The sequence below is a fragment of the Hesperophylax consimilis genome, chromosome 1 (genome assembly GCF_061612785.1).
Source record: "Hesperophylax consimilis isolate HC1 chromosome 1, BYU_Hcon_1.0, whole genome shotgun sequence".
NCBI classification, from domain to species: Eukaryota; Metazoa; Arthropoda; class Insecta; order Trichoptera; family Limnephilidae; genus Hesperophylax; species Hesperophylax consimilis.
The window spans coordinates 28321179-28897894 of record NC_142836.1 but is presented as its reverse complement, the minus strand read 5'-3'; the positions used below and the strand labels follow the sequence as shown (position 1 = coordinate 28897894).

The 576716-nt window shown below is 33.1% G+C and overlaps 2 protein-coding genes and 1 long non-coding RNA gene across 17 annotated transcripts; all 3 read left to right on the top strand.

Moving 5' to 3' along the window:
- The first annotated feature begins 36881 nt into the window (after positions 1-36881).
- lin-28 (protein lin-28 homolog) lies at positions 36882-66301 on the top strand. The gene is made up of 5 exons (XM_089637568.1): positions 36882-36990; positions 53509-53633; positions 59935-60107; positions 64672-64792; positions 66185-66301. Exons 1-5 carry the CDS (start codon positions 36951-36953, stop codon positions 66299-66301), a joined length of 576 nt encoding a protein of 191 aa, XP_089493694.1. The 5' UTR covers positions 36882-36950.
- Positions 66302-74879: 8578 nt separating this feature from the next.
- LOC149426577 (uncharacterized) lies at positions 74880-82763 on the top strand. Its single transcript, XR_016302808.1, has 4 exons — positions 74880-75275; positions 75622-75715; positions 75915-76103; positions 82652-82763. It is a non-coding gene; the product is annotated as an uncharacterized LOC149426577 (long non-coding RNA).
- A 24448-nt stretch (positions 82764-107211) lies between these two features.
- On the top strand, positions 107212-549846 carry sif (guanine nucleotide exchange factor still life). Of its 15 annotated transcripts, none has more exons than XM_089631932.1 (43): positions 107212-107300; positions 108028-108144; positions 147270-147387; positions 151198-151345; positions 153897-154081; positions 161789-161907; positions 163412-163539; positions 169071-169138; positions 170194-170403; positions 172279-172418; positions 173707-173916; positions 175340-175442; positions 176990-177179; positions 178901-179150; positions 182512-182677; positions 183456-183512; positions 184788-184917; positions 185982-186071; positions 186148-186198; positions 187484-187756; positions 188457-188589; positions 322809-322957; positions 385659-385938; positions 388237-388368; positions 412931-413113; positions 418436-418636; positions 436379-436603; positions 479527-479713; positions 503670-503784; positions 514734-514885; positions 530555-530703; positions 534207-534380; positions 536363-536557; positions 536678-536786; positions 537389-537568; positions 537805-537942; positions 538041-538198; positions 538282-538469; positions 538584-538779; positions 539231-539435; positions 539875-540016; positions 540450-540553; positions 546260-549846. In XM_089631932.1, the coding sequence occupies exons 4-43, from the start codon at positions 151239-151241 to the stop codon at positions 546388-546390; spliced, it is 6303 nt and encodes a 2100-aa protein (XP_089488058.1). In that variant the 5' UTR covers positions 107212-107300; positions 108028-108144; positions 147270-147387; positions 151198-151238; the 3' UTR covers positions 546391-549846. The 15 variants fall into 15 exon arrangements, with proteins under 15 accessions (XP_089488058.1, XP_089488054.1, XP_089488084.1 ...); XM_089631928.1 differs by having other exon boundaries at positions 175337-175442; positions 182509-182677; XM_089631958.1 differs by having other exon boundaries at positions 163397-163539; positions 175337-175442; positions 177014-177179; positions 182509-182677.
- Positions 549847-576716: the final 26870 nt, after the last annotated feature.

Sequence of the window (576716 nt, the reverse complement as noted above, 5' to 3'; positions counted from 1 at the left end):
AATTTTCGAGATAAAAAAAGCAAAATTATTGCAGTATTTCTAGACTTAAAACGAGCATTTGAAACAATCGACAGAGATAGATTAATCAAGAAATTAAGTAATATTGGAATTAATGGTAAAGAATCTAAATGGTTTGTTGATTACCTTTCAGAAATAAAGAAAGTAACAAAATATGATGGTATAACATCTGAACCACATCACACTAATAAAGGCGTTCCGCAGGGTTCTGTATTAGGTCCACTGTTGTTCATTATATACATGAATGATATTATCAAAGTGTTAAAGCATTGTGCAATTAAACTCTTTGCTGATGATACATTGTTATACATCCAGTAAAAATTTACAGGACGCCATTGAAAAAATACAAATTGACTTAAATTGTGTAACACTTTGGTTAAACCAAAACAAACTAAAATTGAATGTTATGAAAACAAAGTTTTTAATTGTGGGTAGTGTAGGGGGAAACGAGCAGGGTATACTAAAAATTGATAACGTAAACATAGAAAGGGTGAGTAGTATTAAATATCTGGGTGTAATATTAGATGAAAAATTAAAATTTGATGAACACTTAGAATACATAACAAAGAAAATTGCTAAAAAAGTTGGATTCCTAAAAAGGATCAGAAATAACTTGGATCTAAAGACAACGCGCCTTGTTTACAATTCTTTTGTTACTCCGCATTTAAATTATTGTTCTAGTGTTTTATTCTTATGTAACGAAGCCCAAAATAATAAACTCCAGGTTATACGAAATAGGGGGATGAGGATGATTTTAAAATGCAACATTTTTACTAGAGTTAAAATTATGTTACAAAATTTAAATATGATGACAACCAAACAACATATAATATATAATACGTTAACAATGATGTATAAACTTCAAAATAATATGCTCCCAAATTATCTGCAAAGAAATGTTATCTACCATGAAACTGTTCACAATTATCCTACGAGAAGACGCAGAGATTTTAGGCTTCCCAAAACTAAACTTTCATGCACACAAAACAGCGCGTTTTATAAAGGGAAAAAACTTTATAATAACCTACCAAATGTCATAAAGGAAGCCCCAAGCCTTAGCACTTTTCGTAGGACATGTGCTTTATGTGTAAAAAATAATTTTTGATTGTTGAACTCACCAATATTATTTTAGTCACCTAGATATCTTATATAATATAATTTTGTGTATTTATCTTTTTCTTTTAAAATGTAATTGTTATTTCTTGTATTTTTTTATATTTTCCTACTAGATGTATGAAAAAATTTGCACACATCTAAATAAAGATTCAAAAACAAACTCCGGATGTCTTCTTAAATTTATTTCGGGGAAAAATGAATCCACTTCCCACGCCCCTCCGCCAATATTCAGTGTTAATTTAAAGGAATTTTGTCTTCCTTCAAACCTACAACGCTGGAAAAAGCAAAACATATAATTCAAGCTCGCCTAATAAGCAGTGTAGTCTTGATCCTATACGGACATGATTATTAAAACAATTCTCCATTGTTTCCTAGTTCACGTTTTTAATCACAAATAGTTAATCTGCATACAGAAAGTTCCACTCAACCGAAACCGGACTACTTCGTATGCTGTCAGACATAACTTTTGCCATATAGTCAGGTAAGTTAGTACCTATGTCACTCCTAGACATGAGTGCAGCGTTTGACACGATTGATCACTACTTCCCCGTTAAGAGGTTAGAGGAAACATTGATTTTAATTTTGACATCAAAAATTGACTTGCATCCTGTCTATCCAATCGCTTACGATCCGTGAAGGTAAGAAATAAACTGTCTAACTTCGCAACACTTTCTTCAGGGGTACCCCAGGGATCCGTTTTGGGACCACTCCTCTTCATCCTTTTTACAAATGATGTGGCCGAAATAATCAAGTCATTTGGTCTCTTGTCTCACTGATAAGCTTACGATCAGCAAGTTTATTTTTACTGCGCTCAAAACGAAATCAATAGTTTCAAGATCCGTATAGCTGAATGTCTAAAAGCAATAACTCTTTTTAGTTTTTCATTTTTTTACGATATTGCATTTTTACGTATGGCCCACCAAAGGTATTTTATAAAAAAAAAATACTCGATTGCGAATCTTTTGCATGACGACATTGCGGCTAGATTGTTACTAATCGATCGAAATATGTAAATATAATCATTTAAAAACACTCTTGGATATTGAGAAGGGTCAAGTGAATTTAATGAAATTTCTCTACGGACGCTATATTTTCTTGAATTGAACCAAATATGGGAAAATATAGAATGTATGCATTCAAAATACGGGTAATGAAACTAACCGGTATCTTTTTTACGTCAGGTTAATTCAGGAGGCCCTGAGTAAAACAATTCTCCTCAGGGCCTATGTCATCTTTGGGGATGCTGTGTGGAGGGTCTTTTTAAGAATGGAAGTATGGGAAGTACTGGGAAAGAAAAGGGTAGAGATGGGTAGGAATCTCGAGGTCAGTGTGTCCAGGAGTGACAGACATATGAATTCATTTCTTCCAATGCAGTGCAAGGCGATGTTTGGAGAAATACCTGTTGGAGAGGTCAAAAGACCCCCTCAATTTGGCCCGCCACCCAATTGGTTTTCAGACGCTTACGTCGCCAAGACCCCGATGAACCTCACAACATGAATTTGGGTACCCCTGCTGAGCAATAAAATATAGCGAACCACTTGGAGTGACCTATGACAGTTGGTTTGCTGAGCTTCCTAATCTATTTGACGGTAATTTTATCCAATATTTACTTATCCAAAATACGGGCTGCAGATAATGGATGTTCTTCTGTTCCCTTTCGCCCACCCTTATATAATAATATATTTCAATAATGAATGTAGCTATGTAGCTGTTGGTACCCGATCTCCATTGCGAATAGTAAAGTTCGATAATTGGAGCAGTCCTTTCATAACTTGATTGACGTGTAAGGGAGATCAAATATAAAAATCGTTCATTTATTTATGTGACCGTAAAATTAAGATTTGTCATTTTTGCACTACTGTTAATTAAAATATATTATACGTCATGTTCCTTTTTACATAAGGGCGTTTTTTACTCTTATATAATCCAATCTTGCTACTTACATAGAAAATTGAATAAACCACTTTATATACAGCACTATTTAATCAACATAATCGACATGTTTCGGAACCAATGGTTTATTGTGATTTATTTTAAAGTATTATTTTTATGAAAACTAATTCTATAAAATTATAATACAATACAATTTTTATATTTATAGAACAACTAATTAACTAACTAACCATTACGCCGTTGCCCCTAAGGGGTAGGCAGAGAGGACCGCCAAACAACTCGGCCTTACATACATACATCGTCTCATACGTACTCTTCTATTATTCTGACTCTTGACATGGCCCGACTCAAGGACCTATTTTCACTTGGTGGTGCCATGTCTTCCTCGGGCGTCCCCGACTTCTGCTACTATTCACATTTGCATCATATATTCACCTTACACTCCTTTCTTCGCTCATTCTTCATTCTTGATCTTACTCATTACGCTTACATCAGCTTTGCACTCTTTGAGGATCTCCACATTTTAGTTATAGTTATAAATTAACACAACCAAGTTAAGTACGTGGGATGTAATAAAGTGTCTAAATAACAAACAAATAATAAATATTTTGAATCAATATATTATTAAAAATAAAAATAAGAAAGGCGTGGAGATGACATATTGTATGAAGAACGAAAGTAGATTGAATCCTGCAGAAACAAGATACACGAGGCGTATGCGAATGTGAACGAAGCAAGGATTTTAATTATTTTTGATCAGTCAAAGGGGTGAGGTTGTATGAAGATTCAATAGGATGTCCATTTGTATAGCCGGAAGCTAGGGGGCGAACAAGATAAGGGTAGTTATGTTTCTCGCATGCTATTAAGAAGTACTACGCAAAATTTGGTGTAGAAGGGTGCAGAATTGCTTATGTACCAGGCTGAACTAATTTTATTTTATTTTTATTTTAGTGTATTGGGAAAACAAACTGTTTTACAATTTTATATAAATAATTAAATTTTACATGTTGCATTAACCAGTGAAGTTTCCACATAAAATTCCTGTTACATACAGAAAAAAACATAAATAACAGGAAAAAATTAAAAAAACCATAATGAAAATAACTGAGATATCTAAGATATCTTACACACCATAATGAAAATAACTGAGATATCTAAGATATCTTACACACCTTAATGAAAACAACTGAGATATCTAAGATATCTTACACACCTTAATGAAAATAACTTGGATCTATTTCGTAGTACCATCGACTAACGCATACTACGCACTGCAATATTTTCATTAAATGCATGTTCAATAAGCATTCGATATATGTAGTCTACTAGAAACAAGGGAATAGGTAGCTATAGTACAGGGTATAGGGTGCAGGCTTGTCAAGGGAACTAGATTGACAAGGTGGTCAGATTTTTAGGACCCCTCCAAATAATGGCCGGTAGGTACTTCCTTTTGCACAGTAGACCGGAAATGATGTGAACTAACAATCATCCAGACGAAGCTATTATTTTCAAAATAAAAGAATGGTCATTATTTCGGGCTATTTCATAACTATGTTTTTGTAGATTCCTACATAGAAACTTAAAAATATAAATACCTAGAGATTACATACAATATGTAGATGTATACTATATACCAAGACTCATTTTCAAGAAAGTGTACCACTACTAGTAAAGGAAAGGTACATATTTTTAAAACCAGGGTCAAAAACTTTGGAACAGTTTGGATAGGTGAACTAAAGGAAAATATTGATGAATGACTAAGAAATAAAAGGATGAACATTTTTGAAAATACATTTGAAAGTAGGAATCAGTAAATCGAGTTAGGAATCGTTAAGTTGACATTTTGTATATTATATTTGCAGTCACTTTGTGTTGTGACATATTAATGAAAATAAAACAATTGGTTTGTTTATAACCACGAACTTGTATTTATTTAATTCACAATCACCTTCAGGGTACAAAATTTAACACAGAAAATTAAATAAATATAAATTCGTGGTCATAAACAAATAAATAAATTATTTTATTTCTTATTTAAAATATAAGAAATGTATAATAATGGAAGATGGCGTGTACAATGATGCAATTTGATTATTTGTTTTTTTTTTCTTGTTTTAGATGTATGCAAAAAAAAATCATGCATCTAGTATGAAAAATACACTAAGCAGTATAAAATATAGTTAAATTGGCAAAACAGCGACTAATATGGGTATACTAATTTTTCTATATTTACATATACTACAAAAAGTGTCGAGACTTGTGTCTTCCTTTGATATGTTATTATTAACTTTTTGTTATTCATTAAAGACGCTATTGTGTATGAACTTAAGTTTTGTTTATCTTATATCTTTAGGTTGTTAGTGGGATAAATAAATTTAAATGATTAAGTTCGGTGTTTTGAGCGCGTCGAAGGGATGAACAGACAAAATGAATAGTGTCAGGAGTCTGGACTACTCGTATAGTATCAGGACGAAATATGTAATCTTGTGCCCCAGGAAAAAATAATATGAAGCGTAAGTGCATGATATAAGAAGTTGGGGAGGTCCCACGCTATCACACTAACACTAATTATGCCTCGCATTCATCTGTCTACGTTTATATTTTTCCATTTTTCTTTATTTTATTGCTTTCAATAATTGTCAATTTTGTTTCATAGTGTTACATAATATAAATAGTTTTTACATAATATATTAATTTAATACGAATAAATTAAACAAATTTTGGGTAGGATAATTTCTCAATTTTCGACGATAACCCTATTTCAAGTCAAAATAATCTGGAATTTTACAGTTTTCTTGATTACAAAGTCATGACCAACAAGTACAAAAACTGCATTAATATATATTTTTTTAATAATATTCTTTGATGATCTTATTGAATATATTCTTAAAACGAAGAGATGAGAATTGGAGCATTTTGGCCGAAAATCATGTTGCATTAAAAAAAATCATTCGGTATACGAACCTAACCTCTGTTTCGATAAAATTGAAAAAAAAACATCACGCCACTGGCTCTGTACCAACAACATTAGGTATATATCTATATAAGAAGCCAAATCCAAATTGGCAGGGACTGGATCAATGGAACACGCGCCCCTGTGTCCGCAGTTCACATAAAGTAAATTCCCCTCTGGGTACATAAAAAATACATAGAAATTCCCCCTAAAAAGAGATGAGTAATCAATTTGGTATAAAAAACTCCCAAGAGCACGTGCGCCATTTTTTCGGCTTAATAATGATCGATGGGGAAATTGGAGGACATGGAGAAAATATTATGTGAAATGAGCCTTCTTTGTGAGAAGGTCAAATGGGTCACTTTATAAAAGCTTTCTGACAGGACACGAATACAGATTTTACTTTAATATATGAAATTTATATTTTGTGTATTTAATGAAACCCTACTGCAGAAATAATAGGTATTTATTTATTATGCCTACTCGTATTGTACGCCCATAAGAACATCGACATGATAATATAATAATATAGTGCAACAGTAATCACTAAATATGTAAAACCAATAACAAAAAATAATAATATGTTTCCATTTGTAATAATTTAAGAGATTTTCTGTTATAGCCTTCTTGTATCTATATTCCGTGCAGTTGAAAATATGTACTATTTCTGCGGAAGTATTGCCAATCGCACGCAATCTAGTTACAAGTGCGTATCTAAATGACCCAGTCCTGAAAATATACAATTTTTTTCGATTGACTAATTAGGCCAAATAAATCAGGTCTGTCTATAATACCATCAACAATTTTATAAATACATGTTAAGTCGGAAACCAGTCTACCTACGGTGAGAGAGTTTTATTAATTTTAAGTACTTAATTGTAATTTATGGTTTCAATAATATATTTAACTTTATTTTTTATATTATTTATTATTAGGTTTCAGAATTAATTTTTTTCTTTTTTTTCTTTAAATTTTTTAAGTGTTTATAAAATCTCATGTAATATGGTAGACTGTAATTTCACCATTTACCTAGTCCTGTTTGATTGGAAACAAAAATAAATAAAAAAAATAGGTTAACCGAGTTTATAGTTAATACATTTTACAAATTTGTGTTAAAATGAAATCAGGGTGGATTTTAAAGTGAGCGGAAAGATGGAAGAATTACATGTTCAACTTGACTTCGAGCTAAAGAAGAATATAATATTTTTAATTTTGAAATGTTCTTAAAGTCTCCAGAGACTTCGATTATACTTCGTTTTCTTCAGGTGATATTTCTGTGAATATATTAATCATTCAGCATTTCGTTATTGTTTTGGATGTGTGAAAGAAAATTAATTTGTAATCGAAATTAATGCCAAGATCATTTATTTCATTGACACGGGTAAGGGAAATATTTTAAATTTTATATTGAATGTTGAAAGAATGATTTATTTTTAAAATATTATCATTTGGCATTTGCTAATGTTTAGATACATTTTGTTACACCAGTAAATTGATGTATTTAAGTTCATCTGAGTGTGAATAATAGGCCCCGTAGTAAGCGTTCAAAGATGGTTTGAAATGGAGATATGTAAATAGGAATGTTAAGGGGAGAGCTCTAATATTAAAATAACGATAATAATTAAGCGAAAATGGTGAAAATATTTAATAAAACACGACTCGTTTGATATAGAGCAAAAATCTTTCGATAAATACTTTAGTTGCATTTAATGTTACGCTGTGATTTTTTAAAATTCCTATAATATATTGAATAACAGAACAAAACGTGTTTAAAATAATTTTCGGAGCTTAGGTACTTTTCCATTTTTTTTACGTATTTCATATAATTAACGTTTCTGCATAATAAATGAATTGATATTATCTTAAAAAATAACATATATATTTTTTGGAACTTAATAACTTAAAGAGCTAACAATCGAGTTATAAATCGGAAGAAATTTGAAATGCGGGGGCTTAATAAAAAGTATTGGGCCAAAATGTGACTCTTAAGGTACACGAATTTGTGTGGCAGTTAAGATTATTTTTTTAGTTGAATAATTCGATTGGTTAGGTGGCTCTTCATTCTTTATCCATTCTAATAATTAATTAGTTTATTAGGAAGAATTTTATGGTGCACTTTGTCAAATGCGTTTACAAAGTCCGTATGTGTAGAGTCAACTTATAGGATCTGGGGATCTGCCTGAAATAAAGCCAGGTTGATCAATGGTGTTATAATGTGTAAAAAGATTTTATCAAGCATGAGTTTTTAAAACAATTTGGTGATTACAGAGAGCGTGCAAATGGGTCCGTAATTTTTGATATCACGAATATCGCCCTTTTAAAAACTGGTGTTAGATAAAAGCTTTTCTATAGATCAGGGAAGCAGTCGGAAATCACTGTGGCTTGGTAAGTATTGATACACAATTAATTAGAAAAGCTTGATTTAATTTTATCAAGACCCGCTGTTTTCGTTGCCAAATTTGGGTATATTATACCCAAAATACAAAATATCAGGAACGTTGGGTATATGCAGGGCAGGATTGTAGACCGATTCTTCTGGATGAAAGTGTGGAATTTGATCGTTTGGATCGTATTAATGATATTGTTTTCGCAGACTATTGTCGGAACTTTTACTTTACTTCAGTTTGTGTCTTTCTTTATATTACTTTTGGATTGTTTGTTTGAAATTTATAATAATATTTTATCTTAAAATACATATGTAAAATTGTATTACCTCCATGTATGGTAATTCCCCCCGTTCCAAAATGTTTTTTTAATACTCATCGGGATTGCTATGCAGCAAGAAGTAAAATAACATTAAAAAATAAAACTTCAAGTGTAAACTAGTTTTTTAGAGGAAAGTTCATATTTACGGGGAACAAATAATCCAATGTATATCTTCATTAAGAGTATTCCAAAATAAATTTAGAATCTTCACACCGATAGATGGCGTTATTTTCAACACTGTCGAATAAAACACTTTTGACACGTTATGATTTTCAATATAGAGATGAAGTATTGGTTTTCGCCCGTAAATAAAAAGTTTTGAATAAAAAATTTTTTGTATCTATAAAGCTCAGATCTTAGAGAACGGCATAAAACAGACACACATTTGACTGCAAAACTAACACGTAAAAAATACATTTGCCAAATTTTGCGCGCATGTTTGTATATAAACATATATTACCCAATCAACCTGTTTGCTACAAAATCTTTAACTACTTTAACATATTTTACGAATGTGCTGAAAGCGTGCTCGAGGAAACTATATCTGGACCGTTCACTCACTAGTGTGTCTCATTCTAATCTACAAATAATCCGGGAGTACCTTTGTATATTACAGGTTGCGTGTTTCAGCTGGCAGTGTCACTAACACCTATATAAATGGGATGAAAAATAAATACTTTTGCTATTGTAATTACGTGATTATAACGAGTTTTATAACAATGAATTATGTATTTGCGCCAACCTTATTTTTAGTATTATTTTTCAATACTAAAATAAATATAAAAATATAGGTTATTTTCAAGTGGGGCATGCTAACAGATTGTATGAGAACTGTCGCTTCCGCTTCACCTTAAAAGTTTAGTATGGTTGTTTCATAGAATTTGAACAATTCATGAAATTTAGAAGTTAATTTTCAAGTTCTGAGAAGGTTCTAGTTATGTTATTATTGGCCAGTTGTTTCACAAAACTGAAATAATAACAGAACCTGAATAGAACCTTCACGGAACTTGAAAATCATCTTTGAAATATGATAAATTGTTCAAATTTTCTGAAACAACCCATCCTTAATGTAGTTCATGCTATGACGTAGAATTATTTGAGAAGCAGAGATTCGATCATTTTGATAATATTATTCATTTGGTTTTACGCCCAGCTGAACTTTGTACAGAAATATAATAAGTCATCTAAAATTACTGAGGCATACTGTAATGTAAAACTAAATATTTTCAAAACATCCAACAGCAACATAAAACAAAATTGAAACTAAAATAATATTCTAACACAAATCACTAAAAATAGATTATCTACGCTACACTAATTTTAAGGATTCATCAAAGTGCTGGTTATAGATTAATGAAAAAATAAAACTTGATTTTGTAAATGTTATCAGTAAAATGAATATATCAGCAGTCAGTACCTATCCCCAAACACGTCTTTACAAAATTATTTGGATTATTTAGTAAAGTATTATGTAAATACATTCTATTCCTCAACTGCGAATCTGTTCTTTTATCCACAAACAAAGTAGATTTCTGAGTCTTGTTCTTTTTCATGTGATGATAGAATTTAACTTCTGGTGATATTCCATAAAATGGCGCCTACGAAATTAAATTAGCAAAGCATTATTATAAATCACTTGAAACACATTGAAAATTGTTTTGTGCGTTCATTTATACAAAATTAGTTTTCCTTTCTTGTTTACACTTTGTTGATATTTCGTGTATCATCTTCCAACGGTTCAGGTCTTCGAATTGAATTTGGTAAAATAATGCGCAGGTAGATTGCAAACAAGGGTATAATGGTGGAAAGCGTATTTTAAAAGAAACAGTACCGATTGTTAAAAAACCTAATTTATAATATACCTATTATAAATGAATGTTTCAAGCTTTTTCATAGAGTGTATTTCTTTAGGTGCCGTAAAATCTTTCAAATTGTGGCAGCTTTTTTGGCAATTCGAACCTTTTTTTAAATAATCACCATTGGATTTTACTTTTTGCAGGTATGTGGGTGGTTCAGGCAATGCAAGCTTTTAGCTCTGTTTCATAAGATTTGCAAAGGCGGTACGTGATTTACCGTGGGAGATTAAATACGTTATTTATTTTACTGAAATATAGCAAGCTATGTTTTTTTTTTTAATTTTATTTTATAGAAATAATTAAACTTGAATCAATTACACTACATATAAAATAATTGTGTTTACAGAGTTATTTATTTTAATTAAATTCAAATGAAACCACTTGATTGAACCACAGATTGAATGAAAAGAAAATGGACGGTCTAAGCATAGACGAAACATGGAACCACATAAAAGTGAGTCTTTGAGAATATGCTAGAGAGGTTTGTGGATTAAGGACGCAAGGTATTAAGAAAGGTGATGCATGGTGATGATGTAATAGTATGGATGATCTACAGTCTCTCGTGTCTAGGATGAACGAAGTATGTATGAAGAATGAGTTAATTATGAATGTAAGTAAGTCTAAAGTAATGGTGTTTGAAAGAGAGAGTACGAAAACAGTGTGCAATATAGCTGTGAATGAGGAATACTTGGAGCAAGTGGATGAGTTTGTGTATTTAGGAAGTATGTTTACGAGAGAGAAAGGCTGACAGAGATATTAAAAGAAGCGTAAATGCAATAAATAAACTCCATTAATGGAGGACTGAACCCAGTTGGCGCTAACAAAAAAATGTCCAAAGAAGCGAAGTTAGCAGTCCACAATGGAGTGATGGTACCTACCCTGATGTATGGAAGTGAGGCATGGGACTGGCAAAGAAAGGATGAAAGTAGATCCCTAAGGCGTATGTGTGGTAAATCATGTATGATCGTGTGAGGAATGTGGAGATCCGCAAAGAGTGCAAGGCTGATGTAAGCGTAATGAGTAAGATCAAGAAAGGGACGCTTAGATGGTTTGGGCATGTAGAGCGAATGAGCGAAGAAAGGAGTGTAAAGAGAATATACGATGCAAATGTGAATGGTAGCAGAAGTCGGGGACGCCCGAGGAAGACATGGCACGACCAAGTGAATCAGATACTTGAGTCGGGGCGTCGGGCCATGTCAAGTATGTATGAGACGCTGTATGAATGTGAATGAGGCAAGAAGTGTGTGCCAAGACCGAGTTGGTTGGCGGTCCGTCCTCTCTGCCTACCCCTGCGGGGAAACTGCGTGATGGTTAGTTAGTTAGTTAGTTAGTTAAAATGAAACCACAAAAAAAGTTTGGGATAATTTAGAAAGTTTTTGTTTTAAATTTATTCTACCTTTTAATTTTAATTAAATTAATGTGTAAACAATTACGATTGGCTTAGTAATGTTTTTTGGGCATTTAAAATTCACGGTAACGATAGAAATTATCAAAATAATTATTTAAGCCATGCCAGAATTTGAAGCGGTATGAAATATTTCCTAAAATTTAGCATTCCTTTAAATATGAATCATAAATCTGGAATGAATAACTCCATCAAAACACGAAAAGGTTTTTCTGCTGGGATTTCGTCGTCAAAATAATTTTTTTTCGATAAACAATTTTATTCCTCGTGATTTATGGAGCTTTTAAGTGTCAACATGTTTGTTAAGAATTTTTAATTTAAAATATTTTGGAAAAAGGTGTTTAGTTAGATGGCTATTTTTTGAAGGCGAGAGTTTGTGTTATACATCTCAAGGATGCTTTGTAATGCTAGAAATGAACACTAACCTCCACAAACAGTTCTGAAAGTTAAATTAGAACTAAAAAAACAACAAATGGGTGTTATTTTTAAATAAGTAAATTTCAATATTCTGTATTGCGGTATGCAAAATATGTCCAGATTTACAGTTTCTATCAAAATCATACCCCAGTTATTTACATGAGTAAACCATTTTTACTATGTTTTTTAATTGTTAGTGAAAATAAAATGATTGTATCTCGAACGTAGCCGGCTAGTAACTACATTATTTAAACGTTTAAAAATATATATTGAACACGTCGTGTACGAGTATCATCCCACACCACTGCTTAAATTTGGCGTTCCTTCGCCCAGCAGTACTATGGTGGGGTCAGTCCATGTTGCCCACCCTTATTTTGAAAGAGACAGACAATCATAATCCACATAAACAGGAAAGAGACGGAGACATTCACCCTATCAGAGTCTATGCTAGACCACGTTTCCTTGTTAGTACATCACCGATCCGCTAGGAGTGCGACGTAGTACGAAACATTCCATTTTCTAAATAAGTTGATATTTGTGTATAATTTTAAATTTGTTTCACTTCGATTCGAAATCTTTTATTTAACTTAGTTCTGTATTTGGCGAAGTAGTATTTTATTATTTAAACAGTATTTCTTGCGTTAATTTTCCGCAATTACGGTAATATTTGTCCCACGCGTGTTTGAAGTTCAATATGTTTGGTGTTGTGATGTGATGTAAAAATAAACTGATAAATATACATTATTATAAAAATTACATATTTGATATACTAGCTTAAATAATATTTATGATCGAATATTTTTTGTTAGCAAATCTATTGAAACATTTTTTCAGTTTATGAATTTTCGTAAAAGTAAATCCCGTGTCCAAATATTAAAGATCTCTAATAAAAAACATTATTTTATGAACCAGAAAAATGAAAGTAGTTTTAAATTAAATTTTCTTTTATTATTTTTTATTTATTTACTCAGTAAGAAGAGAAAACTTTCGGGTTTTAGCCTAATTTGTACAAATTATAACAATGTTATCAGAAATTCTTGTAAATGAAATAAAATTACTTGGTATATTGCTTTATAATTAGTGTAATAGTTTTACTAAATTAATGATATTATTTATAGGCATTCAAAATTTAAAATCACATTATTCGGAACATGGTTTTCGCGCCAACAGCTACCAAGATGGCGGGTCAAGTGACTCAGGAGGACAACACCGAGTCGGAGACGGGGGAAGTCATCCACGTTGACGCACAAATCATCAAAGAGACAGCAAATGGTAAGTTCATTATAATACATCAAATATATATTTTTTACAAACAATGAATGATAAATAATGTGTAGGTGTAGGTATAGAAATACGGATGAAATGCAACAATAATTATTCCGCCATACAATAGCCATATTTTTGGTATTGCGATGCGGTTATAATAGTTATCCACGTTGACTCAAAAACCACCAAAGAAACTACAAATTTTGTTTTAATGCTTTTTATGTAACAATTTATTTATTTATTCTAAAAATATTAATGCTTCGGCCGATATTCATTAAAGGTACATAATACTTGCAAACTCTTTGTTTATTTCCAAGTAGTTATACTATTTTAAAACAGAGATTGCATTCTGCGTAAACTGTTTGTACCCTTGGTACCTTATTTTTCTTACCTGCTTTTTTTAAACTTAAAACCCAGTATTTTGAAGAACGGTATTTTATCACCCCCCGAAATAAAACTCAATTTAATTAATTATTAATGTTTGCATTTCGCCTCGTTTATTTTTCGTAAATTATCAAATCTGCATTAAAAAATATATATTATAGGCCAATTGGGGAAATAATTAGTATATTTTGAAATAAATAATTTCCGATGTACATTGTAACAATATCAACCAATAATAAAATACTTTATTTACCACCCCATTAAACGATTAACCTTGGGGTGCAAACATGAGACTAAAAAAAACCTTGCTAAATGCATTTTTTATAAAGCCAGGGGTGAAACTACCTGTTTACATTGGGAAGTGTGTCGCTATTGAAATTGGTCTTTTAAATAACGGAAAGAGGTGTCCCGTTTTGGCGGCTTTCTCTTCGCAAGCGAGTTGTTATTACATTACTAATATCGCTAATTACATATAATAAATAAAGTCACTCAAAACTTGTCAACGAAAGTCTTTAATTTATTTTTTAATTTTACATTGTTATTATATATTATTCAAAGGAAGAATGAATTACCGTTTTTGACGGATAACAAAATTTGAGTTGTAATAACGCAAGTTTAAATTTTAAAACTTAGGATGGGTTGTTTCGAGGAATTTGAACGATTCTTCAAATTTCAAATATAATTTTCAATTTGTTATTATTTTAGTTCTGCCTTGTAACTTCTGTAACTGGCCTATAATGTTATTTATTTATTTATACGCCCATTGGGCTTTTACATACATACCTAGTTCATAAAAAAAATATTATGAAGATTGTAAGTTCACAATAGTAACAGTAATAATACATTTAACCATATCCATTTTACATATTATAACAGCAAGTAAATAGTAAATGCATACAATAATTATTTGTAAGTATAAACTTGTTGGACAAAAAGAAAGAATATACCTACTCCTAAGGTATACAAACGTAAATTACTTAAAAAGAAATGTAAAGTTTATATGTACATACTAGGTAGTGACAGGAGTAACATGATATCATACGACACATAGCGTATGAGGCCTTTGAATTATAAAGTTAACGAAATAATTATTGGCGGTGTTATATAATAACTGAACTTGAATAGGACATTCACAGAACTCACAAATGAACATTGAAATTTGATGAATTGTTCAAGTTCTATGAAACAACCCATCCTTAATCAATAGTTACGAAAATTTTAGAACACTGAAAAATATTTTATATTTGTAATAAGCATTTACTTTGTGGCTCGTCATAAATTACAATAAAAGATATAAATTTGTTTTAGACCACTTTAATTTTAATTGCACTCTACTGGTTTCGGAAGCATCCTTCCTTCGTCAGGAGAATATTAAAAACTTTTTAATATTTTAATAGTTTTAAGAGTTTTTAATATTCTCCTGACGAAGGAAGGGTGCTTCCGAAATCGGTAGAGTGCAATTAAAGTAAAGTGGTCTAAAACAAATTTATATATTTTATTGTGAAAAATATTTTAGTCGTTACCTCATATACATATATAAAATCATTTAATTATTGTAATTTTAAATTTTTACGAAACACCTACATTCCAGGGTTACGAATATCCTGAATTTTTATTGATTTATTTATGTATTGTTGCTCACAGAATATAAAGCGTAATTTTTCACATAATAATCAACCTCACTAGGACTAAGCCTGTATCTAATCACCCAGAACCTAGTATCCAAAAACCCAGGACCCTTACCTTGCCGGGGCAAGGCAATGGTCCTGGGTTCACGTCCTAGATGTGACCGTATCCTTTTCTGATTTTTCTGTTTCAGATTTTCGTTTAGAAATCGCTAATATTGTCTTCAATAATTAAATAATATTTTTTAAGTTCAGTGATTAAATATTCCAATTTGAGGTTTTATTTAATAAGTTATTCCATTATAAAAAATATTATTATTTCTTAAGTTGAAGTGCGATAAATACAACATATTTTGCTATTGAAAATTACAATTCAGGGACATCCTTTCATAATTCCTTTTATTTCGAACATTTGAATCTTCTCTGTTGTACAAGCAGAATTATGATTTCTTAAAGTTTTTTATGCATTTATTATGTTGACGAGTTGGTACAAACATGTTCGGTCTTAATGAAACATAATGTGAGAAAAAACTTGTTCCAAAAATATTTGGAATTCGACGAAAAGAAAAGATTTCTAAAAGTTTTCCAGGCTATTTAGCCCCGAATACCCAATTTCTACCGATTTATCACAAGTTTCTCGTTAACTCTTTAAATTGTGAAGTTCCAAAAAATATGTTATTTTTTAAGATAATATCAATACATTTGTTATGCCGAAACGATAATTATATGAAATTCCCTCGGTAGAAAAAAAAAACACAAAATAAGCTCCGAAAATTATTTAAAACACGTTTTGTACTGTTATTTAATATGTTATAGGCATGAAAAAAATCACAAAGTATCTTTAAATGCAACTAAAGCATTTTTCGAGAGATTTTAGCTCTATTTCAAACGAGTCGTGTTTTATTAAATATTTTCGCCATCGCGCTCCCTCTAACATTCAAATTTATATTTCCATTTCAAACCATCTTTAAACGTTTACTACGGGCCTTAAGTCAAACTGAAATACATATTTTAAAATGGTTTTTTTTATGTTTACTATTTTATATACTTTCCCACCTTTAGTAGAGTATCCGAAGAAATCTTTCCGAAGAATATGATTCTTTTGCATCGTTTGAGAATAACATTTTACTATTTCGGAAAGTTATTGCTAAAATAGCCATAAAAAGCACAATTATGATTTATAGTTAAGCACTTGTTTGTAATAAAATACTTGTTTGTAATAAAATTGGCATAAAAATGTGTTTCGGATCTGACAGAGGGTATTATAATATAACAATGCCTATTTGATTATTAGTATAATTTCATGAAAATTTGTTTTTACTTTAAAAAACAATAGTTACCGTGGAAATAACATTCCTATTCCTAATAGTTAAATCTATCTGGCTATTATTTTTTGCTATTGAGGTGCGAACATTTGAACGTCTTCCCCGCACGCACATTTTTCATTAAGAAACTTGATATTATTTTTGAGCGCCATCATATAAATCACATCGCAACATCATATTCGCCGGTTTGCTTGCCCACACCAATGCACAATTTTATAGCTATCATATAGCCGACAGCCTACAACCGACACCCCTGCCTTCAAACCCCCCTCCCACAACCCACAGGGGGGTGGTAGTGGCGGCCAATCACGGCCAGCCACCAGCCTCCACCCCCTGCGCACTCACCCCTCGAAGAAAAACTAAAATCAAGTTAGCAGACCTGTGGACCAGGAAAGAGAAATGAGGGGAAATTCGGACCTTTTTCCAGAATTTGGCAAACTTAACAAAATATATTTTGTATCTGGGAGTACTGAACAATAAAATCAAACAATTTGATGAGTTTTTTGGTCATATATAAAATAGGACTTTTTTCGTATGTCACTTCTCCACACATATTTATAATTAGGATAAGTTTTTTTACCCACTTTACTAAGCTGGTCTCGTTGTTCCGGAGCTTTAAAATTATTTTTAAGAAAATGTTTTCAAATGATTTATTTGTTATACATAATTGAAACAACTAAAGTTTTTTTTGCGAAGTCTTCATAAAAGGTGTATTGAATAAGGACCATGCTATATTTTGGAAGGTTTACATCTAGCATTAATTTATATACTTACATAGCGCGAGATGTTGGGAGGCTTGTGGGTGGTAGAAGGTGGGTGGGTAGGGTCAGGCGCGGAAAAGGAAGTGGGGCTCTGAGGATACGTGGACGTATTTTTGCAAAAATATTACAACAACTTTCTGCCGTAACGATGAGCTGAAATACCCAATGCCGTGGGGAGACATGACTGTTCTTTTTAATCACAATATTATTTGAAGCCGGTTGGACTCGGTATCATGAAAGCTCATTTTTGGTATTTTATTTTATTTTCGGAAATGTTATATAGAGTGTAAGATAGGTACTAGAATAATTATTAAGAGCTGTCTACTAAAGTATACTGAGGGTGGGTGTAACCATTAGAATACTTGTGTGTTGGTATTTTTGTAATACATATTTTTTTAAATATTTCAAAATATTCTTTTTCCTTAAAATTTTGATCAAGTATATCAACGAATATTTTCAGATTTACACACTGTCATTTTATTTTAGATTCGTATGGAAATCGTTCTTCATATGCTCATAAAATTGGTTACTATTTATTTCTACAGCCAAACTAAAGAAAATCACAAAATGGTAATTTCCTGAACTACTAAAAAATATTTTTTCCTCAAAATATTAAAATATATTTTTCACATTTAAGAACTGTGAAACAAGGCATATGCCCAAAGGTGTTATAAATTTACTAGAAAAATTAGCATTGCTTCTTTCCCTCTGACAATTTTTAGGATTTTAACAATTGCACTGAGACTATATGAAAATCTGTCAAAAGTTTTCCATCTGAGGTCTTTTGGTTTACTGGTTGTAATACTTTTATTGCTATTTCTATAATAGTTCATAACCCTCCGAAATTTTATCTTAAATGTATATCAATTTTTTACTTTGAAATATTTATCCTTTAATATTATTGGGAAATATAGATAAAACTGAAGAATTCTTAGTAAATAAAAATTCAGCCTGCATATGTTTGCCCTCGCAAAACTGTAAAAGTAGTCAATCGATATCGCTGAAAATTTCAAAGTTTGTTTTCATTGGTGCCAGGAGTGGAGACGAATTAAGGTCGATAAAATGTAGTTTTTTAACAGTAACATTATGGTATACAGTAGTGAATGGTGGTAGAAGTTGGAGACGCCCGAAAAGGACATTTTCCACAGCGAAGTGTTGCGGGATACACTAGTTATTTATAAAAGTTGTTAGCGAGAAAAGATCTGTCATTATGTTTTAGTAGTTTAGTATAAAGTGCCAATTATTATCATTAGTTTTACAAAACCAAGACAGCATGAACGGTTCGTAAGTATCTTTATCGTTAGGAGTGCCTACCTACAACTCACTCGAACTGTGATTGGCTAGTAATCGTTTCCATTTGGACTTCGACGTCGATAAGAAGGAATTCCGATAAGGGAGACGATGTTTTTGGAAACACTATAGTGTTACCTCGATAGGATAACCATAATAATAATATTTGGATGATTTGTATAGCACCTTTTTTGTGAAAAATCACCTCAAGGGCGCTGTACAAATATATAATATATTTGTACAATGATCTATCTTTTTACTAACAATAGACTAGACAAACTATTATAAATTTATGGCTAAAAGATTGCATCCACCGGTTCATCGATCACTTAGATATAACTATATGTACAATGCATTTAATCAACGAACTTAATTGTGCTAATGAACATATATTACAATTTATTTAAATTCTGTACAGGCAGATAATACAGATACTGGACCATACTTACCTAGGAGGTCACTTGAGAAAGTCACCGTTCAATGTCTATTAGAGAAATTTATATACGATTCACACGCAGAGCACGTGTCTTTGGAAATGCTATTATTCATTCTGGTATTTATTTTATAAATGCATATTTAAGTTCTTTAATGAGCGTGTTTAGGCGAGGAAAAGCAACTTAACAAAAACTACAAGGATTTGATTAGAATTTACCTTCCCAAATGTGATTAGTCCCTTGGTATGAAACAGATTGTAATATATATATAGGCTTCGAATAATGTAAATCCAATAAGTTAAGTGTGATAAGGATATATTGCAGGCAATACAAGAATGCTAGTCTCAGGCAGGTATATTTAGTTTAATGGTATGAGAACCTAAGAGGGTAAGTTTTTAGTTTGGACCTGAGTTATGTTGGGCTTGTTGTGCATCTTAGTTCCGGAGGGAGTTTATTCCAAGACTTCGGACCAGATACTCCGAAAGCGCGATTTCATAACTTAGTATTTGGCTTGCGCTTAGGTTCCATCAGTCTGCCTGTAGCTGATGATGTTGCTGATCTAAGAGTTAACTGCCTCAGACCAGTTTTTGGGACGTATTTTTCAACACCATCGAGCAAAATTTGCACTGGATTCTTGAGCGCGTTTGAGCCAGTGAAGGTTACGAAGATCTTCTGAAATGTGCGAATATTTATGTCTAATGCCTGTAAACTGATACATATTTACAAAAATTTCTACGTAATTAACGTGTGTGGCATAGTTTAATATTATTTATCTTTCCCTGTCAAAAGGCCCGTGGTGTATCATACTAATAATTCGTAGAAATAATACTAAATGATAACTGGCTTGTTAAAGAAGTTTACGCTATAACCATATTTGTGATTCGTGGGAATCAAATATTTTAGTTTACAATAATATTGATTCCTTATCGGTTCTCTCTCACACGTACATATGTATATGAATACACTCGTGCATACAGATAACATAATTCAACCGAAACTATAAAATATGGAGGGAGCAAGTTGCTAATGTTTACATTGTTATCATGTAAATACTATTTTAGACTATTTACCATTGAAATTTGAAAACATTTCCCTACTAATATAAGGGCCTTCTGAAAAAAAAATTTATTCAACATTACGAACAACATTAGGAAACCGCAAATGCAATAATTGTTATAAATTTTTATAAGCTAGGGCTAATGAAAAATTATTATTGTATTCTTCTCTAGAAATTTTTGCAGTGGTCGTTTTAGCGTTATCATTTTCCTCTCCTCAAATCAGGACACTAAACCAAGCATTGACATGGGAAAGAGAAACCATAAGAACCTATAGATGCGTATTCAAAATACCCTGAAGATATAATATAAACTTAGGTAGAGGATTCGAACTGAAATCAATGGGAAAGTTAATAGACGTGGTACATGGAGACGTCACACTTCAAGAATTCGAAACATAGTTTAATTTGCAAGTTCAGTTCCAGAGTGCCGTTATGTGTCGTGGACAGCAATCTACGGGGTGAATATATTTGCACGATTGCAGTGCTGTTGAGTGTCGCAGACATCAATCTACGGAATGAATATATTTGCACGATTGCAGTGCTGTTGAGTGTCGCAGACATCAATCTACGGAATGAATATATTTGCACGATTGCAGTGCTGTTGAGTGTCGCAGACATCAATCTACGGAATGAATATATTTGCACGATTGCAGTGCTGTTGAGTGTCGCAGACATCAATCTACGGAATGAATATATTTGCACGATTGCAGTGCTGTTGAGTGTCGCAGACATCTATCTACAGAATGAATATATTTGCACGATTGCAGTGCTGTTGAGTGTCGCGGACAGCAATCTACGGAGTGAATATTGCCCTGACGTTAGCCAACGTCCAATAGGTCGTGGGGTAAGGCTCTCGACTAGCAATCCGGAAGTTGCAGGTTCAAATCCCGGCGTGCGCATGTAAAGTGAATTTGATTGATTTGTTTTATTTCACCTTTTGATCATTAAAAATAATATTAAGTATCTTTGCGGCAAGTTCCAGAGTGTAAGATACTTTCTGTATCACCCTGGTGTAAAACCACCTTTCAGTTTAAAAAAGGTGCTTGAAATGGTGTTAGCTGTGTTTGGTGACCAGCTCTGAATATCCAGGTGCTTCCCCACCTTCTTCCATCCATCTCCTCCCCCTTCCCACTACCTTCAGCCTCACACACTGGCTCCAGACGGTTGGGACTTTTTTGCGGTATTTTTTTTTATTCTAGATTATTTAGGAAACATACAGTTTTACAAAAAAAATAATTGAACATAAATATAGAACATGATTTAAACCAGTTAAGTTACATTTATAATTTTTATAAAAGCTATAAATTAATTAAAAGTAATAAAGTACATAGTGTGTGTGAAAAATGATTAAAAACAGAATACTAAACAATACAGAAGTAATATTTTTAACTAAGGTACATAGTAAGGTTAATTTGATTTTAAACGATTTAAGGGTACAGTACAGTACAGTACAGTACTGTATTCGCATACAATATGAAAAAAAATAGATTTCAACGACCCTTCAAATACTTTACTTTAATGCTTTAAGAGCAACTCTTACAAACTAAAAACTATTTATGTTTCTAATAGCATTTATAAGAAACCTTCTCTAAGCTATTCAAAGTATAATACAATAATATGTAAAATACACAATATAATATAAAATCACCATTGGAATTCTAACATAAATGTGAACATTTATTTATTTGTTGCTCTATTGAAAATGAAGAATTTACACTATTTTACCATACACTTAAATTTATTGTGTACATTGACAATTAATATCAAGCAAAGAGTGAATTATTTCCGTTATATTGCTTTTTAAAGTGAGTTAAAAGGAAAAAAAGTAATATTTTTCACTTCTTGGATTTAAATAAATTTCATCAAAAGGACCCTCCATGGCCCAAACAGCATCCCCAAAGATGACAGAGACCATTAGGGAAATGATTTTCCTCTGGACCTCCTGTGTTAATGTAAAAAAAAATGTCTTAGTTATGCTCGTCTTACTTTAAAATTACTCCAATAGTCACTTATTTACAGGTACGTAGTTTTAAAATGCAGTTCATTTTTTTTATCTAAAATGCAGCTAAATTTAATTGGTACTAACGAAAACAAGAGCCAAGGTAGATTTTTTTTTGTAGTATATCAAGTTTAATTTGTAGAACCCATTTCAACTGATTTTATATATTCAATAATTTAAATACCTAATTTATAAACAAAAAAGTTTATTAACAAACAAGCCCTGCTGTGTTAGTTAGTATTATGCCTGACAGATGTTTCGCCTTCTGAATGCATTATCAAATTGTCAAACTATTAAGCAGTTTGATAATGCATTAAGAAGGAGAAACATCCGTCACGCGTAATAATAATTACACAGGAGAACTCGTTTATAAATAAACTACTGTTTTTTTATAAATTGGATAGTAAATATTATTAAATATATTATACAAAACAACTTAATAATAAAGCGATTTTAAAAAAAATACCCGGGTGTGAGTTTTAAACAAAAAATATTACAAAACAAGTACACTAATGGCTAAACTTAAGAGAAGTGAAAACTGAATATGTATAACCTATTTGGGGTAAAAATATAGGTAAGAGATATCAAAGCAAATTTCATGCCGCTAGAGCAAATGTGCTAAAGTTTTGACTGCCTCACCATACGTATTTATGATCTTAAGATCTCGATACTTCGTATTGATTTTTAATACGATAAGTACGACAATGTCCAGTAAAAGTCCAAAAATGTAATACGATGAAGCTCGATGAAATTTGTTGTCCGCGCACAATACAAACCTTATTGCCTGTATATTAATAATGTTATTGGAAATGGGTACCTCCTCACAAACATTGGTATACCGAAATTTAATAAGTTTCGCGCAGCCCCACCCTCCCCGGACAAACATTGGGAAAGTCGACCCAATCACCCCACTCCCCCCGACCCCGGCCTACCCGCTGGAATTCGAAACACTTATTCGCGAGTGAAAACGGGGAGACTGGGGGAGAACGCACCTATCGGGTAAGGGGACGTCCTATATAATACATGTAAGCGTGGGAGGGAGCGTGGGGATTGAAATTCAGGGACTTCCATTCGAGGCCCTCTCTAGAACAAGTTATTTCGACTTATTATTTACATAATGTAAATAAAATTATAAAAATCTAGATCAATATCACTGTTCTTGTCACCAGATTCCAGTTAACCTATTAAAAACAACTCGATTATATAATCATACTTTGTTTATTTATAACATCAATCGTAATATAGACAATTAATTACGTAATTAAGTAATTAGTAATAATATGCACATTTTTCACCGACAATGCGAACGGTTATAACATATTTTTAGACGAATCAACAGAAAACAAGTTTTATTTATTTTTTGAAGAGCTAAATTATTGAACCAAGCAATATGAATACTTATTTTAAATTAAAAACCCTTCAGTGATGACTTGTTTAGTTTACCCAGGAATTCCACTGGGAAAATAAGTTTTATTTAGCTTAAATACATTGTTTTCTTACCAGAAATTTATTTGACAATTTCTTAGCGGTCGCAAATTATAAAAAAAAATGTTTTTTGACAAGATGATTACCGAATCAAAATAGTTCTATTGAAAACAGCAAAATTCGAAAATTATTTTATCTTGGTCAATGTTTCTCAGGCGTTTCAATTCACAAGGATAAGGTTGAAATGGAGGCAAGAACAAATATGACAGAATGTAGAAAAAAATATAATATGTTTTGTAAAATATTTTTAAACATTGAATACTTCTGCTCAGTGCGAAATCATAGGTACAGGAAAAAAGTGGATGACAGGGCAGGGGAGGGGGGAGTATGGGGAATAAAGGGAATCTGAAGAACGGGGGGAGGGGGAGTTGAAGGGAGGAAGTAGTAGGGGGAGGAAAGAGATGATCGATACTGACTTGTTTACAGCGATAATTTTGCCCAGGGTGGACACTTAAAACGTGTTGCCAAATATATTATTTTATTACGTTATTCTTATGATTTATTAGATTTTAGTGGATTATTCTTCGTAGGCACCAGTTTTTAAATTATCTCAAATCCCTGCACCTTTACTTGTGCAAAGATAGATAAAATAAGTATTTCCTTGTTATAATATATTGATTGAATTCTTTTAATGGAAGGTGGGCAATAATAATAATAATCCAATACCAAATCAATTCCAGTTAATGAAAGGTGGGTAATAATAATAATAATCCAATACCACATTAATACCAGTTAATGAAAGGTATGCAATAATAATAATAATCCAATACCACATCAATACCAGTTAATGAAAGGTGGTTAATGATAATAATAATAATCCAATACTGCATCAATACCAATTTTAATTAATAAAGCAACGAGCAAAAAATTATGTGCTCGTACATGTATAATGATCGAATGTTGTTTTTTTCGTCGATTATACTTAGAAGTTGTTTTGAATCACCCGAATTCGTGAAATATCCACCTACTGAATGTTAATATAACTCTGAAACTGTACTTGACTAAAACTGTAAAAAGTAATGCAGAAATCCATTTTTCTGCGAATTTCTGAAATGGTTTTCATTTCACAGGCATTGCTACGCTGACATCTATTGGAAACTTCGTGAACTTTTAAAAGGGGAGTGTAGCTTTAACTTCGTGTGAGCTTTTGTCAGTAGCTGTCGCCGTCGTCGACAATACATCGTAGAGGAAAAATAAATTAAGAAAAGAGCTTTCAACCGAATATTTTTATTTCAATTAATTCCTCTAGTTTTATAAATATATATTTTTTTTATTTTAATACACGGTTCCTACTGCGTACACTTTCAAAAGATTATTTAGCTTGAACACTCGAATCATAATTTTTGTTATTTGTTTTTGAGGTGTTAGGCCGTTTTGAGCTAACTCCTTCTTTAGGCTAAAGAAGGAGTAAGCGCAACACGGCATAACACTCCAAAAACAAATAACAAAAATACTTTTGGCCGTGAAAACCTTAAATCATACTCGAACCATATGTTACCAAAGATTTTTTTGGGGTGTTAAAAAAACAATACTTTCTTGTTTGTGTAGTGACGTATTGTATCATAGGATTAAGGCGGGGTAAGAGGGGACTTGGCGTGGTTTTCCAAATTATTAAAACATTCATGTATTCCAAACCATTTTGAACCACTATCGGTGTGCTCAAGTATATCGAAACGTGCGATCTTTAAAATGATTTGCCTGGACTTACCTTTCCAATAAAATACCAATATTTCTTACTGTTTTACCATTAACCAAAGGCGTAGCTACAGCATTTAAATTGGGGGGAGGGGGTTGATCTACGGGGTGGAAGGGAGTAAAGAGGCGGGGGGGGGAAGGAAAATTTCTTAGAATGGTTTTTGGGACCTCTACTTACCACATCGTATTATTTGCAACACATTTATAAAAGACATAGTTCCATTACTTCCACCTGAAGAACAATAACGAAAACATTAATATCTCTTGATTGTGTCAAACAAATCGCTTCGTATCACTTGAGTAGGATATTCCTCTTGTCGCCATTTTGTATGCTAGGCAGCCTATATTCCAGCAAAAGATCTTGTTTTGCTTGGACTGTTATCTTTATATTTATGCAGGTTAGTTACACTGTAACTAATATGTTTCTAAAATGAAACAATTGTTCATGCGATATGTTTTTTTCTCCTTACCAATAAAAAATGATTCTTTGCAACCTAAAAATAATAAAAATTAAATTAGAAAAAAATTAAATTATTGTGTAAACAAAAATATATACTAACATTTTTCAAATAATTGTTTAAGGTGTTATCAAGCTTAAAATAAAGGATATATATGGAATTAAAAGTGTAATTCTGAAAGGGTTAATAAGGTTTCGTTAACGTTCCAATTTTTTGTATAACTACATACAAATTTAATCACACAGTTTTTTTGGAGAAAACATAAACAAAGTTTTGCGATAAAAGATTATAATAATTAGCAGTTTTGTGTTTGTGTAAAATTGAGTCGGTAAATGGAGGTGAATTGAGTTAGGTAGACAGGACCTACCATCTATTATGTTGATGGGAACCTACCGGCGTAGCGACCATAATACCCAGGTTTAAATTTTGGAGGCGCCCATCTAAAATAGGTAGGTAGGTTCTTTGCATCCCACCAAGCAAGGCACAGACTACATCCTATCCTTAAAGCTCAATTCATATGAACGATATTTACGCACCGCCCGGAATCCTTTGACAATCTTATATTTAATATTTTTCCTCCTGTTTTTTACCATTAATAAAATTTTCAAACTTTTCCCATAAATTGTTACGCATCAGTTCCGTTATAAAATTACAGGCATGATTCAATAATTAAGAGTTACAGTTAAAATTTCAGAAGAAGTTTGGTGATTTATAAAACAAGTTACTAAACTTATATTAAAAGTAGGCAAGAATTAATACTAACAAATAGTAGCAACTTATTACGAAAAATACAAATGATTCGAAAACTAATAGTTACTAACAATTTCAAAAGTAAGCAATGAACAAGGATTATGTAGACTTACTTTTTTAATTGGCTAGAGCTTTTCTAGAACTAGGTACGTAGCTTTCTTACCTTCTTCTACTAATTGGTTGCCAAGAAATAAAAATAAAATGAAAAAACTAACGTTTTTTTTTCTTCTTCTGTAATAATTTTCTAAAAACTAAGTGCATCCATTTATAGTGGGCTTATGACGTTCTAGGAAACAAAAAACCTATCGATGCAGCCCAAACTAATAATTCGGAAGGGTAAGAATTGTCGAAAGACGAGGGGGTTACTCACCCCATCTTGGAGACCCAAACCAAATGAAATAAATAAGTATCTGCCCACCTTCCCAATAAAATAAGTACTAAGGTACATATTGATAAACTGATCTGAAATAGACTCACTTCACTGTATGGTAATTCTTAAGTTCTAAACACGTAACCAAGCAAAATTTATAATAGAAGAATGATTGATCATTTCAATGAAATAATGAGTAGGTATACATATTGGGTAACTATTGTAATTTTTTTTTTGAGAAAAACTGAAAAAACAGTTGGTAATTCATTCACTTTAATAGTTAGATCACATAAAACGGTTAAAACGAGTAAATTTAAATAATTTTAACACGCAAAAGAGAGGTGGGTTCGAAGAAATGTATTAAAATAAATTTTGACTTGTTAATCTGATTTTTTTCCTTCTGACCCCATTACCGAAATTCTAGTTTGAAATTAATCCTCTTGTGTGAAAAATATCCATGCGTTATTACAGGCACAGACATATTAAAAATCACCCTAAGAACCTGCATAATTTTCTATTGACGATAAATGTAATTCGGTTCAATATTTTAATTGAAAATAGTAATTGTAGAATCAAGAAATTGGAATTCAAATTATACGAGAATTTCCGCTTTCATCCTCTGTTCGGAGGAGAAACGGTTTGCTTCCGGAACAAACACCTTAGTTTAGTCTGTAAACCGGATTCGGTCATGCTTGGTTATTTTTGGGGGGTTTCGAGGAACATGGCACTTTAAACTTAAGCGAAATTGGAACTCTGGAAATAGCTGACGCTTTGTCTCGATGGGTTTTGAATTTGGTCAGAAACTGCTATTTTATTTAAAAAATAATATCCTAGCATTACATTTTTCTGTTTACTCGCAGAAGTGAGTAAGGCGTATATAACACCATTCATTAATCAGCAGTTTTTTTACTAGAAAACTAAACCTACTTTCACTCGATCTTTTGATGTCCTGACTCGTTGCGTTCCTACCGCCTTATTTCTGCACAAAAAATATATAACCGAAAGAAATTTATAAAAGCCTCCAATTTCTTATGCTCGGTATATTGCATAGAGATCGCAGATCAATACTCACATCTCAATCTGTTGAGTCCGTACAAATTGCGAAAAGCAAATCTATGTGAAAAACCCGGCAAGCTGTAGATAGTCTTAAAAAAAAACCCACAAACGAATGGATTGCAATAGTTAGAACACAGATAGTCAATAAAAATGATATTTTAAATAATTTTCAAAACTCCATTTTAAAAATTATATTTTCCTCAAGTATTGGTGCTTTTTTTGTGACATATAATATGTAGTTACACTTAAATATTTAAAGATCCATTTTTTGCCAATAACTGTGATTTTTTACATGTTTCTAAAACTATTAGCATACACGACGATGTGAGCTAACTTAAGATTAAAAAATAAATAAATGAGTCTGCGATTGTTATTTTCCGCATGAGAAGGGTAGTTTCAAGTTCTACTACATATGTTTTTTTAAGACCCAGGGTTATATTGTACACTCTTTTTCTTTTAATTAATTTCCTTAGATGACACAGTTATGGCCTCCTGTGTGGAGAAAATAAGCACTTTAGATATAGTTAAAATAGAAAACAAACAAAGTGTATGTGTTGGAAGCTTTTAGCAAAAATACTCGTATTTAAATTTACATACTAAAAGGTATTGAATTGGTAGGTAAAGAAATGTATTTGTTGTGAATATTTGGTAATTCTATTCCTTCCTAATTACATTATTTAACCATAAAGTTAAAACATTTTTTTTTAAAGATAGACAAACATTCCCGGGGTCAGGTCAGGTTATTCGTATAACCTGACAATATTTGAAAATCTCCTACTACCACCACAATAAGCTGAAAATTTTGCTTGTGTTGTGATGGAGCATATACTTACATTTCTCGTTTATTGGTCACCGATTTCCGCAGTGACGCATACATTTGCGCGTATATTCGATGAACAAAACTAAACGATGAGGACTAGCAAAAACCTTCTAAAGCTGATTCATAAAATATGTATTAGATTTATGGCACGAATTTTTCGTTGTTGTTAAATTAGTAATCGCAGATGAATTCGGAAATTTGACGCCTGATTCATTTTCGAAAAGAATACTAATAATGAACACGCCATGCGACAATATCAAAGATCAATTAAATTTTCCCTGTATTATTAAGTAATTAAGTAGGTGCACTATTTATTTATCAGTAAGTAACAATAATTTCCAATGGAACTGTTTCCTCACTTGCAAAGCATATTTTTTCAGGAATTTTGTATGTTAATAGTGAATAGTTAATTGTTGCAGGTACGCTTGAGTTAAGTAAATGTAGAACTGAAAGATAAGTTAATGCAGAACTGAAAGAGTTGAGTCAATGGAGAACTGAAAGCAGTAGTCACTAATAAAGCATAAGGAAATTGTTAAGGGAAGAAAGTCTTGCAGTCTAAATTCAATGGGTTAAGGCAGTTGATCTAACGCGTAATATAAGGGTAAGGCAGTTGATCTAACGAGTAATCTACGGGTAGGCAGTTGATCTAAACTCTGAATGCTAAAATTAAGACGCTATTTCTAATAAAACCACAATAACTATGAAACATTTTAGAAACCACAAGTTCAAACAAAGACGCCCCATTTTCTGAATTTCATCACATTTTAAATATAAAAGCACCACGGCAGCACATATAAAATAAAAATAAGACCTGAGAAAAAAGCTCAATAACTCCTAAGCCTGCCAGCAGATCAAATATTTATGAAACATATTTACAATATAAAACTCTCTCCTTATATATAGTTCGTTCGCTGTAGACAGGTACCACACACGTAGAGTCACGTGGGGTAACCGTGCGCAATTTTTACATTGGGATTTTTGTATTAAAAAGCTTTAGGTATTTTACTCAATTTTTTTGTTTATTAATATGATCGATTATTAAGGCATCTCAAACAACCATAAAAACCTCATATGGTTCATAAATCAAACAGTTATATAAAAAAGTTTACATGCATGTCGATTGCGTACACTTACCCCGTGTGCGGGGTAAGTATACGCATACCGTAGGGTAAGTGTTCGCACCGCGAAGAGTTACCCCCCATTGCAATTATCACACTTAAATTGCCCCTTATCGTAGTCTGTGCAGTTCTCATGCCACCATGCTTTACACACAATACATTCTATCTAATCTTCTGTTGGTGGATCTCGAAATTTCTCCTTGCATTGTGGGCAAAAATAGTCCTTAGAAGCCTGTTTTTGTGCTCTCTTTAAACAGTTATGCACGCTGGAATCTCCCGCCTTACGCTTTGTGGTGTGACTTTCTTGAAAAGAGGTGGTCGTCCGATTTCCATGGTTTTAAATATTGATTTTTGGACAATTTTTGCATCTGCATCTCTCTGCTTCTGCTGAAGTTTCTTTTTATAGGGACTTGAGGTAATTATTTCAATCTTGCAAGAATTTTTCAGTTTGCGTAAAACTGCCGAACTTGAACAACGTTAAACCCAATAGCTCTCACAATACTTGTGGGAGTAGTCTGTCTTAAAGCTAAAACAGAGTTACGTTTTAGAAATCCATACACCCAATCCTTGCCAGCCGTTTTTGTAATGTTGTCAAATCTGTTCTCGATCTTGTTGATTTCAGCATACTCGTAAACAATTTTTCTCATTGTTTGCATATTCAGGCCGTAGAACATTTCGTCGGTTTTTTTACAATGTTCAACGATTTCGGCCTGAAAATAAATAAATAATTTTCAGATCAATAGTTTCAGAAAAAAATGACATTTGCACGATAAATTGAGTACCTATTTATCTAAAAATCCTCTTTATCTGGTGTAAATGTCGGACGATATCTCCCCATTGAAGTTGCTATTAATTTTAGTTTTAGGCGTTTACGCAGAGTGGCTTCACTGATCCCAACAATATCTGCAGCAGCCCGCTGACTCCCCCCCTCTTTTACAAGCCTTTTTGCAGTTTCAATCTGCTCTTGAGTGCAAACTGACCTCTCTGGGTGCTTTCTCACGTACACACAAGGCATATTTCACTGTAAAAATATAACGAGAGTTGAAATATTATGCTATAAAATCAATTTTATCTATCGGGGTAAGTGTTCGCACTCATCCAACTGCGAACGCTTACCCCAGCACACTTACCCCATCACACCAAAATTAAATTAACTTTAAAAATCAGATTAGTGGTTATCTTTATTAGAATTATCACTTTGCACCCGTCTACCTAACAATATTTAACTAAACATTATCATAGACCACGTCGCTCTGACACAGCTGGTTACACAATAGCACACATCGGTAACTGAGATGAAAAATTTAAGAAAAGCACGAAAAAAAGTAATTTGCCTACCAGTTTTTATTGACAAATCAGCATCCACTGTACACATTTCCCTCTTCGGCGCGATCCAGAAGGCTACTGAATTGAGGAACCCGCGGGCGCTTAACAGGCACAATCTTGTCGGAAACATCACTGCGAACACTTACACTCCGCGTACGGTTACCCCACGTGACTCTACGTGTAATTTAATTAATTAATTTATAATGCACTCTTTCAATTATTTTATTTTGAATTAGGCAATCTCTATTACCTATTTGACTGTGGCGTTCTAAGCTTGGCATCAAACAATCTTCCCGGAAGTTATGAGGCCTACAAATATGACATAATATAGATGAAAATATTATTGATGAATGATATCTATTGAATGACATCAAAGTAGATACAGTTAGTAGGTTCGTGAACAGATAATACTGTTTTTCGTAGTAAATCGATATCTATCGATGTAAACATTAAAAGCCATCGCTCACCTGCCATCTAAGATGTTTGAATACATATTATTATCCACGTAATATTTTTTTATTCATTTTCGGAAGTTCTTGTTGTGATTCTTGAACGGTTTTTATATTTTTCAAGATAAAAAAATAATTTTCCATTGATGTACAAAACACGGTTCCTAAATTCTGGGAATATACTGATCTAGTTTTTTTGCATGTTTGAGGGGTAAGGCTATCGACTAGCAAGCCAAAGGTCCCAAAAGGTCCAAAATCCCGGCGTGTGCAAGTAAAATTTATTTGAAAAATTTATGTTTTTTCTCAATTTATTCATTAAAAATAATATTTGGTATACTTGCGGGACGTTCCAGAGTGTAAGATAATCTCAGTATCGCCCTGGTGTAAGACCACCATTTAGAATTGAAACGTTGTGAAATGTCTATAGCCGTGTTTGGTGACTAGATCTGAATAGCCAGGTACTCCCCCATCTTCCTCTCTCTCTCCTTCCCGTCCCTAGTACCTTCAGTCTCACAACTTGTACCAAGTGGGGATGACATAGTTTCCCTGGCTCCAGACAGTTGGGAGCAGTTGAGAAAAAAAGATTACAAAAACATGTTTTTTTTTAAATTCTGAGTTACTATCACCACTTTTTCCTCAAAAAATCAATTCAATGCCCACCCTAAACTCAGGACACTTTTGATGTTAGCAAAATAACAAAAAACTGATCATCGTCTAGCTCTTAAATTTAAATTGTTGTTATTTTTTGTATGCAGAGAAAAGCTACTTATATTAAGGCTTCTATATACTTAAAATGACTATAAAAAAATAATGAGATAACTAGTTCTTCATCCTGATTGAAAATGAAAAATCCTGGGTTCTTTCGCGATTCAATAGTTACTTTTAAAAATATATACTTTTCTTAGAGAACTGTCGTTGATTTTAGTTCAATGGATTGTTTTAAAGCTCATGATGGAAATGGCGTTTGCGAGTTAAAAATAAAAGAATGTTTACCGTATAACCTCAAACAAAAAAATCTATGTAAATTTCAACATGCGAAGCTCACGGTTTGATAGTTTCATATGGGATATTAAAAAATATTTTTTGTGGCTTGTAGTTTATTCTGGCTTACAGTTGACTATGGTTCCCAATTAACTCTGGTACATGTTAACTCTGGTTCAAAGTTAACTCTCGTTCATAGTTAACTCTGGTTAATAGTTAACTCTGGTTCATAGTTAACTCTGGTTCATAGTTAACTCTGGTTCATAGTTAACTCGGGTTTACAGTTCACTCCCACTCAGGAAAGCTAAACAAAATTCACCTTGCAGTTCGGTATCAAAAATGGAAACATTTCTTACCGGGCGTAAACAACAGGCTCATTCATTTGACAGCGTTTAGGCATAGATACATATGACGTGAACAACATATTTCGGTTGAGCGTTGAAGGGCTTCAAAATATTTTCAATCCGAGTCGATAAACCTGTTTTCATAATTGAATATCGATATTCGCCCGAGTAGAATTTAAATAGGACTGCATATCTTCTGCGAAATATTATAATTTATACGAACACATTTTTAGTACTAGATAAAGAGTGAAATATATCGTTTTACATCATTACTACAACTTCAAATGTGAAATTAATGCATTTACAGTCTGATTGATATATAGGAGATAAATTAATAATATGGTGTGTTTTTTTTTGATAATTATTTGAGTGTTTCAAATCTTTAAAGCTCGTATTTGAACTTTCACCGCGAGCTGAAAATAGTTGTAATGTTATTGAAATTTGAGTCACAAGTTGCGTAAATTTTGTGATTCTAGAACTTTCCGGTCGAGTGTTTTTGCCGCTTAAATCCACATTTAAATCGTGTTATATTGATATATGTTTTCTTTGTGAAAGTTAACTCCAATATTTTTCCGGTACACGAGAAATGAGACAGTTCAAATTGTTATTATTACATTTTTTATTATTCTTAAATGCAGTTTATTCCAAGAACATAATACGGTTTATGTCCACTTTCTTACTATTTAACCAAAAATGAAAAAAAGTCAAAGCATGGATACAATGAAAGATTCAGTAATAATTTCGAAAAAATAATACGATAACCTATCATTAATTTATTTACCTATAAGAATGGGAGTGTTTTTTTGCTGTAGCATCCGTTAAAAAAACCGTGTTCCAAGTAAAACAACGTGTTGTCTGCAGGGCCTTCACCCCGTGTGCCCGGTGCCCGGCCTCGGGTTCCTAGTCAGTTGCCTAAATGCAGGCGGTGTATAAATAGTGCACGCGGGGCTGGGGGGAGGGAAAGGGGCTCGGGAACCGAATAACTGTTTAGGAAGGGCCTGGGTCGCATCGGCATCTAAAAACTATGACCAAAACTTCTCCAAATGCGGGGATGTTTAGTTGTATATATATTTAAAATCAATACTTTCCAGAGCTTTTGAGACCCATTTGTCTAGTATATAGTTAGTAATAAGAGCATTGTAAACGTATATTATATATTTTTATAACGACTTTGAGGTGATTTTTAAAAAAAATTCCAAATATTATTTATTATGATTTGTATACCGTTTTTCATAACAAGGTTACTTATTGTGATCTGTATTATTTCTGCCAGAGAAAGAATAGTGCCAAAACATTATGTATTCCACAGCTAAAATTGTTTTTTTTTTAAATTTTTTGGTGTTTGAGTTGAAAACTGGCTCTAATTAATCCAAAGTTCTGTTGAATTAAAATTTAGGTGTCAGTGTTAAAAACGTAATACGTATTACGTGTATGTCCCGTGCACTAAGTATTGAAGACTGAACATTATTTTAATTTACGGGGAAAATCGTAAGTATGTAAAACAAAAATATTGATACTTTAATAATACACATCCTTCATTCAGTACGTATATTATATATATACATGATTGAATCGAAGGATTGTATTTTATTATAATGCATCCCTCAGATATAAAAAGAATGGTGTTTTTTAGCATATAAAGACGCGAACATCGTAATTAGCAATAAATCATGATTTTTTTTCATTATTAACTTATGATGTTGGCAATTTCATTAACTAAAAATAATAAAGCTCTTTACAACTGTGGAATGGATTATAACTAAGTTAGTTAGTAAATATATATTTTGTAGTAAATATAGATATAAATAGCATAACTTGTAGTACGTATGTAATGTTTAAATGTTTTGCTTAATTGATTATAATATTGTAAAGGAAATAACATTTTTGTTTTGTTTTATAAGATACTAATAATTTCCGAATATAAATGCAAAGTCAAATTTTTTTAAATAAATGAATCATTTTCCTTAAAAAATCAGCATTGGAGCTTTTAATGTTTTAACTAATGAATACAGGCTAGGTTAATTGTACCATACACACGTATCCAGTACATGCTTTGTAAATATATAGTATGGTGTTTTCCAATAAGAGGTGTTATTTTGAATATTACTTAAGAAATTAATGATTTTTATGGCTGGAATTGGATGTTATTGATCTGGACAACGTTTACTTTCAACAAGACGGCGCCACGTGCCACAAAACCAACGAAACCATTGATCTTTTACGGGTAAAGTTTCCGGACCGTGTTATCTCTCGAAGAGGTGATCACAATTGGCCACCGAGATCTTGTGATTTAACACCTTGCGACTTCTTCCTTTGAGGCCACATGAAAGAGAAGGTCTACGTCAACAGCTCAGCGTCGATTCAAGACCTCAAAGATGGAATTCGTGAGGCTATCGAGGACATAAGGCAGCCACTTTGCGATTTGGTTATGGAAAATTTCATGAAAAGGATATGGTCCTGTAGGCGTGGTAGTGGTAGTCATTTGACTGATGTTATTTTTCACTATTAACGGCATACCTTCCTCTTTATAATAAAATAAACATTCGATCATTTATATTAAAAAATGGCATTTTTCTTTGAATATTAAAATAACACCTCTTATTGGAAAACCCTGTATTATCATATTAAATTACGCAGTGCATTGGATGTAAATAAAATAACAATTTTGTTTTGAACCTTGAACTTTAGAATACGCAGTTATAGAAAAAATATATTACTAGGCACACAAACTTTTTTATTGAACTGAATTTATATTACATGTTACCGTATCATCAAAATTGATTTCAAGAATAAATAAAACTAGTATGAAGATATTCGGCCCTTAAAGTTGAGCAACCATTGGCTGCCTACGGCCACAAAGTATTCTCACATTCCTAGATAAAACTTTTGGCGGCTAGTTTGTTTAGTACTAGAGGAATCGTCCAAAGAATCGGTCGTGTCTCTCCGCCGCTCGATACATTCAACAGTTCGTTCTTAACCGATAAAGTTATCATTTATATACGGGGAAGTGCGTTGCTTCCAATATTCCGTTGCACATTTCGGGTCTGTAGATTCACTATTGAGGGAAAAGAACCTCAATAGAAAGATATCAGCTTTCGTTTTAAAAAAATACAACTGCTTGAATGCGAGGGCGTACTCATTCAACGCCACGTGAGGTTTAAATATACCACGTAGTACTACTTGTTTGTAGTATAGTATACTCTACACGCAGGAAGCCGAAGCTTGCGTGATTCATTCATTATACGCTTGTATTTTTCTTCGAATTTACGACTAAACCTTCACACGTGGTCAGGCATCGAATTGGAATGTCAAAAATTTCCGCCAAAGGACGGCGCTAGTATTTCCTACGTGTTGTTAGTTGTTACAGCGTAGTTTGCTGCGTCATAATATTAGTGATTAACAATTTATACCCACCAGTGGACACACGGTTTCAACACCGATTGCTTTTCAGTTAGTTTAGTACGGTTCATCGTTCCTGTTGTTTATGGTTTTAAATAGAAGTTGACGGTAAAAACACATGAAAATGTTCTTAGCTTTTTTCATTTAATGTTGGAAAATTATGCAGTGTATTGTTAAAAGCAAAAATAACGAAAATGGAAAGCGAACAAGGCGGAAATGGAAATCTCTCAGCAAGTAAGTATTAAAATACTGTATTGTAAAATGATTGTTTTCTATTAACAACCATTTTTGTTTTTAGAAAGCCAACGATAACGTACCAGAATTGTAAATACGTTGCATAATATATACTTCCTGTTTACTGTGTATAAATAATTCGTGGCAGTGCCGTAGCGAGAAATATCTCAACCGGGGATGAGTTAAAAACTTTCCCTCAAGTTTTCGATTTTAAACGCATTTGAACTGATAAAAATGATTGACGTGTTTTTTGTTTATTTTGTGCTGTTGTTTTGATTTGGTGATAATATTCATTATGGTGTGCTTTTGTTCCTGATACATATTTACTTTACTAGATATTTTCAAAGTATTAATGTACATTTTCCGTGCCCAGAAATGATTAGATGATATTACACAAATGATTCTGTTAAAAAAGTGATAGCATGCCAATTTCCTGTTAAAATATTAGTCATTCAGAATATATGGAGAACACGTGTTGTTTTCCTACTAAATGTTATGACGGAAGGCGACAATATCAGTATGTTAATATCAATATTTGTATGAACACGTGAATTCGCTTTTAACTAATACTTTGTTAGGAAATCTGTCAATACATTCGTCGAAGGTCTACAGTCCTGTTTTTAACAGGAAAACGAATGATTTGAACAGATTTTTAATAAATTAACAGTATTTCATATCATTAAGTTTTCTCCATTGGGAATAAATTTCAAACTTATGTGTAAATGAATTTTAATTTATTCCGAAGTTACTACATAAAATACACCTGGTTTTAATACTAACAGAGTAATATAATGTAAGAAGATTACCTAGGACAGGTTTTAGTTAATGCATAGAATTTTCAAATTTGGTTGACGAGAGTAAAATGCGATTGGTGGTGATATTTTAAATTGCGTTATGCAAATGTTTTGATAATTTTATTACGAAATAAACGAACGGTGGTACTACCTCATAGAACATGAAACTTCTGTAGAAGTCAAAGCAATGTAAATTACTCTAATCTGCAGGTTAATTCCGGTCACAAAATGTGCCCATCTGAAGTTGCCTGTTGTCGTTACCGCACTGGCACCGGAGTAATAGGTACCTACTCACACTAATCAAATCACCATTTTGTCGCGTAGAAGTGCACTATGCCCATGCCCAATGCCCACCATGCGCTCGCAACGGCACCTAATCATTTCAAATGGGCACTAACGTTACACGCATGATTCTAAAAAAACTACATTTTTAGGTATTATTGTATAGTGCGCGTAGGGGTGTTACTGAAACCTAACTTAACAATGTCGTTCTTTCAAGAAACACGGACTAATATGTTCTCTCTTTTCTCGCGACAATCAACTGAAAGAGCAAGGGGTAAATGCAAAATTATGGATTTGAAGTTTTGCATTTCTGAAATGCCTATTGCGCTAGAACGCTGACGTAATAATGTATTACTTACCGATTACTTACAACTTACTTAAAGGCAAATTCGCCCACTCCATCACCCTTTCGATAAATCCGTACACGGCTTTAGTCGCGTTTAGTGATCATATCTGAAGAGTAGGGTATTTCCCAGCCTTCCCATTACCTCTCTCTATCCCCTTCCATTCCCTTCAGCTCCACCAAATAGGGCTGCCACAATCCCACTGGTTCTGCACATTTAGGAGCAGTTCAGTTTTAATACAACTTATTCAACATTATATGGGTGATAATGGAGCACTTTTAGCGTAAGGACAATTTTTTCCTTTTTTGTAACGAAACTAACTAACTTTTTGTAGAAGTGATTTATTTATTTATTGATGCTGATCAACGTTTAATCTACCTAGCTACTTACCACCAAATATGCAAATCTATAGGCAAACGAACAAGATGCAATTACTGACAAAAATAATATATCAAATTAGTTCTATAAATTAATAAAACATTAAAAATTACAGATCCAAAATTAAACAGGTAATCGAAAGAAATATAATAATACAATGCATAAATAATTTGAATGCAGTCATTTAAACTAAGCCGTCAGTAACAATTCATTCGATTCGTAATAGGGTATGCTATTCTGTGATTTATATCCACATATTAAAGTCATTTTTTGGACGTCGGATGCAATTGTCGGATGCGTATTTTACATTACATAACCAAGGCAGACGGGACTGAATACGCAAGTTAAAAATTGCAATACTTTCGTCCTTTGTGGGTGCGGAGGAAACATAGAATCCACTTCATACTGTTGCTGGAGTCTGTGTATTCTAGCATTGAGAATGTGAGTTTTAAAAAAAAAATAAAAAAATATTCCTATTTATTTCGACTCGCTTCGTGCGTGCATCATTTCGTTCTCTGTGGACGGGAATTGCAATGACGACGGGAAAAAAATAATTCCAAAGCTTTTTATTTGAAATAAATAAACAATTATTATTAGTGTTTTTTACTCTACAATATAAGGAATGGTACCTACATAAAACAAATTAATAGTTGCATATCGACGTTTAACACATTTCGAATTCGGTTGCATTTGGCTTTTTCAAAATGTTAACTCAATTTATGTAATGATTTAATATCTACCGAGAGACAAAAATCGACGCAACTCGAGGCCATGATTCAAATGGAAGTCCCTCTGTTGATGGAATTATTAGATTTTTCTATTAATTTTTATTGATGCGGGTGAAACGAGCACTTTATTCGTTGATTGACTGCGAGTGTTATGTGACAATGTTTTGTACAGTAAGTGTCCATAATGCCACCGATGAACTTTTAATGTTACCAACATCAGGAAATACGGAGAGATGGTTACAATTTCGGATTTTCAATGGAGAAAATACAAAAAAAAATATACATAATAATTTCAAAAAAATACTTGAATAAATCGTATACTGCCATTTTTGTAAAATATCACCGCAAAGCTAGAAAATAACAAAAATCAATCAATGATTAACAGGGTGTTACATATAATCGTGTATAATTTTATTCACACAAATTTCGACTACCACATTAATTAATCATGTGGCTAGTATGGTATTCGAAATCATGTAATAAAACTATGTTTAAAAACTTATATCATGAAGAAGAAAAAATTACGAGTAAGTTTTTACCGAATCGCATTAATTTAATATGTACCCGTACCACTATAATGGTACGTATACATTTGCGAACCGAAACGCGAACCGAGACACGAATTACGGGAAAGGAACTGCAAGCGGAGATGATGTTGCTTTGTTCCTTTCCCATAAGTTGAGGTTAAGTTCGGAAGTTTGCCTAGCGTATGTATACGTAGCATAATATGTACGTTGGTGTTCATAATGACGGTTTCATGTGGAAGTTTAAATTTGTGATATCGAATATGAATTCACAAAAAATCACAAAAATGCCAATGTGTTTGGTATTATTTCAATAAAATACAATGCTTAATTGCAGTACAGATGTATCATTTTTTAATAAGAATTTTTCATTGACTTGTACAGTTATATATATAGTTTTAAGCGAATTTTTAATAAATCCATTCCCAAGCAAAACGTGGTGACAAAACAAAGCACTTAGTGAGAATAATTAAAAGCTTGTACAAAGATGCGGGTTCAAAACAATTAATTCGTTAAAAACTTCCTTCTTTAGATGCTTGTTCAGAAAAGTCAACGTGATCCTCTCTCAGACGGATTGTTTTAATTTTATAAATATTGACATATATTTCATATTATGAATATTGTTATACACTCATATTGCTTCCACTTAATACTGAATGCAACTGATTATAAATAACGTAAAGTAAACACACCGATAGTAAAAACGAGTTAAAAGTGTAGTTAGTATAAATAATCCCTGTATTTTAATATGTACCTATTTACATTCTTTTAGGAACGAATTAAAAATAAACTACTAAATTAATCAAGACTAAACATTTCCGTTAAAATAAGTCATTATAACAAAGGAGATAAAATGATATTATTTCATGGGTTTAAGTACAAATATTTAACTTAATTGACATTGAGTTATTAAGCACAGTTCTATTAGGAGTGAAAAAGCTCCCGGCGTCGTTTTTGTTAGTGATAGTGGGAGCAATGACGATTCTTTTTGATGATGTTTATTGAAACATTAAACCTTATGAATCAGGATTTTCGCATCTTGGTTCTTGGTTCCATATCAAGGATATGATATTTTACTAAAATGATTTTCCATATACATGTCAAAGTTGTATTCGAAATTATTTTTGCAATAAATTTTTACTTAGATGGTGTTCTAAAGAAATGACTTAATTTTCGCAATGAGTTTTTTGAAGCTTTTAATGAGTTTATAGTAGAGTATATGAATGGAGTCTATTTGAAACATTTGGGAATGCAATTTTTCAATTCCTTCGATGCTTTGAAAACCAGTGTAGATAGTTATCGTTCCTCCATTTTGTTAATAGCATATTATTATTTTCAGGAATATGCAGTTCAGATAAAATGAAAGGCTTTCAGAAATTACTTGATTATAATTTATGTGGTTTATATCTGCGCATACATTAGTAATGTATTTTTGGACATGATGTGAGTATGTAATTACATATTCATTATATATTATCGACCTTCATGAGGCATTTACAAAAGTTTTCTTACAATAATATAAATGAAACAATACCCAGGCGCATGTATGTTTGAAGTATATATTAATTGCTGCAATAGGTAAATACTATCCATCCATCCTTGTTCCTTGTTTTCAACATCTTGGCAGGTATACTTCTAATTATATATTTTAGCCAAACTTATTATACGTAATCCATCTATTCCTAACAAGTACAATAATCCTCGTAGGAGATTCTGAGCATTTTAATGCTCGGAAAGCGAGTATTCCTGCCTATCGGAACGTGCCAATCCACAGAAAGACTCATAAGCTGCATTGACCATTGAAATTTTCAACATCACTTACAGTTTACCGACTATCTATTGACATATGTCACAAAATGGTAAAACTGCCCCTTTTACCTTTTTATATATCTACTTTTCTGTATTTCTTATCAACCTATTTTTTTCTACCGTATCGTAACACAATAATGCCACCCCTTGCATGTTTGTTTGATACATTTTTTCTTCTTTAGTATTGTTTTAATTCATTAATATATACATGTTATGCATTTTTTTATGTTTGTTTTTTAACCTTTTTTTCATTTACTGTAACTTTATATGTTCTACATCCGTAATCTCTATATAAATAATGATGTACAATAGTTCATCCAAACACTCTTAATTCGGCGTTTTATGACTGCTGTAAATAACTAAGGACGGGTTGTTTCGGAGGATTTGAACAATTCATCAAATTTCAACGTTAATTTGCGAGTTCTGTGAAAGTCCTATTCAAGTTCTGATATTATATCATTATAGGCTAGTTTCTTGACAGAACTGAAATAATAACAGAACTAGAAAATATCTTTCACAGAGCTCGCAAATTAACGTTGAAATTTGAAGAATTGTTCAAATTCTCCGAAACAACCCGTCCTAATTGTAATGTTACAACCTTCACTGCAGTCATATTTACTTGGTGTGTGAAGTTAATTAAACTAACGCTAGCCCCTCTTTGTTAATTAGTTTTATTTTTAAAGTTCCGAACATAGGAGAATGTAATCAATGGGCATGTTTACCTACAATAGACAAATGTCATTCATTGAGAAAAACTTATATTTTATTATCGGGTCCCTTTGGGGAAGATACATATTTTACATGTTTTGTTAGTTTGGTCGTAATATTTTTCCACAACCTAAAACCTTAAATTAATACACGTTTACATTAGCATTCGTATTTGCTGTAGTATATTTTTATTCACCATGTAGGCCACAAAGCTCTTGGGGTGACCACTTTATTATTGTTTAAAAATAAATGGATGGCGCACGTACGTGCACTAACTTCGGGAGGTGATTCTACATGGTTTTTTTTTACAATTATGTAGAATCACCTCCCGAAATAATGCACTTTACCCCCGGACACCCGATGTTAATTTTTCCGTAATAAGGAAAGACAAAATAAATATTGCCAAAACTTGTCAAGATTTGTGCAATATTTGTCGCAAGATTCATACAGGGCGGTCACCGTATGCTTGTGAACTAATCTCTTGAGCAGGTAGATACACGTACCGGGTCGAACGCCAAGTACAGAGTGGTTAATCACTAATGAGCAACAGACAAAATATGAGATTTAAATAATTTTGAGAAAATACGTATTTTAAAAATAATATGTAATTAAAATTGGGTATTTTGCATTTCCGAGAATTTGGCACACCTGGTATAATCATAATTAAAGGAGAATTTACTCCCGATTTCTTAGTGTATTCTGGCACTGTCCCGTACAGCACTGTCCCGTCTAAACATGTTGCTCATCCACTGTTCTGACTAGAAAGTAAATGGTAAAACTTTTGCAAAAACATCTAATTCAAAAATTGCAAAAAAAAACTATTTGTAAATGTAATTTAAAGAAACCTCAGCAAGAAAAAAATTAAAAAGATTTATTTAAAAAGGTTTATTTATAAATGTTTTTTTGTGTTTTGCCTTTTTTATTGTAAAAATTTATTCTCTTTTTCTAGATACTTTTATGATATTTCTTTGAAAACATTGATATTTATCCTATTCATAGAACCGGGACTACCGTTTAGAATTTAGTATAATATCTTTAATCAGAAAATATCTAATTTTTCCTGAGAAATATTTTTCAATCAATTTTATATCCGTGTATACATTATTGTAAAATACACTTGCCTTTATCATAATGTTTTTCATTCAATTTTATAGACATTATTAACACTGCACCATTTAGATTTGGGAAATTAATGACTATTATAACGATATACCGAATGAATTGTATGTCCCTTTTCATTTTTGACACAGATCTGGAGTCTGCAAGCATTCAATAGTCCGGATGAATTAAACTCACATTATTTTAATTTAAAAGATTAACGCTTCAGCGCCAACTAGTCATCTTACGGTGCAATGCGGGGAGGGCGTGAAGGGTTCCGTGGAAAAACTATTTAGACTCTATTTTTCAGCTCACTTCTGGCCTGCTTAATCAGGCTTAAAAATTAATAAAAGTAATTGCGTTAAACCCCTCCCCCCCTCCCCCTTGTCCTGAACTATTTAGGTACATCAGACGTCCGAAGGTCCGATTACAAGAGTTGAGAATTCGGTGACGAGTGACAAGCTTACTAATGTGTATCTCTTCTGTTTCTCGACTGTTTCGGATTCGAGACACTAGATAAAAATAGTTTCAAGTTGGTATTTTTGTTTAAAATTCCACCCTTCTGTATGGAAAAAGCCGTTAGAAATTTAGTTCTTGGGAAGGGGTTTACCTATTATTAGTAAGCTTTTCGATTCAATCACTATAATTTTTTAAAAAACCTTTTCAATTGTAAAGTAAACAGCTTTTCTCTAGAAAATCTCAAAAATCCGATAAAAAGCCATAAACACCACTATTTTACTGCTTTAATATTTTTCATCGTGTAGAATTTTAATAAATAAATTAATATCGATTTCTTTGCTTCGGGCCCTGCACAGAGAAGTTATTTTTTTAGATACTTTACGAGGAATGTCATTCATTTCAATCTACCTGACATTTACAAGGAAAGTTAATTAGAGCAAAGCACGTTTACCAAAGAAGCTTACACTTTGAAAGCAACAATGTCCGTTGACTTATTAATTCAGCTGAGCACATCGTTTACCGAACTTTTCTTCTAAATGGTAAATATCACAGAAGATCTGTGCATTCCTTACTTTCTCAAGCAAGAAGCAAGCTCCACGTGTTAAACGGTTCATCTAAGTCAGCCATGGCAAACCTACAAACTACTAGAATAGATAAATTAACTTAGCCCCGAAAAATATTATTTGTAATTTTTTTGTTTTTAAATTAACCCCACATAGGAGGAAGGAGGAAAATAATTTTCCTAAGGGCTTATGTTAGCTTTTGGGATGCTGTGTGGAGGGTATTTTTTAAAGAAATGAAGGAGAGGAAGTTCTGGGAAGGTAAAGGGAATGAGGGTTGGGTAAGGAATCTAGGGATCGGTGTATCCATACGATTGACGGACATATGAATATATCTCTCCCACTGAGGCGCAAGGCGATGGGAGACCAGTTGGATAGGTGAAAAGGTCTCTCCAAACCAGCCTCTCTCCGATCTGGCACGCCACGCAGCTGGTGTGCCAACACATCTCTACGATGAACACGGTCACCCCTGCTAAATTACCAAACGTTTCGAACCGCTTGGGGTGACCTATGGCAGAGGTGTTAGTTATCCAATAAATGGTTCCCGGGTGGCGGTACCCAAACCTGCCTGCTTAATTAATGCTCACTTCAGCAGATTAGCTGTGAATTGTTTGTTGTTATTCTAAATGACCTTTACTAAATCTATCGTCGGCTTAGCGCAAGAAGTCACTCCAGAAATCCAGAAAATAAAAAAAGTCATTGTAACCTGATGATTTCTATTTTAATTGAATTACATTTTATTTAATTGATGATTTATTCCTCAATCATTACTCATAATGTTATCTAACTCGGTTTTACCAAAAAATCTCGTAATGACAGCGCCCTTGAGGTGATTTTTCACAAAAACGGCGCCATATAAATTAGCCAGAATATTAATATTATTACTATGCGCTACACTTACGCTATAAGTAATATGTTATGATTTTCATGATCTTTATGCAAATATATGCTTTGAAAATATATCTGGATTTGGATTTTCGTTATTGATAGCTCTACAATGAAATTCCCTGTAGGTAATCCATGTTTTGCAGCAAAAATACAAAAGATGGGCCAAATGACAAAAATCATAAAAAAATAATATCTAAGTATGTAGTGACATTATAGGTACCTGTAAAATTAAAATTATGCACTTATTGCCTTGAAAAGGTGAAGAGAAAACCTACTTTTTATAATGACCCACTTTAATGGAAGCAAAAATTTCTTGTTCTAAAGGCGAAAAAATTATGATGTACAGTTTGGAAACCCCAGCTGTGTGGTATATTCTTTACGGTAAGTTTTTCCTAACTACATATTTACAACTCATACGGCCCGCGAAACAAATATGGATCGTCAACTGGCCGTGGCTTCTCGAAAGGTTGTCAATACCTGATCTACATACCCAACTTCCTTTTACAAGGTTGTATATTATATGGAACACTCAGCAAAAGATTTGCTTTTCCACAAATCTCTAAATATATGACGGTGTCTTTTTACGTGACCTTTTTAGCTCCAACGTTTATATTACTAAATATTTGTCATTCAACTTGTATTTTAAGGCCATTGTGAAGTACTAAAGTGGAAAGAAATTAAATTATACCCACCTTCTCGAAAGGGCCAAAGTTTTTCCTTTATATCATCGGTTTCGAAGCTTTTGATATGTTCATTTTGAATGGTCGTAGTACCTTGGCCCTTGCATTCCTGTGTCTGGTTTTTTAGTGTACACAAGCTCAAGTGAGGAATTTAGGTTATTGTGTTTGTTTCGTCATGACATAACGTCGCATTCCGTAGGTACTGCATTTGTTTTGCCTACTGTTCCGTCGCCATCTTGTTATTTTGAACGTTCGCACGTGGAATTCACGTTCCACTTTCCAATTTCAACCTTAGAGAAAACATCACACGATGGCGGGAGAACTGTTGTGGCAGTTTCAGAAAATGTTATGTTACTAAAGGAAGTACTTATTTTCCTTTCTTACGACCTGAAAATGTTATGAATTTTATGGGTATCTAACCCACAACGTATTGTATTATAGTTGAGCTTTCCTCTTGTATGTCATGCAATGATTGATACGTTCATTAAATTATTTTACAACATTATATTATATCAAAGTGCTGACTTTAATTTGCATCTGTTGAAACATTGTCTTAAAATTAAACACGTTGTTTGTTCACTACAAACAGAAAATTTATTATTTTCTCACGTTAAATTATACAATCCGATGTATGAAAGCAGGTAGATATTTTGAGCACTAAAGAATGCACCCCTCTTACAATTATTGTGCACCATTATTATTTGTTAATGCAAACAGAATAAAGGTTTGGGAAGCGTTTCCCCCTATTGCCGTAACGTTTATAAAATTATGCAAGGGTTCGGTTTTTTATCGTAGAAATGCCCTTCCTTATAAATCCTTTTTCTATGATGTAATATCTACCGACTGCATCCTTATTATTTACATGTTGAATAATGCTTGTTAACCCTTTAAAAGTGTGAATAGATTTTATACATTAAAATTCAGATACTATTTCCTTATGTATTGAAAAAAAAATCACATACCTTAGTCATATGTACCTATAGTTAAAAATATATTATATTTTAAGTAAGTTCCTACTCTGCAACCAAAATGATCTACATGACATCGAAGTCTTTTAAACCTATGATCTATGTAATCTTTAAGCTTGGTACCAGAGATGTGCTTTATTTCAAATAAATCCATTTCAAATGGAAATGCAAAATGCAAAATGGGTATTTTGCATTTTGCATTTTAAATGCTTTTCTAAAAACCATTTTGCATTTTGCATTTTAAATGCTTTTCTCAATGCATTTTCCATTTTAAATGCTTTTTTGCAACATTCTTCCTGTTATCTCCACTCATCTTTTTATCATAGGCCCCGTATATCAGTCGGTCCTCAACCTCGCTATGAAAGATAATTTACGTCTGTCAAGTTGCTCCCTGGTAGAAGCCCTGGAAAATGAGTGATACCATTAAAAAAATACAGATTCAAATAGTGAACACGGGGCCACGATGCTGTAATATTAAATTTTAGATAGCAGTTTCTATTTTTTACGTTGCCAATATTAGTCCCGAGCAAATTTTTTACTCTACTGTTAGGCACATGTTCATCAAATGCAATACTTGTCTTCCGAGTTCAGCACCAGTTGAATGTCTCTTTTCAAATGGAGGTATAATCATGAGACCTCATAGAAGAAAGATGAGTGATGATGTTTTTGAGAAGCTCGTACTTCTAAAATCTATTAATGGCTAAGGCTACATAATACCTAAATAATATAGAATATATATTGGTTTTCTCAAAGTTGTATTATATTATCTGTGGGTTTTTTAGTGCGCCTGCTTGGAGTTTTTTGTGACAATCTATGGTCAAATAATGGGTGCGGACTAGAAAACAACATTTTATATTGTCTGATTGTCTCACTGTCCTGTATTTCTTTATTGTTCACTGGTGGATGTCCCCTCACTAGAGAGTTACTACACAAATGATGATGGCCCCAAGAAAAAATCATTAAAAATGACAATATTTAGTTAATAATAGATTCTATTATATTCCACTCAAATACAATTGTTTTTTACACAGGACATATCAGTATGTATGATTTGTTATTCCACAAGTAGTTCTACATTGATGTCCATTATTAAATGACAAAGTTGTTTAAAAATTCATTAATAATTTTGAACCTGAGAAACCATTTTGCATTTTCAATGCATTTTGAAAATAGGTATTTTGCATTTTGCATTTGAAATGCTTTTCTAAAAACCATTTTGCATTTTGCATTTTCAAATGGAAAAGTTTTGACCCATTTCCATTTTGCATTTCAAATGGTTTTGGGTACCCATTTTGCACATCTCTGCTTGGTACCTACTTAACAACAAGCGAAATTTATTTTGAAATATTATGTAGACTTTTCCAAAACAACAATAAAATATAATGCTAACGTAATAATATTATTTAGAATGTAAAAATAGCCTCGCTAATTGTAGATGTATTACGTAAGCTGCAATATTTTGTACCAATGCCAACCTGTTCATGAGAAAGGTAAATAGTCTTCCTTTGAAACCCATCGGGAATGCCGCAGGGCTCTTTGCCAGGACCCCTGCTATTTATTATTTGTTTTAATGATTTAAGGGCAACATTTGGTCTGCTTGAGGCTGATACCGGCAGTTTCCAGATATTTTCATTCATCTTTGGATGCTGTGTTGGCTTAAGAACCAAAATAGTAATGTATCTTAAGCGAATCCAATTAAAGCTATATTGGATAGCTTTAAAGACAACACCAGTATGAAATGCTACCACCGTACGTATCAGCAGCTGACATCTTCAATCAAAGCTTCGATTAATATCATCATCATCCGTAGTTATACTCTCAGCGCATATAAGCAATCCTAGCACGAACTTCGGGGAATGAGCTTTTGCTGAGGCAGGATCAACAGCTTCGTAATAACCACGGTCGCATAAGCACACACTTCACCATAATCTTCGATTACACATCTGCCCTGATGATGAACACTCTAATGCTGTCCGAAAGGTTGGCTTAAGAGGAAATAGCGCAACACGGCATATTACCCTAAAAATAAATCACTATAATACTTTTGGTCGTGAAAATCACAAATCATAGCCATAGATTATTTAAGTTAAGGAAATGTTACGTTATCTGGTATCAGTATGTGGGAAAATGTACCTATTATTGTATTAGTATTACCATTGACAGGTGTCACACTGTCTCATTCTACATATTAATTTACTTAATCTGTTGTTGGGTAGCATCAGAAGTGGACAAAATTAAAGCATTCATTTGTAAGGGGTTATTTTTTTTAACTATTTTGGCCTCATGTAAAGTGTTTTTATGTATGTTTTTTGAAATTCAAGTCTTCTAGTTAGTCAAAACGTGGCTAGAAGTAAAAACTGGTGTAAAAGGATGATTATGGAAGTAAATGGGCAAATAAAGGATTTTTCATGATAAATTTTTGATTTTATGATTATATTTCGATTTTGGTAAGTACACACAGTGTTATACATTAATATATAGCCGTGAATGCAATTTTTAAAACTTTCAGTAGTTTCCTTACTTGTTATTTACTAAGCTGGTATGTTTATGAGCAGTGGAAAAAAACATTTGTGTTTAATTCTGGAGAATTATTAATATATATCATCCGTCCTTCTATTCAGTTCATCTATTTATGAGCATCTTAATTCCAAACTCTCACGGTGCATTCGAATTGAGGAAGATTCTTATAAATCATAATACAATAATGCTACCTTCGTGTGTATAGAGAATGCCGAAGATCATACCTACTAATATCTGAAAGATCCCATGGTTAGGTTTTATAGTTCAATGAGATCGAGTACTAACAATCTACACATATACCAATACTATAATAGTGTTCACTGAGCCTACTCATGGAGTACCCATTATAAGGTTTCATCAAAACAATAAAAAAATAATTGATAGATATCATATTACAGTTCTGATGATGAGGAACGTACTTACTTCTATGGGAATCTTATGATGTCATTATACTCATTACCTCTATATTATGAGTTTGATTTGTGTTTGTAATGCCACTACATATTTAATTATTAATAAAAGTATAAGGCTTACCAACAACATATATAAAAAAGGGTCATTGACTCTCTTAAATTTAGTAATACATATTACTTTGATAAGTTTGTCTGTTTCTATGTTTTCATTTTCGCAAAAGAATCATCGTGATTTATTTGAATTTTGCGCATTATAAAAGTTTATGTAAAATTAAGTACATATTATATTCAAAACCTACACTATAAATAAACACACATTTTAGTAACATTCACCGAAATATATTGTCTTGTGGGTAAGAAAGTAAAATTTAAACATATTTAGTCACAATTTATACAGCCAAATGAAACGAACAAATTTATTATTATAAAGTATAATTTGTAGAACTCCCTTTTATTTTCATTTTTTATATATAATATATGTACATAGTGACTTAAACAGTCACAATTTATACAGCCAAATGAAACGAACCAATTTATTATTATAAAGTATAATTTGTAGAACTCCATTTTATTTTCATTTTTTTTATATATAATATATGTACATAGTGACTTAAATAGTCACAATTTATACAGCCAAACGAAACGAACAAATTTATTATTATAAAGTATAATTTGTAGAACTCCATTTTATTTTCATTTTTTATATATTCAATTATGTTATCAGTTAATTTATAAAAAACAGTTTGTTTGTAAACAAGTTCTGCTGTTTAATTATTATTACGAGTGACAGCTGTTTCTCATACTGAAGTACATATTTTGATAATGTCTTCAGAACTATTTTTTTATAAATTAATTGATAATATTATGTATTGCATATATAATATAAAAATGAAACGTACATGCACACATGTTTTTGAACAAAATTATTCATTCATAATTCGGACGTGAATCTAGAATATCGTGAAACCCAAATAGGTCTTCGGGTAAAACTCGCAAAGATAGTAATCCTATTCACCTACCGGCTACATTCTAACTTTGCTTGTACCTTCTTCTTACCGTAAAGTACCCAATATACCTGTGATGTTTTACAAGTTTGCGCGACAATGGGGTGTTGTGTACAGCGAAAACTTTTATTCACGGAAGGACCGAAAGTTTGGCCATTGTTGTCGGCTCGAAGAATCGAATTATACGCGTTCCCATTCAGAAAGAAAATTGAATATATGGGACCTCAATAGAAGGATGGATAGTAATCTCCACGATATTACCCGTTTAGATGCAATGCTCATTTTACTCGCGGTAACCGGTTCAAGTACTTCAATGGGTACTAGGAGTCGCCTCTCAATGTTCAGGTAGGTTAGAATATTTTTAACAACCAACATACAATTAAAATAATTGTATTTTAAATTTCTCAAAGTATGTAAACGTTTTCTTTCTTTTTTTTTTAAATTTGGAAGTATCTTCGATTCAATTCGTCTCATTTCGATTTACAATGAGTCACCGAAATTTAAAATGTTAAAAAATTCCACGTTTAGGTAGTAATCAACCAGCAAGGAAACCATTTAAAATCCATTACACTCTATTATCTCCGCTCTGACGAAACTTTCGGCTCCTTAGTTACATAGCTACCTTTTACCTATACGTCGATGTTGGATAGATCCAAGCTAACCTAAGAAGCCAACCAAATTAATTATGTGAATTTTCGAAAGCTGAATGAAAACAAATCTAGTTATTTTTTTGTTATTTATTATAATCTTGGTTATTTTACAATATTATTTTGTTATTTGATGGTTTTAAACTGCTGTATGTATGAAAATATATTAACTTAGTACTTTGGCAGTCTATTTATTAGGTGCATGAAAAAACGTATGACTACAACAGAAATGCATACATCATGAAAAGGACTTATATTCCCTCCCTAGTGAAAAGAAAAATTATGGTAGTAATGACGAAAAAACAGGTTTTTTAATTTGTAAAAAAAAACATCTAATAATAATTGGACGGATAAAAGCTAGTAACCGAGTATCCTATGATTCATTGGATTGCATTTCTGTGTCAACGAAATTTATAAATACCTCTATCTATCTAAGCCACCTACCTAATATACAGAATATATTTAGTAAGAAAAGAAACTTATTTTTCCAAAGAATATGTGAAAAGGTCGCGCAATAATTTATGAAAATTTTACCGGAGTGAATCGTTGACCCACCGTTGTTTGGCTATGTAATTATTTTGCACCCTCTTAGTCAAAATTCTGAGAAATGCCAATCAAAAACGAATATCTGAATGCATTATCATTTTAAATTTATATTTTTAATGAGATTGGAAGTAATTTGGTTACAATTTAGTGTGCATAATTATTTTTAGACAAAGAACGGAAACGCGAGGGTCTACGCGTAGAAGGAGGCACGTAAAACGGTTTTGGGGTTTAGGCCAAAGACCTAACAGGAATGACGATAAGCATTTATTGCATTCAGCTATGTTAGCTTTCGGAGCTATTTCTACTAAAGCAATGTGGATGACGGCATCATGTTTTTTATAGTAAATAAGTCAGGCATTTTTGGGAAAGGGCACCGAGTCGGGGATTGAGGGGATGGTGTTCATTATTTTTAACGATTGTTCATATTTTATCAAGAGTTTTTGATAATACCTATAGATGCTAACTCGCTAGGTCAAAACAACTGTTCCTGTCCTTCCTGTGAACATATTGTGTGTATATTTCAAACCATGAAAGTTGGCGCCCCGTTCATAAACTATTTACCTAGTTATTTTTATTACACCGACAAGTTCATATATGTGTGTGTGTTTATTATTTACATTCTATTTATTCCCTGCGTGTAAATATAAGGGATATCAAATTAAGTTCTTTGGAATCTTTCTTAACCGATGGGTTAAGATCCCAGATGTCAATAACATTGTAATTTCTTATGAATTTCAGATTTATTTATCAACTTTCAACTTTCGACTAAGGCGAGCAAATTGATGTAAATTTGTATGTAAATGTATTTGACACCGAAAAGCTTTTTGGATAAGGTCGATATCGATGAAACTTACATAATATGTAAGCTTGTTGGGTTTGGTTTGTTCACACGATAACGCATTTTCTTTACTTCGGAAATCGTACTTAAACTGTGTATATATTACCGATGCTAGTTCTGTTCAATACCATATTAAGACCAGAGACCGAGACATAGGGTTAAGATTTTCCTAAAATATCGGTTTACCAACATATATACTTGAAGGCAGAGTGTCCAAAATGCTAATTTTCAAAGAATTAATTTGGCAGCACATAATACAAATTTTGTACTTAGAACGATCTCTCCTAATAAATTAAAATAATTTTAACCTCTTTCTATCTTCTATTCCAGGTTCTGCAGGGGGTGCAGGAAGCACGGGAGGAGCTAGGACCGGAAGATGTAAGTGGTTCAATGTCGCCAAGGGTTGGGGGTTCATCACTCCTGATGACGGGGGCCAGGACGTTTTTGTACATCAGGTAAGTTTCTTGTATTTGTTATGCGAAAAAACTTTAATTATTATTATTGGAAGAGATAGATTTATTATTGGTAATAATTTTATACGATTTAACAATTTTGACTCCAAGCCCGTAAACTTTACAGGACGCTATTTTGTTAGTTAAAATTCTCTCAAAGTCTACCTCCATACTGGACTGATTACAGTCCATGCTCATGCTCGTGCGAGACTCTAGATCCGATTGAAAAACTTTGAATGTTGCTGCTTTTTTATAATTTGTTAATAATAAAATAATAATACTTGGATGACTTGTATAGCGCCGTTTTTGTGCAAAAACACCTCAAGGGCGCTGTACAAACTTATAACACATTTCTACAGTGATCTATGTTATTACTTAACTATTTATGAAGAAAATATACAGTACAATACTTACCTGGTAGGTCACTTGAGATTAACACTTAATTAACATCATCTAATTGTTTATTGGCGAAATTTAGATACAGGATTTAGGACTTAGTATTGAAAAATTGAATATAACTGGACTTTCTCTTAGGATTGGTATATTTAATTTAAGGGTACGACAGCTTAAAAAGGTAAGTTTTTAGGTTGAATTAGTAAGCTCGAATAGAAACTGGCACCCTTTTTTAGGAGTGAAGATTATTTAAAAAAAAAACTATATTGTATTTGGATACTTGACAAACTGATCGTGTAACAGAAACGCATGACTTGAATTAAGGAAATTGGTGACTTACAATCACTTAATAAATCCTATGGCGCGATTCGTATAAAGGGATTAAATAGAACTTGTGTAAAAAAGGAGAGTAGTTAGGGTTAGAATATATCAAAATTCATCTGAAAGTAATAAAATAAAATCATTTCAAACAGTGGTTGATATCGGGATAGAAATGTTCATTTTTTTGTTTATTTTTCGTTTAGGAAAAAAACAAATAGGAGGACATTTGCACTATCAAGAGTGGAAGAAAATGCCTTCAGAACTTGTCAAATATTACCATTTTTCTATTAATATAAAGATGCAAAAGTCGGTCATTTTGAATACATGTAGGATAACAAAAGATTTTTTAAATATTTATGTTGAGGGATCAGTAGGATTTATAGGCCCTGTTAGAAGTTCTACCGAGCCGAACCCTCTGATATGAAAATATCTGGAGACGGTGAATTTTTTTTCCCATTTGATATCTGGTGATTTGACGTGTTGTTGTTCTTGTATTGTTTTGTATTTATTTTACTTATATAATGCACTTACATAGTGTTGATTGACTAGCTGATCATTTGTGGAAAAGTGAGTGGAAGGGTTAAGTTTTTCCTTTGGGGAAGACTTAACCCGGACAACTAAATCGGAAGTTTAAAAAAAAAAAAAAAAAAATAATAATAATTGGATAATTTGTAGAGCGCCGTTTTTGTGAAAAATCACCTCAAGGGCGCTGTACAATTTATTTCCTAGGATCTACATTTGTTATTTAGAAAAGATACCAAAACATACTTACCTGGCAAGTCACTTCCAACAAACACACTTATATTAAAAAGTTTATGCTTATAAAAGATAGAGCTGCACGCAGAGGACACTATATCAAAAAACACTGGTCGTCGCATGATCTTAAGTCTGCTATAGTTTTTATTTTAATTTAAATGTATTTCAACTGTCTTAAAAGCCTACAAATTGTTAGTCGTTATCATTTTTATTTATTTATTTTTAATTATTATTTTTATTTATTTTATTTTATTTTTAGTATTTTTTACATTTTGTTAATTTAAATTTAAATTTAAATTGCCGTCAACTGTGAAAGTGGAGGTTTCTGAAATTATGGATACGACTGTCTGAAAAGGTGCGTTTTAAGTTTAGACCTAAATTCTGTCGAGTCTGCGATCATTCTCAAATCATGTGGCAGTCCATTCCAGGCTTTAGGTCCTGACACGGCAAAAGCACGCTCACCGAACTTAGTGTCTGGTGTGCGCTTTGGTTCCTTCAACCTTCCGATAGCTGATGACGTTGCTGACCTAAGGGTTGACTGTCGGGAATTGGAATCTTCTGGAATACACAATTCTGATAAATAAGCCGGAGCCATTCCGTTAAGTGACTTAAATACCATCCAGCATACCTTGAACTGGATTCTTTCAGGACATTTGAGCCAGTGCAGATTTTTGAGATGCTCTGAAATGTGGGAGTATTTAGATACTCCGGTGATAAGCCTTGCCGCGGCGTTGAAAACGGATTGTAATTTGTTGATTTGACATTTAGGGAGATTTGCATATATTCCGTTGCAATAATCTAGACGTGAAACAACATAGGAATTGACTAGCAATTTAGTCGCCTCTGTTGGCAGGTTTCTCCGCACTGCTTTAATTTGCCTTAATTGAAAGAACCCCGTGCTTACAGTTCTGTTCACCTGAGTTTTAAGGGAAAAATTAGCGTCCAGATTGACGTTTTAAGGGAAAAATTATCGTCCGGAAATGGTTATTGGGGAGTTTTCAATGTTATGCTGACGTCTGCTTGTAGCAGTCCACAGAAACTCAGTCTTTGTGGGATTCAGTTTCAATCTATTTAAGGTCATCCAGCGAGTAATTGCTTCTATACACTCAGTTATACGAATTTTTAGACTGTTTATTTCTTCTGGTAAGCAGTAAAAATAAACTTGCTGGTCATCAGCGTAGCAGTGAGATAGAAGGCCGAATGATTCTATTATTTTAGCGACATCATTTGTGAAGAGGATGAAGAGTAGTGGGCCCAGAACGGACCCTTGGGGTACTCCAGATGAAAGGGTTGCATAATTTGATTGGTTTTTTCCTACTTTTACGGCTTGTAAACGGTTGGCCAGGTACGATGTCAGCCAGGTCTTAACATCACAGTTTAAACCAAATGATTCATCTAATCGTTTAATAAGAAAGTCATGGTCAATCGTGTCAAATGCAGCACTCATTTCCAAGACTGAAAGAAGTGCCAGTTTACCCGACTCAATGGCAGTAGTTATGTCCGACAAAACACGTAGTAACCCGGTTTCTGTGGAGTGGAACCGTCTATATGCAGATTGGTATTTGGTTAATAATTCATTTGAATTTAAGTGACATATGACCTGTGAGGCAGCGATTTTTTCTAATATTTTTGATAAAAAAGGCAGATTTGAAACGGGTCGGTAATATGTATATAATATATTTTTTATTTATTATGTGCATCTATATAAAAAGGTTTACATATATTTTTTTGGCTTTGCCTGTCTCTCTAGGAAATCCTGTGTCGAGATAGACAAATATTTTATAATAGTAAAATAAAGAACATTTTTCAATAAAGCAAAAATATTTGACAAGAATTTTCAGGTTGGTAGGTAGTGGTAACAATAATGAGATAGAGGGTAATATTTGGGTGTGGTGACTAATTTTTGCACGACCTTTTTCCATGATACATTGTTTGATCAGGATTTTGTATTTAATAAATAATAATAATACTTGGATGACTTGTATAGCGCCGTTTTTGTGCAAAAACACCTCAAGGGCGCTGTACAAACTTATAATACATTTCTACAGTGATCTATGTTATTACTTAACTATTTATGGAGAAAATATACAGTACAATACTTACCTGGTAGGTCATTGTTAATATTATTCGATTGTCTTGTTTTTTCAGGTAGGTTATTGTATATTTTTTTTTGACCACTGTTGTGTTTGTTTTAGGTGTTTGTATGAGTTCTTTGGTTTTGTGCCTCGTGTTTACAATATTTTGGGTATATACTGAGTCTGTCTGTTTGTGCGCTTATTTCATCTAAACTACGCAAAGGATTTGATAGAATTCCACCTATCACTTAGAAAATTTCTAAATTTAAAAAATTTCTAAAACATGCATATTATATTTATAGAAAGTAGAAAAAATTTGTTTACGCTAGAATTCACAACCTAACAAATTAAACTCCTTATCATTCACAACCCCATAAGCTTAGCCGGGTACTCGTTAGCTAGTATATCAGAAAGCCTTGCAAAACAACATCATTGCTGGTCCTAAAAATTCTAAATAAAAGACTTTATTTATGTTTAGTAAAAATATCTGGACATCAGTCGGCTTAATATTATCCTCGAGTTTTACGATTCGTTTTGGGCAGTGAAAATCTAGTGTGGTATTCACATTTTAACCCAAACCTAAATCTATCAGTAAATTTGTGGATTACCACGAAGTTTAAACTCGTATCGAGAAGTGAAAAGTTAAATCAAATTAACACGAAGATATTGTTGTCTACTCGTATGTATGAATGCTGTTTGTATTAGTTAACGCACAAATCGTAGTCAAGTTTATCAAAGTTAACTTTTATCTATGCCCCCCGGATGTGACGGGGTATCATAGAAAACATTAACTGGCCCGCTGGTTCTTCAACTTAACCGTATATTTTGTGTTGTTGCTATTAAAAATTATCAATATGTTGTGTATCGGTCAATGTTTTGATCACAGTATTACGAGAAAGTCTTCAAGGTTAATCATCTTGCAAAATACGATATTTTTAATGTTATCTGACTCTGTCGTACTGTCAGAATGGTCAGTGCAGTGATAGACACATTACATTTTAAGGCGATGCGTAGTAATGCAAAACTAGCAGTTAAAAACCCGCTCCGCGGGTTTTTTTCTTGTTAATGGTAAACGCTTGTAAACGCTTGTTAATGGTAAGTAGTCAAGTATTGTTAGCTGCATATTTAAATATTCGCGCCAGGCATTTGGTTCGTTTTTAAACCGCCAGAGGTGCGCTCTGTCGGCCATCTTGAAGAAACGCGTGAATTTTTATAAACGTCAAACATAATCACGTAACTGTGGAGAATTTTCATTGTAATGTAATTAATCCAATGGATTATGAACTTTCTAAAACATATTTTCTTCGATATTATCCAAAAATTATATGAGCAGAAACGATGCTTATGAAGAAATCTCGTATTATTATGAGGCGATCCTAATTTAGTATGGAATTGTGTCTTAATATTCAAGTTACCCGAAACAGACAATTTAAATTTGACCAATCAGAGGGCCTACACCGTCCAGACGCTGGGACAATAATACTATCAGATCATGTGTTTTTGGTTTGAAAATTTGGTCGCCTAGAAATGTTTCAGATACTTTAATTAAATACTGGGAGTAGAATACATCTTGACCTTTGAAATAATCGAGTATTTTTTATAAAAGTCTTTTTATAAGCCCAGAAAAAAATAATGTATGGGCCTATGAAAACTGCTTTAAAGTTCAAAATCTCCTACTTACGAACCCATTTTCGGTTATGATATTATTGTATAATGTGGAAAATTAAGTTACTTATAAAATGATCGGAAAAAAATTAAATATTTATGCCTGAACATCATGTGTTATGTGTTAAGCGGGAATTTAAACCTTATCGCCATCTACGTAAGGGTTATTATTGATAACGGCTCTATTTAAAATATTACACGACGTAGTGCATCGCCTTAATACTAAAATATTGTGTCACTTCGACCTTTATCTGTTCTAAAAAGGGTAATCGGAAAAATCAGAACACTTATGAAAAGTAATTAATGTCTTGAACAAAATGGTTATGTAAGGTTAGTTTTTTTAATGACTTTATATCACCGTTCGAGTGTTCTGATTTGTCGGGAACCGTAAAGACGGGTTATTTCACAGAAATTAAATAATAGTTAAAATTAAAGTTCTGTAAGAATACCATTCAAGTTATGTTATTATTTCATCACGGGCCGGTTGTTTCACAGTACTTGGATTCTAACATAACTTCACAGTCATTCACAGAACTTGAATATTTACTTTTACGTAATTTGATGAATTGTTCAAACTCTGTGAAAAAACCTGTCCTAAAAATAGTTGTCTTTTTATTCATTTTTTGTGCATATATTCTACGACAGTCAATTTAATGGAATAAATCAAATTCTTAGGTAGACCCACGGTTCATACACCAATGGACTTCAATATTGACCTCTTCTGGGAATGCTTTACTAGATCCCGAAAACTAGTCCTAGAAGTCCTTTCCGTTCGCAAAGACTAAAATCGCAATATGTATATTATTTCTACTACTTTTGTCCAATTATTACAACTACTTACATAAATATTTATTTATATTTTTTAAACTTGTACAGCTGACCGAATTCTTTGGTAGGTAATTATAAAACTAAAAACTTTCCATCATGCATGAGCAATAATTATAATTTTTTAATTTCGATTTATGTAAGTATTTGTTTTTGTAATGTTTAATTTTCTTTTATAATAATAATAATAATAATAATAATTGGATGACTTGTATAGCGCCGTTTTTGTGCAAAATCATTATAATGTCAACCATCATCTTTATTTTCAGAGTGTCATCCAGATGCCCGGGTTCCGGTCCCTGGGGGACGAGGAGGCCGTGGAGTTCGAGTGTAAGGCTTCGGAGAAGGGGCTCGAGGCCACGCGGGTTAGCGGCCCCTCTGCCGTGGACTGCCACGGCTCGCATCGGAGGCCCGTCTCCAAGAAAAGGTTCAGAAAAATCAGGTTTGCATATTTATAACAACAACTGTATGGTAGGTACAGGGCCGGCCCTATGCGGGAGCAATTGGAGTAGTCCTAATAAAACCTAACACCTAACAGTCCTAACACATCATCCTTGAGATTATTTTTCATAAAAACAGCACTGCACAAAAATACAAATCATCCGAATACTATTGATTACAGTGATCATCTACCTAGGCGTCTAATGGATTTTGACAAGGGACACCAACGAACATGATAAACAGGTCTTTTACAATAAATATTTGCAGATCTCTCACAAGGAGTATCTCTCAAGAGAAGTGAAAGGAAAATATTTGATACAAATGTGAATGGTAGAAATAGTCAGGCACGCCCGAGGAAGAGATGGCACAATCAAGTGAGCCAAACATTTGAGTCGGGCTATGTCAAGAATCAGAAAAACAGAAGGGTAAGCATGAGATGATGTGTGAATGTGAATGAAGGAGTGTGCCAAGACCAAGATGTTTGGCAGTCCATCCACTGCCTGCCCCTGCGGTGAAATGACGTAAGGTTAGGTAATTAGTTAGTCTCTCTCTTATTACTCAATTTAGTATTCGAAAATTATATATGAAACAATAGAAACGCTTCTACAAATTAACTTTTTCACTTTGGTATTTTCTTGGACAGTAATTAAATGCATTGAAAACTTCTAAAACCTAGCTCTATACACTGCAGTGTAACTCAACTGCTAATGTAACCAGCCACACAGTAAGGGTTGATTATAAGATCCTCATTGGTTTTTAATGGATCCTAATGGTGATGAAACACATGCTTACCTATTTGTCTTTTGATTCTAGTGCATAACATATATTTGCGTTATATTTCGTGTTCAACCCTTTTTTGTAGTTTATTGCTTGTGTTTACTCTCTCATTCCCAGGGCTGTTCCTAGTTATCTTGCATAGGAATGATAGCTGTACACAGTTCTACCGGCAAAGCCGGTACTACAAAATCTAAGCCCCCCTCAACATCAGTTCGGTTTCTTTTGGGTACACCCTACCAGCTCTCTACTATGAGGACTTATTCCACATAGTAGAGAGCTGGCACATCAATGTATCTTAGAAAATATGGGGTTTATCAAGGGCTATTCCAAAATAGAGTTGTTTCCAATTTGACACAAATCTATGAGTTCTTTAGAAGCTTTCATCTTTAGGTCAGTATTGAACTGAAAACCAAATTTTTTATTTTTTTTAATTTTTTTATTTTTTATTTTTTTTTTATTGAAACATATAAACAAGATTTACAATTTTATAACAATATAAACAAACACAAATATTTCAATCACTCTCCTAATAAAGCAGCTGCTTGTGTTTAGGAGAGGACAACAAAAATATTTTAACATTTGTTTAAATAACCTTGCAATTTCATTAAATTGTGGACATCGTCCTTTTACAGAACTAATTGTCATGTCCAATATTGCAAAACAGTAAATTGGCTCTGAACGTTTCTTTGGGGTCAGCTGGAGATGGATTCATCTTCTGATTCGTAAGCAAACAATTTCCATTTCCTCTGTATTACCTCTGGCTGAGAAATTGATTTAATATTGATTTCTTCAGCTACCTCTCGAGCATTATCCAAAACTCTCTTAATTCCCCACAAGATGTTTTAAAAAATTTTCTTTCTATTTTTATGATCATCCTTTCACAAAGTCCTTCGCTTTTCCCTATTTCATTTTTTTCTCCTAAATATATATAAATAAAAATATAAATGTTCGTTTCTTCAAAATCTTAAATCTGCAAAAGTTCTTCACCGATTGCTTTGAAATTTTGACAGAATGTTGAATTCGAATACGCATTTGTTTTTATATTCCTATATTATATAGATGTCACCTGTGCCAGGTAAAAACTTGCTTTTTTTAAAAGCAGTGCCACCTTTTGGAAAAACATGCTTTTTTTGAAAAACAGCGCAATCTGTTAGACATAAAAGCAACACTAATATTTCTCTATATGCACAGATAGACTGAGACATAGCAACGCGTGGCGGATTACAGCTAGTTTTATATGAACATTTTATACTAATCTCTCTGTAAGGGTTCCAACTATGTACATGTATTTTAAAAATGTGATTGCAAAAGAAATGTGATTGCATCTTCAACTTCTTGTCTTTATTTGTGGAAGAATATTTTATCAAAAGGAAACTATATTAAACTCATCAAATATCGTAATACATCCTTAGGGCCCGTTCCCACTTCCGTTTTCAAATCGGAGGCGGGTCCCGTTTTAAAAACAGATGGCCAATGGCCCTGTTCACACTTCCGTTTTAAAAACGGATCCGTTTTAAAAACGGACCATACTCTACGAAAAAAAATAATTGTCGATTCAACAAAAACATGTTATTTGCTCATTCTTCAGTAATGGTGCGCAATGGACGACGATGAAGCTCTTGTTGTCATGTTGTACTTATTAAAAAGAAGGAAAAAAGTGAAAAGAAAATTTTGGGTACACCCAATCATAGCCGAATGATTTTCTGTAGGAATTTTCCAAGTGTTAATTGGTGAGTTGAGAAGTGATGAACTAAAGTTCTTTAATTATTTCAGAATAATAATGATTGGATTATTTATATAGCGCCGTTTTCACCATGAAAAATCACCTCAAGGGCGCTTAATGGCTTAAGAGAATGTCTATCACTTCCTTTAACCATCTACTGGATTGAGTTTCAGAGAGCTTAACATATCAAAATACAAAATTGAGAAAGTGCATTTGTCCTGAAGAAAGGCTATCGATATTTTAAAGTAAGAAAACAATAAACACTCAAATATTTTTTATTATGTGTTTATTTAACTAATACGCTCTTCCGTGCATCTCATTAAAGCTTTAAAATTTAAAAAAAGTAAACTTAAAAAAATAAAAATAAAATTTTTTATGTACAAAAGTTGTGTACACCAAGTGTTTTGTTTTTATTTAGTTAAAGATAAAATATTACCATACTCTTTCTTCGACCAGTGGTATTAAATTTTCGGGATTTATTTCCTTATCCATTATTGTAGTTTTGATTTATTTACTTAACAAAATAACCAAATACAAGCCCGCAGCGTGCCTGCTTCCTTGCGACAGGGAGCGGGCGGGCGATTTGAAAACGGACGCGCTGCGTAGGCGAGCCATCCGACAAAAAATGTCGGATCCGTTTTCAAATCGTGTCGGACAAGTGTGAACAGCTCCATACATCCACTACAGCCACTAGGGCATCCGTTTTTAAAACGGGACCCGCCTCCGATTTGAAAACGGAAGTGGGAACGGGCCCTTACACTAATCGCACTCCGGAATGCGGAAGTTTTTGTTTTTTTTATAATGATTTATTATTTATTTATTTAATGATTTATATGAATCTAAAAACATTTTTTTTTACAGAATAATAAACTACATTAATTTTTTACGTGTAATATATAACTTAATCACGGCCCAATACTGACTTTAACTTCGGTTTTAAGAGTCATATTACAAAAGTACGCTTTCATTTCACCTCTACTGGGGAATCTAAATTAAGGACCTAATTTAATATATATTTAATTATATATTCTAGAACATGCGTAATAATTCACAAATATTTTTAAGGGTTAACTTGAAATACAATATAAAACTATACAAAAAATCTTTGTAAATGACGAAACAATAATGTTGTGGTCTATAATAAGTATTGCGTATGTATCGAAAGGAGAAGATTAAGAAAAATTTAAGTAATTTGATTGGTTTTTTCATAGTTACGTATCATATAATATTGGAAAGCTATATATTTTTAACGATTCCATGATATTTCATCAAAATGACAATTAAACACACCTTTAAAAAGTGATATAGGGTCATTAAAAGTGATGAAACAAAAACTAGGTTAAATAGTTACCTGTGTAACCTAGTTTTTTTCATCACTTTTCATGACTTTATATCACTTTTTGTAGGTGCGTTGAACTGTCATTTTGATGAGATACCGGTCACCATTTTTAACATGCAAATTTATTTATTCAAATAATTTAGTCAGTTAATTACAACTGTCGAACCTGTCTTTTTAATAAATTATTTAGACCAGAGGGAAGTGTGTTTTTATCATATCCCATTTCTACATTCAATTAAACCACGTCTGATTTCGTATTCAATTTTAGGTAAGTATGTAAGGTTAATTTTATGGTGTCTTAAATTGCTTGCATAATATATTTTTGGAAAATATACAGTTTTATATTAAACATAATCAAGTTTAACATTTCTGGTAAAGAATCCGTTAGTTGCATTCCGTGACCATATTTATTTATTTTACATAATTTATAAAATTGGATACAATTAAACACTTTTTTATGGTATTTTTAAACATAACTGAAGTTCCCCAGCAACAATATTTTTTATTCATTAAGTGATAAATTTAAGATGTCCACTGAAGAATCCCCATTATTACCCTCCATTCTGGGCAATGAGAAGTACATATTATGGTAGTTAGTCCCAGAATTTATTCACTTAAATTTTTTTTTATCTGTGGTTGGTGGAAATTTAAGGTGTGGAAGGTGTAAAAATGATAAAAGCATTTTAAAATTTTGGCGAAAATGTAAGCAATTTATTTTTATTATAGGTGCTACAACTGCGGGGAGTTTGCGAATCACATAGCTGCTAAATGCGTGATGGGTCCTCAGCCAAAACGCTGCCACAACTGCAAGAGTGAAGACCACTTAATAGCGGACTGTCCCACCAAGGTATTTAAAAAACGATATTTTTTCTATGTTGATCATGTATTGTTTCATAGTGCTTTAACACAAACAAAGTATTGAATTCTTTAAGTCTAAACATAAACTTTAGGGCGCACAGTTTACAACCACGCTGTGCAAGTGAGATCCCTAGAGAGCATCGAACCATCCCAGTATTAAAATGCAGTATAACTTAAGTATTTAATACAGTATTAAAATGCTGAATTTATTCCCCGGATCATACATTACAAAAATGCGATTGAGCAATCGTCTTTCTATGTCTTAACCCATTACAGCATAAAGTTACGTATAACATATTTATTTTCATATCCTTTATGATTTTCATACCACTTATAACATGTTTAAAAAAAAAAAAAAATTTTTAGTTTTTCAAAAAAATCCCGTTCTAAAAATTTGACGCCATGCATAGAATCTATGTTCATGTGAAAAATTATAAGGACGGGTTGTTTCACAGAATTTTTTATTTGCTTATCCTTTTTGTACACTGAGACGAAGACGGAACCTCATACTACTGCTCATCATCTACAACCACCCTCTGTATTTTACACTACATTTACCCTGAGATGATTGCATCTGCCTCCAAAGATGATTCGAATTGGCTTCATGTTCTTTATTTATTTCGTTTCTGTTATTGTTCCCACTGTCATTTTTCAACTCCGCCAGTATTTCATTTACTGAAAGTCTGCAAAAAATATTATTAGTATCAAAAACAAATACTATTTAAAAGAATTCGCATACAAAGCGAATCACGTGTTACAACTATTTATTTTAGTTCAATATCAAAGTAAAATTTATGTTTGATAATATAAACATACGTTTTATACTATTCAATTCATTTTGACAACTATACACCGAAATTAATTTCTTATCCCACTTTCATCATTGCGAGCTATCACTCCATCATCTTTGATAGTTCTACTTATAGTGCTCTGATGAAAAAAATTACCTACTCCGAATGTTCAGAAAGAGGATTGATTTTAGAAGCTATTTAAACTTAAAAAAAAAGGATAATTGTTACCCGAGAAAAAACAAAATTAGTAAAACCAATATTTTGGATGCTATGCAGTAATGGATTATGTATATGCCTTTATAATCGGTAGCATTACCCACCAGAGTTTAAAAGGCCACAACAAGTTCAAAAGACCAACATAAAAATATACATACATATGTACATAATATCTCGTGACATAGTAAACTAATACAAGTACATAAACATTGTTTCATGCTGAGATTTTTTTTTAAACTTTGAACGAGCCTTGTATTAATTTCGATAGATGGCATTGCCACAAAACGCTTATCATCAAAACTGAATTCAATTATTAGGTGTGGTCATACTTAAAAGAAGAAGCACGCTTTATACATTTATTTATTTATTTTTAGGTGGAAAGGAAGAAGGCTCCAAGTGAGCAAAGTGGAACGCAGTCAGCATCGGGGCAGAACGGAGATCAATCAGTGGAAAGTGTGACAGATTCTGTCCAAGCGGTCAGAATAGAATGAAATTTCTATTTTACCAGTAGTGGGCAAGAGATTGGGTTGTGTTCTTGGATAAAATCATATCAGTCTTGATATTGGTATGACAATGACTATTTTCAGCAAAAGTAACCAGGGTTTACAATAATTACTATTATTTTTAGTAATAATAACAATAAAAATTTCATTTTAATTTTTTGATTTGTAAGTGAACCTCAATACAGTAAATTTAATTTTTTATCGGCTTTAAAAATATATAACAAAAATTAAGAAAAATATTAATTTATTATTGAACATTGGCTTTATGATAATGATAAAGTTAAGTGAATGATTTATTTTGAAAATTTTACCACTGGATCATTATTTATGGCATTAATGTATATAAATAACAAAGTACTTACATAATACATTTGGTTCCAATATTTCAACTTTTTAAACCGTTGTCAAATTCTTTAATCTAGTTAACGTAATGATTCTATAGTTTTGCTTCTGTGTATAACATTTAAACGTTTAAAAATGTTAAGTTGTAATATAAAAACAACATAAATTAGTTATTGAAATGAATGTAACGAAAGTACAAATAATATACAACATCTACCTCATATTTTATCCACCTTGTTTTCATTATATTGATTACAAAGATGGATGAATATTATATTAAAGTAAATTATTTTCTATTTTATTACATGATATACAATAATAAAATATAGGAATGCTTGATCAGAATATTTTTATGCTGACTTTTTAAAGAATGTTTAGTATTAGAACCTGATGCGTACATATTTTTGACAAATCACCCATCATCTCTGAATAGAATATACAGACAATGAGGAAAGTTCTACCTACTGGGAAAATTACGTGTCCTAGAGTTTTATTTTGTGAAATGGATGATAAAGTATTATAGTCTAATGGTAGGGTGAAAGCCTCTTTCACCCTACTACATATCCAGATGCTTTGGATAGTCCAGAGCAGTGTCAAAAAAGCCCCTGTCGCAAGATTGGAAATAATATTAATGCCACTCCTATCACAATGAAAATGTGTAGTACAAAGAAACACGGTAAATTCATAGTTCATTTCCCGCTGCTAAAGAACCTAGTTGTCTTTTCTGTTTTTGGACATTGTCATGTCATCTGAATTAATTGCTCGCCCCGTCCAGGAAATGCTCCTCACGCAACGAAAACTCAGTTTAAAACCTTCTACATGCTTTCATTTTCAACACTTGGAGCATCTGACCATTCGCCAACAGTGTTGAAAATATAAATAATCTGCAGAGCACCTCCCTTATCTGCAAAATATCACTTCTAGCCATTTTTACTTTTTGATTCATTGGGCATTTTCCTGCTGATCAGTACGCCAAACTTCCAAAGATTAAAAAAACAATCTCTTTCGATGCATTAATTTCCTATTTTGAATGCTGTGGGTTGATTACTATTGTTATTCCGAATTAACATAATGTGTTGATCAATGCCCATGATCATTGCTAGATTATTCAACAAGCAAGTTTTATAAATGAATATATTCTCTGATCCTGCCAACATTGTTTTATCAGCATAATGAATATTATTGATCAGTTGGCTGTTCACAGTAATACCATCTGTGTGCTCTCCCAAGGCGTCGTCTGCGACAGTGGGCGCAATTTCCGATTCCTCTGAGTATATATATCAATGTCCTTGGTCATTTTGTTGCTTACTTTGACTGTGGTTGTTTGGTTCCAGTAATAAATAAATACAAACATATTTCTTTAGTCAGTTATACAACAAAGACTCTTTACCTGCATTCCCCGAGTTACCTCATTATTATCATTTTATGTTTTAAGATATGTTGACAAACGAGATGTTGTTGAATAATGATAGTTTTAGGGATTGGAGATTGATTAGAATAATTATCATAAAAGTGAACCTCGCAGTTAGAGAGAGTGAGGCTCATCCTATCTTCTAGGGGAGAAATGTATTTGTACAGCTTGAATCTTATCCCTGCAATGAACTTAACCAAATCACAACTCCTGTTTTCAACAACCTGTCTCTAGACAGCATTGAATTAGACTCAAGTACATAAATTAAACCACCCTCAGAATTACACTTCCGGTTTGTGGAAGTTGAGGGACGTACCTTTTACTATTATTTTGTACTTAGTGCCAAACTATGCTATCTCCAAAAATATCAATACCTACTTGTTTGTTACCTAAAAATACTTTTAGGGTTATAATATGAAGAACTGTATCAGGCAATCATCATATTTCTTTATATAAAACCTTAAAGATGCTTTTATTATCCTGATTTTGAAATCCTATTCTCTTCTAATAATGACAAAGCGTAATTGTATTTCTTTTAAATTTTTATTATTATCAACACTTAATCGATTGACTATTATGTACATGTTTATGTAATGGAAGACACATACTGTAATATGTATGGGTTGTTTAATATTCATTCATACATATTAGTCACTTTTGTTTTAAGCTTTTTATTTATAATTTAACTCATAAGCTATTCGTTTAGGCTTTTGAGAACTATGATACCTTATTGTGTTCAAGGATAGTATTTATTAATCGATATGTAATGATTAGTAAGCCGCTATTACATAGTTATTTTAATTCCTTTGCATTCAACCTGTATGTATTATTCTAGTTTTTGCCTATTCTTTGGCGAGACTGAATTTATTATAGACTAAATAGAGGTTATTTTTGCCAAATCATTTTATGTCCTAATTAGTGAGTAAGTATTTTTGCCATTTTGTTCGTAGTTGCCATAAAATGCACACATTTTGAGAAATATTAAAACCATCATTGGCCCGAGAAGATGATTACAGGTTTTCATAAGTTTTATAAAAATAGATTAGTTTTTAAAGATTCTTAAATTAACGTGGTACGAGGGTTTTCTTTTTGGATTAGAATAAATAAGAAGTTCTCATCACATAACCTGTCTATATATTTTGTTTTCTTGGCGAGTACTCAATCCAACAACTTCTTCATATTTTATTTAAATTTATTTATTACGTTTCAGATAAATTCTAATGTCTCAAATAAAGTACGTAATTTGTTACTTTAAATTTTAAATGTATGTATATTATAATAGAAAGTTTTAAAACATGTTTATTTTTCCTTATTCCAACATTACTTTGGCGTTCGCTTTAAAGTTTATCACTCTGGTCTTATCTTTATTGAAATTAAATTTATTTGAGTATAATTTTTCCGTAGATGAAGCTTGCTGTTTTTGTAACATTTTAAATGTTAGCAACATTAGAGAGAATAATACATTATTGGAGATTTTGAACAAGCATTATTTTAGTGAAGCTTAGAACGATATCATTCTGGGTGGTTCAAAAATTAATTACACACATAAATGTTGAATGAAAATGGCAACTACGCGAAAATATTAGTTTTAGAAAATATTTTATATATTAGAAGAGTTAAATAATTATTTGTTTGTATGCATGTATGTGTTTGTAAGGATTGCATATCAAGTAAATATTATGCAATATAAAGATTAAAATGTAGATGTTTTATATTGTATACTTTAGAATGGTAATTATAATTTCAGTACAAAATACACTAGCATAGTACATATTTTTCCTCCTAAAAATAGATTAAGTTTTGTATCACGATGACGCCGAGGCTTCAGGAAGTTTATCACCATACCGTAAGAACGTAAGAATCACACACTGAATACTTAAGTCGCTTTAGCCAAACTATACACTTTTCATTCAATATACAACTTTTCCATTTTTATCTTTTAAAAATATTTTGTTGTAGTCAAAATATAACTTGAATTTTTTCAAAGGAATGTATATATGAATAGTTATCATGAAAAGCTTCTTAAAATTTGATTTCATTCTAGTACATAATAACAAAATTTTATTTCATTCTAGTAATAACAACATTTGATTTCATTCTAGTAACAACAACATTTGATTTCATTCTAGTAATAACAACATTTGATTTCATTCTAGTAATAACAAAATTTTATTTCATTCTAGTAATAACAACATTTGATTTCATTCTAGTAATAACTACATTTGATTTCATTCTAGTATATTAACAACATTTTGAAATAACAGAAAACTTCAAAGCATTGGTTCTATTAGTGATCATAACATGTTTATGTTTAAGTAGGTGTTATCTTATAGTATTACATCTAAGGCGAATAATTTTAAGTTAATAACGAAAAGACTATACAAACTACCTCATTTTGAAGAAGTCTTAATATTAGTTATACATTTACTTTATACAATTTTACCTAGTTTTTCTATTTAAACCAATGTTTCTTTAGAGATTAATATTATAATTCAACTGATTATTTTTAATTTGATAAGGGTAATTTTATGTATTTTTTTTTGTTAAGGTTTTATATTAAACTGACACTTCCTTAGAACCAAATCCCAAATAGTTCATGCAACTTCTCAAGCGCCAAAAGTACCCATTGGATATGAAAATATTGTATTTGTTGAACGACAGTGTATCCGTATAGTAATCTGAAAACGATACATTCTGTTTGTGAGATTTTTACCCTCGGCAAATTAGAGAGGTCAAATTACATTAGGTCGCGGGAGCTCGGCATTTCAAAGGTTAAGCAGAAAATAAGTTTAAACTGCCATAAAATAATTATACTCATATCGAAATGCTGATTTCTCTTCTAAAAAAGTAAAACCAATTAAATTATACAATGTTCAATTCAGTGTACCAAATTTAATTAAATAAAATAGTTTAGTGAAAAAAGGTGCAATGTTTTTTTATTTATTATTTACTAGCGAACCGGTAATATTCACTATTGCTAATGTCTTTCTCCGGCATCTCCGACTTTTTCCACCATTCACTACTGTATACCACAATGTTACTGATAGAGAAAACTACATTGTATCTACTTTAATTCAACTCCGTATATCATTCCGGTGCAGAGATATGGCATTAAGTATTCCACGGGCGTTCCCGACTTCTTATACCATTCAAACCACACTAAACACTCCTGGCACTAATAAGAATAAACTTTGAAATTATCAGCAATATTTGTGAAGAACTTTCTAAGATTTAAGATTTTGGATCTCAAAAATAATATCTTTAGAGACAAATTTGGCTCTTGCAGACCAACAACAGGTAAAAAGCAACGCTTCTTTCGATCTTTGAACTACGAAATAAGGCACTTTCTTTTTGATAATGGTTTTCATAACCCAATTTTTCGAACCAATAATTTTGCTTTCAGTGTGACTTTTAACATTCACATGCCATGTCTAGACTTTGTTCGTTGATGCCTCTGGGTTATCAGTTGTATTATGGTGTCTGAAGTTGTATTATGCCGGTGAAGCGGATAAGGTGTTATGTACAGAAGGGGTAATGGTCCATGAAATGCCTCACATTGATAGAAATCAAAACAATCGGATTAAAAACTGATAAAACTTGTCGGAACTACGTGTAACACGCAACATCACCAATTCAAGATTGATGATAAACAACTGATGAATCTAAAGATTGATTGAATACATGATAGTCTAAGACGCCGTATCTACCCGATAAGTCCGTTCTACTGAGTTAAAAGGAGGAAAAAAAAAGAATTAATAATAGTGTTACACAAAGAAATTAGGTCAAGTACATAAATGCACAATGTTTAAACAATGCACATTGAAGCTCTTGTTATTATTTTTATTAAAGCCTTCAATTTTCTGCTAAAAGAACTAAAGTACAGGCACGTACCAAAAATATAATACAGGAATCCTTGGAGTTGTTTCTGGGAGCAGTCTGCATAGTCCTGATGGAAGGCAAGCTTCGATAGAGGGAAAACATGTAGAAACATAATATTAGTATTTGGCAAATACACCTACCAAACAGAAAATGATGATGGATATTCTAGAGAATATTGGATGAACATAGGAAAAAACTTATGAGAGTGGCAAATACCTGAGTACAATTTGTTGCTGCTGTCAGCTGTGTTAGTATTGCCCTGATGGTAGGCAATCTTCGATGGGAGAGAATACGGGACGAATAATCACATTCCACTCCTCTTTTGTGCAATCAGCAGATCACATCTTTCTCAGTCTGCCTCTGGATCTCTTCTAATGGGTCACCCTCTGGGCCTTGATTTAGGTTTCCTGTCATCTGGCATCCTTTCTAAATGAACAGTTCATTCCAGTCTTTGAGACCTACAGAATTTTACAATTAGTCACAAGAGATAAAAGCTATAGATTAACCTATGATATACTATTGAAGTAGAAGATATACCTAATAAATCTAAACAAAACACGAAACGGAAAAGACAAAGAAAAATAAAAAGGTAAGGGTCTCAACTGGGAGTCGAACCCAGGATCTCTGTCTTACCGAGATAATGCCTCTAACCACTCGGTCGTTGATACCTAATACATCAATTACTTCATTCTCATATTTCAAATTCAGAATTAACATTATTATCTTGCAAATAATTTTTCCCATATTTTTGGCCGCTATCTTTTTGAATAATTACAAAGTTCTAAAGAATTGGTTTGTAACCTGGAAAGTGTCTCGGATAAACATATTCAATTTGTATTTAAGTGGGTCACCTATTGACCTTTTCTAAAAATCTAAATGAATATTTAGAGAATTTCTTGCGAAAGTTTAATATATATGTATAATACATGCACATTATATTTGCAGAAAGCTGAGAAAAGTCAAAGTTTTAAATTAATTATACGTTTGTTTTTAATTTCTGGTGATTCTATCCAGAAAAATAAAAACGAAAAATTTTGACTTAAATTAAACTTTTGACTGACTTATTATGAAGATGAATGAGTTGGTTATAATAATTGGTTTAATATGCATTCCCATAGATAATATGTAACTAAATAATAATAATCAAAACTCGCACGTAATATATTTCTTATTTCAAAGGAAAATTTTGCCAAGTCCAATGTAATTTCCAATCAAATTTGCCTACAGAAACAAAAAGTTGGGATCTTGTTATAACGTTGATTATGTATGTAAGGGATCTCCCTCTAACTGGGGAAATAATAATTGTTTGTTTGTGATACGTGAATGGTATATCTATGGTGATCTATGGTCTATGGGTGACGCAAAGAAAGAACTGAAAAGTAAAGGTTTTGGTGAGATTGGTTTATTTATGGTTTTGTTTGTTGATTATGTTAACGAAGTGATTCGTTTTTTAAGCATTACCTACTTTTCAATCTCTTTTGTCATCTCTATTTTGTAAGAAAAGATTCAATCCAAAACTAAATCCACCGATTACCCCGAGAAAAATACCTTCACTGCTTTTACAAATAGTCTTGACATTTTCTTGTTATTTTGTAGTTTCCTTGCGTTTATTGGAGCCTATCATTTAAACAGGGTCACTAAAGAACCATCTTATTTACACATTTTCTTGTAATATTTCAGAAAAAAAGAGTGAAACTTATCCTGGCCAGAAGCTGAAAATGAATGAGTTTTAATCAGGTAGGTCATCATTTATCACTCGCTACTTTTAAGTTATGGAGTCATATTATGCTAATGACCAGGAGCGTGCACCCAGAGCGGAGCTGAGATTTCATCCATCTTGGAGGAGAGGATCACAGGAGTTGCCCCCAAGGTAATAAAAATGTAGCTTTAAAATGTTAACACAAATGTCATTTTGTTCGTATTTGACGGAGACCCATATCCACGTCTTCTGAAAGATAATGACAGCAAATTCTATAACCAGGAATTTTAATTTTTCTCACTCTGAGAGTCTTTTGTTTGTGTGACTTTTCCGTCTAGTTTCTGATAGATATCGTTGCTTATCTATATCAAAACAGAACATTAAAAGATACAGACGAATGGCATAGTTTTCAGATTTTGGCTACTTTTTCTACGTTTATTTTATTTTATCCACATAAATAAAAATTGTTTTTTTTTCCAAATCTTTAATCTCCGAAAGTTTTTCACAGATTGCTTTGAAATTTTGATAAAAGTTACATTCGTATATAGATGTTTTTTTTTTTTTAACAACGTCATCTGTTGTATGTAAAAGCAACACGCGCTATTGTTTCTCTACTCAGACAGACTGAGCCACAGCAACGCGTGGCGGGGTACAGCTAGTTAATTAATATAGTTCAAGAAATATAAATGTTTCACTTCCTAACTAAATTTATGCTGTATAATTTTAAATGTCGCAACAATAATAATTTACATAACAAAATCACTTAACATTCTGTTCTATATGATATATCATAATCAGATCATATATTAGATAATCCTGTTTTATTTGAATATTCCATTAACAATAAGGCTTTAGAAAGAGTCACGGAAATGAGAGATCTCGGAATTGTTTTGGATGAAAAACTAAGTTTCGCCAATCATATCCACCAAATTGTAAACAAAGGCAAGAAAACACTAGGCTTCGTATTAAGAACAACTAAAAACTTTAACTCCATACAAGCCATTAAACTGTTATAAATATCTCTAGTTAGAAGCATAATTGAATACAACTCAGTAGTTTGGTCTCCCTCTTACAAAATTCACATTAATAACATTGAGCGAATATGAGCGAAGTTTTCTTAATAATAATAATATTTGGATGATTTGTATTTTTGGGCAAAATCGCCTCAAGTTAGTTATGTTTTGTAGTTACTTGTGCATGATTAATTTTGGTTTCATGGATGGATATGTGGTGGAGGTGCTTTTGGTGTATAATTTGGGCATGTTATTGGTATTTTTGAAGTTCTTACTCAACTTATATATTGAATTTTATGTGTTTGTTTTAATCTGTTTCAGAAAATGAAGAAAGCTGCATATCCCGGGTCCAGTGGTCAGCAACATTATTTTATATTTTACTAATCTTCGAATTTTATTTATTTTGTTTGTTTTATCTATTTTACTAATCTCACTTACATCTTACTAATCTTACATCTTGCTAATCTTCTATTTTATATATTTTGTTATGTTTTATGAGAATTAGAACACCAGCAGTCTTACTCCAGAAGGTACAATGCGCTGCCAATGGCCTGAACTGATTTTCCTCAGACTCGGTATGTCGAGTTGCCACCATTTTCGTCACGCAGTTTTGTCCAGGTTAGTTTCTACAGTAATCGTAGAGAGGTGGTTGTTTTGTATGTTTTGCCTGACTCGAGAATTTCCACTATAATGAAATGATGTTTTTAACGAGATAATGATGTTCCTTTGATCAATTGTATAATTCCTATTTACAAATCTTCATGATTTCAGAGAAAATTTTTGTTTTGTTATTTTAAATAGAGAATTTTTTTTCTTTTTTTTTTTAAATACTTGAATCAAAATTAATAGTGTTAAGTATTAAGTGCTTAAAAAAATATATATAATTTTAAGAAAATCAAATTCTCTATCGGGATAAACATGCGGGAAAATAAATAAATATAATGGAAAATTGTCTTCTTTTCAGGTTAAACTTCGGGCATCAACTCTGCGCTCCTGATGGACTGGTGTCTAGCACCCCCCATAAACTGGTTTAGCTGAGAGTAGCAACTGAGGATTTGGTAATTTGCTTCTTCAAAATCCTTAATTATGTGCACTAGGCCATCGATAATATGTGTATTAAGTTATTAAGGGAGATAACTTACCGAAATAAAATATTGCTAATTCATTAAGAATCTGGTCAAATTTATCGTCTTACTGTTAAAAACTGGACATGAAGATTGTTTTAATTAAAACTGTTCATTCATTTTTATTTTTTAGCTCCCGTGCTGCTTTACAAGGTGCTGTCTCAATGGCTGCTTCAGGAGACCTCCATGCTGAGTGCCCTTAGGGTTTTCGCCTATGCTCGCCACAATGCCTCTACGCCCTGCTGTGATACCTTCTTCACTGTGGCGTCGCCCAGCCCGAATAAGTGTACGGTGGAATGGATGTCCAAGGAAACTATCAAAGGTGAAGTATTTGTCTACATAACTAATTTGTATTGAGGGCCTTGGAAGCCTAATGCAAAGTATAATATGCCTCAGGGCTTACTGCCTCTGGGATCTCTCTGGCTTCCCCGCAGTCATGATATGACCACGGTGAGATCTGATGCCTATGGACTCCGATATACAAGATGCTTTTTTTGGACAATTTCTGGCAAGGTTTCTATATTGTCGGTTAAGATTGCGCAGATTGTCAATGTATTGCCCTGTCTTGACGTTAGTTCGCTTCTGTGCCGATATTATATCCAAATATATTTTCCTCTCCCTCTGTTACATATGTGTATGTTCAGAAATAAAACACTAATTTCGATTTTATTGCAAAGCGGAAATATACACAAATTCTCAGACTTTCTGACAGTTTCTTTAAGAAATATAACGGTCAATACGCCAAAGACCTAGGGGTTAACTCTTAAACCCTACCTGGGGTACTGGAGTACCCCACTGATGTTTAAAATATCAACAATTTCAACAATATTGCACTGTTGCAAAAATCGCTCTAGCTAATCTACTCTCGATAATTGGCGCGTAAGTACGTCAGTAAGCCGTAACCGCCCGGCAAGTGTTTTCGCGTTCACAGGTGTTCCGGGATACCCCAGTACCCCGTGGTAGGAATAGTGTTAGTTCTTCCTTCCAGTTATACTTGAAGTACTGAAGTTGTTTTTCAACATTTCTCTGGTAAGTTTACACATTATTTATGATTTACTTTACTTTGTGATAATGGTTAGAGTACAGTGTTGATAGGCAGGGCTTGCGCCCAATAACATGGACTAATAATGTGTTATGAATGTAATGAGAGTGTATGCAGTGTAGAGAGGTATTGTTTTCAGATATGGCATCCCAGACTCAAAGTCTTGTGGGGGGGGGTGAAATTGCAGCCGCTTTGTTGGTTTCTGACGACGAAGAGCTAAACCTAGGAGAAGATTCAGAAGATGAGCCCGACGGTGTTCCAAGGATTTCCGGAACCATTTTGAAGTAGCATCTCACGAAGACGGTGATCAAGATAGTGTAGAAGAAGATGTAGAGTATTTAGTGCCTGACAATGACGGGGCTGGTGTGCTAGATTCTCCATTAGTTCTGTACGGAAAAGGTCATAATAATCGACATAAGTGGACTAGTGTTAAGCCTTCTCGCTCAAGAATGCCTCGCCGCAATATTTTGTTGCACCCACCTGGTAACGTCTTAACAGAAACCTGACATGTGACAATTGGTTCACGTCTATACTCACAGCCAAGAAGTTACTGGAAAAAGGTATAACATTAGTTAGAACTGTAAAGAAGAATAAACGAGAAATTCCTCCTGTTTTCTTGGACACTAAAAATTGAGAGAGATGCACATCAATGTTTGCCTACGACGGACCTCTCACACTTTTGTCGTATTGTCCTCTGAAGTCAGCTAAGAAGAAAGTTGTAATCATGCTGTCCACCATGCATGACAGCCCTGACAAGGATTATTACAAGTGTACCTTCCATAAATAATACATTTCTATAATAAAATCAAATGCGGGGAGGATGTGTTCGACCAACTTTGTAAGAAGTACTCGACGTCCAGGAAGATCAAAAGGTAGCCTGTGTGTCTCTTCTATGGGTTGCTAAATGCCGTTGGTGTCAACTCTTGGGTCTTACTCAAGCTGTCAACTAACATTGATAAAGAGAAAATAACCAAGCGGCGTGAATTTCTTAAGAGTTTGTCAATGGCACTCATAAAGCCTCATAGGAGAGCAAAATTACAATAGCCAAGTTTACCCCGGGATATCAGAGAAACTATACATCGTCACCTTAAAGCAATAGTGGGATATCTTGAAAAATGCTGTTCTGAGATAATAGGACTTTTAGGTTTGCGTGAGCTCTAGCAGCATCAAATTAACTAATCTTGCAGATTAATGATATGGTATAAGAGAGGTTAATTATTTAACATCAACACAAAATTGTAATAATAGAAAAATAATTAATTTTTTCATACTAATTTTGACAAAGTATACGTAAATCTGGAAATATCTCACTGTTGCGTGGAGTGTTTGGTAATCATCTCAAATTATCTCAGTGTAGCATTGTAATAATATTACGAGTTTAGATGGATAAATGAATTAATAATTGTTCCTCGCGAGATTTTTTCAATGTGGACGACTGTTTCAGGCTAATAATTGCTTAAAATAATTAATAATTGCTTAAAATAATTAATAATTCTTATTTCTGCATGTTTTTCCATGATGTTTATAATCATAAATACATTTTAAACAGTACACACCCACTCACTCCTATAGTTTGTCAACACGACAATTGACGATAGTAAGGTGGTATAAAAATGAAAAAAAATATATATTTGTGCTTATAAATTTATTTATGAGAACCGTGATATAATGTATGTAACAAAAATAACAGAAAAACCTTAAGAATAAAAGTATGTAACAAAATTAACAGAAAACCAAGAATAAAAAGTAGGTATGTATCAAAAATAAAAGAAAACCTTTAGAATAAAAAGTATGTAATTTTTTTTACAGAAAACTTTAAGAACAAAAAAATATAACAAATATGTGTTGATTCCCTGGAAACCTACAATGAACCTTCACCGTTATTTTCTTCTTGTACATCGCAGTCTGTATTTGCAGTATTAATTAATTCAAAACAAATTATGAGGTTTTTTTGGTATAACACCACTTTGGCAAACAAATAAGAAATCACGATTTTTATTCGGTGGAATTGTAGGTGGAACTGTATAAGCTGGTCCTAGAATTATACTATTCTCATTCCGAACATTCTTTAGTTGCTCTCTCACATTAATACTCTGATTAAATGGATCCTCGGTGTAGGTGCTTTTGTATTTGATAACTGACGGTTCGTCTTTAGTGATCTGTAAAATCTTAACTTTATTCCAAATACATTTATTTTTGTCCATAAACATCCAGAATTTTTCCAGTCTTCTCACATACCTTCTTCCAGACAATGAAGTGCGTTGTTTCCATTTCTGTTAACTTATAACGAGGTTCATTCTTCTTGGAACACTTTATGATCATCGCTAACTCCGTTGGAATAAATATTAGGCCTTCTTTTAAAACCCTGACCTTTTCTCTGTCTATGCAATAATGAATGGAGTCTCCTTTGTTCTCTGAGTGCCCAACAATTAGGTATATATGGGTAATGATTTGAATATCAAGTGTTCATAGTGCATGCATGTACATAGAAAATAAATAAAATTGTTTTTATTCTGTGCCACACAGTTATCAAAATAAAAGTTCACTTCCCGTTTCCCTTGTCAAAGGTCTTTTAAAAATGTGTACACGCAGGTAGACATTTCAACTGCGCATCTTTTAGCTACACCCTCATGCCGCATGTAACAATGGCCCTGTCGTGTTTGATATTGTAAATACAGAAGTTATAACGTTTAACTTGCTCTTATAAAAATAGATATATTGCCATTTGGCAACGACATAACAGCTTGAAAGTCATAAATGGCAACTACAGTATCATCAGTATGGTCTTGGTAATGTTTTTATCTTTTTCTTGTCGAGATAGCTTTACATTCTGAATGTGTTCAGAATATTATTATTTTTTTCTAATATCTCATTTGCAGTACTATAGTTGTATCATAAATGCGCAAAGGTTCTTTTTTGGTTTAAAAAAATATATATTGAATTTGGTATTGAATATTTCCTGTATGTAGAGTGTGTAACATAGAGATTACCTACCGAGACACACTTCTATTTGTTCAAATTGTACATCTTTTGGATATTTGGAGATCCGAGCTAATCCTGCACGACAATAGTGCGATTCCACACTACTAAAGCTGTTGATGTGATTCATAACACCATCAACTAAATCATCCTTTTGCAGGAAGCTGTCTGTTTTCTTTTTTAATGCAGTGCTTATGGTATTATTGCTTATATCTAAGGTTGCCATAAAAAAATCTTACACATACGTATGTTATGTCAATCTCTCTCAAAATAATAACCACTATTAGCTAGCATTCATGGAATCATAAATATTAAAATATTTTAATCGATCAACTTCCAAAACAGATTCAGAACATTTGTATTTACAATTAGTACACAGTACAGGCTTAATTTGTTTTGCTCTGCGTATCTTTCCTGACTTTGCTACATACTCCTGACCAGTATTCACCTTCAGTTTCTTTATGTTTCTCTTCCAAGATCACCCAACTTGTTGAAAACTATAGAGCTACAGTGAGACAATAAATTTATTTCAGTATTTTAAACGACCTTTTGAAAGCAACAGTGGGACAACATCAATATCTCAGTGTTGCTCTGAGTGACCGAACATTTCAATACTGAGATTTTACTTGTAACACTGGCAATTTTTTTTTTACAAAATATCCCAGTAATGCATCATGTAGAGCTCAAAATTTTACATCGAACTGCATACTTATCTCAAAAGTGTATTTTTCGAAGATATCCCACTATTGCTTTAAGGTGACGACATGCAGTCTTGAATATTCATAATGAAGATCATAGGGCGGTCCCTGATAATCATAAAGGACAGAAAATCTCGATCTGACTGTAACACTTGTCGCCACCATATTTGTGTTGACCATCAATACAAAATCTGTCCTTCATGCAACAACATAAATGTGTTTTAGTTTTTATTAATAAATTTTATTGTCTTTTCTTATTACTTTGCCATAGTAAAAATAATTTTCAAAAAAATATCGAACACTTTTATTTTATTAATTTTTTTTTGCACGGGGTACTTCAGTACCCCGCGCAAAAAAAGTGGTAGGAATAATTACATTCCCAGAGTGGTAGGGTTTAAGAGTTAAGGATATTTTCAAAAAAAAATTTCTTGTATATAACTAGCTATTTTGGGTAGAATGCATATTGTAGGATATATACCATTTTAAAAAATATAAACATCTTTGATATCTTGATATTGATTAATAATGTTGTTCATGAAATTTTCTTCAGATTCTTCATTGAATACAGCATTCACGCCTTTGATTATCATGCAAGGTTTCTGTTTTCAATACTTTTGGCAAATGTGAATGTGATGTATGAATGTGAATGAGGCAAGCAGTGTGTGCCAAGACCGAGTTGTTTGGTGGTCCGTCCTCTCTGCCTACCCCTGCGAAGAAACGGCGTGATGGTTAGTTAGTTAGTTTTATTAATTTCATATCAGGGTTTTTGCATCCCTTCTTCATACAAGTCTTCAAATTTAGGTTTTTGTTATTTTTTTAATGCTATTTATTCCGATCCCTAATTTTGAAGCTGATATCGATTCATAAATACATTTTTCAATCTCTTCCAATGTTTTTTATATCTTCTGCCGATATAAGTAAGGTGTAGTTCGTTTATTATTGGTCTGTTTTCTTTGGTGATCATAGCGTATGCTTTCTTTTGTTCTTTTAGATCGACGGTCTGAATTAATTTAGTATGAAATTCAATAATTTGGCCTTATATCAACAATAATGTTGGCAAAGGTCTGAGGGGTTAAGGATATTTAAAAAAAAACATTTCACTCAATATAACTAGCTATTTTGGGTAAAATGCAAATGGTGGGATTTATACCATTTTTATAAATATACAAACACGTTGTCTGGTAACACATACAATTCACAAAAATATCATTATGTGAAAAATAAGAAAGTTATTACGAAAATAGAATCAGCTGGCAGCACGGTGAAAATGTAGTGTCGACCATCAAGAATGCGACCTTAGAACTCACTGCAATTTGAAGCAGGACTTGACATCTCCACTCCAGCCTGCTTCCTGCAGTCTCACTCCAGTTCCTTGTGCTCAAGGTTGTTGTTGGTTTTCAGACTGTTTAACCACCCTTATTTCTGTCTCGACACCCAAAGGCTTATTACAAAGAAACCTTGTATATTTAGGTTTTTCTTTTGTATATTCAATAATATTATTATTTGGATAAGATAATTACCTAGGCTATCAAGTGGTGTGGAACTGTGGAAAGCTGTACGTTTATTTTGGGCAATATATTCATGGTCTCATTGCCGATCACAAGTTTGGGTTTGAAGTCACTTCAAGTTTCTTGTTAGCCACTTCTGCATATTCGAATTAATAATTCGAACACAATTAGATCATTCATTGAAAAACAAAACGGATGCATTACTAATTTCGCCACTGTTGAAGTACCTACTGTTTCAATCTCTTGTCATCTCTATTTTTGTAAGCAAATCTTGAAACTAAATCTGCCAGATAGTGTCAGCGAAAAATATCTGATTATTACATTTTTTGTAATTTCTTCGTGTTTTATTGGAGCCTATTTAAATGGTGTCACTAATGCTAACCTTCTTATTAACACGTTGAACGCCATTGTGGAAATGAAGAAACATTACCATTTCATTTTAAATTTGAAAAAAAAATACTCAGATGGCATCGACGACCATCAAAACGTATTCCTTTTTTTTTTGACCAAAATATTCCACGAAAATCAAGAAAATTAACTGCGGTCACCGGAGACCGTCATGGCGCTGTGGGAGAAAAATGACGATTTTCGTTATGAGGTCACCGGTGACCTACATGGCGTTCAATGTGTTAACACATTTCAGAGACCAAAGCCGAAGGAGACAAGGAGAAGGAAGCTCCGTCAGACGAGGCGCAAGAATTGGGATAGCCAAGTCCGAGTACCAGAACTGGTCTCGTGTTAGGAGTTTTGTCTGGTAAGTTATTTCTTTAACCCTTTGTGGTAATTATTTATTTGACATAATGTTAATGATATATTGAAACCATTTAAAACTTTTGTCGACTATTTTACTTTTGACCATGACCGGTTTCAGCTTTTTATAGCCATCTTCAGATAGATAGTTTAAATACATAATATTTGGAGTAAGGGGTTGTGGTGGTTAGCAGGAATGGTACACATGATTTTATTACAATTATATGAATTTTCCCATCTTCGTTGCTACATTGTATTTCGCAGCTGAATTTCCAAATATTTGGGCTATGGTTTTGGAAATTAATTTGCTATTTATTTAGGGAAAACCTTAATTTAATGGTTTTCACCTGATTTCTGATTTAGTTAATTGTTTAAAATAAAATATTCATATTTGGCACGTTTATTATTTAAATTCAAGATAAAATTTTTATTATCATAAAATATATTTTATTCAGTTATAAAATTCAACAATTTATATCTAGTGTAAATCTATTCTAAAACTACAATATAAATATTCCATTACCTACTAACTAATATTTGGCCTTCACAACATTGAGATATAACCCATGAAAAACTGCAAGACTTTTGGCTTCTTCGACATTGAAAGGCAGTTCATTGAACATTTTGAAATCTTTATAATAAATATTGTTTTGTGTTTATAAATTTGTCTTAGATTTTAGGGTCTAATTTTTCCCTTTTCCTACATAACACATTTCTAGTGCGTATTTTTTTGCACTGGTGCTACGTTGTCTCCAGGCAAAAATAATGGTTCCTCGTGAATTTCTTTAATTTGTGTTAAATCGCTATATCTTCGAAAATAATTTAAATATTAGAATAAATAAAATTTGTACATACTAAAAGAAAATCGAATATTATTTGAAATGAAACTCGATAAACCTTGTAATATGTTTATTCCGGTCCGCCTATTTGTATTTGCCCATTCCTGCTTTCTTTTAATTCGCCCGACATCTCTCGCCCGCTTGCACAAGTTGAGTGGGGCGGAACAGAGATTGTGATATGAATCGGGTTTCACGGTCATAAAAACTCTAATTCCAGGAATTCAATTATTACAATAACAAATAATATACCATCCCTTTGTTGAAATACCGATGTTAACGTAAGGCACGAAGATAAATAAAAGACTTCTTTACGATTCGATAATTATGTACATGTACCTATTTGGTACACAAAGAGATTGGTATATAATATTAATAAATATGTAGTATAAAATAAAGTCACTTTCTGTGTCTGTCTGTGCGCTATGGATTTTGATAGGGTTTTAACTTTCATTTAGAGAATTTCTTCCAGAAGGTTTATATATATATTATTCATGCATACTTTATTTATAGAAAGTAGAGAAAAGTCGATGTTTTGTAATCAAGTCGTAAAAAATATATTTTCAAACGCTTTCGTTGCTAACTGGCTAAACCTTATGATATACCTTAAAATAACGTACTATGGAATTATGTATATATCTTGAGAAAAGTCCACCGTGGTATATGTTTATCTCCTAAGGATAACCCTCAGCAACGCCGGGTACATGTCAGCTAGTAATATTCATATAATAGTCATTTCTGCCATCGAAATGAGGCCGGCGCAAAAGGTAGAACTACCCTTTCTGCTGTTATGCATCAATCGATCGAACGGGTAGAACTATCTTTGCCAGCTGAAGTGCGTTAAAAAGTTCATTTCATTCAGTTCAGTTCCATTCATTAATCGCAAAATTTATTGCTATTTCACAGGAATATTTGTTTCTTAATATTAACTCGTCTTTTCTTAACTTTGACTCTAGTAGCTGTTCATATTTTGGTAATCCATTTATTGGCCTGAAGTCTTCGAAATTTTTTGCATTAACTATTTTGGGCACGGGTGCTATAATGGAGTTTTCTACGATTGCGCAAAAATTCCCTTATTCCCTAATCTGTGTCCTACAGATCCTATTCCATCCGGCGATGATTTTGGTTTTATTTTGTTTTTTCATTAAATATTCACTGTTAATTTTATTAAACCTAAAAATATTATTATTCTTTCTTCTTTCCGCTGGTTTGTATGTGTGACTAATGGAATACTCATATTTAAGTTTTCGACACTAAGCACAAAGTTTATGTTAAATTTGAGTACTACTTTAGTTGCATCAAATGTTTTCTCTCTGTTTACCGCTTATAATTCTTTAAGTGTAACCCACATTTTTCTTGAATCACAGGTAATTAGTTTTTGCCGAATATAAGAATTTTTGGAATGTCTCATTTCTGTACTGTACAACAAGTTTCTGTTTCTTATAGGTTTCCCACTTTTCTTCTGTAAATTGTATTTTACAGGCAAGTTGTATTTCTTTGTTTTTGCGTAGACGTAGGGATTTGGTATACCATATATTTGTATCTTTTAATTTTAGTTTAAGTAATAGCTCATTTACTACTGATTTCAGATGTCCTACTAGTTCATCGGTTTTCTGTGTAAATTTCCTTGGTTATCACAGATCTACTTTTTGTTTTGTAATTTACACAATTTATCCATGTTATTGTTTTTTTATTCCTATATGTTATCTTCCTTATTCTCTAGGGCCTTGGACTATTATATTTAATTTTTGTAATGATAGTTTTGTGATCAGATATTTCGAGTTCTTCTGCAGCATTAACTTAACATAAAAGTAATTTGAAATAACCAAGTCAATCACAGTTTTTCCCATTCTTGTATAGTTGTTGACCAAATGCTTCCAACCAAGGCAATTAATGATGCTTTGTAATCTTGTGCTTTTTGCATTGGGTTTCATCATATCAATATTAAAATCTAAACAGATGATTATAAAGTCTCTTGTATTTATTTGTTAACGTCACATTATTCAAAAAATCTATGAATTTTGTGTAATTTTTGTTTGGGGAATGGTAAGTAGCTGCATAGGTTCCCCGCTTAAAATCCTTCTGAATTTCAATAGCCAGTAACTAGGTATTGTTTTTATCTAGGAACTCATTTGTTGTGACGTAAGTGATTTTTTACATTTTGCATGATGCATTTTTCCATCTCTTCCGATGCTTTTTATATATTCCACCGATATAAGTATGGCATAGTTTGTTAATTATTGGTCTCTTTTCCGGAAGATATTCTCTAAATGATAGTGAAAAAAAGTGGTTTAGAAGAACTAAACGCACAGACCGAGGCGGATAGCGACATTGTTTTATACTATTTAAAGATTACAACCTGCTCATACCATCATGCAATCATTTCTCTCCATTTTTGGTATGTCGGTATTCCTGATACTGTACTAAGGACTAGATCACAGCTGAGACAAATTTATAAAACGAATTTATTACAAACAAGTGCCATACCTTTATTAAAATTCGGTTGCTAGGTTGCTAGATGAGTTGTCATTTAACGTTTTTGCCTTACAGGTTTAACATTGAATTGTGTTTTTCAGGATGCTTCATGAAATAATACTGTGGGCCTGAGGAACGGGAATTTAGAGTCAGTGCGTGTCTCTGTTCCCGCCTACCTTTTTCTCCGCAACAGACTTCAGTGGTACCGTATGTCCCATATGACGGGCAGGCTACCGCCTTCAGTGGTACCGTACGTTCCATGTGATGGGCAGGCTACCGCCTTCAGTGATACCGTACGTTCCATGTGATGGGCAGGCTACCGCCTTCAGTGATACCGTAAGACCCGCTTGTAATCATGCCTCCACCGTCTATACATATATGGTTTATACGTTGAAGGAATGGTTATTTTTGTGCATGGAGTTGATATTTGTTTTTTTTTTTTTTTTTTCAAGCTTGTAACTATAATATGTTGTGTGTAAGGTAGGTTTGAGAAGGTGAAACTGTATGTGAGTAATATTGTATGTTTCGAGAACAACTCACTAGGAGAACCTGTGCTGAGGTGTTTACGTGGTTATGTATAGGTGTGACAAGTATTTATGTGTTGTAGAAGAAAGTTTTTATTTTTTATAAGTTTTAATTTTAATTTTTGTTTGTTTTTTTTTTTTTGGTTTTTGTTAATTGAATGTTCATAAAATTTTTATTGTTTTTGTAAATTGAATATTCATAATAAATATGTAAAAAAAAATATTCATATATATTAACATATAATGTAAGTGCATATATTTGTATTGTAAGTGTGAGTATAGTTGGTAAAATCTAGAAAAACGTGTTTATTTATTATACATTTTTTTATGGTTTTTTCGAGTTCTTTTATATGAGAATCTATAAATGGTGCAATATTATGTATGGGCGTGGTGTTTGCATGATTGCATAAATTGTAACTAACATCCTTTCTTTCAGTGATTGGTATGCAGTGACAGTCAAGGTCCATCCTACTGCCTTTGTCATGTTGCCAGGTTGTCGTTCAGCTCTGTTGTTCTCGTTGTTGGTAGGTTCGTAGATTGGTTGGATGGTAGGTTGGTTGGATGGTAGGTTGGTTGGATGGTAGGTTGGTTGGATGGTAGGTTGGTTGGATGGTAGGTTGGTTGGATGGTAGGTTGGTTGGATGGTAGGTTGGTTGGATGGTAGGTTGGTTGGATGGTAGGTTGGTTGGATGGTAGGTTGGTTGGATGGTAGGTTGGTTGGATGGTAGGTTGTTTGATTCATTGCACAATTCATTCCACAACACAGGTGATCTCCTAGCGTGGAGGACAATATACTATACCATTGTATAACAAATATATTAAGGAATAAATTTTAAAAAAAAATTGCTTGGTTGGTTTGTTCATTTTTGGTTGGTCGGTTCACTGGTTGGTTCGTTTCTTCGTTGGTTGGTTAGTTTTTTCATTGGTTGGGTCGTTGGTTAGGTCGTTGGTTGGGTCGTTGGTTGGGTCGTTGGTTGGGTCGTTGGTTGGGTCTTTGGTTTGGTCGTTGGTTGGGTCGTTGGTTGATTCGTTGGTTGGTTCGTTGGTTGGTTGGTTGGTTTGTTTGGTTCGTTGGTTGGTTTGTTCGTTCGTTGGTTCGTTCGTTGGTTGGTTAGTTCGTTCGACGGTTGGTTCGGTTTTTTTCTTCTGTTTTCAGAAGCCGCTTGCCTGTGGTCCTCTGTTTGAAGCCGCCTGCAGCAAGATTATTTATTTGGTACATAGTTAGTTTTCATAGATAAGTTTTGATTCAATTTTATATTCTATTGTCTGTTTCAGGAAATGGAGAAGCCTCCATCCCCGGAGTCATCCATCAGTCCAGCAATATTTTTAATCCACATTTTTTTCAGGAAGAAGCCGCTTGCAGCCAGTAACATTATTAATCAATATTATGTTTTGTTGTTTGTTTTTCAGCTTAAAGAAGAAAGAAGAAAGAAAAAAGAAGAAATAAGTCGAGTACTTTGTTAGTAGTTAGTTTAAGTAGTTAGTGTTTTGGGTGCATGATATTTGGGTTAATCAATTTTAAATTTTCTGTTGTCTGTTTCAGGAAATGCAGATGCCGCCATCCCCGGAGTCATCCACGTGTCCAGCAATATTATTAATCCACATTTTTTTCAGGAAGAAGCCGCTTGTATCCCAGTAGCATGATTAATCAATTTTATGTTTTTTTGTTTGTTTTTCAGCTGAAAGTCCTGAAATAGGTGTTCTACAGGTATTTTAATGGAGCTTTCTTTAAGGAGTGCTAATCAATACTACTCATTGATCTCTGGTGCACGTTGATGTTGGTTTCGTTGTATAAATCGGCTCTTATGTGGAACGAGCTATCGACATCTGTTTTTCCTCCTTCATATAATCCGGTCTTCTTCAAAGCCCACATTAATAAATCTCTTCCTGCATCCCTGAAAACATCTGAAAACATGCCTTCAAAAATTATGTACAAGTCTTGACAGTCCATTTTTAATATTTTCTTCTTGGAGCCGATCATTACGTTGTAGTTTTGTGGGAACGATGTACGGTGTGTGTAATGATCTGCCCTTTCTTACTTTTCCTTCTCTTCTTTCTACGATAAATTTTCTTTAAGTCCCATAGGTAACTTTTCCATAAGGCTTTGGTTATGTATATATCCGGGGTAGGAATATCCTCCCTGCCGTCTTTACAAGCCTTTGCTCCTCTCTTTATTACACACCCCTTCAAGTGTGTACATCCTAGTTTGTCTACGTGACGTACGACCTTGAACGTACTCATTTCACGTGACGGTTCAGTATAAAAAGGCTTCACCGAACGTTGTGTTGGTTTTTTGTTTCTCGGTATAGAAACCTAGTTATCTATGTATGTGTGGTATCCCTCGGTTCTTTTGAGATAGAGTGAGTTGAATCCATTACCGCTGTGTTTTAAAGCTATTTCATAAACCTTATTTTCTAAGTCGCCTGCTCCCCAACTAGCTACGCGATTCTATCTATCGTAGGGTAATGTGAATATAATAAAGTGTTAGATTTTATATATGTGATATACATAGGATAAATTTATGGTGTTAGTTGTCGGCGCCATCCATGTATATATTTTGGGAGGGAAGGGAGAGGAACGGGAATGAATTTTTTCAAATTAAAGTTGGCTCCTCCTCTTTACCAAACAAAACCGATGGATGATAATTTGAACAAGGCGATCGATATCTGCGTGTCTGGATATCACAACCGGCCGGGTCTCCCCTTGTTCCAAATCGGCAACCGTCACGCCAGAATAAAGAAAACCAGGTCTCATCACCAATTTCAGAATTGCCCCAACCTCATGCACCTCAAGGAAAATCTACTTTACTGATTGTAGAAGGGGAAAACCATGACATCCCTTGTCACGAATATAGTCGCAAAAATGTGACACGTAAGGTCCTAAGTTACGCGCCACCTCCAGAAAACGTTGTAACTTCCTCGTCGTCGGGAATTTACATCCCTTTCTAGGTCAATAACATAAATAACACACGACGATCTTGTCGACATTTAGCCTGCTTTTATCGATAGGTTGTGTGCCTACCCATTCAGCCAATTATCATGTGAGATATATGTAAGGTTTACTCGAAATGCCAAATTTAGGATGAGGACTGTCTGAATTTTAATATTTGGTTCCAGTAATTATTTTATGAGGTTACTAGCATCCTCGTGTATTAGATATGGGTAACTTCTACTGAATACCTATCCTCTCAGGTAGGTATAATCGGATAATTGGTTTGATTTTTGCATTTAATTTAAAGAGGCTGCCTACCTCTCGAAAGGTACCTGTTGAGAAAAGTTGTTCGGTTGGTAGTTTTATTTCGGAGATTACCATCTCCCTCTTTTGACTCTAGATTTGTCTTTGTGCATCCCAGTTTGTAAATTAGAAAGTCAAACAATAGATGAAAAGTATTAAATTTTGTTCTGTCTGGTTGCATCCGATCGCTTTCTATTCGGGTGGTCATACGCTAGCAAAACTTCTCCTTCGACTGACTGTACACTGCCGTAGCCTAAACGCCTCTATCCCTCATAGTGTTCGCTGTTTCAATTGTACGCCAGTGTTGTGGTAGGTACCCTGTAGATAGGTATTTTTATACTGCGAATTTATATTGGTTGGCCTAATTTGTAATAGGTATTTAATGTTTCGTCGGCGATTCAATACCTACCGCAGGGACAATGTCATGATTTGATTCGTAATGTTTTAAAAGAATAACAGATCGGCAGGTAGGTAAATTCTCGATATGACCCTCGGTCCAAGGCGTTCCCCTAAAACAAAAGTTATCGGCCTACATATGAAAGGTCGTTGGCCCGTCTTTCGCTCACAGCTGATTGACAGTTCGCCTAGCACATTCCTTTTAATGATAACATTATTTGGGCGGCAGGTGTCGTAAACTTAGTTCCTGTACCTCGGTTGTATCCGTCTTTTAAAAGGGTCCTCTGGAATTTAATAAATAATATAAAAAAACTCACCCAGTTAGTCATCTCTCATTCTCAGCGTGAAGCTTACCTGGTTACACTATATAGCTAAATCAGTTTAATCTTCGATCTCCTCCCTATCGGCTCCTTTCCTCATTTTAGCGAAATCCTTGCAATTTGTTCAAATTTTGGTCCCCTCCCTACGCCTTTAAAAGGGTAATTAAATAATTCTGTAAATAAAATTGTACCTCCCCAATCTCTGTCAGGATTCGAACCCGAGTTTATGATTTGTTTGATTCTCTGGTTTTCGGTCTCCGTGGATGGAATGCCATCTCGCCAAATCAATTCCTCCCTAGCCCGATTAAAAAACTTCCTGCCTTTAAATACGTTCACTCTGTTTTAAAACGCAATCATTATTATTATTATTTTCATGTTTTTAAGACAAGTAATTTAGTTTGAACTACATATTTACGAAATCACGTTTAATTTAACACATTTTATATTATAATCGCGATCGCCCAACTCTTAGCGCCCCTGGGGTGATTTTTCACAAAACGGCGCTCTACAAATTATCCAATTATTCCTATCCTCACTGAGTACAACCACTTTCACTTCACACAAACACCGGTTCAATAATATTTCACTTTAATTCAATATTCCACAATACTTTTAACACCATCTGAATTCACTAATTAACTGTAATTTCACACAACACTTCTGATTTGTATCGATTTCTCGGAGCTGTCAACGTACCCAAGTTCAAGACTCGACTGCCCCGCAATCTCTTCTTTTCTTCCTTCCCGTGGGAACATGTTTACTTCAAGCCCGCCTGTCAATAAATCTTCTGTTGTTATTCCAACCAAAAAAAATATTTTTTGGAGCACGTTCGTTTCGTTTATTTATTTATGTGAGTATCCAAAACATCACATGTGTCAGATGAACCATTTGTATCAATATTTTTTCATTATTTTCAATAATATAGGTACCCACTGTGACGAATCAAGTTTCGTCACAAATAAATTTGAAATATAAACTGAGTGTGTCCTGCAGTATGCGCCCAGAGACAAAGAAAGTGTTGACAGACGTGGGTTGTAAGAAAAGAAGTGAGAAGTGCGGGGTAGAGCGACAGGTCCTACGAGCCCAAGAAGGAACAGTCAACATCGAGGCGGGAGACAGAGGAGACCGAGACAGGAGTGGTGGTGAAGCACGCGTTCCCCGTTCAGCGATGTGATGTTGGGCGGTGGATGAAGAAGTAACAGTCGAGTTAGAGAAAGTGATTTTCAAGACATGTTATCCTCCGCCCGGTGACGTAATTCTGGGCGTGAGGCGAAGAAAGTGCGGTGACCGGACGCGGCCGGGAGGCTTGAGCTGCAGAACTGCAGAAGCCGCCACCTAGGACTTTGACCTTTCTTAGGCCAACGCACAGAACCAACTCAGTGACGACAGGGTAGTAACTGTGAACAATGACAATGTGAATAGTGGAGAAGCAATCCGAACCATATGACAACTAGTTATGTTATAGATGTAGGTATAATTTAGATTTAGTATTAACACCTGACAAACCTAATTATAATATAGACTCATAATTAATAGATGTTATTAATTAAATTCACCTCCCTTGTCCCCACCCAAGCGACACGAATTGGCGAGAAGGCAGAACATGAACAGATGACTGAAGAGGTAAGTATAAAACAGCAATATATTTAAGTATTATTCTGAGCTAGTTGCGGAGGATATGTTAACGATATTGTTACACCACGATTAAAATGAATTGGTGAACTAGCCTTTGGTTCACACATCCCGCTGTCTGAAACCTTTGAAATCACAAACGCTCTTCTTATCAACAGTCTCTATCCCCTGACCCTATCCAAAATTTACGCTCATGCATAAAGAAGAATGTAAAAATTATTATTAGTAAGAGCGAAACATTCCAGAGGATCGCCCTGGTGTAAGACCACCAGTCCGAATTGAAACATTCTCCATTTCCTCTTCCCCATCTCCTTCCCTACCACCCTGCTACCTTCAACTTCACGCAATATAATATTGGGGATGCCAATGTCTCACCCCCGGATACCCTGTACTTTATGAATGTATTGACATAGAATGATTTAGTTTATTAATACTAAAAAAGAAATTCAAATTTAAAAGTTCCTTAAAAAAAACTTTATCAATAATTTTTTTTTTCAATACTAATATTAGATATACTCATGGCGGCTTGTTACGGAGAATTTCAATGTTCCTTTTTGGGTTCTGTGAAAGGCCTATTCAAGTTATGTTATTATATCATTATAGTTGCTTGACAGAATTAATAATAACAGAACTTTAAAAAAACTTTCACAGCACTTGAAAATTAACTTTTAGGTTTGAAGAATTGTTCAAATTCTCCGAAACAACCCGTCCTTAGCAGAGGCGGTTCCTTCGTACGTGTATTTTGTGCATCGCACTGCTTGTCTTCAGTCTTCACATAACAACCAGTCCAAGCCCCAGTCATCGATTTACGAAAGTACGTTCCAGTCGTAATTCCCGCCAGGTCATTTGAGCTGTCTTCTAGTACAAGATTCCCGCGCACATTGGAACTTGTGCCGGTGAATTCAAACGGTTTCACTATATTTTCAACGATGAATTACTTGTCCTTTACTCTCGAGATGATTTTGGGAACGCTGACGTAGCAGAATTATTTAATCAATTAACTTACAAATATAAAGATACATATATATATAAGAGAAAAGTGGGAAGACCCAGACTGAGTTGGGAAGATGAGGTAAGAGGGGATGCAGCACAGCTTCTCCAGGTGACAAACTGGAAGTCAGCCGCTGAGGACAGGAGGAGTTGGAGGCGACTGTTGCAGGAGGCCAAAGCTCGATATGGGCTGTAGCGCCATCGGAGAAGAAGAAGAAGAAGAACTTACAAATATAACAAAGTAGGTAGAATGAGTAGGAATAGGTACCCAAATTCATTAATTTGCTCCACCTAAATTACACACTAGGTACATTTTAAAAGTGAAATGCACTGCTGGCAATTACAGTCACGGGCTGCCTCTGATACCTAATGCATTATTATCTTTTCTCTTTCATATTATTTTCTATATTTGTTTGAAATATATTTTTACTTTCAGGATCTGCGTTCAAAACAATTTAATTTCTGAAAGCTTAATTATTAAAACTTTATTTTCTTTTGTTTCTCCGCCTTTTTTACACGAGCTATCAAAAAATTTTGTAACGGAAAGTATTTATTAACAAAAAAAATCTTTGATTTTTGTATCTATTGCATCTTGACGATCTCCATGGTCGAGTGGTTAGGCTGTCGACTAGCAAGCTGGAGGTCGCGTGTTCAATTCAAAGCGTGCGCAATTAAATTTTATTTTTTGTAATATCAAATTAAAAAAATATATAATATATTTGCGGCACATTCTAGAGTGAAAGATACTTTCAGTATCTTCCTGGTGTAAGACCACCATTCAGAATTGAAACATTGCTTGAAATGGCTTTGGCCGTATTTGGTGAACATATCAAAATAGCCAGGTAATTCCCCATAGCCTTCCCCCTTCCCCTACCTTCAGCCTCACAACATACCCCGATTGGGGATGCCATAGTCTTACTGGCTCCAGATGGTTGGGAGCAATTGGGACTATTGTGCGGGATTCAATATTCTCGATTAATAAAGAAATAATTTTAAAATACATGGAAAAATTCCGCTTGTCCAGAGAAGCCAAAAAATTATGAAACGAAACTGAAGAGGGAACACACACTGCAGGCCTTAATAAGGTTTCTATGGTTCAGGCCAGGGGAAAGACAAGGGGAGAGAAATCAATAAATAAGGCGTTTAGTAGATTTCCTACTAATGCGCACACATTGTTGTACCTTGTAACTGTAAACATGGGTAGGAAAATCAAAGAAGAACAAAGAGAGCTCAATAATTCAAGATAAGTGTTAGGTTGAAACTCGTGGCATTGCAGAGCATGTCAGCGTGGAGTCAAAAACAGTAGAAGCTTCATCAGGGGACCTTCATCTAACAACATACAGATGGTGGCAGGACTGGAAAATGATATGTTATCCTATAAGAAATATAATGACACTCAAATGATCAGTTTTATGTACTTTATGAATGCACTAAGATTTGGAAAACTAAAAGGTTGTAAGGAATAGACAATATCATCATCAAAAATACTAATTTCGCTTGTGCAAGTGACCTGCGTAACTTGGGTTCAATGAACTTTGGTATTAGGATTTGATTTGAATTTAAGTGTAATTTAAAAAAATTGGAAGCGCTTTTGTGAATAATTCAGACCAGCGATAAAGTAGAGTAGTTTCACCGTCGTAAGACCCTTCCCTTTATACTTTTACGGAGGCCGTGTCCTGCGTAAAAGTGTGTGAGCGATGCGTGTGCAATGCACGTGTTCAAATTTTGACCAAAAGGCCACATGTTGTCCAAAAGTCCACATTTTTACCAAAAGGCCACATTTTGTGCAAAAGGCCACATTTTCACCAAAAGGCCACATTTTGTCCATAAGGCCACATTTTGTCCAAAAGGCCACATTTTGTCCAAAAGGCCACATTAAGTCCAATAGGTCACATTTTGACCAAGACTATGGGAAGTTCGCGAAGTTATATTTTTCCGTTGGCTGTGATGGCAAAATTTGAACGTGGTTTTTTGCAAAGACAAACCAAAAAAAGTTATCACTAATATGAAGAAATGTTACAAAAGCGTATACTTGATTAAAATTTCTGTTCATACGAACGTGATGAGAAAATATTTAATAATTCTTAAAACTTCGTGATACGGAGAAGTATTCTCACCTCTTAACCAGAAGGGCAAATATCAGTCTATGGCTTTACCCATTGTTGGAAATTTGAGCGAGTTGAATATGAACCATCGTATATCCGAGGATCTTTTAATGGTGAAAATTCTTTACCTCCTGTAACATAATATTTAAACATATAAGTATTTTAATTGTATAGTTTTTAAAATTGGAACTGCTTTGTCCAGAATTCAGACTAATTAACAAATAACTCGCAATAAACAGAAAGCTCGTCACTATTCAAAGGATCGTGTACTGAATACTAAACTTATCATATTATGGATTAGCTATGAAGAGGATTGTGTAATAATACCCCATTGATGTCTGCTTTTCATTAAGTCTATGCACTACGTAGTAATCTAAAATCATGTGTTTTTGGTTTGAAAATTTGATCCCCTAGAAATGTTTCAGATGCTTTAATTAAATACTGCGAGTAGACATCCTGGCCTTGAAGTGATCAAGTATTTTTTAGATAAGTCTTTTTATAAGCCCAGAAAAAATAATGTATAGGCCTATGAAAACTGCTTTAAAGTTCAAAATCTCCTAGTTACGAAACCTTTTTTAGTTATGGTTTTATTGTATAGTGTGGAAAATCAAGTTATTTATAAAATTATCGAAAAACATTTAAATATTTCTGCCTGAACATCCACAAAATAAAATAAAAGGGACTTTTTGGCCTTTTTTTTAAAGTAGCTGCACAAAAGAAAAAAACGAAAACAATAAATATAAGAATAAAAAAACTCATTCAATATTTTGAGACTTAAAATGCGACCTCAATAAAATCAAAGCGCCTAAGTTTTCATCATTTTGTGATGATTTTATTTTAGTCGCTGTTTTCCTGAATCCCGAAAAAATTCGTTCAGATCCACGTTGGCAAGTGGTATTGATTTAAATCCTTGTGGCATTTTCTAGATGTAAGATTACGCTGTGTTTCGAGTTCGAAATTTGCTGCTCACTGACGTAACATTTGACACATCCATGGCTATTCCCTAATTATTTACAAAATATACGAACATCAATAGTTTGAGAAATTGAGTCCATTTCATGTAAGTTTTTAATAGGTCATATTTTGGTACACATTCGCTATATATGTCGATCATCGGCTTGAGTGTCTCATAAAGGTCAGTACACCAACATTTCGAAATTGGTTCGGTCGTTATCGTGGCTGTAGGGAAACTATCCTAGGGTCAACCAAATGAACAAAAATATATTTTCAGAAGTAACAGTTAAGAAAACGATTAAATAAACTCACACCTCCTAATGTGATCTTAAACATTTATGATCACTGCCAATCCTTGCCTCCATTGTTCCAGCGATAGGTACATACCGCAGATTTATCGTTATTCATAGCATAACTAGCCCGTAGGCAATATTTGTGTCTATTTATTCTCGGAGACTATAATGAGTATGTTCAAAGATGGTTTGAAAGGGAGACATGTAAATACGAATGTTAGAGGGAGCCCGCTAATCTTAAAAAACGAAAATAATATAGTTGAAAATGGTGAAAATATTTAATAAAACACGACTCGTTTGAAATAGAGCAAAAACCTCTCTAAAAATGCTTTAGTTGCATTTAAAGAAACACTGGGAATTTTTTCATTCCTATAACATATTAAATAACAGAACAAAACGTGTTTTTAATAATTTTCGGAGCTTAATTTGCGATTTTTTTTGTCGAGGGAATTTCATATAATTAACGTTTCGGCATAAAAAATATACAGATATTATCTTTAAAAGATGTAACTTAAGAACGTAGAGCTAACGAGAAACTTATTATAAATAGGTAGAAGATGGGTATGCTGGGGCTTAAGGAACGTTTTCGATAGTGGATTAATATTAGGATAGGTACTAACGCCAAGAAATAAAAAAAGGTTGCTGTTAAGATATATAAAAATTTCATTAAAACCAAATATTTATAACATTTTCAATTAGCTACTAAACACAAGAGTTTACTAAAGTTATTACTCATCCGTGTAAATAAAATTGTACCATATTTAAAAAACTCATAGTTTATCGAGAAAAATGGCTATAAATCCATTGCACTGTAGATAAAGTGTTGGTGTACTTTTATTTATTAAAATACAAATTTAATAAAAGCTGTACATAAAGATACGGCTTTTATTTTTCAGGAAGGTAGGTTTGTGCCAAATGCGTCTATTCTCATGATATACAGGGTGTCCGGGGATAGGTGCGACAACTTCGAATAGATAACTTCGGATAGTGATTCTACATGAAAGTGAAAGTAAAAAAGAATTAAAACTTTTTTCGAAATTCTATCGTTTGAAGATAGTTTTTAGGCAAGAAAATTTAGTTGTTTTATGGGAAAATAAATATTCTTGCATGGAAAAATATTTTATGTGTGAAAATAAACATTGGAAATTATAAAAAAGATATTTTTCTTTTTTACTTACTATTACCATTTACTTGCGCATTTACTTGCCCGGACACCATGTATATTTATAGTAAAATTGTATTTTGGTGGTTGAATATAGTGTTTAATTACGCGGAAAAAAGTAATTAGGTTGACCAAATCATTACATGGCAATAAGAAAGGGTTCCAGTATCAGAATAAAGAAATATTTTTGATTAGCGCAGATCGGTGAAAAAAGACGGTATAGTCTGACATAAAAATGATTTTCTCTAAAAATATATTATAATATAGGTAGGTAATTTATGATTTGTCTGAATTCTTCAAGCAATCAGCCCCAATTTTGAAAAGGACACTTGAATTCAAAGCAAATTTGAGTTCATTGAATTTGATTTTATGCAGGACTAACATACGTACAACATAGACAACCGAAATTATTATGTTCGAAACATTGATTTGTTTCATATTTTTTGGCAGCCCTGCTGCATTGCGGATTCCACGTGAATACATAATACGAGTATATTGGCAGTGGGTCAACACACCCGGTTCAATCGGAGTCAAAGGTTCCCGCGGCTAGTACGAGCAGTGGCCTGCACCCTGCACTGCACCCTGCACCCTGCACCCTGCACCATGTACCCGGCAAAATGCACCCTAGTCGCCCTTGCTATACACATTCATGAACAAATACGAGACTCGTAACCAACCCTGCGGCTGCTGGCTTCGAATGGATGCGCTTCCCATTGCAATGCATTATGTGCACTTCCATTGGGTTTTTAATAGATTTTAACAGCGTATTCCTAACGTATTTTTAACGGGGTTTCCAGAAACCTTTGTTGAAAACATGACATTTCTGAAAGCTTCGTTAATGTAGTTTTTCTGAGGAAATGTGGTACATTCTTTAACACTATTTTTTAACAATTTTCGCTGACCAGATCTCAAAAAATCTCTAAAAATATTTCAATAATCAAAATAACCTGGGCATTAATGGGTTAACTTCACGTTGGAAGGATAGGAGGTTCTGGGAAAGAAAAGGTAATAGGGGTGGTGTTTAATATTAAAACACTTTTATGGTTATCCCAACAATCCGGTTCCTACCAAAATTGCCTTCTCCCTTGTTTTTATTCCATTTCCTAAAGGTCATACCTTCGAAAAAAGCAAGCAAGAAGATTTGAAAAATAGAAGCCATAAACAAGAGTCATTTGTTTTTAAATGTTACGTCGTCGTTGTATATAATTGCATATTTGTGGCCCCCTCGTAATATTACATTGAATAAATGTTGAATATTGTCATGAGTGATACAAACAATACTATAGTTCATGTTGTGAAACAATACTAGACGTACATTTATAAAATATAGTGCCCGCACAACATTCAAGACCAACACCAACTTCCAATTAAAGCAAGATCATTCACAAGGTAAAGGCCTCTTTTTTTCCACTCCTATTCTTCCTTGTGATAAATACGATTGAATAATCTCATTTTCTCGTTAAAAATTTCAGTCCATTCGTCAAGTACCAATCGATCGGTACTCAACAGGTGGGTAGGAAACTAGGGGTCTCGGCGTGTATGATTCCATCCCTCCCATTGTGGGGTAAGGCGATGGGTCGAGAGAGTTCGACTGAAGAGGTCAAAGGTTCTTTCTCGAAAAAGCTGGTGGGCAGACATATGCGCCACCAAGACCTGGATAAGCCCCACCCCAAGAACTGGGGCACTCCCGCAAAGTCACCAAACGTTGCGAGCCCCCTGGGTTGACCTATGTCAGAGGTGTTGGTTGTCCACTAAATGGTTCTCACGGCAGAGCGGCGGTACACATATACCTATATCTCCCAAATTGAAAATTACTTCTTATGAGTACTAGGACTTTACTCGTATAATATAGGAAACGAATAAAAGCATATAAAAGTGTATGTTAGATTCAAGCATAATGAAATACAAATTTTAAATATTTACGTAATTTCGGAAGGTCGCTAGAAAAAAAACTCTTTTCATTGTGCATTCTTTTAAATCTGATATCGTTAAATTTATGAATTGTTATAACTGCATAAAAATAGCTGTAATAAAAATTAAAATACAAATTAATGTGCACTAACCCGCACGTAAATAAAATAGTGGTGTAAACAAAGTTGTTATTTTCTAATTAATAATATTCCACTGTAAACCAAATAAGTATTACTATGTACCTGTTGTGGCTTACATCAACCACAATCAAAGTGTGACCATGTTTTAAATAACAATAGGGATAGGTAAATAATTAAATAACACTACGAAAATAATAACAGAAAGTTATAAAAAAAACACTAGTAAGCACATAATAGCAAGTACCCAATAAAAGTAAATAATTATAAATACATAATAATACAGAAGAAAATAATAACAAGTAAATTTAGTAGATAATAAGAAGTAAATATTTAAACTAAATAATCATAATACGTAAGTTAACTAAAGAAATATAAGTAAATATTCCAAGTAAATAATAATAATAATACGTAAGTTAATTAGATAATAATAAGTAAGCAATAATAAACAAATTAAGTACATAATAATAAGTTAACATTGATAATATCGAATATAGTGTTTCCAAACTGATCACTACATAATGGAAAAAATGGGTAATCTGAAATCACACTCTCAGCTAACAGAGTTTTTGACAGATATAGCGGGAGTGGCCGGCTGGCCGCTTCGACGCTTTGGAAGGAAAATCGGGAAAAAGGAGGGAGAATGTTGAAAAAGGGGAAAAATGGGGAAAAATATGAGGAAAGGGAAAAATGGGGAAAAATGTGGGGGAAAGGAGGAAAATGGGGAAAGGGAAAAATGAGTGAAAAATGGGTAAAATATAAGGAAAGGGAGAAATTGGTAAAATGTGGGAGATTATGGGAGAAAGGTATAAGGCAGGGGGGAGGAAGGTAGGGGGGAACCTGCGCCCTGACAAGGGACGCTTCGACTATTGTGAAAATGTTTCTTCTTGATGAGCACCAGGGAGCCGGGAGAAAGAAGAAGGCCAAGTTGAAGTGAAGGTCCAGGGCAGAAGAGGCTTGAAGAGGCAGTCAGGGCAGTCCAGGAGAGATGTGGTCGGTTCGATGGTTGCTGGATCTCTGCCGAATTGCGCAAGTTTTCTGCCTTTTAAAGGACCAACGGGCTCAGCTCTCCCTTTGTTAGCGAGAAATTCCGAGAATTGTTTTGGGTTTCCGGAATTTTCACAGGGCAGAGCGCCGCTGTTGCGCAACTCGATTGGGGACGAATTTGACTAGGTCCCTGACTGTTTCTTTAATCCACTTGCCCGGGACATATTTTATTCTTAGACATTTTGTGAGTGTGCACAAATTTACATATTAGAAAAGGGAATTGATATTTAAAGGGAAGCCTTGAACAATATTCAATTTTGTGCAAACGGCGAGTTTTGTAAAGGAGACTGCGTTTGCACAATTTCAAATTTCATGCAAGTCTTCCATGTTTTGTACAAATTTATTATGATAGGTATTTTAATTTATAAGAGGTTATTGGGGGGTCAAGCCTTTGTTTTTTGTCTATAATGATGACTGCTTGACCCCGTGGTTTTATTTATTAATCAGTTTTGCATATAAGATTTTACAGTTTTTATACAAGAGAGAGAATTTGTTGCATAAATTCGAAGGTCTTATGCAAATTAATTTAAAATCCGTCGAGGTACAACGTCCGGTACATGATTATTTATTGTTTTCCGTTATTAAAAAAGCCTTTTATCATTTACGATGAAGATTCTCATGCTAAAAAAAAACTAAATAATTAACTAACAATCACGCCGTTTCCCCGTAGTGGTAGGCAGAGAGGACGAACCGCCAAACAACTCTTGTCACACACTTCTCGCCTTATTTACATTCATACATACTCTTCTATTATTCTGACTCTTGACATGGCCCGAATCATGTCTTCCTCGGGCGTCCCCGACTTCTGCTACTCTCCTTACTTCGCTTATTCGCTCTACATGCCCAAACCATCTAAGCGTCCCTTTCTTAATCTTACTCATTACGCTTACATCAGCCTTCCACTCTTTGCGGATCCCCACATTCCTCACACGATCATATATAGTTTTACCACACATACACCTCAGGGATCTCATTTCAACAGCATTCAATCTACTTTCATCCTTTCTCTACCAGTTCCATATCTCACTTCCATACATCAGGGTAGGTACCAGCACTCCATTGTGGACTGCTAACTTCGCTTCTTTGGACAATTTTTCTTTCATTCAGTCCTCCATTGGAGTTACCTGCATTTACCCTTCTTTCAATATCTCAGTCAGCCTTCCCATCTCTCGTCGACATACTTCCGAAATACACAATCTCATCCACCTGTTCCAATTATTCCTCATTCACAACTATATTGCACACTGTTTTCGTACTCTGTCTTTAAAAAACCATTACTTTAGACTTACTTACATTCATCATTAACTCATTCTTCATGCATACTTCGTTTATCCTAGACACGAGAGACTGTAGATCATTCATACTTTTAGCAATCAGCACATTCTCTTACTATTATGTTATTCTTTGACTTTGACAGCAATTCTGAAAGTTTAAATAAATAACTTTGTATACACCACTATTAACAAATTTAGGAATAGACAAACAAGTACCTAAAAACAAATATTTTAGGATTAGCAGTAATTAATTATTAGGTATTATAAATATATATATCAGAAATTATAGTAAAAAAGGTAATTACTATATCTATGTGCACATCAAAAACTTTTATAAATTATTTTAATAAAAATAACTAATTTCTCCGCTCATCGTAAAAATTTTGGCCTCAGGTACTTATTTATCTACTATGCTTGTTTGTCTATTCTTAAATATGTTAATTTTCACTTGGTGAAGACACCATTGGTTTTGAAATGTGGATTGTTTTTGATTAAATTTGTTTAGTGGTTTTTTTTATTTTTGGGGTGGTACAAAGTTACTTAAATTTCTGGAATAACTGAGTAAAACTTCAAATTTTAATATTAACACATTTTTTTAAATAAAAATAACTAATTTCTCCGCTCATCGTAAAAATTTTGGCCACAGGTACTTATTTATCTACTATGCTTGTTTGTCTATTCTTAAATATGTTAATTTTCACTTGGTGAAGACACCATTGGTTTTGAAATGTGGATTCTTTTTGATTAAATTTGTTTAGTGGTTTTTTTATTTTATTTTTGGGGTGGTACAAAGTTACTTAAATTTCTGGAATAACTGAGTAAAACTTCAAATTTTAATATTTAATTGTTGAATACAATATGCATTAGCGATTCCTAAATGAAAATTTGAAACAGAAAAATCAGAAAAAGATAAAAAAAGACCCTTGCCTTGCCGCGGCACGGTGCCCCGGCAAGGCAAGTTTCCTGGGTTCGAGTCCTAGATGTGACCGTATTTTCTTGTTTCAAATTTTCGTAATCAATTTTTCAAAAATTAAACAAAATTATTAATTTTGTTTAAATTAAAATGATGCCACAAAGTGAATTTGCAATAATTGAACAATTCTGAAAGTATTGATGACAGCGTAAAAGACACAGACCTTATCTCTAACGTAAGAATTTGGCTGAATTCAATATATTATCATTCCAACGCACGCTTTCTTGAATTCTACAATAACCTCTGAAAATGTATTGTTGTCTACTTCGTCATCTTATAATGACGTGATACTCTCGACTAATCGTGTCGATATTGATGATCGATTGATGATATTGATGCATCGATCATCACCAATCTCCTAGTCTAATTCTGCCAAATGATGAAAAAAGTTATATTCCTCATGGAACTAAAACAAGTGGACCAAATTGCGGACGTGAGCTGTCAGATATGCCTATAGTCGGTAGAAGTTCTATAATGCTGAAGAACCAGTTTTTAAAAATGTTCAGGTGAGACAAATAAACTTTCTATTATGGGGATATACGGCTATACCCGTTCTTGCACACTTATATACTGGGGATAGTTCATTCGCGGTATCGACTTTAACAGAGTAGCAGTTTAATGGTCATTTTCAAAATTTGAAAGCACACATCTATGCGGCTTGTGCTTTTCAACTGAAAGCGCCAAAAAACTTGTTTTGAAATTATTGCCTCCCAAGCTCATATTTCTAATAGAGAATGAAAACTTTCAGCACAAACATATACAAATGGGACGAGGAAGGGGAATAAAATGATTCTGTTTTAGAAAAAAAAAACCCACATTCGAAAGTCGTTGATATACGAAGAAATAAAGATATTTGGTGAATTACCTGCAAATTAAATATAAACCTCAATTACGAAAATATGTGACTGGTGTTTTTTAAGTAAAAGTAGAAGTATTATAAGTAAAATGATTGTATTAGGACATAGGTTACGATGTACATATAAAAAACAAAAAGAATACGATGTATTGAATTTACATAGACGTAATCATGTAAGAATTTATATGATCAAGGGTGGTTATCACCAAATAATTACTCAGTTTTCTACTGCAGAATATTTTCTTCGTAAACAAAGTACGTTTGTATTGTATTTCTTATAGTTATTGTGCTTGTGTGACTGATTAAAAATCTATACACAATTTATTTTATGTGAACAAGGTCACATTTCAATCCAGAAAATCTGCAAATGAATCCACAGTACATGGGTTAACGTTACTCGTATATTCCCAACAAAGGCTTTTAAAATAACTGCATGTTTATACTCACACTAAAAGATGCCCTGTTGGTTATGTAAAACAGACGTCCACCAACTTTTTTGGATCATTCGAATTAAAAAGAATTTTAAACGAAATTGTTTTTATTTATCTTCTCTTTTCACTACGTCCTTAGCTGAATGTTTTATTTTATTTTTGATGCCACACAAGATTTCCAACTCCCCGGATATAGTCCATCTATGGCAACCATATATGGGCGAATCTTATAAGATTATCTTGAGGCTTTTTTGGTTAGATCCATTGATGGATTATATTTGGATGAGACACGAAGTGATAAAATAGGTTCCAATTTTTTCCTTCCAATTAGTTCGATATGGCCTCCCGCGCCCTACCGACCGACTGCTCGCCGACCGACAGGGAACTACCAAATCCGGTCTACGCATAGTGCGCACCGATTATCGCTAGTGGAACACATTTCAATAATACGCAATAGCGCCTCTAATTATATATTTATATGGTCGCACTGTTGTAACAGCATTAAATCTAGAAAGACTCGCAAAAAAGTTACGTACTTAGACTGATTTATAAATATACCGAATAAACCTGCGTACTTTTAAAAGCGCGAACTATATACGATAGGTAGAAGTAATATCATCTTGGATAAAATAAACGCGTACCAAAGCTTGTTTATCTCTGTTCTGTAATATACAATTACGGTGTCTAGGCATTTTTGTCTCTTATTTGGGGCTGTTTTGTCTCTGTGTAACTCGTTATGTAGTGCAGACAATGAGAAGGAAGGAAAAGAACTATAAAATATCGCGGACTGTCAAACATTTGTGTGGTTTCATCCTCACAGTTGTTTGAAATCAGATACGACCGTCAGCGGTGCTTTGTTAAGCTTTCGAGTAAACTAAAACTTTTGTTCGTTTGACAAGGTTCAAAGATTAATTATTCAACATTTTGGGTGTCACTGCAATGCAGAGTTCACATTAACGAAGGAAGAAAATATACACATTTTTATTAGGATTAGCTAATTGAACCGCATTGTAAATATTGAATCAAAATGTCACCAACTCTACCAATGTCATAATCTTTTCTGTGATTATTTTCTTTATCGAAGTGTGGGCATCTTCTTAGATTGACAAAACAATAGTATTATCACTTGGAAAAAAATGAATTACATATTATTTACTTACTACACGGCTTCGTTCAAGTTTCAGCCCTCTACATTACAAACATTTTTTTTCTATAAATCAAAATGAAAATTTACAAGACAATGTGTGGATCTTAAAAAAGCATTTTTATCAAAGTTTACCATTGAAAAAATTTAAGTTGTCTTTTAAAAGCTAATTTCGCAATACCAGAGCCAGTTCGTCTTGTCAAGAAAACATGTTTTTTGCTGTGGAAAAATCTTGACAAACTATAAAAATTGAAATATATTTTTCACAGCTCATTAACCTAATTGTTTTGTGAATTCATAGAAAATGCATTATAAATTGCTGGTGATTTTAGTCGTGGTACTAAAACCAAATCGATTACTGAATGTAATCTTACGGGAGAGGATGTTTCTGTGCATCTAACCTATATATTATTGTAACCCGCAAACTTATCAAAAACGCAAAGCAAGAACAATAAATGGAAAAAGCAGCAACATTAAATTCAACACCCTTTACAAAGTGGCTCACTTTTGCTTGTTTCCATGAATAATTTCCTATCTAACATTTCTGTTTAAATTTGTTTCCAAAGAGTTATATTTATTTTATCCATTTTCAGAAAAGTGACTGTTTACATTTTACAGCAAAAATAAAACCAATGATGGATTTCCTTCTTCTGACTTTACCTCTAAGAAGACAAAGTGAAAAATAAAAATGATGAAATTAAAAACCAAATTGCACAAACTAAAATAAAAACGCTCACGACAAGTATGAAAAATATTTATTTCTTAAGCTAATTCTCGTAGTAATTGAAAATGTCAAATAAATAGAAGATATCACATTGACTCTGGTTTAGCAAAACCCATCAAGCCACGAAATGAAAACTTTATAGGAGACGGTAAAAAGAATTTATCCAAATTCATAAAACTAATTAAAGAAGATATCATATCGACTGTGGTTTGGAAAACCCTTCAAGCCACATTTTTTTTGCCACAAGTTTCACGTTGTGCCACCCTTTCGCCCAGCGCACTGGGTAGTTTTAGGTTATGCCACCCTTTCGCCCAGCGCACTGGGTAGTTTTAGATTGTGCCTCTCTTTTCGGCGGCGGTTACACCCATTCGACCTTACCGGTACCCGGTGTCCAGGAAGTCATTATTCGTGAAGGTGTTATTTTATTATGAAAATAATATTGTCGGTATATTTGCATAAATGATGCGGCGGTACATAAATATGTAAGATAAAATTAGAATACGTAAATATAACAAATTTTTAAATGTCGTTAATTCCTGAAAAAATGCAACTCTTTTGAAAACGTCATTATTACATGTTTGAATAGAAAATCTATAGCTTCATAATCTGATTATAAGTTCATTGAAAAGTTAAATCAAACTTATATGTAACCAATGATAATACTGTTTGAATTATTTTTCGTAAGTTCAGATGTAATAAAAAATGTAGTGAGTTCGGAAGCAATTTACATGAGTATTTATTTATATCCCAGAGCACGAGATACTGCGCATCGCAATATCTACCGACCCATAAAGTTGCCAATGAATGTGACATCTCGGGGTATCTTTATGCCTAGGACAGTAAGCTGGTGTAGCATATTTTGGGGCGGTGTCAGAATCGACCGCTGAAAAAAGCGACGCGACCATCCCCTTCGGCCTCCCGTTTCTCACTGAGTTCCTGAGGATCCGGCTGTACCCTTCCTTCCCCTACACCCCACCTCCCTCCACACCCCATGCCTTACCCCAAGCTTTTGACGTAACTATCCCTAGTTCGTCGAGATCAGTTCCGCGTAGCAGGCCAATCGCTCCGTACTGCCGAATCGCTACTTTTCTTAATAATCTTTACATCTTCCTGCACATATCGAGGTTCCTCATCTTTCTATGACGAAAGTCTGATGCAGATTTGAGTTCGGTGTATCCGAGGGGTGTGTTGGATACCGTGTGCGACTAACGACCCCTCACGTGAGCCCGTGCCGCTTGTCAGAATCCGGGTGGTGTAGGATTCGAGGAAAAGCGCGGAAAATTCCCTATTTACATTCGATTTTGATAACGCTTCAATATATTTATTGTTTTCTAATTCATATACCTACTACAAATTTAATTTATAAGGTTTATCTCACCTGTTATAATTACCTCACACTTCTATAATTCCACGCTTGAGAAAAATTTTTAATGAAAGGAGTAATTAATTTTGTTATAAAGATCCCACAAGGAAACATTAGAGTAGCCCCAAAAACCGGGTTGTAGAAAATCGGGCAAAAGTTAAATAAAATATTTAGTACTGAAACCCCAGCAACATAAAAATAATATTATTTGCATCTAACCATAAACAAAAACGGTTCATTATTGTTATAATTTTTTCCTGTTGTATAAATAATTACTAACTAAAAAAAACAAATAAAACAAAAAAATAAATAATAACAACAAGTATTTAGTAAAGCAACATTGTTATTTTGAAAGGGTGTAAATAAGTGCCAGATTAAACCTACCTACCTAAACTTGAGTATAAAAAGTTTTTAAGCATGTTTTCACTTACGAAATAACATCAATTATCTCATTTTAAAGTAATCTTATATTGACAAACATTCATTAGAGTAAATCAAGTATATACCTCGCAAAAGGGGTACTGAAATCTAAACACAGGATGGTTTATATCAAAATGTGATTAACATTGACGAAGATAATTTGGAAGTGTTCTTGTATGTAGAGGGTAAGTCTAAGGTGACATTTTGACGATGGTGTTTAGAAGTAGATCATTCGCTGTATAGATTGTATGTTCATTATTAATTTGATCATTGAAAAGCTTCAAACAAACAATGCGTTTGCTTAGACAAGAGGCATTGTCGCTTTATGATAGCAACGACCAAATTTTCACGCTAAAGTAATAAAGATTTACTTTCCTCACAACTATAAGATGACCCCACATGGTTAGCTAATATGTGTCTTATGGTAACTAAGCAAAGGCATATATGGGAAAACCCTGGGATGTGGACAAAGGCTCTTTTCATTATTGGCTTTTTCGATTAACATTTTTGCCAATCATTCTATATTAATTCCATCATGTTAGAACCATTTTCATCATCATTATCATTTTCTAGAAACATTTAGCTAACACATCGCAATGCATGCTGATACTTATAAGTGTGTTTTCATGGAAATAAATATTCTTACGCAAATACTAAATGTGAATATTATATATTCAGATTTATGATAGGTGCCGAAGAAACTTCTTACTGTAACACCAAACAATTAGTATCACAGAATCAATATATTTCATAAAAAGAAATGCGTTTTGATTTCTACAATCTTCCTTAAAAAAGGAGATATCAGTTTGCGCAAGCGCGATTGCCACGGATTTGCGAGTTTTCCCATAGGAAAAAAATAGTGAATATCAAAAATATATTTACATCTAATCGGATCTCATAGTTTGCAACCCAGATTGTCATTGCACTTATGAAAAATATGATAAGCGCACATTCTACTATTGTTTTTTTTCAAATCAAAAACCAATAGACTTAGCTTTTTGATTTTAATACAATATATGCGCGACTTGAAAATATATTTTGGCCTTTTTTTAGTGTTTTGACTGGGACCACCAAAGAGAGGATCAAAAACAAACTAGGGCAAAACTGTAGATGTGAATGACCTCTACTGCAGTAAATTTATACACAATTTGAACTCACTTTAATTTACGTTAAAAATATGATGCTTAGGCATTAATTATTGAAAAAAATTAGGGCATTATTAATAACGTGATTATTAGTTGTATTTCGGAGGTACTTTGAATTTAATAAATAACGGGGGGAGGGTTAGTCCCATTTATCCGATTTATCTAATAGCATGACAAGTACGCAGTAGCTATGAAGTCGATTTTTTCATTAGTAACTACCGAAAAATCACGGGATATAAAATTTCTAATATTCCATGTTTGAAAAAGAAAAAGACAAATTCGAAGGCCTTCGTGGTTGAGGTTTAAGGCTCTGGACTAGCAAACCGGAGGTGGCTGGTTCAAATACTGGCGCGGCAAGTATATTTTATTTGATTTATTTCTGTTATTTCAAAATTTACTCTTTTAAAATAATAAATAGTATATTTGCGGCACGTTACAGAAAGGAAGATATTCTCAGTATCGTCGGTGTAAGACCATCATTCAGAATTGAAACGTTGCTTGAAACGGCTTTGGCCGTGTTTGGTGACCAGATCTAGATATTAATATAAAGGTACTTTTTACTATTAATACCCCACTTTCTTCTTCCCCATCTCCTTCTCCTCCCCAATAACTTTATCTTCACAACATACCCCATTGGGGATGCCACCGTTTCACTGGCTCCAGACGGTTGGGAGGAGTTGGGACACTTGTGCGGTTTCAGATATATTTCAGTAAAAAAATTAACATAGGTAGGTACCTACTTTAGCGCTTGAGTTTTTCACACAATCAGTTTCAATTTTGAAAAATAAATCCGGAAAAAAAAAACATATATTATTTGTAATTAGGTACTTCGATTTTTTCGCTTTTGCAATCAGTTTTTATTTTGAGAATGATACTTAAATTCAAATCCGAGTACAAGAGTTACAGACAGACACACAACCGAAATTAGTATTTTTGTATGTGCGGTTGTTTTATAGTCAATAGGGTAGATTTTTTGAAGGGAACCTATCGAAAATGCACATTGAAAACCCTCCCGAAGTTATACTAGTATTTTACAATTTTATTGAAAATAAATATTAAATTGATGACATGTTTCAATTTTTTTTAAATGGTTAACATACCTACAATATACATTTTGAACAAAAAATAATGTCCATATATATTTAGATTCAATATTGTGACAAAAATTACTTTGTGACAATCGGGGTGGATAAACGTTATTAAATATCAACATTAACGTGTCGCAATGTTACTATTTTGGATGCTGTGAAGTTTATTACTCATCGATCCCTTATGGGGTGGATATTTTTATTAAAAATTAATGAAAAATATCCATTAAATATATTTACTGACCATATCTGAAGAGCTGGGTACATATAGATACTTCCTCTTCCCGGGTTCTGACTATTAAGACTCTAGTGTGGCATAAAAATATGATACTACTGCACCTATATAATAATAATTTTCTCTCTTCACCAACGAAAAGCTGGGGATACAAGATTTAGTAACAGTAAATCTATGATACAAAAATTTTTCACATTTGTACATACACATAATGTTGAAGCAACATTGTCCCCATCGAAATGTATTAAATTCATTCAGCAGACACCGCTCGAAGATTGTAGGAAAGTACCCTACCGCCTTGTTTCGCTGGTTTTTGCTTACGGCAGGTGTTTCGCGTATTTCTGCGTGTCGCGGTGAAGAAATAAACCCATAACTTCCACCCATGTTCCCCAATGCCACTTGGGGATGGGTTGGAACCCGAGATATTGTTATGTATGTATTTAATGTATGTTTGTAGAATTTCTTTAGAAAGTTTATGTGGCGGGAGAACATACAAAGGAAATAATCGTCGTTAGTCCACATTTCTCAAGAATCTCTTTAACTTATCTTTATTTAAACTTATCTTATTAATAATCTCTTTGACTTAGTAAATTTTTTTTGAGGTTTACTTTTTCAAAATTCTTGACTCTTGCTCCCGTGTAGAAACGGGCCAGATAACTATCTTAACAAGCAGATTCTTCAATATTTAGAGCACAGACGTCAGGTGAAAATGCTGTCATAGTTCTACCGGTATTTCGGTGGAAGATGCTCCTAGGAACTAGCGTCATTGATCCCCTTTGCATCGGCGTGAAGTCAAAAAACACGACAATATTCGTACACGGTCTATATTTTTTTCACGAGAACGGTTGGTTTCTCGAGATCAATAGCTCAGCTGTTAAATGATTTGCCGACCTCTGTGTTTCCTCCCTCTTACAGCATGGCTCTCTTCAAGATATATGTTCACTCCTTCATTCCCCAAAAAGACCTTTCGCACATCATCCCCAAGGATGTCATAGTTCTTGTGGAAAATTATTTTCCTCCGGGCCTCCTGCGTACAGCTAATATGAAATATAATATTATATTGCATATTTTTTTAGGGTCGGGGGGTAAGGCTCTGAACTAGCGATCCGAAGGTTTCAGGTTCAAATCCCAGTGTGCACATGAAAGATGAATTGAATTCGTTTGTGTTGTTTCAAAATTAATTCACTAAACATAATATATAGCTTATTCGTGGCACCTTCCTGATGAGAAGAGAAAGACCACCATTAAGAATTGAAAAGTTGCTCGAAAATGCCGTGTTTGGTGACAAGATCTGAATAGTCAGGTAGTATCCCACCTTCCTCCTACAGTTCTTACAAATAGCCCAATTAGGGATACACACACATATTATATTGGTTACATTACTTTTAATTACGTTTCTTCTATTATGGGTGGGTATATCTGGAAATTGAGTATAAATCTAAACCACCCTAAAGCCATCGTTACCGTGGCCGGGAGGTCTTTTATTTTGCTTGACCCACCACCTAAAGTACGCGGGAACAAATTAAAAAGTATAGTTAGAGTAAGTTACAGAGGTGCATTCAATTTAGCGATTGGAGAAGGACTTATATTTTAAACTTTCTATTTATTTTCCTCAGCAGGTATCAGCTTTTAGATGTTTGTGAAAGAAAACCAGTTAATTCAACGCAACTCAAGTATGTGTAGGTATTCTTACAGTAAGGACGGGTTGTTTCGGAGAATTTGAACAATTCTTCAAATGTCAAAGTTCACTTTCAAGTTCAGTTATTATTTTAGTTCTGTCAAGCAATTAGCCTATAATGATACAGTAGAACTTAAATAGGACTTTCACAGAACCCAAATAAACGTTGAAATTTGATGAATTGTTCAAATTCTCCGAAACAACCCATCCTTAGAAGTTTTCAGTTTTTGTTAGGGTCCAAATTTACGCATTGTTTACCTATTGTATCTTTATCCTATAATATGCGATACATAATTATATTTCAGATTAGCATAACAGTTGCGCAGTCTCCACTCAATATTTTCTAACATAAATTGGCTATTTAAACTATAACGTTGACATTTATCATCAAAGCAAAGCATTCGTAATTGATTGCGTGACCGAATATAGTTTACCAAGGAATTATTATTTTAGGAGGTACACCTAAATTAATGAAGACATTATTTTTTACGATTAGTATTTTTTAATGATTCCTGGATATTATGCAACAGATATATTTGTATAAAAAAGTTATTTTCATTATATTTTTGAGGGCAAAAACTAATTTTTTGCCCTTCATTGAAAATATTTTTTCTTCGATTTGATTATTCTTGAATTCACCGAGAATATTAGGCCCTTAACTTATGCCTTTTTTAAAATATATTATTAAATAAATATAATACATAGCAGGACTAGGTAACTAAAAGAAGCTTAGTAATAAATTGCCTGAAAATCACATTTTCGGACACATTGTTTTTGGTTTTAAATTTCCACTTGCTCTTTATCTTTTTGAAAAATAGTTTTTTTTAAAACCCAAACTTCTTTCGATTTTGCAAATCAAGTAAATTTTGGGTTTGTTCTTATTTTTATGTATTGGGCCCATTAACGCGTTAGGAGACGCACTTCTGCTGAGGTGACCCACAGGGCATTTCAAACCCTGTATTGAAGAAACAGACGTACAAGGATGTACTTGATGTATTATTATTCCATTTTTATCACATTAGCAAAGTACATCCGTAATCGCACATTCCGTTTTCTATTTTTTATTGAAAATCTATTAGTTGGGAACGAATTTAATGGGCAAGTTTCTTTTGCAATCTATTGTGTGTTTTAATTATTTACTTGAAATCAATTACAATTATTTGTGTATTCTCTATTTAGCGCCAACAATCAATAGCTGAATAGTTAAATTCACTTAGAAAGGGGACTAATCATTATTTTTATCATAGATCAATAAGTTTTTATTGTTGGGTTGTTTCTAATGATTCTTTCTTTCTAAATTCATTATGTTACATCAACACTTGAGAAACTGAAACATTTTAATACCACATTTACGAATATCTTTAATGTTGACCGACTTCCACTTGGTTTCAAGTTACTTTAGGGATGTTCTATTAATGACACCGTACATTTTTTGCTTTCTATACAAATATTTTTAAAAACGTAGAAAAAAGTTTTCCATCATTGATTATTGTAAATTTCTTATTAATATTATTTTAAATTAAAATTTAAGTTTTTTTTAATATCATTGATAAAAATATATTTTTACCCTGATTTCGTTTACGTTAGTGTAACCTTCTCAAATCAACCTTTGTGACCGTTTGTTACCTAAACAGTTCGATTTTCAAAAATAGTTCACCCTATTTAAGTACATTCGATGCTTTAACGTGAACATAATTGTGGGAAGTGACTTGCACAAATAATATAATGGTATCTGCCTACAAAGAACCGACTAGGATTATTACCAAAATCGAAATATGTATTTTGCACGTCAGATATATTTTCGCTTAAATATAACATGAAGAAGGTATTTTTATTTACATTTGCTGCATCCCATCCCATCCCATCGGTTGACGTCGAATAAACCAATATGTTGGTTAGAGCTTTTAATCTCACCTTTTCTCCTGTAATATTCATTTTATTAAAGTTTTCATTGATTTGACGTTTGGCAAAACGTTTTTAAAATTTTTATTTTTAATTTGTCTCATCCACAAATCAATAACACAAGTTTGTAAATATCACAAGTTATTATTTGTGTGCTCTAAAATCGAACTTCCTCTTGTAGACTCCAATGCCAGCATAACAGTTATGAGCTATGTAAGTTAATAAAAGGATGGTTAAATGCCTAGATAGATAGATAGAAAGATTTGACATGCAAGTGGATAAAAAAAAACAAGGATGACAAGGCACGTTCAAGTAAATCACATGATTAAATTGGAGCAACTTAAAAGCGAGTACGCCTAAACGATATGTATGAGACGATGGATGAAGGATGATGGATGATTATCTTCGGCAAGGAGTTTGTGCCAAGACAAAGCTAGGTGATGTTGCATTAAGAAAATGGCGCACATTATGTAGTTTGGATAGGTAGAGGAGATACACGGAGAGAAAATATCTGACGCCCAAGTGGAAAAAAATAATGTACGATCAAGTGAAATAATTTTTCGAGTCGGATATTCTTAACTGTTGGTCTATAATATATGTACTTTAAATTAATGTGAATATTGTAAGGAGTGTGTGCCACACTGAACTGTATCGCGCCGTGTCATCTCTGCTTTCCCTATTGAGAAACGACGTAATGGTTCCAAGTATAATTTCAATACGCTTTCTATTAGTTAAAACCTCAATCGTTCGCCTTTATAACAGCTTTCACGTAACGACGTGTGAACATACTCCTTTCATTAGCTATGCATAATATAACATTAGTGGCCGCCTAGTTATCGCCCCGTTAGTGACTTAATTCGTCATACGGCGCTGCTCATTTCTCTTCCCATCAACGTTTAATTTCCTACCACCCTGTCCCCTCCACCTCTTGCCACCTTATCAGCCTTCCGCTTATCAACCCTCCCCGCGCCACCCCCGACCTGCTATTCCCGCCTCCGGCCCCGTGAGCTTATTCCATGTCCCGGTAAAAATGTATACTGCCTCTCTAGAGATGAACATTTATTACTTTACATGATCACCTCTCTGGTATAATAAAAGTTCCTACGGAGTTCAGAGGTTAACCATTGCAGTGCCTGCTCATAGTTTCTCGACGCTTGAAAATTGCCATTTTAATCATCATCATATCATTAGTGTCTTAATTTTGATAAAACATGCAGGTTTTTAACTTCTTTACTTTAATATAATAAAAATGGTTTTTCTCCTATCGTAAGCGACAGTGCATAATAAATGGGCACAGTAGAATCGTTTAAAATAGATTCTTGTGTGTATAGTGGTATACTGTATTGTTAGACTACTGTGGGTTAAGATGGACTACAGGCGTTTGTTCCAATGTTTTTAAACATTTTAAACAACTGTTGATGTTCACAGATACATTCAAACGTGAACTTTTCAAAATGATTTTCCTGAAAATCTTGAAAAGTGTATTTTTTACAGTGCAGTATTTAAAGCCCGTGGTATGAATGGGCAATTCTCGTTAGATTTCATAAATCAAACCGAGGAACCGCTAAGAAAAAAAATGGTAATAACATGGCTGAGCATAATTGTCTATCAGTTGTACCTACTTTGATCCAGATATGAAGAAATAATAGAGAGTTGAAATTGGCTAGCTAGTGTAGAAATATTGTAACAATTGATTTTTGATTTATAATTCCAGCTCGTACACATTCTGTAATAAATACAAGGTATTTTCCAAATGTTGTCTAATAAAATATAGTAATAAACGGAATAATTCGAAATAATTGATTGCCTAATCCAGTGGTTTCCAACTTGTTTTGCGTCCTACCGATAAAATTTAAGGTAATGCTGATAAAACACTTTTAAGTAATCAACTTTACAAAAGTATGAATTAATCATTCATCATCAACACGGGCGCTATAACCCAGAGAGGGATTAGACCTCTTCTACAAATGTTATCCACATGCTGCGGTACACGGATGAAAATCAGTAAGGCTTTTTAAAAATCAAAATACTGTTTGATTAAATTATCATTTCCCAATAAAATATTAGTCACCCAGAAAATATGTGAACACGTGTTCATGAAAGTGCCCTTGGCCAGATAAATATAATGGACGAGATGCGAACATATAATATCTTTAAAGAACACGTGTTTCGACTTCCTCATAAAACATTCGTGTTTTACTTATGGTTTTTTATGAAATTTGTTAAATCATTCGTTAAAGGCCTCCAGTCCCATTTTAACAAGAAAACGAATAATTATGAATAAATCAACAACATTATTATGAATAAATCAACAACATTTCATATCAGTAAGTTTTCTCCGTGTACCTACCTGGCTATTAGCTGTTCTCAATCCTTTATATCCTGCTCCAATCCTTTTCCATCTCTTTCCATCTCTGCTCTGGGTGCTTCCACTAGGACACTCACTTGAGATCACTTCATTCGACATTCTATCTGAGTTAATTAAGAGTGCCCACTCTTAATTGACTCAGAGTCGCGACGCGCGACGTCTTGTTTTAACTCGAACGTTTGGCATTACATCTGTCTAATGATGACAAAATAGAAAAAGCAAATAAAATACAATATCTAGGTGCAATATTGGATTCAAAACTAAACTTCATAGCAAATTTTGAATATATGCTGAAGAATAAATCAAAAAACGCAAACTTTCTTAGAAGACTAAGGATGGGCTGTCTCAAAGAATTTGAAAAATTCATCAAATTTCAACGTTCATTTGCGAGTTCTGTGAATGTTCTATTAAAGTTCCGTTATTATATAATTATAGAGTACTTTATAATGTATTTATTTTTATTTATAAAATTATGAATAACCAAATGCCTAAATACTTCAATGATGAAATAGTTTTTGGCAAAAATATTCATAATTATGAAATCAGAAATGTTAATAGTATTTGCCGCATATGAGAAAAACAGAATCACAGAATTGCTTAATGTTCAAAGGATTAAAGATGTATGATGAAATGCCTAAAAGTCTGAAGAATTAATGTATTTAAAAAAATATATGTTTGCTGAAAAATATAATTTTATAAATAAAGAAACTTAACCATGTAAATTTAAGTTTATATACGTAAAATGAAGTAATTCAATATCCAAAAAATAAAATAAAATATTCTAAGATGTTTACATTTCTTGTTTCTATTTAGATTCGGCAGTAGTGTGAATGAATTATTTAAAAAAATGTATGTACCTACTTACTGTATATTTGTTATTGAGTGTAAATATGTACACTAACAAACACTGTAAGTCGTTAAGAATAATTAAATGCAGCTTCGATTTATAAAAATATTGAATTTTTACTTGTACGACAAGTTGTAAAAGGTAAACAAATAGTTTTCTCGTAACGTCATTGGGAAAGTTACTTAATTATTTAAGCAAGCCTTAATTTGACTAGGTGGCTAACTTTGACTAGGTGGTTAACGTTGACTTGTTAATTGACTGTTAATTCACTTCTCATTTGTTCAGAAATCCATCCAAGTAGTTGTGTTTGAAGTTAAATGTTGGGAGCCGCTGCTCTAATGTTATCAAAAAATTCTGAGTCTGAAAGAAACAAATTCAATTTGAATAAAATCGTAACGAGCTACCCCCAAACCTTATATTTAAGGAAATATTGATATTTCTCTGAGAAACAAACTCATTAATTAAGCAAACTTTTTAAATTTGGAATTTCGTGGCTTAAGAATTTATTTACGAGTGTTTTTAAGAAATTAAGATCTGTTATGAAAATGTGGATTGTTTAAATACTAACATAAGAAGCATCAAAAGTATAAGACAGGCAAAATGAGATCAATAAGTGATCCTCATACAATATTTATCGTTCTCAAATAATTAGAGTTGTCATACTAAGCTATGCAATATTACACTAAGATAGAATAATTCCAAGATATTATGAGTGCCAAGCTTAAAACATTTTTTTTCGATATTTTTCAAATATAATTTTTTTTAAATGAGAAACCGCACGATACTCCCAACTGCTACCAACCGTCTGGAGCCAGTGAGACTATGGCGTCCTCAATCGGAGTATTTTGTGAAGCTGAAAGTAGTGGGGAGGGGAAAAAGATGTGGAGGATGAAGTTGGGGAAGTGCCTGAATATTAAGATCCAGATTTGGTCACCAAACACAGCCAAAGCCGTTTCAAGCAACGTTTAAATTCTGAATGGTGGTCTTACATCACGACTGTACTGAGGGTATCTTCCATTCTGGAACGTGCAGCAAATATACTATATATTATCTTAAATTAGTAATTTATGAAATAACACAAATTAATCAACTAAAAATTACTTGTACACGCCGGGATTTGAATCCGCGACCTCCAGATTAATAGTCGGAAGCCTTAGCTCTTGACCACGAAGGGTGTCAAAGTAGTTTTATCCAGATAATATCTGCACGAAGCATATTGTGGTGTTTTTTAAAGATAAAAAGTAATGTTTCGTTTAAAAATTTGTCATTGAATTTGATTTTTAATTCAGTGTTCGTCTAATAGCAAAAAATGAGTTGAGTTTCAAAATGATAAACTAACTAACATCCTTGTGGTTTCCAGGGCCATTCTCCTCGAGGAATAAATTTACTGGAGCGTTAACTGTTAAATTGTGGTTTCCAGTATTCCCTGCCATTCTCCTCAAGAAATAGATTTATTGAAGCGTTAACTGTTAACTTTTGGTTTCCAGTATTCCCTGCCATTCTCCTCAAGAAATAGATTTATTGAAGCGTTAACTGTTAACTTGTGGTTTCCAGTATCCTCGGCCATTCTCCCCAAGGAATACATTTATTGGAGCATTAACTGTTAACTTGTGGTTTCCAGTTTCCCCGGCTATTCTTCTGAAGGAATACATTTATTGGAGCATTAACTGTTAACTTGTGGTTTAAAGTATTCCCGGCCATTCTCTTCAAGGAATACATTTTTTGGAGTGCTAACCGTGAACTTGTGGTTACCAGTATCTCCGGCCACTCTCCTCAATGAATAAATTTATTGGAGCATTAACTGTTAAGTTGTGGTTTCCAGCATCCCCGGCCATTCTCCTTAAGGAATACATTTATTGGAGCGTTAACTGTTTGTTTCGCTCTCTGCTCTAAACAAAGTCCATATATTAGTAACGGTGTATCTGCGCGTCTTGAACTTATTAGAGGGTTACGTTTGCGGTGCGTTTTGTGAGGGTGAAAGGTTAAGAGCTTAAGTGAGTGATTAGGATTAGTAGAATATAATGTTACATATTTGAATTCATAACATTTATGCAATACTTTGTATTTCATTGATTTTATTATCCCCCTTATTTTACACCCTTTGAGGGTGCTCTTAACCATTCATAATAAGTAAATGAGAGGATTGAAATAGATAAAATTATGTATTTGTAAGATGTTTAGGTGATCATGTTTTGATTGAATTACAACTGAGAACAATAACACGTTGTAAGGGGGAAATACTTATAGATACAACATGATAACAAAATTAATATGGATTAGAGAAAAACAAAAATAAAGTAATTTATCTAGAATTCCGAAATACAGACCACAGTAAGTACCAACGATCGGGGAAAAGGGAACATGCATTATAAAAGGTGGAAAAAACGGGGCACAATCGAATTTTAATATAAATCGGAGAAGGTGGCTAATATTATGCCAATATTCATACCGTTTGAGGATGGAAAATATCGTTTAGGGAGATGAAATAAACGGTAAGAGTGATTGGGCTGGATGCGCCTTACTCGGCCAGGAAGTTGCAATTTCATTTCTCGAGATGAGAGTGTCAAGGGATGCAAATGAACATGAATGATTTTATAAAGCTTTGAAGGAGGATCTATCAGGGTAAAGGGGGAGAAAAATGTATTATTGGGATGAAATAATGAGTTATTGGAATGTTTTACTTTGTTATTGAAAACGTTATGAAGAATGCAATTACTGCTCACTCAGTAGAAAAATATATTTTTATAGGTTTATTTGAGTTATCATGGTGTAACAGTAAGTTTTGATATTAATTAGAAACAGATAAAATTGTTGTTTTTTGTTTGTTTTGAAAAGGGAGAATGAATAATTGCAATAACTTCAAATCAGGGCACTGTACGGTAGATAGATACGAGTGAAGTTATGTTCTCCCTGCTAACTCCCTACAATGTTTTGCTTTTATAATGTGAGAATCAAGCAATTGTTGAGTAATTATGATTTGGCTTCTACCAACATCTTATAAAGTGAGCGTAGCGTAATGGTCTACGCCATGGGTGGCCAACCTTTTCAGCAGCCGGTCCAGATTTTAGAAATGAGATTTCTTGCCGGGTTGTAAAAAAAAAAAATAATAAAAAAATTAAAAAAAATATGATAATTTTTAGTGAGGCGTCTGATTTTGTTTGTCAGAACTAATTGCATCCATGTTGATAACAACTGATGTTGTTGCTCCAAGCAAACAGTTTTCCAAATGCTCATCAGTGATTCGTGTTCTCATTTGAGATTTAACATGCTTCATAAGTGTTTTCAAATAGCGAAATCATCGATAGAGTATGTTTGTAAAATGCAGGATATTTCTCCTTGTCCAAATATGTTTTTAAAACTTTTTCAAACCAACCTGATTGAACTTCTTTAAGGACGGGTTGTTTCGGAGAATTTGAACAATTCATCAAATTTCAACGTTCATTTTCAAGTTCTGTGAAAGATTTTTTCAAGTTCTGTTTTTATTTCAGTTTTGTCAAGCAACTAGCCTACAATGATATAATAACAGAACAAGTATAATAAGTATAAGTAAGATATAATAAGTCTTTCACAGAACCCGAAAATGAATATTGAAATTTGATGAATTGTTCAAATTCTCCAAAACAACCCGTCCTAACTGTGAATCACAACACATTTCAGAATGTTCCATTTGTAAAATTCCTGGCAATAAATTCCCGCCTACGAGGAATGGCATTGCAAATGCAGCAAAAAGCATACGATGCTTTTTAAAATCGTGAAATCGGTTTTCAAATTCCAAGTTCTAGTCGGATATCAACGAAGCGTCATCCGCCGCCATGTGTGACGTTTGGCTGCGATGTAGAAAAGTGGGTGAAGATTTTTGTCCTTAACTGTTGTTCCCAAAGCCCAAGTTTAATTTGGAATGCAGAAATAAGATCATATATGTTATTAATTAGTTGATCTTTCCCTGTAGACGAGTATTAACAACATTTAGGTAGCCAACTATATCGACCAGAAAGTCGCTAACTTACTCCTCTTCAAATTTTGGGATACTTTTTGATTTGCTTGCGAAGAATGATTGTATTTCTTGCTTCAAATCAAACACTCTTTTCAACTTTTTGGCATGGGTCAGCCATCTTACTTCTGCATAAAATGTAACGTCATTATACTGTGAATCCAAAGACTTGAGAAACTCTTCGAACTGACGGTGATTCAACCCCTTCGACTTAATAAAGTTCACTGTTTTGATGACCACCTTCATGACATGATCCATTTTAAGGATCTCGGAACATAAATTCTCCTAATGAATAATGCAATGAACATTTTGCATCGAAGATTTTTTTACCAACTTTGTAGGCCTCATTTTCAATCAATTTAATCCATTCCTGGAGCACCATCCGTAGTTAAACCCGATAGGTTGTTGAGTTGTAACGAAAAGCGATTCAATGTCGATGTAACTACTCCTAACAAATATCGCGAGCAAGTAGGCCCTTAAGTGGATACAGTGCCGCTAATCTTCTTTTTTGTTAAAATGGACATCAGCACCCCTGATAAAAATCTGTTAGGTCTGCACTTTCATCCAATGCTGGAGCATAAAATAAAAATTTAGATGCTCGATTTTTCAAATTATCTTTAGTATGTTTTCCAATGTTGTCGACACGCCTAGTGATAGTTTTTAACACGAATGAACTGAGATACTTCCATATGGGATACGAACTACGCATGTTGGAATGTTTTTTCAGTGGTTTAATGTATATTAAAAGAAAAAAATGTGCGCATATACTCCGCAGGCCACAAGTTGACCCCAGCGGGCCGCGGGTTGGCCACCCTTGGTCTACGCCTTTTGACCAAGAAAGATTGGAGTGTGTTGGGAAAAATGATAAAAATATTTTAAAAAAACATTTTTCTAGCTTGTGGCTGGGAATATTAATATATGACTGTTAATTTTAGCTCCCAGTAAAATTCAAAAAACAATTTAAATTTATCAAATGTAATTTAATTCATATATGCCTTTACTTTGAATGACCCACAATAAAATAGATAAATAACATTATTAATGAATGAATTAAAAATGAATCTTAAAAAAAAACCGTCGTGGCTATTGACGTGTGCTAAACAGAGAATGTGATAATTAAACCTTTGGCAAAATATATCATTACAAAACATGAGCTGAAACAAAATATACGAATAATTTGGTTTTAATGAAAAACATTGGAAAGAGAGAATCAATCCTAATTATGTGTCAGCAGAATTAATGATGTCTATTTACTAAATTAAATATACAAAACTTATTTCTGTTAAGAAATAACATTTCTCGAAAGGCAATATAATATTGGTTTCATAAATGGGAATGTTTGTGATTTGCCAGCGGTCTAATCATGATATGTCTAGATTCAAGATTCTGTAAGGAATGCATTTCCCGGCTGCCCTAATTCCAGCACGCCAAAAAGAATTCAAATATCGAATAGCTGCAACGCCCCTTTGCGCGATGCACCAACCCCCTCCCCCACCCCACCTTCTCCCCTGCCCGCTCTCTTCTCTTCATTTCATACATCTCTCTTCCACTGATCCGATCTAAGCTTCTCGTTCCCGGGAAACTCTTGTTTCCTTTTTTACCCGTGGCACCACCGTCGCTACGGTTGCAAAATCAATTATTTGTCGGCTAAAAGTGGCAACGTAACAAAAAGGTGCATATCACAAATTGCAGATTTTCTCGAATCCAATCGAATGAAATGCGATTTTTACGCGCTAGTGCAGCGTGCTACAAAAAATATTGAGAGGAAATTCGCGACGGAGGTGGCACGAAACCAGGAAACTGTAAACAAGATAAACACTCTTGTAAAAAAGTTTAATATAAGCAAAACCGTTAAGAATATAATAAATTATCGCCGCTTTTACTTTTCGAGAATAAAATTACAATGTTTACTGTCGGATTACTTGAGCGGTGGGGATTATATTGTAGCACCTCTAGCGGGAAGCTGTGGAACTGTTTGAACCAATTTTCAAATATATCCCTCCGATGTTTCTTCCCGCGCTTTTTCTGCCCCTCTCTCGTGGGGTGCGGGTGGTTGAGCCGAAAGTTTCCTCCGCGATCAGCCTGGCCGTCGACACGCATTGGGAGCGGAGTTTATGTTGCACACCTTTTGTTATGTGCCACGCCCTACTACGGGCAAATGTCAGTTGCTTTGACAGCTCGCTAGACCTAAACCACAGAACATACATGCATTTGAACCTTAATCACAACGAAACAATGGTTCAATCTTACATTCTTAGGAGATTTGAAAAATAAAATCTTCCTAGAGAGGTAAATTGAATTAAAAGGCATTTTCCTTCAAATTGGAACGTCAATCATATCTGGGGAAATATGGCTCATTCGCCTAGTGAACGGGTCAAAGGTAAATCTTAAATGGCTGCAACTTTTCAAGTCAATGCTCTCAAATATAATACAATAATGCATGACATATTGATTATCAAGATAGAAAATTCATCTTCCGACGCTTACAAGACAATCTCACTCACTTTTCCAATTGTTTCACCGAACAAAAATGTTTAGAAATTACTTTACGTAAGTTTCAGAGATGCGTTGGGTTTAAGGGGGTATACTTTCGTGATACGAGCATTGATCATAATCTGATAGTTAGTAGAACCGAAAAATACAAAACTGAGAGAAAAAAAAATTCTCCATTCCGTCTTGTTCAATTTTCCAAAATCTTGCATCATACTTTCGATGATTTGTATGTTTTATTATTGAGAATTAAGCATTTTTATTCAATTCGTCTGACCAATCACCCAAATACATAAATATTCTTGTTAGTTATAACCCTACGTTATTTTTTAAAATGTAAAACCTCTCCCAACGAAAGAGCCCCAACTGCCCGAGACGGTCTAGACACAATGAGACTACTAATCAATTGAAGTATGTTGTGAGGTTGAAGGTAGTGTGGAGGGAAGGAGATGGGGAAAATAGAGGTGGGATGTACCTAGCTATTCAAATCTGGTCACAAAACAAGATCAAAACCATTTGCAAAAAATTTTCAATTCTTAATTGTCTTACACCAGGGATACTGAGTGTAACTTCCATTCTGAAACGTGCCACAAATACACTATTTATTATTTTAAATTAATAAATTGTGAAATAACACAAATAAAAAAATAAAAAAAATTCTTGCGCATATGGAATTGAGCCCGCGACCTCCAGTTATAGGTTAAACTACCTCTGGAATATGATGTTATATTTATTTACACTAAAAAGTGTTTCTCTTGTTAAAAAATTCGGCCATGTATTTTCATAATGACATTTTTCTCTCGTCGGTTCAGTTAATTTGTGTCTTTTCTTAGCTCATCTTAACTATCTTTTGTGTATTTTTTTTAAATAATTGATCGAATCAAATAAGTTCTTATTATTGCTTATGATAATATTATAAACACACAGGCAGCGCATTAGTGGGTTCCCATTACTTAAATTTGCTTCTTATTTTATATTTATATAAATATACATATTATTACATTTCCTTGTATATTAAAAGATAAAAAATATGACGGTATACTATATTATTATATCGATGTATTTTCAAATAGGTATGGCAATACTGAACATATAATTATTCCCGGGTTACAAATAACCGACAATATATGACAATCTCCTACTACCATAAGCATTAAGCCGAAAATGTTGCTTGTATCGTGATGGAGGACTTGGAATGGAGCCAACCGAGGAATTTAACTAACGAGGCCTGGTTGGGAACCAGACACGATGTCAACTCAACCACTGACCGGACAATTACTTATCGAAACACTTCTTTTATAATATCGAAATGGTATAAATCATTGATCAATAAAGCGGACATACGCTAGCTTTTGAGTACTAAAACTCAAAATTTTCACTTGAATAAAAAGCGTACCTTCTGAATCCTGTAAAGTGACAATTTTACTAAATCACGTATATACATACTATTTCAAAACAATTTTTTCAAATGCAAAAAAAAGTGCTATTTGTATTTTTTTCTCACGATATGTCCAAATAAAATCTTTATAACAAAATTTACACGAGAAATATTTTTTTTTATTTAAAACATTTTCCTTCTATTTTTTACAAATTGCCTAGAATTTCGTGCATTCACTCGAATGCGAAAGAATATACTCATATTCTTTCATTTTCCCTCTTAATTCTCTGAATTGTGTGGGAGTACCTACCTACCGCGTTCAAATGGACCTTAGTACAGAAAAGGATACACGAGGCTGCGCAGATCTGTACCTATTTCAGATACAGATTGACCGCTGAAAATAAATATTGAATACAGCCAGGCCAAACTAGAGCCTCTAATAAAAAAAAATAACCAAATAACGGCAATCAAAATAAATGAATAAGATTTTAATTGGTAGTTTTCTTTTTAGTGACTTTCATTTATCTGAACTAATTTGTGGTGCCGGTGCGTATGGGATGTTTTGGTATTTTTTTCTTTGAACAACTGCAAAAATAAGACTCGGTTCAAACCACTTGTAGTCTAGTAAAATGATTTGATGTAAAAGGATCGAGTCTGATGCTCGACTCAGAATTAATGGACTTATGACGATTAGACATTGTGGTGCAATCATACCATTAAAAATTCTGGTCTTGAAAGTTCTGAGCTGATTAGAATTGTTTTCTCAATATTTTAAATACCTCTAATTTTTATTAACTTATTCTCACATCTTGTTCATTTATTTTCTCTATGGTATTTTCGTAGAGTGTAAAAAATAATTTGTCGTCAGTGTGAAACCTAACAAGGTTTACCGATTAGCTTTATGTAGCCGAGCTTACGTATTGTATAATAATTAGGTAGTAATCACTTCCATTACATCAAGTAAATCTTTTATTTTGTTTCAATTCGTATTTCCATTTAGCGCAGTTTTTGTATGCTGTAAAAACAATGAAAATGTTGTTTAGAATGGAATTAAATTTGACTTTTTGAGTTATTAATAATAACTACTCATTTAGATGACTTTTTGTTTTTTCCCCTTTTTTATCAGTATCCTTTATGTCAGGGGTGGATCTTAAATGCAAAGGACACTCGGTAAAATGCGTAGCGCGTAGACCCCGTAGAGTCGAAGCGTGTTTATTAAAAAGTTTGAGTACTTTTTGTGGAATGTAAAACCTATCTGGAGCATCGCGAAACACAGATTCCAACACTCTGGACCAAAATCGAATCCACGGACAGTCGCACATGCGCACCGTGATCTCCACCAGCCACCAGCCCATATTTTAGTTTATTAAAACGTCTGAAACGTGAATCTCTCATCGGAATAAACGGTTTTAGTAAATTAGAGTGTCATGGATTTAACGCTTCGTACGTCATGAAATGTGATAAATCTCTGGCGGTCGCAATGTGTTTGGAAAATTGTTTTTCTTTTGGAGATTTGAGTTCCGCCGGCCATGTTTGACAGACGGTTAGTTTGAGGAAGAGCCACCAGGCGGCAGTGTCTTCTCCCTTGGGCCGACGGTAGAGAGGGACGAAAGAGCACCCTCCCTTCTCTGCAGGGGTGCGACGTTACCGAACGTAGTGATTACAAACCAACCTACACTGGTGTTCGCTTCACAGAGGCTTTTACCAATTTTATAATAAAACCGTTTACGCGTGCCCTTTTAAAATATCTGTGAGTGATCTAAAGGAATTCAGTGTTTTAGCCGTGTTCCTGTCATAATTTCCCACGAAGTATCGCTATCTGGTGTCGAGATAAAAATATCGTACCCAAGCATTATTTATTCATTGCTCCGTGTCAACACGAATTATTTTGCTAATATCAGGTCTTGTCGGGTACGCAAATTAAAATTCGTTGGAAAATTAGGGTTCTGATTAGGCGGTCGATCCGGTAATCTGCGAATAAATAGAAAAATATTAATAATTAATGTGAAAAGTAGTCTAAATATTTCCCTGAGTTAGGACGATCAACAACGCCCAGTTAACATTCAGTCAACAAGAGCCTAATGTGTGTATCCCAATGAGTATAACGTGTTGTGATTTGGCGATCAGCCGAGTGTAAATTGCGGATTCGGTTCAAAGGAGGCTGGGGTAGTTGTCTGGGCATCTGTGAGGCCGGTGCGAGCTAACTGCGGCCTGGTTCCAGTACCTTGCTTCGCACGCTGTACACTCCGCTCTCTACATTCTACACTCTACTCCAAATGTACATCCAAATATCCTAACGCTTAAAGCTTATTCTACTTGTGGGCAAAACCATTAAAAGCCCACGAGTTTTTCTCTAGATATTTCCTTAGAATGTGGAGTTAATAATAATTGATTATTGTTCTCAATTGTAACGTTAGCTCAGGAACTCGAAAGTAAGATGAACGTTCACAACAAAAATAACGTTCTAACATGTCTAGGTCGTTGATTCATAAATATAAATTATGTTCTTACTTTTGGCGTATCCCTAATACAAACAGAAAATAAATTATTCTTAACAATTTCTTATCCTCCCTGTTTCAGTCCATAAATAACTTTTTTTTATATAAATACTTGTGTGTGAATTTTTCTATGATTGATTGATATTTAAAAAAAAGCATTGCACAGGGACAGGATTGGATTTTCCTTTCCACGTTCCGGCACACCTTTGATTACATTAGGTACGTATCCTGAAAAAGTCTTTAATTGAAAACTATTTTTGTTTATCCTGAGAAAAGGTTGTAATAATTTGATTTTCAATAATTTTCATATCGCGGTACCTATCATAAATCATACTTCATCGTATTCTATAGAATGTTTATGTCTTTCTCTATTATCATCTTCTCGCTAAATTGATCCTTTTCAATGTTGACCTAAAAAGGATACGAATAGCTTTGACGGCAGCCCAGCTTATATAGTAGTTTAATAAGCAGAAAAATAAATAAATTTATTCACCGAGTAGTGTTTACTATTATATTCAAATCAAATTGCTTAAAGCTTTCGGGATTATTGTGACATTAATTCGTCGTATAAAAAATACAGTTGATTATTCTACCACGAAAGCGAATTTAAAATAACCGTCTCACAATGGGAGCTAAGGGAAGCGTTGAAGCTGCCAAAATATCTGCGCAAAATTGGAATAATTTGGAGGTTCGTATATCATATTGTCTTAATCACTCTGTTATATCTCCTTCCACGTCGTACGAGTTCGTGTTTTGTGATTTCTGTCCGTTTTAACCTCATCCTTCACATTTACTAATACAGCTCCCCTCACCATGTCTGCATAATAAACACGTCTCCAATATTTTCATGCACATCTTCAAATCGTATTCACCTGTTAATATAAAAAAGAACTAAATTAGTTTATTTTTCTCTGTATTGTGTAAGTGTTTAAATAAGCTTGTTTTTTTCAACGAATCGAACAAAATCTGCGATTTCGTAAAGTTGCTTTAATTAGTAATTAAAAATACTGGTTATAAATGACTGCCATCTACTTATATATTATGCTTTAAGTCATCAATTGACTATTTATGGCTGCTTCATTCTACTTCTCTCTAATATTAATCTTCCTCGTGTATTTAGATATTTACTAATATTAAAAATTATCCAGCTGTGAAGGTCTTTTAAAAGTATTTCATAAATTAAATATGATTTGTTTAACTGTATTCACTACTTCACTATTTTATTTCTTGATATTTTCACGTTTTACTGCATGGTAAAGGTAATTTTGCTCGTTTGAATTGATATTGCTTGCACATTGTTTAATCTATAATAAATTATGATGAAAATGTTTTTATGTTGTGTCTTGTCAAAAAGGTAAGTTATTCAATGTTCTCAACAGAATTTTCACACCTAAACAAATCGACAGTACAGTATTTTACAAAACTATACGACATACAAAATTACACAAAACTCTACAAACTTTTTTTTTTACTAAAACTAATAATTAGTACCTAAGCTAGTACCTAATACGAAGGTGATGTATGCCAATATGCGTATTTAAAAGATGTAAATGAGTATGTGGCGTAAGAGTGGAGTAGCACCCGCCCAAGTGGGCTGGGTAACCTCCCGGGCCTCAAAGGAAGGGTGTCGGGACTTTCGAAGCACAAAAAATTATCTATAATTAAGCTCTCCTACTAACTTGACTGGAACGATGCGCTGTTAGAATAATAAATACCCATTTTGCAAGGTGTACTTTACTAAACAAACAATAGATATTGGTTTAATTTTTTTTATTTTGGAAAACGTACAAAATTTAACAACAACTGATTAGATAATAATAAATATATTTGGATTCACGCACGTTCTGCCATTTCCGTCGAAATAACGGTTAAAATTTATATCGATGAAAAAATTAATGAAGAGCGTACATATACTTTGAGTTCATTGCGGTAATTTATTTATTACCTTACGTAGATAAATATGATTTTGAGTAGCGGAGGGTGATAAAAAGTAGACCAAAATTATCGCAATTTTGTTAGTTCTTATTATTGTATATAACCGTTATATTATTGTAATTTTTTTTATGGGATGTGTGAGATTGCACAAACCTCCCCACATTCAGGAATAAAGTCGTTATTATTTTAATTTTAATATGAAACGTTCTGTGTAGGAAGGTAGTGGGAGGAAGGTGTGGGCTGAAGGGGGCGTAACTAGCTGCTAACCTCCCTTAACAGTTTGACATTTTAGCTGTACCTACATTAACGATCATCACTTATGAATGAAATTTTCTACGTTTTCTGGGCTTGGCTCTTTTGTGTGTGTTTAATTAATCACTAATTAGGAGCAAACTCCCATTATTAATATTAATCATATGATAATTTTTATTTTCTTCTGCCTCATCATGATTGAGTATGTTGGAATCTCATAAATAGTGGCAAAAAGCATTTAAATAAATGGGTATTCTTAAAATTATTGCCACTAAGCTCATTTTGATAATTTTACTATTTTTTAAATAATCAGATTTTCAAGTTTTTTTACTTATTTAATAGTAGTATTAATTTTTAACTCATAATACAAACGATTATTTACAAACAAGTTGTGCTGTGTGATAATAATTAGCTGTTTCGTCTTTAGAAATAATTATTGAATGTTTAAAAGAAAAATTTAAAATTAAAATGGAGTTTTACAAATTAAATTTGAAAACAATAAATAAATAATAAAGCTAAGTTAAAGAACATAACCACTTCCCAACACAAGTTATCCAAAGCTAAAGAACCTAACCACTTCCCTAAACAAATTATCCTAAGCTAAAGAACCTAACCACTTCCCTACACAAATTATCCTAAGCTAAAGAACCTAACCACTTCCCTACACAAATTATCCTAAGCTACAGAACATAACCACTTCCCAACACAAGTTATCCAAAGCAAAAGAACATAACCACTTCCCAACACAAATTATCCCAAGCTACAGAATATAACCACTTCCCAACACAAGTCATCAATTTCTGAGCTATTTTGTAAAGCTTTTATGGCTTCTTAAAAGAAAGGTGATAAATTTGAACAAAATTTGAAAGCAATCCTAATCCACGTTATATTTTTCCGGCGTCCCCTGAAAGACTCGCTATTATTCCTGTCCCAGACAAATCCAAGCAACATGATGCTGCGACGCCTTCATTAGTTAACGACACTGATTAATGATAATTCCTTAATAATGATTCTCCAGCGGGAAGAGGAATATGCCATTAAATGTTAAAGTTACCAAATAAGGAGGCTGTGTGTATTTTGAGACTTGAATTAACTTGACAAAGCGATTTTAAATAATCTAAAAAAATTCATATACCTATAAAATTTGGCACAGATTACAGATTGATATACTAATATTGGTCGGGAGTCGCTATTGTTGATTATTGATTATGGATACAAACAAATCATTGGCTTATATTGGGTTGGGTTATTAGGTTAGGTACATTTTGGCATATTTATATAATATGCAGTCGAGGGCGTCGATATTGTCAATCATTATGAATATTAACAAATCTCTTTGTTAGGTTAGGTTCGGTTATTAGGTCCGATAAAGATCGACATATTTAGCTACGCAGTCGCTATTGTAAATTATATTAATTATGGTACAAAAAAATTAGTAGATTATCTGTTACTGAAAAGCTAAACTTTGTAGATCTGCAATGATTTGATAACCGGTGTAAATTATTGAAATTTCCATTGCGTTATTCGATTTTGAAAAAATCTTCTATTGACTTTCCTAGAAGACTGGGTGGGTAAAAAGTAACTCTTTTCAATTCGTTTGCTGTATACAAAGTTCAGTAGATATTGGTATTTAAATTTCTGCAATTTACATATACAAACCATAAAACGCACCACATTTTTATGCTGTTTTTACGATCCCAGATAAAACAGCATTTTACCGTATGTTGATACTATACTTATCAGATACTCCATAGAAAACAATTTTGTACATTGGAAACGTGACGGTATTAAATGAATGTCTTTTGAGTAAATGCATTTCGTGCTATAGAATGAAGGTATTCATATAATTTATGGCATTAGAGAAGAGTTGCTCAATCAGGTGTGCCATTTGACCATTCTAGGAGAGGTAAGGTGGGCAGTGGGAAAACGACAAGCTTAGCATTCCTTCTTGGGACAATGCGTCTCTTGCATAAGGGAATACGGTAATACTAGAAAAAATATGTTATTTAATGTCAATGTACGTGTTTTTAGTTCGTGGTGTCACATAACAAATTCACAATATTTTTAACTATTGCCATTTGAAAAATGATAGTAAATTTGACGATTTTATCTAGTACACGTTGTTTTAACGAAAATTTTTTCTGAACATATTTTTTATAGTTGTTTTAATTCATTTAAAAAATATGTATCCTAAATTACTTCTCTTTTTAATGTAGATAACTACCTAAATGTTCTTCAAATGACTAAAAATAGCACTTTTCATGAAAATGCTCAATGGAAGTGAAAGAAATTAAATAAGATAATTTTTTGTATTTATATAAATACACTTCCACAATCCTATTTTTTTTTTAAATCATGCAAGTGGCTCTTTTTCATTGGCAGCTAATGCAAATCTGCGATCAACGATGTTTATCTCAGGGCCCGTCAATCTTTCGAACTGAAATAATTTTTTTTAAATAATTTAAATATGATTATCAATCAAATACTATTTTTATTAAAAAATCTCATCAAATAATTAGGAATCTGGTTAAAAACGGTATGCAATGCAAGTGCAGTGGAATGAATCCAATGCAATGTTTTCTGATAAAGTTTTAGTAAATTCCTTATATATTGGAACACGTGTTCGTGCAACTATATTGGCTTTGATAATATACATTGACGAAATGCAAAAATAATAGAAATTTCAGGTGTTCAGACATCGTGATAATAGTTTACTAGGAAACCTATCAATTCATTTGTTAATGGCCTGCAATCCCGTTTATAACTGGATTACGATTAATTTGAAGATATTTTTGATGTGCATCATATAGCCATTCAGTGCAATTTTTTTTTACTGTTGAAAAATTCCCATTAATTGTTATTCAGTCCGGTTCCAGTTCAGTTCAGCTTTTGAACAAATTGTGATCAGCAGAAGAGGACAATTATCTTAATGTTAAGCTTATTACAATTTGATCGAAAATTGAAACGCACCTAGAATCGGCGTTCAACGGGAACTTTTAAAATTTCAAAAAAACAAAATGGCGCTGAGTGACCATTTAATGACTTTGTAACACATGAATTTCCGCGAACATCTAGGCCATCAATTTATTGAATTAATTTATTTAAACGACAGAAATAGGTAAACGTACTACCGACCAGGTGGCAATTTCTTCCAGCCAAAAAAGTTAAATAATTATTCAAAGAATATTGGTTCCTATCGTGAAATCATTTTATTTAGTACAGCATTCCGTGCATAGTATATTATACCCACGTCGAGCCACGAACCTAAAAATAATGCCATTGCATTTGACTTATTTTATTGGGATTAGAAAATATGGTGGTAATAACTTTAAACGGAGTATGGGCTATAAAAGTTGAAAATGCCTACTAGTACTAACACATAGTGAGTAGGTCGCGGCCTGCTACATCTACATATAGGTATTATGTAGTATATTTATTTCTGTCTTCTCACAGTAGAAAAAAGTAGACAAATTGTTTTAGCCCATCGATGCGTCATAAAGTACGTAGAGAAAACTTACTTAAATGAAATACTGTTAATTTATTAAAAATCTTTCAAATTATTCGTTTTCCTGTTAAAAATGGGACTGCGGCCCTATAACGAATGAATTGAAAGAGCTCGTAACAAAGTATCATTCAAAAGCAAATGTTTTATGAGGACGGCTTTTGTAAATACTGATATTGTAGCTTGCCGTCATGACAACTGTTCAGAAAAGACCACGTATTCTTGATATATTCTGAATGACTAATGTTTCATCAGGAACTTAACATGCTTTCACTTTTTTAAAAGTGTTATTTTTCTCCGTGTGTGTAAACCGAATCGTGTGTTATATAGGCGTAATATGAGAGAGAGTAATTATTTTCTAACCATTGAAGTAATTTAACAAGGTTTCTGATTCATCGAAGACAACCCTGATTTTTTTTAAGTAACATGAAACCTACTTGAGCTTAACTATCAATGGCTTCAGCTGTTTTTGGTGACCAGATATCAACATCCAGGTACTTCCCACCTTCCTGTATCCATCTCATCCCCATATTAATAACATCCCTAATTGGGGAATTATTTTAAAATTCAATTTACAGAATTTACGATAAAAGCGACCGAAACTATATGTTTCAAATGAATTTCAATCATATTTACGATTTTTGTAGAGCAAGTGAAACTACGTCATCCCCACTTAGAGTGGTTGTGACACTGAAGGTACCGGGGTGGAAGAAGATGGGGAGGAGGAAGGTGGGGAAGTACCTGGCTATTCAGATCTGGTCGCCAAATATGGCCAAAGCCATTTCAAGCAACGTTTCAATTCTGAATGGTAGTCTCAACCAGTTCAATACTGAGAGTATCTTCCACTCTGAAACGTGCCGCAAATATACAATTTATAATTTCAAATGAGTAATTAAAAAAAAATAATCCAATTAAATTTATTTGCGCATGCCGCGATTTTAACCAGTAAACTGCCGCTTGCTAGTCGAAAGCCTTACCACTTGGCTACGGAGGCCGTCTATTTTAGTAGAATATTCTACTAAAAATAATATATTTCTTGTATCACCCATTACGTTGTAACGAATGCAAACAGGGTGTGTCAAGTATCCAATATTCGCCTCATGACTTATGGTGCAGTAAACCAATGGGGAGCTTCCTAATTGAAATTGATAGTTAAGGAAGGGTTAGCTTCAACTTGTAAAGGAAGTACTATTTTCTCATTACCGCATTACACATGACGTTATGTTTCTTAATGAAATTGAAACGGTTTTTCGCCCACACAGTTCAGGAAGCTTTCATAACACGAGTTCCGATATAATGTAATGTGTGAATGAAATAAAACCGCGCGTTTCTAATGTTTAAGGCGATGCCATACGTAGTAATTCAAAATCATGTGTTTTTGGTTTGAAAATTCGGTAGCCTAGAAATGTTTCAGATGCTTTAATTAAATACTGCAAGTAGAATACATCTTGGCATTTGAAATAATCGAGTATTTTTTAGATAAGTCTTTTTATAAGCCCAGAAAAAAAAATGTATAAGGCCTATGAAAACTGCTTTAAAGTTTAAAATCTCCTACTTACAAACCCATTTTCGGTTATGATTTTATTGTATAATGTGGCAAGTTAAGTTATTTATAAAATTATCGAAAAAAAATTAAATATTTATGCCTGGACCTCCACAAAATAAAATAAAAGGCACTTTTTGAACATGTTTTTTTCATGCATAAATCAAAACAGGCGGATGGTGTTAAGCGGGAATTTAAGCCATATCGCCATCTACGTAAGGGTAATTTTTGATAGCGGCTCAATTTAAAATATTACACGACGTAGTGCATCGCCTTAATAAAATGTGTCAGGGTGAGTTGAGAAATGAGAATGAAAACTCTAGGGTTTATATAACGACACGCATGTTATGCTTGATACAGACTGGACTGTCAGGAAATTATGTGACGCAAAAGTGAATGGTTGATGAAGTCAGTGACGCCTGAGAAAGACGTGTTTATTCGAATAAATCGCATTGTTATCGGGGCATGTGTTATGTCAAGCGTCGAAATAATAGAGTAGTTTGTATGGCTCGTTGTATCAATGTAGTGTGTGCCAAAACAGGAGCTGAGTGTTGTGTGGTTACCAATCCTCCCTGCCTACTCTCTCTGGGAATATGGCGTGGTAAATTCCTTGACTGAGATTTTTGAATAAAATTGATTTAAGGCGATGCACTACGTCGTATAATATTTTAAATTGAGCCGCTATCAATAACAACCCTTACGTAGATGGCGATAAGGTTTAAATTCCCGCTTAACACCATCCGCCTGTTTTGATTTATGCAAGAAAAAAACATGGCCAAAAAGTGCCTTTTATTTTATTTTGTGGATGTTCAGGCATAAATATTTAATTTTTTTTCGATCATTTTATAAATAACTTTATTTGCCACATTATACAGTAAAATCATAACCGAAAATGGGTTCATAAGTAGGAGATTTTGAACATTAAAGCAGTTTTCATAGGCCTTATACACTATTTGTTTCTGGGCTTATAAAAAAACTTATCTAAAAAATACTCGATCAGTGCAAAGGCCAAGATGTATTCTACTTGCAGTATTTAATTAAAGCATCTGAAACATTTCTAGGTGACCAAATTTTCAAACTAAAAACACATGATTTTGCATTACTACGTATGGCATCGCCTTAAACGCAAGATTAATTAAATTAATGTGAAAAATTAAAATTAAAAAAATTAAATCAAAAGTAAAGTAATAAGTGATCCGGTTTAGCCCGAGAATTTGGACAAATAACTTTTATGGCAAAAAAAAAAGTTTTATCTCGGACATTTTTACTACTGAAAAATTGACATTTGAAAGCTCCATAACTCAACATAAAAATTACATCGCCAACAGAAAATTCGCATTGCTCATATTCATATATTCATAATGTATGTTAGTATCACAGAAATACAGTTCACTTGGTAAAATATATTATGTTTCCTTGGTATACGTACAATACATGTCCGAGCATAGTTACACGCGTTGATTACGCACTTCAATGAAAAATACGCAGGATCTGGCCCGCCTTATCTCCCTCGGTTTGGTCCAGTGATATATCTGTCGCTGGTCTACGCATCATGCGGGATGTTGAATTGTAGGTCTGACTGCTCGCGATATATAGCGGAGATTAGCCCGGACTTGTGCCTTCCTGCCTTGCCAATCTAAAGCTTCCTAATAGTAAACGTACAAATAAAATTGCTATAGTGTTGCCTCTCGTTCTTTATATTGATGTCTCTTCTTATCTCGCGAAACTCTGATGACGGTGAAAGATGATCATAAATAACAAGCCTTAAAAAAGTTGTATCGGATACAAAGTTCATCCTAATTTAAGACATTAACGACCCCTCGTCAATCAAAACTGAGCGAACGCTAAGTAAAAAATACCTCTAAGGGAAGACTCACTCAAAGTATTTCTCAATTCCATTAGCCAGTTACATTTCATGAACATTTTATTACTGAGCTATGGCTCGTTGCCAATAGAAATAAAAAATATCCATAATAATATATTTAATTACGTATTTAACAGAAATTAATTCCTATTGTACTTAAAGTGTTGTTTTATTCTATTTCTTGGAATATGTAAAATAAAATTGTGTACATTTTTCTTCAATCATTTGCAAACAAAGTAATACTTTTGGCTCCGCTGTCGGTGTAGCCCACCCATAAAAAATATCTTATGCAGTTACAGAATCAAGAACACTAGAAATGACTTCCAAACTGAAACCAATGTCTGCAACGATTTAGTTCTAATATTTCAAATAGCACTGTCTCTCTTTTGTTTTTGACGTCGCATAGCGCCATCTCGTTTGTTCTAAATGAAAATTTCATTATAATTATGAAACACAGTTCTGTATTTGAAATTTAAGAAAATAATAGACAGAATTCTCGAACACGAAACACGCCCACATTGAATTTCTTGTGTTATTCTTTATTCCATGGCTGACTATTTGAAGGTTCAACGCTTTATGGAGGTTTCCGTGCGCATGCAATATGGCTTATCTTTGTAGGTATCTACCTAAAGTGGAGAAAATAAACGCAAAATAGCATTTGTGACAGAAAGTGGACCAAAGGAAAGCTAAAATCAGCATAGATAAAATATTGCAAAAGTAATTCGAGAGACTATAATTTTTTTTTAAATAAGTCCATTTCAAAGTGTGTGGATAGCAACTAGCCATCTATTAAAATGTTGACGTACCTGCAGAGGAAATAATTCTTTAGGGGATTAAATGTCCTTGGGATAAAATTTCCGAGGGACGAAATGTCCAAGGGATGAAATTTCCGAGGGATCAAATGTCCGAGGGATCAAATGTCAGGGGATCAACTGTCAAGGGGATCAACTATCCGAGAGATCAACTGTTGCGAGCCAACAGTCGGGGGGCCAATTGTCGGGAGATTAACTGTCAGGACACCTACAATTTTGGAACAATATTTGAAAACGGTACTTAAATCTAATAAAAAAACAGGATTGATCTGCATTAGACCACGAGCAAACACAAGTGAATATTTCTCATTGTCAATTCTGCACCAGTGATTATACTAAAGATAAACAGCTGTTAATCAATCGGAAGAAATCAACACGTTTTCCGAGATAATATATGTTACTGCATAGGCGCGGATATAAATAACTTTATGTCGGACAAATGTTGTGACCATTCATTATTTTGGTAACAAATTTTCATTTAAAAAAACATTAATATACTAAAAATTGATTCGAAACCATGGCTCTTATTTAATTTCAGTTACGCATTATAAATAATACAAGAAGTTAAAATGCGTTCATTTCGGTTTGAGTGAGATGAAAATTATATAATTGTTATAACATGTGTAGTTAGCGTCCAGTTTGACTCTAGTTACAAAACTCTTTTTAAGATTTTTATTTATTGAACGAACAAAAAATATTTTGAAGTTTTTTTTAATTTCATTTATGAAAATAACATAATATGATGTTAACTAATCTGTACAAAACAGAATATTATAAACTTCAGTTACATAATACAAATATCAACACCACACAGAAAGATAATTACAAAACATAAATATTAAAAAAACCTTTAATAAATAACAAATACAAATATCATTAGAACAAGAAATATAATTACAAACTTAAAATTTAACTAAATATATATGTGTTAATATATATAACTTAAATACTATAATATTTATTAATCTTTAAAAATAGAAGAAATAAAAATAAGAAAATTAGTGTACTTATTAGGTAGGTAATAATATAAGGTAGAACAGTTTTTTGAATTGTTGAATTCCAAAGCCAGAGCTGGCAATATTACAAGAAATGAATACGTAATAAATGCAACAATAAACGCGTACTAATAAACACAATCACTTATACTCCTATCATATTTGGCTAATTTACATAGCGTCGTTTTCGTGAGAAATTATCGCAAGGACTCATCGCTACACACTAGTAATATTTCGAAAGCTGATATAATATTTTTAGAGGATATGATTAAATATATATTTCTTTTTTTATAATTGATTCTATAAAGATATACACGGTTGGATGAACAAGCTATTTGTTTTAACAATACCTACTTCTACTTCTACCCATCTCAGTAGAGAATTTAATTCTCATCTTTGAGTTGGGTAGCAGCGCCATTATAATTGTAAATTTAAAGTTTAAGTATAATTATAATATAACAAAAATGGAATGAGACAAAATAATCAGATAACAATAAATTATATTCTGAAATAAGATTGAAGTTTTTAAAGGATGTCTGATGTGTCCTTATGATATTATTTTAGGTGATATATGATTATGGAAATGATTTAACCATCCCCACCGATACCCAATTATGCTATTTATTTATTACAGATATTTTATGATGTACATATAGTTAAGTTAGTACATTACCTAAAGTTCCTAAATTACATTTCAAATAATCCATGCAAATTATTTAGTTTGGCTGTCGGGAGAAGAACTTTATTTATTGTACCTTCGACAACCCAAAATAACAGTGTTGAATCAAATTAATTTAAACCTCACGGCCAAACTTACAGTTGTTCGGGCACAATAAATCAGTCTGCAAACTTTATTCTAACTTTGAGTAAACCTTTAATTCACAAACTCATCACTGACGCATGGTCACCACCATGGCCATAGAAGTAGAGCCACCATACTCGCCTGGCTAGTGGGCCTAGTCAGGCAAGTCCCCGCTCAGTGTCGGCCCGGAACGGCATCTCACCACCCGCACCAGTCCGTCACGTGACCACGGACATCTGACGTCACTGGCGACGCTCACACGTGGACGTCCCGACGCGAGATTATTTCCGTCCGTCAAAATATTGTGACTGTTTGTTTTGTTTCGGGTGCCGCGGAAAAAGAAAAACGCTGGTCGATTATAAAAGATTTGGTTTCATTATTGGTAGTTACAATAATAATATATGTATGGCAAAGTAGCTTGATGCTCCTAGGAAGCCAAGTTGCTAGATTTGATCAGCTGTATGATTTTATTGCCGAAGTTAAGTGATTGATCAAGTATGAAAAGTGAGTGAAAGTTCCGCTAATGTGCGTGCGTCTTAAACATTCAAGCTATTTTATAATGATGATGGGTAGGTAAGTTAATATTGTTTCTAGTTTATAAACATACCCAGCACGCCCACGTCTCCGATAGGAAATATACTTGTGATACTTCTGTCTTTAGGAAAACTCAGTATAAATTCTTGCATAGATTATTTGCTATCAAGTTTCTCCTAACAAGACATCAGAGAGATCAGAGGGCGAGTTTTTATGCCCACTCTTTCCACTTTCACACAAAATGATAATGGTAATTTTCGAACTCAGTAAAAATAATAAGCATTTCTTTATATTTTTATGGTGGATAACTTAATGAGTAAATCCTCAAATCGTAATATTTAATCATTGAGTCGCATCAAGGAATTGTACCCAAGACCTCTTCCTTGCCGGGGAAGTGCTATGTTCCATGAAGCTTGTTTGGTCATATCAACTTTAACTTCAACTGGATTAATCATACTTCAATTCTGTGAATGATTGCAATGGTATATGAAACCTTGAAAGTTATTTTAATAATTTGCCTACATTGAAAAGTAAAGTTTAATGATTAAATTACTTTAAGAGCGATATATACAAGTTATTGTAAATTGTAGCCGTCTCGAAAATGGGTTCTTATTCTATAAGTTCTTATTGCCAGTTTCAGACATCAGACATTCGGGTAAAGTAGTTGTGTTAAGCCCAGTTGTTTCGCAGAAATTCAAATGTAACTTCCATCAAATTGTAATAAGCTTTGGCTGATCACAATTTGTCCAAAAGCTGAAATGGACATAGAATCAGCATTTAATGAGAGCTTTTCAATTTTTAAATAAAATGACGCTGATTTTGTCATTTTTTTGGCAATTGTCAAATAAAATGCGCACATTTGTGACAATGGTACATTTGAATTTTTGCAAAATATCTGGGCAGTCTGTCAGACTCCGAACATTGATCTTATTTATACTTGGCAGTGAATATGAAGGTATTACTCCCTTTTTCTTATTCGTAATAAGTATTACGTATTGTTAAACAATATGACTTTCCTCAAAAGTAATAATGGAACAAGTGTTCATACAAATACTGATATAGACATACTGATATTGTTGCATTCCTTCATGATATTTATTAGGAAAAGAACGCGTGTTACGATATGTTCTGAATTACTAATATTTTATCATAAAATAGCTATCACTTTTTTAACAGGATCATTTTTCTCCGTGTGCTTACATAGATCAAACGAACTAAAATAATGTTCGTTTTACTGAAAAGTTCAGTTTTGTGGTATAAACGGTAAGGAATTCAAAAAAATAAGAACCTACAGTTGGCCAGATTTGAGATTCGTTTTCAACAATTTTTTTTTCACGTATATGCTTTTCTGAAGAGACGGAGATACGTGTCTGGATTGTGATGACTCTGTATGATCAATAGTAAGTAAATGAAATAACGAAGATAGAACCCACGTATGAAGTATAGACATGCCTGCGCGATAGAAGCCTCCGTGAATGGAATCCATCCAAAGCGACCTCTGTGGCGCAATGATTTATACATGAGTTGGAAGGTTGCGGTTTCGATTTGTACTGCAGGACTAAAGTAATAAGCATTGAAATTGGCTTTTTCTTTTCACATTTATGGCTTAACGTCTTGACTGTCTAAAGTCAAAACACATTGTGTTGTTTACAATCGACAAAATTATTTTTAATGCTTTAGATTTCAAAATAATATGTGCATTCCCACTAAAATAATTCTATTATTTTTTAAAGATAAAGTAATGTTTTTAGGATTATGCATGGCACAAAGAATAACAAATTATTATAAAAAATATTATAAAAAATGTAATAGGAAAAAAATATAATAGGCAATAATTGTTGATTGAAATACTAGTACATATTAAGCCCACGTAGCTTAGTTGTTCAGAGCATCTGACCGGCGGTTTCGGCGGTGCGGTTTCAATTCCCGTCGGCGGGATATATAATAATTACTTTTTGAGAAAACCATTTTTTTAAATTGTTGAAACCTGACAGGAGTCCCAACTACTCCCAACCGTCCGGAGCCAGTGAGACAATGGCATCCTTAATTGGGGTATGTTATGAGGGTGAAAGTAATGGGGAGGGGGAAGAGATTGGAAAGTGGAAGGTTGTGAATTACCTGGCTATTCAGATCTGGTCACCGAACACGGCCAAAGCCATTTCAAGCAAGGTTTCAATTCCGAATGGTGGTCTTACACCAGGGCGATACTGAGAGTATTTTTCAATATGAAACGTATCGCAAATATACTGTTTTTAACACGAATTAATCAAATAAAATTCACTTGCGCACGCCGGGATTAGAACCCGCAACCTCCAGCTTGCTCAGCTGGAGGCATCACATGGCACACACCAGGCCGTCAATTGTTTTTGTAAGCAGTATTTTAATTGTAGCAATGATCGCACTAATGTGTTAATTCCTATTTCTGTATTTAAAATCTATGCAATAAAAAAATCATGATAATGTCTGAATCATAATTCCAGTTTTGAATATTAATACTGTTAACTGAACAAGGTAACTTGTAACCATGCAGACAGTGATATCATAATATGGCGTATCATATTTATTTTCTGCTATTGTAGGATAGCGTATGTGATGTAGGCGTGACCTGTGGAATAAATAAATATAAAGAGTATTGACTACCTGGGCACGTGAGTCATAACACTCGTGATATAAAATAATAAACTCAACAATCGGAGAAACTAACTTACGACACGATCATTCGCCTTGACATTGTAACGGCAGACATCATGTTCTGTCTATTTACAGGTGTTGTCGATAGATCAAGAATGTGAAAAATATGATGATAAGATACCTGGGCAAGTGAGTCATAACACTCGTAATATTAAATAATAAACTCAACAATCAGAGAAACTACCTTACGACACGATCATTCGCCTTGACATTGTAACGGCAGACATCATGTTCTGTCTGTTTACAGGTATTGGCGATAGATCAAGAATATGAAGATTATTGGATAACATGGCAAGTGAATCATGACACTCGTAATATTAAATAATAAATTCTACAATCAGAGAAACTACCACACGATCATTCGCCTTGACATTGTAACGGCAGACATCATGTTCTGTATGTTTACAGGTATTGTCGATAGATCAAGAATATGAAGATTATTGGATACCAAGGCAAGTGAATCATAACACTCGTAATATTAAATAATAAACTCTACAATCAGAGAAACTACGACACGGTCATTCGCCTTGACATTGTAACGGCAGACATCATGTTCTGTCTGTTTACAGGTATTGTCGATAGATCAAGAATATGAAGATTATTGGATACCAAGGCAAGTGAATCATAACACTCGTAATATTAAATAATAAACTCTACAATCAGAGAAACTACGACACGATCATTCGCCTTGACATTGTAACGGCAGACATTATGTTCTGTCTGTTTACAGGTATTGTCGATAGATCAAGAATATGAATATTATTGGATAACATGGGAAGTGAATCATAACACTCGTAATATTAAATAATAAATTCTACAATCAGAGAAAATACCACACGATCATTCGCCTTGACATTGTAACGGCAGACATCATGTTCTGTCTATTTACAGGTACTGTCGATAGATCAACCAATATTCAGGCTAAGTGATACTTGCTGAGAATATTGAAGGACAACTTGAAGTATATTATTATTTACCAAGATATTAAAAAATGAAAAATGACTCCTGAGACTGACGAGAAAACTTACTGATATAAAATTTTGCTAATTTACAAAAATTCAGTCAAACTTTTCGTAATCTTGTTAAAAACGGGACTGCAGGCCTTTAACGCATGAATTGACAGGTTTCCTAACAAACTGTCGGTAAAACACGAATATGTTATGGGTTACATTAAAATTCTAGTATTTTCTTATTTCGTCTTTATAATTGTTAGGATAAGCGCAGCTGCACCACGTAATCGGGTATATTCGGAATTAACAGTATTTGAGAATCTCTTACTACCTTAATTATGACAAGCAAGATATTGCTTGTTCGATGATGGATGTCTAAACTGGAAGATGAATTCTACCCACAATGCCTGGTAGAAAACCCGACGCATTTGTAAACAGTCTCTAACCAATCAACTAATATTCATAAAGACAATAACAGATGATGTCGAATTGTATTTTATTATTGACATGCTTAGATTTTACTAACTATTTGAATACGTTGAGTTATATTTTCAGCCCAAACTATTTAAAAAAAAAATTACCAATAAATCATAATTCTATAAAACTAATACAGACCAACCAATATTTTTAGGTCGTTTTCGGTCTGATTCCATCAGCGGCAGCGGTCAAAATTTAATTTTAGAAATAATAAAAAAAAAAGCTTTCGTAATGTACTATAAGCCAATCATCATTTTGCTCATATAAATGTACAGGCGTGATTCACAACACTTCCATTTGCATGTTTTATTTTTTTGATAAATAAACCAAGGCTTTTTGTCACAGGTAGGGTTTGGAAACAAAGCATTTTAACTAACACATCTATGACCTGGCTATTCCCACCAGAGTATTAATTTACTAACAAAAATTTAATACCGTCGGTGACATGGTTAAAAGCTTTGGAGTCTCACGTTGTAGAAGATCGAGATTTCATTTTGCACAAAAGCCATATCTATCAAATTGCAACCATGTTTTTATTCTACGATTATTCTCACCGGCGATCGTCAATTTAAAAAATTCTCCGTGATATTACAATATATTACATTTCTCACAAAAAACAACTGTTTACATGTTTAAAATAGAGCATTAGGTTAACGGTGGTCTTTTTTGACTTATATGTAATAATTTGAACATTTAAAAAAAAAAAAATTATGAAATTTGATTAATTTTCATTACACGAGGAGCGTGATGAACCGTGCCGCTGATAATATTTTTTTTGTATATAATTGTATTATGTATTTTTATAATAATAATAACTTTTATCACGTTGTTTTACAATGTTAGTCTCACTGGGTGCTTTACACGCGCTGAGACAAATGAGTTACATTGATAATGCTTGGTGGCACTCTTTATTATTTGTTATAATTAACATCCCTTGCACTCTATAAACATGTTCAAATTAAGAAAAATTCAATTAAAAAGTAACCTTTCTCTTATTTGTCTCCACCTGATAATATTTCGATCGTTATACAAAAAATACATAAGGAAAAAAATCTTAATTTCAAATGATATTTATTGCCATTCTCTGTTCGCAATTTGATTAACATTTTACCTATAGTACATACATCTTCTCCTTGTCCTATTAGGGTCAGTCACCCGTCGCATCGACAAAGCGTCTCCAAGCATCCCTATCCAGCGTTTATGCGGAGGCATCCGCCCACTTTAGGCCCAGCCTCTCCTTGCACAGATTATAAACTACCAAACAATATTTGAATATTAAACATTTATTTATCATTTTGTTGAAAATAGTGAAAAAAAGCAACAACATATATAATATTCGTAATGTGCATTATTCCTAATAATTTTGAACCAATACCTGTTGCAAACTAAATCCTAAAATAAAGCTACATAATTATATCAACCCTATCAAAGAAACAATGCCACCCATCCCCCTATTCAGGCGCATCGTTAAAAGTCAATTAGGTACTAGTCAGGCACTTTCATGCATTACGGCAAAACTGCTGAGGTTTCTTGCCGTCTGACCGCATAATACGGGCATTCCGCTAACCGGCAAAAGTCCGGCCGATCTTATTCAAGTCCGAGAACTAATTACTTTCCGGTTACGTAATCTGGTTTATTCTCGGACACTTCTCACCGACGCCACTGGATAAGACGGTCAACACTTGAATAGGACACTAACTGCGGCCCACTTCCGGCACTGGCTACTATCTACTCTATTATTTGTACTAGGGCCATTTTTCTTAGACTTATTTTAAAAATACGTAAAATAATAATATTTTTTGTGAAATACAAAAAACAAATTTAAAAAATCATCTAGTGAAAAACAAAGTTTTTTTTAATGTAATACATCTATTTTTATTAAAAGATGTATTTAAAAAAATTAAATATTTTTGTTTGGTTTTACTGAGGACTTAACCTTTCACCCCAGGGACTGGAGTAAACCACGCTAACATCTGAGCCAAAAGCCAATTGGGTGGGATCGATATTTATTTCATATATTAACTTTCGTAATGTCATCTAATTTTTCAGAAATGCGAATATCATACTCACAAAATAAAAATGTAAATCATACTCACAAAAAGTGTTGTATTAGAGACATTTTATGGCAAATAAGTTTATTAATGTCAAAATCATTATTTATTAAAATAGACATGTGTAGGTTCGTTTGATTCCGTGCTGACACAAGTTTTTGTTTGGGCGTAGAGCTTAAAGATCTTGTTACAAACACTCAGCACTTTATTCTTTATTTTAGAACGTATTCTGCAAACTTTCATTGGAGATTTGGTAACTAGGTACTTACAACGAGTAGATCGAATTGATCTAATGCATGTTATATGCCTATAAATAATTCATCATTATATTTGATGAATGAAATGGAAGACCTTTCGAAAAAATAAGTAAATTTCAAACAATTATCCTATTACGTATATTTAACAATAATAATTAAATAATTAGTGTAGCGCGTGTGTTTGTGAAAAAAACACCTAAAGGGATGTGTAGTTTAGTTGGACATGCCTTTTGCAAGGTAATCTTTAAACTACCTTTTCGAATGCAAACTTTGAATTAGTTTTCTTCACGAGCCGGCCAAAAATTTGAGGTATTTTGGGTACCTAACTATTTAAATACCAACCATTGCACTTATAAAGAAACAGAGTTAAATATATAAAATATCCCTCACAAAAAATAAGCATTTATTATACGCTATAAAATTACACAACCTCGTTATAATGTGAGCTATGCCTATCAAATAATACCTATCTTTATACATATTGTACATAAAAAAATCCTCTAAAGCCTAAAAATTAAGATATTGGTAATATTATTCTATTATTTTAGTTGTTGTTATTCATTTTATTTTTACCAGCGAACAAATTTGATCAAGTTATAAATCGACGCGCTAAGTTCCAGGTTAGTGGTTGGAAGGTCTTTTAATTGTTGATTCATTCATATGTGATATAAAATCTGTGTAAGAGCTGATCTGCCACCAAGAGGTCTGTTTTAACCTCTCTTCCGGTTACGTGCTTGCTTCGTCTATGAAACAGATATTGGGGCGAATTCATAAGTTACTTGCTGACACACTACTGCAACTACTGACAGAAATACAAATGACAAATAACAATGACGATGACGACGACAACAACAAAAAAAATAATATAATAACAACAACAACAATAATAACAACAAAAACAAAAATAATAACAACAACAACAATAATAACAACAACAAAAATAATAACAACAACAGGGGAGCTAATGGCGGTAAGTCTTTACGTATGTTGCATATTATTATATAGTCTGGTTCGCTTTGTTGCAGCACGGAGGCTCTAAGCATCACCACCACCATCGGCACGGCGCACAGCGCTCGCAGAGCCTCAACCGGGGCCACTCGCTCTCCAGGGCCGAGGGGATGTGGTGACACCACGGGACCTCAAGTAAATAATACCTTCTTTTATGTATTCACCACATCCATATATTAATAAGAGCGTTTCAGATTTCATTACCGGTTACCAGGTATTTTAAAAACTTTATTGGTAAGCTAAGTGCGTGCAAAAGCGTATTTTCTCCAAAATAAACCTGTTTATTTTATATTAACTGCCAGGTGAGCATATTTTCAGAAATGTTTGTACATATAAATAAAAGCCTATAAAATCACTCAAAGGCTGTTAATAAAAAAACCATCAGACTACCCAACCTCACAACTTTTGCTAGACTTTCAAGTCCTGCCACTAAAAAATACATACACAAAAAATACGCTGCTTCAAATTCACAAAGATCTGTATAAGAAGTCACACCATGCCATGGTTCGTGTTGAGAGCAATAGGCAAAATATAGTGGGTCGCTTATGCACTCCATTAATGCACACCAGTTTTGCACAACACTATTACACGTACACTGGAGTGGTGTGGTTTAATCAACTAACGACCGAGATAAGGTTAGAACTGGACTATAATAAATTCAAAAATAGAATAAACTTCACTACCCTAAATAATTTAGCGAATTAGAATGACGATGACATCTCATTATATTACTTTATATATTATTAACAAAAAAAACAAAAATCTCTTCACTTTAAATGTTATTATGATTTTTTTTCTTCTATTTTCAGTATTTTAAGTTTTTTATGTTTTTCCCTTTACACACGAGTTTTTGACTCTTGTAAAGGAAAACACTTTTATTTGAAATATGTTCTGATGTAAATTTAAATAAATAAATAAAATAATAATAATAATAGTATTTGTACAGTAGACCACCTTTGAGGTGATTTTCGCAAAAAAACGGCGGATACAAGTCATCCAACAATCATTTTTTAACTCGGACTACTCGAACTTCGTCATTCTCTTAATTTAATTGTTACGTTTCTGTGCCTGTTAAAGGTAGTAGCCGATATACACTATCTAAAATTTATTTCTCATCAATCTCATCATATAAGTAGCTTTTGTCGGAAAAAACTCATAGTAGATTACGTACTACATTTACAAAAAAAATATATTAATACGTTATCTGGTAAGACAACATAGTTTAAAAAAACATAATTTTGGAAAAAGTTTTTACAAAAATACTCGTAGATTAACTGACACATTAAACACACCAACATTTTGCGCTAATGGTTCAGTTGGTTCCGTTAATATTGTTTTTCAAATGTGATCGATTGTCGAATCGTCGTGTTAACTAATTTTAAGCAGGTAGGTATGTATTAATCACCTAATTACAAATCTTATGATTTCAGTGCAAATTTTTGTTTTGATTTATCGAAAGTGAGAAAATTGGTTTTTTGAATGCGAGGTCTGCTGTTCAAAGAACTATCAATTATCATTATTACGTTATCCAAATACAGTTCTGGTACGGTTAGTCTGATTGAAAAGGGTGAATTTGGTTGGACCATTGCTGAAATATAGTATGATTTTTGACATTTTTCAATTCATATAAGAATTACAAACGATCTCGGAGATTCGCTTCTTTCGCTTTTTCGTCTGAACGTATGCTTATTAATTAGGTCTATTTTCATTTAATTAAAAAAATTAGTACTTAGAGTAGTGCATTATATTTTTCATAATAATAATGCATTTTTGAGCATCACAATATTTTTTAGAAACAGGTCTAAACCTTAGAACGAAGAAGAACTCAAGAAATACCTTGTGGGCGTGTTTCGTGATATTTGCATAATCGAGGCTTAAATTTTCAATACAAAATTGCGCTTACGAAATTTAAATGGGATGGAGATCTACGATGTCAGTCCCAGTATAAGTCAGAGCGCTGTGCTATTGGGTTGAATGAATCATTTGCTTCCATTCAAATTTGTATGGAAGGCGGATGTGATTTGTTTATAAAAATGTGATCCAAAAGACATAAAATATTTGTATCACCCTATTTTGCACACTTCAAATCCAGACATAATACAAATATTAAATATAGGTATTTTTATGATAATGTAATGTTCTAATTAATGTGTAATTTTTATAATCACTTTATAATTAGTGCACTAGAAATTGTGAATACACGTGTAAAAAAAAGGTGTTTTTGAAATCAAGCTAATAATATGCATCGACAGATCTTTCTGCTTAGTTTAAGACCATCACATGAATCCACCATCATTGAAGTATCCGAACTAACAGAAAAAAATTTCTAAAATCAAATTAGGCTGTATGTTTACTCGAGTCAAATCTCGGATGCTAATTTACAATCAGAAATATTTGAAAATCTTTGGGGAAATACAAAGACAAAATTTTAAGTAAGTTTACTTTTAAAGCTGCTGGTAAATTTGCCAAGAAGAATCTTATTTTTTTGCATATTTTTGATATTAGCCATTATTAAATTGCTATACGCAATTAGTTAGAACGGTAAGTAAGTTTATGGTAAAGTTTATAGTAAAGATAAGTAAGAGAAATAAACATTACTTTAACAACGGAAAGTGTACAATTAAGTTCTTAACGAGGTCAAAGCGAAGTATTTTAACTATAAAATGTCTGATGCGCGGAGAAAAATGAGTAGGGTGTTTTTTTTAAATTGAATATTAATAAATTATGTGAATACCGCACAAGAGTCTAAACTACTCCTAACCGTTTGGAGCCCGTGAAACTGTGGCATCCACCATCGGATTATGATGTGAGGCTGAAGGTAGTGGGAGAGGAAGGAGATGGGGAAGAGGAAGGTCTGGGAGTACATCGCTATTCAGATCTGGTCACCAAAGCCATTTCAACGTTTTAATTCTAAATGGTGGTCTTACACCGGGGCGATAATGAGAGGCAAATGTACTATATTTTATTTTTAATGAATAAAATGTGAAATAATACAAATTAATCAAATGTAATTTTCTTGCGCGTGCCGGGATTTGAACCCGTGACCGTTGGCTTGCTATTCGAGACTCTTACCCCTCAACCACGGAGGCACAGAAATATAAGTCATTCATAATGCAATCTGATCACGTGTTCACGAAGGCGGTCTTCACCAGGTTCGAATAAATATAATGGACGAGATGCGGAAATATTATAATATTTTTAAGAACACGTGTTCCGACTTTACCTCATTACAAATCCGTACTTTACTGATAGTTTGTTATGAAATTTGTCAATTAATTTGTCATAGGCCTCCAGTCACGTTTTTAAAAGAAAAACAAAATTTTGACCAAATTTTTAATAAATTAACAATATTTCATATCCGTAAGTTTTCTCCGTGTGGCATCTCGTTACAACATATTTCAGTGGCGAAGGAATTAGGAATCACTTTTGACACCTGACTTTTCGTCCTCATATCGATTCGGTATACCTATAACTCTGCCATGGGAATGCTAGGTTTTATAATTTGCAATGCAAAATCTTCTTCTAATACCTTCTCATATCGATTTGGTGTGCAACTCTACCGAGGGAATGCTAGGTTTTATAATCTGCAATGCAAAATCTTCTTCTAATACGGCAATCATAACAATGCTTTACTTTACACTGGTTCGCAGCATTCTCGGCAGTGGCTCGGTAATATGGGGACCTAAAGATGCCATGTAATCCCTTTACATTCCGATGGGTATTGGGTTTGGGTAATACCCTCTATTGCATCCCTCAGGTTTTCTCGCCAGAATGCTAGGACTGGATGATAAAGAAGCTCGGAGAAACATTGCGATGGTGTTTTTACGATGGTCAAAGTCAAACAAGATATCAACCTCAAAATGATTGTTTGATATTCACGAATTCAATTTCCAGGTATTGATTGATATGTGAAGTGATATTAAGCATGTTTTAACTCTGTTGCAGGTGGTATAGTGACCTGCGGAGAGTGTGGTCAGCGCGGCGTGATGGGCAACAAACTGTCGTGCTCGTGTGCGCCGTTGATCCGCAAGGCTTACCGCTACGAGGATGGCCCCTTCCAAGGCTCCCGACGAAGAGATGGACATCTGCTGAGGTCGAGATACGCAATATTTTATTTACATCACTATTATTTTGAATTCATTAAGAATTTTTATTTAATTTATTTTTTGTTTGAAAATCCACATTTTTTAACCTATTATCTATAATATTAATATCGTATATAAATCCGAAGACAATCAATCCCAAGCAGTCAATTCAAAGGCTTTAGAATGACTAAATTTATAACCTGCGTTCTTTCTCTTTATTAATATTATTATAACAAATTGATAATCAATCAATTCCAATAAGAGTTGTTATTTTGATATTCAATCGTAAAAGATCAATGGTTTCGTTGCTTTCGTGGCACGTAGCGCCGTTTTGTTGAAAGTAAACGTTGTCCAGATCAATATCATCCAATTCCGGCCATAAAAAAATCATTAATCATCTCTCGATAGCGCAATCCATTCACCGTAACTGTTGCTACAGCCTCATTTTCGAAAAAGTAAGGTCCAATGACTCAAATGCACCAAACAGTCACACGTTGAGAATAGAGAGGCTTTTCAAGAATAACTCTTGGGTTTTCCGAGCCCCAGATGCGACAATTTCGCTTGTTGACGAAGTCACCGAGGTGGAAATGGGCCTCATCACTCAAGATGATTTGCATTTGATTCACTCAAGTGAATTTTAATAACTTCAATGCATTGTTGAAGCGTGTATCGTTCCATTTTTATTAATGGCGTAGTTTCTACTTGTCAAATGTCAAAAAATGACAGCTTCAAAAGTAACATTTACCGAAATAGCGGACTATTCAAAATAAAACCTCTTATTGGAACACCTTGTACATTATAAATTTAAAAAAGAAACCATGCAAAACGATTTAAGCTCACAATATAAATTATTTGCTTTCTTTCAGTTGTGATTAAAACAAATACCTTTGAAATTATGGTTCTTACCATATTTATATCCCTTAATTTTATTCCATCGTCAAAACTTAAAATAATCGGGTACATAAAATCATATAGAAAATGATTAAAATAATTTAAAAAGAAGACACACTATCATTTTAAGTTGATAGTGGGATAATGTCATTTGAAAAAATTGTTTCGTATATTTTGGGTGCAAAAAAATGCTTATTAGTGTTTTCGTGGAAATTAATATGGAAGTTACCACTCTAGTAGGATATTCATTTTTTAAGATTATCCTTATGCTTCAATAAATTTGAAATTCTACATATTTTTAACACACATGTTCTGGATAAATAATATTTTGGGAAATAACTTTCGCTGGAGTGTTCCCATATATTTTATTTTTATTTTTTAAATTTAACCAAAATCAAATTTAATAATATAATTATTAAGTTCTGCAGGTATTTTTTGGTTTTTGATTTGGTTTCAAAGCAGAACTTAATAATTATATTATTAAATTTGATTTTATTTAATAAACGGAGTTCTATGAATTAAACACAAAAACAACAAATAAAAAAATAGCTCATATTTTAACATTGAATTGAGTAGATACCGGATTATCTATCTACACTAAACAGATTACTCAGTGTGCCCAAAAAATAAGTGAAACTAAAAGATGTTAACCAACTTTTAACTAATTTTCTGTCTTCATTCTGTCCAATTCAAATTTGTATTATTAATCCCCAAAAGTAGAACAATTTTTAGAACATAAGTAGAAAGAAATCTTTGCAATGATTTTACGTTTACGTTGATGTATTTAGTGATCCAGTTCGCTATGGATTGAAATGGTCGATATCATCTGTATATTAATAGTACAAGTCATTCATATCATTGGCAAACATTGTACAATCCGTAATAGTCGATTGAAAGATAAGATTTAAAGGAGGGACCAGAATGCTTCCTTGTGACACGCCCTTCTTTTATCGCCATTGTGGTTCGAACACACACAATTTGGAGACTTATATCGTTATACTATTATGATAAATGTAATGATTAGTCGTCATTACATGTGCTGTTCTTTTTGACATCTCTTCTATTTTACCACGATTTTTATTGAATGTCTATAAAAATAAATATGTAGTTATAAGCTATTCGAGAAAAATTTGAAGCCGTGGGGTGAGGGAGAAGTATAAAAAATGCAAAAAAAAAAATATTACATATCACATTCCATGTCTCATCAAATACCCTGAAAAATAATAAACCGTTATAACTGCATTAACAACACAAAAATATATAATTGTTTATCATACACCACTTTGCGTATAAATCATTATAAAAGTTTGTCATGCAAGACTTAATTTCTCCTCACCCTAGATTTGGCTCCAATACCATTCATACAAATTCGCGCAAATGCAATGCTCTGTCCAGGGCTTTTCATGTCGATGTTTATCACTGTGTTTAATACAAAATTTCCAATATACTTACATAGATCATAATATAAAACTCTCTCAGAATCCTTTTGGAGTAGTATCCTAAAAGATCTTTTTAAGTTAGTTTATGTGGAAACTATGCACATTTATTATAAATTATTGACAGATTATTCATATTTTCATTTGTTTCTTTTCTTTTTATAATTTGGCTGCACCCGCACATTCAAATGACCACTTCTTACAAATAAATAAATAGAAATTCCCGTTCCAGACTATGGGCCGAGGTGTTCCACGTGTCGGCCAGTGGCGCCGGCACCGTCAAGTGGCAGCAGGTTTCCGAAGACCTGGTGCCAGTCAACATCACCTGCATTCAGGACTCGCCAGAGTGCGTCTTCCACATCACGGCCTACAACTCGCAGGTGGATAAGATTCTGGATGTGCGATTGCTGCAACCTGGTGAGCATTACCACTTCATCATTATTATTTGTATGAGAAGTATAAAGCAAAAATTAATATAATAAAAAAAAACTTTACTGTGCGTGTGAGTTAAGAGTGCGCAGTGCATTAGATGCGTTTCCTAGGTCGGGACGCCCTCAATGTAGCATTTTGCGAGACGCAATCAAGTTTTTCAAGTTTTTTTTACGTACAGTAACTTGTTTTTTTTTTTTTTTTTTTAATTTTCATTTTTACCTCATCAATAGACGCGAACGCTTGTGTTTAGAATAGGAGTAAGAATCGTGATGATTACTATAATTTGATCACAATTAGGTACGTTTTTTTCAAAAATATAAATATGGTTTTAAAATTTAAAAGAAAATCAGAAGGAAGGAAATCAACTGGTTTTGGGTCAGTGGTTGGGAGTTAAGTTTTTTTAATTGAATTTGTCTAATTGCTTTTACTAGGCATTTATCGTCCTTAATTGTTCTGTGGTTTTCCGGTAAGCTATTGATAAGGTATTTTTCCGCAGATATATTGATTATGTCATGCAATTGTGGTGTTACATTTATTTAATGAAATTAGAGATTTGGTTTTGTGAATCTATCAGTTATACATATTGTTATTTTGATATACAGGGTGAGTGGATGTAGAAATGAGTGTTGACGGAATATATGTTCCACAAGTGAATAAAAGAACCGTAGCTTTTCCTTGTTAATAGAAATATAACATTTCATGATATATGCTCTAATGTTAGAGTTGTTTCTCTTGTTTGTGGATCTTTTCTTCTGACCAGCGCGAGCCGTGGCTTCGTATGTTAGAGAGCCTGAATTGTGGAAGTTGTAATCCTCAAAACGCATTAGTAGCACCCAAATAATATTCATTAGTGGTATTGTGAAGCACCTGTATCTACGTGGTTCGACCTCGTTCGCTTATTATTGGGCCATACTTGTACGTGTTAATACAGATGGAATTAACACGTAAAAAAATCTTCCCTACTACAATAAAAAATACAAGATAGATCGTTGGAATGAATGTCTTACTAAATTCCCAGAAAACGTTCCCGTTTCCATAAAATGAGCCCCGGTGAATCTTCGTTCATAGCTCCCTTTATATAAAAGGGGGTGACCTGGCCATTAGCTGTTTAATTTGATAAGGTCTTGGTGCGCAGAATTTTCTTTAAAAATCATGAAAATCATAATGGAATACGGTTTTTGCTTCAGGTTTCGTTTACTATTAGTAAAGTGGCGGAAATTGATTTGTGATCCGCACTTCGTACGCGGTGGCTTGAGGTATCAATACGTAATTTAAAATATTAAATTGAAGCTTCAGATGTCGAACAACTTTGATTTTTTCAGTCAATTGATTTTTTCTGCTTGTGTTAGTATTGCTTGAGATTTATCATGTATTCTTAGTTTTATTTTATTAAACTCTGATTTATTCATGAAAAAACTCAATTACAGAAACAAATCAAATTATTAATACAAATATTTTTTATTTTACCCCTACCAATTGGCTACAAATATGTATAAAATCACGTAGATAATAGTAGATAATCACCAAGTAGCAACTTGCACTTGATAATGATTGACGGCCTAATCACTAAATTAGCTGCTCTATTCGAAATTCGAATTATACGGGTAGTCGACAGTACTTACTAAGATACCTACTTACAATAAGCTGTTATCGTGTTGCAAACACTTTAAAGCATATATTACATGTTCGGATTATAATGATTTGAAGAGAGAATAAATACCATACTTTATCAGAATCATTTAACTCCTATTCGCGTTTTTATGAATTTAAAAAATAACAAGACATTTTTATTTTCTATTTTGACTGCCTGTAAAGTTAATTATGTCAAACTTTACCATCGCAACTGACTCGGCAGAATGTATTATTTTACAGTTATTTCCACAGAGTAAAGGATATCCCCAGAGTAGCATGATTCGGGCCGAGTGGAATGAGACAACATGAGAGGATTTTTCCAATTCATTTCCCAAGTGAACAAGACATGCTTATTTACAATTGAGTGAGAATATGGTCAAAATTGTGAATTTGGTTAATTTAAAACGATTTCCACCAATTAATTATAATTTTAAAGATCTGCGAGAACACTGCATCACGATATATATATTTTTTAACTTTTACGTTTATTAAATAAACAAAAACTATTCATAGGTTAGAAATCTAACTATATGAAACAGGAAAAAAAGTGAAATTTGTCCAAAACCACATAGATCACAAGGCTGGGACACTGATTGGAATCAGCCTCTCTTACTTGTATGAGAATCGGCCTCCTTGGTCGCGGGGAAAGGCTCTCGACTAGAAATCCGGAGGTGGGTTCAGATCCCGGCGTGCGCAAGTAAATTTTATTTGATTGGCTAGTGTTATTTCACAATTTACAAATTAAAAATAATATAAGGTATCCTTGCAGCGCGTTCCAGAGTTGAAGATACTCTCAGTATCGCCCTTGTGTAAGACCACCAATTAGAATTTAAATGGCTTTCGCCGTGTTGGGTGACCTGATCTGAATAGCCAGGTACTTCCCCACCTTCCTCCTCCCCATCTCTTTTACCTCTTCACCACCTTCAGACTCACAACATACCCAATTGTGGAAATTTAAACTTTTTATTAAAAAAAAAAATTATAAATAAAAAATATTTTACGAAACCTTTTTTTGGGATATTTCATACAAATAACGAGGCATATGTGATCTATCTATTGAAGTGCTTATTATGCATAGTACAATTTTGAGTATTGTTCGAAAACAAACTAAGTTGGATTGTAACTTATTTTATTTTTTATTTTATTAATACAAGACTTAGAGGGTACATATGGTTTTTTTGATATTTCACCCTCCATGCTAGGGCCCTGTGTTATGGAGGGTGAATTTAACTAATAAGAATTTATATTTTGTTGAATATTTTCTATTTTTCGCGCGTACAAAAATGTACGAGCTCCTTGCAAATAACCATAAAATAATCCAGAAAACTTTAGTAAAGGGTGGAATATTCTTAGGAAGGCTTTTCAGTGTTTGTGAATATGGCTCAAATTCAGATTAAAGCAAGTGTGTATCATTATTGATCACCATCTCCTCCACTAATCCACTAGCTGCAGTCAGTCGCTATTTTCGTTCAGGGTATTTAGAACAGCCGATCGATAAAACCCTACATCTAAACGATATTGACTAAATCTACCATCTCTGGTCGATATTTGCGAGTACGGTCAGCACATGATTTAGACAGTCGGTAGACAAAAGTCGCCGGTTTTAGCGTTGCTTCCAAGGTGTCAGATTAAATTCGGTGAACTGTCAATATACACAATTTTTTAAACAATTTCGTTCGTCATACAAAATAACTGACTGATTAATGAATGGAGGTGAGCTAACTAAGGTCTTAAAAATCAAAGAAATCGTATATGCGATCAATTGATTCTTTTCAAGCTTGGAGAAACGAATGTTGTTAAAATCACTAGTTATTACTAAATACTTCATTAACCAATCAACTTCCTTTTCTGTGTAAAAAGGTACACTCAGTACCAGTGTATATTAACGTTATTTATGATCAATTAAATTTTATTTTATATGCACGTAGCCATTTGATGCTTGCAAATGTTAATCTATAGACAGATCCACCAGTGTTGCCATGGTATAACTAAATTTAATAATTTCGTGTCAATATCGGTTCGGCTATCAACAGCGCAACCGTGCTAGGGATATCGTTATAAAATCGTCGGAAGTTGAGCCCAACGATCCGATATTTTTAAGTTATCAATTTGATCGTCCTAGACACTAGTCCTTCCCATTCTGCTTCAATTCTCATCCATGCATGCTATCCAGTCTATCCATATCTTCCTCAATATGGTTCTTTTTCGCTTCCACAAAAGCACCTACTTGACCACATTGGTTGTGGTGTCCTGTCATTTGGAATTCTTTCGACGAGTCCTGCCCATCTCAGTTTTGGAATCTATAAAATCTTGCGTTGGATTCATGCTCAATTAGATTAATGTGTTCATAGTTCCTTTAATTTGGTGTTCTTCATTTTATAACATACTTCAAAGATTTTTCGAGGTTTTGCGTTCAAAGGCTGCTTGTTTGGTTTATTTATTTTGGGTTAGGATAGATAACTAGTAACTGCTAAACCATAAGTTGAGTATTTATTTGAAAGTAATTAAAAAATAATAATTGCGGTGGTGTATCTGTGTGCCTCTGTTTCTATAAACTTCGGATCAACGGAATGGAATGACATTTTTTTGATTTTCTATATTGATAACTTATATATTTATACTATAACTGATTGTGAGGACGATCAAAAGACCGATAAAGTAGTTAACAAAATGATTTCAACTACCAATACTATGATATCTAAAACGTGTATTTCTATAGTTTAAAATTTTTGACAAATGTAATTTTTATGTAGTAAATTACTAATCGTCTTTTGAAAGACAATTATAATATCCCGTTATTTTCACGGTTCTGTGCTAACAATATAATATATGAGTTGGTAAATAATATTTACAGAGCTTTATGCGTCAAATGATAATTTTCAAATGTAAAACAAACTTCTAGAATAATGCTTATATTCATGTTCCCAAAACACGAACAAATAAAATTTCCGTAACAAACGTTTCATCTGGTCCGGAAAAGGAGAATTTTATATTATAACCGTCAGGCATCAACCCTAAGGGGAAAGCAGTAAATTCTGTCGGTTGTCAGCAGAGTTTACTTATGCAGGAGGTATTTCGTAGTCTAGGATAAAATACAAGATAGGTATCTAGCGGAGATGCGATCCCATTTCAACATTTTTTTCAAAGTTTTTCCAAACTAGAAAAATACTAAGGGTAAACGGAAAATATATTTTTATTATGGCGCCAATTTAATTATTTTAGGAAAAACCGGCTTTTGCAATTTCATTTTTTTATTATTATTTAAAATACAAGGAAATATTAAAAAAATAAGTACATAAAAAAAGAGAAAGTCAAAGCCCGTAAGCGGGAATTATAATAATTTTGAACATATTTCTATGATTTAAGATGTTATAATTATAAATAAAATATTAAGTTTTATACGAGGTCTTAGTTTTCTAGGAAGAATCATACAAAACGGAGTTATAAGCGAGATAAAATTTATTTAAAAAGAAAAAGGTAAGTCTGTCTAGGAGACAATACAATACTGTAACATATTATTATGTGTCACAGATGATGACATATTTTTCAGTGAAATTTATTCATGATTTAATATGTTTTTTTTAGTGTTAATGTTTTCACTCAATATAGTCTTTTCAAAAGTAGCAAGTAGTGAGTTGTAAATTTTAGGGGTAATAAAATTAATAAGCCTTTGGGCTAATCTGGTCTTACAATGGAGCCAAGCGCCGTAACTTTGGCTAAAGGTCCAAAATATAATTTTCTTGAAGTAAATTTTCATTAATCTTAACATTTTAAAGCATAACTTGAGAAAAGTGTTTTTTCCTAAAATAATTTAATTAGCGCCATTTATGAACGTGAAGATTATAACTTATGTTACGTTTACCCTTAATTTTTATACTGTAATGTAATGAGATAAAAATATTATTATAAATTAATACATTGTAATAACAAAAAAATGCTGTGACATAAGTTCAATTGCCTTCGCAGTTATTTGAATTTAGAATAACATTGTAAATATTATTGTTGATTCTATTAGTAGGGGCATGTAAGCTCGTAGACAGCTAAGTATTCAAAATTTTCATTTTAATATTTGGCAAATATTTAGCACGCCGTATTTTATTAAAATTCCATTAAATCAAAAGTTACTATATAATAATCGTTTCTCCCCAAATTTGCTCGAGTTTTATCGTTATTTCATTCTAAAATTGTAAGTAATATAGATATATAAAAGCTCCATAACTCATGATAGATCGACAAATAGAAACTATAAAAAATACGGATTAAAAAGGCTGTGCAAATTTCATACCGCCAGAACTCTTTGTTATTATTCAACAAATAGATTTTCTACTGCATATTAACTAAGATCTTTATAAAAGTTGTAAAAAAAAAGAAGATTATGCGTGATGTGATGTTTGACTGAAAATGTAGAAAGGGGGGTGTGACGAAAATGAGCTGTGAGACGGCCCATTCTCTCTACCTAACCCTTCGGAGAAATGAGGTGATGGTTACGTAGATTTTTAGTACCTGCTTAATTACGTAGTTTTGCTGGCACTACCTTATATTGTCCTAGCCGTATAGTGTGTAGGGGGCGGAAGAAGTTAGGCAGGCGGATCACTGATTTCTTCTTGTACACGAAAGTCGTCTCCTACAAAAAAATAGAAGCATACTCTCCTACAAGCATAATGAAGATGGAAATTTTTGAGTTATTGGAAAATACCGAATAGTGTCGAAGATATTAGCCTTCGAAATTTTGATATAAAAGAAGCCGAAAAGCTTGTCTCATCACTTCCATTGACTTCCATTGCTTGTGACATCAAGATACACCTTTGCATACGTTTTATCCAAGTTTACCTTGAAACTACATCATTTTAGAGATATCAAAAAAATACTTTTACTGTCTTTATTAACTCTTAAATTAAATACATTTCATGGAAATAAAATAGAAGACCACCTCATTATCCACTCAATAGAATATCTAAATTAGTGAGTCGCGTACATTGTAGATTGTAGGAATACTATATATATATTCTTGATAAAACTATGCGTTATAGGCTTGACTCCATACAGAGTATGAAGGTATGAATGCAGCTTGCTGTTAGTAGCACTCATTTTTTGTGGCGGCTGTTGATGTGGATACTAGAAGCAAAGGAAATAGACCATGAACCATTATTAGTATGAAAAAAAGTGTTCACCTATACTGCATATTATGTCTACAATCTGCGACATTGACGACAGCTATTTCTACACGAACACCAAACACATAACTTTCACTGGCTCCGTTGCATTGATAGTCAGTGCAGTTTGGCCGAAGATTTGCGACAGTCGGCATGCTTCCATGCTATATCTCCTTTTTTATTAATATAATATCTAGGACGGTTACAGAGATGTGAGACGTGAGAAGAACAGAACTGAAGAATGGATTTGTAAATGGCGCAAAATAAACTATGATTGAGATTGGAAAAAAGAGGACTATGATTGCCGTCAACTAGTTACACTTACAAGCCATTATCCGAAAGTAAAGCCGGAGAAATACTCATTCTCATGTTTCCCACAGCAACTTATAACGGGTAATCCGAAGAATGAAAATAATCAATTGATTTGAGTTATTTTAACCAATAGGACGGGGTGCAAAATATATAGGGAATCACCACTGTAAGCAATTTATAGTTTATAATAAAAACACATAAATTATGATGAGCCACAAAATGAATGCTTTTTACAATTACGCAATTTATAGTTGATGTTGAGGTTTTGCGCAGGGCCCCGGCCGGCCCTATGCGGGCGCAATTGAAGCAGTCCGCTCCGGGCGCCGAATTTTTGAGGCGCCAAAGCGCTGATAAAACTTTACTTTGCCTTTGAAAATATATTTTTCACAAAAACGGCACTACACAAAAATAAATATCATCCAAATATTAATGATTACACTGATCACATCCTAGACGTTTACTGGTTTTAACAAGGGGCGTCAAAATTTTATTAGCGCCAGGCGCCTTTTGGCTCAGAGCCGGCCCTGGATTTTTGTCATTTTTTAGGCATTTTACTTGCAATATTATTTATGAGTTTAAATATGATTTATTTCAGGAACTCGAATTGGCCAGGCCTCAGAATGCTTCGTGTACTGGAAGGATCCTATGACTAATGACACTTGGGGACTAAACTTCACATCCCCCATTGATGCCAAACAGTTCCGAGAGTGTTGTGTAAGTTGAATATTCTTATTTTAAACCTCAAACAAAACAGCAATCAAATCACTTTAAATACAGCATTACAATCAATAATGTTTTCTACAAACTAATATATTTCAATATCGAAATTTTTATATTTAAAGTCGTGTTTTATTTTTTTAACATCACAAATTATGATTAAGCTTAAAAAGTAATATTTAAGATTAAGTTGAATATTTAAGATTACATTAATTAACTGAAATATAATTTATTATTTTCATTGTATTGTCCACGGTCCTTTAACCCCCCTTGTTTTATTGATTAAAAAAATATTTTTTTAACTAAATGAAGATTTTTTTCGTTATCGAAATAGGTGCTGTTAGCATCTTATAGGTTACGTTTATTGTGATCATGTACCTAATTGACTTCCAATGTCTTTCGAGCATAATATTTCTCGGTTATTTTATCTGAACTTTTAATTATTCCAATCAAAATTTTGAAAAAAGCCAGAATACTGCGGAATACTTTCACGGATTAATGATTCAACAATGAATACGCTAAGTCATTCTTAAACTTTTTCAGAAGCCAAGTAAGGGATGTTAGTGATGCTAACAAACAAATACAAATTCTCGAATATTGGGGAAGAGATGGAATAATATTGATCTACTAATATTCTGTGTATTTTATCTATACTCTGATCCCATTGTCACTAAAAATGTTTGATGTAATTTTAAGCAATGTTCTAATTCAAATTGAAAATTTACACATTTAATTTCCCAATATTTCTATCTAAAATAAAGAAAATCAGAACCTGAATAAGCAATTTAAAGTGAACGTTATTTTTTTATTACTACCCGATACAAAAGGGAGAAACTAGTTTATTTTTCAGGCTCAAGAACTCCCCTTTTCTGATAGGGTAAATATGTCGAATATGGTATAAAAAGTCTCTCCACTAAAAATGTGTACCTACCTTTCTGTCAAAATGTAATTCATATTTACACTCATTTGTGCCAAGCCGTTTAAAATAACCAGATATTATTATAATTGTAGAATTTGTGAAGATGAATTTATAAAAAAAAATGTTCAAGATTATGCCTTTCAAACGAAGAAATTTACCTATCGAATGAAAGTAAACTTAAAAATTACGTATGTATGTGGACGGGTCGATATTGTATGTCCATTGGATCTAATTCAGTGAACACAAGCGCATTGTCTCAGTGAGGTATCTTAACTCTATTAATTCTAATGACCTGTTAAGCATTTAAAGAAAAGAAGTAGGCATTTCGAATAAAGAATTATTACTTCATATTAGTTCGCGTTACGCAGAAATATTTCACATTACATACAAAATAAGTATTTTTAATTACAATAAAAAAGTATATTTGTTAAATCTGATTTTATAAAACGGTGATCACAATATTCGTCGCCTACTAAAAAACCTATTTCCCCGTCGAACACTGCCCCGCCCAGCGCACCCCTTGCCGTTGTTGTATGTAAAGAGATTGGTGTTGCATTCAAACGTCAGCGTGACGAATTGCAGTCTCCGCAGTTTAAGTTCGCGCGCAAGGCCAGCTCCAGCTACAGTCTCAAGGACGCGCCCAACGGCAAGCAGAAGCCCAAGGCGAAGAGGAAGCCGGTGTCGACGCCGGCGAGCCCCAATCGCGCCAGGTAACAAATACTTATATTATACTAAACTACCCCAAAATACACCCTGTTTAGCTTTACATTTTTTTTGGAAAAAAATCATCAGTTTTGCCCATCTTACGCTACGTATACATCCGAGAGCCGAACTGCCGAACTAAACCTCAACTTCGGTGAATGAAATGAATCAACCGCAAATGGCGCAAAACACCACCGCCTGCCTTTCCCGTAATTCGTGGTACGGTTTGCGTTTCGGTTCGCAAATGTATACGTACCCTTAAAATTGCAATATCAGATAATCTTATAAATTAAAATGCTTTAACAATTATTACTCAGCCCTTTCGGACAGAGTTTAAATTTGAAAATATGTAGATTTAATAGGTTTTTTTCCTTCAACCAGATACAGTAAAAATTGGCTGTTTTAGTTTTTCAATTACTGGAATAACTGGCAATACGCTCTATTTTTATAATGGGTTGTAGGTAATGGTTTAGGCAATAACCATTTTCGTATTTTTGAGTTCATTCTTGACCGAATTTATTCGAATAAGTTTGTAATTAGTAAGTTATGAAGGTATTTTTGCAGTGTTTAATTTATAGGTATTTTTAAAAATTTAATAAAATGTTCTTTTTTTTGGACACAGTGTACAATTTATCATTTTATGTGAAATACGCTCTAATGTTGTTTCAAATAAAATAAGCAGTAACTTCTAAACTATTGAACGAAATAAAAAAAAAAAAAACACAAAAAAAAATCAAATAACTCTACCAATTGTTATCAAGTATCAAATATATTCCACCACTGCCGGTTTTAATTCGGGGCTGAAAGGGAAAAATAGATGGCATTTGTATAAAAAAATAGCAGGGAATATATTTGTGGATTCTGAAATATGTTTTGTTAACAATGGTCAAATTATTATTGTGTAAAATACTGGTTTTTCTAAAAAGACACATACCTACATTTTGAAATTTTCAGCGTTTAGACCACCAAGTTGTAACTTTGGTAACTACAATGCAATAATACAAAAATAATAGGATAAATCTCCGTAAGAATAAATAAACTATCCAGAGAAAATATTCCTTTTGCTACACAGTAAAATAATCACTCTCACCAAATACTGGTTTTTGCCAAAAATATACAATAAATAGTATATTTTATATAAGTTTAAACTTTTGGATAACCTAATGTTGTGTAAATAATACAAATGTTGGGATAAATCTCACTGTAAATAAATTATGTCCCCTACAAATAACCGCTTTGTTACACAGTCTATACATAATTGCAAAACCCACAACGATATGCCCAAATTAAACACTTACTCGGTCTTACTTATTTTTTGTAAAATGTCGGCTAAGAATAGATTGTAACTTTGTAGATTGAACACAACATGCGTTTTAAAACATAAACATTACGTTCAGTTAGGCAAGCCAATAAAGTAAATGCTTTCTTCAAACACGTTCGGTACCTACCAAATATATATATTTTTTAAAACCGCGCATAATCAGTACAAATCTGTATAAAGTTACGTGAAAATATTCACTATAATGTAATGAAGGCGTGTCTCTCAACGGGTCGCTTAGGTTTACTGTGGTCTTTTGATAGTCATGTGTCACTGTGTATTTTCACCCTCGCCCTTTATCATATGGAATAAAGGGCAGTGTAGTCAATATTCGTTGGAACTGAATTAACTTAACCTTTCAAAAGCGGGGTATCTTTAAATCGGTCTCTTTTGTGGTGACATTCATTCACTTTCTATGTAACACAAATTAAACTATAGTATGTAAAATAAAATCACCGGAACAAAACAAAAACACGAAAAAAATGACCAGGAAGCTTGAAATCCTTACAGACCTTTTTAAACCCAACGGTGAAATGACATTTGTAAAAAACTTTTTTTAAGCACATCTATTTAAATTTTCTATTTTATTTTTATGAAAGAATGAATCTTGGAAGTGGAAATTAACCCACTTGTAGATGACAATGCATTCTTTCAACTTGGTGGCACTTTTGCATACACACACGTGCACACACGCATTTCTCAGATTCAAAAAAAGACATTTAAAAAGTTCAAAGCAGAGCCACTCCTTGGCGAGGAAGGATCGATTCCCGTCAACCAAAAAGAAAGTATTTTTATATACAACTTTTAATAAAAATAGATAAACCATAGTAAAAACATTGTTTTAACGGCTTGATTTTTTTTAATTTGCTTTCAAATTGATCCACATTTTATAAATATTTTTTTTCTTACTCTCCGGATTTTAAGAAGATATCGGATTAATTAATCCGTACACAGTGTGGAGAAAAAAATTTGTTGTTGTTCAAATATGATTTAAGATTTTCACGGCCAAAAGTATTTTCGTTATTTGTTTGTGGCTAAAGAAGGAGTGCAACACGACATAACACCCAAAAACAAATAACAAAAATTGTTGTTGTTTCTCACTAGGGTTTCTTATTCTGAGGCGGCCTGTAGTTCTTAAACTTTTGTATATAGTCAAGTTGTCTTTACATCGTCTTCATACTGTTTGCATGTTGAATATCACTTTGTTCTCTCAGCCATGTTTTTACTTTTGTTTTAATTATATTAATTTCCGTTATTTTTTATGTTTGATTTGGTAGCATAGAACTTAATATTTCTCTGTCCAAAAGATGTGTTCAAACTGTGGGTAACCAGCATATTTACGACATATTACAATTATTACTGATAACTCAAAGACATTCGACTCGTTTTTTAATTAAAATCAATAACCAGTAAGTTACAGTTAAATTGGTTAGATATATCTTAACAGTGGCTCCTACGACATGATTTTTTCACTTTTATCCGAAGATTATAATTTAGAATGAGCATAATGAATGATCTTATCAGTTTCGTGTAAAACGCTTTTAATTTTACTGTAAGGCATTCTTGAAGCGATTTTAAAATATTAAAATTCTTTGAGAACACGAATGAAATGAACACAGTCGCAATATAAATATCATTGTTTTTTTACAACCTAGGTACATAATTATTCCAATTTTTTTTTACTTGTTGATAAATTAACTTCAGTGGTTGACATTTCATCATTTTCTCCAGGTATATGTACAATATGACGATATAATACATTACAAAGCATTACAATGGAGCTGTATTGATGTTAAACTTTTGTTCATTTATCGCTCTGCGTATTTCCAATATGAGAGGGAGTTTAATCATCCCGCAAGTGGCTACTAAATAATGACGTAGAAAGCCAATTAACTTCCTCCCTAGTATGCATAGTGTTATTATGCGGAGGTTCCTAAGGTGTATTATAAGCCGCACCTGGGCTCCATACGCCACCTGAAATATTCATGAGAATGGTGCAAGATGTATTAATGTTAAAGGACAAAGGCGTGTCCTTCATAGCTATGCTTCAGATTGATTTTATTAATAGTTTTTCTAATTTGATTTGCAAACGCTAATACGTATTAGCGAACTAATTAGTTCAGAAGTGAAATATGGGTTTCTCTAAAAATTAGAGTTTTATTTGTTTAACAAATAACCAACTAAAGATAATTTTTCTGTAATACTAAAGTAGTAATAAAAAAATAAGGTAAATTTATTTTACATTTGTCCACACTTGATTATTTAACATTTAGGTATATACATATTTTAAATTGGTCCACATCTGACTATTTAAAGTGTAGGTAAATATATTTGACTTTGGTTCACACTTGACTATTTAAAGTGTATGTATATATATTTGACATTGATCCACACTTCTGACAGTTTTAACATAAGTAATGATGGTAAAATGAATTTCTATTGACGTTATTACCGTTTTTGTCTAGAATGTTATATTGATTAAGGTTTTGGTTTTTATATATATTGGAACTTACTTTACGAAGGAAATTATTGAAAGAAGAAGATGTCCCGGTGTAAAATGCACTAAATTCGGAGGTGATTTGTCAAAGTTTTAAGATTGTTTCCAGCTAGATGAATTTTTTGAAACGTATTGTTTTTGAAAAAAATGGAATTTCAAAAAAGTTATTTATAAATTTACTTCTACCATTATGTTAAATCACCTCACGAAATTAGTGCACTTTACTCCCGGACCCTGTTTGCTATATACGTATAATGGCACTAGCTTACATATTATAAGATCTTGTTGCAAATATTTATCAAATCTCTTGTTATGTTCAAAATTTTACTGTCCCCCGGAGGGTTATTCCGTCAAGAATGCCTTTTAAAATCGTGTTTTGATTTATTTTAACACGTGCATTTGCATTCAATTTAAAAGAGGACGAAATTATCTCAAAAAATGTCTAGTACGTAAATATTTTTAATTTTTCCGATTTTATGACCGGGTTAAATCTTCCCCACAGGAAAAACTAAACCCTTCCACACACTTTTCCACAAATGATCATCTAGTCAACCAACATTATGCAAGTGCATTATATAAGCAAAATAAATACAAAACAATACAAGAACAATACGTCAACTCACCAGAGATCAAATGGGAAAATAATTCACCGACTCCAGATATTTTCATATCAGAGGGTTCGGCTCGGTAGAACTCCTAACAAGGCCTATAAATCCTACTGATCCCTCAACATAAATATTTAAAAAATCTTTCGTTATCCTACATGTATTTAATATGACTGATTTTTTGCATTTTTATTTATTATTTTTTTGATAGATCTAAAACGTCTAAATTTTTAATGAGAGAGCTAGGTATAATGCAAGTAGCCGAAATAACAAATGGTAATATTTTTATAGTCTGAGAATGCCAATTTTTTTTTATCTCATCTCTTAAATCTGCGTATTTTCTTATTTTTTCATTAACAGATTTTTGAATATTACAGGAATTTGGAATAGCGACATCAATCATACAAGTTATTTTTTTTAATTTTGTCATGTAAAACTATATCGGGTCTATTATGACTAATCGTTCAGTCTGTATATAGTAATTATTATTATTATTGATCGGTCGGTGGCAGAGTTGACATCGCGTTTGGGTCCCACCCAGGCGTAGTGTGTTCAATTCCTAAGCTGGATCAGTCCTCCATCACAACACAAGCAACATTTTCAGCTTACTGTGGTGGTAGTAGGAGATTTTCAAATATTGTCAGGTTATTCGTAACCCGGGAATGTTTGTCTTTCTTTCATAAAAAATAAAAATAAATATAAATTAAAATATAAGTTAGTAAAGTAAGTTATACAAGTTTTCATAAAAGGTTAAGCAAAAAAAATTATATGTCTTCATAATAATTTTTTTGCTTAACTTATTATGAAGACATATAAGCTAAGCAAAAAAGGGAGTTTCTCGATTTCCTATATCCTGTTTGATTTTTTTTGATATTATGAAGACATATAAGTTAGTTAAGTAAGTTATACAAGTCTTCATAAAAAGTGAAGAAAAAAAAACTGTTATAATATGTTTTCATAGTAAATTTTTTGCTTAACTTATTATGAAGACAAATAATGAAGGCATTATTTGCTTATCTTATTATGAAGACATACAAGTTAAGTAAAAAAAGGGAGTTTCTCTATTTCCTATAGCCTGTTCGATTTGGTTTGTAAATAACGTGATTGTTTATTTTCCAGGGAGCCACAGTGCACTTGTATGACTGCAGAACAATACAATCGTCTCAGGGCGCAAGATCCTCGATATCGTAAGTCGTTTGTTTTACTGTATGATTAATTAGTTTTCATAAAAACAAATGTATCATCTTTCTGTATTGCACGTAAAGAGTAAATATTGTTCTAGTGAAAACAAGACAAAATTTCAATTGAAAAAAAAATACGTTTGTCGTTTATGATACTTAGGAGATTATTAACCAGTTTCTTCACAAAACTTAAATTACACCAGAACTTAAATATAACCTTCACAGAACTCGAAAATCATCTTTTAAATTTGACGAATTGTTGAAATTATCTTAAAGGAGCCGTATTTAGTCTAATGTTGAATTTAAGGCGATGAAGTATTCATTTTTTGCGGAAAATTTCCATCAATTTCTGTCGATTGTCATAATTTTATCTGTTTGTCTCTGTCCTCCTCAAAATATTTTATTTTACACAGTAAAAGAAGACAGATCAAAAAGTACAAGTAGCTTTTCGCTATTTGCTGAAAGTGTTCTATATTCAGTCCATATTACCTACTTTGTGCACTTTTTATCACCATTTCATATGAAGCATTTTTTAATTATATCCCACTCATTAATACTCGATTCAAAGCCATAATCACTCTTGTCAACAACCATTATACTGGCGTGTCCAAATACTGGTTCCAAATATACCCGCAATAAAAAGTAGGTTAAATAAATAATACGTCAAAATAATATAATAATACACAACATTTTTTTTATATGATATGAATAGACTTAAATTGTAGGACAGAAGGATTATCACTAAATTGGTATTACTATATATTTTTTTAAAATATTTTTTTGGACAGTCCAGAATGCTTTCATTTATATTTCGGATTCCACTACATAATACTAGACGCCGGGAATTATTTCAGTGCAGATATTCTGGGACTAACAACCACATGTATTCCTTATTGCCCAGAATATTCAATATGGGAATAACAGAATAGGGAAATAATTATGCCAATGAACATCCTCAATTTATCACTAAATAAATACAAAAGTTATGTGTTATGTTACTGAGGAAGTTCAATTATGTGTAATACTGTAAAAAAATTGAATAACCGTGGTATGTTTTGCAGGTTCCTCGACTCTTCCGCGCGCGACCACTCGCGCTACCGAGACAGAGGGGGCCAGAGCTACCGGCACTGCGACCGCCACCGCCCCCGGGGCCGTGCTGGGAGATAAGGTGGCCGCAGCCACGTCCAGCACCTCCCTGTACGACAACGTGAGCGGGGCGGCCCCGCCGGCACCCGCTACTGCTCATGCAGCGCATACTCTTCCTCCTAAAGGTACTATTGCTTTTCATACAAAGTTTTTAGAATTCACTAGGTTCCACTCACCATTAAGTACTCCACCGAAGCGATGTTTAAATTCAGATATAATACTGTAAAAAAGCTTATAAAACATATTAAATCTTTCTTAGGTTTCCAAAATCTGCCATAAAAAGTACACGTGCTTACACACGTTTAGTGACATGAAAATAAATATTTTTTATTTTATTGTAGAAAATGTTTCTTTTAAATGTTTTATTCAGTTGTTTTTTTATATAGATCCGATAAAACTGAGTAGTATTCAATTCGATTGTAAGAAATCTCTCATTTTTTTAAAATTTATTTCTTGATACAATGGGTATTATTAATAATTAAGTTTTCTTGATACGTATAAATTATAGTTTGATATTGAAATAAGTTTTATTTCTAGCAACAAAAATTTTACGTGATGCATATTGTAGTAAGCATAAAATAAAATAAAAATAACCGTTGAGGTGCTTTATGGGCGTGTTTCGTGTTCCCAATATCATCCCAATTAGGTCTATATTTCCATACAAAACTGTGTTTCAATATGACTACGAAATTAAAATGGGATACCAAAATACAATTTCAGGCTAGTGGTACCAAGTTAGTGGCATCTTTTTCCATTCAGATTTATATGGAAGCACTTCTAGTTTTCTTCTTTATTCAGTGGGAGTAATTTACTAACTATTATATATTTTCTACGTTATTTAGTTATGCATAGTTATATGTATTGGGATAGAAATAAAGATACATTATATAAATCACTATTATTACTATTCTCTTAAGCAATGCTTGTTGTATAGAGCAGTCGAAATAGTTTACATGAATTGTAAATTGTTATGAATGTACTAATATCTCAGTAATAAAATACTTGATTATTCTTGTTAAAAAAATATAATAATTTCTGATGTGATGTGAGTAGGGTGAGTATGTAACGTTCTTAAATACATAAAAAAATACATAATTCTTATAATTTTCAATACATAATTATAATGATTTCATACTGCCGCCACAATAGTTGATGGTGTAATGGTCAGCTTAGTTGCCTACCAAGCTGTTGATCGGGGTTCGATTCTCGGCCGTGACAAATTTAATATTTATTTTTTTAATTTTTACATAAATTTAAAAAAATACATTTATTAATTAATTAAAATGTATTTTTCGTCGACAAAATTTTTTCATGACTCTGCGCTAGTATTACCTATTATTAAACATTTAAAATTACGTTGTTCTCAATCGAAAATCCTGCTGAATGGCGTCTGTACTTTTAATATTATATATTTTTTTATTTTATAAATACTAACTAAATCATACTAGGCTCATGCCTGTATTATGGTATTCGTACACGATTTATGTAAGAATAACAATATTCATAATGAACTTCTTTACACTTATGTACTTCTTCATTGCAGTTTTTTGAGACTTCATTTTATTCAGACAAATTTATTAGAACAACCAGTATTGTTGTCTCTGTAAAAACAACCGGTATTTTGATGTCTCGGTAAAAACAATCGGTGTTGTGATGCCTCGGTAAGAAATCAAAGAAAATTAATCTTTTATTCGCTTTCATGGTTGATCATCGCACTACATCAAATAACTTGAACTTGAACTTTTAAGCATTTTTTATAATCCAGATTTCTGGATTATAAAAAGTGCTTAGATTTTTCAGTATTTCTGAGTTACTACATTCTTGTGAAAAAGCCACAATTTCCTTTCTAACCATAGTTTTATATAAAATTATGATTTACGAAGCGAACCTAATGTCACTAGCACATTAGAACAAACTTGCAAAGAATAGTCTCCGCTTATGACTGTGAAGAAAAATTATTAATAAAAATAACTAATTGATTTATTGTTTGTCGCATGAAGGCATCACTCGCTCAACCGATGCAGGCGGACAGACAGGCACTGGCAGCAGGATCAGCAAATCCCAGGATACTTCCACCATGACCGCCAGTACCCCTACGGTGGCAAAGACGGTCACCGCTTCTGTTGGCACACAAAATAATGTAAGTTCAAAATCTCTTTGGAAACAAATCTACTGCTTAGGAATTCACGCAAACTTAATAATTAACCCCGAACATATTTATGGTGAAATGACAGAAGAAGATTGTCATCTCACGCGAAGGCGGCCTACATGGTCGAGGGGTAAGGCTCTCGACTAGCAAGCGGGAGGTCGTGGGTTCAAACCCCGACGTGCGCAAGTAAATTAATTTGATTAATTTGTCTTGTTTCACGAATAATTCATTTAAAATAACAAATAGTATAATTGCAGCACGTTCCAGAGTGGAAGATACTCTCAGTATCACCCTGGTGTACGACCACCATTCAGAATTGAAATGTTGCTTGAAATTGCTTTAGCCGTGATTGGTGACCAGATCTTCACCTTCTTAATCTTCGCCTCACAACCATACCCCGATTTGGGATGCAGTAGTCTCACTAGCTCCAGACGGTTGGGAGCAGTTGTGACTTTTGTGCGGTATTATTATAGGTAAAAAAGATCCTTTTGTATTTTGGGTCTGTCGTCTCTACTAGATTCTGATAAAAATATTACAATGTTAAAGCTAATGCAGGTTTATAAGCTCCAATTAGTTAATTCTAATAAATTTAATTAGTATTATATAATATTGTTCATTTTCAATTCAAATCGACGAAAATGACGTAAAAAGAATTAGGTCAAAATTGCCGAGTATATCGAGGCGTTATCTCGGTAAGACAGATATTCTGGGTTCGATTCCTATTTGCGATCGTTACCTGTTATTTATTTTCTGTCTTGTTCTATTTCACGTTTCGTTAACATTTATTTGTATTATCTTCTTCTTTAATTAATGAATTTAAATGAATTACCAACAGTTTTTTTTAGCAAAATTATATTTAATTATTGAAGACAATATTAGCGATTTCTAAACGAAAATCTGAAACAGAAAAATCAGAAAAGGATACGGTCACATCTAGGACACGAACCCAGGACCCTTGTCTTTCAGGGACAAAGGTGTCCGTGTCCCGGAAAGACAAGGGTCCTGGGTTCGTGTCCTAGATGTGATATAATAAAGTTATTCCGAAAAATAAAAATTATATTTGATTCACCAAAAAAATATTATCGTAATATTTAATTTTTAGATTAAAAGTCGTAACGCATTTTTTGCTGGAGTTGCGCGTCGTTCGGACTTTCCTGTAAATAGCCCTATTGTAAATCTGAGCCAAAAACCACCATTCAATACAAAATGAAACGAAAATTGTTTAAGTGAAATTACAGTTATTATGTTATTTTTCACTCACTGCACTTTGCTTTTCCAGATTGGAACAGGTGAAGAAGCTCAAACAGTTCAGGCAGGACCCCAAGGAGGTCAAGGAGGGGGTCAGGAACACAAGTCCGAAGGAGTCCAGGCCGGAGGGACCCTCATAACCGGCAGCAAGACCTCCAGCACCAACACCAGGCCCGGCAAGGAACACATGCACCACGTACTGACGCAGGCCAAGAGCATTGACTATGGAGATATTGATATGGTAATAAAACAAGCATGCAGTACCTAATACATTGAAATAGTTTGATCACAGAATGCCGTTTATACCTACTGTCAAGATTCTAGACAGGTATGTATATGTAGATGCTTTTCCTACATCATAATAAAATTAAGGCGATGCACTACGTCTTGTAGTATTTTAAATTGAGCGGCTATCAATAACAACCCTTACGTAGATGGCGATAAGGTTTAAATTCCCGCTTAACTTTATTTTCCAACTACACCCAATCGTCTGGAGCCAGTGAGACTATGATATCCCCAATTGGTGTATATTGGGAAGTTGAAAGTAGTGAGAAGAGTTAAGTAATGTGGAAAAGGATAGTGGTAGAATACCTGGCTATTCAAATCTGGTCGCAAAAAACGGTTAAAGCCATTTAAAGCAATGTTTCTATTCTGAATGGCTGTCTTTTACCAGGGTGATACTGAAAGTACCGTCCACTTTCTATCTTTCCGAAAATTTACCATGTATTATTCTTTTTAATGAATTAATTGTAAAATTAATTTAATGAATTCAAATAATGAATTAATTGTGAAATTGATTAATAAATTCAATTAATTAATTAATACAATATTTATATGGAAATAACTAATTAATTGTGAAATTAATTCAATAAATTTAAATAATGGAATAATTATGAAATTAATTCAATAAATTGAAATAATGAATTAATTCTGAAATTTATTCAATAAATTCAAATAACGGATTTATTTTGAAATTAATTCAATAAAAATTTCTTGCGCACACCTGGTTGGATTACGCGAATTCTGGATTAGTAGTCGAAAGTCTTTCCCCTCGACAACAGAAACCATCAAACTACCTTCCTTTCTCAATTACTCGCCTTTCCATCTACATATAAGCGATACAAAGGAAATTAATAATTTTATTAAATTGACAGTTTTCACTTATTAACGACATTTCTAAATTCTAATAACCATGATTATCTGGAATTCGACGCCATGAACAAATTACGTACTGAATTTCACATACTAATAACACTATTAGAATTACCCATGGACGAAATTACACGTGGAAGAAATTACACATGGGGAGAATTACACCCTCTGGATTTATATATGCTAAAAACGCATATTCTTTTAAACTTTATCTAACATTTAACATCTTTTTTTAATGTATCAGTTTTAGAGTTTTTAAAAGAAGTTCATAGGTAGTAAACTTCAGATTTGATAAAAAATCAACAGTTAAGTTAAGGTAGGGTTTTTTGGCGAGTGTCACTTTAGTAGGTGTAATTTAAGGAGGTGTAATTCTCTCCACATCTGGTTTGGTTCATATGTATTTCCAAGTGTAATTCTGGCGGTATTGGCATATGAAATTAACGTCTAGTTAAATTCGTCATGTAAGCCTGGAATTCGAGTAAGACGCTAACACATATTGTGATTTTAAGCAGGTTCGTGAAGCCGAAATGAGGGCTCATCACCATAACGTGATGAACAATAATACAAGCACTGCAAGGAGGAACAAATCGAAGAGTACCGAAGACATGAACATGGGTATGATGTTTATTATATTTTGATACCACTGTCCACTAAACCACTTAGGTACGTTCTCTATGACTTTAAAATGATTTAAAGTTTACAGAAATCAGTTGAACCAGGAGGTTTGTACTAATAATGAAATAAAATCAGCATTAATAAAGTATTACAAGTTCCCTTTTTCAATATTGTGAGATTTAAAGCATTAGCTATCAAATATAATCCTCAATTTTTAAATCCTAAGGTAGAACTTTTCATTTATCGTAACCATAAAGCAGAAAACCTGTGGTTTGAATCACAAAAACTCTCAAACTGCAAGACATGTCGTCAGGTAATTTGCTCAGCTTTTTATGTCTGCCACTTCTAAGTCACACCAAAGTTTTTCAGGTCACAGCGTAAATTACATCATAAGCTTTGAAATATACGTTTTACATTTTTGTATAAAAAGCCACGATTTCGAATATCCAATAAGAAGTAGTACCTGTGATGAAACTCGGATGTAGCTGATGTAGTGATGTATAGTGTAGCTGATTCTCGGATGTAGTGGTAACTATTGGGAGGGGAGGGGGTGATATTTCACCACCTCCGAGTGAAATAATGCAGAGTATTTCGCTAATGCAGACTATCGCTACTCACTTTATTTCAAGAACATGTTTGTTTTTACCGCCCTTTCCAAATGACTAATTATCTACGAGTAAAAAGACTATTTCGTAAAACAGTTTTAAGTGAATCATCAATATTTTACAAAATCCTTCAATACACATTCAATTACTTGTTAGACACGATGAAAAGAAATCTCAATACATTGTGAAAAACCATCTTTATTTAAAAAGAAATCCTAAATTGTGGAATTATTACAAAAGAGAAATATCTACATTTTTAAAGAAAAGTTTCACGTAATATCCTGCATTTCATATGGCCAGCAAAATTTTTGTTATTAATGAAAAAAATATTTTTTAATTTTATTTTATCTTTCAAAGTACCTAACTACATCTAAAAACAATAATGTATAAAATGAAGAATAATTAATTGATTTTTTTATTATATTAATACATAGATACAAAAACTGCATAAATATTAAATAGACAAAAAAATTTATAGGGAATCAAAAATAAAGATTCTTTGGTATATAACTGGGGGTCTACTCAGATACTTTGAAATAACATATTATATTTATAATAATGGCTCTTTTACATTAGACATATATCTAAGTAATTTCACTTTTTGATAGATGTTCATTTTTTTGTGAAAATTTAACATTTTCTAGTATCTCTCCTCACATGACGCAGGTAAATATAGTAAACATAGGTGTCGAAGACACCTTCATGGAGAGTAAAAACAAAAAAAATAAAAAGTGTTTTGGGTAGAAATTCTCTTTGTGAAAACGCTCCTCAGTTACTCAACATTTTACTCATAGGTTGTGAAATAACGCATCAAAGTATACAGAAGGACAAATGACGGAAATTTTTACCTGATATTTCCGAATCATCTCTCTCATCATCATTAACTGTAATTAAAGTGAAGCAGCTTCGCAACTGGTCAAATGTGATAAACTGTATTTATAGGTAATCAAAATGGCATATCTTTAGACTCCGGCACCTTGAAGCGGATGTTGAAACCGATGCCTTCGACAGAGAGTCCGGTGACGTCACCGGAGGCCGGTCGCAGGCGCTACGGAGGACCTTACCATCATCAGCCGACCAATAACAACCCGGGCAGGCAGAGCGCTCAGTCAGGACGTTTCCAAGGATCTAGGTAACTTATACATAATTTATTATTATCTATTTAGAACATTTGTAAATGAAGGATATTAACGCAATAATAAATAACATGCTTAAAACAAATTAGGTTCCATACTATCGTTTTGGTTTGATAATGTTTACTTATAAATTCATGGTATATCTCTGTTATACTAAAATAAAGTCGCTATCCGCGTCTGTCTGTTTGAGCGGTTAGTTCTTCAAAACTAAAAATGATATTGGTAGGGTTAACCTTACCTTACCTAAATAAATTTAACATAACCTATCTTAACCTAACCTAATTAAACCTTACCTAACTTAACAGAACTGTTATTACTTTTGAATACTTGGCTATAATCAATCCTTATTAATTTCAGTAAAAAACATAATGGAATATCATTTTCCGCGTTAAATTGTGCAGGTGAACTTTCCCCGCGATAAATATACCATAGTAAATTTTGCGCTGAGAATTTAACGGATAACATAGATACCCTGTAATGTTATTCATAAATGTGAATTCGTCCTGGTGTAATTCTGGCAGTAATATTTACTTGAAATTCGAATTTTGGTAATTTCGTTCTCAACAAATTGGAGAAACCAGTTTTCTTTGAAATCGGTGTAAATTGCACGTCCGATTAATAACGAAGACCGCACTATGACAACACAAGCGATATCCACCTACTTTCCAAAGACTTACAGATTAAGATGGTATTTTGAGGTTTGTGTGGATTAAAATATTAGATTTGCTGGCACATGGAAAAATGTGCTTTCTAAAGCTGCAACACTGAATATAATAATTTCATAGATGTTCCTGGGAAGAAAATATATTTTAACTGGTAGTAGTACTTTGTGGCACTATTTTAACCTTGGACAGCCTCAATGTGCAGCAATTATTGTTTACTTTACCACGTTATTCTATCAAAGTAGTTTCATAAAATTAAACAGTTTATCTGCTTTACTTTTTCGTATATTCCGGGTCTTTTCAAGACTCGTATTAATAAATCCCTTCCTACAACTCAAAAGCTTCTCAACGCTGCCCAACCAGGTGGTGACATAGTTCTCCTACCTTTACACTGTACATACAGGGACGCTCGTGGGAGGTGATAAAAAATAATTATGTCAGAAAGTTAATAGTCAAGTTCTGTAAAAGTTCTATTATTACGAAAAATAAGTATTCCCGATTTATTAAAAATATCTTCAATTTTTTGGGAATACGGCTAAAACCGGGACTGCAGGCCGCTTCCTGATAAACTTTTAGTAAATTCGTAATAATATCGAAACACGTGTTCGTCCACTTTTGTCTTAGTAATATATAATGACGAAATGTGAAAATGTTTAGATTTTTATGAACACGTGTTCCGACATCATGACAAAACATTGATATTTTACTGAAAATTTATCAGGATACCTATCAATTCATTCTTGAATGTCCTGAAATGCCGTTTCAACTGGATTACGAATAATTTGACAAGATTCTTTATAAATTGGCAATATTTTTTATCAGTAAGTTTTCTCCGTGTTTATTTCAGGTTTGTGAAACAACTGGCCCATAACAGGATTTAAAAATTGTGTTATGATATTATATTTGAGGTGAAACAGAGCCGATATTACAAAATCAAAATGGTGGTAAATGTCAATAACCAATTAGCATATATTTTTTTCGACACGCGGAAGTAAATGTTAGCAAAATAAGTTCATGAAAATAAATTTATCATCTTGAAATCTTTTGTTTTTCAGGTCTTCTCATGAAATCGGCCGCCAGCAGTCGGTGAGCGGCCAGGTAGGCGGCGGGGGCGGGGGCGGCGGGGGAGGGGGCGGCTACCCAGGGCGGGGCCTGTATCTGGAGCTGGAGCGCGACCTCTCCCCGCCCTCGGATAACGTGATGTTTGACAACCAGTGCTATGCCACCACGCCCAGCTCCTCCAACGGCAACTCTGACCAGGATCAGCCTCATCACTTCCAGGGGAGACGGCCTCACCATCATCAGGTTAGTTTATTTGAGGCGTGCAGAAGTACCGGATTATCTTTGCAGGAGGAGGGGGTGGTTTGAGCATTCTTGTGCAGATTGTAAAACCGCGGTCGATGTGAAGAATTAATGAAGAGACCAAAGTTTATAAAAAAATTAAAGATTATAAGTAGTAGGAAAAAACAGTAACATAAATGCAATAATAATTATTTATGTGTAGTACGAACCTGTTATACGAAAAATTACTCGAAAAATATCCACTAATCCTCCTGTCAGACAGTGTTATTGGATGGAATTGATTTATCAAATTGACATAGTTATTTTTTTCATTTGAATTTTTGAGCTTAACACTTATATACTTAAAAAAATTGTGCTGAACTCGTTCTATATTGTTAGAGTTGATTTTTTGTATAATGTAAAAATGTTTTTTTTATAGAGCGGAGACGGTTTACATGTAGTTCCCGTGAGCACTTAGGCCATAGGCCCATTGTGTTATCTCCCATTTTACCTCAATCCTCATTCACCCGGTCCCTTTTATAAAGTTCACCAGGGTTGACATTGGATATGTGGCTATGTCTTCTGGTTCCACAATGTGTCTTCCCAGGTCTCATCTCTCCTCTCCAATCCCCCTTGGTTTCCTGAAGGCCCCACAAGGGAAGAGAGCCTCATCTCTCCTCTCCATTCCCCTTTGGTTCCGTGAAGGCCCCACAAGGGAAGAGTTCACGGAGGTGGCCTCATCTCTCCTCTCCACTCCTCCTTGATTCCACTCCCCATTGGTTCCCTGAAGGCCCCACGACGAAAGAGTCTACCCCCCTTGGTTCCTTGAGGGCCCAACGAGGGAAGAGGGCCTAATCTCTCCTATTCGCTCCTCCTTGGTTCCCTGAAGGCCCCGCGATGGAGGACTCTTCTATTTCTTGGTTCGCTGAAGGTCCCATGGAAGAGTCCAGTCCCCCTCGGTTCCCTGAAGGCCCCGCGAGGGAAGAGGGTCTCGTCGCTCCTCTCCACTTCTTTTTGGTTCCCTAAAAGCCCCAAGATGGAAGTGGGTTTCTTCTCTCCTCTCTACTCCTCCTTGGTTCCCTGAAGGCCCCACGAGGGAAGAGGCAGTTTTCAAATGGTCCAACTTTCGTCCCAAGGGTGTCTATGGAAATAGAAGGTCTACTCCAGCAGAGCCCCGAGTGCTGGAGTAAGGTCCAAATACTCCGAGATGCAACCTTGTTTCTTGGAGGCACCGTTCGTGACACTGTTCCCCAGGTCATTCCACTTAAGCACGGCAGTTGACATTTTAGCTTGGGATGGCTATTGCAGGTCGCGTTTCCACTCCCTGAGCGATGGGTTCGCCACATTCCCTAGGCTACAAAAAGGTTAAAAATTATAATATTCAACTATTGATTTCCCAAATATTTATATATATAATTATTCATTGTCTACAAGAGATTTTGAAAAATCACCGCATTAACCTTTACGATCGCTTAAGGTAGAATTTTGATAAAATTTTGCCTAAATTTTTACGTTCAAAATATGAGGAAAATTACTGTCTTCATCTAAATCGTGTATATCCCGGGCAAAGCCAGGGACTTCCACTATTACAGAAATAAAAATGGACAAAACTCGCTTAATATCGCCCTGATGCTTTCACCACCGTTCGAAATTGAAATTTTGCTTGAAATGGCTTTAGCCGTGTTGGGTTACCAAATATTAACCGCCAGATACTTCTCAATCTTCTTCTTCCCCCATCGCCTTCCCTTCCCCACTTCCTGCAACTTCACAAAATACTCCAATTGGAAATGCATTTGTCCCACTGGACGTTAGTGCGGTATTTACATGTGTCAATTTAGTTTAATATCAATATTCAAAGAGGTTTATTGCAGGCTATACTTATTATTTTCACTAAGATTGTATTTATTTTCCCTACCATGTCTCTGTGCTATGGGAGACGAATTTTCGTACAGCTTCATGAACCCGATAAGCTTTCGATCCCTCTTTTCGTGAATCCGCTTGAAAATAATTCTTGTTCTAACCGCCAAATTATTATGTATCGGTGCATTATTTCGTATATTGTTTTTAAAACGAGTAATTAATAAAAAAAACTACTTTAACATATTACAAACATGATGAAATTACAAAGGCGTTCATTAATTTCACAACCAAATATACACGAACGGAATTACAAATGGACGAAATTACACGTGGACAGAATTACACACGAAAAAGACCTTACCCATAGACATATGAATATTAGTAGACCTGCCCTAAGTGATTAAAAGCGTATTATCCCCACTCCCCATACCGGTTCCATTGAGCCGGCTGGGCTCGCATATGGCCTCAAGTGAAATTTGAAAACGTGACGTCATCATTCTTGTGCGAACTATGGTCGAGGCATCATCGGTTCATTTTACGAAATAACACGGCAAAATGTTGACTTGTGATATGAAAACTTGTAAAAATAGATGTGAAAAAGAGAATAAACCCAATTGTCGTATTACATTCCATAAGTAAGCATTATTTTTCTTTATTTTAAGCTTATTCACACCGTATTATATGGATCAGTTTTAGAAACATATACTATCACATCACAATGTAGCGATTCTCAAGTGTGCTCATCGTTGTTTACTGGGGTAAGTAAATTATGAGACATTTGTAAAAGTTTCTTAACTAAATACTCTGAAACTAACTACGACTCTGAAAATAGAAGCTGCCTTACTTTGCCGAATTTGGACTTCGCAAATTAGTTCATAACGTGGCGAGTAATTTGCGCTCCCATGTAGAAATGTCTATTCATTCAAAAGCAGATTTTACTTTTAAGAACTAAATGGTGATATTATAATGCGAGATGCCTATTTACTGTCAGATTGATTTATTGACGAATCACAGTCAGCCTTACTCCTTTCGTTCTTCAACAGTTGATTTTACCCCTCGCCATTATCTTCTCGACTATTAATTCCTATGTCTGTGACCTTACCTAACTTTTGTTTTTTTTTTTCTAATTGGAAATTTATTTAGAATACACATAAACATTCTAAAATTTAAACCTATTAAAAAAAACGGATTATTGACTTGTTTAATTTTAGTAGGTGTAATTTAAGTAGTGTAATTTTATCTATGTATAATTCTGGGAGTGTAATATGTGAGAAATTCACGCCTTTATATTTTTGTCTATGTATAATTCTGGGAGTTGTAATATGTGAGAAATTCAAGCCTGTATAATTTTGTCTATGTATAATTCTGGGAGTGTAATATGTGAGAAATTCACGCCTATATAATTTTGTCCTGACACCAGCATCGTAGTAAATATTGAAAATTGTCGGATGGATGATTTAAAAAATTGCTTTTAAGTGAAAAAACAACCGTTTTGTGTGTTATAATATTTCATAATTTTCAGCAGCAAATGCAGCAGACAGGCGCCACCCCTACTCCAGGTTCTCCTACGTCCCGGCTCCTACTTGAATACGAGATGCATCTTAGGAACACGCTTGCCAAGGGAATGGACGCGGAGAGTTATAGCCTGCATACTTTCGAGGCTCTTCTTTCGCAGAGCATGGAAAATCTTGGTAAGATTACAATGTTTTTGTTCCCCAGAGAAAAAAATTACAGACTGTGGACATCGATGTTCCAGATACTTAATGTCTTATCTGTGATTATCTTTTTATACCGTTGCCAGTGACCATAAGTTCGAAAAATTCATACATCAGAATACTTTGCAAACAATTGACAATTCTTACGGAAACGACATATCGTCTGCCAAATCATCCTGTCATCTCTCTATCTATTTGTATAACCTTATTATCAGAGTTTTCATTTTCTATACTCTGAAGAGATGGTTCTTTTTTTATTATATTGGAAACATCGATTCTCCGGACGGGCCACATCTATTTTATTGTGGTCATAACGTCCTTTGTTATGGAAATACTTCTTTCAACCTCTATTTGCCTCCTTATTCGTTGCTTACAAACGAGTATAATTTTGAAGGTGGCCAACCGTTTCTTGGAACTGAAGGCTTTTTGATTATGCCCCCATCCGTCATCATTAGTTTTTTTGTTGTTTGAAAATGCAGTATAATTAAATCACGTGATATGTACGTCGAAAACGTATTTCATTATAATCTTACTTTACTTAATTCTCTTGATCATCGTCTTCTGCAAGTACTTCACATTATTTAGATGTTTACTAAAAATTGAATTGTTTTGAACTAATTTTTGATCTGTTACAGTCTTCATTGATTACCTTATTGGTTGTAATATAAATCACATTGCGTTCCGAATTTCTTTCATTTAAAATTTTATAATAATAATAAAAAAATACTAATAAGGCAATCTTTGGTCGTTACAGAATTCGCTGAAAGTCTCCCAGGATCAAATCAACGTAGTCCGTATCCACCACGCAGACGTAAGTTTCATTTCTATAATCGTATAATTCATCGTCACCTTGGAGCGGAAAGTCACTAACATATTTGTTTAAAATTAAATAGATTTGTCAAAGTGCTTAGTTTTCTTATAAAAATCCATATATCGAATTGCGTAATGGGTATTAGTCACTAACAGCAAAAAATCACATATTTTTATTTTCCGAATGTCATCAAACTCGTTATTTATTACAATCCGCTTCAAATTCAAACGTGATCTAATTACGAAGATAACTTCATTATTATACTATTTTAACAGTTTTTCGCGCATTATATTACCATAAAACCCAATTAAACTAAATTATCAAGTTGGTATGTAAACTAGCTAATTGCTTTAGTTATTGTACGCCCTCACTTTTTTCGCAAAAAGTCATTTCCTTTCTAAACAGAATATGGACGGGTTGTTTTATAGAATTTCAAACAAATTTCAAAGATAAAATTCAAGTTCTGTAAAAGTTCTATTCGAGTTCTGTTATTGTTTAATCATGGGCTGGTTATATAATAGTACTTGGAACTTATCACTTCACTTTACGCACTCCGTGTCAGGACGATCAGTCAATTTTGATTAATCTATTATTCATTAAGTGTAATTATTTTCATATGGCATTATGTTTAGTTAGAATTTTAAACATGTCGTATTTTTATAAAGGCGCCACTCACGACCACAACGAGATAGAAATGATAACTACCAAATACCAATGCAAAAATTCACTTAACATAAATAAAAAATACCTATTACCCCAATGTACCAATATTGCAAAAAATCGCTAAATATATTTGTTAAAATATGTTCTATGAGTTATAAACTATCGAATAAATGCCAACTTTCGTCAATAATTATTGGAAATTCCCTTTGTGGCATCGATTAAATTAAATGAAAACAACAGAGTTTGTTTACACCACTATTATAAAAATTGTCGGTAAAAATTGATAATGTTTTTTCGGACGCGACCGGAATAGACGTTCACATTTGACGTTGGCATCATGAGAACTGTTCGTTTCCTCGACTCGTTTTTGTGAAGTTAGCGCATATGTGGAGCTGCCGGAATCTGTTTTTCTTCATCATCACCCTTACTAACATTATAGACGCAACCACAAAAAACACATCTCAAAACTGTCAATTTGTTAGTAAGTGACTTGTCTTATCATAATTCATCACACTAAATAAAAAAAAATTCCCCTCTTTTATGTATTGGTAAAGTAGCGGTGACAGAACATATCTTTGAGGATATATAAATCAATGTCTTTTTCATGTATAGGCCCCATGCAGATGCAAATGCAACAACAGGGTGGCCCGAAATCCTCTACACTTCCACTGCCCCACCGTATCAGTGTAGAGCGGCCACCCAGTGCTGGACGTGAACGATCTGAAAGGGATGGTTACTACAGGTAAATGGATACATTTTACTAATGTTTTTTAAAATATAAAATTTAGAAAGCATATTTAAATGCCTGCATTAATTAACAAACAGTAAAAAATACTATAAAATTTGATCCTAGCAGATAAATAAACTTAATGTAGGGTTACTTATAGGGAGTTCACATTTCCCGAAAATAACAATAATATTTACAGTTCCCCACATTCACGTTCGACTGGTAACATTGCAACCTCGCGCGCGAATCATTTCATTCTCTCTCCAGTGGTCTCAGCCGCCGGATTAGCCCTAAATCTTCTCTAACGTACGCGACCTGTTTTTTTACTGATTTTACACACCGAGAGTAATCACGCAACCTTGGGTTTTGCGGATTGGAGAACCAAGGAATCATCCAGCCAACAATCCATTTAAATTGGCGATAATCACAATCCTCCAAACTAATAAATGAAACAGAAAAAAATATAAAAACAATTAAATAGTGTTCATCATCATAATCTTTTATATAATCGAATCACTTTAATTCATAATTCAATGCCACGGCATCGTAGAGAGAGATCTCCAAGACAAGAGTTTACTCGGGTATTAGCTCTTATATTCTTAGATTTAGCTCCGTCGAGCGCCAGATAATCTTCTTTAGGCAATTTAGACTGAGCGTCAGTTCATTTGATTTATGCTTTAGTATGAAAAAAAAACTCACCCTTTTAAAACTACCGCCTTATTTTTACACCAACAAATTTTTGATTCAGATAGGGACCAGTAGAAATTATTATGTGTGGGAACAAAGCTAATATTTTCATTCATTTCTTATCAACTGTAATAAAAATATCTCTTATAGAGATGGTTTAAATATAACTGACGAATAAAAATATCAAATGATCACGAAAATTTCCACAACTTTTGTTTTCAAAGGCACGGCTTATTTGATCTTGATAACTTTTTCGCTGTATTTACAAGAAAAATGAACTAATCTTTTGGAAAGTATCATTAAAATCACTTAAGATTAAATATAACTGACGTATAACAAGTCATCACCTTTCGATTTAATCATGTGTTTGCTGAAATTGCTTTTTTTTTCAGTGACCGAAATGAGCTGATGAGGGACAGAGAAAGAGAACGAGAAAGAGAGAGAGAGCGGGAAAGGGGATATCTAAGCGATCACAACACCAGGTATTATTTTAAAACGAAAATGGCAAATATACATCACATTTTTTTAATAGAATACTCATACTGAATATTTTTTCAGGGAACGTATTCGCGACCGCGACCAAGGATACATGAGTGATCACAACTCAAGGTAATGCATTCAAAAATATTTATTCAGTTAATCTATCCTTTTCTCAGTTTTAAAACACAGTAATTTTATTCAAAGAAAAGTTGATTTTTCTAAATTAAATTAGGAGAATCTATCGAACTGACAAGTTCAAGGGTGATTTTTAGGTATTTTGGGGCTCCAGACCAGAGGTGGCTATCAAATTCAATAGTGGGGCGCACTTGGGATTTGTACAGGGTCAGCAGTTGTGTACTTTTAAAGTATCTGCCGGCCCTGTACGCCCAGTTTATCAGAAGCTAAGTTGACTCTGGGTTCGATGGAGCCTCCGTGCCTGAGTTCGTCACTTAGCTAAAACATGCAGCGAGACTTTTCTAGTGGGTTCTTCACTAACGTTTGGAATATCATTTGTAGGTATTGATGCGTTTGCCTATTACCAGCACCCCCTCTACTGTGACTTTTTGATAAGTGTTCGTGAATTCGGTCACAAAAACAATAGGGGATAGATAAATATACACAAATAATATTGGCAAATTAACCGCATTGACTACACTAAACCTCGGACTTCCTCGGATAGTCTCCCCGAGAGTGGAGAGTGGACAGCAAGCATCATGTTAAAATGAGGATTAACCCTTGGATTGCGAGCGAATCCGTAGCGTATTTACTAGAAACTCCCAGCAATTCAAAAAAGCTCCTAGCATTCTATTTATTTTCTCTTAACATTGTTCAGCAAAGAAATAATGTATTTTAACATTGTTCTGCTTGTTGGTTCGTCACTTGGAAAATTCTTCATTCGTCACTTTTTGTAATATTAATTTCGTGTCAAGTGTCATAACTTCTCGTTTTCAAAAGTCTTGGAAGCTACTGTATTTATTTACCCAAAAGCCTCATATGACTTATTTTTGTTGCGAAAAACGCTCATGTAGCTTAAAAATATAATTAAACTTAATTTCCTCTTTATATAATATTTCTAATAACATTAGAGATGATAAAACAGTTATCTAAATATAAGTAGATATCCTAAGAAAACCATAAAACATGGAAATATACAATTTTTATAAATATATAATTTAGCGAAAACTTAAAGAAAATCAGCAGGTGCATGGCAGGCAGTCTGGCACAATAAGGGTTAACAAGCAAATTGTTAAGCAAATAAAAAAGTAGATAAAACATTACCTCACTGTTGTGCTTTTACAATCGAATTTTAACGACATTCTTAGCAGTAGACATTGCCATTGATTCGTTTTTGGATCTTCAGAGGTAATCTTTAAGAAAATCAATACAAATTTACAAAAAAAATGAATGGTTCCAGCTTCGTGTCCAACTCTCGCTGCGCCTCTTGCATCGGTGAGTCCGCCCGCGCCCAGTGGTTCCGCCACTCCGATGGCTGGCGGTCCGGGTCTTCTACGCTGGGCTCCAGCCAGGGAGGTGCAGGGGGCGCTCCGCCCTCGCAGGGGGCTCGCGGCTCGCTGCCGCCCGCGCCGCCGCGCCGTTCGCCCTGGGACTCGCTGCCCAGCCTGCGCCACGAGGGCAGCCTGAACGATTCTGGTTACAAGAGCAATAGAGCAGATTCGCTGGAACAGAGGTACTTCTACTATTATCTGAATCCAGTTGAGCATATGTGTAGTGAACAGTAGAAAAGTTGAAAAAGACAAAAATTAATAAGACTACATTTTGAACATAAAAATTCTTTCATAGGAGCGGATTCCAAAACGCACCTATGGACAGATATTTTTTTAAAATTAATTATTTCGTACAATATTCTGTATCGTAGAGAGAGAGATAAATTAATGTTTAGATAGGCGTCGATTTTTGGGGAATTCTTCGCTAGGCCTATATTTTTGCTATGGAGGACAAGTGACTAAATAAAATACACATTCAATCTACTGGACGACAAACTGTTGACCTTAAACACAGATTCTATCAAAAGTTTTTCAAACTAGCATAAAATAAATACACAGATAAGAAACGATTTCCTCGTCAAGTGCATCAATACAAAGGAGAAAAGATAAGAATAAGCTATTGGCGAAATGTTAGTATAGTACGCGATTCAACTGGAAAGTAGAACTTAAAAGGCCACCATGAAGACCAAAGCAGATAAACAACAATCTCAACTAAATAAACAATCTCAAAAGACGCAGAGGTTTAAAATGGTAGACCCCGGTCTAAAGTGTTAAGTCCAGAAATAGTTACTTTACCCAACAATGTCTGTAATTAACGAATTTTAGAAGAACATGCATACTATACTATCTCTGATAAATAATACTTGTTGTGATTTGTTACAGAGGGATGTTCGACCGCCAGGATAGTCTGCGCTCAGACTACCTGAGCGACCGCGAGTCCCAGCGCTACGGGATGGTCCAGCAGGCGTCCATCGAGAGCACTGACTCTCGTCTCTGCTATTTGACTTCTAGCGAGGTAGGTGTCTTAATTTATAAATATTTAAAGTTTAGTACTCATTGAGAATTGTCCAGAACAAAAACCTATGGAATATTACACATGCTGAAACATCTCGTGCCTTTGGAACAACAAGGTTCTATCTGCCATTTATGTTAAATGAGGTTCAAATTAAAAATTCAGAATAAAATGGTAGCACTTAAAATTTACGAGAAAGTAAATATGAAGAACATACTGTAATTGAATTATCCTCATATTTACGAAAATTCTAAGCAAAAACGCGTGGTATTTATCCAAAAAACTAAGCACAAAAAAAACAAACATACTAAACTTGGAGCAACAATCTGATTATTTTAATATGTTTTTTTTTGTGCAGAATGTTCGAAACTTTAAGGTAATTCAATTAATTCTTTTACATACCCTTTTCTTCAAAAATTTTTCAATCTTTCATTTTCTCAGTTGCGCCTAGTTGGCGGATGGAACCTGTTGTTTTAAGCAAATGAGCTAGAAATTAAGTGCAAATGAAAAAATGTTACTTAGGTAATATTTAATATATGGCAGATAGAACCAAGTTGCCTGTAAAATTTGCAAACTGAGCCTTGTTGTTCTAAAAATAAATATGCATACTTCCAAAATGTTGCTCTTAATTTTCAAATGGAAAATTGATATTCAAAAGAAAAAAAGATTTATTTTAAATATAACTTTTTCCGTATAACTATCTGCAAACTTACATAGAAGTTGAACATATTTCACATTTTATTTTACATTTTGGCTAAACTGTCAAATAAAACCTTGTTGTCCCAAGGTCGTGATTTGCAAATAATGTCTGCAGAGAGAATTTATAAAGACAGCTTATGGAATTATGCATGTTTTCGTAAATAAAACGTTTGGAAAATCATTCCATATGATCAGCACGGTTTCAGCGCATTTCCTCATATCCATGGAATCAATTCCCATTTAATATACGTCAACAAAACTTTATCAAAATCTTCTTATTTTATATAAATAATACAGACCGGAGTATGAAAATTTCGCAAATTGAATTGATTTGTCAATATGTTATCTGCTTTTCATTATGTTTCCTTTATACACTAATAGGCACAAAGGACACTAACAAGAAAATATTTTCCTCAAAGCTTTCAATCGTGTTTCCAATACATGTTTAATGATCCGTATTGAATGGATATTTAAAACTGCTTACAGAATTAAAAAATAATCACTTCTTAAAGATTACAACCACTTTTTTGACGTGGATTCAATTTTCCAATTTACGTGGATTTCAAAAAACCTTTGATTTGAAAATAATTGTCTCCCGAGAGGATAATATACAGAAAAACACGCACACACAACATACACAAAGACAACATTACTGACGTATAGCACATCAGCATCCAGAACCACGGTGAAACAAGGAATCCAGGTTAGTGGTATGTAAGTAACGTGTAAATATTTTAACAATCTTAATAATGATAAAACGAACAACCCTTTTAAACACGATAAAGTACGAGGATTCTTTAAACTTAAAGGCGATCACCACGAAATTACGATAACATTAGTATTATTATTATGTTATTATTAAACAAACAGATTTATATAGTTAAAACGGATCGATAAATATTTTTTTCAAACCAAAATCTTGACCATTCCTTCAAAAAATATAAAGGTATCAGTAAAAGAAACACGTAAATGTGAATTCGTTGGTTATAATTTACTCAAGAATCGAGTGCAATTTACCCGAGATAATAAACAAATAAATAAATAGTATGTATCTTCCCTCCCCAAGGAGAGAGAAGAGAAAATCTCCCCAAGAGCACAACTATCAGTAATAATGATAGGTTATCTAAACAAATAATAATGATAGGTTAACTAAACAAATAATAATGATAGGTTAACTAAACAAATAGTAATGATAGGTTAACTAAACAAATAATAATGATAGGTTATCTAAACAAATAATAATGATAGGTTAACTAAACAAATAGTAATGATAGGTTAACTAAACAAATAATAATGATAGGTTAAATAAATAAATAATAATGATAGGTTAAATAAACAAATAATAATGATAGGTTAACTAAACAAATAATAATGATAGGTTAACTAAACAAATAATAATGATAGGTTAACTAAACAAATAATAATGATAGGTTAACTAACAAACAAATGAAATCATATCTGAAACCAGCAGTGCTTACTTAAAATGACGCAAGGCAAGTACAAAATAGAAAGCACCGCTAAGGAATTTACTGAAATAAATTATTTTTTTACTTGTCCGTTCCTCAAATAATTTCAAGGATTTTGTTTAATTTTATTTTATTACATTAGCTATTTTTTAAATACATGAAAATTCAACAGTTATTAAAGCAAAACTTAAACAAAATGTTAGGCAGTTGTAACTTCAAAATCATGGTTATTAACATAAAGTATGCGTTAAAACAAAAATATTTCTTCAATGGTTAAATAAGAATATATATTTTTTTAAAGAAAAATGTGGACATTTCCGCTAGGTTTGAAGTTTGCCAAGGACCTTGAATGCTCATCAAGGATATTAGTAACGTATTTTTTCTCGTTTTTTGATCTTGTAAATTGTTGAAATAAATGAACTTCTTCTTTTCTGTGCCAAAAAAGATGAAAGAAAAGATTTTGTAAATGCGATAAATAAGAATGAAATTACGTTTCAGCTCGTTTAATCACCCGAAGTGGATATAATAGAAAATGAGACAACTGTATTTAAAATGCGGTTTCATTGTGGAAAGAGCGGGATGAATAACACTTTGTGTGGTAACTTCGTTCTTTGCTCCGCGCACTGAAAACGAAGAGAGGGATATATTATAAGATCGAGTATATTAGCACGTCAGTAGGAAAGGGATGCATATTGTTTGCAGATGTACGCTGCCGAAATATCTGAAAGTTTCCGTTTATCGATCGGTGACGTCACGTGGTACCCCCGAAATTCAGTTCAATATGCTTTTGTAAGTGAGTTCGCTTGTATTTCTCAAAAATTACAAAGCTTAAAAAATATATTTGCTGTAAAAAAACAAATCTACGTGAAGTTAGTGGAATGCTTCTATTTTTGCTAACGATACCTAACATTTTTTCCTTACTAAATAAAGTAATTTTTTTAATTGAAATAAAAGGCGAAACGCTATTTTACCTCATTAATAATATCCAAAAAGGGTTGGCTATGACTCAAGTTTCACTGTGGCCTAATATCAACTTAATTAATGAACTTGTACAAACATAAATAAATTCGATTTAGAGCGTAATTAAAATAGAGTATGTTTTTTAAAACCCTATTACCGTGTTGTATTCCTTAAATTTATTCAATCTTCTCAAATTTATTCTATCAATTCTTCCAATTTATTTTGAAATGTTTTTTTTAAACCCTTTTTTTGGAACATTCCGAATAAAAAATACGTCGAACGAACGCACATCCAATGTCACATTCCATAATGTAAGCTTAAGGGTCGCACACCCGCACACCAGCACCTTCACCCACACACATACAACGGCAGATTTCAATAAAGTTTCCTCCCCCCCCCTCTCCAACACTGCCTCGCGCGTATACACACAGCTCGGATACATGTTTCCGCGCTCGTATCCAAAGGTAAAACGTATAAACAAACATAACCTTAGATGCTACGACCACAGGCAAGGCTTCCATCTGCGCTTCCCACGTTGATACAAGAATGGTCTCCACCGAACGTAATCTACGCCCGGCGTAGAGCGTCTACGGTTACACGGAACATTTGGGGGTTATGTTTTCTCTTCGACAAACCAAATTCTTCTCCCTTAAAATTCTCGCGTGATATAAAAGGTTTCGTTTATTTCACCGATAATCGACTAGGCGTGTGTGTTAATTTCCGGGTAATACTATATTCAACACGTTTGCTTTTTTGACGTGATCCGGTGATATTGTGTGTTGAAAAATATATAAAACGTCAGTTAGCTGTTTTTATTTTGACTGAATTTGATAGTGAAACTGATACTGTGTGACGTTTATGGATTTGATGATCTTGAACTCTTCCGGCATTACATGTTTGTGTTGACAGTGGAACAATCCTGAAACCTGTATACATTTCTGTAATCAAGGAGTGAAATCTTCATAATGTAATTCTTCCCTTTGGACCTGCTTTCACAAAATCTGTGATATATAGTAACAAATGTAAGCCTAAAAAATATACTTAATAGATATTTTAATAAAAAAAGTCATTTATTAGACACATATTCACTAGTATAAACATAAACATTACTATACTTTCTGTAGACTCACAGTAGAATTTATTAATTGAATTTGTCTTTAAAACGTTAGTTGTTACACATAAATAAACACCTAGTAAATGTGCGTAATCGTAATTTGGAAGAAATATATTTACTTACAATATAATCAAATGTTATGCTGTTTTGCCTAATAACAAAATTCAACAAATTTTAAAAGGTGCAACGATAATAATTTAAAACTAAGTGGTTAATTTTTTAAATTAATTCTATCAATGCCAACAAGTAGTAGTTAATATTAAATAAATTTAAAATGTAAATTATGACAATCCTTTGTGATTAAACGATGACGCCTTACCGTAAATAAATATTTAAAATGAATCTTTATGGGGGCCATCAGATCCAAACACGGATGTCGTTTAAAGGTAAGAGAAAACAATTATGTGATTACTTATTTAAATAAGTAAAATGTTTTTTTTAAATTTTATTTGTTTTTCATTAAATTTTGGTCACTAATACAGCTTTTGTGAAATTTATCCCTGATTAACGCAATATTAATTGCACAATAATTGCTTGACAATAATGTTGTCAATCGAAAGTTATCGCCAAGGAAGACATAGCGCGCAGGCGTTATAATTTGATTATTTTTTATAGTAAAAGCTGTGTTTTTGGAAAAGGGATGCGGCCAACGAGGATCACTAACAAAAATATCAAAAATGGTCTCGGATGTATTATTTTATTTCAATGGCATTATAATAAAAACAAGACATCTTACCCGGATTAAGGAAAAATATTTAATTAATAAAAAGGGAAACTTTTTTATAGTTCAATGGAAATGTTATCATTTGGAACATAATAACATGTTTGTTGATGTTTAGTTAGAGAAGTGTAAAACTTTAAGCAAGTTGAATAGAAACCCCCTTCGAACCAACCCCAACCAAAGTAAACAATATTTTCTTCAACACACTAACTTTAAACTTTAGTTCCAAATTAACATGATATAATACACTAAGCACGATATTTGAATGCTTAATCTTCTAATATTACTGACAGCTTTGTATCTACGTCTGGAAAGGTAAACATGTCGAGAAAATATCATGTAGACTTGTCTGCCTCTGCAAGGATTTACGCATTTGACTTTCAATCAGGAGGTTAGAAGATCAGATCTTTAGTCAGTCTTTGATTTTCAGTCAGGAGATTTGACCTTCAGTCAGGAGATTTGACCTTCAGTCAGGAGATTTGATCGTCTGTCAGTAGGTTAGAACTTCAATCAGAAAGATTGATCTTCAGTCAGAAGGTTTGATCTTCAGTCGGAAGATTATAACTTCAGTCAGGAGGTTAAAACTTCAATCAAGAGGTTTGATCTTCAGTCAGGAGGTTTCAGATTTGATTACCGCTGCAAATATGTTTGAGAAATTTTAATATATCACCTTTAAGTATTTAAACCCCCTCAAGATGTTTAGATAAAATTTTCTAAAATATATGTCATTGAGTAAATTTCATGTACTCGTATACAACCGAGAATTTAACATGTTCTCAACATTTGAATTAAATGCATGCGTCAAATAATTATTCTCTTCGTATTATAATAAATTATCTAGGTTAGGTTAATATTGCGTGTGTTACCTTAAAGTTAGAATATAAACCCAATAATTAAATTACACTTGCAATTTAATTTATTTAAAAAATCTCGGTGTTATCAAGTTAGTTATTATGAAGGACTCACCATAACTTGATTAGGTTCGTATGCTGCTGCTTATGACATCGATTTTGAAGACATTAAGGCATTAATTTTCTCCATAATAAATGAGTGTGCAATTGTTTTATACACGGAGGCCACAAAAAATAAATAAATTAGTACAATTTTCGTCTTGTTATATATTAAATATAGCCGCTGCCAACATTCTGTGATGGTTGTTTGAATGTAAATTGTAATTATATTTCCAATAATATGTTTAAATCTATCGAAAGGAATATATGTAAATTAACAGAAGAACGCCAGTGAAAAACCAATAAATTGTTAATAATATTTTCAAAAACCAAACAGAAATGTTTTCACTTAATTTTAAAACCCTTTCAAGTAATAAAATCGAAAAAAGAGTCCCTTCCTAAATAAAAAGGTTTTTTAAATTCTTTGTCCTGAATCTAAAAATTTTCAGTAACTAATGGTTGCCAAAATGTGAAACCTTTTGTTGGTGTCTCTTGAAAGGAAGTTGTGCTCTGTATTGGGTCCATCACTGAGATTAGCTGAGGCATGAATACGTATCATCATTTATAATATATGTATATTCTTCTATAAGAAGAGACCCACCCTTGTCCGACAGTTTATTCAAAAAAGAAAAACTTTTCTTCTTAGAATATTTTAAGTTTGTCCATAGAAAATTCAAAATAAGTCAAGCTCACGCTCCCACATTAGTTTTCTTAATTTAAGAAAATCTCTTCATTTTACTGATAATAAATTGTTGATTGGTGATTTACAACTTGATTGATTTATTAGAATGGCTAGATTTTTTATTGTTGATTTTTCAATTGCATGCAATGTTTTCACGCAGTATAATCTAATGATAACAATATATTTAACACAAATATTACTAATTGGTTTATGTCTAGTTTAGTTTTAAGTTACGTTATACTTTTAATATGAGCTTGAATGAATATATCAATTCGAAAATAAAATGGATTTGCTAATTTTAATTGCATATAAGTTAGTTTTCTAATCAAATATAAAGTTAATTTCCGTCTGTTTGGACTCGACAGCATTACCATAGTGGGCCAACTTTAACTTTCAAAAGTTCTGACACGTGTTAAACAAAAAACACAAATGTATCACTTTTCAGTGAATTTTGCTTGAATGCTACATAATATTTATGTAAAAAACATCCTTTTAAAAACTCTAAAGGTCAAAATTAATTCCTTGTGAAACAATGGGACACTTCGTTTCAATTTAATTTTACATTTCCTTTCTAATTTGTCGTACATAGCGGTAATTCATGGTGGTGCGGTGACAGACAATTGCTATGAATTTAATTAATTTACTGTAACTACCAAATAACGTGAATCACGGCAATCCATTAGGGTAAAGGTAGATTTGCTTTTACTTTGTGCATTGTTTTTCTTACGTACTTACAACCAAATGATACCATTTAGATTTTAGCTTCAATTTGAAGGCCTTCAGTGAATGCTACTTTTTATTTTACTCACGTATCAAAGCAGAGCGAACAATTAAAATGTGAATTATTAATAAAATTTCTGTAATTTGGTCGCAGATACTTATTTAATTGCTTTTTATGTGAATCCGCATAAGAGTTCCAACCGTATGAAGCCAGAGAGACCATCCAATCCCCTATAGGGGAATATTGTGAGACTGAAGGTAGTATGGAGGGATGTAGACGGGGAATAGGATAGTGGAGAAGTACCTAGCTATTCAATTCTAGTCGCCAAACACGGCCAAATCCATTTTAAGAAACGTTTCATATCTGAATAGTGGTCCTAGAACTCTTACACCAGGGCGATACTGAGTGTATCTTCCACTCTGAAACGTGCTGCAAATACACTTTAATTATTATATTAGATTGTGAAATAACACTAATTCGGCAAACAAAATTTACCTGCGCACGCCGGGATTTGAACCCGCGATCTCCGGCTTGCTAGTCGAGAGCCTTACCCATTGGTCACAGAGGCTGATGTTTAAGCTGTTTTATTAGGGGAAATTTAAAATGAAATTTTATTCGTTTAGTAAAAAAAATAAGAGACCTAATAAATGAAATAAAAAAATAAATATCTTATCTCATTTTCTAGCCATCTTGTAATTATTCATATTAATCAGATATGAATAATAAAGATAACATTGAACAGTAACTATTTTCTATTGGCTAACCAATCACCGCATTATTAAGTTAAAAGTAGTCAATACCATCAAAAGGTTTTGACTGATTCCGAACGCCTTTAAATATTTCCCTAATCAAAAAACACAGTTTTCAAGTAGCTCATCTTATCAAAAGTTTATTTTAAAACCTAGACACATTAATCAATTTGTGATAGCTTAAAAAAAAGATTTTTTTCATAATGTATGGTAGGTATGTATGTGATACAGACCATATAGAAGAACATAATTATACCATTATTTCATAACTTTCTTTTCAGACAAAGTATGTTTTTTGTTGAACGATTATTTATATTGTGTGAATTATGCCTACGTATGGCCTTTGTTTGCAGTCCATTAGATATCCATTAGTTCTATAATTCTAACGTTGAAACAAATTAAGGTATTATGTTTATTAAAGATTTGCGAGGCATAGCAATAACAGTTAACTAGCATTAAATAAAACGGTTCAACTTAATCATAATTTTATGGAGAGACGATTTTTTTCAATTAGCCAACTTGTGAAAAAGAAAAGGGACTAAGACAGGAAAAGTTGAAATAGAGTTATAAGATTCTAATGTATAAGTAAATGAAAATATTATATTTCCTTCAACATGAAATTATTTTGTTGCGCCAATTTTATTAAAATAATTGTTCTTATGTCATAATATATTCATAAATCTACATGTTTCGGTTTGGAAGTTCCCCTCGCCGGGAAAATTTTTATAAATATATCGTGGAGATTGTTGACCATTTTTACAATGGCTCCACACGATAAGTCACGAGAAAAATATTTTCTCACGGGGCCTATGACATATTCTTTGGGGATGCTGTGTAGAGGGTATTTTAAGGAAATAAAGGCGAGAAGGTTCTGGAAAGGAAAAGGTATGAGGGTTGGGTAAGAATCTAGGAGTCATGAGTTCATAAGTGGGAGACTTATGAATGCACCCATCCCATTGCAGTGCAAGGCCATGAGGGGTCTCTCTCGACCGGCCTCTCTCAATCCTGCCCGCCAAGCTGCAGTTGGTGTTGGTGGGCAGATGCTTCACACTCACCACATGAACCCATGCACCCCTGTCAAGTAACCAAACGTAGCGAACCAATTGGAGTGACCAATGGCATAAGTGTTGATTATCCAACAAATAACCCAAGCATATCAGAAAAATAATAGTGGTATTTACGGAGGGCTGTGGAAGTGCTGAAAACAAAGAGAAAAAAAAAAAATATTGACTTGTTAAAAATTGCACCGCTTTGCCCTAAAGTTGACTAAACGCTCATTAATAAAACGATGCAAATTATTCAAAACTCAATGGAGAGACGTTGTTTCAATTAGCCAACTCGCGAAGAATTGATCAAATATTCACCGTAGTCGGGAGTATATATAACTCTGTCTCCTGTTGTTCAACTCAGTTTGGAAGCAGCCGAGCAATTCCTGGAGGATCCATTATCAAGTATGTTATGAAACAGCTGCCGATCCAGGTCAAACTCATTTATACTACATTATATCATGACTTCTTAACCCGCCACTTGTGACGTGAATTTTACATACATCTTTGGTGACGCCGTTCCAGCACACCTGGTTTTTTCAAACTAAAATTTTACTAATAAGCAATACTCCATGCTACTTTAAGATATGTTTCTTACAATAAAACAAAGATATATCGTAAATCATATCTCGTTTATTTATCTTTACACTTATGTACTCAGAACACGAGAAATTACTTAGTTTTTTGAAAGATCAAAAAATTTAGCAATCATATTTTTTATAGCTAAATCAGCCTTTGTTAGTCATTTGACACTAGAAACTGCTAAAAACAAACATAAAAGATTATCCTTCTAACAAAAACAAAACAATAGAACCTTTAATTATCTGAAAAAATATTATTACACATTTTAACCTGTGTTTTCGAAATAAAATATGTAACCGGTATTTTGATTAATTTTAACCGGTCGTTAAAAAAACTACCAGATATTACAACTGTCTAAAAAAATGTTGAAAAAGCGAATCAATGTAACTTCTGCCGTGTGACTGCACTCCCATTAACTCCAAAAACAAATTTCCGCTAGTATTGTTTGCTGGAAATTTATAGGAATCAATTGTGACAGGGGTCGGGGATCGCTTTATGGACTGGATAAATGAGATGGTGGTATCCCGGGGAAGGGAACGTCCAAAATATATTTTCAGGCGTCGTTATTTAAATTTAGAAATTTCAATGCGTTTGAAAATGGCCTTATTAGCGAGGAATTGATTATTCTAACAGAGAGATTTTAAAATCTTGCTTCAGTGAAACAGGAATTTTTAAAGTTTCGAAAAATGGAAACTTTTTTTAAATTTCATTTAAAAAAATGGTAGTCCAACCAAAAAGTTTCACAAAAGTATTTTATAGTTTGTGATACGAGTCAGTGATATAATATGATAGAATAAATCATTAACATGGTTACAAAAAGATAAGAGTTATTTTAATGTAACTGTTTGAAAAAAAGCGTAATTCACACACGTTTAGCAAGTTGGTTCCGGAACGCTTTGGAAAACAACGGTGTAAAGTTTTGAGTACGCAACGACATTATCTTAAAAAATATGTCCCTGAGATGTTATTCTTTTCTGTGTGACTCATAGCAGAGGGGTGAAAAATGTTCAGCGACAAGATTTTTATGGCGTGGTAGTTGGTGTCAATGTTTCTGTTTAATTAAAAAAATTTTTTTTAATAAACTACAAAGCAAACCGGCATCTGTTTTTACTCCTTCTTATAATCAGAACCTCTTCAAAACGCTCATTAATAAATCCTTTCCTATAGCCCCTACCTTAACCCGCCCTACAACGCTGCCCAATCTGGTTGCAACATAACTTCCTTGCCTTTGCAGAGCCACATAAAAAAAATGTCACCGGAGACCGAAATTTCAATTACATTAATTTATTACTTTGAGTAGGTCAGGATTCGCTGGTTGAAGTCTATAACTTCCCTCAACTCTCTGTGTAACTTTAATGTGCTGAACGCCTTGCTATTCGAAACGGATAAATATATTTCGAGGGAAGAGGATAGTACCTACTTGTAAACTAGTCACATGTATATATGTACATGTATATATAATATACCTTAAAATTTACTGTGACTTCGACATTATTCTGCTGTTACATATATTTTTTTGATAAAAAATGTACCTGATTGCACTTACTGACATTTAATAGAAAGAGTACATGGAGACAAATGAGTACGGCCTTTTTATCAAGATTCTGTTAAAATGTGACTGCATGATAATTTCCCAATTAAATATTAGTCATTCAGAATATATTCGAACACGTGTTCATGTATGTCCGAATAAAGGTTATGGATGAGATGCAAAAATAATATTATTTTGAAGAACACGTGTTCCGACTTCCTCATAATAGTCAAAACATACTTTTTCGTTTTTCTGTTTTCTATTTTCTATTTCCGTTATAAATTTTCTACTGTAATCCTTCCTATTTTCAACACGTTTATATATTTAGTTCATATGTTCACACTAGACCTCACATAACTATATTCCATTGGTCACCATGAAACAGGCAGTCGCCTAGTAAGGTGATTTAATGTATCACATATAAATAAATGTTGTAATGTATTTTATAAATAAGTAGTCGTGCATTGTTGATAGTTTGTTATTAAATTTTTCAAATCATTCATTACAGGCCTCCAGTCCCATTTTTAACAGAAAAACGAATAATTTGATAAGATTTTTAATAAATGAACAGTATCTCGTAGCAGTAAGTTTTTTCCGTGTTGTAGACACTTCGTATACCACAGCGTAAAGCTCATTTACGTTCCAAGTTTTTCGCCAAAGAATATCTCAAGAAGCGAAGGAACGACTTGCGATAAGTATCATCGGATGGGTAAAAGATAATGTAGGGGTATTTCGTTAGGCAAACTTGTCTCATCTTAATCACGTTCCGCGGAAAAAAAAATGAGGAAAGGTGGAAAAATCGAAATTTTATCGAGTTTGGGTGCTAAATTTGTCCTATCTTTCAAAATGAGATATACTAGGACTTAGAGATTGTTTAGCGTAAGAATCAACAAATTATAAATCGAAATAAAAGTAATTAGAAGATCCCCATTGTTACTTTTTGAGAAAATAAACTGGTTGATAATTTTACTCCCGTTTTGACAGATTGGATTTTTTGTTCGTCAATTATTTATTATGTTCAACTTCATCCTTAAAAACCTAAGATTCGTAAAACATAAAAGGACTTTAGCAACATTTTATTTAATTTTTTAATCCAGCAGCACTGATGGGATAGTGAAATCATTGTCTGCCGTATTACATGATATATTATATACAACTGTTACACGTAAAATAAAAATAAGCACGGTAGTTTTCCTCAAACCCTTTATCATTTTTTAGTATGTGTTTTGTCGGAGATGTGCTTTAAGTTCTGAAGATTTTTCTCAATTTTGAATAGGTTTAGTAGGTAAATGTCGAATATTTTTCTTTTCAATATTTACCTGTTTTTAACAGGTCTGCATATATATCAGTAATTAGTAACAGTCATGATCAGCATTCTCGAAAGTGCATCTCTGGTAGGGATACCAGCAGACACCATCTTTGTACTAATGTTTTCAACAGTATTTATCTCGGGAATGCTGAGTATCTGCAGCCTTTGTTCAAGGAGGGTTGTCGCATTACTGCTGATGGCGTATAAGCTTTTGAATGGTTTCTTATGAATACAAGACATCCTGGCACAAATAGTCCTGGATAATTTCACGCGAGGCCGCCAACGCAGGCGTCTCAGATGCAAAACTAATTTACCAATGATGATGACCCTGGGTAGAGTCACTACAGAAATTATAATTGAATTTTTGGAACAAACCAAACTTTATCAGTAATGAGATGAGCTCGTAGTGGAGACATTTTCCATCTAACTTTCGTCATTTACGTTAATGCCTAAGTCATTCTTGGTAATCTCTTCTCTTGACACATTTCCTTATTCATGCCTCACTGCGCTTGCATGCAGAAGACTTATCATTAAATGTAAATATCCATCGCGATGCTTTGAAGCAGAATAATATATCACCTCTGGAATCATCCGGGGGGAAGTGGGAAGAAAGGAAGGTAAGCAATGGCAATGGCCCGAGACCGATATTAGACGATTGGTTTTAGATGATGGTTTGGAATTTAGACCCAAAAAGAGGGTTTTATGAAAGAAAGAGACTCATTTTTTATGATAATACCATAGACATTCAATTTAATAGACGAGCCAACCAACCAGAGAAAGGGGAACAAACAAACTTGCGGCGTGACCGTCGCACTTTCGGTGATTTGTCAATAAATATAGTACAGGTCCATCATTCGGTCCTTGAAAATAAAATTTACTTACAATTCACAAGTCTTTTTTTACAATGGCGCTCAAATTGCTGATAATCGGGTAAAAAAAATTTCGGGTTTATTTCCAAATTATAATATTTTGTTACCAACTGTTTAGTTCGACTCTTTTATAATTTACCAACCAAACTCAATTTTTGCATCACTCCGCCAGGCGATTCGTTAAAAAACGAACATTCAGATCCGTAGTTTGCATCCAGCTTCTAGAAATGATACCCAGATTTCATGTTAGGGCAAGTCTATCGATTTGGATGACTATAGATAATACCTACTATCTGAACGTCGAAAGTAAAATACACTAATATATAATTGACTTTTCATATATAATATAAATGTTTACTTTTTTTGTGTAGATTTCAGCATATCAAAATATGAACCTGGGTGATGTATATTTTATGAGCCGTTTGTTTATGAGATGTAGAGTGGACTAAGGGTCAGACAAATACAATGTGGTTGTGATCAAATGTACCCTAAAAAATTGTAGATGTAATGATATAAAATTGTAACACAAAAAAAATACCCATAATATTCTGTAAATTCGTTCATATGTCTGTTATGAATAAATCGACGGTGATCATATACAAAAATGATCTCGACGATAGAATTCTTTTATTACAATGTCTTCAGTTTTAAAATTTTGAAGACTTATGTTTTGGATAGTGACTTGCCTTTCATTTTATTTTAGAAAACACTTAGCCATCACAGAGAAAGGTACAAGGTGTAATTACTGATTAATCCATTTGTCAAAATGTTATCTAATTTTCAAAAATAATGAAAGTTTTAATCGAGTTAAAATAAAAATTATTTTCAAACACTCCATGGAAAGATCAAGAACAATATTGCCAAACGTAAACTAATAAACGGCGCTATGTGTTCCTCCACTCAGGCGGAGTGATCTCGTGTGCACACGCCCAACACCCATACACACACACACATACACAAACGCTATACCAGCGCTGCCAACACTATAATTCTACGGAAGAATGGTTCTTACACAGTCTTTCAACTAGCCATTTGAATTATTTGTTGAACTGAAAATTGTACCCCTTTTATTGTATAAATGTGTGACGAGAGTGTACGAAATAATGCTTTACAAGCTCATGCCTTATCACCTTGTATTAAAAATCATCAAAATATAAACATTAATGAACAAAATGAAAATTAAGCTCTCCTTTTTGCTTACTCTGCATACAATTTTTAAGGATAATTCTTGAATTTTAAATCATGTATTTTTTTAAACTAATACAATTTAATAAAAATCTTCCCACCACCATAGTAATAAACTCTATTTGTATAAATAAATCTATTTCTATTTTGAATGATATTGCTTGTTACTGTAATAGTTGATATAAATTTATTTTAAAAAATATATAATTTAATATTATAAGTTTACTTATCTACAGATAAAATACTTAGATCACCAGGAAATTAGTTCGCAAGATCCAAGTCATCATTTTTAAAAATTAAAGCGATGATAATGGTGTAAAAACATTAAGCTACATATCACAAAATGCAGATCCATTTCAGAATGAAGCTTTCATTATTGTACTGTGAGCGGTCGGCGAGCGTTCGTTTCGAGCATCGTAGTACCAGCTCTCTACGCCGTAGCTAAGTATGTAGGTATACCTATATACCGTAGACCCGTTAGTGCTACGATCGTGGTTGGTTGGATTTTGTTTCTTTCGTTCTTTCGCTGTGAGCGGTTCATTTCAAGTGTATTTTGGCAGAAAAAAGCTTTATTATTGTTCGTTTCGCTCACTTTCGGGAGATTATGTTTGAACTTTTATACGACGAACGTTAGAGCTATTGCAATCTTTAGTTATGAACTGTTTTAATGTGTTGTTTCATTATTAAAAAAAAATAGTTTAAAGTGGAATAATCGTGAATTTAGTGCGTCCAGTGACACAACAATCGAATGCTGTAGTCTAAAAATCTGATTCTTCTGCAAATAAATGAAAAATATTTGTGTTCGGTGCTGATTTTTGAGTGGAAAAAATAACTGTTGTTGTGTGTGTCGTTAATATTAAAATAATTTTGAAAAACACTGCTCAATAGTAATAAACACTATTAGTCAAGACAAAATAAAGCAAAACAATGAATGTCTAAATAAGAATGCGCTGAGATACTTGGGTGAGTAATAATTCAATTTCATTATTTAATCCTTCCATTTAACAATATACATTTGAAGATACATGCTATAAACTCATTCAGCTCAACGCAAATATTTTCAATTCACGAATTTGAGTTTGTTTAACAATAATAAATTGTGGGTAGCAAATTTAATCTGTCGGATAAATCCGAGAAATGCCTACAGTAAAATATTTGAAAGAGAAACAATGGTTTGTTGACTTTTGAATATTTTTGCGGTTATGATTTTTAATTACAATCTTTGACCTTTTTAAATAAGTTTCTATGTAGTCTTGAAGTAAGCGATTAATTTACGAACAAAATATTATATGTAATCATTGAAGACAATATTAGCGAATCTCAAACAAAAATTTGGAACAATTAAAACAGAAAAAGATTCGGTTGCATCTAGAAATTGAACCTAGGAGTCCTAGGACCTCAGTCTTGCCGGAGCTTTGCTCTATAAAATATTTGATAAATTTTAATGTATTGGGTATTTTACGAAAATATTCACAGAAAAATTACCTGCACAACACAATTTTATATTTTAAAAAAGGACGCACGTGTTAAAACCTGTTAAGACCTATTAAAAAACTGTTTACTAACAGTTTTTAAAGAACGTATGAACCAAGTTCTTTACACTATCCACAAGTGGCATTCAATGCAATTGTGATTTAGTTAGAACAATATTTTGATGTAGTCTATAGGAGTGGCAGTATATAATGTAATAAATAAATAGTTTTTAAAACATCTGCACATGATATAATACGATGCTCAAATTACGATAGATACCATTGTACTGGTTTTCAATACCGCTGTGGTTTACATTCTAAAATAAGTCTGAGTTGAATTGATTTGCTTGTTCAAGTTTGTTGGGTAATCTATTGTAAATTTTCATCAAATTATTTAATAGATTTTTTAAATGTGCCTACATAGTATCACTAATTTTAACTATGTACTGTAGTTATTGCGCTAATTATTGTAGAGTGGTAGATATGTACTTAGTATCGTGGTGTTGAATGAACACCTTTCAGCATGGTAACGTTGCTTGAAATGGCATTAGCCGTATTTGGAGACCACATAAGAAGAGCCAGAAACGTCCACCACTTTCTCTTCTCTTCTCATTTCCCTATCCAACACCTTCGACCTCAAAATATACTCCGTTAGAGTACGCCATAGTCTTATCAGCTCCAGATGTTTGGGAGCTTTTATGAGTCTCGTACGGTACTCACATAAAAACAAAATAAATATGCAACAACCGTTTAATGGTTTATTTTTTAACGGTCGGACCGTTATCAGTTAAAAATATTAAACATTTTATTACATAAATATTCAACACATGCGTGCTTTAAAAGTTAAAGAAAACGGACGTAAAACGTCATCTATCAGATTTATTGCCATGATACGGTACTCGTCTGGCAGCCACCCTTTTGAAAAGCATGTTTCCTGAAATCTGATATGCGTGAAGCGACGACAATCATCACATGTGCAAAATGAATATATTTTTACACCCTTAAGGTCTGACAAAACTAAATCTCGCCACCATACTTGCTCTTTTGATTCAGTGAGTACGTGAAAAGTTACAATGGTGAAATTGTCTAGAAGATTGAAAACATTATGTTATAACTCCCAAGGTTTGCGATGTGTGTGAATCATTTTACTTCATCTCATGTATCTACTTGATAGGATAGTTATAAAATCATCCAAAATTAGTAATAACAAGGACTGTGATGAATAAATCTCATGTCTTAGGAACAATCATCAAATTATCTAGGCAATTAAATACGTTCGAATTTTTTTACTGTTTGTGAGATCACTTCGCTTCATCTCATGTGTGTAGGTTTTCTTTACCGGAAGTTTGTACTTACCGGAATAATCATAACATTATTTATAAAAATGAAAATCACATGTTTCAAAGGGTTTTCAATCACTGAGAAACATATCGTCGAAACACTTTTTTTCTAGTGTGCTCGTACATGCAAGTCAAAGAGAAAATGTTTCTAAATTTTTCACACAAGTTCTTCAACATAATGAAAAAAATTTACTCTTATCGGTACAGGGTCTTAAGAGGATGCTACAAGCCGAAAATGTTTATATTCTTAGTATGCCTTATATCGTCTGAAATATAAGTAATAGACATTAAAATAGCTTGACAAACTGAGTATAGAAACGCTCGATTTCAAGCACAAAAGTGTTTTTATTTGGTAAGTTTTTAGATTCTCACGGCCAAAAGCATTTTTGTTGTTTGTTTTTGGGGTGTTATGCCGTGTTGCGCTAACTCCTTCTTTAGCCGACGTTTCGGACAGCGTTGCAGTGTCCATCATCAGGGCAGATCCGGTAGATCCGAAGATGTGTAAATTTTGGTTGTCGAGTTTGTGCTTATTTGTTTGTGGCCTGGACCCGTCCAAGGATGGACACTGCAACGCTGTCCGAAACGTCGGCTAAAGAAGGAGTTAGCGCAACACGGCATAACACCCCAAAAACAAACAACAAAAAGTGTTTTTAAATATTTATTTTTTAAATAATTTTATAAGAAAGCAAAAAAGATAATCAAAGGTAACTTTCACAGATAATCTTAAATACAATATATTTTTTTAAGTTAAATATGATTTTAGATTTTCACGGCCAAAAGTATTTTTGTTATTTGTTTTTGGGGTGTTATGCCGTGTTGCGCTAACTCCTTCTTTAGGCTTTCGGCTAAAGAAGGAGTAAGCGCAATACGGCATAACACCCCAAAAACAAATAACAAAAAAAAATTAAGTTCTTTTATGCGTTCATACATTTGTATTGAGAAAAGAATTTCATTCATATTTTTTGCTCCAAATAATTCCAGGAATCACTCGTTAACGTTAGTTAAGTACGTCCCTTAACACTCTGTATCAGTGGCGGCTCGTGACTTTTAGGTGTACTAGAGTGCTAATGTTTCAAAAATGGCATTATTGATGTTGTACCACATCACGATTTTTTTTTTTTTTTTCGAAATTTCGATTTTTTGTGTGCTGATATTCACGAAATTCGTGCGCGGCACAAATACGGCACTACTGATATTTCCTGAAAATCTTCATACAAAAAAAATAATTTTCGAAACAATGTAAAAAATAATTTTCAGCTAGAACAACATCAATAATGCAATTTTTTTAATATTAGTTTTTTAGTAGACCCAAAAGTCACGAGCCGCCACTGCTCTGTATATACTCTCCTATATTGTTCTCCATAACATAGGTGAAATCCTAGCGTGGAGGAAAATATATTATTATCTATGAATGGGTAATAAACATGTTAAGATGATTTTAAATATGCGAAAATGATTACATTATTTTTTAACTGAAAAAAAAGGTTCACAATATATGGGTCGCTTTTAAATAACGTAAAACACTTGACAGATTCTATTTTAGCTTAAAAAGTTAATGATGTCTGGTTTGTGTTACCTGTTCTCATGTAAGAACTAAACGAGAGAATCATAAATTTATGTAGAAAATTTAATTTATTTCATCGCCCAAAGGTTAGCAAGTAGCGAGATCGCTCCGAGTTCGCTCCTTGCTCCTGGTTTGAATATTGCGCAACCTTGGCACGGATAAAGGACACCGAGTCCTGAAATGACCTAGTTTTCTATACAGCCAGCCGCTGTAATCAATGATTTTCACTCCGCAACACACAATGAATCTTTGCCTGTGCGACAAATAAAAAGGTGCTTGTTTTATTTATGATATAATATATAAATCATTCGAACTAAAGTGAGTCAGGAATGTTTAGTATGGTATGAAACCTGTATATCTTTACTGACCATAAGAAATTCAATTACGGTTACTTCATGGAAAAATGGTGGATTCGGGTAAATTTGTAGGAACACGTAGAGCACTTAACATTGAAAATAGTCTATGAAGTTATTCAGTAATTTAAAAAGGACGAGAATATATGATTTGAGGTATCTACATACATACTCTATATACATATCTACTCGTACATAAGCACATACTTCAACACATCTTTACACATCTGCACTGATGATGGACACTGTAATACTCTCCAAAACGTCGGCTAAAGAAGGAGGTGGCGCAAAATGGCATAATACCCCAAAAATAAATCACCATAAAGACAAAAAAATATTTAATCATTCTCAGGGTAGCTGTAAGTTAGACATTATTATTTTGTTACAGATGTCATTTACAGGTTGTCTCAACTTAAATTGCACATATTATCTAATTTGTAGGTAATTATTTATAATTTTAAATACTTTAATAATCCATGATGGAATTTGAATTTGATTTTTTATGTATTTAAACCACTTTATAATTTTGTTTAATTTTTATTAATGGTGGAACCGGTCCCGTCTTTAATAAAAAGGAAGTTAAAAACGGTTTTTTTTCATAAAAAAAATATTTTTACCTACGTTTTCCTTCCTTCAAACAGTGTAAGTTGCGGGTTTAAATAGAAGACTTTACAGGATACGCGTAATCTCAGTAGTGGAGTTTCATTGACTCATTGTTATGAAAAATCCTTGTGTTACATATTAAGAAACCCAAAATTTACATGGCCTTTTTGGAAATCGCAGTGATCAATGGCAAGTCTTTCGTCAAAAATAACTACGAGGTGTTTTATGAATGGTACTAATACAATTTGGTTAATCATTATAAAAATATTAATCATATTTAAACAGATATTAAAAATTTATACGTTAATTATTACAGTCAATTTGAAAGAGATGTTCACGTTCATTAAATATTTATTAATTTCACACAAGCTAACAAGCCTCTTCAGCAATTTTAGAAATGATCCATGAATACCAAAGGCTTGTAGTTTCGCACCTTACAATCTAAAGTGTTGTTTTGATTACATCATCAAGAGTAATGTGACATTTTGATATTATATCAGTTATATAGGTGTATTCAAAATCAGGTTATCGTTGTTGATACTTGAAAAATAATTAGCAAAGTGGTCACCTATATCTTGATCATTGTCAGCATGCTTATGTTAGTACAAAAATGCTCAACGATACCTAATATAGTTTAGTCATTTTTAAAATTTTAGAAAGTTTTTTTTCGAGCAACAGTTTTTGTTTCGTTTTAAACAACAACAATAAAAAAATATATGTAAACTCCTTAGTTCCATTCAGAAGAACATAAATCGATTTCGCATTTATAACTGGAAAGCATTTTAATAGCTAGCTTTATTTATATTTAAAAGATAACCTTTTTGACTTGATTTATTGACTAAATTTCCTGAAAAAAATTGGGGATATTTCATATAAATCCTTCGCAGGTCTCATGTGATAAACCTATCATATGAAAACTTCAATTACAATAACTGTCTAACGTAACATAACAATTTATATTATGAGCGGGTCATATATAACAGACTGGAATAAAGGAAGGTTGGCAGGTAATTTTATTACAAGCGCCAGGAAAATGGACGTGTAAGATTCGTACGGCAAAGTTAATTTTTAAAAAGCGCACGGGGAAGGAGGGGGAGGGGGCGGCCGACTGACAGCTGTCATTTATCTGCCCAATGTTTTTGGTGGCGTTTATTTTCCTAGATTTATATTTTCTTGAGAAATCTGACATATTTTGTTTCCCGTTCGCCCCTAACTACTCGAGCCGAACTAACGCCGAGTTCTTTTCGGAATTCGTGTCGTGTAGAAAACCCTCTTAGGGAAGTAATTCTGAAAATAAATATTGCCCTGCGAACTACTTGCTTCCCAAAACAAGACAGTATTTATACAACATATTAAGCTATGTTAAGGCTACGTCACTTACAAACTTATTTTGGTAAATTTTAAGACACGTAGATATAAATCGGCCTTTTTCCCATTTCAACACGATTTTTCGATATTTTTCTTATGAATGAAAACTTTTTTCAGTAGAAATGGACCAAACAAAATATGGTCATGTCTTATTTTTTAAAAGTTTAGTAGAAAATTCAACGTTCTTTGACCTAAAAACTTGGCCTGAAAAAATTGACATATTGGCTCACCGTTCAACAATTTTTGTTGCAATCACTGTTTACTGTTAGAACTGATGAACAGTTTAGATAAAATTATCTCAAATTTTGGCGATACTTTGTCGCTATAGACCGATTTTTTTTTGTACATGTATATCGAAAACCTTCTTTTTGGCAATAAAATAAAATAAGTGACATCTGTTTCGAGCAGGAAACCACTTGAGGCTCTCATAAAATAATGTGAATGCCACACCGAGTCCCCCAGTCTCCCTACTCTTCGCAGACAGCATCAAACATGCAATATCCGGATTTAACGACATGAAATTTATTTACGTCGCTGTCAGGTGACAGAAATTGACACAGGGATTCTATTTGTATGGCTTACTCTTGCATAATTTGATTTCTAATCATTGGCTCATCCAACTTGTTTTCGTCTTATGAATCTTTCGTAGTTTGTCTAATTTAGTATTTTTTTTGTAATTTGTATAAATTAATAACTGATAAACATAGTCCATGACTATATATTTCTACAATGATCTTTCATATTACTAAATATAGACTAGACAAACTGATATCAACTTATGGCTAACAGATTGCATCAACTGTTTCGTCGATCACTAACACAAAACTATATGTACAATGCATTTGATCATTGAACGTGATGCTGCTGGTGGACATAAATTACAATGTATTTACATTATGTACAGGCAGATTATATAGATACTAGACCATACTTACCTGGGAGGTCATTTGAGATTATCACTGTCTTTTGTCCATTAGAGAAATTTTTAAACAGTTCGCACGCAGAGGACATCATCGGAACACGTAGAAATGCTATTATTAATTCTGGTATTTATTTTATTAATGCATTTTTATGTCCTTTAATGAGCGTGTTTAACTTATTTTGGGCGGTACATAAGGATTTGATTGGAATTTTTCTTCTCAAAAGTGATTCGTTCGTCGGTAAGAGACAGATAGATAAGTATATAGGTTTTGAATAATAAATAAACATTACCTTTTCTAATATAAATGTGATTGCGATGTGAATATCCAAAAATGCAAAATATTAAATTATAAAATTATTGTCAATTGAGACAAAAATAATTCAGTACCTATATAAAATAGCATCCCATCGCTATTTTAGTGTGTCCAATCCTTTCTTTATCTGCTGAGTAAAAAATATTTCTGTACAGTTAATTTACACATACAGATCTCTCTCTCTGGGTAAAATAACTAAAATAACACACAAAAGTTTCAATACTACGAAAATTAATTAAAAAAATAAACTTTGAATGCGTTTAACTCAAAACTACAATTATCATCAAAAGTCGTTATTGCGTCAACATGTTCTTATCTAACCTAACCTAATCTATCCTAACCTACCCGTACAGTATTGGTGATAAAACTCTAGATACACGGAAATACGTGCACACATTTTATCGTAGAGGTGGGGAACCTGCGGTTCGCGAGGCTTTTTGGTGCGGCCTGCGGGCACTTTTGGTGCGGCCTGGTGACCACAAAATGAGTAAAATTTTATAAGCAAAGCTGGAGACTCTCAGAAATAACCAAACTTAAGTTAAAAGCAGTTTTGTAATCCGAATGATGTGTTAAAATTCCAGTTTGCGGATTTATCTGCTGAAGCATTTCAAATGTAACCGTTCGTATGTTCCGAGTGAAGATTAATTTATGGTTTCACACTATATGCTGCAAAATTTTGAGTGAAACCATTTCCTTGTTCCGCGTGTAACTATTATTGCTCGTGGTCTCTTATGCAGAATTACTCTTAAGTCTAAACCAATAAAATAATATATCGGGGATTTTAACACCCCCCTCCCGCCACCAAAATCTTAGTGCGGCCCGCGGGTGATACTATAAACATCCAAATGGCCCCCAAGGTTCCCCACCCCTGCTTTAGTGGGTAACTCGAGACTTATTCAATATTATAAGTTTCATTCGTAGTTTGTTATGAAAGTGGGCAATGGTGATACAATATCACATATCTTAATTCTCAGAACCTTTCTTATCCTAAAAAAATATTAAAGCAGCAACACATTTTTTTGTTGATTTAGAAGCAAAAAGGGTAACGCAATGAAACCTTAAAAGCTTTTGGTGTATAAATTACAACGATTCTCGGATCATCAAATACACATAACTCAACACATTTGTATAAATATCTGCATCTTCAAGAAGTATTTGTTTTATTTCCGTCTACAATCTTTAATCTAAGTGTTTATTTATTACGCGTCGCACTGAACACTTAATCCCAAGAAGTGTAATCAATACCGATTTAAAAATGATGTCGCTAATTTAGTTACTGTTGAAGAGAAATTTTTGCATTTTGCATCAACTCTTTCTGAGCTAAAATATTAAAACTTGTCAGGCATTGAGGTGGTGAAAAGAAAGAGCACGTGGTTATCAACATTTATAATGGAAAAATAATTAGTATGCAAGTCTCTAAATTATATGGTAAAACGACTGTCAAGGCGTGAGAAGTCTCGAAAAGAAACTAGTTTGTTTACAGATCACAGGTAATTGATTAGAATTATCTATCTTCAAATACCAATGTGGGTAAAAACGAAATGCAAGTTAAAATGTCTCATCTTTAAATCTAAGGACGTCAGCTCGAACAAAACGTATTGAATGAACAAAAATAAACTGGTAAACCAAACTAAATTAATAAAAGGGTGTAGCTAAACATCATGACGATGTATTTGAGATGTCTGAAGGAGATTTTGTTCGCAATTTGACTGTTTCCGAGAAATCTCTGTGTCGACCTTCCTGCAATAAGGGATTTGAGTAATAAATATTAAAGATGGGTTGTTTCATAGAATTTGAGCAATTCTTCAAATTTCAACGTTTATTTTCGGGTCCCGTGAAAGTCCTATTCAAGTTCTGTTATTATATCATTATAGGCCAGTCACTTGACAGAACTAAAATAATAACTGAACCTGAAAAGAACTTTCATAATACTTGAAAATTAAATTTAATATTTGAACAATTTATCTGTGAAAGTCCTGTTCAAGTTCTGTTTATCATTATAAGCTAGATGCTGGACAGAACTGAAATTATAAAAAAACTTGAAAATATCTTCCAAAATAAAAATAAAATTGATCAAATACATCGATTCTAAATATACTTTAAATATTTTTACTCTCATATTCGTTCTTGAAAAATGATTTAAAAGCTCTACTGTGTATACGTTCCATGTTTGTTCTAACGAAATATGATGTCAAATGTACTCTCTCGTTAAGTTTATACAGCGTACTAATTGAACATCTCTTTCCATTACATGCGTACTTTGATAATAAGAGGGAGAGGTTGCTATATATAGTTTTGAATTGTGTAGTTAGGTATGTTCATCTAAGTTTTTGAAATGATTTGTGTTTGTCGCTTCAGTCTTTGTTTTATCTTACATCGTAGTATCTCATGAAATTTCAGAATGTTTTATTAAATTCAAAACGGTAAAATAATGCAACTCAAACAACTAGCGCGACCGCGACTAAAATCACCCACATGCCAATTTAACAGTTTTTGCAAAAATGAATAAGTATGAACTCATTTCAAATGTACGTAAAAGCAATGAAAATAACCCCGCTGGCGAGAGCCCGCCGTACTGCCACAGTATGAGCTACGTAGGTACATCGATGATACCGTGTAGACTTGAGTGTCTGCGCTTTTTCTGGTAATGTTTTGGGCAAAAATCACAAATTCTAAAGTTAAAAAATAATTTCAGTGTGAAATTTTGATACTAAAAAAATACACTTAATTTAGTTAGACAGTAAACATCGATTAAATAATGTTCTTGAATTCCTCACTAAAGAATAAATCTTCATACAAAATGCACTAACCACAGGACGTTCGGGGCACTGGCACTGATGACGTCACGCACCCGTCGATTGGGATCGTTTTGGCGGGCTAAAAAATATTAAAACTTCCAGAATTAATTTGGCAATGAAAAATACTAGTATTTATATTTGATTGTAGATGTTGATAAAATGTATTTTTTAAATGGTCTCAAATTCCCTATTGTCACCGTACAGGCAGACTGACTCCAAACTCCAAGCGGACGAATTGCAAAGCTCTTCCCTTTGTTTGAGTATCTATAAATACTCAAAATCTTGTATGTAATGCATATTATATTATATTTGAATATATTATATTTGAATCGTTAAAATTTATGACGAATTTCACCTGGAAAAAAATACCTTAAATCAGGCACACCGACACGCCCAAAACACAATTCTGTGCGTTTATTTCTTCAGTGACGCACAACGTTTGATTAATTGATGAGCTCTCTCTCTAAATGTCACGCTGAGATTTGCTCTATATGTATATTTCTTGCTACCTTTTCCACACTCATACATTATCAGATGTATCGACTGCTTTAGTCGTATAAGGGTTGCTCATAAATTTCATATTGATGAAAAGATTGATTTTGTAATTAAGCTTAGTATGTACCTCAGCACGAGGTCTTATTGAACGAGAGGACATGAATAATTAATCATCTTGTCTGAAATATTGAAATATTTAGCGGTTAAAGTGGGTTTTAAACCAACCTTGAGGTAACCAAAATTATATTTAAACGTTTTCTCAGAAATGGTTTGGGTAAATTCGTTTTCGAAAATGTTTATCTATTTTTTTTATTTGACACCTTTCAAGAGCGCCCCTGTATGTACAGTGCAAAGTCAGAGGATCTATGTCACCACCAGGTTGGCCAGCGTTGTGAGTTGTGAGGCGGGTTAGGTAGGGGCTGTAGGAATGGATCTATTAATGCGGGTCTTGAAGATTCCGGATTATGTGAATGAGGAAAAACATATACCGGTAACTCGTTCCACATACGAACCGTCTGTGGAAAACTCGTTTTGACACAAAAACGAGACAAAGATGCGGCCCGTTCTCACGAAGCCAACATCAACTGTGAACGGGTGTTCCGCTCTTGTACGTCGAGTGACACGCATGTGCACTGGTACACAGGTGATCGATGCAGGTAGCTCCTTAGAGCAGGCTCCATTAAAATACCAATTGAACAATTGTTGAAGTGGATTAGTGAAAATTCAACGAGATCGTTGATGAAAACAAAACAGCGTCGGCGACAGCACAGATCCTTGTGGCACCCCCGCATTGAATTTGTTCGCAGAGGAAGAATAGCCATCAACTACAATTTTAATTGTTTCACCTTTGAGAAAGTTTGCAATCCAACTATGCAGGGTAGAATGGATCCCATAGGGAACCAATCTAGATGGACCATTGATGTATTATGCACACACATTAACCGTCGTACTAATTAGATATTGGACGCCCGTTCAACGTTATTGTGGTAATGCCAGCATCGAGCCTGGTTGAAGACTGTTTCAACCAAACAAAGGGCATCGTAATAAGTGAATTTTTTCACTATTCTGAGCTTACGCACCTTGAATATTTACACCAAGTTTTTAAGTAAGGCTGAATGTTTTTAATTTTGATCTGGTTTTTTGACCAACTTACTAATTTTCATATTTTCCCTCATCATAGAATTCTTCACATACAGCAAACTGATTTTGTGAGACCATTTTAATTAAAACTTCTTTTATTGTTTAACAATAGCCGATATGTTTTGTAAACAATGCTCACTTCCTCGGGTATATCATTTTTATAAATAATTTATTTTCCATTTCACTTTCATAATAATACAAAAAAATATATAGAGATTAAATATACTGAATCAATTACAGTAGCCGTAATCGACGAACAACATCTAAGTAAAAGACAAAAAGAAATAGAATTTGTCACTCAGGATCCTTTAGCCAAATTGCACTTCACCACCAAGCTTCTCTGTTTGTGGACTATACTTATAAACTGTTGCATTTACTACTACTGCTGTACTACGCAGAAACGCGATATTTGTTTTTGATTTGAAATTTTGATCACTTACAAATATTTTAGATGTTGTAGTTAAATATTGCAAGTAGAACAAATCATGACCTTTGAAATAATAGAGCACACTTTCGATAGATCTTTTTATATGCCCAGAAAATATTGTATAAAGCCTATAAAATTGCATCAAAATACTAAATCTCTCGCTTAAGAACCAATTTTCGGTTATTGGTTTTATTGTTATTTTTATTTTTTTAAAGAAAGACAAACATTCCTGGGTTACGAATAACCTGCCAATATTTGAAAATCTCCTACTACCACTAAAGTAAGCGGAAAATGTTGCTTGTGATGGAGGACTTAGCCAGCCGAGGAATTGAAAACACAATGTTAACAAACGCGATGTTAACTCAGCCACCATATAATAATATGGCTATCTACATATAAGTTATTGTGAGCTGCCCAATTCCTAATGTTACACAACGTGGTGCATCGCCTTAAATGCTGTGTTTCAAAGGAAATATAAAATGAAACTCGATTTATGACTAGCGACTATCACATATATCGCTAGATATACCCATAGGGGATAACAGAAAATTATTTAATCCGGTAGATTGGTAAAGAAATTAAAATATACCTACATTATGTTCATTAGTGATTAATTAAGTACGTCATGTTACTCTAATGAAAGGAGTGGGGAATATGCATAAGGCGATAGTCGAACTTGTAATTTATCGCATTGTTGTATGTTTAAAAATCGTATTTCACGATGAATTAAAGTAATTCATTGAAAATATGACCTATTTTATTTATTTTAAATGCCCTGATGGGCGTTCATATAATTTTATATGTTACTTTATAGAGAACAAGAGTTTTTTCAATGTTTAAAAAACAGAAATAAAAATAAAAAACTTATTTTTTTTACATTATACATGGCAGATCTAAAATTGCATTTAAATGTATATAATTTATAAGAAAAAATCAGAAACCACTTTTTAATTGCAAATATTAATATAGTTTCATAATACATTATTTACAACCGAACAATAAAAGGAATTTTAAAAATGATGCATTCGCGCCTTTGCAATGTTCTTAAATAATAATTTTATGCCACTTAAAGATATCAATTTTATATCAAATTAACTAATTAACTGCACTTTTTATCAAATACCTTAAAAATATGAACGGATCGGGTAGGATAAGCGACCTATGCTTCTTTTTCAAAATTGTAAATTCAGTGCTTGACTGTTGGGATCTTCAAAGTCTCGCCAACTTAAGAGTACCTACTCAATACACTACGCGTTAGGACATATTTCAATGTCACCATTCACAAACAAATTATGTAACAAACTCGCCAATTCCTCGCCTACATAGTTTAGCCAATGAATATACAAACGATATCGACATTTTTGATGTAACAAGTTCGATGTTTAAAACATACTTTAACAATATTTTTATGTCAAGATATTATTTAAAAAATAAAAAATAAAGGATACGCGGCGAAATCTAAGTGGATTCATTGGCTTTAAGACACAGTAAGCAGTTTTGAATGTTTCCTATTAATATTTTGAGGAATGGTATTATTTAAATAATATGGTAAATATTTATATATGACACCAACCACTCCAGTAGATAAGAAAAAAGTTTTTGGAACCATCCTAAATTATGTACAAAATAATAAACATTTCAATGTACCTGATGTGAAAGCCCATGGGCGCATAAAATAAACATGTCGGTATTTGAGGTGAATTTGTTTCCAAGCAGTGGCGGCTCGTGGTCTTTTTAACAGGGGGTTCAGAAATTCAAGAGAAGATAAACATATCTAATTAAAATTTACTTACTGTTGTCCTTCGTCAAATAGTCGAATACGGCAGCAGTCACACAACTTAAATAAAGTTAGTGGGAGGGGTACCTACATATTATTTTTTTAAATCACTTTACTCTAGACACAATTATTAGATAATGAGAAAAGTTTTATAGAAATTAAATTGTTTAATGTTTTTATAGCACTCAATGTATGTTGCTAATTATTATTGTTTTCTCGAGAAGAATAATTTCGTAGAATATATAATAGATATTTTAAAACATTAAAAAAAAAACAAATAAAGGTGGCACGAAATAAATTTACTAAGTCTACTTCAATAGGTAGTAGATTTACAAATGCCATAAGCAAACGGTTGGAGAAATGCAGAAACAAGAAAACAAAAATATGTACAAAAATGACTGCAAAGTTAAATACCATAATATAACATAAAAAATAACACTTGCTTCCCTATGGTTCAAAGGTCAAACGTCGGCCGGTCAGTCCGCGAATTTCTTGGGTTTCTTCGGTTACATTCGTCAATGTTCGGAGGTCACGTGATATCATAACGCGTGTTCGACGCACACACTTTGACTTAATTTTGCAAAGAAAGATCAAATTTTGTATATGTCACCGTCATAGGGTCTGTACCGGCTAAGATTCTTTTGTATGAAAAGTTTGGCGCGGATTTCAACTCGCACAAACTTGGAATAGGTATCGTATTTTTCGGTGGCGCGGGTTTTGAAGGCGAAATTTTAATAGCGTGCTATCTATAATATGCTTATATTATTATAAAACAAGTTTGTTTTATTTTCTCATCTTTTTAATGGGGGTTCGCCGCATAAACGCACTTTAGAGAAAACCGCCACTGTTTCCAAGTGAATGATGGCGAGATATAGATGCATGTACGTGGTGGTTTGTCCCAGAATTACTGTTACAGAATATTGTATTTTGCCTAGTTGCTCGATATGGTACTGTCGATGAGGCGACGTGCAAGATCACGGCAGTCGAGTACGAAGTGAACAATTTTAAACAAAAAGTTAATTAATTTATTTAACTTTTTTATAAAGGTTCGTCTATTATTGTTTTCATATTTTATTGTTTTTGTGTTTAATTCGTAGAACTCCTTTTATTTATTTTTTTCAATTCGATGTAAATCAAATTCAATAATATGATTATTGAGTTCTGCAAGTATTTTTTGGTTTCGCCTTACTTAAATTACTTACAGAACTTAAAAATAATACTAATAAAAAAATGATAAATTATGTAGAAAATGTTTGGCTTTTCCGGAAACTATAGAACGTATTATATCGGGATGTTCTATATTAGCACCGAACGAGTATACATTTAGGCACAATCAAGTTTTAAAAATAATTTACCAAAGTTTGGTAATAAAACATAACTTGATTGACTGCCGTAATATAATACCATATTATGAATATGAACCAAATTCATTTTTAGAAAACGAATTTTATAAAATATATTATGATAAAACTATACTAACAGACCGAAAGATTAGTCATAATAGACTCGATATAGTTTTACATGACAAAATTAAAAAAAAAAACTTATATCATTGATATCGCTATTCCAAATTCCTGTAATATTCAAAAATCTGTTGATAAAAAAATAAGAAAATACACAGATTTAGGAAATGAGATAAAACGAATTTGGCATTCTCAGACTATAAAAATATTACCATTCGTTATTTCGGCTACTGGCATTATACGTAGCTTTCTCATTCAAAATTTAGGCGTATTAGATCTTTAAAATTTTTTTTTTAATAATGCAAAAATTAGTCATTTTAAATACATGTAGGATAACGAATTATTTTTTAAAATATTTATGTTGAGGGATCAGTAGGATTTATAGGCCCTGTTAGGAGTTCTACCGAGCCGAACCCTCTGATATGAAAATATCTGGAGTCGGTGAATTATTTTCCCATTTGATCTCTGGTGATTTGACGTGTTGTTCTTGTATTGTTTTGTATTTATTTTGCTTATATAATGCATTTGCATAATGTTGATAGACTAGATGATCATTTGTGGAAAATTGTGTGGAAGGGTTTAGTTTTTCCTATGGGGAAGATTTAACCCGGACGTAAAATCGGAAAAATAAAAATGATTTACATTATATTTAAAAAAAATTTTTTTTCAGTTAAAAAACACTTGTGGTGTGATTTAATAAGTGAAAAAAACGGAAAATTTCATATAGCAGCACTATTTTGGTGGTTAGTTTGTGCGACGCGTTACTCTTTATTTTAAATAACTAAATATATATTTTTTAAATAACTATTAAATTTTTATGCAAATGTTCGTTCTCAGTGTTAACTTACATTCTTTTATCCTACTTCTGGACCATTTCATAACTAGAGACAAAACTGTAAATAACAGTAATAATATTTTATAAATATATATTTTATATTTTTAAACAGAGACATAATACACCGTTGCTGTTTCAGAGTGCCAAAATTTTACCTGTTTAGGCTATTCTATGGCAAAAAATCATAATTCAATATATATTTACCCCGCAGCATAAAGAAAAATTAGAACATAAATACAGTACTAGATTCACGCGCAATGACGGGTGGTTTCACAATATATGGTGAAAAATTGGCTATCGGAAAAAAAATATTTACTTTAATATATATGAAAAATTGTATGAAAAAATTGTTGATTCTGTAGATATAAGATGTAAATTATAACTTATAAAATGTATATGAAACTAAACTTTAAGCACCTGTTGACAAGCCAATTCAATTGGCTTAGCAGGACTTGTTTGTTGATATGTATTAACTATTTATTAAAAAAAAAAATGCATAAGCCCACCCAGGGCGTTGATAATAAATAAATAAAAAAAATAAAAAAATAAAAATAAAATAAAAAAGTTTTTTTTACAAATTATGTGAATATATTTAAATGGTTGAAGGTTATTAAAGTGAATATTGCGTAAAATTAGCTTCTTTAAAATAGTCTTTAAAATATTGGTTCGTATCTAATAATTCGACTTCGATTAACATAATACGGACTACCACACTAGACAGTGTGGTAGTCGAAAATAATGTAAAAAAACTGTATTAAAATATATTTTATGAATAAAGAAAAAAAAAATATTTTCTCAAAAATATCACAAGAAAATATCAATTATATAAAATGGTTTGTACTTAAAATATAATTTTGTGTCTATGGTTACCTACTGGAAAACAATCGTCAACTTATTACTAGTTACGAACAACCACACCGAAGAAATAAATTATACAACTTATCTGTAGCGGTAATGGTAAAATATAGTTATCTACCAATAATTTCCTGTTACTCGACGAATAAAAAATGTTTCAGTTACCATCGGTAAAGATAAATCAGTCACCCCACCTCCCTAGGTTCACCCTGGTCAACCGTGTCCACTCTGCCCGGTGACAGGCATCTGACGTAGACCTAAACCAATGAATATAACGTATACGTCATATACCAATCAACCCGACAGAAAATATGTTACGTTATACGTCGGTAACGAAGGGAGTTACATTTTAATCGAACCGTCATAATGTACCAGGACTTACCCCGGTGTCGCGTTCATTCCTGTCGATATTTACCGGTTAGATTGATTGAAAAAGATTATTGCCTTGTGGAATTTATGTGAATAGCTACAAAATATAGAAATAATTACACGTTTAGAAGTGTCACAAATGTAATACTCGTATATAGAAAAATATGCCGTTATATAAATACAGATTATCTGTACGGAGAAAAATATCTTAAAATTCAATGGTTAAAAACGGGATTGCAGGCCGACTAATTTTTAGTCAAATCCTAATTTATCGGAATAAGTGTTCATGCAGCTGCAATTGCCTTGATGATATATAATGACGAAATGCGAAAATATATGGTTTTTTATAAACACATAGGAAACCTATTAATTCATTCGTTAGGGACTGCAATTCCGTTTGTAACCGGATTACGAATACTTTGAAGAGATTATTAATAAATTAGCAGTACTTATATTTCTCCATGTGTACATAAAAAAATACTGAAATATTCAATTATTGAAAAGTAGCTATATTTAAACGAAAATTAGTAAATAATAAGGTCCCTTCTGGGACTTGAACCCAGGACCTTCGCTTTGCCAGGGCGCTGTCCGTCTTTCCCAGATGCGACCGTATTTTCTGATTTTTCTGTTTCAAATTTTCATTTATAAATGGCTTATCTTAAATAATTGAATATTACGATTTGAGGTTTTACTCATTAAGTTACTCCAAAATAAAAATAGATAATTTCTGAAAGTTTTAGCAATTCTTTATACAATTCATTCCGATATAAAAAAATTTAGACACTCAGTTAGTCTCACAGATATTTCCGGCGCAACAACAAAATATCGATCAAAATACCCCAGATTGGTTGGCTCCATATCGTAGAGATTGAAGATTTTTCTTCGAATAGATAAATGTTGCGAAAGTATTCTAGTTTCAAAAATGAAGAAAATGTCTGTATCTTTGACAATGCTTAGATGTGATAAATACATACCATTCATCCACGAGATTGATTTTTTTTAAACATTTAGAAAGGAGAGGAAGTTCTACATATTTTTATTTTCTTATATTTTATTTTTTTGCATTTGTATTGTTATTTCTCTTTGTAATAATCTCAAAAATGTGTACGACGTATTCTGGGCATTTAAAAAACTTAGGTATCAATATCTATATAGTTGGTTTCTAGTGTACGACGTATTCTGGACATTAAAAAAACTTAGGTATCAATATCTATAAAGTTAAACATTAAAAGAAATTTATGAATTAAAACGCGGAGGTCTCAATCGATAAAAAATGTGACCAACGATTCTCCATTTACGATGTTATTCCTCAGATAAAGTTTTTTCATTCATTTCAGTGTTGAGGGTCTGTTTTATATTTCCCTAGACGATTTTTTTTTGCCAAATACGCAACGTATGAAAGGTTATTGGGGGTTACCTACAAAATACAAAACCCACGTAGACGTTCATACATACATCACCTTCGTACCTACTTGAGTTTTTTTATACTTTTCTCAGCACCTTTGACCGCCCGCTATCAGACGGAAGAAAAGCAATAAAATGAAAATAATGGATCGACGTGGAGATACAAAAACATTAGGTATTTATGAAGTAATTTTATGAAAACATCATTTATATTATTGATAAAATGTTCTGTTACTATTCTCACACTTTTACAAGCTGAAGTACCATTATTAAATTGACAGTGTTTTTTTTTAATTGATCATTGTTTTTTTGCTGTATTTTTATTTCAATTTATATTAATTCTGAGGATATTCAAAAAAGTTTTGCATTTCGTTGTTTTCAGAAATAATTTTATTAATTAAAAAAATATATTGAGCAGACTTGTCACAAGTATATGTCCTTGGCATTGCAGGGTTATCGATCCGGTTCCAAATAAAAAGCTTTAAATAAGTTCAAAATAATTTGTTTTTACATATACTCACTATGTTCATAATTTCCCGGAAACTCCTTAAGTTTTAAATAAAAATATATATTGTTTAAAAATATTCAATCAATCCGTCGAAATAAATTTCTAGCTACGTATTTCATATCTACTGTACCAAGGATCAATGTGTCATCTGCTCTCTAACGGCAGCTTTAGCGCTATTGACATACAAAACGTTGATTTTTATTAAAATAATGCATTTTTCAATCAAATTTATATCAGCCTAAAAAGGACGGCATGAAAATGGCTAAAAATAGCTGTGCAAAGTAATAAATCTGTGCTCTCCAGTTTCTGGAAATAAATTTGGATTGGAGCTGTGATTTGCTCTAAATATAGATGGTCTGGGAATTCCAATCCGTCTACCAACGTAGAAAATATACCGTAAAACTATTGAGGACTTCAATATGATGGTATGAAAACCATAGCACTTCACGTTATAAATAAATTTACAAGGCACTGACTATCCCCAGAAATATTTTTTTTCACTTCAAGAGCATCTATTGATAAAAACAGTAATTTCCCTATCAGTATAAAAATACGACGCACAAATGGGTGTTTTGGAATTTATTTTTAATATTTTACAACATCCATGAAAGACGAAGTCTCAGAAACTATAAGTTTCAAATACGTATGTTAATATAAGTGAACGACACTAAACCACATTCTTAATCTGGGGAGAGAAGTGAATGTCGGTTACATAAGATTCGTTTATGTTAGGTTTAGTTAGTGAAGATGAAGAAGAATAGTTTTGAAAAATGGAAATAAAATCAACGACAACATGTTACAAAAATTATTAAAACTTATTTATACGCAATTTTACGTATGAATTTCTAACCAATGGAATGTTGTTGTGTAATGGCCACAAGTTGTTCCGTGATCAAAATTGTGTGGTTATCTTGTCCGATATCACTAGGCGAGGCACTGGATAACAATGGGCGAGAGATATACGATTCGGGGCTAGTTTAAACTGAAAGGCGCTCTATCTTGTGTAAACGACATCGCGAAGATTAAATTAAATGATAAAAATAAGCCTGCCTCCATTTACTAAATTTAAACGTGGCTTTTGCACGTATGGAATTGCAACTATGCTGAAATCTTCGAACTTCGTTTGAGTGAAAGTTTTACGATAAAACTTTTTCACAATACCGCACATGCGTTTCAACTATCCGGATCCATTGGGACTATGGTATTTTCAATATAAGGAATGTTGTGATGCTGAAGGAAGAGCAGAGGAAGATTGGGATTATCAATTAAGATTTGAGTATTTAACAAGACCAGTGCCATTTTAAGCGACGTTGTAATTTTAAATATCTGTCGCTTGCCAGCGCAATTAAAATCTCTTTTTCCACTGCAGAGCAAGCTGCAAAAGTGCCACGTTACAGCCATAAAACTATTACCATTTCCTCAGGGGTACCACAAGGCTCCCTATTGGGGCCTCTGATGTTCTCTTTTTATATATATCATATCAAACGTGTTTTTAATCATTACGATTTCCTGATTTATGCAGATGATATGAAATTACATGAATATGGTAACTTTATAGATGATCAATTCAATTTCAATTTGGAAGGCGGGTATGAGTACCGCCACCGGGAAACATTTATTGGATAACTAACACCCCTGCCATAGGTCACCATGTAGTTCGCTACTTTGGTGACTAAGCAGGGGTGCCCGGATTCATGGGGTGAGGTTTATCTAGGGCTTGGCGGCGGATGTGTTTTTCCTCCTACTGTGTGGCGGGCCAAATCGGGAGAGGCTGGTTGAGGGAGACTTTTTGACCTCTTTAGCCGGACTCTCTCAACCCATCGCTTTGTACCAGTAGGAGAGATGGATTCATACATCCGTCACTCCAAGATATATTGACCCCAGATTTCTACCCACCCCTAATACCTTTTTCCTTCCCAGAACTTCCTCTCAAGACCCTGTACACAGCATCCTAAAAGATGACATATGTCCTGAGGGATTTTTTCCTGAGGGCCTCTTGTATGGTGCCAATGTAAAAAAATAATAATCAACGAATACTAAATCAGTTATATCTTAATAAACACAAATGTCTTAACCTATACACGGGAAAGACACCCATTAAGTATACTTACTTTTAAAACCATTTACCCTTGTAACGAGTAGAAAGAATGAGATATCTTGAATTTTTACGTAAAATTAATAGAAATATTTAAATCCGAGTAGGTATAACTCTTAATAAATTAGAAAAGTTAGGATTGAATTATAACATGGCACATAAAATATGTCTACTAAACATTGCCTATTAAAAAAATTCAGATTATTATTTGGAAATTTTGGTATATTATACATACCATTTAGTAGGTAGTTGGGTAAATACACCGGATATATCGATCATCTTGTTCACTAGTTTGATATCTCTAAAAACTATGTTTGGAGACAGTGATTTGTTTTATTTTTTATAAATTATAATTTTTGGGGATTTTTTTAACTACCATACTAGGCTTATGCCCATATTATGGTAGTCGTGCATGATTTAAATTTTAATACAGGAACTAGGAAAACATTTTTTTTAGGAAACAAATAATAAAACACAAAGAAAAATATATATTCAAGGAAATGTCACCCCACAAAATATCTGCTTCAAATGCTGCTACTTCAAAAAAAAACATTTTAAAGCCGGTTAATCGTAGTAGGTACTATACAGGGTGTCCGGAAACTCGTAGTACAAGCGGGAAACTGGTGAATCTACATCACATTTGGAGTCGATTTTGTAGTATATTTTTTTTTTGATTTGAGCTTTCGTTATCGAGTAAATCGAGTTAGAAGTTGATTTTTTTTATTTTTTTTTTAATCAAATTCTTATAAATTATTACTGAAGATCAAAGTACCCAACTAATCAAAACTATTTTAAAGTAAAACAAATGAAGAAACTCGGATTTGAAGCATTATTTTGAAATAACCCTTCATTTAATCCGGTGTAATCATAAAATATTTCTGCTCTGCAGGGTTAAAACATCTGTTGTTCAACCCTAAACACCAGAAAAAACTTTAACCCTAAAATAGGCGAAAAATATATTTTTTTGGTTTTTTGTGAAAATGCTCAAAACAAAAAACTTTATGTTTATTTGGGTTCCCCATGTGGTGTAGATTCTCCAGTTTCCCGCTTGTACTACGAGTTTCCGGACACCGTGTATAAAAGAGTAAAACTTGTTTATGGTCACATTTGAATTTGGTGATAAGAAAAAAAGATTGAGTACGAAATTTTAATTTTTTTTAAACGGCGATACGGCTTTTGGAACGCATGTATTATTTATAAAACGCTCGTCCAATTTCAAACATTCAATGTTTAACACGAATAGTAAAAAGAAATATAGTTTTATTTGAATTTATTTCAGTGCTCAATGAATTGTATATTTTAGGAGCGATGAACCGGAATTATCGCTGAGCGAATGTGGTTCTAGTTTCAGGAACCAAGCATCCCAAGTTTGATAACATAATAATAATTATGTTAAAGCAATATTATAATGGTCACCATAAATATATGTCTGTATATATATGTAATATATGTCTATTTTTATCTTTTGATTTTGTATCATAAAATAATACTAGGAGGTGTACGATTCGAAAAGTCCTACTAGTGAATCAGACAACCTAATAGTTTTGTTAAATTTTTAACAAGTTTGCTTGCATTATAAATTGTTTAGAAGCTTTTATGAATAATCTGAATAACGAAGAGTATAAATGATTACATATAACGGCATATTTCGCAAAGAAATGGTGTTATTGGATTTCTCTGACTAATGAACTGGAAGATCGATAGGCAACGTGAATATTTGAGATCTGGCATAAAGCGGAGCTTTTGACCCCTCTGTTGCAGGATATATAAATTGCCATTGCGCTGAATTGTTAGAACGTACGCTTGAATTAAATTTGGCAGGCTACTCTGTTAATTGAACTTATGTTTTCCCGGCTAGTTGAGAATCAACTCAAAATATACCAATCATATACTTACTATGGTTGAGTTGGTGGTTTAAGAACGGTAATAGTTTTGACTGTGTTTGAAAGCCGGAGAAAGTTAAAATTTTAAAATTAAATTATAAAATGTTTATGGACCACCCACACTACCGGTCATATAATATCCCATCAGAATAGAAAATGCTCTAATTGGCATAAAATAATTTTACATTGGTTTCTACTGTTAGTATCGCCCTGGTAAAAGACCACTATTCAGAATCGAAACGTTTCTTAAAATGGCTTAACCTCTGTTTGGTAGCCAGAAATGAATAGCTGGCTACTTTTAAACCACTGTTTCCTGCCTCACTACCTTCAGCCTCATAAAATAACCTAAATAAAGATGTATATAGAACTACAAGCTCCGGACATTTTGGAGTCTTGAGCGGTATTCACAAAAAACACACGTTAGTTGACCAAAAAAATGAATTATTCTTACCTTTTTTTCGATTTTTTTTTTTAAATTTTTATTTGAGTAACAATCAGTCATAAAAATAAGCAGTAATTATTCATATGTTCTAGACCAATAAAGTTCCATCAAGTTAAGTTATTGATTTAGTATTTGTACCTACACAATATATTTATAAATAACAATGAAATATAAAAATAAATAAACATTGTAAGGAATTACAAAAAAATATAAAACAAGTAAAGACAGTTAGTAAGTTAGTTAGATAAACAGTTCTAATCTTCTCTAATATATAAAGAAGAGTGTCTAACGTGTGTCTTAAAAGTGTGTCCTTTGATTTGATTTGCATAAAAATCTACAGTTTTATTCCGAGTTTAATGAAATTTTGAACACTTGACCTTAAAAATAGAGAAAGGTGACTGTATAAACCTCGGTTAACGACGGGGACTTTAACTAGTTGTAGATAATATTAGGTACTGGGGGGCAAAATTTTTCATTAATTCAGTTAGGATCCATTAATTTTTATACTTTGCCACACCCTTCCTGATTAGTAGAATAATTACCGGACCTTCCCCTGCTGTAATGGTTGGTTAATGTATGAAAACAGGTAAATCCGAGGTCGTTTAAATTTCACTGCGTTTAAATGAATTATGTTAATCGGTGGTTTATTTTAAAGTATTTATGTTGATACTCTGACTCACCAATGTACGCAAGATCATTAAAAAATGTTAACAATTCAATTTCCTAACTAAATAATTATTGGTACGAGTATAACTTTTAAAATAATCCTTCTACCTATTTGTTCTTTAACATGCAGTTTTTTTTTTGTTTGACGTTTATTGATACGATTGTAAGTTAAGTACCTACTTAACTACTACTTACCCGTCGATAATATTCATTATCAAGTTATGATTTTAAATCACCGGTATCTTTAAGGCGATGCACTACGTCGTGTAATATTTTAAATTGAGCCGCGATCAATAACAACCCTTACGTAGATGTCGATAAGGTTTAAATTCCCGCTTAACACCATCCGCCTGTTTTGATTTATGCAAGAAAAAAACTTGGCCAAAAAGTGCCTTTTATTTTATTTTTTGGATTTTCAGGCATAAATATTTTTTTTTCGATCATTTCATAAACAACTTAATTTGCCACATTAAACAATAAAATCATAACCGAAAATGGGTTAGTAAGTAGGAGATTTTGAACTTTAAGGCAGTTTTCATAGGCCTTTACATTATTTTTTTCTGGGCTTACAAAAAGACTTATCTAAAAAATACTCGATTATTTCAAAGGCCAAGATGTATTCTACTCGCAGTATTTAATTAAAGCATTTGAAACATTTCTAGGCGACCAAATTTTCAAACCAAAAACACATGATTTTGCATTACTACGTGTGGCATCGCCCTAACCAAGTAATTAATCGAGATCTTCAAGTAAAGATTTATAAATTTAAGAATTTAATTTTATTCTTGAAAAAAAATCGTTCGCGATTTAGTTTGAACAGAGCATTATTTCCTTGTTTATTTCTCGTCCCATATACTGACGTAAAATTAATTTAGGTAATGATAACAAATATTTGATAATACAGGTTTTTCCAATAAGAGGTGTTATTTTGATATTAAATCGTAAAAGATCAATGGTTTCGTTGCTTGTGTGGCACGTAGCGCCGTCTTGTTGAAAGTAAACGTTGTCCAGATCCATATCATCCAATTCCTTCCATAAAAAATCATTAATCATCTCTCGATAGTGCAATCCATTCACCGTAACTGTTGCTCCAGCCTCATTTTCGAAAACGTAAGGTCCAATGACTCCGCCTGACCATAAACCGCACCAAAAAGTCACACGTTAAGGATAAAGAGGCTTTTCTACAATAACTCTTGGGTTTTCCGAACCCCAGGTGCGACAATTTTGCTTGTTGACGAAGCCACCGAGGTGGAAATGGGCCTCATCACTCAAGATGATTTACATTTGATTCACTAAAGTGAATTTTAATAATTTCAATGCGTTGTTGAAGCGTGTATCTTTCCATTTTTATTAATGGCGTAGTTTTTACTTCATTCAATTATTTATATTCAAAATAACACCTCTTATTGGAAAACCCTGTAGATAATAATTTTCACGCCCATCAAAGGAAATTAAATAACAGACTTAATTGGATGGTCCTCTCTCTTTTCATTCGTATAATTTAAGAGAAAGGGTTTTAACGTAATCCCAAATTACTAATAATCATAATCAGGTCCCCCCCATCATAAAATACTTATCGAAAAAATTCAACAAAAAATCCTAAAACACATTAATTTTAAACTCGTGATTTCCATCTAAAGCATAAACTACAATTTCATTAATTTTATTTTTACTTGCAGATCGAAGAATTACATCCGACTTAATATAATTTTAAATGGTAGTATGTCAGCAGGACTTTCAGTTTAAATGACAGTCCTGCTTTACTAATGTGCCAATACTAGGACTGAGTATTTCAAACACTCTTTTGTACCTATATTACACTAAGTTAGTAATACATACGCAAACTTGGCGGATCTATTTAACTGCGCAGAAGGTAGGTACAAGAAGGCTATAATATCATAGTTTTTCAATCCATACATTTTATTTTTGAAATTATTTTATATTATTGACGTTCAGTTACTGTTTTTGGTATATTTATATGTGACGTTGATATTAAATACATAAATGCCCATAAATTTACAAGAATTCAATTTCAGTTCTGCGTGTCGTTAACACGTATACTCGCAAAACATAAATACCAATTTTCGATCCCTTAACGTTGTAATAAAACTTATATAATATGCCAATCGGATAGAGGATCGGCTTCCTTGCGGTCGTAATTACTGCTGCCAAGAAACTTTCTCTGGTCTAGCTGTAAGAAACAAGGCTAAATGGAGCCGTTTTGTGGGCGTTATATGACACTTGATAGCCTTACAAGTTCTTAGTAAGGAGTTTAACAAACTGCGATTTTTTTTTGACCGAAATAATCGTAACCATAATTACGCTGCTACATTTTATCATTACAAAAGATTTATCAAAATAAGCGCCAGGGTATTCAAAGAAAGTAAACAAAAACATTCCAGATTACAGTTACGACTGAGAATTAAAGCATTGCTTGAAATGGCTTTAGATGTGGTTTGAGATCTGATCTGAATAGACAGTATAGACAGTTGTATAAATAATGTATCTTCCCGTTAATCTTCTTCCTCTTATCTCAATTCAGCCTGACAGCATTTTGAGAGGCGGTTTGGGGTATTGTCGCCCCGGCAACCATTTATTAGATAGTCAACACCTCTGCCATAAGTCACCCCAAGAGGTTGGCTAAGTTTAATGACTAAGCAGGGGTGCCCGGGTTCATCGGGTGAGGTGTGTCCAGTATGCGCCTGCCACCAGCTGCGTGGCGTGCTAGATCCGGAAAGGCTGGTTTGGGGAGACCCTTTGACCTCTCCAATTGGTCTCTCGACCCATTGTCTTGCACCGTAGCGGCAGGAATAGAATCACAAGTTCGTCACTACTGGACACACTGATTCCTATCCTATCCCTGGATTCCTACCCACCCCTCATCCCTTTTTCTTTCCCAGAACTTTCTTTCCATAAAAAGACCCTCCACAAAGGATCCCCAAAGATTACATAAGCCCTGAGGTTAATTATTTTCCTCAGTGCCTCCTTTGCGGGGTTAATGTAAATAAAATAAATCAAAAATAAAATCCAAAACTGATAGTTGTTCTAACGGGCATTTGAAACCATTGTGCAGATACAAATTGAAAAAAAAATATTCATAAATATATATAATTTTAACATTATTTATTTTGTTTAAAAAACGTAAATTTAAATAACACTAGGCAGTATTTAACACAATGGAATGGAAGCGTACGTGGAAATATATTTTGATACAACAATTGTTGATGTCTTATTCAACCTTTTAACTACATTACACGGTTTATGCGGTAAAATATATGATAAATAAATTATTTTCGTCACGCAAATTTTCTTGCCGCAATGTTCACGATGTATAATTAAACAATTTGGATAAAATTTTCCCTTTCTGCCCAAGCATCATAAATGTATGAATTTTTTAAATTTTAATTTTTGCTTTTTTCCGGACCAGCCATAAAAATAAATTATTTCGTTTAAAATATGTTATTTAGCCGCAATACGAGAATAGAAGTTAGAAGTTGGTACCTTTTCGATATTATTCCCTTTCTCCGTAAAACTTGTCCATCTGTCGGCAAGTTTCCAAAGTATTCACGGAAAATTATGCTTAAAACTTATATTAGATTTTCAATTGAATTAATAATTTAATAATTTTAGTGGGGTTTTCATTTATCAAAATAGCTAAATGCTGCGATAATATTAAAACCAATTAAAAGTATTGAAATCAACTTCCCCGAAATTTTAATAATGTAAATGATATTCACAATTTACTTTTGAAATGCGGATAAGACTTCTAGTAATTATCAAAGTTTTAATGGAAAATAAATAAGCTTATCTTAGATAATTAAACAATGTTTTTTCACAATAAAACGCCGATAAAGGCTAGACTTTATCAACGATCCGAACCGTTAAATTGTTTGGTGTAGAAAATTACAGTGGGGAAAATATGGTTCGCGCCTTTGCTGAATATCGTTACCAGACTTGTTCCAACAGTTTTCATCCTAGTTTGGAAAATTGCACACAGGCGGCGCTTTTTAGGATCATATTTTTATGAACAAAGGACCCTTAAAAAAATATAGTGTATTGTTTGGTTTATTCGTTTATTTCATACTATATTAGTAGTATATTAAAAGTGATAGAAATAACTATACAAATTATTGTTTTTTTTACTACATTTATAATAAAAATGGCCCCTAAGGCCGTTACATCCTTATGTAATATAAAATATGTTCGGGTTCTTTTAACGGTTGACAAATGCCGCTAAAATAAGACGAATAGTTAAAGTTTAATGTAGCTCCCATATAATTTACATGTTTACATTTTATAGCCCTATACATAATTCATAAGATAATTATTCGTATTTATTTGGCACTGCGACGTTTCTGACCCAATTATTCAAAACCCTTTAATAATTGGAGTGAGGATTTTTATTATTATAAACATACTTTATTAGGGTGAAGCTTCACATTAAATCACTTTTTTCTATCACTCATTACCACGGATGAATACAAAAAATATACTTTGGATAAACTAAAAGTTTAATTAAATGGCTTTGAACGCCGAAAAAGTTGTCACAATGATTAAAAAAAACTAAAATACTTACAGAACTCACTAATAAAATTATTAAATTTAATTTACAATTTTTTTATAAAATTTTTAAAATTTTAAAATTTTCAAAATATATTAAAACAACTCTTGATAAAGTTAAGATATGTTGTGAAACCTACAATATGTTTGCCTGGACGTAGACAAGATTAAGTGAAATAGTGGTTTTTTCAATCAAGCTAAAAGATTTACATTATTTGACTAACAGATAAAAAAACCAACTGATTTTAAACATTTATTGAAGTATAATACAATGTTGGCATTGTAGATTCGTGGTCGAGAAGGAAATCCAATTACACAACTAATTGGGAGTTTTATCTCCGGACGAAATCAATATTCAAATCTCAGCTTAATTTATTAAGCGATCATTCCGAATATAATTGAGACGCAAGATAACAAAAATCAAATTTACCTAATTGGAAAACGGGAAGAGTCCCTAAGGAAATTAATTTTGTGCTATCCAATTATTTTTCTTAAAAATACCACATAAACGGATATCACTTTCTGTTTTGCCTTACTTGAATTGTTTCTTTTCTTTTGGTGGAAAACTTTTGTTAGCGATCCGATGGAAAAAAAAACTTTTCTTCAACCAGAAAAGTTGGTAAGCCGCTCGGACTAGCGTAGGTACCTACAATAGAAAATCAGTTGAGTGCTCTGCTGAAAGTTCCTTCACATGCTAGTTTATCGGTAGGTTCTTTTTAACACTTTCTCACTGCAGGAAAACTTTCAAAAATAATCGATGCGTAAGATATCTCTATTTAATAAATGACAACAATTTGAGTAAAATAAGCTTTCAAGTAAAAAAAACTCCGAATAAAACCATTGCAAAACCAGATTAGCTCAAAGACATATTCATTTTATTGCCCTTAAAATTTACAATACACTTATTACAATTTTGATGAGACATTGTTACGACAAAACATCAACTATTATAAAAGATGAAATGGAAATACATGGTTTTAGGTCACTTAGGTTAATTGCGTTACATTATGACAGTTATAATTTTTATAACTATCCTGATGATGGTACGGACGTACCAAATCCGGTAGACAATAAAATTTATCAATAAAGTGACCTAAAACCAAGTATTTTAATTTTATTTATTCAAAATTTTAAGTCTCATTGTGTATTCTTCTTTTGATAAATTACTATAAAAGAACACATTCTTGTTTTTGATTGTACAAATAGCAATATATTTTTATCCGAAAAACAATTATTTTGAAAAAACTTTAGCAAGTACCTTATTTTTTAACCCCCCCCCCCCAAACTTCATCCTCTTACACTCATAGATACTCTTCTATCATTTTGACTTTTTACTCGACTGGACGCATCGAACATATGCACCCCAAAGCATTACTTGAGGCAACAAATAGATTTAGTATAGAAACCGGAGATTTTGCAAATCTTGCAATACTTTATTTTCATGTATTACATAACTCCCTTTATATCCAATTCCTCTTGGAATGCTATAGATTATACGTGCCTGATATATATACGATTCTTTTCTTAAACTTATACATTAGACAAATGCTCTCTTGAGACTAAATAGTTATACCGCACATAATTTCTACTGAATGCTCTCTAATGTTGCTTCTTATTCGGCAATTCAATTCCTCACTGTTATTTTACAGTGTTGAAATCAGTTCTCCATTTCATTTAACGATTGCTCATTAGGTAATTACCGCTGCTCAGTAAAAAAATGACGAGCAAGCAAACTCTCTTTTAGAAAATGAAAGTGTTTTTTTGTTTGTTTATAAATTGGTAGGTTACCGAAACAAGGTAATACAATTAAATTATGTTATTTGGAAGAATAAATTAATTATAAATGGGGGAGGTTAGGGGAAGACGGGTTGACTACACAGAGGGTTTCACATCATATCAGGTTGCCGCACGCTGCGCGCCGGTGCAATTTGCCCCACCGCGACCGGCACCGGATAGCCACTTTCCGAAGAGGTGGGTTAAATTACGAATCCGGTCCGCTAATTTGCCCTTGTCCCGGCCAATTAATTTTCACTTAAAGCATTTTACCATAATTTTGTAGCAGTAAAAGCTCTGAAATCATAAAATTTGTATAGCTTTTTCAGTCTGGAATTTATCGACCTAGAAAGTTCCATGTATCAATATGAAAATAACGCTGCGAGCTTAAAGTAAATACACATACCTAATAAACCCAGATGGCTAAAATTTCAAGACACCAGAACTATTTACCGAGTTTTCACCGTTTCAGATAAAATACTGTGTCGTTGTGTATATAACATTGTTTATAGAATACGCCAAACGGTTTCAGCACAACTATGATTTTAGCAGAGCAAATATTTATAAATGAAATGAAAACCTGCTTTTTCTTGGAAAATTATAAAATAACATACCCATAGCAAGAAGTCGTGTTAATAACACAGCTGTTTAAATAAAGTCATAATAAATAATATTTCCATGATTTATCACAGTCCAAAAAGGTTTCACCAAAACTGTTCTATATTATTTTTTTTTTCTTCATTATTAAATGTCGTTATTTAGTTGGTCATTAATATAATCTCTTCAACACTTTTAATAACGATATAAAAAAACGGTTTTTAACAAAAATAAATATTTTTTATTAAAGAAAAGATTAAATTATATATTTTTATTAAGGTCAAAAATTGAGTTGTTTCTTTGGCTACTCCTCTTAGTGCATATATTATACCATATGCTATTATTGCCACAAATTCTTTTTTAATTAAACTTTTTTTTACAGAATTCACTTTAGACGAATAATATTGAATAATCTTGCATCTGGTCGACATTTTTTTTAGATAACTATCGTAACGACCGTCCTCGCTTGCAAACCAATTCATTAACAGTAATCGTGGTCGAAGGTTAAGGCTCTCGACTAGCATATATGAAGGTCGCGAATTCAAATTTCGGCGTGCGCAAGTAAATGTTATGTGATGAATTTGTGTTATTTCACAATTTATTAATTTAAAATACTATGTAGTATACTTGCGGTACATTCCAGAGTGGAAGATACTCTCAGTATCGCCCAAGTCGACCACCATTCAGAATTCAAACTTTGATTGAAATGGCTTTAGCCGTGTTTGGTGACCAGTTCTAAATAGCCAGGTACTCCCCAACCCTGCTCTTCTACATCTCCTCCATCCCACCACTTTCAGCCTCGTAACAAACTCCTATGGGGATGCCACGGTATCATTGGCTCCAGACGGTTGGGATTGACGGTTGTATTTATATGTAGCAGTTGGGACTCTTGTGCGGTATTCAAAAAAATATTATAGTGCCGCGTGGGGTAACCGTAAACATTTATTACTTATTTAGATTTGTGTATTAAAACGCTTTTCCTTTCCTTTTTTGTTGTTGTTCATATTCATAAATATAATTTATATTAATAATTGATTAGTATCTTAGTAAATAAACCTCATACAGATCATAAATCAAAAAAATATACAAAAAATTCACATTCATGTCGATTGCGTACAGTTGACCCATATGCGAGGTAAGCGTTCGCTAAGTGTAAGTGTACGCACTATTACTTTCAACCTGCTGTTGGGTTCGAAATGAGTTATCTGCATTATTTTATACATAAATATACACTCGGGTTATTTCACTGTAAACATTAAAACAGGAGATTAAATATATTTACTATGCTTCAATGCGTAGGGAGATAAGATATTTATATGTTAGATATTTCTGGTATTATCCCTGGATATATCCCTTAGCACTTCTGTCTAGATATAAGGAAAACCGCTTCGCTAATCAGCACTTAAACTTCTAAAAGTCCATACCTGGATTCCGGGTATAATACAAAAAAAAATATTTATGTATGTATATATATATATATATATATACACATTTATATAAAAATTATAATTGTGATAAGCGCGCTATATGTTCGTGGCTTGGCCTATTACAGCCTATCGCTCGCCATACATTCCCATTGGAAGTGTATGGCGAGCAATGTGCTAAAATAGACCACGTCATGATGCGGGATCTTATGTTCCCTCGTTCAGGTACAGGTCTTTTTTTTTCGAGATGAAGACCTAACTTACGAAATCGATATAAGTTGTCCCTGAAATAGAAATTTTTCAATTAAAAATTGAATATTTTTCAAATCACATTTTTATATAAATTTGTGTGTAATGCATATTTATTGTTAGTTATAATTATCTTGTTAAGGCGAAGCTTAATGCCAAATCACTATTTTGATTAATCTTTATAGCGAATTGGTGTGCATTATGAATACCACAAAATATACTTTAGATAAATTAAAGGTTTTCTTATCGCTTCGTTAGAGTAGAATTCAAATAAAATAAAAAATTACTCAATAAAAAATATAAATGCAAACTACTAAAATGAATATTTTTTCAATAGAAATGTATGAGCGCATAAAGGAAAAAAACTTTAAAAAATACAGTATTATGGTTAAGATTATCTGTGACAGTTTCACTTGATTATCTTTTTTATTTCTTATAAAATTATTCACAAAATAAATAAAAAACCGTTTTTTCCTTGAAATCGAACGTTTCTAGACTCCGTTTGTCAAGCGATTTTAATGCCTATTACCTACGATATAAGGTATACCAAAAATATACACACATTTGGCTTGTAGCTTCCTCTTAATGTACAATTTAAAATTTTGTATTTTTATTTACAGAAAACTAAGTGTAAACAGTACAAAACCGCGTACACTTACCCCCGCACACTTAACCCTATCACACAAAAAAACGTTTAAAAACATTTGAGGTTGCCGAATCGGGTGGCCTTTGACATTAAAAAAATATATGTCAATCCGTTTGAGAATTGCATCTTTGCATCCGTAAAAACTGCATTATTATACAAAACAAAGAATTTTAGACCATATCGTTCTGACACAATTGGTAACATAATAACAAACCTCAGTAACAGAGGCGAAACAAATGAAACAATCAAACACATAAAAGTTAATGCACATATCAATTTTGAATTTTTACGGAGTAAATTTTGAATTTTTACGGCTCACTGTACACATGACCTGCTTCAAGGCGACCCAAAACTCAGAATACAGAATTGAGGGATAGAGCAGGTGAAGCATTCACTCACTTGTCGCAAACATCGATGCGTACACTTACCCCACACGCAAGATTACCCCGCGTGACTAACAAGTAATGCGAAATCTATGATTTAACCGAAACATAGTTTTAAAATACGCCAAACTTATATCGAATGCATCTCGACTGTCCTGATTTTTTTTTCGGTTAATAACACCATCCGCTTGTTTTGATTTATGCAAGAAAAAAACATGGCGAAAAAGTGCCTTTTATTTTATTTTGTGGATTTTCAGGAATAAATATTTAATTTTTTTGATGATTTTATAAATATCTTAATTTTCCACATTATACAATAAAATTATAACCGAAAATGGGTTCGTAAGTAGGAGATTTTGAACTTTAAAGCAGTTTTCATAGGCCTTAAACATTATTTTTTTCTGGGCTTATAAAAAGACTGATCTAAAAAATACTCTACTATTTCAAAGGCAAAGATGTATTCTACTTGCAGTATTTAATTAAAGCATCTGAAACATTTCTAGGCGACCGAATTTTCAAACCAAAAACACATGATTTTGCATTACTACGTATGGCATCGCCTTAAATTGAAAAAGGGAACAACCTATTCTAACCCTGATTTATGGGGATTAAAAGCTTATATCGTCGATTAATTATTATTTGTTATTATTGCACATTTCACACTATTAAACACTTTTGTCGCTGGTGTGGAGTATGCCATTATTTTGTTTATTTGGTTTTCCTGAAGATAATTTACAATATCAAAATAACTATGTTTGAATGCTGATCGTCACTTTAGGACTTACTTTAAAATCTTCATTACTATTTTATGGCATTGGTTTGTGTTCAAATAAAAACTTACAATTGTTCAATGCGTTCGTCCGTAAGCCAATAATTACAAATTTTGAAAAAATGTATTTTATTCTTGGAAACAATTCTCTACTAATATGTACCTATGATGTCTTAGAAAATTGTTTGAAGTAGGTGCATTCATTGTTTACTCGTTGAGAGTCGCTGACAAGTTCAAAATTTTCAATCTTTAAAAAAAATTGAGAATGGTACAACAAAAAATGTTATTCGGCAGTTGTTGGACTGTTCTCACAACTTTCTCGGGCGATATAACAAGGGAGATAGCAGATCGCCTTGTCTCATAGTCGATTGGCGGATATTTTTACTATGTGAAATAAGTCGATTTTAAGAGGAAACTACAAGCCAAAAATGTGTATATTCTTGGTATGCCTTATATCGTAGGTAATAGGCATTAAAATCGCTTGACAAACGGAGTCTAGAAATGTTCGATTTCAAGCAAAAAACTGGTTTTTATTTATTTTGTAAATAATTGTATAAGAAAACAAAAAAAATAATCAAGTGAAACTATCACAGATAATCTTAGCTATAATACTGTATTTTTTAAGTTGTTTCCTTACATATGTATTGAAAAAAAATAATTTTTTAGTAGTTTGCATTTATTTTTTTTATTGAGTATTTTATTTTTTTATTTGTATTCTACTCAAGCGAAGCGATAGGAAAACCTTCAATATATCTAAAGCATATTTTTTGGTATTCATAATGTACACCAATACGTTATAAAGATTAATCAAAATAGTGATTTGGCATTAAGCTTCGCCTTAAGGTGGAATAAGAAATTTTTTCTTGTGTGACCGCGAATCATTTAGCTTAGATGGGCTCGGTTCACAGACATAGGAATTAATAGACGAGAAGATAATGGCGAGGGGTAAAATCAACTGTTGAAGAACGAAGGGAGTGAAGCTGACTGTGATTCGTCAATAAATCAATCTGACAGTAAATTGGCATCTCGCATTATAATATCACCATTTACTCCTTAAAAGTAAAATCTGCTTTTGAATGAATAGACATTTTTACATGGGAGCGCAAATTACTCGCCACGTTATGAACAAATTTGCGAAGTCCAAATTCGGCAAAAAAATTCGGTTCTATTTTCAGAGTCGAATATTTCGTTTAAGTATTTAGTTAAGACACTTTTATAAATGTTCATAATTTACTTCCCAGCAACCAACCAGCTTTGTGTTTCGCGTCCAGACGTTTCTCGATGTGATAGTAACAACTGATTCATATTATACGATGTGAATATGCTTAAAATAAAGTAAAATAATGCTTATATATTATATGGAATGTAATACGACAATTGGGTTTATTCTCTTTTTCACATCTATTTTTACAAGTTTTCATAGTACAAGTCAACATTTTGCCGTGTTATTTCGTAAAATGAACCGATGATGCCTCGACCATAGTTCGCACAAGAATGATGACGTCACGTTTTCAAATTTCACTTGAGGCCATACGCGAGCACAGCCGGCTCCAATGGAACCGGTATGGGGAGTGGGGATAATACGCTTTTAATCACTTAGGGCAGGTCTACTTATATTCATATGTCTATGGCTCGGTTACATTTAGCGACTCCTTAAAAGACTTGTAATGGCTTCATTTGTTGAAGAAATGGTAAATGGAAGCAATAAATCTACATAAGTCTCTTGCCAACCAATTTCAACATTAAAACAGAGATCGTGAAGGGAGCTTCAAAGGAATTTATAATCATTATGATTTTATCAAATAGGCTAACAATAAAATATTGTACGCTTTGAATCGTATCATAAATCATCACCTTAATTAAGTAGTTAGTAGTTAGTAGAAGTGATAATGGAACTTCAACGCAATTAATTTAATATTTCTGCTATTTAAGAATAATTAACTGTGAGTTTCATGTAAAGTATTTTGGAGGTAGTTAATATAACAGCCAAAATAGAATGATTGATTGGGAAGAAGATATCAATCATTCCTCATACGAGCGACATAATGGATGGATAGTGCCTACATACAGCAGATGAACATATTATACTCTCCAGCATAGAATCGCAATTACCACCAAATGTTGCAATTCATCCCTACACAGGAACTTAAAGTTTTCACTTCCTATCGCTATGTTTGAAGCTAACCCCTCGGATCTCCCACTACCACCTTTACTACCCCTCTTCATCTACCACCTTTCTCCACCCCCGCCCCTCCCCGAATCCATCCCCCAGCCCTCACCCGTACATCGCCTCTCGTATTCCCGGTCGCCAGGCAACCTCCGTTCTCCTTCCAAACCGGGTTGACTCGGTAGGTACTTACCTCCATACTACAATAGCGTTTGCGCCTTCTTACTACAAAGCAAAACATATAAAAATATAATAAACACGACCTACCGATCATTTAACGCCATCATTTGAGAATTTGATAAATATAGCGGTAGTAAAATTGAGGGTTGTAGAAAAGTATGGGGACAATTTGGAGGTCAAGACTGTTGTTGCGGACAATCTCGTGTGTAAAGGGTGTAAAATGGGTTAACGAGGCTGTCGTGCAATAAAGTGACAAACGTTAGGTTGTTGTTTTTTTTTTTTTTTTAACGGGAACCTACAAAACTTTTACTCCCTTTTAATGGCCGTTTTACGTGTCCTACGTTAAGTATTGCAATCTTTCCTCAAAAATATTAAACATTGTGAAGATTGCCTCCGGAAAATATAATCTTCTGTATTCAACTTTTGATGTTTATGGCAGTGAATGTAGTTCATGAAACGTCTAAATAGTCGTATATATTTATTAAATTGCATCCTCCCTTGGATGGTTAAATAAGATAAATAATTTACACTTGTAAAAAAATCACGCATTCTGCATTTTCTTCCAAGATTTTACTGAAAAATAATATTAAAATTTAAAAAAAAAACATCTTTAATTATTCACCGTAACTGATTTATCGTCGTCGCTTTGAAAAGCCTACAAGTCAATAAAAATGAAATCATTATATTCTTTTTTTATAATTTTATATTAGTCACTGACGCAGTAACCATTGATTTGTCCTTCCTCTCGCCAAAGCAGGATAAAAGATCACTCCTCCATACATTCCGTTGGTTTCTAACTGACGCAGAAGAGAGACCACGATACATCGTGCGGGGAGAGATATTAGGAAAATTAGTAAAGGAAAAGACAGCGTGACACTCTCATTCTCGATTTTCCCTCTTATTCTGCAGGGGAGAAAGAGACAAATAGTATCGATGAGAGCACAATCAGCACGAGAGGAAAAGTGACGTGAATTCACCGAGAGGGGAAATTAGAATGAGCGAGACGAAGCGATTCTCCATTTAACCTCCCCCCTTTGATTGGAACGGGACGGGCAGAATTGTCAGCCCCCAGCATCGATCGCCCGAACGGCGCAACCTGGCGGTGGATTTTTTAACCTCAACAACAAATAAAAATACAACTACTCGTGCTTCATAAGTTTGTAGAATATTCATGTTTTGATAAACAGAGCCGCAATACAGAATTCCTTCTTTTACGACCCGACTTTTACCAATATGTTTATACGGTTTATCAAGCTTAAAAATCATACGAACTAAAATAAATAGTCATTTGAAAAAAATTCATTATTAACCAATAACTTTATTCCCATTCCAAACGCAAACTATAGAAAATATTTCCCAAGAGTAGACAATTACAATAAAATGTAATATGTTTTAAAATAATATACTGATTCACCTATATCTTTTTGTGAGCATTCTCCCAGCGACGATAAAATTTTCCTATCGTTCAAATAGCGTGGTACTTTGCGCCATTTCGAATGGCTATCATTTAAGTTCAAATCAATTTGCATAATCCACAATAATTCAATTTCCCACGAAATTCGAATGTCTTTCATTGATTGTCAGCAATGAATAAGTTCCAAGGTTTTTTCCGTCCAATAATTGACATGTCATTCCAAAATAGCCGGAGAGCGTTTTGGTGTCAACATTACGAATTATGCCAATCAATATTTTTTTATTAAATCCCAAGACCGTAAAAGTGTGTACGACGCTGGCGAATTTTTATTACGGACGCAAACTTTGAGTTAGCACTGAAATCCAAAAAAATTGAATGACAAAACTTTTCCTCCCGACTCCTCCTGCTTCCACTCCCACCCCGCGTGACTGGCAGTTAGTCTAGAACAGCTGCTCGCTTATTTCCTTATTCAGAGAGGTCATCTTTAGCAGATCCCGTTTGGTTGTAACATTCCCAAGTCGGTTTGTGGCTAAACACCCCTTCGCGGATTATTATGAATGTGACATAGATGGCTGGCTACTATCCACCCCATAACAAGTTCATGCCCCAGTTACGAGTAGTATTATATATCTAGTCTTTCTATGACGTCACTAGAGGGGCGGCCAAGGTGGGTTCCCTGTGAATATTTATACGATGGAGAAATTCTAAATAAAGTTCGTCTTCTCTTCGGGGCGGGGTGAGGACTTTTTCCAATCTAATAAGTTGAAAAATAAGAGAGAGAATCTTTTCCACCCGGGAATGTTAGCTATATCTCGCTCCCATTGCTACCAAGGAACCATTATAATTCTGTAAACTTAAAGCCTGACTGAAACATAAATTATTTATTTTTTAATACAAAACTTTCTACTTAATTGATTAAGTAAATTTAATGCTTATTGGATAATCCAACATAGTATGTTTTTATTTTAAATGTTGACTTAAAAACATGGCTGCCGTTTTTCAAAACATTTTCATGTTTTTCTTCAAAGTTTAATGGATTTTCCACTATTGCTCGGTTCTTCTACACAAATTTTCAGAATTTCAAAACATTCGTGAAATGGATTTTTGCTGAAAGAAGAATTTAAACGTACCCAAAGAAATATTTCTTCGGATGGAAACTTTCTTGTGAGGTATATTTTTACCTCATTGTATATTTTATATCGGCTGAATGAAAAATAAATCTGAGAAAAGTTCCGTAAGCGCAATAGATGAGTTCGTACTGCGCCCTGGCACGCTTTTGGAATCCGCTTACAACCTACAAGTTTACCTGTTACGAGATACCTCACCTCACAGGATTACTCTGCTTTGGTTATGTTACCTTTGTTGAGTCTCAAAATACTTCCCTGCTATAGACTCCTCATGTGATAGTTGTAGGTATAGCAACTTTCAACATAATATTAATGACAATAAATACTTATTACAAGTTACGCTCGTGCAAGTGGAAAGAAAAAACTCTATCAATCATTACTAATGCAAATATAACTTTGAAAAACCTTTAATGATAAATTATTGTTAAATACAGAAAATTTTACATTCTCTTTTGAACCTTTTTTTTACATTGGCTCTACACAATTTGAGGATGCTGTGTGGTGGGTCTTTGTAGGGAAAGAAAGGTAGGATATTATGGGAAGTAAAAAGGTATGAGCTGTGGGTAGGAATCTGGGGCTCAATGTGTCCAAGAGTGACGGACGTTTGAACCCACCCCACTGCTGCGTAAGACGATGCGTCGAGAGAGTCCTGCTGCAAAGGTAAAAAGATTTCCTTCAACCAGTCTCTCCAAACCCATCTCACCACAGTAGGTTCATAGACGTATCTGCCACCAAGACCTATACAATCCTCACCACATGAACCAGAGCATCCATACTGAATCACCAAACGTTGCGAACCACTCGGGGTGATCTATGGCAGACGTGTTCGTTATCCACTAAATGGTTACCCTTCTCCGAAATTATAAATGAATGTCACGGACACTGTGTAACCTTCATCGATAACCAGATAAATCATCACAATGATAATTCATCACATCTTTAAAAGTTATATAAAGTCATGGAAAGTGATGTAACAAAAACTTTATTAACTGGGTTATGTAGGTTAGGTTAGGTTAGGTTTGTTTAAAAAAATATATTCATCGTTTCTAATGACCTTATATCACTTTTTAAAAGTGTGTTGAATTGTCACTGTGTTGAGTTATCATGGAACCACCTTCATCAAACAAAACGGCTAAAAATAATGCTCGAACTGTAAAAATAAAATAACTAGTAAAATAGATAATAACTATACTTATAAACTTGCATTTACACCATTCGTCTTCCAAGAGTGACGGACGTTTGAACCCACCCCACTGCTGCGTAAGACGATGCGTCGAGAGAGTCCTGCTGCAAAGGTAAAAAGATTTCCTTCAACCAGTCTCTCCAAACCCATCTCACCACAGTAGGTTCATAGACGTATCTGCCACCAAGACCTATACAATCCTCACCACATGAACCAGAGCATCCATACTGAATCACCAAACGTTGCGAACCACTCGGGGTGATCTATGGCAGACGTGTTCGTTATCCACTAAATGGTTACCCTTCTCCGAAATTATAAATGAATGTCACGGACACTGTGTAACCTTCATCGATAACCAGATAAATCATCACAATGATAATTCATCACATCTTTAAAAGTTATATAAAGTCATGGAAAGTGATGTAACAAAAACTTTATTAACTGGGTTATGTAGGTTAGGTTAGGTTAGGTTTGTTTAAAAAAATATATTCATCGTTTCTAATGACCTTATATCACTTTTTAAAAGTGTGTTGAATTGTCACTGTGTTGAGTTATCATGGAACCACCTTCATCAAACAAAACGGCTAAAAATAATGCTCGAACTGTAAAAATAAAATAACTAGTAAAATAGATAATAACTATACTTATAAACTTGCATTTACACCATTCGTCTTCCAGATTAGCCAATTACTTCATCAGACCAGTAAATTATGATAACTTGATTGAGTTGATATTAAGAATATGTCATCGTTGTTCTTAAAAATAATTTCGACCCACAATTTATTATTACATTCCAATGTGATGTACGTATAGTTTATCGGTTTCAAAATATTGCTTGATTAGGAAATTTAAAGTTTCCAGAAAGATAAATAAATAATTCATATTTCAATAAAAATATTTATGGAAGCTAAGGCAGTATTTTCCACTATTTTTCTCGTATCTGTGCGGTTTAGGGACCTAATACAAACATAATACAAGCATTGTTGTTATGGAAGTCTTAAACGAGCAGTTCTACTGTTGCGGAACATGACTAAAATTACCAAACCAAATTAACCCAGAGGTAGGATGGGGACAAAGAACAAATAAAATCTGTCCGTAATTGTATTTTTCGATCACATGTATAAATAATATCATAAAAATACTTCATCTAAATATAACTACGTAATGTAATAAATGTTAGGATATTATAATTTTGGCAATTCGGGTATTTTTGCGCCGTCTTATTGCATAATCCGGATCGCAGGAACGCAGAAGAGGGAGAGGTTTTAAATTGAATGTTCTATGAGTAGAAAATTAGATGTGGAATTGGTTGATGACAATCTCAAATTCAATTCGAGTGAATATCTAACGTTTATAGATTGTAGATTAAGATTTATTCGACAAAATATTTGATTTATGAAATACGAAGAAGTTTCGGTCAACTATTAAAATCGTTCTAGCGTAGTAAAACTAATTTGGCGGAATGTAACAAACTGAATACGATTATCGACAAATTTACAAAACTGGTAAATATGTTTTTAAATGGTATTTTATTTTTATTTTATTTTATTTTATAATATAGATACAAACAGTACATGGTTTACAGAGATGAAACAATATACAGGAATAAGATACTTCATGTTGGGTACCCATGATATGTTTCCTTATAATGACTGATAAGTGGTATTTTTATTCCTTAATTACCAGGTGACGTGTGTTGTATATAGGTGTGTGTATTGTATATGTGAGTGTTCTTGTGTGTGTGTGTGTGTGTGTCTGTATGTATGCTCATTGAACAGTTTAAATTATTGACATGATGCCACGTTTGAATTTGGGAAGTGAATCTGAAAAAATGTCAATGTTAGAGTTTAGACAAATATTATTTACAGTATGAAGAGCTCGGTTAATTGGCGAATTAGATGCTGCATTTGTTTTATAATTAAGCGTGTGGAATAGCACTGTATGTATGCATGCATCTATGTATGCATATCATCACTGAATGCATCGTAATATTTTTTAATAGATTTCCACAAAAGTTATGATTAGTTTATTACTAATCGACAAGTTTGGTTACTAATCGACTTTGCCTGAGGTACACAGGAAATTATATTCAAAATATTTTTACTTTATTTAACAACGTATCGGGCTACCGTACATACGTCGTGAGTTCAATTACTGGCTGGCTTAGTCTTTAATCATTTAATACCATCATCATTCCGCTTATTATGGTGGTAGAAGTTTTCAAATATAATCAGGTTATTTGTAACCCGGGGATGTTTGTCTTTCTGTGAAAAAAATATTATGTAGGTTATAAATATGGATTAATATGTCTTGTTTTATTTTTTGACAATTTTGTCGTGAAATCTAGAATATCAAAAAAGCGGTTCATATTGCAAGAGACCAAAGCTCACCGTTTAATAATTGTCTGCTTTAAGTCAGCAATTTTTTACTTTATTATTAAGCCATTAAAATATAATCCAATAGGGTATCTATAAATATGTGATATTAGTTACGTAATTAAGTTGACTACGTCAGTAAATGGTAATGATATGTAATTATTACTTGACCGAGTTACTGAGGGGATGGGCTATAAATGTAAATATATTTTATAACGAGTTGGACATCATCAGCTTCTGTAAACAGTGGGTGGGAATGTAATTCAGAATATAAAGGGTTTTGATGTTGTGTGCACATTACTGAAGAAATTTAGTACCCGCTTAATACTTTAATGTTTATATCTGAGCACTCAAACATTTTAACCAAAATTAGTCCTGGAACTCACGCACTAATCATAAAACGTTATCAACCTCTAGGGGAAACATGTTCCGACACAGCGTTTAATCTACCCTCAAATATGACAGTAAAACCATTTTGAAAAAATAACAAATGTCAAAAATGCGGTGATAAAGCATTAATGTTGGGGTGCCAGTTACATAAACAAAATAGGCATTTGAGCTACAGAAAAACGTGTACTCTAGTCTGGTTAGTATGTAAACTAAACTCTACAACGGAATATTACTTCAATTTTGTTATGACAAATATCAGTTAACAATAATTATCTAATTGGATCCAGGGCTTTGGTCGGTTTTATTATTACTCTTGAAAATCTGTTGAATATTGGTATAGGAAATCAAAAGATGGTACATCCAAATTAACGAATGTCTAATTTTTTATAACTTGAATACATATACTATTAAATTTTTATTACTTGCATACATTTACTATTACATTTATATAACTTTTATACATATACTATTTTATTATTTTGTATTATTTATTACATCTTCTTTTTTAGAGTTTAGAGAGAAAAATAAATTTAATATTGATTGAGTTAATTCTAATTAATATAGACACATATCTATCAATAGTTCTAATAACTCCATTGTACTGAATACGGATCTGACTATCAAATAATTGATTAAATGAACTTTTAGCTTTTTTTCAAGTGAAATTATAAAAATAATCACGTAGGAGTAAAAGGCGGCGAACAATGGTAGTTACAAAATAATTTCAAACATAAAACTAATTTTCACACTGTGAATAAAATAGCGTGTAATTAACAAATGGCTCTTTTGAAACCTGTCGAAACCACCAATCACCATAAAATATAATTTTAAAGATAAATTATTTTTACTTTGAGAAAATAAAATACACACAAAACGTGCTTATATAAGAATAATAGATTCACGGCAAAAACAAAAAAGTTGTAAATAATTTGGAAAAAATTTCAAAACTTACAAGTTCTCATAAGATAAGTAAGTCGAAGTCGTATTATGAGGTAAGGATGGAAAACATATTTACAAAATGGTGACAGTACCGTGGGTAAAAAAACGAGCTTCGGAGATATTTTAAAAGAGCAGGTAACATTTCAGACTGACTTTAACGTTATTTATAGTAAATGACTTAGCATTGATAGAATTTAAGCGCAAAATTCTTTTTGGAATCAAAACAGCCCATATTTATACAATATACTCGTAAACCTAGTATTGTGATCTGTGAGGTATTATAAATGAGGCCATGTGGGTATATCCTATATACCCTATATATCCTATATACCCTTTTATCCAGATGTTTATTTAGGTTGAGACATGCATTCATTCATTTATATTATCTGTGCAAGCATTCCTTTTCGCTTGTGTACATAGTTTTTCACATACACATTACAGTATCCGTACTGAGCTTCTCATACTAAATGGTAGATATGTTGAATTTTTCGGTTGAAATGGTCATACGGAGAAAAACAAAAGAACAATATTTGGTACAAGACGCATAAAAGTTCTCTACCATTATTAATTTCTTAAGCACTATAAACAGTTGTATATATTGCGTACAAAATACATAAAAAGATAGACTATAAGAATATCAAAAAGTAAAATTTCCAAATAGCATAATAATAATTCTATTTTGCTTTTAAGGGAAGCACAAAGGGATTATTTTAATACTAAATGCTTTCACAAATAATAAAACTTAACCAATGCCAAATATTCTACAAAACCTTTGCCTTTTTATTTTTTGGGTTTAACTTAGGTAGATACATTACCAGAAAAATACTGTACAAAAATTGATTTCTTATTTTCTAGGTTTAACATAGGTAGATACTTTACAAGAAAGTATTGAACGGTCATTTTGTTTTATTAGATATTTTAGAAAATCAATCATTATATTACAAAAATTTTTTTTTGGCCTAAAACGATGTTAGGCAAACAAATCAATATTCTTAGAAAGGTGTCAGTTGTATTCAATTAAAAAATACAGTAATGTCTGAAAGATTTGGCGCGTACTAATTCAACGCTTTATTTCTTTACAATGATGTTAACTAACGCTTTTGTCGAAGAGCTGTCTTATGCTCTTGGTTGCTTTGTCCTGTGTTTGTCAAAATTAAAACATTAATGGTATTAAAAAGCTTAAAAATGATGCAGAAACTTTTAAAAGCGAATAAAGTCAAAGGCGTAAGATATTTTTTTAATGGCGTATAAACATGAACGAATTGTACTAAGTTAAATTTTCATTGCCTTATTATTGTTTTGGTAAGATATAAATTTGTACCTACATAATATTCTCCGTACGTAATATGTTTCATAGTGCTTTCACACAAATGAAATTGAATTCCGTAAGTCTAAACTTAAACTTTATGGCGCACAGTTTACACCCGCGCTGTAAGGGCGGATACAATACAGAGCATTGGACCGTCCCATGTTCATAGGAATAATAAGCGGGATAGCAGAAAAAATACAGTAGATATTCATTTAGACTTTTCATTAAAACCTAAATAAATTTTATAATAATTGAAAGGTATATTCATTTACAAGTGGGTTTATTTCCATATTTTAATCAGTTTTAGTCATGTTCAATATACGCTTATTTGGTTTTAGGTTCTGTTGTCAGAAATTGTACCCATGGATAAAGCAATTCTCATACCGATGGACTGTCCACAGACACAAGCAGGAGTTTCTAAGTTTAAAGCTTCAAATTTAAATCTCCGTTCCAAGCCTTAAATCTCCATGGTTAAAGCTCCAATCTTAAATATACGTGCTTAAAGCTCCAAGCTTGAAACTCCAGACTCCAATTTTAAAGCTCCAAGCTTAAATCATCATGCTTAAAGCTCCGAGCTTAAAGCGTCAAGCTTAAAGCATCATGCTTTAAGCCTTTTTTTCTTTTGCTGTAATATTTTGCTATAAATTTACACCATCGTGATAATAATTAAGTTAACATGTAAAAACGCAAAGTTCGAATAAATGCATTCGTCAATGCTCAATGGTTTTTGGAATATAATGTTTATTGTAAAAAATCGGAATTTTGAACGAGATAGTAAAAAACATATTCATATGCAACGACAAATGAATATCGCACAACTTCGAATGTACGAACAGTTCTTTTTAAGTGTTTAATACACATAATGTACACAAGGAATAACAGCGTAGTACAGTATAAATGTGTTACGGAAATGAAATAACTAGTGCAGAAAATCTCGAGATATTATAATTGCGGGATTTGTGAAGCTGAAAGTATTTATAAAAAATATTTACCTTTCAAAAACAAACATTGTCATTCTGTTCCATTATTATCAAGCGAGTAGCAGTACGCGGGGATCAGATTTCCGGTCGTTCGACGTTAGAGCTTTGGGATCCCTGGAGGTCAAATTGTGAGAATGGGAGGTAAAAAGTGGAACAAAAATTTCGCTTCTAAATATAAATACATCAATGAAGATAATTTGAATTCTCGACAAAACAGATCTAATTTTGAAAGTAATTATTGATCGGTACTTTATTGCTTATCTGAATTTTCCGAACAAACACTTATTAAATTCAGAAAAGGGTGATAGCGTTACTGTAAGTCTTACTCTGAATCCTCTGAAGTATTACAAACAACCTGAGTGATAGACAAAGTCACTACCGAATTATTTTATTTTTCTTAAATTTCTGGTGATTTTGTTATTATCTATTTATTTTATTATGTGCATCTATATAAAAAGATTTACATACATTTTTGGCATTGCCTGTCTCACTAGGAAATCCTGTGCCGAGACAGACTAGTTTACAAATATTTTATAGCATTAAAATAAAGTACATTTTTCAATAAACCAAAAATATTTCACAAAAATTTTTAGGTTGGTATGAATTTATTTGATCGGATTTTATAGATAACCGGAATTAAAAACAGAGTCACAGCCGAATTTATTATTGGTTTTTAATTTCGGGTGGGGGTGTGATTGACAACTGGAATTACAGAGTCCCAATAAAAATCAGTATTCAATAATTTCGGGCGAGGGTGTAATTGACCTCTCAATCAGATGTTACATACAACCGAAATCACAGACAGAGTCACAACCAAAATCAGTATTTAATCATCGGTGAGGGTGTAATTGACCTCTAAATCGGATGTTACATACAACCGGAATCACATACAGAGTCACAACCAAAATCAGTATTTAATAATTTCTTTTGAGGGTGTGCTTGACCTCGGAATCGGGTGTTTCAGCGTTGCGGTAAATTGATAAACCGATAAATCCTGGAGTGTCTATAAATTAAATTGGACAGAAGATACGACCGTCAATGTAATGATAAACGGCGGAAACTTTCCATTGATAATATTCTTGCGGTTTCCGTACAACGAAGAACTCGGTTTACGTGACCTCTCAACGAAACATATTTATTAAGCCTTACTATACAGACTATACAGTCATAATACGTATCTACATTGCTTTTCCATGTTGTAACTATTTATTTTCATAATTTATAATTTGATTCATTTTTTTCAATTTATTCATTTTACTAATTTTATACATTCCATTCATCTTTCTAAGACTGATTAAGCACATGGATTTCAAGTGTGTATTCATAATTTATTTATTGTAAATAGCTCATTTTAGGTTCCATCCATACGATGCCCGCACAACGCGCCGGTCAGCAAGAGCTAGCTGGTACGTTAATTAATACTTGAACATTGATGGGAAGACCCGTACACTTTATTTTACTCTTTTGGTAGTTGAGAGCGGTTCGGTGCGTTGTGCGGGCTTTAATCCGTGAGGGCGGAATCCACAGAATTATAAAAAAAAATTGAGAATGTTTAATATTGCATTATCTTGCATATGACAATCACCAATGATTTGTTTATCAAATGCACCTTGTGAATATTGAAAAAAATCTTTTTCTTCATTAAAAACCTACTTAACTACTTCTGCAGTCAGTCATCGGGTACATAAACATTTTATTTTATATGTCACGGTGCATTTTAAAATATTGTAAAACGGTAGTTTATATAGGTATTTTTTTCTTATTCGCTCTTATTATACGCCCATGGAGAGTGTTCCATTTTTTTATACGCCCATGGGGAATGTTTGGTCTTTTTATACGCCCATGGGGAATATTTGCTCTTTTTATACGCCCATGATGAATGTTCGCTCTTTTTAGAGATGTAGTGATGGCAAATATACAAGAATATGTTCACATTACTTAATATGATGAAAAAATTAACAAGGTTACAAAACTAACACATAGACTTATTTTTTAGATGACAGATAACATTGCAAATATGAAGATAAAATAAATATAAGATAGCTACATTGTAGGTATAAAAGTACAACCGTGAGTAATATAATTCTTTTTTATAAATTTTTTAACAAACCAAGTAATTTTAAAATTCGTAATACAATAGATTCATAAACATAGTTACATAAAATTATTAGTCGTAATCTAAATTTAAATTAGCAATAAAAGGGCGAAGGGCATTTATGTAAATATGCATTTAAAAGCCATTTTCCTAAAGATTACACTAGTCTTAAGCAGTATAAATGGAATTATTTTGATTTGTCATTGCAGTTTATTTAATATTTTAGATACAATATAGTTTAGGATACTTTCGATGTATTTATCGGTACATTTATAAATAAAAAAATGCTTAATTATGAGTAAACTCTCAGAAAAATAGGTAGGTACAGTGATTCCAATATTTATTTTCAGTGTTTAAAATCCTCGGCTATGAATCAGGAAGTCTTGAGTTCAAATCCTGGCGTGAACGAGTATATTTTATTTGATTAATTTATATTATTTCACAATTCTCTATCTCCTTTCCGACTACTTTCAGCCTCTCAACTTAGGTATCCCTTAAAGGGATGCCATAGTATCAATGGGTCAAGAGTGTTGGGAGCAGTTGGGACTCTTGTCCAGTATAAATATATTTATATAAATGTATTTATATAACAATTAAATTAATATCATTTTACAAAAATATCAGATTAAAATATCAAATATATCAGATTAAAATTAATAACATCAGTCAGGGACATGTCCTTGTGTTGCAATACAAAATATGTATTGCCACCTTGAATTCAGCAAAGTTTAAATGAAAAATATCTACCTCGGTTCAGCAGTGTAATCATTCTTTCCAAATGCATGATCATTGGTCCTGTGTCTTGGAAAAATAAAAAAACCTAGGCTGCCTAAATCTGGTGAACTTATCGGGGACATAAAGCGTAAATTATACACCAGAATATCTGGATTGCTTATGTGCCTGTAATGCCATTGCTATTTTTACATTCGTTAGAACGCGCTATTATTTATATTATTTATTATTTCAATATTCGGATACAATCTATTTAAAAGAGAGTTGGTATATCGAATGCATTTTAAGAGAAAGACGTCAGTTAATTAATTGCATTTTGAAGCGGTACCCACTTCAAATAAAAGCTTCATTTACCAATCGCGTGCAATGCTGATATAGCCGTGACGTCATCAGCGATTACAGTCCACTTCATTAAAATTGATCACCAATAATCTTGCTTGTACATAATTATTAAAATGTTACGTAAAATATTACAAGTGACATATTTTTGTGTTAAGTTTATCTAAGATTATATCGAAAGTCTTAGCTATACAATTAAATTCTGCTAACATAAACAAAGTTTTTTCTCTGTTTTAAATTCTTTAATTAAAAATTTCTCAAAATTTTCATCTTTTCATCAACTTTTTTTTTCTTATTTCAGCAACCAGGTAGTCAATTCGGCACTTAAAAAAGTATTGTCCCTAAATTCCAATACATCATATATATATATATCAGTTTTAAAATGTGTGTCATTCTTGATGTTATGTCAAATATATTATATACACACAGTGGAGTATTATCTGAGTAGTAAGTTTCTTTATTTTGATTGTCATTTTGACAGTGGCTTTAAAAAGCGAAATAACTGTAACGCGAAAAATACTACCAGCAGTTATCTATTTATGTTTTCCTATTTAGGAATGATTCCTAGGGGCGTGCCATAGCTTACTTTTGAAACCTAAAAGTATTACGAGAATTCACGTGCATACCTCGGCTAATTAGAAAGTTTGCACGAAGTTTAGATAATGTTCTTGGAGTTGGATTTTGAGATCGCTTAAACAGGAATTTTGATAAGTTCTTAGTAACATTCGAAGTAAGCTGTGGAAATTATTTTATATGTTTCTTAAAATTGCTTTTGCTGCAAGAAACAACATTATGTTTGCTTTAAAACATAGACAGATATTATATACATGATAAATATTTAATTTAAGTAAACACAAGATAATATATCTTTTCATAATAGTGATAAAATGTACTCGTAGCATTCGGCGTGGAAAATTGTGGAAATATTTTGATACGTTATAAATGAATCGTTAATTTTTATTTCCAGTTCAAAATTAAATCTATACTAATGTAGATTAGGCGTAGGGGAGACCTGTACAAAACCGTATACCGGGGTAAAACCGTATTTCTCTATAAAAGCTTTATTTCTCTAAATATTCCCTCCACGCATTCCGCCCATGTTAAGCCCCCAAATCAACGCAAGTCAGCAGAAACTTGTCAAAACAAGCCTGCCCGCTGGCGAGATAATACGCTTATTTAGTTTTTCGGTGATCTGATCTAATTTTACGGTTATTGAAATAATTAATAGTGAAGTTTATATCATTTGTAGGTGAGTGACATATCACATACTATAATTATGTATATTTTAAATTTGATTAAGTAAAACATTTGGGTGATTTTCGTTAAAAGTTTAACATTTGTGAAAGAATGTGTGAATAGAAATTTCTCGGGCACAACCGTACGAGGTAAAACCGGCCAGTATACGATTTTGACCCGGAGTATTTACGTTGAAGCATTTTTTTATTTGTTTACAGACGTTATCATCATGCCTCGTAATTACCAAAGAAAAACTACAAGCCAAGACTAGAATACGGAAAAAATTAGGAAAGCCATTAAGAGTGTCGTCCCAGGAACTATGGGTTACCTAAAAGCATCAGAAATCTACGGAGTGCCGAAATTACTCGTTGATCACGTTCTTACCATGGAACGTCGCCTATTTGGGATAACTTACAAAGATCTTCCAAGCTTCGCATTTGAGTTGGCGGAATCCAACAAAATAGTGCATAATTTAAACAAAACTGAGAAACTGTATATGGTATACGGTTTTACCCACCCCCCGGGGCAAAACCGGAAAAATTAGAAGTTTTGTTTTTTTTTTTAAAATATATTTACGAATAAGATTTTCGTAAATTTTTCTACTATGTTTTGTTCCTTATTAAATTTGTTAATACAAATAATTACTATCAACCTTATATTATTTTTAATTACTGAACTACAGAGCTTCTGCTTTAGCTATACGGTTTTGGACAGGTCTCCCCTACATATTTGTAATTAACGAGTTTTATTACGTTCGATGTTGTTTAAATAGTGAAATAAAATCCTAAATATTCGCTGGAGTTGACGAGGTTTCTGGTTCATATACAATTTATCGAGTACCAACCACTTAGACAAGAGGTGTAACCGGTCTTGACTAACCAATTATCGGAAACCATTGCAATGTCGAGAGTGCATTGCTGCATCACAATTCGATCGTCTATACTCGTACGTTGTGAGTCGTCTAGGAAAGGGACAACTGCAGTAAATACATTTTGTGGAAACTTTTTTCAGAATTCGGGTCACTTAACAAAATAATGATGGCAAAACGTCTCGTTATCATGGTGCCGATATTATCTGTGAACGGGTGTTAATCGAATTTATCATAGGAATATTATGGTGTAGGGGAAGCTATCTCCTCCTTCTCGTGAGCAGGATCCATTATCATCCTTTTATTTATTATTTTGCAAAAGAAATGGGCGTCGGTCTTGTAACTATGAATTATTAATCTCAGACAAATAGCCCTCTATTGCCCCTAGTCTATCAGGTTGATTAAGTGTACCCGGGCCAAGAGAAATTCGTGCACAAAATTATCTTAACAATATAGCTATGTCATGAAAAAAAAAATCCGATAATATATTATTATCTCTTGTTTAGCTAGGTAAATATTCAATGAAATCATTATTTTTTTATGGGATGAATAATTACTTCAAATTATACCAAAAGTAAAATAAATTAATGTTTTTGGTTCGAGAAATTAATATACTTCACCATTTGTTTTCAAGATTAATTCTTATATGCCAATCAAGAAGTATTATACTAACAGTTTTTTCGAATCTGCTCTTTCTTCTAAGTGCCAGTTTCTTAATTAAAATTTTGTAAAATCCTTCAAAATAATTGTTGATTTTGTAATTTCTGTAATTTTGCGATGGTCATGACATTTTTGCATAACTTAATTTTAGAGAACAAGGTTTAAATTACGCTCATATTTGGTCAGACCGTTCAACTGACAAATAACATCCACGAGAGTAATTGTGAACCTATGTAAATTAAATTCAAATGCTTGGGTAAAACTCATTTGGTATGAACATAAATTCCATACCTGTCAAGAATGTCTACCAGAGTAGCATAATAGGGATTTGGTTTAGAAATTAGTCGGCTATTTGTACTGAAAAAAACATGGTTTTCGCAAACATTTCACTCTTATATATATATATTATGAAAATGTGGATGTGGATATATAGTTACAAGAATTATGAAAACCTGAAAATCTTAAAAGCACAAACACTTGGTGGTGCTTGAAATTATCCCAAGTATCTCGAAGTATCCTAGAATATTAATATAAGAGGGGAAAGTGAAGTACCTACCTACTATTATCAAGAGGGAGACCACATTATTATCTAACATCCCTTAATGTTAAGGTTTATCCGCAAAGCCATGTCTCCCGACTTGCTTATTGTTCGATTAATTAGCATAACAATCGACAAAATTTCTCATTTAAATTTACGAAAATTGTTGATATTACCTGTTCTTGGTCATTATCGATATTCTCTTTGTCACAATTCATTTTTTTGCTTATTAACGTGATTCTTTATGTCGTCTCTCTTTACTACAAAATTCGTTTCTCTTAACGTAACGTAATACAGTAACCCGATGAAAAATGAAAATACAAAGCATTTAAAGCACGGTTTATTTTCCAAATAATTAAATTACAAATACCACGATATAAAACGCTTTTGATGAAATGGTGATAAAACTTTATCAAAAAAAATGTATAAAACGTTATAATTGTGATGTCGGTTCAACAGTTCCATTCCCTTTCCCGTAAGCCGAGTTTGCCGGTGGGAACAGGTGGGCAAATATTACAAGGGGTGCAGGCGGAGAAAGAGCATCAGCGGAGATAAAGGAGGGTATAATCATGACTTGGCTGGAAAACACCAATCCAGAATCCATCCCATCAACTCTTAATATCATTCTATTATTTTTATAAGAAAAGCTATGGAAGATTCTTCTTCTGTATTGCAAATAAAGAAAACGTCCGGATTTATTACGAAAGATAGCAATACCAATTATTATTACTGTTATGTTTTTGAAGTGATAAATTGTTTTTTTTTAATCATAGATTGCTCCACTAAGAAAAGAAAAATCTGTTGAAACAGAAAAATCCTTTTGATCCTGGCATCCTAAACTCTCCAAAGCCTCTGTAACTATTCAGCTCGCAATGTTATTTTTATCATGAGCTAATGAGCTTTGTAACACCTGATATAAAAATAGAGTAAACGCCATTATGAGTGTGTTAAGAAATTTGAAAACGAGCAAAGTATGCCATATTTGTTTTATGATCATAATAGATAACTTCAAAAATAATAGGACAAGACTTATGTAATATACATAGTTTAATATCACTGCCAAAGAATGTTTGAGAAATAGGGAATTGTTCTTAATTTGAATGGTTTATGAAAAAATCTGTTGTAAAGTTTGCGTATAAAAGACAAAATGTCACACAAAACAAAACGCCTTAAGCTCGCTTAGGGTGCGGATCCGTCAGGTCGAGCAGCAGCTTAATAACACCGTTTAGACACAAAGAGAGCCTTCAGGCAACTCATAAACTGACAAATCACCTGGAAGTGGAGACCTGCTAGATTTAATGGGAGATTTTTAAATCCATATTACAAAGAATACAGTTGTAAGCTCATTGTTCTGTAAGGACTTATCATTATTACTTAAGCTTGTTTATATTGTAAACCACTTTTCTGTAATCTTAACCGGGTTTCCATGTTTTTATATACAGCTTAACTAGCCGACGTGTACTTTTCTCTACTTTCTATAAATATAATATGCATATATCTATCTAACGTTTTCACCATCACTTCGAGAGTTTCTTGAGAGGAATAGATTGAAGAATTACCAGAAGAAGTTGAAACAACAACAGTTAAGACAGAAGAGGGAATAACAAAAACAAAAACAGTTAAAAAGCGCACTATTAAGAAGAAGAAGGATGGAAAAGAGGAATTCACAGAAATTGTAACGACTATCGAAGATGACGAAGAACCTAAAACATCAATTATTATAACCCAAAAGCCGATCGATGACACAAAGGACGCAGTTGTCTCAGAAATCATCCCTGACGAGAAATTCAGTGTTTCAACGATTGAAGAGTTACCTGAAGAGATAATATCAACAATAGTTGAAGCCCAAGATGGTACAACTACAACTAAAACAATCAAAAAGAGAATTATCAAAAAGAAAAAGGGAGGTGGGATGGTGAAAACGTTAGATAGATAGACGCGGATAGCGACTTTATTTTAGTACTAGCTGTACCCTAACACGCTTTGCTGTGGGTCTGTCTGTGCAGATAGAAAAACAATATAACGTTTGGCTTTTACATCCAAAAGATAGCGCTTTTTTTGTTAAAGCATGTTTTTACCTGCCACAGGTGACATCTATATAATATAGGTATATAAAAACACAAGCGCAATCGAACATCAATGTGTCAAAATTTCATAGCAATCGGTGAAAAACTTTCGGGGATTTGAGATTTTGAACAAACATTTAAATGTTTATTTATATAAACAATAGAGAAGAGAAACTTCATTTGTGACATAAATTATATTATTGAAATCGTATTTATAATATGCAAACAATATGAACTAAAAAACCATGCAATGGGTAAAAAGATTTTAGTGTGACCAAGACGCGAACTCGGCATCTTCCGGCTGTCGGAAGGATGTTTTACTAATTAGCCACTGAACACACTTTACGTACTGTAGAGAATGTGTTACCAATTAGCCACTGAACACACTTTACATACTTTAGAGGTGTGTTACCAATTAGCCACTGAACACACTTTACGTACTTTAGAGGTGTGTTACCAATTAGCCACTGAACACACTTTACGTACTGTAGGGTATGTGTTACCAAATATCCACCGAACACACTTTACGCACTGTAAAGTATGTGTTATCAATAAACCACTGAACACACTTTACATACTGTAGAGGATGTGTTACCAATTAACCACTGAACACACTTAACAAATTGTAGAAGATGTGTTACCAATTAGCCACTAAACACACTTTACGTACTGTAGAGGAAGTGTTACCAATTAGCCACTGAACACACTTTACGTACTGTAGGGTATGTGTTACCAAATATCCACCGAACACACTTTACGTACTGTAGAGTATGTGTTATCAATTAACCACTGAACACACTTTACAAACTGTAGAGGATGTGTTACCAATTAACCACTGAACACACTTTACAAATTGTAGAAGATGTGTTACCAATTAGCCACTAAACACACTTTACGTACTGTGGAGGAAGTGTTACCAATCAACCACCGAACGCACTTTCCTTAAGAGGACCCTCTTTTTTTATAATGTTAGGGTGTTTCATTATCAATTTTAGGGCATGGGTGCAAAATGCGATTGAAATGGGTGTTTCATAATCAATTTTAGAACATGGGTGCAAAATGCGCTTGAAATGGGTGTTTCATAATCAATTTTAGAACATGGGTGCAAAATGCGCTTGAAATGGGTGTTTCATAATCAATTTTAGAACATGGGTGCAAAATGCGCTTGAAATGGGTGTTTCATAATCAATTTTAGAACATGGGGGCAAAATGCGCTTGAAATGGGTGTTTCATAATCAATTTTAGAACATGGGGGCAAAATGCGCAAAACAGGTGTATTTATTGTATCTTTCTGAGGGTCTACTCCCCAGTAAAGGATTTTTATGGTTCCTGATATTAATGAACTGAAAAGAAATTTCATTTTCAAAACCACAGTTGCACAGAAACCACAGTTGCACTCTGTAGTACCAGTGCTTTTTGATAAACTAAAAAAGAGCTTTGCATTTAAGAAAAACGAGAAACCTAGCACTAAAATTGTAATAAAGGAAAAATTAGAATAATAACTAAAATAATTTTTTTTTTCCGAACTCTTTGCTTCAGATTTGTGCTTTTCTGGTTCAGTTTGAATAAAACATAGATTCGCAATAGTAAAAATACTAGTAATAATAGTGATGTACATTCGCTGAAGGACTGCCTCACCAAAGATGTTGGTGCCTGAAAAAAGTGTCTGACAGCAGAAAATAAATGGCTCCCGCTTTATCCCCAGCAGCCCACTTAAAAAAGTGACGTATATTGATGCAGAGTGTTCCGTGTGTTTGTTACGAGGCTATCACGTTTTCACGGAACGTTCTATTCTACCATGTAGTGCGTTCCTGTTTATGAGATCCTTACTAATACTACGGATCTATCGTCTACACACCCATGCGCGAGTGCTACTTTGCTATTCTGGTAAATGGTACCGAATCGGAACCAAATTTAAGGGTGATAAAAATTGTGATAATACTTGACGCAATACATATTAGACATTTACAAAAATCTAGTCAAAGAGAATGTTGTAATCAAATAATTATTAAAATTATTTGTATTTTATTATAATTCCTTAAAATATTGTATCCAATTATAATAAAGCGCCTTATGTTCATAATGCTATAAATTATAACGCCGGCATTACCCCCCAAGTAATGCTTTTCCTAATGAGGAAGATCCACAACTTCAATGGAGAATGTAAAATATAAGCGGTATAATACGAAATGTCTAAACGCACCGGAAATTACACTTTCTGTAATAATAATCGATTATCGTAACATTTCACGTGAGGTATTGTTATTTTTACTTCCTTCTTTGTGAGGGAAGAAAGTTTAATCATGATACTAATATTTTATCGGATCTGGCAATTTATTTTAAATTTGCAGCTTTGAAATATATTTGAGCGAAGTTAAATAAACCGTCCTTGGCCCAAAGATATTACAAATAAAATATCTTCTGACGTTCCGCTCTTTTCAAGTCCCATCTTTCCAATATCGTCCTAGATATTTCAAATTAACGTAAGAGAACGCCATTTTGTAAGTAAACTTAGGGCTGAATATTTGCAATTATTACTATAAAATATATTATCAAAATAAACACTTAATATCCGGCGTAATTAGTATAGAAATTTTTTAGCTCACAACATCATATCTGATTGGAAAATATAATCGATTCTCTGATTTTCTGTTTTTTAAATTACATTTTCATCAGATAAAGTAAGGTGTTTATATATTTCATCGAGTAAACAACTGTAAAATGATATCTTAATTGTTCTAATAATTATTTGAAATTAACTCATTTTATGTGATGCCTTCGGAAATCCTCCGGACCAATATCTCTATTTGATTGGGTAAATTGTTTGACCAATACATCTTTCAAAGAATAAAATAAAGTTTTCCTCCATCATTTATGATGCATGACTTCCATTCCTAGTCCATGTCGAAAGACGTATGTGTCAAAGTTGTTGAAAAAAATCGCATCTTCAGAATAATAGATAAAGCCTTCGAGAGAAATGATTTTCAAGCAAACAAAACATAAGAGCAAGCAAGTTCCTTCATAGGTTAAAAAAATTGTAAGGGATTGAGATGACACGACTCCTAAAAAAACTAGACGTTAACAAGAGCGATGTGCAGTTATTAGGGCCACTGTAGCTTTATTTAAGAAACCGCCAACACCATACGAGTATGCTCCAGATATATTATATCCCTGTTTCTATATGTATATTGTATATATGTACATATAATCAATCCGACCCGGCCCTGGCTGGGTGTAATGTCTTGTGCAATTTAAGACAACACCCAACATCTTCTAAAAACAAGTTTCATTTGGTTGCTCTTGGAAATGAAAACAACCCAACTTTAAGCGAATTCTATCTAAAAGTTAAAATGCATATTACGAACATTCTCGGTTGTTGTTGAACAGACTAGTCCAGAGATTAAAAGATTTTTTAATTTCTTATGAAGAATCTATTCCGTTTATACCCTGAAGTGTATAATTTTAATATTATATTGTATAAGAATTCGAACCAAGGAGAATATATAATAAAATCACGTATGACCGTATTACGAATTTTGAGGACCGAAGAGAATACGTAGCCAACATTACGAAAGGGAATATTGGTTTGTTTGAATGTACGAGTATATGGACAGACATTTGTTGGGATTGTTTAGTTTGAAACGCTCCAGAAGTCATGGCACTATCAAGTGAAACTGATGTTGAGTCATGTCAAGAATGCACGTAACGGAATATGTAAGAATATCCATGAATGTGAATGAGGTAAAAGAGATGTTACATTTAAACCTTCCGAACTCGTATAAATGGTATAAGGGTAAGTTACATTTTTAAAGGCTCATTGTAATCAAGGCCGCTGTGGCTCATGGCAAATCTAATCAGACTGAATTAATTTTGTCTTAAGTTTTATACGTTCTACAAACATCATTAGATTAACGGAGAAGCAATTATTATAATCCACTTACTAATATTTTCCTTTCATCCACGAATTTTGAAAAACTTTAAATAACGATATAAAATATTCGATGGCAAGTCAAGTGAAGCCAGAAGTCAATGCTTACGTAATGTGGATTAATGAGGCTCCCCGGATGGTCGGCAGAAATGATAATGCAGCTTCCGATATTCCCCTCTCAATATGTATATTGTTACGTGATTACACCAACCCTCCAATCGGGGGGAAGATAACCTCCTTCCAATTTACAACGTACATAATATGGTACATGTTTGTGAAAATATGTTTCTTTGTCTTTACGTTCGCTATGAAAGTTAAAATAAACTTACGGAGTTAGCGAACAAAAGAAAATACAAAGTTTTCATTCACACAACTTTTTCATAAAAAAAATTATTGTCAAACTTATGATCTTATTAGTACTGTTGTTTTTTTATTAATTTTTTTAAATAATATAACCGGAAGATATTTCGAAGATACAAACATCAAGCCTCTCAAAACATCTTCTAATTTAACTTTTAGCGTGCAATAATATTTCTTCACGCATTCATCTGTAAAGCTTGAAAGCTGAGAAATGACGTTTTACGTGCTCAGTTTCAACTGGAAGAGGATAACTTGTATCTCTACTAGATAGCAGAACTTTATTTAAACTAGTTTGCAGAACACCTGGGCCTCTATTTCCCGCATCTGATATGATTTATGGACCATGAAATCTTCGGGTAGGTGAGAACTTACAAAGCAGATATTATTAATAACGTGTTACCATTTACCATATCTGCAAATGGAATATTAATGTCCGTGTACATAGAGTACGTTATTAATTAATTTATGCGTAGTTAATTACTACACACTAATGAAATAACACAATCATTGTCATATTTACTAATAATACTATAGTATTTATGAGATTCATTGGTATCTTGTTTAATTACTTAACAAGATTTATTACCCGGCTTTACCCGAGATTTTAACACTAATCTATTTAAAACTATTACTTTTTTAACCAATTTGTTAATGCGTAACAAACAATATTACGTCTCGTTGCCATTTTCAAAAAAACGCCTTGAGCGATAGAGATTTCCGGGCATTTTGATTTGGATCCGGTTCAGTTCATTCCAAAATGCCTCTGAATAAAAATACATATTGAAACATATAAACTGCTTACTGTGGCTTAAAGCCAATGAATCCATCTAAATTTCACCGTTTTTAAAAAAAAGTTATATTTTTAAACGCGTGAATTCTGCAGGTTACCGAAATTACCGTGTTCTTATTCGGGGCAATATTGAATGTGCATTACTATTTCTATGCGTAATCTACTAAAAATGTATGTATAATACATTAAAATTGCTAGTTTCAAAAGGTAACACTTTTATAAAACAATTTAAAATATCGTCTACGCGCATACTACACGATTCAAAATATTGTCGAGAATATTTATTGAAAGGAATATTATTGACATCTTTTGTAATTTGATGGAAACGTAATCAAACTGGCCACTAAACACATTTGTTGATTTAGCGATGTTCAAAATGAATTCATTTCAATTCATAAAAATCACCTATCTACAGCTACCCAAATTTGGGTAGCCATAGTTCGAGTTTCAAAGCTCCATACAAAAAACTACAAACAAAATAAAGTGTGCAAAATACTTGATGCCAAAGCTCACTTTAAGTTCCAAAAGATTTCTACTTGACCTATAAGTTACACACTTATTTATATCAGAAAACCCTTTTTTACTTGATTTTTTCATTTTGAAGAGAAATAAATCTCATTAATTATAAAAATGGTGCTTCTGCATTATATAATACCTCGATTTTGGTTTATTTTTTTTACATGATAAAAATCAGCGATATTAAAAATAAGTAATTCCAAATAACCGATGAGCTAGCGCAAGCTTTCCGAACCAAATAATGTGGCAACACTTACCCACACATATTATTACATTATAGCCTCCTGGTATGAGCCACGGCTGGCTCTTTGTGGCTTTTGGACTGCTATAACCTTACTTGGGGCGTGGTTTGCAAACAAAAATACCTGCCTTCAAGTGTTTATTCGTTTTATCAACAAACATATAATGTTGTTTTTTGATTGACACCTATCAAATTTTATGCTGTTTGCCTGAAATGCGTTCATTTTGTAAAAATATAGAAATTGTTGACACTAACGTTTATTTACGAAAATACTAGAATGAAATAAATATACACGAAATGTTAAATATTCGTTTTTCGTCGTTTTTTTGAATATTATGAATTTGTGCAGAAGAATATATCTTTCTTCCTTTATGCATAATGTAGAAGATAATTTTCCAAAAATATTTAGTTAAACGAATAAAAAAAAGCTTTGTGATGAAATAATTAGATCTCGCAGATCTGTGTGGACCTTTAAAAAGTAATACCAAAGACTGGTTTAAAAATTTTATAAAACACAATTGAAAGCCTTAAAATATTCCTTAGGCCATTTGTAAGAACACAGAAATGCGATAATCATCTAGGATTTTTTTAATCTTACGGTTATATTCACAGTTCGTTTAAAAAGACAAATCTCTTTCACAATTAAATTGCTGACTCTTTCATATCAGAATCCCTCATAGCGAAAACATCACCGTAATCCGAGTTTAAGAAAAAGTGTAACGCGCGCTCCCCAGACAAAACCTTATACCCGTCCCGTTTATACTAATGCTACGATAGGAAGAGGCGAGCTTTGCCGAGCGGTACCGAGCGGGGCGGCGGAAAGAGCCGAAGCGCGCAGCCTCTACGCTGGCCTGACGTAGCGGCCTGCTGCGTTCCAGTTGTAGCCAGGCCTCGCGGATTGAAGGCAGTTGCCGTGCCCGATGGTATTACATAACGGCCTTATATACATCACATATTGTGTTTAATATTACTGTGCGATTGTTTTACAACCCACCCAGCCATCTCATCGTGTGTATCTGAGTCAGACTTCAGTCCGACAGTCCGAGTCCCTTCGATCTTGTTTCTAATGTTTTGTTGCTTTCATTCCGTGAGAACAATATTATATGAACGACAGTGCCTTTTATTGGGAAGATAACCATAAAGCGTGCCGCGTGAAGTGTAATTTCACGAAATAGGACGAGTTGTGATCATAAAGTGTATTGTGACGTCAAAGCTAGACAAATTGATAAGCGCCGTTATGTATACCGTATACCAGCACAGGAGCTAACTGAAATGTTTTGTAAATTACGTTAATTGAACTTTAAGGAGGCCTTACTGAGTCGATAATGGAACATTTCAATCATTATTATAAAAAAACGTAAATTTTAGTGAAATTCGTGCTTACATAATATAATAATTGTTTAAAGTGCTTCATTAGTAAGTTATACCTACACCACAGTATGAAATCTTTCTTATTTACCAAAGGAGAACAAATCTCTACAATACTGAGCATTAAATGTATTATTAAACTAAGCTAAGCTACTTTGAAAAATTCTGAATATTGCTTCTGTACAAAAACTCGATATATTTTTGAACGACTTATGAGAGTTAATTTTCTTGAATAAAATAACAATAAATAATCCTGATAAAAGTATTCCATGCCCAATATGTTTAGACCGTGTACTGTGATTATCATAGCAGTATTCAAATGCCACTGTCATTACAAATCCCTAACACGAATTACGCATAAACACGCGAACCTATGCTACTTACCGAGCACGCCTCGTATTAGCCCTGATTTCGAAATATATTTTGTTTTTATAAACATACGCACATGTGACACATTGGGATATTTTAACCTTAATCCTTTTGCCACGCTTTGACCACATTTTTACTTTAAAAAAATTATACAAACAACAAACATCAGCATTTAATATTGACTCGAAAGCCTTTTATTGATCTTCCCTCGCTAAGTTAAAAATAAAAATCATGGGAATCATATGAACACAGTCACTAATACTTAACCTAAAAATATATATTTCTTAGATGTTAGCATTTCGTACAATCCATCATAAAGGTATTTCCTCGTGATGTCTCGCTCTGGAAGGTCTCGCCTGATCGATTAGATCAGAAGTAAAAAATGTTTGCCTTTCATAAGGATTTTGTTGACAAGAAAATGATAGATTACCCCTGACGAAACGTCGATGGCTTACTTACGGCTGGTGTATTGTGTATATTGGGGCATCACACTGCTTCGCTGATCTCACAGAACTAAAGTCAAAAAGCTTTGATAAATGATAAACTATTTGGAAGTTGAATTTCTTGATTATCTGTACCTACCGTATATGAATATAGGCTTGCTCATTTTCCAATTGATTTTAATACCCGGTGATCTGAAATTACTATTTTCTTAATATATTTATTTATGTAGGAGAAATTTCTGAAATTCAAATTTTAGAAATTAGTGCAAAAAGTACTTTTAGAAGCTTGTAAGAATTAAGCATATCTCTCGTAAATTATGACAGAATTTCCAATCCTTTTCTGCTAAATAAAAAACTCAAACTTGTCTAAGTTTTCGTAAAAATTTACTTTATCAGTAAAAACAATTACTATGGACTGGAAGAAACACATTTCAATCCTTGAGTTTGTTCCAACTTTACAGCCCATTTGCCTGTACTGCTCTCTCGGGACCAATAAAATAAATAGTTCAATCTCGTATTTCAGTTTTCTCCTCGACGGACTAAACAAGGTTCGATACCAACCTTAATTTGAATCTACACAAATAAAAGCTTTTTTAAATGCATGAAAACACGGGTCATACGATCTCTCGATTTGATTGCGGTTGTTATTAATTATTACTTAGCCAATAAGTCATGCGCTGTGAAATATTAAAAAAAAACCACGATGATAATATCAATATCTAGATATTTAGGTCAATTTAAAAGGCATTTTGATAACCTATGTCTTTGTTTCAATTTTTCCTTTTCCCCACGTACATATAGTAAATAAGTTAATAAATTTTAAAACATTTTTGCAATTCGGTTTTTTATTAGAGGTATCATAATAATCAGGTTAATTATCGAGTCAGGCTTATGTTTTCAGTTAGTTTAGTATAGGGTGTTTTTCCTTGGGTTGTGTTGAGTAGAGTTTATGTGTTCCACCATCCCTCATAAGTTTTTAAAATCCTAATAAAATTTTAATATTTCCAAAGTCATTGTTATTTTTTTAACGCCTTGAGAGCATCATAATTACCCTGTTCCTAAACTGTTAGTGAGATATAAAGAAACCCACGTACTGAATTTCCCCAATGAGAGCACGGCGCTCGTTCCATAAAACCTTCATCATATTATGTGTTGAGTGTTTTATACAGGATACATGATATTATTACTTAAACAGAACCTCTCCCAGGAACAATCTGAATTCAGAGAAGGCAAAGTGACAAGGGAACAGATTCTGACAATCAGGTAACTTAATATCTAAAAGTACGAGAATTTCAGATACCAATACTGATATGCTTCGAGGACCATTGAAAGGCTTTTATATGTTTGAGATAGGACTGCATGAAGAATTTTCTCAAGCAATACATGTATGTCCCTCATCAACTAATTAGAATGATAAATATTCCACATACAAGACAGCGGTGAGACAATAGACAGAATCAAAACTTGACGGCGAGGGAGTTTGAAGTTTGTATTCCGAGATCTCTACAATATTTAATGTATGTTATAGGTAAAGGAATCAGTGATTAAAATTTTCTTGTCTTGGTAACAGGTCGATATTTAATTGCTGTAAATGAAGCGAAAATTTTAAATGTTTAAAGTTCTATGTAAATAAGGCTTAATAAATAAATGATTTCGAAAAAAGAATAATTGTTAAAATGCTCCAATCTAACTCACAGAATACGCCCTAGTGATCTTACAAACCGTGTATGATTTAACATGGACATCTGGGGTTGACAGCTTCAGATACACCGCAGGAGGTTGTGAAAAGAAAATGAACCTACGAACGAAGATGACAAAGAGGGCGATGAGTTAATGACATATAGGCATGTAGGAATCGTGAAGTTTCCACCACGATCAGCGTAAAATTGGTTTGAGTCCATAGGTTTTATGTCTAGATATAGTTATATTCCTTAACTATTCCTTGTCCGATAGGTTAACTAGGTGAAATAAGTCACCTGAATTATCCAGGGTGTGTGCTGATTCCTTATATTTTTCACGTACTCATAAACGTAGGACCTGTCTACTATTGAAAACATTTCGCTAGACGACCTACTGCATTGACAAGTCAAATTTAATTAAATATTTCTAGTGTATATCGGATTTTCAGAATCTCTACAATATTTATTGTACTAGTGAATTAAAAATTCAATTTTCACCAACATTATATCCTTTTAAAACAAAAGAATCGGGATTTTATGTAGACAACGGATAAGATACATTATTATGGTTGAGTACTTAAATTATGTATCCTTAAACTGTGAATGATTTATCGACATTCTGATTAACTTCGCACACCCCGCGATCGTGTTAACGATTTTTATAGCTGACTGATTTTATTGTCATTTTTATCTCACTTACAGACAATTTTCACTTTATTACGATGTTATCCATTTTACTGGTCATTTGAAACGAACTGTTTTATGTCGTGCGACGTCAATTCGACTACTTAATGGGAAACTTCAGTGTGTAACATTTTTCACAATATCTTCCTCGACAAACGATCTTATTGCAAGGAAAGCAACTTCAGTGGAATGTTTTCTTCGAATATAATTGTTTCCCTTCCTTCCTTCTTGCCAATACAATACTTAAACAGAGTAACACGTGTAAGCACTTTTGTGATAAATGTTTTAAATAAAATCCAAACAATTTTCAAAAACATTTGTATGTTTCGTATTCTATGACATCTTTTGTGACATAATTTTGCATATCGCAGTGGTTGCCCATTTTATAGTATAGGTGGAAGGTTTATCTATATTATTATCCATTCAGTAAGTTTATCTATAGGTATTGCAACCACAGTCAACCGAAACAGAGTATTCAAATTCATACAATGCTTGCATATAGCATTCGAATTTCGAAACATGTTATTCGTCTTTATAAAAGAAAATTTCAATAATGAAACTGAAACCAACATTTTAACGTGAAGGGTCCAGAATATGGACGGAAATATCATTATTATTATTATTAATTATTCCGACTGTCACAATATGTTGCTTATTTTAATTTATAATTATGCTAACTGGATTCATCTAGTTTTTTTTTGTATTTTTGTGATAATGATCACCCTCCCCCCCTTAAATGACCAATTAAAACGATTTCGCAAGTAAAAAACAGAACTTTTACATTTTCTTTTCAAAAATCGATCGTTTTTTAAATATTAATATCATAATTTTAAAATTCTCTGGAAAAGAAGTTTATCAATGGAACTTTAAAATTTAAATTCAGTTCGTAAAATTTACTGTCAGTTACACGTTTTTCATTTACAAAATAAGCAAAAAGGTTTCCAAAATAGATGCGAGATAAAAAAACAAGCGCAATTTTGGGTAGTAACTATCTACCCTACCTTCTTTAAATATTCCGAAATGTTGAAGTATACTTTTATTTCAATTGTTAAAATATTCAGCTTTGTGAATCATTTTGAAGGGAGAAGATTTATGGCACTGAATGGGTAGGCTTAACTAAAAAGCACATGGACGAGCTTACGACTTTTTTAGTATCTACGAAAATTTGTGTCTCGCTATCTCCGCCCGTATAAATAACGCACTTGGCAAACGTCAATTCCTTGGTGCGGCGGCTAAACTTTGCGGGAAAGCTAGGCGTCAAATAATTTGTTACTTTTTATGCGAAAATATGAAAAGTTTCCCGATTTAAATTGTGGCTATCTCGGTTCAAAGGCCCAAATTGCTTGCTAAATTAACACTTCAAATTTATATTACCTTTATATATTAGGACAACCTTAAAACAATTTTGGGAGTGGAGAAAAAAGTTTTGAGAGCTTAATTAATTCTTCGGTGGGCCGCGTTTTTTACGCCGTAATCGTAAGAATGTTTGTTTACCATCGACCTTATTAAAATAAGCAATAAATTCAAAAAAAAAGATTTATTTTAAGCCCGGGCCTGACCTCAATTTAGCATCTAAATATTTTGGAACAATTTCACTTCTTGACTGATAAATAATATGATTTTTCAAAGAGTTAATTTTCACTTCTCGTATATTAGAGTATCCGTGATACGGATCATGTACCTACTTGAAATCATAGATTTGAATGAATTAATACCGGCGCGTTTGAAGTATGCACAAAAAATTGCTGATTTACAATTTTTCATAAGGTATCCGAATGTGCGTGGAATGAATAATATGCAAAACCATCTCCGTTTTTTCATTCACCATAACCAACTTTATTATATGTTATCTTTAAAAAATATTCTCATGGTCGCATGGAAATTATTACCAAATACATTTTTTTTAATATATAAGTAATATAGGTTTTGTATAGCGCCGTTTAGTGTTAACATCAATTCAAGGGCGCTTTATATTTTGCTTTAAAATCTCATCTAAATAGAACAAATCTTCTTTAAATTTATTTTAATATTTTTAAAAATTCTTTTTGACATTAAACTATATAATTAAATGTCAATCCAAGAGTGTGGATTAAGTATGATAAAATATCTGTCCCAAAACGAACCTGAACAAAACAAATGATTTTTTAACTGATTTTGACGGCCTCCGTGGTCGAGGGGTAATGCTTTCAACTCGCAAGCCGGAGTTCGCGGGTTCAAATCCCGGCGTGCGCAAATTCAATTTTATTTTATTATTTTTTTTATTTCACAACTTACCTATGTAAAATAATATGTACTATATTTGCGACACGTTCCGGAGTCGAAGATACTCTCAGTATCGCTCTGGTGTGAGACCACCATTCAGAACTATAAAGTTGCTTGAAATGTCTTTGGCCGTGTTTTGTGACCAGATCTGAATAGCCAGATACTTCCCCACCTTCCTCTTCCCCACTACCTTTAGCCTAACAATATACGCCAATTTGGGTTGACATAGTATCACTGGCTCCAGACGGTTGGGAGCAATTGGGACTCTTGCGCGGTATTCACATTTTTTTTTTCAACAGTACCAACATTCATTGAATTTTATGAGCCATTCTTTAAATTCTAAGGATGAAAAATGGAAAACCAACTTAGAAATTTGATGAATTGTTCAAATTCTCTGAAACAACCCACCCTAACCCATACATTTAATTTTCGCGGTACATCAGAGATCAAATTTCAAATGCCTGCACGGAAAGCAAAACCACTTAAGCACGAGAATAGATATTTCAAAACTGCCGTATCTCTGAAAGGAATCCTAATTGGACACGGGACAAATAAACTTTTTTGCTACCAGAATAGTCCATGTTTTCCAACGCGTGCTCAGAATGGCACTTACATATTTCCGTACACGACGTGTTCAAATAAAAGCTGAATTACATACATATGTGTACATTTACGTTGTTAATAATATTATTAATGATTTCGTGTTTAGAGCTATTTGCGTAGGTTGAAGATGACGAGTTTCAAAACCCTTTAATTATGGCAAAACGGAAATCAAATATCAAGAGACTGTGCAATAATTGGAAAATGGGATCATTCCTACTCACTCAGACATTGGGGATCATGTTAATCCATATTCCGTAACTCAACGTGACCTAATTAAACTACGTGAGCCTGTAAAGGTCTTCATAATCCATTCATATAATCCAACATTACATGAATTTTACGTTTTATAGACGATATAAAAATTAGGGACCTAATTAATCTACACGCATCTAAAGTAAGAATTTGTATTAGAGATTATTATGATCATATAATAAATATGATGTCAACCACTAAAATCTAAAAATTAAAAAAAAAATATTGTTGCTTTAAATTTTAAGTGATTTTGTTACGTTGAAGTGTTATATCAAGGCACCTAAGAAGTCATCTTGTTCAGCGATATGTCTTTTTACAACTGTGTGCTTCATTTATGAACTGTCCATTACTATTCGCAGTATGGACAAAGTCATTGTATTAATTAGAAGTTTATTTTAAATTTTACTTTTGCGAGGCCATAACTTTCTCCACAGTCAATAGCGTGGACCATGAGTGTACTCCTTTGCGCTCGATAAAAGCTGAAGCGTTTTTTTCCGGCTTCATTTTTATTTTAAAAAACAACAAAATTTTATTAAAAAAAGAATAAAAAATCGTACAGAAAAGTTTTATCTCTGAAAAGTCGGAAAAATATACTTGCATCCTCACTCGTATAATATATGCAGTTACCTAAATTTCTGTAAATGGATAAGATCAACAACGAGTAGCGTAGCATGACAATCCTCCCTAACCCAATCACCTCTCTTTACTCCCGCAGGCACTTAAACCAGGGTAATCCGAGTGTTGATGGTAGAAAACAAACTATCGAGTTTATGCTGTCGTTTAAAAATATGATATAAAAATGTGCCGAGGGTAAATGTAGTTTTTTTTTAATGGCTTCAGATTCTTAAAAAACGCATTACTACTGGATGTATTCTATGTAAAAGAAAAAAAATATATATATGCGCATGAACCGCTAACACAGATACACCCCAAATTACACTTAAAATTGGAGGGTTTATTTGGTTTCCTCGAGAAGCGTGAAAGAAAAATATCAGAGTTTTCCAACTTTCTTTCTCGGTGGGTTTCTGATGATGGAACCACACCCGAATAAACGGATTAACGTACAGAGCAACTTCTCAACCAGAATTACGATTTTTTGTTTGTTCAAAACTTAGTTAGCTAAATGTATTTATAAAATCCCTAGAGTAAGTAATTGATGTGTAAAACTGGTGTAACGCAAATCTTTTGTCAGATTTTTTTAGACGTATTTGGAAAATTCTTAAAGTATCTGTTTGAAGATAATTAAGCTTCTATAAATTTAAAATTCGTACCATGTGTTATTCAGTACAAAATTTTATTTACAATGATGGTTCAAATAACAACAGATGTTGCTTTTAAATCCACTTTGATTTATATTTACACAAGAATTTTAGAATACTCTCTATTCTGTCGCCTCTACATCTTAGGTAGATGGCTTGAATTGTCTTCCCTGATTGCTGCTCCTTAACTTGTTGTAGAACACTCATTCTTTACAAAAACGAAAAAAATCTCTGTTTAATGGGCCATTACTATAAAATAACGCCTTTAAAAAATAGTCAAAAATCATGTTATCCTTCCTAAATAATCATTCGTAATATGTTCGGGCGTGTTTCCATGTTAAACATTTACTTTATTATTACCATAAGTGGATTTAAGTTTTGGCATTACTAAATAAATAAAAAAGATGAAATTTTAATTTGAAAATGAGTAATATTTTCTGAAATAATCCATTTTTTTGGTCAACAGGAGTGATTTTTGTAATCAGAACACAAAATATTGATTATTTTTGAATTTTTACACGAATCTTTAAACATAGTTATTCCTTCAGTGATGCCACAACTGTAACCACTTATGCTAATGTAAATATTTAACATGAAAATCGCCATAAAACTTTTTGACCTGCTCGGGGGGAATGAACCTAATAGAGAATAGCAACAAATTGAATTCCCATAAAACACACAAAATGTAATGTATATCTAACTCGAGAAAGCTGCGCATAGTGGTATTACATACTATCGATGCACCAACAGTCAATTCGAAATTCTCCAAAGAAACACGACTATTCCATTTATGTACTTGTATTAGACGTTTCAGAAATTTCGGTGTGATTGAGAGCCCTGTGGAAATGATTAAACACCAAATCCCGTCGGTTCTGCCAAACGTCTTCGTTTTGAGAAAAAACAGTGACATTTATGTACTTGTGTATTCCACATCCAAGAAACTGGGAACACTTCATAATCCCTTAACATTTTGTATGGCTTTTTTATAGTTCGTGCCCAAGTATTTATCAGTCTTTTACAAAAGTATTGTTTAAGTCAATTATCTCAATAATATGTGCCACTATTCAGTAAACCTACTTCACTTACTAATTGAGAAAACAGTGTGAATAAGGAAGTACAGCGAAAAAAATGATTATTTTTCGAATTAAATATTCAGAAAAACATAAGATTAATATTTTTAAAGAGATGCTTACTTGTGTAGAGGTGTAGTGGGTGAATTTTCGTAAGGAAACTGACGAATAAAACAAAAACAAAAAAAAACACAGGAAGAACATTGTCGAAATGATAAACGTCGGTACGCAACCTGTATCTTTGGGCATACATGGGGGAAAAAGAGACTGCGGGTTGGTGTTTCAAACTAGTTCTAAAATCTTTTTTGAAACGTTCGATAATATATTATCAGTGTGCCCAAATAAACGTGTCCTCTTTAAAATGATTTGCCAGTACTTACGTTGATACTATAAGTTTTATGGTATTACATATATATTTCATCATACAAAATATAATCCCGAAGACAGCGAAATGCAGAACATTATAGAAAGATTGGCAACTGTATGGTTTAAAACCAAAATATGAGGCTCTTCACACTTCAAATCGGCCATAAATATAAGGAAACGTAGGAATTTAAACAAAAAACTGATATCTTAGTAGAGTATTGGGAAAAGTATGCTGGAGTTACACATCTTCGGATCTACCGGATCTGCCCTGATGATGGACACTGCAACGCTGTCCGAAACGTCGGCTAAAGAAGGAGTTAGCGCAACACGGCATAACACCCCAAAAACAAACAAAAAATATGCTGGAGTTCTTTATTACGACGATTCTTTGATTTTCCTTTCCAGAAACCTCTTTTCCCAGCCTCTCATTTGCTGTCCACGAAGCTATGTCTTAATCTGCCTAACGGACTAGCATCAGATGATAATTATGTAAACTATCATATTTTCACTTACTTTTTTTAACTGGATTGTTCCCACGTAAGTGAGATCATTTCTAAAAAACCAGTGTAAATAAATAAATCATGGTTACGTTCTCTTGTTTGGCATGCATCACAAATTCATCTTAGTTTACTGGCTCTTACACTGCGGGTAAATTACTATCTACTAAATGTTTAAAATTGTTACTATTTTAGTGTAATCTTAACTCAAAATCAGTTATATCCGCTAGTTCTCAGGTCATGACATTTATATAAATATAATTTTTCTGAAATTCTAGATGAATGCAACTTTTTTTAGATTACGATGATGTTTTATGACATTTTTCTCTAAACTATATGAACTGTTTGAACTTTGAAGTCAAAACGTAATATTTTGTACTTGTCTTATTAGAAAAATAAACGATTCTTGTATCTGATCGACGTCAAAATACAAAGAGGACAAAAAATTTGTTAGTTATTTTAAAAATAACACTCACAGCACTGTGTTTGTAATTCCACAACATTGTAATATATTACATGGGTTCATCAAAATGGATCCAATTAAGCGAATTTTCAGCGATCAGCTGGTTACAGTCCCGGTGGGTTGGGCAACTGCCTACACCGTCACCTCAGTTGACGGAAACGAGATTGTTATAAGCAAGCCTAATACGTCGGGGGACTCATGTGTACATACAAGCAGGTTTATGGAGCTCGCGCCATGTCCTTTACATTTCCATTAGATTTGCATAAGTAACTAACCTAAATTACCTGAAATCAATTCAACACCAATTGACCCTAAAACTGGCAAATTATTAATTCGATTGACGGTATCACAAAATGTTTCATGAAATGTTAACTTTTCATAAAATTTTTGCCTTTTTTGTAATCGAGCGATGCAGAATTCCGGGTGTTCGGTTTTCGATTTAGTTTATATCATACCTCCAAATATTAATACGGATACATATCTGCTTACTGTGGTTTAAAGCCAATTAATTCACTAACATTTCACTGTTCATTTTGTTCCTATTTAAAAAAAAGTAAGTTAAGTTTTATAAAAAACAAAATTTAATTCGTAAAAATCAACTACCTAAATGTGGGTAGGCACATTAACTCCACACAGGAGGCCCTGAGGAAAATAATTTCCCTCAAGGCCTATGTCATCTTTGAGGATGCTGTGTGGAGGAAATGTGTGAGGGGTGGGTAGGAATCTAGGGATAAGTGTGTCCAGAAGTGACAGACAAATGAATACATCCCACCCACTGCGGCGCAAGACAATTGGTCGAGAGACCAGTTGTAGAGGTCAAAGGATCTTCCCTAACCAGCCTCTACCGATGTGGCGCACCACACAGTTGGTGGGCAGCATCCTGAACTCACCTCACCCGATGAACCAGGGCACCCCTGCTAAATTACCAAACATGGCGAACCACTGGGGGTTCAAATCTGGGGAATCAACAAAATGCAAAAATAAATAAAAAATGGCCTGCATTTCCTCATTTTAATAATCAAATCCGTGATTTTTCACAACTCTTCGTGAAATCTAGTTCAAGTGTTTCTTTTGGAAATATTGTTAATCGAGAGTATAAGAACCTTCAGGAATTCCAAAAATCAAGCTTTGTTGCTCCCTTAACCAGGTTTGGTTTATCAGGCAAATCAAATCATTTTTTCGAAGTCAAAAACGAGCGAATGATTAGGTAAAATAATTAAAATGTACTTGATTTCTTTATTAATTTATGAAAATTATTTGTTTAAAAATACATGTGCTCTGCCTAGTTAAAGGTTTAGGTGAAATACGTTCAAAAAAAATTATTAAACTCCCCATTTCATGCATGTTAGATACCTTCTATTTTTTTACTGCGATACGTCCACGTGCTCCGGGTAATAGGATTTTGTGTTTCGTTACATAAAAAGTATGTTTTGGATTTAATATTATGTATTAAACTTTGTATATAACGATGTTATGAAATATTTAAGGTAAAGCTTAGTGCCAAATCACTATTTTGATTAATCTTTATAAAGAATTGGTGTATATTATGAATACCACAAAATATGCTTCAGATATATTGAAGATTTTCTTATCGCTTCGCTTGAGTAGAATACAAATAAAAAATAAATTACTCAATAAGAAATATAAATGCAAACTACTAAAAATTATTTTTTTTCAATACAAATGTATGAACGCATAAAGGAAACAACTTTAAAAATACAGTATTATAGCTAAAATTATCTGTGATAGTTTCACTTGATTAACTTTTTTTGTTTTCTTATACAATTATTTACAAAATAAATAAAAACCGGTTTTTTGCTTGAAATCGAACGTTTCTAGACTCCGTTTGTCAAGCGATTTTAATGCCTATTACCTAAGATATAAGGTATACCAAGAATATACACATTTTTGGCTTGTAGCTTCCTCTTAATAAAGCTTCTGCCAGATTACCAAGCAATGCCTACGTAAACACTGCATTAAGAGATTGCACATTGCAGAAACAAGCTTCTTTATATTACGTGTGAAATGCTGCTGTGAATTTGATGGCCATTCTATGTGTAGTAGTCTCGTAAAGTGTCTCCTTTGCTGCAATACCACAGCACACGGGACACCTACAGGCAGAAGTAGCGAGCCACTCACCTACCTGGTATATATATACCTGGCTTTGATTAATCGCTGGTTAGGAGTACCGCCTTTGCATTTCCATACTTTCGAGAACAAAGCACCAGTAAACAAGAAATTCAAAGTGAAATAAAGCGCCAGTGGCGGGAGAAGCTTTCAATATTGTTAACATCATCCGACAGTTTTGTATGTGGCTTTAATTTATTTTTATTTCGAAGGACTGACAACAAAGAAAACGTACGGTAAAACAAAGTGGATTACTGAAATTTTATAACACGTAAAGCACATTTCAGCATAAAGCAAATATTTTTGCTCATACTATAAAATCATTTTTGTTTAATTCCTTTACATTTTCATACAGGAGTATGTTCACAAGTTATCAATAAACTGATGCGGAAAACTGAAACCCTTTTCTTACAACCACTATAATATATATATATAGAATTCTGTTGTTTAATATACAGATGTTTTAAGGTTTAATTTGTCAGTGTGTATATGAGCTTATAATTAGAATAAAATCCTAGTCTATCTTTAAAATATCAAAAGTTCTATTTTAAAAATAACTTTATATATTCACACGCGGTTTTGAGTTTCAATCAGCTATTTTTAAATAACCAAATGAAATATATTTGAAGTTCAATTTTGTTTTTGGGAATGAATGAATATAAATCTTGGACGCAGAAATAAACCCACTTCCCTCCATATGATCGAGCTGAAACTAGACAGATAGACTCGTTGTCGATGTCCATGCATTTTTTTAATTGGTGGCAATCACGGTGGACACGCAAACATGTACGCATTTCTCTGAAATTGGATGACATTACAACAGTTAATACACGAAATAAATATCAATCTTACCAGATCGGCATTTGGGGAGGTTGTTAGCGCGCTCGGATCCAGTCCCTCGAAAGCGACTAGAGCCGACTGGGACGGGATGCTGTGTAAACACAGTAGAACTTGTTTATAATTCACCTGTTTTTTTTTTTGGAAATTTTATGATAATATACTGAATATATAAAACAAAAACCAAAATTAAAATGGAGTTTTACAAATTTAACTTTATAAAAATAAATAATATGGTAATAACATTTCGATTAAGAATTCAAAAATTGAAAGAGAAAACTGAGATATTTCCATAACGTCAAAGTTCACTTTTTGTGAGATTAATATACATTGATTGAGGTATCAATAATTTTAAGAAAAAACATGTAACTTAATTACTGTATTTTTTATTTACCAATTTTTTGTTCATACAGTATCACCAATAAAACCTTAATAATAGTAAGTGCGTATTCACTAGTTACAAAATAGTCTTAATACTAATGTCTATTTCACTCGGTATAAGCAGTTTTTTTTCTACGGGTGTCTACGTCATTTCACTCGGTAATTCGGCCATTAATTTGAGTGCGGTCGTACTGCAAAAACAGATTGTATGATATAAGGGTAGTTAACTTTTACACATCTGTTTAAATTACTTTTATGCGCGGCACTGATTCGGTCTCGTTAAATTGTACAGAAATGGATGCACAAATTGTTTCTGTACAACGGCACTGAATTTCCTTCCGTCAATTTGTACACGGACACGGAAATTCATCTGAACAATCGCGCATGGGCTACAATACGAATTTTACTTCGTGGTCTTCATGTCCTTCCCGGAGGTAGGTCGAGGTCCTAAAACTACAAGTAGGGGGCTTCCACGCTCAGGCAGTCCGTGGTAAGTTTGGCAGCTACTGGTGGTAACGGGACTCTACAGCTCCGGGTAACTGATCTGTTACTCCCAAATTCTTCCTTTTGATCGCGTTCAAAGTCCACAATTGACTCCTTCAGTCACTCGATCTGGTATTTTGGTAGATCTTGATTGGCTCGCTGTTACCTTCAGTTAATTCCTTCCAGCGTTTCTCTGGAGACCTGGGCGGCGTTTGTTTATTGCAGCGGGGTTTTGGCTCATTACATTTTTGTTCTAAGTCCAGAAGCAGATAAAATGAACTATATAACGGACTGTTTGATCGATGAGAAGCTAGCCAAAGCCCATAAATTACTGGCACGAACAACCCATTCGAAGTTTCTGTAACGTATCGAGAGAAGCCTTCTTGAACGGCTCGGCGCTCGCGAGCTTTGGCGTCGCCGGTCACGCGAGGCGTCTCCTCTCGGCGTGCCTCCGCACCTACTCCTCCCGGTGTTAACAACAACCTTCAGGATTCAGACTTCAGCTCTAACGAGAAATCGTTATAGAGATGTTAATAAATAACGGAAAAGAGTTTACAAAGGAGCTACCCTGTCAGCCTGTCTCGGTACAGTGGAAGGGGTTTCTGTGCCAGATCCTCACTAACACTGTTCTGGAGGCCTTTTCTACGAAGCTTGGTTTAGTGTTAGTTCTCTGTAGCAGAATTTGATTGGCCAGGAGGTCGAATCGGAAGTAAAGTACAGGGTGTTAATAATGTTAATTTCAACTGAATTAAAATAAATTATGAAGCGTGGGGGCGGTGCCCTGTAATCACGATAACAATTTATGCTTTTTGTGACATGCATAGGTTTTTTAAATCAAATTCGTTAATTTAAGTAAGCAAATTTTTTAAACATTTTTTGAAATTCATATTAACTGATAATATTAATATCTGCCTGTATAAAGCGCTTTTAAAGTACATTATACGTCAAATTATGCATTTTTAATGTAACTTAATGTAACGCTCTTCTACGATAGTAATACATAAATAATGTAAGTACTTATCCAGTCTTAGGCTAGCTTTAGACTTGTAAGTTTTTTCGTAAATTTACAACTTCTAGCCAATGGGCATATTGCATTTTGAAAATCCAATATGCCCATTGGCTAAAAGTCGTAAATTTACGAAAAAACTTACAAGTCTAAAGCTAGCCTTAATAGCGATAAAAAATATTTCAAGCCGATGTGAATACATTAATATATTTCTACATTTTATTTTGATAAAATTTTTCCCTTTACAAAATTCAAATACATTGCCGAAATGTATGTTAATCATATAAATATTATGTTTTGAATGAGGTTAATAACGATTATTTAGCCGCATATATTATGAAGAAAGCTTCATTACCTTGACAAGGTTACAAATTTTAACAAATGAAATTGGTTTGTTTCTTCGTTCTCTGAATCCATTATTATGTATTTTCATTGGAAATGTACAGCAACCATTTTTAAATTCTATGTAAAACTGAGACCAATGCTTATTGTCACCAATTTTGTCGCTAACCGAGTGTAATCCGGAATTAAGATCAGTGATCAATGACTATTTGATGGTGCGAAAAAGTGGAATATTTCTTTTTTTCAGCGCCTGAAAAATGCTTACGGGGAAGCTATAAAACGGCTAACAAATGTTTTAGCTGAATGCTCAGAATCGTAAACGCCTGAAAAACCAGTGTTTGAGAGATAACGATTTCGGATATTAAGCATTCAGATTTGGAAAATGTGTTAAGGAAAATTTGTAAGTTCGATTTGCCGGTGAGGTGTTCACTTGTACAGGCCACGTCTCGGGAAATAAAATCACGTCACGTAGCTTGTTCATGTTTAGTGGTGGGGGCTGTGGGCTGCAGGCTTTGCCAATTGAAAAGCTAAAAACGAGAAATACTTCCTAAAATATTCATGACGTTTTCGAATCGCTTTCAAAGTTTCCGACTATTTATTCTTAGTAAATATGAATAATTTCGTAATCCTCCAGACGTGAGAGGGAGGCATTAGAATCACAACGCGATAGACATGAAAAATGTAACAATATAAAGTGTTAAGTGTTATGGATGTGGTAGAAAGTATAGAAGGGTGTAACAGTAGAGTGGTATCGGGGTGAGAGCTATATTCCCTGTGAGGCTTCCTTTGAGCGGGAGGCTGGATGAGCTATCGCGGCCAGTTGCAGTGGAATACTTGGATGGCGGCCAGTAATGTACTAATGTATTCATGTATTCGGCATTCGGTATTCGGAACTGCAATGCAACATTTAGTTTGCGTCCGAGGAACGTGAGAAATTTTAGCAACGGAGTCTCTACAATTTGCAAATTTATAATTTTATTTCAACAACTTTCAGCAAGCGCATTGTTGCAGGAACATATTCGCATTTCAACGAAACAAATTTTTAGAGAATTATTTAGTTTCTAACCCTTTTACCATAAGTTCTGTCTCTTTTTATTTATTTTTGTACATAAAGCAATAAGGGTTCATAATAAATACACCATATATTATAATTTATTAATATGCGATATTAACATAACATAATATTACATGTTGTCTATTCCAATGGCGACCAATCTTCAAATAATATTGATTCTTTACAATGATCGAAAATATGTAAAAAGCAAATGACGATCTATATGTTAATTGCTAATGGTTACGGCCTGGCGCAAGATTTACATTAATTCTCACAGTGTCAACATATGAATACGAAGATTCTAGCGTATTGTATTAATTTAAAAAAAATGGATACTTGACGGTTCCACGATCTAAGGTGGAAATTACGTTATGAGCTTAAAACCTAATTAGTTATCCTACACTTAGCGATTAGCTGGAATTTCTAGACTGTTGAATGAAAAGCAATCCAAATTTCAAGATCTCACTGTCCGAGTATTGTTTTCTTTTTTGGCAAAATGAATTTGGCCAATTTATAACAAGATATGTAGTCATCTTAATCTCTAAATAGTATACAACAAAGTCACGTCTGTCTGTTTGTGCACTTAGTTCTTCTAATTTTTAAGATTTTAATAGGGAGAAAATTTTTTCGAAAGGTTTATTTAATAATAATAACATCACATTTATATAGCGCAGTTTTCTGTCATGTTACTTCAAGTGTGCTTTACTGTAACAATGTTAAAAATAATAAATCAGCATTTATTAGTCATTTTCTTAAGATTACACCTAACACAGATCAAATGATATAACACAAAAATGTACAGTATATACAAAGCAATGTCAAGAGAACAAAAAATTACAGAGGAAAGGATTATAATAACTCACATGTCATAAAAAATGTAGTATTCACACAAAGCGACGATAAGAGAAACAACAATAGTGCTATAGCACAGGACAAAACGAGAACATAACAACTAACTGAAACAAAATATTATACAGGAGACAGTTTATGCTTAAAATTGAAAAAATTCTAAGCAGACATTAAATCTAAATAGATAAACCTTATAAGGAGGAAACCAAAACCAAACAATTACCGGAAGCTTGAGATATGGCATTGAAAATAAGTTAAGTTGTATAAATGGTAGGATTTTTTTAAATAATTTTGGTTTTTAAAGGCGGTATAATTTCAGCCAAATTCTGGATACTAGTTGAAGCTGAGGTAAATTTATTCCAAATGAACGGGCTAGTTACACGAAAAGAGTGATCATAGTATACGGCACGATTTGAAGTAGAAAGTTCGATTAGACGATTTACATCTAGATCTGCTGACCTCAGAGTAAGCTGTTTATCGCTTTAGTTTTGTCGGACACATAGTTCCGATAGTTTCTGGGGCCATTCTTTGCAATGCTTTGAAGGTCATGAGTCATTTAAGGCAGATATTAAACTTTATTCTTTCAGGGCATCGAAGCCAGTAAATGCGATCCCTTAGAATTGGGGTTATACGACAGTAGATTCACCAAAAATCCTTCTCGCCGCAGCATTAAAAACTGACTGGATTTTTTAAACTGTTTCTGAGGTAGGCCGGCATACGCATTATTACAATAGTCAATACGTGAGATCAAACGTAACGATCGAATTTATTAGTTAATTTGCTCCATATGAGGGAAAGCATCTCTTGATTTTATCTGCCTTAGATGGAAAAAGACAAAGCTCAAAGCTTTTGAAATTTGCAATTAAAGAGACTGACAATTGTTTATAGTGAAACCTAGAAATTTCTGTTGTAGGAATTATATCTGTATTCTGAATATGGATTGGACTAGAGTCAAGAAGAGCTTGCCTTCCAGGGGAAGCTATTCAAATAAATTCTATCTTTGTCGGATGAAGTTTAAGTTTATTCAGACAAACATCTTGAGACTGTTTAAATGAAGCTAACTACCTCGTTTTTAAGAACGTCTTTTTCATACGGGGAACAAAACTTTAATATCAAATGATCTTCTGCGTAGCCTAGTACTTTAAACCCAGCCGAGTGAATGTGTTGTTCAAGACGATTCGTATAGAAAATAAAAAGAATGGGACCCAACACAAAACCCTGGGGAACTCCAAATTCGATGAGAGTTTCAGGTGATATACATTCATTGAATATTACTGAGGCTACTCGTCCATACAGGTACGATGTCATCCATTGCAGTAAATCATCTCGAACGCTAAATTCGGTTTCAAGCACATTTAATAAAGTCCTATGATCTACCCTTTCAAATGCCGCACTCATATCAAGAACAGATTTCAAACCCAACTTACCTGCTTCCATCCCGATGATCAAGTCAGAAATTACCCTCAAAAGAACAGTTCCTGTTGAATGAAACCGTCGGTAAAAGGGATTGATTTTTGGCAAACAGACCAGCGGAGTTCAAGTACCCCACCAATTTTTTGGCAACGATTTTCTCAGTTTTGATAGGAATGGTAGGTTAGATATAGACTTATAATTATCCGTGCTGTCAGTACCAAGATTGTGGTTTTTTAGTATCGTAGTAATAATTGTGTGCATGGTACAAGTGAATTTACTAGTGACTTCAGGATAATTACGGTAATTACAGGCGCTATATTAGGAAGACATTGTTTTAAGAGCCAGGTACGTATGGTATCTTGAGGGCATTGCTTGTTTAGGCAAGAGTTCACAACACGCATGATATCTTCTTCCGTTACTGCTGCAAAACTAGCGAAGTTACCAGAAAGCGTACTTGGTGCTGCGACAAAAAGCCATCCTAGATCCTACCCCACCAAAGGCCCGAATTTTAAAGTTTAGAGGGTCTTTTTCTGACTCAATTTGCTCACACCAAAAATTATATTTTTTCTGCATGACTTCTTCCTCGTACGCATTTTGCTTGGCAATCCAAAGTTACCAATTGCTAAAAGTCGGGTTTCATCTGTAAAATCTCTCCAATTTCCGCATTTCCTCCTTTTCTGGAGACATTCAGCATAGAACTATTTGCTGTATTTCAAATGCGGCAGACCTTCTCTGTGAAATGAGCATTTTTGTCAAGTTATGTAGTAGCGTAGAGTTATGAAGAATAATTAACTCTTGTACTTTATGTATATAATACATGCGCATTATATTTACAAAAAGTAGAGAAAATTCGATGTTTTGTAATCAAGTCGTAAAAAATACATTTTCGGTCGCTTACATTGCTAACGCTGGCTAAAACTTATAAAATACACCAAAATAATACACTACGAAATTGTATATCTTCACAAGACCTACAGAAAAGTCTACTATGGTATATGACTATACTGTCTATCTCATAGGGATAACCATAAGCAACGCCGGGTACAATAGTATTAATAAAAAAATTAAGCCTGCTAATTTTTGTGTTAAAAAAACTAGAAAAGTAGTCGACCGATATCACTGAAAATTTCAAAGTTTGTTATTTGTGCCATGAGTGTTTAGATAGTGGATTTGAATGCTAGAAGAAGTCGGGGACGCTCGAGGAATACTTATATTATCACTTCACCGGAATGAGATACGGAGTTGAATCAAAATCGATGTAATGTAGTTTTTTAACAATAAAATTGTTATTTAGTAGTAAATGGTGGAAGAAGACAAAGACGCCTGAGAAGTATTGCAGGTCTACAGCTTTTTTATAAATACTATTCATCTGAAAATAAAAATCAATTAGAATTTTTCTAGATAACTCACACGCTTGGTGTCCATCTTGTTTAGGTAGGCACATTAAAACAACCACAAGTAAGACCATTATTTAAAAAGCTTGAACGACTCGGCGGGTATTAAATTCCAGCCGTGATTGTCCCCTAGGGCACTGCGCCCGGCTCTATTAAGATCACATTAATAACTACCTGCGAGAGAAACTGTGGGAATCTGAATAATTCGTGATAATTTAAATTATTCTATGACGGTATTTAATAGCCTATCGCATCTTCTGTCAGCAACCGCACCCAAATGGTCCTGCGTTTTGTTGTTACAATTTTTTTGCAATATTCTTTCTTGTTCTTGTATAAACGCTAAAACGGTGAGTTATGGTATCATAAGATTTATACCTGTTAAATTTATAGGCAAATTCTCATGTTTTTGAGCACGTAGCGTCATTTTTTTCATGATCTATGGAGATTCAAAAAAATAGTCTAATTTCGGTTAATTTTTTCCCTTCAACCAAATATTACTAAAGAACGAAAAGTTTGATAAAATTCTTTGCAAAAAATACTTAAATTTTATAAATATTACAAAGTTTATTTCATGAGACTAAAATTCACAGTTTCTCACATTCATGTTTATTTTAAAACAATTTTATGAATACACATTACCTAAACAATAATATTTCCAAATATACCTATTTACAAAAGTGCTACTGTAATTATATAGGCAAAAACACCATACCATGTGATCTACCCAATGTGTAAAATTTTACATAAGTTTGAAAGCAGAAATATAGTTTTCAAAGTATTTAAACTTCGGAGATGGCTCCGCCAAATTTAATTCAACTTTTTTTACTCAATTTCTTGTAAATTTGGTTTTTACGTTGGGGGCTTAAGGCAACACCTTCTGCGGTAAAGTTGATCCTGAAATGTTCATTACATTTAGAATGCCCTCCCCTTTTCCACCCCGTGTACTTCCTGAAACCCTCAACCCTCGGAGTCCGGAGCACTTAGTTCTTTGGCAATTTCATTTTTTATTGGCAAACTTTTTACCTTAAACTGTTTCTATTCGTCAGCGAGCTTTGTAAGTATAGGTCAGTGGATTTTTATTATGGGAATAACACCCACCGTACCACTGCTTGGAACCAAAGGAACATGCTCACGGCTAATCGTTATTACGTTACTAATATATTTCTCCGCTAATCGCGTAAAACATTAAGTTATGCAAGATTAGGAAACGAAAGTAGGGTTAATGGTACGTAAGAAATAGGGTTTCTTCCATTTCCGCCAATACATAAAGGGTAAAAAATGATTTTTTTGGAATACCGTACAAGCAGCCCACCGCTTCAAACCAGTAGAGCCATGGCACCCCTAAAATTGTAAGTTTTCGTAAGCAAAAAAAATAAATGGGAAAAATTAAAATGATGGGACGGTAAAGGAAGTATGAACCCATCTATTCTGTCTTTTTTGAGTTAATTACTCGGAATTTAAAAACTAATTAACGCTAGTAAATTAATTACAAAAAAAAAATTAACTATAATTATTTACCTGGCCTTAACTGAGATCGTGCGAACCCGTTTTCCTAGCGATATGCTGTTTTGTTTATTTTTTTATCGTAAAAGGTGCTCCCTTAATGAGATTAAAGGAGAAAGCCAGCATTAAATTTTTTTTATTAAAATTTTTACATAGTTATAACCAAATAACGAATATCACTAAGATTTAATGAATCTACTAAAACCCTTCCCTTTTCGTTATCAGTTTTAGATTCGAGGCGGTAAGAACTGATGGAAAATTTTCCATTGAATAAATTTTCACGATTATATTATGGGAAACGTGATGGGCTACGGGTTTGTTGGAAAAATAGGTCAATATGAAGACATTGAATGTAATATGAAACGGGAAACATGCTTTCCGGAAGAACCCAGGCTTGTATGATGTATGTATGTACATAATAATGTACATTGAGTACGAAAACTCAGCAAGAATAATATATGAATATTTCTCATTTCCATTATGTAAATGTATTGGTTATTCATGAATCTTATATTATTATTTATGAATAAAAACATATTTGTTTTGTATAGGATATGGTTCTGCCTCTGAGAACTCTGCTGTAAATATTTTACTGGCGCATGGGTTTTTTATGAAAAATGAAAGGGTTACAACTTGCAACGGACCTTTCGATGGTATTCCTATAGGATTAGTTTAAGCTTGTAGTTTTATGGCAAGTGTCTGAGATACAATACTAGATTAGAAAATAATTTACAATTTTTGGTTGCACATTCGCAATTACATAGTAAATCTTTATGTTACACGATTTCATCTGATTCACAGATCTGTCAGGAATAATGAGCTGTGTGGGTAGCTAAACGAAAATGAGGGATCATTATTTCTGGAAAGCGCTATGTCAGATGAAAACTTATTTTTTCAATGGTGATGAAATGGTTTTCAGCTGTTACGGGCTGTTTTTAGAATATAAAAAAAATATATTTTTTAAATTCTGTTGTCCTATTGAGATTAAAAAATTTCAAAATACATTCTAAATTCAACAGTACAGAATAACAGAAACAAAAACGACTGAACTTTAATCCCAAGAATTTTGTTGCTTTTTCATTTCTATAAATATTATAAAATAAAGTTGCCATCCGTGTCTGTCTATGTGTGCGCTTAGTTCTTCTTAACTAAGCAACGGATTTGTATAGAGTTTTCACTATCATTAAGAAAATTTCTTCCGGTAGGTTTATGTATGTTAAACTTTTTTTTAATTAATCACAAACCCATTAAAATAATTAAAAAATGTAGATATTTCGAGGCTGATTGCGAAAAAAAAAAATTTTTTAAACGAAACTGCCCATCTCAATTGAGAAATTATTTCTCGTGTTTGAGTTGGGGAGTGGCGTCATTATGGTTTATAAGATGTAAATTTTCATTAATTGATATAGCTAAAAATTAACAAATAGTAAATATAACTCAAGTAATATAATAGTTATTAAATTTACAAAACATAAGATATAAAAATAAAAATTTAACTATCGGGAAATTTAAATTTACATGCATTTCTATTTGTAGAAAGTAGAGAAAAGTCAAGTAGTAAAAATATTTTTTTTCGGGCGCTTACATTGCTAAAGCTGGCTAAACCTTATAAAATACATCAAAACAATGTAGTATGGAATTGTATATCTTAAGAAGATCTACAGAATATTCCACGATGGCAAATGTCTATCTCCTAAGTTTATCCCACAGCAACTCAAAACTCCAGAATACCTCTCAATTTCAGAACTCGAATAATAGATATTGCTCCGGATTTGCCATGAATATAATACATAAATTCCCAATTCACCAAAAGCCATCGGCTCGTAATAACTGTTATGTTTCGTCATCCAATTGCAAGTTGCCGAGGTCAGTAACACCGGACGTGATCTGCTTCATTCGGTCGCCGTATTACTTCCGGTGGACACATCAAATCACAAACACAACTGACATCTGTGATCATCGGTTGAACTAATAAATAATATAACTGCCACCATCGATCATTGGTTTGACAAAGCAAAAGGTTTTTTAAATTCACAATTATACTTTATTTCTTTCTTATTTTTTTATTAAATCTCGCATAATGAACTTTACGTCCCGAGATTTTCACGAGTACCCTTGTTAATTTTTAATAATACTTCAATGAGACGAAAAAAATTGGATTGGAAGATTAGATCAAACAAAATGGCGTCTCGTTTCATCCTTAGACATTTCAATAGAGGCGTGTATCAAAGATCCAAAGATCTTAATGGAAATGTGTCCAAGAACTAAAAATATTTGCGCTAATCTTAAAATTCCATCCAGATGGAAAAATAGGGCGAATTTTGTACTGGACAGAGCTATTTGAGAGGTTTTGATAAACCAAAAAAATATAAAATTTAATACCATAATCAAAAATTCAGATTTCCAACTTTGTGTTGTTTTCAACACGGTATCGCCGAGGTTTGCTAATCATTATTAACATATTTTCTTGAAAAACTTAACTTGTTTGAATAAGTGGAATCTAATTACGCCTCTCCTTATTCGATTTACCACCTAGATACCTTGAAAATTTAATCAATATCTTTACTTTCAAATGTACTTGAAGATTGGCGTTAATTAATTTAGAAGAAAACTTTGTTAGACGTTCACGTTGAGAATTAAACTCTAAAAAGTAAATATTATGTAGGAACCTACTCGCTTACATAATAAATAGGAAATGTACAGCAGTAGCTGACTTCTCATATCCACAATAATAACAGAGCCACATATCTCTAGTAAATTCTAGGAAATGTACAGCAGTAGCTGACTTCGTATATCTACAATAAAAACAGCCCCACATACCTCTGATAAATTCTTTCCTTATCGGGAAAACTTCTTTGCGTTGTCAGATACACAGATTTGATCGTTTGTTGGAAACAGAGTCTCTGGATGTTTTATTAAAGGCTTTTTAGGTCAGCGCTGCTTTATTCGTAGTTTTTCCAAACCATACTGCCTCTGACAAAGTTTATGGCATATACCATAATAAAAAAATATTTTAGCCCTCGGATCTGGCAAAGGAAGACAAACATTTTTTCTTTCGAAATATTACTGTGGAATTTTTTTCACATATCTTGTGATAACTAAGATGGGAATGAATAGTTTATTTCATTTTTACAAATAACAAGTTAACAGAGTTACAAATAACCTGAAAATATTATAAAAACTATTACTATGTACCATAATTATAAACGAAAAATGTTGCCTGCGCAATGCTAGGGGCGCAGAAGAATTGAACCTAAAATGTCTTGGTGAGAACCCGACGCATTTTTTACCTGACTTTTTAAATGAAGTAATGTAGTAACGTTATCACAAATGTATTTTTTCATAAACTACGTTTGTGAAAAACACCATGAACACACTGATATATTACCAACTGATATATTATTTTAATTAAAAAAATATAAACATACATCGCTTTCTTAACTTAAACATACACGTAAATAAATCTAAATATATTTTTGTATACTAACTTATTTACATAAGTGCATTTTAATTTTGATCACTAATCTTAAGGCCCCGTAGTGAGCGTTCAAAGATGGTCTCAAAAGGGAGATATGTAAATACGAATGTTAGAGGGAGCGCGCTAATATTAATAAACGATAATAATTGTGAATTGTGATAATAAAGTGAAAACCATGAAAATATTATAATATATCACGACTTTTTTTAAATAGAGCAAAAATATCTCTCGAAAAACTCTTTAGTTGCATTTAAAGATGCACTGTGAATTTTTTCATGCCTATGAAATGTATGAAATCTCTAATTTTCAAATCTTTAAATTTAATCTCTAATATCTCTAATAATTTTCGGAGCTTACTTCAATAATTAACGTTTATTTAACGTTAATTATTTATTTTAATAATTAACAGAATTTCATATAATTAACGTTTCGGCTTAACAAATGTACAGATATTAGCTTCAAAATTTACATTTATTGTTTTGGAACCTAAAAACTTAAAAAGTTAACGAGAAAGTTGTCGAGAAAATCTGTAGAAATTGGGTATGCGGGGACCTAAAAGCATTTCTTAAATTCATTAATTCTATTTACTGTTGTCAAACTATCTATATTTACTTAGAACAATATTTTTAATCCAACCGATTTTTCAAATGTGATATGTCACGACGATTGGCCAACGACCACCAGATTCATATAATTCTCACAATTGCAAACAAAATAAAATATTACTCTATGGCTGCAGTTTTACTACAAAGTGATTTTTCGGGTATTTTGGAAGAAAACTGTAAAATCTTTCTTTTCCATATTCAAATTATGCACCCAGCCAAACATTTTGATGACAGACGCAATATTCACCAAAAGAGGAAATATACAAGGAAATAAAATAATAAATTATCCGCATAACATTTTGCAATTGCCGCTCGTAAATCTCCTCCGTTCAAAGTCGGTATTTACTTTTAAACGTATCTACCCCTCACATAAAGGGGAAAATCCTGCGCCGCTCAAATGTTCGGATGTGCGCGCATAAATTATAAAAAATATATTATTTATGAATCATTATTTCTTCCTCTGAAGAAAACGGTTTGTGACTTTTCGCGTATTTAGAATACCGCGGAACATTTTTCGGAATCGATAATTTCGTGAATGTCGTACGGAAATTTGCTTTTTTAAAAGTTACTAAAAGGAGAATAACCAGATAAATTTATCAGTATTCATCGTGCATTCAAAACGTTCTCACAGTTAATTTATACAAAAAAAATCATAATAAGTGGTAGGCTTATTTATTTCTAAATCAGTTGTTATGATAACTGATGGCATGGGTTGCGATGATGTCACAGATCGTCCGGTCTAACATTGGGCTTTTAGATAATTCTGTCGGCTAATTTTTTTTTTTTTTTTTTTATATTTACTCCACACAGGAGGCCCTGAAGAAAATAATTTCCCTCAGGGCCTATGTCATCTTTGGGGATGCTGTGTGGAGGGTCTTTTTGTGGAGAGGAAGGAGTGAACATGGGTCTTGAAGAGTCCCATGTTGTAGGAGGGAGGAAACACAGAGGCCGGCAGTTCGTTCCACAGCCGAGCTGTTGAACTTAAGAACGAATCGTAGAAGCGACCCGTTCTCATGTGACAAGTGTCAACTGTGTACAAATGTTGGGCGCGCGTTTGGCGTGTATCCCGACTACGCACCGGTGCCGAAGGGATCAATGACGCTAGTTCCTCAGAGCATCTTCCATTGTAATACCGATAGAACAAGGACAGCATACCTATCTGACGCCTGTGCTCTAAAGATTGCAGTCCGTTTGTTAAGATTGGGGAATCTATCAAACGGACCGCCCGTTTCTGCACAGAGTCAAGGGTTTTTTTCAGGTATTTTGGGGCTCCAGACCAGAGATGGCTGCCAAATTCGACAGTAGGGCGCACTTGCGATTTGTACAGGGTGAGCAGTTGTGTACTATTAAAGTATCTGCGGGCCCTGTACAGTACGCCCAGCTTCTGAGAGGCCAACTTTACTCTAGCTTCGATGGAGCCCCCGTACCTGAGCTGGTCACTTATAGTTACACTAAGCATATCAATGGAAGGCCTGTTCGGAAGATTGCTTCCGTTGAAGGAGACTAGATTATCATTTGGATCCCTTTTAGACGTAATCAGACAGGATTGGGTCTTTGAAACATTAAATTCGACGAGATTATTTTTACCCCAGGAGGAAATACTCTCGAGATAACCGTCCATTCTCTGCTTCAAAGCCCTCCGAGCCGTTGGAGTTTGTGTGCCCTTTGGGGGCTTGTCAAACAAAAAGCTATCATGAACTGTACTGTCATCCGCGTAACAATGAATCGGTGCACATGTCAAAAGGTCATTGATGTGCAACAAAAACAAAGGCTAATATTTTATAGGAACGATTTATTGGTTCAATAGTTCAATAAGAAAAGGGTTTTCTTTTCAATTGTGAATTTTTAAACTGCATTTATTAATTACTTGGTATTAAACGATGTTTGAAATATGCAAATGAAAGCCTCCATGGTCGAGGTGTAGGGCTCTCGACTAGCAATCCGATGGTCGCGGAATTAAGTCCCGGCGTTTTATTTCCTATGAAATTGTGTTTTTTCACAATTTATTCATTAAAAATAATAAATTGTGTGCTTGCGGCACGTTCCAAAGTGGAAAATACTCATAGTATCGCCCTGGTCACCATTCAAAATTGAAAAAATTGCTTCAAATGGCTTTAGCCGTGCTTAGTGACCAAATCTGAATGGCCCCCATCTTTTTCTTCATTATCACCTACTTCTCCCCAATACCTTCAGTCTCATAACAAACCCCAATTTGGGATGCCATAGTCTCATTGGTTGGGAGCAGTTGGGACTCTTTTGCCGTATTAGACGGGTAAATACATACTCAACTATGAATAAGAAACTCTTCTGCCTTTTGATGTAATAGCATTTTCGTCTTAATTAAATTAAGTGTAACGCACAATCAAATTTATTTCCGCTATCACTCTACAGTGAATAGAAGTAGATTATATTAAGTGTTCCCTCTCCTCTTTGTTTCAAATATGACAAATGTATAATATCTGTGGAGTAAGCCACACGTTCTTGCCGAAACCTTGTTATTTCCCGTCGCTGACTTTGGCACTTATCTTCCATTAATTATTATTACAGCAGCCGATCTCAGCCCCGAGTCGTAGTAACTTCAAAAATTATACATACTTGGAATATCTACATCTCGATTGCGTTAAGGCAACATAAGACTAATAAAGGAGGTTTGCTCGACGCTCACGTTTTAATTATTTCTGATAAACGTATTACTAAAATCTCAAATGTGTCTAAAAGGATCCCTTTGGATGTGAGTTATTTATATTTAAAATTGATGAAAACTGGACCTTACCATTTAAAACTTTATAAAACGTTTTTCAATTATGAAATTAGCGGTAATCACCAAATTTTATTTTTCTAGACCATGAACTAGTAACTTCCCGATGATCCCTCTAGAAAAATTTAAGATATTAATAATACGTTTATCTTAAATAATTAAAATAAACTTAACGGAGAGATCAATATTCTAGGCCTGCTAGGGCATAGTTGACCGTAGGTCGGTTCATTACACCGGGCCGTGCGCCGAATGATGGTTTTTACACGACTTCATTACTTATGTCGTTAAGATTCCACTTTGTTTTAGAGATTTGACAGGACAAATTTAACGGCAGGTCTGTCTAATACAACAGAGCCACGCACCGCTTATATTTGTAAATGGCAGCTTCACTTACATCGTCTTTATTTTAGGTTATTTTCTCGTCAACTTCAGAAATGGGGATTTTACAAAAGGTTGAGGTGAAAGCATTATTTGCCGTATTCCGGATTTCTATAGAATAATCTCTCTTTTATCGAAATCTTTTGCTTATAAATATCAGTTTTCAAAAACATTGTCGGCTCTTTTTTATGTCAAAAAAAGTCTTGTTGAATCATCATGATCAAATTGACATTGCGAGCTCGAAATAGTTTTGTCATCATTAGAAATCGAAATCGAAAACGAAAAGTGCGAAATTCATGACGTTCGTTAAACATCATTTTAGAATTAAGGGGTAAACTTAAAAGAATTCACAATCATCTCTTCCATAGACGGCGCTTATTTAATTATTTCAGAAAGTTTGCAAGTTATTCTTTAAAATTTTAAAATGAATTATTTGTTTGCGCCCTTACATGAGAAATATGAATAAATACTTTTGTCCGTACAAACTCAATTCTTTCAAGAAAGGCATACTAATACAATATTAGATTGAATCACTGACACAAATTTGTATTTGTATGCCTTTCTTGAAAGACAAAAGTATTTATTCATATTTATATTGGGTAGGTACGGGCGCAAGCAGATAATTCATATTTTATAGCATAACATGCGAAGAGTGTTTATTCCTAAAATAAATAAATTAGCGCCATCTATAGAAGACAAGATTATAAATTATTTAATGTTTACCCGTAAACTACCTTCGTCGTCGATTAAATTACAATTTTTTAATTCCAAACTTTCGCATGGAAAGATATTTTTTCGTATGGAGATAATACTATGAACGACTGCGCAGTAGATCTAAATACATATTTAAATAGCAGTTTACTTTTTAATTAAACAGTAATGTCTCCATATTCCTTTTTAAAATTAATTATTCAATTTTTCTTAATTGATCACAGTCGCATTGGGTGAAGTAGGTATATTGGCAAATAGAGCAATAAATGAACGCGGTTATTCTGCGATTGTGATATTAAAAAATGATACATTTGGTGCTAAGAATCCATACGGATTACGCTAACGCAACGGCTTCAGAAACGGGGTTTTCGCAAACCAACGTTAAGTTTGTTTTTGCGGTAAAAGCATTCCACATTTCCCATTACCATATCTCCAGTTAGGTATCTATTTTACAAACACTCCGACATTTGGAATGAACTAAAGCAGCCACGGACCATGCGGTTAATCCGTGGTTTCCGGCGCTGGATACTGAGCTGTTTCTGCAGATATTCCAGGAATTTTATGAGGGATCGTTTTATTGTTTATGCCATAATATGTGATTTGTGGTAAAGTGTGTATTTCACAAAACTTCATAGTAAAAATTATCAGTGTACGAAATATTTCAGAAATTTTCAAAGTCTCACAATGCTCAACGGTTAAATATGAATTATATGTTTTGTATAATGTTTTCCCTCCGAAGGACTGAAGGAAGCGGTAGTGTTACTAGTAGGAATAAAAAGAAATCAAAAAATGTGTTCATTGAAAATGCGGCCATTCGAGCTTAAGAAACAAATAAGTTGTCGTACAAGAAACTAAGTATTGCAACATAGGCCCATTTGTGATATTAAAGGATATTTATATTTACGTATTGTTATCTACAATCTAAGTCACTGATTACGACACTCGTTACCGCGCCATCGTTAGATTTACCTAAAGGACTAAAGGAAAACATATTATATATATAATATGGCAAGACAAACTTAAATATCTTCTTTCAACTTGCGCTCAATGTAATCGAGGACACTATGCAAAAAAACATTCGACGTACTTCTTATGAAATTCTATACAACGCTTAAATATCATGTCAACGACGACTTAGTATCAGCGGGAGAAAATAAATATGCCAAGGTGATGACCATATAATGGTGGAGTCGAACCACTCCTCGCTGCCGAAATGTTCGCGCGAATCGGCCTCTGCGCACCACCGTAGCCTCATGACCAAGGCGCAGACACAGAGCGTCGGGGCAGCTGTCGGCGGGGCGGGCTCCACGCAGTCCGTGGGCGGCACCTCCCTGCACGGCCGCCGCCGCAGACACAAGACCGTGCACTTCGGGGAGAACCTGCTGATGCAGGTGTGCGCCAACAGGTCCCACCTGTCTGCGATCGGGCCCGCACGCCTACCCGACGTGAGCTTCTGCCACGAGCCGCGCGGAGGCCGCTCCCCGGGCGCGCGCTACTGCTGTCTGGCCCACCACTGCTGCCTGGCGCAGTCCTCGCTGCCTGTGCTCACCCATCAGGCCACGGTGCCGCCGCCCACGCTGCGTAGCCGCCATCACCACCCGCGCCCCTCACGCAGCAACTCCCACTCTACGTCGCACTCCAGCGGGACCAACTCGCTGGAGAAGCCGGACAAGGGGAAGACGACAACCAAGGCGGTGACGCACACCAAGGCCGCCCACGCGGTGGAGCCGAAGCACCGCATCCACGCTTGCCCTCTTCACCCGTCGTCTTCCAAGGCCCTGGTCCCTGTCAAGAGTGCTCAGCTCGTGAAAAAGGCTCCCGTTAATCCTTACCTTTGTTTTCCAAGCAAGCTAGAACCTAATGTACAGCAACTATTTAGCTTTATAGAGGGCGTGCTGAGCGCCTGGGCCGCGGAGGAAGGACTAACGAGTACGGGAGAGTATTCGGAGCCGGACGAGAGAGATATTAATCGGAGGAAAATAAAGAAATACAAGTTGCGAACGAACATTCTAAACATAAGACGTATCGTGTACGATGTGTCCATTTTGCGTGGCTCCAAACTCTTAGGAAACGTGCGATACAGGCACAATCATTGGAAAGGTACAGCGCAGGCGTGTAACGAAATCTTTCTACTCAAGGTAAGATGATTATATGTATCTTTATTTGATTAACAATTCGAACAAAATATTTAGTTTAATGTGTATTAATTCATTTATATTATAAAACATAATGAATAGAATAGAATAATGTGTATTGTCATTGTATCGTAGACAATCTAGAAATCTTTAAACATCCATTTAAGAATTGGGTAAAATTAATTCAATTTATTGAACATTACAAATATTTTCCTATTTCTTTCAAAGAATTTTACCAATAAAACGTCACGTTATTTTTTTTCAAACTTGCCATTTTAATATTTAATTGTTGAACTGTAAAATTTGCTTTTAAAAAATAAGTCACACGAATGTTTCATTTGGATTGACGCATATTAATTAATGTATCACTCTGCGGTGCACTAAATTGGCAGAAAATGAAAAATATGGTTATTGATATTATTTAACTACAGTTTCGTTTGTTCCGATTAATTAACTTTCGATCTAGGTCGAAGTATGAAAGTGCAGCTTTTCAAATATGGAATGTACGAATTTATTTTTAAATGTGCATTCATTTTTCATTTTAAAGCGCTTTTCGGTTTTTTTATTTATTTTTTTACTAACGCTTGTCGTTTACCTCCTAAACATTGATAGAAAGGTTTGCAAACATGCCAATTTATAACTTCGTGTTTCAGATTTAACCATAATTTCCCGCAATTGACCCAATCACTGGATAATATACGAGAATAAGGAGTCAGTAGTAATGCACGATTAGACGTTCCACTACTTGAAAGTTATTTTTTTTTATTAAGAGGGGACTTATTTTAAACTTCTAGTGAAAAATTCTCATTAATAAAAATATTAAATACTATGCCGCAGCTATAACAGAATGTATATATTCCTTTCCACGAACATTAAAAACATAGCTTTATTACACGACCGGAGACCGTTCTCCATGGCATATCTCTTATTTCGTGGATCCTGCTAGAGTTAGTTACCTTAATGTTTTTATTCTCCAAATAAAAACATCAAATAAATGAAATGAAAATACTCGGTTTTAGGTCACTTTATTGATAAATTTTACTGTCTACCGGTTTCAGTACCTCCGCACCACCATCAGGCAGTTATAAAAAAATATAACTAAATAAACTAAAAGAAAATTTTATAACTAAAAAAAAATTATAAATGCCCTTATGATGAAACCGGTAGACAATAATTTATCAATAAAATGTTTACCCAAAACCAAGTATTTTCATTTCATTTATTTAAAATGTCAAGTCACAATGTGTTTGCTTCTTTTGAAAAATTAAAAACATCGAGGTAACTTTTGAAGGGATATCATTTGAAAGGAGTCTCTCCTTACATCTGCCCTAAGTTATAGTCAACTGCTTTCTCAAGAAGTCTGTGCTACGAATTAACAGTAATTATTATTTTGTATTATTTTCAAAATTTCTAAATATTTACTTCTTTTTCAAATAAAAAAATACCGGTCAATGGCATATTTTCATAAGTGTATATTATTTACAATATTTATTTTTGTGAGAACATTTTCCTTTCTTGTTGTATTTTTTTCACATTTCATACACTATGAACGCAAAATGATGATTACTTGAAAGCACTAATAGCAGTTGCCTTGCAATCGAAGTAATAATTCTTTATGGAGCTAACCATTATTATGTAAAGTCGACCATATAACCACATTATAGTTGCGAAGGCTGGGCACGGGTAGTAATGGGGAGGGTGTGGTAGGGCATGTTATTTTTGCACCCCATTGATTAATGAGGTTTCCTCGAACGTCTCGGTTGAGATTGAGAGTCAATTATTCCCCGGTTCGCCACAACTCGCAATTCTATGGAATGTATTTCATCGATTTTGTTGTTGATTTCTTTTTAGGAAGCGATAATTAAAAGCAAATTCATAAGTTCACAAATTGTAGCATTTTTGCAAATATTAATTACTTATCTACCATTATATAGACAATCTCATTGCGGTCTCCGTGGCACAACGTTTGTGGAATTCGACATTAAAATGTGGTTTTATATGGATTCCAAAAATATTAACTGAAAATTTATTTCCATTTACAACTATTTGTACCCCACCACGCATTGCTGTGGTCAAATATGTCTGTGTAGATAGAGAAAAAAACAACGCGTATTATTTTTAAGTCCGACAGGTTGCGCTGTTTTTTAAAAAGTCATGATTTTACCTGTTGCAGGTGACATCTATATAATATAGGTATATCAAAATACATGATGAATGCAACGTTGTGACAAAATTTCATAGCAATCTGTGAAGAACTTTCTGACATTTAAGATTTTGAACAAACCAACATTTACATTTTTATTTATATAGAACAGGGATGGCCAACAAGTCGACCGCGGTCTACCGGTCGACCGCGAAGCTAATTTAGGTAGCCCACGAGAGTAAAATCAAGTGAATAGGAAAATATTACAAAATAACATTATTTTGAGATGTATTCTATAATATACTATTCTGAATAAGGTACCTACTCACACGCTTCGGTCGCATCGCAACAACGCAATGGCAGTATCGTGAGTCAGGCAACTAAAGATTACATGCCTAAGAAAGGTAACTTTATATTTGTCGTCGTTTTTCGCTTCTACCTATCTTTGCGAATCAACATTTTCAACGATGAATGCATTACAAACCAAACATCGTTCCCGCATAACAGATGCCCACTTAACTTCGTGTTTGCAAATCGCAGTTACTTCGTACACTCCCCAATATGATGAGCTTGTAGAGAATATGCAGTGTCAAACATCCACCCTAAAACGTAAAGGTGAATGCAATTTTTTTATATGTTACATTGCATAAATAAAGTCTTACAATTTTATTACAAACTAGTTTTATTTTGTCACTTTTAAACTCTACCTTGCAGTCGACCGCAAGAAATATTTTTTAACGCAAGTAGACCGAACAGGTCAAAAGTTTGGCCACCCCTGATATAGAAGATAGATGAAGTTCGCAAACCTGTTAAAAATGAATACTTCTTTTATGAAAATAATACATGAGCAATATATTTTCGAAAAGTAGGCAAAATTCCATGTTTTGTAATGTTTTTTAAAAAAAATATATTTTTCCAGGCGCCTACATTGCCAACGCTGAGATACACATCACTATAATGTACCACGTAATAATATATCTTAAAGCCTAGAGTAACGGAATTATATTCTCCATGTCCTAAGGATAACCACCAGCAACGCTGGAATATTTTTTGAGTGGAGAGTTGAAGAGAAAAAAATCCTAAAAAGCCCAGCATCATTTTCCGCTTACTGTGGTGGTAATAGGAGATTTTCAAATATTGTCAGGTTATTCGTAACCCAGGAATATTTGTCTTTCTTTTTTAAAAAATAATAAAAGTTTAATGGAAAATTAAGTGCAAATTATTAATAAATGATTTATACCGCCGAAAAAATTTATAAATTATTTTTGCATATTGGCAAAGAATCATGATTAAATGGATGTAGCAATCAATATTGATAATGATAAATAAATTGAAAATATTTAAAAGTTTGCAATTTAATACGCTGATACCAGTTTACTCACTCTTTGATATTTATATTAAAGCCAACGCAAACTTAATAAAAGCATAAATGAAATTCTCCCGTAAAATATACGCCTTTGAGCACATTTTAATAGCTCTACCATTTATGTCCATTGTAAATTGTGAAATTAACTGACAGGGTCGCATAATTCTTTAAATACCGACGAATATACATTTCACACACAATTCATTGCATTGAATGCATTGACATAAATACAAAGACGCGTTATGTTCATATTAATCTAACCAAAAATATGACACGTTCCTATTTCTAAATTTAAATTGAATAATGAAACGCACGAGAAAAGAATAGCCACAACGAATTTATGTGAATGAATGAAATGGCTACAAATAACATCATACATAGCTAAATGAACGGAACGCATTAGAAAGAGAAATCCATTCAAAGAATATGTGTACGGGTGAAACGATTATGTTATTATGAACGCCCGTCGTTTCTCTTACCTCCTTGCGACATCAGTTGGGAGCTCAGTGTCCCACTGACGGGCGAGCGTGTCCGCGGCAAGCATGTCACAGGTGAGCAACGAGCATTTTTGTATCGATATCTTGCTCAGACTGCTCGCCGCGAATATGCTCGCCCGTTAGTGTGCCGCTTTCACCCTCATTCTTGGCTAACAAACGTTGTACACTAGGTTTTTCTTCATACTCTTATGTGTTTCTGCTTTGGCTGTTTCACTTTACTTTATGCGAAAAGCATTATTTAAAGCAGTATTTATTGAATTAATAATTGATTTTAGAGTGCATGCGAATAAAATTAAATCAAATTGGATTTTTGCTCGAGAATGATGAGTGAGAATTCATGTAAGGTAGAGTTCAAAGTTATGTTTACTACTCATAAAAGTATATCCATCGTAATTACAAAGGTTGTCCAATTTATTCATACTGTACCTTTTCTTGGTGATGATTACGCCATGGAAAAAAGAAGAACACAAGAAACCGACGTGGACGTATTTCGTGATTCAAAAGTCACCCCATTCGGACGTAAATCTGTATAAATAAAAACGTAAATGTTCGTTTGTTCAAAATCTTAAATCTCCGAAAGTTCTTCATCCATTGCTTTGAAATTTTGATACAGCGTTGCATTCGACAAAGCGTACCTTTATTATATAGAAGTCAGCTGAGACAGATAAAAACATTTTGAAATACAACGCCATCTGTTGGATAAACATAATTTTTTTAAACAGCGCCATCGGTTGGACGTAAAAGCTACACGCGCTGTTGATTATCTATTTGCACAAATAGACAGAGCCACAGCAACGCATGGCGAGGCACAACAAGTTTCAAATACAGAACTGTGTTTCATCATCATTATGACATTTTCATTTCGATCGAATGGGATAGCTATATACGATGTTAGGTAAGTTGAAGAGAGACAGAAGACGTGCTAAATGGGGTAGAACCAAAATATTCAGTAGAATAAGTAGCGACATTGGTTTCAATTGAAATCATCCAGTGTATCATCTATTCAACAATAGTAATTCAAAAATATTTATTTTGTTGAAGAAACATTAAAAAAAAACGTTTGTTGTTTTACGATAAAGGTTAGAATTTTCCAGAGTGTGAAATCAATCCTTAATCTGAGAATAAGCTTAATAATCTCTTGGACCTATGCCAAACATGCTAAGAACGGTAAACCGCTTTCCACAGCAATCCACAAAAAATCTTTTTTATATGTTTTATCGTCTCTCAACAGTATTTCACAAATAAGTCACAAAATCCCCGAAAAAACATAAAATGTAACACACATATAAAGCACAAAATGTAATATAAAAGTTTATCACATAAATGAAATTGTATTAAATATAAAGTCAACGTTCAACTGAAGAAATTTCATCTGGTAAAATATAATAAAATACTTAAGTGAATGAACGGTGATATTCGGAGAGGTTTTGCAAATTTCTTTAGAATTTTTTAAACATTTTCAATATTTTTTATACTTAAAATCATTATCCGTTGAAATAGTGTTAAATGAAAAAATTAAGACACCTGACATCTCTACTAGAGATTGCGGATATCTTTCAGTTTTCTGAGAAGGTTAAATAACGCTTCTCTTTAGTAAACATATATTGTTCAAACGATAGTAGAATCGTCAATTTGTGAGTTCTATGGAAAGTTTTACTCCAAAAACTAATATTTGTTTTGATGGAGTGGAAAGCAAACGTGGGTAGGTGAAATGAATTTATGGTTTTTGTATTTAATTTGTATGAACTATGTACATATGAACAACCTCGACATGTATTGGCTGAATACATATTATTTTATCCAAATTTTATGAAATTATTTAATTTTTCTCGGTTATTGTTTTACTCGTGAGTCAATTTGCTCTTCGAAGGTATTATCAAATATGGTTATCAACCTACTATAAAGTTCATCAATAAAGTAACTAATACTAAAAAAATAACTTATTTAAAATACGCAATTTGTTTTTTTAGTATAATGGAGTCTCTAAAAATTCTGTACATAGGTATGATATATAAATTATCAATTTACGAGTATCTCTAATAATAATAATAACTGATCATATTTATATGGCGCATTTTAGAGGATCAATTACCTCAAATGCGCTTGTCACTTGTTTTTGCATTAAACCTGTCTTTAATTTACCCAAAACCACAAGTTTCTGATCTCAGACAGAATGGCATGTTATTCCAAGAATGTAGACACAGCGCATTGAATGTTGAAGTTATCTGATCTATTTAGACCCTGCGCATTGAATGTTGAATTTACCTGATCTATTTAGAAACATTTTCAACAAATCTTTCGGAAATAGTCTAGACATGTGAATGAGAATACACAAAACACACATGCATTATTACTGTTTTTCGCGGAAGGATCAATTACTTTCCAGATAAAATTGTGTGTTGTGAAAAAACATCTCCACATTACTAGGCCGATTTTTTCCACGGAAACATCGAGTTTGAGAAAACTGCGAGAAACTTGTTATATAGGGTTAATAACTTAAGAAAAACTTTTAAATAACATTTAGTTTGATAATTATTACTTCAAATTTGAGCAATTTATTAATTTACTACAACCGTACTTGGTCACTTTAAGGGATAGGTACGTAACGAACAATTTCAGGAATAATTTTAATGAAATTCTTAATATTACCAGATCCAGAATAATCAGGTTTACATTAAATATCTAATCAACAATTTTGTGAAAATGCTAATGCTAAGTTCAGTGTATGTTTTCTAAAAGTGAAATATTATTATGCTTAAAGCTTTAGGGCTTAAAGGTGAAAGTATACTATAAATACTTCGGACATTTATCTTTGTTATCACCTTTGGGACAAAATCAGCACTTCGTCAGAAAAGCAATATTGCTATTACTACAAAAATATAGCTTTTCCAAAAGTAAAAAAGGCAACAAAATTGAGAGGAAGATCCTAACTGTTGAATTACTCAAACAATTTTCACAGAATCACGGTACCCAGAGAGAGTTATCGAGTTAAAAAAAATACTTTTAGTATTTATTTGTAAGTAGTGCCAGTTAGATACGTCAGTATCCGATTAATTATGTTAAACCAGTCGGTTTTTTTTTTTAATTCTGAGGAGTAAAAAGAGAAAAGCGTGTAAATGATGCATTAAATAGAAAAAAATATTTATCTGGTTTTTGCTATATATACTTGTAAATATTCTCATTATTATATCTCATAAGTATATCTCGTAAGCATATCTCGTAAATGCAATAAACAAGTTCTACAAATAATTTCATAAGTCATCTGAATTTCGAAAATATTCTCTTTGTTTTATTGTTGTTTGATAACATTTTTTCAGATTATATTATGTTTTAGTTTAAGATTTTAAAATACATAGCGTAATGTGATGATATTCTACAATACTCAAGTAATGGGGAGAAAATATAGTATAAAAATACTGGTGTACCGCACAGCCTCAGCAAATGTTTTACGGACTACAAAGATCTGAAAATGGCATTAATATAAGTATGGTGATTGCTGGAATATTGTGTACCAGTGATTTTTGAAAAACTAAATAAGAACTTTGATCTTGAGGAAAATAAGAAACACAACATTACACTTGTGATTAGCGTTATAAAATTGTCTTATTAATTAAGACAAAATGTGAAGGTGGAAACGGCAGACAAGCAGTGGCAGCCATATTGCAGCTTTGCTGGACCACCTTCTGTTAAACATAAAACTGTATTATATACCATATATTATGTAAAATTATAAATAAATATTTAAAAAAAATCTGAATTTAAAAAAACAAACTTATGCAAGAATACGTCGTGTTCAATTCCCTGTCACGGCAGTAACACATTTTTGTATGTTTTCCTAAAATGCATAATATTTTGATAATAGTGTGGATTTTAACGCGTCGTGACACTTTATCTTTTTTCTTTGACTACCTACCTACCTACCTACCAGTAAAGTACCTACATAGCCAGTGGCAATTCCATGTATCAACTTTATCCCCCCACGCGCCGTAACAATCGCTAGCAATATTGCATTCAGGCCGAGCACGTCGCGTCGGTTCAGTTCGACGAAGTTGAAACGACATCCGCGCCACAAAATTGCTTTCATTTGCCGCTCTGCGTGACAAGTCGCTTCCCCCGGGACGGCGTTTCTCTCTTAGCTAGATTAATGCTCTCTCTAAATTTCTTTGTCAATCCGGCTTACCTAGAGCTATTGTTGCTACGATTGCAGCTTTCTTTGTCGATAGACAAATGCTTACTCTCACCTGTCACGGTTAAACGAAAAGTATTGCTTCTGCGCTCCAATAACTACTAGATTTGTTTAAAATCTTAATAATTATTTTTTTTGAAGTGAAACTTCTTTACGCGCGTTATGCATTTTCGAGGACCGGAGTAAAACCGACTCATGACCGTCACACAAAAACCGTGATCATTTCGCTATAGGAGCCTAGCTAATATTATATACCTAGTTTAGGTCACTCTCCAAACTCAGCTTCGCGGTCTAGAGGCAGAGCGCCCGACTGTCGTCGTGAAGAACCGAGGTTCGATCCCCGCTTTCACTATTTTTTTTTCTTTTTGTGTTTTTTTTAATACGAGGAAAAGTGATAAAATGCTCTCATAAACTAATATGCGACTTTGTCAGGCATACATATAAGAAGATATCTACATGATTTGTAATAATGTAGTAAAAAATTACATAAATTTGTTAATTTTAACCTCCGAGAGTCTCCCGAAAAGTCTAAATCCATTTAGTGAGAATCACTCGAGTAATTGGCTAGAAGTAACGGTCGGTACCTATATGATATTTTGGTCGAAATATAGCTTACAAATCGAGCCGGTAGAGTCGCTCGGTATTTTGATTAATTATTTTTATTTTGAATCATTAAAATTACTAATCAAGGCCGATAACGCGACTAATTACCCTCGCAGACGTGCGTGACAAGTTTTTTTAGTAAAAAACACAGCCGTAAGTGAGTTTTTCAAAATTTAGAAATGTTTTTCAAATTCAGACTCCATACGGGTATGAGACTCTTAAAACAAGATAGATCTTTTCCAAAACGGACAAATATACGGAAATATTTTGAAAAACGACAGATATGACTTCACACTGCCGATATATCTTCGATTCGACCCTATATAAACCGTTTACGAGACGTTATGTGATATTATTCATTTGCCGTGTTTGAAAACGAAAATTTGCGCGGGACAAGTCAATTGAGGAGTACACGTTGTATACGCGGTTCTCGTCGCGCGAGATACCTCTCCTCGCGGTCTAGAGGCAGAGCGTTCGACACTCGTTATGCAGGACCCGGATTCGAATCCCATATTTTTATAACTTTTAATTTTTTTTATCACATGCTACTTATAAATATGTTAATATTAGGAATCTACCTAAACGTTCATTTGTTAACAACACGCCTATAAATAAATTTATGCTTTTTAAAACTATAATGTACAGCATTCTGAATAATAATAATATGAAATGAAAAGAGAGAGAGAAGAATACTAAAAGTTTCACTTCCGTCGTGCGTAGGCTTGCCACACACTGTATTTTTTTTATTTCTTCAATTATAGCAATCCCTTTAAGGCTTTCATTTAATATAGAGTTAAATTTTTTTCACATATATCTACTACTTATTAGAGTATACTTGTTTGTCTATTCTCATGTTTGTTCATTTTCATTATTCTGGCGAAGAAACCATTGGTTTTGAAACATGGCGATTATTTTAATTTTGTGTTAAATTATATATTTTATTTTAATTTATTTTCCTTTTTTTAAATCAATCTCAATTGTTAGAGCTAAAATAATTTTATTGGGCATGTCTTAAATGGTTTAAAATAATTTTACTAAAGTTATGAGTTTATTTAATAAGGAGCATCTCAAATGCAGATGATTTCAGAAATAAAAATTCAATGTCAATTTTATTTAAAACATAAAAATCATTTATGCTTTTTAGAAGTTCTGCTAGCAATACTTGTTTATGCGTGGTAATGATTATGCCCTCTTAAACCATTTTCGTCACTGGATATAGAAAACTTCATAAGAAATCTATTAAGGAAAAAATAAACTTTTATTTTCGCTGTCCTCATTGGCATTTTCGTTTAAATTATTCAATGTTAATTTAATTAAGTACTTTTATGAAGTTAATTTTGTTACAGAAAAACTATAAAATTACATTTTTAAAATTGATAAAAAAATTGTTAGTTGTCAAATCGGAATTTACAATCTAAATCGTGTTAATTTCAATAATGCGTACAAATTAAAGCCCAGCTTTGTGTCAAACGCCTCAATCGTTGGCGTATTTGAAAAATGGGAGCTGATACATTACATCGTCATGAAGTGTCAATTCTCTTTGAAATACGATTTAAATTTATATTTTGTCAGCTTTTACTTCTGTACTTGTATTACGATTTGAATATAAATTGTTTTGTTTCAAAGCAAATCCCGCTTTGTCGCGTACGCTTTCTTTTCAGCCAAATTTGAAAGCAAACTGATACAATTGGAGAAAAGTGTCAAATTATTAGAAATACGGATTAAATTGATTTGAATACTTTTGGTTCTGACAACAACTCAGATAGTCCCGTCTTTCATTTTCATGAGAATTCTTTTCTTTCAAATTCACACATTTTGTTATTCAAATACAGGTTTTATTCAAATTAAGACTTATTCAAAATATTGCCTGAAAAACTACGCAATACTTTATGAATATATTTTTATTAACGAAATAAATAAAAGCGGTTTCAAATTTGACCCTTGGGGCAAACCACTCTACCATAAACCTGTCCATACCTATTTCCATGATTTTCCTAAACAATCTTAAAAGTACCCTATCTGTAAATTAGTACCCATTTAGCTCGTATCTCAATACACACTCACTCACATCCGTGTGCCTCTCTGGGCTCTGAGAATATCACTGATAAAATATGAATATCCATGTCGGGTGGAATAAAGCCGCATAATATTAACGAACATTATCTCAGTGTTTATCCTAGTCATTGTAAAGACCGGATATATTTAAATTTGCACTTCTTTCAATGGATGGTTCTTGTTTAAATATTCTGGTATTTAATATCTCGTGTAAATACAAAAACCACTTCCATAAAATTACACACTCTATTATTATTCTATGTAGATGAATTCACAGTACTTTCTTCTTAAATTACAATAATTTATCAACACTAGCTGACATGTACTCGATGTTATCAGGTTTTAAGGTTTCTAGTTGTATGGAGTTAAATTTTGAGAATGTGATTTCTTGTAAATTGTAACGCGAAGATCATTTTTTTTGTTAAGAACTAAAAAATAAATTTAATAAATTATTATAAGGAATAATTAGTCGCCTGAAATATCAATACAAATTGAATAGATCTCCCTGGAATTGAACATTATATTTTATTATATGTAATAGTACTTCATTTATTACTTCACTTATTTTATTATATGTACTAGTACTCCAATCAACTATCTCTTCTGCTTATTAAATTAAGCAGTAATTGTTGATTAAAGTACTAGTACATATTGAATTATTTGGCGTGTTGGAAATAAGCCGACGGAGCTCAGTGGTCCAGAGCACTTGACCGGACATCAGAAGGTGCGGGTTCAATATAAAAAAGTATATTTTTCATTATAAATTCTTGTTACATAACAGAGCGCAGGTGATCGTAATGGAAGTATGTGGTTGTAAAGGGTATCTTAGGATATTGGGGGAAGAATGGCTAATTCCGTTAATATGTAATGTCACGGGTCCCATTCCATCTTTTATAATTTTGTTCCCCTGACTCTCGGAAGTAAAGTTTGGCAAAATTTTTATTTTTTTCACTTTTAAGGTATAATGTTATATTAATATTCATAAAAAGAAATACAAATAGTAATTACTACGCCTTGATTACGTATTGATACGCCTACAAACGCTTTTATATAATTACTACGCCTTGATTACGTATTGATACGCCTACAAACGCTTTTATATAATTACTACGCCTTGATTACGATTTGATACGCCTTAATTACGTACTGATACGCCTACAAACGCTTTGACACAAAGTTGCATGGTATATTAAATCATAGTGAGTTAACCGAAGCCAAATGAAGACATTTAATTTTTGTTTTTAGTATTTATCTTTTTTTAAATGTAAATTTAACCTTTTGCGGCCTCTGGTGACCATAGCTGTCAAGTTGAAGTACCTACATCATAATTTTTCATGAAAAAACTACGTTATGTTGACAGGAGTATAGGACATTCCACCCCCCCCCCCCCCACCCAAAACCCTGGAATGATCATCCTTCCTTGGTTGCTCACTATGCTCTTTCTCAACAAGGTGGATGAAATATTGGACTGATGGAGTAGGAACATAACGGAGAAATGTTAGAATGGAATGAAAGACATAAGGGTTACTATCTATGGCTAATTTTCAACGAATCAAACACGTCTTCCTTTTCTGTGTGGAGCTTCTATTGTTTTCATCAACATTATTCCGCCTTACGTTGACGACTCCTTCGAATGGCGTCTGCAAAGGAGCTTTTGGGAGCTCAAAGGAGAATAAAAATGACACATGTGTGCTTGTTCCCCTAAACCCGTATACCCATGATTTGTCGTGGTTATGGTTTGTAGATAGTACGGGCTTAATGTCTTTCGACATATCGGTAACCTTTCTAACGAAAATCATACTGTTGATCTGGTCTCCGTAAAAAAAATTCACTTCTTAAAAATCTTAAGTGGAGTTTTAAGTAATTTACGCATGTTATGTTTTGAAAGAGTGAAAAATATTATGGCGTAAAAAACCAATTTGTGTATAGATCAACAACGCTGATTCTGAATATATAAGTTTTATTAGAAATTATGTTTTATTTTACATAGAAACAATAAATCTTCATTTAACGATTAAAACTTAAATGCCCCGTGATTGGTCGGCGGGTTCTGACAGAACTTACACGTCTACCGGTTGGTCGGCTGCGTTCACTAGAAGGCAAACTAACAGGAGAGAAAAGAACATATGTCTCCAAATAGTAATAGAACAAAGCAATATTTCCATCATATCTGTCTCCCTACAACTAATCTAACCACAATTAAACCCTATTTAGGAAACCAACTACTGAAGATATTCGTCTTATTATACAATAATAATGCCATTTGGTTGGAATACAGAATTAGGGGAACAACAAAATATTTTCTGTCTGCCAGGAATGTGTGTTAGGAAAATTTGAAAGATCGCGAGTAAAATCTAAATTTTGGACAATTCCAGAGACAAAGGGAATTTATAGCCGGACTACTGGCGCCATTTGTCCGGATTTAGAAAATCTGGAAAATGTATTTATTGCTGGTTACATCCGCCATAGAATCCAAATAAATGAACATAATTTTATTTACGTTGCAATAAGATGTCTATTGTTTCCGATGCGATTGCTTACGTAGTTCGCGAAATATATCTTTTCTATTAACGACACGAACATATTTTCGTCTTAAAATCACTTCAATGCGCGAATATAGAGTTTCGAAAATCGAGGCTCCATTATTCAATGTTTGCTTAGAAAATAACTTTTAACTCCAAAACTAAATTCTTATGGGTGTTGAGATCTGTTCATTTGGATTATGCAAAAAAATTTCACAATATTTAAAAAAAAAATGGAATTATTGAAAGAATACATTTTTTTTCAAAACCGTAACCATTACTTTAACGAAAATCATTTTTATCAAGCTGTCAGAATAAAGGAGAGGTAAATAATATACAAAAATTATACCTCCTGATGAACATGATCGTTATAGTAGGTAGATACGATAAATAATAATGATCAATTTAATTTGAATGCGGCACAATAAAACCCCGCAATGTTCACCTCCCATTGTCTCCCATTTTCTAGCCCATGCATCACTTCATTTATCTAACCTGTCAGAGCTCCGAAATAAGTCTTGTCCCAGTCCACTCCATAAGTTCGGCACATTTACCGCTTTATTATTCCTTTCTCTTCAGCGTGGAAAAAATATGGATTTTATATCATATTTCTCAATGCTGTGCGTTATTATTTTTCCCTTGTGATATCACTGATCGCTTTTTATCCGCGATAATGTTTAAATGTGATATCAGGTTAAAATCTCTGTATCTATACATATATATATATATATATATATATATATATATATATATATATATATATATATATATATATATATGCTGCACGTTTCAGAGTGGAAGATACTATCAGTTTCGCCCTAGTAAAAGATCAACATTCAGAATCTAAACTTTGGTTGAAATGAATTGAGCCATGTTTGGTGACCAGATCTAAATAGCCAGGTACTTCTCCACCTTCCTCTTCACTGCCATCTCCAATACCGTCTTCACCATAAGGGCACACGGGGCCCGTGCCCAGGGCCCCCATTCTCAGGGGGCCCCGAAGGACTGACAATTTCTCTCGCGAAACGCGATAATGCGGGCGGTGTGTGCGCATGCGCGCGGAAAAAATTTTGAATGCGATTTTGACCCTTCTGTGTACAGAATTTGTATAAAGAACAAGGTCAGAATCGCTTGCGCCAACATCATTGATGATATAGCTACTAGTTTCTTTCACCTGGCAACACCAGAATATTTTTAAATAATTTTTCTTTGGAATCGAAATGTCGAATTTGCCGCCATGCAAATCTGATGCGTGAAACTTGAGGAAAACATCGTAAAACCTATCAATTTATCAAATTAACGCAATTAATGTTGTTTTGGTACATATTTTATTGTTCTAGGAATGTGTTTCGGTCAATAATATATATGATAGCTCAAAATTAATCCAAAAAACATTCAATTTAATATTCAAAGTGGTGCTTTGTTAGGGAAAGGGAAGGGAAGGGGGCCCCATCAGGCCCGACCCATAAAGGGAAAAATTCCAAAAGGGCCCCAAATTTTTGTGTGCCCAAGGGCCCCAGCCTAGTTTAAGACGGCACTGACTATCTCCTTCCCCTCTCTAATCCTTTTAGTCCCACAACGTCCCCCAAATAGGGATGCCATAGTCTCACTGGCTCCAGACGGTTAGGAGCACTTGGGACTCTTGTCCGTTACACCTTTATCCTTAAAATTATAGTAGCAATAAAAATATCTAAATACCTTTCTTTTTTAACAAGTTGATATAATGATATCCTCAGTCCTTACTGGGATATACTGTAGTGGGGATTCAATTTACATGTTTAAATTGAATAATTTGAAGTTGCCGAAATAATTTAACAATAATATATTTGATATTTTATAATATTATGTTTTCACTGCAGATTTTTTGGTTTGTTTGAATTTATTTTGGTTGTGTTTTCTGTTTGAGTTTTCATTATGTTTTATATCCAGCTTTTTATTAGAGTTTTAAATGTTTTATATTTGGTCCGTTTAATGCGAAATAAATTTACCAAATCCACATAAGAATACGTAAATAACGTTTTACGATGAAGCAGAAAGTTTCAATTAACATAATTTTTAAATATTCCAACTTATAGAAAAAAACAAATTTAACGGTATAGACTGACAAATAATGTATTGCAAAAAAACAGGCATCAGATGTTCTAGGAAACTATTACATACGTACACAGGTTGAATCCAAGGATTTATGTATAACACAGGTAGACGCTTGTCGGGAAAGGGGATTTTCTTTTTCTGATGGAACAATGGAGGCGGATTTTATTTTTGTCATATCCCCAGAACACTGGCATTGTCTTCAGGTGTAAGATTATTCGCTGTTCGAGAGTGTCCTTACGAACTGCACTTTGTAAAATCCTTTTTCCCACACTTCGGATAAATTAGTCCTGGCTCTGAATTTATACTTTTGTTATCCAGAAAAATGCCTGTTTTGATATCTAAAGAAAAAAAAATGAAATAAGTAAATATGATGTGAACGAATTCCTAAAAAAACAATAGACTACGGTGTGACAATTTTTGGGAAGTGCTTCTATCATCGTGTTTAATAAATATTACTAAATCGAGGGAAACAAATACGAAACCAAACTTTAACGATACAGATGCGTCTAAAAATCATTAATAAAACTATATGTATTAATAAAAGTGTACTGTGAAAAGTTATTTGTATCACAGTAAATAAGATAAAATAACGTTTGCAGTTAACCTAATAAATAAATTCCGAAAACTTTCTTAAGAAACTCTAGCTTTAACATAGGATTTTATATTTCTTGTAGGTAATCATTTCGCATTGCAAATCAAGAAGCTACCCGATTGCTTTGGGTGGCTATTTTTTTTACGTAATATTTCATTGTTGATTTCAAATAAATTCGACGAGACTTGAGAAAATCTATAAAACCACAAAAGGATCATGAAACACGTTAGTATATATGATTTTTCACTCTTACTAAGACATTACTTAGATTTATCCTCTCCAACTTGGTGAGAACTTCGGTCGAATTGTTTAATAAAGTTACCAAACGTATAAGTTTTACCACACTGCCGTGAATGAGGTAACTTTTACTGAACAACCTAGGGACTCATAAATCCCATAATTCAATTTCATTTTACTATTTTTATAACTCCATTTCCAATAGTCATAAAACGGCAACATTCGACAAACTTTTGTGAAATTCGTTCGTTCTTAGAATTTTTCAATCTTTCACCAAGTCATAACAATTCAAATATTATGTTATCTCATTGTAGGCACATATATCTTGCATAATATTCTTATTTTATAACGTAGGTTGATGTCAAGATTCTATACAATCAAATAATTAAAATAAGCTAAAGATATTCCAATTATTAATGAATAAGATAATCTTAATATACATTTGAATACTAATTAAAACTTACTGAAAGTAATGAGAGACGTTGATTTCTAACGCCTACCGTATTTAACTGTCATACTTTTATGAAGAGCGTTAGTCAAGTATTGATTTCCGGCGCTGTGGATTTAAAAAAAAGCTTGAAACTTTATCTCATGTAGCACAATTACACCCGACACGTCACCACACGTTATTTTTATTTGATATTCAATTATTATATTGTACATACATAATTTAAGAATAAATGTGTAAACCGTCTTTAAAAACGCTTAGATACCTTTTTGTATTTAAAATACAAGAGCCATTTGTTTTCCTGATTTAAGTTAAAGCAATATGAGAAAACAGCAATGTAAATATATTTTAATTTGGAAAACTATACTTAATCACTTTTAATCAGTTACAAATGAGGCCCTTAAATAAATAATCCCTTTCAAATGGACGCAGATACTTCGTTCAAAATCTTGGGTTAAAAAAAGGATGAGAATGGTAATTTAGAAGTCGGGACAATTCTTTGTTCACTGCCGTAAAAGAACAACATCCTGTATCTGAAATATGAGAAGTGGTCCACTTTCGCGAAATCCTCGTAATCCGTGGAAAGGCGAGAAACCTTTTATTTGGCGCGGGACAAGGACGTCGGGACATCCTGAAACCGAAGTTTATCTTGAACCCTTATAATGTATAACATGAATGTTAGTTACATACATGCTAAAAGGTCGCAGGTAGCTTTTTTATTTTATTACGCAGGGTATTGTTTACATTTGCTAAAGAACCTTCATGGCACCTAAAGGTTAAATGTTAAGTTTTTAGGGGAAATTACAAGTCTGCTCGGGGCAAGTGACACTGGTACACCGTACATCCAATAGTGGATATTTTGGTATAAATTGAGGTCAATTTGGGAGGCGGGTATGGCTACCGCCCCTCTGCTACAGGTCGCCCCAAGTGGTTCGCTACGTTTGGTGACTTAGCAGAGGTGTCCTGGTTTTTGTGGTAAGGTTTGTCCGGGTCTTGCCGGCGGATGCGTTTGGGAGAGACTGGTCGAGGGAGATCTTTTGAACTGCCCCCCATTCCTACCCACCCCTCATATATTTTTCCTTCCCAGAACTTCCTCTCCTTCCTTCCCTAAAAAACCCACCACACAGCACCCTCTAAGAGGAAATTTTCTGTGTGGATTTTTCTTGTGTGGAGCTACTGTAGAAGTGAAGAAGGGACAAGAAAAAAAGTTCACGTCTTTTCAGATATAAAAAATGAACACATTGCTCAAGTCATTTCAAGCAACTTTTCGGTTACATAATGACCAAGGAGCGGTTCCGAAAGTCTCTTCCAATTAGGAATGATGCAAAATATATATAAATAAAGTATATTGTATATTCAGATTATCTATTTAAATGCACAAACTAAAATTTTATTAATTACAATTACAAATGTTAATCAAATTAATTGGTATAATAACGTAACCTTCCAGGTAGAAGGTAAAGTGGAATCGTGACATGATGATCAATCCTCCCTCAGTTATATCATAACTATGTTTCTCTCTAATAATATATCATAACATTCCCATTTGTCTAACGCTAACGATGTTTCATACCCTTTTCGACGGTAATTGCTGAAATCAGATTCACGTTTTTCACCGGAGACTTTATTGCGTTTGGAAAATGGACCACCCTAGGGCACTACTATTCACATGAACCATCCGAAGTGTTAATTAATTGTGCTATTACAGTTTATATTTTATTATTTATCGTTTTTCCAAAAATTTGACATTTTTCCTTATATTTCATAAGCACAGAGTAACTATATTTGTGTATTTTCGGGGTAACATTTTAACTTATAATGCTCCTCTATGCTTTACCTTGCATGTAAAAGCCGTCAAGGCGAGAACAAACAAACAAATAAATAAATAAATTTTGTTATGTATCACATTTAGCCATTCACATGTAATTTTGTAATTGTGAACATACCTACTAGTTTATTTCTCTTTTATTGCAATGAATTAACTCTACCTTAACTTATCTATTCACCTACCTACCTTTCATATTATGTTTACTTTTATTTTTATTTTTATAGTCTATCTTTTTCCATTTAAAAATGTTTCTGTATGTTATTTTATGTAAAAGCTTGTTATGTAAAAAAACTTGTTATGTAAAAGCCCACCAGGGTGTTGAAATTAATAAATAAAAAATAAAATTAATAAATAAATAAAAAATCTAAAGGATCGATTTTTTGGAATTTAGTATCATGCTTATAGTATGATAATTCGTAAAAATATTATTTATTTATAACTAAGAGAAATGATATTTCACTTTTTTTAATGAAACAATATTTCAGCTGAAGATAATATTTGGTGTTAATATAAATTGTGCTAACCGCCGTAGAACAGAGAATCATTATCGTTTTCGTATTTTTCCTACCCTGAATGAGAACCATAAACCCCGATTCCCAATTTTATCACGAACCGTTCGAACATCAAGTTTTCCAAAAATCTCAGAGGTGCTTTAAATGATTGCGTCAATTTAAAAATATGTATTTTGTTTGGTCGATTATTTAGCTCCGCTTGTCAAATCGTTTTGCCTGATTTTCACACAGAACTAGAATACCCCCAGAGGACAAATAAGTGTAAATTAGTGTGAGGGGAACAGAACAACACGAGAGGGACGAAGGGTACAGAGTTTCATAACTTAAGTGCCGCGGGGATGAAGCAAAACAATTGTCATTTTGAATGTAAAACGATGAGAATTTAGTAAAATAAACACTTATGTTGTTTTTCTTAATTATTTCTAATATGTTCATTGTAATTCAAACTGAAATGGCACCTAAAACGTTTAACATATTATGTCAGAACTCAGAGCTTATTGGTGAGTAGGTAAGTTCGCAAATAAAATTTGCTTGAATTCATGCTTATTCAATTTCGTCAATGATTTACGGACGGTATTAAATTGTTTGATATTCTTAGAATACATGTTTGTCTTTGCAGATATACCCCAGCCTAACCAATTATAACGAACACTTATTAATGTAATTTCATATTTTTACACAGTTAAAGCCATAATTCAGGATAATTGTTTATGAGTCGTGTTCCGTACTTGCGTATTACTTTATTCAGGCATTCCGGCTTATTTTGACACCATCTTCCCTAAACACGTGACGGGCATAATCGCATTGTCATAATATAATTTAAACATGGCTCTCGTTTCGCTTTCTCTTTTCATAATCGGCGAGGCGAGCCCCAGAATATTAATGAATAGGATCGATTTCCATTACATCTTTTTTTTTATAAGGATTCTTGTTTAAATATCTGTTGCCTCGATCGTAAAGTTACGCACCTCACTGAACCATTCGTTAAATAAGATTTTCGCAACATTGCTTTTTATACGATACTTGTAATTTTCACTTTGGTAAAAATACTAAAGAATGAATAATTATGTTCCTTCGGAATATTTTCTGATTGAACTTTTGGTAAGCAGGACCGAAAAAAATTACCATCGTGATTTTAGAGTCAATTAAATAAATTATTATAATTTTAAGTAACAAAATACTTCTGTTCGAAATTTATTTGTTTTACTTTCACAGTAAGAGTGTAAGTTTTGCAGTTTCTTGCAACCGAAATTAGTACATACATATGTTTGGAAAATTCAGCAGTTGAATACGTATACGTAAAAAGTTTATTTTTTTAACAATTGCCTATTTAATTTATTTTTTTGGTAGTTTAAAATATATGGTTTGTTGATTCCACTTACTCGTTTAAGTATAAAAATATTTTGAAAAATATTATTGTAAATGTAATAAAATTTCGAAAATTCAACAATATGTTATATAGATACGTCTGTCAAATCATCAACCCAAGCTCACATGAAATATTTGCAATGGGTATTGGTATTTTAATAATCATCGTAAATAATTACAAATAAATGTTACATGCTTTTCAGTTCTTATAATATTATTTCATATAATATTACCTGTTTGTACTTATAAAAGAGAATCATATTATTTTCGTCGATGAGGTTCGCTATCCATCACATCGCCAACCCTTCGGTGGCGCAAAGAGGAGGACGGAACGTGATCAATGTCGAATTGGTACATGGAACATTAGAGGAGGAATGGAAAGAAAGATGAACGAACTGTGTGATACTATGGTGAGCAAATGTTTGGACGTACTTTGTATAACAGAGAGTATGAAAAAAGGTAGCGGTACAATGCAGCATAATGATAGGCTCGTCATTTGGTCTGGGAGACCAGATACGGAGAGGGCTTGTCAGGGTGTTGCAGCGCTACTGTCTCCCAGAATGATTGAATGTAATATGTTGCAGTATGAATGTGTAAGTCCGAGAATAATGTGGATCAGATTTAAAATCGGTTTGACAAGGGTGTTTCTTGTTATTTGCTACGCCCCTGTTAATTCTGAAAGCGATGAAGTGAAAGATGATTTTTGGACTGGTGTGAATGTTGTAATGAGACTAAAAAATATGAACGAAAGGATTATAATGGCAGGCGATTTGAATGGGTGGGTGGGAATTAGACGTGACGGATTTGATTCGGTCTTAGGTATGTTTGGGGATAAAAGAACGAATGACAACGGGAACAGAATGCTTGAAGTATGTTTAGAGTGGAACCTGTTTGTGTCGAATACTTTCTTCGATCATAAAGGTATCCACCAATATACGTGGGAAAGAGGAAATGAGAGGTCAATTATTGATTTTGTAGTAATTGACTCTAGGTTGAGAGCTGTTACCGAGGACACAAGAGTTTTCAGAGGGGCTGAGGTCGAAACTGACCACTTTCTTGTAGTGTCGAGAGTAAACCTCTTTCGCGGTTGGCGCTCTAAAGTGAAAACGGTACCAGCTCCGACAAGAGTCAAAATAGAAAAACTGCAAAACGATAATGTGAGAAGTAAGTATGTGAATTGTGCAGAGATAAGATTGAATGCGAAGGAAATGGATGGTCTAAGCATAGACGAAACATGGAACCACATAAAAGTGTGTCTTTGTGAATCTGCTAGGGAGGTTTGTGGAATAAGTACGCAAGGTAGGAAGAAAGGTGATGCATGGTGGGATGATGAGATTAAAGCACTGGTCTCAGAAAAGAAGAAAGCATGGTTGTGTCTGATTGCGGCTAGCAGTGCTTCCAGCGAAGAGAAGTATCGAGCGAAAGAAATATATAAGGAATGTAAGAAAAAAGTAAGAGTTGGAGTGAAAGAACGAAAGAAACGCCTGGAAGAGGAAGAAGGAATGAAAATGACAAACCATTTCCAAGAAAACATTAAGTTGTTTTGGAAAGAAGTCAAAAGGTCCCGGAGTGGCCCAGAAAACGGAAGCATGAAAGTGATAAAATCAAAAGATGGAAAAATGTTGACGAATGAGGAAAAAATAAAAGAGAGATGGATGAATTATTTCGAGGAAGTCTTCGAAAGCGAAGTGAATGACAGTGATTCCAGTGGCGAATCAGATATGAATGACGATGGAGTGAATGTTACCGAAATTAGCATGGATGAGATAGAAAGCTCGATTAAATGTATGAAGAATGGTAAGGCTGTTGGGTTTGACAATATTGCTGCTGAATATTTTAAAGGAGGTAGCCGTGTAATTCTCACATGGTTGTGCAATCTTTTTAACCAATGTTTAAAGGAAGGTTACACGCCTTTAGATTGGAGAAGGGCTGTGATCATGCCATTATACAAAGGTAAAGGGTCACGTATGGAATGTGGGAATCATAGGGCTATTAGCCTGCTTAGTTCAGTTGGCAAGCTGTATGGTAGAATTTTGATTGAAAGAGTAAGAAAGGAAACAAAGGATAAAATATGGGATGTGCAAGGTGCTTTCATGAGTGGAAGGGGGTGCATGGACCAGATCTTCTCATTGCGTATGCTCACTGAGAAGTTTCTGGCAAAAAACCAGAAACTTTTCTGTGCCTTTGTAGATTTACAAAAAGCATACGACCGAGTCGACAGGAAAAAGCTATGGAAGGTGTTGTCCAAGTATGGAGTGAATACGAATCTGATTCAGGCAATTGCGTCTCTGTATGAGGGAAGCGTTGCATGTGTTAGGGTAAACGGTGGTTTTACGGGGTGGTTTGATATCACAAAAGGTGTTAAACAAGGCTGCGTAATGTCACCGTGGTTATTCAATCTATACATGGATAATTGTATGCAAGAATTGAAAGAGGTGGGATTGGGCGCGAATTTGAATAATTTGAAAGTATGTTGCCTGTTGTATGCTGATGATGCGGTGCTGATTGCTAATAGTATAGATGATCTACAGTCTCTCGTGTCTAGGATGAACGAAGTATGCATGAAGAATGAGTTAATGATGAATGTAAGTAAGTCTAAAGTAATGGTGTTTGAAAGAGAGAGTACGAAAACAGTGTGCAATATAATTGTGAATGGGGAATACTTGGAGCAGGTGGATGAGTTTGTGTATTTAGGAAGTATGTTTACGAGAGATGGGAAGGCTGACAGAGATATCGAAAGAAGGGTAAATGCAGGTAATTCCGTTAATGGAGGACTAAACGCCGTAGGCGCTAACAAAAAATTGTCCAAAGAAGCGAAGTTAGCAGTCCACAACGGAGTGCTGGTACCTACCTTGATGTATGGAAGTGAGGCATGGAACTGGCAAAGAAAGGATGAAAGTAGATTAAATGCTGTTGAAATGAGATCCCTAAGGCGTATGTGTGGTAAAACCATGTTTGATCGTGTGAGGAATGTGGAGATCCGCAAAGAGTGCAAGGCTGATGTAAGCGTAATGAGTAAGATTAAGAAAGGAACGCTTAGATGGTTTGGGCATGTAGAGCGAATGAGCGAAGATAGGAGTGTAAGGAGGATATATGATGCAAATGTGAATGGTAGCAGAAGTCGGGGACGCCCGAGGAAGACATGGCACGATCAAGTGAATCAGATACTCGAGTCGGGCCATGTCAAGAGTCAGAATAATAGAAGAGTATGTATGAGACGATGTATGAATGTGAATGAGGCAAGGAGTGTGTGCCAAGACCGAGTTGTTTGGCGGTCCGTCCTCTCTGCCTACCCCTGCGGGGAAACGGCGTGATGGTTAGTTAGTTAGTTAGTTAATATTATTTTCATCGAAAATTGAACACAGTTATGCATAAATCAGCCAGTCAATAATGTTGGAAAAAAATAACATCCAACGGATTAAGGTCAATTCTGTGTTCCACTAAAACCAGCCAGACCGTTTTCTGGCAAAAATTCATAGTAATTTCTCTCAGAAATATTTGTTGATGGCGAAAAAAACATTTAAAAATGTACAAAAAGCGCCCACGGCACATAAAACACTTTTATTGTTGCTATTTCTCAAAACATATTTACCATAAAACAGCCATAGTCAACTGGTCGATTTTAGAAATCTACCCAACATTCGAATGATGACATTTACCTGATCTGCAGAAAACGTCCACGGCTCCTGTAATAATAACACATACAAGTTCATGTTTAGTGTTTCTGGTAGCTCAGGCTCTTTTCTGTAAAATACATTTTTCACATATTAAACGAAACGTGCATTCTTCATATTTCACTGTTCTTCACATTTATGCTTCAGATGGTTGCAGAACTAACATTCATTAAGTATTCTATAGAAAACTGCAAGACCTGAAAAACACCTAAAAATCTAGATTACTTATATCGACTTTAATAAAAAATTACCATCTGCAAACTGTTTATAATTTGTTAAGTACAAAATATTACAGGTGTTGAATAGGATTTGATTATTCGATCACTAGACAAAGAGCTTTTTTCTCAGTTTTACACGGAGAAAAATTACTGATATGAAATATTGCTAATTTGTTAAAAATGTGGTCAAATTATTCGCTTTCCTGTTCAAAGCGTGACTGGAAGCCTATAACAAATGAATTTACAATTTCATAACAAACTTTTAGAGAAGCACAAATATGTTGTGAGTAAGTCGGAACACGTATTCTGAAAAATAATAATATTTTCGCATCTCGTCCATTATATTTATTCGGACAAGGCCACCTGCGTGAAAACGTATTTAGATATATTTTTAATGAATAATATTTTATTAGGAAATTGTCATGCAGTAACATTTTTAAGAGGATCTTTAAAAAGAAGACGTACCTACCTACTCATTTTTCTGCGTGTAGTTTTATTTGGTTGACTGCTTTCCGAGTAACTACGTTCAATTGTCAATTGCCTTATTTAAAGCCCCATAATTATAAAATGTTAGTAAACATTATTTATCCTTTGTTGCAGATAAGCGATGATGACCGCATGTCCCTGACGACCGCCGTGTCGGATGACGATGATGGAGCCGAGAGCGTGATGAACTCCCCGTACAAGGGAAAGCAGACCGGCACTGCGGCCGCCTCCTTCAACTGCACTGGCGCCGTCAGGAAGGCCGGGTAAGTTCATACCATTACATCATCATATCATCACATCATCACATCATTACATCATCACATCATCACCAGTGTTGCCAACTCAACTACTTCAAAATATGCTAGAGTGATGGGAAAAATATGCCAGAAATATGCTAAATTCCTTTAAAAAATGCCAAAAAAAGCCAACATATATTTAACTTATTTTGTTGAGAAATAGAGTGATGGGAAAAATATGCCAGAAAAATGCTAAATTACTTTAAAAAATGCCAAAAAAAAGCTAACATAAATTTAATTTAGAAATAAAATCAGTGAAATAAAATATCAATATCTTCATCTTCATCTTCTTCTTCTTCATTAACAGCAGCTGATGTGGAAGGCTGAGAGACGGAGTCGTAACTTTCTTTGGTCCCAATGCAGCGTAGTACTTCGTCAGGAACAGTGTAAGAATAACGGCACTTTCCTGCTCTCTTTAGGCCAAATCTCACGTACAAAATGGCATTCAGGGTTCTCACCGCCAAACGATTTCGGAGTTTTGTTTTGACCAGACTCATTTGGCTAAATACACGTTCAATGTCCGCATTTTAATGCGGCAATGTTAAAATAGACATTGCAAACTGGCATAAATCTCCGAAGGGGTTATTATTAGCTGCATCTTTATATTGCATGACTTCATTCCAAAACTCTACAGTGGAAGTCAAGGATTCCCATTTAATGTGAACTATGTTTCTCCATTGAGACACCAGTTTTTCAATCGATATCATTTTGGTTAGTTAAAAAATTGGTTTTTATTATTTTCATGTTTCTGTAAAAATAAGCCAAATAAATATGCTATTTGCTAAAAGCATAATAATTATGCCAAATTTATCATATAATATGCTAACTTGGCAACACTGATCATCACATCATCACATCATCACATCACCACATCATCACATCATTGCATCGTTTGTTCATTATTATGTACTAGCGCAGACCCGTGACAAATCACTGAATACTTTAATTCCAATAAAAAAAACAATTAAAATTGAAAAAGACAATTCAAAATAATGTTCCGTTTAAATATTATACCATCGGTAGGTAGGTACCTACTTTACCACTTTTCTGAATCGTTTGCACAATCAGTTTCAATTTTTAAAATGACGCTTTAAAAGCAACTCAAATTTGAGTTGATTGAACCAGATTTCACAGGGATAAAGAACCACGCAGTACTATTATGATTGATTTGTGGGGTATTATACCGTGTTGCGCTAACTCCTTTTTAGCCAACGTTTCGGATAACATTATAGTGTCCATCATCAGGGCAGATGTGTGCGATGATGGATTCTGTAATGCTGCCTGAAACTTTGGTAGAAGACACGGCATAACACTTGAAAAATAAATTCCTATAATGCCATGAAAATCTCAAATCATATCCCAATCATTTAATTTTATTTTAATGTTTTTTTTTTACCTTTTTTTTTCGATGACTTCTGTGGAAGCAAATGAGCGCCTTATTGCGCATTGAAAGCCATAATACCCATAGTTCTTGAGTCTTACCTCAATGCTGATCGTCACCCCTACTACAATTGTTATGAACCGAGCTCCTCCGCTCTGCACTCTGCATGGGCACTGCGCTTCATGAAAAGTCACGGACATCGACGTCAATACAGAGGTTTGTGTTGGTATATTGTGCAGGCCGTTAATTAACCTTGAACTTGTGACAGGCCGTTAAATGATACTTTAGCTGAGCAGTTCAGCGCATCGAGGGTTACTATTCTTCGCTTTGCCATGTTTGAACACCATATAGAAATATTGGGAAAATCAGCCCCCAAACGAGTCGCATAAAACCTAACACCTATAAACATTTTCCTAAATAATACAAAATTTGCGTATTTGCACCTCACTATAGAGTGAGGTGAGAATTAATAGAATTCAAGAGATGGGCCTCATGATAGCAATGAAACTAGCGGTATGGGCTCAAATAAATATATTTTAATGAATAATGACAGTCCTCTTTAAAGAATACTCATTCCAGAGATATATTTTATGGTATCTACGTAAGTAGGTACTTATCTACTCATCTCAGAAAATATCACCCCATCCGGGAAACCAATTTTCAGAATCTAAACTTAGCTTGAAATCGAAAAACCTCTATTTAGTTGTCAAACCTTGATAGCCATCATTCTATCTAACTATAATTCAAAATAAATAAAAGATTCTCTCTTACGTGAAATACATCTTATTTTACGCCCGCCTTTAAAGACAGGAATACCAGAGTTTTCAAGTTCCTTTTCCCACGAGTACTGAAAATGCACAATTAATCATTTTAAGTATTTTGGATCTGAAGTTTCAAGTACGAAACTCTCAAAAATAAGAAACAAACTTATCTAAACTAAAGTCAAATACACTATGGCTGAAGACTAAATCGATAGTTATGGCGTCAGTTCATTCGAGAGGTTCTCCTTAGCCTCCAGGGAGATAACTTTCATTATACTATTTGCCCAAATAGTCGAATAGGGACCCTAACGACTCTCATGATTTGAGTGGGAAATGATCATGGATCACATTTCATTTATCACCGGGTTTTGTTGCTGGTTTTGTAAGGACTGCGTGGAGATTTTTTTAAAATTTGTTCTTTACTACCTATGGGTTTAATAATTAACTAGACATGAACATGTTAGAGAGGCACTTTTCGGAAAATTCTAGGGGCGAACAGATATACTTTATCTCATGTGACATCCATGCAGTCAGTTACCGGTCATGACGTTCGTTTATCAGAAGTGCGAGTAAAAATTCATGAAATAACCTAGTGAGTTTGTCATATTTTGAATTTGAATCACAATAAGTATCTTTATTTTCAATTACTAGCGGAAGCATATTGTATTTACCTTCTGCATTACATTTTTAATAATTGATTTTTTACTTTCCATATAGATCGTAGCAAAATTTTGTCATAAGCATATACCGATACACATTTTAAGACATATTATGAATATGAAAATATGTAATTACAATTTCCCAGCTATTTTTGAGCATTAAGCAACCAACTGTTTCTAGGAACGCAAAGGCCTAGTTCTTTTAAATACATTATATATCCTTTGAAACAGCAAAAATATTTTTGAATAATGGGGTTTCCTTCCGACAAAAATAAATTTTATTAAAAATGTCACTATATAAACACGCATTTATTGCCAAAACAACAGTTCTCAGAACTCGTTCAAAATATTGTACAAAAGAAAAATACATTACGAGAGAGGATTGTATTTTTTTGAGTGACAGAAAATAAATCAAACGAAAGTCGTACCTTCAACCTTAATTGAGCGCGCGCCGCTTAAAAATTTTACAATTAAATTTAAAATTTAATTTAAAAAAATTTTGTATTCAAAAACTCCAAATCGAGTGTTTTATATTTTACACAACTAATAAGAACCATCATTTTAGGGTAAGTGGTTGTTGATCAGTTGTGTGAAATTTAAAACACTGATATTATTAAGGGGGTTAAATCATAACGGTATTCGATCAAATTATTTACACTCAACAAAATCTTTTTGATCTTAGATAAATTACTATAAACGTCCAGTACCTTCTCGTTAATCACATCTTGGTAGTTACGAATTCATTACGAACTTGATTAAAAAAGTGTAATTGAAACTTAATTTTAGATTACACGACACATTCTTCATTTTCAACTACATCTACTACAATTTTAATATATTTTTTAATTCAATCTAGTTCAACATGAAATATTATAATTCTACCATTCGCTATTTTATCTATTCATTCTATTCACCTAAATAATGGAGCCACAACGATAACATAAATCTCTTAACTTCGCCACTCACATGCGCTTGATTTCACCGCAAACTTTTCCATAGGACCCTGATTTGCAAGAGGTCTGTTTCAATATTGGCCGTTCTCCCTGCAAACAACCGACGCATAACTTTTAGCGGATATTTGTTTAACAAGTCGCGCGGCTCAGTTTAATTACTGGCCTGTCATTGCTTTCATTGTTACAAATAATGTCAGTGGTTCATTAGCAAACTTCGCCAAATATTCACTAGTTGGATTATTGATAAAACAAGTTAGACAAGTTATTATACTTGTTCTCTCTATCGTGGCTACGGCCTTCAAAGGGGCCCTTCCGTTTTTGTCAGTATCGCATCATTATAGAATATTCTAAGTACCCCTATTTGTAATAAGTTGATATCATTTTTTCCACCGTTTTTCTAGACAGTAACATAAGTTTACTGATGCACAATGTTCAATGGGGTGACCGAATGTTGTTATGTTAGGATCACAGTCGAACGTATCTTTATAACGATATCAAGACCTCATACACAAATGAGAAAGGCAAAAAAGAAACAGTCTTATGTCTATATCCATTTATCACGCGTTAAAGTGTCGCCCTTTTACCGCTAGGCCAATAATAGTACTTGCTAATACAACTTCTTGCAAATAAAAATTACAAAAATCCCTTGTATGTATTTTGTAGTCTGTACTACTATTTAATAATTATTATATTTATTGCGTGTTACTAAATATTTCATATAATAATAATAAAAACTTTTACTTGACAATAGATTGAACGATTTTTTTATTACATGATAAAATGCAATGAAATATTGACAACAGTTAATGAAATATGGACAAATTTTAATGAAATATTGACAAAATGTTCTCTAGAAATAGATTGAGGACGGGTTGTTTTGGAGAATTTGAACAATTCATCAAATTTCAACGTTCACTTTCGGGTTCTTCCAATTCCTATTCAAGTTCTGTTATTTTATCATCATAGGCTAGTTGCTTGACAGAATTGAAATAAAACAGAACTTGAAAATACTTTCACAGAACTTGAAAATGAACGTTGAAATTTGATGGAATGTTCAAATTCCCCGAAACAACCAGTTCTTACATAAATAATGTTTTCTTTTTAATTTTAGAGCACAGGTTAAAGCACAAGTAGAATATTATTATTTATAGAGTGAATTTTTTACCAATCGCGATTTGGAAAGAAAATCACATTTTACATACTAACAATAATTTGATAAATGATTTCCAAATATATCAAATACCAAAATATGAAGGTTACAACAAAAATATTACACTAACGATAAACGCGTTGTATTTTTGGAATTCACCCATCCTTTCCCTAAGTATCTTTATAAATCAACGAACTAGATAGACATTGAATAATATATTTTTGCTTTTTGTACATTTTTTTTATCTCAGTTCGTCAACAAATCAAGCTCCAGTTTAAGGGAGTTACAAAATAAACGTCGATTTCAATAACCTTGATTTTTGCGGATTTATTTTATTTTGACATTTACGTCAATCACGCCCGGATGAATGGGTTGCGATTACGAAGAATTATTGATCGAATTGATTTTTCTAAAAAAAACGGTCTTTAACGCTTACGAGATGGAATGAAAAAGATTCATACCTTCGGACCGAAGAGTCATGGTAGATCAGACATGATTAAAATCAACACGAAAACCTCACTCAACAAATTGGTTGCGAATGGAGTCCATTCTGGAACAATCTGTACTGTGGAAAGTAAACGAATGATTGATGAATTATGTTATTCTACCTCCAATTTTCAACGCGAAATTAATTTCATTTAAATTGTTTCCGCTGATTTAATTCGAGGAAAAAAAGTTGTTAAAATAACCTTAATAATCGATGCGGGGGTAGGGCAATGCAATAAATTCCATAATTCAGAGTAAAAGTAGGTACTCTATTGAACTTTGTGATTTTCGAACGGACATGGTCAAAAACGAAAAGTGGTGGAGCATAAGAGAGTTTATCATAAAAAAACGATGCTTTAAAATAATTCAGTTTTCAATATTTTCGTATTTTACTTAGCTATAAAATTTTTACATTTTATGTCCAGTATTTTATAAAACTACTATAGTAATATGATATTACCTACGTACTAATATTTGGACTTCACAACCCTTAAACCCGGTACTCGCCCTTCAGTGAGCATGTTGGAAGCAGTGCAGTATCTGGGAAGGCCAAACGTCATATGGTAGGCGTTGTTATACTGCACGCGTAGCCTTTCTATGCTTCTCTTCTTAAAGTTGGCCCATAGCTCGCTTGCATAAAAAAAACGTACAAAATGTTAGGAATGGCACTATTTTTATGCGTGGGCTGCAAAGCCAGAAACTTCTACTGAGCATATTAGACTTTATGTCCATCGTTCATCGTTGATTTCAACTTCGTCCGTCAGTTTAATATTGATGATGTAGCCTAAATACTTTGTTTTCTCTACCTTTTTTATAAACTCGCCGTCCTGGAAAGCTGGGGGAATGCTATTCGAAGCCTGTTCATATCTGATGACCCACAGTGCTGTTTTTTTCGGATTGTACAGCATGTTGGTTTTTAGTGCAAACTCTACAAAAAATGTTAGTATTTGTAGCTCCATTTTAATTGGCGTCATCAACACCATATCTGTGTAACTTACATTATTAACACCAAATTCAGCATTAGAATTATTTTATAAAACTCTAGAAGCTTATATTTTGAAGAGTACAAATAAAATTGTCATCGCTAAGAGAAATTATAAAAAAAATTAAGCCTTGGATCAGTGTAGGACTAATAGTCTCTATTAAACAAAGAGATAAATTATACAAAGAGATGTTAAATTATCAAAAAGCCTGTCAAAAAAATAACACAAGAATTATGCCTTTCATGAAAACGAAATATTTATTGTATAGAAATTTACTAAATAGGTTAATAAGAAATTGCAAAAAGAAGTATTATTGTGAAAAAATTGATAGTGCAAAAAATGATACCAAAAAAACGTGGAATATTATTAACGAAATCACGAAAAAAAAAAGTATCAACCGATGTCAATGAGATTATAATAAATGGAAATATTATAACTGACAAATTGACTATTGCAGAAAACTTTAACAACTTTTTTACAAATGTGGTAGATCAAGTACTTGAATCTTCTAGTAAAATTGATAATACAATACCCGTAGACTCATCTTTACACTTAGACTCAACTAACGATTCAATTAACTCCTTAGAATATTTTTCACCCATCACAACAGATGAAATTGATAAACACATTGACGGTCTAAAATCAACAAATTCTACAGGAATTCATGGTTTATCAGGTAACACACTAAAAAAAATAAAACATTACATTTTAACTCCATTGATACATATTTTTAATATATCCTTAAAAGAGGGACATTTTCCCGAACAATTAAAAACCTCTATCATAATACCAATTCACAAATCAGGAGAAACGCACATATTAGACAACTACAGACCTATTTCCTTGGTCTCAAACCTCTCAAATATATATGAAAAATGTATCAAAAATAGAATAATGAATTACCTAGAACAAAACAAAATTCTGTCCCAAAATCAATATGGCTTCAGAACAAAACTAAGCACTGAAGATGCAATATTCGATCTAACTAAAAAATTATACACATCTGTTGATCAAAATAAAAAGAGTTTAGCTATATTCCTAGACTTAAGAAAAGCTTTTGATACGGTAAATCACAATCTACTTATAAAAAAATGAATCAAATAGGTTTAAAAAATGATACACTAAAAATTCTTACTAGCTATCTCAAAGACAGAAAACAAAAAACAAAAATAGGGGATTTTTATAGTACTGAAACAGGAATAAAAAATGGAGTACCACAGGGAACTGTGCTTGGCCCAATTCTCTTTCTAATATACATAAACGATTTATGTGATGTTATAATCCCTGGTAAAATTGTATCTTACGCAGATGATACAGTAATAATAGTGAATGGAAAATCATGGCCTGAAACTTTTTTGAAGGCAACAAAATGTATTACATATGTCTCATCATGGCTAAAATGTAATAGACTCTTCTTAAACTATAATAAAACATTTTACCTAACCTTTTCTAAAAATAGTAAAAATATACCCCCTAATAACCTTAAAATTCGAATACATAACTTTAACTGTAATCAAGAAATATGCTCATCTTGCTTTGAACTCGGAAAAGTTGAAAAGATTAAATATTTAGGTATTGTTATTGATACAAAATTAAATTGGCAGTCACAAATTAATAATACCGTCTGTAAATTAAGATATCTTACATACACATTTTACAGACTAAAAGAAGTGCTCAATGTTGAAAAACTGAAAATTATTTATTTCTCTTTGGTGCAATCTTCACTCATATACGGAATAATAGGATGGGGCGGTGCGCTTAATGCACATATCAAACCTTTACAAATAATTCAAAATTATATTATCAAAGTTATGTATAGTCGGAAAAGAACATTTTCAACGGATGAGTTATACAAAGAATCTAAACTATTCTGTCTCCGTAAATTATTTATTCTGCAAACTATGAAATACATATTAAAAAACAAAAATAAATTCGAAATAAATGAAAACAGAACCAACATTAGAAATAATAATGTATTTTATACTCCCCAAACGAACACAAAACAAATGCAAACACACTGCAGTTTCATTGGACCTCGTACTTTCAATCTTTTACCGAAAAATATTCAAGTGATAACTAAACTTCCTCAATATTTAAAAGAATTAAAATTATGGCTTTTCGATACAGCAGTTGAAACTTTTTTTATTTAATTTGTGTCAATTTATGTTTCTCATAAAATATTCACCATATATTACACTAAACACTTATAACTTCACTGTACACTATTATAAACACTTTTTATACAAAACGCTAATACAAAATGTAATCTTGTTTTTATTTTATATGCCCACAATTTGTTTATTTCTAGGTACAATAAAATTATAACTTAAATATATTTCCCACGCACAGGCTGCGCCTTAGTGGGTTCCCATTATTCTTATTGATTTATATAATATTGTATGTAATTAATGTAAAAATTGGGAAAAATAAAGGACTTAAAAAAAAAATTAAAAAAAACACAGTGTCCTCCGATATAGCAGCTTGCCTTAGGACTATTTAGTCTGTGAATAAGATCATCTATAGATACGTCAAATAGTACTGGAGACATACATCCTCCTTGACATCCTCCTCCGACACCACTTGTTAAGTAGAACTGTTCAGAAAGCCCTTCTTTAAATTTTACAATTTTTTCTTGCTACCGTTGCCAAGTGTCTAGAAAGTGTACGACCTTTGACGGAATCCCCTTTTTCTTGAGTTCAGCATGTAATAAGGGGTGAAAAACTCTGTCGAAAGCCATTCATTCGATCCAGGAAACACGCGCACGTTGTAGTTCTTTTATATTTATAGTATTCCAACGTTCTTTTCACGCAGAATATCGCTCTGTTTGTTGAGCACTCCCTTTTAAATCCCATTTGATTCTAACTAGTTGTTAGGTGGGGTTCAACTTGACCTAGTATCAAGGGTTCAAATATTCGAGCAAAGGTTGTGGAAAAGGATATTGGACGATAATCTTCTTGCGCGGTAAAGTCTGAAAATTGAGACGTTTGTATTAGTCTTAAAACTTGGATATAATTACGGTTTTCGTCATGTCTTCAGGTAAATATCATTTTTTTATTATAACGGTAAACACCGTTGCCAGTTAGTAGTCGCACAACGGCTCCTCCAGCGTGTTTGACGTGCTCAATGCTCAATCCATCATGTCATGCCGATGTTCCGGCTTTAATGTTGCCTATGCCACTATTACCATGTTCTCGGTGAGATCAATTTCTTCATATGTGGTTGAAGATATTTCGTTTTTACAAGTGAACGGTACTGGAATAGAGAAGTGCGTCTTGAAGATATTAGTAATGGCTACAGGGTTCGTCTCTCCATTTGTGTAACTCGGAATTTTACATCGCACATTTAACTGTTTGTTTGTCTGGTTTTTAATTTTTGGAGTGTCGATTTTTAAACTCGCTGGTCAACTGAAGTTGTTCAAAATTCTGCTGACTCAATTTTTCATTGTTATTTTAAGGCAGCACGCTTTATTTTCTTATCCGCCGCGATAGCACCTTCATGCGGTCTGCCATTCTCGATCCAAATCATCATTGCATGTCTGGATTCTGCATATTTATGTACAACTAAGTCATTCCACCCCCGAATTTGATTCAATTGTGCATATCGCACTATTTAGGAGTGCTTAAACTATACGTGAATTTCTGGTCGTTTATGTTTGCGTCTGCAGGGTTGCCGCCGTCCTGAAAAATTGCAATTTGTTGTTCAATTTCATTTAAAAGAACTTACAAACATTTATTGTATGTGATAGAAAATATTTTTTGGTTTTGTCGATAAATTTGTTTAAGGAAGCCTAAAATAGTTGCAGCTTCTCGTAGGATATGTTAATATTTCCCGTAATTTTAACTAGGTTGGTGAGTTTGTCATTCTTTGCTTTATAAAAATATTTTTTTATTACTTACCTGTATTTTCTCCCATTTTTTCAATCATGGATTAGTTAAGCTTTCAAAAACCAATTTTTATTTCGTTGGGAAAAACCCATTTATTCCACTCTTGCCATCATAAAATAAAATTGCGGTTACTTAGAAAACTATCTGATGGATATTGTAATTAAATTTTCCCTCGTCGTCTAAAATATTTGATTCTTCCCTGTCGAAATTGCTAGGACCAAACCTAACCAAATCATCTGCCCAACACGCTAACAAATTATTGAAACCACTCCTTCAAGTTCCCTAAATTTCTGCAGATAAACTTTCCAGAATTACTTATTTTAGGATTCGTAAAGACGAAAACAAATTCCTGGTTGGTATTAATTTTATTTTTTATCTACTCTTTTGAAAAAACAGTTTTTTTTACGATTCGTAGGAATTTTCTACCTCTTAGGTACTTCGATACTTATGTACGGAATTTAGTGTTGAAAAAGAAATACGAATATTTTTTTCGAAGAAAAGTAGCAACTGGTTATTACATTATTTATTTATTTTGTTAAAAAGACAAATAGTTTAGTTTACATAACTTTACTTTTAAATACACAATCTACATGTTTCGCAAACAATGTCCGTGTCATCAGGAGTAAATGAACACTTTAAGAGTAGGTTTATGAGGAGTAAAATGTACGAATACAGAACTTTGAAAATTAAAATGATCTTCCTTTTAGCAACAACAACGACTTTGAAGAAATATATATAATAATATTCTACAAGTTTCCAAACAAATAAAAACAAACAAGAATTGTATGCGTTATCTTCTCACTTTTCTACTAACCGTACAAATAAGTATTTTTGTTTCTTATGATTCAAGATTTTCATTGTCATATGTATTTTCGTTTCTGTTTTTTTTTTCATCTCAGTAGCATTTAATTTGACCTACAACTCGCGCCAAACGCTGAACTTGATATAAAATTTCATATTAATCTCGTGCTCAGCAGAGTTCAATGATTCAAATGTATTTAACACATTTTCCGACAAGTATGGTATGTAACCTTTTGTCCATGTATGTAAGGATCCATATATCAAGATCCATTTATCATGATCAGGAAAATAAAAAGGAGAATAACCTTCCAATCGACGGCCTCCGTGGTTGAGGGGAAAGGTTCTTGACTTACAATTCGAAAGTCGCGGGTTCAAATCCTGGCGTACGCAAGTAAATATTGATTGATTGGCATGTGTTATTTCGCAAATAATACGTTTAAAATAATATAAGGTATATTTCAGAGTTGAAAATATTCTTAGTATCGCCCTGATGTAAAACAACAATTCAGTATTAAAACGTTGCTTGAAATGGCTTTAGCCGTGTTTGGTGACCAGATCGAAATAGCTAGGCACCTCACCTTCCTCTTACCTATCACCTTCCTCTTACCCATCACCTTCCTCTTACCCATCACCTTACCCTCCCCACTACCTTCAGCCTCACAACATACCCCAATTGGGGATCCCATAGTCTCAGTGGCTCTAGACGGTTGGGAGTATTTGGGACTATTGTGCGATGCTCACATTATTTTGTTTATTTACTTTTTAAATCGACCTTTAAAGAGCCGCTGTTTTAATATTATAGTTTAGTGGTTTTTCCCTTCCTAACGGCAGAAATGGTTTTATCCCTAGTCTCCCTCGGTTAAACTCAATCACCGGTATATCTCACGTTTTTGTTCAACCGATATGACCGACTTAATTCAGTTAAGGCGAAGCTTAATGCCAAATCACTATTTTGATTAATCTTTATAACTAATTGGTGTACATTATTAATACCAAAAATATGCTTTAGATAAATTGAATGTTTTTTTATCGTTTCGCTTGAGTAGAATACAAATAAAAAAATAAATTACTCAATAAAAAATATAAATGTAAGCTACTAAATTTTTTTTTCAATAGACACTATGAACGCAAAACGGAAACAACTTTAAAAAAATACAGTATTTTCTGTGACAGTTTCACTTGATTAACATTTTTGCTTTCTCATAAAATTATTTGCAAAATAAATAAAAACCAGTTTTGTGCTTGAAATCGAACGTTTCTAGACTCCGTTTGTTAAGCGATTTTAATGCCTATTACCTACAATATAAGGTACTAGCAGTTAAAAACCCGCTCCGCGGGTTTTTGCTGCTAGGCCCTGCGGGCGGCACTTGCTTGGGCTGCGCCCAGTTTAAGTGATATTAACAACAGTTACATTTAATAGATAGATATTAGGTCATTCACAGAGAGAGGGTGAGTATATATTGTTAAAACACGGAACAGGAAGGAGTTAATGAATAATAACATGCTCAATTTAGGCATAATAAGAATGACAGTTGTTTGAATAAATGAAATTTTACGTATTTGTGATGGATTATTTCAAATGAAACACTATTATTGACTACATGTCTACAACTGATATTAACTGTTATGGTACCTAATATAATTTGCTCATAGGAGACTTGCAGTGCTTAAATATGTGTTACAACCGTCAATGTCTATAAGTTGAATCAATATCGTATAGTTTGTCACAACAATTAAAGATAGTTACAACAAAGTTGACTGAAATAATACATTATTACATATTGATTAATTGTACCCGTGTTTATGGATAAAAGGAGGGTAATTGTGCAATGTGATTAGCAGTCGGTTTAATTAAAAGGTGTGAATTTTACTCCAACTGGTGGTAATTCTTTTCCTAAAACTGTTACTGTATCTAATAAAGTTTAAAGTTAGATTATATATACACCTTCATCAGGAGAGTAAAAATCTATATATAAAGGTAGATTATTACAATATAGCGCCCCTGAGGTGATATCTCACAAAAGCGGCGCCATGCAAATTGTCCAATTAATAAATAAATATAATGTTTACATTTTATTATGTACGTATGCATTGATATACAATGGAAATAGATAAAATAATGTTATCCGATTAAACTTTATTTTATTAAAAAACAAACAACTTTTTTAACTTCACTTTATTATATACAACCAATACATGTTTCATGAACGAAGTATACACCGAAGTCAAAAATTAAATATAGATTACAATTGGAAAAAAGAAGTGGAAGGAGGGGGGAGGGGTAAGAGTAGGCTGGGTTTATAAGAATTAGGAATTACAATATGAAAGACCAGTTAAGTGGGAAAATATTTAAAAGAGAGTTTATAAAAAAAAAGTGGGTGTGTCAAGCCTACGCAAGACAGAAGTGAAACTTCTAGTATTCCTCTCTCTATATTTTCATTTCATCATCTCTATTTTCTCTCTTAGGTTAGTTTGAAAATTAGAGGTTAAATAATTCAACGACGAAGCATGGATTTGATAGGATATTTCCTCTTGTGCCACTGATGTGTTCATCACCTCTATCTCGTCACTACTCATTTTTAACACTGAAATTCTGTACCAAACCGTATGAACCACAATCAATTACGTATTTCACTCGTATTACACTCACGACGCAGTATACTAACCAAGCAGCTGATGCTTGGCGTGGCGCAGTTCGCTGGTGTCTGAGAGAGAGGAAAGAAGAGAAGAGAGAGAACGTTCGTGAGCGGCTCCCCCACCTCAACAAGCGCATATGGTGAGAGAGGGACAGTGAACGGTGAGCGGTGGTGGGGGTACCCGCATTTTCGTGTCGATCCTGACTCGGTTTTACTCCGTCCCCGAAAATCCATTACGCGCCTAAAGAAGTTTCACTTCAAAAAAAAATTCTTGTTAATTACATCTACTTTTATAAACATGTTCTCTTATTTCTAAAATTTCGAAATTATTTATTTGTGATGCTTTATATCCTGTGTGAAGTATTTTAAGACCTGAAATTTTTTTTTGCATATAACCATAAAACAATATATTCATAAGACAAATAACATTTAATAACGCTTATTCTAATAAATTGATAGTTGAAATACTAAATAAAATAATTAAACATATTATCTTCAAACGGTATTTTTACCCTAGTTCTTAAGATATAAATAAACAATGGCGTAGAATTCTGTTTGTGGATAACGACACTTCTAAAATTATATATGTATATAAACATTCCTGGTACTATTCAACCGGCGTTTTACACTAATAACAGAATGAATAAATATATTCTTAATAATATAGATTGCGAAAATCAAACAAAAAAATCAGGAGTTTATAAACTCAATTGGGCTGGATTGTAATTTATTTTACAAAGGTAGAACCAATAGAAACTTTGAAGTCAGAACTAAAAAACATCTCAGGGTTCTAAATGGAAATAGTGAATATGAGTTTGCAAATCATCTTTTGAATCACACTTTCGATAAAAATTCAGGTCTTAAAATACTTCACTCAGGATTAAAGCATCGCAAATAAATAATTTAGAAATTTTAGAAATTAGAAAACATGTCAATATAAAATCAGATGTAATTAATAAGCAAAAAAAAATTATAAATAATAATGAAAAATGCCATTGCAAAGTAGAACTAAACTTCCAGAAGAAATCTTATTATTAAACACTTGATGTTCAAGTAATTTTGCATATTTAAATATACGCGCCAGTCATTTGATTCGTTTCTTCACCGCCAGAGGGGCGCTCTGTCGGCCACCTAGCCGCGATGCGTATTCGGGTATCGGCCATATTGAATTAACGCTTGCTTTTTTCGTCAAACGTCAAACGTAATCACGTAATTGTGGATAATTTTCACTGTAATGTAATTAATCCAATGGATTATGAACTTTCTAAGACAAATTTTCTTCGATATTATCCAAAAATTGTATAAGCAGAAACGATATTTTTTAAGAAATATCGTATTACATGTGGCGATTCTATTTCAGTATGAAATGGTGTCTTAATCTTTAAAGTCTTATTTAAACACAATTTGAATTTGACCAATCACAGGGCCTACACCGTCCAGACGCTGGAGTAATAATATTATCAGATACCAAGAATATAAGGTATACCAAGAATATGCACATTTTTGGCTTGTATTTTCCTCTTAATGCATGTTTTGACAATTGAAAAACGGTTAAAAAATACTATGCCATTAAAATGTCATTGTCGTGTTTCAATCAATAAATTATTGCCAAAAAAGTGCTTTGAAATAGCGATGGATCATGATTCATTCTATTAAGAGAGGGAACCACTGTACAAGTTCAATATTTCCGTACGGTTCAATCGAACGAGCCTACATCAATCAAGTTTATTTAGTCGAACTCCATTTTAAATTTATGATTTATTTAAGTAAATTCAAACAGCTGTCATGCGTAATAAAAATTACATTAATAAAGAGTTCTTTATATAAATTTACTTTATTAATATTATTGAATATAAAAAATAAAACTTATAATTTGTTTTAGCTTCTTTACAAAAAAAGACTCTCTGTCAAAATTAAATACTGCCTTTTTATCTAAGTAAAATATTCCACATGAATTTTTTAGATTTTTTAATCGTGTACTTTTTGTATGTTCAGCATTTCACATTGAACTACATGAAACCCAAAAATAGATAATTTATAATTATTTCTGAACAGATGATTGATTTCTATTCGCGCGAAAATTATACATGTGAAAATTAATAAAATTAATTATGTTCTTCATAACAACTGAATTCACTGAAAATGTGTTTTCTCAATAATGTTAATAATATTCCTTTTTGATTTGTTTGCTGAGTATTTTTATTTTATTTTAAAAGTAAAATTTCTCTTCATTAGATGCTAATATTTTTTTATTGTTTTTTGTATAACTTTACTCGTTGTTCAAAATAAATATAAAAGGTTGAAGTTATTTATACACCGATAATAAGCATCCGGGTACAATTTCCATTTAAAAAATCTTTGATCTACTATGATATTTGTAACTTATTAAAAAATTCTAAAAGGCATTTACTGTTTAAAAAGTGGAGTAGGTACCGATCTTAGCAATATATCTAAAGCGTTGAGAAGAAACATTCTGTAGAATATTTTCTTGTCGTGATTTCCTAAGCCAAGGCAATCATGTTTAACATAATAGAGCATTTTAATCAAAATCAATACTAACACAAAAACCCTAATCGTTTGTTACTGAGCTGAATTAAACAATCTGAAACATATAGAGAGCTGAATTAAATTATCTAATATTTAGATACAGCTGAATTAAATAATCTCAAACATGTATAAAGCTAAATTATATAATCTGAAACATAGATAGAGCTAAATTAAATAATCTTAAATATAGATAGAGCTGAATTAAATAATCTGAAACACAGATAGAGTTAAATTAAATAATCTAAAACTAAATTAATACATAGATTGATCTGAATTAAATAATCTGATACATAGATAACGCTGAATTAAATTCTCCAGAATCTCAATTTTTTAACATATCCCCATTAGAGCTTTACCATAATAGGTACCTTTTTTTCAACTTTGAATTGATATAATTGGTTAAATTGGTAAGTGTTATTGTTTAATTGAAACAATCTCTTTCATTGTGAATATCGACAATATCGTCATAAACTAAGCTCATTACATTTAACTACAATTAACTAACTAACTAGCCATCACACCGTTCCCCCGCCGGGATATGGGTAGAGAAAACGGGCCGCCAAACAACTCAATCTTGTCACACACTCCTCGCCTCATTGATATTTATACATATTCTTCTATTATTCCGACTCTTGATATTGTCCGACTTTAGTAACTGGTTCACTTCTTCGTGCCATTCCTCGGGCATCCCCAATTTCTTCTACCATTCATATTCTTCTTACACTCCTTTCTTCGTTAATTCACTCTACATGCCCAAAGCGTTCTTTTCTTAATTACGTTTACATTAGCCTTGAATTATTTACGAATCTTCACATTTCTCACACGATCATACATGATTTTACCACACATGCTCATCACAGATCTTATTTCTACAGCATTCAGTCTGTATCGTCCTTCCTTTGCCTTATTGCCATACATTAGGGTAGGTTCCAGCACTCCATTGTGGACTGCTAGCTGTGCTTCTTTGACCATGTTTTGCTAGCGCCAATTGCGTTCTGTCCTACATTAATGGAGTTTCCGGCATTTACCCTTCTTTCAAAATCTCTGTCAGCCTTCTCATCTCTTGTAAACATACTTTCCTACACTAAACTAACTACAATTAAACTGTGTTTTATCTTAACTAGAATAATTAAGACGACAAGATCGCGTTTGTTGAGAATTAAGAATAAAGAGAGACGTAGACCCTTCGCAGCCCCGTGACATCAATTATATGAGATTTGTAGCAAGTAATTCTTCAGGGACCTTAAGGCCACACTGCCGACACTCTACGAGGGGGAGCTTACTGGTATGCCATAGGTATGCCGCTACAGATTATCGTTCTAAGGCTTGGAAATATTTAAGGCGTGACGTGTTGTTTATTCGTCCCTTTGTTGAAAATATTTAATATCGACGAACAGAAATAATTGCTTGAGTTTCTTCCACGTCTCGTTGTGAAAAGGACAAATTACATAATAAAACTAACTAGCATTGTTAGCATGAAGATGAACACTGGCCGATGATAGTAAAACTATTATGATGATTTTTTTGTTTACTACGCCGTGCTGCGTTTCCTCCTTCTTTAACCAAAAATTTCGGGCAAAAATAAAATTATTTTGTTATTAATCTTCTGAGAAAATCTACGTTCGCTTGTTTGTTTAATTCAGCTGAACTGAGCGGTGAATCCAAATACCAATAATGCCATATAAGCGCAATATTTAAAATGAATTTATCGTAAGATATAAAATTAAATATATAATACATATAAATTATTACATATTTAACACTAATATTACGGTGGCCTGAGGGATATTCTTTATCTATTAATAAATATCAATATTTAAATGTGATACGATTTACTGACGCTTTACTTATTTACATTGTTTTAGCAATATGGAATATTTCTTTTTTTAATAATAATTACGTAAATTTTTAAAGTCAAAAAATATGAACGTGATCTGACTATGAAACAAAACATTTTTTTCGGAATTGATTTATTGATTTATTGTGAAAAACAGTATATTCCATTTACATTTCACAAATAACAGTTTATAAATTACTGTTTATAAGAAGTCAGTACATACATTTATTTGCATGGGTAAATACATCAATACTATCTGATTAACCAGATTTGTTAAATAGTATGCTTATTGCCGTCTTAAATTCTCTTTGGTTCAAATTGAAAATGTCAATCACAATTGTGGAATTGTGTAATAATGTGATTTTTAATATGTGACTCTGTCTAAATTATGTAATAATGTGATTTTTAATATGTGACTCTGTCTGAATTATGTAATAATGTGATCTTTACTATGTAACTCTGACAAGCAAAAAGTTTAATGCCTTTTTTTAAATCGCAACGATTTAAGGTTGTTTTTAGGTTTAAAAATTCAATAGTTTGTGTGGAAAAATAAATATTATTCTAGGGAAAAATATTTTTGTATGATAAAAAAACGATGGAATTTATAAAAGGTTTTTTTTTTACTTCATCATCGTGTAGAATCACCTCCGGAAGTTTGTTCATTTACCCTCGGATGTCTTTTATAATTTAATCCATTCACCCAAATCCATATTTCACGACTATTTCCTATGGGCTCATCTTTAGTATTTAATGCATTCATTGCGGGAGACGTTTATTAGGCGAGGATTAATCCAAGCAATTGGCGGCTCTAATGAAATGGATGTGCTAAAAGGCCTGCGGTCAGCAAACAGAGTCAATGGACCATTTATAATTCGGTGATTTATGGTTTGGCCGAAACAGACATAAAGGGCTCAAGTAGATTCGAATTTATGGAATAATATAACTCTTTATGAAGATTTATGATGTTTCTCTTGATGACCTTAACAATTTATTTTTTTCAGAATTTATTAGCATCCTTTGTTCCTAGTTTTCAATTTAATCATATTGAAAACACGCTCCGATTATCGTTTTCACTTATCAACACTGATCGAACACAGAGTCTAAAAAAATAGGTAACCTTGGCGGAAAACTTGCTAAAGATTAATATTTATTTTACCAACCATAAACATGTTTTAAATAAGCTTTTATTCGATATCAAAAACCTTAATTAAAGGAAAAGTGAAACAGTGAAAAAATCAAACGTAGGAACTTATTGTAAAATTAAATGACTGTGATATGTAATTTTTTTATCGGACAAACTAATCCATCTTCAAAAATATATTATGATTCTTAAGCCACCATCGTTTACCGGAAATAAATCTATGCAATAGAAGCAACAAAAGCGTACATTAAAAAAGCGCTTAGCCGGTTGTGTGAGACTGAAAATGTGAACTAAAGTCAAATTTAATCTTAACCTAACTCAGATTGTTTGATGAAAGCAGTAGTTTTCTAAATATATTTTAGTAAGGGCAAGTGACGAAACACAGAAGATTATAGACTTGTGTTCTATAGGATGTAGATGTAGAGTGTAGGTCAGATTGGGTACAAGGATAAGGGTGAGGCAACCGCGTCACTGCTTCCATCCATAAGGCGCCTTCATTCACTAAAAAATGAAAATTACATAAAACAGTATATAATTTTAAAACACAATTTTTACAGTATGGACTTTCCGAAACATAAATAATTATGTGTTGTTATCATTTATTTATGTTTTAATCCAGCAGGACCGAGTCCATCACAGTCTGCCAGATTACGATAGATATAAAAAATGATTACATTTAAAAATTTAAAAAATTACATACATAGATACGTAAATACGTAAGTAATGACTATTTAACATAATATGATTAAATTTAATTTACTTGAAGAATCTTCTTTCGGGGAGGTCGACGCATCTTCCGCATCCATTACTCATTGAGTGCGATACACGAGCACGATTTTGGTCTAGTTAAAATGTTGGGCTTTGAGTTTATTTATTCTTAGTAGATTATATCACTTTTTGCTGGGAATTATTTTAGAATTGCGCTTGAGGTGCCAAAAATCTGATTAAATTAATTTGAAGGCAATAAATTAATATTTAAAAAATTGTAACAATCACATTGATCTTGCCAAAATTAAAGAAAGAAAAACTGGAAAAAAGATACGTTTTTATTTAACTCTGAAAATTGAAGAACTTTTGAAATAAAAAATAGGCTGTATAATGCGTAATTCCCCAATAAGTAGTAAAGTCAGTTATGGTGTGCAAGTCTTTACTTCCATAAAATGAACTCCCTGAAAATAAGTGCCGCGAACGAAGCCTGAGGTTTTCAGGGAAAGTTTGCAAATAACACAAGAAAGCTCCCTTCCCACGGCAACTCGGTAATATCGGAAATAAGGAGCTTTGACGCGCCATAGTCTCAGCTTTACAGAACTGGATTTAATCAAGGGCTCAGGAAACGTTTTTCGAAGCAAAACTTTTGCTCGTCAAATAATTCATTTCGTTTTGACCTTTTGTTGAACAGAGTTCACAATTTCTATGGACGAAATAAAAATCAAAAATATATTTATGTATTTCAAAATATCAACTGAAAATATTACCTGATATTTGTATTAGTGGTGTCTATATTACTGGGAAATAAATAAATAATTGGTTGTCAGAAGACATTTACCAGTGTGACAAATTTATTGTCTAAGCCTTTCCTCGATTACCAAATTCTAGTATATTGTCCATAGTAGGCCGAAAAGACGATTAATCACAAACAATATTATTAGAAGTTATTGCTAACTATCACGAAAACTAACTACAAAGGACGCTTAGTTCGTAGTACTACTAATATATACTTCATCTTATATCCTTTGAGAAAGTATTAAGTGGATATTTGGTTATGATAAATTACTTGCGTACCTGCCTCTTGTTTTTGTTTTCAAAGGTCGTGATATTATATCTCACTAATTAATACTAATACTATCAACCGAAACTTTCAACAAAGAAGTAGATATTTCAAAGGGGCAAGGATATCCAATCGTATAGTAGTTTGGATTTTTTTAAATAAATACTAGGCTATACCTATATAGGCTAGCTATACTACCTATTTTGCGAAACAAAAGTGTAGAATCATAATTAAAATACTACGAGTTACATATGCGGCAGTAGCTAGCTCATTGTGGTGAGAGCTGCAACAACTTTTTTTTACCTCTAAAAGTCGTAAAAGCTTACATTTTGTTGAGGTCAGCTTTGTCGTTTATTTCAATAAGCACGCGATTAAGCACTTCGAAAAATTAACGTCTCCTTCGCCAAAAAAAATTAAAACATGACTCGTTCTTTAAAGTAAAAGTAATGGCGTAAGGGAGTGTTCCTGATGTCTACCTATTAAATAATATACTGGAATAATATAAAGCAGACATATGATGCTTCAGTTTTAAAATGGAGTGTAATGTAATTAAAAATAATGTTAAAAAATTAATATAATTTTATCTATATTTGCTCCAAGAGTAAAATGATCATTTTATGAAAACGGTCTATGAAAAATAACTCGCAGGATAATCGAGTAGTTGTATTAAAGACATACCTTACTGCTGCACTACAACACAATTAATAGAATTTATAAAAGCCTACTAAAAAACCTAAATTTGTTTAGCGATTCTGTCATTATTTTTCAATTTGAATTTAATTTTAATTATTTGATTTAATCGGAATTTTTATTTTATTTTAATTATTTATTAAATACACATATATTAATACTAGCTGACGTATACCTGACGTTGCTGAAGGTTATCTTTAGGAGATAGACATATATATCATCGCGGTCTTTTCTGTCGGCCTTTTCAAGATATACAATTTCTTAGTACATTATTTTGATGCATCTCAATTTTAGCGCCCGAAAATATGTTTTTTACAACTTGTTTTCAAAATATCAAAGTTTACCTACTTTCTATAAGTATAATATTAATGTATTATATATATAAACCTTCCGAAAGAAATTCTCTAAGTACAAACCCTATCAACATCCGTGGCGTAGTTTAGAAGAACTAAACGCACAGACAGACGTAGGTAGCGATTTTTTTTATACTATTTAATTAATTAAGGATACTAGACGCACTGCTGAAAACTAGCTGCATTCTGCATTCTGCAAGGGCGCTGTACAAATATATAATACACTTCTACAATAATCTACTAACTATATGTGGAGATAATATACAGTACCATACTTACCTGGTAGGCCACTTGAGATTAACACTTAATTAACATCAATTAATTGTTTATTAACGAAATTTAGTTACAGGATTTAGGACATAACTGGAAAAATGGATATAACTGGACTTTCTCTCAGGAATTTTATATTTAATTTAAAGGTTATAACAGCTTAAAATGTTAAGTTTTTAGTTTAGACCTGAATTCGGTTGAACTTGTTATAAATCTTAGTTCCGGAGGGAGTTTATTCCAAGCTTTCGGCCGAGATGTTCCAAAAGCGTGTTCACCAAACTTAGTATTTGGCTTGCGCTTAGGTTCCATCAGTCTACCTACAGCTGATGATGTTGCTGATCTAAGAGTTGACTGCCTCAGACCAGTGTTTTCCGGGACGCATAATAAGAGATGTAAGGTGGGGCCATTTCATTGATGGATTTCACCATCCAGCACAATTTGTACTGGATTCTTTCAGGGCACTTGAGCCAGTGAAGGTTATGAAGGTGTTCTAAAATGTGCGAATATTTAGAGACCCCGGTTATGAGCCGTGTTGCTGCATTAACGCTGATTGAAGTTTGTCAATTTTATATTTTGGTAGGTTGGCATAAATGCCGTTGCAGTAATCGAGTTAATTCAAATATAATGATGTGTAACTAGCTAATTGACAAATACAAGTTTTGTTATTATTATGAACACTTGTTTTTGCTATATGATTAACACACTTTTAAGTTGTAGACATCAACGACAGCATATTAGATATTAGCTTTGATGAATGAACAGCGTCCTAAGATTTCCCTCGGGTCATTTTGAATTCATGGTTCTTCTCCGAGGCTTGCGGAGAGGAGTGTAGCTCCTTTCAGATGTTGTTCCTCTTGTGTACCCGTCCTAGTAACTGAGTGTCATCATTAGTATTCATTAGAAATTCATTTTGAAAAATAGCTTTTTTGCCTTAATTTTTTAATCATTATCTGACACAATATTGTTTACCTGCTATGATTTATGATGGTGTTTGAAGTTTTTGTATCTGTAAAAATAAATGAATTTGTTTAAATGTAAAGTCAACATGAAAAATTACAACATAAATCCGATGACATTATAAAAATACAAGTCAAATTATATTCATAATAATCGAAGAAATGTAGCACCGCTTATGAAAATGGTAGCCATTTGAAGGATATTTTTATATCAGCTACATTGTGTCTAATGGACCTAGTTCTGTAAACAACGCACGCTGCTTTAATAACGTAGTCCATTAATTTATCGAAGCATCTGTCAAGTATTTGAACAAAAGACATACATTATTCGAATAAATAATTATTTATCAATGAAATTTATTGGTGCACTACTGCATCGCTTGTCTGACTATAATAATAGTTCCAATAAGTGGTTCCTAAAAATTAAAAGTTCACGCATTACACCGAAAATCATTAAATGACCGGCAGCCGAAATTACGACTTTTCTAATACAATCTGTTTGCATACCGCATCCGAAAACAACCGATATTATTTTTGCACATGAAATGATTTGTGATTCTGATCAAATATTATTTTTGCTTGTTATAAATGTTCAAATATTGCTGAGCGCAAGGTTCATTATATTATAAATATATTATTAATAATAAAATTACTAAGTACTTACTAAGATATCTATCTGTCGGGCATCTCGCACGAGCAGCCCCCGGTTAGAACTGAAATTAACTAGAAAAAATCATCAATAATAATAATTTTCTACCACTCGGGTTAGTGTTTTTTTTAAACAATGAGGCAGGTTATTATGATTTTTAATAAATATTTGCTAGGTGTCATAATATTTATCTAATTTATTTATTTACTAAGAATATAACCATCACGCCATGCGCTGTTTCCAAGACACCCCTAATACACACCCTAATAGACACCTGCTAATTCATCAAACGTAACGAACCACTTGGGATGATCTTTGGCAGAGGTTTTGGTTCCCGGGGAGATGGTACCCAAAACACCATACCCCAAGTAAGTATGACATGGTCTCACTGGACGGACTCCAGACGGTTAGCCGGTCAGTTGGGACTGTTGTGCGGTATTCATTATTAACCAATTAACACTATATTATTATTTATTTGTATTACATAATATTACGATCAGGCGCTAACGTACCCTGGATTAAGCACACAAAAAATCCTTTCTAAATCTAGTGAATCTCACCACTTCATTGGTTTGAGAAATGCCCCGCATAGAAATACTTTTAACTTACAAATAAATTAATATTACTTTTTTTCCTTATAGTTAACGACAAAACACAAGCGAAATTTGAGTTTTGTCATTAAGTATGTACCTACATCGAATGGTATGATTACACTTTTGATAACTAAACGTAATGTATGGTTAGGTAATATTTTGTAAATACAAACGCATGCCTTAGTTTTGACAAATGTATTTTTAAATGTTAGTTTTGCGATCAAATTGAGTGTTTTATACTGTTCTCTTAGACCTGTAATTAAACGTAATAAAATACAATTTATACAGATTAATATATCTTATATACGGGCACAAACCAATAATTCATCTCAATGTTCAAAAGTACAACGTGCATTATTCGACAAAATTGAAAATAAAGTTATCTATCGGTGTGAAATTTCTAAATATATTTTGAGAAAACCTTTAAGGACGTTTCAAGGAAACAAATATGAACAAAATTTTCATTGAACTTTACTCATTAGACAGATATTTCACTCCATTGTAAATAATAATAGTTTCATTAAAGCTAACGAAATTTAAACATGTCAGAAGAAATAACTACTTTTAAATAAGATTGCGATGGCGTTGTATGTTTCATAAAATTTTTACTTTGTATCTTTGTTCTTTCAAATGCCAGCTGAAATTCCTTGTAATTTTGAAATTTCGTACGTCACACGTCTCTCAGATGAAATACGCGCAGACACGATGTGGCACATTCGAGCATGACCATTATTCGTTGACAACGTACGCCGTATAGTGTTCAGTGTACAGTGTCTACTGTCTGCGCTACCTATAAACATCCTTTGCCGTTTTTCAAGAGCACATAAAGGTATAAGGGTGTTTGCGCTGACAGCAAAAACAGGGTGCTTATAAAATTAAAGTTTAATTTATTTTGATGTGAATATCGACTCTAACCAATTATTTTCACAACGTTTCTGGCTTTCGAATTCGTAAAGTTAAAATTTGTTAGTTATTCAATGATGAATGAATTATTAAATTTAAAATGAACTAAACACAGATAGGTACTTAAATCTAAGAAAAGTGAGATTTAAGAGTTATTCGTGTATTTGAAGTGGCCAAAGAAATTAATTCTGACAGCATAAAATTGGCAAAACTTTCATCAACTAGGAAGCTTTTAAATAATCATTTAATTGACTAAACTCCAAATTGTTTCAATTTTTTTTTACAAGTTTTAATACTTAGACTGTGATGAATTAATAAATAAATTTTTTTTTAAAGCATTATTTTCGTCATTTTAAAATTATATCTGTACCAATTATAAATTAGCAAATTGCTGGTGGCTGATGAAGCCGGGTAGTACGTAAAACTAGTTCTCAGATAAAACTTAGTTTAAAGCATCCTCAGTGTACTTGTATGTTATTCGAAATGAGTGCATCAAACAAGCTGCTTTGTAATTGTATGGTTATGTAGGTACCACGTACAAAGGGGTGTGTGTATGGATGTGTGACGTCACGGGGGAGGAGCGACAACGTGTGCGTTATTTAAAATTCATTCTACCACAAAGACAGCCCCGGGCTACACTAATTGCTTTTTCTCACACACAGGCTGGTACAAAATATGCCATAAAAATTGTTAAAAAAAACTCATATTTGAAAATAATTTCTAGCAAAGTGATAACTATTATTAGTAAGAATTAAAACTAATAGTTCAGTATTTTATTATAGTAGACCTCGCATCCAAAAATGTGCGTTTACAATTTTATCGTCATGAGATTTATTGCAAGTAGGTAGGTACTTAAATAGCTAATTATAAACCATCGTAAATTTTATTAAAAATAATTCAATTAATGATTTATACAACCTGTCCATAAAAACTTTACCATCTCTCATCATATGAGAGACCAAATAAACATGACGATTTCATATTCGAAAAGAAGAATATATACTGAATCATTAAAACTGCCGCCATCATGATCCGGAAACGGAATGCACAAACAAATTTACAGACAGATGAAATACAAAACAGTCGAGTTAGATTAACAACTTATAAGTTACTTATAATTAAGAATAATTTAATTATATTAGAACATTATTTCCCAATTAGCCCAAGGGCACGTGATGTTGCTTGAAGGAGCAATATATGTAGTAATATGGACACTGCCGAACGGACATTTTGGCTACAGGGGATACGCGAAGATGGGCTCTTTCCCGAAGGGGTATGTTTGCAGGAAAAACTAATTGAGAACCACTGTCATAGAGACTTGACCTGCTGCTATCTTTGTCAACCCGGCTGTGTATAATTACCTTTCATGGTATGGTCTGGAATTGGATTTGCATGTAATGATTTCTATTCCTAACCATATTCTTCATCCAAAACACGCGGCTGGTGTTAAACAGGAATTTAAACCTAACCGCTATCGATATAAGGAGTTTTATTATTAGCGACCCGATTTCGAATGTTACACGATGCGGTACATGACGCTGAATGGTCATTTGATGACAATGTTATATTTGAATTTTTGCGACACAACTGAGCCTAGGTCTTCCCATACTAGGTCTTCTACTTTCATCAATCTTTCCTCAACCCAGTCTTATTAGAATTATCACGTCACAAAAATCTGACCTAACCTAACGTGACTATTGTTGTTTTTTCCAAATGATTTTTTTGCTCACGGTACGTGATTAATTTTCACGATTGGTACGTGAAATTCATGCCATGTAATTTCGCCTTGACACCGCTTTCGCTCTACATACTACGAAAGTTTCTTCTTTTGATGTCTAATTCGCCATACCCATATAGGCTAAAGATCAAAAATGTACTTAGTCCAATTTGAGTTTCAAATAATGTAGAGGCAAACTTTCGGTCTGCTGGTATTCTATTGTCCAGTTTATATGGAATCATCTATAGGACTCAGACGAAGCGTTTGTCCGCACGGTATCCACAGGGTGTCAAATAGTATCGATCTTCCGCTATCCATCGTCCGCCCATAACTATATTCCGCGCAAACTGATCGTATGTTTGTAGAGTGTAAAGAAACAACAATCAATTGTTTTCTTTAACTTTATGTTTTTATTAATGCTACAACCTATATTGTACAATACGTCATTTTGAATTCTTCCCCCATATTTTAACTGATGCTTCAACCTCCAGTTTTCAATAGATACTTGAACCTCGATATTGAAACTGATGCTTCGGTCTTCATTCTCCAATAGAATCTTCAAACTCCATATTTCAACTGATGGTTTGACGTTACTTTTTCGAATAGATACTTCTACCTTTTTATATTATCTGTTGCTTCCTTCGCCATTTCCAGCCGATGCTGTGCGTAGATCGCTTCGTTGGCTCCGCACGAATCCGGGTCCTTTTGAGCAGATGCCAATACCCGAGCGAAACTAAACGCATCGGCGAATACATCCCATCTGAACCTCTTAAGTTGTCACAAGATTATTTTTATAAATGATTCAAAGTTCTTTGACAAAACTGAAAACTCGTTTTTGCTCTGATTGAAATATGCATCGGCACCCAGCATATTATGCCGGCTTTCTTCTCGTTATCAAAGTTTTACTCGTTGGCCGCCATGTTGGCAGCCGGTACCCGCAAGAATAAGGAAAGGCAGTACTAGTACCAGTACCTAGCTTTGCACTTGTTTGCCTTTGTTTCCCGGATTATATGAATATAAATTGCGAGGCGTGACACTCTGCTGCCCTCTAGTGACGTCTCCGGCAAACAGAATGCACCCCTTTCCCTGATGCAAATATGCCTTCGAACAGCTGTCGATTTTTCATTTAAAATGTATATATTTTTTAAATCAAAAGGTATATTTTACGAACTGATAAGTTGGCTGAATTTTGATAAAACGGTTTTGCAAAAATACCACCATTTGGTTTGATGTGTTTACGGTTCATTGCGAATTGCGATTGACAAAAATGTTTGTTATTTTAATTTTATTATTTGGTCCAATTATTCAATATTTTTACATTCTAACCATAGTGAAGTGTACCTTCAAACTTGTTATAATATTAACTCTATTTTTGAAACGGAGAAGAAGTAAAAAAAATAAGAAAAAAATGAACTTGTCAACTACTTGACTAAAATAGCTTAAATCATTCGTGTTGATACATAATATTGATTCTATAAATAAAATATCAACATCATTCCATTTGTTAACATTTTCCAAACGTTCTCCAAATGACGGATGCGAGTGAATTTTATAATTTGGGAAATTATATTGTTATTGTGGGTTAATAAGTCTATGAAATAAATATAAATTTAAAATGATAATAAAGGTAGACAAAGTAATTATTTTGACTTCGTATATATAGTAAAAGTCATCCTTACAGATTAACTCGATATTTCGTTTCAACCATTTATTTGGTCTACTAATTGATGGTCAATCACTAGCTTAAACAGAATATTTTCATTCCAGTACGACTGTAAATTCACAAATGAAACGTTGATTATTGCTAAAAACAATAATTACATTGAACAATTGTTTGATTCTTGATGGTATTTATTTTGTAAGCTGTAAGCTTGTAATAAATTATACATAAAATTATTGTTATCAAATTTTGTAAACAATAATTAAATAACTGTTAATTTGTGGTGGCATTCATTTGCTACAAAAATATTTTTGAATTTTACGCTAACTATTACTGAGTTTTGCGAGGCTTGAGTATCTTTAGACCGCTAAATGATTAATTATAGATATTAATGTACAATTAGAGTCGGGGAAATAAACTTTTAAAAATTTTAGTTATAAAACAATGTTTTATGATTTTTTTTATTTTATTATTATAGTTTTACTCCAATTGGTTTCTTTACCAATTCAAATAGGAGTTTAATTATTGAAGACAATATTGGCGATTCTTAAACAAATATTTGAAACAGAAAAATATACGGTCACATCTAGGACTTGAACCCATGTCCCTCGTTTTGCCGGGACGCCGCTCTACCGAAAAAATAAAAATAGGATATATTTATCCAAGACACTGTTTAGATTTATTTATTTTAAAAAAAAAACCGTTTTCAACATAAAAAAACGTACTCTGCACATCTCACTAGGGCATTCCTGTATCAAGATGTGCAGCTTTACAATTATATCATTTAAAACAATACATATATGTAAACTTAATATATTAGTAATTATTGTAATAGATTGTTTAGTATTAGTAGTAGTATTTAGTATATTAGTAATAGATTGCATTTAGTTCGAGTGGAATCTTGCAATCATACATAAATATAGCAGCCAAAACTAGTTTAGAGTGCAGTTCCCTCTTTTGTCGCAAATGCCCAAAGATACTGAATGGATACATTCATCAACTCGTACGTATGAATATATCCCGCCCGCTACGGTGCAAGGTGAAGGATCTAGATACCAGTTGGAGAGGTCAAAAGGTCTCTCGAAACCAGCCTCCCCGATCTGGCACGCCTCGCAGCTGGTTGGCAGCCCATCCCGAACACACCTCACCCGATGAAGCGGGCACTCCTGCTAAATGCCAAACATAGCGAACCACTTGAGGTGACCTATGGCAAACGTATTGGTTATCCAATAAATGGTACCTACCCAAACCCGCCTCCCGAATATGTTTTTTTTTAAACATAACCGTATTTTAGAACCCTAATGGTAAAACATTGTTCGTGTAATATGTCCGAAATTTGATTTAAAAAAAACACGATCTCCCTGACCTAAAGTTTCCAAAAAAAATAAGATATTTACAATCGTCTTATTTTATATTGTTCATGTTTGCATGTTAAAATATTTAATTTGTGAAACAAGATTTGGAGAAACAGTGGAAGGTATGGATTTAAACGTCCGTCACTCCAGGATACACAGACCCCAGGTTCCTACCTACCCTTCATACTTTTCTCCATCCCAGAACCTTTTCCTCAAAAAAACCCTCCGCACATCAGCCACAAATATGATGAAAGGAAGTAAGTGCCTTGAGGTAAATTGTTTTTGTGGGGCTAGTGTTAAAAAATTCACACGTTCAAAAATAATCGACTTAATTTATTATCAAATATTTTGTAATATCTCCAAAAGTATTAATTTATCGTCTTACTATAGTTACAATTTCAAATAAAAATTAATGTCTTCTTCAGTCTTTTTGGGAGAAATTTTATTATCCTGTTATGCATATTTCTAGGGCATTAATTAACATGTGAAAAACTCCCCGAAATTCGTACCGAAGTGATACTACGCAGTAAAACGTTTAAAATCCTCCCACTATCCCGCGTTCCGCAAAAATAATATTAATTCCTCTCCGGTTCCACTAGAAAGCATGGATCACTGACCAATTCTACCCCATTTTAATAATCTAATATTTAATCTGTGGGATTACTTTTTACTCAAAAAAGTATTTTTACGGCAAATATTACGGAAATTGTTGTTTTTGAATTCAATCACTAGTATCAAAAACTTTTTGGTGAAACTTCTTTCGTGAGTACTTTTCACCAAATTCTAAGTTGCTGGGTCATGATCATTTTGTTTAAATTATTAAATAAGTGTTAAGTTAAAGCGATATATCGTTTATAGTACAATACCGACCATGCGGATCAAATTAATTAAATAACTTATTTGGTGGAGTTTAATTTTAAGTTCTTACATTGCAATTTTTAAGTGAAAGTATTTTCATAAATTGTCTTTCTAGACTTCGAGGTCTATGTCAATCCATCTTCACTCAAACTATGGCAAGAAAGTTCTGTTCAACCCCCTTTATCTTTGTACTTACAACTACAAGTTCACTTGTAGATAGTGAAGTGAATATTACGAAGAAACCTTCAAAGATTCGTGATTACAAGGTTCTTGTCCGAAGATCCTTCTCCCAGAGGTTTCAAAGAATTCAAGGGATCTCTACATCCTGTCTACAATGACTTTGTAGAGGAAGTGCTCCATAGAGTGAAGTGGCCGGATGTGACGTCACGCGGCGCCGTATGGGGCAGCAGATTTCCCCCGGGAAGGAACGCGATGCCGCCAGCCAGGAGATATATATTTTTTTACTTTCTTCAAATTGAAATATAAGGTACGTACCACGTCCATACTGTTGCGTTGCGTCGGTTCTCATCAAGGCTAGACGAGTTACTAAAAAATCCTAGAATAGACTGCTCTCAGTTTAAATATAAGCATTTTCTGCAAGGAATTCGTGCATTTTCTCTCAGAAATAATACTCGAGGTTTATTTTTAATTTCCTCGTCATTTTTACGTAATCGGATACACATAAGATGAGTTTTTGTGTTAAATTAAATTTAATTGATAGCCCATTATTTGATTTCTTAGATTTCCGACTTCCAACGGACAATTCATCAAATCAGTAGAATAAGTGTCCCGAGGGAAGAAGAAAAAACATTTGAAGTGGTGATAATTATCAAATATATATTTTAATGTTAATATTGTATGTCACTTTGAGAATTTGAATTAGATACCCTATTAAAAGTTAATATAACTAAGGTATTTTAAATCCTAAAACCAACTATTAAAAAATTAAATGAATATTTGGTTTTACCGTGGAAATTTCATCCGTGTAGGTGAAGTGGATTTTGGAGTCTGGAAGTTTTAATATAGTAGCATATATTTCCATATTTGCGAGGTCTCTAATCTTCGGTATCCGCAATCTAAATACAATTACAGTCAATTAAAAAAATATATATTTTGAATGAATTGATAAAAATTTCGATATCATAATTAACATAATTTGAATTTTTCAAAGCCCGCGAAAATGATCGAAATCTAAAGTTTTGAAAAAATGTGAATTCTTTTGAAATTATTTTGTAAGCCGCACCAGTTAAGGAGGAAACACATTATTAAAACGCGACGCGACGCGACGTCTCGACACCCGATATGCACCGTGCACATTACCAACACGCGACGCCACGACATACTAGCAATTTCTGAATACAGTTAGCTAACAGCAGTGGAAGTGAATGCTTTTGTACTATGGATTTAATAAATAACGAGTCAGATGAAGACTTTGAAGAAAATTTGATGCAAATTATGGGTACATATATGATACTTAAACGACTCAAGAAGAAGAGAATAACTAGGCGTTACTGGGTTCATGAAATAAATCAAAAGAGAAGTATGTGTGGTGAATATCATACTCTGTATCCAGACTTACTTCAAGATAGTGAAAGATGTCATATGTATTTTTGGGTTACTAAAACACAATTTTAAGAAATACACGAATTTATTCTAAGTGACATACACATGAAAGACACTACATTTCTCGAAGCCATTAGCAGTAAAAAGACTTGCTATTTGTCTTAGGTAAGTACCTAATATAAAAAAAAATTATAAAATTATGACCAACATTGTTATAAAATTCTTTCAAATATAAATTTTCTTCCTGCGATTGTTCAGAGTCTATGAGTACTTTCGTTTTATAAACTCAATTAATTGTTCGTTGGTCATTTCACTAAATACATGCAAAAATAATATTAAATTGGCATAAATTCCGTATATGCTCTGTGACAGTTCTCGAACGACTGACGCGTGGCGTCGGGTGTTGTCTAGAAACATACAGCGCAGGCCGCGTCGGGTGGCGTGTTTACCCCCACCATGGGCAACACACCGACCTGGCACGTCTGGATCGGGTGGCGTGTGCGCGCATGGCGTCGCGTCGGATGTTCATAGTGTGATTCTGGTCTATAGAAAACAATACATTTGATTCGACTCAACACGCATCGCGTTTCATCGGGTCGCGTCGGGTTTTAATAATGTGTTTCCACCTTTAACCTTGTACCTTGTAGAGTATACGCAGCGCAACTTGTGGCACAAAATTGTCCGCATTCTTAATGGACGGGGCCGGCCAACCCAAGAGGTAGTGCTGTCAGAACCCGCCGACCAATCACAGGGCGTTTGAGTATCTGACACTTTTAATCGTTTTTAAATGACAATTCATTAATTAAACATATATAATACAACTTATATATTCAGAATCAGCGTTTGTTGGTGTACATATATGCACGTATATGTTTTTAAGCAATAATATTTTCACTCAGTTTTCTTATTGGTTTCCTACCGCCACCGTGAGGATAGCGAACAAAGTATAAGGTATTTAAAATGTGGGCTAAATAACCACGGGGAATGATCCAATGAATTACAATGTTAATCGTTTACTATAAGTTTCATATACATAAATGAAAACGAAAAAATCATAGACTCTTTCAAATATGTCCTGATTTTCCTTTTAGATGCTTCCGATAAAGTAAAAACCTAAATCAAGATTGTTCAAATACATCCATCTATATCTAAACTAGGAGTACAATGAAAGGTTTACCTACATCGGTAGTTTTATTTTTGTGGAGAACGGAACTACTGTACTCTTCTTTTATCCATAGTCCTGAGGCCTTAGGGCCTTTGGCTTTATTTATAAAGATGAAATAATCATCCAAGCGGAACGTGTCAGAGCTTAACACTGATTGATAAAAATATTGTGCCATTGAATTGTTTCTCTTTTTGTTAGCTCCAGAAAAATGAGATTCTCATTATTGCGTTCCACATTGATAGGTCGCACGAAATAATATTTGAAAAGCACAAGAAGCTGAATGGTTCTCGAAGAAAAATTATTACAAAAAGCAATGGAGCAAAAACTTTCGCCTTAGGTTACTAATGCGTCCCTTTGTTATAAGGTTTTTGATGTAGCTATGAATTTTAATTTAGATAAATATTATTATTATATCAGAAAAAATATTTACTTCATTGAAATGATCTGTTCAATTTATCCATCTTTTTACTCAGATTTATCCAGAGCCTTTGGTACTCTTACATTCTAAATAGACAATTTATTCAGAACCCGTGGTACTTATACATTCTAAATTGCCAATTTATTCTGAGCCTGTGGTTCTTGTACATTCTGAATTTATCTATGAACTTTATAAATATGAACTTTATAAATACTAGATAAGTTCATAAATATTTATTTATGAACTTATCCAGAACCTGTAGTACTCTTAAATTCTAGGTTGACAATTTATCAAAAGCCTGTGGTACTCGTGCATTCTAAATTGACAATTTATCCAGAGCCTGTGGTACTCTTATATCCTAAATTGAAAATTTATCCAAAGCATGTGGTACTCGCACATTCTAAATTAACAATTTCTCGAGAGCCTGTGGTACTTTTACATCCTAAATTGAAAAGCTAAACTAAAAATGGAGAATGAGATAGAAAACTAAAGGTTTAGACTACCTGGATGTTAAGGTCTGATCACCAAACATAGACAAAGCTATTTCAATAACATTTTTTCTGAGAGATGAGAACAACATCTTCATTTGGAGTTCTCAACTCCTCAGATTGAAATTTGAAGTATTTGTAAAGCCTTTACTATCGTAAAAAATTATGTTTTAAACCAGTATGATTTTATGGGTTTGCAATACACAACCTGTCTTCTTAAAAATAAATAAATAATTTAAAAACGCGAAAGAAAAAGTGATGAATATAAACCTGTATTGGTTAGCGATAATATGGAATTATTATGATGAAATAGATAAAATATACAAACACGCAATTGAATTATAAACTCGTAACGAACGTCCGTAAAAACGTACCTAGGCAATAACTTTTATAATATCACGACGGTGTCCGGGATATTATTTTCCGTCGAACAGCAGCGTGATGGCCTTCGCTTGCGGGTCGCGTCATCCGTACACGTAGGAACCAGGAACATCCCTTCACTCGAACTGATTTGACAAACCGATCGGTGCTTTCCTCGCCCCGGGGGAAATCACAAAAATCACCGGTGCTCCCATATACGTCGAACCTTTATTACGGAAAATATCTACTCGGCGCTGCTTTTCAGTTTTGAGTATCTACCCGAAAAAAATCAGATGCCTCATATAATTATTTACGGTTTAAAGCCATGAATATCGCGAGATTGCTACAATTCGATGAGAGTACTTGGATTTTTGTATTATTTTTCACTTAGTTTTTTTATTGAAAAATACGGTGATTTGACAAATTAATATGGAGGGACAATTAGAAACTTTTGATTTTAACGTTGCAAATGTGAAACCAACGAAACTTTTTACTATTTGAAATATACATTTTACTTTTTACTAATGGCGCAATCGAACTTCTCATTATACTTAAACCTAAGTCAATGACACAATTGAACATATCATTACATTGAAAAACTATTTACATATTTTTTCACCAATTTACATCAATTCAGATACGTGCTTAAAAGTTGAGCAAGTTTACGTAGACCATTGATTAAATCTCATTAGTTTTATAATTCGATTGAAAAAAAATTTAAACGCCACTGAAATAAGTATATAAAAAAATATTTTTATAAACCATCCCGTTTCGGTTCAGCCTGAACCTTCCTCGTTATAATGCATTCTTAAATTAATACGGAATACAAGAAATTAGGAATCATAGAAGAGGGAGAGAGAGCATGGTGAGGTGGTGGTAGGTAGAGAGAGGGTGTAAGAGTTAGTGTAGGAAGCAGAACTGAAAAAAATGGGCTACTTGATGAATCTAATATTTTATTTAGTAGTTTTTTTTCATATAAAATGCAATACGAATATTTATCATATCATGTCTCAAACGAACAAATGGAAAAGTGTTGTGATTTAATCTATTTACGTCTGACCACGGATCCCCACCGTGATTTAACGGATTACAAAACTCGTTGTTTCATGATTTATTATTATTATTTATTTATTACACACCCTAGTAGGTTTTTCTTTAAAAAAAATACAAGCATTTTGTATCAGAGTAAATATTTAAACATTAATACAATAAAGAAGAATGTAAACATATTGGCAAAAATGAATCCTCACGCATATAATTAGATTTGAAAGATTCAACAAAACAAAATAGTAGAAGCGGAGTAGTTATATGGGTACATAGGTCTATTTGTGTCTAGAAGAATAAAAGTGATAGGATATACATCATTTGTACTGATTAGTTTTCAAATGAAATATATCACCCAGATCAGAATATTTGTTTCCGAGATTGTGAAGTCTCGGATTCGGAGAATTTTGGTATGCTAGTGTCCTGGTGTTATTGAAGTAAAAAGGTAAAAAATGTCGGCATGATTTTTTGGGAACATGGATATTGATACACTGAAGTGATTCGGGACAGTCAATTTTAAAATGTAGTATTCTTTGTAACAGTATTAAATCTGTGCTTATTCTTCTTTCTGAAAGTTTCAATAGAGACATTTTATCCAAGAGGTAATTGTAATTTATGTTTTGTATAGGAATATGCAAATTATAATTTATAAACCTTAGAAACTTCCGTTGAATCTTTTCAATTTTATCTGAATGAATATTGAAAAATGGAGACCATAACGTAGAGTTATACTCAAGTTGGCATCTGACAAGGGTTTTATATAACATAATAAATGTTCCTAAATTATTGAAATCTTTTGCAGCTCTCAAAACAAAGCCAAGAGTCTTACACTTACTAAAGTAATGCGTGCGAATTTATTATTTTTCATTCGTCTAAACATATCGACGCCGGAAAGGCAAAAGAGTGTAAGCGACAATTTTGTCAAAAATTAGGTAGGGTCCCATTAGCGCAGTTGGTAGAGCATTGTCCCGGAAAGACAAGGGTCCTGGGTTCGAGTCCCAGATGTGACCGTTTCCTTTTCTGATTTTTCTGTTTCAGATTTTCGTTTAAAAATCTCTAATATTGTCTTCAATATTTAAACATACATTTTTGATTAGTATTTTTGTGTAATGAAAACTTTATGTTGTAACTATTTTTTACTAAATTGTCGTTTACGCCCTTTTGCTTTTCCGCCGTCGATATATTGTTTATTAACGGAGATTGTATTTTATCTAACACTTTAGGGTTTTGAGGACACTTTCAAAGAATAATTTGATTAAGTATAGTGATAATTTGAGGCGTTACATCAAGCAGCGGCAAACTGTTATAAGGCAAACCAATAGCCCGTTTCTTAATTTTCATATTCATGTATTATGTAGAAGAAACCATGAATTTAATATGTTTTAAATACGTCGATTGCCAATCAATATTTGCTACTTTAAATAAAATAAATAATTTTGTGTACATCCCTATTAAAAGTAATCCCTAAACATGTTTCAAAACCAGCGGTTTCTTCGTCAGGATAAATTGTCTTAAATTTTATGTTTTTTTACGTTTATCCTGAAGAAGAAACCATTGGTTTTGATTAAATAGTGGTGCACAAAAATATTTATTATTTTTTATTAAAATGACACAAATTGAATTTTCAATTATTGAAGAAATATGTAAATACTACTTTTGCGTCACAACAAGTTAATTTTTTAGTATAAACTGTTTCTTGAATGGAAGTGACATCTAAAGATCTAAATATTTGTTTAAGAAGTTTCTTTAAACTATTGAATATATGTGTATTGTTGCGGTGTTCTTAGATTTTCAATGAGATTTTGAAACAATAGATAGAAAAAGGATTGTTAAAAAGTTGATGTTCTCTCTTACTCTTCTACCTTACCTATAAATACACTGTAACTCAGTTATTGATTTAATATTTTACATAACCCTAATGATGGTTCAGAACGAACTGAAACCGCTTTGTTTTAAAATACATATAATAGACCGGTATTAAAAACAAATTTATTTTATTATAATTATGTATATCCACAAAGTGTTTGCTTCGTTAGAAAATTTATTTAAAATTAGAGAAATATGGAATAAAAGCATAATTAAAAATATATTAAAGCAACAGACAACACAAAAGACAAAAATAAGTAACTATACATCAAGTCCGATTCAAAATACGCTGGGGGTACCACAAGGATCGGTATTGGGCAGGATATTGTTTATACTCCGCAGCGCCCTTGAGGTGATTTTTCACGAAAACAGCCCTATGTAAATTAACCAAATAATATTATTACTTACATAAATGATATCTATTATATCTGAAAAAAACTAAAACTTTGCAAAATATGACTGTTTTTAAATGATGAAGCAACCATAGAGATAAATATTGACTGGAATACTACGTCAAAATGGCTCAAATAAATTAAAACTAAACATTTTTACGACAAAATACATGGAGATAGACGTCAAAATCACGCACGAGGACCCAAATGTTTTATATTGATGAATAAATCATAAAAAAGTGGAAGAACTTAAATATCTAGGTATCATTATAGACTAAAAGCTGAACTTCTAAAAAAATGCAGAATATACAATATAAAAATTGCAAAAAATATTTCTTCTTGATAGAGTCAGAAACAAAGTAAATAAATAAACATGTCAGATAAAATATGATAATATAATCACTGCACCACACTTCAATTACTGTTCAAGCATTCTTTTTCTCTGCAATTCAGAGAAAATGGAAAAAAAATGCAAATAATACTAAACATTGAATATACGCGGATAAGATATGTTATATGGGGGTTAATTTTATGACAGTGATGCAAACCATATATTTGAAGATATTTGTTTTTATGCATAAGGTAAACGTATGGATGATAAAATGAAAGGTAAAATAAATATATAAGGGACGAGAAATGCAAAACAAATTAGATTGCCCACAAGAAAGATATCAAGCACCCAGAAATCTCTGATGTTCCAGACCGTCCAATTTTATAAAAAAATCCCTAGTAAAATTATTGAGATTGAAAATATGATTCATTTTTAAAAAGGAATTAAGAAGGCATGTTCAACTAAAATATTGAGTTTTTTGTGATTTAATATGTTTAAAATATTTAAAGATATACTATATTTGCCAAATAATGTTAATTTTTATATTTATGTTTCTTATCATATACTTATTTAGCTTAAGATCAATAAATAAAAACAAGAAAATAGATTTATAATACAAGCGCACAAACAACTATAACATCTATTTGATGCTGACTGGAGCTGCTTCCCGCGTGATGTATGTAGGAATGTACGAGTAGATACTCGTAGCTTCGTAGTACTAGCTATCGTAGCTGGGGTAACGTTACTGCTGTAGCTCTCCGCAGCACTTACTGTTCTTCCACCAAATAACGATCTATTTATTTGCTGCTACCGATTTCGTGTTTCGTATTATTTTGACCCAGAATGTAACAGTACCGTTAGCATAGTGATCGTAGCAAATACGAAACATCGTAACATTTTATTCCTTCCTATACAAACATTAAATCCTCAATAAGCTATTCTTGTTTATCATTGCATTCGGGAAAAACAAAAATTAATTTACCGTGGAATATATTTGCTTCTTTTTATCGGTTCATTCAGCTCATTTGCATATCAGTAACTATTATCTTCGCTATATTTACGTTTGAAAATATATGCGCACCTATGTCGGGATAAAATAAATAATAGGCACAATTATTGTAACAGATGAAAATTATTTAACGGATTACAACCTATATGCAAGTAACCATCCCTTTATAAAAAAATGATATAATGTTAGGTTTATTTTATCAAAATAACTGCTTTGAATAACCTGCCTGGTAGGAAAGTATGTTAAATGTAATGTATGGGTTAAGTAGGTTAGGTTAGGTTAGGTTAAGTTAAAAAATATATATTTTCATCGTTTTTAACGACTTTATCACTTTTTAAAAGTGTGTTGAATATTCACTGTGTTGAGTTATAAATTACCTATGTAAAATTTACCTGACCATAATAATTCTGTTTTGAATATAAACCTTGGTTATTTGAATAAGCACATTCTAGTTCTAGTTAGGTACCTAAAGTTTCTTATGAAAATTAACAGCTCTGTTCTGAACTCCTAAGTATTCCACGACAAACATCAAACAACATTAAAATACACATCCTAAAGCTGTTTTTTGGATGGATTTTTTCACTTCGTTTCCTTAGCTTCTCATCCATCCCACCAAAAGCGGAAATTTCCATAGTAGGTACGTTATTCAATTCATTTTCACTTACGTGGATGGTATATTTATTCGAAAGCGTATACGTTTAGCCATATTTCATTCCCAGAGTGTGCCGACAGAACCCTTATTTAAATTTCACGTGATGCAGGTGTTCTCTAAGAAATAGATGAATATTAAATTTTAACCTCTTGGTTTAGCGGATATATATATATTTATTTTCCTCTTGAATCGATATTTCTTAAATGAATATATTTTAAACTAGAATATCACCATCATAAATATGTTGATTTTTTCGGTGGTAGGAATATCAATACCTAAATACATGTACCTAAATGTTTTTAGGTACATGTAAATGTACAAAATTTAGGAAGTAAAACACTTTATGCTGGTAGAATGTTATGTTTTCGAGAAAAACACAAATATCGTATTTGGATAATGACGTACATGAAAATTGTTTTTTTTTGGTACCGATAAAAAATTAGGTAATTCAGGAAGATTTTGTAAATAATTGACGAAGATATTATTAAGCAAAGAATTAGGGCATTCTCACAATAAAATTCTAAACGAAATGATAAAATAAATAAACTGTTGTAATCCTCTTACGTTTTGTGATGAAAAAAGCTGCTGATTTGGCATAAAACTCACGGGATCCTTATACTTATGAAATCGATAAATTTATGTCAACTGCTTCCATAACAAACCCTTGCTGAACACAAACGATATATTAACTAACAATAATTTCTTGGTTTCTCTAATGTTGTTTTCGTTTCTTTATTTCGGCAAACCGGAAAAAATATCACAAAGAAATCTTTGTTTTTTTCTTCTTTTGTAGTTATTTTTTGACATTCCTTTAGGTTCAAAAACCTTTTGGAGTATGCCCCGCAACTTGTTTTATACCACAATACAATTATCGTGTTTTGACCTTTGCGGTAATAATATTATATAAATGATTTAACTGAACGATGTTTTGATGACTATTAACTTTGTTGTTAACCAGATCATCGTTTAGTTGGTAGTTTCCAATAATTTTCTAGGCCACGGTGGAAGTAACACGTTGTAGGCACATTGGATTGTAGAGAAGGGGAAGGGAGAGAATTTAACTACCCTACTACCCGCCTTACAAAGTTCAGAGTCACTCGCCTGAATTCTTGCGCTAAATTAGCACAATGCGCCAACTGCCAACATTCGGTAATAAGAGGAATTCTGCTAATTCATGATCCCAGTAGCTACAGGAAATATTACGGGGTTCTTGCTCTGTATTGATAAATGGTGCGTGACTTGAAGGTCGCCCGCTGATACTTCCATTTTACCTTTCGTCGCGCTGAATAAGAAAATGTCCGCTTACGAAACACATCCATCCTGGTCCGCTAAAGTATTCTGCTGTACTTTACATAACATTTACATAGATAAACTGAAAACGGGCATACCTTTTTTAAATTAATTATGTTTTTGTAGAAGTTTAAAATTTTTTAATTTTGCTCGTGAAATAGATCAATGATTTTTACCGGGCATTTAGAAAGCTTGGAAAGATAAACGGAAGCGAGAACATTTAAAAAGAACAGGTTGAAATTACTTGATTTAATCAGTTAATTCGTGACAACTCCAAAGTATTCACGTGATTTCATAACTTATAACCATGTTCCACTTATTTATTCGTTGCAATAGAGTATTTCATATTATTATAAGTGGCATGTACCTAAGCATCCACTAACAACAATATTGTTAATCATGATAATATCCAAAAGGTTAAGCATACCTTCAATTTAGGTTTATGCCTGTGACAGACACTACGCTATAAGCACGTAATATTCTGGTGGCGTACATTCCCATCGGTTGTGTATGGCAAGCTTTATGCTGAAATAGGCCAAGTCACGATGCGTATAGTGTAATGTGTCGCCTACCTCAGTCGCTGAAACGAAAAAAGCTGACATATTGATTAGGTACACGACACGGTGATGGTGTAACACACATTGTGTTGCTCGTCTGCTCTTACGCAATAGTACCGCTCTTTCCCCCAGCCAACACCATCGAACGTTTTAAACTGAATATTATATATTTTATTACATGGTTCCGCTCTGTGGTAGATATGAAAACTCGGAAAATTGCCAAAAATTTGTCCATTATTTGATCATCGCATTTCAAATGTTTAAGCCCATACAAATTTCTTTGTAAGTATTTAGCGACTGAATCCGCCATTGATTTTCCCCGAAATGACAAGTTCTTTTAACATTTAGATGCCGAGAAAACTCATTTTCTCTCTTTTTATCCATTGCAAATCAAAGTAAATTTTAAAAGGGTTAGCTTTTTTAGTGCCGTTCACATTTCAGCCCAAAAGCTCCCGTTCAATCAAATCACATTCACAGGATATCCTTTTGATGTGGATCTCTTTGGTTCGTGCAATTAGTACCGCCTCCTTCGCTACGCGTGTTAATATTCCGCGACATGGTTTACTCATCAATATGTGTGCTACGGGAATATTCTGCACCTCCTCTGTAGGTTTACGGTGTACGGTGTACGATACGCGTATGTTCTATATTTTGACGCAAAAAAATCAGTGACTTTTGATTGGATGTTATTTGATTTGGTAGCATTACGAACATATTTGTCGTAGTAAATTAAATCAAGGTCTTTTTAAAATAAAAATAAAAAACCTCAATCATTTCGTTTGCCAAGTTTTCTTTAGGATCTATAAAATCTGTTAGAACACAATTTTAAAGTTGATACAATACATTTGGGCTCATCCTTTTTGGATGAGAACCTTAAAACATATAGTTTTGAAAATTGCAAAGCGAGAATTTATATAATGGACTGTGGTATGTAGATATCTAAAGTAATAGGTTTCCTTAACCCCTTGGAAGCGATGTTTTTCAGCTTCCTCTGGTTTTGGCTGGTAGCCAGGTTAATTCAAAGTAGTTTATTTCGATTCCCTCAAATATTTTTCACAATTAATTTGAAATTCAAGCAACGCTAAAAATAATACATTTCGTTATTTGAATTTTGCTTTCAATTCCGTGGAAAAGTAACTTTTTTTATTAAACTCTCATCAAATCATTGGAATTTAAAATTGTTTTTCTGACTTAAATACCAGTCGTGAAACACTATGACCAAGTACTCGGACAAATGTTGTAAATGTTAAAAAGTTGATATTAATTCTTAAAACGGGATATTAATTTACCAAACAGGAAAGGTGCGTCCCGCTTGGACTCATTATTCAAACGTCAGGTTTTAGAAATATTTATGAAAGCAGGTACCAACAAAACCTTATTTCGGGAGTGATTTATTATTTGAATTATTCTGTTGCTGCTTTCCATCACAAGGAAAAATAAGAATGGCAGCCATGGCAACCAGCTAAACAGACTGTCATGATAAATATGACCATTTATATATTCATTCAAGGTATTTAAAACACCCAACCCTGCAAATGTTAACTGTAAATCACGCCGCACTGGAAACATGTTTGAATTATTGTCTCTCTGATGAAGTTTTAAACGGTGTTTTATTATACAACAAAATAAAGCACCATGTTTTTCTGTCCTCAATTCGAGCATTTATGTTTAACTTGTTTTAATACAGGATTTCACCTGACGAAAACGTTCTTTTTTACGAAATCTAATTATCATTGGCAAATTTTAAACACATTATTATTGTTATACGCCATGTCCGGAATCTCGTAGTACAAGCGATAAATGTCTGAATCTATATCACGTAGAGATTTCAAAAAACATATTTTGTATCTGAGCATTTCGATTGTTTTTTACTATTTATTCAGCAACTTAAGATTGAAAAACGGTTAACTTGTCGAATTTCGCACTTTAAAAAAAAGAAAACCTGATTTCAACTTTAATATCTAATGGAGATAACTATGTGTCGGGGGTTTAAGTAAACATGCACAAAATAGGTTTTAAGGGTGTTAGTTTGGGTTATTTTAAAAATGTATGCTGATTTTCTAACCTTCAAACTTAACTTTGATTGAGAAGCCATGAAACTGTAATGCATATTTTTCCATCTCCCACGACATAAATAGTTATTTCTTGTAGTAATTAAGTTGAAACCTAGTTCCATTTATATTTTCTTATTTTTAACGTGCAGCGGAACTCTACAAGTTTATTAAAAAAAACTTTTGAAGCCAGATCTATCCTATCACGCATTTTAAAAGACATTAAACAGCTGATTTTAACCCCCTAGCGACAGATTTTTTTCTTAGAGTGGTACTTTATGAAGTCTCATCTTTTATTTTTTATTGGCTCGTTTCCTTAATTTTTTCAAGTCATTTTCAGAAACCCTCTTTCAAGGAATGTTATAACGTGCAGTAGTTTGTACGGATATTTTTCTGAAGTGTAATGCAAAGCGGGCCTTGTTCTTGAGAGTCTTCATTCTAAGCGATACGTCATCATGTGGGTAATTAAACATTACTTAATACTTCGCATTAATTACAGAATCTTAGTGATTTGCATAACTTGTGAATTAAATGACTCCATTCATGTCCGTCGTATGAATATTTTGTATGCAATGTTTCACAATGAATAAAAATGTTGTTATTGCAGTAGCACCGGCGTTTTTATATTTTCTCTCGGAAATTATGCGTTGCAAAGACTGGAAAAAATACAAATAATATGATAGGAACGAAATCAGTAGGTAAATTAAATTATTTATTATATTAATAATCAGGTTATGGTCACCTGGTGACCATCGGGAGGACTCATTTACCCAGAGATTACATATTGATATATTATTTTTTTATTATTATTTCTTATTTAAAAGAAGTGAGTTGTCTATTCAAATATACTAAACTTAAACGTTATATAACTTTTTTTTTTTTTTAAATCAATACCATGTACTTGTTTTACCATAGTTACAATGTACAACAAATACCGAGTTAATACAACTGTATTACTAGCATTTATATTTACTTTGGGTAAAAGCCCACTGGGGCGTAAAGAAATAAATAAATATTTTTTCATGCTGAAAAAAAAAAGATTTTTTTATTATTTCACCCGTCATATTAGGGTGTGTCCCTGTGCGGGTAAAGTTTGCAGATTAAAAATGTTTATAATATGTTTTTAATAATTGTTATTAAATTATATAATTCAGATTTAGATACGAATATTTTATATGATAGTTTAATTAAGAAAATTGGATAAGGAATATAAGAGATGTATGAAGGGAGATTAGGTGGTTAGAGTGTAGAATTTATGGGTTTTATGATTGAAATGTATTATATATGTAAGGCTCCGTGGCGGTATTTGTGTTTTGAAAGTATGGAGTTGGGTTTCGGATTTAAGTTGTCTGGGAGAAGGTTGAAGATTTTAGGAGCTAGATAGAATTGTCCTTATGCTGATTAAGGAACACTGTAGTGTCGGTTGGTTATGGTTCTAGTAGTGTGCTTGTGTTGTAAGAGTCTTTTTTGTCGTATTTGTACAAGAAATTTAAATAAATTAAGTTGACGTATATTTAAGACATTATACTCGATGAATATCTTGTCTTTCGCGTGTTGATAACACGTATTACCATTTTTTTGTAGTTTTTGTAGAGGTTCAATAATAGTTTGAGCACAGCCACCCTAAATAATGATGAAGTATGCTAATAGGCATTGGAAAGCATAGAATACGGTTTTGAGTATCGTACGAGTAAGAATATTTGTAAGAGTTCGTAAGATAGCTTCTTAAGGTGGGGAGTTAGGCTGGCTAAGTGTTAATCTCATCGTAGATGTTGATCAATCACGACCCACGGATATTTTATATTGGTGACTTTTTCCAAGTTTTGGCAATTACAGGAAACATGAGTGGAATTATTATAGGCTAATCTGTTCACTCCATCAGAATGCAGTATAATCTGTCTACAATTCTTAGATAGATATTATATATTTATATATATGCAAATTCAGGGTGTGATGATTAGAGGTTTGAGTCGCTGAAGGTAGTGGGGAGGAGAAAGAGTTGGGGAAGAATAAGGTGGGGGAAGTACCTGGTTATTCAGATCTGGTCACCAAACATGGCCAAAGCCATTTCAAGCGACGTTTCTATTCTGAATGGTGGTATTACACCAGGGCGAAATTGATAGTTTCTTCCACTCTGAAGCCGCAATGCCGCAAATATAATGTATTATTTTAATAATTGGATAATTTGTAGAGCGCCGTTTTTGTGAAAAATCAAATGAGTAAATTGTAAATATTCGACCTCCACCTTGCTAGTCGAGAACTTTACCCCTCAACCACGGAGGCCGTCGAAAATTGCACTGTTTTGCCATTCTGTATCAGACTGGGGATTTATTACCGAAACAGGAAGCAATATTAATTTGAATCATGTTAATTAAGTAGGTACCATATTTTATATTGAAACATCGCATGGACTTCTTTAGCAGTAAAGCAAGGGAAACTTTACCAGCGACTGTTAAATAAAGTTGAAACAGTTTTGGAATAAAGAATACTTCCCAGTTAAAGATTCATGGCTACAACTTTGTGGATTTAAAAATGGAGCCGGAGTAAAACCTCAGCCTCGTTAGTTAATGATTTCTTCGAAGGGAAATGGAATTCTCGTGCTTGTATTTTAGCAAAGGAAATAATATTCTACAGTTATGGTTTTCTGTTGTAACGAAGCATTTGAATTCCTCGTTGGGAAAAACAAACCGGCTTATTAGCCTTTGAAGTAGAACTTCTCATATTCTAATTATCTAGGTTCACCGTTTTTCATTTTCACAATCGAAAAAGTATAATTTTTTTTATTCAACGCATTTTTTATATATATATATACGAGTAGGATGCCATAGTCTCACTGACTCCAGATGGTTGGAAGTAGTTTGGGGTCTTTCACATAAAAAAATTAAATAAAATAATGTGTCATTATTTTTTCAAATTTTTCTCACAAATGCTTTTCTAAAAACTTGAGTTCAATGTAATCATGACCTTCCTGGAGAATTTTATTGCATTTGCAAACTGCATCATAAATTTCTCTGAACATAGGTAGGTACCTACTAGTTCCATTGGCTTTTTTATTGTTGGCTAGTTACTTTCTTACTATGGAGTTAATTTAAGCTAAGTTCTTAGTTTTTTTATGAAAATCGTACAACCCATTCAACTTTGTTTTCTAAAAAAATGATCATAATACAATAAAATATATAGCAACACATAATATGACTTATAAGTGCAAGCACTTGGTCACAACAACTGTGCTCATACTGGATACCAGCTTGTTTACAGAAGACAATCTACGCAATAGTACTCTTTCCGTGAGTTTTTACACTGCACGCCACCCTTGCTGACCTGGGATATGTATCTTTAACTATTCCAAGTCCAACGGTAACACTTTATTATGATATGAAAATAATATTATTTGACAAAATTCAATATCTTACTTTACTAGATAAAATAACGATCTTTCGAAATCAATTTGTGTTTTTTTCTAGAAAAGTGTCCATACGTCTAAAATTGGACTCAAAAATGCCGAATTTCAGGTCAAGTCTACCTATTTCGCCTTAACGTGATATAATATTCATTATTGAATATTCTCGTTAGTGTGTAAAATTTGAGTACAAAACCACATGATAGTAGAATGCTTTGTTCCGATTGGAATAGTCATTACAATAATAATTACAGCAGGACAATAAAAGTGCTTCCGATAAATTAATGATTCATTGGCGGATTTGGGGCTTAACCAAATGCCACAATATATTGTAATTATAAGACTGCGAATGAAATGTGACACAACTACTCTCTATCATAGTTCGAAATTACTTTAAAATCATGAGAATTCTAAAATATTGTCATACTAGCTCTCTATCTACTAACTGACGTGTATCTGTGGGTTTGAGATTGTAAACTGGGTGAGTTTTTAAATGTTTAACTTGGAAATAATATTATTTTATTGAAGAAGATTAAAACATAACGGTTTTAATGGGAATCCAGGATCTTTGTCTTACCGCTACAACTTATTTTCTGTATCTTGTTCTATTTAATGTTTCGTTTAGAGTTATTAGTATTGTCTTTTGCTTTAATGATATTTTAATTGATGGGTATAACCTTCAAAAGAGGTATTAAAGGAAAGTTGATCCAATAAAAAAATATTAATTTTTCAAAAGAAGCAAACTCATTGTGACTTGACATTTAAAATAAATTAAATGAAAACACTTGATTTTAAGTAACTTTACTGATAAATTTTACTGTCTACCGGTTTCGGTACCTCCGTACCATCATCAGGACAGTTAAAATTACGATAATTAGATAATGCTTATAACTGTCCTGATGATCGTACGGAGGTACCTAAACCGGTAGACAATAAAATTTATCAGTAAAGTGACATAAAGCCAAATATTTTCATTTCATTTATTTAAAAAAATATTATTTAATCATTGAAGAAGAAAATAGCACTAATAGTAAACGAAAGATGATAGATGAAAACGAACAAAACACAGAAAAAAGGGTAATGGTCGTAATTTGGGACTGAACCCATGATCTCTGTCTAATGCTTCTAGACCATTGATGTATTATACTAGATTAGCCCTGTCTAGTTAAATTAATTTTAAAAATAACGCCAAGTAGCGTACATCACAAATATGGAGATGAACTTAACAACCCAACTCTGTTTAAACTCCTTGTACAAGCGTTCAAACTCGTAAGCGAAACCACGGAGAATTTGTTGTCAGAGGTGTTTTAATATGGACATAATTCAAATTTAAATATTTGGAACTGGGTTATTTTTGTAATTGAAAAAATGAACTTGCCCAGCATAGCTGAGAAGCAAAATAGCTTACAGCTCTAGACCAACAAAAGGTAAAACGCAATGCACAGTGCCCATTTCGCATTGCGACACAATGCGTAGGCCTTTTCATAAATGTGCACGTGAACCAAACCAAAATTGTGTTGGGGTTATTTTTAAATGATTATGCCGTGTCTAGTCTAATTTATTCTATGTTCTAGCCACTAAGTTGTTGAGACCTGATTATTTTTCGTCATTTTTGTCGATCTCGTATCTCAAATTAAGAATTAGCAATATAATTCTCAACTAATTGCGTAGGTATTCATAAGCAGCTTCAGGCGTCGTAAAACAAAATAGTAGAGCATCGAGACAATGTTTGAATTCGTAGCACGTCTTTCGAAATTTGAACTATTTTGACTGATGGTGTTCTATTTTTATTTCCCAGTACGTTTCGGTTCTTAATGCAATTCTTACATGTTGCGGCCCCCGGTAACCTCGAAGGTCATGTTGAAGTATACCGTATTGTTATTATTAAAATTCTACAATATACTGATTTTAATCCAACCCCATATCTCATTCCAGTGCTGAGATATTGCATAATAATGAAACATGCATCCAAATGTATATATTTGGCTGTATTTCCAGCATGATTCTAGTTTAGGGCTCTCCGTGAATATATTTTTTTAAATCGTGAAAAATGGATTATATATACATGAGACACAATGAACTTAATTAAATTGTATTTCGGTGAAAAGTGGAACACGTTTATTATCTCTTTTTGTATCAGTGTGTTTTTACATTTTTTTAATGCCGAGTAGAAAAATAAAGTATCAAAAATAAGCTCCAAATATCTGTTATAAGCTGTGCCTATGTTTTTATAATAATTCGAATTAAAAATTCCAGACAGAAATTAACTACATGAAACAGACCATTTTTATTTGAAAAATAGAAAACATAAACTCTTTCTCTCTTTATTATGTATTTTATTACCACGGTTACGTTCCATTATAGAAAAGTATTATTTTTCACATTTTCAATTTTTTCATAAAAAAACAGCCGAATCAAAATATGAAATCAACCGTTGGCATATAAAATACCTTTCTATTCCAGATTTTTTTTAATCGGCATATTAAAAATACAATGACGTAAATATTAACCCTGTTCGTTACGGTGCATTGCGCGGAGACTGACAATTATTGTGACGGTCATCTGGTTCAAAATCATCATTCGAAGCTATTAACAATTCAGGTCCAGTTTAAGAAAAAAATTACACTCATTATATACTTAACGAAAGCATTAATTAAAAAATATATTTAAAAAATACTAGCATGTAGGCTAGACGGAGAAAATTTATATGTATACTCGTATAAAGAAGATGGCTGTGGCTCTTCGAAACCTACTGCACTGCCCTATAACCCTTCGAGTTACAATTAATGCCTTCAGGTAACTCGTTCAACGTCCGAGATTCTGCAGCGACTATACAATGTGCACCGAAGGGCGATACACTAGTTTACCGCTTAACTTCACCACCGACTGCGACTTGCCAGCTTCTGGGGAAGGACTCGAAACAAATGGCATTGAGTGGCTCTGAAATCCCCTTAACCTCTAGTGAACAAAGATATCCACCGTGGATTTCTAACGTTTGTACCCAACGCGACGTGTTGTGTGCCAACGAATCCAATGACTAAATAAAATACCTGTTTATTATCATTCAACGGGCGAATTCAACGTGGATTTGCTAATAGCTCACCGCATTTGCCCCCAAAATGCCACTGACAGACTAAAATATATTTTACTCGCTTGGCGGTGAATATTAATATAATTCTAGACGTTAATCTAGTTATTAATTAACGTTATCATTATTTGTTCTCTCCTGTTTGTTAAGTTCACATCAATTAAATTGGTGCTCTTCATTATCAACTTTCTACTGTGTAATTTAATAATAGTAAAAACTATGTAATATTTACAACAAATCAACGATAAACTTGTCGAATTCCGCTTCACGCTTGATAGGCAAAAATATATTATGGCAATTAGTTTCAAATTAATTACTACAAGAAATAGCTATTTTACGTCTGTGGAGATGGTAAAAGATTCATTAAAGTTTCAATTATTCTCAAAGTTAAGTTTGAAGGTTGGGAAATAGGAACATTATTAAAATAACCTAAACTAACATAAAAACGTATTTTATGCATGTTTACTTACACCATCAATTTAAATAGCTATGTCCATTAGATATTTATGTTGAAATCAAGTGTTGTTTGCAAGTAGCGGAAAACTTTTCCAGATCAACTCCCGTAACCATTAGTTAGACATTTTATTACTCTTCATAATAATTACTATACGCACCTTAAATATATAATACCTACATAACTACGTAGGATTAAAATAATATATCTCACATTGCTTTGGTCCTATAAAAACATAATTTTGCAGAAAACAATTAAGGTATTGCGAAAACAGTGTCAGCTGGCTAACGTCGGGCGATTGCAATAAACCTCTGGCACAGTAAGGAGTACCTACTAGGTCGACGGAGGATGGCATTCGAAGGGTTAATGTGTTCTGGATTCGTATTATAAAAATATGGTTATAAGTATATGACCCTTGTGAAAAGGCGTTTTTTTATGTCGAAGCAATTTCCAAGCCAATCTTCCAACTCAATCTTATTAAAAATACTAATTTAGCTTGATTTCTGTGACTCCGTTTCAGTTATCTCTAGAATTTTTGCTTTGAATTGTGTCAAATTCAGACAAACCATCAAATAAAAACAAACCTATTTATAATACCTTTAACAAAAAAATATTTTAATTTCCATTTTCATAATTCAGATTATTCCCACAGATTTATTAAGATAAGATGCGAAGCGAAAAATTTGGTTACACTTTTTTTTTACAAACAACGCTTTCGCTCCAAATGACCGGAGACTACCAAATCTACTCGGGTGGCAATAGTACAATACATTTCGATATCAGTACGCAATAGCGCCTCTCTAATTATACGTTTGCGCTTGTTTTAACTAAATACGCAGAACAATTATTTGAGACTGAAAAACATAAATATTATATATGTGTATCAACAAGCCAAATCCTCCTCGAACTGTGATGGGTGGCATCTCTAACTATTTTCACTTCTTAAGACACTTTCATCGTGAGCTAAGGAGCTTTAAAATATGTATTTGTCACTTTAGAAATTAAACCAGATATCATACTTTTTTTCCGCACTCTCCGTGTATTCAATAAGAAATAAAGATTTATTTCTTATTGAATACATTGTCTATTTATCTAATTTCAACATTGTCTATGTCTATTATTTCTCTATTGTCACCATTGTTTATGTCTATTATTTATAATTAGTTTTATTAAAAACCCTGAAGAAGTGAGCGTTGCTCCTGAAACATGTTGGTAATAAACCATAAAAGTGGTAAAAACGAAGTATTATATTAATTTCAAGAAATAAAGATTTCGAAAGTAAAATGTCGAAGAGAATATCTACTAAAACCACTTTACGTACTTTCTTTCTAACAAGCAAAACGTTTCGTGAACTACATTTAAAATAAGATGAAATGAATATATATCATTTAAGCATTCTGAAAAACACAAGCAAGGCCGGCTATTAAAATAAGTAGTTAATACGGAATACGTTTTTTTCCCATCCAACACAATTTCTTTAATAAAGATCTTCCATCTCTCGTGTTTTCGTGAAAGGCCGCTCCATTGCATTGCCGGTTTTCTAGTGATTATTTTCCATGTGGAAGAGCCCATAGCTGGCTGGCCGGAGCATGACCGGAATTCATTATACGGTAATTAGCCATTGAGAGGCCTGTGGAGCAAGTCCACGCTAATAAAGACAAAAAGGCCTAACCAGGGGCTACCAAACTTTCCACCAGCTCGACCCGATTTTTTACGACAAACTTTCCGATCCACTTAGCCTTAATTAAGTGATGGTGATTGACGGGTGAAGAGTATTTTTGATTTTTGAGTTTTCTGAATATCTGAATACTGCACAAGAGTTTCAACTGCTTCCTACTGAGGAAGTTGGTTAAGTACCTGGCTTTTCAAATCTGGTCATCAAACCCAGCTGAAGCCATTTCAAGCAAAGTTTCAATTTTAAACACAAGCGTCTGCTTCCATAAAGGAGAAACATCAAAAAATTCAAAAAAAATTGTGAAAACTAATTTTTATATATCATTATTGTTAATATATATTATACTTACCTTTTTTATTAAATAAAAAAAAAATTAAAAAAAAAAAAAAAATAAAAAAAAAATTCGAAATGGAGGTCTTTCACCGGGAAAATACTAAGGACGGGTTGTTTCGGAGAATTTGAACAATTCATCAAATTTCAACGTTCACTTTCGAGTTCTGTAAAAGATTTATTCATGTTCTGTTTTTATATCATTGTAGGCTAGTTGCTTGACAAAACTGAAATAAAAACAGAACTTGAAAATGTCTTTCACAGAACTTGAAAATGAACGTTGAAATTTGATGAATTGTTCAGATTCTCCGAAACAACCCGTCCTAAGGACTGGTTATTTCACAGAATTTGAACAATTCATCAAATTCTAAAGTTATTTTTCAAGTTCTGTGAATTTAGGTTCCATTTAAAAATAAATTTGCATAGCCAATTCTTTGCCGATTTTTTTAAAAGATTAATTATTGGAATCAATTTATCAATCACCTTTCAGTTTTTCTATATTTTCAACGAAGATTCCAGAAATTCTGTAATTTTTGCATGTAAAATTTCCAAACATTATCATTCACTATATGAGTTTGAATTAAGTTTTAGCGACCCGTGGCTTAAAAACCCCTGGTACAGACCACGTCTGAGAATGATAGGGGGACATGGTAAGGGAGTGTTTTCCTTTCCTTTGTTTTAGTACTAGGGGCAGCAAATCAGAAATATATAGAGAAGCAAACTATCATTGAAACCCGAAATTACATAATATGCGTACTACTGTGATGATAATTTAAGTTGTAGTATAATAATATTTTGATATTGAAACTACAACAAAAACACTAATTAATCTTGCGAGATGCAATAAGTCAAGTCAAGTTGAAATACAGTTTTATTGACTTGTCCGGTTAAACAGTATTTTTGACCGAATTAAAATACATCATTACTACAAGGCCAATTATTTAAAAAAAAAAAACTTATCCTTTGTGATTTCTGATGGAAGAAATATAAAATATATTTTCTGCACGTATTGAAGCAAAAAAATTTAGTCATGGAAGCTTCGTAAAAAAATAAAACTCGAGATGGTAATGACAAAGAAATTCGCCAGAGAACAAAATACAAAAATTCAAAATTAAAAAAAATATATATATTGCACAAAAATACAGAGTACAAAGGGTATAGGTTATAGGTTACATCCTATTTCTTTCAGCTAACCCAACAAATACACATTATACAGGGTTTTTAAGAGGTGTTATTTTGAATATTAATTAAGGAATTAATGATTTTTTATGGCCGGAATTGGATGGTATTGATCTGAACAACGTTGAGTTCCAACAAGACGGTGCCACGTGCCACACAAGCAACGAAACCATTGATCTTTTACGGGAAAAGTTTCCGGACCGTGTTATCTCTCGAAGAGGTGATCACAATTGGCCACCGAGATCTTGTAATTTAACACCTCACGACTTCTTCCTTTGAGGCCACGTGAAAGAGAAGGTCTACGCCAACATTCCAGCGTCGATTCAAGACCTCAAAGATGGAATTCGTGAGGCTATCGAGGACATAAGGCAGCCACTTTGCGATTTGGTTATGGAAAATTTTTCTTGAAAAGAATATGGTCCTGTAGGTGTGGTCGTGGTGGTCATTTGACTGATGTTATTTTTCACTATTAACGGCATATCTTCTTCTTTATAATGAAATAAACATTTGATCATTTATATTAAAAAATGGCATTTTTCTTTGAATATCAAAATAACACCTCTTATTGGAAAACCCTGTATTACATAACCCAACAATTACATGTTAACAAATGTACGGTATTTAAGGTGTAGTATAGTTTAAGGTATTCATTTAAGGTGTAGTGACATTTCTTTAAGAGAATTTTTTTAGTAATGATTTAAATTTAAGTATGTCGGTTATTTGTTTGATGCTACTTGGAAGGTTGATATATACTTTAATAGTCATGTAGCGTGGTCCTTTTTGAAATATAGTTTTGTTTGCTTTTGGGATTAATAAGTTTTCTTTGAACCTTGTAGCGTGTTTATGTGTTGAGTTTTTTTGTGGGAACTTTTCTGGAGATGATCGAACAGGTATAAAATTTTTATTTATTTTATAAAATATCCCACCTGCCTTACTTAACCCTAGATTCATGACCTTATCTAAGAGGAACATTATTCATAAACATTCGTCCCACAGACGACTAAATTTAAGTGACGAGTTTTGGGGTACTTGTAAATAAAATAAATAAATTAAGTATGGCACTCTTTAATATGTTTAATTAGGTAACAAAAAAAATAAAAAACGAGTTAAAATTAAATTTCATCGCTACATTCCACACACATGAGGCCGCGATGGTCCATGCACATATACTTTTTGCATTGCTTGCATTGGAACCTTGTCATATGCCGTTTTTTATAATCACAATAACCACAAACCTTTTTTTGAGTACCACTTAGACCAGGTGTGGCAATGATAGGCATTTCATCTAAAACTTCGGCGATTTTCCTTTTTAGGCATCTCTTCAAAGTTGGCATTTCGTGTCTTTTACGTAACCATGTCGTTATCACTGTCGGAATCTGTCGGGACACATTCATCTAATTCCACATAATCTTCGACATCACTGATTTCTACATCCTTTTGCTGAATGGTAAAATCATCATCATCGGAATCAGATAAACGATTCAAATAGTTATCAATTTGCCGATCATCCATTCTTAAATAAAATAAAAAGATTTGGTGTAAAATACCCACAATAATACATTTTGAACGATAAAATAAGATGTAACTATAAATAATAACTCATATAGAATAATATCATATACTTACTTTTACTCTGTATAACCAGAACTCATCAAAATCAATGTTTTCAAAATAACTTGCAGTCTCTTCAAAAGTTACACTATTCATAAACATTCATCTCTCAGACGTTCAAAGGTCTATAACTTGTCCACAAGACTTCACTGCAAGGCAAACGCACCCGCTTTACTAATGAACAAGCCATCTAGGAAGGTACTTGAGAGGTCATCATTCTATCTCTTTCACTCGAGACACTAGAAACAAATTTACGTTTTGCGCGGTCTGTGGGACGAATGGTTATGAATCTAGGGTTAAGAAAACCACTTAACATTCGTTAAACGGTGTTTTTTGTTGCACATTGTATTGTTAAAGTTTAGATTCGGACACATTATCCTTTAATTACTGTTACCGCGTGAATATAATAAAAAAATCTATGAACGTTATGTTTATTTATAACATAAATGTTTTGTGTATATGTAGGTAAATATAAATCATAGAATTCAACGTATGTATAGTGCTTAAATTGAATTATAAATCTCATTTTTGCTGTTGTTATTCTCTGGGATTTTTTTACTTGTATAAACGAGATTAAAAGTGATGTGATACTTTTCTTGCAGACTCCCTAAACAAAAGGAATATGTTTTAAAATTTTCAAATTCTCTCAATTTTTCGAAGTTTGGAGTAAAAATATCTAGGTTTTTTTTTTATTCAACTTTTTTCATGTTTGATATTAAAATTTTCCAATTCATAAATATCAAGGTCTATTTCAAATACAGTAATATAAAATGTAATTTTATCTAGTTTCTTAAAAATGGATTTTTGTCGTTGCACATCAAATATAGGCTATGAGACGATTTTCACGAAAATGAGTTAATTATACAGTTATTTTTCCATTTTTTTCTCTGCCTTCTACTACTATAATAACTAATATTTAAGGAGATAGATAATGTGCATGAAAACATTTATTTAAATAAAAGCCAGATTAGAGCCGTAGAAGAATTGGCACCAGTGCTTCAACGCCACATGAATGGCTATATTTCTTCACTGCCTCTGTTTACCAAACCTCTTTCCTTGTCTGAATCCAAATTCAGGCATTTGAAATATTAGAACATTAGAAGAATTGGCACCAGTGCTTCAACGCCACATGAATGGCTATGTTTCTTCACTGCCTCTGTTTACCAAACCTCTTTCCTTGTCTGAATCCAAATTCAGGCATTTGAAATATTAGAACATTAGAAGAATTGGCACCAGTGCTTCAACGCCACATGAATGGCTATGTTTCTTCACTCCCTCTGTTTACCAAACCTCTTTCCTTGTCTGAATCCAAATTCAGGCATTTGAAATATTAGAACATTAGAAGAATTGGCACCAGTGCTTCAACGCCACATGAATGGCTATGTTTCTTCACTGCCTCTGTTTACCAAACCTCTTTCCTTGTCTGAATCCAAATTCAGGCATTTGAAATATTAGCACATTAGAAGAATTGGCACCAGTGCTTCAACGCCACATGAATGGCTATGTTTCTTCACTGCCTCTGTTTACCAAACCTCTTTCCTTGTCTGAATCCAAATTCAGGCATTTGAAATATTAGAACATTAGAAGAATTGGCACCAGTGCTTCAACGCCACATGAATGGCTATGTTTCTTCACTGCCTCTGTTTACCAAACCTCTTTCCTTGTCTGAATCCAAATTCAGGCATTTGAAATATTAGAACATTAGAAGAATTGGCACCAGTGCTTCAACGCCACATGAATGGCTATGTTTCTTCACTCCCTCTGTTTACCAAACCTCTTTCCTTGTCTGAATCCAAATTCAGGCATTTGAAATATTAGAACATTAGAAGAATTGGCACCAGTGCTTCAACGCCACATGAATGGCTATGTTTCTTCACTGCCTCTGTTTACCAAACCTCTTTCCTTGTCTGAATCCAAATTCAGGCATTTGAAATATTAGCACATTAGAAAAATTGGCACCAGTGCTTCAACGCCACATGAATGGCTATGTTTCTTCACTGCCTCTGTTTACCAAACCTCTTTCCTTGTCTGAATCCAAATTCAGGCATTTGAAATATTAGAACATTAGAAGAATTGGCACCAGTGCTTCAACGCCACATGAATGGCTATGTTTCTTCACTGCCTCTGTTTACCAAACCTCTTTCCTTGTCTGAATCCAAATTCAGGCATTTGAAATATTAGAACATTAGAAGAATTGGCACCAGTGCTTCAACGCCACATGAATGGCTATGTTTCTTCACTCCCTCTGTTTACCAAACCTCTTTCCTTGTCTGAATCCAAATTCAGGCATTTGAAATATTAGAACATTAGAAGAATTGGCACCAGTGCTTCAACGCCACATGAATGGCTATGTTTCTTCACTGCCTCTGTTTACCAAACCTCTTTCCTTGTCTTAATCCAAATTCAGGCATTTGAAATATTAGCACATTAGAAGAATTGGCACCAGTGCTTCAACGCCACATGAATGGCTATGTTTCTTCACTGCCTCTGTTTACCAAACCTCTTTCCTTGTCTGAATCCAAATTCAGGCATTTGAAATATTAGAACATTAGAAGAATTGGCACCAGTGCTTCAACGCCACATGAATGGCTATGTTTCTTCACTGCCTCTGTTTACCAAACCTCTTTCTTTGTCTGAATCCAAATTCAGGCATTTGAAATATTAGCACATTAGAAGAATTGGCACCAGTGCTTCAACGCCACATGAATGGCTATGTTTCTTCACTGCCTCTGTTTACCAAACCTCTTTCCTTGTCTGAATCCAAATTCAGGCATTTGAAATATTAGAACATTAGAAGAATTGGCACCAGTGCTTCAACGCCACATGAATGGCTATTTTTCTTCACTGCCTCTGTTTACCAAACCTCTTTCCTTGTCTGAATCCAAATTCAGGCATTTGAAATATTAGAACATTAGAAGAATTGGCACCAGTGCTTCAACGCCACATGAATGGCTATGTTTCTTCACTGCCTCTGTTTACCAAACCTCTTTCCTTGTCTGAATCCAAATTCAGGCATTTGAAATATTAGAACATTAGAAGAATTGGCACCAGTGCTTCAACGCCACATGAATGGCTATGTTTCTTCACTGCCTCTGTTTACCAAACCTCTTTCCTTGTCTGAATCCAAATTCAGGCATTTGAAATATTAGCACATTAGAAGAATTGGCACCAGTGCTTCAACGCCACATGAATGGCTATGTTTCTTCACTGCCTCTGTTTACCAAACCTCTTTCCTTGTCTGAATCCAAATTCAGGCATTTGAAATATTAGAACATTAGAAGAATTGGCACCAGTGCTTCAACGCCACATGAATGGCTATGTTTCTTCACTGCCTCTGTTTACCAAACCTCTTTCCTTGTCTGAATCCAAATTCAGGCATTTGAAATATTAGAACATTAGAAGAATTGGCACCAGTGCTTCAACGCCACATGAATGGCTATGTTTCTTCACTGCCTCTGTTTACCAAACCTCTTTCCTTGTCTGAATCCAAATTCAGGCATTTGAAATATTAGAACATTAGAAGAATTGGCACCAGTGCTTCAACGCCACATGAATGGCTATGTTTCTTCACTGCCTCTGTTTACCAAACCTCTTTCCTTGTCTGAATCCAAATTCAGGCATTTGAAATATTAGCACATTAGAAGAATTGGCACCAGTGCTTCAACGCCACATGAATGGCTATGTTTCTTCACTGCCTCTGTTTACCAAACCTCTTTCCTTGTCTGAATCCAAATTCAGGCATTTGAAATATTAGAACATTAGAAGAATTGGCACCAGTGCTTCAACGCCACATGAATGGCTATGTTTCTTCACTGCCTCTGTTTACCAAACCTCTTTCCTTGTCTGAATCCAAATTCAGGCATTTGAAATATTAGAACATTAGAAGAATTGGCACCAGTGCTTCAACGCCACATGAATGGCTATGTTTCTTCACTGCCTCTGTTTACCAAACCTCTTTCCTTGTCTGAATCCAAATTCAGGCATTTGAAATATTAGAACATTAGAAGAATTGGCACCAGTGCTTCAACGCCACATGTATGGCTATGTTCCCTCACTGCGTCTGTTTACCAAACCCCTTTTCTTGTCTAAATATATATTCAGGCATTTGAAATATTTAAAACTTGTGATAGACAAAGATCATCACCCTTTTTATGATTCACTAACTTATGTATAGGAATCGTAGAAGCCAAATCACAACTTAGTTTTTGTTGTACTGAGAATTCTGTTCATATTAACAATATCAATTTTGCTTAAGAGAATTTTGCAAGGATTTTTTTCTGTGTAAATGTGAGTGCTGCAAGTCTTAGTACCGTAAAAATATAAAGCTTAATGTTTTAACACTTTAAAATATTGAATAAAAGTAAAATAAACTTATTTTTCAAAAATAATAGGAAATTATATAATATAAAAACTAACGTCACATCCTCTGCATACCACTACAAAATTCTATTGTTATGTTATGTACACAACATTCACATATGTTGTGTACATGCCATAATAATTGTGCATAGATAACGAACCATGTGTAAAAGTAATTATTATTTGCAATAAATATATTCTTCTATGTCAAATAAAATATATTTTTCCTACTTTGTTCATAAATAAAAGTGTTATTTTCCTTTTTTTATAAACAGTTTTTTCGATTGTATCAGAATGTGCTCAGAGTCACATTAAATAGTCACAAGAGAAGAAATATATAGCACATTAAAATACCTTGGAAATATTCTGAAATTCGATGACTAATTTCAAGTTTACACAACAGATAAACAACCCCCTTTGACTGTGTAAACAAAGTATATCTTTTCATGAACTCTTTTATATCAGTTTCTATAATAACTATTATATCATACACATCGTTAACAAATAAAATTAAATTTTCACCAGGTTTTTTACTAAGACCGATATTTTTTTTATTTATAGGAACAAATTAAAATATATATAAGAAATTGAATATTAGTAACATTCTAATAATAATCAAATGGGTAATAAAAGTGCGACTTAAACTATCCGAGAGAAAACAGAATATTATTCATAATTGCGTAGCTATTATTTTTTACTGTGTTCTAGTCGTGTTATGTAAATTTGTCACAAATGTCCATTAGAGAGAGTGTAATAGGATACACGCGAAAAGAGCGGAAATACTTCGCAACATGTGTTCCCGCTAATATTATATGTTAAGTTAGAAATTGTATTTTTGGTAAGTGACGATTTAAACCATGCAGAAACTCGTTTCATAATTTGCATGCTAGCAAAAGCTTGTCCTTGTAATTGTAATTATAACTAAGACAATTAATTTACCTTAAACACTTTTATTAAACGCTATAATAATGTTTTCGCTGGAGTTCTTTTAAAGAAAGTTTTATCGAATCGTTTTCTATCTCTTTGAAAAGAAAACGATTGGAGAAAAGTTATGACGTTAACTTATTCCGAGGAAATAATTATCATTTAGAGTGTTCAGTGTAATTTTATTTCTAATAATTTTAATAAGATTCAGATTTCGTTTAGTTGATAACGCACGAGAGTTTTAACCGCCTGGAGCCAGTGGCATGAAAATGGAAAATGCGAAGTTAAAAGAGAAGGGAAAAATGCAGATTTGGATGTACATGAATCTAATCACTTGTAGCTCTAAATCAATTGCAAGCAATGTGACGCTTCAACGCTGAATGGAATTTTCGAACTCTGGAATGAAATGCAAATATGCCTTGTTTTACTTCATGTTAATTCTAAACAGCGGGTTTTGACCCTACAATCTCTAAGTAAAGAGCAAAAGATCTTACCGCTATGTAGAAACATTAATCGTATCTGTATCAATCCACAACCATCCAAACAAATAGAAAAACCGCATTTAAATCTGATAAGTAACCTTATCCACCATTCCACATTTTTCTTGTTGAAAATCTTTGTAGACATAATCCAACTGGAAATATAAAACGACGATATTTTTTGCGGTAAGCAAAAACGTACCACTATTGCCACTCACCCGAAAATGCTTACCGGAAAAGAAATAACGTTGAATAAACAAAAATACTATTCAAAACATAAACTTAGTGGTCGGTAGATAAAAATGTCGTAACGCCTCCCTTCACGCATATAAATATTAAAATAACTTAAACAATTATATCCGCTTCGAACATGCAAAGCCACCGTGTTTTAGTCCCCTCAGTCTGCCGCTGTACGACACCTCCTGCGTCTCCTGTTCCCCGGGTAAATATTTGCGGACTGTGACGTCACACGGCCGCGACGGAGATAAGGCTGAAGCTGACAATTTCCACCCCAAGCCGGTGGCGGTGACGCTGGCAGTGTAATGAAACCACAGCGTCACAAATTCCAATTATGCCACCGGTGGTCCAGAGTCTCGATAAGCAAACGGCTCCGAGTTTGCTTTCAACTTCACTCGTAAATCTTAGCTGAGGTTTAAATCAACCAAGCATTTCTTATCCGAGTTTCCAGCACATCGATAGATACGTAATAATTCTTAATACTGCCTACCGATTTCTATAATTTTGAATGTTTTTTTTTAATAATCGTATGTATGTGCATAATGCTTTATCTTGCCTACCAACACCCAAACATGAACATACTTAGATTTTTTGACGCGTTTGAAATAAACGTTAAAGTCATAACTGAGATTCTAATTATAATTGCGAGATTTGTCAAAATATACTAATTATGATCAAGGTACCTGTTAAAAAGGAGAGCCCCAAGGCACCTATGCACCCACGTTTTCTAATGTTTCTCTATCTCTTGTCTCCAGATTCCTGAGCGTGAAGAAATGGCTTCTCCGCAAGAAGCACCAGATAGAACTTGCTCGCAAGCGTGGATGGAAAGGATACTGGGTCTGCCTGAAGGGCACCACCCTTCTTTTCTACCCTTGCGACTCGAGAGAGGGCCGCTCCGTGGAGGCAGCGCCGAAGCACCTCATCATAGTGGACGGAGCCATCATGCAGCCGATACCAGAACATCCTAAGAGGGACTATATCTTCTGCCTAAGTACTGCATTTGGAGATGCATATCTCTTCCAGGCTCCTTGTCAGGTAAATAACAATTTACTTGTCCCTATTCATTTCACCACACAATGCACATATTTAGCATTCTGGGAACAATGATAATATCTCTGAGAACAGCTGTTGTATTTTTAAATTTATTTTAATTTATCTCCCGATGACACAATTATGCTTTTAATTACTTACTGCGAATGCAAGATTCGAGTGTACATTGTACAACTAGCTACAGGTATTCCAAAACCTCAATCACAAACACCCGATTTGTAAAAAATTATAAACTTGTCGATTTGGCAATGGATTCGATGTCATTTTTAATCATAGGAGCCAAGGATTAAGTCACTTTTTTCTAACAATCAAAGGCTTACAAAAGATTTCAAGGTCTTCCTTAAGTTCGTTTTTCGCAAGTCGGATATTTTGGATTTTGTTTGCGTTGTACAGGAGTAGAAATTTCGGCAACAGATGAATTATATCTTGACAGTTGTCCTGTCAAGATCCTGTCAGTTAATCTCTCAATTATCATAATGGAGCATCACCCTGTGGCTAGCCGTGCCTCGATTCAAATAATATTTATACATAACGTTTTATTTATTTATTTTCCAAAAACAGTATGAAAACAGACAATTTCAAAAATGTTATCTCCGGGTTTTCTCACAAACTCTTTGAATAAAAACTCCAGGGTCACCAAAACACTTTGAAATTTTTTTAGTGATAGATTACAAATAGTGTGGCTTTGTTAGCAGATGGTAGGAATGATTCTGTATTTGCAATCATATCAATCCAATCCTTGCATTTTCTACATGCCATCTATGGGTAACCTTCTGTGTAGGATATCACAAAAAGCGATAAAAAAAATACAAAAAATTGTCAGCATACACGGCAAAAAAGGTTACACTTCATAACATTTTTTTTTTCAAAATTGGGTTAAAAATCCGACGAGATACAAAAAACATCACCTCTTTTTCGGTTCTCTCGTAATTTTCAAATGGTTTTATTGAGCAGCACTCCAAAAAGCAAGCAACAGGACCTTATGTTTAGCTAGTACTAATTGATACAGCTATATGTTACAGTTAGTTACATTAGTTTTTTATTGTAATGGTCAAGTAAATTGGTTTTATTTTCCATTTTAGTACATACTTGGAATATTATACATGTGCAAGTACTTCATTGTGTTAGAATGTGAAATTATTTCCGATTTGTGAACTATATATGTTCTGTGTGTAAAACTTAAGCACTTGTTTTTTTACGATAAAGTATAGGGTAATAATAAAATGAAAATCTAAAATAATATATATTTTAGAAGTTAAGTACCAAGTTGAAGTGGTAGTATAATACTGCGATTTACGTAATGCTTACTATTTCTCTTTCAACGAACATTGATTTTGCAATATTCACAAAATATATTATTGACTTTAGGCAAATGTAAGCAAATGGTTTTAATTAATATTGCCTAAAATATATAATAATACCCAGTAATCTATGAAGAAAAAAATAATTTTCTTCTAGTTTTGTCTAGTTTCTTTCCTTCTCTCCTTTTCTTTTCTTTGCATTTCAAATCATCCATAATTTATTTTTACCAATTTGTGAACGGAGAAGCATTTTTCTATAAATTCCTACCTTGGTTTTGGCTAATTATTGTTTGTGCTTGTTGTATAACCTTGTTTGTTTCTTTTTTGGTTTTCTCTATTTTTTTTGTTCTACTGAACCTCCCTTTTTTATGTTTTTCACTGTATTGTATGTGAATAGTTAATTTTTATATCAAAATGCACACATCAAATTGTACTTTTTAACTTCCACTTATATTTTGTAAGTTCCTCCCGTCCTAGAATGAGTTTAGTAGCTCTTGGTAATTCCTCTAGAAATAAATTTAAAAATCATAAAAAAATATTTTAAACATCACCTTAAATGCAAAATGCAATAAATTATGAAACGTGAATTTTAGTTTTAGGGTTTACCTTAAGTATTTTTTTTGGAAGTTGTAGGTATCTACTAGATTAAACAATAGAATGCCCAGATATGCCTAAAATACTCCGTCCACCATTATGCTTTTAAAACTAAGGGTAGGAATCATTAATGAGAATTTCTGCCACGTCTCACGATACAAGATTTGTGTAATTTGAAGCAATATAAAACTCTACGCATAAATTTGAAGCTTTTTAGGTACTTTTAATTTCAACTTAAATTTATTTATACGGAACTTTTTTTCTTTTGTACAGCAGTATAAAAGCTTCGGAAACTTTAAACCTTTTCTGTACAACTGAAAGTCAAATATTGAAATTCACAAAGGTTTTGATTGTGCAATTTGTCTAGAGGGATTAATTTTTGTTTCAGGTCGAGTTGGAGAACTGGGTAAACAGTATTCACAGCGCATGCGCCGCAGCTTTTGCCCGCCACCGTGGGAAGACCGGCACGCTCCACCTGCTACAGGAGGAGATCTTCCGCCTCGAGAAGTCCATCGAATCGGTGAGTTCATCATTTTATGATGAGTGATAACGTTTGATGTGATAATGTGATGATGTGACGATGTGATGATGTGATGATGTAATGATGTGATGATGTGACGATGGGATGATGGGATGATGTGATGATGTGCTGGTGTGATGATGTATTGATGTGATGATGTGATGATGTGATGATGTGATGATGTGATGATGTGATGATGTGATGATGTGATGATGTGATGATGTGATGATGTGATGATGTGATGATGTGATGATGTGATGATGTGATGATGTGATGATGTGATGATGTGATGATGTTATCATATGAAATACTATACTAAAATTAGGAAATTGTCTTTGAAAATCGGTTCTCTAGAGTTTACACATCTTTTAAAAATAAGCAAACAACGCAAAAACCTATTAAAAGCTTCCAGCGGAAATATCAAATATTAATATATGAAGCCTTAAAAGCCCGATACAAGTTTTTCCAGTGGCGTAATAATTAATTGTGTCACAACCTTTCACAAGATGGGGCCGGGGCGCTGCCATTAATTAATGTCTTAATTCCCTGTGTCGTATATTATTATTTATGTCGAAAATTACTACTGGTGTTTGGTGGGAGGCGCGACAAATATTTTTTAATTAAAACACACCGTAAGCAATTTGCTTTACAATCGCAGAAATGTTATTCTGTTCTTTTGCAAAACGAAGATAAAACCTTTATTTAATTCGAAACCGTTGACTACCAGCTTTTATTTGAATTAGTATTCATTCTTTGAAGAAATAGGTCAAGTAAAACAATTATTAAGAAACGGAGGGGGCTTTTAATAAAACAAATCTAGAAATCATCGTATTTTACATAGTACCTACCATACATATTACAAGGCTAAAGATATTTTTTTCCGTACCCACCCGTTTTTGTGTAGACACAAGCTTCATCGAGGATTAATTAATTAACTTCTTAAAAACCAGATTATACTTTTTATGTGAATACCGCACAGTAGACCTAACTGCTCCCGACCGTCTGGAGCCAGCGAGTCTGTTGCATCCCGAATTGGAGAATTTTTTTAGACTAGATGATGATGGGAAGGAGAATAGGAAGGTGTGGAAGTACCTACCTATTCAGATCTGGTCACCAAGTACGGCTGAAGACATTTCAAGCATTTCCAGGTACTTCCCCACCTTCCTCTTTCCCTTCCCCACTTACCTTCAGCCTCACAACATCCCCCAATTGGGGATGCCATAGTCTCACTGGCTCCAGACGGGAGCAGTTGGGACTCTTGTGAGGTATTCACTATAAAAAAAAACAAAAAAAAAGCAACGTTTCAATTTTTAAGGATGGTAATTCACAATTCTGAAAGTGTTTCTCACACATCATATTCTATGCAAACGTGATTACGCTTAACCACAATTTAATTATTTAAAATAATATTTTAAAACTTACTTTCTAGTTTATTTTACATGTTCTTTCACACCTGAATTTTACATGTATCGGCTAAATTATTTCAATAGAATTATATCTCTATCACGAAAAAAAATTGCGCAAGAATTGATTGCTGTACCATTCAACCGGGAGCACAGAGGGCATAAGGGGTGTGATTGGAACAGATGAGTATAATGGAAGGCTATATTAAGGTGATTGCAATCGCGGTAAGCTAACAATGAGCGCATCTGATCTACTGAGGCCAAACAGTGTGCAATGCGGATAAATGCGGCAGCCAATATACTTCATTGAAACACACAGGAAACATACAGTGAGTTTTATGCTCTCCTGGGGGACAAAATATTAAGGAGTTTGTTCATTGGTTGAAAATTACCAAAAATGAGTAAATTGGTCAAATTGTAATGGTTATTCCGTCAAATGAAAAACGCTGCTTATGTTTACGGAAAACAAAGAACTAGAAAATATCGACTAAAAGCTCACCGTTCCCCGAAATTTTTACGCGTCATCTCTGATATTCCCACTTATGCGATAACTTTATGCGGTGAAGTGGCAAACTCTGCGCTGAGTTTTTTTTCGGATTGCGTTTCCGTATATTTTCAGTTAACGTCCGACCGTAGAAAAAAAACCGGGTGTGGGGGAAACCCCTAATGAGAGAGGAATAAAAGTATCAAATAGCTGCATCGCTTCCCTCCCCCCCCCCATCCTGTCACCTCCGGTACCCCGTTAACCTCATTGCAATAAAAAAATAAAGGTACCGCGAGGATCGGAAAGATCTGCAATGTAAATTCAATCTAGTAAGAGGGAGTGAAGTGACTTGATTAAATTATGAGACACGGTTCCTCTGAATATTGTCAGGAAGAAATACAACCCAGGAAAATTTAACGACAAGCAAACGAATCGTGGTAATCCTGTAAATATTCTGTAGGACATTTAGATACATCAATGGTCTGATTTCCTTGCCTGTTTCAATTTGTTAGTTTATTTTCTTACGGTTCCAATTTGAAAGATTTTTGAACCTAAACAAAAAAGTATGAAATACCATTTTTATATTCAAGACGGTTTGCATTTAAGGTGATCATGATAAGAAATATAAAATAATAGTACACCTCCTTCTCTAGCACAACATTTTTTTGTAGAGTGAAAATTTTCTAAAATAAATTATTTGGTAAAAGGACTGGAATATTTTATGACCTCTCTTTTGAAATGCGGATTCCTTCAAACTCGTGATTTGGAGATGGAATTCTGAACACGAGACTTTATATACAAATAACACGGTCTTAATTTCTTTCCGTGTGCACAACATAAAGTAGTGTTAATGTAAACAAATGGAAAGCGAGACTTGGGGGCAATTTGTGCCGGCGGGGTGGTGATGTGAGAGTTGTAAATTTGTCGATGGGCGTGGAGAGACCATCCTTTCTGATAAAAACAATGAACCTACGAACTGGCAGAAAGCCAAAATCGAACGGTGTTTTTCTCCAACTTTTGTTTTTGTGAAACATTGAAAATAATATAATATTTCGTTCGTTAGATCGTGCTTCCGAAAAACTTCAACACATTTATATTTATATGTGTTTTCTTTCATATACGCTAAATAAAAAAAATAATATAAAAAAATAACCAGCAATTCTTTTCGCACATAAAATACGGTTGTGTCGAGAATTTATTTTTAATATTTTTAAGGACGGTTTCTATTTTGTTCCGCCGTTCTAATTCAAAATATGAACGACTCATCCCTTAGACTAAATACCCACATTTTGAAAAATAAAATGAAAGAAAAAAGTTGTTAAATTATCTTGAATAATTAAATATTACATTTTGAGGTTTTACTCGTTAAGTTATTAAAAAATAAAAATAAAATGTTGACATAATATTTAATTTTACTTATATTGTTGAAAGCCCTTTGAAATTCAAATTTATTTGTGACAAAAAGATGTAAGTGTTTATGTAACTATTCATTCCTTATTTTATATCCAAGGATATCCCTTTTATTTTCCCTAGACGTTTTACTTATTACTAGATAATAATATATCTCGTGCAATAAATCCCTCACCAATGACGCGCATTCTTCCTAGAATTGTATAAAATCTCTGGCACACCTGACGTTAGAGAATAGAGCGAGAATACTGCCGGCGCCAGCATACAGCGTATAGCAATAGATATTCCCCGCGGAGCGAGAGCTGTAACGCAGAGCCTGAATCTTAGACTCAATTTGTTATGTGTAGATAAGTAAATTAAATTGACTGAGAGGGATTGGATTATATTATTCCGATTTATTTTGACGCTCAAAGTATTCAAATGGGAATATTTGATTAAGTTTGTTCCCCGGAAACCTGGTTTTATTGCTCGATTAAAAATAAAAGCCATTTGATTTTTATGGTCGCATAAGCACGCAATATTATATATTATGTAAATATATAACCGATATAGTCAGATTTCGAATAGAAATGGAAAATCACATGTTTTATAGTTAAGTTATATTAAATTTGTTTAGAAAAAACCAGTTTAATTACTTGATTAAATAAACAACACGATTTTATTATAACGGTCGTACATTAACGTCTACAGAAATTTATACATGGCATTGCCGAATATAGAATTGAAGTAGCATAGTGACCTGTTTTCAAGTTAAATGGTTTTAATTTGTTTCTAAAAAACCTGGCTTTATAATTTGATTTTAAAAAAACCACGATAGGATTCTTATAATTATATAAGCACGTGATATATATACACAATATAAATAAATGACCGTCATTCCCGGAAACTGAATAAGAGTGGAAAACTGACCTATTTTCAACTTGACAATACTTTTCAACGTTCATTAAAATTGGTCATTACGGCGCGTCCTGTCTACCCGTTGTTATTCTCCATAAAGGCCATTACGGTGTTTTCATTATTATACGCCAATTATTTTTTTTTTACAAAAAAATATTATTCAACGACTTTCAAATCTGGATTCAGTGGTAAATTCATAATCCTGGTTTTTCTGAACATTTCAGATATACGGACTAATAAAAATATCTTTGAAAATCATTTGAACTGTGTTACTTTTAGTTGATGCTTAGATATTATCGGCAATTTTTCGATCATATATTACATTAAAAATGAAGGTAGGTTCACCAAAAAGTTGCACATAATATATATTACTGCCTTTAAGAAAAACTTTTGACTCCACAATAGATTTAAGCCTTTTGAGATACTGTGGGGAGGATCTTTTATAAATGTAGAAGACTGGATCAGAATCTGTAACTCGAGACCTCAGTTGTAGCAGAAAGAAAACAGAAAAGCTGACAATTCCACACACGAGCTCTTGTGGAACTACCCATTCTAATCAGATACATTATATCAACCGTTTACAAATGTTAGACACGTGTTTGGCGGCTGATATTGATGAAACAAGTTACTTTGGAGCAGAAATATAATGTAATATGTAAAAAAAATCGCATTCTTACATGACTTCGATGCTTCTAATGATTGCAAGTCATTTCAACAGAGCGACTGAACTGCTCAACGAGTCTGCATTGACCATCGACATTTTTAACGTAACCTACAGGCAGTTTAACAATTATCTTTTGACGTATGTCACAAAGTAGTGAAACTGACCTTTTTATGTGTTTTGCTATACTTTTTGTCTAGTTTGTAATCTTCTCCATAATGTATTGGTGAATAACCGTTTTACGGAGAACATGAAAAAATAAATGAATAAATGAATTTGTGAAAATAGAGTAATCTATCAAGATTGGTAACTTTATCTTTATGTATGCTTATTTTTATGTAGTTTAAAATTAATAAATGCATAAAAGGTTTATTTTTAATGCTCACCACTTCTTAACAGCAAAACAAATCGTAAATAATACTAGTATAGAGAAGTTTATCGTTTATAAATTGTCTGAGAGAGGTTCATTTACTAATTTATTGTTTAATTCGCTTAATTAATTTGTATGGAATGCTCTTGAGGTAGAAAATGACTTATTTTACAGCATGTAATAGGTCCTTGGTCTTCCAATGCATTTATGAGTACTGATTCTTCTTTAATTCCCAATGCCGCAAAAAATGGTCTCACAATTTGGGAGGGGGGTATGGGTACATGGGGTGAGGTTTGTCCCAAAGCTGCGTGGCAGGCCGGATCGGGAGAGGCTTGTCGAGGGAGACTTTTGAAATTTCCGGCAGGACTCCATCGGAACATCCTTGCGCCACAGTGGGAGTCCGTCACTCCTGGACATACTGACTCCCAGTTTCCTACCCACCCCTCATACCTTTTTCCCTCTCAGAACTAACAGAAGATACATTTAAACCTCCGTCGATAATTCACAAAGTTTTGCCGACACTTTTCGCAGATGAACAGAAAATTCGACTTCCAGTTAAAAACTTACTATCTACTGATAAGCAATAATACCTACCATTACCGGTCTTCTTGTCAAAGTGCTCCAGTTCAAGCCAATCTTTTGAACTATTATATAATTACACATAATCCGTTAGGTAATCTTAATGAGTACTTACATTAAATTACTGAGAAACAATTCTTCTTCTGAACATCAGTATATCTGTTTACTACTTACTCGTATTGTTTATCAGGATACCCATCAATTTATTCGTTAATCCACTATCAATCCCATTTAACACATTTTGAACGGGCAGTTTTCGGCCGCGTACTAGTGCTGGTAACGGGTGATTTTTTGCGTAATTTCGCGCTAACGTAGACCTCTAGAAAAATTGCGATAACTTCAAAAATATTTGTTTGATTTCAATAATTCTTTTTGCAAATTATTTATTTTATTTCATTTTATTTTATTATATTTATAAATGTGTTCTTCATCGTTAAACTAGTGCAGAATTTCACATAAAGTAGGAAAGTTTTGAAAAAAATTATATTTTTTTACATAACATCCTTTATTTTACAAATTATACACAAAAATTATTTCTAAATGTAAAATAAAAATTATTATTGCATGGCTACAACCCTACAGACGCTATATAGCAAAAACTCAAGTATATTGGAACCCGTATTTTAACGTGACCCGCGCTCCACTAACAATCTTAATACGTGATCCGATTACAATGTGTTAAACAGGAATATGAATAATTTGCAAAGATTCTTAATAAATTATTAAAAAAAAATTATCAGGAAGTTTTCTCCGTGTGGTTCTAAAACGATTATTATAAATATTATCGTCATAATAATTCTATGATTAAACAAAATTGGTTTTTTGAAGTGACTAAAAAACAATACCTCTGAAATGCACAGTTCCCCGTTTGAAGTTTAATTTCCATTGTGGCTCTACAACGCGGCATTCTTTTGAAGAATCTCTTCAATTCGGGACGATTATATCGTCAGGACTAGATTGAAACGTTAATCACTGAAAGGCAGCCATGCTCCCAAGGCTCATTGCCGCTTTTTAAAAGAGATCTCGTGTTTGTACTACTAATTGAAAATGGTTCTAGAGTGAGAATGGATGTAGAGCACGCCCTTGCCCGTGGGGTGACTTGGATTTATTAACCCCCGCGCAAAGCTTTTACGTGAAATATTTTGCTTTGAACATTATAATTTAAATGTAACGCGTAGAATTACATGTACATTAATAATATATGCACGTAATGTGAAAATTTCCGTCAGACATTAAAAAAATTACCTCGCTTTGATTTTACCGCTGAATAGATTATACACACATCTTCGATTTTACCTTCATAGCGGTTATTTAGATGCTAATACGCTCGCTCTATAATACTGACTTCTTTACTGAACATTATAAATACTGCAAACTGAAATTACATGAAAAAATATATTCCTTGTAGCAAATTTATAAGGCCACTGATGCCAGGATGTTGAATTTAATTATAAAATAAATATAATTCTACCTAAATCTTTTTTTATTCTAACAACTAATTTTTGAAAAGAAAATCCACCCCAGTGTCGCTTCACGATATTTTATAAACTCCTGCTACCATCTTTATTAGCGGAAAATATTGCTTGTGCGATGATGAAAGACTTTGCTAGCAGAGGAATTGAACCCGCGAAGCCAGGGTACTAACTCATCTATTAACCAGCCATAAAAAATAATAATAACCGAAATTTACCCGTTGAAGTGTTATTATTACGTTTTTTATTTAAAAAAATTGCGTATGCAGTCATTTGTGTAATTTTTTTATATGTATGCAATCATTTAATTTAAACTGACGCCATGAAGTAATTTTGCAATTATTGAAGAAAACAAAATAGTATCCATAATGAATCCGTTCTTTTGTAAAACTGAGCTGAACAAATTGAACCTGATTGTAAATGCAGCACATTCAAGTAAAATGGTTTGACTTGCCTCGTCAAAGTAATAAAAGCGCATTAAGTTCTGCTTAGAGCTTAAAGCTCCTGAGTAAAGCTTTCCAAAGTTCATGTACGAGCAACAAGAGCTTAGCAAATTTATCGTCATCTCGCTTAGCCCCTTCGTTACCGCTTTCACGAGTTGTTACCGTGTATTCTCTACAGGTAACTACGATTTACGAATCACGTGATTCCAATTTAATTATGTTCTGTTGAATTATTTAAGTGGAACAGATAATTCCCGCAGCTTCTCACAAGCCAGTCATGAATAAATTATATATTAGTCCGTACTTTACCTCATTCAAATTATTATCAATGATTTTTCTTAGATATTTGTAATAAGCATTTACTTTGTTGCTCGTCATAATTTACAATGAAAGATATAAATTTGTTTAAGACCACTTTAATTTAAATTTTTAAGCCGGTAGAGTACAATTAAAATTAAAGTCCTTTAAAACAAATTTATATCTTTTATTGTAGATTTTTCTTAGCTCTAAGTCTCTTCCATTTAAGAAAATCTTATTAATGACTACTATAAGAAAAATTATCCATCTGTTTGATCAAATTACTGTAATATCATATGGACCTCGTTCTTTTGTTCCCAATTTTTAGGTAGACTCCACTCTTTCAGTACAAACATGCATTTTCATCATGAACACATTAATTTAACTGTTAAAACAGAAGTCATATTTTTCGACCAATATCTTGAGCAAAATCGGTTTCTAACGGAGCATCTAACATCTGTAATTTGTTCTATTACTTAACTTACCTGGATCTTTTAACGGATTGCATTAATCCGCTTTAAACTATTCTCAAACATTCTGTTAACGAACAAATTCGTTACAATAATAATAATAAAATTGCTTCTGTTTTTTTTTCCATATTATATCGTGTAACTTCTTGAAGAAGGTTATTTAGGAACACCTGGATATTTATTTCTTTATTTTCCACGCTTCGCGTAAGGTTGAATTCACATATGTAACTGCGAGGCTTGAGAAACTACCGTCGCGGCGCTAAACAATAACGGCGTCTCTACGTGCACATACATTGTGTAATTCGTAGTTAAGCGATCTAGTTGCTACGCTCAACTTTGCAAGTGGAAAAGTAGGCAGTTGGCGGAAGCCGTCGGCAGGAGGAGGCAGGCAGCCGAGGCTTTAAAGAGAGCCTGTTGGAACGCGCATTTCCTTTCCTAAACGCTTAATGTAATATGACGTATGTTCTCGTTTTAACTCATGTACCATGTGTAGCAAAAACCTCGCCTTTTTTATATGTTGAATAATTTCTTGGGTTTGAATAATGGTCGGGTTATGAATAATATTATGAAATTGTTGACTAAGCAAAAGACAGCCATTTTGTGGTTTTCACAGTTACCGTTTTTATAATTTATTTTTTCCTTAACGGGGCCAGTGGACACATTTTTCCCTATTTGAATAATATTGTGAGGATGAAAGAAATTGTCCGGAAAAAGAAGAAGAGAAAGTGATAAATAAGTTCTGGAAGAGTCTGGCTATTCAAACCGTTGCACTAAGTATAGCTAAAGTCATCTCAGGCAGCTTTCAGAATCTGAATTATACTGTATTTTCAATTCTCTAGAGAGTTATAAATATACTTTATATAAAAAATCGAATTTTTCCGTCATTATTGAGCTTTCCTTCCCAAACAACTCACCAAATGAATTGAAAAATACATAAAGAAGCTTCTCGTATTTCAAGAATTATGAATAATGAATGTTGATGACAGCGAATAATCGGGTTAGAAAGAATACTTATTCCTGATATTCTGTTCTACAAATTGAAGAGGTTAGTTAATTGGAGGCAGGTTAAAGTTATCATCCATAATACATATTAATTTACCTACAAATGGGATTTTTAAATTGCAAATTGTGTTTTGAATTATAATTAAGGAAACTGAAGTTGTTGATTTTGTCTGTGGAAGCTATTGGTGTTTTTTTTGGAAAACGTTGAATTATTTATTAGGTTCTGATTTATCAAATAATGCTATTCGGCTAATAATGTTAATAATATTTGTGGAATTAATTTTATATGTGTGCTGGTTGGATGATGAGCGCCCTTTGATAAGTTTTTATAAAATGTATGTATTATTATTTATCCATTGAGTATCTATGTGACTATCTTTCTGCCATATTCTTATTTTATTTGCTATCCTTGTTTATCATTATTATTAATTAAGTTTTCTAAAACATCAATTGGTATCATATTTTTAAGTCTAGTCTAAAACTTCTCTGAAAATTTTCCATTTTATGTAATTGTTATATTTATTTTTTTATATCTATTGTCTTTAAAGAAGTTTTACAATTCATTATTATTTATAATCAAACTAATGTTATTATTTCGATTATAATATGCAAGCACAGGCTTTGCCTGTGTTGAATATTTTGCTACGTACTACACAGTATTCTTATTTGTATAACTGTTCTAATGTTGTACCAAAACATTCAATAAAAAATAAAACATGCACTCTGAAAAAGACGTATAAATACCATCTAGTGTTGTGAAGAGGTTTTTACTTCATGCAAACCTATGTAAATTGTCACTAACTCTGACTGGTTGGTAGAAAAGCTGCAGAATGTCTTTGTATTTAATGTAGAAATAATTATTAATCTATTAATAAATTTAAACACCCTGATGGGCTTTTACACGATACATATTTTACATGGTTTACTGCATAATACAATGCCAACAGAAGTATTTATTTATACTCCATCAGTTTAGGTACCCTACTTCCAAGGTACAAAGAAAGTTTTCAAATATTATCCAAATTATGATAAAAGAAATTTTTCAACGGAATTCTTATTCCGAATTCAGGGAGTGTGATATAATTATTAAATATCTCTAAAGATTAACTTCCGAATGAATAAATTAGAGATTTGCCTAAAAATCAGAAATTTAACTCCACAAAGCCATCATGCGCTATCTTTGTTCATGTTTTATAAAAAAGGTTATATTTTTTCTTATAATTGACCATAAAAGTCCCGAGATATGAGAATTTTAGGGGCGATTTAACGTTAACTCTGTAACATAAAGCTTTCTAAAAGGTCATATAAGTTTTACTTACGGATAGGAGCGTCCTTATGAAAGAGGAAATACGCTTTATCGCATTCGTAAGACTACCACAAATCTCAGAAGATTTTATAAACAGCGCAGACATCCTGAAACTTGGCATTCTTTTGGTCTACACTGCATTAAATAATATTATATAAATTCATTATACATGTATTAGAAATCTCTTTCTAGAATTTATTTGTTCTGTTGGATGCCTTAAGACTTCATAATGTCATTGCTTACAACTGAAGTTTTAATAGACAAATGGAAGTAGCAGCTAGCTGGCTTTACAATATTCTAAAACGCTAAAAATCTAAATGCATTATAAACATATTCGGGTCACAAATAGCAAGTTACTATCGTAAAGTAAGAAATTTTAATTTTTGTGCTAGCATATCACAATTAAAATTTTGGAAAAGTGAATCAAAATAATTTTTACAATATTACATTACTAGTCACAAAAATCACTAGATATTGTAATACCATTTTCGAAAAGGACAATTAAAATTTTATATTTTTGGTGGGTACATACTTAATCGCTTATCTAAATTATTCTTGACACAAGCATTCCAATGGGTTAGCTGTAAGCAATAGGATGTAACCTATAAGCTATACCCTTTGTACTCTGTATTTTTGTGCAATAAATATTTTTTTGAATTTGAATGTTGAAAATGACACTTAAATTCAAAGCGAATTCGAGTTCATTGAGTGTGAATAATACTCATAACAGTTAACTGAAATTTGTATTTCCGATAGGTAGGTACCTACTTTAGCATTATCCGGCTTGCCTCTTATATAGCGCCATCGAACATGGATATGATTGCACATATACAATCACATTATTTATTTACGAAATTTGTATCTATGAAGACTAATATTACACTATGACCAATTTATGGATATTATTATTACGTAATATTATGTTATTATATTATATCGACTGAGATGTTAGACGACGCCTACTCACTTATCTGTTGTATTTTTAATTGGATGATTCGCTTGCTTTAACCCTCAGTGGGCCAAGAAATCCACCGTGGATTTCTGATGTTTGTACCCGTAAGGTGCTGGCGAAACTTGTCCCGGTTTTATTGTATTTTGTTACATAATGGCACACTAAAATATATTTAATCCGCTTGGCAAAGAAATTCAGTATCGTGATCTTATTGTTGCTACTCATTTTGTCTCGTGAAAATAAATTAATTTAATCTTTGAATTGTTATATTTGTAAAAGTGAAAAATACTCGTATTTACAATTTTCAAAGCTATTCATATTACTCTGTTTATTTTCAGGAAAGTCTCAAATTTATTTTTAGTGTGATGATCACTAATTTAACTTTTTGGAAAATTTAATAAACCCTTGGAATATTTTCGTATTTCTTTGTTGTATTTTTTGTAACGCGGAACAAAAAACGTTTCTCTGAATATAAGTAGCTATCCTGGGGAAAATATATAAAACAGACAAACATTTTTTTAATATCTGATAAAATGGTAAAATCATCATTTTCAAAACTTGGCTTTTGTTATTAAGAAAATAGTGTCACCCGACGTACGGAATTTTATACCACGGCACACTATTGCTCGGGAGGAGGGCATTCCAAGGGTTAAAATGTACTAAGCTGATAGGGGTTTTACGTGATTTTTTTCATGGAAAGAACATTTTTTTCACGATCACAATTTTTTTTCAAATGAGAATGATGCTAAGTTATGGTAGTCAGTGTTTTCGGCCGCCCTGGCTGACAAGTGCACCTCCCACTAATATTTTTTATCGTATTTTTTCGATAAATCCTTAGCCTTTCTTATATAAAACAGATTGGGGTATCTAGAGATGTTGACCTATTATCAAGTATATCGGGACAAAGTGTCGGTACTTACCGATGCGCCAGGGAGTTTGGTGGCCGGGAGGTAGGTACGCAGTGCGACGAAGCGGGCGGGCGCCATTTCCCGTGCTCTGCACGACTTGGCGCCTGAAGTTTTCCGTGGAGCGCGGGCCAATTGATTTAACATGGTTTTAAACTACCACCCTCCAGCTTCAAGAGATGCAAGAATTCGGATACCGAAGTTTTAAAAACACATTTTATTATCATAAATGTCTTTTACTGACAAATATTCTGTTAAAAGATTTAAGCATGCTTAAACTATTAACCCTTCTTAAATCATTAAAAATCACTCTACATGTACGTTAAATGATGAACTTTCTTATTAATAATATTCAACCTTTATTTAAGTGTCCGTATTAGGAAAGCTTATCAATTTTTAACACAGATTTAATATTTATTTTTTTGAAATAACTGTAACTAAATAACTGAGTAAAAACCAAAAATTGTAATATTTAATTATTGAAGATAATATTAGTTTTACTCACTAAGTTATGCCAAAATAATAAATATTCATCCTAAACTTACATAAAAGTCAATAGATGTCGCACATAAAAAAAAGATATGTTTATCTAAAGACACTCTCTAGATTGCATTTAGTTCAGGTTGAAATTTGTGATCACACATAACGATATTTCCCAATAAAAATGTGCGGTGATTAAAATGAAGACAATGTTGGTAGTTCTTATTTGAGGTGTGATACAATTAAATATGACCGAAAGAGATAGAATCCCATTAGCTCAGTTGGTAGAGCGGTGCCCCGGCAAGGCAAGAGTCCTGGGTTCGAGTCCTAGATGTGACCGTGTCTTTTTCTTATTTTCGTTTAGGAATCGCTAATAATGTCTTCAATAATTAATATTATAAAATTCATAATTGAAATCAATCAAAATAACTTAACCATTATTCTTTTTGTTTCATATAACCTACGCCAGATTAAAATACTTACCGAATTATGATTCAAAGTAAAAAAATATTTATTCCGCCATTGATTATAAATATGACTTTATTTTTGCCTCCATTCGCCGCTAGAAATATAAAGCACTTATATATCCGTTTTCATCATATTTTGGGAATAAATATAGAAAAAAAATAAAGTTCCATTGTATAACCGTGTCGGGCGAGCGGCGGTTCCAAGAAAAAAATACTAGATCGCCTGCCCCTGACACTTGAGCTATCTTGAGACATATTCCCCAACCGTTGTAATCTCGGGACGTCTTGCTCTTCGGGTTCGCTTTTCTCGGGCAGTAAAACCGGCCAATTGGTAAAAAGCTGCTAGATATTACTGAGATGTTAATATAAGATCATCCGATTTCAACGAACATTTTTTATATCATGTAAGGGATTTCACAGACATTCAGAGAAATTAACTTGACATGCGGGTCTCTGTAGGAAACGTGATATTTCATTATAGTTTGTCTGGGCAAGACAAATTGACGTAGAATTGATGCTACTGACACCCTGGGCATTGGGAGAAATGTTAACAGGCAAAAGTCAATCCAACTTCAGATGTTATGGGATTTCTTACTATTTTACTATTATCTTGATAATAAAACAGAGATATTGATGTTTTGCGCTCGTATTTCGTGGAAAATGTTTTCCAAAATATTCCATCAAAATAATGTGTTAAAGAAACATACTCTGATAGGGATTAATTTTTCAAAAATTATATATTTTTTTAATTAAAATTGAACATATCAATTATCAGAACGAATTTTACGTAATTTTTTTAGTCAACACAACTTTTAAATTGCCTTCTATTTAAAAGCCAATTTGAAATAATCTCTTTCCCACCTGTGTCTACATCGAAAAAGCCTTAGCACGTGAGCACAGCTAAAAATAATCCTTGAAATTCTCGAATACACCATATGAATTATTCAACATACTCATTAAAGACGTCTGAAGTCCTCGTAATTTATTGGAACGGAACTAAGTTTATTCTGGTGAGTTTTATAGCAGTCTAAATAAAATGTTTATCAGCTATATAATTATTGAAAGGATTTTTTCAGTAGAGGTAATTTATTTGAACTACTAACATAAATGCAAGGGTAGGGAACACACAACATCCGTTATTCTCAAATATATCATAACAACGTTTACAAAAACGTTATTCATACCAAAACATTATATCCATTAAAACATTATATATTATAGTATATTAACTTTATATTTCGCTTTCTAGTGCCTTTATCTAATTAGCAAGCATTAAAGTCACATAAGCAGAAGTTGACTTGTTGTTTTAAAAATGCAACTGATTGCCTCGATTTAAAAAATACACTCGAGAAAACAGTATTTCCAGATTTATGTATTCTTCGTAAATTATCTTTGATTTAATTTTATATTTTACATTTATATTAAACTATAAAATGTGAATGTTAATTAGTGATGTATTAAAATGAATGATTGATAGCCTGGTACACCAAATGGGTTAGTTTACGCTGTCAATAGAATGTATTACTGCAAGATGACTCGACACAGCGCTAACAGGTTATGGTAGTGTAAACCAGATTTTACCATCTTCCTGCTAAACTCCAATAAACCTATGCGTGGATTGCTTTGGTTTTATAACATTTGAAAATATTCATTATATAACTTTAGATTTTACCGATATTGGATAGCCCAGTAAACTAGTAAGTAACTTATAATTAAAATAAATTAAGGAAAACTTCATTAAATCACCAGAGTATCTAGCACGGTCGATCGATAAAGGTTTTATCGATAACGTCGGTAACTTGTCATCGTTTCCGAGCATGACCGCAGATCACCAAAGAATAAACAACAGTTCACAATGACTAAGTGTTCTTAATTTATTCGAAATGAAATGTTGTTTGTGCGTTAGTGATCTGCAGTCGTTCTCAGAAACGATGACAAGTTATCGATAAATCATTTATTGATCGACTGTCTTAGATAACCTGTTCTACCCAAATATAACAGGTGATATTAATTGAATTTACTGTTTAAGTCTACATGGGGGCAGTCGTTTTAGAAATCTCGTGTATCTGCCAGTGCTGATTAGTCAAAAGACAAAGAAAAGTATTTGTTTGAACAAGTTGAGCTTTTGGTGCAAAGACTAAAAATATCAAGATAATTTAGTTAAATATTTTGTTTTAATTATATCGTTATTTCATCGGCGAAACTAATTAAGTTCTTATTTAGATAGTACAACACTTAACTAGACTTACTTCATATCTGTTAATTAAGTATGTTTATACAGGCAGACATCACTATTATCTTAAAACTTACTTAAATTATTCCGGAGAATAATACGGTATTTGATCTCATTAATGAAATGATCTTTAGTAAAATTATTATGAGATTTCTTTCTCCTAAATAATCTCGTTTTGCTCTTAAATATATAACCGTGAGTATTTTGAAATTTTATGATCTTCCTCGCCTCAAAATGGCTTTGTTTCAATTTAAAATCAGTGATTTTTTTTCTTTATCTTCGAACTTTTCTCAGACAAACAAATAATATTTTTTACTAGGTACGAGAAACAAAAATACTTTGGCGCTTTTATAATTCTTACGGTAACGGTACAAAAAAGCACAAAACGTACGTTATGTGTCGCAATAATTCTACAGCTTCTTTCACACTAAATAAAAGTGAGACACCCGATACACGTATGTCTGTATCCTCCAAAGAAAAATGCAATCATTATCGTACATTTCCTCAGCTTAAGAAATGAAACACCTTGAGGTCGCCGTGCCGTTGTCGTATGAATTTTAAAAGTGTCCATTCAAATAATTACATTAAGCGTTTATTAAATCATATGGAATTATTTTAGTAGTAACTATAATGCATGATTTTGGAATAATTTTTAAATGGATAATATGTATAACACCGTTCTCTCCGACAATTTATTCACATTTTACATTTTAACTCCGCAAACTTTGTGAATTTGTTATGAACTTAAAATCTGCAGGATAATAAAGTTTCCTCGTCTCGGCGATGCAGTGAGTCATTTTTCCGCTATCTCGAAATTTTTATATAGATTTGAATATTTGACAAAGAGTACGATTGCGTCTCCGACCACACGTACTTCGTAGAAAATGGTTCATATAATATTCCAGCAGCTTCAACATTTTTTAATATGCCTCGGGAAATACAAAAATACCATGAATAGCTACATTCCACTTAAAGATGACCTTGCAAACCTCCCGGCAGCCGCCTCACTTCAAGATGACCTTGCAAACCTCCCGGCAGCCGCCTCGCTTCAAGATGACCTTGCAAACCTCCCGGCAGCCGCCTCACTTCAAGATGACCTTACAAACCTCCCAGCAGCCGCCTCACTTCAAGATGACCTTGCAAACCTCCCGGCAGCCGCCTCACTTCAAGATGACCTTGCAAACCTCCCGGCAGCCGCCTCACTTCCAGGAAACCTTTTAGTCCTTAAATTCCAGAAAAACTCAGTAGCAGACTTCATGCTTGAAAAACAAGCACCTTGTTGTGGATTACCTATTAAATTGCCGAAGTTCCCTCTATCTCGGAAGACGTCAACCTTACTAAACCGCATCCATCTCAGTCACAGCAGTTTTGCGTATATGATGTATAAATGGGGCCTAAGGGATTCTGAATAGTGTGAATGTGGACATATCTAAACAACAGAACACATTGTAGAAGAATGTTGTAACAAATTGGAACATCAAACCCTGGTAATCGTTACAATAACATCGATATACACTAACTATCGATACTACAGCTGTCAGTATTGATGATAGCGGAACGTTAACCATTACTTCAGTCTTGAACGAATGGTCTCAAAGGAAGGTTTACGAGAGCGTTCTCCAAGAGTGGGCAGAATGGTAACCTAATGAAACATACATATGAGTCCATACTACAGCTGTCAGCATTGATGAGGACTGAACATTATCCATGACTTCAGTCTTCAACGAATGGTTTCAAAGGAAGGTTTACGAAAGAATTCTCCTAGAGTGGGCGAAATGGTGATCTAACGAAACATCAGACGAGTCTATACTACAGCTGTCAGCATTGATGAGGGCAAAACGTATCCATGACTTCAGTCTTGAACGAATGGTCTGATCGGATTCTCCGAGATCAGGCGGAATGGTAACCTAACGAAACATACGGAAGAGTCTATTAGCTGGTATAGTTTATGACTTTCACTTGGTTTACCTCTCCTCAATCCATTAACTTTTTGTCATTATAATTAAAAACTTCACTTAGCCCCATAAAATGATTTATATTTAAAGATGCATTATTTATTTACCGAAAATGTTTATTGTAGTAACCACGCAATTTAGAGTTATTTTAATATGATGAAAACTCTTCTTTTAAATCTCACATAAACCCTGAGTTATTTATAAAAGTCATAATCCGGAATCATGATGTTTTTTAAACTGTTAGCTTCATCATTTTCAAATATATCTTGTTATTTCGTTACAATCTCTATAATTTTAATGACTCCTAAATATAATTTTAGAACACAGATCAATAATAAGTGTTAGAATGTCCACTTCATCAGTTAACCAATGGCATATCTGTGCTGAACCAAGTGATTCCAATGCCCTCGACTGGCTGAATAACTTCCGCATCCCACTTTGACCTCCACTAACTATCCTCTACAGAATGAAGAAGAAGATTAAGAAAGCGTTGATGTGACATATTATGTTTAAAAGTAACGCATTCAGATTATTTGTTACTCAAAATTTGTTTTTTTTTTCATGGCATTGGTGAAAAAGATTGTATTTAAATTGAACATTTCAATTAGATGATCGAAAATTAAGAAATGTATCTAGTCAACACACATTTTTTCAATTTATTTCTACTTCAGAGCCAATTTGAAGTAATCTTTTTGCCACCTGTGCTACATTGAGAGAGCATTTAACACGTGAACAACACAGCCAAAAATAATCCATTAAATTGTGCAGCTGGTTGTTGAAGACTGTGTTGCGAATGTTCCAGAACGATAAATATGTTTATACGGAAACAAACTTTCTCTTGGAATGATGCCAAGTTTTATGGGAATATTGAGGGTAGCGGCGCTCCCTGCCGCGCCTACCACCCTAGCTGCCCCCGCCTCCTCCCCCCGACCATTGGAAGGGAAGCTTTACTGAAGACGCTGTTGGCGCCGCCTTGGCATCCAATTCACTAAACTCGCCGGCTAACTAGATCACATTGATCCATCGCTCGTAGATAATGGTTTCCTCGTGTCTTAAATCATGAAAAACATCAAGTCCGTTTTTTACGGCACAATTTAACTTTTGGAATATGAAAATACGCAAAGATTATTTTTTAAGAAAATATTAATGCTATTGTATATTTACATTTAATTCATAAAATAGAAAAAAAAATCATACGTCGTAAATGATAAGTTTTTTTTTCTTTTAATAAGTACCTATAAAGTATTTGGTAAAAATAATCCATGCATCTAAAACTCATAGTAAAGACAAAATAAAGGTTTGTAGGGCGAAATATTCGCAAAACAGTACAGGTACAACAAACTACAACTACACAGACCGTAGCAATAACGTGTTTTCCTTCAACAAAAACGTCATTGAAAGGCTAACGAGAAAACATCACAAATAAATTTATGACCATGAATTAAAAGTTGTTATTATGTATGCATTGCAAAAGAATTGCTGTATGGTTTCCATGGTATGCACTACATATAAACAAAATTGAATCAATTCAGAAAAAAATCATAAAATACATTTCTTACAAATCTCACAATCGATGAAACTGTATTTTTCAAAATTGATGAGTGTACGTAGACAATATTCAGACGCGATGTTGTTATAAAAAATCGTTAATTACATTACCGACTGTCCGGATTTATAAAATAGAATTGTTTTCTGTTTAATAAATCCGGACAGTCAGTAATGTAAAATCGTAATTTACATTACTGACTGTCCGGATTTATTAAACAGAATTGATTTGAAAGTACATATGCGTCACGTACGCTCGTATCATATTTTTAATGAAAAACTAATTCAAACGCAAATGCTTGCCTTAAGAGACTGTTATCAACATTTAATAAAATTATCTCTGATGTAGATATCTTCAATTTCAATCAAAATAAATATAAAAACTGTATTAAAAATGTATTCACTTGTACACCAACTAAACCAAACTACATAAAACGTAATGATATAATATAATGACATATATAATGGAGTATCTATTGTTATATTTATATATTTTATATGTAATAACTCCATTTTATAAATGTACTATTTAATTGTTGAATACATAATGTATAAGTATGATTACGAAATCTATAATTTGTTTCTCAGTTAAGTGAATTGCACGTGAATAAACCAACCATATTTCTAACTGTTGATTTCCCTTAAATAATATCAATAAATAAATAAAAGTCTTGCTGTTTCAATCATCTTTTTAACCACAGACTAATTTCATGTCCTATTTTCGACCAGTGTTTTTCAATCTGTGGGTCGCGACGCCTTCCTCGGGGGGTCGCTGGCAAAAGAAAAAAGGCGAGGTTCTAACTTCAATAAAAAAACTATTTCAGTGAGAAGGGTGAGCTTGTTTATTTTTCAAATCGTTGTGCTATTTTTCATATGTTAACAATCAAATCATTTTCTAAGTTTAGTCTGTTTCTCTTTTTAGTTATAATGACCACCATTGAAGAGAATTTCAGTTCACATAATTATGAAGTGGCAAATGGCACTAATAATTTTAGAGCTTCCCTTGCCAGCTATAGATAGTCTTCTTTTGTTTTCATCCAAAACACGTCAACACTTTGGGCGTTCAAGTCAAAGTTGCACACAGCCTTACTTACCAACTTACCTCGTAATTTATTTCAAAGCTCTCGCGGCTTCCTTGCAGAGTGTAGGAGGTAAAAACGAATACAGGTACCAAAATAGAGAAAATAATGAACTTACTTAAATTACTAACTTTTGTCTGTATCTATGGTCAAATGGGGTCGCCAGAATTTTTCAACCTGTAAAGGGGTCGCGTATTCAAAAAGATTGAAAAACATTGTTTTAGACGTTTAATTACCCAAGCTTTCAATAACTTTGCACTGAAATATGTTTAGTTTATTCTTGTTACTTATCTTAAAACAAGTTACTTAAAGCATACTAATAAATTTTATAGCAAATACGGTACTTAAATATTATTTCGTATGAAATATAAAAATAATATTTCAATAAACGCTGATTTCTCGGCACTGAAACTACAATAAACAGTAATAGTTAAAGAGCACTAAGAAAGGATAAAAAAGTTCATATGATGAGTGTGATCATTCAAGGATTTAAGAAATTTGTTCTTATATAAATGCTGTGAATCTACTTATCTAGAGAAAGGCTATTAAATTACCTACCTACGTAATAAGCACAATTTCATTTTACTGATCATTTATCACATTGTATTTTTCCCCACCCTTCACTTTTTGTCCGAAGTGACGAATTACTTCAACCTAATTAAAAAATACTCTCTGATGAAAATAATATATAATAATATCTAAATTAATATCTTAACCTTCCCGAAGGCTAGATGTTTAACATTGTACGGGCACTACGTGCCGTATACTTCTCATCCATTTAAGCCCCCGCTTACCCAATTTTTACCGATTTTTACCAAGTTTCTCGTTAATTATTTAAGTTTTTAAATACCAAAAAATATATGTTATTTTTGAAGATAATATGTATACATTTGTTATACCAAAAAAAATTATATGAAATTTCCTTAATAAAAAAAAATCGCAAAGTAAGCTACCAAAATTATTTAAAACACGTTTTCTTCTGTTATGTAATATGTAATGGCATGAAAACATTCATATTGTATCTTTAAATGCAACTAAAGCGTTTGTCGAGAGATTTTTGCTTTATTTTAAACGAGTCCTGTCATACTAAATATTTTCACCATTTTCGCTTAATTATTATCGTTTTTTTAATATTAGCGAGCTTCGTCTAACATTATTTACAAATCTCGTTTTCAAACCATATTTTAAAGTTTACGACGGGGCGTTAACACTGCATGTAGGCAGATTCAAATTTAAAGGAGATCGATTTATCTAACTGAAGGGTTTTGAATAACCTTAACGACTCTGAAAGCTACGATATATGTAAAGGGATGCTACTTACGTTTAAAGTATGGCCAGTTTAACATGCCCCTGGGGGGCGATTTTATACGTATATTCTGGAATTCGGGTCGGAGCTTGAACCACAGATTCATCAGTTAAAAGAAAAATCACAGGTTCTCTGGGAAAACCTTCCGATTAGGGACCTGAAATTCTGTTACACGCAGAAAACATTCCCTAGTTCCCTAAAGTCGACAACCGATGCGGCTTTAACATTATTGGAAACCTGGGTTTGGTTTTGTAATTAAACAAATTTACGTGAAAAAACACCAATTTTGATTACCTATCTCTTTAGGAGTCTTTCGATGATAATTCAAAATATATTACATATATAACAATATATTGTATATAGGTTCATTCCATTATATTTTATTCATAGTGTTTTATTATACAAACCCTTATAACATTAAAACCTCACATCTAAAGGGACTGGGAGGCAGATTTTTACAATTTGTATATTAAAAGTCTCATAACGACTCCGTAATCTAAAAGTCATTTTTGAACGATATTTATTTCCGATTTAGGTATTAAATCAATAATGTTCCGCTAAAACAACAAATGTCATATTAATATTGCTATTTCACACTGAAAAGGTTCCGTTTAACGTGCAATTTATCAGTTTCTAATGTTAAAAAAACGAAGTCACCCTTTTCTCCATCATTTCACATCAAATTCTAAGAAGAGGGGGAAGCTGCTTAAGTACTTATGAAGACAGGAAATTACAAATCAAAATTAAAATTATTAAGACTCCCTTAAACCAATTTTCATAATATAATAAACATACCTATGATCAAAGCTGCAGATACGTTTACGGTCTTCGGATGATCGTTATTTTTCTTCTATGAAATTGAATGATAAATGATACTTCTCGCGTCAGTTTATATCTCATATAATCATCAATCATCAAAAAAAGTGAGTAAAATATGAAACTTGGATCGGTCAATCTCTCCGGGAACTCCTTGGGACTTCAATAGATAATTACCCTTTCATTTGCACTATACAACCTAATCTAAAGGTGTTAATCATTGGTGTAACGCTAACCTCAGAAGTGGATACACTATGTTATGGCGCTGCTCACATGATGGTCGAGTTTTGACACCTTCTCGTATGTCCATGTCAATTTTACGTTCTTTGGCTGATTCCCACCAAAGGTCGAAATATTTTTTTGATTCTCTTCCATATAATGCGTCGAAGATCAGATCTCCCTGCTGTAGGAAGTAGTGGTAACTGGATCTAGTTCAGATCAGGCCGCCATGTTTTTACACAATACGAAAGAAAAAAAAACTCGATATATTACGAATTTCCTCAAGGATAAATATGCTTTACTCTTATAGCAGGAAGCAACTCAAGTGCCAAAACGATTTCCGTTTTCAAATTTCCTAAATATGACCCATATTTGTTTTAACATTAACCGCAACATAATAATTTATTGATACACTATACTTTATTTTTAAGTTTTATATGTCACTAATATTTTTTAACTCAATTTGCAAAAAAAACCAGTTGTTGAATAAACAAATTTCTGCTGTGTAATTTTACACACATTTTAAATGTTTACACACTTGCAGAAATGTCATCATGTAATTTTTGAGCTCTGCCTTTTGGTACATTGTGTACGATGAACGCTTTTTACATGGTGCCTGCTTACTTTGTTTAGCCGGTAATTAACATTTTTAAAAACGTGTGTTCAATATACTAGAATCATTTAACCTGTGCACTATGAGAAGTAGTCGACTAGGAAAATATAAAGTGGGGTAATTGCTCAACATTTTCAAAGTTTGAAAAACGCTAAAAGTTTTTTTTTCGTTTTTTCAAAGTAAAGAACAATTCTTTAGAAAAACGACGTCATATTTTTAGATTTAGATTTAAAATTTAACAACATTCTAAATACCGGCCATATTGTCGCATAAAATATGCACCTCAAAAATATTATTTCCGTGTGATGCCTAACGTGGACGTCTATTTTCCTTCAGGGAAATATCTAAAATACGAAAATTTACTGAGGGGAGGACCAATTTTGATGTTGATTCCTTGTATTGAAAATAAATTGAAAAACGTGGGAAGGTACTTCGTGCTTTGATATTTTCCTTGAAAGCCTTAAATGGAGAGAGGACAGTATGGCTGTGATATCTTCAAATGTATATTCCGCGTTTTTCAATCAAATAGATACAATGTTATTTATTCTTCCGCATGAAGGAAATTTTTATTACGGCAATAATTCATAGTGGGTACATTTCTGAAAATAGGTTTTTGAATTGGTCAGTATAACAGTAGGTATATAAAGTGTATCTCCCATCATACAATAGATCTATGCTATTTTCTTGAAAGTTCTCCAAGAACCCACTTTGTTGATTTTATTTGAATTTGAAAAAAAGGTAGTGAATTAATTAATAATAACGTAACATCTTATTTTGAGGCACTGGCATGTTCTGGGCTATTCTTTTTGCATCTCGTTCCGATGCGTAAGCTAGTCTCAATACCTACATTTTGCCTTATTCGCTTCGAAATACTATATCCGTGTAGATATAATACATACTTCCCAACTTTCCAAAATCGATTTTTTTTTTTAATGTTGAAAATGTTTTAAATGTTGATCCTGTTGAAAATGTTATAAATTTATGAAAATTTAAAATTTTATGAAAATACCTGTGTGTGTTGCAACTGTACTAAATTTTTGAAATGTTGAACATGTTGAAAATGTTGTAAATTTCTAAAATGTTAAAAAATTTGCAAATGTCGGGGATGTAAAAATTTTTTTATTGATATTGGTTAAATGTGTCAAAATTTTGAAAAATTTGAAAATCTCTAATATATTTTTATTTATTTTGTTTGTAGGATCACAAGCTGAAGCACATGGCCGAGCTGCAGCAGAGCGTCGTGGCTGACGCGGAGGCTCGCCAGCAGATGACAGCGCAGGTGGTACAGTGGGAGGAGAACCTGGAGCGCCTGCAGTGTGAGCAGTTCCGCCTGCGCTGCTACATGGCGAGCCTTCAAAGCGGCGAGTTACCCAATCCAAAGGTAATCTTACAAAATAACTGATTTAGGTACCTGTGATAAAGCGGCTTTTTTCAGACGAGCATAAATAACTTCATACTTCATCTATAAGAGCTGTTAGCCAGAATTACACAATTTTTTGTGCGTTTTGTATTTCGAACCAAACACGACACCGAAAACTAAATAAGCGTGTGTGGACATGTTGAAGGGTGCTCTAAAAATAATTTCCTAACTTCTGGTGAAAATGTTCAGGCAATTCAGAATACCAAAATTCTTTCTTGAACAGATAAACAATTTATTTGGCCAGTTTGAGGCCTAGGAGTCGAGGTCTTATGTAAATTGTCGATAGCCGCTTTCTTTTAAATCGGTAGCAACCTACAGATGCTCTAAAATCGTAAAAACAGATATTTTAGTTTTAAATATCTGTAATAACTCTAGGCATGCAAAACTCACATATTTTTGGGTTAATGGTTTAGTTATTATGAATTCCAGTACATCATAGGTAAATTATGGCCCTTTTTAATCATTTATTGCCCTGCAGCTCCATATTTAGAGTATCCTGCTTATACCGTCGATATTTTAAAACGCACAAGAGACGAAGGCTTTTCAATCTGACCCAACGCGATAGTAAATCAAGCCTCACCCAAAAGTATACCGAACCTAACCGTTTTGGCACTAAAAAATTATATCTGCTTCTGATGCATTTTTTGAAATATTTCTGTAATACGTACTTTGAAAAGAATTGCTTTTTAAGATGTAGACACATCAAAAGCCCATGTCAATATGTGTATATCCTGCCCTTGAAAGTTTATTTTTATGGCACTGCAGTCCTTAACTTCAGATTTTGGGTTTCCTGCCTTTACCGCCGATCTATTTAAACACACAAGAGACGAGGAAGGCTTTTAAGTCTGATCCAAGCCGATAGTAAGACAAGCCTCACCCAAAAGTAAGCCGAACCTAACCATAACAATAATCCTTGCCTTCAAAGACCTCACCTAACCCAAAAGTTTTCTTTACCCACCGTATCCCAAGCCAAAAGGTCTCATTAACTACACTAACCTATCACTAGGAAGGATCGGAAATAAATTCTTCATTTTATCATTTTGGATTCAGTCTTTGTAGCTTAAGTATTTATGCAATGTGACTTTAGGTGGAAAGTTTGTGGATACTATTCCTGCCACATCGTTTAAATGTAAACATATTTTCATGTTGTGTAAGCGCTTCTAGAATTTTTGGTTTTTATTAAGTGCAACGCATCCTACAAAAGGGGTTTTACAACTGTAATTTCAAAATTAATATTATGTGTGGCCAAACCAACATTAAGTAGTTAATCCTTAAACAATTTTCTTCAAACGATTTTTTTGTAAATTGTACTGATTTTTCAACATACTTTACAATTTTTTTTTTCACAGAATTCGAATAATTCAAAAAATTTCTTGTACTCAAAGATGATTTTCATGTGCTGTGAAAGATCTTTTCAAATGCAGTTACATATTACAATATGGATCAGTTATTTCATAGAATTGAAATAATAACAGAACTTTCACAGAAAAATAACTTTGATAAATTGTTCAAATTCTTTGAAAAAACTGGCTTTTAGGTCATTTACTTTACACTTTAAAATGCATGTACTTCAAAGAAAGATGCAAATTCTTAAATAATAACAACAAATCGAAGGTATTAAAAATTAAGTTCCTCGCTTCCTAGATTAATAATATGATAAAAAGATCGTTTCTTCCATACTCTTCTATTAATTTCGCACATTTACTACCAACCGCGTTAAATTCTTCCTCCTACATTTTAATTTCAAAATGTTCTATTTTCAATCAAATCCGTTCTTGAAAGCTCGGTATGTAAGAATTCTTTCTTTCTGGGCACTAATAATTGCTGTTTTCTTAGATTTTTTTCCTTGCTGCGAACAATAAACAAAAATCCAGGGCTTTCAAGCATTCGACCCTCCCACAGAATACTGTACGGGCGAAGACCCGAGGGCGGTGATTGATTAAGGGTTGCTTGGCCCATATCCTTATTAAATTCCGTATGCCACTAATCCTGCTAAAATTCTTCTTTTATATATCTACAACAATGATTTTTAGAAGCAGTCGTGTATCATATTCAGGCCTCGTTAACCATTATTCATTTTAAATAAACCTGAGAGCTTTCTTCACTTTATTCCAATTTGGCACCACTTAATTTCATTACTTTATAAGCAGCAATTTTATAACCAGACCACATGTTGGTCCGTAAAATAATGCTTGACTCACTCGTGCAGTTTGTCACACGGAGGTACTTTTTTACATTGAGTGGGAAATAGCAGCGGTATTTCGAAGGTATATATTTTTTTTATTTTTCAATGTTTTAACGGTCAAGTTTAACAATAAAAAATACCATGCAGCCTAGACCGTATTATGCTCATGTAACACTCATATAGTATTTATTATGTTCATTGTTTTTTATGGTTTTTATAAGATAACTTTAAAATCTATAGTAACAAATCATATTTCGTGCTTCGAATGCTAATTGCCTTGATTTTCGATTTTAAATCGATAAATATTCATTCGCTGCACGGAGAAAATTAGTATTGCTATTTAAAAAATTACTATTGATAATTTACTAAAAATCTATCACTGAATCTACACACTATCAGCAGGTTAAACTTTTAAATCTTAATGTAACATGAAACAGAACAAGACACCGAAAAATAAAAATTTAACGGTCACAACTAGGAATTTAGATTTATTATTATTATCTTTTTATTCAATGATGTATTACATTGATGGGTATAATCTTCAAAGTAAGATAAAAAGAAATTGTAAGGTGTAAAAAAAATATTAAGAATCTGTTTTGGTATTCCGGTTAAAAATGCTATTAATAAATTAGCAATACACATTTTTCTCCATGTGTACACGCAACCTTCAAGAAACATACCAGCAACCTTCTTTCTGTCATGAAAAGTCACACTCAAAAATCCACACTTTGTAGTCTGCTAACGCAATAAATAATACAAATGAGTTATCTTTAAACTCTATACGGATAGTTAGGAATATGTATAAGGCTTCCTTTAAAAAAACATCTTCACTGTAAGCTTTTAAGTTCTATGTGAATTTTAGATAAAAAAACTTTCGAAATTACCTTCACTGATTTTCAAACTGAACATATTACAGACATGTTTGCATGTATTACAGACATTTTGGTGTGTAGTTCATGGAATTTAAAATATTATAGTTTGATAATTTTGACCGGAAACCTTCGAAATTTTCCTAACAACCCGTATGGAATCTACAAATAAATTATTTGTAATATTGCTTGAGTTAGTAGACCACAAAAGGGTGTTTAGGGCCGTTTTTTAGTGCTGATCCAACTACGTTGACTACCGCGCTACGAAGACAATATAATGAACTAGAGACTAGAATTCATACATAATGCTTGCGGACTAATTACTTAGTGCTGATCCAACTACGTTGACTACCGCGCTACGAAGACAATATAATGGACTAAAGACTAGAATTCATACATAATGCTTGCGGACTAATTACTTAGTGCTGATCCAACTACGTTGACTACCGCGCTACGAAGACAATATAATGAACTAGAGACTAGAATTCATACATAATGCTTGCGGGGTCATTTCTTACTGCTGATCCAACTGCGTTGACTACCGAGCTATAAGGATAGTACTAAGAACTAGAGACTCTTTCCCAAAATCATTAATTTACCGAACCCTGTTTTCAACATCTTATAAGAAGTTAGAATACTAAAAATACAACGCGTCAGCAATACGCAATTTCGCGTGATTAAAGTTCGTGTCATCAATATTAATTTATTATTCTGAAAGGCGTTAACAGCATTATGAGTCGCAAAGGACAAAATACCAACGCATGACATTACCATTCATCAATCAACCTCCTTACCGAAAAGAACTTCGTACAAGACTTTGTAGTATATTTCCTTTGTAAAATTGTGTCTTAGAATTTTATTACAGCTGGACACAACTTTTCACCAATACCTACACAAACTCTATTTACTATAAATACGTCACATCAGTACAATTATGTTTAGAAATAAATATACTTCTTTATCAGGGTAGATATTTTCACGAATGAGGAATACTGTTAAAAATGTGTGTAAGATATAAAATTTAAATTTCTGTTTCTGATCGGCGCACTAAAATTATTAAATTTCAATTTTATAATTAATTTGTAATAATGGTTTTTAACGATCAACGATAGGTAAACTGCTGTATGATTCGAATTTAGTTATGAAATAAGTAATGCTAAGGGCTTGCTAAGACAGACTGTCACCGAAACCCATCTTAGCAGATGTGACGATTTGTGATGATTCTCGGACGTCACGAACATGTCGTTTTAATGGAAAATCAAAAACGTCAAATGTTAATAATCATTCTTCATTTTATTTTTACTTTATTTGGAAAACCAAGGATCTAGAATATTTATGTAAATAAATATAAAAACAGGAACCAATAATGGTTTTCATTGAAGTGTCTTTATCAGTGATTACAAAAAAAAAGATATCTACAATTTTAGTCTAAAGATATGGGATGCTGGGAGAGAGAGATGGGGATGGATCTAGTTTGTGTGGAGGAATACGTATTGTGTGAATGTTATTTATTAATTTAATATTTGAAAATGTAAGGTGCTGCCTTGAATGTGTATTGTTTATAGTTAGTTATTGAGGGCGTCTTCATGCATGGTCTGTTTGCCCATAATCTGGTTCGTCTGATGAACATTCTTAATGGAATCCATTCAAGTAGTTCAGGGCAATCTATCACAAATAATATTGTTTTTTTTTTAATATCTTTCATATTTTTTATAAGTAGAAACAATGATATCCTCACTTCTTTGATTCGATTAAAATTTTAAAATTTAATTATTTGAATAATAATATGTTACTGAAAGAATTGTAAATATTTTAAATGTTTTTTGTTGTAGCTTTGTAAGTCTTAGGAATTTCTCCGGCTTTCCAGAAAAAACGCGGTTCAATCCTAGTGACTCAGTTTGGGGTGATAAAAATGTATAAATCGGATATAAATGTTGTTATACTAACGATGATAGTTTAGAAATTATACAGAATAAGGTTACTTAGGTTCACAATAACTGATTTAGTAAAAACGCGATACTAGTTGAGAGCAGGGGTGAGAGAAGAGAGCTTGAGCAAGTGAAACTACTTATATACAGTAAACTCTTTCTGTCTCACACTAACAACGCTCAAGTATTATTATCATGTTAACAATCCGACATCCACCCCTACTTAAATGAGAGGTAAACTTAAATGCCCTATTGTGTCGGCCTATTTGTTTTCTAAATGACCATCTCCCTTCTGTTGCAGTCGCTGTTGACCCACGTGTCCCGTGCCACCAAGGGCACCCTTAACAAGCTGGGCGTCTTCACAGTGTCCTCGTTCCACGCCTTCATCTGCGCGCGCAGCCCCTCGCTACTCAACAACTTGCTGGCCGGTCGGGGCGCCACCAAGAGGAGGCCTCCGATGCTCTCGCGGTCCAACAGCGGCTCGAGCAGGCGCTCTCTACAGGTAAAAATCTTTTTTCCCTTATTCAATGTCGCCAAAACCGTCCTATATAAATTTTCAGATAGTGACGGCACAGATGGCAGCAAATCTTTTAGATTTCGTTTGACATTATTTGTTTTTGTTTTTATTGGGTGGGATATGTCCTTCTCCTCATAAATGCTCTCCTCTCCTTTATTTTGTTATAAATATATATATTTAGTTTATTTAACATTAAAATGTTGCAAACATTACACACATTTTAAATTGAGGATTATATATGTCAACGGAAATTTCTCATAATATCGCCCTGGCAATAAACCACAAATCAATTTCGTAAAGTTGCTGAAAATTACTTGGTCACTGTATTAAGTCACTTATCATACCCTACCGAGTATTTATGTTTAAAATGTACGATACAAAATTACGCACTTAAAAATAGCTTAAAATTATGATCATGTTGTATATTTTAAAATGTGATTATTTTTCGCAAGTAGATAGGTACCTATTAAAAAAACGCTTCAATTTGTTTCTTGTGCCAACAAATATAAAGATTCTTGAAGATCCAGAAGATGGCGGTAATTCAAATCAAATAATTAAATACATCTGTTTGAATTTCACTTTTTTCGTGAAATAATGCAAATATTGGAGGCGGAAATTTACCCACTCCGCCTCATGGATCGAGTTGAAACTCGGCAGATACACTTGTTTTTTATCATGATGCATTCTGTTACTCTGGTACGCGGACAAATAACAAATAACAAATGGGAGGATGGTTCAATCGTCAGTTAAACCAAAAAATATATATAACTTCTCAGGCCCATTCTGTCAGAAGGTCGGATTAATTCTAAATTAATCTTGCTTCCTGTAAATTGAAAACTCTTCGTTTCTAGGCAACTTGTGCAAAAACTGTAAAGTAGGTATTTTCATTGCAGCTCCCACCCACTAAACCAGTACCAACTTGTACGATGGTTATTATTTCTTGTAGGGTCTTACATGCCTGCAAAGTAAAGTGGACAGGCGTTGTCGCAATATTTTCCAAGAAAAGTGAGTAAAATATTTTAGCGCTGAGTAATTTTTGAAATACCGTTTTAAATCATTTCTCAAGAGCATTTTGCTGTTTCAAGATGAAATTAGCACTTCTATGATTACTCATCCGTATTTTATTGATAGCGTGATTGATTGTCAGAAATTAAACAAAAATGAAACGTTCTTTCCTCATACGAGTATCCACTTGTTTGGAAGATATTGCAGATTCATGGTTTTAAGTTTGTTTTCAAATAGAGTTAAGTCATATTTGGTTTAAACATTGAAAAGCATGTTATTATTTATTATGGTAATAGTAAAGTTTAGGAAACATTTTGTTGTAGGGGAATCTGGATTAGATCGTCAATACATTACTTAACAGAGTCTTAATTCATTATCAATCGTCACTCAACCAAATAATAAGAATACCCGTTCTCCAATCGTATTTTTAAAATTTATTTACGTATATCCACCCCGGTGTGATAAAGTGATCACGCGTTCTCTCTTACTCTCCTGATAAAGTGATCTCGCGTTCCTTCTTACTCTCCTGATAAAGTGATCACGAGTTCCTTTCTTACTCTCCTGATAAAGTAATCACGCGTTATCTCTTACTCTCCTGATAAAGGGAGAATGTACAAAAAATCCCTAAATCCGATATGCTTTTTACAGCAATATCGTCGTTTGGTTTTTATTGCTTTTTTAATGGGTTGAAATATCAGTAAAAACGTGTTCCGCGTACTTACGAAGAAACACATTTGAATATAAATCTGTCGACAGTTCCACACGTTCATTGCAAAATTGGTGAAATAAAATTGCCCACCCAAACCTATTCACTATTCACACACGTTTCGTGACGTTCACAAGAGTTCATTGATCATTCAAATGGTAACCTTGTATAGCTTATACTCGTAAATAAGTATGGGTGTACGGTCATGAAAAGGTACAATTTTAGGTTCAAAAGGTAGCAGGTTGGGAAAGAAGAATTCCACGGCTCTCCGAGAATTCCGTTTGCAGAAACGTAAAATTTGTTGGAAATTTTCACAAACAGTTTCACAAGCCAAAGCAAAAACGAACCAAAAATCAAAAATAAATGTCGTACGAAATTACGTAAATAAATTGAGCGAATTCAAAAAATTCTTTAAATTATTGACGCCACACGCACAAAGAAGTCATTTTGATTCCTTCCCTCCTACAATTTAATCCTCGATAATTATATAGGTACTGCCACTATGAAATGAGCAGAGGTTTTTGTGACCCTATTCTCTGAACGTAATTATGGTTAAGTCAAAGAACGCCTAATTTTCAGTAAAATTATTTTTAATTAATAAAAAAATACACACGGATTACTTTATAAAAAGCATTATTACTCTTTTTTCAAATTTATTAACTAAATATTTTTGTTAATAACGTAACATTTTTTTGTAATAAATTAGATAGAACTATTAAATTAAGGTCGTACCTATATAATAATAATAATATTTGTTCTCCATTTTTAATTCTTTTTTTGTTAAAACTCCATCTTCACCAAAAATTAAAGGTTTATATCCGCCACTCCATACTAGAACCACAACTCCGGCTTTGAGCTCCCTAAACCAGGGCCCTATTTATTATTTATATTTTTTAATATTTACTGGAGCTATTTCTAGAATTTTCACTACCTTGAGGTATTCAAGCAACAATAAAAAGGATGGGTTGTTTCATATAATTTGAACAATTTTTCAAAATTTCAATGTTCATTTGCGGGTTTTCTGAATATTCTATTCAAGTTCTGTTATTATATGATAATAGGCCAGTTACTTGACAGAACTGAAATTATAACAGTGCTTGAAAAGAATTTCCACAGAACTTGAAAATTGACTTTGAAATATGAAGAATTGTTCAAATTCTCTGAAACAACACGTCGGTGTAGCTTTGCTGGGTCGCCAAACGCCGATGACTACTAAACCTCTTATTAAAGTTGAAAAATATTTACATAATTCCACTCCTTATAAAATTAACAGGTTTCAGAAACATAACAATGTTTAAAAAATACTATAGATCAGTTTATAGAATTTGAACAATTCAAAAAAAAAGTGGATTTTCAAGTTCTGTAAAATTTCTATTCAAGGTCTGTTTTATTTCAATTCTGATAAAAAACTGGCTCATAATGAAATAATAAGGACGGGTTGTTTCACAGAATTTAAACAATTCATCAAATTGCAAAGTTGGTTTTCAAGTTCTTTGAAGGTTCTGTCTAAGTTCTGTTATTATATCATTACTGGCCAGTTATTTAAAAAAAATGAAATAATGACAGAACTCGAATAAAACCTTCACAGAACTTGAAAATCAACTTTGATATTTGATGAATCGTTCAAATTCTGCGAAACAACCGCACGTAACTGAACTTGAATATAAGTTTCACAGAAGTTGAATTTTATATTCTAAATTTGATGAATTGTTCAAATTCTGTGAAACAACCTGTCCTAAATAAAATAATAAAAGTTTAATATTATTCAGTACCTAGGCCAATTAAAAAAATAAAAGTTTCATATCGGATGGTAATATTACAAGTAATTTATTACTGGCAATTAAGATGATTATTAAAAAAAGGGTTTAGAAGCATGTAAGCGATTTCAAAATAAAGGTTTTTTCAGTACAATATTTAGAAAATAGGGCACTTTGAGAAAAAAAAACATGTTTCGCCTCGGGACCCAATAATTCCATTGAATGAAGAATAATTAGGAGGATGTATCGTTGCGATTTACACATTTTTTAATGAGCGTCATGATATATTTTTTAATACATCATGTATATAAACACAATATTATGTATGTTAAATTGTGCAAGGTTTTTATTATTACTAAATTATATAGCTCATACGGATTCGTTTTTTTTTTATTTAAAAGTACGCTAGTTGTTGAATATAGCGAGAAATAGTCTGTTAGTCGTAGCTTTAGCAAAAACCTGCAAATTCGCGAAAAGTTGTCTAAACTAGAAGGAAAAATTACATTTGTGACTTCACTGTAGACGCACACTTTCATGTTTTACCATACCTACTGTATTATTTTAATATAATTTATTCATTGTGTGATGTGAGCTTTTCACGGGGAAAAGTTATCGTTGTTAATTTCACTTCTTATCTGCCCTGATGACGGACACTGTAACGCTTTTCTAAACTAAAACGAAGAAGCGAAAATGCGTAATAACCCAAAAAGTATTCATGATAATACTTTAAAAGAAGCTGATTTATTATTGACAGTAATTCATGGATGATAAATATTTCATAATATTCGCGTTTGTAGAAAAAATATTAAACTCATTTTCCGTTGAACTTGGATTTATAATATATAAGCCATAGATACTTCAAATTATTAAAAAATACAGTCAATTTCGTGATTGATAAACAATCCATTCAACCACAAAATCAAAGCTTATTTACATATGTGTTTACCTATTGAATGTAAAAATTCCTTTTGAAAATGTTTCGAATTTTTATATTAAAATATATATAGTACGAGGAACGGGTAACTGTATCCAACCCTGTTCTACGAAGCGCTCTCAAATATATTGACGCTTTACAACGTATGTTATATATTTAGTGTGAAGTTATTTAAAATGTTTTCTGGCGATTGCATCTCTTTCGCACCTTCAATAAGTGCTGTGATATGTTTCATTTTTTTCATTAATTTTATTTTGGTGTGCAAAATTTTTTGACCGTGAAAACAATTTTGTGGTAAATTTTCAGTGTAAACTGTTTGAACACGTCATGAGGTCTACAATATCAAACGTTAGTCAATTTTGACACAGAATATCTGTTTTAAAATGAACAAATTTATTTCCGTACATCAATTCCGTGTAGATTTACAAGGAGTGTGAAAAAACGAATGAATTTGATGGTTTTTTCGTATTTATGTCGTTTTTATTTCTTTTGACATAATCGTGTCAGTAGGTATTCGTGTATAGAAAACTCTTTGGGATTGTCTTTGTTCTTCTTTCCTGAAAAGTTCCGATACGAACCTTTTACTGTTATCTTTATATTGCCTATTTATTTTCTCTCAGTTGCTTCCATTGTTTTCAATGAAATAGCATTTTATTACGAAAAAAATTCTTAAGTTTTATTTATCTATGATATCTTACAAATAACGTATTGGAATGGATTGTGTTATTTGGCTTTAGATTAAATAGGTCATACATTACAAAAGTTATTTACGCAAAATCTTAACTCAAAATCTGCTATGTAGATTCCTTATATCTTAAAGATTGAATTTTCCATTGTGCTATTTGTCAGGTAGAAAAAGGTGTATCTTTTCACGAATAAGAAGTAGTTTTCAGTAGTTTTAGTTTTGTAGAAAATACTCTGAGGTGTATGCCGCATTGATCAGAAAAACACCGGAATATACTAGGAAATCATAACCAAAATGTGTATCAATATAACGTTTATCAATAAATCACTGCTCGGTTATAAATAAACTGTTGAGTTTTTCCTAACATCTACAGCATGAATTTGCTCCTTCTATCCCTTACAAAGACGCTTGGAAAAGCATTTTAATAAATGTATACGTACAATAAAAAGGTATTCTGTAGGATTTAAAAACGAAAACATGTTTTTCTATTCGTGGGAGCATAATCTTAAATTCTTTTTTTCGACAATTTTTCATGTTTCTCAAAAAGTCTTCAATGCCTAAAATCAAATAATTATAAAATAGGTTGTCATAAAATTTGGTTATCTTTATAATAAAGAGTAAAAAAAATTATATGAGAGATTTTTTTTTCTTTGTGTAAACGACATTACTTCTTATGCTATTTGAAACGGGAAATACATACGACTGATATTCCTACTAGAATTATGAATTATTCCTATGGCCATTTATCACGGCAAGCTTAACATCCAAGATGAGAGCTTATAGTCACCGTTAGGGTTTCTTAAATAAATTTCAAAGAAGATCTCGTGTCACCGGGGGACATACAACTATGTAGATGTAGATTATTATTATATTATCAATTTATTTTTGGTTTCCCTTCTGGCCAAAGAATATATAAATTATGTAAAATTTTGCTAGAGTTAAAGGGACAATTTATTGTGCCGAAAATGTGTTAGTGAAAACTACGATAATGACACATGAATAATTGTTTTGTTTCTTAAATCTACCATTGACGACGTGAAAATTGTTTTTTTTTATTAAAATTGTAGTCAATTAAAAACTTCACTAGAGACCAAAATTTCAATTACGTCATTTAACTATAACTAATATTTTAACTACCAAAAAACAAAACTAGTGCAGTGAGAAAAAGATTTCGAAAGCTGGAGAGTCTTTAAATTCAGGAGAAGTTGGGTAGTAATTACTACGGATTACATTAGCGGGATAATTAGAAGTCACGTTTATGGTGATATAGCGGAGCGAAGGAATGAAAATGTGAACTAGAGAGATTGCAAGGTTATTTAAAGCCATACAATAATATTATAATTGTGGATGTTATTTTACGATGATGGATAATTAACTGACTTGTTGTTGTATCTTAGCAAATGAAATAATCAAAATATGAGCAGGATAATGTATACTATATAATTAGCAAGGCACATGCAAGCTATGATTTATATCATTATATTAATATTGCGATGGATGTGAGTTAATGTCAAATCAGCACGGTTAAAGCACCCAGTGACGCCCAATAAAAAAAAATTGGTACTTTAGTGATATTTGGGCTATTGTGCTGAATGTGAAGATGAAAATGCGATCCAGGAAGACATGAAGCAAAAATTTTAAAATATATCACATCTTTTTTTCGCCATGAGTATAAGTTTATGTTTGAAGGGTAGTAAGGAAGTAAGATTATTGTAACCTAGAACATATTGTTTTTAACGTCAATATAAATTTATCATTAACATATAAACTTTATAATATTATGATGGGTAAGTTTGTTTAGGGGTGATTCATAAAGGTTTTTGTGATATCTGTGGAGTGTGGGAATAAGAGTGCGAAAAAAATAAACGTTTAGTTTTTAAAACATTATGATAATTGTATCATGGCGTGAGTTTATGTTTGAGAGGCGATTAGAAAGTTTGTTTTGATATGTGCTGAGTGAAGAGAGTAGAGTGAAAGTGTTTAATAAAGAAATTGCTAGGTTTTTCAAAGCATTGTAATGATATTATCAAAATGGGTGTGGTGTTCATTCGCTAGGGGAGATTAGGAAGTTTTTTGTTAAATATGCGGAGTGTGGAGTGCGGAATAAAAAAATTGCAAGGTTGTTCAAAGATATATGATAAATAACAGATATGGTTTTATTAAAAAATATGTAAAAATCCTTATGGAAAAACTAAACACACATGACATCATCAATTAAAAGCGGTAACTTCGTTAAACTCAAACATATTTATATAATTTAACTAAACCTCACCATAGTACTTAAGACATATTATTTTTACACTTTATAAAATTATATTTAACTCCTACACCAAAGTCAAGACCCAGTTTTCTTTATTGGCGTAAAAATACTTAAGGGAAGTCCTGTTTTAATTGATCCCTTTTTGCATTTCGTCTTTCGTCAGCAAATTTCGTTTCTGGTTTCAAGATGGTGACCGTTTAAATGATTCAGTTAAGGCGATGCACTACGTCGTGTAATATTTTAAATCGAGTCGTTATCAACAACACCTCTTATGTAGGTGGCGATAAAGTTTAAATTCCCGCTTACCACCATCCGCCTGTTTTGATATATGTAAGAAAAAAACATGGCCAAAAAGTGCCTTTTATTTTATTTTGTGGATATTCAGGCATAAATATTTATTTTTTTCCGATCATTTTATAAATAACTTAATTTGCCACATTATACAATAAAATCATAACCGACAATGGGTTCGTAAGTAGAAGATTTTGAACTTTAAAGCAGTTTTCATAGGCCTTATAAAATTTTTTTTCTGTACTTATAAAAAGACTTATCAAAAAAATACTCGATTATTTCAAAGGCCAAGATGTATTCTACTCGCAGTATTTAATTAAAGCATCTGAAAAATTTCTAGGCGACCAAATTTTCAAACCAAAAACACATGATTTCGCATTACTACGTAGTACATCGCATTAAGATGGTTTTTTCCAAAAAAATAGTTTTGTTTATTTGGACGGATTTTTTTCAAAAGTGTAGTACCTAACTGCCTAAAGAAAAGATGAAACAAAAATTTGTCACCAAGACAGTAACATTTTTCGGACAAATTGTATAATTTCTTATCCAAGTATTTTATTTTATTTATTTTATTGATACATGATTTAGAGAAAACATGTGGTTTTCTTGTGATATTTCACCCTCCATGCTAGGGATGACCCTGTGTTATGGCGGGTGAATTTTACATTTTGCGGACATAAAATCTATACATTACTATAATATAAAATAGAGAAATAAGAAAAATGATGTATAGCTAGTTTGGGTTGCAAGAAGAGGATGAAGAAGTTAGAGAATTATAAGAAGATGAAAAATTTGAGAAATTATTAGTAAATAGTTCACACTTATTAATTATGTACATACTATACCGCTAAGTTAGGGAATAAGGCTATATTATGTTTTGTCTTAAAGGTGATTAAATTGATAGAGTGTAGAATGAACCTAATTAAAATTCTTCTGATTTCAGAAAAAATTCTGGTTTTGATTTATTGAAAAACATAAATTAGAACTATACATTATACTTTTTTGCCGCAAATTTTACTGTTCACAGAACAACTAGTGTTATCACAATGGCTTAGATTTTATCTTTGAGGGGTGATTATAAGGTTCATCGCGAAATGTGCGGAGTGTGAGAATGAAATTGTAAAATTTTCTGGGTTTTTCAAATCTTTATGATCATATTATCACGGAGTTTGTGTATGGGGGGTTATTGGATAATTCGTGGTGGCGTGAGTGTGGGGATGAGAATACGAACAAGAGAGACTAGGGTTGTGGAAAGCCGTGACATCATATGAACTCGGATCGTATTAAATATAACGTGGGTATGTGCGGCATCCTTCTGAGTAATAAAGCTGAGTTGTACGTGATATAATATGCATACATGTTTTGTCAGCATTCATTACCGTGAAATGGAAAATAGAAATGGAAACATTATTCGTAAAACAATGCTAAAACATTATCAAAACTGAACTCTTTGAGTTTATCTCTATAATGTACAATATGTTTAGTTAATAATTTTTAGATAAATGTGTTATGGTGTATTATTATATTTTGTTTATGTAAAACAGGTATGTACAAGTTTATAGCTTAATCCTAACGCCCACAATCATATTTTATAATTTAAAACATATAATTTACACGGAATTTCAAAAATTTGTAGTACTAATGGGAAACTGGTGAATCTGCATCACATTTGAATTCGATTTTGCGTTATGTTACATGTTTTCGAGTAAATCTTGTCCGAAGTTGGAATTTTTTAGGTAAAATTTGAATAAAATCGATCACTAGGGTGTTAATATCAGCTGTTGAATGTCTTTTAAAATACTTCGAAGGGTAGACCCGGCTAAATCCAAATCTTTAATTGTCAAAAAAAAAAATTATGTTTTTTTGTGATGTAAATTCATCAGTTTTCCGCGTGTACTACGAGTTTTCGGATATCATGTATAACTACATTTTCAAAATTGATGTTTTTCTTCAACAAAATATTGAACTAGGATTATTGTATCTTGGGGCACGGAGCTGCCCGGATAGGTGCTACGTCACTGTTTATCCATGCCTTAGGTACCTTTGTTAGTCAAAGCATTTTACTGCCGGAAACATGTAAATTTAGTAGTTTTACATACTTAATCTATATTCTAAGATGTATTCTGAGTAATATACTAAAATTCATGACATTACAAATTACAACCCTTACGACGCGACAGTCCAGTTTATAATCCCTTAAGGAAGGACGGCCCTAATCATGTCTGTGTTTCATGAAGGTATTACCTGTCCTTGAGAATGGTCTCATTCCAGAAATTAATGCCCATTATGATACACATTTGCAATATACCAGTTTGTGTTATAGCATTAAGCCTTCGATGGCAGGATTAGGTGAATTATTACAATTTAAGTTTGTAACCCTTATTAAGCTATGAACTTAATGAGGTTTATGTAATCGATATCCCATGTATAAACGTTCAATATACATTCCATTAATAAATTTGAAATGAGCTTCTGAAGAATCACTGAAAAATAATTTAATTCTTTCGAAACTCATCTATTATCATGAAATATATTTTTTTAAAGCCTTACTATAATTTATATTCAATTAAATTATAATTTCTTTTAAAAAACAGTTTATTTTTGAACAAGTTCTGCTATGTAATTAATATAACGCGTGACAGCTGTTTCGTCTTCCGAAGGCAATATCAAACTTCGGAAGACGAAAAAGCTGTCAAGCGTAATAATAATTACACTGCAGAATTTCCTTTATATTGTATATTCCTCTATTCATCGATAATTTTTCCTTTGCAGAATTTCACACAAAATTTGGCATATCCCGTATTATGGTGTTCAAAGATTGTTACATACAGAGATACATGGTAAAGAAAAGTATTAATTAACCCACATTAAATGATGAAATAATCAATAATCTCAAAATATAAAAAAAACAAACGTAAAAATTAAAAATCGAGCTTTTTAAATAAAAACTCTTTTTTAAATTAAATAATAACATATATATATATATGTATATGTAAAATAAAAACAAAAATAAAATTTAAATCGGAGTTCTACAAATTAAACTTGAAAACAATAAATCATCTTGATATAAGCAGCAACTAACAGCTGGTCTTCAACTTGTATTTTCTTAACAGAAATTGCGTTCATTAGTTGTGTTTAAATGTCATGAAAAAGAAGCTTAACTGCTTCTTTGAACTACGCTCGAAGCTCTAGGGAAGTTACTCCCGGTTGCTGAAAGTTTTTCAGAAGTGGAATCTACTGTATCGCACAACGGTAGCAGTTATATTGTTTCACTCTGTTCAGACTGTTAATCCATTAAAAACGTCAACTTCGAGAAGCCGGACTGGATGTGATTAAAAAGGGCCGATGTTTAATTAAAATCGCATGGAAATGAAATGCGTTGTTTTTTTCCAAACACTATTTGTCAGAAATACTCATACTTCCTGTCGACCTTATACTTATACTAAAAAATAACGTTTTCTCTTGTCTTACGTTTAAAAATCAATATCACAACAAATAATGTTCTATGACTGCCTTCCTGGTCGAAATGTAAAGCTCTCGAATAGCATTTCGTAGGTCCAGGTTCAAATATCTGCGTAAAGTAATTTGTGTGATTTGATGTTATTTCAAAATGTATCCATTAAAAATAATATAAAGCATATTTGCGACCAGTTCGGTAGATACTCTCAATATTGTCTTGATTTAAGACCACCATTCATAATAGAAACGTTGCTTCAAATGACTTTAGCCGTGTTTGGTGACCAGGTACTTCCCCACATTCCTCTCTCTCATCTCCTTCCCTCCCCACCACCTTCAGCTTCGTAATATATCGCAATTGGAGATGCAATGTTTGTGAGCATTTGGGACTCTTGTTCGATACTCACATAAAACATATGTTTAAATATACATGCAGTTTCTCAACCTCTTCTACCCATTAGCCCTTCCTTCTACAGAATAAGCAAGAAAACTAGAAGTGCCTTCTATAAATGGAAACAAATGTGCCACTGAATTGGTAGGTATCTTTTAGCACGTAGTCTGTCTCTCTTAAATTTGCCTGAATTTTTACATCGCCATCCCATTTATCAAAAAATATTTTGTAAGGAAATATAGGCCTCCATTAAGCTTTCATTTGAATCACACGCCCACAAGGCACTTCTTGTGTTATTCTTTATTCTATATTTCCTTAAACGGGGTATCACATAAAAATGCAATAAATACAACTTTGAAGTAACATATTCCATACTACATTCTGTAGCTCTAGGCAGCACGCTTATTTAGCAAAAGCAAATCAATATCACCACCTTAATTACTGTCAGGTGTTACATTCACCTTTCACTGCGAAATGTACATAAATAATGTGACAGCATGCCTCACGTCACCAACATTCTAGGGAAAATCACCTATGAGATGCTTATTATTTGAGTTTGCCTAACTTTTCCTTTATCACGTTTAATAATTGTACCCATAATTGTATAATCCAACACAATATTAAGTGTATTTTATTACAATACGGGTATCGCGTTATATTAATGAAAAAAGTAAATCGGAAGGAATGAGGGTAAACCTTAAATTAGTTACGTATTATAAGTGAACACTTTTAAAGAGCAATAAAATACATACACACTCAAAAATAAAAGATAAACCTATAGCTGCTCAGCATTATTTATGAATGAAATTAGAATTTTTTTTACACAGCCAAGAAATCTTCAGTGAATAGGGGTATTTTATTATCACTTGATCGAATGAATGTTCTCTATCCAGCATTTTGTAATCTATGCAGGAATCAGTTATATTTTTCTTTTCTTGTATTAGGTGTTTATTATTAAATAAGTGTGGCATCAAGAAATCGACGTGCGGGAGTGATTTTGAGTTTCATTCGCTTCGCGTCTAATTCAATTTGCGACTGTTTGTTTTAACGGAGTTTGTTTTAAGAGCAGGCTCGGCCGCTGCATTTACTGTTTGGTGGTTCACAGAGCACCAAATCAAAAACATAATTTATTGTACCTACTTACAATCACACATTTTTTAAAACGTCGAGGATATTCAATTACATAACATCAAAATAGCGATAACAGAATATTTCTATATTATAACATACAATACAATACTAAATAAACACTTTGTTTTGCGGCGCGCATGTATCTGAAGTTTTCAAATGAGCACCTAACAACTGAAAAAATAGCTAACAATTTGCAATGACTAAATAAGTTCCTCATCGTGTAATATTTTAAATTGAGCCGCTATCAATAACAACCCTTACGTAGATGGCAATAAGGTTTAAATTCCCGCTCAACACCATCCGCCTGTTTTGATTTATGTAAGAAAAAAACATGGCCAAAAAGTGCCTTTTATTTTATTTTGTGGATGTTCCGGCATAAATGTTTATTTTTTTTTCGATCATTTAATAAATAACCTAATTTTCCACATTATACAATAAAATCATAACCGAAAATGGGTTCGTAGTAGGAGATTTTGAACTTTAAAGCAGTTTTCATAGGCCTTATACATTATTTTTTTCTGGGCTTATAAAAAGACTTATCTAAAAAATACTCGATGGTTTTAAAGGCCAAGATGTATTCTTTTTTTAAATTTTTTATAGTGAATACCTCACAAGAGTCCCAACTGCTCCCGTCTGGAGCCAGTGAGACTATGGCATCCCCAATTGGGGGATGTTGTGAGGCTGAAGGTAAGTGGGGAAGGGAAAGAGGAAGGTGGGGAAGTACCTGGCTATTCAGATCTAGTCACTAAACACGGCTAAAGCCATTTGGAGCAACGTTTCAATTCTGAATGGTGGTCTTACACCAGGGCGATACTGGTAGTATCTTCCACTCTGGAACGTGCCGCAAATATACTATATATTATTTTAATTAATTTTTAATTAATTAATCGTGAAATAACACAAATTAATCAAATAAAATTTATTTGCGCACGCCGGGTTCGAACCCGCGACCTTCGGAATGGCAGTCCAATGCGTTACCACTGGACTATGCCGGCCGTCATACTATATTCTACTCGCAGTATTTAATTAAAGCATCTGAAAAAATTTTAGGCGACAAAATTTTCAAACCAATAACTTATGATTTTGCATTACTACGTATGGCATCAAATAAAATACGTGCATTATAATAATTCATGAGATGTTAGCTAACCCGTCTACGTATGGTTGCATTTTGCAAGCGATATATTACCATCTCGTTCAAACTATATTATATGAAATACTTTCTCCGGAATGGTTCAAATGATTCCGACGCTGTTCGTATTATTCCACAGCGTTGCACGGTTGCCGCCACTTTTTGGTACATTTTAACAGTTTGACTGTGTTTTGCTTGGTTTCATACAAAATCCAGAAATCCATACAATCACGTTTCGCTCGGATCGGAACCTACTTCTCCAGGTAAATCTCCTGCGCGGAAAAGACACGCTTACGAAATTCATCTGCTTTGATAGATAATTAATTTAATTTCTAACATTTTTAAAAGATTGTGTCTAATTTAATAAATAAAAATATTCAGGAGGATAACGGTGTGAACGAGTGAACTTTAGGACGAGCCCCGTCTGTGTAAGAGTTGCAAGAGCGAGGAACCATAGTCCAACACATGCCACCATAAATAATAATTTTAAAAGTTACTTAAATTGCGCTTTGGATGGAGCTCTAGAAACATGTAAAATTTAGTTTTTTTGTTAATTTAAGGTTAACCGCTCTACCTTAAGATATCATCGCAATTTAATAAAATTGTATGTGTTTTCTTATGTAGTATAGGGTCATTCATTAAAACATATAGGGATTTGTAGCGAGGCATATTTTATTTCCACCTGCTAAGACAATGTTGTAAGATCGGTTAAGGAGTTTTGAAAGTATTGAGCCATGTCTTAAAAAGAACTGAATGTCTAGTTTTATGGTGTTTTTAACTTGATGGGGATCATTGCTGGCAAGTTTCAAATCTGATAATAATCCATTGTTAACCATACGAACTGCTCTCCTCTACAAAGGGTCAAGAATATATAGGTACATTTATTTATAGATTTCAAAAATAATGAAACAAGCCTTCTCTTCAAGTAGCAAGAGAAAGAAACACAAAACATGCTTTGCAGAGAAAAAAATTAACACCAAAAATGTAGTTAATAAAGAAAAAGTTAAAAGTTTATTAAAAAAAATCCCACATAGGCAATGCCCGTGCGTGAAACGAGGAATACTGCCATGGTAAATAAAAACGCAGTGTCTTCCTTGAGAGACTCAAGGAAGACACTGTGTTTTAAGTTACCGCGGCAGAATATTTAATAGTTAATAAGCTTAGGCAGCATTACTTAATAATATGTTTTTATTATTGTATTTTACCGGGTGTCCGGGATTAAAGTGCACTAACTTCGGGTGATAAAAATAATAATATTTTTCCATAAAAGAATATTTATTTTCCTATTCAAATAATTCAACTTTTTTATCTAAAACCTACCTTAAAACGTTGGAATTTCGAAAAAGATTTTTTTCGTCTTTTCTACTTCTAAAATTACGTATAATCACTCCACAAAGTTAGTGCACTTATCCCCGGACACCCTGTATATGAGTATGTTCAAGGATGATGAAGCTGCTAGCCCCATACAGAGCGCTCAATTTTTTTTTTAATGCTAAGTTAACTCGGGTTTCAATGGAACCCCTACAAGTGTTAGAGGCTCACTCCAATCATTTAAAGGAAGCCTTTATTTGATATAATTCCATTGAATTTTACTGATCTGATATTCGTTTATCTCCATTTTGAGACGTTGAATTTGGCAGGTAAGAAACTCATGATAGTCAACTATTTCTGTCAAACCTACCCGTTTCACTCAAACTTATTTTCTGAAAGTGTGCCTGTCAAAAATATAACCCTTGTGTATACTGGACAGTGCTGCCAAGCGCACGTCCGATGATATCGTTGATGTATAACAAAAACAGCGTGGGTGACAGTACAGATCCCTGTGGTACGCCAACGGGCCCTCTACTGCGGTCTTTAAATATTCAAGGAAATACGTACGCATTTCAACTATCCCGGCTCTTAAACTATCCATAACACAAAACCAATTAGCGGTACCTACTATTTTTTCCTGTTCCAGCTGATTTAAATATACTTATTGAGACAGTTTCCAAATAAAGGGTAAATTAAAAATATTTCTTAATCTGTGCATACTAAACTATTTTAATATTAGATATGTGTTGGTTGTTGAATCACCGCAAATAAGTGTGTGCTTTAGTTGCAATGGGGTAACCATAATAGTTACGTATACTCCTGGTTCAAAGCGTCTTTATCCTCGTCGGTAGCAATCTCTCCATCACGTGATATTCTGGAAATGTACACTATGACATGTGTTGTAACCGCAACATTAATTGGAGATTACAAGATATCACACCGTCAATGACAACACAGATCTTATTTGACCATTCTGTTCAAACGGTGTATTAGTATTAGTTTGTGCAGTGATAATTATCATTTCGATTGCTTCCAACCTAATAATAATAATTTTGTTATTCGAAAAACATTAAAAAACCAATGAAGTTAATAGTTTGATATTCCGTGCAAATTTCTAAATGTTTTAATCAATCTAACAACGAATATCATCATTTTCAAAGTCTGTTATTCCTTATCATTGACGGGTCTTGGACCAATTTCTCCAACAAAACGCATCCAGTAGTCCCTGTCTTACGTTATTTAGGTAGATAAATACAGACCATTCTCTCTTCGGAAAGTTATTCGGAATGATTTTGTCAAAAATATTTATGATGTCTTAACGTTATATTGAAAGCATTACAACATTTTTTTATTGAACTACAATATTTAAAATAAATAACATGTGACCTAATTTTATTATTCTAATTCTAAATCTCCCGGAAATAGTAGAAGTTCCGATATTCGTACCTCGGTAGCCACCGTATCTAATTAATTTTTGTGTCTTCTTCTGTTTCATTTGTCCATTGTTAATTATTGATATTATTTTCAATAATTAATATTACAATGAATCATAGAGCTTCATTTATCCTAATTTTAATATTATATTTATTTCTTATCGCGACTTCCTATTTTCATCTTTTGATCATTTGATAAAAGACGACCTTTCATTTCCTTTCTTCGGTGCTTCGTTGAACTGCTTTTCAGCTATTATTTACTTACGATTCACATTCAGATAAAAATCTATCAATCATTCCGTACAAATAGAATTAGTGTGTGGCCAAAGATAAAAAAAAAACAATTATAGATAAATGTTCAACTAATTATTTGATTGGTTAGTTCAAAGGGTCAGTTAACATGGTGAAATATTGATTTTACGTAATTAAAATACGATGCAGATCTTTTCTGTATCTGATGTAAACTGATAAACGGCTAATCTGGCAGCACCGTAGAATAAAGAAGAATAAAAAAAATGTGATGTTTGTGTATTTTGTGATCCACAGTCTGACCTTTATTTGCCTAAACTTTTAGCACATAACTCCGTTTCATCATCATTATTAAATTTTCGTTTCGATCAAATAGGATGGCGATGTACGATGTCGGGCGAGTGTAAGAAAGAGATGTGAGGGAGAGAAAGCGCGTGCTAAATAGGCTTGAATCACCTTGAGTCAGTGGCAACATTGGTTTCCATTCAATTCTACATGGAAGGCATTTCCAGTATTTATCATCTACTCGGTGACGGCACGGTTACTAACGGACGTTGCCAACACAATAATCTTGCACATTATTTCAATGAGTATGAAATAGTACGGCAGAGCAGGTTGCATTTTAATATTGAATAGGTAGTGTAGGTAAGGTAGATACCCTATTCAATATTCAATATAGTTAGATACATAGTTAGGTACATTTTACAATAGAATGTAGATATTTTAGAAATAAATTTATAGTTTTCTTATAGAAAAGTTACGTTTATTTGGACAAATTGTATAATTCTTTATTAGAAATAAATTTAAAAAATACATAAATATGTGGTTTATAATTAAATGAGTATGTATTTAAGTACTTACTTTCAAAATTTACGAAAGTAAATTTTGGTTTTGATTTAATAAGAGAAAATTAGAAGCTTGCATTTTTGCACGCGGGGTCTACTGTTCACAGAACTAGTAGTTTTTAATATATATGTGTGTTGCAGATGTCCCGCGAAGAGGTCGACAAGACGATCAAGGTCTCCCTGCCAGACGCGGCGCACGCGTCCGTCGTACTACGCGAGGCCATGAGCGTGGAGGAGTTCCTGGCAAGCGCGTGCGCGCGTAAGGGTCTGGCGCCCATGGAGCACTTCGTGCGCGTCAAGAAACGGCGCGATATGGAGGACCACAATTACTTCGTGCCGCACCGCAGCGACCTCATCGAGACCTACGTAAGTCATTTAAGCCCGTAGTAATATGTGAGGCCACTGGCGCAAGAGTGGTTAAATCCCATATTTTAACGATGGAGAGAAGGGTGATTTAAAAAAATATCCGGTAAAAGTTATTGCTTTTTCTTAAGGGTTTTTACTCATCCTCATTTGTCTTTACGAATGTCTTTGGAAAAGTATTTTGAATAATTTATAAATTCTTAGTTCAATGTCTGATCCACAGACCATTATTGCAAAATCAATGTTTATTTTATGACCTTTTCTCCACGTCGAAATGAGGGTTGATAATTATCTTGAAAAAATAAGGTTCACACCATTATTATGCAAGAGGTTTCATGTAAAGTTTAAATTTTTTTCGAATTTAATGATGTATTATTTCCGATTTTTACAAATTGTTAAAATCTTAGCAAATGGAGTGGGTACTTAATTGTGCCTAACAAGTGTATTTGTCGGAGATCCCATGCACGTTTTTATAATTCGAAAGAGAAGACTTTTGCCAATCAGAACGCGGCAATCAACAATGCGAACTGTTTAACGACTCTGCATTGACCATCGACATATTCAACGTCACTGACAAACAGTTCAGCAACTATCTTTGGACGCATGTCACAACAAATTAAATCTGCCCTTTCAACATTTTATACTTACATTACCTCAAATTCGTAATGATCTCCATAATATATTGGTGCATAACCGTTTTATGGATAACATGAATAAATCAGAAAATAAATATGTACTAATCAATCAAACTAGAAAATGAACAAGCTAACTGAATCATAATCAAATTGCAAAATAGTCATTCTTTTTCTATATTAAATTAGAAAATATCTCAACGGTGGACTTTGCCACAATGACATTTGAGAATATCTCGAACGGTGGACTTTGCCATCATGACATTTGCACAACCTTAGATGAAAATCTTATATTTGATAGCTAAAATTTCTCGATCAGAGCTTTAGCTCATAACGTTTTTTTATCATTAACTATGGATCTTTGAAAAATTCATGTTATTAATAAAAAAATCAATCAGTTACTGCAATAAGCACTGTGTTCTCTATTTTGCAAGTGTTGAACTTACACAAAAGCATTTGCTTAAGTGCTTTTGTTTTAGCAGATATCTATATAAAATTGTACTTTTTCACTGGTCTCAATATATCACCTGGCAAAAGTATTAGCCCTTGACCTTTTCACGGGCTATTTTTACTTCTCTGGGATATTCAAGTATCGCGTCCTTTATGGAGTCCAACGCCTATCTATCTCACTGGAAATGAATGAATAATCAAAAGATATAAACACTTCCTAAAGTGGAGTGCTTCAACTAACCAACGTTATCAATTCCCAACAGGCTATCTTAAAATATATTTCTTTAATTTTATTTAAAAAGAAAGACAAATATTCCCGGGTTACGAATAACCTGACAATATTTGAAAATCTCCTACTACCACCACAGTAAGCTGAAAATGTTGCTTGTGTTGTGATGGAGGACTTAGCCAGCCGAGGAATTGAACACACTACGCCTGAGTGGGACCCAAGCGCGATGTCAACTCGGCCACCGACCGGTCATGTTTATATCATATATCACATTAGTACTTGTTACAAAAATTTTGAATTACAACATTTTTTTGTGAAACTGTTCGTGAGTGGGTTCATAAATGCTGAAAAGTTGTGATATTTTTGCAGTAGCTAAGCCGGAAAATCACTTACCCCCTGGCAAACATTTTAACTGGACCCTTCCCTAGTGTCGTCAGAAAATAACATCTAAAATTTATTCTGTCGAAAATATCACAAAAAATTGGGTCGCATGATAAATTTAAAAAATACAATGTATAATAAACTTTTTTTTAAATGGGGGAGAGAGTAATACATTCCAATGTTCTTTGAACAGCACCAACTGACGGATTGATTGTATAAAAATACATATATTATAATTTCCTTTTCTGTATAGATAAATATTTTTTAACTACAAAACATGTTCTCTCCACACTTTGTTCAAATCTCAGTAAAGATTAGAAAAAAATAGCAGTATTTTTACATGTTCTACTAAGGCCCAGAATATTAATAAATTAATTAAAAATACCCTGTTGAAAGGTATTGAGATGCTCAAGCACATCTGTCGAGTTTATTTCACTGAGAAGTTTCATATTTTAATGCAAATTTTCATGTTTCGAATAAAAAATGGTTTTTTAAACCTTTTACTTTGAATTGAAATCAACACTGTTTGAATTTGGGCCCACACCCTGGTTAGTTTCCTAGGATGCTTAGACATTTGCTATGCTATTGTTTGTTTGAAATGCAAACAAATATAAGCTCAAAATAGGTATAAGAAAATAAACGAGTTTAGTGTATTATTGATACCCCAATAGCAACGGGGTGACCGGGTTCATGGGGTGATGTTTGTCCAGATCCCGGTTGCGGATACGGAGAGGCCGATTGAGGGATACCCTTTGACCTCTCCACCCGGACTCTCTGTTCCAACCAACGCCTTGTACCGCAGTAGGAGGAATGGTTTCGTACGTCATGTCATAAATGTCATGCCCTGACCCCTCCAGATTACTACCCATCCCTCTTATCTTTTCTTATTTTTTTTCATATCCTTAAAATACCCTCCACATAGCATCCCCAAAGATGACATAGGCCCTTGGAAAAATAATTTTCCTCGGGGCCTCATATGTGGAGTTAATGTTAAAGAAACTTAAGGCGATGCACTACGTAGTAATGTAAAATCATTTGTTTTAGGTTTGAAAATTTGGTCGCCTAGAAATGTTTCAGATGCTTTAATTAAGTACTGCGGGTAGAAATACATCTTGGCCTTTGAAATAATCGAGTATTTTTTAGGTAAATCTGTTTATAAGACCAGAAAAAAATAATGTATAGGGCCAATGAAAACTGCTTTAAAGTTCAAAATCTCCTACTTACGAACCCATTTTCGGTTATGATTTGTTTGTATAATTTGGCAAATTAATATTTATGAAATGATCGGATAAAAATTAAATATTTGTGCCTGAACTTCCACAAAATAAAATAAAAGGCACTTTTGGCCATGTTTTTTTCTTGCACAAATCAAAACAGGCGGATGGTGTTGAGCGGGAATTTAAACCTTATCGCCATCTACGTAAGGGGTGTTATTGATAGCGGCTCGATTTAAAATATTACACGATGTAGTGCATCGCCTTAATAAAATGTAATAACACAATTCAGAAAAGACTTTCACAATACACAAAACTACAACATTTGTTAAATGTACAGTGTTTATTCTGTATTACGTATTCTGTGTCTTCCATTTCCTTAGAAGTATTATAGTTCCACAGTCATTGAATTTTTGTCTAGTTTCAACATTTTTGAACAATCGAATTCGAATTCAATTGAAATTTTTAACTATTTATCTTATGTCTGTCTTTTAGAGAATAGCTGTATAGAATAGAATAACTTGTACAATATTTTTGTTGATAAATTACATTGAGTATGACTGTTTCAAATCATTTACTACATGCTTACTTACATTATAATTTTAGTATTTTCATTGATAGATGCATTCACCATGGAAATGTGACAACTACCACATAATTTTAGCGAGTTTTTCGAATAAGACAAAAGGTCACAAGACCTCGTAAGAGATTCGGTGTTTTGATGCATATCGGTACAAAATCAAAATAAAAACTACTTCATTTTGACCATGACTCATGGCGCTATTTCAAGCAAAACCTAAAATAAATTACCTTTATTTTAGTACCTATATTTAAAAAAGTGTTAAGGATTAAGGATTAATACAAATATGGACGATAATAAATAAAACTACTTATGAAACGTAAAAGTACTATTTGATTTTTTTATTAATTTTGTCATTACATGCTTTCTCCGTATTCTATACATTAAAAAAGTGGAAAAAAATCCGAGCACGAACTGAACTCAAGAGACGGCAGTCTATTTATCACCTCCACAAATTTAATGCGGTCGGGTTTTGAAACCTGTTCTTAGATTGTACCTGACACACGTACTTTGGCAATTTCACCAGGTTTGTACATTGCATTTTTATCTAGTCCAACGATTTTTATTGTTATGTTAGTTATGTATTATAGAAAATTCGACAGATTTAGAACGGGAAAATGTAGTCATTCACTTTATTTAGTCAGTTAAGTACAAATTGTCGAACCTGTACATACGTTTAAGGGCTCACATACCCCTGCATGCGCTGAAAACCGAGTAAATTTGAAAAATTATTATTAAAGTTATATGGTGAAATTTTTTTTTATTGATTTCATGTGTTTTATAAAATATGAAATCTAACTTTCCAATTAGCGGAAAAAAAACATTTTTTATTATTTTACACGATTCTTTACTTTTTCTCGGTTTGCATAGGTTTGGGGTGTGCGAGCCCTTAATCAATTACTTAGATCAAAAGATATTGTGTTTATACCATATTTAGCCACACATTTAATTAAACAGTCTGATTTTGTAATTATTTTTATATGTTTGAGATTAGATTTGTCATGTCTTAAATAGCTGGTGTTAGATATGTTTTGGAAAATATACATAAATTTGAACCAACATTGAAAAAAAATCTGATCTGAAGGAAACTGTTTCTTCCATTCTGAAACTTTACTGGCGGAAACTTATAAGTGGAACGTAAAAGTGATGCAATGAATTGCACAAAAACACGTATAGGTTACGTACACTATTTAATTAACAGTAGGTACTAAGTATCTACAGTGCATTAAATTCTAGCACAGCGATTTTACTGATGAGTGTACGATTAACGAAACTAATGTGAAAAGTTTAAGTTCAGCGATATCAATGGTGTAAAGAAAACGATTTATTGAAGGAACCACCAAAGAAAACATTTGGATATATTAATCTACCGAACAGCGATAAGCTAACGCAAATATAGTAAAGTTACCTACTAGAGAAAATAAGTTAACGCAAACATAATGAAGTTATCTACTAAGAAGATTTATTTCGCTTAACGTGTTATCCAAAACTTGTTATTATTATCGAGATAATCCTAATACTGTAAAGCCAAATTTATTTTACCATTTATTTTTGCCACAACAAAATATATTTTTACCCTCCAACAATTTTATAAATCAATGGATAACGCTTAGGGCTGTTTTTGTCGCAACCAAAAGAAACTCCATTCCCTTTTTAATGTTTTTTCAATAATTACATTCTAACTTGAATACCATTTTGTTGTTTTTATTGTTATAGTCAGTTTTAATATTTTTTAAAGTTTAAATATTTCCTATAATCGCCCCAAATTTATGGACGTGACCAATGACCTCACTAATCACCAGTCACCACTCTCCAAAATCCTACGTTTTTTTCAACCGGTGATGTATTTTGAATGGGAGTCACTAGGTAAAATGTTAGCATCTCATCACTCATGTTACCGTATTGAACCAAAGTGCCAAAATATATCCATGACCACACTTAATAAAAAATTTACCGGTGTTTTAAAAACTGCCTTACTACGAATGAAATGGATCAGAAAAATGCTTCCTTTTCACTTAGATGAACTGAATTTTGTTCCGGGGGTCATTTTTATGCAAGCATAATAGTTTAGTTGCTATGATCAGATAAATATTTGCTGTAAAATTTAATGTATTTAAAATTTTCTTACAGTTTGGTGACTCAACCGCATTTATTGTCTTTAAATTACATGATAGTTTCTTGAATTTTTCCTTTGTGGTACCTATTATGTTCGAGTTATTATAATCAACAAGGATAATATATCATAATATGTATAATTGTAAGTTTATATTATAAACATAATAATGTGAAAGCAGATTACAATATAAATATTTTTGTGCTTTTATTTTGACACCAACCTCGAAATATCAATATAAATTGTACATCAATGCCCATCACTACCATTAATTTTCCAAAATATTAATTATAATAGGCGTGTAATGTTTCAATTCCATCAATACTAAAACAACAACAACAGCAAAAACATAATATTTTTCTGTTCAAATATGGACTACAGACCATAGATATATTACTCACGTAGACGTGTTGTGATTTCAGAACGTGTCATAATCAGCAGATTCAGTCGTACCAACCAAATGGTGTGTTTTAATGTAATGGTGTTTTATTCGTTTTTAAATTACGATTTACAAATTCTATGTATAATAAAGCTTACATGTATAGTATGAGCGTTTCTTGATATACTTGAATATATTTTTTAAGCTACGATATGTATTTTCTAGTTATTAAATGTTTTAGTCGTCGCGTTGTAAATAACTTTAACGATTTAATTAAAATTTTGTTCATGAAAAAAAAACTTCACTCCAAGTAATTCGATATCCCTTTATATTACATTTCCCGCACTCCATATAAACGCCCGTAAAAGCATTGAGAATATTATTTATTCTTTTCCCGGAAACAAAAGGAAACCGGATAGTCGTCGTCAGTAGGAAAATATGATGGGATGGTAAATACTCTAGTAAGGAATATCTTGCTAAATTTAAAATACGCATAGTTATTTCACAGTTATGTCCCATTCTCCTGGATTTAATTGTATTGAAATTCTTTCTTTATTTCCTTATATAGATGATGCTTTGTCGGAAAATGCTTCAAATGAATTAACATAAATTTTCTTCGTCATAGCTTGTCATGCCATAGATTCAATCGGGGCATTGAAACCAGAAACAATAGGAGTGTTATACGCTAGAAAAATCGTGAATCACTGGAAATTCGTTTAAAATTGGTCAAATACAATACAGTAGGTACTAAAATTTGCAACGTTGTATGCCGCGCCGTAAATGTATATGTTCACAAACTATAAATACAGTTATCAATGAGTGGAAGACTTAATTTACTTTTCTTTTGATCATTATCATACTAAAGTAATGTAATTGTAATTTTAACACTTTCATTCCAAAACGTTTCCAACTGGCTACAACGCCATAGTGACGTAAAAACGCCGACGTCTGTTAAGCCGGCTATCACCGTCACCAACTTCGCACGGCGTGACGTCAAGGCCGAATTCACGAATAAAAACGAACATTTGTCGGAAAATCGAAAAACTGTATCTTTCCACCAGTTTTCAATGGAATTTTTTCAGAAGTGTGCCATCGGTCGCTTTGGCAACGGTTTATAGACGGGAGAAAATACAAACGCCTCAAAATTTGTACACGTTTAACGAACGTTTAAATGTGTTTAACCTGATTGGCGTTCACGATTCGGTTATGGAATGACCTGCCGATTTTTGTTTTTTCCACCTACAACATGGATTCACTCTTTCTATTCCTACCTTAAAAATACCCGCCGGAAAGCTTTCCCACAGATGTACATGAATATTAAAAAGGTATCCTGTAGGATGTAAAAATGAGACCGATATATCCTATCTGTGTCAGTATACTATTAATTTCGTTTGTGCCGAAAAATTTTGATGTTTTTCATTAAAAGTCTTAAAAGCAAAAAACAATCAAATGATTACACTATATGATTATGATTACTTTAGATACCTTCAAAAATGACGTACATAACAATATATTAAGAAATTGATGTACGTATTTACATTAGAAATGATCTGTAAATTGTATAATTATGTATGTAATCGAAGGACCATTGCAAAGAACAGAAATATGTTGCAAAGGAAAAAAGGACCTAACATGTAAATGACGCGCGCCACTGACGAAATGCGAACGACGAACTTATTTGCGTTAGTTTGTTTGCGGAAAGGCCATGGGTGAATTTGAATGGTTTAGCGATAAGATGGAAACTTGAAGAGAGCGGCAAATACACTGGACTGCATTGCATAAATCAACTTATATAGATTGATAACTTCGGGCTTTTTGTATGAATCAAATTTGTCCGAAAAAACCATCGATATGCAACCATAATATAGACAATAAATACTTATTATACTATACACCAATGAAAAACTTTGAAAGTTTATTCCATGGATTTTCAGAGTTTTTCATTGGTGGATATAGTTAGGCAAACGTCACAATATTTCGGTTCCAATTTTCGATCGTAGTTATACCCCCCTGCTGCACTGGACGACTGGACTCATAAATAAACCACTCACTGGACTCGTATGCCCGATGAGAGGTGAAGTGAGAGGGAAGGCGGGAGACAAAGTATTTTAGAAATTACCAAAAATACAACAATACCATCTTCAAAGTACATTGGCCTTATCTGAAGGTGTTTTGTGTAAATTTATATTTTGTGAAAACAACATTAAGTCTCCTGGTTCGAGGTGATATTTACAATGGGAAAACATAGGACTGATATTCTTAATATATTTATGAATTATTCCGATGGCCATTTATCAAAGATGAGAGCTTATCATCGCCGTACGGCACTTATTCCACTGGGATACGCAAGTATCCGATACTCATGTTGTGTAGTCACGTCGTGAACAACTCGTGGCGCACAGTCCGTAGACGTCTCTACTGAGATCACGAAAACCGCGTCGCCACCAATCATTGTTGAATTAAATGAGACCATGTTTAAAGTCTCTTGGATGACACCTCGCGCGGCAGGTCGCCGGATATTGCATCTCCGACGAGTTTTCAAAATTTCGGCAATGTACAAACTGTGTACAAACGTGCAAGCAGATGTACACGGTAGTCGCCAACATACTTTAACTGTTGAATTGCGTAGCGTTTTGTTTAAGCAAAGATAGATATATATATAATGTATACATTATTTTGCTTTATCCTTATTTAGTCAACGTTTCGGACAGCATTACAGTGTAGTCAACAACGCAGATATTGGACACTGTAACACTGTACGAGTAATTCGTTCGAAGCGAATTAATCACAATAGTTTCTATATCATTTTTATTTACGTTATACCAGCAATCAACCAACTCGTCACCGGATATGCTGTTGCCATGTAAAGAGTCAGAATAATGGAAGAGTGTGTGTGAGACGATGTATGAATGTATGTGTGTGCCAAGCCGAGTTATTTGGCGGTTCGTCCTCTATACCTACCTACCCCTGTAAGGAAACGGCGTGATGGTTAGTTAGTTAGTTTACATGTATATATATATATATTTTTAAATATATATATATACATAATGTTTCCAGGCATCTTTAAGATTTAGTATTAGAAATAAATCGAATAATATGCGTACTATTCTTATTGGTCATATGCGGTTGATTAAGTTTTAAGTTTTAGAATAGTAAAGTATTCTATCGTAAGTAGTACTATTCATGTTATATCTATCGGCTCGTTACTTGATAGTTAGACGAAAGGCTAGGGAGGATATTCACTGATACTACCAAACAGACCAGCGGGCAGATTATAAATAGTATATCGTCTATCTCTTTAGGTAGCCCAGATTAGCCCCGGGTGGTGTGGCGTGGCGTGGAGTGGCGTGGCGTGGCGTGGGAGGGCGTGACTATGACAAATTTCCACACATACAGCAACATTGCATCCGTGATTTTGACATGGTCATAAAAGAATAAGTTCTTAATAATATTGTTTCAATTCAAAAATATGTCGGACAATGGATTCATCTGTGGAGTCAATTTTATTGAAGAATTTAATGTGTAACAATTTGTAACCCAATAACTTCGTTTTCTAAAATCATTTATTATTTTTTAGTGATAAACTAACGTTTATAAGACAAGGTTTTATGCATAGAATAAAGGATAACATATAATTATAAGCAATAATTAGTCATCCGAAATACTAATACAAATTGAAAATATCTCCCGAGTAAAAATAAATGCCGCCAACGGGAGGGTTCAATTCCCGTTGGCGGCATTTATTATTACTCGGGAGATATTTTCAATTTGTATTAGTATTTCGGATGACTAATTATTGCTTATAAATCATTTCGTCAGACTTAGTCATTTCTCTTTAAAAAATATATATTTCAGGCTTTTTTGGATTGCAAAAATTTACTCACGAGGTCTTTGTTCGTGGTGTTTCCTCATGCCACTGCCTTTTTTAGTAAATATTTTGTTAAAAATCGCCTCACGTGACACTGAAAAGCTTTTAGCAAATCTATGTGATAGAGGATTAAATTGTTTTGAATGGTAAAATACAAATGGTGCAGTGTGAAAGCGCGTCACTCGCCATAGCCACCTCGGTCGTTGCCACTTCCTGGGTGGCGTCTCGTATTTAGCGTAAAAGCGCGTCACTCGCTAGAACCACGTCGCGTAACGTTACTGCCACTCCCTGGGCTTCCGACGCGCGCCTTTATACACCCCTGCTATAAACTGTGACACCGCTATTATAAATGTATTTTATTGTATATTTAGATATGCTCTCAAAGATCGCAGACATACAATTCTCCATGTAAACTCCCTTGTACTCCATTAGCTTGTATGGAGACGACTGTTTTAAATATGTAACCGTCGTGTAATGTGTAATAAACATGTATCTACTCAATATAACTCACCCCTATTAGCTCACAGGCTTCGAGGTTTTGCCTATAAACTTGTTTTTCCACCGTGAAATCTTTCCCCATATCATTTTTGCTTTTAGCCTAATGGAAGGTGTACCGAGGTGCTTGTCCGGAAGTATGCCTCCATAGATTTGAGATATGATCGCATAAAAATGTACAAACGCAGTCATTTTACACAAAGCGAAAAGTACAAGTCTCGTGATTTTTATTAAGAGTTTAGGGTACTTTTAAAGGATGTAAGTAAAGTCTTTAAACACGGAAAGGTAAGCAATTCGGGACGTTTATTTTCTACCGTTTTTGATTATTTAGGTACACCCATTTGTCGACATGAAGGTTTTATTATTTAGGTACACCCATTTGTCGACATGAAGGTTTTATTATTTAGGTACACCCATTTGTCGACATGAAGGTTTTATTATTTAGGTACACCCATTTTTCGACATGAAGGTTTTATTATTTAGGTACACGTATTTGTCGACATGAAGGTTTTATTATTTAGGTACACGTTTTTGTCGACATGAAATTTTTATTATTTAGGTACACGTATTTGTCGACATGTAGGTTTTATTATTTAGATGCACGTATTTTTCGACATGTATGTTTTATTATTTGTGTACACGTATTTATCGACATTTAGGTTTGATTATTTGGATTCACGTATTTGTCGACATGTAGGTATTATTATTTGGGAAACACGTATTTGTCGACATGTAAATATTTTTTTTTTTTTAAATACAATTTAAGTAATTAATTGTATTAGTACCGTGACATGTCTTTCCATATCCGCCTTACAAAAATATTTTTGATCGGCATTTTAACTGTGTAAACGTCGTAGCTTATTATAGCAAATGTATTGCGAGAAAATTTTGAATTTTTTATTCATGATAATCTCATTTATGTGACATAGTAACTACATATTTATGTTTATTTCATTCACGTGATATAGTACCTACATATTTATGCTAATTCCATTCATGAGATATAGTACCTGCATATTTATGCTAATTCCATTCATGAGATATAGTACCTACATATTTATGCTAATTCCATTCATGAGACATAGTACCTACATATTTATGGTTATTCCATTTATGTGACATAGTACCCACATATTTTTCATCAAACAAACAATGGAATTTTATGGAACGATAAAAATATTTGAGTATAATCTGAATGCATGGGTGGATATTTTAATTCCAACTAATTTGTATATTATCGGTAATATATTATCTCTGGAACCGTTAATTCTTTCGAATTCGATAGCGATAATTATTTTGACCGAATACGCGATTCACAGGCTTATTTTTTATCACATCGGGTTCTCCCTGCCAGGTGTGGGCTTTGTCAGGATGGTGTCAGTTAGGCATGCGTGAATATATCTGCAAACATACAATACGGATTTATTTTAGTCAGCTCCGATAAACGCTGCTCAACGCGTTTAATCGGAAATAAACAAAGGGATAATTTTATCACCGTGGAAAATATGTCCGGCCGCCCTCCTGTGACAGGGACCCTTCTTGTCAGGCTTCACTTCTGCGCACTTCACTGCACCATCAATATACTCTCTGTCACCGGATTAACTGACGTATTTCTACCTATGTGCCTATCCAGCGGGTTTGGTCAGGTTGGGCCCAACGTTCCCACTAAGACGTGTGGTTGTGCTGCCGCATATCTGTTAGGCGGCTTGTACACGTTGGCGAAATGCATTGGGCCAATGTTGGCGCCAACTCACCAACTTGTTTATTTATTTATATTTTACATGTATATTTACAGAATAAAAATATCCATTAACAAAGATACATTATACAATCATAATTGCCTAATTAGCAATTTAAATTTAGTGATGCGCAGGTGGAAAATGTCGATGTCAGAGGCTAGTGAGTTAAGAAGGCCTATCATTCTTCCGAGAGGCATTGCTGATGGTAAGTTAGTCCTACATCTCGGAAGAATAAATGGTTTGTGTCTACGCGCTCTTGCGAAGTTATCAGGGACGTAAAATAAAATTTTATTCAAAATTTCTGGATTGTTGATGTGACCGTTCAACAAGTTATAGGCCATCATCAGCAACGCAGCTTTCCGCCTGTTGACAAGACTATCGATACCTAGCATTCCGGAAAGGAAGGCTGATGGGTATAAATAGGGATAGTACCCGAAGTCTCTAAGATAAAGATAACGTAGAAACTTCTTTTGTACTTTCTCTACCATAGAAGTGTACGTTGCATCCCCTAGTCCCCATAATTAATTGTTAATGTTGTCCCCATTGTTAATGCCGTTTCCAACGTGGGCCGGTTAAAAACGGTCATATCGTTTAGGTGGCAAATCGAAATAGACACATCTAAAATCTGGTGACCGGATAAATCATCACAATGATAATTCATCACATCTTTAAAAAGTTATATGAAGTCATGGAAAGTGATGAAACACTGTCCTAAAACGGGAATTCCTCCTAGTTGGGCAGTCAAAGTATTTTTTATCTACATGTGTCATTGTATCATCACCTGTACTAAATAAATAAATAAATAAAAAAATAAAAACTTTATTATCTGGGTTAATTGGGTTGGGTTAGGTTAGGTTGGTTTAGGTTAGATTTAAAAAAAATCATCGTTTCTAATGACTCTATATCACTTTTTAAAAGTGTGTTGAATTGTCACTGTGTTGAGTTACCATGGAACCCTAAAATCTAGAAAATATATTCGTTAGCATAAAAATAAAATAAATATACCAACATCATCGTAATTTTTTTTCTGATTATTTTGGGAATAAAATAACAATGAATATTACCTATTCTGCGTGTTGACTGTTTTTTTAAACATGATTACAAGAGCACAAGAGTCCCAATTGCTTCCAACCGTTTGGAGCGAGTGAGACTAAGGCATCCCCGATCGGGGTATGTTGTGAGGCTGAAGGTAGTAGGGAGGAGTAGAAGATGGGGATGAGGAAGGTAGAGGAGTCTTTAGCTATTCAGATCTGGTCACAAAACATGGCTAAAGTCATTTCAAGCAACTTTTTAATTCTGAATGGTGGTTTTACACCAGGGCAATACTGAGAGTATTAACCATAAAATGGTGCCGCAAATAAAGTTTATATTATTTTTAATTAATAAATTCCGAAATAGCACAAAATAATCAAATTAAATTCACTTGCGTATGCCGAGATTTGAACCCGCGACCTCCAGATTGCTAGTAGAGAGAATTACCCCTCGACCACGGAGGCTTTTCATGTAACAATTACAATTCTTTCTTCCTGTTGAGTTTGATAGCCACCTCTGGTCTAGAGCCCCAAAATACTTGACTGTGCGTAAACGGGCGGTTCGTTTGACTTCAATCTTCAATCTGCATCAGGTGGAAATGCTGTCTTTGTTCTGAAAATGCTTCCAGGAATTTGTGTCATCGATTTATTTTTACTGTTATTGTTTCATTGTTTGTACCTGAGAAATTACGAGTAATTATTCTTGCGAGGCGATTGATAATCTCAAGAAAAATTCGTTAGTCCTTAATTTGAGCCATTGGTAAGGATGGTTTGGTGGATTGGTTGATGGCCAGTTAAGAAATCGAATCAAAAGAAATAAATAAATGATTATAATATAACAGTAGCTGCACAAATAATCGTAGTTAACTTGTACCAATCATGATTAACCCTCTGTAATCCAATATGAAGGAACATTATCAGTAAAAAAATAATTTTTAAAACCAACATATTTTAAAAGGGTTATTTATTTTTCAAGGTGAGCATTTTCGCACTCACTCCTATCTTCCTTTATAATATATTTCATAGATAGCTCGATGGGCCGCACAAACAATGAAAAAAACGCGATTGGTCACGATTAAACGACGCGATATACCCATCTAAAATTAGTGGGAACGTTGGTTGGGCCCTCCCTTGGTCACGATTAAACGACGCGATATACCCATCTAAAATTAGTGGGAACGTTGGTTGGGCCCTCCCTTGGTCACCATTAAATGACGCGATTTGCCCATCTAAAATTTGAGGTAAAGTTGGTCGCGCCCCCCCCTTGGTCACCAATAAATGAAGCGATTTGCCCATCTAAAATTAAAGGGAAGGTTAGTAGACCCCCCCCACCATTTTAAATGAAGCGATTTACCAATCTAAAAAGATTCACCTTTCCTTTTTTCATTTGCTTTTTTGCGTTTTCAGTAATTTTGCTTACCTTTATTCACGTATTGAGGTACGTATGATTCCTGCACAACTTTTTCCATCCCACTTGACATTGCTTTCAAATACACCGAAATCTTCAAATAATTTGTCTCCTAAGCTTACTTTGTTGATTGATAATTTTCATATCGCTTTTTGAAGGTCGTAAATGTTTCATTACCATGTATCCCGACTATTACGAGTAAAATAGCAGTTTTTTTACAAAGTCAAGAGCCTTCTCATAAATCCTGGAAAATGCTGGAAATTCTTACATTGTGCAGCAATCAATTACTTCGACAAAGACTTGAACAATTGTCCTCTTGATATATGTACAATGGATACCATTGTGCTGTATACTCCCGTCTTATATAATTTATAGACGCACAGTGAATTTCTTTGTAAACAACCTCACCAATCTTTCCGTGGATTAAACTATAAGATAACTGAAATCGAACGAAGAAATACTGGTTGAAGATTCGGAATTCCGTGGAAATCTGTTTAAAATATGCATTCGAACCACAAAATGTATCAGTAATTTTACCAATGTATAAAAATGTACTTACAATCGAATCCCCACGCCTAAAACTGAATCAATCATTCAGATAATCAAATTTTGATTATGTTTTCATGATGTAATTTTTAGGTTTTTTTTGACACACTACACTTCAATACACGATCTTCAAAATAAGTTCAAATTGAATATTTCGCACCGGTTAATAGTGTTAACTATTCAAGTATCTAATTATATTTATGAGAAATGTACTAATTTTTATTATTTAATCTGATAGGTCTATGAAGGTAAGGGAATTAAATTCTTAATGAACTTAGTTACGCAAGCTACTCGCAAATTTACATCATTCTGTAATTTATTTAAAGTGTATGTAGATACCCAATTAATTATTATTGTCCTTAAATTAGTCGCTAGTACGTAAGAGATAAGTTTGTTGTCAAAACCCCTGAGATTTCCAATTAATTATTAGCGATGGATCGTCGGCAAAACATGAAACTTTTGGGATATACTCCTGCAATATGGGAAGCTTGTTCAAGCAGGTAAATACTGGGTAGTCGTTACAGTTATGAATAATATATAAATACACGAGAAAGCAATACTGTCCTAACCTCAATTGTAAGCCCATTGTTGTATATACATCTGCCTGGAGGCGTCCCAAACTTACTTCTGCCAATGGTTTCAGTAACAACCTTAACTGTCGTTTTATTTCTCAGCCACTTGTTGGATCTATGTGATATCATTGTCCGGACTCAAAGCGCAGTGTGACTATGGGAATCTCAAATTAGAGAATCTTAAATTCTGTTAAGCTGAAGGAAATTTATAGGGGAAAGAGATATGGGAAAGAAAAATTGGGAAGTACCCAGTACCCACGTGATTTTCGATTTTGATACCAGTGTGATATTGAGAGTTTGTTCCAATGTAATAAACAATGGGTCAATCTAGATATTTCAATTTTTTTATCAAATCTTACGTGAAAGAACTATTTTTCACATGACTAGTTTCGAAACCGTGACCTCTAGGTTAAAATCAATGCGCTTTTGGCAGATGACTTGCTTTTCAATATTCATTTATTTTTTGAGATTTAACAAGTAACTATATGTTATGAGTATAAGCATGTTAAATACGTGTAACTTTATCGCTTATTTCGCTAGTCTTCTTGAAAATCGCTTAAGTCTTGGTTCAATCCTTGTCAAATAAATTAAATTAACTGCCAATAATTTTTACTTTAACATTTTTTAATTAAAATAAAAATTTTGCTAGTTTCCATATTCAATTTTTAAAGCGTAACTCTAATCAGATGGTTAAGTTACATAATATGACTATGACCACAGCATCAGATTTTGGTTTCTCGCCATCAATCATTTTATGCAATCTCACCTCAAATTATTTTTTGTTTCAGCTCAAAATTATAAGTGACCGTAAACAGAATGTATGTATTATAATATCCTACCGTTGGGTTAGGGTTATTGGATTAAATTATTTTTCACGGTAAATTTGATGGACGGAGCATTCATTTAATCCTGAAAAGCATTACCCTCGGAGCTTTCTGAAATTAATTTTATTAAAAGCTTTTTGTATAAAAACGCCGTCACCATTTCAATTAGGATTATTCAAAAAAAAAATTGAAAAAATAAATTCAAATTATTATTATTTATATTTTTTACGTTCTTTTCGACCTGTACTTATTCCTACGCATAATTATCAAATCTGTGCCGCGCGTTTTTCTTAGAAAAGTACCGATGGTATGTTTCACAAAATTTGAAAAATTTATCAAATTTCTACGTTCATTTTCAGGTTCTGTAAAAATCCTATTCAAGTTCTGTTATGATATATTATAGTCTTGACAGAAATAAATCATGACAAAACTTGAAAATTAACTTTGAAATTTGAAGAATAGTTAAATTTTCTGAAACATCTCGTCATTGGAAAGCGCTGGAGCTAACAAAATTAAATTAAGGACGGGTTGTTTTACAAAATTTGAACAACTTGATTTTCAAGATTTGTGAAAGTTCTATTCAAGTTCTGTTATTCTATCATTATTGGACAGTTGTTTCGAAAAACTGAAATAATAAAAGAACTTGTTAAAATTCTGTAAAACCACCCGTCTTAACAGTTAGTGGCACCTAGAAACGGTTAAGCAGAATTAATCTTTTTTGAAATAAGGTTGATAGCTAATGAATTACAGATATATTAAAGCGGTGTTTTAAATGGATTGTTTTCTGAACAGATACAAATATTTTAAAAATTGCGTAAGGCATACTTTTTAAGTACATTTATAGCTAGAAGGTAATCCTAATGACGACTTAAAGTTCAGACTTATTTTGTGACGTTGCCATCATGAAATTATGTTTTTTGTTGAAAAATTAAAAGTATTGAATTATTGATATAATTTTTTCAATTTTATTACTTATTTGAGGTATCTGTCATAACAACTTTGGAATAAAACCATATCATTTAAACTCACTGCCAACCCCGAAAATGTATCAATAGTTATTGGAGTTGGAGTTGGATATGAAAAAATAAAATAAATAAATAAAAAAAATAAAATCGTTAACGATAAGGTACATTTTAAAATTATAGTTTCAAAATGATTTCCATGATCACCGACTTTATATCACTTAAAGCTTAAAAATGTATTCAACGTATCATAATATAAAGATGAAAGAATTTTAACAATTCACCAAATTTCCATGTTGATTTTCAAGTTCTGTGAAGGTTCTACTCAAGTTTTGTTATTATATCATTAATGTCCAGTTGTTTCACAAAACTGAAATTATAACAAAACTTGAATAGAACCTTCACAGAACTTGAAAATCAACATGGAAATTTGATGAATTGTTCAAATTCTGTGAAACAACCCGTTAGTTTTGAGATTTATTAGAAACATTAATTATTTAACATGCAGTATACTATTTGAAAAGCGTGTTACCGCTGATTAGAGAATCCATGTCGGTACATCTTTTATTGAAGTTGGGTACGGTTACAAGGCAAAATTACAAGGTTGGGTGTTCGGGACAACCGGGTCATAGGATGACAGCTTGTTGTAGCAGAATTTACCCGGCTTGCTGGATTCTGCGGTAGAAATTAATGAGCTGACCGAACCGGTTGTTTCCACGGGTATATTCCGGCGAGAACACCTCCTTCATAGGTCCGTGGTCACTGGTCAATGGTCATGACCAGGCATGCGGAAAAACCACCACTATTTTTAGCATCATGACATTTCAGAAATAGAAGCATGTTGCGTGCGTGTCATGGTGACGTCTGCGTGATCTCGGACTGATCGCAACACTCGGAAATTATGTATGCTTGTGGTTTATACAATGAAACTTAGCTGAAAACAGTATTCAATCGTTTTCACTACATACATAACACATTTTATTAAATTAATGGTGGTGGCTAAATTCTAATTATTTGACGATTACACAGAAATTCCGAGTTTTAACATCAGAGCGCTGCTTTCATATACTGAACGAAAACTAAAACATACAGTTCACACAATTTTAGCACAAGGGACAGTAAAAAGTTATTGGTCTTCATCACCAATCTCTCGGTCGACCACATGTATTGCAGTTCTAAGTGTCTTATCTGTGGCACCAGTGACTCTTGGTTGTTTTACTGTGTTAATATATATATTTTTAAATGGCATTATTATTAATGTTTTTTTTTCTTTATTAACTTAAATACAGTTTTTTACTATTAAGTCCCGTTAAACTGGTTGATATCAGTTTGTCAACGGATTCTTTTTACAATTACTTTTTAAATACATATACAATTTTAACAACTACATAAAATGTACACATAATTACATTAGTACAAAAAAATTCTTTCATATAACCATTTTTTTTAACATACATTTCCTTCTTTGAATCAATTCACAGCTTTTTATTGAGTAACATGTTGTAAATTATTGGAACGAGGTATTCTAGAGTTCTTTGACCGTATTTATTCAGGTATCTGGAAACTACAAGTCCATCGTTTGCAATTAGTCTTGTATTATGAACATGTGTCACTATTTTATTATGTTCAGATTGTATGCTGACTCGCAATTTTAAGCCACAATATAGCACGAACAGATAATAAATTTACAGAATTGTTTAGTAATGACTTTGGTACGTCATGTCTTTGTTCGTATTTAGTTTTGTTTAATAATAATTTTATCAAATAATATTGTACATTTTGGACTGAAAGAAGATTTTTTTTGTTGAATGTCCCCATGAAGTTATTCCATATCTTATTAGAGATTCCGCCAATGACAGGTATACTATTTTAATGGTATTTGGTGGAACAAAAAACTTCAATCTATAAAGTTTGCTCACTATAGCTCTAAGCCATGTGCAGACTTTTTGTATATGTATATCCCATTTAAAATTACAATCAATTGTTAAGCCTAGATATACGTATTTTGAAACAAGTTCAATATTTTTACATGAGCATGGTTGTATTACAAAGTTATGTATGCAATTAAAATCATGATAAATAATTTTAGGAGCTATGGTGATGTTATTATTAGGAGATCTGATGTGCATAAGCTTCGTTTTTAGCATTGATTATTAAACCTACATCATGTGACCATTTTTGAAGAATGACAAAGTCAATTTGCAATAAAGTACTTGCCGAAAGTACTTGTAGCCGAAATTGTTTTTTTTATCGAAAATTCGAAAAAAGAGGTATTCAAGAAACCGGTGCAGCGCAATGTCAAACTGAAATTTCCTGAAACCCTTCATTGGAAAAATCGGATTTTAATAAAATCGTTGTCGACTAAATGGCAATGTAGAATTTTTAAAACTTAGCACCCGATCACTCTCAAAAGTCACGAGCCGCCCCTGTGTGGCAACCAGTGTTTATATATTGTATGAAAGAAGAAAACAGACCTAAAGAAAATGGTACATTTTTAATTCTGTAATGATAATTATTAATTAGGAACGTAAAATACTTATTTATAAATTTTATAATTATATTTTGAAAACTAATAATAACTATAGCAGCGTCTTTCTAGGTCAGATATTTAATACTCATATTAGTCCGTACGTGGGGTTATTTTTATATCTTCAACTTTGTTTTTTAGAGTTGGGTCTGCAAATTAATAAACGTATTGGTTACGTTTTATCTTAAACGGCTTCAGGTTAAAAATTCTCTTAAAAACCTAAAACCTCAATGCTTATCTACAACATGACCTAACTTAACGTAAGATATTGATTTTTGTATTCTTTTATTGAACTTATTATGAGTATTATTTAAGGTTCCTTATAATTTCTTGCAAACCTTGTCGATGCTATGAAGATCCTAGGAAGACCAGCTCAAGCTAGGAAAATACGAGTTTCCAGCGCAAGTTTCTGTCCGTTTCTGTTGACCAGGATTAAAGAGGATGAGCGGTAAATTGCTCCGGCCAGCTCATTGCAAAACTTAATCGGATAATTAAAAGATCCTATCTCCTGTTTATTTTAAAACAATCAGCAGTGGGATAGAACCATTATTATTGACATTATATTTATGAACAGATCTCATTGAAACTCAATTTAATTTCATTGTATTATTTTTTCTTAATAAAAATTTCATGAAACGAAACGTAAATAGTTTATTAAACGAAACGTAATAGTTTTTAATTTTATAGAAAACAGGATTTTTTTAATCTTGTCTTACAATTTGGGATGCGGGTTTGGGTACCGCCGCCCGCGGAATCATTTATTAGATAATCAACACTTCTGCTATTCGTCACCCCAAGTGATTCGATAAGTGTGGTGATTTAGCAAGTTCCCGGGATCATCGGATGAGGTGTGTTCAAGATGCTCCTGCCCACCAGCTGCGTGGCGGGCCAGATCGGGAGAGGCTGGTTTGAGAAAACCATTTGACCTCTCTCGACCCATCGCGTTACGCTGCGGTGGGAGGGATATATTTACGTGTACTTTACTCCTGGATCCCTAGATTATTACCCAACCCTCATACCTATTACCGTCCCAGAACTTCTTCTCCTTTCTTTCATTAGAAAAGATAGCATCCTCAAAGATGTAATAGGCCCTGAGAAAATTCTGATTTTCCTCGAGGCCTCTTGTGTGGGGTTAATGTTAATGTTAAAAAAAACTCACATAGCTCTAATTCGTCTTCTTCATCTGCCTGAGTTTCTAGGTCAACGCCTTTATTTCCTATTTACAACGTCATCCCTATCATGATGTGGGGAACTTTAAAATGTCTATTAACTTAACTTATAGTTAGTTGTTTCACAGAAACTCAAATGTAATATTGTCATCAAATGGCCAACCAGCGCCATTTTGTATTTTTGACACTTGAAAGATCCCCGTTATCATCTTTTGAACAAATTGTGATCAGCAGAAAATCACAACTAGCATGTTGTTACGCTTGTCAGCTGATCACAATTTAATAAAGAGCTGTAACGGACCTAAAATCGGCGCTTAAAGTGGGCCGTTCAAATGTCAAATAAAACAAATGGTGCTGATTGGTCATTTGATAACAATATTACTCGTACATGCCAACCAAATTGATGAAAGGTTTTGAATTTTGAAACGTTTTTTTTTATTTACATTAGATTCACACAGGAGGCCCTGATGGAAAAAAATCCCTCGGAGCCTATGTCATCTTTGGAGGGTAATTTTAATTAAAGAAGGTAGAGGAAGTTCTGGGAAGGAAAAAATATAAGGGCTGGGTAGGAATCTGGGGGTCAATGTGACGAACTTATGAATCCATTCTTTGAAGGCTATGGGTCGAGTGAGTCTGACTGGAGAGGTCAAAGGGTCTCCCTCAATTAGTAACTTCCGAATTCGAGCACCACTGCTAAGTCAACAAACGTGGAAAACCACTTAAGGAGACCTATTGTAGGGGTGTTGATTATCCAATAAATGGTTCCCGGTGCGGTTGATTGTTTTGAAACTCGGGCGAAGCAGGTCAGTTACTAGTCTATTTAATTCTTAATTCTGGTAGACAGTACGTGATGGTAATTTATGACTTATCAAATAATATTCTTTAGCAAAATTCTTAATTTTTTTAATTCTCTTAAACCGTTATCAAAGGCCATTTACCTCGACTACATCCTTTCCTATAAATATTTTCCTTTATTCGTTCAAGAGTGCCTGAAAAAGTAGGTAATGCATAACAAACTCGCAAAATTCATTTTTCATGTTGCCATTTCCTTTTATGTTCCACTTCTTTGAATGATATTTTTACGATAAAAACACCATTGTTAGAAGTAACCCCCCGGTCTTTTGTTACGACTCCATATAATATATTTACTATAAATGACATAATCTAAAGTTTAAATCGATATCGTGAATTCACAAACGCCAATAGATTCTTCAATCAAGAATCCTCTTCTAGATCTTTAAATCAAAAATTGAATCAAACTATCTAAAGTGGAGTGTAGAGGAAGTCCTCAACTATTCCCCTCACATTGGAAGAGATTTGTTCACTTCTCTTGGAACTTTATCGGAGAAAACTATCGATTTGTACTCCTCTGTCATATTTCATATGCATTATGTTGCAGAATATTTCAAATCAGTAAGCAAGCGGACTTAAATTCGGTTGTTACTGGAATCACCACACCAATAAGAGCACAGAATATTGATATTCCAAATATCACAAGAATTGACATGACGGTGGCTGAAAAAACTATAAGCCAAAACTTTTTTTGGACCGGATCTTATTCCATCGTTTTTTTATTAAAAGGCTGTTATGAGTCCTTAATAACACCTCCTGTGTAATATAATATTTCACTTAGCTTTGAAATATTTCAAGATTTGTGGAAGATCTCCAAATATACACCTTTGCATAAAACTGGTGACAAAGTTGCGGTTTCTAATTTCAGACCAGTGATGATATTATCCTCTCCAGCAAAATTATTTGAACTAATAATTCATAAATATATGTACGTCCAAGTGGAACCTTTTATAAATGACCAACAACACGGTTTTAGGTCTGGCAGATCTACTGTGTCTAATGTTTTTTTACAGAGTACGTATCTCAAGCTTTTGACAGTAACAGTCAGGTAGATCCGCTTATTTTCCTTTATTTCTCAAAAAGACAACAATATGTAACATGTGGTATTTTCTACACTACCAACTTTATCAAAAACTCTGGAGTACCACAGGGGTCAAATCTTGGACCTTTACAATTTTCGCTATTTATCAACGACATTTACCGTAGCATAAAATATGATAAGTTTTTCTTATTTGCAATATCAAACTATTCATCTTAATAAAATTTTGGAAAATTGCTTGCAGCTTCAAAGTGATATAAATTCTATGATCGAATGAAAGCACAACAACAAAATGGGATTTAATTTTAATAAATGCTCCATTATGTGCTTCACCAAACTTCAACTTGGTTGCGGTTCTGTAGTTGGGTGGAAGTTGTGTGCTCTGGCAGTACAATCGTTCAACCTGATAGCTACGCCCCTTATCGAATACAACGCATCTCAACACGGTTCAACTCAACCAGATTGATAGAGCCGCTCAACCAAATTAAATGGTCTATATCGCCCATATAGAAGAAAGATTTATCTACCTTTTAGGTGCATCTAGTTGTGCTTGATATAAAAAAATTATTGTTAGCATATCGAATAAAATATAATATAATGCATAAATTTGATCAGCCTATATTGTTAATAATAATCTCGACATTTGATCTTTTTTAATTGAAGGATTACAAAAATAACATCAGACAGCTTAGAAAATACAAGACTAAAAAACAACTTTTAATGGCATCAAGGAGGGTAATCGAATCATAAACAAAAATAAAAGAAAATTAAAAAGTTTCGTAAAGCTTATTCAACGAAGTTAGATAAAGTTTATTTGGAGATCTTGAGAATAAAGCTGTGTATTATAATATTATATATTAGACAGTGCTGGATATTATAGGACAGCAACAATGACGCCACTGCACAGGGTCAGGAAAGGCTAAAAATAGGGCGACCACACCCAGGAACCTTGGGGGTGACACAACACCCCCGGGTGGTGTCGGTGGGGCAGCTACCACCCACCACCACCTATCGCCGTGACGTCACTAGATGCCTGTGACAAGTCCCCGTGTTGCAGTAGCGCATTGTCGTTTCCTGCTTGTATATGCAGGTGCAATTTATTTCTCCAATAGGACACTTTACTGGAGTTTTTTATGCAAAATTTAAGTTCAAAAGTGCAAACTGGTTTAATCAAATTATGTATTTGCTATTAGTTATTTTTTTCATACTAACGCATACCCGTGAAAAATCACGACAATTCTCTGCAATTCAGTTCCAATTTTAAAAATAGCGATTAAAACAACTTTCTGTTAAAAATATTGTAATATAGATAGGTACTTTGTCGCTTGTTTTAATTTTCGAAATAATTTTTGAATGACGACATTTAAATTCAAAGCAATAGTTCTAGAGTTCATTGAACCGGATTAAGAGTCAATACAATATTATATCAATATCCTCAATGGTTTCAATATCGCTCTGGTGAGGGATAACCATTCAGTATCGAAATGTTGACTTGCTTAAAATGTCTAATTTGGAAGGCGGGTATGAGTACAGCCGTCCGGGAACCATTTACTGAATAACCAACACCCCTGCCGTATGTCAGTCCAAGTGGTTCGCTACTTTTGGTGACTTAGCAGGGATGCGTTCGTTTATGAGATGAGGTTTGTCTAGGTCGTTTGCCTACCTGCTGCGTGGCGGGCTGGATCAGGAGAGATTGGTTGAGGGAGACCTTTTGACCGCTCTAGCCGGACTCTCTCGCCCGCAGTGGGAGTGATGGATTCCGTCGTTCGTCACCCCTGGACACATCGATCCCCAGATTCCTACCCACTCCTCATACATTTTTCTTTTCCAGAACTTCCTGTACTTCCTTTCCCTAAAAAGACCTTCCATACATCATCCCCAAAGATGACATAAGCTGAGGGATTTTTTTCCTTGTGTGGATCTAATGTAAACAAAGCTGTTTAGTGACCGGATCTGAAAAGTCAAATATTTCCCAACCTTAGTCCACTTCTCCGCTCCCTCACATTGTTCAGCCTCATAATATTCCCCAAATGGTGAAAGCGGGATTATAACCTAAAAAAATAAAAATTACAATATTTACGATAATCTGGAGGTCTAGCACGGACTTCCGATAAATCTCTATGTCAATACGATATTGACAGTATGGTCAGTTAGCGGTTTTCACTAGCACGGTCAACGATTGATAAGTATTGTTCCGACGGCCGATTGGAAAATTTTATCGCTGCCTCCATAGTATCAGATTAGCTTTGGTTAACTGTCAATATACACAATAATTAAATGTCTTTCTTTATGCAAAATTACTGGCCTATTAACGAACGGAGTTGAACCAATGAAGCTCTTAGAATTGAAAGAAGTCGTATACGCGGCGAGTTGAATCCGTTCCGGCCAATGACGCTATTTTGGTTTGGTCTTGCATAAACGATTTTTTTTACATAACAATTTATGAATAACGACCACATCAAATAATGAACTCATTTGTTAGCTTGTCAATAAGTAATTGCGAACTGCCAATGCAAATTTATAATAGATATGTCAATTTATAGATAATGCCTGCATTTTTTTATTTTATTTGGTTTTACACTCAGTCAGGATTTTAAATGGATTTTAAAAACAGAATATATCTAGAGTTATCGAAAATTATACAAAACATTTAAAGCATGATTTATCAGTAAACTGATAAACTGAATAAAAAACAATATTAGTAAAACATATAACACTAACATAATAATATAGAAACTAGAACAATATTACATATAAGATAAATCAAAAAGTACATTACAGCGTATATCGGTTTCTTGTATTGCATTAACAATATCAGATCTGGCTTTCAGAAGTCGATATAATATCATCGGTAGTTACGCCTATCGATCCGATATTGTTAAGTTATCGATTTAATGCTAGACCCCCAGTTCGGGGTCTCGTTGAAATATGAAAGTTGAAATGATTACTTATACCACCTAAATGATCGTTTTTAAATTTTTCTCTGTTTGAAGTTTCATAACGATAATCCACTCCATTTCTGCCCCATTTCAATTACCATACCATGATAAAAGTTCAAACAAGATAAAACATAACGCGCGACGCGACGGCAGATTCAGGGAACTTGGTTGGTCGTATGGTGGCAATAGTTGTTTCACCTGCCCTCGTTGTTTCCCCGTCCACAATGCAGGCAATCAGCATAAGAGCAAATATCCCGTCATGGCGAGACCCTTGATAATGTTTCCGGAGCGTTCTCCAGCGAGGGTACGTGATGTATGCAATACGATAATTGCTCAGGGGCCAATGCAATCGCAGTCGCTTGGTAAGTTGGTAGGTCTACGAGTGTGCATCGAGCGGGCCGGTGCGAGACTTATTTATATTTATTGCTAATACCTAATACCTAGGTATCTAAAGAAAGAACTAAATTATTTATGTGCCTAGTAGCTGTACTATAAGTAAACAATGTCCCAGCACGTTTAATGTCAGAGAAGGTACTTATCTTCATTCGTTTAAAAATATCGCCTGAGGCTTAGAACTTATAGTTCTTAGACCTTTACAAGGTGTTCGACTGATAATGTTTTCATGTAGACATTACATTTATCATTTTTCTGAAGTAGGTGGGTACTTTTTGTTAGTCTTATTAAATATTTCATAAAGTTTTGGATATTTCACAAAGTGCTATCCATAGGTTTAATTGGTATTAATACATTTTAATTTCATTTAAATATTCAATAACATTTTTATAAAATTTACAATAAAATTTAAAAATACAATTTACATTTTATTTATAAACTGTTCTGTTCTGCAGTGTAATTATTACTACTCGTGACAGTTGTTTCGCCTTCTGAAGGCATTGTATTGTAGGCGTTATAGGATGCCAATATAAATGAGATCCCTGAGGCGTATGTGTGGTAAAACCATGTTTGATCGTGTGAGGAATGTGGAGATCCGCAAAGAGTGCAAGGCTGATGTAAGCGTAATGAGTAAGATTAAGAAAGGGACGCTTAGATGGTTTGGGCATGTAGAGCGAATGAGCGAAGATAGGAGTGTAAGGAGGATATATGATGCAAATGTGAATGGTAGCAGAAGTCGGGGACGCCCGAGGAAGACATGGCACGATCAAGTGAATCAGATACTCGAGTCGGGCCATGTCAAGAGTCAGAATAATAGAAGAGTATGTATGAGACGATGTATGAATGTGAATGAGGCAAGGAGTGTGTGCCAAGACCGAGTTGTTTGGCGGTCCGTCCTCTCTGCCTACCCCTGCGGGGAAACGGCGTGATGGTTAGTTAGTTAGTTAATATAGCAAATTCATAAAAACTGATTTTTAATGTCTCTATGTTACTACATTACATCGTATTTTGTGTCTCTATGTTACTAAATAACATCGTATTTTGTGTCTCTATGTTACTACATAACATCGTATTTTGTGTCTCTATGTTACTACATAACATCGTATTTTGTGTCTCTATGTTACTAAATAACATCGTATTTTGTGTCTCTATGTTACTACATAACATCGTGTTTTGTGTCTCTATAGTACTACATAACATCGTGTTATCTATAGAGTTATGAACTAAATATTTGATTCAGAAAGTACCTAAAATCTTTTTGTTCCGTATGCACCATATTTTTTTCTTCCAATTTCATTCTTTTTTGACGGTTTGAATGTAACAATTTAATATTTTTAAGACATGCATCGTGACATAAGCAAAGACACATCGTTTTTCCCCTACCAGATTAGAGAAATAAATTTGTTGCATACCTACAAATGAAATCAGGAACCTTTACATGACAATTCTTCATTTAGGTTACTATTTTTTTATGTACCCCGAGTCTAACTATATCGTATAGCCCATATTTTATTACAAAAAATAATGTATGTATTGTACTGAATAGCTTTTTCATAATATTGCATACTCAAAAAAATACTACTGCTATTAAATTGAGGAGGTCCAAAGTCGATGTTAAGGCATTGTTTGCAAATGTCTAGAATCTGACAATTTTCGGTGAAATGTATCAACTCTAATTCATTTAGCAATAATAATAATAATAACTATTTTGCTCACCTGAGTTACTTTATTAGTTCAGTAATTATATTCATGTTAAGTTAGTTTCCTAATTCACATCTGTAAATCGACGAGCGAGTGCAGAGTTGTGAGTTGTGTAGTGAACATTGTTTGCGGCTGACAACTGAGAATAGTCATTGTTCCGTGCGTTCATTAGGTCAATAGATGATCAATTGTGACGTTGCGGAACATTTCACAAATATGTTGGATGTTGTAATATCGTATGGTAGTCATATGTGAGCAGAATCTAGTTAGGGGCTCGGGGTAAATATCTATTCTAATCACTAGTCAAAACGTGGTTTGTAAACGTACTTTGTCCGTTTTTACTTTAATCATTCAAGCCCACCTTGGTACTTGACCTACAGGTAAGAAAAACCGAGATCAATCCACAATTGCACGACAGCCCTGAGCAGTGGCCATCCTCTTGACTGAATGATGAATCCACTCGCTAATGTTACCATTATTTTAAACCGGAGACTTCATATCTCGTATCATTTGAAATCGGAAGACATCTGCTTATCCTGCGTCTGGGCAGGTATATTATATAAAAAAGATCTGAAAACAAGGCCTACCTATTGGCATCCGCCGCCGAATCCTGCACGCCACGGAATTCGACTTCCACATTGCAACGAGATTATTCAGTATCGCACAATAATTAAACAACTATGAAACACGCCCTATTTTTGCCTGACAGAATCAGCTTTATGGTGTTTTCCTTTTAACTAACCATCACGCCGCGGCCGTTTCCCGCAGGGGTAGGCAGAGAGGACGGACCGCCAAAAAAAACTCGGTCTTTGCACACACTTATTATCTCATTCACATTCATACATCGTCTCATTCATACTATTCTATTATTCTCACTCTTGACATGGCCCAACTCGAGTATCTGATTCACTTGAGCGTTCCATGTCTTCCTCGGGCGTCCTCGACTTCTGCTACCATTCGCTTTCGCGTCATTTTATCTTAATATAAAAAAATTACGTCTCACTGTGTTCGTACAAGCTAATCTCCGAAACCACCCAACCGATTTCAATGAAATTTTGCATGGTGTATGGTATATGTAAATGAATGTGTATGGTTATATAAGCCTAAAATGGAAAATAAATTGTCCACAATTTTTTTTGTTTTTCTTTTCAGATTTTTCTTCTAAAAATGCATACAACTATAAATTTCAACTTCCCTACATATGTATATGTGGCAGGATAACGTTGTATACTAGGGTGTATCGATTTTTAACTTTTTTTGTTTTCAAATTCCAAGTTGAAAAAAAGTTGCTACTAGGTACCACTACTTACCACAAAAAGTTTTGGATTTAAAAAAAATGTTTATGTCTCCCGCACAAGGCCCAAAGTTTTAATTTTTTTCAAAAAAATTTAAAATTTTTTTAAAATTTAAAAAAATAAAATCGTAACTTTTGTGTTTATTCGAAGTTAAAAAACAGTAATATTAGGGAATAAAAATAAATAGGTAGTTTAAACTTTAAAAAAACATGGTTTTTATAGGTACACAAAATTACAAAATTTCATCAAAATTAACAAACTTTAGGGCTTGTGCGGGAGACCTAAAATCCATTTTTTTATTTAAAAAAATCGTTTCTTACTTATTTTTATGCCCTAATATTACTGTTTTTTAACTTGGAATAGACACAAAAGTTACGATTTAATTTTAAAAAAATTGATATTTTTTGAAAAAAATTAAAACTTTGGCCTTGTGCGGGAGACCTAAACATTTTTTTTAAAATCCAAAACTTTTTGTGGTAAGTTGTGGTACCTAGTAGCAACTTTTTTTCAACTTGGAATTTGAAAACAAAAAAAAAGTTAAAAATCGATACACCCTATTGTATACTATTAAATTCATTCCTAATGGTTGAGTTAAATTCTAACTGGTTTCTAATCTTAATACGAGTATTTAAAAATTCAGCGTATGTTTATGCTCGCAAAACACAAAAAGTAGTCGACTGATATCGATAGTGTGTTGTTATTAGTGCCAGGATGATAATTAAATGGTAGATGTAGTCGGGGATGCCCGAGGAATACTTAACGCAATATATCTGCATCGTGATGACATCGTGATGATTCGAATTAAAGTCGATGTAATATAGTTTTTAACAGTGGCGGTTCGTGGTTTTTTTAACAGGGGGTTCAGAAATTCAAGAGAAGATAAACATATCTAATTAAAATTTACTTACTGTTGTCCTACGTCAAATAGTCGAATACGGCAGCAGTCACACAACTTAAATAAAGTTAGTGGGAGGGGTACCTACATATTATTGTTTTTAAATCACTTTACCTAGACACAATTATTAGATAATGAGAAAAGTTTTATAGGAATTAAATTGTTTAATGTTTTTATAGCACTCAATGTAGGTACGTTGCTAATTATTATTGTTTTTTAGAGAAGAATAATTTCGTAGAATATATAATAGATATTTTAAAACATCAAAAAAACAAATAAAGGTGGCACGAAATAAATTTAAAAATAGGTAGTAGATTTACAAATGCCATAAGCAAACGGTTGGAGAAATGCAGAAACAAGAAAACAAAAATATGTACAAAAATGACTACAAAGTTAAATACCATAATATAACATAAAAAAATAACACTTAACTTGCATCCCTATGGTTCAAAGGTTAAACGTCGGCCGCGAAGTTCTCGGGTATCTTCGGTTACATTCGTCAATGTTCGGAGGTCACGTGATATCACAACGCGTGTTCGGCGCACACAATTTGTCTTATTTTTGCAAAGAAAGACCAAATGTTGTATATATCACCGTCATAGGGTCTGTACCGGCTAAGATTATTTTGTATGGAGAGTTTGGCGCGGATTTTAACTCGCACAAATTTGGAATAGGCATCGTACTTTTCGGTGGCGCGGGTTTTGAAGGCGAAATTTTAATAGCGTGCTATCTATAATGTGCTTATATTATTATAAAACAAGGATGTTTTATTTTCTCATATTTTTAATGGGGGTTCGCCGCACAAACGCACTTTAGAGAAAACCGCCACTGGTTTTTAACAGTAACATTGTGGGATATAGTAGTGATTGGTGGAAGAATTCGTAGTCGCCCGAGAAAGACATTGCCTGATGTAAAGTCATGTTGTTTTTCCCGAGGGAAAACATTAGGACGGGTTGTTTCGGAGAATTTGAACAATTCATCAAATTTCAACGTTCATTTTCCAGTTCTGTGAAAGATTTTTTCAAGTTCGGTTTTTATTTCAGTTTTGTCAAGCAACTAGCCTATAATCATATAATAACAGAACTTGAATAGGATTTTCACAGAACCCGAAAATGAACGTTGAAATTTGATGAATTGTTCAAATTCTCCGAAACAACCCGTCCTTAGTGTTGTTTTGTACACTCTGCTTCCTCTAGTGCTAACCTGTACCCTGTATACACGCTCAAAAATCATTTAATTTCCTCCAGACTTGCGATATTATATCTAACCGCTACACCATTAGTTGTTTATTACAAAAACATTAAATTTCATTCGAAATTCATAATTTGCTCGCGTACATTTATAAAATTGGAAAAAGTTATGATGGAAAAAATACTGCAGATTTAATGTTTTTTATAACATTCGTGTAATAATAATAATAATAATTGAATAATTTGTAGAGCGCCGTTTTTGTGAAAAATCATCTCAAGGGCGCTGTACAATTTATTTCCTAGGATAACTTATATAAGGAATGGGAAATGCGGAAAATTCTATGAAAAATGCTTTTATGAAATATTGAGAGCTGGCGAACACAGCACATTAACGTAGCACATGGTTCGTTGCACCAAATCACATTAACTCTTACAAACTAATTTGTGTGTGGACCATAAAGTGTCATGAGCATTTGTTATACACGTATCATACAACGCACATGTTCACCGTGTTAGAGTTGTGTTTCATTTAGTTAGTGGGACTTTATAGTGAAAAAGCATAAACACATACAACAGATGGATTCAAAAAGTAAAATAAATGCGGTTCCAGAAGAGATCGGTAAATAAACTGACTAATAATAGACCATAACCTAGATGGACATTTACTTTTTCAATCCATAATAGAAAACGGAATATTTTTTTAGGGAAGAGTAACAAACTCAACTATCGGTCATATTAAAATCGCATAGAAAATCATCGTAAATGTTAAAAAATAAAACACAGAATGACTGACACAGAACAAATTTTAGACGTAGCAAAAATACGCTAACTATAAATAAAAACAATGCTGAAGTACATTTTTGTCCAGAAAAACTAATTTTCAATAAACACAAATTAATAGACTAGTTAGACAAGCATCCAAAAAGGACAAGAAAACTCCGACGGTAAACACAAGCTTTGGACAAAGATATCACAAATCTCAGACAGTAAAACCATTCAACGACCTTACACTCGGTACAAAAAAAGGCATGTTTTTTTATTTATTTACTAGCTGAACGCCACCACGCGTTGCTGTGGCTAAGTCTGTCTGTGCAGATCTTTGTTTTACTTTCAACAGAAGGCGCTGTTTTTTTTAATTAATAAAATATGTAATATAGGTATATAAAAACACAGGCGTATTGGAATGCAACGTGATGTCAAAATTTCAAAGGAATCATTGAAGAACTTTCGAAGATTTAAGATTTTGAACAAACGAACATTTTTATTTATATAGATTCACGCCTTAAAGGTTTTATATGAAAAGACATGTATATATTGTTATAGCTAAGTTATTCAGGAGTACAATAAGTGTATAATAGTACAGAACATAATAAGCTGAGTTTGGATAATATAAGCAGGTACAATACAAGTTATCGTAGAGAGTTTAGTTGCACAAAGGAGTTCAATAATTGGATATAGTAACAAGAGTACAAAATAAGGCACTATGAAAGTAGTTACAGAGCAATGTGTAGTAACTTTGTTGATATTAATAATAATAAACATGAACGCTTTATTGTAAGGCATGTTTGTATTTAGCAAACCTTTATTACGCTGGATTGGGTGTTTTAGAGAACATGTCTGAATTAATACAGCTTTAAAAGGCACACGTGAATAAGTGTGAAAGATATAATTGTATCGAAATTCGCACAATGGATTTAAATAGGTGTATTATAGTAATGTAGTTAAAGTAAGTTGTTAACATAATTATAAAAATAAACATTTCAGATACAAAATTAGGGGATGGATTAACGAACCAAAAAGGCAATATCATAAAAAATATAACATAAAAGAATAAAACATGTGTACATAACCCACAATAACGTTACAATCCACACTTCACTGTATTATACAACCGTGCCATATAATATTTGCCGTTTTTCTTCATATATCATTTTTTCATTACCTCGTTTATTGTTGTACTTTATATTTTTTTTATAAATAAAAAAATAACAAAAGATAAAAAATAATTTTAATTCATTATTTCATATAATCTTTTTATTGAACTTTATTGAATTGTAAAATGCTTTCCTCAGCACGAGCAAAACGTGGCCTTCATTATCATGTCATGTTTGAAAACACAAACATTTATTTTCATTTTTAATTATGAAAGCATGACATGTTATTTCCAATCAAATATCAACACGTGGTGACCCTACATGTTTACAACATTACAATGAATTGGCTTTATTCAGCTTGGTATGTACGTTTTTTTTAAGAAACATCGTAACAATATTTTTCTTTAAAAATATAATTTTTATAATTTTATTAAATTATGAACCTCAACAAAGACTAGTCCTAGTGAGGTTTAAAATAATGTAAACAGTGATATCATGTAAAGAAATAATCAAAAATCAAAACATTATATTATTGTATCAGTAAAAAAATAACCTCATCAATAAATCATCAGTGAATGCTATAAAATTGCAATAGTCAGAGCAAATCGTTGAAATATCTTGAGGCCTTCATCCGGCATGAAATTTAAAAAATACCCATGATGTTTTGCAAACACTGAATGGTTGAAAAGCTTTTGGTAAGAATATTAGTAAAAAACGTTTGGTTTGTGCTCGAATGGCAACAAATTGAGAGTTTGAAAGGGATATTATCTGTCTTTATTTGAGTCGGAAATAACTCTCGAGACGCATTAATATAATTTAGGGTTTTAAAGGAATAAAGAAAACATATACTTATACCTACACGTCATTGTAGGTAATACATCATGGTAATACGTGTTATTTTAGGAAATACAACATCTAAGGCTTAGATGCTTTCTATATATCTACCAACATTTAATATAGTATTTTTGTAGATTTGCGGAAATCATTGGCCTTAATCGCTGTTGGCAAATTAAACGTTAATAAGTCGTTACTTTTATTTTCTAAAGTTATATAACTTTTTATCCTATAAGAATGTAAATGTTTGGCTTCATTTTCCGTAATGCATATGATTTTAAAGATATTTCAGCTGCATTAATGTTATATTTATCTTCTTTTTTTAATTTTGCATAATACGATTAGTTTCTTAGAACGGGCATCTAGATAGAAACGAATGTTGGGTCATAATGGGCCATACACCTGTATTACAGCTTAGCCTCGGCGCACGCATATCCACATTATATTGTATCCATTCTGCATATATTAATGTTTACATACTGATCCTATATTTTTCTTGTATCAAAATATATTCAATAAATTTATAAAATTTGTATTTTTAATGTTTTGTGATGGAATAACAAAAAGTAAACATAAATTTTTATTTTTAATAATTGAAGACATTATTAATGACTCCCAAACGAAGGATGTGAAACAGAGAAGACAGAAAAAAGATATTTGTATTTGTTACATTTTATTATATTTTCCTACTTACTACGCTAGTTTGCGTCGTGTAAGCAAGTAGTCTACAACTATCAACTATATTCATCAATATAAATCATAAAAGTAAGTGTACAATGTGCGTGCCGCTAAAACTCAGATACGAGTCCCGGTACGATCAAGGGAGTTTTATGGTGTAGTAGCCCTTTATCCCACAACCATGATTAAGGTTCCCATTATTACCTGAAGGGTGTGCTTTTAAAGATATAGTCTGGAAGTGTTGTCCTATAGAATTTTTTATAATAATCCATAACATTCGAGAGTATTCGAGAGCTTTTTACAACATTCCAGAACATCCCGGAACATTCTGCAATGTTATGGAATGTTCTGAAATAGTCTGGAACGTTCGTTAACATCCTGAAACATTCCAGATCATAATGAACTAAAAGCCGTTTCCTGATAAACTTTTAGTAAATTCTTTATCGTGGCAATGTATCTAAACTATGTGATAAGATAGTGATTTTGGTTTTTTTACTATTTAGAGATACCAATGTAAAAAAAACAAAATCACTATCTTATCACTTAGTTCTTCTTAACTTTGTGATAAGATAGTGATTTTGGTTTTTTTACTATTTAGAGATACCAATGTAAAAAACCCAAAATCACTATATTATCACTTAGTTCTTCTAAACCAGTGATTCCCAAAGTGGTCTATATCGACCCCCAGGGGTCTATGACAACCTGCAAGGGGTCTACGTCAGCGAAAAAAAAAATTGGGGGTCCATGAAATGAAAATGGGGGTCCACGATAGTGGATCTCAACATACACTGATAGTACCTATTTACTTACACTTAACCGACACTAAAGGTGAATCAATATTTCATGTTTTGAAGGATTACTTCATTGAAAAAGCAATCCCTTTATCAAATAAAATGTCAGTAGCTACAGATGGAGCACCTGCCATGGTTGGACGTTATCGTGGATTTATAAGCTATTTAAAACAAAATGTGCCAGGGGTGTTAGCAATACATTGTGTCATCCATCGACAACATTTAGTTGCTAAAAATTTGAGTGTTAGATTACATGAATCTCTTCAATTAGTCATTTATGCAATAAACCGAATCCGAAGCAACGCGTTGAATACGCGGTTATTTGCGCAGTTGTGTGAAGAAAATGACGAACACTTTCATCAATTACTCCTTCACACTGAAGTACGCTGGCTGTCGAAACAATGGCTGTGACAAGATTTTTTGCACTTTTTGAGACTATTTTAGAATTTCTGGATACTAAAGATAAAATTTTAAAAGACAATTTAATGAAGTGGAAAACAGACATCGCCTATTTAACAGATTTTTTTACAAAATTTAATATGGTTAATTTTGCAGTTACAAGGCGACAGTCTAAATTTGATTAAAACAAAGTCCATCTTATCAGCGTTTCTTGCCAGAGTTAAACTAATGAAGCAAAATATTGGACGGGCGGATTTTCCCAGTTCCCCAATTTGTCACAGACAAACTGCCATGAAGACGACGTTTCAACCTACGTTCAACATTTAAATGCCCTCTATTCAGATTTTGAAACTAGGTTTGAGGATGTTTTGACTATGGTAATACCACCGTGGATAATTAACCCATATGGTGACATAGAAGAAACGAATGTCATAAAACAAGAGGAACTGACTGAAATAAGTACAAACGAAGAACTTAAGGTTCAGTTTAAGCACGGATATCAGCACTTCTGGCTGCAAAAAAACATACCCGTTACTTATCCCGTATTATGGAATATAATACGGGATAAGGATAAAATCTAGTAGAAAGGGGGTTCAGCGCTGTTACCAATCTCCTAACGAAAAAAAGAAACAGACTGGACATCATTAGCCGAGGAAACTTAAGATTAAACCTTACAAAATTGACGCCAAATGTTGATAATTTATTATTAAAGCATCAGGTTCATCCTTCCAACTAAAAACATTTACTTATTGCTTAGTTTATTTTATGTTACGTTTATTTTATAGATACAAAATTATATTTTGAGTAGTTTTAATTTAAATTCAATTAATAAATGTATAAAACTGAACATGTGTTTTTACTTTAAGTTTTTAACACTAAACTTCACTACAGTTAGAAATTTACAAAAAAACAATATCAGGTAAGTAGGGGGTCTACCAAAAACAGAAAAACATGGCAAGGGGTCTACGACACAAAAAAGTTTGGGAACCTCTGTTCTAAACTATGCAACAAAGTTTGATAAAGTTTTCACTATCATTTATAGAATTTCTTCCGGAAGGTTTTTAAAACTTACTAAAAGTAGAGGACAGTCGATCTTACACGTCAGCTAGTAAAAAAAATATATATATATATATATAGTGTTTAATAGTTCAAAACAAAGGATGAAAATTAAAATAAAGACAATTATGAATTTAATTTACTCTTTATGTTATATCTAGTGATAGAAATTGAACACAGGAAAATTTACAATCCTCGTGAATTGGAATTAAACCTTATTTGTTTAGGTATTTCATTTTAGGTAATTCAATCATCTGTGTTGTACCCCATTTCGAATCGCATCAAAAAAATGCATTATTATTTTTTAAGATACCATTCTACCTGTCCTTACCACGATCTTTAACTTAATTTTGTATAACTGTATTTATTTTATTTGGTTATTTTAATCATATATTGTAATAGTACTCACACGAGTTTCAAATAATTTTGCCTAAAATACCCAATCATCGATTTATTGGGACAGTAAGTTTTTCTTTTCTTCTGTATTTGCCATCCCTTAATTTAAACTCTGATTCAAAAACGTGAATTTTCGCGTCACCGGCATTTGCAAGAATCACAAATCATGTGTTACTTATGTCAGCTGTAAAACCATGTTCATAAGATCTGTCATATTAAGAAATGACATCACAACACAGATTAAAAGGATCTGTAATGAAAGTGATCAAATCCACGTTCAAATTTATGAATTTATCAAATTTATCAACTCTTTCTGCTCGAATGTGTTGGCCACGTCACTACAGGGATTTCCATCGCATTTTAGTTCTCGAACAACCTGTGGAGACGTAAGTTATAGCTCGTTGGATTAGTTTCATATCTTCCTATGTGTGCGACCTCTGTGGCGAAATATGCATTAAATTATTTACGAAGGAAAAGAATTTCGTAATGACTTGTTTTTGTAGCAAGTCGTGGAACTTAATAATACGAAAACATGTTTTTCTCCTCTCCTATTTACATAAACTGCATCTCACATTCTGAATACGTAAGAACTAGAGTACAGTACAGTGACACACTTAAAATAAAAGCTTTGATCTGCGGCTTCTGTAATGCGAACAACAACAAAAAACCAATCTTAATTTAAATCATCTTAACCTGGAATTCGAAAATTCAATTTTTTTTTTGTTCTTCAAAAATTGAACAAACGACATTATGATATTTATCATATGTGCTCATCTTAGATTCTTAGAATCTTCTTGGCAGTAAAAACTGGTATTATTAATAATGTATTGGTACTTACCCTAAGTATTTTCTGCTTTTGGGGTGTACATAGATCGGAAACATTTCACGCACCCTAATGACTAAGGCATGGCCTGCTCTGAGTCAAACGGCGCCTGGCGCTAGTAAAAACCTCAAGGGCGCTGTGTTAGGTATTATCAACACCTTGGCTCCTTGGCACCTTAACAAATTAGCGCCTGCTTGCATGCTTGGCCGGCCCTGCACCAGGGATGTTTTAACATACCTTTTAACAATTGCATAATGGTCAGGTATTGTTAAAAAAAAAAAGAATTAATAATATGATTTAAGATTTTCACGGCCAAAAGTATTTTTGCTATTTGTATTTGGGGTGTTATGCCGTGTTGTGCTAACTCCTTCGTTAGCCAACGTTTCGGACAGCATTGCAGTGTCCATCATCAGGGCAGATGTGTTATTTTTATTGAATTAATAATGTTAACAGACTTGTATAATTATGATGCTGTCACCTCTCCGCAAAATTGCAAGGTTTTATACATTGCATCTCTTTTCGCATTTCATGATCAGAGGAAAGTTAAAAAGTGGAATTAACTCATTCACTTTAAAATAAGTGTATGCTTAATATATGATTCTAATTAATTTTTGGTTTTTATGTTATCATATAAACATCCTTGCTCGGAATATTTTTTGTAATTTATCTGTAAATTGAAAATTGCAGTTAACCATTTTTAATGAATAAATACAAATTAAGTACAAGATTTATACACTATCAAATAATAAGATAGAGAGTTTTGGAAAAAAACTAAATAACAATCACGCCGTTTCCCAGCAGGGGCAGACGCAGGAAAAATGAACCGCCAAACAACTCGGTCTTGGCACACACTCCTTGCCTCATTAACCTTCACACATTTGGAAAATGGTGAATAAATTCATCTTGCTGTTGGTGAATCGTTAATCGTTTGCTTAGCTGTTTAGTATTTTCGTTCACATTCATCGAACCAATTCACCCAATAACAACTTTTATATCGCATTTCTTACAAGCATCAACACTCGCACAAACAAACCGTAGTGACGATATCCGCTTTCCACCGCATAGCCGAGAACACGTTGCCGGTCTCGAGCTTTTGTGGCCGTTAAGTAAATTGTAATAAATATCGTTTCCCACCGTTTGTTTACAGTTGGTGACATGTAGGTATTGGCAACTAGGCCACTGGATGAAAGGAAGCATATCCCCTCATCCCCCCAGCACTTCCCCCCGGCAGTGGGCTGCTGTAGAAGTGGGTGGTGAACCACCTCCTTCATCTCCTCTACGGCAATTATATAATTAGATCCCGTGGAATTTTTTTACTTGACTGAGACGTACAAATTCGAAACTACGTAAATAATTCATGGAAACGTCATACTAAATGGCGTAAGTACGTTTCCATGACAAAATCATCTTAACCTAACATAATTTTAAATAAGATGTTATTTTTATCACTTTTGAAGTGTTTTGATTTATCCGGTTACCGTTAGTGCTGTTATTTAATGGTGGGCATGACCGAAACAAATATATCAATAAACGATTTTCCACTTTACTTGAAACCGATAACTACCCAATATGTAGACAGTCAGAAGTGTGGTTAAACACGCCTTGATTTTTCGTTATTTGGCTTGTTTTGGCATTTATAATAATTTAAAGCGATGCAATTGCGAAAACCTTTTATAAGCGATGCAGGATAAATTATCCTCAAAGTTTTGACATTCACGGATAATATGGAATTAACTTTATTGCATCATTATAAAACTACCTCCTTAAAAACATTTACAAAAACTGCGAAAATAACAAAAGCTTTTCATAATTAAACCTATATCTAGATTTGTAAGTATTTTAAATATGCTTCCACTTTGCAGGTAAACTTTGTATTGTATTTTGCATTCTGAAATTTCATAATTTTATTCATTACCTCTGGAATTTATTTCCTCTATTTTGAATTCTTCATAAATAATATTGCTCTTAGTCATACCGTTTGGAAGATATTTTAGAAATTCTTTATGATAATTTGCTCAATTTATTAAAGACAACCTTAACCGGAATCATGGGAAATCATTGTTACTTCTCAAAATGTTGTACAGTTATCATTATATACTTTTACCTAATAATGATATATTATCGAAATATCAAAACTGCAAATTAAGCGTCCCTTATTGCAATACTCGTAACAAAACACATTTATTCAAAGCTCTTCTCTATTTTATTTTCGGCTTTTGTTTTCGTGAATGAATGAACGCAAACCTTGGAAGTGTAAATTAACCCAATCCTCATATTCGATCGAGCTGAAACATAGCATATAGACTCGATGACAATACGTTCTATCAACTTTTGGTGGCAATCACGCACACACACACACACGGACATAAAGCATTTCTACTTAAATTGGATGACATTATTGCAGTACAACATGCGAAATAAATGTCGGTCGTACCCAATCGGGATTTGGCGCAGTTGTTAGCGCTGTTACACAAACTAGATATATCCCCTTCTCCTCCCTCCCACTAATCCTTCACCACAGAATAACCTTGTAATTTTTTTAGAAATCAAGATGGTAGCCTACTAGGATAGGATACTAGTTTTTTTATCCAACCAGAGCTTGATCTTAGTTCTTACTACGAGCTGTCAGTCGGATTATGATACCTATCGTCCAGAAGAAATTTTGAAAAAAAGAACTGTCATTGATTTCAGAGGAAATTTTGGTTATGATTCTATTAAATTAGTAAAATCCTTTTTGGACCGAGGTTTAATGTTTACAGAACTACTAGTATATATTGCTTTACAAACTGTCCAATAAATAAATAATTTGTATTTACCATATTTTTTAAACGTATATAGATATAAACGTGGTATCAAAATAAAAATATTCAATAATAATAATCTAATAAAAATAGGCATTTTATACTCAATCATCTAATGAAAGTAATCACAAAATTGAAATCGCTCTGCTGAGAGAGTTGTTGTTTTTGATATGTATTATTTGTGCTTAGCTTGAGAGAAATGTTGTAAGCTGTTGACAAATATAAATAATAAAAATATATGGAAAAAATTCGGTTTATGGGTGAAATTCCTAAAAATTAAAACTAGTTATTTTTATACTAACTTTGGGCCGGGGAATCCGAATCTGAAAGAATTAGGTGGCGGCAAGCAATATTAACTGAATTACACGACTTTAAAATTTCGACGCACAAACAATTTAACTGGCCATTTTGAACGCTTTCTGACAATAAAACTAGTTATCTTTATACATCTTTATACTAAATTTGGGCCGGGGAATCCGAATCCGAAAGAATTAGGTTGGGGCAAGCAATATAAACTGAAATACATGACTTAAAAATTTTAGATGCAAAAAATATACAACACCATTGTCGATGCGTTTTTTTGACAATAAATCCATAGAAAAATAACCAAAGATGTATAAAATTAAGTGTTGCTAGTAAGCAATAATATCAATAACGTAAAATAACATGTTTATAATTTCAGTAATATTTCATATTCAAACAGTTAGATTTAGGTTTATTATCACGAAAGGTGAGTTTTTATGTCGGGGGAGACGAAAAAATATGCATTTTATATTTTAATTTTGCTAACATTATTTCATTTACGTAAGTATTTACGTATTTCAGTTTTCAAGTAGTTTAGCGGCTACGCTAGGTTTGTGTAACATGGTTTGTGATAGAAAAGAAAGTGCCCCCTTCGTAGCGCCTACTCGCGTCAAGGCAAGAAAACATCCCAGTTTTCAAGTAGTTTAGCGGCTACGCTAGGTTTGTGTAACATGGTTTGTGATAGAAAAGAAAGTGCCCCCTTCGTAGCGCCTACTCGCGTCAAGGCAAGAAAACATCCCAGTTTTCAAGTAGTTTAGCGGCTACGCTAGGTTTGTGTAACATGGTTTGTGATAGAAAAGAAAGTGCCCCCTTCGTAGCGCCTACTCGCGTCAAGGCAAGAAAACATCCCAGTTTTCAAGTAGTTTAGCGGCTACGCTAGGTTTGTGTTACATGGTTTGTGATACAAAAGTGAATAAAATGTATCTGAATACTTTACGTAAATGAAATAATGTTAGCAAAATTAAAATATAAAATGCATATTTTTTCTTCTCCCCCGACATAAAAACTCACCTTTCGTGATAATAAACCTAAATCTAACTGTTTGAATATGAAATATTACTGAAATTATAAACATGTTATTTTACGTTATTGATATTATTGCTTACTAGCAACACTTAATTTTATATATCTTTGGTTATTTTTCTATGGATTTGTTGTCAAAAAAACGCATCGACTATGGCGTTGTATATTGTTTGCATCTAAAATTTTTAAGTCATGTATTTCAGTTTATATTACTTGCCCCAACCTAATTCTTTCGGATTCAGATTCCCCGGCCCAAAGTTAGTATAAAGATGTATAAAGATAACTAGTTTTATTGTCAGAAAGCGTTCAAAATGGCCAGTTAAATTGTTTGTGCGTCGAAATTTTAAAGTCGTGTAATTCAGTTAATATTGCTTGCCGCCACCTAATTCTTCCAGAATCGGATTTCCCGGCCCAAAGTTAGTATAAAAATAACTAGTTTTAATTTTTAGGAATTTCACCCATAAACCGAAGCTTACCCAAATATATAATATAATGAAAATGACCTTTTGTTACGTTTGTCCTTAGCTCCACACGCACGAGGTGGTGGAGGTGTGCGCCAAGATCCTGTACCAGGTGGAGCTGCAGCGCTCGGCCCTGGAGCAGATGTGGGGCTTCAGCGTGGAGGCCGAGCTGGCCGAGAACGCGGAGCGACAGGACGAGCTGTGCTGCTACGTGAGCCGAGTGGAGGACAAAAGCGTTGCCATGATGAACGGTAAGTGACGGGGCAGTCACGGGATTAACGGTTCTGGAGATCATCACCTCACCATTCATACATATATGGCACCACTCGTTTTTAGTTGACATTTATTTATTTATTATCTTTGTTTACAGACTGTTTATCTGTTTTCCAATGATAACACAGCATAATATAACGATGGCCTAGCGCACACATCTGTTACGTGCAATTTGAAAATTCAATTTATAAGAATACTCCAGGCAAATTCTAACACTTTTTAATATAATCCACAGAAAATATAGTAATTATTTTTCTAGTTTTAAACATAAGATGCATCACCGTAATAAAGCTAGGCTTGTGTGTGTCATTTTGTTCGTTTTTTTAAGTAAATGCCAAAGTATTCAGTTTATATTTTCGCTGTTTTTTTTAACTTGAAGTTTAAAATCTTTGTTGTTATTTATATTTCTGGTAGAGAAATAAAAAAAATTCCAAGATATTTATAGTTTAATTGCCCAATTGTTTTTTTTTACATTTCAGAGTTGTGAGTATTTACGTTTGTCTGAATAATCTATTATTTTTAAAATTTGCATTTGTATTTAGAATATTATCTTTGTAAATTTGTAATGTTGCAAGATAGAAAGCAATTAAATTAATGTACATAAGTTTCCGCTTTTTATCTACTCCAGATGAAATAAGTAATGTAAATTTCTCGCGAAACTTCTATTTACAAAATAAGTACCTAATCTTGATAAATGCTTTAGAAAACATGTGGTTTTTTTCAACTTAAAACTGCACTTAACACATGTGTGCGCTAGGTCATCGAAAATACGAACTGAGAAACAATAGAAAATTAAAGTATACAATGGTAAGTACCCAAAAACTAACTGCACCTGCATAAAGCAATGACGAATTGCAGTAACAAGATATAATAAAAGATTGAAGGAATACATCATTTGAGCAATATCATAAGATTTTCTAGACCAGCCCCGATGATGGTAAGGCTACATACGAAAGTGGTCATATATTGATATTTTTAACGTTTCAATGCAAAGCAACACATTTTGAATATCGTGCGCAGTGCGTTTTTTTTAAAGAAAATGTACAATTGCTATTATCCCTTGTCAGGTCAATATCATTTCAAAGCTAGGCAGATTGTCTATTCCGCGTGAGCCACGTCGATGATGAAATCGTTGCCATGCCGAACGGTTCTGGAGATCATCTTCGCGTATCTTATCTAGTTGGAGCATTTTATTCGTCATTGTTGCATGCTGTAAATGTAAGGCATTCCGTCTGTATTGAATATTTATATAAGCGTGAGCGTTGTACAAGAACGTGGTCATGTAGAACAGTACAAGAGCGTGGTCATGCAGAACAGTACAAGAGCGTGGTCATGCAGAACAGTACAAGAGCGTGGTCATGCAGAACAGTACAAGAGCGTGGTCATGCAGAACAGTACAAGAGCGTGGTCATGCAGAACAGTACAAGAGCGTGGTCATGCGGAAGAGTAATTGGCGGAACAGTTATTGAATAAATAGTTGCAGATATCATCCACATCGGCTTGCTTTTTAGTCGACATTAATATGATTATTCTTTCCAATTGCTTTCTGATGTGCGTGTTCTTCTTTGAGACGCAATACTGTCTTCATGTTTACGATAATACTAAAAACATTGAGCATTTATAAGGCTGTATAATATAAATTAAGCTTCAAACTATTTTTATAAATAAAATTATTGCCTGCGTTGTGATATTTTAGGTTTCAGCCCTTGGGTTTGTCTAAAATCTTACACATTTTTTCGGATTATTCAAAACTATTTTTTCATACGTCATAAATATCGTACAAATGTTTCTACACCTTTAACTCTTTGTTGCATATAATTGCGGTTGGGACACTATTATAATTAATTAATTATGCAATTTCATTTATTCACGTAGACAATCGTTTTACAAGTTAGAGTGACAGAAAGTAGTTGTGATTCAAAGGCAATCATATTTATATAAGTTGGCATGAACAATATAGAGATATTACAGTAGTACCATTATGATAATATAAACAAGTACTACAACAAATATTATAGCCAGACTTTTTAGGTGCGTTTATTGTTTTTTAATAGTTTCACGAGAAGTTTCGACAATTCATGAAATAATAAAATAATGACAAGTATCGTCATGTAGCACCAAAAGGGTTCATCGTTCACTTAAAGCTTCCGTAAATATTACATCTATTTTATATATGATTTCTTAGGTACGATCAAAGAGATCCTCGCTAAACTAGTATTGTAACGTTTTGGATAGCTAGATCTGCTAAAATAAGTATATCATATTTTAGGCAGGTATATTATAGTAGAGTAATAGTTTCTACAAGAAAAAATTAAAATACAAATAGCATTATCACATCACTACTATTTACAAATAACTGAAATAACCACGGCAATTCGCATGAATTTATACTGCCCATACCTGCAGATAAACGTGGAACCACCCAACTCACATAATAATAATGCGGAGAATAGCTGTGTTCGTATTACACGCCTATGTGTTTTCTGGCCGCGCTGTCAGTAGGCCATTAGATTTAATTTGTCACCTTCAGTACCAGGGACGGACTTACGGTACTGAACGCCCAATGCAGTACACGTCAAATGAAAAACCACCAATAATCCTGCGTAAAACTCTTTGATTCTAACATTAAAACAGTGATTACAACTACTTTCATCAAAATTTAGGGGTACCTGTTGTAGTTATTTAATTAAATTAATTTTATGATAGTATATTTAGTTATTCCCCTTGGCCGGGAGACCATCTTAGCAATTCACAGGCGAATACCAAACCCTGTGTTCAATTTGATGAAAAAAATATTTACCTCGACCCCTACCAGCGCTATCTAGAAGTTACTTTGTACAGAAGCCTGAAGTACCGACAACACATGCAAACAGCAATAAAACTAGAACAAGCCCCAACTTAGCCAACAAGCTTATACTTTTAAATAAAGTTAAATTAAGCTTGGTTAAAATGCATAATTACGTGAAATGCAGAAATCATGTATTGTTTAAATATATTATTTTAAATACTTACCTATACATTATTAATCTCCTGCTATACGGTAAGCCTATAATATTGCCCGTTGAGTTAATATTTAAAAACAAAAAACAGATTTTACATTTTATTTCTATGTATGTATAAAATGAAGTATTGAAATCAAATCACACTTTTAAAGTGGATAAAACTGGTGAATACTTACCTCGTAAGGTAATATGTACATTAATTTATTTAAACAGGGAGAGCTTCTGATGACAACGATCACAAACTGCGGATTTTTTTCATGTGAATATTTATTTATTTTTACTGGGTTTTTTACAGATGTTCTCACTTACGTGAGAAGTATCCAGTTATAAAAACTCGGTTAAGTAACATGCAAAAATCTACAAATTTCATACATACAGGCGCAATTAAATACAGGTTACGTACAATTAAAAAACCAAATAAATAATAATATTAAATTAAACATAATTTCAGTAAAATGACAAATAATACTAGGAGAGACAAGAGACACGAGAGTTATAGTGATACATAATATAATTATCTAAACATATTATTTAGCAGCAGCAGAACATTTTTTTAAATCTGAGCACACTCAATCCTATTATACAGTCGACACATTTGGGACAGAGGGCTAAAATAGGCGATAGGCGAATATCTCACAAGTTGAGACCAACTGCCCCCAACCGCCTGGAGCCAGTGAGAAAGTACCTGGCTATTCAGATCTATTCACCAAACACGGCCATTTCACAAACGCCATAAAAGCCATTTCAAGCAACATTTCACTTCTGAATATTCCTACACCCTGGAACTTGCCGAAAATACACCTTACATTATTTTAAATGATTAAATTATGACATAATACAAGCCAATCAAATGAAATTTACTTGCCGACGCCGTTCGTGTCGTTAGTGGAGAGCCTTAGCCCTCAACCACGGAGGCCGTCAAAATAAGTTTTGTTCATATTTTTATCTTGGAACATGTGCATTACTGTTCAAACTGATAAAATTATGATATTATGACTTATCTGCGTAATTGATTGAACCAGATGTGTGTATGGATGTACAGGATGTCCGATGTTTGCAGGGAACCCGCTTGCACAAAGCGAGTGTAAAATGTGGACCTTAAGTTTGTGTTTTTACTTATTAGGTGTTATTTAAAACTTTGTTTATTTAAAAGTACGATGAAATAATATAAAAGTTTAATACTTCAAAGGCGCGGCGTCGGCTTGAGATATACTCACATGTGAGTCCCAAAAGTGCCCCGTTTCTGAAAATTAATTATTAGGCGTTACATGATATTAATAAATTTTTAGAAATTGTATGATTTTTTTGCATATCCGTGCTAATTTTGGAAAAAAATTAAAAAATAGTTGCAATAGTTTCTCGTTTCAATTAACCCTTTGGTCGATCCGGCCCTGCTTAGGACAAACAAACCCACGGAAAGGGGCACGGTTCAACCTTTGCTATATTAGACTTTCAGTTATTTTCGTCGGAACGTTATTTTTCAACATCCTTATCCGTAATGATTTATAAATAAACATTAGCTTTTATTTTCCGCCGTATTCGTCGGCGCGTAAGATTACCACTTTTCACTGAAAATACTGAGGCTTCTGGAAGGCGGAAGGGAGTAAAGAATGGAAAAGGAAGTATTGTAACCGGGTACATCTTTATCAGTTTTGTCTTCTGGTTCCTCGGGTTCATAAGGCTTTAAGTAAAAATTAATTAAAATATAATTTCCACTATTATTCACTACGCGTTATCTCTTACCTACTATATAATTCTGACGTGGTTCATTGATAATAGAGCATTTCTAGGTTAATAATAGATTGCTCGATAGTTTGTATTTTATGTGAACATTATTTAACGAACAACGACGCTAATTCAAGAGGGAAAGAAAATATATTGCATCAATTAATTTCTTACACTTTTGTTCATTTTCGATTCCATTATCATCTATTAGTAATTATTTGTTGTAAACATATTTTGGCGTCTAGAGGGGCAAGACGGAACGACGCTCTCGTACGGAGAGACGCTTCATTCGGCCAGGCTCGTGACGCTTTTTCCACCCGGCTGCCAAAACTCTGTGCGGTATATTTCCTTCTATTCTCACTAAAATTAGCAATGGATCTACTATAAATTATGAATAATTTTTAATTTGTAATATATTTCTTTGTGTATACTATAACAATAGTAAAATTGTTGTTTTATTATAAACAAAATAAGACTTGTTTACTTGCATTTTCACTTCCTTCAATAAAAATATAATTATTTTTTTCACATTCACCAGGCATCCCGTGACAGCTGTTTTTTTTTCCTATTCTTTCTGTTTATGGTTTATAACTCATGTCACAAATAGAATTACATTTAATCCTGTAATTGTAGTTTAAAATGGATAAATCTCGAAATAAAAGATTGTTTTTTTAGTTTTGGATAATAAAATAATCACTTTTATACTTTTATTTTTTGTGGATATATTATATCATCAAGACATTAACCAAGCATTTAACCTCGTATATTTATTATTTCTTCACGTTTTAAAATTATTGTTTTACAATTCAATTATTTACCTCACAATACTATTTCGAGGTTAAATCACTATTCTTCAATGATTTCTTGTACAGTGGTTCATTGGAAATAATAAATAATAATTTATCACAGCTTAAACCCTGTCAAACAATGAGCAATTTGAGATGTCCGTTAATTTAACTAAAGCAACCAAATTGGTTCAAAAATTCAGTTCTTATTTTTGTTCACGCTTGAGAATATATATTCTAATCTCTCTTCAACAGTCGTGTTGAATGCTTCAATAATAAAAAACCCTGTGGTTAACAGAAAAAAAACATAAATCTTATGCAGTGTTCGCCCGAATAAACTAGAAACCAGAAGAGCTGTACTAAAAATAATTAATACAACCAAAATATGCCTTCATTAATTTTTACGTGGAATATCCTGTAGTCATCTTAGTGTGCTCTTAACCCCAAGTACTTACTACTTACCTTACTTAATACTTGCTTAATTAATGAAATCCAACGAAGCTGGTAATAACCATTATTAATGTTCATTATTACACCCTTACTCGTTAGTTGCAAATCAATATCACCTCGAGGATAAATTATGATACGTATAAGCACTATCCATTGACACATAAAATATTATACAACCGTTTTTTATCCTTTTATTAAAAAATACACACCATCATGTTAGAGATACTTATATTTTTAAATGAAACAATCATTTTATAAATAACCACGAACTTTTATTGTTTTACATATCGTCCGGTTTCGTTTAAGCCAAGCTTCATCAGGATATAATAATAACTAAAAACTTGAAATCACCAAGTTTCATTTACATTTGGTTGGAGACCCAATACTTCATCGGAGCGCTTTCATGCGTCCTGGTCTTTCTCCACTTCGGTGGACTCAGTCCGTTGCATTCCCAGCTTTTCGTCGCACAACTGCTGCATTTATTTCCCCGGCTTTGTCTGAGGCAACCGATGACCCAGATTCAACTTTTACAATGGGAAAGGCATCGCATAGCCTTTAAAATATTTTAATATGTGAATTCTACCAAAAAATACAGTCCTCTTGACGTTGGTAAAAGCAGCTGCAGCTGCAATAGATTGCAAAAAGGTCGTACATGGATACTAGTTGGAGTTGCCCCCATTTGCAAAATATCTCATATTCGTTCGTGTATATTTAGAACAATGAACTAAAGGCTAAATTGGTTAACTTTGAACGTGATATAAATAGATTGATGTCTATTTTTATATCTACATCTGGATTTCTGATAAAATAAATAAAAATATGTATTCCCTTGCTTTAGTGTCAGAATGCCATATTTACAATATAACTAAATATATAATATGAGTAGATACCATAAGGAATGAATGCAATATGAGACTGTATAATCGTGCAACTCTGTAACTTACATGTGACATTTCGCTATTTCAAATAGTGTTGTGAAGGAGCAACCAATCACGTATTGAATGCTGCTACTTTTTACGTAACAGGTTGTTAAAAAGCTCTTTTTAATTGCAACACTAATTTCTGATGAATAAGTACATATTATTACACGAGATAACAAATTAGCAAAAATATATATTAAATGATGCCGATGAAAGCAAGATAGTTTCTTATTTTCAAATATTTTTAAGGATCAGGATCAGGAACCATGACCATTAAGACAAACATTAATCATAATATTACTACATCTTGAACAGGGCACAACTTAAACTCTATTCATAAATCCACCCGGTGTGAAAATCTACTCTGTCTCTCTCTCTCACACACAATATTGTCACAGATTTCATTGTAAAACACCTTGATAAAAGGAAAAAATGTATTTCAATCTTCTTAGATCTTTCCAAAGCCTTCGATACAATATCACACAGTAAATTAATAAACAAACTTGAACAAATCGGTATTACGGGAAACGAACTTAACTTTTTTAAAAGTTACCTTAATGAGCGCAAGCAACAAGTTAAAATAAATAACATACTTAGCAACACTTGTTCATCTAACTACGGTATACCACAAGGTAGTATATTAGGTCCGTCTTTGTTCCTGTTGTATATTAACGACTTATGCAACATTAATATTCAGGGAAAAATCGTTAGTTTTGCCGATGACACCGTCTTACTGTTTGAAGCTGACACTTGGCTAGCTGTCTACAAAAAAGCTGAAACGGACATAAGCATGGTAAAAAAATGGTTGGATATAAACACGCTCACACTGAACACAGAGAAAACTAAATATGTCACACCTAGTATTAATATTACTGGTCAACCTCCTGATGATGCCTCCATCAGAATACACTCGTGTTTGAATTCCGATGAATGTTGTCAGTGCCCCTACATTGAGCGCTCTACTCAGATGAAGTACCTCGGCCTCACCATTGATCCATATCTCAAATGGAACCTTCATACCCAAATAATTGCAAACAAAATTAGAAAAACCATGCACTTTTTTAGAATCATACGAAACTTTCTCGGCTTTCAAGACCTGAAAATGATTTATTTTGCAGTCTGCCAATCTATTATTGAGTATGGTATCATAGCATGGGGAGGCGGCACTTCATCTGCACTAGACCCAATCATAAAGGCTCAGAAAACAATTTTAAAAATAATTCTAAGGCTACCTATAATTACAGACTCAAATCTAATTTTTAATATTATGAATGTATTCGATGTTCGGCAGCTATATGCAAAAACTATCTTAACTCATCTATACTCAAATATAAATAATTACTACATAAAAAGTTCAAATACACGATGTACTCGAAGCAATAACAAAATCTTATTACAAATTCCGAAAACACATACTACGTTTGGTCAACGAAATTTTAAATACTTTGCGACAAGACTCTACAACATTCTTCCAGACAGCATAAAACAATGTGATTCACAAAAAAATTTCAAAGATAATGTAAAAATTTGGATTAAAAATAAGAATAGGGCCTTTACCGGTGCATTCACCCAAATTTGCAGTTATTGAAGTCACTACATTACCACCACATTATTGAGCGAATACTTCTTAATACAAGTATAGGTATGTTCAATGGTATTAGGAACTAACACAAATAATTCTGCCTCAACACAGGCTAGCCTAGTGAGGCGGTATTTGAGAAACCACAACTGTGCTTTTATTTTCTATTTACCTTCAAAATATTATGTTTGTATAAATAGTTCTTAATTTTTGTTAAATTTATAACCTTAAATATAAAAGTTACAAATGAATGTACACCTTAATATGTATGTATAGTTGTAATGTGTAAACTTTCCTAAATAAAGATTATTATTATTATTATTATTATTATTATTATTATTAATATTCTGTCTCTCTATCTTCAGGGCCGAAAATTTGTATTTTGTAGCGGCGCACTATCCACGAGCTTCTGTAAAATCGCCAGATGTCACTTCGAATAATGTTATATTTGTGCGCGCCTCGGATGAAAGCGAAACACTGAAAATAATGAAACTTTTGTTGGATGCCCCCAATAAAGAAAATAATTTTGGATTTTTTTTCCTTTTTTAAATTCTTTAAAAATTTTTACATTTCAATAATATAATAAAACTGTGTCTTTAATAATTAAATCGGCTTCAAGAACAGTTTAACAGTTAAAAATATACAATATTATATTAAATTTATACCATTTTAAAAGTATTCTCTTCTTCTTCAATGGCGCTACAGCCCATTTCGAGCCTTGGCCTCCTTTAACATGAGCCTCCACCGCCCTCTGTCCTCGGCCGTCGTCTTCCAATCTGCAACATGGAGTAGTCCTCTGGCATCTTTCCTGACATCGTCCTCCCATCTCAGCCTAGGTCTGCCCGCCTTTCGTTTGCCTCCCGGGTGTCCTGTTAGAACCTTTTTTGGTACACGTGTGCTTGGCATTCGGTGCACATGTCCGGCCCATCTTAGTCTTTGGAGCAATAAATGAGTAGAGAGTCTGGGAGCTTGGTAGATGTCATATAGCTCCTTATTATGGCGGATTCTCAGTGCCTCTCTCTTTCGCACCGCTCCTAAGATTCTTCGAAGTACCTTTCTTTCGAAGGTGTCCCGTCTGTGTTCCCGCCTCACATCCATAGGCCAAGACCGTTCTAATAATTGTTTTGTACAGGGTTATTTTGGTTTTCCTATGGACGTTTCGGGATTTGAACACTGGCAGCAACGCGAAGTAAGTGTTGTTAGCGGCTGTGATGCGCTTTCTTACTTCTACTGGGTCTTCGTTGTCCTGCGTTATGATGGAGCCCAGGTAGGCAAACTTTTCGACCACTTCAAAGTTATAGGAGTTTTTAAAATTCACTTTATCTTTTATTCTGCGGTGTGGGGTTCTGGTTTGCATCATTATTTTAGTTTTGTTCTCATTGATTTGCAAGCCCACCTCTCTTGCTGCAGTCTCCAAAGGGTCAAACACCTCTCTTACAGCCTGTAAGGATCTTCCAACAATGTTAAGGTCGTCTGCATATCCAACTATTTGATTGCTTTTGTAGCAAATGTTTGAGTCGGTAGCAATCATTTTCTTCCTCACGACGTGCTCCAGAACAATATTGAAAAGTGTGGGAGCTAAGCCATCACCTTGTTTCAGCCCCTGGGAGACGTTAAAATCCTCCGTTGTTTCACCTCCTATCCTTACTCGACATCGTGAACCAACCATCGTTGCTTTTACAAGCTTGACTATTTTGGGCGGTATACCAAAATTTAGGAGTATTTTAAAAGTATTATCGCCTACAACTACGTGGTGCATGTATAATGGAGACGTTTTCTTATACTTTTTAACTTCCGATTTAGTTGTCCGGGTTAAATCTTCCCCAAAGGAAAAACTTAACCCTTCCACTCACTTTTCCACAAATGATCATCTAGTCAATCAACATTATGTAAGTGCATTATATAAGCAAAATAAATATAAAACAATACAAGAACAACACGTCAACTCACCAGAGATCAAATGGGAAAATAATTCACCGACTCCAGATATTTTCATATCAGAGGGTTCGGCTCGGTAGAACTTCTAAAAGGGCCTATAAATCCTACTGATCCCTCAACTTAAATATTTAAAAAATCTTTTGTTATCCTACATGTATTCAAAATGACCGACTTTTGCATCTTTATATATAATTTTTTTGATAGATCTAATACGCCTAAATTTTTAATTAGAGGGCTAGGTATAATGCCAGTAGCCGAAATAACGAATGGTAATATTTTTATAGTCTGAGAATGCCAAATTCTTTTTATTTCATTTCCTAAATCTGTGTATTTTCTTATTTTTTCACTAACAGATTTTTGAATATTACAGGAATTTGGAATAGCGACATCAATGATATAAGTTATTTTTTTTTAATTTTGTCATGTAAAACTATATCGGGTCTATTATGACTAATCGCTCGGTCTGTTAGTATAGTTTTATCATAATATATTTTATAAAATTCGTTTTCTAAAAATGAATTTGGTTCGTATTCATAATATGGTACTACATTACGGCAGTCAATCAAGTTATGTTTAGTTACCAAATTTTGGTGAATTATTTTTAAAACTTGATTGTGCCTAAATGTATATTCGGACGGTGCTAATATAGAACATCCCGATATAATATGTTCTATAGTTTTCGGAAAAGCCAAACATTTTCTACACAAATCATCAATTTTATTTGTATCTTTGATTATATGCTTTCTATAATTTTTAGTATTAATGACTCTATCCTGAATGGCAAGCATAAATCCTTCTATTTCTGCGCTCAACTCTCCAATACTCAACCATTTGTTTGACGAAATTTTGTCAACATACGTTTAAAAGTATTATAATTAATTAAGACATAATCATTTGGCCGTTAGATCCACCATGTAAACCATCTCATTAGACATAGGAACGTATCCTGTCTCCAGGCAGACGATTTCACACTGTGTTAGGTCCCCACACGGACGAATGAATACCCATCTCCTGTCTTTGAAAGACATTTTCATCTATATAGCACCTACCCATAAAATGAAATATATTGTACACTTCCCACTAGTTCATCCCTTGTGAACTTATACGTGATAAAAACTTGAAAAGATCCTTTTTAAGCAAATAAATCGTGTGATTTAAAGAGGCACGTGTATAAAATCATTCGACCATCTCAATTAAATCTTCCATCATTGCACAATCAACAGTTTTCGCTCATAATAATGATGGTAGTTTTCAAAATGTATCGTAAGAATTTTTATAAAATTTATTATTTGACTCAATTGTGATGCGAAGAAAACTAAACATGCAGTATTTTGCCATTGTATTAATAAATTCTATATATTGCTAGTTCTACATTTAACTTTGAACTATTGACTATTATTCAACTTTTTGACAATTATTTATTGGTACACTTAATACAAAGCCACTTGTCAAAATATTAAAGAATATACGAACGCGCAATTTCAATTGGTGGTGGACGTAATTGCATCATTTGCTAATCCACGTAAACATTTCCGAAACATCGTTATAGGTAATCGAATGAGGTTTTGAATTAATAATACAGGCGTGGAGTTTGGAAATTTTTCCCTGAAAAAACAATTATTCCTGAATACCGACGACGCTGTTTTTTGTCCGCAACAATTTCTAACTATGGTTTTTTAAGAAGAATTTGTGTAGATACTAAGGTATATAAAAATCGTATACTTTTTTTATTTTTTTATTTATTAACATTCAAACCTGCTAAACTACTTATGTAGTTTGTCAGCAGGTACATAATGACAACATTTTTGCAATAACATGGTACAATGGTAAAACAGTATGTAGGTATGTATAATGTTGATGATAAATTAACAATAAATGACAAGTTGGTTAAATTACAGAATTGTATAAATATAAATATGTAAGAAGCAGTATAAGCCTCATATAACAAAAACAAGCACAAATGAAATTAATATGAACAAATGAATATAATCAAGTGAATATAATCAACAAGTACTTCTATGGTTTTAATATACATAAGGTAATACAAATTTATAACGATTTTCCATTTCCCTAGAATGTGAATTCCAATTAGGAAAACAAGGTCTTCAGTAGTGCATCAATATAAATCCTCAGTATCTAATAGCCATTTCCTTAGATTATATTTGACTTTGACTGTAAAAACGTTTATATATTGGTAGTTTATTCTGGGTACAATAAAGTTTAGGGTTCTTTCACCGTATTTATTGGTACATTTCGGGACCACCAAATAATGTAATATTTAGATCATGTGGAAAAGGCTCAACAGAACACAATCTCCGTAACGTCTGCATCTGCTTTACATAAATAATATTATGTAAATAGTAAAAAACAGCTAATTTAAAATAATGTTTTTATGCTAATACTGCTTCTACTTTTGTATAAACCAGACTTCCAACGCTCAAACAAAATGTTACACAAACAAAACAAAACAAAAGTAAATATATGCAGATAAATATTTTGGCTTATTTGATCGATGTGTATATGTGTTTCAAATAAGAGTAGCGAAACGAGTAGAAGAAGGAAGAAAGTGTTATCATATCATAAATAGCTCAAAAACAATTCACAAGTGTTTATACAGACATATATATGTGGGTAAAATGCATTTACATGGGCAGTTTATAAGAACAACGAGAAGAGACATCATAAAAATTACCAATTATAAGCAATGAATAAAACTAGATGAAGACAGGGTTATTAAACAGGTCCAGCAGATTCTTCAATAGTGACCAGCTGCCAACCCTATACAAACCTCAAGTAGGTCCAACAATGGAATTTGACACCCCTGCACTGCCCAACAATACTTGATAAACCTACTTGATTCTGTGCAAAGGAGGAAGGTCCGTCTGATTGAAAATCCATTGTTAACAGACCGATTACCATATTTAATGCACACACGCAATGGTGGTTTGCTGAGTTTCTTCTACAAATAGTTTAATGGAGCCTGCTCTAAAGAGTTGACATCATTGATCCCCATTGCACCAGTGCACCAACGTGAAACTGGACGTACATCAGCGGAACACACGTTTCGAGTTGATGTTGGCTTCTGGAGAACTTTTCACGACTCGTTTCTGTGTAAGACGCAACGCGCGTGGAACGACTCTCCAGCATCCGTTTTTCCTCCTTCATATAATCCGGGCCTGGATTAAAGAGCTTCAAGACCCACATTAATAAATCCCTTCCTACAACCCCTACCTTAACCCGCTTCTCAACGTTGCGCAACCAGGTGGCGACACAGTTTTCCAGCATTTACACTGAAAATTGTATAAATTTAAGGTAGCCGCGAAAATTTTGTTTTTATGGGTAACTTGTCTCTCCACTCGGTTCCACTTCCGAAAAGCGTACTGATAGGTAAGATCGGAAAAGATGTTAATAATTATGGTCAATTTGGAGGTTGTTTTAATTTGGGAAGCGGAATTGGGTACCGCCGCCCCGGAAATAGGTTACCCCATGTGGTTCGCTACGTTTGGTGTTTTAGTGGGGGTGCCCGGGTTCATTGGGTTAGGTGTGTTCAGGACGCTCTTGCCCACAAGCTGCGTGGCGTGCCAGATCGGGAGAGGCTGGTTTGGGAAGACCCTTTAATCTGTCTCGACCCAACGCCTTACGCCACAGTGCGAGGGATATGTTCATATGTCTGTCACTCCAACACACTGATCCTTAGATTCCTACCCAACCCTCACAACCTTTACCTTTCTCTCCTTCCTTTTAAAAAAGGTCTTTCACACGTCATCCCAAAATATAACATAGGCTCTATAACATAGGGAAATTATTTTCTTTAATATTCGAGATTTTGCCGGAAACATTTGTCCTATTTGTGTTGTTAGTTACCGCTGAGGGAAACATTGTATTATGAACAGAAAAGTTATACGTTTTTAAATTGTGAATATTAGTGTCTTTTTTTAAATCTTAAGAGAAGAAATCGTTTACATTTGAGTTCGTCTTAGGGTGAAAATAATATAAATTTAGAGGTATATTTTTGCCGTGGTTCCTAGAAAAATATTTTCACTCCAGCGTTTCTCCTCATCTGTCCATCTCACGGGAAAAAAAAATATCGGAGTAGTCAGTAATATTTAAAAATTGAATCCTCTCCTTTCGTGTCATGTTTTCGTAATCACAAGAACATGTATTGTTTCTTTAATGTTTTTTTTTAATTCGTAAATTTCGTCAAATTTTTTTTCTAATGCTTTTAGCGTTCGTGTACAGATCTGATTATCAAACACGGCTAAAACCATTTCAAGCAGTTTCATATCTGAATGGTGGTCTTATACCAGAGCAATACTTTTCATTATACATAAATCAATAAAAATATTTTAGTTGTCAGCATTATGTGAAAGTAGTAATAAAATATATGTTCTATTTTATTACTGATGTTATTGTCGCGATGGTTTCCAACTTTTCGAATCAGCAAGTTCTCATTTATGGCGTTGAAAAGGTCTTGCGTATTCGACATTGTATAACATAATGTAATATTAATATTTACGACCCAATATTACTTGCAAATAGAAGTTTTACAGAAGTTCGGAAGCGTAACGCCACCCTTTTAGCCGCATGAATAACTTTACCCGTTTTGTTATAACAAACTGATGCTGATATTAGATATAATTCAATAAGCCCAATCAAAACAGGGGATGACGTCAGGGACATCTCTATGTGGCGGGTATCTGGTAGATAGTTATGTAGCCAGTAGCTACCAGGGGCAAGTAGCGGTAACGACTGTAACGAGGCATCGGGGCCGGGGCGACGCAACGGGCGGGCGACGCGACGCGGCGGTAAAGCAAACATTTGTTACGTGGCCGCGTAGTAACGTTATCGTTAGAGATTGCAATCCGGATATCACGGTGGAATAGAAATTCGGATTTTTAAGCATTAAATCCGGATAATCAAAATTTGTAAAAAAAGAATTTGAAATGCAATTTCAGTGAGATGAACGCATTACTGAATGTGGACATTTCTAAGTTATCGTTAATAAATGTGTAGTAACTAGATTTTTAAAATCAAATGATTACGCTGTAATTTATTTATTTCTTATGTACTCTTTAGTGGGTTTTAACAGGAAATTAATGCAAATTACAGTTGTGTTAACTATTCATTGTACACAGTAACAATGGTATAAGAAGTAAATGTTATTGATTTATATACAAAATAAAGTGTAACGAATGAGATAAGAGTTTAGAAATAATATAGAAATTATACTTCTTTAAAAAAATAAATAAGATTAACAAATAATGAGTTTTTTTAAAACTCACTGGGAATAATATATTACAAATAATATTGTTAACATTTTTTAATGTATCATCGTATGTATATTTCAATTGCCAAATCTATTACCAACATTATTGCAGTCCATGTATAGGTGTGTGAGCCTGAAAGTTTGTTTTGAAATTGTCACAGAAAGAGGTAGTATTTTGTTTGTAGCTTTTTGCATTAAAAAATAGTAAAAATAACAAAGGGAAATATTACATATTATTGTAGAAAGCAATCACTTTGTGGTTTGACATATTTAATAAAGTAAAATACTTTTTGTTATAAAACAACGAGTTTTTAATAATTTTTAGAACCGACCGGTTTCGCTTTGCTCAAGCATCTTCAGGGTATAAATTATTAGTAGATAATAATATACTAATTACTAGTAATCATTTTTACCTCGAAGATGTTTGAGTAAAGCGAAACCGGTCGGTTCTAAAAATTATTAAAAACTCGTGGTTTTAAAACAAAAAGTATTTTATTTTATTTTAGAAAATATTACATGTAAGAAAGAGAGGAAATATGTTTTTCACCTTATCGAAATATATATGCCTGCATATAAAATATTACGACAATGCAACCTAATTGTATTGCTTGTTAAGTTTTAGTGGCACTGTTTTGAAAAATTAATTACAACGGAGTTAATGTGGAATTCCTACTGGTCACGGATTCTATTTTTTAAATCCACGTTAATCCGGATATCCGGATTTTTGATTTTACCAAAACTGAAAATCCGGATTTTCCAATACTGCTCCGTATTAGCAATCCCTAGTGTAAGCCCCCGTGGCCGCGTAGTCCCGTGGCCGGGTGGGCAGGGATGATCGGGCGGATAAAATATTCCTCCGAGCCGACCGCGTAACCGTTCTAATTCGTTTATTTGACAACAAAATTGCGTGATTAACGGCAGGCGGCTTATCGCACGGACACGTAGCTTCTATTTTACCCATGAGAAAATTTACACTCTGGGCCGTAGGTACCTTCAATTTATATAAAATATTTAGAGGGGGTATTTAATACCACCTTTTTTATTTTCAAACGGTTTTAAATCAATGAATCAATTTTTTCATCGATGATAAATTTTTGGAGTAAAAGGAGTTTTCTCTCGGGGCCTGTGCTTAGTAAAGTAATGCTGCAAAGAGTCTGTCCAAAGGAGACAAAATATTTAATCTAAGTCTTGAAGAGGAGAGAATAATCACCAAACCTAGCTAAGGCTACGTTATTCCACAATCGAGCTGTTGACCAATAAATGAGTCCTACGACTTCCATTAAAATACGATTGTTTTAATAACAAAACAAGCTTTATAAAATTGAATTTACTACCTGAAATCTGTTACCTAAAAATTGCAAACTATCCGTTAGATAGAGGAGCCTATCATTCTAATTGCTCGTTTTTGTTGAAGTTGTAAAAAAAACACAGTAGTTATTTCAGGGTTTATATTTGCTTATGCACGGAGAAAAATTACTGGTATGAAATATTGTTAATTTATTAAAAATCTCGTCAAATTATTCGTTTTCCTGTTACAAACGGGACTGTAGGCCTATAAAGAACTGATTTCATAACAAAATATTAATAAAGCACGAATATGTTATGAGGAAGTCGGAACACGTGTTCTTTACAAATAATAATATTTTCGCATCTCGTCCATTATATTTATTCGTACAAGGCCACCTGAATGAATGAAATATTTTTTATTCTGAGTGACTAATATTTTATCAGAAAATGGTCAAATATGTTTAACAATATTTTGATTAAAAAAAAACCATTCACATTTATTTCCGTGCGACTTGTGACAAACATTTGACCTGGAAACCAAGTATTCTAGTATTGCGTTACATAAGCCTCGGATAGCTAGGCTTACTTGCTGCCATTTCATTTGTTCACAAATATGCCTCCGCTGCATTGTAAACAGCTCAGAAGTATTATTCCATGCATTTCACCGCGCCACTGATACCGCTATCCCTGAAGCTGTTTGGCCGCAGTATTGCAAGACAACAAGTATTGCACTACTGTTACGGCGCGCGCGGCTAGAACAAATAAACAGCTTTCATGCATAATCGGCAGCTGAAAACGCTTTCGAAAGTTAAGTCTGAAATAATTATTTTTCATCGGCAGGGTATTATTTGCGTTTTCAAACAAATTACCTATTCAGTTATGTGTTTTTCACACATCCCATCGCGACTGGTATTAAGTGGGAATTTAATCTTTATCGCCAACTCCATAAGGAGTGCTATTGTTACTGCATTAGTCAGAAGCTTAAAGAAGTGTAAATATATTAAGCGTTAATTCAAACATTTGCAATAAAAACGCAGACAATCTGTTTAATATCCAGATGATTTTCTCATTACAAAGGCGCTATACAAATGATCCAATCATTTTTATTACTATTGTTTACTTTGCTTGTTAATGTAAAAGTAGAGTCACTCTCATTTATTCGTGTTGTTTAATAAAATATTGTAAAATTTACATAGAAACCGAAAACTAGTATTTTAATCATATAACTCCCTTAAACTTAAACTGTAGTCTTTGCACATACTCCGGTTTTATACTAAAGATGTGACATAATTGTCATACTCACTTGAAAAAGTAATCAGTTCGTATCAGATTATTATGATGGCGAATACATCCATCATTTTCCAACTTTTTACTATCCCCGAGATCTATTTGTGAAAGTGCAATATATTTTTTTTTTTATTATTTAAACGTCCATAGGGCTTTTACATATAATAATGTATAGATTACATAAAAAATCAGTGTTAACAAAATATAGGATACATACAAAAATATCAGAGTTAACAAAATATAGGCTACATAAAATATAAGAATTTAAAAAATATAGGTATGATAGAGTACAAATAAGTGAGAGAAAAAATAAAAAAAATCTGCCAAAATCCTCGAAATCAACGATAATGATAATAAGAAGGTATAAAATTAGTTGAAAAAAATAGTTTACAAAGTAGGTAGAAATAGTTCGCATATACTCCGTTCAAATTATTGTCAAATACATTTATATTGTTTAAGTATTTGTTACCAAGACTGTACGTTGTTTTGGAGAGTGAAAACTATAGTTGGAATGAGATGTATGTATGTAAAATGTTGATATTTGTCTAGTTGTTCGTTTAGGTATGTGTAGATTTATTAACTGCAGGAGTTCACGACAATCGAATTTAGAGTTAATAATTTTGATAAAAAGGTTAGGTTGTTTATTTTTCTTCTGTTTTCTAATGTTGGAAAAATTTGAAAGATTCATTAACGACAGGTAATTTATGTGTCCTAAAGGGATGTTAAGTTTAAAATTTACGAAACGTAGAAATTTTCTTTGAATTCTTTCAATATTATGAATATGTACATTGTAGAAGGGCGACCAAACTATGGAGTTATGCTCTATCAGGCTTCTAACAAGGGATATGTACAATAGTTTTATGATTTGTAAAGATTCAATTCAATTTGTAAAGATTCATTATGTTAATTTAATATTTTAATTTTAAAACTCGTTATAGATGCGAAATTCAAGTAAACCAAATTATTATATAAAAGTTGTACATTCTTTATTGTTTCTTACTACAAAGCGAAAAAACAAACTTTTTTCCCGGTTTTCGCAATGTAATTTTCAACACGATCCTAGCTTTAGAAAATTCATCAACGTATCAGAAAATAAAACAAGACGTCGCATTGTTATATAATTATTATCATAGCATATATATCCAATAAGAAAAAAAACATGTAAAAGTATTTTTAAGTAACTTTGATTCAAGACGTTGTTCTCGTACCGACGTTCTGTAAGTTTGCAAATATTTTAGGTGTGAAAAAATGTATTAAAATGCTGGATATACAATGGTTTGAATTACGATTCAAAGTTAATGATGTGAACTCAAAATTCAAACTCAAACTCAAAAATGTCGTAAAATACCTTGCTGATATAAATTTTAAGGTTCGAACACAATTGTTGACCCCTCCACAACCGCGTCTCCGCTACGACATAGTTCCGATAAAAACGCGTGGTGCACGGAAGAGCAGCGCTGATTGCGAGCTTACAACTTTGCTAACGAAAACACCCCGGTCGTGTTATTAAAATGTTCCACGGGTTGTTCATAAAATGCCCGATGTGCTGTTCCGCTGATAGTGGGTGTGTTTGGTTGCCCTCCATGAAAATTGAGTTTTAATTTGAAAACTTTCACGATAAAACAAATGTGCACCTAACGTATACTCGAAATCAGTATATATGTAGTTACACATTGTGTGGGCTTATTAACTTCGTAAATACTCGTATATACTGTAAAACCATTGATGTATCTATATCAATGTCTTAGTCTAATATTTTTACAAATCCATGAAAAATCCTATTATTTGTAACTAAGTAAATCTTACACATGAAAAGAAATGATAACATACTATTTTATTAAGTATGTGATGAAGTGTATTTTTTATGTTATTTTTCAATAAATTTTAAGTTTTAGTAAATTTCAACCGATTAAATAATATTTATTGTAGAAAAATACATAAAAAATTATACTTCGATGGTGTGTTATTATTTTTTGTCATCTGCTAAAAATTTTATGTTTTGTTTTCAATAATAATATAATGTTTTATACCATGTAGTTATTACGTGACTGTTAGATCTACAAATTTGTTACATCTACCGATTGTAAGATCTACCGATTGTTAGATCTACCAATTGTTAAATCTACCAATTGTTAGATCTACCAATTGTTAGATCTACCGATTGTTAGATCTACCGATTGTTTGATCTAAAAATAGTTATAATATGATTTCAGATTTTCACGGCCAAAAGTCTTTTTGTTATTTGTTTTTGGGGTGTTATGCCGTGTTGCGCTAACTCCTTCTTTAGCCAACGTTTCGGACAGCATTGCAGTGTCCATCATCAGGGCAGATGTTTTATTTTTGATGTTTGGCTAAAGAAGGAGTTAGCGCAACACGGCATAACACCCCAAAAACAAATAACAAAAATAAAAATAGTTTTGTTCAAATTTGGGGATTTTTATAGGTCAATAAACTTTATGTTGCAAAGAAACAATATACTCGAAGAGGAGTAGGACAATGTTCACTCCCAATCTGTGGAGATCATTCAAAGTTAAATATCATTACATATTATATTTTTAGGCAAAAAATCAAAATCAAAATCAATGAGTTATCAACTAGGTTTATTATTTACAATACTTAAAACGCCCCAAATAAATATTTTATTTTAATAAGTGGTCTGAATAAAGTTTAACTTTTCGTTATTTTTTACAATATTATTTTTAATATAGCATAGATTTTAAAATACCTTGTTCTTAAAGATAATTACAAAAGTGTACTTTTTTAACAAGACTACCCAACTCAATAAAGAAATCAATTAGTAGTGCCATTAGGTAAAGTTTTAATAATTTATTTGGTTAGTAATTAAAATAATTTATCATTGTGGTATACAATAATTGTGACTACACTATCCGAAAAACATAAAAAACAAATAATAGTTAGAATATAATTAATATACTAGAAATAAACTAAATTTTAATAAATTTAGAAGGTGGAACAGTGAGAGTTGGTTGTAGAATGAAATTGTGATTAGCAAGAACAACAAAATTATATTGGTAAGGCCGGTGTATCAGCTGGTCTTTAAGCTTGCTAATTATGTGAATCCTTGATAAAATTATACGTGCTAATTCGGCCGCCCGCAATCGAGTGGTTCCAGTGACAATCTACCAAAATGGACATTTACGTAAATAATTGCATACTTAATAAACAGCGGTCGTTGATATTTTAAACATCGTGATGACAGTTTGGTTTTGCAAAGAAATGCGTTCCTCTATTAAAATCACAAACCAGCCGTGTAATATTGATATCTGTGGTTATGACCTATATGGATTATGTTCCAAGCTCATAACAAGCAAGCGAAGATAAATAGTAACTGATATATCGTACACTAGAATATTATATTTTTTTCTTATTTATCTTTGAACAAATAATGTTATTTCTTGATTCGTGAAAGTTGTTCAATAAACAAACAAATCATTCGACTTTTTCATTTCTTATACACACGTATCAAAATGTGTTTGTACCATACAAAATAAATTTAATCCTATAAAAAATACAACTTCGACATACTTTGTTTATATATTGTGTACTTTATCTCATTTCTCTGTAACCGTACACTTTATTTATATACATTGTGTACTTTATCTCATTTCTCTGTAACCCTACACTTTATTTATAGACAGTGTGCACTTTTCTCACTTTTTTTCTATGTTACTTAATTTATATATAGAAGAACAAATATGATTTAAGATTTTCACGGCCAAAAGTATTTTTGTTATTTGTTTTTGGGATGTTATGCCGTGTTGCGCTAACTCCTTCTTTAGCCTTCTTCTTTTCTTTTCTTTTTTTTGTTTTCTTTTCTCTTCTCTTTTCTTTTCTTTTCTTCTTCTTCTTATGGCTAAAGAAGGAGTTAACGCAACACGGCATAACATCCCAAAAACAAATAACAAAAATATATATATATATATATATAAGATTTATTAATATTTGTTACTATAATCTGTTAGAAATTGTTGCGGAGCCGAATATTATTTTTACGCGACTTTATCACTTACATCGTTAAGATTCCCATTTTATTTTAGAAATTTGATATGGCAGATTCAACCGCACGTCTGTCCAATACACCAGGGCAGCGCGTCGCGTATTTTTGTGCACGGCTGCTTCACTTACGCCGTTAAGATTCTGGCTTTATTTTAGGGTATTGTCGCGACTTTTTATTGTCCAATTTTTTATGTATCGGCTGTGTGTTGACCATAGTATAGTATTTCAGGGCAACCATGAGTATCACCTGGGGCCCAAGTTAAACCGCATACGTTAACAGTTCTCATGTATGTATTAGAACTTTCTAAACGTGTTGCTGTTAGTCCCGCTAACTCGCGTTAGCTTAGGTTTACCGCCCTTGTTGTCAAACTGAATACCATTATAAAATGTAGGCAATTATTATTCACTTTTGCCAGGTTTCAGACACTATTTTAATTTAACTTACCATGTCAACTACACTAACTTACAAATGTTAAAAATGCTCGTTGATTAATACGGTTTTGCACGTTCATCACGCCTGTAATTTTATTGGAAGGGGTCTGAAGTTAGATACATTATTGTCTAAATTTCTACAGTGCTTAAACATCATTTGAACTCTGTACATAACGTCATATGGTGGAATAAAAAACTTATTTAAATCGTGTTTTCATTCCAACTTCTTGAAAACCCTGCATAAATACCCGAGGGTAATATTTCAATAGAATAATAGTTACATTCAGATCAACAAATTTATTTATGCAATCGGAGACATAGCAAAAGTAGATATGCTTGATACAAAAATCATTGGATAAAGAAAACAATTTATTATAGACAGTCATTTTTTACCTGTTCAAATTTCTTGTTTTTCCTTTTTTTATCTGCCTTTGAAAATAACATGGACAGAAATACCATTAAAGGTAACATGTACGGACAGTGAAAACCCTCTTTAGTATTAAAATATTTTTTTATTGAAGGTAGTATTATGTTTTTACAATACTATGTATATATGCAAAGTAAAAAGGATAACAAATTATTATAAGCAATACTTAATAGCGTGAAACACAAACATAAATTGAAAAAAATTAAGCCGACATATCCCAGTGGTCCCGTGCACCTGACCAGCAATCAGAAGATGCGGGTTCAATTCCCGTCGGCGGCATTTATTTTTTCTCGGAAGATTTTTTCAATCCATATTTGTGTCTCAGGCTAATAAATATTGCTTATAATAAGTATTAGAAATATTTAGCAGAATAACATTAAATTTAGTATTTTAATTAGTGGTGTGCTAATAACGATGATATTAAACATATATTTAATATCATCGACTGCATAATTAAATATGTTGATCTGTAAATCTAGAATTTATCTTTCTCCTTTTACTTGAAAGTATTAATACTAGGTAGAACTCCTTTGTATTGATTAATTATAAATGCCGTAGTTTTAAGCGAAAATGTACTAGTCTAAAGATAGACGTGATTATCCAAAACAGTTCCGGTCTAAAGTGGAACAAATTAATTATATATTATAGCACAAAGCTTGACTTACTTTATTAAAATACTTTATAGTGAATTAAAAATATTTATACTTTATTTAAACGTTCTGTAACTTAATTGCGAAGACATATCCTCAATGTCACACCCCACCAGTTATAGCGATGTCTGTATTTCCAAAATAATTGTTCTGTCTTCTTCAACCGTAGGTATCATCAAAGGTGACGAGATAATGGTCATCAACGGAGCCATCGTGTCGGACCTGGACATGATGTATCTAGAGAGCGTGCTGCAAGAGGAACAGGCACTCTGCATGATGATGAGGTAAGACTTTTAAACTTTTTATACATAGATTGAGAATAATATACATATATAAATTTAATCAAGTGATTTTTATCTTTCCGTGGAAAAACCAAATAGAGCTTATTTTGGAACCGATTGTTGTACCTAGTAATGAATTAATCGCTAATTTGTCAATTGATATTTGACAGGAAAACGGCACAACTAACTTATTTGTTGCATTTCATTCCACTCACTTTATTTTATTGTGACATCTTATACTCGTAAATGGCTTCTTTGATATGTACATTTCAAAAATGTAAAAAAAACGCTTTTCTATATAATTATCTCACTTCCAAAGCATCAAAAAATAACAAATTCGTAAAATTACTTTTACAAATACGATGAAGAATATTTTCGGAAAAAACCACTAATTTCTTCATAACGTGGAAAATGTGCACTTCGAACATAATGATTTTTAAAAATTACTCAATTTTACCTTTGAACCGTTTTTGTATTTTCATAACTTATTGCGCTTCTTCTTTTGAAGTCATCATTTTGAATAGTGATTTTTTTCATCATATGGTGCTGTAATTTTAATTGGATCTTTGGTCTTATTTATTTTATCATTCGTGAAGCTATTCCTACTTGATGATGCAATTGGCTTAAATAAAGAATTATACCCCGTACAGTACATTCTCATATCCCTCAAAGCTTATACCTAAGTAAATGTTCAGTATATATGCTTTACTCACGCTAAGATAATTGCATCCCTTCGAGGAAACGGTGCTACTAACTTCCTTTTTTCAATCAACTTTGACATCTAACGACTGTTAAACATGAGGATAATAAAAACTCATACACCTGATCGTGTTATATAATTTCGTTCCAACATAATTTAACGTCTCAACAAGCAAAATATGAATCAACATTTTAATGGAAAAGTGGCTTAGAAGAGTTAGCAAGTTATTTCATATAATACTCTCCGTGAGGTTAAAGCGATGACAGAACAAAGGTTTTTCTGAGTGAACCCAAACTGAGGATAAGAAGACAATGTTATCATTTTTATCAACAGGACAATCGAATTTTCCACCCGCTCTTATCGTAAAACTTGAACGTGATGAAAAAAATGTACCCGATTTTCTTATTGAAATTGTTTTGATTCTTCGCTAGATTAGTTTAAATAATGTGGAAAATATTTATTTTTCCATTAAAGGCTTTAGTTCTCATATCTGATGGCTTAACCAAATTGTTTTTTTTTATATTTATTTATTTATATATATATATATATACGCCTAAAAAGGCTTTTACATAGAAGTGATACATGATGCAGTGTACATAGGAGAATATGTATTATACAGGATATATTGACAGTAAATAGGTGTAATCCATGTTAAAGAAGGTACAAAATACACACTTGTAAAATTGTAATTACAAGTATAATGAGATAATATTAAAAAAATATGAAGCAATATTAGTAAAACGATTTATAATATGTGATATTTATATATGATATATACCAATATTTATATATATATATATATATATATAAATATTGGTACTGATGTTGATCAATTTCTTATTGCCTAACAGTCCATTCAATCTACGCGGAGAAAACTTACTAGCATAAAATATTACTAATTTATTAAAAATCTGGTCAAATTATTCGTATTCCTGTTAAAAATAGGACTGCAGGCCTTCAACGAATGAATTGACAAGTTTCCTAACAAACTATCGGAAACACGAATATGTTATTAGGATGTCGGAAAACGTGTTCAGAAAAATTCTAATATAAAGATAAATTTTTTGATACTTGGGTAAAAATGGTTTGTGATAAAGTTTGAGTTGTGACTTGGGTAAAAATGGTTTTGAATAAAGTTTTTGTTGTTACTTGGGTAAAAATGGTTTCGAATAAATTTTTTATTGTGACTAGGGTAAAAATGGTTTGGAATAAAGTTTTTGTTGTGACTAAAAAAGGTTTGTAATAAAGTTTTTGTTGTAACTTGGGTAAAAATGGTTTCGGATAAAGTTTTGAGGTTCTGAATTCTAGTGTCTTCCTCGGGCGTCCTCGACCTCTTCATCCAATCACTGCCAAGTCATACTTTCTCATCACACCTCTTTCTCCGTTCATCGTTTACGTCTCATTTTACCACAAATAATAACTTTAATCATCCCCGACTTTTTCTACCATTCACCTCATGTAGTATCATGAAATCCACAGTGTTACTGTTAAAAAACTACATTACTTCGCTAAACGAAGAAAACCACTTTAAAAATTATACGTTAATGTTAGCTCAGAGGGTTGGAGCTGGCAACACGGTATCACAACCTCATACATAAGCTCACATTTTAACACAACCTCAAATAACACATCTGCCCTGATGATGGACACTGCAATGATGTCCTAAACGTTGGCTAAAGAAGGAGTTAGCGCAACATGGTATAACACCCAAAAACAAATAACAAAAACAGATTACTTCGACTTAAATTTGACACTCTCATTCCAGTGCAGAGATAAAGCGCTAAGTCTCATCGGGCGTCCCCGATTTATTCTACCATTCACTACTGCATACAATATAGTAATATGGTATTGATAAACTACATTGTGTAGTATTTTATTCGACTATCTAAACAATCCTGACATTCATAAGAACAAACTTTGAGATTTTCAGCTAAATCGGTCCAGTGGTTTTTGACTATATATGGGACAATCAAACAAACAAACACACAAAAATTATTTTTTATATATATAGATGGACTAATATGTTATTAGGAAATGGATCGCAATCATGTTTTTAACAGGATTTCAATAAATCAGCCATACTCGTTTTTTCCGTGTACTTATTTAAGTAGGTATATATATTTCATATCTTGGTAATTACTTTTCCTTTTGTGAAATCATTTTCAAAACTGTTGCTTTTGAGTTCATACTTTTCGTAATTTTAGGGGTGAGTATGGATCGGTTAATTAGGTTGGAGTTATTTAAAAAGCCTAACCTAACCTTAACTTTAAAAAAGTATCCGGAAAACAGTATTGAATTTGGTTAACATATATCTCATCTTGAAGAACAGTTAATAAAATTCACTGACAAGTAATTAAAACACTATTGGAGAAGTAACAATGACAAAATCGAACAAAAAAATGTATATAAATGAAATAAATACAAAATTATGACTGAAGTGTTTGCTACTTATATATCGTGCACGTTTTCAATAGCAATAAAAGCCTTCTGCGGGATTTTGTGTCCTTGAAATAACAAGGTTCCATCTGAGATTTTGGTCAAAATTAACCAATTTGCATAGAAATTTTAAGGTTTGCCTAAACTATGTCCGAGTTGTGTGTAAGTTCTAAAATAATCATGGAACCAAGTCCCATTTAAAACACTTTAAATGTAATTTTTAGCAGTACAAGGTTTCGCTTGCAATTTACATGAATCTGGGATATTAAGGTTCAAAATTTGAATCAATTAATAAAAATTGACGTTTTTGAAAAAGTGAAAAAAAAATTATTGCGTTTAAAGTCTCTCTACGTTAAAAAATGTTTTATGCTAACGACATTTATCAACACCAAAAAAATATCAAAACAATCACGTTGCTTAGAGTTTATCTGATTTTCAGCTGAAACAATATATTTTTTTTTATTTTACTACAATTTTTTTGCCACAAACTTTTGCATTAAAAGTTCTTACAAAAAATACGCTATTTATTTTCACTTTTTGATAAATCTCAATTTTTAATATTTTATTCGAGATTCAAACTTTGATCCTTAATATCTCAGTTTCATGCAAATGGCAGATGGAACTTTGTTGTTCCAAAGGCACGATTAATCCCTGGAGAAAGGAACGATCCACCGCCACCGCCGCGCTCACCTGTTCCCTTGTTCCCCGTAGGTAGGTACGGATTTCCCGGTGCCACACTTTTCATCTATGCGGATTTGCTCCATAAATAGTCGGAGTAGAGCGCAGAGGTTTGGGAACAAAAGTCTCCTCTGAAAAACCTGACCCATATTAGCATCTCCCCGTCTCCTCAAAATTGGACCATTCACGTAACGGTCCGCATTTGAAGCCTATATTTTGTTTCTACGTTCAGGTGCTTTTATGCATTTCATGGCTGAGCTGCTTAATTATCTTTTAAATTAAGGCGAAATAAAACTCTAATAATGGTGGTTTGCTACGCTCACATTTTAATTAGTTCTGATGAACGTATTACTAAAATCTCATATGTTTCTACATTGATCCCTACGGATGTAAGTTATTTATAAATAATATTAATAACAAAGACTTAAAGAACTTATCAATTATGTCGATAACTTGGCATCGTTCCTGAGCGTAACAGCAGTTCGCTAACGTACAAACAACACCTCACTAACATCGTATAAATTATAAACACTTCGTCGTTGTGAACTGATGTTTGTTCGTTGACGATCTACAGTCATGCTCAGGAATGATGACAAGTTACCGACACAATCGATAAAACCTTTATCGACCAACCGTGCTAGATACCCTGGTGGTCTAAACTACATTTTTATCACAAAAAAATTTCTACTATAATTTTAATATTAATATCTACTCTATCTGGGCTCCCAACTGCATAGAGTATAACACTTTAGACATGTTCCATACAATATTAGAGGTTCAAAAAAATAACAAATTCATTGTCTAAATGTACATAGTGTCTGCGGGTAAAGTGCACTTACTTCGAGAGGTGATTCTACATGATGGTAGAAGTAAAAAAGATGAATAACTCTTTTCGAAATTCCATCTTTTTTTTCCCAATACTAAAATATTTTTCCATACAAGAATATTTATTTTCCCATACAAACAATCCAACTATTTTTGCCTAAAAACTACCTTAAAACGTTGGAATTTCTAAAAAGTTAGTTATCTTTTCTACTTCTTAAATCACGTAAAATCACCCTCCCTCTCACCCCCCCCCTCCCCATCGAATTAGTGCACTGTACTCCCAGACACCCTGTATAACCTAATACTGTTTAGTCGCAAAGTCGCATTAGTGGACAAATGCGTCCGGTTCAACTCAGGCTTCCTGGTTTCAAACCTTTGCTAACTAATCCCTCCATTGCACAAGCAACATTTTCCGCATAACACATTTATGGAAATAGGAGGAATCCAAATCTTACGTCTATTGTGTTTATATATATATATATATATATATATATATATATATATATATATATATATATATATATATATATATATATATATATATATATATATATATATATATTATTGGCTATAATGTTTATTGTTGCCTATTGCCGAACAATTATTATCTTGCCCGCCAATAGTCTCGCCGGACAAGGTGTTGGCCGTCAAGATTGCCGTAGTGTGTGGGACAAATTCACAACCCGAAAAAACGATTTCCGGCAATAACTCCACCAAACTTTGTAAACTTGGTAGCAAAATAGCTAATTATTTATTAATATTAATTATTATATTAACTATATTAAGTATTCGATATTATGACAAGTTTTGCTAGCGCGTAAGTGGCTAACAGTACTATATACAATTCTCACTCTTTTACATAAATGTAATATATAACAGAGCGAGAAGGAAATAGATTTGTTCCGGCAATATTTTCGTAATGTCGATAACCAAGCGAACTTACTGGCAAGACAGGGCAATACGTTATTTTATCTTTTCACGTCACGTTATCAATACAACTATCAATGACTGATTCAAAATCGCATGGAGCTCTTGTCACACCAAATCGAGCTCGTTTTAATAAGACATTTTTTATTAGTAACGGTGAATATTTGAAAAAAAAAAAACAAGAAAGTTGACTGCAGTGTTTTTCTATCCGAAATTTTTATACAAATTTTCAACATTGGTGTGGCCCGGTTTAACTTCAGATTATAATATGTTGTGCATGAAGCCATTATTGAGCCCTCCTGTATACCGAGGAATAGGGATGATAAACTTAGAAACATTAAATGAGACATCTGGCGGAGCAGATGGTCCGGGCAATTTATCTAGCAATGGCGTACATCTCTGTTAGGACGTTGTTAGGCGAATGGATACCAATCTGAATAAATACGTATTTGCACCTGAAAATAGGAGACCATTTACTTTTCTGTTACAAAAAACATTTAAAATTCACGAAAAATAATGATTATTTCACCATGAGGGTAAGCAATATAATCACATCAAAAAAAAAACTCCGGTGAACTGAGATCTTATGTACATAAGCTGCTGTCAAAATAGATACACTTTAAAACTGGGAACGGATTGGTATCGTCCTGGTGAGATAACACCATTCGCAGTTGCCTTTAAATGCTCTAAAGAGGTTAATCATCGTTTTTACGACCATTAGAGTTTGCATGTCAGTAATATTTTTACAATATGAGTAATTTTCTGTGAAATACTCTGAGTAGGTATACCTGGTGAGATACCGATATTAAAAACTCTGCATATAATGGTTTGAGTTTGATCAAGTCCAATTTTAATTTCACAACTACAACTCCCTTCATACATGTCGTCAAATTCTTGATATCGTATCAATTTCATAACGTTTTGTATACCATCAATGTCAACACGGCAAAGTGATTTCTTTCAATATGCACACATTCAAAACCAACATTAGAAAAAAATCATCGATGCCCCGATTTCCCGATTCCCCATGACATTACACAAAATTTCACAATATAGACATTCTCAGCAATAACTTCGAGAAATATCGAACAGAAGTAACGCGTACGATCATAATATAATACGTAAGGATGGAATATATCGAGAGCATCTCCCATCCTTATCCAATATTTTTCATCCTCTTCCCTTTACCTTAAAATTAATTTTAAAACACCTTTTAGCATAAGAAACTTTTTTGGCTTAGCTTCATAAATAGATATTTATATTTAAGCTGTTTTTTTCTTTCAAATAAATAAAAATAGTCCACCATTTTAATTTATTCAACATCATGACATACCTACATTATCTACCCCAAATTGTGGATGTAACGGTTCCACTGACTTTGGGTAGTTGAAGGAATGTTGGTTGAACGTATTTTCATAATTGCAAAAATTATGACTGAGGTTTTTTTTTTACATTAGCTCCACACGGGAGGCACTGAGGAAAATAATTCCCCTAAGGGCCTACATCATCTTTGGTAATGCTGTGTGGAGTGTCTTTTTAGGAAGCCCAAGTACCTAAGCTTACGTTTTCAGGCTTCAGACGAACCATTTAAACTAGCATACTCCATAGGGTCGTAGACCCATGGCACCAAGCCCTACGATCAAGGCAATAGATATAATATATCCAGGTATACATTCGCTCAGAAGGGTAACATTATCTGCCTACAACGCTAAAAGCGACTACCATTCCACAAATATGTCCTGGTACCAGCATTCTGCAAGGGTAAGGTTAGATAATTTGCCTATCGTTCTTACGAAATAGACGTATTCACAGAACGCTTTAGTTTAAGTAAGAAATTACAGAAATATTTCCAACAATAAATTACAAAAGACGTTTTTCTTTTTGAAAAACACTAAAAAGTAGTTGCTTTTGCTTTTTTGTTATTAGTTTGATGAAATAACTGAAAATCATAAAAAAATATATCTGCGTTATTTTGAACAGTTTATTTTAAGATAGAAATTGTGTATTGTTGTGGAAACTGCAAACAGAGTGTTGTAAATAATTAGATTGTAAGATTAGCTATGTTTTGCGTTTCTTTGTATTTGAAGTATCCTAGTTTACAAACGGATTACTTCTGTGACTACACGAGGATACTATGTTATGCATGACATACAACTACAACAAATAGGCTGTCTCCTTCCTCCTACTTCGGTCTAAGAACCAGGATCACTCCTTTCTTCAAAAAAAACCCTCCGTACAGCATTCTTAAAGATGACACAGGCCGATACTGTGGAACACATATAAATATTTCAAACAAAATACGTTAATAAGCAGCTACCGGTAGAGGAGAACATATTATTAGTCAGATTATATCAGAGTAATTTAATTGTTCACCCATTTCGTACTCTGTACACTGATCTACGCTGATTATGCTACGGGCGTTTATCCTGACAACCTTAATTAATTTATTTCTCTGCGAGTTCACGTTTCCTATTTAAATATTTATACTTATTTGGTTAAAATAGCTTTAGAAGAGATATCCTTTATCTTACTAAAAACAAGAGTTTTCTGGTTAAAATTAAAAAATCGTTAATTATATTTTACTTACTCGGTATTTCAGTATTTCTCTATGTATGACTACCTAGTAATTTTTTAAATATTCTCTTATTCAGACTGAATAATAAAAAAATAAATAGAAATTGAAGAAACACTGCTTTAACTTTAAATTATTTTTGTCATAATTTTAACAATATTCAAAACTTGTTTTTATAAAATAACCTAACTCTACCATTCTCCGCAATTTTACAGTCTTATCATAAGCCGTTTTGCAACTGGTATCAATTGTGGAGTGCCAATTATTTATTATTGACAGTGTGGGCTCTAAAATATAAGCATCGGCAAATGTATGTATTATGTATTAAAAAACAAAAATAATTTCAAAATAAATTAAAACAGAATGAGCAAAAGAACATATAAAATAGTATATTTTACACCCCCCAAACCAATACTAAATTAATGCAGACACATGGCAGTTTCATTGGTCCTCGTACATTTAACCTTCCACCACTACAAACTCAAATGATAAATTAAATTATAAAATATGTAAAAGAGGTAAAATTATTCCTGAATGACGCAGATATTGAAACGCGTTTTCTATAAATTTATCTTTCTAAACTGTAGTACATTATGTTTTCTCTTTACTTTTTATAATAACTAAAAAAAATAAAAATAAACTTTTTCACTTATTATACTTTAGGTACTTGGAAATATAGTAATCGTTTTTATACTACCCACCCTCAGGCAGTGCCTTAGTGGGTTTTCATTTCTTGTTTATACTATTTGTTATTATTTGACCGGTCAGTGGTTGAGTGGGCATAGCGCTTGGGTCTCACCCGAGCGTCGCGTGTTCGATTCCTCGGCTGGCTAAGTCCACCATCACAACACAAGCAACATTTTCGGCTTTCTGTGGTGGTAGTAGGAGATTTTCAAACATTGTTGGGTTATTCGTAACCTGGGAATGTTTGTCTTTCTTTTTAAAAAAAAAAATAAAATAAAAAATATATATATATATACTATTTGTTATTATGTATTATATGTGTAAAGAAATGAGAATAGATTAAAATTAAAAAATAAAAGCCTTATTTTCAAATTTACTTTCTCTCCATTTGTACAATATTCCAGAATTTACTGCTGCCATTTTTTAAATTTCAATACATTTCAGCTGTCTAAATATATCACTTTTCATACAACATGTAAAATTCAAAATATATGATTTTTGTTTTAAAATAACCTAAAATTAGATGAAAATCATGGCTCTCAGTATTTCGTTTATATTTACTTCTCTCGGAATAAGTTTTGCTACTTCCGCAGTAGTTAAATGTAGTGGAAGTGGAATAGCTAAATTTGGTAAATAAATGATCTTTTTCCTCGTTAATTATAAATAAATTACCTCGTTAGTACAAAATACTTTTCCCGTGATTGTAATTTAAAGGCGTACATTTTTTATTCCTTCGCACTTTAACGATACGTCCTGCGTAAAGTGCTCCTGTAAACCTGTTCCTTAAAATAAGCCAAAAAATTACCATTTTATGACTAAACTACTTCATTACTTAATTCTATGAAGTTCTAGATTTACATATAGAGCACTTTATGCGAGGCTTGTTAAAACAACCTAAAATTACGGCAATTTACAAAAACGCGGGTTATGTTTGCATATGTGTAGTACTCTAAAACATCAGTTCTTTTCAAGTTCATAAAATAATCGATGTCATCATGAAGAATGTATAAAATAATATATACTAATATTAATTTGGAATATGCATTGAAGGTATTAAAAAAATCTCCCACAGTAGAAATACAACTGAATACTTCAAAAAGACAATACAAATATTAATCTTCAAAGATATTAATGATATTGAAAGCAAATAACTAACAAAAAATACCGACGATGATGTACAAGGGAATTTACAATGACAATGCCAAAGAAGATCTTACTAACGATGTTTTCGAACAAAATGAAGAAATCTAAATTTCAACACGAAAAATGATAAAGAATCTTTATTCAACATTAATAAAATAATTAAAAACAAATTCAATGAAACTGCTAACCATATAGTTGAAGTAGATAACACAACAAGGGTACCTATCACAGTTAATCAGTAAATGATTTATCTATCGATAATGTCGATAACTTCCAGCAGACAAGATTCCAACCGGCAATCTAATGTTAATACTGCTTACGTTTCGGTCATAGCATAGTATAACTTGCAGCCAGAAAGATAAAGAATAAAAACATAAGACAACCGTTCAAACTGACCCCTCTGACACCTTTTAGAAATACTATTTTCAAAAACATATCATTTGTTTGCTAAAAAACCTGTGACTTGGGTTTGGTGAATATCGATTATTTTAAGAAATTAATATAAGCAATAATTAGTCGCTTGAAATATCCATACATATTGAAAATATCTCCAGAGTAAAAATAAATGCCGCCGACGGGAACTAAACCCTCGCCTTCTGGCGTATGTATATGTATGTATGGATATTTCAAGCGACTAATTATTGCTTATAATAATTTGTTTTCCTTTGTGCTATACATAAGAAAACTTGTCTTATAAACATTAGTTTATCATTAAAAAAATAATCGATAATTTTGCTAAAATGGATTCTCGACAAAGCGTATTTAGAGAAAAAATAATAGTTAGATTAGTAAAATTGGGTAATTTATGTAAAAAAATCATAAACTCTTCAATGCTGTAAAAAAATAAATAAGTTTGTGCTTACTCAAAAGTAGAGTCGAACTCGGCTATAACGCATACGATTTAAATGATAACACCGCTGTAACGATGAAAAGTCCTAATGCTTTATATATGATAAAATATGATATTAACACGCCGTATTTTTGCAGATCTTCCCGCACCGAGCCTCCGGAGCTGGCCGGGCTTCTGCGGGCTACTGACGACATCATTGAGAGCCTCGTGTGCCCGCCCCCGCCCGGGGACCCCGCGCTCATCTCCGAGGACATGATCTCGGGACTTATCGTGCCTGCCCCAGGTTGGAGTAAGTACCAAAATGTTTTTTTTTTATGTTTAAACATTTTAGGTTCATTCCACCATGAAACAAAGCGAATGTCGGTATTAGTGTGGTCGTTTACAGTACTGATGATAGTTATCGTGGTAGTTGGTAGCTATTTAGTTGAACAGATGACAGAAATGTTGATATAGTAAATGATGACGGAAATACGTTAACAGATTTGATCTACCTCTCTGTTATGTTTCTAAAATTTCTTCACAAAAAGAGACTGATCTAATTTTGCGTAGTCCATTTGCCTTTAAAAATGTGCATTAATCCTTCTCTACACATTTCTTCACTCTTTGACTGATCTAAAACTATTTTGAAAAGTTACTCTTTTTGTTACGCTATGCGTTCTAAATGTTGGTTACTTGCACTCTATAACTCTGAAGAAGTCGTAGACCGTCAATATTTAGATCCTGCGCAAAAGGTATCATTTTTTAAACTTCCTAAAATATTGCTCAAATCTCGCATTACATTTTTTATTGTAAAAATCACAAAACACAAATAAAAAAGTTTTAACAAATCCAAAATATAAATGGGCAATATTTTTTAGCATATTTCTATAATTTAAGATTTTTTAAATATAGGTACATAAAATATTATGTAGGTAGTATAGTAGATGTTCCAAGCTGTTAATTAATACCTCCCTAATTGAGAATAACTCAGGTTTAGGGAGGAAGATATTACCGGATTTTAATTAGCATCTGGTATATCTACAAATATAACTTTTAATAATTTTTTATATTTGTTTTCACTTTCACTTTCAATGCTGACTATTTTTACGTTTTACCCACCCATTTGCCTCACCAGAACAATTTCATTACTTGAAATTACTTTTCGGACGTTTATAAGGGTTTTCACATTGTGGCATGACAACAATCTAGATAAGCCCAACCTACCAATTAGCGTCGCAATAAAACCCTATTTCAGACGAGTGATAATGTATAAAAACATCTTCTCTCACGCAACAACAAAAACAATAGAAAGTATTCGTGGAAAAGGTAGGTAGGTACACCTCGCAAATAGTGTTTCCATTTAGTAAAGCATTTAAACAAAACATGACTTTATCACTTCAATTTCATGCCTGGTGTTAAGTTTCTTCCCATTAGTATTCTTTGTACCAATTGATAATACTCTTTTTTTAGATAAAAATAAATAAAGTCTTATAATGCGACCATTGCAAATGGCTCTCAGGAAAGTTATCTTATTTGACGGAAACAGCTGATAGCAAAGTTTGGTAATATTCATCTATCGAACGGAAAACACCAATATTCTCTGACTCTTGCATAACTTTTATGCTGGCTAATGGATACGAACTATCTCTTCAACATCGTTTCACCAAAATGATCCAGCAGTCAAATAATGATTTGAACGAGGATACTTGCATTGCTCCTTAACCCCAGAATTATTTCCTTACATTTACGGATACACAACGTAGTAAGAGCATTTATTATATAAGGGCAGCAAAGAATATGGAAGTCCCGATTTATATGTGATTTCTGATAAACTTATGGAAAAAAGCAAATGATTTTCGAAAATGTCTCTATTTTCTTGGGAATGGAAATGGGTATGTATACGAAACATGTGTACATTGTGAGCTCACACAACAAGCTTGCAATGCTTTAAATAAATACCGAGTTGCAACTGTCAGTATGTTTCCACTTTGAATTAATTAATTAAAGTACAATCTCAAAACAGACTTTAACCCAGATTAGAAAACTAACTACGAAGGTAAATAAGGGTATAAAGCAATTATGAGGTATGTAAATACTAGTAGGTACAGGCCATTATTATAAGACAGCGAGGCGCTCCTACTCTGGGAACTAAAAGCAGTTTAGTGTTTCCTACCTCACCTTGCCCCCGAGTATCGAATTCAGACATTTACGGTGCTCAATCAATAGCCTACCGCTTTGTAGATATATAATGCACCACATAACTTACATTCTACGACTAGAAGCTGGGGATTAACTCGATCGTAAAACGATTCAGTTTATTCGAGTAAGTATAGTTTTAAAAAGATTTATCTACTTCACAGTAACTATTATTATTATTATCAGCTTTGGTTTTGCATGCTCAAACTTTATGTTCATATTAGATTTCCTGCGGAACAGTATTAATTATTGGCGTGCATAATTAAGTGATGGCGTTTATATCGGTGATTATTACTCATGGTCTGACGAAGGTTTTCACCAACTTGCAGCGGAACGATGAAGTTGGGTCCTTAGCATTCCGAGAACTTTAATGGAACCTATTAAACCAATATTAATTATCAAATTACAAGCATTTCACAATCACTCTAGAAAATAAGATTTAGCTTTACAATCTGTCCATTCAATTATTAATTACACATAAATCGCCTTTCCTTCATTTTGGATATCCCCATAACCTCATTCATAATATTAATACAATTGTGCATGGTTTTGACTACTCCCATCCATCTTGTACCAGGTTCACATCAGGTTTTGTATCCAAAGTGCATGTGGATACCCTTGCTTTCTTTGGCAACTATTCGTTAGCGATTGCTGAATTCAATCATCCTTTCAATGAATTTCCTTCAGTCGCCACTCTATTAATGTCTCCATCAGCTTGTTTATCTCTCCCAAACGTACATAGGATGTACTTCCCAGGTACTTAATCAGTTCACCATGGATATTACAAATGGTACATTCTTATTTCGTTTTTTAAGCACTAACTTATCGTGTATTTATCAAACGCCTTAGGATGATTTTAATTTGAGCTCATTATTTACGTTTTATTGTATTTAGTTGAGATTGAGTACCTTAAGTAATGTAGTTTTGAGAGTTTATTCTACTAAACAAAATCTCCTTATAATGCTGCATATAATTTTTATTTTGTATTGTGTTTCACTGTACTTTGCTGTTAGTTTGGGCAATATTACAAAGTTGCCCTATTCCACAATTAGAGGTTAATCAAATTACTTTTTCGTCGAATTTGAACTTCGTGGAATGCGTTCCACAGAACCATGTTAGCTTTTTCATAGTTCGTAATTTTATTAAACGAAGTTCATGACTTTATTAGTATGCGTCATACTACACAGCTTCCCTACTTGGATAATCTTTGGTGGCTTTCTTTGAATTCCTTTATGTTGTTGACGTAGTGTACTACGTCACATTTCAACGGTTTCTCAGGAATTGTTGTTCGAGAGTTTTGGCACATCACACTATTCCCACTTGAGAACGGCGCAATCGAGACAATGCCTGTGTTGAAGCTTTATATTACCTTCATTTACCTTCCTTCACAATAATGCGCGAGCAAGCTAGAAGCACAAATTCGCGAAGTTATTTGTCTCTCAAGAACACAAAACTTATACCCTATTATTGATTACTACAAAATGCCCAAAATTGCCTTTTTATATTCACATACTGTGATATTATTTACAATTGTCGACCTTCGACCTTCAGCTTGGAATACAAGTACTTCATCATGAGTTAACATTATATAGTCTTTATCGAAATTTATTTGAAATTTTAATTATTTTTTAATTGCATTTTCCTAGAACAGGATCGGTAAGTGTATTGTATTGCCTGCAGTAATTATATTCTTATCACGTAAAATATCGTGGCCTCCTGCGCCGTATTTTTATTACAAGCAATAAATAAAGCCAGCACCCCTACTAAGGATTCTTTTTGTTCTCTACTCATTATCTTACTTCGCGAAGAGAGGAAGCTCTCTAGATCTCTAGGTATAATTTATTTCGGTTTGCTTAGTAAAAGGAAGAATTTATATAATGCAACACAAACAATAAATACCCTCGCAACTTGATAAATTTATCCAACAACAATAATTATAAAAGGACAATGCTAAGAGACAATGGCCTCGCTAAGGATTGCAAAACGATACTCATCTTAATTGCTGGCGGCCAGTAGCGAGAAGCGAGTAGCGAGTAGCGGATGTTGAGTGCTTCTGCCCAGAGTAAACTGTGCTAGGTAAATATTCACAACGAGTAATCCCCTCTGATCCATATACATTATACACATATCGCACTTAACAAACATCCTTACTGTAAGATATTGATACAGGCAATATCGGCTGTGTCCGGGTTTCGGAAAAAGGTTTAAGGGTTCTTTAAATGTTGACTTCCTACAATGTGTTGTAAGTCAGAATGTGTTGTAGAGGGTATATACATAAGTTGGGGGTGGTTCTCACCCATTGTACTCTCCACTAATAGATTATCCGTCAATATCCTTCCCGTATTGAGCTCCAAGAGTCACGTGTGCCTAACGGTGTGCTTCCACGTTACTTACCTGCATATGGTATCTAGACTGTTGATGTAGGTAGTACTACAGAATATCGACATAGTAATGGTGTTCACTCCATACTAATGATACGCTGCATACTATTTATATAAGAATACTTTCTTGTGAATTTCATAGCGACGCCAGTACAGCTAAGTTTTAAATTGTGTAAAAATATCACGTTCCTACACTTTCGAATAATATTATGTCTTCATGTGGGGTTGATTGTACCGTCTGTTTACTGAAAAATAAAGAATATGTTATTATGTTTTTGATTCTTTTGAAATAAAATTTCCATTTAATATCCAAAACTTTGCAAAGAATATATTTAACCGATGAATAATTTGAAAACAAAGTTTATGAGAAAGCTTTGAAATACGTCTTAACAATTGTAGTATTTTTGTGCTCCCACTACTTCAGATTGCAAAAATGATTAAGAATTTCATTGTTAGAACACTGAACTTTTCCCTTATAGTTGTTCTAGTTTTCCAGTTTAATTGTTCTAGTATAGACTGACTTAGTATTTATATTTAAAATTCTAAATTATGCATTCGATGGTTCAGAATTGCTTACATTGATATGCTTTCAGAATTCACTGCGTAATACTAGAAGTCGGGATTTATTTCAGTGCATAAATTTGGAGACTAACAACCATATGTATTCCTCATTGCCAAGAATACTAATAGATGGAAATGAATGTACTGAGTCAATGGACATCTTCAAATTATCACTTAACAAATACAAAAGATTGTTACTGAGGCAGTTATAATGTTTGCAATTCATGTTTAAAAGCCCGTTAATAAATAAATAGTTCTCAGATACAATTACTGCACAAGTAAAAAGTGATGGTAACTAAACGTGAATATGAATAGTTTGGTAAAATATTGATTTATTTTTTGCTCATATAGGTGACATTTTTACAATATTAAAACAATCTTACAACATTCCCTCTCGGTTATCTGGTGTAACAGCGGGATGTTTTTCGGCACTTAATTATTCAAAATATTAAGCGCATTAAATGGTGCGGTATGGTTATTTATTTTAATATTATTTTTTTATTTGTATTTGTTTATTATTTGTGTTTTTTAAAAAATAAATTTACAATATTTACAAGTCATACTGTTTTAATTTATACTACACTTCCATTAAAAGCATTTGCTTGGTGGATGGAAGAAGAGTGTACATTTGCGAAAAAATAATATAACTAGGTTACAAAGTAAAAAAATATACTAAATTAAAATCCATACAAATTATTGTATTTGGAAGGAAGAAAAAACATATATTATGGAGGATAAATAGAGTATAGTTGGAAAATTTGTGAGATTTTCAAGTGAAACTAGGGGAATCAGTTTTTTTGTTAGCGATTTCCCTAAAATATTTTTTTATATAGTTCAATATTAGTTTTTTATCATTAATGCTTCTAATTTCTTCTGGCAATTTATTAAATAAATGTTTTCCATGGTGGGTATAATGGTGCTGGCCAAAAGAATTGTGTAGTTTAGGGCATGCAAATATATATTTAAGTCTGGTTCGATTTTCAGCTATGAATGAGTATTTATCCTTTTCTTTTATAATTTGAATAATTGAATTTTTCATAAATAAGTGTTATGTAGGCACTTTGAATTTTTCGAATACGCGTTCAGTGGAGAAGTCTGGAGGTTTTTAATTATTATTTTTATCATTACTTTTTGAACAATTTCTAAGGGGGTCAGGCTAGTTTTGTAAGCTGCTCCCCAACTGAAATAGCATATTGCAGAACAGACTGTACTAATGCATAATATATTGAGTATAGATTTTTCATTGATAAGAAATTTCTGATTCGTAAGAATATATAAATTAATTTCCTAATTTTGTTTATTGTATGGCAGATGTGATCTTTCCATTTTAGGTTTTTATCAATGATTATTCCTAGATATGTAATTTTATCCATTATTTTTTCATTTATTTTTTTATTTTATGTTCCTTAATAATTGTCCCATATCCACCCATACCCGCTAAGCCCCGATAAACTCCGACTTGCGCTTCTGACATCAATGATAAATTCACAACAGCGAAATATTCTTCATCGTATTTTTTTTAATGAAGCGGCTATTCAATTAAGATTCCTTTGTCAGGGCATAATGGAGAAGTGATTGAAAACTCTGTATATTTATTCAATAATGCTAACAGTTTTGGGAAAACATAAATCATCGGAAAATTGACGTTTTATCATCGATAGAACGTTTGCTGTTTTTTATATAATTTTCATTTACCTCATAGAATCAAAACGAAAATTGTCAGGAAAAATAAACCATGGTGCACTTATTCAAACAGACTTTTCATGGGCATTCAGATGATATTTGTCCATGAAATCTTTATGCCATTTTCCACTCGTAATGCGTGCTATCGATTTTGGAAACGTTTCAATATCCACTAAATGTCAGAATATCCACAATTGTTTTATCGTACACTCTGTAGCATCAGGTGGCTAGTGCTAGTAGAGAACTTTTATAATTGCAAGTGTAAAAGTTTGTGAGCGTAAATAGCTTCTAATTGGTGCTCGCTGAGGGTTGAAATTGGCGAATCCGTAGGTTGGAAAAATCATAAAATCTATTAAAGCTTTGATGGCGTTACTCGTACAGTTCTTCTAGTGATTATAATTTAAATTCGGAAGATGATGGTACAATATTCGGGAAGCCTTTTCATTTTATGCCAATGAGTACAAAAATGTGCCTAATTTTCTATATGTACATTTAAATGCATATTAATAATAATAATAATAATGTATTAAGAATCTCTTCGAGATTTATGTTTTATTAATGAGGCCTGTTAATTTATCGGAAGGGCGAAAATCGATTTCTCTCCGAACATAAAGACGCGTTGCGGTCTGTTTAGATTCGATGTATGTATTAAGTTCATTAGCAATCTGCTCGGACATGCATTAGTACGTTTTGCCTCGGTTGGTGATGAAAAAACTCGTATTAAAATGGTAAATGCAGTAATTAATCATCACTCATCATAGTGTTAAAATAATATAAGTTTAATTTTTTTCTTCGACAACTTAATTCTGTTTATGTGTACACTTAAAAGACCGTCTTTACAGAATTTTTTTGAGCGACCGATATCATAGAAATTCAACTGAAAAATCAAATGGATCGAGCCAATTCCATTTGACAAGATCAGAGCTCGTTCTCGACAGCTGCGGCTTTCAGGGCTAGAGATCACTGCATTGTGCCTTGTGCCTTATGCCCCGCCAAGTTATGAAGTTGTACAAACCGCTTTTAATCGAATCTTCCGTCGGTCGATCAATCTCAGCTTCTCTCCGACCGAGCTATGGTTGAATTCTCCCCTGGAAATCTTTCCCGTCCAGAAATAAATCCAAACACAGGGGTGGAGGGGGTTGGCATTAGGAAACAAACAATGTTTCCCAGCGAGGTTACTCCGGCCTTTATAACTTCGTGTAAAAATACGCTTTTTTGTTCGCTTAATCGAAAAGGGGCAGGATTTAGTAGTACGTCAGAGAATTGAGGAAACTTTTCACTCGGTAAGTCAACCAGTTTCAGAATGTCAGCAAGTGGTTACCCACCTACTACAATCTTATTTACAGTAAAACAACATTCTATGTTATTATTATTCAGTTTACAGAAAAAAAAAACATTTTATTTATTGAACAAGTAATTATTATTACGCGTGACTGTTTCGCCTTCTAAGGACGTTATCAAACAGTTCTGTAATGTTTGTTATCAAACAGTTTGTTTATAAATAAACACATGTCTCACGATTTTTATTGTTTTGTATAGTTACGTTTTTTTAAATATTGGAAAGTCTTATGTAAATATTTGTTTTAATATGCAAATTCATTAATATAAATCTTGTCTTAAACATTAGTTTACCAAAAAAATATTTATTAATATTTGACAAGTTCTAGTATCTTCACCAAAAAATGTAGACAATTTGTCTCGACGCCATCTAGTGAGAGAGTTAGCACTTACAATGCCTTTCTCATATAAAAAAAAAATAAAATAAAGTTGGTTGTTTCAGGTGAAAAAATGTAACAAGCAGTAATTGTTGAATGAAACACTAGTATATATTGAATTATTTCGCGGATAAGAGATAAGCCGCCATAGCTCAGTGGTTAGAGCTGTCGACCGGAAATCGAAAGGACACGTGTTCAAGTCCCGTTGGCGTCATGTATCTTTTATCAGGAGATTTTTCAATGTGGATGAGTGTTTCAGGCTAATAATTATTGCTTATAAAATAATTGTTTTCATTAATATACTTTATTTAATCATTTAAATACAATAATCTAATCCGTTTATATTTATAATTTTTTGTCTAGATCAAAAGGAAGTTTATTTTTACCTTAAATCATTTCTAAATTCAATTTAACAATGTCTGATTTGATATTTCTAACTAATTTTATTGTGTCTTAAATTGCTTGCATAATATATTTTTGAAAAATATACAATTCGTACATAAATTTGGTCCAACATCGAAAAAATTAAGTTTTTCATTTCTGGCAAAAAATACGTTAGTTCCGTTCCGTGACCATAATCATTTAGTTTTTAACGCCCTTCTTAGTGGATGTTAATAGGAAATGTTTATAAAATTATATACAAGTGTACTACAAATATTTTTTACTAACTGTTTTACTTAACTTTTAACTTTTTTCTTAACTTTTACGTAACTGAAGTGTTCCGCAACAATCTTTTGTATTTATATTTATATAAGTGGTAAATTTAAAATTTCCACTGAAGAATCTACATTATTACCTTCTTTTAATATTGTGGGCAGTGAGAATTACATGTTATGGTACTTTTCATTAAAATATTTCATAATATTACATGATTACAACGAAGTCCCGTTGAACTGATAGATAGCAGTTGGTCAACTTTTTTTTCAATTTACGATCCATATACGTATTATTATATAGCAATTTTATTTTGAAATCATGGACACAAGATGAAAAATAAAAGAGTATATGTAAATTTAAAAAATAATAAAAAAAATACAAAAAAAAATGAATATAGAATCAGATACATTCTTCGGGTTTTCAATACAGTCAGATTAGACATGTTTTGATTATTTGATGAAGTTTTGGTAGAGCAAGCTCAATGAATTTATAGCCAAAGTAGGAATAACTAAAAACGCTTTGATGTTTGTTGGTTACCAAGAATATAGTCTGATTTAACTAGTAATGTAAAGACAATTTTCGTAGTAACAAAGAAACCGCAAAGTAGGTACTTTAAGTATTAGTTTATTTGGCGATAACTTAACTGATGTAGAACCACTTATTTTATAATCTAACAATAATAAAGGCCCTATTATAGTAATATCGCTATATTCAAAACATACCGTAAATGTTACATACAGTATGTTTTTACACGCATACAAATTTTAACATGTTCCGAAAAACTAGTGGTATGCAGGGCTGGCTTTATGCGGGCGCAATTGGATCAGTCCACTCCGGGCGCCGAGTTGACAAGGCGCCAACCCGCTGATAAAACCTTTGAAATTATTTTTCGTGTAAACGGCAGTACACAAAAATAAAAATCATTTTTATATTATTGTTTACGGTGACATCTACTTAGGTACCAGTGCACATCTAGATGTGTACTGGTTTTGACAAAATTTAAATCGAGCCAGGCGCCGTTTTTTGCCATTTCTCGCCGTACATTTTACCTTCGAACCACGCTTTTAGTACAAAAATCAGTTGACCACAAACTTCCATTAACTTAACGATGAATTTCAACAAAAAATACAAAATTTGAAGTTACTTCAGATTTCGACTATCCCATTGGAATATGTACGTTTTGAAATAACATTCGCAATTCCTGCCCCACATTCTGCCTTGGACACAAATCTCAGTTAACCACAGACAAACCGCATATCGTGGCGCGCTTCATCTAAAAGTACACAATTTATAATCCCTTCATTGCACTTATCGGCTCATCGGAAAATGTATATTTTGTTAGGACATTCGCAATTCCAGTCACGCATTTTGCTATGGACCTCAGTTATGCATCTCAATTAATCATAAACTAGACGCAAATCGGTGTCATATGCATACAATGTTTGAAGAAACGTTCTAAGTTAATTGTTCCCATCAGAGTGTACCGTCTCATTGGAAAACGTAGCTATGTTCCGTAAAATTATTCGCATTTCAACCCCATATTCTGCTCTGAGACGGTAGAGGTAGGAGGCACAAGGCAGATGGCAAGCGTGCGCTGTCAAGATTACCCCGCAGTACAAATTGCTTTCTGCCGACCCTACTCACACGGCCACTACTAATTAACTATCCCTACCAGCCCTCGCAGATTTGAATTTAAACTTTATTTTTATTCAGTTATCCGGATGGCTTCAAGATTGAGGCGTACCCACCTGACGTACTGGGCTATGGGCTCGGGTCGCATGATAAATAATTCTGCCAATGAAACTAACGATAGTATTGGGGTGCTACGTGGAAAGACAGATTTGAAACACCTCTTCGTGGGAGAATCTGGCAAACATCGCGTCGATAAGATAAGCTTAGTCAACGAGGGTATGAAAATATTTTATGCCTAGGTATTCACATTCGCATAAAGTTCACATACTAGCGGTACTTACTGGGTTTGCATCAGTTTGTACCCTCTTCTTTAAATGTCATTTTTTTTAATTGAACAATAAGTATGTCCAATGACAAATACAATATATTGTAGATTTTGTGAATACTTTTACTAATTATAAATTGAAATAATAAATCGTTATTCAAATATGAATAAAACAACAACACATTGAAACACCCTGATTGGTTAGCATCAGTTCTTTGGCAGCTTCTAAAGACATATTGAGTATTCGCAAGAAGTTCATTCTTGCTTTAAATAAGATTTTTTTAAATTAAATTACGTACCTTTTTAATTTGTCGAAATTGAAACATTTTGGGCGACACGGCATAATACCCCAAAAGCAAATCATTATATTACGTTTGACTGTGAAAATCTCCAAAAAAATATAAATATGTATTACTATTCTTTAAGTTAAAGTTTCTAAATAGGTACATAATTTTACTACTTAGATTGTTCAGTTATGGTTTACCATGAATAATATTTAAAAGTATGTATCTATGTACGGTAAAATTAATTTGTATGTTTATTTTGATATTTATGTTTGAAGGTTAATAAACATTGATTAAAAAAATTAAAATAAATGGACTGGAGATCCTTCTTTACACAGAGTAAAGCCTCTTTTTTAACAGTTTAAGTTATTTTGTATGTATCGAGACTCTGTAGCTTGTTGTAGAAATAACGTTGCGAACTGAAAATAGTTATTAGTGCTAAGACAACAAACTTTCAAACGTTTTTATAAAACATGCAATAAAAAAATAACTAGTAGATCCACGGCATGAAAATATGTATTAAAATGTATTATTGTCACATGTTATTAATGATATAACGGCTTTGGATACCAATTTGCATTAGCCCACAAAATTTGAAACTCCCCACAAAAATAATGAATTCGACATTATTACAATATTTACCAGTCGGAGGTAAACACAGGTAGGTTTATTTTAACGGGTAATTTTGCCGATACCGGGTATTTAAATATTCCATTAATTGGCCTGTTCATTTAAACTATGGCTGTCCGGAATATATCCAAATTGTCAATATTTTCAACCTCGATCACCTATTCACGAGTCTCGAAATACCCTCGCAAATTGAGTTTTCGATTTTCAATAGCAAATTAGAATTATAATTGTCAAAAGCACTCATATGTCATTTATTCATACCTCATACCTATATCAGCGGTTTACAAATTGTGTATTTGCGCATAACCCAAATACCATGCACTATATTATACGCACATAATGTTATTTACATTTTGTATATAATACACAAAAAACACATTTTATTCATTTATTACATTAAATTACATTCGTTTACTGACAATTATCCAATATTATCACAATATAGAACATAAAAAACGAACTGAAAAACAGTACAGTAAAGTAATAAATGCCAAATTACACATATTATGATTTCCGAATATTTTTTCTATGAAATACATGATTCGTGCAATTTCAGAAGTTTTTTCTGTTGTGAACCCATGTACAAAAGTAGTTAAGCATTAATCTTTCTAATTTTTCAGTCCGTAGTAATAATTGATCAATATCGTACATATTCAATGTGGATTTTATTTAAATGTGTACAGGTGTCATTATGTCTTGTCAGGTAGATATTAGTTCATAACTAGTCAGATTTCCTATTCCAAGGAACCAAATGGTGTATTTATATAAATCTGCTTTTAGTCGTATTTTTATATTCACGATTTGGATTCCGGGTGGAATAGAACATTTTTTTACTTTTTATACACAAAATTTAATGATAAGTTCTAATACATAGCTTTTAACCGGTTTCTTTCTTCTTCTTTTAATATGAAAGACCTATAGGAAGCTATTTTTCCATGTTTGCATGTATACACAACCAAGAAAACGAGGTGACTAAACCGGTTAAGTGACGTTGTGAAACGGGGCCATAAGAAGGAATATGTTGTTGCGGGTCTTGAAAATCCAAATCAAATGAGGGAAAAAGACAAAGAAAAAACCCCGGTAGCTCGTTCCACATGTGCGACGTTTAACATGAGAACGAGTCGGAGAATCGAATGGAAATTGTGCTGCCAACGTAAACTGTGACCTGATTGAGATTAGGACTGAAACTCGTGACATTTCTGTCTACTTATTAACCTAATTTCGGTTGTTGGTGCATAGGTAACGCTAAATATTCCTGCGAAGTTTATAAAATTATTCTATTTCAATGAACTTTAATTTTAAAACTTGGAACTGATGATAAGTACGTAAATCATATCGGAAAAGCGACAAAGTAGGTACCAAAATAATTGAATTGTGATTGTTCACTGGTCTGATCTAATTATATGTACCTAAACTTGTATATATTTTTCCTTTCAAACTTTGATTTCCTTGTTAGATTCGAGCTGTGTTTAAATAAAAAATTTAAAAAAATAATAGGTATTATAATTCATATGTATTTATTTGTAACGAAACATTTTATTTAAACAGTATCATATGTCTTCTTTTTTATTCACTGGGTAGATTGTTTTGACGCGATGCCTGAGTGGTCCGAGTAAATTAATTCCGCTCGAATAAATCGGTCCTGGAAAATAGGTAAAAGTTTCAATGACATTATTTGCCGAGTTCTGTGTTGGTGGAAGTTCACATTCCCCAAAATTTGGTATCATCAAAAGTTGGTCATACTGAAAACCTAAATTAATCTAATTTTTTGTGCAATGGCCAAAAAATAAATTATGAGAAAGAGAGAAAAATTAAGGAAAAAAGAAAAAAAATATGAGTGTTATGAATGGTTACAGTTCAAATCATGGGGATGAGATCTCCGTTGGAACCTCTGAAAGTATATGAATTAGACGCAAAATAGCTATCAGAGGCGAAAAAATTAATAAACTTTGAACATTTAATTGAAACAACACGATAAATTATAACTTTAGTATATTGTAAAATGTTACACGAAGAAAAATGAGTATTGCTCATTTATTAATAAACTGTTAAAAACGGAACAGCAGGCCGTTTAATAATAAAATTTGAGTAATTTCCGAAAATATCAGAACACTTGTTCATTTTCGCACTTGCGTTTGCTCTGATATGACGAAATGCGAAAATATAATTATTTTTATGAATACGTGTTCCGACGTCGCTTTAATATTTTTTTACTAAAAGTTTAGCTCGAAACCTATCAATTCATTCGTTCGGGTCCTGCAGTCCCGTTTTTAACAAGTTAGTTATTTAGTTAATTAGTAAGTAAATTATATCAGTAAATCTTCTCCGAGTAGCCGAATATTTCGATTTTTGTTTTAAAACTTGTAAATAAGCGTGAAAGCGGTAAAAATAGGGCAAATAATTGGTTAACACGTACTTTTTATACCTGCCGAACAAGTTTTTTTATTTATATCTTTTATTCATAAAAAACGAAAATTGGCGAACTTTCGGTCGTATAAATATCGTCACAGGAAATCATTACTGGTGCGACCGCCAATACCTGCGAAAATAACATTATTTCGTGAGATTTTTTTCAACATGAACTCGGGTGGGTAACGTAGTTTTTTTATTTTAAAAATTTTGAACTTTACTCTTGTTGTTACGTCAGAACTGCTTTCGTGTTACGGAAGAATGTTTGCTTATTAATTTTATTTTTGGACTTAGTTTGTTGAACACGCAACAAATATATTGAAAATAAACATTTTAGTGTTGTAATTAAGGCACAGCTTTTTTGGTCAAATTTCCATTTTAGAGAAGTTTTGTAGTGGTTTTGATAGCCGAAATGACCATGATTCAAAAAACAAGCAAACCAAGAGAATTATTTTATAAGATATTTTTTAAACGATTTGTTCAAATGACAAAACTAATGGCGAATAATATTTAGCACGAGTGTTGAATGTTTCAATTCAAAATGTCAACTTGAAGTTAATGGTAGAATACGTCAGGGACGCCCGAGGAAGACATGGCACGAGCAAGTGAATCAAATATGTACTTGAGTCGGTCATGTCAAGAGTCAGAATAACAGAATAGTATTATATAAGACGATGTGTGAACTGAATGAAGAAAGTAGTGTGTGCTAAGACGGAGTTGTGTGGCAATCCATCTTTTCTGCCATAAGTCAAGTGGTTTGCTACGTTTGGCGACTTAGCAGGGGTGAATGGGTGAGTTTTGTCCGGGTCTCGGCTGCGGATGCGTCTCCCCACCAACTGCGTGGTGAGACTAGTTGAGGGACACATTTTGAACTGACCATCAGGATTCTCACGAAACATCGCCTTGAACCGCAGTGGGAGGAATGGATTCAAACAACTGACTGCACCGACCCCCCAGTTTCCTACCCACCCTTCATATTTCCTTCTCAGCACTTTCTATCCTTTCTTTCCTTAAAAAGACCTTCCATACAGCATTCCCAAAGATGACATAGTCACTGATGGAATTATTTTCGTCGGGGCCTCCTGTGCGGAGATAATGTACAAATATATACAATATTTATTTACATCAACTGTGGTTTGCTAAAATGCTTTAAGCCACAAAATGCAAGTTAACAACTTTAAAGAAAATGATAAAAACGGGTATTTACAGATTCATAAAACTGAAGTTTATATGAAAGTTATTTGTTTTTCAAAATTTGAGGGTTGAGTATTTTTTCTCGAAATAACCTAAAAATAAATACGCATAAATTTATTTTTTTATATTAAAATGCATCAGCAGCAAAATTTCTTAACCATTTTATTTTTTGAAAAGTATTCTATATGAATCCACTGAAAAGTGACATTACCAAAAAATGTGGGTCGAAGGGTTTTACCAAAACACATTCCATATGTGTATATATAAAGTGTGTATAAATATGTTTGTATACCTTTTATAAAATGTTCGTAGTGAATCAATCTGTTTCAGGTAAAGAGCTTTATTCGCCGGAAGAAGGGGGAGGGGGTGGTGGAGCCGGTGGACTGGGGGTGGAGCTGGGAGCGGGAGCGGGGAAGGTCACCTCCAGGACCAACTCGTTTGAAATAGAAAATTTGCTCAAGGTAACTATAAATATATATATATATATATATACACGTACTTCATTTCCTTAGGGCAAGAAGACTGCTCCTTGTGGCAGATATAAATATGTACACATTATATTGTAGACATGGGCATTAGGTTGGAGTGAATTATTTTATTTTTAGAATTTTAAAATCCCTATGTGTTTAATCGCTGACCCTACCATGTGAGAAAAGTCACAAAATTTTATTGAACAATGATGAAATCTTCAGTTGGCGCGGTTAACCTTAATGTGCATAAAATTATTTTTTACATGTTTCCAAAGCGCAATCAATGTAACTTTTATTATTTTTACCTATGGTGGCACATGATGGACTACTGTTTCTCGCCTTTGCAACTTTTTAGTGACTTTCGTTAAAACAAACATCCGCAAATTTTCATAGACGCGTGAAACTTAAAATCAATCGATTTCTCCATGTCACACTTATTTACTAATAAATGGCCAACACAAGGAAAAAATATTTCGTGTTCTGTGCTCGGTGAACCAAAAAAATTCAATTACAATATGTGAATCAATCAATCCAAAGTATTTTTTGGGCATTTGCGGGGTAGGAGGGGTTGTTCCTAGTTAGTTCTAAAACCTATTTTTCAACTTTCGATACCATCGGTGAGCACAGATATATTCAAACGTGTCCTCTTTAAAATGATTTGCCTGTACGTACGTAATACATATAAATCTTAAAATAATATTGTAATACACTGAGCATATCCTGTCAGGATGTATTTAACATTTTTGAATAAATGTAATTTAATGCTTCATTTACATCAGGATTTTGTCATAAGATATGAATGTTCACGTGTCAACTTGTTAAATATGTATCCAAGGAGTCGAGATATTTTGAAAGATCTGTCACTTCTTCATCATTATTATAACTTCGTATATTGTGTACTTGATTCACCATTGTTTTATACGGACTCTCAGACTGTTTACATTTAACTTGCCTATTCCTGTCTTTATTAATATATTATAAATTGGACTTTTACAAGGAAATTGACATTTGGTTACAGTATGAAGTATAACAGGATATATGTTGTGTTATACATAAGTTTATACAACAAATACTAGTACTATGATTAATATTGATTCCAAGTAATAAGACCTGATACAGTAAATAAAACAAAGCATAAAATATGAATATTAGTATGTTTACAGCGCCCTTGAGGTGTTTTTGCACAAAAACGGCGTTATACAAATCATCCAAGTATTATTATTATTATTATACGATTATTGATGCTAATTACGAACCAGTAAAACAAGAACACAATTTACACAAGCTATCGAATAATATTACAAGAAGAATTACAGAGCAGAAAAAAATAACAGTAAATAGTACCTTTAGAAAAAGTAAAACCGATTTACAAATACGGTTACTATAATTAAAAGTGTTTTTAAATAATAGGAACTGAAATTTAAATATATCAAAGTATAATGTATAAAGCAAGTATGTTCGTACATGTATACAATTATAAATATGTGTAACAAATAATAATAAACAATAATTAGTCGCCTGATATATCAATACAAATTGAAAATATCTTCCGAGTAAAAATAAATGCCGCCAACGGGAATTGAACCCGTGCCTTCTGATGTCCGGTCAGGTGCTCTGAACCACTGAGCTATGTCGGCTTATTTCCAACCCGCCAAATGATTCAACATGTACTAGTACCTCAATCAACAATTACTGCTTATTTTATTTTTTCTTCTGTAAACAACCAACTTTATTTTTGTAGGAAAGGCTTTGTTTGTGCTAAATTTCTCACTAGATGGCGTCGAGATATATAATATCTTCATTTATTGTTGAAATATTTTTGACTTGTCAAATATTATTATTTTTTATTGTGTCTGATAATTTTAGAAGTAGATCAGTTACCACTTGTCTATCTGATAATTTGAGAAGTCTGGTTTCGGTAAGAAAGTTATTATAAATTCAATAATATTGTATGGTACACTAACAATATAAACTGTAGAAGTCAAAATGTTTATTGTGTGATACACTTACAAAACAATACAAACTGTTGAAGTAAAACGTATATTCAAATGTATTCATATGAAGTTCCCGGCGAAATAAATAGAATTGCTGAATTATATGTAGAGACCCTTTTTACATATATAGATAGATGATAGCAAATTTATGTAAAAAAAGTATTAACTTGCTCACATATTTTCAATTCCCACCAAAATCATTGAGTTTTATTTACTTTTTTTGTCAGATGCTTATTCTGATGGAGAAGACAGTATTAATTTTAAAAAAAACATTAAAATTAATAACATAAAGTTAAACATAAAAAGGAAAGGAAGGTCGGCATTGTGGAATTCGCACTTTCACAAAAATATCATCATCATTATCATTAACCTAATGAGGACTTTAGATATTTGGTCACGCAGCCGCTACGACCCTCGGTATGTTTACATTACGTTTCTGCAAAATGAAAACATTTTTTTGGTCTAATGGCCAACATGGTGATCATATATTATGGCTACTATACTTCACGAATTGTTTTATTTATAATTATTTAAAATATTATATGATCATTTTTATATTAATATGGTAAAATCATTATAAGAATACGGACTTATTATGGCTTAAACATGTAATAATCATGTAGATCAACAAACGCTGATTCTGAATATGTAAGTTTTATTATATTATATTAATTTTCATTTAAAAACGATTAAAGTCGAGATAAATAATGTCAGACTGGTTAACCATTTCAGACCATTTGAAAATATTTAGATTAGACTGCCATTCCGAAGGTCGCGGGTTCGAACCCGGCGTGCGCAAATAAATTTTATTTGATTTATTTGTGTTATTTCACAATTAATTAATTAAAATATAATATATAGTATATTTGCGGCACATTCCAGAGTGGAAGATACTACCAGTATCGCCCTGGTGTAAGACCACCATTCAGAATTGAAACGTTGCTCCAAATGGCTTTAGCCGTTTTTAGTGACTAGATCTGAATAGCCAGGTACTTCCCCACCTTCCTCTTTCCCTTCCCCACTTACCTTCAGCCTCACAACATCCCCCAATCGGGGATGCCATAGTCTCACTGGCTCCAGACGGGAGCAGTTGGGACTCTTGTGAGGTATTCACTATAAAAATAAAATAAAAAGATTTTATTGATTTCCTCGCTATCTACAGTGAAAAAAGTGGCTGTTTTCGTTTTCCAATTGCTGGCATTTATATAAACTGTAGTCATTTATTTTTATTTTGAGATGTGATTTTTGTTTTCAATGTTCTTTCTGATATTTGATGGTATTTTTTCAAACTTTAATTTTCATATATTTAATAAAACTTTATTTAGCTTGATTTCTCATTTTATCTGAAACTCACCCTATGAGACCAAAATACAAAATGTATTTTTTTAAATAACTATTATTATCAAGCATCCAATATGTCCTATCACTGCCAGTTTTAATTCAGATCTGAAGGGGTTGAAGTAATCAGGCACGTCTCTTACATGAAATGAATTCTTCCAGAGCGCCGAGCAGGTGACCGGATTCTGTCGCTCGCCCCAGGATACGCGGCGCGGTTCTCCCACGGGCTCGGTGGCCAGCGGGGCGGCCCTCACGCCCACTCGCCACCTCAGTGACGCGGAGCGCCTCAGGAAGGTTATCCTCGAGCTCAGGGACACGGAGAAGACTTATGTTAAGGTTGTTCATGCTGATTTATTTATGTTCGACGGTTTCACGACGAAATGGAACCTAACATAATCTAATCCAACATTATCAATCTCACTTAGTTTTTATTTTTTTTTATATTAACTCCACACAGGAGGCCCTGAAGAAAATAATTTCCCTCAGGACCTATGTCATCTTTGGGGATGCTGTGTGGAGGGTCTTTTTGTGGAGAGGAAGGAGTGAACATGGGTCTTAAAGAGTCCCATGTTGTAGGAGGGAGGAAACACAGAGGCCGGCAGTTGGTTCCACAGCCGAGCTGTTGAACTTAAGAACGAATCGTAGAAGCGACCCGTTCTCATGTGACAAATGTCAACCGTGTAGAAATGTTGGGCGCGCGTTTGGCGTGTATCTCGACTACGCACTGGTGCCGAAGGGATCAATGACGCTAGTTCCTCAGAGCATCTTCCATTGTAATACCGATAGAACAAGGACAGCATACCTACCTGACGCCTGTGCTCTAAAGATTGCAGTCCGTTTGTTAAGATTGGGGAATCTATCAAACGGACCGCCCGTTTTTGATTTTTTTATTTTTTTTTATAGTTAATACCTCACAAGAGTCCCAACTGCTCCCGTCTGGAGCCAGTGAGACTATGGCATCCCCAATTGGGGGATGTTGTGAGGCTGAAGGTAAGTGGGGAAAGGAAAGAGGAAGGTGGGGAAGTACCTGGCTATTCAGATCTAGTCACTAAACACGGCTAAAGCCATTTGGAGCAACGTTTCAATTCTGAATGGTGGTCTTACACCAGGGCGATACTGGTAGTATCTTCCACTCTGGAACGTGCCGCAAATATACTATATATTATTTTAATTAATTAATTGTGAAATAACACAAATCAATCAAATAAAATTTATTTGCGCACGCCGGGTTCGAACCCGCGACCTTCGGAATGGCAGTCCAATGCGTTACCACTGGACTATGCCGGCCGTCAAAATTGATCAAACGGACCGCCCGTTTTTTTTTCCTTAACCTAACTTAACAGATTATTTGATCATGTTCTGTTTTATCACTGATCTATTTTATTCGGTTACCATTTTATTAATTATTTTTTAATTAGAAAATGGACCGACCTCACTGAATTCGTGAAGCTACTTTAAAATCATTCATAAAATCGTATTGAAATAGAATACGATTTGCTATGAGATCTTGAAAGATAGTTTAATTTGTTTTACTATAGAAAATCATTGTTATTTTGCTTAGATTAACTTGCACATAAGCAATATAACGCATTACCTAGTTATTTAAAACTTCCGGCAACGAACAAAAAAACACTGGCAAAAGCTCTTAAAAGCTATTTCCTCAACAGTTTCATTAATGACTAACACAATCTTTCTCTGAAACTCCATAATAACATCTGCGTTTATTTATTTTAATGCATGTATTTATGTTGTCTTGTCCTTAATCTAATGTTATCTTTCCCGAAATGAGTTTTGGGAATAATACATTTCAACTTTGTTATCATTTTGTAATGTATTATCTTGTAATAAAAAAGCTTCATTAAACAGTATTGTTACAATGTTGTCCAAGTTGGTACAAAGGTCACCCGAAAAGGGCTCCTTTCCATAGGAAAAACACATAACATAACCTGGCGGCCCTGGCGCACATCCTGCGCAACTATAAAGCAGAAATCTATTCGTCTGAAGCAGCCAAATATCTCAATCGGTTATCTCTGACATTAGAAGACTTCCATTGAGATACATAAGACTTCCATTGAGAGTTATAAGATTTGTATTGAGAGGTATAAGACTTTCATTGAGATATATAATGAATAGTTAAAACTTGTGGTATATATGACCGTCAAAAGATTACTTGTTTCTTTTTTTCATTCCAAATCTTTAACTAAGCCGGGTGGTAAATCTTGTGTTAGGTATACGATATCGTATAACTTTGGTTATGGGTTTGGGTACATATATATGTGAACTGTAAAACTAATATTTTTATTTATTTCACATTTCAGCACCTTAATAGCCTATTAGAAAATTATTTAGAACCATTGAAGAGAGAAACGTTTTTATCGAATGCCGAGATAAACGCTCTATTTGGAAATATCCAAGAAATCGTCACGTTCCAGAGACAGTTTTTACAAAATCTCGACGAGGCAATTGAATTGGAGCCCAACTTCCACCAATTTGAAGTTTCCGGGCAATACAAGGTAATTTTAATATCTCGTTACTTCGACAAATCGTAATAAATTTATGGATATATTTATTTAATGAAATACTTATCGATTCTTGAAAGATCTTTTTTATTGAATACAAATTTTCTTTTTCAGAATGTTCTTTTCTCCATTGCTAGTACCTTCTTATACTATGTGAACCACTTCAAACTGTACAGTTCTTTCTGTGCAAGTCACAGTAAAGCACAAAAAGTACTTCACCCGAGTAAGTACTTTTCTTATTTCCAACATTGATACCATGATTGAACTTATTATTTTACGTACCATAAATTTTAGTCAAGAACTTAATGTCAGTCTTTTCTAATTTAAAATTATTTTAAAAATGTTAATGGTAATATAGAGATCCCTGATTTACTCAGCTTAATTACCTTCCATATACAAACTAGAATGAATTGGTCGAAAATTAATGTAGATACAACAACAGGACAGAATTATTTAGATATTCGCTTGTACCTGGATTGCATGCAGTTGTCAATAGTTTCACATAAATAATAGATGTGTTCAACTGCATGGAATATAGTTACAAGATTGCTATAATAACACGCATCAAATTTTTTGTCATTGTTTATTCTTCACTACGAATACCCGCTAAACTGCCAGGGCAGTCAAATAATAATGAATTTTAGCATAATACTATTCCTCTGCATGTGTTCTATATAATTTAAATGGCAGATGTTAAATGTATAACACGTTTGTGTAGCGTATAATTAAAAAAAAATAACGATCACTTATTCTGTGGCTCCATGCTATAAGCACGGGCCAGCAAAGACTGACCATCTTTTGTTTGTTGCTTTCTTTTTGAACCAGATGAAGGCAACCAAGCCCTGCAAGAGTTCCTGGCTGCACGGAATCCTCGCCAGCAGCACTCCAGTACCCTGGAATCCTACCTAATCAAACCCATTCAGAGAATTCTTAAGTATCCACTGCTTCTCCAACAGCTGAGAAACCTAACAGACCCAAGCTCCGACGAGCATGCTCACCTGATTGGTAATTGAACACCTCGCATATTTATTTATCAAGTACAAGTCTATATTTTCGTCATCAAATATATAACTCATATGGAAGGTCAAGAAACCTCCCGATTACTATCGGGGGAGTTTCTCGATCTTTAGTACAAGGAATCTTGCCAGACGGCTTGAACCTTATGAAACGTATCATCTGTACTAACATGTAGTTTTTATGTTGATTTTAATTTTTTATTCAACTGAAATTTGTTTGTGCAGAGGCTCTGAAGGGAATGGAGAAAGTGGCTGAACATATCAATGAAATGCAACGAATTCACGAAGAGTACGGAGCAATATTTGATCATCTCTTTAGACAGCACCAAAAGTCATGCAAACAACCAATCGATTTAAGCCCAGGTAATAAACACGGTTTGTTGTATCAAAGCATTACAATTACATTTTATATTAAGATTGATGATAATGGTATTTTATTGCGGTTGTTTTTCATATTTTAGGTGATTTATTGTACTATGGAGGTGTGGAGTGGCTGAACATTTCGGATTTCCTCGGTAAAATTAAGAAAGGTTTGGAGCTGCACGCGATGTGTTTCGTTTTCAAATCGGCTGTTGTATTCCTTTGCAAAGAAAGACTGAGACAGAAGAAAAAATTAATGGTAAGTAAAGTCTCTACTTAAACTTAATACTTAAATAGTGTTTTAGGGGATGTTTTTAAGCAAATTATTTAATTATTTTACAGGGCGTTTCGTCAAAGAGTAACTCTAACGAGGTAGAAATAATAAGATACCAAGTATTAATTCCCGTCACTGAAGTTCAGGTACGAGCTTCTTCTGCCAAGGACATGGATAGCCATTTCCTTTGGGAACTCATTCACCTGAGATCACAACTTCAACGCAGATCCGAGAAAGTATACGTTCTTTCCAATAGGTTAGTATTTTTTGTAACCTGTCTGCTAGACTTTTGTGGTGAAGTAAAAATATTTCCAAATAACAAATTACTTAATCTCGTTTTTTGCATCATGGTGATTATGATTTTTTTTAGCACGGCTGACTTCCGCAACGCATTCTTGAAGACCATCCGTCAGATAATCCGCGAGAGTGTCCGCAATATGTCTATTCCGCCTACCAAGCCCCTTGGACCACACCCACTGGGCCCCAGTCAGTCTCCGGGACCGATGCACAAGGAGTCCATGACTCACCACTCCAGCCACACACTGGATAGACCTAAAGTTCAGCAGGTTGGTGCATGTCGAACTAATTGGAACTAATCTATTTGGAAGACAGTAGTGACATTTTTTGTCAAGATCACGAAAAATGTAAAAAACAGTTATTATATCATGGGAACATGACAAAGGAAAATATCAGGGGAAAAACAAGTATATTTTTCGGGTTAATTTTTTTATCGTAGCTTTCTTTATTTTGATATCTTTTGTAGAAGCAAAAAAAGTAATCATCTTTTGCGTAAAACGTAAAAACATGTCTCCATCAACCGCTGATTTTCTAAATTTTGAAAAATAACCCAATTCTACAAAAATGCATGATTTTTTTAAACCCAAAAAATAATTTTTCAAAGCATGCAATTTTTTCAACAAAATTATTTGATAGCATGAGTTTTTATTAATAAAAATAACATTATAGTATGCTTATTTTAAAGCCTGAAACCCAAACTAACCAAACTCAAACTAACAGGTGCAGGTAATGCAAGGTTCCCACACGTTGGGCAAGACCAAAAAGTGCAAGCAGCCCGGACAGAGACACTCTGCTGGAAACATTGAAGTGGAGAGTTTGTCACGAGGAAACTCCCAGGACGAGCAGCAAGAACCCATTATGATGCACATCCCGCCGCAGCAGGACAGCTTCCGCGGAAGAAGCAAAACACTCGGAGATACTGCCGGTATGTTCCTACACTACCCCAGTTGACGTAAAGCAGTATTAAAAACAAACCAACCGATTATAAAATCATGCTTGACACTATTGAACACTGAATTACCTAACAGGTATGCAGGAGTATTAGCCAGCAGTAGAAGTACCAATGTGGTACCTAAGTGAGGTACCGAGAGTGATTTGTTACATGTTTGTTACATGGTCTGTTACAGAGTATGTAATGAATTGGTTAATTAGAGACAAATGAATGAGCATGAGCATAATATGGTACCTATCTAGAGTTGTTCCCTTGACGTAGATGTGAATAATGGCGTTATTTTATTTTATCCAATGGTTTTTTTACATTTTTGTGGAGAATCGATAACCGACTTCGTTGAATAGAACTGAACTGAAAGAATTGATTCAGAGAACAGAATATGAAAATTGACTTGCTGCATGTGTGTTTTCAGAACCTGTCGTTCCCAAGAGAACTACGTCAGAGCTGGAGCGCTCAGACCCAGGCACCAAGTCCGAAGGTGAAGAGGATTCCCAGGCGGGGGTCGTGACTCACAAAAAAGGGCTGGGAAGGACTCCAAATCACCTTACTCTTAGGTATGTTTTGTATTATTGATGAAACATTCAATATTCAGATAACTACTCAACTGAATCCCAAGAACACGCTATTTTTTGACATTCATTTACCTTTTCTTAAAAATGATATTTTTCTTATAATTTAACACATTTCTGACATTGAAAACATTTAACAAGAAGTTTTCTGGAATATTTAATTTTTAACAAAGGGTTGGTAATACGGAAATACTTGTAAACCCGCTGGATGACAGCACTGCCTATACTCGGTCGAGCCTTTGCATATAATATCTCAATTCATTGAAATTGCTGCTAACGTCCATTGAAATAAAAAGGTTTTAAAATAATTGTAGTTAATCATTCTAAAAAAAGTCTTATCAGAAATTACCAGTGGGTTTGCTATAATTAATTAAAATTTGTTGTGACATAAGAAACTTTCAATGGCGTTTAATTTCAGTACCACATCAACATTAAGTGCAGGCAGTACCGGCAGCCAGGCGCGCCTTATCCAATCCTCGCACCAGCCCACCACATACCACCCCGTGCTGGTGAAGGACCTAGGTAAGCAACATTCCTCCCCGTCACTTAGAACCTCGCCCGACTGCCGTAAGTTGAGTGCCACTATCTCACCAGAGCACCAAGTTAGAGTTGTTAAGTCGTTCAGCGGAGGAAATATCAACCGCGATATTTCCCCTGATAAAAATTTCAATGGAAACTATTTCTACAATAAGGATTGCGTCACGAAAGTAATCATTCACAAGTCACCAAGAAAAAGTAGTTTAAAATCTACTCAGAGCAGCTTCGAGACTTCTCCAAGAGGTAGCATAGATAGAGACAGGTCACCTAAAGGAAGTATCGATCTAGATCGATCACCAAAAGATACCATAAATAGAGACAAGTCACCCAAAGGAAGTATTGATATCGATCGATCATCTAAAGGAACTATAAATAGAGATCGCTCGCCTAAAGGGAGTATTGATCTTGATCGATCACCTAAGGGAACCATTAAAAGAGATAAATCTCCACGAGGAAGTATCGATAGAGATAGATCTCCAAAAGGTGGCATTGGTAGAGAGAGATCTCCAAAAGGAAGCATGGACAGAGGCAGATCTCCCAAAGGAAGCATAGACAGAGATAGATCTCCGAAAGGAAGCATAGACAGAGATAAATCTCCCAAAAGTATTATTATTTGGAGCAAAACGCCTAACGGAGGCGCAACCATCAAAAGAGATAGATCACCTAAAGGGATTATTGAACGAGACCGATCCCCGAAAGGAAGTCTTGACAGAGATAGGTCTCCAAAGGGAAAGTTAACTAGAGAAAGTTCTCTTTGTATTGATCAAGACAGGTCACCTAAACCGACCAGAAATGGCGCCAATAGAGATAAATCGCCAAAGACAATTATAGTTCGGGATAGATCACCAAAACCTATAGAAAAGACGTCTCAAAAGACAAAAAACTTTGAGCGGGGAAAATCTCCTCGGAACAGTGTGGATTTTTGTAGATCTCCACAACGATGCAAATCACCAGCCAATGAAATGGAACGTTCCAAGTCTCCATTGAAACCAGTCCTTAAGAAAGGCATAATGAGATCTAAATCTCCTCAAACAAGCTCCGACCGATCTCCTAACAAATCTCCCAACTTGGCTAGGAAGTACTCTAAATCCGCACAAGACCGATTAGCTAAGCTTGGAACTAATTCCCTTGATCGAGCTTCCCAGTATTCACCGATGGCGGGATACGAGGATAAAGCTTACAAACTTGGCATTGTAGTTTCCAAATCTACAGAATCAATAGCTAAAGTTATTGAGAAACCAACGTGTGTACAGTGTTACCTTTCAAACAAGAAGCAAAACAAAGTTTCCTAGCATAAGGCCAGTGCGAACCGAGGCCGCTCGCACAAGAACAGAAAGAAGTTGGCCTTCAACAACAGACAAATGTCCTCCTCAGACAGGAGCAGCGTGGAGACCCTCGACTTCATCAATGAACCCCACGAACATAGCATTGACTGTATGAGGGATCTTTCTTATGACAAATCAGAAGATAATGATGAAATACATGTTTAACTAAATAATGGTTCAATAGCCACTCCCAAACAATCTTCAATACCGTAATTTTATTACTTGGCACATGTACTTTGTCTTCCAACATCTCCATCAATAAAAATGAAGAAAGAAAATGAAAGGTGCAATATTAGATAGTTACGACCTAATTTTAGTGTTATATTAATAGACTTTTTATTATTTTTAAATTAAATATATGATCGTACCTATCCCACATATAATAAATTATGTTCATAGGTTCTAAAACAATCAAAATAAAACATTTAAATTTCTTCATTTTTAATTGTTCTTCTTTCTATGGTTTTAAGTAACTTATTAATACAATTTGTTGATCGTGGCTTATTTATTACTCAAATAATTGTTATATTAATTATTGTATCTTGTCAAAATCATTTATTGTTCCAAGAATTTTTTTGTTCTTGATTGATAAAATATCCACACCAATTTTAAGTAGTTTTAAGAAGCAATGTCTGTTACTAATCATTATTTAATTTGCATGCCTTAAAATATATATTTTTAAATGTGTGTTTCATAATCCTCCCAGAATGATCTTCATTTGAAAAAAAAGTGAAATATTATTTTTATGAATGAGGAAATTCAGTTAAGGGTTCGTCCTAATCGAATATTAATGATTATCTATTACAATTACGTAATATTGAGAGAAAGTACTCAAAAACCTTAAAAACGTAATTGGATTTCCTCAAATTCAATAATGTTAGTTACATAATATTAAACGGGTAAATACTAGAAAATAAAAGTTTCAAATGTATCATAAAAACAATATCTTGTTTTAAAATTGCTAGAATTGCGTTATTGGAGGGTTCACTGAGCCAACTTATGAATGTACAGTTATTTTTTTATTTATTAAAAAATAAATAAACATGTGCCAATTGTCACATGACAAATTGTAAAAAATATGGAATCATTTCATGAGCTTTTAATATTTGCACCCAGTTTTAGATGAATTCAGTAGCTAGCAAATAAAAATATCCTACACATTAATTCTTTTGAAACTAGTACCCATTTAGATACATCGACACAAGACATTGTTGAAATAAGTACGTAAATGTGGTGTAAACACTAGTTATTAGTAAAATCCCGCCATTTATAGTAGGTAGAAAAATGTATTAGAGATCACCGAATTGCCGATGCAGGATGATTTGCTCTTTCCACGTGTTTACATAAATATGTATGTTCCCCTGGCGATACAGTAAGACATGTATTCATTTAACATTCATAAAATATAGCGTGAACACAAATATGTATTGCAATCATCATCTTATTAGCATCTAAAATACAATATTACGTAATTAAGTAAAATGATAAACCATATTGCTGCTAGTATGGAATGTCCATTATAATATGATATATAATTGTATGTAGATAGTATGCACACAAACTCTTTCCTCTCATGGTATTTAAATAATCTGCACTCGTTGGCTTTTTATGACCCTGACAAAATACCTAACATATTATGAAAGGTATTTTATTTTTTAAATATCCATATTGTTTTACTTTGAGTGATAAATCATTTGTTTTGATACGCCTAGTCAATTTATCAATAGATTCTTCAATAAATTGCGTAACTGCCCTTCGATTGACGCCATCGTTAAAATAATTTTGGATGTAGCTGATTTCAATGTTGAAACATTGATTCTTTTTACATATTTTGATTTCATAAAATTGTCCAATCTCAACTAACCACGGCATTCTAAATTAATAGAACCTTGCAAACTATTCAAACTTAGAAGGGGAAAATATCAGATCACGCATTATTTGTTGACATGCAAACGTATCCATAAACAATACAGACAATGCAAACATCAGTAAATTTATATTACTTCGTACGTCCGCTTTGATTTGAACGATTTTGAAAATATTGCACATACACTTTCGATAAAAGATGATAAAATAGTCACTCGTAGTGAGATGTGACAACATGGAGAGTGGCCAAACGTTTCAATGGAATTTTTTTTCGAATAAACACAAATAAATGTGATACTACAGAAAAGTTTCTCTTATGACCTACGCCATTCAAATAATATTAAATATTATCAATGCGCGTTATGAACGTGGTCTGAAGTAGCAAATTACATGCGAATAAACAAAGTTTGCAGGTAGGGGAACTCGTCTCAATACTTAACAAGTTTTCGAGAAATGTCGAAAGATCAACTTGCTCGTCGTACTCTGTTCTATTGATTTCTCTGTGGAAGTTTTCTTATTACGATAACTCGGAATAGAACCTTTATACGGAATGATGTGTTTGTGTCAAGATTGGCAAGCAAAGATCATGTGTAGTAAACTAAGGATGCCTCAGCTCACCAACGGTATTTAAAGCTATGGTAAATGCACTATGAGAAAGGCTCTATACGATTGAGAATTTAGTAGCAAAATTATCGCTGGAAACTCACTTCTGAAGAATAAATTAATCACTTCCTCAGAAAATTATAGGAAGGAAGTCGCATAGACCTAACTAGAGGCTGACCAACAAAACATGTAATTTTGAACAGGACCAACACTCTCGTAGAAGGAGACCGGTCAACGCCGACGACGTAGCGCTGACGATCTGGACCGATGGTCCTCGTACGAATCGCGTAGCACTACCGCTTTTCAAGTGACCGACGTATGCGTTGTGAGAGTCAGCAACTTTGCATTCTTAGGTGCGTCTATAAGTGACAAAGGAGGTTGCGATAAATAGGTGAAACGAAGAGCCTGCTTGACAAAACATGTTTTGAGCTCATGCAAATAATACGTGGCTATGTAATTACAGAAACTAGAAGGGTCCAAGTTTTGATCTTACATACATTATGGACACGAGCACTCTCAAAACCAGTGGAAGGGTAGATACCCTCGATATTTATGGTCTTAACATGGTCAACCAGGCCTGCTAACCTTTTCTCAACCATCACAGTAATGGGGGAATGACTGAAGATGAAGTGTTTGGATGTCTCACGGTAAATTATCTTAAATAGACGCACTTTTCCATATCTTAACACTAAGCTCCAACTTTGATTCTTCAAATCGTAGCACAAATAGTGTTGGTAAATACTGAGGTAAATAGAAATTTTAGGTAAAATATATATTAATAAATATAATACTGAAAAAGATAAAATAAGACCTAATTATAATGTAGTTAATATTAGCGAAGTACTTACACACTATTATGAATGCATGTTTGTAGAGAGAATATTAATCTAATAAGCAGCTTGTAGTTGCAATCACTTCATTTGCATACAAGAGTTTTTTTGTCAAAATACAGTTATGTAATATTATTATGTTTATATGTATACTTTCTTACAGTAGCTTTGTTTGAAATATATCAAATTGTTTTGAAAATATACATGTTGGCAGTAAACAAATTTAAAGGAACTTTGAAATTTGCTTCAAATATCATTATACATAACTAATTTAAAACATGTTTACTACAAATGAAGGCCTAATTTTTTCAATGACTTACATATGAATTCGAATAAATGTTTATACCTATATACCTACATTAATACTTAGTGTTGTGATTTCAAGATCTCGCATCTCATATTATAATAAAGAATTATAAATACATGTTTTCCATACTATCAACTGTTTCACACCATGCTTAAAATATATGTGAATTATTTTTTATGAGTATACATTTTTATCACACATCCAATTCTGAGGCAGTAAGAACTACAATATTTGAAAATAAATATTAATAAAATAAGTCAGAATGTCCGTTGGTTTACACACACGATTATTCTTGCGAACAAAGTATTCTAACGCAATCTCATGTCGACAAGTAAATACCTTCAATTACTTTTTTAATATGATTTATGTCTTTATTTATGGCAATGCTTTTCATCGTGTATATCTGTATTCCAAAAGGGTAATTAAAATAATCCAATAAACTTTAAACACAATGACAATCGTACATAAGTTTGCTTAATATAGATTATTCAAAAGCTTATTTTGCATCTACTGTAAGATAATTCCTGCCGAGTAGTGTCTGGTAAGGTGTAGTAGAGTGAGGAAAACCATCAGCAAACATTTAACTCTTTCTCCACGTCTAATAAGACTACTCTTATTCGATGTGAATAGATAATTTTGTAATTGCAACACCTCAAAGTGTGGTCTATGCTCTGAAATTGATTTGAAAAAAATTACCACTCCTAGTTAACATTACTGATAAAAAGATAAGCTAAAGAGTTGGGTGTTTGGTGTGTTGTAGGTTCGCCTGTGTGGAAACCAAGAGACATGATGGGTGATTTGGGCGCGACCTCCACCACCTTGCCCCGGAGTCACCGGGCGGGCCAGCAGCCTCCCTCTGGCCGCAAGTCCCTCGAACCAGATCACCACTAACTGCAGACACTCAATCAATCAATCAATCAGCCAACCAAACAACCCCTTCTGTTCTATTCCGTTCCGTTCTGTTCTGTCACCTCGCCCACCTCCTCTCTCCACCCACCGCTCTTCACGGATTCTATTCTGTTGCCGCTTTATCATTCATTGTCATTGGTTGCCATTCCTTAGGTTTCATTTATTCATATTGAACCCTAATTATAATAAATTAGTCATGGAAGATTCATAAGCTGACAAAGTTTGTAAATTTTCAATTTGGTTCAAGTTACATTTGATTACATTTTACTGATTTGTTTTGCAAACCTTTTATAATGTTTACAATCTTAATGTCATTATTTACACTTGTATTATCATTATTTGAAATGAAAAGTTCTGTTTTCAAACTTCTTAAATAAGTAAATAACATCAACTTGAGCTAAGTTCTAACTAAAACTCTAAATGAAGAGACACAAAGTCTTTAAATTAATCTACATATTAAATATTTGATGAAAATACTATACTGTAGCTAGGTACGTAGAAATACAAAGGTCTTCCTGAATATTTGACCGCGATTTTATTTTATTCTTTGGTTCGTTGTTTTAAACAATTTATTGTGCCAATTTACTATTCTTGGTGTGTCAAAATTTATTAGTAAATCATTTGGAATGAAAAACACGTGAGAATTTTATGTAATCTGTTTCAATATTGTAACGAAATTTGAAGCATCGAATGAATGGTTACATAATATTATTAAGAGATATAGAGAGTTTCACATAGGTGACAATTTGATGAATAGGTTTTCTATTGGGTAATTTTAAATAATAAAACAAACATTTTCCGAATAAAACAACACAAAACAATGTATTTATTTGTTGCATTGCATGTACAAATAGATTCAAATCTTTTTGTGGGTGAGTGATCTGACCAAGAAGTAATACAACTTGTAAACACTCTTTGTCAGTTTTTGAAACTCTCGATAGTTAAATATTTGTCTGCATGAAGATTTAAGTTGTTATATACTTCTATCATGTGTTACAAACTACCTCCTTATTCTTTAGCTTTTAAATGACTTTAATTGATTGTTGTAATCGATGATATTGATACCCTTATGTTATAATTATTGACATGTTCTTTTGGAACTCGCTGTTTATGTTAAATCGTTAGGTTATTGATATTTTCTGTGCGAAGATCAGAAAAATATTATTTATTTTCCCTAGTGAATGCCCCTCAACCATTTACGTGTTATCATAGTTCCGTGGCCTTGAACAATTGACGATTGTTTTTATAAAGATGAGGCAAATAGAAACATCATGTAATGTTATCGAATATGGTATACAATGTATCATTCCACGGCACTATGGTAAATTGCAATGGGTTTTGCTTTACGCAAGGTGATATGAATGTGATTTTAAAAAACTCTCACATTTTTTTGCAAAGCAAGTTTCCTTTTCTGTATTCTTGTAATTACTTAAACTTTACTTAGCTAATTTTCATGTTATATCCAATTTATAACATTTATTTGAACAAATATTATCGGTGATCAAATCACACCTCACCTTTTTTAAATGCTAAGAGTTCGCTTGGTCTTTCGGAAATATACTTTTTTTAGTTTTCATCGCAAAATGCATTATGCTTGCTTTGCAAACATATTGTCACTATTAATTGTTATTTGAAACTTTTACAAATCTTCGTATAAATATTTATTTACATAATAACTACAAATTTACAATTTTCTCACATTAAAGATTCTAGTCAATGAAATGTTATCATCTGAAAAGTTTACAATAATTAGTTACCTATTATCAGCAATGTATCATTGCATGAATGTTTGGCGAATATCTTTCTGTATTGTCTATTAAAGTTTTTATTTCAGTAGTTATACACATTATCATATTATTGATAATTATTCACAATCAATTATTTAGAAGTTAGAAAATAAGTGCAACCGAACTAAATGTAACATGGAAAGATGTGAAACCGGAGAAGATTAATAGTAAATACACGATTGATACTTAATACATAAGAACACATTGAACGAAGAAGCTGATAGTTGACCTTCATATTTAAACCATAAATAATAATGTACCTATATCGTGCACTTTCTAAGGAGAACTTTCAGAAACACAGTTTTCGTCTGAACGATGGGAAATGGAAAGGTTGTTGGTTTGTAGACGAATTCTCGAATCATCACTGGTTGTAAGTTTGCTAAGAACTCGTGAACTAGGATCATTACCTCGGCGCGACGTGGACTGGACTAACCGGAATGAACCGGTACAACTTCTGCGTCAGAGCTGAGAGTTGCTTATTGCGAGAAACTCTGTTTTCAGAAGTTCTCTATTCCCACTTAGTTTTCATGATATTATGATAAATAGGTAGGAATTTAATATTTATTCACACTACTATAAGTATTAGGAAATTACAGTAAATAACGAACACAACAAACAACCTTGATGCCAAAGTCCTGCACGAAATATACCTAACATGTATTTATACTATTACAGGCATCGCAAGATACGGCCCGGTTTATGCTGATTCTTTATGCATTATTTTATACTATTCTAATTTCGTGGTGATAAACAATCATGTTTTGTACTGTCGAAAGAATGCAAATTTCTTGAATGAGTGCGAATAAATGAGTTGAAGGGTAAGTAAGTTGTAAGCAGCACGACTTTACTAAGAAATTACAAAATCAAGCGCAGCGTTGGTAAACAAAAGAATATTTAGTAATTCGTTCTTAGACTTGTCTATCATATTTCAATAAAATTTTAACATTTTATTTATTCTGAAACCTATAAATAATTAACCATCAAACTTAGATTTTTTATATTTTCTTCGGAATTCGAACGAAACTACTCAATCTATGAATTGAACTGAGAATGTGGAGCTTACGAAAATACAGATGAATGTGTGATTGGAATTGACGTCTTTTAAAGACTTAATATATGATATAATTACTTACGGGTACATGTATCTCTTTTCTTTTAAGAAATATATTTATATATATGTTAAATAACTTATAAGTAAACGGGTGGACGTGATATGGTGAGCTATGCGCTGGTGATAGTATATGGTATATTGCGTTTCAAAACACTTTAAAAGTTGGTATTGAATGGGATTTGTTTAATCCACATTTCTCTGAATAATTCTTCACCAAATGGAGAAACATTTAAAGCATATATTATCATGAAGTTTATGTTTTTTAAAACTGTCCAGCGTTTTCGAAATAAATTGACACTGATACGAAGGCTTTGAAAGAAATGTGAATAAAGTGAAAAACGTCTGCATTTCAAAAAAATACGTACATAATTATGAATGATTATCAATGTGTCAAATGCTAGAGTTCGGAACCTTTTAATATCATGCGATGCCTGTGATTTACAATACTTACTTTTGTATATTAAGAAGTGATTTTAATTTGTATATTTCTTGTAATCCGTTTAATTTTATGATTTTAATTACATGGACTCGGACTGTCATATGAGAAAATAAATAATATCAAATGTTGATTATATTATCTTTGTTTTATTTTAATACCTTTCTCCACCAATAATTTAATGTACCTAAAAATTATTTTAAAAACTCAAAACCAATATTTAGACATTCCGAGACGCAAGGATAATGGTAACCACAGCTTTATTTTATACGATCAAATTTGCACACTTGACATTCCAAATAAGAGAAAGGTCACCAATCTCTACATGAGATTCCGAAAAAAAACCCCATTATTTTTTCCCATCCCTTTAAAGTAGAATTAATCCCGGGTAACACTGGGAACTTCAGCTGGTCATTAATAAATCCAACGTAACGTTTTTATTCAATAATCATCTAAAAGACTGAAACTCTTCGAAGATGACCATAAAGGTAAAAAAAGAGTCGCCTGAAAAATGAAAACTTTCAATAATGTATCCAAGGCTTAATAGTAAGAGCGGAGTGACATCTGTCGGTTATTTGTGAATTAATTTAGTGTGCGGCTCGGGAAGACTTGAATTTGTGAATGAAAAAACGTACAGTCAGTGGTGTATTTCTTAAAGATTATAGTTCAGGTAGTTAACGATAGATGGTGTGGTGCTAATTAAAACTTATTTAAAAATAAAAGTTCTCTCTCTCCACACCAAATTATAACAAATGCAACAGTCAGTTGGTTGTAAATAGTGATGTTCTACTTACCCATGGGAGAGATATATTAAAAGCGATAGAATCGCCAGAGATAGATAATAATGCGGTTAAGGGATGTGACACCTTAGAAAGGTAAAGAAAAAATACATACAATATGTTTGTCATAATGTAAATAATGTAAAGGAGAGAAAAGCGATGCGGGTATGTGACACTTAAGTAAGGTAACGAAAACATACATCCCGTTTATCGACATATTTTATACAAATTATCTAAAATTATTATTAATACCATGCAAAATGAACCAAACACATGGATTATCTCCATCAAGTAACATAATATCATAATCTAAATTATTTTTACTGCCAAATCTCCCTCCTTGCAACTAGCCCTAGCACTCAGTGATCCTAGGACAACATTTCATAAATAATCTAAAATATAATGGTTTTAAACGCTTATCTCGAAATAGATAATATGGGGGACCCAAACAATGAATTTATCATAGAAGAAATTGATGCACTCAAAAAATTTAACTGGAGTTTAAACAAAAAACTGCACTCTCCAATCCCTGAAATCCAGGCGAACGGTAGCTGACATGACATTTCTCTATAAAATAATACACAACGAAATAGACTGCTCAGAACTTCTATCCCAAATAAATTTTAACACCCCATCCAAAAGAACTCGACACACCAACCTTTTTACACAACTAGTAATAATACAAACGCTGCAGCCAATTCCCCTATTTCTCACATCCTTCAAACATTCAACTCAATTCAAACAAGCACAAATACCGATATATTTTTTGATTCTCTCCCTCTATTTAAGAAAAACTTTTTTAGCACACTGAATTCGCCCACATAACACATACAACCACACACAGACACACATGCACACGTATACACACACAAACACTCAAACACACCTCTCTCCTTCCCCAGCACACTAATTAACTTAACTTAAAAATGTAACTTAACCGTAAAATGTATAATAATATTATACCTCATATGTATATATGTCAGCGACATGTCATTGGTACCAATTATTGTACTAACTTTTATAACTTTGTAACTATTGTCATCTATGTAATTATGTACTGTTTGTTTCTGCAATAAACAAAAAATAAAATAAAATCAATATTATACATCAAAACTCGTAAAATGGAAAATCTTGATGACTTTATTTGTAAACAGTATTCAGTCGGCTGTGAGATTTCATATAATAATACTTACAGAATGCAGATTGAATAACTCATATCTCGCAAAAAAATTACGGGATATCATGAATATCATAAAACACAACAATTTAATCAAAAGAGTGGAGTGGTAGCTTACACTCGCGATGACATCCACTCACAAGTTCAAGAAATTTACATCAGTTAATCAAATTGTCTGAAATTAGTAATTTATAACAAAAAAGAAGACGCTGATAAAATTATGAAAGAAATAAACAAAAAAGAAAATAACAGCATATCTGCATCAGAAATAAAAAAACGTAAACCGAACGTTATCATCAAAGGAATACATAAAGACTACAACATTCAAGATTTTAACGAAGATTTTATAGAACAAAATGAAGACATTTATCAACTTACCAAAGAAGACAGCAAACACATGCCCAAAATAATGGCAAAAATAAAAAACAAAAGAAGCGATCAACTATCCAACTACATCCTAGAAACAACCGGTCAAATGAGAAAACTATTAATCGAAAAAGGAAGAATAAACCTGGGATTTATGCGGGTTCACGTAGAGGACTCCAACCCATTGTCCCAATGCTACCACTGCCTGTGGTTCGAACATACTGCCAACAAGTGCCGAAAGAAAACAGAAAAACCCAAATGTCTCCACTGCGCAGAAGAACACATTCTAGCGAACTGCCCAAATAAAAATCAAACACCAAAGTGCTACAATTGTCTAGTCTTTAATAAAAAAAGAAATGGGAAAATAAATTCTAACCATCGAGCGAATGACAGCAAGTGCCACTACGTCAAGAAAATGACAGAATCTGCTTACCAGAAAATTGACTATAATTAAAATGCTATATTCATTAAAAAAAACAAGTAAGAAATTAATATCTCAACTATACTTTGTTTACAGCATATCAATGTCGACACCCTGTTTAATAGCGCCTGTTCAAATTTGCAGTATCTACCTAAGTACTAACAACTCACAGTCGAGTTACATTATTATTTATAAGTATATGATTATTATTGTTCCGCCCAATTATGACGTTATTAATAGAAACGAGTTCTTAATTACTAACAAAATATACTTCCGAACATATTTATTTGCACACTCATTCATCTGTAACACAATATTTCATGATGATTTCAGATGATTTCATAAATAATGAATTAGAAAAAAATATTAAAATTCAAGAATATGAATGCATATCCACTGATTCATGTAACAAAATTATTTCTAAAAACAACAGTGATATAACTATTATGCACCTAAATATTCGTAGTGTTCAAAAAAATTTTGAAGAGCTAACTCTAAAAATAAATAATTTAATAAAAAAACCGGACTTCATAGTATTATCCGAAACATTTACAAATGCTGAGTCACCTTCTTATTGCTTACCCGAATACAATTATATTTCTACCAAAATAGATATCAATAAAAATAGTGGAATAGTAATATTTGCAAGTAATAAATTTAGTATTATTAAAATAATTGAACACCCAATACATTTAGTTAACTGCATCGAAATACATTTCAAACTCGGCAAATCAATGTACCATCTAATAGCTATCTATAGAACGCACGGCTCGAATATAATTACGTTTATTAATGACCTTAAATGCATATTATCGAAATTTAAAAATAAGCTTTGCTTCATTGTAGGTGATTTTAACTTAAACATTAATGATAAAATTGAAAATGGTTGCAAAAATGAATACATTAACTGTATGACTGAACAAAACTTCATATCTTACATAAATAAAAACACAAGAGAAATAAAAGAACATACTCCATCCTGCTTAGACCATATCTGGACAAACGTAAATATTAAAAATCTTCACAAATTAAAATCAATTGTTTGGAAAACTAACATAACTGACCATCATTCATGCTTATTTCTATATAATAACAATATTAAACAAAAAAAACATAATATAATAACTAAAAAATCCACCATTAATATGACCATTCTCACTGAAAAGCTAAAAAAAGAGGATTGGAACAATGTTTTAAACAGTGATGACACTGAAACATTTTCGACTAACTTTGAAAATACCCTGTCGCAACACATTAAAAATTCAACAAATGAAACAACAACACACATAAAATCTAAATTAAGATGTTTAAAGCCTTGGATTACACAAGGACTTATAATATCTATTAGAAACAAAGAAAAACTTTACAAGACAACTTTAAAAAATCCCCAAAATGAAAATGCATATATTTTATATAAAAAATATAAAAATAAATTAACAGCCTATATTAAAAAAAGTAAAGAAGATTTTTTTTAAAATAAAATATTATCCTCAGAAAATAACCAAAAACAAATGTGGAAAACAGTTAATTTGGCTATTGACAATACAAAAAAAATACAAAACTTAAAATATATTGAGCATGATAACAAAATTATAGATGCCAATATGCAACCTAAACAATGTGCAAAAATATTTAACTCTTTTTTTGCTAATGTCGGAAAAAATCTTGCGAAAAATATCCAAAAATCTTTTATCCCGGAAAATCATAATAATGAAAACTTACAGGAACGTAATATACTCTCAACGTTTGAAACGACAACAGAATGTGAAATCATAAAAATAATAGATAATATGAAAGTAGGTTCGTCTCCCGGTTTTGATTCTATTACGGCACATATGTTAAAATCTATGAAACCTTATTTAATAAAACCAATCACTCATTTAATAAACCTAAGTTTAACAAAAGGAATATTTCCAACGAACTACAAAAATACAATAATCTCACCTATTTACAAATCTGGAGATCCACATCAAGTAACAAATTATCGACCAATCTGTTTAATTTCAAATATAGGAAAAATCTTTGAAAAAATAGTAAAAAAACAATTAGTCAATTTCCTAGATAATAATAAAATACTACACAAAAACCAGTTTGGATTTATAAAATCTCTCAGCACACAAGATGCTATTGCTAACGTAACTTCATACATTTACGAATCTTTAGATAAAGGTAAAAAATGTGCAGGTATATTTATTGATCTAAGGAAAGCCTTTGATAGCATATCGCATAAGATTCTACTAAAAAAAATGAATAATATAGGCATAAAAGACAACGCGATTAAATGGATTTCAAACTACCTAAAAAATCGACCACAAGTCGTAAAAATAAATAATGTTAATAGCGATAAAGAACATTCTGACTTTGGAATCCCGCAAGGTACAGTGCTTGGACCAATTCTTTTCACCATATATGTTAACGACATTTTCTTTCAACCACTACATGGCCAAATTACTTCGTATGCCGACGACACAGTTCTAATAATAAGCGAAAAAACTTGGGAAAACGTAATACTTAAAGCCACTGAAGACATAAATACTCTTAAGAATTTCTTCGACATTAATTTGCTATCACTAAATAGCGATAAAACATATGTAATTCCATTTGCAATACACACAAAAGACATCCCTAAAAATTTTAATATTATCATTCATGACAATTCCAAAATACATAATAAAAATTACTGTCTCCAAAACTGCACAATACTAAAAAACACAAACACAATCAAATATCTAGGAGTAATTATCGATAAAAATTTGAATTGGAAGGAACAAATATGTCAAATTGTAAAAAAAATCAGAAAACTGATATATGTATTTTTAAGAATCAGAAATTTTTTGTCTTTAAAAAACCTATATTTAATATATTATGCCTTGGTCCAATCAACGCTACAATATGGTATCATTAGTTGGGGATCCACATACAAAACTAACCTTACTCCAATAGAAGTGGTACAAAGGTTAATAATTAAAATAATATTACGAAAACCTTCCGATTACCCAACGGATCGATTATTCGAAGAATTTCAAGTGCCTTCATTTAAAGATCTTTATATTAAAAATGCACTAATTCAAATCATAAAAGAAAAAGACAAGTATCAATTTCTAACTGAAAACCGTACTAGACTTAAATATATTTTTCCATGCCCAAAATTAAACACTTCCTTTGCACAAAATTATTACACTTACCGGGCAAGAATTTTTTTCAATCGACTACCTGAAGAAATTAGAAACATTAATGATAACATCAAAATAATAAACACTGTAAAAAAATATTTTAAAGACAAACTCACAAAAAATAAAAATGTTTCCAATTGAATTAATCTTAAGAATAACTCACTTCATGAAAAATAACTCACTTCATTTAAATAAGTTTAAAATCATTTTATTTTTAATTACATACTTATTGCAATAAAACAATGTACACTCCTCTTACAGCCACAAGCTAATGCTTCTATGGAAGAGGGGTCCTGAAATATTTTATCTTATATTGTAACAAATAAACAAAAATGTACTTATATAATAAATGTAATAAATAATAAATAATAAAAATAAAAAAATAAAAAATAAATAAAAAATGGATATCTATGTATTTTAGGGTTCCATGATAACTCAACACAGTGACAATTCAACACACTTTTAAAAAGTGATATAAAGTCATTAGAAACGATGAAAAATTTTTTTTTTAACCTAACCTAACCTACATAACCCAGTTAATAAAGTTTTTGTTTCATCACTTTCCATGACTTTATATAACTTTTTTAAGATGTGTTGAATTATCATTGTGATGATTTATCCGGTTACCTTATTTTAGTCATATACAGACAGAGATGTGCAAAATGGGTACCCAAAACCATTTGAAATGCAAAATGGAAATGGGTCAAAACTTTTCCATTTGAAAATGCAAAATGCAAAATGGTTTTTAGAAAAGCATTTCAAATGCAAAATGCAAAATACCTATTTTCAAAATGCATTGAAAATGCAAAATGGTTTCTCAGGTCAAACAATTAAAATAATTATAGAATTTTTAAACAGTTTTGTCAATTAATAATGGACATCAATGTAAAACAAACATATTACATGATTGTAAATCAAAAAATGCCACGACTACAGATTATGAACCACAAAAAATTTGCGCGGGACAAATGTTGCCAACGTAAAAACATAGAAACTGCTATCAACAATTAATATAACAGCGTCATGGCCCCATGTTCAGTATTTGAATCAGTATTTTTTGTTATAGTATCACTCGATTGCCAGGGCTTCTACTAGGGAGCAACTTGAAAAATGTAAATTATCTCTCATAGCGAGGTTGAGGACCGACTGACATTTGGGGCTTATGAAAAAAAGATGAGTGGAGATAGTAGGAAGAATGTTGCAAAAAAGCATTTAAAATGGAAAATGCATTGAGAAAAGCATTTAAAATGCAAAATGCAAAATGGTTTTTAGAAAAGCATTTAAAATGCAAAATGGAAAATACCCATTTTGCATTTCCATTTGAAATGGATTTATTTGAAATAAAGCACATCTCTGGATACAGATCACCATCATTCAGTGACATTCTTCCATGTCTGGATAATCTCATGTCTGAACTCAAAAAATGCAGTGACTTCAAACAGCAAATAGTAATGGGGGATATAAATATCAACACATTTATAAATTTACACAGACAATGTCACGATTACCTGTGCGCCATGGCAGAAAATAACTTCGCAATAAAAATTAAATTTCCTACCCAGGTTCAAGATAATAGCGAAACATGTTTAGATCACATATGTAAATACCAAAAATATTACGGCCTCCAAGCCATTTATTATACACAATACAGTAACTGATCATTATACAACCGCAATGCATTAAAGACACATCTTTTAAAAAACAAGTAAAAACTAACCAGTTCACATCATCCATCTCCTACGAGGGATTAATTAAGGATCTAAATTATGAAACATTGCAGAATGTATATAAAGAGACTGAAGTTAATAACGCACTTATCTTATTTATTAATAAAATCAACATGCATAATGCAAATAACAAAAAATTCAAAAGATAAACTCATTGCACATAAAAAAATAAACTTACTCCTCGGATTAGCAGTGGTATTTTAAAAGCTATACACAAAAGAAATCATTTACACAAAGTGGCGACAAAAAACCCACAAAACACTCTTAAACAACAGAATTACCGTTGGTATCGTAACATTTTTAAAGATGTTATGCGTAATGCAAATGAAAGGTACTATAAGCATCAATTCGATCATGATCCATCTAGTAAAAACATGTGGAAAATCGTTAAACAAATTACCTAAACTAAACATACAATTGACTCTAATATTAACGAACTTCTGATTGGAAACACAGCCACCACCGATCCGGGTATAATAGCTTGCCACACTAACCAATTCTTTTCGACGGTAGGGTCTAAACTTGAAGAAAATGTCCTATGTGTCACCAAAGAAACTGAAGATTCATTGTTATCTGCAGTAGAACAAAAAAACAACTCTTTTCTATTTAACAAAATAAAACAAACGCTTAGTTTTAAACCACTTTATTTTGAGGTATATTCGTCGACCGGTTTCCATTGGATTCAATCTTCTTTAGGACAATAAAATATAATAGTGATATATATTTGATATATAGTATTATATTTTATTGTCCTGAAGAAGATTGACTCCAATCGAAACCGGTCGACGAATATACCTCAAAATAAAGTGATTTAAAACTAAGTGTTTGTTTCATTTTGTATAATATCAAGCCACAAAGTCTTTGCTTTCTTCGATAATCTTTTTAATTTAAATTCTCACCTACGACAAATGAAGAGGTTTTAAAAATTATTGACAATCTTAACAATACACATTCAAAAGGTCCTAATGGCCTTTTGACAATATCCTTTTCTGATTTTTCTGAATCAGATTTTTGTTTAGAAATCGCTAATATTATAAAATAAAATAATATTTCAATAAAAGTTTTTCTTCAGGGGTTTTTCCCGACCATCTTAAAAAGTATTTAGCAGTACCAATCTACAAAAGCGGACCCAAAAACCAAATGGGAAATTATAAGCCGATATCCCTGTTGAGTACTATCTCAAAAATCATAGAAAAAATCTTTAAAAATAGATTAAGTAACTATGTACAGAGTCAAAAACTTCGGCTTTAGGCCGTGGAGAGGGACGGACGAAGCTATATCGCAACTTACAGAACAAATTTCTGGAAATATAAATTACGGAAATAAAAACATTGCACTGTTCTTAGACTTAGCCAAGGCTTTTGATACAATATCGCTTAATATACTACTCAAAGGATTAAAACATACCTATTGGTTTTGTAGGTATGCCCTATGAATGGTTAAAGAGTTATTTAAAGGGTAGAAGCCAACAACTCAAAATGGGCAAAACGGTGAGTAATTCACTGGATACTAACTTTGGGGTACCACAGGGAAGCATATTTAGACCTCTTCTATTAATAATTTACATCAATGAGTTATGCGAGTGGGCGGAAAAATTATTAAGTTTGCAGACGATACAGTAGCTATATTTGAAGGAGAGGATTGGAATCAAACTCATAAACATGCTGAAAGTGGATTCAATGCGATAAAACAGTGGGTTGACAAAAATCTACTAACACTGAATATAACAAAAACTAAATACATAAGATTCAGCTCAACTATAAAAGAACAACCTACCATACCATACACAATAAAAATACAAAAGCTTAATTGTAATTCCGATAATATTATTTATTTATTTTTATTTAAGTACATAAAACAGGCATGGTGCCCAAAAATTTACATACATGGATGTTTATTATTGATCAATATTATACATGGATGTTTAATATTGATTCTAACTGCAACAAATATTTTGAATATGTGAAAAATATCTAATATCTAGGTATTATTATAAACAATAATCTTAAGTAGAAATATCACATCAAAAACCTATCAATAATTGTAAGAAAATTGATACACATATTCTTTGAACAACATGACCTAAGAAAAATATATTTCGGATTGTGCAACCCCATCTTAACGTATGGTTGCATTGGTTGGTGAGCGTCATGTAGAACAATTTTAGATCCGCTTGTGAAGGCCCAGATATCCATTATTACAGTCATTTTGCGTAAACCCTATAGGTACTCCAGCGATCAGCTCTACATAAAATTTAATGTACTTGATGTTCGTCAAAATTACATAAAAAGGGTTACTATTCACGTACACAAAAATCTAGAAAATCTTTATAAAATTGATCATAAATATATCACAAGAAGTCACACCCGAAAGGATCTCGTGGTCCCGCAAAGTAAATAATAAAATCCCCCAAGAATTAAATATTGAAACATGCAAAATGTCCTTCATCGGTTCAATAATAACTAAATGGTTGATTGGCTTGGGGAGGGTGGAGTCTGAAAAACTATTACATAATGTCGCTTAAAACTTTACATGGTTACTTATTAATGGCTCATTTGGTAAAAAGTTAATATATATTCAATTTTGATAAAAAAAACAACAACACTTTAATTTTACAGAATAATTTTTTCGCAATTTTAACAGTATATGGTTCCTTAGAACGGGCAATTTGCCTAGCTAGGAACTAATATCGACCTACAATTCACAATAACACTTGTAATTATTTTTAAAATACTTATACAGTTATTGCAATATTATTATATCGTCATTTTTACTATATACCTACATATATCTAATGTAATATAATAAATAAATACATTGATCATAATGTTAATAATATAAGGGAGAGAAAAGCCAGAGAATGGCCAGAGATAGGTCAGGAGGCGGATAAGGGATGTGAAACTTAAGAAAGGTAACGAAAAAATACATACAATATGTTGATCATAATGTGAATAATATAAGGGAGAGAAAAGCCATAGAATGGCCAGAGATAGGTCAGGAGGCGGGTAAGGGATGTGAAACTTAAGAAAGGTAACGAAAAAATACATACAATATGTTGATCATAATGTGAATAATATAAGGGAGAGAAAAGCCATAGAATGGCCAGAGATAGGTCAGGAGGCGGGTAAGGGATGTGAAACTTAAGAAAGGTAACGAAAAAATACATACAATATGTTGATCATAATGTGAATAATATAAGGGAGAGAAAAGCCATAGAATGGCCAGAGATAGGTCAGGAGGCGAGTAAGGGGTGTGACACTTAAGAAAGGTAACGAAAAAATACATGGAATATGTTGATCATAACGTGAATAATATAAGGGAGAGAAAAGCCATAGAATGGCCAGAGATAGGTCAGGAGGCGGGTAAGGGGTGTGACACTTAAGAAAGGTAACGAAAAAATACATGGAATATGTTGATCATAACGTGAATAATATAAGGGAGAGAAAAGCCATAGAATGGCCAGAGATAGGTCAGGAGGCGGGTAAGGGGTGTGACACTTAAGAAAGGTAACGAAAAAATACATGGAATATGTTGATCATAACGTGAATAATATAAGGGAGAGAAAAGCCATAGAATGGCCAGAGATAGGTCAGGAGGCGGGTAAGGGGTGTGACACTTAAGAAAGGTAACGAAAAAATACATGGAATATGTTGATCATAACGTGAATAATATAAGGGAGAGAAAAGCCATAGAATGGTCAGAGATAGGTCAGGAGGCGGGTAAGGGGTGTGACACTTAAGAAAGGTAACGAAAAAATACATACAATATGTTGATCATAATGTGAATAATATAAGGGAGAGAAAAGCCATAGAATGGCCAGAAATAGGTAAGGAGGCGGGTAAGGGATGTGAAAATTAAGAAAAGTAACAAATAATATTATATGAATAAATTTATATCTTTTGTTTTCTGAAATTATTGTAAATACCTACTTTACTATCTTCGAAATATATTGGTTTTTGTTTTTGTTATCGAGATCAAATTCAATATTGTTTTTGACTAATATCCGAAAAGCTTCCATCTTTTTAACTCCAGAATTGTGTGATTTTGCTTGAAAGCAAAATATAAGCAAGAAGTCAAAACACTATGTAGCAACCTACGAATGGTAAACATTTAGTGTCAGTGCAATTAAGCTTTCCATTTGTTTCCATTAGGCCACGTTAACAAACTAGTTTAGATTATTAAAAGCCTTTAAGACGACTGCTGATTGTGTTCGTGGATTATTACCGTACGGTTTTATCTTGGCAGCAAACAGTTTCTCAAAAAGTTCATTATTGTTTTTTTAAGATAAAAAAAACATTCCCGCGTACTAATAACCTGAAAATATTCGGAAAACTCATACTACCATCATTACAAGACGAAAGATATTGCTTTTTCAATGATGGGGGACTTACCTAGCAGAGAAATTGAACCACAAACGGTCAACTATCAAAAAGTTACACCATTTTCTTTTGAGATTGAAATATCACAAAGCTCTTGAAATAACTGATATTTTTTTAAATCTTCCTTTTCACACGTCTTATATAAAAACGAAAAACAGAAGATAGCAGAATGATGACCACCTCTGTCTGGGACTACTACAAATGAAAATGATAGTATAATAATCTACCCAGGAATAGTGGATTCTCTGCTTGCTAAGTGAGCCATCATTGCACGGGCTACATTTTCTACTTACTATGATGTTTGCGGGAGTTTTTTAAATATGTATTGTCATGTTATTCGTGACCTAGTAATCTGTGAATTGACGAAAGAAAAAAAGAAATCTTTTTATAAAAATAACTTTAATTATAACGTGAAATAAGCACCTGGCTATTCAGAGATGGTCACCAAATATGGCTAAAGCCATTTCAAGCAATATTTCTATTCTGAATGGTAGTCTTACAGGAGCGACATCGAAAGTACATTTATGTACCTATTTCGTGGAACGTGCCACAAATTTACTTTGCAGGGTGTTTAAGGTACACACTTGACTTACTTTAATCAAATAACTAAAGAAAATACCCTATGAAATTCAATGTAAAGATATAAGAGAAATTTTGGTCTCCGGTGACATTTATGATAATTTTTTTCGACTAAAAACATAGAAAATCAGTAGGTATTGGACAGGGTTAATGTAAGGAGTTGGGCGATTACTCAAAACTCTAGAAATGTTAAAAATAAAAACATAAAAAAGTCACCGGTGACCAAAATTACGTTTACACTTTCAACTCCAAATAATGTCAGTGTCAAGTGTATCCCTTAACACCCTATATAATAAATTATTTTTTATTTGAATAAATTATTGTGAAATAACACAAATTAATCAAATAACATTTTCTTGCGCATGCTGGGATTTGGGACCGCGACCTCCAGATTTGTAGCAAGGATCATAATTACTCAACCACGCAGGATGTCAAACTCAGTTATGTTAAAAGGAGCCCCTCCTATCCATCGTATTTGTATCGAAGAAATCCCCAGTCAAATAAATTTAATACAAACACTCTACCCACATTGGCCACATTACATAATATTACAATGTAAAATAAATTTAATACCAACACTCTACCCACATTACATAATATTACAATGTAAAATGAATTTAATACCAACACTCTACCCATATTACATAATATTACAATCTAAAATTAATTTAATACCAACACTCTACCCACATTATATATAATATTACAATCTAAAATGAATTTAATACCAACACTCTACTCACATTATATAATATTACAGAATAAAATGTATTATCTAACTAACTAACTATTACGCCGTTTCCCACAGGGGTAGACAGAGAAGTGATAGATACCTACACTACTTACTTTATTCACTACATCGTCTCGTACATACTCATCTGATATTCTGACTCTTGACATTTTGCAAGATGTAAGGGTTGACAATAGTATTTACCTACAACTAACATGATGCGATTATATATTTTAAATTTGGTGTACTAAGGAAAGCTTATTTTACTATGTATGTGACGTTAAAAAATTGATAAAGATTTCTGATGTGAAACATCTTTTGGCGCGCCTAGGGGGTAAAACCGTCCCCTGCGTGGCACGAAACATGTTCTTACACGAAAACGGGACCACACGCGATTGTACGGAACAACACTTCACTAGGCCATCCTCGTGACTCCTCTGCTCTTACCGCCCGGCTACCAAAACTCTGTGCGATATATTTGCTTCTATTCTCACTAAAATTGACAAAAAAAAATTGTTGTGATATATTTCTTTGTGTATATTTTAATAATAAGATACAGACGTATTTACTTTCATTTTAACTTAAATAAAAATAAAAAAATTAGATGTTTCACATCTGCCAGGCGTCCCGTGATGGCTATTTTTTATTGATATTAATTAGTCCTGCAACAGAGTCAGTGGCGCTCCAGTGTCTCTGCTTTCCCTTGGATGTAGTGACCGAGGATGAATGGCACACGGTATAGGGTGGCCCCACAGTTTGGGTCCCATTAGCGGCCACACACGGCGCCGCGACAATCAAAACAAACATCCATTAGCCGCCGTCGCCGGGCACTGTTTTTTTATTTGCCACCTTGTTTCAATCCACAATCTACTCACTCGATCAACCGAAACTGGTTTTTAATATTTAAATATAACATGTATCATTATTATTTTTTTTTGTTTAAAACGATGAAGAAATATGTCGCATTTAAAAAACGAGGTTTTTACTCCTCCCTTGTAATCTCGTAGGATGATCATTTTCACAAAAAAAAATATTTACAAAAACTTTTTTTTTCAGACATAGTGAATAATCACTCGGGTTTAATATTTTATGATAATCTTTAGATGCAAATTCAATAAATTATATATGATAAATAATAATGAAAAATGGATTCATTTGTGAAACGCCATCTTTATTTAAAAATAAGATTTTTCAAAGTACCTAATTCCAACAAAAAAAATCACAAATAAAAAACCTATCGTTGATACGTCCATACAAAAAAAACTGTATAAGTAATACCGTTGATACGTCCATACAAAAAAACTGAATAAGTAATACCGTTGATACGTCCATACAAAAAAACTGATTAAGTAATACCGTTGATACGTCCATACAAAAAAACTGAATAAGTAATACCGTTGATACGTCCATACAAAAAAACTGTATAAGTAATACCTAGACAAAAATTTTGATTGGAATCAGAATTTTTTATGTAACTGTTGGCCTGACGAGCTCCGTGGTCGATGGTTAAGGCTCTCGACTAGCGAGCTGGAGGTCGCAGGTTCAAATCCCGGTGTGCGCAAGTAAATTTTATCTGATTAATTTGTGTTATTTCTCAAATGACTCATTTCAAACAATATATATTATATTTGCGGCACGTTCTAGAGTGGAAGATACTCTCAGTGCTTGTCTATCGCCCTGTTGTGAGACCATCATTCAGAATTGAAACTTTGCTTGAAATGGCTTTGGCCATGTTTGGTGACCGGATCTGAACCAGGTACTTCCCCATCTCACTATTCCCTACCTCCTGCCCCTCCCTTCTATCTCCAGCTTCACAACATACCTTAGTTGGAGATGCCATAGTCTCACTGGCTACAAACGGTTGGGAGTAGTTAGGACTCTTGACCGGTTTTACATAAAAATAAATTAAAATAGTGTTGTACAAAAATTATATTAATTTGACAAAAATATATTTTTAACATTTTGTCATTGTGAACCACTGGAGTTTGTTATTTTTATCGTGTTATTAATGCGTCCACTCATTTGCCGTATAAAATTGTGTTTAGAAACATGACTAAAATGTTCCATCTGTTATGTTTTATATGGGAATTCCTACGAGCGAATGTGCAAAAGTAATGTGCGAGGTGTCAAGTCATACGACTGGATATAACTTTGATATTAACTCGCTTTTTATGAACCACTAAATTATTAATACATTTAACGCTCGCCTTCTTTCTGCGTGGCAGTGTGTCATTTAAAATTTATTTGTTATATTAAAATTATTTCAATCAAAATCTAGTTAGATAGCAAGATAAATGATATTTGTATAAGCCCTTCTTGATAGTTTTAAGTATTTTTTGATACGAAAAAATCCAATATAAAAATTTTGAAAAATCTAAAAACATATATTAGCCGTGGTTCCATGATAACAACACAGTGACAATTCAACACACTTTTAAAAAGTGAAAAATTTTTTAACCTAACCTTCATAAAAAAATTTTGTTTCATCACTTTCCATGACTTTATATAACTTTTTAACGATGTGATGATTTATCCGGTCACAATTAGCCCCATCTTATAAATGAAATACCTACCAAATTTGCGAAACATCAATATACTTATCTAGGTGAAAAAATATTTCAATAGGCTATTTAACTTTGGAATTAATAATAACTTATCTGAATTATCTTCCAAATTTGTAGGCATAAAAAATTAAAATGTTCATATTTCTTTCATCATCTCAATAGATTAAAATAATGCTAATCATCGTGATGCTCACTACTCTTTTAAACACAAACATTCGCTTCTATGGAAAAGAAAAATAATTAAATCAAAACGAATACAAAAAGGTGTAAAAATAAATTTTATACGTATCGTAAACGAATATTATTATTTTACCGACTTAAACTGACTAATTGCATAGTGATTTAAAAATGAATGCCTAATTAATTACCCTCTCCCACTACTTATTGTTAGGCCCAGTTGTTTCGCATAAATTAAAATTTTCCTTTTTTTTTTGGTACAATATTTTTTACATTTCATAGTTATCCAATAATGTTGGCCTCACTGGTTGGCTTACCCGTGCTGAGGTCTTCATTTTATAATGTAAAAAGTAATACACATAATACATTTAAAGATAAAATAATACATTTAAAATATAATCTTGTGTGTTTGTGAGTGATGTGTGTTTTATATTGGTTTTGTGTGTTACGTGTAGGTTTTAATATTTTATGTTATGAAATTTTGGTAATATTGTTTTTTTTTGTTCTTTAATGCATTTTGTAATTTTGTGTCTGAATTTATTTTTGTTTTACGTTAATATGTACTCGTACGTTGTCATCAAACGGTGTCCAGTATAGGACTAGCAGATTTTTCAATAGCGACCAGATGCTAACTTTGTGAAAATCTCAAGTACGCCCAGTAATTGAATTTGGGAGCCACCTCCGGGCTGGAGCCCCACACTACTCGATAAACCTACTGGAGAGGGTGGGCCGCCTAGTTGACAATCGATCACAGACCGATTGCCATCTCTAATGCACACACGCAATGTGGGCAAGCTGAGTCTGTTCCACAAATATTTTAATGGATCCTGATCACGTTCACGAGCGGAACACCCGTTCACAGTTGATGTTGGCTTCATGAGAACCAGCCGCTTCTTCCACCGATACAGGCATATTTTTTTCCTCTTTCATATAATCCAGGCACCTTCAAGATCCGCATTAATAAATCCCTTCCTACATCCCCTACCTTAACCCGCCTCACAATTCTGCCCAACCAAGTGGCGATATAGTTCCCCTGTATTTATACTGTACAGACAGGGGCGCTCTTGCGAGTAGTCACATAAAAAATACACTAAAAGATACATATAAAATGCAGCGTCATTCTGTTTTTTTTACATTTGAAAGGTCCCCATTAAAGCGTTTTCAGCTTTCTATGAAATTATAATATACTGATAAGCTTAACAATATCATAGTTGTCCTCTTCTGCTGATCACAATTTGTTGAAAAGCTGAAACGGACATGGAATCGGCAATTTAATGGAAAACTTTCAAAAAACTCACTTTCACTGTCAAATAAAAAAGGATGAAAAATTTGAATTTCTGCGAAAGTACTGGGCTTTACAGTTTTTCCATGCTTTATATGTCAATTTAATTTTCAATACACTTTTGTCATGTTCAATATTTATCAAATATTAATTTCAACATACACAAAATAACACTAACAGACCAGTTAGACAAGCGTACAAAGAAAACATAAAAACTTCGACAGTTAATTCAAACTTTGGACAAAGACACTACCAATACCATGCTATAAAAGCTTTCAACAGTGTAAAACTTGAAATTAAAATTGAGGAAAGTAAAAATAAATTAACACACAAAATTACAAAATGGATTAAAGAACAAAAAAGACAATATTACCAAAATGTCATAGCATAAAATAAAAATAAAACCTACACGTAACACATAAAACCAATATAAACACACATCACTCACAAACACACAAGATTATATTTTAAATGTATTATTTTCTCTTTAAATGTATTATGTAGATTATATTTTCATATTATAAAATGAAGGCCTCAGTACGGGCAAGCCACCCAGTGAGGCCAACATTACTGGAAAACTTTGAAATGTAAAAAATATTGTACCAAATAAAAAAAAATATTAATTAAATTGGTGATTATGTATATACAACGGCATTAAATATAGGTACCCAACAAAACATCTCTGGAAGATCATGACCATTTGATGTTTACGATAAAGTAGTCAAAAGTTTACCCGAAAGTGATCAGGGAAAAATAAGACATTGTCATGAACGGGAAATGATCTAAATTGTAACAATAACTCTCCTTCAGTAGATTTAGTGATAATTCCAATACGTAATGCGTTTCGAAAATAGTTTTAAATAATGTTGTGGATATTTAGGAGCGGTTCAGAATCTAAAACTAGAAGGCTAGATCTATATTTAACAGGGTGCATTAATTTGTTCGACATTATCCGACACATAAATACACAATCGGCATTTGTGTGTAGCGGCTAGCAGGGCACGTGGTCGAAGCAAGTCTCTTTGTGCTCCGGGCCGCCGAAAGCTATCGATTTATAAAGCAAATAAATCTCATCGGAGAATCAATGCATTAGGTGCGAATTGTAATAACAATCTTTGGAAATAGACGGTGTGAATTAGGAAGGTTTTATGGGTTTGCTACCGAGGTATTTTCTTCTCAGTTTCATTCCAGTAGCATCAAATATACATAAATACCTATAGGAAGGGCTGTTTCACAGAATTTGAACAATTCTTTGTTTTATTGAACAAGTATTTGGTTTACTTGAACGTTCCATGTCTTCCTCGGGCGTCCCTCACATACTACCATTCTCAAAATAATATATTCTCAATGCACTCTTTTTTTCGTTCATTCACTCTACATGCCCCAATCATCTAAGCGTCCCTTTCTTAATCTCACTCATTACTCTTAAATCAGCTCTGCATTCTTTGCGTAACTTTGTGAAGTTATATGATATGTGTATCTCTCACGATGGTTGTACCACACTTACGCCTCAGGTATCTCAATTGTACAGCATTTAGTCTACTTTCATCGTTCCTCTGCCAGTTCCATACCTCAACGCCATACATCAGGGTAGGTATCAGCAATCCATTGTTAACTGCTGGCTTCGCTTCTTTGGATATTTTTTTTGCTAGCGCCAACCGCATCAAGTCCTCCATTAATGCTCGAAGAAAACTTACTGATATAAAATACTGTTATTTTTTTTTAAACTGGTCAAATTATTCGTTTTCCAGTTAAAAATGCTGCAGACGTTTAACGCATAAATTAACAGAGTTCCTCAAAAAATATAAGTTAAAAGCGAATGTTTTATGAGGACAGCGAAACACGTGTTAATAACAAATATTGATATTGACATACTGATACTGTCGCATTCCGTAATGATATTAATTAAGAAACGTGTTCTCAATATATTGTAAATGACTAATATTTTATCAGGAATTTTTTTAACAGGATCATTTTTTTCCTAATGATTATTATTAATTAATCTTATAGCTATTAACTATAAAATAAATATAACAATTTAAGTGTCGATAATGTAGAAAATTATAGTTAAAAAAATTATTAACAGATACGTTGGAACCCATCCAACGCCAAAGAGAGTAAATTTGTAAATTAGATTAACTTGTTTTGTTTAGCGGATTGACTGGAAGATTAAATTACACCGGCCCTCGCCCTGAAGAGGGATGTTTTTTGAATTTCTAGTGTAAGCAGTCTCCACAATGAATACATCTCCTCCTAATGTTTTCTACAGTGGCGTTACCGTTCAATTGAATTATTTGTTTCCAAACTCTAATTATTATTAAAACTGAACATGTAACAAAAATCAGTGTAAATTATTATATTTAACGGAATAATGAGTGATTTTTGAGAACATAAGAATGGAAAGAAATTGCATTAATTTTGGTTTTTGCTCGAGAATGGTTTGTGCGTTTCTCAAAACAACAGGAATGAACATTGTCACAAAAAAGATCTTGGAGTGACGTGTTCGTGGCAGCTGGTGACAGCTTGTCTGACCAACGAACTTATGTGCGATACTAAGCGCAGTAAATATCAAGTATGTCCACTGGACCTAGTTCAGTGAAACCGCGGGAGTTGTATTAGTAACCTATCTTATTTTTTAATTCATCTATGTTCGCTACGTTGAAAAAAATTACTTGTTTAAATGTTCATTCAAAAATTTTATTAACTATTCCCTAAAAATATCTAGATGGCCTTCATCGCGATATTGACGGAAAGATATTAGTTTTAACTTGAACTTCCAGCGAGTGTCTGGCAGTTTTCTCACTGGGGTAAATTTTATCAAGAGATTAGAGAGAAAAGTATGATTCAATTCAATATGGGTACGATATCTGGTGGTATGTACTTTTATTACACTATAGTACGTATTGGTAATCTTACATGATATGACATAAATTTAAATAAAAACAAACAACTAATTTGATTATCGTTATTCTTTAGCTGTTTAGATAATACACTAGAAATACCTTCCACATAGATTTGAATGGGAACTAATGTCAACACTTCCAATTGGTTCTAACCCGTCTAGCACGCGCTCTGTCTCACTTCTTAACTTATACGTTCTTATTTTTGCTGTTTTATACGCGCATGAGGGTCGTTTAGTAGGTACTTACACAATTCTGATTTAGACATATTTTCAACTTAAAATATACTTTACTTATTTCATTCATTTTTCTCAGAGTCCCAACTGCTGCTGGCTGACGTTGTGGGGATAGGAAGAAGATGGAGAGAGGAAGGTGGGGGAGTGCCTAGCTATTCAGATCTGGTCACCAAACACGGCCAAAGCATTTTCACGCAACGGTTCAATTCTGAATGATGGTCTTACACCAGGGCGATACTAAGAGTATCATCCACTCTGGGACGTTATTATTAAACATTTACTGTGTAACTCATATTTACTTTATTTAATTTTTTTATTTATACGTAAGTATATATACATAATTTTTGTCATTCCAATATTGTATTATTTTTACAGGATCTCGTTTTGCTTTGTTATTTACATGTTACGCAATTAACTTCTTTTAACTATCCTTTGCCGTTTACATGTTACGTAATTAACTTCTATTAACTATCCTTTGTTATTTACATGTTACGTAATTAACTTCTATTAACTATCCTTTGCCGTTTTGCACGCTCATCAGGCTTTATTACTTGCGCAATTCTAATTTTCCACTTTATAGTTTATGTCTAAGTAAAATTATGTAAAAGCCTAAAGGCGTTAATGAAACAAATAAATACATAAATATATTCATTCCTTTAGATAGAAATGAAAATTTCGTAAGATGCTAAAACACAGATGTGCACACAAAATTTAACAAATATTGGTCAGACTGTTGGATCTCGAAACATACCCACATCGCATTTGTGGTGTTCTTCCTTATTATACGTTATTTAGAAAAGAAAAAGAGGTCGCCTTATACATAATATAAGATGCATTGATGACCTAAAGAAAACTTCCGGCTTTGAGTGAAAACCGCCTCTAAAGAGGAGGAAAATGTTTTCGGTTTGGTAGGGGGCACTGCAACCAAAGTATTAGAGGAAAAAATTATTTTATGAGGGGTGGGGCATAACGATTATAATATTTTCTCATCAAATAATTATTAAAAACTACTCGCTTCAAAACATTTATTTTTATTTTTTGAAATGCTCGAATTCAAACCGTTTACCACCAGACGCGACGGACGCCACTCGACGTCCGCGTCGGGGCGCCTTTTTCGGCAAACATAGTGATACGTGAAACCCGCGGGCAAACAGCGTTAGTACCTAACCCGTGGGACCACCCTGGCGGGGGAGTGGCGATAGGGTGGCCTGACAGCCTCCGGCGAACTAACCGCATTAGCCTCTGCGAGGGATGCTCCGATTGCGTTTTGTTTGACTTTAATTCCCCCGCCGGACAATAAGATTGATTCTGAGCAGATAAATGTTATAGTTTCAAACGAACTAGGTGAAGCAGGAAGAGCATATTATTATGACTTTGGATGAAAAAACACTTGACAGTACATAATACATAAGTTGGTTAATATTTAGTATTTTTAGGCGGCTAATCATTTAAATGTTGGCCGGAGGAAACTTAGTGACATAAAATATTTCTAATGTATTGAGAATCTCTTCATATTATTCGTAAGCCTGTTAAAAACGGTATTGCAGGCCCTTAACCCATGAATTGATAGGTTTACACATTGTAAGTTTGCGGCTTCACTGAACTAGGTTCAATGGACATTTTAGCTGCCCATTCACATACACATTATTGTGTATGTGAACGTTGAATCGTGGCTTCACTGAACTAGGTTCAGTGGACATTTTGGCTGCCCGTTCACATACACATTGTAAATTTGTGGCTTCACTGAACTAGTTTCAGTGGACATTTTAGCTGCCTGTTCACACACACATAGTAAATTTGTGGCTTCACTGAACTAGGTTCAGTGGACATTTTAGCTGCCCGTTCACATTCACATTGTAAGTTTGTGGCTTCACTGAACTAGGTTCAGTGGACATTTTAGCTGCCCATTCACATACACATTGTAAGTTTGTGGCTTCACTAAACAGTGGAAATTTTAGCTGCCTGTTCAGTCCAGAGATGTGCGACCAAAAACCATTTAAAATGCAAAATGGAAACGGGTCAAAGCTTTTCCATTTGAAAATGCAAAATGCAAAATGGTTTTTAGAAAAGCATTTCAAATTCAAAATGCAAAATGGTTTTTAGAAAAGCATTTCAAATGCAAAATGCAAAATAGCTATTTTCAAAATGTATTGAAAATGCAAAATGGTTTCTCAGGTCAAACAATTAAAATAATTATAGAATTTTTAAACAATTTTGTCATTTAATAATGGACATCAATGTAGAACAAACATATTGATGGTAAATCCAAAAACACCACGACTACAGATTATGAAACCACAAAAAAATTTGCGCAGGACTAATGTTGCCAACGTAAAAACATAGAAATTGCTATCTAACATTTAATAGTACAACGTCATGACCCCATGTTCAGTATTTGAATCAGTATTTTTTGTAATGGTATCACTCAATTGCCAGGGCTCCTACCAGGGAGCAACTTGATAAATGTAAATTATCTCTCATAGCGAGGTTGAGGACTGACTGATATTTGGGGCTTATGAAAAAAAGATGAGTGGAGAAAGTAGGAAGAATGTTGCAAAAAAGCATTTAAAATGGAAAATGCATTTAGAAAAGCATTTAAAATGCAAAATGGTTTTTAAAAAAACATTTAAAATGGAAAATACCCATTTTGCATTTTGCATTTCCATTTGAAATGGATTTATTTGAAATAAAGCACATCTCTGCTGTTCACATACATATTGTTTGAGTGGCTATCCATTTCATAAGCGGTGCTACATTTTTTGTACGATTTTTATGAATAAAATGCGTTTTATACTATTATAATGTCATTGTATAGTAAATCATAGAGATAGTAAATAGCCTTGTGATTTTTCACGGGTCTGCGCTTGTTATTATAAAGTTAATGAATCAGCTTCGCAAATCCTACAACATAACTTCACGGGTCTGCACTAGTTATTACATAACTAATGAATATTTGATATGTTATGTTGTAGTTAGTGAATATCTTTGGATTTGTAATCCCTAGTGATTTTCCCGGGATTGTGGTAGTTATTACACTGTTAATTATTTTTTTCTTTTACTATTACATGATTCGTAAATATATATATACGAATCTAGTTATTACATATTTAATGAATGGTATTTATCATAGGAATACATTTCTCGCTACTTAGTTTTAATATTTCATAGTTTTCAGTGTTTTTTCGCATTTTAAATATATTATCTTTTTTTTCCATTGTGTCATTGTTATACAGTTTTGGATGGTATTTCGTTTAGTTTTAAAAATATTTCACCATATATTTCACTTTTACCGTTTTTGTAGTTGGTGTCAGATATAGATATGTATATTCTGAAAACTTAATGAAATATATTATTGACATTTAATTTACAAACGCCACCCCTTGTTCGGCACCCGCTGTATTCATTTAGTGGGACAAAATAACATCTCTCTTCGTGAAACTAATACGCGTAGAAACTCTTTGAGCAAACTTGCCATTCTTTCCGCCAGGGAACTAAATGAAATCAAATCGCTAGATAAACCACCCCAAACATCTCCCCCTGTGAAGGAGAGGCATGAACACTGAATAGGGGGGAGTGTAGATACCGCCACTGTGGGTTGGAAAACCTAAGTCAACAAGCAGATATTGAGATAAAGCAAGGTGCTCTGATGTATCTCGGTAATCTATCAATTCAAGTACCTACCTAGGAGTATATTTAATCTACCCACTTCCATCCAACTCTCAACTGTCTGACCAACCAAAACCTTCTAGATCTACTTATGTGAACACCTCCAAAAAAAATTTAACACAAAATATATAGAATCTAATACAAGTTAGAAGGCTGCTTTGAATGAGTGTCCGGAGGCCGGGGCCTTGCGATCTAGGAGGCTTTGGATCAACCCGCAGTATTGAATTGAATTTTCGTTTTTGTTTCATAACTATAAATTAGGTTTACCCTTGGAACAGATTAACTGTGATTATCTTTCAAATTTTCTAAATCTAAAAAACATCTTATGGTGGTGTTTTCGACTCCGTCTTTTTCTATTTTTGTGCTATCATTGCGTAAAATAATGCATACCCAATTTAATTATCCGGAACTTAGAAATAATAATGTTTATAGTACCTAACTAGTGGAAATACAAGAAGTAGTTTTTTCATTTTACCATTTTATAACTATATCTATCTGTATTATTATTATTATTTCCCATATAATACAGATATTCTCCTATATTAGTGTGATTTCATGTAGGTATCACTTTTATGCAAAAGCCATTCAGGCGTTCCTATAAATAAATTTATACAGTTCCAGAAGAAGCAGGGTCGTATTTAGGATCTGTAGACAGGGCCGGTCCTGTGTAAGCGCAGTTGGAGCAGTCCACTCCGGGCGCCGACTTACCAAGGCGCTGGTAGTAACATTAGGTTTTTACTACCACCAGGCGCCGTTTTCCTCAGATCCGACCCATTAAATAGAATCCGAGGCTGTATCTATGGTAATTCATACCCCACAGTATAAATGTCCTATAAAGAGGTCCTTTCTTGGAATTTTTTTGCAAATTAACCTTGCATAATGGCATTTCAGAGCATATTTCTAGCTAAAAATCTAATAATTTAATGTTTATTATTAAACAATTGTAGAAAATTTTAATATATCGTAGTTAGAAGTTGTTGAAAAGATAAAATTAAAAACACGATTTGTCAACATTGCAGTTTACAACAATATAATAAAAAATGAACACGAAGTTGATTGAGATTCGTGTCTCTGTTTCCAAATATGCATAAATTAGTATTTATTTTTTTTATTATTTCAAATAAAATGCATTGAAACGAAATTTTAGTCCTTACGTATAACGTAACGGACACAGTTCAGAATATAATTGGTTTGCGCCTGCATATTATATAGCTACTCACAATATGTTCACAACTTTAAGCTTAAATTTGTGGTGCGGCTGCGGGCTAATAGGCTGCAGCCTTGGTAGCCTGCGTGTAAATACGGCCCTGAGGGGAAGATCTTCAATTGACCGCCGCAACGCAGAATAATCTGCGTAAAGAGCTCCAGCGACTGCTATGAAACTCGGCCTGAAGGCAACTCTGAAGTAACACAGAACAGGGAGGCTTGGAGGCGCCTTAGCGAAGCGATATGTCCCAGATTAGACTACGACAATTATTGATATAAAATGAGTTTGACTTTGACTTTTTTTCTATTTTAGTGAAATTATATGCCATAATATTTCAAAGTTAATCACTAGTAGTTCTAGTAAAACCAAAAAGGGACCTGGGGTCCAACAAAGTGCGTTTCTAATTTTCTCCTATTTAATATTTAATAAATCAAAAACAAATTTTCCTCTGAAATCATAATATTTGTTGCGAATATTTTAAAAAACTTTTTTTTCTAATAATGAATTACACGACGTCCAAATAAAAGTCAGTAACTCAATAAAAAAAAATTTCATGCTTTCTTCAGGCGGGCACAATGTTAAAGAATTAAACACAACGAATTAAAATTTGAAAAAAAAATTCATACTGAGCCATTAATATGGCCATCAACTTTAACCGGACAGTAAAATTTACAGACAGACGAAATTCAAAACGGTCGACTGAAAACAAAAATGCGGTTTGTATGTAGAACTCTCGAACTGTGAGTTTTGGCAACAATTAATTTTGCACAGATTCTAGGTCCACGAAAACTATCCTCAACTTGAAACATCAAGGTATCTAGCACGGTCTATCGATAAAGTTTTTTTTTATCAATAATGTCGGTAACTTGTCATCGTTCCCGAGCATGACTGCAGATCGGAAACGAACAGTTCACAATGACTAAGTGTTCTTAATTTATTCGACGTGATCTGTCATTTGTAGCGATCTGCAGTCGTGCTCGGGAACGATGACAACATATCGACACTATCTATAAATTCTTTATCGATCGACCATGATCGGGAGTTATCTTCAAATATCAATCGAGCTGAAAATACTCGAATAAGACAAAATACCATTTTTTGTGCAACAACTAAAATAAATTAGAAAAGTGACGTTTTCTTTAGAATGCCGCATGTTTAGTGGGTCGATCTTTTTAACACATTATAGAAATTTAAAAGGTCAAAAGTTTCAAGATCTAATTGATATAATTGGTACATGATAATGTTCTGCAAATGTTAGATGCTTTTTTATGTTTTCTAGTTTGAGTTACTGATTTCAATTTTCCTATTATTGAACACGTTTTAAAATCTAGATGCAGAGAAGGTTTACTGAATAATCTAACATTACATTTCAAAATCCAAACAATGCTCCTTTAACTATTATTTCACTGTAATCGATTCTTTAATGAATGCGGTTCTAAAAAAAGCCTCCCTAAACACATTCTAATTTTTGTAAACACGAACCGATGAATTCGATAAATACTTTTATCGGCTACCATTTAACAATCCGCTCTGTCAAAAAACAATGATGGATGATGGATTGTTTATTTATTACAGAATAAATATACTGATCCAGAGATGATATATTATTAT

Bases quoted from the DNA above. Each gene is read 5' to 3' on its own strand.
- lin-28 (XM_089637568.1), top strand. From the start codon at position 36,951: ATGGAAAGCGAACAAGGCGGAAATGGAAATCTCTCAGCAA. The intron at 53,634-59,934 runs GTAAGTTTCTTG...CTTTATTTTCAG, and splicing joins AGGACGTTTTTGTACATCAG to AGTGTCATCCAGATGCCCGG. The intron at 60,108-64,671 runs GTTTGCATATTT...TTTTTATTATAG, and splicing joins AAAAGGTTCAGAAAAATCAG to GTGCTACAACTGCGGGGAGT.
- sif (XM_089631858.1), top strand. From the start codon at position 151,239: ATGGGCAACAAACTGTCGTGCTCGTGTGCGCCGTTGATCCGCAAGGCT. The intron at 534,381-536,362 runs GTTGTTCATGCT...TTCACATTTCAG, and splicing joins CGGAGAAGACTTATGTTAAG to CACCTTAATAGCCTATTAGA. The intron at 536,787-537,388 runs GTAAGTACTTTT...TTTTTGAACCAG, and splicing joins ACAAAAAGTACTTCACCCGA to ATGAAGGCAACCAAGCCCTG.